A 576,716-nucleotide genomic window follows, 5' to 3' on the forward strand; every position below is an offset into this window, starting at 1 on the left:
TAGACAAATTAGTCAATGTCCCATCATAGAACTATGAAAAATACTCTGGTGGAAATGTCAGCAACTCCAGCATCAAGATTAGAAAAGGCTCTTTCAGATGTGACTTTTTGCAATTAATTGTGACAAAGGGGTTCAGTCACATTATCTCTTCAGTATCATTTACATTTGACCCTTAACAGTACTCACTCTCTCACATTTCAAAGTCACTGTTTTCAAGAAACTGTTTTCTTGAGAGACTCCTAGATTTCTGTTATCACCTATTCAGTGTTTGTTTGCTTTGGCTTTGGCTTTTTAAGTGGTCTTGTCTCTACTGACTTATACAGGCAGAGTTCAGCAAAATCCTCATTGTGCAGATTGTATGGTCTACTACATCACTAATCATATTGCTTTATTTTGGTTACGTACTTATGTCCTTTACCCTAGTAGATGATATATTTCTTAACTCTTAACATCAAGAACAATATGTTTTTCATTTCATATTCTTAACACCTAGCACAATGTCAGCCACATAATGGATCCAAAATGTATGTTTAAACCCTAAATAAAGGAGTAGAAGTCTACCATCTTTGAGACTGAGTCATGCTGAAGCAAATACACATCAGTTCCCAGGCTTCATTTCTTGCAACAGCACTACAAACAATACTTTCTCTAGGGGAGCATGAGAGACATAGTCTATAGTTCATGTCTTTGGGTACTTGTTCAACTAAACTTCACAAACAAAGTGTTTTTAAATGACTTCTTTTCATTTTTTTCAGGTCTCAGCCTATAAACCTTTGTTTTTATCAGCTCTAAGAACAAACTCGTATGTCCACTTGCAGGACTCCATCAGATTTCTTGGATAATTCCCCTGAGAACCTCAGTTGCTCTTACAAAATAAAAAACAAAAAAATCGGGGAAAACAAAGAGGGCCTGTGCACTATTGTTAGACACTAACCTCTTTTCACGGGCTCAGCACCTGTCTCTCAGGCAGCTCAATTTTAGTTTTACTAGCATTTTCTGTGTTTCCTCTGTACTTGATTGTGATCTTATTTAATTTCACTTTGAGCAGTTGAATTTCAAGCAATATAATTACAGACATGTTTTAAAAGTTTCCTGCATATTTTGAGATGGGGTCTCCCAAAGTAATTAATACAACCAAAAGTGAACTATACTTCTTAAGGACTTTCTTTTCATCAGGAAAACAATTATCTACTAAATTTTTTGTGTGCTATCTTCTTAATCCTCATTTTTGAAAGAAAAATTGTTATTTAAAATATTTTAAAGTTATCATTTGGTTTCTCTTTCTCCTTGTATTTTTAGTTATGAAAAGGTTAAGATTGAGAAAATATTTTCTTAAACCATTTATCTCCATTTAAAGAAACTAGAGTTTTACTTTAAATATTCAGAATGTATTACTGAACTTTTTATTTCTTTCCTTCACCTAATCATCATAAATACAAGAGAATGGATAAATACTATACTCTTTGTGTACACTTAATTGATTTAATGCTTTACATTTATTATCAGCTTAAAATATATTATTTTACTTAATCATCATGCCCAGCTAGTGAAATAAGGCAGAGCGAAAGACAATCATTTTACCAGAGGAACTGATGCTCAGAGATGAGTAACTTGGCTGTCTTGAGGTGCCAAGGCTTGATCTCATCTCATATGATATCCAGTGCCATTTTCATCTATCTCATGATGTATCTACCTACCAAATCCTTTCATTTCTTTCACTTATACAGCATCATTCCTAAAGGTGGCTACTTCCAAATATACATTGTCAACTGTACATCAGGAACACACTATTAGGCTATCTGTATGAAATCTTGGCATGTGTGTGGAGATTTGTAGACTGTGGCAGTAATATAAATTTTGAATCTTACAATTGCTATATAATAATGCACTGGGTATCATTGAGCTACTCACATAAACAACTGCTCATTTATACTTTCAGAAAGTTTAGTGGCTATTTTACTAACTCCTTGGGCCAATCTCATATCATGATAAAGATCAACACTGGTATCTTTTCACTGTGGTTTTAATTAATTTCTGCCTAGATTTACCATTCTTATATATCTTCCTAAAGTAATCCATCATCATGCTAAAGCAAGGGGAATTCAATCCATCACTGCTGGATTCTTCTGATAGAGGGCTTAGGGAGAATGCAAGTCATCTCTCCAGCAGTAATCAAACAGCTGTGATACATGCCACTTTATGCTTATATCATCATATAATAGATGGCTTTCCTCTTCATGGAAGCTTGCCTCAAAATTTTCAGACAGATGGACCCTGATGAAAAGGTTTCATTTTGTGGAATTTAAGGCTGTGAACTAGTTATTGACAAATACTACATCATCAGTTCCAGTTGAAGACACTGCCTAATAAGTAGAACATTGGCACTAATCCTTATTTAATCAGCCTTAAAATGGTAATTTCAAATTGATGAGGGCACAGGGAATAGATTTTGTACTCATAAAGTGCTTCTAAAAATACTAGCAATGTGTGTATACAACCCAAGGATGAAATTAAAGAGCCCCCAGCATGGTATAATAATAAGAATAAACTATAAAGAGCATGCCAAAGTACAACTGAAGGACCTTAAAAAAATGCAGAGAGGCCGATTCCTTCTGGTCTCTCCAGTAACTCATATTCATGTTTATAGTCTTGAAATTTAATCCAGGGAACAAATATTCATAGGATTAACAGAGAAGGGTCTTTAAAATGTGATAAGTGTCATTAAGGACTTTCTTTTCTGAAGACAGTAAGTATAATAAGGGAGTGAACAAGCTCTAATGCTGAAAGGGTCTTTACAGCTCATATAGCACAGACCAATTATTTGATAGATAAGCAAGACACGCTTGCTTTAAGACAGTCAGTGAGTTAACCTCTCTACTTGCCTCATACACAAAATAGGCATAGAAAAGATTGTGTAATGGTTAACTTATACAGATGGGTGAAGGCTAGAATTCAGACCTCCAGTTGCTCTGTTTTCAGTGTTTTTGTACTGTCTCTGTAAACACTGGTCCATGAAGAAGGAACTGCTTAGAGCCGTCCCATGAGGACTCAGCACCATACCCTCTGTACCAACTCTAGCACTGCTAATTCTGGATAAAGCTGTGACACAGACAAATTTTTCTATTTAAATACCTTTCCAACTTCGCTATCTTCCCAGTGACAAGCCCTCCAGGTCATGTCACTCCCACTTTCCTTAACTTCTTGGTAAGCATATTTCAGCAAAGGATCTATGCAAAATAACATATGATCACCTCCCTGTGTTAACAGAGAAACTCTTTCTTGAGTGAAGAATCTCAAAGATAAAGCTTTATGGCCCCAGGATGAGTCTGTGATCATGAAATTTTAATAGTTAAAAAAGAATTGGACAAGAAAGTCTGTAAGATAGACATGCCTTTAATTCTAGGCTTCAAATGACTTTCCAGAGGTGTTTTCTTCTTAGGCACAATTGGAAATTTGGTTTTGATAATAATAGCAGCAGCAAAAAATATAATTAACATAGATTAAACTTTTTACTAAAAGCATTGCAGAAATCAACTCTTTCTTCTTTATACAATCTTTTCTATGCCTATTTTACATATGAGGAAAGTAGAGAGGTTAAATTACTCACTGAGTGTCTTAAAGCTGGTGTGTATCAGAGTAGAAATTGAACTCTCATCTACTGGGTTTTAAAGTCTCCTCCCCATGATCCTAAGACTGCCTTCCTATGCTAGACTTCTCTATGTCACCCTTGCTCCCTGTCTTTACATTTCCCGACAACTGAGAGGAAGCTAATATATGCATAGCAAAATCCTGGAGCCCACAGCTTAATTTCTATAGACTGCATATTAATTTTTATATATAACATAATATATTCTATATATGTTAATATATCTCATTTTTGAAATAATGTACAATAAACACATAAGTATATTGGAATGTTGAGTATTAAAGTTTTGTGGCCAAAAATAACACTCAAATCTATGACTTAACAGAATTAACTTTCAGTTTCCTCATTATAAAAAATACATAAAGTAGAAATATGTAACATATAATAATGCTTATTAACTAAAGAACACAGAGTAAAGGTTTGTATATTTTGTAATTTTGGAGGCATTAGCTTTCTCTAGCCATTGTCTTAAGTGATATGAGACATATAAAAATAAATATTTAAGGGCTAAAAGAGGTGGAGCTGGAGAAAGATAAGATATCTGAAAGGGGAATGTGTTGGGGCAGAGTGCCTTGAGGGTATTGCAGAGTGTACCTGGCAATCAAAGGGTGGCAATAACTAATTTCTTACTGTGGTTATCAATAAAGACTTCATTGAAGAGTTCATATCTCAACTAGACCTTAATGTATGAATAGGATTTTGAAGACATGAAGTGAAAGGACTGATTTTAAGCTAACACAAACAAATAGGTGTAAGATGAAGGGGAAATGAAGCATGCTGGTTTTGCCAAGTGTCTAATAGTGTATGTACTAGCTAGAAAAGAATGAATGATTACAAGTGGGGAACATTGGTGAGATTTGACCTGGAGGTTAGTATTTTCAAATTATTATCAGTGAGAAAATTTCATGACTGAATAGCAGAGATATTAAAGATGGAGAGGCTAATAAGAAGGCTATGGTAACAAACAATGTAATAATTACCATCATCAAGCTTCTATTGCATGGTGATTACTTTGCACATATTATTTTCATTATTCCTTTGACATCTCTAAAAATTGGTATCAACTTTTTAAAAAGTAAAAATACTGAAATTCAGGGGAGTTAGATAACTTGTCCAAGGTCATAACAGTTTTAAAAAGGAAGAAGATTTTCAAGAGGTTTAAGATGAAGAGTGGTAAACATTTGATGATTAAATGGTCATTGGTAAGCAGTTTCTTCATAAGGGTGAAGATTAAGGACAGATAGCAAAAAATGCAAAAATGAAATCCTGTTTTCTTAAGTGAATGAATATTATGACAAGGTCACATAATAAGCTAAGGGATGGATTCTTATGTGTTCATCAGGACATTATGGAAATGGATGATGATGGCTGAGGTTGTGGGAAGGGGAAAATACGTTAACTAACCAAGTATCACAAATAAAGTTAACGTAGTGAAATATTAATAAGAGATCCCTAGAGAATTGAGTTCTGAAAAATTAATAATACTTGAGTCACTATAAATTTATTTGAAACTGATCATCTCTCAATTTATAACTATAAAAAATAGTTAAAATGATACATAGTAGTTATTATCCTATCCACGGCATATCAAGCTGCCTAAAATTGCCTAATATTTCAATGTTCTGTTTTCAAATTATGTGGGCATATAATGAGTTTATTCATATGTTAACTAATTTTAGTTCATGGTTTCCCTTTGTCATCAATTGTCTGATAAAGCCTTATTTTAAAAATTAGGTTTACATTTTTTAAGATGTATATACTCATGTTGCAAATTAATGTATTTTCAACAAAACTCAGACATAAAGGGGTTTCTCTTGAATTAGGACCACCTATTAATTAAGTCACTGTTGGGTAAATTTAGTATAAATTATAACTCTCTGTTAGCTCCGAATTTCTGGGTTCAGTGATGTTAGATTGAATAACCAGAACACAAAAGACTTGATTTTTTGTTTGCATTTCATTACTTAAACTTTGTGGGGCATGTAAAGAACAATATCGACTGGCTTCTAAAACTCCAGTGGTGATAAATAAGTCAATTAGAATGGCTGAATTTTGTCAATTTAGGTCAGACATAAATGAATGGCATTGTAAAATGCATGAGATAAAGAATCCAGGCATACCAGCTATGTCAGCTTAAAAAGTCAAGATAATTCAGTTGTAGGTTATTATTGAAGAGACTTTAAGGCTTGTATTATGATGATCAAACTAATTATACACTGTAGAATACTTTTTAGATAACTGAAGTTCTGTCTTATTGCTAAGATTCCTCTTGTCCTAATGCTTGGTTAGTAGTTTAATTTAACTTGAAGTTACTTTAGAGTAAGTAATAATCTAGTAAACAGAAAAGCTCTAAATGAGAGGGAAAATATTCAAGAGAGGCATGTATTTAAGAGCTTTCTTGGTTTGCTTTAATTTTTTTCATCATGCCTGAGTTTGAAAATAAGTAAAATTCAAGTTAAATTAATTCCATATTTTCAAAACTACTTTTCTAAATTATGATTTAAAATATTTATGCCCTCTTTTAAAATTTCAGCTGAATTGTGTTTTCATTGACCCTATGTTCCCAAATTCTCTCCGTGTTTTTACAGTTGATTATCTCTCAGCTTCCACTGTCCATCTCCACTCTAGAAGAACGCCTAGTTTGTCACAATTTTGTGTGAGCTCTATCCTGGCTTACTAGATAGAGGAATTGCTCTAGATTTGAATCAGTGTAAAGCATGATTCCCTAACATTTGTTTCTGAATATACCAACTCCCTGAATTTCTGTAATCTGAGAGGCACTAGGGAAATGACTAGTCCATGGAAGTGCCCAGTGAATATTGTATGTATGTTGAATACAAAAGATATTATAATATATTTAACTTTACTTCTTCAGTTGAAATATCATACTTTGTTCTGATTCTTAAGCAGGAAAAACAATATACAACAGATTGAAGCAATAACTCAGCAAGTTAGTATTTTGGGTTAAATTTATTTACCTAATGAATCTTTGCAAGGTGGGAAATAATAATCTTTTAAAAATGATGGCCACAATGCTCATGACCTATAAATCATTAAATAAAATAATATTTTATATAATTAGAAAATAAGTGGTAGGCTATAAATGGGGAAAAATGTAGTTCTGGAGAAATGTGTTACTCTCATGGCTAGAATTATAAACAGAGTCCAATAGTAGTTCTTATACCAAATATATAGCAAGAAATAGAAATTCCCAGCCTACTTTCTTGTTTAAAATATTAAATAACATGTTGTGAGAAACATGTCATAGAATCCAGTAAGAGATTTTCCAGCAAGTAGGATCAATAAAAGATAATAACTGCTAAAACTTTAGGAGTAGTGCCAAAATGTTCATTCATTCAAAACAGGAAAAAAAAATTGATGCTGCCATATTACCAGGGTCTTTCTTGCTTGGGATACAGTTGTCCAACAGAAATGAACTCTCTATTCTGATTTTCTCTCTACTGGTACAACGTGCTAAAAACACATCCAAAGTTAGAGTTATATTCATCTCTAGTCCACCGGATCACTTTACAGCTTTATTTCAACTTGTACTATTACTGGCAAAGGTTCTCAATTCTTAGAGACTTGGCACAATGATGGATATAGAAGAGGTTCTCAAAAATAAGTGTCAACTTGTAACTGAGCGAAAAAGTTGTCATCTGCCTTCATACTGCATGTGTCTTTTTTGCTGCCTTAATCTTTGGGTCAAAAAGCTTCTTCCGCTCAGCCCTGCAGCCTTGCACCTAGATTTGTTAATCTTCAAAAGGAATTTTGCTCATAACTTGAGATTGATGCAACCAGCCCATTAACTCACTTCCCCAGAGGAGATAATGAAATCTATACAAAAATGATGACTGAAGTAGGTGAGGCTCATCACAGCCATACCCATGAAAAGGAAATGACTATAGGAAACTAATCAAGGACAAGGAGTTTCCCAACCCTCCTCAGACCCTCGCTGACACCCAGATGTTGGAGTCCATCATTACTTCCTGACCTCCCACTTCTATTCCCCACTTCTCTAATATAAAATAAGGTTGAAGTCAACCCTAGTTAAAATATTTTTTTAGGACATGACTCTGCCATCTTCTTGGTCTGTTGATTTTCCCAATACATTTTATATCCTTAACCCAACACCTCGTCTCTCAACTTACTGGCATGTCTTGTGGCAAGTGGCACAAGCTTGGACTTAACAACAAACTGACTCAATCAAAACCTTTGGTGTTTAAGCCTGGAATTTGAATATGAACGCTATCTGTCCAGTTGCTTTTGGTGCTAAAATAGTTTACTTTGGTAAAAGGGTGGGGATATATATAAACCTATTTTATTATCAATTCTACTTGGAAGATATGTCTACACCTTCAAAGTATTGTTTTGTTGGGTTGTTTTTAATTTTTAGTCGTCAATGCTGGTACAAATAGAGGTTTTAAGCTGATAATTATCATCTGTTTTGATTTTTTAAAAGATGATAATTGTAAGGGAATCTTATTTTTCAGAAAGTGAATCAAAAGAATAAAAGCAGCAATCATAAAGAAGGGATGTAGGTTTGTCTGTTTTTTAAATAACAAAGGGCTAGTATATCTAAGAAGCTACAGATTGTGCCACATACATTAGCTAAATATTTCCCATGTATTCATAAGACTTGTTTGATTCCAAACATCTGATTTAGTTATTGCAACAGATGAGATAGTGTGTATTATTATTAAAAGACTGCTGATTGTTTTAAGCAGAACTCAAAACAAGAATTTTCTAATGGGCACTTTGTAGATATCTGTTTATCTCTAACATAATGTCTGGACCTAACAAGACTAAATAAAAGCTATCTTGAACAATTTTCTGTAGAAGATCTTTGAATACAAAGTGGAAGGTCTTTGAATACAAAACTATTATGTATTATTTGAATTCAAAGTATTTAAATGTATTTCAATAGTTACACTTATATCTAATTAATAAAATCAATAAAATATAATTTAAAATGCTCATGTATAATTAATAAAATTAATAAGATATAATTATAAAATAAAATACATAATATATGATAAAATAACAGTAATAAAATAAAATGTAAAATTAACAAAATATATAATAAAATATAAAATATATATATTCTTGTACATAATTATTAAAAATAAAAAATAAAAGTTTATTTTTGTAAATAACCTTTAGAACAATGGTGTCACACAATAGTTTATTTTAAAGAGTTAATATTAATAGAGATACAACACAGTTGGTTGAAGTAAAAGCAAATCAGGATAAACAATCAACTTTTTGAGTGCTCACACTGTACCAAGCACTTATAATTCCTTTATATGTATTAGTTTATTAAATTTAATTAAAATGTGATAGACCCTAAAACACAGAATATTGAAGAATTATCAAGGCCACACATCTGATAAAAAATATATTTGAGAGTCAGCTCAACTAATATTGCTCCATTGACTGTGCTCTTGGCCAATTTATTATGTCATTCAGTAGTGTGTTAAGTATGCCCTTAAATTTTTGTTAAAATTCATAACTTAAGGTTATGAAGGTGGCATACTAAAAATGCCAATATAATGAAAAACTTTAAATTATTTGAAAATGATTATGACTAGTTTGTATTTGATTTTCAGTAAAGAAAATTCTTTACTGAAAATTCTTTACTATTTCATTTTATTTTTATTTGTGTCATACATCCTCATAAATATTGAAACTTGAAAGAATATCATAGACTCCTTTCACTATACATCAGAGTGTAACATGAGAAGAGTATAGAAATTGATTGTTACTGTTAGTCACTTTGGGATAATCAGACACTGCTGACCAGGGAGGTCTGAAGGTTCATTTGCTGGCATATGAAAACTAATAGAATATAAGGAAAAGAGGTGAGAAAGTATATAAGCAATCAAAAGATGTAATATCAAGGGATTAAGAAAAATCACATGTAATGCTTTTCAACATGCATTTCATAACTTGAATATAGCAAAAGTTGCTCTAGTGAAGTTTTGAGTGTTTTATCATTGCTTTGTCCTGGGTAATGCAATTTTTTTTCCAGCAAAAACACATATTTGTCTCACTGATGATGGTAATGATTCTAATGATGTTACCAAAATGTCTCCATAACGTGTTAAATAATTCTTTTGGCAACTTTCTAGAATACTACCAATAATGTATCATTAAAGACCTCAGTGCATCTTGTACACACAGATTTCGAATTACCAAGGATTAACTGAGTGACTACTTTATAATAGAGTGTGATAAGGCGTACATATATGAATATGTTCATCCCTGCCTCAAGATGCACTCCAAATAAAAAGTGGAGGAAAAGACCTATAAACCAGTTCTAATAAACTGTTAAACATACAGCAGTAACTGAAAAAGTGTTCCTGAACAACCAAGATGAGAACAGTTAATTCGGTCCAAGAACAAGGGCTTGAGAAGGCTTTACAAAGTGGCCATCCTTGAACTATATACCTTGGAAGATGGCTATAGCTTAGCAGGGGAAAAGGGTATTTCAGTAAGAACAAAAGAAATGATGAGATAAAGTTCATAATCAGTTAGTTATCTACTTTAGAGAATGGAGAGATTTGGTTATGCCCCTAGTGGACACAACCTGGAGCCTGGATTCTGGGAGAAGATGGGTGTGTGTTGTGGGGTACAGTCATTGAGTTGAGAAGCAAGTAGATGTGGCAGCCTCATTTTGATGAAGCCAATCCTGTCTAATATATAAGATGGAATTGAGGCAAAGGTTCAGAGTGCAGAGGGGGCCTTAGTTTGAAGCTACCAAGGCCAAAATGAGCTTCTCCAGGGAGAAGAAAAAGATCTCAACCATAGTCACTCATGAATAGTCAAGACAAAAAGGGAAGGTGGATAGACCACTTGATCATTGCGTAGGAGTATATCCATAGAAAATCTTATTACATCTAGCAAAGAGATCACTGATTTATGTGCTGCATCTCAGGAACTTATGAAGGGTGTATATTGATAAAATTAAAAGACCAAAATTGATTAAAAATCATTTATTTTATGTAATTTGGGGAAAATATGTCTTCTTTTCTGCAGAAATAATTATAATTGTAACAAAAGCAACTAACATTTAGTGATTACTCACTTATCTCATAGATAGTACTCTGCTATGTTCCTCCCATGAATTTCCATTTACCGCAAAATTGACATATTTAGTATATTATAGTACCTGGATTTCTAATCCATTTCCTTGCAAAATAAGAATTGTAAAATATATTCACACTTTATTTTTGAAACTATTTACTGATACTACTAATATGAATAATGAAAAGTTGAACAGTAATGCTGTAATACTGTAAGTAACATTTTATATTTTAAAAGTCATTGGTACATACCTTTGTAGATAACCAACTGCATAATGGAAAAATAAGCCAATTAGTTTAGTGTATTAGGTTTATAAGATGAGTTAGTGGATTTAAGATTTAAATACCATGATGTCAAATTTTAAACATCCTGAAAGAAATTAAAATATCACACATGGTAATTTGAAAAAAAACTTTCCAATTCAGTTTAGCTAAGTAATATAAATAAGTTTGTTATGAGGGGCATTTATTGAAGCATAATTGCTATGCTATAGGAAAAAGTAAAAAAAAAATGCTAATGCTATTTGCTATTGGCAACAAATTTTTATTATTTGCTTGATAGTTAAATCTTAGTAAGTATATTAATCACATACTGATGTGCATTTACCATAAAATAACTGATTTATTAAATTGAAATCATCTTTTCTTAAGAATCTTGATTTGCACTGTGACCAGTCATCCTGTTGATAACATATTTAAGTAGAGTCCTAATTGATCATGGAGTCTTCTGCTATAAATTACAGAAAGGGAATGACAGATTTCACAGGTTGACTGTGGCTTAATGACATATTTCACAGTTTGAATAGAAAAAAGATATAAACACACACAAAATAAGTTAGTTACATGGATTCATGTTGCAAAAGTTCTTTCCTAAGCATATAGACACTTTGATAAATCAAATGTGAGAATACAAAGAATTTTAAGGGGAGAAGAAATCAAATATGCTACCATTGTATCTATATTAACTTTTTGTCTTAAAAGGTTAGACAGATATATACAGGACTTAATGTTGAAAATCTGCAACATATTAGACCATTAAATAAAAACATACAGCTTAATTTAATGGGTTATCACTGAGTAAAAATTTAGAATTACTTATTACTTATTAATTTATAGTAAATATTTCATATATATAAGTGTGTAATATTTTCCACCCATCATGCTTTTGATTTTGAAAGAACCAATTCACTGAAAGGACACATCACTTTTTGTAACTTCCCACCTTTCCATGTATCACTGAAGTTCCAATATCAGATTCATAAACACCTGAATATCAACAGAAACCCTTGGATGCTGGTCAAGTTTATAAGTCAATATCAATATGCCAGTGCTCAAGGCCAAATTCTGATTCTTTCATATTTTGGTCTTGAGAGTGATATTCAGGCATCCACTGCTTTTTGAAAGTTCACATTACATGATTTTGCTGTTACAAAAGACCTATGTTAGAACCTGTTTTTGCTAACTGAAATAAATTCAAAGATGATTTTTGCTTTTCTGAAAAAAGGGGAAAAGTGAAAATAGTGGTGTTTGTTTTGCAGTGACCTGTCATAGAGGCAGCATTCCCAGAAGTGAGAATGGCACTGTTAAGCTCTTTCCTCTGGAAATACACACAGCATTTTAGCACCAAGCTGCCATAGCTTTGAACTGAGTCTATGAGCATCTGTGCTTTATTTCAATTATTTTGTACATCCGTTAGCAAGATGTGTCCTGAATATCAGAAAAGCTGAAAGGAGGTTATTTTTTGGGGCCTGAGAATAGTCCAAAATTTGTCCATATATATTAGTGGTAATTGCCTCTTTGCTTAATACCATTTCAGCTTACAAAAGATTTCATTAAAAAACTCTACTTTTAGATAATGGGGAACACCTGTATTATAGTAAGACCTCATTATAATTATAATTATATCGTATTGTAAGGTCTTACTATAACTGTAATGTCTTTAAATTTATTTTTTAAATTACTAAGAAAAAGTTAAATGATTTCAAATCAAAGCTAGATAACAGAAGAGAAGTTGAAGGATTAAAACTAGAATTGTGTAAATAAAATATAAATTCAAAAATGAATAAAAATAAAAATATGTTTTGATTAATATCAGAGTGTTAATAACATAGTTATAAAGTGTTTAGTCTGAGGCAGACATGTAAGCATTCAAATACTTCCAAGAAATAAAATATTAGACATGCTATATAAATTTGCTAATACTTGGTTTTTTTTTGCTTTAAAATGGTAGAATGGTGATTTTGTAAGAATTAACTGAAGTTCATTAAATAAACTTATGTTTTATTATTACTGGTAGTAGGATTTGTATTCATGTAGCTCATGGGCATACTTGCAAGAATGTTCATTATAAAATTATTTATATTAACCAAATACTGAAAACAACTGAAATATAAATGGAGTCATTTATAGACATTAAAAAGATAAGATAAATCTAAATGTATTGCCATGGATATATATTCACCATATACTGTCTGATGAAGGCAGATACCTAACAGTAAGTGTGTAATGGCTCAATTTTTTAAAGAAGCATAAATATGCATTAAAATTTAAAAAAAATATATCCAAAAATAGTAGAAATCTTCTTTAAGTGACATTATAAGGAGACCATATTTTATTTTATATATCCCCTTATCCTGGATTTTTGAAGTGAATATATATGGTGAATATCTATCTATCTATTTATCTATCTATATATATTTAGATAATATAAATTCATATTTTGAGAAAAATAATTATAATATTTCAGTTTAAAAATAATGTAATATGGGGGGCAGAGACAAGATGGCGGCATGAGTAGGACAGTGGGAATCTCCTCCCAAAAACATATACATTTTTGAAAATACAACAAATACAACTAATCCTAAAAGAGAGACCAGAAGACGCAGGACAACAGCCAGACTACATCCACACCTGCAAGAACCCAGCGCCTGGTGAAAGGGGTAAGATACAAGCCCCGGCCCAGCGGGACCCGAGGCCCTTCACCCCAGATCCTGGCGGGAGGAGAGGAGTCGGAGCTGGGAGGGAGAGGGAGCCCAGGACTGCTAAACACCCAGCCCCAGTCATCCACAGCAGAGCACAGACACAGTGCATGCATGGAGTGCTGGAAACTAGGGAAACAGGACAGCAAGACCTGTGAGCAGGTCCCAAAGTGGGCACCCCTGTGACAAAGAAAAGCGAGTGCTTTTTCAAAGTCTTAAAGGGACAGGGACGCCACAGCTGGAGAGAAGCTTCCCGGGTCACAGTCCAGCAGCTGGAAATTCCAGGAAAACCCAGACTCACTAACCGCCTAGGCAACAGCTCTGAGACCCTCATGGAGGTAAACAGCCAAACAGCCCCCAGTCCATTACCCCTCCGGGGCCCCACCATAGCAGAGCACCAGCCTGAGGTTGGTAACACCCACAGCAAGGGAGCTTCCTACATAACGGCCAGGCAAGATACAGAGACCCAGTCTACATGCAATTGCCCAACACAAGCCACTAGGGGTCGCAGTTGTCCCAGTAAAGAAAGGCCAGGAGGTAGTGGAAAGCCTTGGCCCTCCCAGCTGACAGAAAGTCAATAGCTCACCATTGCAACTATCAACATGAAAAGTCAAAAAATTTTGATCCAGACAAGACTAACCCAGACAGCTTCGACATCTGCTACATCTTTCCCTGAGAAGGAACCTGGGGAGATAGATTTAACCAGTCTTCCTGAAAAAGAATTCAAAAGAAAAGTCATAACCATGCTGATAGACTTGCAGAGAAATATGCAAGAACTAAGGAGGGAGAATATAGAAATAAAACAAGCTCTGGAAGGACTTCAAAACAGAAAGGACAAGATGCAAGAGACCATTAATGGACTAGAAAACAGAGAATAGGAACGCAGAGAAGCTGATGCAGAGAGAGATAAAAGGATCTCCAGGAATGAAAGAATTTTAGGAGAACTGAGTGACCAATAGAAACGGAACAATATCTGCATTATAGGGGTACCAGAAGAAGAAGAGAGAGAAAAAGGGATAGAAAGTGTCTTTAAAGAAATAATTGCTGAAAACTTCCCCAAACTAGGGGAGAAAATGGCCTCTCAGACCACAGAGGTACACAGAACTCCCATGAAAAGGGATCCAAGGAGGGCAACACCAAGACACATAATAATTAAAATGGCAAAGATCAAAGACAAGGACAAAGTATTAAAGGCAGCCAGAGAGAAAAAAAAGGTCACCTACAAAGGAAAACCTATCAGGCTATCATCAGACTTCTCAACAGAAACCCTACAGGCCAGAAGAGAATGGCATGATATACTTAATGCAATGAAACAGAAGGGCCTCGAACCAAGACTACTGTATCCAGCACGATTACCATTAAATATGAAGGAGGGATTAAACAATTCCCAGACAAGCAAAAGTTGAGGGAATTTGCCTCCCAAAAATCACCTCTACAGGGCATCTTACAGGGACTGCTCTAGATGGGAGCACTCCTAAAAAGAGCACAGAACAAAACACCCAACATATGAAGAAGGGAGGAGGAGGAATAAGAAGGGAGAGAAATAAAGAATCATCAGACTGTCTTTACAATAGCTCAATAAGTGAGTTAAGTTAGACAGTAAGATAGTAAAGAAGCTAACATTGAACGTTTGGTAACCACAAACTTAAAGCCTACAATGGCAATAAGTACATACCTTTCAATAATCACCCTAAATGTAAATGGACTTAATGCACCAATCAAAAGACACAGAGTAAAAGAATGGGTGAAAAAGCAAGACCCATCCATATGCTGCTTAAAAGAGACTACCTCAAACCCAAAGACATGCACAGACTTAAAGTCAAGGGATGGAAAAAGATATTTCATGCAAACAACAGAGAGAAGAAAGCAGGTGTTGCAATTCTGGTATCAGACAAAACAGACTTCAAAATAAGAAAGTAACAAAAGACAAAGAAGGACATTACATAATGATAAAGGGCTCAGTCCAACAAGAGGATATAACCATTCTAAATATATATGCACCCAATACAGGAGCACCAACATATGTGAAACAAATACTAACAGAATTAAAGGAGGAAATAGAATGCAATGCATTTATTCTGGGAGACTTCAACACACCACTCACTCCAAAGGAAAGATCGACCAGACAGAAAATAAGTAAGGACACAGAGGCACTGAACAATGCACTAGAACAGATGGACCTAATAGACATCTACAGAACTCTACATCCAAAAGCAACAGGATACACATTCTTCTCAAGTGCACATGGAACATTCTCCAGAATAGACCACTTACTAGGCTACAAAAAGAGCCTCAGTAAATTCCAAAAGATTGAAATCCTACCAACCAACTTTTCAGACCACAAAGGCATAAAACTAGAAATAAACTGTACAAAGAAAGAAAAAAGGCCCACAATCACATGGAGGCATAACAACACGCTCCTATATAATCAATGGATCAATGACCAAATCAAAATGGAGATCCAGCAATATACGGAAACAAATGACAACAACAACACAAAGCCCCAACTACTGTGGGATACAGCAAAAGCAGTCTTAAGAGGAAAGTATATAGCAATCCAGGCATATGTAAAGAAGGAAGAACAATCCCAAATGAATGGTCTAATGTCACAATTACCGAAATTGGAAAAAGAAGAACAAATAAGCCTAAGGTCAGCAGAAGGAGGGACATAATAAAGATCAGAGAAGAAATAAATAAAATTGAGAAGAATAAAACAATAGCAAAAATCAATGAAACCAAGAGCTGGTTCTTCGAGAAAACAAACAAAATAGATAAGCCTCTAGCCAGACTTATTAAGAGAAAAAGAGAGTCAACACAAATCAACAGAATCAGAAACGAGAAAGGAAAAATCACGACGGACCCCACAGAAATACGAAGAATTATTAGAGAATACTATGAAAACCTATATGCTAACAAGCTGGGAAACCTAGGAGAAATGGACAACTTCCTAGAAAAATACAACCTTCCAAGACGAACCCAGAAAGGAACAGAAAATCTAAGCAGACCAATTATCAGCAATGAAATCCAAGTGGTAATCAAAAAACTACGAAAGACCAAAACCCCTGGGCCAGATGGATTTACCTCAGAATTTTATCACACATACAGAGAAGATATAATACCCATTCTCCTTGAAGTTTTCCAAAAAATAGAAGAGGAGGGAATACTCCCAAACTCATTATATGAAGCCAACATCACCCTAATACCAAAACCAGGCAAAGACCCCACCAAAAAAGAAAACTACACACCAATATCCCTGATGAACGTAGATGCAAAAATACTCAACAAAATATTAGCAAACTGAATTCAAAAATACATCAAAATGATCATACACCATGACCAAGTGGGATTCATCTCAGGGATGCAAGGATGGTACAACATTTGAAAATCCATCAACATCATCCACCACATCAACAAAAAGAAAGACAAAAACCACATGATCACCTCCATAGATGGTGAAAAAGCATTTGATAAAATTCAACATTCATTCATGATAAAAACTCTCAACAAAATGGTAATAGAGGGCAAGTACCTCAACATAATAAAGGCCATATATGATAAACCCACAGCCAACATCATACTGAACAGAGAGAAGCTGAAAGCTTTTCCTCTGTGATCGGGAACATGACAGGGATGCCCGCTATCCCGACTGTTATTCTACATAGTACTGGAGGTCCTAGCCACAGCAATTAGGCAAAACAAAGAAATACAAGGAATCCAGATTGGTAAAGAAGAAGTTAAACTGTCACTATTTGCAGATGACATGATATTGTACATAAAAAACCCTAAAGACTCCACTCCAAAACCACTAGAGCTAATATCGGAATTCAGCAAAGTTGCAGGATACAAATTTAACACACAGAAATCTGTGGCTTTCCTATACACTAACAATAAACTAACAGAAAGAGAAATCAGGAAGACAATTCCACTATCAATAGCAACAAAAAGAATAAAATACCTAGGAATAAACCTAACCAAGTAAGTGAAAGACCTATACCTTGAAAACTATAATACACTCTTAAGAGAAATTAAAGAGGTCACTAACAAATGGAAACTCATCCCATGCTCTTGTCTAAGAAGAATTAATATCGTCAAAATGGCCATCCTGCCCAAAGCAATATACAGATTTGATGCAATCCCTATTAAATTACCAACAGCTTTCTTCAATGAACTGGAACAAATAGTTCAAAAATTCATATGGAAACACCAAAGACCCCGAATAGCTAAAGCAAACATGAGAAGGAAGAATAAAGTGGGGGGGATCTCACTCCCCGACTTCAAGCTCTACTACAAAGCCACAGTAATCAAGACAATTTGGTACTGGCACAAGAACAGAGCCACAGAGCAATAGAACAGAATAGAGACTCCAAACATTAACCCAAACATATATGGTCAACTAATATTCGATAGAGGGGCCGTGGACATAAAATGGGGAAATGACAGTCTTTTCAACAGATGGTCCTGGCAAAACTGGACAGCTACATGTAAGGGAATGAAACTGGATCACTGTCTAACCCCATATACAAAAGTAAATTCGTAATGGATCAAAGACTTGAATGTAAGTCATGAAACCATAAAACTCTTAGAAAAAAACAGGCAAAAATCTCTTTGACATAAATATGAGTGACCTCTTCTTGAACATATCTCCCCGGGCAAGGGAAACTAATGCAAAAATGAACAAATGGGACTATATCAAGCTGAAAAGCTTCTGTACAGCAAAGGACACCATCAATAGTACAAAAAGGTATCCTAGAGTATGGGAGAATATATTCGAAAATGGCAGATCTGATAAAGGGTTGACATCCAAAATATATAAAGAGCTCACACACCTCAACAAACAAAAAGCAAATAATCCAATTAAAAAATGGGCAGAGGAACTGAATAGACAGTTCTCTAAAGAAGAAATTCATATGACCAACAGGCACATGAAAAGATGCTCCACATAGCTTATCATCAGAGAAATGCAAATTAAAACCACAATGAGATATCATCTCACACCAGTAAGGATGGCTACCATCCAAAAGACAAACAACAACAAATGTTGGTGAGGTTCTGGAGAAAGGGGAACGCTCCTACACTGTTGGTGGGAATGTAAATTAGTTCAACCATTGTGGAAAGCAGTATGGAGGTTCCTCAAAATGCTCAAAATAAAAATACCATTTGACCCAGGAATTCCACTTCTAGGAATTTACCCTAAGAATGCAGCACTCCAGTTTGAAAAAGACAGATGCAACCCTATGTTTATCGCTGCACTATTTACAATAGCCAAGATATGGAAGCAACCTAAATGTCCATCAGTAGGTGAATGGATAAAGAAGATGTGGTACATATACATAATGTAATATTACTCAGCCAAAAGAAAAAAACAAATCCTACCATTCGCAACAACATGGATAGAACTAGAGGGTATTATGCTCAGTGAAATAAGCCAGGCGGAGAAAGACAAATACCAAATGATTTCACTCATATGTGGAGTATAAGAACAAAAGAAAACTGAAGGAACAAAACAGCAGCAGAAGCATAGAACCCAAGAACAGACTAATAGTTACCAAAGGGAAGGGGACTGGGGAGGACAAGTGGGAAGGGGGAGATAAGGGTGGGAAGAAAAGAAAGAGGGCATTACGGTTAGCATGTATAGTGTTGGGGGGGCACGGGGAGGGCTGTGCAACACAGAGAAAACAAGTAGTGATTTTACAGCATCTTACTATGTTGAAGGACAGTGGCTGTGAACTTGGTGACAAGTAGTGATTTTACAGCATCTTACTATTTTGATGGACAGTGACTGTGAACGGTGATGTGGGGGGGACTTGGTGAAGGGGGGAGCTTAGTAAACATAATGCCCTTCATGTAATTGTAGATTAATGGTATCAAAATTAAAAAAAAAGAGAGTATGTTGCAGAGAAGTTAAAAAAATTAAAAACAAATAATGTAATACATTGAAAAGGAACTTGTTTATCTCAAGTGTTCCCAGTCTGCAATATAAATAAAACAAAAGAGGATAATAAAGCAATATTTTCACTTAAACTATGCCTTCACTTTAAAATGCCTGCTTTGTAAATTTATGTACTTTCTTCTTAATCAGTTTCAGTGCCTGTTGTTGCCAACAATATGTAGGGATGGTAGGATGTACTAGTGACTTGTTCATTATCCCCAGCTTAGGTCTATGCCTTGATAGTGACAAATGTACAAACCTCTTGTGAAAAAGGTTGAATCTGGATGTGTATAAAATATCTAGATGCTAAAATTTTGTGTGACTTTGTGGTTACATGACCACACAATTTTTTTTTGCTTTTATTATGTTGACATATTCAGACTGGGAATGATAGAGCATTTTATTTCTAGGCAAATTTTGTGTCTTTTGATATAAATGGCTACTTTCATTCTGAAAATATAGTCATAAGCCACTTATAGCCGTTGGTATAACTGTCCTTTAGCTAAGTGAAGCATGTGACATTGCTCTAGACACTTATGGTTGCTGTGAAAAAGTATTATTGAGTGAACATTGTATATAAAATCTGTTAATATATAGATTATTTTATATCTCATATTCTTTGTCTACTACAAAGTTCATATTTGTGATTTATGTACATCTTAGACTTAGATGTCTTTGTGGCTCTGGATATTTCTTTAATTGCTCTTGTTAAGAGAGAGTTTGAGAGAGAGGAAAGAGAAAGCCGTCTCTGATTTCCAATATTTTCTAGAAAAGGTTTTTGTTACAGTGAACCTTTGTTCCTTTCTGGTTTTTCTAGTGACTCCTCTTCTATTTTACTTAATTTGAACTGTCCTCAAATATCCAACATTTATTTAGAATAAAACTGATTTATTCCAACCTACATAAAATAATCTCAATGGAGAGAATTGGATCAAACTAATTCCAAACATTGTAATTGCTATAAATTTTATTTATTTTCCTAACCAGATAAATTTCTTTTCCATCTTTCTTGAGAACAGAAAAAAAATGTGCAGTGTAAACTTGAAATAAAAGTAACAATGGAACTTTTACGAGGCTATGGCAGTTCCTTTAAACTAATGGAGTTTCATTTGCAACACCAATTCTGTATTCACATGATATCCCATAGATGAGAGTTCCCAAGATCCCAAAAGTCCTTGGTACTTACAAATAGTTACATACTGAAAAGATTGACTTCATGTAATTTTTACGTTTGCAGAGCTTAAAATATGATTTGATTTTTTTTCACAGACCATGTGAAAAGAGAGTGTTCTCAATAACAAGTTCGAGAAAATCACTGACTGAGCAGATTTTGTGAAATCCACAAAAAATATATAGGATAGTAAGGGAGAGGGCTCTGAGCTTCCACGTTGGGAAGGAGAGACTCGCTTTTAGCAATAGCTGGTGAAGTCAAAGTTGATTATGTGAAGTTATGCTGAATGGGGGAGTATTCAGCTAAGCTGTGATTTTTCTGATATTTATTTCTGAATTGAGCCACATTTTTAAAAAGCCAACAAAATTTGATAGTCACTAGTAATGATATGCCCTAAGATCTGATCATTAGATCAGTTTTGGGATAACAGCAGTTAACATGAACAAATGTTTACCTTTTAAGTTAAATTTATCAATCTCATTATATTATTAATATCCAAATTACCCAATTTCATTCTGTTTTCAAATAAAAATTTTAAACAAGACATAAAATATAACTTGCATACCTACAGATGATGCACAAAGGAACACAAATATTATTTCTACATTAAATAAAGCTATCAAAAAATTAACTTCTTACAAAGATACTTCCCTCTGGTTATGTTTATTGCTTATGATTACTAACTTTGCTTTAAATTGGCTGCTCTGGTCTACTTTATCACGCGGGATTTTAAGGTATTGATATTCATTTTACTTTTAACAGAAGTGGACACACAGTCTAGCAAAAACTAAGAGAGTCCATGCCTGTGTGACCTAAAACTTAGTGAATCTTTCTACTAGATACAGTGTTTCAAAATAATGAAATTGAATAATTTTGATTCTTTAAAGAATAGAAATTATGACAAGTTTGTATGTCTGTCATTATAGTAAGACTTTATTAAATAATGCAATTCAAGTATAATTTATTATTTATAATTAAATTCAAATAAATATCATAATACTGGTGAGACTATACCATTGGGTGTTAAGAAGAGAATCTGTTAATTTACCCATTATACAAAACACTGAATCCTCCAAACAGAACAAAGCAGAGATACTAACAGCAAACATGGATGGATACAAAAACACAGTCCAGACATACTTAGCTTGGTAATCAGGCTGGAAATAATTAGATTATAAATAAAATACACAAAATAAGTTACCTAAAAATAGAAACACAGAAACGCATTAACTCAATATGGATTTTAGTGAAAACAGAGGAAAGTGATCAATTTTACTAATACTACAAGGAAGAGCCTTGCTCTTCTTTCACCTCTGTTCATCTCCATTGTACAAAGTTGCTTCCCCTGTCATTGTATTGAACAGTTACTTGTTATTTTAAACATAGAACCATTCTTTTTTTGAGGGAGGAGTGTTAAAATATAGGAGTTATTTTACAATAAATAGCATAAAATATCTTAACAATACTGAATATCTCTGGGAAATAATTCATACTGCTAAATGAGAACACACAATTTCATATATAAACTGGACTTTTGATATCTTGGGATGAGAGTTATTAATCAGAGGTATCCTTTTTACCCCCTTAAAAAATATTGGGAAGCACAATGTAGGAGTACGATGAAACAATGTAGCTCCAGGTGAAGTGGAGGAAGAGGTATCACATTGGACTTCTTATTTTTTTATTCAAAGTTATTGTAGCTAAGTCATTGAAATGATTTAAGTAATAAAATGACTATGAAATTAAAGATATTTCTTTTTGTTTATATATTAGTAAAATTCAGTGTTTTTATTTTTTTTAACTACCTAACCATCAGTCCATCTTATTTTTATGTATATTTTTATTGAAGTATAGTTGATGTACACTAGTACATTGGTTTCAGGTGTACAGCACAGTGATTCATCACTATATGTTCACCATGGTAAGTGTAGTTACCAACGGTCACCATACAAAGATATTGTATTTGACTATATTCCATATGTTGTACTTCTCATCCCCATAACTAATTTATTTTATAATTGGAAGTTTGTACCTCTTTAACCAATTTACCTATTTCACCCATCCTTCTCCCCACCTCCTCTATGGCTACCACAAGTCTGTTCTCCGTGTTCTTATGAGCTAATTTATTTGGTTTTATTCATATGTGTCGATTTCAGATTCCACATATGAGTTAAATCACCTTTTATTTGTCATTCTATGTCTGACTAATTTCATTCAGTGTAATACCCTCTAGGTCCATCCATGTTGCTGCAAATAGCAAGAATCCATTCTTTTTTAAGGCTGAGTAATATTCCATTGTATATATGTATCACATCTTCTTTATGTATTCATCTCTGAATGGATATTTAGGTTGTTTCTATATCTGGCTATTGTAAATAATGCTGCAGTGAACATAGGGGTGCATATCTTTCAAACTGGTGATTCTTTTCTTCAATAAATTCCCAGAAGAGGAATTACTAGGTTGTACCGTATTTCTATTTAAATGTTTTGAAGAAATTCCTTACTGTTTTCTGTAGTGGCTGCACCGATTTACATTACCACAGATAGGGCACAAGTGTTCCTTTTTCTCCACAGCCTTGCCAACACAATTTTTGTCTTTTTAATACTAGTCATTCTGATTGGTATGAGGTAATATCTCCTTGTGGTTTTGATTTGGATTTTTCTAATGATTAGTGATGCTGAACATTTTTATCTGTCTAATAGCCATCTATACGTCTTCTTTGAAAAAATGTCTATACAGTTGCACTGCCCATTTTCTTTTGTTATCATTAATCTACAATTACATGAGGAACATTATGTTTACTAGACCCCTCCCGATCACCAAGTCCCCCTGCACATACACCATTACAGTCACTGTCCATTAGCATAATAAGATGCTATAAAATCACTACTTGTCTTCTCTGTGTTGTACAACCCTCCCCATGCCCCACCCCCACATTATGTCTGCTAATAGTAATGCCCCAGCCCCTCCCTTTTTTCCCCCTTATCCCTCCCTTCCCACCCGTCCGCCCCAGTCCCTTTCCCTTTGGTAACTATTAGTCCATTCTTGGGTTCTGTGAGTCTGCTGCTGATTTGTTCCCTCAGTTTTTTCTTTGTTCTTATGCTCCACAGATGAGTGAAATCATTTGATACCTGTCTTTCTCTGCCTGGCTTATGTCACTGAGCATAATACCCTCTAGCTCCATCCATGTTGTTGCAAATGGTAGGATCTGTTTTCTTCTTATGGCTGAATAATATTACATTGTGTATATGTACCACATCTTTATCCATTCATCTACTGATGGACCCTTAGGTTGTGTCCATTTCTTGGCTATTGTAAATAGTGCTGTGATAAACATAGGGATGCATATGTCTTTTTCAAACAGGACTCCTGCATTCTTAGGGTAAATTCCTAGGAGTGGAATTCCTGGGTCAAATAGTATTTCTATTTTTAGTTTTTTGAGGAACCTCCATACAGCTTTCCACAATGGTTGAACTAATTTACATTCCCACCAGCAGTGGAGGAGGGTTCCCCTTTCTCCACATCCTCACCAACATTTGTTGATGTTTGTTCTTTGGATGGTGGCAATCCTTACTAGTGTGAGGTTGTATCTCATTTTGGTTTTAGTTTGCATTTCTCTGATGATTAGCAATGTGGAGCATCTTTTCATGTGTATGTTGGCCATCTGAGTTTCTTCTTTGAAGAAGTGTCTGTTCAGATCCTGTGCCCATTTTTAATTGGATTATTTACTTTTTGTTGAGGTGCATGAGCTCTTACATATTTTGGATGTCAACCCTTTACTGGATCTATCATTTATGAATATATTCTTCCATACTGTAGCATGCCTTTTTGTTCTATTGATGGTGTCCTTTGCTGTACAGAAGCTTTTATGCTTGATGTAGTACCTCTTGTTCATTTTTGCTTTTGTTTCCCTTGCCCAGGAAGAAATGTTCATGAAGAAGTTCCTCATGTTTATGTCCAAAAGATTTTTACCTATGTTTATTTCTAAGAGTTTTATGGTTTCATTACTTACATTCAGGTCTTTGATCCATTTCAAATTTACTTTTGTGTATGGGGTTGGACGATCCAGTTTCATTCTCATAAATGTAGCTGTCCAGTTTTGCCAATACCAGCTGTTGAAGAGGCTATCATTTCCCCATTGTATATCCATGGTTGCTTTATCATATATTAATTAAGCATATATGTTTGGATTAATAATTGGGCTCTCTCTTCTATTCCACTGGACTGTGGGTCTGTTCTTGTGCCAGTACCAAACTGTGTTAATTACTGTGGCTTTGTAGTAGAGTTTGAAGTTGGGAAGCGAGATCCCCCTGCTTTATTCTTCCTTCTCAGGATTGCTTTGGCTATTCAGGGTCTTTTGTGGTTCCACATGAATTTTAAAACTACTTGTTCCAGTTCATTAAAGAATGCTGTTGGTATTTTGATAGAGACTGCATTGAATCTGTAGATTGCTTTAGTCATGATATGGCCATTTTGACAATATTAATTCTTCCTAGCCAAGAGCATGGGATGAGTTTCCATTTGTTAGTGTCCTCTTTAATTTCTCTTAACAGTGTCTTACAGTTTTCAGGGTATAGGTCTTTCACTTCCTTGGTTAGGTTTATTCCTAGGTATTTTATTCTTTTTGATGCAGTTGTGAATGAAATTGTTTTCCTGATTTCTCTTTCTGCTAGTTCATCATTAGTGTATAGGAAAGCAACAGATTTCTGTGTATTAATTCTGTATCCTGCAACTTTGCTATATTCAGATATTTGTTCTAGGAGTTTTGGAGTGGAGTCTTTAGGGTTTTTTATGTACAATATCATGTAATCTGCAAATAGTGACAGTTTAACTTCTTCTTAACCAATCTGGATTCCTTGTATTTCTTTGTTTTGTCTGATTGCCATGGCTAGGACCTCCAGTACTATGTAGAATAACAGTCGGGATAGCGGGCATCCCTGTCATGTTCCCGATCACAGAGGAAAAGCTTTCAGCTTCTCTCTGTTCAGTATGATGTTGGCTGTGGGTTTATCATATATGGCCTTTATTATGTTGAGGTACTTGCCCTCTATTACCATTTTGTTGAGAGTTTTTATCATGAATGAATGTTGAATTTTATCAAATGCTTTTTCACCATCTATGGAGGTGATCATGTGGTTTTGTCCTTCTTTTTGCTGATGTGGTGGATGTTGATGGATTTTCTAATGTTGTACCATCCTTGCATCCCTGGGATGAATCCCACTCAGTCATTGTATATGATACTCTTGATGTATTTTTGAATTCTCTTTGCTAATATTTTGTTAAGTATTTTTGCGTCTATGTTCATCAGTGATATTGGTCTGTAGTTTTCTTTTTTGGTGGGGTCTCTACCTGGTTTTGGTACTGGAGTAATGCTGGCTTTATAGAATGAGTTTGGAAGTAGTCCCTCCTCTTTAATTTTTTTGGAAAATTTTAAGGAGAATGGGTATTATGTCTTCTCTATATGTCTGATAAAATTCAGTGATGAATCAATATGTCCCAGGTATTTTGTTCTTGGGTAGTTTTTTTATTACCACTTCAATTTCATTGCTGGTAATTGGTCTGTTTAGATTTTCTGTTTCTTCCTTCGTCGGTCTTGGAAGGTTGTATTTTTCTAGCAAGTTGTCCATTTACTCTAGGTTTTCCAGCTTGTTAGCATATAGGTTTTCATAGTATTGTCTAATAATTCTTTGTATTTTTGTGGGGTCCATCATGATTTTTCCTTTCTCATTTCTGATTCTGTTTATGTGTGTAGATTGTCTTTTTCTCTTAGTAAGTCTGGTTGGGGGCTTATCTATTTTGTTTATTTTCTCAAAGAACCAGCTCTTGGTTTCATTGTTTTTTCAATTGTTTTATTCTTCTCAATTTAATTTATTTCTTCTCTGATCTTTATTATGTCCCTCCTTCTGCTGACTTTGGGCCTCATTTGTTCTTTTTTTGTTCTTCTTTTTCCAGTTTCAATAATTGTGACTTTAGACTATTCATTTGGGATCGTTCTTCCTTCTTTAAATAGGCCTGGATTCCTATATACTTTCCTCTTAGATCTGCCTTCGCTGCGTCCCACAGAAGTTGTGGCTTTGTGCTGTTGTTTTCATTTGTTTCCATATATTGCTTGATCTCTTTTAATTTGGTCATTGATCCATTAATTATTTAGGAACATGTTGTTAAGGCTTCATGTTTGTGAGCCTTTTTGTTTTTTTTGTAGAATTTATTTCTCATTTTATACCTTCATGATCTGAAAAGTTGGTTGGTACAATTTCAATCTTTTTTAATTTACTGAGGCTCTTTTTGTGGCCTGATATTTTATCTATTCTGGAAAAAGTTCCATGTGCACTTGAGAAGAATGTGTATCTTACTGCTTTTGTGTGTAGAGTTCTATAGTTGTCTGTTAGGTCCATCTGTTCTAGTATGTTGTTCGATGCCTCTGTGTCCTTACTTAATTTCTATCTTGTTGATCTGTCCTTTGGTTTGAGTGGTGTGTTGTAGTCTCCTAGAGCAAATGCACTGCATTTTAATTCTGTTAGTATTTGTTTCACATATGTCAGTGCTCCCATGTTGGGTGCATAGATATTTATAATGGTTATATCCTCTTGTTGGACTGAGCCCTTTATCATCATGTAATGTCCCTCTTTATCTCTTGTTACTTTCTTTGTTTTGAAGTCTAATTTGTCTAATACTAGTACTGTAACACCTGCTTTTTTCTCCCTGTTGTTTGCATGAATTGTCTTTTTCCATTCCTTCACTTTTAGTCTGTGTATGTCTTTGGGTTTGAGGTGAGTCTCTTGTAAGCAACATATAGATGGGTATTGCTTATTTTCCATTGTATTACTCTATTTCTTTTGATTGGTATATTCAATCAATTTACATTTAGGGTGATTATTGAAAGATATGTACTTATTGCCATTGCAGGCTTGAGAATCATGCTTACCAAAGGTTCAAGGGTAGCTTCTTTTCTATCTAACTGTCTAAATTAACTTGCTTGTTAAGCTATTATAAACACAGTGTGATGATTCTTTATTTCTCTCCCTTCTTATTCTTTCACCTCCATTCTTTATATTTTAGGTGTTTTATTCTGTACTCTTTTGTGTTTCCTTTGAGTGCTTTTGTGAATAGTTTATTTTATTTGTTGCCTTTAGTTAGTATTTGATTTGTCTTCTTTCTTTGGTGTGATTTTATTTTCTCTGGTGACATCTATTTAGCTTTAGGAGTGCTTCCATCTAAAGCAGTCCCTTTAAAATACCCTGCAGAGGTGGTTTGTGGGAGGTCCATCAGCATGGTTATGACCTTTATTTTGAATTATTTTTCAAGAATATTGGTTATATCTATCTTCCCAGGCCCTCTCTCAGGGTTTGTCTGGGTGATTCTTGACTGAACCATATTCTTCTGCATTTTCATGGTGATAGAGGTAGTCATAGGCAGGTGGCGCATGTGTCACCTGGGAGGACAATGTCCCTTCCTGCTTGATGGTCGCCTTGCCCTTCTCCGCTACCCATGGCAGGGCAGCCCTCCGGTTAACTCAGAACCCTGTGCAGAGTGGCAGGCACACCAGGTGTGTTCTCCTACAAGAACGCTGCTCCTTCGTGCCTTACCCTGGCTTCCTCTGTCTGTGCTGAGCAACTATGCACCGGTGGCAGCCTCTGGGTCTGGCCCAGTTAGCTGCATGCTAGGAGGAGACTCTGGGTGGTTGCTGTAGTCAGGGCTGCTCTCCTGCTGCTTGGCCACTGTGGCAGGGCAGCGCCGGCAGAGGTGTACTAATGGCAGGCTGCTGATCGCCATGAGGGGCTTCAAAGATGCATTGCTACCCAGGGGTTAGGACGCCTGAAGTTCCTTAGGATTCCCAGCCTGCTGGGCTGAGTGTGCTGGGATGATTCCATCCAGCTATTAAGCCCCTGTCCCTTTAAGACTTTCAAAAAGCATTCACTTTTCTTTTTTCCCAGGGGAGCTGGCTGTGGGTACCCGCTTGCAGATTTTACTTTTCAATTTCTCTACTATCTAGTACATCATGCTATGTGTGTCTGTGTTCCCAGTGCACATCACTAGGACTGGTCATTTAGCAGTCCTGTGCTTCCACTTCCCTGGACTCTGACTCCTTTCCTACCACTGGTGAGCTGGGGCAGGGAGAGTGCTCAGGTCCCACCGGTGGCAGCTTTGTATCTTACCCCCTTTGTGAGATGCTGAGTTCTTGCAGATGTAGATGTAGCCTGGCTGTTGTACGTTATCTTCTGGTCTCTCTGTTAGGCGTAGTTTTATTTATTGCATTTTCAAAAATATATATGGATTTGGGAGGAGATTTCTGCTGGCCTATTCATGTTGCCATCTTGGCTCCTCCCACTGCCCATTTTTTAATTGGATTATTTGTGGGGTTTTTGACATTGAATTGTATGAATTCATATATTTTGGATATTAATTCCTTGTTGGATATGTTATTGGCAAATGTATTATTCCATTCAGTAGGTTGCCTTTTCATTTTGCTGATGGTTTCCTTTTCTTTGCAGAAGATTTTCAGTTTAATATAGTCCCACTTACTTATTTATGCTTTTGTTTCCCATGTCTGGGGACACACAACCAGAAAAAAATTACTAATGCGAACGTTCTAGTTTACTGCCTGTTTTCTTACAGGATTTTTATGGTTTCAGGTCTCATTTTTAGGTCTTTAATTCATTTCAAGTCCATTTTTTTTTTGTGATGTGAGATAGTGTTTCAGTTTCATTCTTTTATATGTACTGTACTGTTTTCTTAATACTATTGACAACTTTAACAACTTCTGCTCCTTGTTCTGATTTTAAAAGGATAATCCCAGTCTAAAAGTTTGGTTCACCTGCTTAGTTCTTGACCTTATATTGTACACAGAGACATACACCTATGTTCACACACACATCATAGTTACTACTAATCCTTGCTATACTTAATATGCATAAATTATACTTTTGTTGTTTATTTTATCATAAATTAAAATTCTGCTCAAAAATTTGTGGGAGGAATGAATATTTGTTATCTCAATATAGAGTTAAATCAACTCTTATCACCAATATTCAGGGGATGATAACCAGGGAATTTGAATAATTCATTTTTCTGTGAAAGCGGATGTCTTTAGTTCCTACTGTTCTTTCCCCATATAAATAATCAACCTCTGAATTTCAGTTGTAATATTTTGGGATTTTAATTATTATGTATGTTTTAATAGATTGCTGTTCATCTTTTTCATATAAATTAGTATCCTGAAGTTTTATAAATCATTCAGTGAGAAGTACTCTGTGATATAGTTCTGTTTTCTCCCAGACCTAAATGGAAAATTGCATATTGTATTTATGTAAATACTGATGTTGCTCCTGATACTGGGGTACTAAAGTACAGACTCATATGTGTATGTGCACACATGTGTGTTTGTTCTTTTATTTACTTATAGTTTTAGATGTTTTTATTTTGCTTTCCAGATCATGGGGAAAAAGCTGCCTCTTCACAATTCTTAATACTAATTTTAACATCTAGATGATTTCAGTGAAAAATAGTTATATTTTAAAAATATGAATGTTTAAATCCATGAAAAAGTGGAAATATAAATTTTAAAATATATTGCCATAAATAACAATTTAAAAACCATGTAATTTTTATGCATGTTCATTGAATATGGATTATCTGTACCATCAAAAACAAGGAAAACAAATTTGGGGGAAACTGAAAAAATGTTAACTGAAAAATAAAGCTGAATAGGCAAAGGAATTGAGATACCTAAAGTCATTGCATTGTTAGAGTTCTAAAGTTTCTGCAGCATCTGATGCCAGGAATAGAATTCATGCATCTATATTCCTCTCCATTTCTACTAATAATAACAAAAATTACTATTAAAAAAACATCAAAACCGCAGAAAACAAAACAGGAAACATGACCCCTTTTGTCCTTGTTTCTCATTGCAGACAGATGCTCTCATCAAGAGGATACTATTTGGGCCAATACATTTTGTTTCAACTTTTTTTTAACTGAGTAACACTTTATTGTTATAAAGGTAACAACAAAATACAGGACTATCTCAATAGTTTCCACACTATTTTGCTAGGTTATTCTTCTCCCTTTATCCCTGAAGTAAAGATCCAGACCAGAAAATACATTTCTCATTCAACTGAGAGTGTATTGGGGTCCTCTCACAGAGCCAGTTCTTTCATATTCAGATTAATTCTTTTATTATGCACTGAAACTATATGCTGTCACTTCCTAATGTGTGCTATGAATCCTAGCCACTCATTAAATTACACCTGTTAGTGCTTAACATAGTGGTTTGGAACATGGGATCCAGTTATAATGACTGAGTTCTAATCCACTTATTAGTTGTTAATTTTAGGTAATTTACTTAACCTCTCTCTCCCTTAACTTTCTGCCTGGTAAAATGATGATATCATGGTGTCATTCAAGTGCCTGGAACATTCTAAGTACTCAATAAGGATAGCAATTGTTATTTTCTCATACATACATCTGCATCTCATTCAACAAATATTAACTGAATAAAGATTAATGAACTCCAGAGTGTGAGACACCATATTAAATTATAAATGGGAAGAAAACCAAAACACATGTTAGGTCTTTAAAGTGTTTAAGATTTAACAGGGAAATAAAAATGCTACCCCAAAATTAAAATGCAATTTGATAAATTCTATTTGAGAGTGCTTGCTGGGCACAGTGGGATGCAGACAAGAGTATAGAAATTTCAGGAGTTTCACCATGCCTTGTTTCTTCAGCATTGAAGGCACCATGAGGATTGATGATCAGTAGGTGAAAATATAACCATCATTTCAGTGTATTTCTTGGAATTAGAAGGAAAAAAATCAGCAGTGTCTAGATTTACAGATATTTAGTTGGAACTTTATTTTCTTTAGAAACAAAGAGATGCTATGGAAATTTAAACTGTCAAAGAGGAAAGAAAGAAAGGAAGGGGAGATGGGGAGGGAGGAGTGAAGGGAGGAAATAAGGAAATAATCTTTTAAACCAACTACAGTGCCATCCACATTTTATCAGTGTACTTGACATAAAACTCAAGAAATCTCCTGGCCTTTGTTGATTGCTGCATATCAGATACACCACCTCACCCTTGCACACATGGGTTGAGTTCAGTTTGGGTCTTCTGACTGTGCACTCTCTGGGGGAAGAACCTGGAGTGTCTAAATCTGACCATCAGTGGAATTTCAAGAGTTGGTACCAAAGGACATCTGAAGATTAAGATACACTGAACATCCCTTATTCTTCACCTTTTCCTTTTTACAAATCTGTTTCTTTTATACTCAAGATGAGACTCAAGATTGAAATCTGTTTCTTTTATACTCAAGATTGACATTATTTTCATCCCTCAGAGGGCTTTAGATAGTGCAACCATGCATCTCATCTTTAAGGAAGAATCCACCACCAAGGCTCAATGTACATCAGTGAGCAACAGAATGTCAACATTGCTTAGACAAGAGTAAAGTGACTCTGCAAGTGAATCTCCTAAAGCTCAGGATACGAAGATGCTCTAAAGAGACAAACACAAGCCAACCCATGATCTGAATAAGAAAAAAAAACATTTTATAATTTATTATACAAAACCAAATACAAAGTATGATTAAATGTATTTTCATGAAAGTCATGGTTATGCTCAAATGTCTGAACAGACACTATAAATATGATGCCAAACTTTTGAGCTCTTGGCAAGCATAATTGACTCGTGTCCAGTAGACCAGTATCCTCTCTCGTCAAATCCATGGGCACTAGACTGATGCATTCACAAGAAATGGAATTAAAGCTAAAGATATGATATTAGAATGAGCAACTAGAAATATTTATATCGTGTATTTTTTAAGTAAAGAATATAAAATAGTCCATGCAGTCAAGTAAGCAAGACAGCTTTATCATTTGGCTTGAGTTTCACTATAGAAATGTTCATTACAAAATTTAGCATAAAAAGAATAGAATTTTCTATATAAATTTCTTATATCAAGCAATAAACACATACAAATATACATCTGTATATAAGTATGATAGATAGATGGATATAATACTGGGACTTTTTAAAAGAAAACAATGACAATTACTTTAAGAAGTATCCATAATTTCAGATATGAAATTTGAGTCATGAATCTTTATTTTGCTACTAATTGTCCATCCTCTCAGTGCAATCCAGCATTTTGTAAAATTATTACATATAAAATAAATTTTAAAAAGAGAAATTTAATTTTAGACATGTATGCAATCCTTATAATGTATCTTAAACAACGATTCTGTGTAATACGGATTATGACAGAAGATACTGGTTCTGGGGTATAACTACAATTAAAATTTTTAATGATCATAAAATTCATCTAACCCCATCTTTTCACAATGCTATACTTTCATGTGACTGTGCTGATAGTTTTTTTTTTTCATAGAACATAATTTTATTCTAAGGAGCAATAACAGTAGTAATTGATGTGATTCCTAGAACAGTCCTCATTTTAGCTAAGACTAATTACATTTTTCCCAAAATGGCAAGAAATGGGCTGAGCTGTTTTACTTCTTTTCGTAGTTTTAATGTTCTAGTTTATGGATGGGCAACTATAGCTGGTGGCCCTGATTTGCTTCACCCTCTGTTTTTTTTTGTTGTTGTTGTTGTTTTTGGTATCATTAATATACAATTACATGAGCAACATAGTGGTTACTAGACTCCCCCCATTATCAAGTCCCCACCACATACCCCATTATAGTCACTGTCCATCAGCGTAGTAAGATGCTGTAGAATCACTACTTCTCTTCTCTGTGCTATACTGCCTTCCCCGTGCCCTCCCCCACTACATTATGTTTATGAATCGTAATGCCCCTTATTCCCCTTCTCCCTCTCTTTCCCCCTCAACCTCCCCGCAGTCCCTTTCCCTTTGGCAACTGTTAGTCCATTCTTGGGTTTTGTGAGTCTGCTGCTGTTTTGTTCCTTCAGTTTTTGCTTTGTTCTTATGCTCCACAGATGAGGGAAATCATTTGGTACTTGTCTTTCTCTACCTGGTTTATTTCACTGAGCATAATACCTTCTAGCCCCATCCATGTTGTTGCAAATGGTAGGATTTATTTTCTTCTTATGGCTGATTAATATTCCATTGTGTGTATGTACCACATCTTCTTTATCCATTCATCTACTAATGGACACTTAGGTTGCTTCCATTTCTTGGCTATTATAGTGCTGCGATAAAGAAAGGGGTGCATTTGTCTTTTTGAGACTGGGAAACTGCATTCTTAGGATAAATTTGTGCTGATAATTTTTAACTGTAATCAAATATCTCTAAAACTTGTAAGAATACCATTACACATGGGAGTCCATTTTTTTAGTTAATTCTATTTGTAAAAAGGTAATTTATGATGAAATACACTCCCAATGATTTTCATTTTTAAGTAAGATGTCCTTTGTTTTGTCATTTTTAATAAAGGAAATTAAGCTTAAAAGATGTTTTTGCAAGATAATGTTCTTCAACAGCAAGAGGCATTGTATAATGATGACAGTATAGTCACCAGTACATAAATTTTCCTCTGTTATGGCAGAAATACACAATGGTTTTTAAGTTATAGTGTAATGAAACCAAGTACATAGCCAGTATCTGTCAGATTATCAAAAACTATGTTTTACAATTAGATGTTTTAGAGAAACAAAGGAGTAAGATAATGAATTATGCTTCAGAGATACTATACAAACCAGTTATAGAAGCTGCTCTCAAGTTCCATGAGTTTTCTTTTTAATAAAAGACAGTAATGTCCTTCCAAGAATGAAACATTTTAAAAGAAAAAGGAGAGAATAATTGTAATGGGAATCATATTCCTATGTTAATAATTTATAATCATACTACCTATTAAAATCAATAACTAACTTTGAAAATTTGATTAAATTCTTATTAGATTTACTTTGCCCCATTCATATAAAAGGAAATCATTTATATGTGAAATGTATTATGTATTTATACATTCTTCCTCTGGTTTAGTGCAATTTACTCTGTTCTGTTGTAACAGTGAATGCGTGTAATAAAATAGACTCAGTTTATTCTGGGCAGAGATTCATTTCTACTAAATTGTATTTGCTTCAAGTCTTTTTTATTTTCCTTTCCCTTGGAAGTCAAGAAAAATCCTTTGATTTGGAAAATGAACACAGGTTTTTCAGGTTTTTTTCAATTCAATTGAAGTGTTTTTGAACCATCAAGGAATCACAAAACCAACACTAGCCTGCACATGGTGACAATTTGTCAGACTGTGTGCCATGTTCAGCTAGGTATTTCATGTTTTGTAGATAACAAGGTAAAAAGTGAGTAAACACCACACAACAAGAACACACAAGAATTCCCCATTTGCATTCATTACATAAATCTTCTCTGAGGGTAATTTTAGTTTTGCAAAATGAAATTATATATTTAAGTGTAAAACTGGCAAACGAAAGATATGAATACATATAAAACTGTGAGCTTAGAAAATTAGAAATTCAAGCAATTACCTTACATGATAAATGGCCTATTATTCATATGGTTACCATGTATAGAAACAAATTCTGAATGGATTTATGTCCCCAAAACACTACAAATAATGATTTGGGGGACTTTTTCTTGAAAGAGGAGTTGTAGAGCAGTAGTTAGTATGTAAGCAAGACAATATATTTTTTCTTTAAGTCTAAACCTTCTATCTACTATTTTCTTGTTATAATATAAAAATACAAATTGTACATATAAATCTAATCTTGTTTTCTGAATCAAACTAATTTATCATCCCCAAATTAAAGGAATGTTATAAATCTAAGATACTTTCTAAGAATAGGATATCTGATGTGTTTTTATAATAGTTTAGTTCATTTAGACTTGTTGTTACCATGTTTTCTCCTGTCGTGTTTTCATAATTTACTACATAAAGTTAACAGATGCCATCTTCTACACATTAACTTAGCTGATTATTGTAGTTGATTCTTTCCATGAACATTTACTATTCTTTTTAAAGAGATTTACTATTCTCTAACCATTTTTCCCCTTCAACAAATGTTAGCCTAAACCTACTGACTTTATTTTCTTCCACTATTTAAATTTGCATAGTTATGGTGGTGATTCTAGTTACGATACTTCTCATTCATTTCTCCACTGTTTTTTTTTTTCACTATTGATTTTTTTTTTTTTAGGATAGCAAGGCAGAGGCTTTTATTTAGAGATAAAGTAAGAGGACAGAGGGAACAAGAAAGTCCCCTCCACTGTTTTTTAAAAAACCTCCATTATTTGTTTGTAATCACTGTTGGTCAGTTGTTGCAACAGTATTGTGTCACAAAACACTGCTAGACTCAGAGGCCTGCAAAAAAAAGTCATTTCTCATTCATGTGTCTGTAGGTTTGCTGTGGTTCATCTGGATTTGCTTGGGATGGGCTTTAGACTGAAGGTTGGGATTACGTCTGACTCACATGTCTGTCCTTCTCGGGTCCAGTCTGAAGGTTCAACAGGTTACTGGAGCAAGCACATTTTATGATGAATGGCAAAAGTGGAAAAGGCCAGGATGCATCATTCAAGCACATCTAAAGTGTCTGGTGTAGCAACATGGCTTATGTCTGCCCACATTCCAGGGGTCAAAGCAAATCAAATGACTTGCTCAAAGTCAATGCAGCAAACACTAGGAAAAAAGGCAGAATTGTAGATGAAATGTCACTTACCATAGTGAGTAAGAAGGCATTTCGTTTCTTTTCAGTGCATATGTTAACGACACACAATTTCTATTCAATCTTTAGTAGTACCTGAGATGGTTTAATCTGATGGCATTGGTATTAATTTTATTGATGTGAGAGGCATAAGCCCTTTTAGGTTAACTGGGTTAATTTAAACCTTTTAAATAAAAAAGTATCTTCACTTAAATTATGTTACTAAAGATCTTTGATTCATTTTATTTAAATAAAAGGCGTTATTTTGACCAGGTAAGGATCAAGATCAACACTATGTAGACCTCCCTTTACAGATACAAAGGAAGCAGATTATAGGTACAGAAACTGAAAGATGCAGGCATCCACTGCAGGTGTGAGATCGTAGTTCAGTGTGGCCAATGGGTACTTAGCTGAGAGAAAACAGGGTGAGATCAGAGAGCAAATAGTATGGTTAGAGAGATACTACATTCCTGTAATAATGAGTTCTTGTTTTGTAGGAACTTGATTTCACTGTCCCTAAACTGTAAAAAGTTTTGGAAATATACTACCAAATATCAATTCATACAAAATTAATCATCTAGTGACTTTAATTTATAAGATCACATTTTCACTCACAGCTCTCTTTTAAACTATTATTTCAAGAGTATTTTATTTTATGAGTACTTCAAAGGTACAGTAGTTGGAGTTTTCATAGTGGACTCCTGTTTTTTATCCTAAGATAAGTAATTATGGAATCCCTATGAATAATGTGGAAGTGTGCATTATACCAGGGAAAGAGACTTAAGTATATTGTGTAATTTATTGATTCATTCATTTATTTATTTATATATTTTTAATTTTTTATTTATTTTTATTTTGTTATCATTAATCTACAATTTCATGAAGAACATTACGTGTACTAGGGTCCCCCCTTCACTAAGTCCCCCCCAAAACCCCATTAGAGTCACTGTCCATCAGCGTTGTAAGATGTTGTAGAATCACTTCTTGTCTTCTCTGTGTTGCACAGCCCTTCCCATGCCCACCCCCACATCATACATGCTAATCATAATACTCTCTTTCTTTTTCCCCGCCCTTATCCCTCCCTTCTCTCCCATCCTCCCCAGTCCCTTTCCATTTAGTAACTCTTAGTCCATTTTTGGGTTCTTTGATTCTGCTGCTGTTTTGTTCCTTCAGTTTTTCTTTGTTTTTATACTCCACATATGAGTGAAATCATTTGGTATTTGTCTTTCTCCGCTTGGCTTATTTCACTGAGCATAGTACCCTCTAGCTCCATCCATGTTGTTGCAAATGATAGGATTTGTTTTCTTCTTATGGCTGAATAATATTCCATTGTGTATATGTGCCACATCTTCTTTATCCATTCATCAACTGATGGATGCTTAGTTTGCTTCCATTTCTTGGCTATTGTAAATAGTGCTGAGATAAACATAGGGGTGCACTGATCTTTCTCATACTTGATTGCTGCATTCTTAGGGTAAATTCCTAGGAGTGCAATTCCTGGGTCAAATGGTAGGTCTGTTTTGAGCATTTTGATGTACCTCCATACTGCTTTCCACAATGGTTGAACTAATTTATATTCCCGCCAACAGTGTAGGAGGGTTCCCCTTTCTCCACAACCTCGCCAACATTTGTTGTTGTTTCTCTTTTGGATGGTAGCCATCCTTGCTGGTGTGAGATGATACCTCACTGTGGTTTTAATTTGCATTTCTCTGATAACTAGCGATGTGGAGCATCTTTTCATGTGTCTGCTGGCTATCTGAATTTCTTCTTTGGAGAACTGTCTGTTCAGCTCCTCTGCCCATTTTTTAATTGGATTGTTTGCTTTTTGTTTGTTGAGGTGCGTGAGCTCTTTATATATTTTGGGTGTCAACCCTTTATCGGATCTGTTATTTATGAATATATTCTCCCATACTGTAGGGTACCTTTTCATTCTATTGATGGTGTCCTTTGCTGTACAGAAGCTTTTCAGCTTGATGTAGTACCTCTTGTTCATTTTTGCTTTTGTTTTCCTTGCCCGGAGAGATATGTTCATGAAGCGGTCGCTCATGTTTATGTCCAAGAGATTTTTGCCTATGTTTTTTTCTAGGAGTTTAATGGTTTCATGACTTACATTCAGGTCTTTGATCCATTTCAGATTTACTTTTGTGTATGGGGTTAGACAGTGATCCAGTTTCATTCTCTTACATGTAGCTGTCCAGTTTTACCAGCACCATCTGTTGAAGAGACTGTCATTTCCCCATTGTATGTCCATGGCTCTTTTACATACATTAATTGACCATATATATTTGGGTTAATGTCTGGAGTCTCTATTCTGTTCCACTGGTCTGTGGGTCTGTTCTTGTGCCAGTACCAAATTGTCTTGATTACTGTGGCTTTGTACTAGAGCTTGAAGTTGGGGAGTGAGATTCCCCCTTACTTTATTCTTCCTTCTTGGAATTGCTTTGGCTATTCGGGGTCTTTGGTGTTTTTAATTTTTGAACTATTTGTTCCAGTTCATTGAAGAGTGCTGTTGGTAATTTGATAGGGATTGCATCAAATCTGTGTATTGCTTTGGGCAGGATGGCCGTTTTGACGATATTAATTCTTCCTAGACAAGAGCATGGGATGAGTTTCCATTTGTTAGTGTCCTTTTTAATTTCTCTTAAGAGTGTCTTATAGTTTTCAGGGTATAGGTCTTTCACTTCCTTGGTTAGGTTTATTCGTAGGTATTTTGTTCTTTTTGATGCAATTATAAATGGAATTGTTTTCCTGATTTCTCTTTCTCCTAGTCCATCATAAGTGTATAGGAAAACCACAGATATCTGTGTATTAATTTTGTATCTTGCAACTTTGCTGAATTCTGATTATTTGTTCTAGTAGTTTTGTTGTGGAGTCTTTAGGGTTTTTTATGTACAATATCATGTCATCTGCAAATAGTGACAGTTTAACTTCTTCTTTACCAATCTGGATTCCTTGTATTTCTTTGTTTTGCCTAATTGCTGTGGCTAGGACCTCCAGTACTATGTTGAATAACAGTGGGGAGAGTAGCCAACCCTGTCTTGTTCCCGATCTCAGAGGAAAAGCTTTCAGCTTCTCGCTCTTCAGTATGATGTTGGCTGTGGGTTTATCATATATGGCCTTTATTATGTTGGCATACTTGCCCTCTATACCCATTTTATTGAGAGTTTTTATCATGAATGGATGTTGAATTTTGTCGAACGCTTTTTCAGCACCTATGGAGATGATCATGTGATTTTTGTCCTTCTTTTTGTTTATAGGGTGGATGATGTTGATATATTTTTGAATGTTGTACCATCCTTGCATCCCAGGGATGAATCCCACTTGGTCATGGTGTATGATCCTGTTGATGTATTTTTGAATTTGGTTTGCTAATATTTTGTTGAGTATTTTTGCATCTACGTTCATCAGGGATATTGGTCTGTAGTTTTCTTTTTTGGTAGGGTCTTTGCCTGGTTTTGGTATTAGGGTGATGTTGGCTTCATAGAATGAGTTAGGGAGTATTCCCTCCTCTTCTATTTTTTGGAAAACTTTAAGGAGAATGGGTATTATGCCTTCTCTATATGTCTGATGAAATTCCGAGGTAAATCCCTATGGCCCGGGGGTTTTCTTCTTGGGTAGTTTTTTGATTACCACTTCAATTTCTTTGTTGGCAATTGGTTTGTTTAGATTTTCTGTTTCTTTTTGCATTGGTCTTGGAAGGTTGTATTTTTCTAGGAAGTTGTCCATTTCTCCTAGGTTTTCCAGCTTGTTAGCATATAGGTTTTCATAGTATTCTCTAATAATTCTTTTTATTTCTATGGGGTCCATCATACATTTTCCTTTCTTGTTTCTGATTCTGTTGATGTGTGTTGAGTCTCTTTTTCTCTTAATAATTTTGGCTAGAGACTTATCTATTTTGTTTATTTTCTTAAAGAACCAGCTCTTGGTTTCATTTATTTTTCCTATTGTTTTATTTTTCTCAATTTTATTTATTTCTTCTCTGACCTTTATTATGTCCCTCCTTCTGCTGACATCCGGCCTCATTTGTTCTTTTTTCAATTTCGATAATTGTGACGTTAGACTATTCATTTGGGATCGTTCTTCCTTCTGTAAGTATGCCTGGATTGCTATATACTTTTCTCTTAAGACTGGTTTCGCTGCGTCCCACAGAAGTTGGGGCTTTGTGTTGTTATTGTCATTTGTTTCCATATATTGCTTGATCTCTATTTTAATTTATTCATTGATCCATTGATTATTTAGGAGCATATTGCTTTATTTTAATTTTGGTTTCCTTGCTATTTATAAGAGTGGTTTTAATAACCAACTGTCAGAAATGTTGGCTTTATGTCAACTGCTTTAACAGAAAAAAATTAATATTTTTATAGTTCCTCAGTATTTAAAAATCATATTTGAGAACACTAAATGGCAGGCCAATGAATTCATGTAGCTATATAGAGATCTACTCCTGTAACAGATGTTCATGGTAGTTTAACCGAGAAGCTACTTTGCTTAAATATAGACAATTTATGTGTGAAATATTGCCTATTCTTAGGTTATTTGACAACAATTTTTATTTCAACTTGAACTGAATAACTTCTGTTGAAAAGATTTGGTTAAAAAAAATTTGTATTTGTAATGTTATCCCTAAGTCAAGTCAGACTAATGTTTGTAGAGATGGTACCTAATGGGTTGGCTCCTTATGAAATGCTGTCATATAAATTCACCTTTACAATACACTCCTGGCTTCTATGGGCGGGGGCATCAGAACAGCTCATAAACTGTCCTTTAAATTTCCTTTAGGTACTTGTAGAAGTGTTTATCTACTATTTCCTTTTCTGTGTTCCCTACCTGTGAAGATCAATTTTAAAAAATGCTTTCATTTCATGAATGATACTTACTGTGAGTCCATGTATGAGGGTCATAACCAGACACTGTGGTTCAAATATCAGCTCAGTATTGCACAGCTTTCTGCTTACCTAAGCTTCAGTTTCCTTATCTGTAGAGCAGGTATGTTACACTCATAGGATTGTATAAGGAACAAACGTGTTGCATGAATATGCTGACCATGTGAAGTAGATGATGTCATCCTCAGAGCCCCTAAAATTGCTCAATGAATAGTTTCACTGCTGTTGCTTCTGAACCTTATACTTTTTTGTTATTTTTACTCCCAGAATATTCAGATACAAATTTTTAATCTAACAAGTAATTTAACAGGATTTCATCATTCATTTGTATATTTTATTTCCTCTAGTTTCATCTTCCTATTAAATTTCTATTTTTGTTTTGCCACTTTCAAAATATTTTATATTTATTTTTGTAGATTGTCTTAAGTTCAATCTATAAGGGTGCATGGGTGTAAGTAGATAAACATTGCTTGGTCTCCTTTGCAATGAATAATTTCATTTGAAGGAATGATTTATTTTTATGGCCGCCTATTATCTATTGAATAAAAACAGCTATGTACCCTTTAAATTTGTAGAGATGAGCAGTCTAAATGTACACTTCAGTATGGATACCTGCTTTCTGAAAGTATATTATTCTGCATAATATTGACTGGCAATGTTTAACAGTCAGTGAAAATGGATATTTAGGTTATGGGAGAAGGTGTCTATAATGATTTTTAACTTTATATAAACAAAAGACTTTTATCGCCTGCTGTGATCTTGAGACAATTTATAATGGATTTAGGTATTATGACAGATGACAGAGAAAACTTGCCCCATTTTGCTTTGAGAAAAAATGTAAACCACTGATTTTAAATCTGTTTATCATATACCACTCTCAATATTTATATTTAAAATATATAACTGACAGATACTTTGATCATACTTTATATCTTTCAAACAACTGTCATTCATTTTGGAAAATTGTATCTAAAGCAGAATTCTTTGAAAATATACAATACCATTTTAAAATAAGGCTAAATAATAATTGTAAGCATACACATGTTATGGTGCTTTTTAAAAATGAATCTTTGTCAGATTTATAACAGATTGTTAGAAATAAAGCAGATATTACTAATTGGTTTAGATAAAAACCTAAATAGTGAAGTATTATTTTGTACAGTGTATGATTTGGAGATTTGCAATTGTGATATGCTTTCTAGTTAAATTGAAAGGTCGTAAGAAAGGAAAAGGATTAAATGATATCAAAGTGACAGCTTACCTTATGACAATAATTATAAACATCCCATTTAATATGAATACAGCTGATCTATTAACTCACTCTTAGTCATAACTGATGTCCCTTCAGTAGCAGGTAATATTGAAAATGTTGAATTAAACAGTTTAATTTACAAGGAAATGGAATGAATCTCAGTAGAATAAATCAAATGTCTCACCCATGAAGGGTAATTATCCTTCTTTTTCTAAAAAAAAGAAGGTATCTATGACTGAGTTATGTCTTTTTCTACTTAGGAAGTAATAGATGCTATTTCTAGGTATTTATATCTCATCAATTAATTTTTAATATTTTCTTGTAATTTTACTGAAAACATTGATAATAAAACATATTTAGACTTTGTCAGTAAATGTTGACAGCAGAAAGGTTTCTTATGTAGTTGAAAAATATCAATTATTAACATCTATCAATTGCAGCAACTATAATTATTAGTACACATATCCTTTTTTTCTAACTTTTAACGTTGTGAATTCTATTGTTAATGATCCCACATTTCTCCCCCTTTCTTTCCTTAAAAGCAGTTAGATATACATGAAAGAAGTTGAAAATGTCTGCTGGCATATCAAGTCAGTGCACAGCTTGGCTTCCATCTCTGAGGGCAGGAACAAATTCTGTTACTGTGGATGAATATTTAACTGTCATGGCTAAAGCCTCTGGTCTTTCAAAGAGTTTACAGAGACTAGGGTCAAACTGGAGAAGTGTTTTCACTGAAAAGTGTAGGAATTTTAGTTATATTGCTTTCATTAGTATTGCTAAGAGACTGATAGAAAAGACTTCATAGCCTTTTAAAATGGTAACAATAAAGTAAGCTTTCATTAAAATGTTTTTTAGTAAATAATTCTTCATTATTTTGTGAGTGCTTGGCAACCTTGTGCCTGACACTTACAGCCAACATTATTCAAAGGTCAGTAAATGACCTTCCTATGACTGAGTATATCTCAGTCCCAAGAACAATGATGCTGTCTTCCAGACGTTGGCTTGTCACTCCTTAGGCTTCCTTTCAGAAACCATTTCACCTTTCCAGCAGAGATGCTCATTAAAGATCACTAATTTGGAATGGATTCTGATTGTTTTTCCTGTAAGGTTCTGTGTGTGTGTGAATGTGTGTGTGTGTGTGTGTGTGCAGACGCACACACTTTTCATAGTGAATATTAATTAAATAATTATATAAAAGAATAGAAAATGGTTATTTGAATCAAAATGGGTTAGCCCCTTTAGTATTCTATATTTTGAGCTGATTAAATGACCAACTATATAGCTGCAGTATATGAGATATAATTTCTCAAAAGGTACTCAAATGAAGATAATTATGGCTTTTTATGCACTAGAATTTTGTAACTGTAATTTAAGTGACATTCTGTTATTTAAAATTTGATGGACAAAAAAAGAAGATAAAAACCAAAAGCCAAACAAAAATATTACTGTAAAAATAATAAGGAATATACAACACAGTAAATGTTAGCCCTCCAAGCATTTCATTTCTCATTTTAGTTGGAAATGAATGTTAAAGTTTTTATCGAATATAAACTAGTTAGATAATTTGGACAATTGCATGCAATCAACTCTAGTACAGTTACAGCAAACTTCATGTTGTTATCACTCTTACTGGAGTCCCCGGATTTTCTCATCCTGAGGTAGTTCTCTTCTCTATTTCAAAATAAACCACTTGCAAATGCTTCCCCAAGTGCTGGAGTTGTTTGAGTGTTGGACCGAATAGTATGATTCGGTAGTAATAAAAGCATCAGCAGGATTCATTTGCAACCTCCTGCCGGGAGACACTTTACCTTAGCAGCTCAAATTATATTGAATCTCAATGAATGAAGAAGTGGATCCCTGCCAGGGAATAGTTTGTAACTTGGAAAAGTAGATATAATTACATAATAATTCTGCCTTTGCAGAGGTGGCTTTGCTTTAGAAGTACCTGAAGTTATTTACAGCTGTTACTTGGAGCTCTGTTTAGTCATAGTGTTGGTATATCAATCAAACCCAAGAATTTTATGTTCTTTTTATTTCTGCTTTACTTCTAAACAAAAAATGTAGTGGCATATATTTCACTCCTGTAATCTATCTAGAATTTCAGCATCTTAACTCCTAATACTCTGTTGCAGACTTTATTTACTGATCATAGCTATCTATAATATGGAGGTGTTTTTATAGCCTCTCCTTCTCTCCCACTCGTTCTTTATTTCCATATATACAGTTGTTAGCCATAGGATTTACCTACATGATTTACCTGTTTGAATATTTACATGTGTAACTTATACAGGTATCCTTATAGCAAGAAATAGCAAAAGGATTATCACATGGAATTATCTTAATGGCATCCACAGAGTTCTTTAAAGGCATGTTCAAATTTTTTTGTTCTTTGACTTTGTCATTTTTCTCTTACTATTCCTAAAATCAGAGGCCATAGAGGTAGTATTATTTTTGTTACCTTAGAATTATCTTAGCTTTTTAAGGTGGCATAACATTGTATTAATTAAACTCAAAACATAGTAAAAGGGATATATTTGAAACAATCTTGCTTTGTTTTAGATCTGAGGGTTATGACTTTTTAGGAACTTATTTATACAGTTTGTCTTAACAGAATACACAATAGTTTAAATACACATAATAGAAATCTCTGTGAACTTCAAATAATATATTATGGACACAATATATGTCAACGTTTAAGTAACAGTTCCAAGATACTTTGAAATATCTTGTGGGTAGTACTTGACTGATAGTATAAAGGAACATAAAATTGAGTTGCCATTTAATACTGAAATGTGAAACTTATTTTTGCTTCAGAAACAAAACACCAATTTTGTCAACAAAATAGTGGGCAAAGTCTCTGCTAAAAGAAAGATACTATAGGGAGTAAAACCAGCAAATGCTGATAGTGAAGAGAACAAAAAGAAAAATGATCTAATCAACAACACTGAGAATGATACTTGGATAAATTTTATAAATGAGTGGATGTGAATTGTTTCAAATTAATAATAGATATTTTATTAAAGACTGTTTGCAAGGAGGAAGGGACACTAAAGCAATGGGGATTACCTATGGCCTCTTGGGTGTTAGGCATGGTATTGGATGCTTTCACATATTTTATCATTTAATCTTTACAACAAAACTATGAGGTTGCCATTATTTTTTGCCATCTTAGTTATTTTTAATTGTACAGTTCAATAGTGTTAAGTATATTCACACTGTTGTGCAGTAAATCTTCTGAACTTTTTCATTTGCAAACTGAAATTCTATACCCACTGAGATTTTCCCTATTTCCCTCTTCCCCTATCCCCTGGCAACCACCATTCTACTTTGTGTTTCCATGTCTCTCCCTATTTTTCTTTTTCTTTCTTTTTTTAATGTTTTATATTGGTTGGAGTGGAAATTCATCATGATTAGACCTCAGGATATTAGGGAAGCAGAAATGGATGAGAGAAAGAGTCCAAACCAGGGAATATTTGAATCCTGCAAATTCATTCATTTTCAGAATGTGGCAGAGATAAGGTCCTAGAGTCTCACATAATCACTACACCTATAACAAATTATTCTTTGGATGGCTTTGCATTGGATGGCCTATAGATCGCCTCTGTTTTAGATGTTTGCCTTGGGAAAACTACTAATCCTCTCTGTGTCTAAAGAACTTCCTTATAAAATGTCAACCTCAATTAACCTAAAATTAATGAATTTGCAGGATTCAAATATTCGCTGGCTTGGACTCTTTCTCCCATACATTCCTGCTTCCCTAATATTCTGAGGTCAAATCATGATGAATTTCCACTCCAACCTATGCCTGATATTCTCTAATCATGTATATTTTTGTATAGAAATTACTTTTCCCACATTCTTATAACTAGCACACACTAACTTCTCACTGAAGATTCAGTTCAAGGACCCTCTTTTTTTGGAAGCCACAGCTGGCATTACCACCATCCATACATTCTAGGAACAACCATTTCTCAGAACAGTGGTTCACAAATGTTCACATACAAAAAAATCACCTGAGTAGATCATTAAAAAATGTACATTTTCAGGTACCATCCCCAGACACTAATTCAAAAGATATGAGATGAAGTCAAAGACTCTGCATTTTAACTAATGAGGCAAATGATTTTTATACAGTCCCAGGATCATACTTTGAAAAAGCCTACATTGGGAAGAAATGCAAAATTTATAACAAGAGTTACTTTAGAATAACTGTAGGCACAGTGTATGGCATTAAAACTAGATTTACTAAGAAATAAAATTAAGCATTCATCTCTTGAAATCTCTAAATGCCAGTTAAGTTTTCACCTTTAATCACATTTCTCCATATAATCCCCTCCCCACAGAGCACTGTGAGATCTTTTAAAATATCAACCAGATCTCCTGCTTAAAACTGTCTAATGCCTTTCTATTGCCATTAAAGAGAAAAAAAAAATCCAAACCCCTTCCTCTGCCTACAAGGCATTTCTGGTAATTTCCTATCTTTCTGGTTGTATTTGTTAGCATTATTTCCTGGTTTTAAAAAAATTCTTGTCAACTGGATTTACGTTTACTTTTTATTTATTTGTTTTTATTGAAGTATAGTTGATATCCAGTCTTGTATTGGTTTCAAGTATACAACACGGTGGTTCAACCATATTATTAAATCCTCACCCACACTAGTGCAATTTCTATCTGTCAACATAGGAAGATGTTGCAGAATCATTGGCTGTATTCTCCATGCTGTACTAGTATCCCCATGATCAACTTATATTATGATTGATAATTTTTGTGCTCCTTTATCTCCCTCACCCTCCCCACCCACCTACCTTAACCCCTCTCCCATAGTAACCACCAGTCACTTCTCAGTGTCTATGAGTCTACTGCTGTTTTGTTCATTTTGTTTTGTTTTGTTTTTAGATTCCACAAATAATTGAAATCATATGGTATTTGTTTTTCTCTGCCTGGCTTGTTTCACTTAGCTTAATATCCTCTAGGTCCATCCATGTCATTGCAAATTGAAGAATTTCTTTTTCCTTATAGTTGAATAATATTTCATTGTATATATGTACCACTTCTTCTTTATCCATTCACTTATTGATGGGCACTTTTGTTGTTTCCCTATTTTGGCTATTGTAAATAATATGACAATAAACATAGAGTGCACATATCTTTTGAATCAGATATTTTGTTTTCTTGTGGTAAATTCCTAGAAATGGAATTACTAGGTCATATGGTATTTCTATTTTTAGTTTTCAAATAAACTTCCATACTGATTTTCAGAGAGGCTGCACTAATTGACATTCCCACCGACAGTGTAGGAGGCTTCCTATTTCTCCATATCCTTGTCAGCACTTTATATTTCTTTTCTTTTGGATGATGGCCATTCTAACTGCTGTGAGGTGATATTCTCATTGTGATTTTGATTTGTGTTTAAGTGAATCTTTTTTTAAGTGCTCAAAAATTCCAAACTCATGCTTTCTATAGGAATTCTGCTCTCTGGGCAGGGATCAATTTTTTGCAGCCAGTTACTCAGTCTCATCATTTCATGGCTCAGCTCAAATGCCATCTGTTCAGAGAGACATTCCTGAACACCCAATCTCCCACTACCTCCAGCCTTCTTCATACTAACGCATAAAATCTTCAGCACCTAGGACAGGGGCTGGCAGGCAGAACCTGGGTAAATATGTATTGAATAATGAATGGAATGCATGTATTAGATGCTGTATTTTCTTCTCTATTGTCTACCTATAAATATTCTTATACTATTGATTACAGAATGTTAAGACTAAAATATGTATAAATGTGTATTGAAATAAGTCTTTCTCCAATTTGACAAATGACAAACTAAGCAATAGGAGCTTCCAAAGTTCGAACACATAACTATTCAGCTTGAGCTGGCAAGTGAAGTTTTATGAAAATACAGGCACGGGAAATCAGGATGGAAGGATGAAGTTAAGACAGTCTCTCCCTAAAATTAATTTGCCATTGAAACAGCTTCTTTTTTTTTTTCCACTGAATTTTGTTTTATTTTTATGCCCTGCTTTGTTCCAAAATGGATTAGAGGCAGCTTACAAAAACATGTAAAATACAAGAGCATAACAATAGATCAGAGAGAAAACAAGACTGGAACAAACAGTACAATGAACTGAGAGGGTGAGACACACTGTTCTCCGGGCAGGCCTCCAGTTCTCAAAGGTGGGCTGCAAATTGAACTTGGGCTTCCTACCAGTCAAAGCAAAAAGGGAAATTTACAACAGCTTCTTTCTTTATAAAAGATATATATATATATACCTGGTTGCATAAGTGTATTAGAGCAATAAAATTCTAACAATCACCTTGAATTTTAGTGTATTTAAATAATTGTTAACATTTTCCAACTGAAGAAATTATCTTTCTAAAACAACCAAAACAACTGTTGGGAGATTTTGCACAATCAATATTTATCAATATATATGCCTTTGCCAAAATGTTGTCCAATTTAAATTTCAACAGATGATAGTGTTATTATATTAATTGTATTCAAATTCATGTTTTTATTTTATTAATATTTGACAGATACTAACAAACTGACTGGAACTTTGGCCTTTGGTTCAAAGACTTGAAAATATGTTATAGCTTTGATTTTGTGATGCTTTGCTTTTCTCTATAGAACTTTGAATGATTTCCAATATGAATTAAGCAAATGAGCAATAATATGAAAGCCCCAATAATATATGATTCAATGAGCTGTTTTGTAACCAGATTCTTCTATGAAAAAGACTTCTGTTCGCTGAAATAAGGGAAGCTTTTGGCCGATTATTTAAAATATGGCTAATCCTCTCTATCACCATATGGTTTGTAACTTTAGCCGTAAGTACAGAAATTATAAAGAGCTAAATTTAGACTATACCCATGACAGCAACACATTCAGAGTCCCATGAGGTTAGTGTCTTGCTGTTATTACTCCCATTATGGTGCACTTTTGTAAATATCTTGGAAATTTTCCCGTGTCTACAATAGGCCTCTAGTTCACTTTAAATTTTTTAGAGTCACAGTAGGGACAAAACTATTCTCTCTTTCATGGAATGTTACCTTGAAATTATACCTCTTGAAAATATAATATGTTTGCATGGAAATTTAATGTGAGCTGTCATACCATTTTAGATAAAAACTTAGTAGTAAATAGAATAAATTGAGTATTGTCTTTCTTGAAATGTTATTGTTAATTCAGAAGGCAGTACTTGGAAATTCAGTGTAGAACCTTAGAAATCAGTGTAGTAAACTATTGTCAAGTACATGTTATTCATCAAATCTATTGAAAATTATAGAAATTTCCATAGCCAGGAACAATATCAATAAATGCAATTTACTGCGTTTCTTTTGAAAATTAGACCTTGATTAACAATAATGTTTATGGCTGAGTTATATTTGTGGCTGAGTGTTACTATTAGTTAATTTTTTTGTTACTTTTGATTTGTTTTTCATAAAAAAGTAGAAACATAAAGATAAACTTTTTTGTTTCCAGATTTATAATTCTAATTTTGTTGCCCATTTTCCCATATTATTGTTACTTTTCTGCTTTAGCAAATCTAGCTTGCTGAAAATAATGCATATTTAATTGATGATATTTGCATTTTTCAGATCAGGAGCTGCTACTTTCTGATTATATAATCTAGTGCAATGGTTGAGTCATTTAGTCACTATAATCCTATATTTCCTAATTTGGAAATTGGAGGTAATAGTTTTTTTCTCAAAGTGCTTTGAAATATAGTGGTTTTGAGAAGTAAATAAGATAATCTATTAGGTTGAACCATATGAAATTGCTGGTTAATATGTCAGTGATGTTCTGTTTTACCGACCAGATTCACCAGAAGCATGTTCAAACAATATTATGCCCAGGTTCCACCACAGACCACATAGATCAGAACTGCTAATGGTGGATCATAGGTATAAGTATTCCTTAAAATTCCAAGATGGTGTTAATATGCAACTGAGAACCAATGATATATGTAATCCATTTCTTTCCTAGAATATTATAGTCACCACTTTCCCCATATCAACAGAATGATCTTCCAAACAAAAGGATATAAAAGATTTTTAAAAGAAGAAAAACTTTTTAAATACAGGTGCAAAATTTAAATGTTTCAGTCAAATTCAGCTTTATGCATATAGCAGTCTAACATCGATGATAAAGCACTGAACAATGGTTGCTACAATGTCATCAATCCTACTTAATTTTTGACAAAAAGAAATGAGGGGATATTTTAATTAAGTATGAGACCTCCCAAAAAGCAGTGGTAGAAGGCTATGATTAAGTTTTGGAATGAAGGAAGGAAGGGGGGGGGGGAGGAAGGGAGGGAGGGAGGAAGAAGAGTTCTTTAGCCCAGATCCCTGGCCCTTTAGGTGGGAAGCAAAGTCTTCCTTGCCTGAGACTTCTATTAGGGGTTTTTGGCACACAGACAAGAATCTAGTTGAAGCAGAGATGTCAGAAAGGTAAGAGAGAAGACGAGCATAAGACAAAATAACTAGATATAAACCAGGTTATTTGCAATATAGTATTAAAAATGCACTGCCACTTTTCTTGAAGATCAAGTTGCTTATAAAGAGAAGATTTTATTTGATGTATTAAAATAAGTGCAAACATGAATTCCAAAGTTTTACTTTTTCATATAAATGTATTTTAATGAGATTAGTGGACTGAACAATGAACTAAATTCAAGACGTTGCTGGAGATGTCTTTCTATTTTAAATCTTGTTTTCAACTCACTTTCATTTTCTACTTCTTTCTAAAAGAAGTACATATAGTTATACCTAATTTCTGGCTCTAATTTATGAGTTTTAGATGGTTTGCCAAAAAGAAACTGTTTTTCTGTGGCCACGTAGGTCAAAAAGCTTGCAGGATGTCAGCAAACCAAAATTGAGTTAGTGCACTTTTTCATTCCTTGGCCATTTTTACAAACCATTGTTTCCTGGAAATAATTACAGTTGGGGCTTCTAAAGAGTTGTATTTTTTTTGTTTAGTTTTTTGCAAACAATAGAATTTTATCCATATGTATATGAGCTTATATATAGAGATGTGTATCTAACAAGTTCTCCATGTGTTACATCAGTCATCTTGGATGCAAACTTATGATTCCAAGTTTCTAACTTTCTGGTAAGACAAAGGTAGATTTCTTGACAGAAACTACATAGGAAATTTCATTCAATATGAAATTGTTAAATGTCTGTTGTATTTCAGTTTTCCTGAGAGCTAAACATAAACCTTAAATTCTCCACTTTTTGGTACTATTTCAGTGCCAGATTTATCTGGCCATGCTGAAATCATACATACTTTCTCTTCAATGAAACATGCATATATGTGCACAGAGGTTGTGTATCTTTTGAAATAAAAAAATACAAAGGTAATTCTCATATTGGCATCCAGTCACATAAACTATGCTTTAATGTTTATCAAAATTATTTAATTCAAATCATAATCTTTTTTATATTTAACATGTTCTCTTGAATTCATTTATGTTACATTTAATTTTCACAAAAGCCAAGGGAAGAAATTGTTGTTGAACTTACTTTTTCAGAAGAGAAAACTGGATTTCCAAAAGTGAAAATAACTTACCCAAGAGCACCTCATAAGTTAATGCAATTAACAGGACTCAAATGCATGCATAACTTTGATTTCAAAACTTGTTATCTCCCTACCATTCAAGACTACATCCCTAGAAAAATATCAGTGGAGGAAGAGGTATTTATCACAAACCTTTAAATGAAAATAAGGCCAGAACAAAACTCCTAGTCCAAAAGAATGAGTCTAATCAAAGGTACCAAACCCCCCTACAGCCATGTGTTTTCTGGTATATTCCACTGATCCTTATATGAACAAAGGAATATATAATCTTGTAAATAACATTTCTATAGAGTATAATTCCTGTGACCAAGAACCTGACCATTTGAAGCCATAAACTCCCTTAACGAGTTTTATTAATAGTTAAGGACTTTTTTGTGAATGCTTATTTACAACTATCATTATTACCTATTAATTGAATATGTACATATTACAGTATCTCCTGAACACTCAGATTAAGTCAAAGAGAATATTCTTTAGAATATTCCAATTTGAAGGGAAAACTGTAATTTAGAACCTATATAAAATGTGTAAATTTCAAAATACATTGAATAAAGAAGTTTACTGTAATTCTGGACTTTTTCCAATATTATAATATCTCACTTCTGTATTTCCTGAGTCTTCAACCCAATAACTATCTCCACAAAATAGACACAATAGAAGCTATAGAAGCACTCAAAATATTTTCCAATGTTGAATATTTGTTATTTGATCAAAGTTATGATGTTTAAGACAAGAGGCACTTTCTATACAGTTTTTACATGTTTCAGCGGAATTACTTATAAGTTATGTTTGAAGAGAGTTACAGAATATCAATGTTTTAAGTTTACTCTGTATCAAAGATATTTGTACTCTACTTAACACAGAGAAGATATTCCAGAATATTTTTTACTTTGAACATCCTTTTAACTTATCCTTTATAAAAGCTGTTTTTTTAATAGAAAAAATTTGAAAATGCTATTGGATGTTTCTTAAAGTTTGCTTTAAGTTCCTTAAGTATTTCATGTATATTTTCTCTCCCTGAACTTTTCTTTCTTTATCTGTAAAAATAAGGTATTCCTTTTTTCTTTCTTTAATCTCAAAATGTAATATAAGTGACTCACCGGCATGCATATGTTAAGTAAAAAAAGACAGACATTAGGATTTTTTTCTTACTGTAGTAATTTTCAAGGTATTTTCCCCAACATAACTTTTTGAAAATATTTTTAAAGATGAGAGGAGGGAGAAGTAAACATTGTTTAAACCAATGTTCATTTGTGGTTTGCAAAGGTAGAATTTACAGTACTCTTTAACTTGTCTTTTAAATTAACAGTTTCAAAATTAAATTAATAGTTTAAAAAGTTATGATATATCAAAGATGTTATAAATCAGTTTCTCTTAGTTTTTTGCTTTAAAGTCTGTTACAGTATCATGGAACACAGAAGGTAGATGTCCTCAAAGCATTCGAAGTAGAAATGTGTTAAAGTAGTCTGAAATCATCAGAAGTTTTATAAGGTAGAGAATTATGCATCACCAATACTTAAATATTACATTGGATCTCCTGAATATAAACATGAGCAACTTTTTCCTGAACGCATCTCCTCGAGCAAGGGAAACAAAAGCAAAAATGCACACATGGGACTACATCAAGCTTAAAAACTTCTGTACAACAAAGGACACCAACAGCAGAATAAAAATGCATCCTAAAGTATGAGAGAATATATTTGTAAATGACATATCTGACAAGGGGTTAACATCCAAAATATATAAAGAACTCACATGCCTCAACAACCAAAAAGCAATTAACCTGATTAAAAAATGAGTGGAGGATATGAACAGACAATTCTCCAAAGAAGAAATTCAGATGACCAACAGGCACATGAAAAGATGCTCCACATAGCTATTATCAGGGAAATGAAAATTAAAACGACAATGAGATATCACATTGGTTAGGATGGCCAGCAATGAAAAGACTAAGAACAACAAATGCTGGCGAGGATGCGGAGAAAGGGGAACCCTCCTATACTGCTGGTGGGAATGTAAACTAGTTCAACCATTGTGGAAAGCATGCGGGTTCCTCAAAAAACTGAAAATAGAAATACCTTTTGACCCATGAATTCCATTCCTAGGAATTTACCCAAAGAATGCAAGTTTTCAGATTCAAAAAGACATATGCACTCCTATGTTTATAGCAACACTTTTTACCATAGCCAAGATATGAAAGCAACCTAGGTGTCCATCTGTAGATGAATGGATAAAGAAGATGTGGTACATATACACAGTGAAATAGTATTCAGCCATAAGAAAGAAACAAATTCTACCATTTGCAGCAACATGGATGAAACTGAATGATATTATGCTTAAGGAAATAAGCCAGCTAGAGTAGGACAAGTACCGAATGATTTCCCTCATTTGTGGAGTATAACAACAAAGCAAAACTGAAGGAACAAAACAGCAGCAAACTCACAGACTCTAAGAAAGGACTAGCGGTTACCAAAGGGGAGGGGTGGGGAAGGGTGGGTGGGGAGGAAGGGAGATGGGGATTGAGGGGATATTATTATTGGCACACTGTGTGGGGGGATCGTGGAGAAGACAGTGTAGCACAGAGAAGGCAAATAGTGACTGTGTGCCATCTTACTACACTGATGGACAGTGGCTCCAATGGGGTATGGGGGAAACTTGATAATATGGGTGAATGTAGTAACCACATTCTTTTTCATGTGAAACCTTCATAAGAGTGTGTATCAATAATACCTTAATTAAAAAAAATACTACATTGGACACTGGACTTAGGGGTTTGCTCCAATTTGTTATGCCATGCATGACATTCAGGACCAGTCTTTAGTAGATATAAGAAAAGGTACTGACTTTGAGAAACTTTTTTTTTTTTAATCACATGCCATTGACTTTATCAAGTATCAAATTCAGTAAGTTATAGAATGTTTTACATCCTGGATTTACATTAGTTTCTTCATGGTGTCATTTAACATATTCTATCTTTGTGGTTTTTTCATTGAGTCTAATGAATGTTCTGCTGTGTAAGGGAATTTTTGAGCTACATTTCAATTTGGCTTCAGAAGATGGGTTTATACTATGAACCAAATCTACACCTTATTATACTTACATTCTGAATCCAACTAAATAGTTTAAACCGTCAAACCAAGATAGTAGCATTGTTTGCCTGTGCTCAGAGCCCTCATAATGACTCAGGCGACTAAAACTTAGCTTTATAACTTACAGTGTGTTAGAATTTAAATTAGAAATTCCACCATTGCATTAAATGTCACAAACATTTTATTGTTTTAATGCATTTCATTAATGCATTTCAGCTTCTATCCTTGGCTGTAAAATGCTTCTTCATTAAAAAAATAATAATAACCTAGTACTAGATAATGCTATGTTTTTTAGTTCAGTTAACCATGGATTATATAAAATTCCCTTTTCTGCCCACTATCCATGTCTAGCATTATGAAATATGTAGAACTACAGTGAGAAGACTTCATAATAGTTTCCCTTACAGAATAAACTCTCTAGTAACATGGCTTTCATGTGAAGGAGGGAATGATTAGAGCTGTGCATTTTTCTAGCAAGACTGAAATCAGGCGGAAGCAGGCTACAGTCTTGTCTTAGGTTACTCTTTTTTTTTTCTTTACAAAGTCCTTTGTTAAGAAAGGAGGAAAAGAGCCTGGAGTTTTTATCTAGCAGAATTATATCTAATATTTTAAAGAAGGTATTTCCTTTGAACCTCTGAAAGAAAGAAACTTAAGTTATGATGGTTGAAGTATAGGTATGAGTGAGGTGTCTACCCTTGGTACAGTTCTGGAACTTCCTATCTCTTTGACCTTCAAAAGAGAACTTCGAAATTCACTTCATAGAGCTAAGATGAAAATGGATACATTAAAAAGAAGAGAAAGAAATCATTCATGCATTTGGCAAAGATTAATGGGATGCTGCTGCTGTTTGTATTGCAGAGCTGAATGGATAGTGTCTCCTCATATTTGATGCAGACCCTTTTCTAATATTACGCCCCGATTTCTAACTAAATTGGATGTTCACCAAGGAATTTATTCAAAGATAGAATATGGAATAAGGCCAAAATTTGGACATGAGAAAGATATTATTTGAGCTATAAATCTTAGAGTTACTGGCTTACTACTAAAATTAACTAAAATGCTAAAGTATTACATAAGGAAAACAATAAAATAAAAAGACTGAAAGTGGAAGCAAATAAAATAATCAACCTCATAGCAAGGAAGAAGAATAGAATAGAAAACTTTAAAAATAGTTAAGAAAAAAAGTATTATTTTTCATTGATCTTAGATGAATATGGGAAAAGAAATAAAAGATATAAATTATGGTAAAATTTTTAGGAAAAAAATAAGTGTCCTTTAATTGTTCAGATAACCCATCTTTACAAGATAGCCATCCAAAGTTTTATATAACTTTATTTGTGAAGATACCATTTGGAAATGCTACTAATGAGGCCGTAGTATTAAGGAAATGCCTCTTGGAAGATGAATCATTTTTCAGTGCAGTACAGTCAAGCAAGTTTCAAGTTGTGTAATCATGATAGGAACAGAAAGTGACAAAGCTAGAAGGAACTTTGTCACAGGGTACAATTTAAATATAGTATTTGAGAAATGACTGGGAAAGACATTTTCCCTGAAATTAGAACCAACTTATCTGCCTCATTTTCTTTTTCACAGTGTTTCATCATGATGTTTTCTCTTGTTGAATTTAAACGACTATGCATTCTTTTTCCTATCTTGGTATATTTTTCAAGGAGATATTATCTTACATATATTAATAATTCTTAAATGTATTTTAAAATATTGGTTGTAGCTGGGAAAACAATTATAAAATTGATTGTTCATGGCTCCATTTCCTTGCAGATATTTCTTCTGCACTACTGTTGAGCTAAAATGGAATTGTGACTTTGAATTATATTGTGCTTGTTTAATGTAGCATGTGCACTTTCTTGGCTCAGCTTAGGCTGCTTCACAAAACTGTTCAAAAGTAGCTTACTTTGTTTTTTTTTTTTCCAGCACAGGATGGTACACTGCATGCATAATTCAACTTGTTGAAGCATCCTAGACAATTTTCCTTTATTGTTAAAATTGTAGCAACAAGTAGAAATTAATTATTTGTTATAACACAAGGAACTTTTATGGTATATTCCCAATTTTGTTTTACACTAAAGTCTTGATTTGCAAATGTTAGTGAAAGATTGACTTTAAATATCCAGAGATGATTAGCTGCCAACTTTAATCAAATTGAGAAGTAATTAGCAAATCAAAACTTGATTAGCTCTTTGCTTGAGTTACTAAAATTATAGTTTATGCAGTTTAAATAATGGGGGAGGGGAGTTGTCTATACTCCAGATAGTCGAGTCTACTATGTTGGGACAGGAGAGAAACTCACTTCTTTTAAGTACTTTCTAAACCTGATACATAGTTGTTCTCTGTGATACTGCAGTATAACACATTAATATTTTCCTTTTCCTTTTTAAATAAAGCTTTTTAGTATTTATTACATATAATATAGTGTTATATATAACCTAGCTTTTTAAGGATCATCCTTAATACATATGGAGCCATTGCTTAATCATGGATAAGTCAGCTAAATCCTGGATTTTTTTCAATTCCTGGAAGACTTGAAAGGTATGCCAGTGTTCATGCACTAAATTATTAAATATTCAAGATTCAGGAAAAGGAAAACAGTACATCACCATCACTCTATTAATCTTCTAGAGATGCCATAACAGAATACCACAAGCTGGGTGGCTTAAACAACAGAATTCTATTTTGTCATGGTTCTGGATCCTGAAAGGCCAAGATCAAGGTGCCGGCAAGGTTGATGTCTGATGTGGAATCTCTCCTTGGGTTGTAGATGGCTGCCTTCTTCTGTGCCTCAGATGGACTTCCTTTAGTACATGAGGAGGTGGTTGCATGGCAGGGGAGGCTTTATGATGCCTTTTCTCTTCTTATTAGGACACAAGTCCTGCCAGACAGGGGTTCCACCCTTCTGACCTCCTTTAACCCTTTTTACCTTCTTACAGGCTCCTTCTCCAAATACAGTTACACCGGGGTTAGGGCTTCACCACGTGAATTCGGAGGAACATATTTCAGCCCATAACAATGATTGACCAGTTTTTCTATACAAAATAGATTTATTGGAACAAATAAATGATACAAGAGAAGAAATTCTTGCCCAGTAGTCTTCAGTGCCAACAGTATTGCAGGGCTGTGGGAGGAGCAGCAAGCAGGAACCAGAGCTAAGAATCTCCAGCCCTTCTGGAGAAAACCAGAGCTACAGTGATCCTTCCAGGGTTGACATTCAAGGAATGGCAATTCTGGTCACAGATATCAAGCTTTTGCCCAGAAGTAAGCATGGTGGCTCTTAACCATAATTACGTGTTGAACTAAGTGACTATTGTTCATTTTTACAACTCCAAGTATGTATTTTCACAATTTTGGAGTCTCAATTATTGCCAAACAAGCAGCTCATTATTGTCTATCTGCTATTTATTTGGTGGTCCAATCATTCTCCACTTCCTAGGTAAATCCAGGAAATTCAAAATGTTGTTTATACATCCCAAAAAACCTTTCTGTGGCTCCCCAGAAATAGTAGCACAATTTTTTTAGGATTTTCCTCATTAAGTATCTTTTTTTATGCATTCTGTTTTTGGTTGGAGATGCTTAAATAATTTTAACTGTTAAAAAATTATTTCTGGCTTTTCAAAAGTATAGATTATAAATACATCCCTCTCTTCTCCTCTCTAGTAGAACAGATTCACCCCACTTCTATTCAATATCTCTATGGCACATATTGAAGCATTATTTGTTACAGTTATACCCAAATTCAGATTTGTACAAAATTTAAATTATATCCAATTTTTATATGATATTTAAGAATTTTACTTTTCCTCCATAGCATTTATTTGTAGATTCTTTCAAGTAAGGCATTTAAAATACAAATCTATTTTAGAAATATGTCAAAACTGTTGAGCAGCTGCATTTTAAATTAATTTTTAACAGCAGTCTCTATTGGAAATAAAGTAATAAAGTCATAACATGTACCCAACAAATATGTTTTTCAAGAGACTGGTATTTTAAAGATAGTAGGCTTTTGAGGCAAACACTATACATTTAAATAACAGTCCTCTAGTTTTCCTTTTTCTTTGTAAAAACAAATATTAATTTGCTTCTATTCTTCTTAGTAAGGAGTCTATAATAAGACTATATCAAAGTCAGCAAGTGATTTTCTAGTTATTATAAAGACATACTTAGAGAATTAAGCATTGAACAAATTTTTTTGACAAAAATTAGTCTTTCTTAATATTCCTTTTATAACATTAATCTTAGAAATAATAATAAAATAATAAATATTTGTTGAAATGAATTTTCAAAAAACAAAAATATGTAAAGGATACCTTCACACTATGGATGATGGATGTAGTGTTTCTGTTTTAAGAATTAGACATTGCACATGATGCCTTAAATGAAAATACTTTCAAAGAAAAGGAAACAAAGGAAAAACTTTATTTTGAAAAGTTGAACATTTAGGAAAACAATTCAAGATAATGTATTAGAAAAAATGATCCTTAAATTGGAACAACATTCTTGACCACAGATAACCTTCCTGTGGAGTTTTTTCTAGAATTGTGTTTGAACTAGATCTTTCTTTATGAATTAGGAAAGTGAAGTATTTAGACCAGGGTCAGCAAGTAATATATTCTGTTTACAGACATCCCTGCTCATCAAGGAGCTCTACCCTAGACTGGGTCCTAGTGGAATATTCACTGTCATGGAAGTTAGCACTTGAGTGTCAAACTAAAATATTTAAGTCTTTGAATTTCCTTCTCCTTTAGAATATAAGCTTTCAATGAGTTTCCATAACAGCTGACTTCAAATTTTACCTGTTCCTTAGGAGATTGAGTGGGTGCTTAGCTTTACAATTGTTTATAGAAGTAACAATTCTATACCAGTCAAATGTCAGATAATCACTCTAATATCAATTTTATGTATATATTGTTTGTTTAAAAAATCCTTGAAACCGAATTAGATTACTGGTAAGTAGTTATTGAATTAGATCAATGGTCAAACTAGCAGTCAGAGTGCGAAAGCTCACTTCAAGTTTCTGGCATGGTAATTTTCTGAAATGAGAAGTCTTCCATTGCAATATAATAACATTATGAAATTGGCATTTTGTCTTCAGTTTTATTGCTTTTCCCAATCTTAACTCCAGGAAAACAGCCATCTATTCAGTGGGTGTTTTAACCACTGTAACTCTTCTAACCACACAGTATCATATCACGTGCTCGTATCTACATTAGATAATCAAAAATAAAAGTATTTTCTTACTCAAGTATATTTACATTTAAAGAAGTACTATACATAAACCATTAAAAAATTTCTGAAGACCCAAAGAAAGGAATAGGATTTTAGGCACCATGACACCTCATAGAAGGGGAGTTATTTGGAGTAGTAGTCTTTCTGATTGCCCCTCAAAGTACAATATAGAGGTGGTCTGTCTTTACTTATACTTGAAGACCAGGACAGATTGTAAGGTAGGGCAATATCTTTCATATTAGCTGCCAATGTGTCTTGCTGATATTCATCTAATGTATTTTGGCACTATTAAATAGATGGCAATAATAAATTCTTTGGAGGGTCCGTCTTTTTGGCTTTTGTTAAAAATTAGGTATGATAGGTATGATATAAGTCTCCTACAGACATATAAGGTGCATTTGTTTATAATATATCTTTTTTAATTTATGGGAACCAGAAAACCTTTATTCTAGGGGTCTTTTTCTAACATTAGTTGGATTTGTGATATTGGGCAATTTAACTGTTAAGGCTTTGATGTCACATCACCTATGATATGAATGGGATTAAGTTAGATCTGAGATGGTAAATATGAGGGACAAAAATCCCCAAAACTGGGTGGAGCAAAGATGGCGGCATGAGTAGAGCAGTGGAAATCCTCCCAAAACCATATATATTTTTGAAAATACAACAAATACAACTATCCCTTAAAGAGAGACCAGAAGATACAGGACAACAGCCAGGCTACATCTACACCTGCGAGAACCCAGTGCCTCACAAGGGGGTAAGATACAAGCCCCAGCCTGGTGGGACCCAAGTGCCCCTCCCCCCAAACCCTGGTGGAAGGAGAGGAGTCAGAGCGGGGAGGGAGAGGGAGCCCAGGACTGCTAAACACCCATCCCTAGTCATCCACATTGGAGCGTAGACACACAGTGCGTGGTGTGCTGGGTAGTAGGGAAACGGGACAGTAAAACCTGCCAGCCGGTCCCCAGAGCTGGTATCCCTGGGACAAAGAAAAGTGAGTGCTTTTTGAAAGACTTAAAGGGAGAGGGACCCCACAGCTGGATGGAAACATCCCAGGACACTTAGCCCAGGAGCTGGGAATCCCGAGGAAATCTGGGGGCCCTAACCCCCTGGGTGGCAGCACAGCTCGGAGGCCCCTCACGGAGATAAAGAGCCTCCTGCCCATTTCCCCTCTGACACCGCTCAGTCATATTGGAGCAGCCGCCTGAGGCCGGCAATGCCCACAGCAACCACAGAGCTTAACTCGACAGCAGCCAGGCAAGAATCAGACACCCCGTCTGTGTGCAGCTGCCCAGCACAAGCTGCTTGGGGTCGCCATTCTCTCAGGAGAGGAAGGCCACAAACCAGCAAGAAAGGACCTTCACCCAGCCGACACACACGCCAGCTCCCTACAACTACATCTATTGCCATGAAAAGGCAAAAGAATTCGATACAGACCAGACTAACCCAGACATCCTCCCCTGAGAAGGAATCTGGGGAGATAGACGTAACCAATCTACCTGAAAAAGAATTCAAAATAAAGGTCATAACCAAGCTGATGGAGCTGCAGAGAAATATGCAAAAGCTAAGGGATGTAGTCCGGAAGGAGATTACAGAAATGAAACAATCTCTGGAAGGATTTATGAGCAGAATGGATAAGATACAAGAGGCCATTGATGAAATAGAAACCAGAGAACAGGAATGCATAGAAGGCAGATGCAGAGAGAGATAAAAGGATCTTCAGGAATGAAACAATATTAAGAGAACTGTGTGACCAATCCAAAAGGAACAATGTCCACATTATAGGGGTACCAGAAGAAGAAGAGAGAGAAAAAGGAATAGAAAGTGTATTTGAAGAAATAATTGCTGAAAACTTCCCAAAACTGGGGGAGGAAATAATCGTTCAGACCATGTAAGTACACAGAACTCCCAACAGAAGGGGGGACCCAAGGAGGACAACACCAAGACACATAATAATTAAAATGGCAAATATCAAGGACAAGGATAGAGTTTTAAAGGCAGCTAGAGAGAGGAAAAAGGTCACCTACAAGGAAAAACCCATCAGGTTATCATCAGACTTCTCAAACGGAAACCTTACAGGCCAGAAGAGAATAGCATGATATACTTAATACAATGAAAGAGAAAGGCCTTGAACCAAGAATACTGTATTCAGCATAATTATCATTTAAATATGAAGGATGGATTAAACAATTCCCAGACAAGCAAAAGTTGAGGAAATTTGCCTCCCACAAAGCACGTCTACAGGGTATTGTAGAGGGACTGCTCTAGATGGGAGCACTTCTAATGCTAAACAGATGTCACCAGAGAAAATAAAATCAGACCAAAGGAAGCAGGCCAACCAAATACTAACTAAAGGCAAAAAATGATATCAACTACACACAAAAGCAGTTAAAGGAAACACAAAAGAGCACAGAATAAAACACCCAACATATAAAGAATGGAAGAGGAGGAATAAGAAGGGAGAGAAATATAGAATCACAAGACAGTGTCTATAATAGCTCAGTAAGCGAGTTAAGTTAGGCAATAAGATACTAAAGAAGCTAACCTTGAATGTTTGGTAACCACAAATCTAAAGCCTGCAATGGCAGTAAGTACATATCTTTCAATAATCACCCTAAATGTAAATGGACTGAATGCACCAATCAAAAGACACAGAGTAATAGAATGGATAAAAAAGCAAGACCCATGTATATGCTGCTTACAAGAGACCCACCTCAAACCCAAAGATATGCACAGACTAAAAGTCAAGGGATGGAAAAAGATATTCCATCCAAACAACAGGGAGAAAAAAGCAGATGTTGCAGTACTTCCATCATACAAAATAGACATCAAAACAAAGACAGTAACTAGACATAAAGAAGGACATTACATAATGATAAAGGGCTCAGTCCAACAAGAGGATATAACCATTATAAATATATATGCACCCAACACATGAGCACCAGCATATGTGAAACAAATACTAACAGAACTAAAGGAGGAAATAGAATGCAATGCATTCACTTTAGGAGACTTCAACACACCACTCACTCCAAAGGATAGATCCACCAGACAAAAAAATAAGGACACAGAGGCACTGAACAACACACTAGAACAGATGGCCCTAATAGACATCTATAGAATTCTACATCCAAAAGCAACAGGATACACATTCTTCTCAAGTGCACATGGAACATTTTCAATAATAGATCATATACTAGGCCACAAAAAGAGCCTCAGTAAATTAAAAAAGATTAAAATTCTACCAACCAGCTTTTCAGACCACAAAGAAATAAAACTAGAACTAAATTGTACAAAGAAAGTAAAAAGGCCCACAAACACATGGAGGCTTAACAACATGCTCTTAAGTAATCAATGGATCAATGAACAAATAAAAATAGAGATCAAGCAATATATAGAAACAAATGACAACAACATCACAAAGCCCCAACTTCTGTGGGATAAAGCCAAAGCAGTCTTAAGAGGAAAGTATATAGCAATCCAGGCATATTTAATGAAGGGAGAACAATCCCAAATGAATAGTCTAATATCACAATTATCAAAATTGGAAAAAGAAGAACAAATGAGGCCTAACATCAGCAGAAGGAGGGACATTATAAAGTTCAGAGAAGAAATAAATAAAATTGAGAAGAATAAAACAATAGAAAAAATCAATGAAACCAAGAGCTGGTTCTTTGAGAAAATGAACAAAATAGATAAGGCACTAGACAGACTTAGAGAAAAAGAGAATCAATACACATCAACAGAATCAGAAATGAGACAGGAAAAAATCACGAAGGACCCAATAGAAATACAATTATTAGAGAATGCTATGAAAACCTATATGCTAACAAGATGGAAAACCTAGAGTAAATGGACAACTTAGAAAAATACAACTTCCAAGACTGACCGAGAAAGAAACACAAAATCTAGACAAACCAATTACCAGTGAAGAAATTGAAGTGGTAATCAAAAAACTACCCAAGAAAAAAACCCCAGGCCAGATGGATTTACCTTGGAATTTTATCAGACATATAGAGAAGGCATAATACCCATTCTCCTTAATGTTTTCCAAAAAATAGAAGAGGAGGGAATACTCCCAAACTCATTCTATGAAGCCAACATCACCCTAATACCAAAACCAGGCAAAGACCCACCAAAAAAGAAAACTACAGACCAATATCCCTGATGAACATAGATGCAAAAATACTCAACAAATATTAGGAAACTGAATTCAAAAATACATCAAAGGATCATACACCATGACCAAGTGAGATTCATCCCAGGGATACAAGGATGGTACAACATTTGACAATCCATCAACATCATCCACCACATAAACAAAAAGAAAGACAAAAACCACATGATCATCTCCACAGATGCTGAAAAAGCATTCGACAAAATTCAACATCCATTCATGATAAAACCTCTCAGCAAAATGGGTATAGAGGGCAAGTACCTCAACATAATAAAGGCCATATATGATAAGCCCACAGCCAACATCATACTGAAGAGTGAGAAGCTGAAAGCTTTTCCTCTGAGATCGGGAACAAGACAGGGTTGGCTACTCTCCCCAGTGTTATTCAACATAGTACTGGAGGTCCTCGCCATGGCAATTAGACAAAACAAAGAAATACAAGGAATCCAGATTGGTAAAGAGGAAGCTAAACTGTCACTATTTGCAGATGGCATGATATTGTACATAAAAACCCCCAGACTCCACTCCAAAACTACTAGAACTGACATCGGAATACAGCAAAGTTGCAGGGTACAAAATTAACACACAGAAATCTGTGGCTTTCCTATACACTAACAATGAACTAATAGAAAGAGAAATCAGGAAAACAATTCCATTCACAATTGCATCAAAAAGAATAAAATACCTAGGAATAAACCTAGCCAAGGAAGTGAAAGACCTATACCCTGAAAACTACAATACACTCTTAAGAGAAATTAAGGAGGACACTAGCAAATGGAAACTTATCCCATGCTCTTGGCTAGGAAGAATAAATATCATCAAAATGGCCATCCTGCCCAAAGCAATATACAGATTTGATGCAATCCCTATCAAATTACCAACAGCATCCTTCAATGAAATGGAACAAATAGTTCAGAAATTCATATGGAAACACCAAAGACCCCAAATAGCCAAAGCAATCCTGAGAAGGAAGAATAAAGTGGGGAGGATCCTGCTCCCCAACTTCAAGGTGTACTACAAAGCCACAGTAATTAGGACAATTTGGTACTGGCACAAGAACAGGCCCACAGACCAGTGGAAATGAATAGAGACTCCAGACATTAACCCAAACATATATGGTCAATTAATATGTGATAAAGGAGCCATGGACATACAATGAGGAAATAACAGTCTCTTCCAGAGATGGTGCTGGCAAAACTGGACAGCTACATGTAAGAGAATGAAACTGGATCACTGTTTAACCCCATACACAAAGAAAATTTGATATGGATCAAAGACCTGAGTGTAAGTCATGAAACCATAAAACTGCTAGAAAAAAATATAGGCAAAAATCTCTTGGACATAAACATGAGTGACCTCTTCATGAGCATATCTCCCCACGCAAGGGAAACAAAAGCAAAAATGAACAAGTGGGACTATATCAAACTGCAAAGCTTCTGTACAACAAAGGACACCATCAATAGAACAAAAAGGTATCCTACAGTATGGGAGAATATATTCATAAATGACAAATCCAGTAAAGAATTGACATTCACAATATATAAAGAGCTCATGCACCTCAACAAACAAACAGCAAATAATCCAATTAAAAAATGGGCAGAGGAGCTGAACAGACAGTTGTCCAAAGAAGAAATTCAGATGGCCAACAGACACATGAAAAGATGCTCCACATCGCTAGTCATTAGAGAAATGCAAACTAAAACCACAATGAACTATCACCTCACACTAGTAAGGATGGCCACCATCCAAAAGACAAACAACAGCAAATGTTGGCGAGGTTGTGGAGAAAAGGGAACCCTCCTACACTGCTGGTGGGAATGTAAATTAGTTCAACCATTGTGGAAAGCAGTATAGAGGTTCCTAAAAAAGCTCTAAATAGACATACCATTTGACCCAGGATTTCCACTTTTAGGAATTTACCTTAAGGATGCAGCACTCCAATTTGAAAAGGACAGTTGCACCCCTATGTTTATCGCAGCACTATTTACAATAGCCAAGAAATGGAAGCAACCTAAGTGTCCATGAGTAGATGAATGGATAAAGAAGATGTGGTACGTATTCACAATGGAACATTATTTAGCCATAAGAAGAAAACAAATCCTACCATTTGCAAGAACATGAAAGGAACTAGAAGGTATTATGCTCAGTGAAATAAGTGAGGCAGAGAAAGACAAGTATCAAATTATTTCACTCATATGTGGAGTATAAGAACAAAGAAAAACAGAAGGAACAAAACAGCAGCAGAATCACAGAACCCAAGAATGGACTAACAGTTACCAAAGAGAAAGGGACTAGGGAGGATGGGTGGGAAGGGAGGGATAAGGGCAGGGAAAAAGAAAGGGGGTATTACGATTAGCATGTATAATATGGGGGGGAAGGGGAGGGCTGTGCAACACAGTGAAGACAAGTAGTGATTCTATAGCATCTTGCTATGCTAATGTACAGTGACTGTAATGGGGTTTGTGGGGGGGATTTGGTGAAGGGGGGAGCCTAGTAAACATAATGTTCTTCATGTAATTGTAGATTAATGATAACAAAAAAAAATCCCCTAAACCCTACCTCCCACCACATAACCAAGGAAGACTCAGATAATCAATCATGTATTCCTCCTTGCTCAAAACATGGCAACTGGTGCAGAATTGTGCCACAAAGCCATTGCATATCCTTTGGCTTTAGCATAGATGATGAAGCCTTTTGGAGTTTCCCAGCATTTGTATTGTACGATTTCTTGTGCCTGGAATGGTGCTTCATTCATATTATATCCCAGTAATTTGTTGAACATACATATTTGTGAAATCAATTAGAAGTTTTTAAAAAATACTCTGATAAATTGAAGCACCACTCTTATCATATTCCCAGTCAACAACACACACTCAAGTTCATCTGTTTTGGAAACTTGAGAAAATTTTTGTAAAGTGAATGTTTTTTTGATTTTTAATATTTGAGGAGACACTTGGGCACATGAATATTTCTTGTTTCCAACTGATTTTAAGAAAATGTCGTTTTTTTAAAAAATGTGTATTATATCCTTTCATAGTACCAGAAGCAAAAAAAAAATAGTTGAGATGTATTTTTATTTTATAAATATATTTAGATTACTAATTACCTTCAAATATTTCTGTGATTTCCCACGTTAAAAAAATTGAAGACTACAAAGTCAAGTAGATACCTGTTTAGTCAGCTTATATCAACTATTGTCATTGTTTCACTGGTCTACAAAAATAAATGAACTTATGTGTTTCTCATTCTGTTAGTGTTCTTATGCCAGTAGGTCCTTTCTGGTCTTAATTCAATCTGCTTTTATCATTTCCCTAGTATCCCATACATATTTCCTCCATCATTTATTCTACATTTCTATTAATTCCATTTGCTTATTGATTTAATATGAAATTGAAATGATTAATCTCCTGTCCATCAGGAATTGTTTCACAGCACTCTTGTAGGAACTAGAGTACAGATTTCTGCCCATGTTTCGATAGTATAATTTAGGTAATTGACATAGACAAAGCCAGTTCACAAAGTTAATTAAAATTTTCCATCTCTTCACTTTCAATTAGTTTCATTGATATGACAAATTTTTTTTCTATTTAATGTCTTCCCATTATCACTAGGCAGTACACAGGTTATGCTAGTCTGTCAAATAAATAGCGATTATTAAAATAGTCTTTAAGTAGACACTGTTTGATGTTTTAATTATCGTCTTGTCTTTAGATAGCTGAGTTTGTAATTAGTATTTACTTTCTTTAGGCAGCAATTTTAATTTGTTCTTGAAGGTTTTTTGTTTTTTAGGATTTTTTTCCTATCTGGAAACCAAAAAAGGTTTAATGGAATGCAAAAGAAGTAAGGAATAATAGTATAATATCTCTTAACTACAGTGTGATAGATAAAATATTTATTTAAGATTTAGGGTCTCTAATCCTGATTCTTTGTGCCATTCCTTATTGTTTAAAGATCATTTATTATATGGACAGATAATTGTGTTGAATTATGGTTAAACCTATTAAAACTATGGGAATGCTATTAAGGAATTTCTTATACATTAATGTTATAGTTATTGAAAATTTCACCTGAGTGACTTAGATTTACATAGACCCCCCCACACACACATATACGTGTACACATGCACAAACACTTAAAAAGTATTGGTTCTTTTTCTTTTGATGTAATTTTGAATTTTGCTTTTTTGAAAGCCATATAATATTCATAGAATTGAATAATCTGTCAAGAGTAGTAGTTTAGGTTCTTATATTGTTATTCATGTAATTAAGACTCATAAAACCTTCCACCTTTTTTTACCCCTCTCCCCCACAGTGGATTTCATGTCAAATAAAAAGTAGTAAATTGCTATTTTGGGATTTATATTTTGACATATTCCACTTGCCCTCTATTCAGAAAGATAACTTAATTAGGCTAAGTGAGAGGAATTGCCTTTTGTAACATAACAATCTTCTCTAGATTGAAATTATTTTAAATAAAATGTGTTTTAAGCAATAACAAAAACAATTTAGTACATACATTACAAAAAACTGTAGTTTGAGTTTAGAGTACTTTTCCAATTCCTAGGGGAAGTGATTAGCATAATTTTTTCTATAATGGACATCTAAACATTAAACTGTGAGATCACTATCATTTCTTAAGAGTTTGTTCTGTTAATTTAAGAGAATTATTAAATAATTACATGCATTCATTGTTTTCTGTATTTTTTGTAGAGTCCTTTAAATGATCATTCTGAATTAAATATTTCATAGAACAAAAAAATTAACAAGTAGCCACAAAATATAGCTGAGATATGCATTGCTTCTTAATTTCTATCTTGCATTCTGTTTCCCAGGACATTCTAACTTCCATGTTTTGAAATGAAGATACATTCTAAAAACAAGCAACATCTGGTTATATAGTATAACCATAAAGCTCTGGATAATCATAACCATAAAGTCTTAGGGTGCCTTCAGATAACAAAAATTACGGAATTATTTATGTTACCTAAAGAAAGGGAAGTCATAAATCCCCTTCAAATCCAAATAACTACTTGGATCTCATAGATTAAAGGAAAGGCTTAGCAATGGAATTCACTAGTGTAGCTCTTAGATCACCAAGGACAGCATGGTTCCATGGTCTTGAGTCCTGCCATTGATGTAACTCAGTTATGAGGTCACTCACGTTCTGTGTCTCATGGTTCAGATTCTGTCAGTTAAGGTAGTTATGGATTATCTCTCATTTGGTCTGATACTAGTCAACTATGGCCAGAAGAGGTGTGTTGTATTAGACAGCAGAACAACCAGGCCTGTGGAAGAGGGAGTAAATGGGAGAAGACTGGGGACAAGTCAGGATGAACGGCGAGGAAGGAGGCATTGATATCTGTTAGTGTCATCACGCAAGCAAGGCCTTTTCTGGCCTGTTTAAAGTTGTAGACTCTCTATGAAATATCTTCATTTCTGGAGAGAGTTCTTTCCTTTCTCTTTAAATCTTAGTAGTACTAATTCTATATAATTAAACTGAACTTATCATATTCTGCCCTGTGTTCTAGTTACTTTTTATGGCTACTTGTTTTACCTCCTTAAACACTGTTATTGTTTAGGTAAACAAATATCTTGTATTACGGGAAAAGTTATACTTTTGGCATTCAGCTTTCTCCTGCCTCAAGCATAAGGGGTGAAACTTTCAGAAAAGTTCTTTCAGAAGATGTCAAGAACTTCATGTACACCCATTACAATGGCAAGGAAGTAGGGAGAAACATTTCTGTGGCAAATGTTGCAAGTAGATAACATCTATTGTTTGAATAACCTTTAGTAGGTGTGTTTGAAAAGAAAAGCAAGTACATTTAATAACAGAGTAATGTTATAATACTTTGCTAAATAAAAACAGTGTCAAAACAGTGTCAGAAATGTACAAAGGATTGTATATGTGTACACCTGTGTGTGTGTGTGTGTGTGTGTGTGTGTGTGTGTGTGTGTCAGGGGCATGTTTTGATACATAAATTGTATTTTAGGACGAAAAATAAAACTTGTAAAGAAAAATAACAAAATGTTAAATCTGATTCCTCTAGATCAGCAGTTCTCACAGTGTGGCTGCCAGTGTTTCTCAAAGCATGGACATGCAACATCACTGTCACCTGGGAACTTGTTAGAAATAAAATTTATATCTACTGAGTCAAAAATTTGAGGATTGGGGCTCAGGAATGTGAGTTTTCTTAAGCCCACATGCCCTTAAGATGATTCTCTTGGGCACTAAGTATTGAGAAACAGTGCTTTAGTGTGCATGATATGATTACAGGTTATTTTCTCCCCAGTGCTTAATGACTATATATAATTTATTTGAATTTATAAAGGACCACAAATATTAATTTTCTAAAGAAGGATGACTTCTGAAATAGCCACATTGTATATATCCCTGTAAGTCCCACTTTTGCAACAGTGGTTTGCATGTACTAGGTGCAATAAATGCGTGCTGACAGTTTGATTGAAATCGACTTCAAGGTATATCTCCAATTCCACTTGTTTCAGATCTAAAGGCAATGTATTGAATACATCGTCCACCAACATCAAGGTGCATAGTTTTAATAACTTTTGGTAATGAAGTGTGAATTAATTTATTTTGATACATTTCTTCAGGACTACAACAAAAGTAAAAATTTATTGGGTAAATTATGCAGCATCACAAGTTTGGCACTGTTTAATTTATTTCAGAAATTCATTAGGAGTCAATTAAATACATTCTGAAAAATCTAGAAACATTTTCGATTGAACTGGGAGGAGTCAACACAAATCTCTGATTGCTTTTCTTGAATTCACTGATGCTTGCAGGTCATAGGTCACTGAACCAGAGCAATGACAAGGAAGACAGAAAGTTGCAAATTCATCTTATCTGTGGAGATTGTACTTTGAATTTTCTTGTCTTTAAAGATTTTATAACAGTTCTTTACTTGTATGCTATGTAATCTTGGCAATATAAAGACACCGTTGTTTAACAAGAAGGGATTTGACAAAAGAAAATCTTAATAGAAATTAGTTCTAACAGAGGGAAAAGTATTACAAGTCTAAAAAGAGAGATAAGGAAATAGTGATTTCAGATGTAATAAAAGTGTTGAAAAATGGATTATAATAAAATATTTTGAGTTGTTTTGTCATCTTCAGAGATTGTATAAATTTGTACATTGTCTTACCCAGCCTTTAAGAGAAGTTCAGGTGATTCTAAACCATGATAGATTTCTCAAACTTCCTTAATCTTGTTCTTCCTAAACTCTGACCACACTTAGGGTTTGGATTACACAATCTTAGCACTTGGTTATATTAGTCTATTAACTAAATTAAAAAAATGTTTTAAATTGTCACTCTTATTTACCCAGTTAAAGAGTAGAGGTACTTACTCTTTATGATGCTTCCTTTATGCACTCACCATGGTCTTAGTAATCGTTTAAAATTTATATTGACTGATTAGATGTGAGTTTTCTAGAAACAGAAGGCAGCATGTTATATCTCCATTAATTATAATAAATTATCCCATAACCTAGTGGCTTTAAACAAATACATATTTATTACCTCCAGTGTATCTGAATTAGGAATCTTAGGCCTAGCTTAACTGGGTCCTCTCACTCAGTGTATCTTATGAGGATAAAATTAGGATTTGTGGGCAGGTACTGTCATCTCAAGGCTTCACTAATGATATGCTTCTAAACCTTAGAAAGATGGTGGTTGGCAGGATTTAGTTCATTGGTGACTTGGACTGAAAGGCTAGGTTCTATCCATACAGCAAATATAAAAGTCCTAATATCAAAGAGATTACTATAGCTGAAACCGTGAGTGATGGGGCAAGTGATAGAACGTGAAGTCAGAGAAGAAATAAATAGGAGATTATTTATGGCAATTTTTCTGAAATGTCAGTGTGCATATGAATAACATGGACATCTTAAATCAGGATTTAAATTCAGAAAGTCTGGAATAGTACCTGAGATTGTGAATATCCAACAATGTGATGTTCATGTTTCTGGTCTGAGGAACACACTTTAAGTAGCAAGGAATGAATGTATTAGAGGTTACCATGTAGATAGTTGTCTTTTACTGTGAGTGAGGTAGGGAGTCATGGAGGGATTTGACTAGAGGTGTGATGTGATCTTCTTCCTGGCTGATATGTCAAGAGTAGATTTCACTGGCAGAGGAGGAGGATATGGACCTACAACATAAGAGGAACACAGGCTTTAGAAACAAGTATGGGGAATTTATTCATTCTGAAAGTCTAACAGAAGGGGAGGAAGTATACATAGGGCAGAAGAGTGAGTAGATGTATTGATGAAAATTTACTAAGGTCCCTCCTGAGTGTTCCTTCTTGCTCAGTGAAATTAAGAAGCATGGTTATCAGCTAGGAAAGAGTAAAGCAAGTGCTAGAGGTTTGTTGAGTGAGGACAAGTTCTGGAGAGTCATATAAGCTGTGTCATTTACGTAAATGTCCTAGAGAAATATAGGGATTCTGGTTAGAAGTAAGGACTCAAGATTAGTGGCCATTAATTTAAAGTTATACTACATAGCCTTTGGTTGACCTAACTCAGATATATTTTTGTCAATCTCTTGTGATACCACTTACTGCCTTTGGGGGAAGTTAATTTTTCATGTGCATATTCCAAGTTTAATTGTGACATCAGGGGCCATGGATTTTATAAATCTTGCACTCTACATCACTGATCACAAAGCACTAAACTTAGTTGTTGATTGATCGATGACTTTAGTGATAAATAAGAGACAACCATGGAATGTAGAATTGCAAAAATCTTAGACACCATTGAGTCTGTTTACAGCATTTTATATTGAAAAAATTAAGGACTAAATCAGCACACAAACTGGCTTAAGGTCACACAGTTTGTTCAGAGTAAGAGTCATAAAGTGGTGAAGAAATTCATATGCTTTATTTTGGAATACCTCATTTCATATTGGCTCACTTTGTTAAAACCATCTGAAATGAGAAGCAGGAATCTACTTCAGTAATTCCTTAATCTGAGCCACCTCTATCTAATTGTCACCTTGTAATAAGAACTATTATTGTTTAGTGTTTATTTTATGACAGATACTACGCTAAACACTTTACAAGAACAGGTTCAGACAGTCCCTACATCAGTCCTATTAAGTGAGAATTCTTTTACTGGTGGATAATTTGAAGTTTGCCTAATATAAATGACTTGCTTAAAATCACACATCTTTAAAAGAATTATGAATTAAAACCCAAACCCATGCTCCTCACTAGTTGAAGAAAATGACTCTTAAATTTGGAAGTGCATCAGCATCACTGGAAGGATTATGCCTTCTTTTCCCTCTATTTTCTCTTACTATAATTTATGCCTGGGAACCAAGGATCCAACTGTATATTTGTTTAAAGTTATTGTTTATCTAGTCTTCTCCTTACATTTTGTGAACTTGAGGATGTGTATTATGTATTAGTCATCTATGTATTCCTTATGTCAAAATACTTTGCACAAGGAAGTGTCCAAAAAAAGTTCTGGGTGAGCTTGATTTAACTGAAAAGTCAAAGGCAAACCGAAACATAATATAGAAACACAAACACGCAGAAATCTATAAAAATTTGAGGGTAAAAATAGTTTCAGAAACACACACTATTGGAAATTTCTTTTTCTGGTTTCCTTTAGTTGAGAATTCTAGATAAAGCTTTCTATAAAATCTTTTGTAGTATTTATGCTTACTAACAAATTCAGTGTGTGTATTATAAATAAAATTGTGACAGGTGTCAAAAGCATAGTCAGTCCAGGGCAGTGCTTCTCAAAGTTTGATGAGCATTGCATAACTCAGGATCATGCTAAAAGTCAGATTTTGATTAGATCTGGGTTGGGGTCTAAAACTTGGTGTATCTAACAAGTTCCAAGATACAACTGATGAGGCTTAGGTGTAGACCAGAGTTTGAATAACAGTGGTTTAGACTAGAGCACAAAGTGAGAATCATATTGAGCTACATGCATATTTTGTTAAACCAGCACAGGATTTCAACTTTATAAAATACATTTAAATGCCTTCTTATGGATTTAGAAGCTCCTGTTTATCCAGTCCCTACTTTATTACTTTAAAATCTATTACTTCTCGAATGTAAACAATCAACCTACCACCAGTAAATATTTACAGTTAAGATGCCCACCCATTGATTTCTTCTATTCATTGTAAATGATCCCAGTGATTCATCTGAATGTTTCCAGGGGAGGCCCTGGATGAGAGGTACCTTGTGTGGGACTCCAAAAAGGTAAGAGATTTCTGTATTCATGATTAAAATATTGGGTAGGTTTAGATCTTACTCTCATCATTTCTAGTAGTTTATATTCTCCCTGAAATGGATGGAATGTATAAGTAGGGGGTAGGGAGGCAGCAGGGAAGGAGAGGGAATGGTTTGTTGGATTTTAATTTTTAGAGAACAGCAGACAGTCTGCAACCTTTTAGACTTTCTCTTTAAGGACTTGCCATGTCCAGATCAAAGGAATTTATTAGGCTTTTAGTTCTCCTGGTTTTTTATAGCTCAAAATGAACAAATTTTCAAGTACAAAAGAAATGCTTTAAAAGAGTTCTTTTAGTCTTTATTTGAAATCTCCTGCTCTCCTTCAGTTCACAGATATGTCGTACACTGAATGGAGGAATCAGACTACTACACTTTGATCATTTCACTATCTTGTTTGATTAGTGTTTTCAAACTATGGAGTTTATCAGCAGGGGGTAGGTTGATCCCTGTGGCTTATAATGGGCAAAGTATGGGGGAAAAATAGGTTTTTAGAAATCGTTTAAGATCAATCAGTTTCCACCTTCTTCAAGGTTTAAAAATAACATCATGGGCAGATAGACTTTGACACAGAATCAGATCAGATATTTCCAAAGGGAAAACTGACCAGCATGCATGGTGCACCTTTTTTTCTTTCTCTTTTTAAAATTGTGACTTCTAGTCCTTAGATTATTACAAACTATAATCAAACTACTTTTAAAAAAAGGAAGCAACAGGTAACTACTCAATTTTAACTTTCATTTACTGAGCAAACATCACTTTCAGAATGAAGGTTATGGTTGTTAAATGAGATTTTAAGAATTCGTCTCTTTGGGGGAAGGTTTTGGATTGTATTGCATGCATCAGTTTTAACTATTGCTGTGAATCTGGATTGTTTATCCTCCATTTATGGATTGTTAATTTGCCGTTCCATAGCTCCAATTCAGGAGAAATAGCTCTGCCTCCCATAATCAATTAACACTGAAGCATGAACTTTCTTCTTTGGTATTTTGGAGCTACCCCACGTGGAAAGGCTATGAAGGTTTTCAGCTGGTGACCTTTCAATATGGCTGACAACAGAATAGCTCAAGGACTGACTGCCTTGTAGATCTGGAGAATGCTATCTGATTATGGATTTTTAAATTTAGGGGTAAATGAGATTATGTATAACTTTTCAGCTTGAGTAAATATGAAATGCAACTGTGAAATGCCACTATGGGCACACAGAGAGCAAGAACTAGATCATATGGTTTTACCAGATTTTCAACACACAAGTTTGTCTTGCACATAGCCCTCCTTCCTGATGTTTTACTCTGGAACTCATCTTGTTTGATAGAGTCCAGGGTTGTTCATGATACAGAAAGTCTTTGCCCATTTCACAACCCTACTGTGGAAAGAAGAGAGGAATTCTAGGTAAACTCTTTCATACTAAGAAGTAAAGGACCACTAGCTAGGACAACCAAATGAGAATTTTAATGAAAAAAATCTCAGGCAATTTTACAAAATGAAATGAAGTTTATCCCAAAGCCTATAGTAGATACTTTTGAATGTATAGGCATTCTGCAAGTCATTCTTTAGGTTTCACTAAAATACTCAATACTAATTTTAAGTTTTAGTATCAGAGACAGTAAATATAAATACATGTAATAAACTGTTGTCTTTAATTGAAAACAAGATGTCATTGCATGCTATTATTGTTCTTTTATAAATATAAAATAGGTAACTATTCTTTATTTTTATTTATATCCACCTTAATTCAAAATAGGTTTATTTTATTTGAGTTATTTTGGGACATTTGAAAGTTTATTACAGTAAATCTGTACCAGATTTCTATGTTTCAATTAAGCCTTCAAAATGAGATTGTTGACTCTATCTCATGCAATACTTGAGAGCGGTGTTCAATATCTGTTAACTTATGTAGCTCTGGGAGGAGGGGGTTTGTGCTCAAGGCAAATTTTCTATGAATTCAAAAAGGCCAAATAAAGGCAAGGGCAAAACGTTGGGGGTAAAGGGAGTTACCACATTTATTCTCATGGCAGTCACAGGCAGCTCAGTATGCATGGCTGGCTCAACTGCACTCCCCCAGGCTGGCTTACAGGTTCTGCTCCCCAGCATGAGCTCAATCCTATAGGCAGTAAGTCTCAGTCTCTTCTTGTTCCCTCGTCTCCCCACAGCATACCAAGCTTCCTGCTCCCATGCTTGGGCTTAATTCTCCAGGAGCACTGGGACTCCACAGATCTCTCACCACTGTCCCAGCTGTGTCCAACCTCCTGCTCCCTCACTCAGGGAGGAACTCTGTGGGTGGGTCCCTGGTGACTGGCAGACCCCTGACAAGTTATGTACCAGGAATTGATGGGAGAAGACAATCGATGTTTCCTCTCCACCCGTCCCCTGGACTGGCAATCCTATGACAGAACAGCTGCTCTGTCCCCAGTAAACATCCCATAGATGTACAAACAGGGCCTACATTGGCCTACATCTATATGTATATTTACACACACAGTGGATGCTGTTAAGGCCAGGTAGGAATCTTGGTCAGAAAGTTCCATTTCCCCACAATTTATTGCTGATAATTTTAACAAAAAATTTTTAAAAATTATTTTTTAACTTTACAGTGCTGAGAAGGTACATGATTTTTTTTGTTGTTGTTCAGTTATACTAAGATGGAGTAATGGTAAAAAAGCAATATGGTAAAAATTGAAATAATTTCAATAAATTACTATTAGGAATTAATCCCATCTTCATCCTCAGAAATCACTGCTTTCCTCCCAGTTATGGTACAACTGTAATAAAATGGTCTTTTCTCCTCAAATATTCCCTCCCACTCTCTTTCTAATATATCCTCCAAATTGAACCCAGTATTTTCTTCATAAAATGCAAATCCTCTTGTGCCACTCCTCTCCCTCTGGTCTTTTAAATAGCTCTCCAGCTGTTCCCAGTCTACCTTTCCTGTATAAACTCCCTACACTTCACCGTTCTTACCAGATGGAGCATCTTCAGGCTCCTGCAAGTGATATTTTTTCATGCTTTTGCACATGCTGTTTTTTGCTGAAGGACTTTGTATTCATCTTCAGGAATCTGCCTCTAACCATCTTACCATCTGGAAGTTTGCAGCCACCTTTTCTTCCCACGTCCCCCAAGGATGGTGACAAACACAACTCCTGTCTAGTGCCATTGAACTTCAATTATAGCACTTATCTGGTGGTGTATTGTAATTGTTTAATTGCCCATTTCTCACTAGAATATGAATTGTGTGAGAGCTAGAATAGTGTTCTCCTGGAAAATTCACAGACACTGCCCCCGCCCGAGACTACAATGTATAAAATAGTAATAATTTCATAGTTCCTTTATTCCCATGCTTAAAACCTTCTCCCTTTTCTGCCTTCCATATATTGGACAACACTAAGATCACCTTGTTGCCCTAACTAGATATGCAGTGTACTCATGGAATAAGGAATTCATGGGAGCAGTACGTGTGGTGGTAAGTGCTGCAAACTATGTAAGAGGTAGAATCCAAAGACTGACCCTTACTAATTTGCACATCGTGGACAATTTCCTTTATACCTCTTTGTGTCTGCATTTCTTCAACTTTACAGTGAAGTCATCAACAGTACCTACCTCATAGGGTAATTGTGAAGATAATTCCATGATCCCCTGAAGCTAAATGAAGTTGCAAATGAACACACAGTATGTTGACTAGACTCCCTTTCAATGGAGGCCCATTAGCCTTATGGTTTCTAGCAATAATACTGTATTCCCACTCTGATCACTTTTCCAGTCAGGTGGCCCTGCTATACCTCTCCCTTATCCTCACTCTCAAATCTCTTATTCTTATTTTTACCTGATGATACTGCTTCCTATTTTACAGAAAGAAAAAAAAAAAAACAGAAACGGTTAGAATTGAACTTTGCACACCTTGCCAATACTTCCATCCACTTGTCTAACTCTGCTCTCAAATATGCTGCATTTTTTTCTTGCTACTATAACTGGCTATTACTGTTGAAAACAAACACCCTATTTGTGTACAAACCCCCTATTGTGTACTGTTGAAAACAAACACCATCTTCTGACATCTGGGGCTGCTGCAGAACCTGGCAAGTGCTCTTTTTCCTCTATTAGCAGTTTTCACCTCCCCACTGAATCTTTCTTATCAGCATAAAAGCATGTTGTTGTTATCCTTTTCTTAAAAAATATAATTGACCCTTCATAGCTATAGCCCTCTGTATGTTTACAACAAAGTTCCTCAAAGGAGCCATCTATATTGTCTCTTATTTCTATGTTTTTGTACTAACTTGAACTCACTACAGTCAACCTTTCACTGCCACCAGTCCATCAAAACTATTCTAGTCAGTGTCAGTGGTAAATTCTGAACTCTCATATTAAGTAATTAAATAAAAGTATTTTACACAGGTGGTCACAGAGTCCTACTGAAAATATTTTATTCATTCACCTGCCAGAAACCCAGTTTTCTTCTTTTTCCTCCTTACTCATAGGAAACTCTCAATCTCTTTAGTTGATTCCTCCTCAACTCTCTAACCTCTAGATTTTGGCTCAGCTCCTGTGCCCTTTCTCATTTCTATCCACTTTCATTTAATTGATGATATTATTCAGTCCATGCTTTTAAATACTGTCTGTAAGCTATTGATTTTCAAATTTGTGTCTACAGCAGGAATCTCTCCTCTGAACTTCAGGCCCATATTATTCAATTGCCAACCTCCAGTTCTGTGTCTAAAGGCATTTCCAAATTATCACATCCAATAGTAAGGAGAAATGTGTGTTTTTCATATCCTTCTGCTTCTCAGTTAATGACAATTCCATTCTTTCATTTTCTCAGGACGAAAACACAGAGGCATCCTTTCCACCTCTTTCAATCACACCCTACTTCAGATGCATCAACAAAATCCTTAATGGTTCTTTACACCCGAATCAATTCAAAGCATGCTAACCTCCCACACAACTACCCTAGCACAAACCATCACCATTTCTTGCCGTTATAACAGCCTCCCTTGTTTATTGCCAAATCTCCAGAAACTTGAAGGGTGCTTCACATGTAGTAGGATCTTGATCAATATGTGTAAATAATTAAATGAACTCATAGTTATTATTGTCTATTCCATATTCTTTGATATTAAACAAGTATTTTCTATTTTAATACTACTTAGCAGCATCTGGCATGTTGTAAAAATCTTCACTTTATTGTACATGAAATGGCCATCTTTAAAATCTTAAAATAGGAGATCCTCAAGGTGGCAGTGTGAGTAGGGTGGCGGAAATCTCCTCCCCAAACCATATATATTTTGAAAATACGGCAAATACAACTACTCCTAAAAAAGTCACCAGAAGATAAGTACACCAGCCAGGCTACATCTACAACTGGGAGAACTCAACATCTCATGGAAAAGGGTAAGATACAAAGCTGTGACCCGGTAGAACCTGAGCAGTCCCCAACCCCAGCTCACCGGCATGAGGAAAAGAATCAGAGTGGGGAGGGAGTGGAAGCACAGGACTGCTAAATAACCAGCCCTATTAATCTGCACCAGGAGCACAGACACACATTTCATAGTGTACTGGATATTACAGGAATGGAAAAGCAAAATCTGAGACTAAGACTGCATACGGGTTCCCATAGCCAGCTTCCCTGGGACAAAAGAAAAGTGGGCACTTTAAAAGTCTTAAAGGGACAAGGGTTTAACAGGTGGACAAAATTGTCCTGGCACACTAAGCTCAGCAGGCTGGGAACTTTAAGGAACTTTAGGCCCCTTAACCCCCTGGGTGGCAACACAGCTCTGAAGCCCCTCATGATGAAAAGCAGCCTGCTGTTCATTGCCCCCTTCGGGAACTGCAAGCAAACTGACTAACCCACCATTGCTGCGGAACAGCCGGGGAGCAGCCCTGCCCACAGCAAACAAACACAGGCTTCTCCCTGTTTGTGGCTAACCAGCCCAGACCCAGAGACTGCCCCCTGTGAGTGGTGGACCAGCACAGATGACAGACACCAGTGCATAGTCCAGAAGGCACAACTGGGCTTTGTTTGCTTGGCGAACACTCGCTGCTCACCTGCAACCCCCACCAGTGCCCTAGACCATCCAAAGGACTGCCCCACCCATGGCAGCTCAGGGGATTAACCCAGAGGCTTCTCCCTGTGTGCAGTTGCCTTTAACAGGCAGTGGAGATGGCGCAAAGCTCAGGAAGCATTAAGGGGCTCCATTCTCATGACAGAACACATGCCGCTCACCTGCAATGCTTGGCAGTGGCAGAAGCCATTCTCAGGGCCGCCCTGCCCATGGCAGCTCAGTGGATTTATTCAGAGGCTGCCCCCTGTGCACGGTAGACCAGCACAGACGGGACAGGCAAAGAGTCCGGGAGACACGAAGGGGCTCTATTCTGGTGGTGAACATGTGCTGCTGGCCAGCGACCCCCGCTCATGCTCTAGGCAATCCCGAGGGCTGCCTCACCCATGGTAGCTCAAGGAATTAATGCAGAGGCTGCTCCCTGTGTGAGGTTGACTGACACAGGCAGCGGAGACGGGCAAGGTTGGAAGCAAGCAGGAAGGGACTTTGTTCACCCAGCTGACAAACGTGCCACCCACTGGCGACCACTCCCATCGCCATAAAAAGGCAGAAGAACTTTGTTCAGTCCCGAATCCCTCAAACATGAAAGAGAGGGAGTGGTGAGACTGAAATCACCAATCTTTCTGAAAAAAATTTCAAAATAAAAGTCATAAGCATGCTGTTGGAGCTACAGAGAATATGTAAGAGATAAGGAATGAATTCTGGAGGGAGATAACAGAAATGAAACAAACAATGGAAGGATTTAAAAGAAGACTTGATAAGGTGAAAGAGACTGTTAATGGAATAGAAATCAGAGAACAAGAATACAGAGAAGCTGAGGCAGAGAGAGATAAAAGGATCTCTAGGAATGAAAGAATATTAAGAGAACTGTGTGACCAATCCAAATGGAACAATATTCTCATTATAGGGGTACCAGCAGAAGAAGAGAGAGAAAAAGGGATAGAAAGTGTCTTTGAAGAAATAATTGCTGAAAACTTCCCCAATCTGGAGAAGGAAATAGTCTCACAGGCCATGGAAGTACACAGTTTTCCCAACACAAGGGACCCAAGGAGGACAACACCAAGATGTATAATAATTAAAATGGGAAAAATCAAGGATAAGAACAGACTTTTAAAAGCAGCTAGAGAGAGAGAAAATAACACATACAAAGGGGAAACCCATTAGGCTATCATCAGTCTTCTCAGGAGAAACCTTACGGGCCACAAGGGAATGGCATGATATATACAATGCAATGAAACAAAAGGGCCTCAAACCAAGAATACTGTATTCAGCAAGATTATCATTTAAATTTGAAAGAGGGATTGAACAATTCCTGGATAAGCAAAAGCTGAGGGAATTGCCTCCCACAAACCATCTCTACAGTGTATTTTAAAGGGACTGCTGTAGATGGAAGCACTCCTAAGGCTAAATAATTGTCACCAGAGAAAACCAAACCACAGCAAAGAAAGTAGAATGAGCAAATACTAACTAAATGAAAAAAAAAAAAACTGGTATCCACAAAATCAATCAAGGGAAACACAAAGAGTACAGAATAAAACACCTAACATATAAAGAGTGGAGGAGGAAGAAAAAGTAGGGAGACAAATAAAGAATCATCAGACTGTGTTTGTAATAGCATAATAAGTGAGTTAAATTAGATGATTAGATAGTAAAGAAACTACCCTTGAACTTTTGGTAAACACAAATCCAAAGTCTGCAGTGGCAATAAGTACATATCTTTCAATAATCATCCTAAATATAAATGGACTGAATGCACCAATCAAATGACATAGAGAAATAGAATGGATAAAAAAGCAATACCCATCTATATGCTGCCTACAAGAGACTCACTTCAAACCCAAAGACATACACAGACTAAAAGTGAAGGGATGGAAAAAGATATTTTATGCAAACAACAGGGAGAAAAAAGCAGGTGTTGCAGTGCTTGAATCAGACAAAATAGACTTCAAAAGAAAGTCACAAGAGACAAAGTAGGACATTACATAATGGTAAAGGGGTCAGTCCAACAAGAGGACATAACCATTATAAATATCTATGCACCCAACACAGGAGCACCTGCATACGTGAAACAAATACTAACAGAATTAAAGGAGGAAATAGAATGCAATGCATTCATTTTAGGATAATTCAACAAACCAGTCACTCCAAAGGACAGATTCACCAGACAGAAAATAAATAAGGACACAGAGGCACTGAACAACACACTAGAACAGATGGACCTAACAGACATCTACAGAACTCTACACCCCAAAGCAGCAGGATACACATTCTTCTCAAGTGCACATGGAACATTTTCCAGAATAGACCACATACTAGGACACAAAAAGAACCTCAGTAAACTCAAAAAGATTGAAATTGTACCAACCAACTTCTCAGATCACAAAAATATAAAACGAGAAATGAATTGTACAAAGAAAGCAAAAAGGCTCACAAAAACATGCAGGCTTAACAACATGCTCCTAAATAATCAATGGATCAATGACCAAATTAAAACAGAGATCAAGCAATATATTGAAAGAAATGACAACAACAGTACAACGTCCCAGCTTCTGTGGGGCACAGTGAAGGTAGATCTAAGAGGAAAGTATGTAGCAATCCAGACCCATTTAAAGAAGGTAGAACAATCCCAAATGAATAGTCTAAAGTCACAATTATTGAAAGTGGAAAGAAAAAGAAAAAATGAAGCCCAAATTCAGCAGAAGGAAGGACGTTATAAAGATCAGAGAAGAAATAAATCAAATTGAGAAAAATAAAAAAATAGGAAAAAAAAATCAATGAAACCAAGAGCTTGTTCTTTGATAAAATAAACAATATAGATAAATTCCTAGCTAGAGTTATTAAGAGAGAAAGAGAATCTACAAACAAACAGAATCAGAAATGAGAAAGGAAAAATAATGATGGATACCACAGAAATACAAAGAATTATTAGAGAATACTATGAAAATCTATATGTTAACAAGCTGGAAAATGTAGAAGAAATGGACAACTTTCTAGAAAAATACAACCTTCCAAGATTGACAAAGAAGAAACAGAAAATCTAAACAGACCAATTACCAGCAATGAAATTGAAATGGTAATCAAAAAACTACCCAAGAAGAAAACTCCCAGACCAGATGGATTCACCGCAGAATTCTGTCAGACATTTAGAGAAGACATAACACCCATTCTCCTTAAAGTTTTCCAAAAAGTAGAAGAGGAGGGAATACTTCCAAACTTATTCTATGAAGCAAGCATCACTCTATTAACAAAACCAGGCAAAGACACCACAAAAATAGAAAACTACAGATGAATATCCCTGATGAACATACATGCAAAAATATTCAACAAAATATTATCAAACTAAATTCAGAAATACATCAAGAGGATCATACATCATGATCAATTGGGATTCATCTCAGGGATGGAGGATGGTACAATATTTGAAAAATCCATCAACATCATCCACCACATCAACAAAAAGAAGGACAAAAACCACATGATCATCTCCATAGATGCTGAAAAAGCATTCAACAAAATTCAACATCCATTCATGAAAAAAACTCTCAGCAAAATGGGTATAGAGGGCAAGTACCTAAACATAATAAAGGCCATATATGATAAACCCACAGCCAACATCATCCTTAACAGCAAGAACCTGAAAGCTTTTCCTCTAAGATTGGTAACAAGACAAGGATGCTCACTCTCCCCACTTTTATTCAACATAGTACTGGTGGTCCTAGCCATGGCCATCAGACAACACAAAGAAATAAAAGGCATCCAGATTGGTAAGGAACAAGTCAAACTGTCACTATTTGCAGATGACATGACATTGTAGATAACAAACCCTAAAGAATCCACTCCAAAACTACTAGAACTAATATCTGAATTCAGCAAAGTTCTAGGATACAAAATTAATGCACAGAAATCTGTTGTATTTCTATATACTAATGATGAACTAGCAGAAAGAGAAGTCAGGAAAACAATTCCATTCATAATTGCATTAAAAAGAATAAAATACCTAGGAATACAAAGAAGTGAAAGACCTATACCCTGAAAACTATAAGACATTCTTAAGAGATATTAAAGAGGACACTAGTAAATGGAAATTCATCCCATGCTCTTGGGTAGGAAGAATTAATATTGTTAAAATGTCCATCCTGCCTAAAGGAATCTACAGATTCAATAAAATCCCCATCAAAATACCAACAGAATTTTTCAATGAACTGGAACAAAGAATTCTAAAATTCATATCTAACTGCAAAAGACTACGAATAGTCAAAGTAATCCTGAGAAGGAAGAATAAAGCAGGGGGGATCTCGCTTCCCAACTTCAAGCTCTACTACAAAGCCACAGTAATCAAGACAATTTGGTACTGGCACAAGACCAGACCCATAGACCAGTAGAACAGAATAGAGAGTCCAGATATTATCCCAATCATATATGGTCAATATATAAAGGAGCCATGGATATATAATGGGGAAATGACAGTCTCTTCAACAGCCCATGTTGGCATAACTGGACAGCTGCATGTAAGAGAATGAAACAGGATTACTGCCTAGGTGCATACACAAAAGTAAACTTGAAATGATTCAAAGACCTAATGTAATTCATGAAACCATAAAACTCTTGGAAGAAAACCTACGCAAAACACTCTTGGACATTAACATGAGCAACTTCTTCATGAACATATCTCCCTGGGCAAGGGAAACAAAAGCAAAAATGAACAAATGGGACTATATCAAACTAAAAACATCTGTACAGCAATGGTCACCATCAGTAGAACAAAAAGGCATCCTACAGTATGGGAGAATATATTCATAAATGGCATATCTGATAAGGGGTTGACATCCAAAATATATGAAGAGCTCATGCAGCTCAACAAATGAAAAGCAAATAATCCAATTAAAAAATGGGCAGAGGAGCTGGACAGACAGTTCTCCAAAGAAGAAATTCACATGGCCAACAGACACATGAAAAGATGTTCTACATCACTAGTTTTCAGAGAAATGCAAATTAAAACCACAATGAGATATCACCTCACACAGGTAAGGATCACCACCATCCTAAAGCAAACAAAAACAAATGTTGGCAAGAATGTGGAGAAAGGGGAACCCTCCTACACTGATTGTGGGAATGTAAATTAGTTCAACCATTGTGGAAAGCAGTATGGAGGTTCCTCAAAAAACTCAAAATAGAATTACCATTTGATTCAGGAATTCCACCCCTAGGAATTTACCCTAAGAATGTAGCAGCCCAGTTTCAAAAAGACATATGCATCCCTATGTTTATCGCAGCACTATTTCCAATAGCCAAGAAATGGAAGCAACCTAAGTGTCCATCAGTAGATGAATGGATAAAGAGGCTGTAGTACATACACACAATGGAATATTATTCAGCCCTAAGAGGAAACAAATCCTACCATTTGCAACAATATGGATGGATCTAGAGGGTATTGTGCTCAGTGAAGTAAGGCAGGTGGATAAAGACAAGTATCAAATGATTTCACTCATCTGTGGGGTATTAGAACAAAGAAAAAACTGAAGGAACAAAACAGCAGTAGACTCACAGAACCCAAGAATGGACTAACAGTTACCAAAGGGAAAGGAACTGGGCAGGATGGGTGGAAAGGGTGGGATAAGGGGAAAAAGTGGCATTATGGTTAGCACACATAATGTAGGGGGATTGGCATGGGCGAGGCAGTATAACTCAAAGAAGACAAGTAGTGATTCTATAGCTTCTTACTACAGTGATGGACAGTGACTGTAATAGGGTATGTGGTGGGGACTTGATAATGGGGGAGTCTAGCAACCATAATGTTCCTCATGTAATTGTAGATTAATCATATCAGAATTTTTAAAAAATGTTAAAATACATTGAACCCCTCAATTTTGCTAAATATAACTTAATTTTGATAATTCTGAACATCTTTAAATGAAACAACTGTAAAATCATTGTTGCTGTTATGGAAAAAATGGGAAAAATTTGCTTTTAATCTGTAATGATTATTATACACCGAATTAGTTACTATTTAAAATAGATTTCTAATAACAGTTGATTTTTTTAATGTGCTTCTTTCAAATGAAAGTGAATGGCAGAAATCTAACTCTGATATCTATGCTGTGCTGCCGCATTACTATACTGCTGATAGTTGTTAATGAAATTAGAAGGATCCTTTTGCCAAGTGGTTTTATTCTTTTCACTGGTCTTTTGTGTCTTTGAAAGTGTCCTTTGTCTTTCTGACAATCGACCATTTTCCCACTGTTTCAGTAGCAGTGTTAATATATTTCACTTCAACTTTTGATTGTATTGTACTTCTCTTCCCTACATTTTATTAAATGTTTATAGTTCTCATTCTTACCAGCTGTTATATGATCCTCTCCTAGTTCTCCAACTCATCCCAGTCTTCTCAATTAATTCTCAGTTATGCGATCCTGTCCAATTAATTATAGGCAAGCTTTAGGTTTTGTAACCTCTTTGAGGAAGCAAATCAGTCCATCTCCTTGTGAAATCACTGCAAATTTGTTTATTCCATCTATGGCAATGTCCTAGAACCACAACAGTTAGCCCCAAGATCTCTTAATGAGATTTAGACATGCTATCTAAGTTCCCTTGTCTATCCTGTAGGACCCCAAGGGACCAGTCTGGTTTCCTCTCCACTATATATGCCTAGCTAAGGGAATGGCATTTTCCATGGTTCCCTCTATATACTCATTTAAAAATAAACCCTAAAATTTATTTTTGCTGTAAGTGGTTAGTCCTAATTATAGCAGGTAAATAAGTAAACAGGACATGAGTAAGGGATAATAATGAGACCTCTTACATTCTTATTGTAGAATAATCTACTTTAGGTACTAGTTTCCTCATAAAATCATTGTAATAGGAGTAGATAGGAAGTATAGCTCACGAAATTGCTCCTAAGAGCAAGAGGCTTGAAATAAAGAAAGTAAAGTAGAAATACAATGAGAGGCACATATATAATTTAAATTTTCTAGGAGCCACCTTTTAAAAAGTATTTTAAGTAGGCTTCACTAATTATAGTAAAATATTGAACCCGTTGTAGCCAAACTATTATCATTTCAGGATGTAATCAATAGGAAATTAGCACTGAGATATTTTATATTCTTTTTCTAGTAGTAAGTCTTCAATTGGACAGTGTAGCTCAAGGTAAAATAAGTAAAGAGCACTCTTCATGAATGAAGAATACAGTTTGCATACCTAGACACATTATCTAGGAGACCCCAACTAAAACTATACTTTCCTGCTTGAATTTTTTTTCAATAGGGGTTGCACAGTGATTGCTCAGGAAGTATTCTTATTGTAGGAATTGTTACTCTTCTAATCTGCTTGCCCAAAAAGCTTTAAGTTTAAAGGGCCTTAAGTCTACTTGGGCCAGACAGAGGAGAAGCAAAGGGAAAGGGATTTGTCATCTTTAGACGTGCTTACTTTCTAAGTAACCTTAGCTTTAACTCTTAATCTCTATTTTCTCACCCATAAAGTGGGATTCATAATATTACCTAACTTATAGTATTGCAGTGTGAAATAAATGACATCATGAAAGTAAGAGATAAGCTCAGCACATTTAGTAATAATTACTGCTCAATAAATATTAACTGGTATTATCCATCTTCTGTATTTCAAAGCCAATTTAACCTTATTGTATATTATGAATGCTGGCTCATAGTAGACATTCAACAACTTTTGCTTATGGGACATGGCTACAAATTAAATTTCAAGTCATTTAAACAGTAAGTTCTGGATATTTTGGATTCTAATAATCTTAGAAAATTACCATTTATATGATAATGGTAGATAGTGGTAGAGGTGATTTTTTTCCCCTCTGTAGCTTCCTGTTCTTCCTTCCTCTGATAGCAAAATCAGAAAATGACAAAGATAACAAGCACCCAGCTTTACCATCCTCTGCCCTGAGAATGGGATGGATCATGTTTTCCTGGTCCCCAAGCCAAAAATTCTAATAAGCATAATATTTAGACATAAATAAATTAGATTGTTGCTGTTTTAAATGAACAAGGTAGTTTATATCTCATCTATTTGAGAGCAAAGGCATAGGACATGGGGATCATATGTTTTTGATTCTATACAATGCCTCTGGTTATTTTTATTGTCATAATAATCAAATTCGTTTATGTCTCCAGGAAGAAATGGATGTGGATTTTATAGAAGATAGACTTGACTCAACTTTTCCCCTGATAGTAACATTCAATTTTCCTTTTTATTGTTTTGAAAACCGAAATAATTTCACCTGATAAAATGTAAATGTAGTTAACACATTTCCTATCTCACCCATTAAAGAGCTTTTTGACTTTAAACTTGTTTACTGTACTATTCCTATCTTTAATTTCATTTCCTATCATTTTGTCTTGACATTTTTAGTATTCTTGTGCTAAGGAAAGTTTCTTTCTTCAATAATTGATAAGATAAAGAAACCTAAGACTTCACAACTAGTTCATTTTTTACTTAGATTGTTCTACAGCCATCATTTGCAGCAGAAAGCACATTCTTTCCCTGAGGCCAAAACAATTATCTCTGACATCATAAAGAAGTTAAACTGGCATATGTGAAAAATGCTTGATGCACTTCACACAATGAAAAGAGCAGCAAAAGGTTAAAGGTCTTTTTGTAAGTGGGATTGGGAGGTATTGAGCATAAAGAATACACAGCTACAATGCATAGATATATCTTTTAAAAAAATGAAGTTTTTACTTGCATTCTGAAGTCTGCACAATGGTCAACAAGCAATTACAATTGTCACAGAATGAAGACTGATGTCATTTCTGTCCTAAAGAAAACAGTGTGAATGCCTAAGTCTTAGAGCACTTTCAAAGGACACAGATGCATATAATCAACAATACTACATAAAAGACAGACAGAATAATATAAAAGGATAGGATCTCTCTTTTGCATCCCTAGAATAGTAACTCTCCAAGCCTAACTCTATAAATACAATTAGTATACAGACAATAGGATATAAGAAAAGTGACAACTGAACATAGCAGGAATTAAAACAGGGAAAAAAACACACACTTCTTTTTCTCATACATAGATTACTTTTTTGTTTTGTTTCATTAAAGTACCCTATGATGAAGGAGCAGAAGCATGGTGTATGGAAATACTGCCCCAGTACTGAAGACTCCCGTGTTCTCTTCTCAACAGTGCTGACCATTATCTCAATAAACTCAAATTATTTCCTTGGGATTCAGTTTCCACATCTTTAAAGTTCAAAGAATTGGATTAGGTGCTCTCTAAGGTATTTTCAGAACAAACATTCCCCAATTCTAATGACAAACCTACTTTTGGTCTCAGTGGGGAAGATAGAGAGCCCACCAATCCATCTTCAGTGAGTAGTGTTTGATAAATGGCCAGTACTCTTCATGTGCTTTCTTGGGTTCCTGTTCACACATAAATTACTTTTTCTAATTAAAATTGAATCTCTACTGTTTTGTTCTTCAGGAGAGAATAGCTAAGTAGAAGTAAATCATACAGTAACTTATATATTCATTTTTTCTACCAACAAGTAGAAGGTATGCCTTAAATTGTCATGCTTTTTCCAATGTCAGGTATCCCAAATGCAATCCTTATTTTAAGATTCTTACTTAGTGTTCATTAAGCATGATTTCCAAGTTCCTGTTTTTCCTGTTGATGGCGTTTGTTATCCCCTTCTTCCCATTCCCCAAACTCTATCCATTCACAACCTTCAATCATTCCTTTATAGCTCAGCTCCTTTCCAAGCCAATCAAACTCAATTTCTCAGCAATTTGCACAAACTAAGCAAGAGTATAAATCAATAACAATGAAAGCTAAACATGAAATGTTAACATAAAAAAGGAGTTCAACATGATGCCATGTCTGATCTGAAGTTGTATGGGAGTGTGATCTTTGGCAGAAATATATGATATAAAGAAGAGAGATGAGCAAGCTGTTAGAAGAGATCAGAGACAGGAGAACCACTGTCCCTAGCAGAGCACTAGGGTGACTGCTGTGTCACCTCTATTTGGGATCCTGTTCTTTGTGCACTCTTACTCTGTTCTTGCCTCTGTGAGCTGTGCTCTTAGGCCCTTCTCATCCATGAACTGATCACTTCTCCCTTTCTGTTTCCAAGCCTAACAAAGAAAACACAAAATGTGATTTTTTTGTGGCAAAGCACATCAGTGATCTTTTTGCCTGTTCTATATAGGCTATATAGACCTATATAGTGCCTATATATAATATATATCTATATATCTATAGTAGTGACTGTCCTATTTAGGCTAATGCTCTGGAAGGTTTGTCCTTTCTTAGCCAAACTGGGCATAAAAGTGCTATGTTGAACAAAAGATTACCAGTTCTGGAGCTTAATGATTATCCCATAGGAGGAAGAATCTGCCACTGTCAGTGTTTCAGTTAACTTGCATTTTTTCCCTCTATGCTTATGATAAATCTCCTATCACTTGGACCAACAAGAATGAATCCCTGTAGTTTGCAAATATGAAGATAAACCAAATAATAAATATTTGTTGCTTGATTTCAAAGCTTGTGTATCTTGGGATGGGTATAGGAAAGAAATGGACTATTTGTTATTTCTTCTCTGATAAATCTCATTGCTTGATCGTTATTGAACAGCATACTTATTTTCCAAAAATGCATTATTTTAATTATTAATTCCTTGTGGTTGACTACTGCTTTTCTATTTTCAAGGCAGTTACTTCTATTTCAGATTTACATACAGTCAATAGTTGATAACTGAAATGAGAAATGAAACCTGGATGATCTAATGCCTTAGCCCTCTTTTTGCTGTCCCACTGCCTTTAAGCCAACAAGGCTCTGCATGATCTGATATTATTTCCTACCTTTCCCTTCTCCTCTCTTAAATCTACACTACACACTACTAGCTGTTTTCCTATTTCTCGAATATGTCAAATGATTCACTTCCTCAGAACCTTTGCACTCGCTGTCTCCTGTACATGAAAAATCATCCCTCAGATATACACATGGTTCACTCAATTTATGCAAGCCTCTGATTAAAATTTCTCACCTCATATATTCATTCTTTGATCATTCTAAATTAACCACCCATAAACCTCTATGTCTTCATATTTCCTTTTTTTTCCCCCCATCATTATCTTAGCACCACCTGCCATTATAGATTTTTTTCTTTACTATTTTAAGAATATGCTGACTGGAAAGTAAGTAAGCTTCATGAGTTGAGAAGTTTTGTCTCTTCTGGTCAATGCAGTATCCACAAAACCTACTATAGGATCTGTTACAGAGTAGATGTTCAATAAACATTTATTGAATAAATGAAGCAAAAAATTAGTAGAGGGTTAGTGATGATGAGCATCTTTTCATGTGTCTGTTGGCCATCTGAATTTCTTCTTTGGAGAACTGTCTCTTCATATCTTCTGCCCATTTTTAAATCGGGTTATTTGCTTTTTGGATGTTGAGGTGTGTAAGTTCTTTATATATTTTGGATATTAACCCCTTGTCCATATGTCATTTAAAAATATATTCTCCAATACTGTAGGATGCCTTTTTGTTCTGTTGATGGTGTCATTTGCCATACAGAAACTGTTTAGTTTGATGTAGTCCCATGAGTTCCCTTTTGCTTTTGTTTCCCTTGCTTGAGGAGATACGTTCAGGAAGAAGTTGCTCATGCTTATATTCAGGAGATGTTTGCTTATGTTGTCTTCTAAGAGTTTTATGGTTTCATGACTTACATTCAAGTCTTTGATCCATTTCGAGTTTACTTTTGTGTGTGGGGTTAAACAATAATCCAGTTTCATTCACTTGTATGTAGCTGTACAGTTTTGCCAACACCAGCTTTTGAAGAGGCTGTCATTTCCCCATTGTATATCCATGGCTCCTTTATCATATATTAATTGACCATATGTGGTTGGATTTATATCAGGGCTGGAGGACATTATACTCAGTGAAATAAGCCAGGCGGAAAAAGACAAATGCCTAATGATTTCCCTCATTTGTAGAGTATAACAATGAAACAAAACTGAAGGAACAAAATAGCAGCAGACTCAGACTCCAAGAATGAACTAGTGGTTACCAAAGGGGAGGGGTGTGGGAGGGCGGGTGGGGAGGGAGGGAGAAGGGGATTGAGGGGTATTATGTTTAGTACACATAGTGTGGGGGATGACGGGGAGAACAGTGTAGCATAGAGAAGGCACACAGTGGATCTGTGACATCTTGCTGCACTGATGGACAGTGACTCCATTGGGGGACTTGATAATATGGGTAAATGTAGTAACCACATTGTTTTTGCATGTAAAACCTTCGTAAGAGTGTATATCAATCATACCTTAATAAAAAAAATTAGTAGAGGAAAATAAATTGAATGTCTCATAGAGTTCATCAAAAATAAGTCCTGAGAAAAATTAAAAATCAAGTAAAATTTCCATGACATTACAAGTTACTTCTAGGTTTTCCTAATGGTATAGGCTAAAGATCTCCTGCCTGATAACACTCATACTCAGTAGTTGAATCAAAATAAGCTTCTGCTCTGTAGTTATTTAAATAGAAATGTTTCTTAAGGTGATACATAATTTAGGAAAATACTCTTTTCAAAGAGAAAAGAAAAACTGCTCCCTTGAGTTTCTGATAAGTTTTGTGGATCAGAAAATACTACAATTGAAAACACTCATTTATCTGCTATTCAGTTGATTTTTAAATCCTCTGATATAATACATGAACATTAAAAAAAGTTGTAAAATACCTCTCCCTTTTTGACATGTTAACAGAAATTATTATGTTATTTATATATTTAAAGATATGTTTAAGCATCTTTGTGTTTTGGGTTATTTAGGAAATACACAGGGTTTTCTTCTTTATTTAATCTTTTAAATCAAACTAGATTTTGCAGTTATGCACTAATGGCAGTTTAAAAGCCTGGTAAAAGCACAATGAACGCAAAGTATTATAATATTTTATGTTTCTATAGATTTTCCCTCGACTGAACATAAGAACTGTGTTAATGGAGTATGCCTTGCCTGTCTGTTTATCAAACCATGTTAGGGTCAGGCTTTCTGGGACTAAACTGGTAGGCTTTGAGTATAAAGAATGTCAGGTAAATGGATGTAAATTGTCTGTCTCCTGACCTGAGGGCTCAGACACAGCATCCAGGGACAAGTGTTCCACAAACCCAGCCCATTAACCAAGAAAGCCCTTTGCCTGTGTATAGGGACAGAAGGTTACAAACAGCAAACAAGTAAAAACCTGATTGTCATTTACTTACAATTTCTCTTCGAAATGTAAAAGAATGCACTCTGTGAGCCAACATTACTTAGGGTACAAATTCTGTCTGCTCAGTTCTAAGACACTGACTATCCACTAAAAGGTCTGATCAAGAAGGAAAAATAGGGTAGTCAGGGGCATACTAATTTCAGGTTTATTTGAGTATTCCCATAGATAAATTCACCAAGGTTACAATGTGCTTGTTTGGCAAATCTATCTAGATTACAGAAGAGAAGAGAGTGTGATAGGAAAAAAATCTTCCCCCAAAGCTAAATAATAATTTCCATCTCTTAGGTATGAAGAAGAAGTACCTAAAGAAACTCCAGTGCCAACATAAATTTGAATGATAAAAATATCTGTACTGTTCCATCTGAAGGGTCTAAACTTAAGATGTTAATAGGAAGAAAGGAAGGGAAGGGAGAAGGGGAGAGAGAAGAGATGGAGGATGAGAGAAGAGGTAGTAAGAAAGTAAGAGTATACTTCCCGCTCTAGGTTATCAGCTTCTCTAAACCCAGTTACTGTGCTAATCCTCTACTTTCTGTGGAAAGTGTGGGATATGGGAAAGAGGACGCTAAATCTGAACTGTTCAGTATTATGTTTGAATCAAGACCTTTGTGCTAGGATTATCATTGAAAGACTGCCCAGAAAACTTACAAATAAAAAGATTCTGGGATGCTTTATACCTGAGTCACTCAAGTAGTTTATATGCAGCCAACCTTCCTTGTCTCTGTTTCTCAGGGTCATTTGTTTATTAAATGAGCACCTCACAACTGTAGTAAGTTGGAAATATAGCAGTCAGTGAACACAGAGAGGATTCCTGTACTCCGCAAGATTATGTTTTAGTAGGGAAACAGATATTAATAAAAAATAGAACACATGCACAAAAATGTACCAAATTAATGCCAGCATACACACAAAAAATAAGTAAAAGTAAATATAAAAAATACACACAATGGTATGGCAAGGAAAACTTCTCTATGCTGTGACAAGTATATTTTGTCTGAATGATCAAGGAAAGATTTTTAAAGATATTATATTTGATGGCAATTATGTGAGGCAATGCAGCTGTTAACTAGCCCTACTGTGGTAATCATTTTGCAATATATACATATATCAAATCTTCAGGTGATATACCTGAAACTTATACAAAATTATAACTCAGTTATATCTCAATAAGTCTAGAAAAAAATGTGATATGTGCAGAAGAATGGAAGGGTGTAGAGGAGATAAAGGAAGACAGGAAGAACAGCTAGTGCAGAGGTACAGCAGTGGGAGAAAGTGAGCCAAGACATCATACAGAGGCCTGTACCCCAAAGGAAAGGAGGTCTGAGGACTTGATGAGGATGGAGAGGTAGGCAATAATGGCATAATTCAAAGCTTTTTCTTTCCCATTACCCACAAAAGATTTGAAGAAAAATATAAAGCAAAATATAAAGACTCCAGGTATTTTTCCACATTGATTTCAAAGTCTGCAACATGCCAAGATTATTAGTCTCAGATAACTGAAACAAATTATATTTCTTTAATCAAAATCCTGTGGTTTGCCAATAATTCAGAGGATATTCTGTATTTTTAAAATTTTTATCTTACTGAGATCAGAAAGGCATACAAAGTGATTTATGAAAATAATTAGCAAACACTGTATAAACTATTTAAATATTTTAATTACTACACCCAAGTTAATATTGTAAATTTTGAGAGACCTATAATGTATTTGGGGCTCACAGAGCCTTGTAAAAATTATTTTTATGCTTTGACTATCTAAAGAATGAATAGTTAGGTTTCAAATTTGAGCTATAATACAACTGGTCAAATCAAACTCTCTTCATATATCTAAGGTTTCTTGCAAAGAAACCATCAGGAATATAAATAAAACAGAGAAGTATTGCTATAGAAATATTTGACCTCTGGAGAGATTTTTCCATTTATATTTAATTTAGCTTCTTTGCTGTGACTTCTTGGTTTTTGAAATACTACAGTAAGATCATTTAAATAGATGAAGTCAAAATCATAAATTTGTGATGTACATGATTCTCATGGTCTGTCAGCAATAAATAAATTGAAGTATGATACCACAAGGATTTTTAATAGTATTTTGAATGATTTGTATTGATTTGCCTGAAAAGTTCTTCGTAAAATCTAACAACATTAATATCTTTCCTGGTGAAAAGCAGCTCTACTTCTCTGTCACTCATGTGAATAGAATTATGAGCATCATAGGAACATTTTGTATTAAATATTGAACTTCTGTATATAAAAAGATGCTTGCCCTTTATGCATAGTAAATGATTCTGTTCTGGGTCTCAGTTTGACTTAGCTTAGACCATAAAGTTTTTCCCTGGGCAAAGCAAAATACAGATATTTAGACAGCTGATTTTATTTGCATCCTACCAAGTATTTGCTAATATTTGATGAATGTTTGGATATTTATCTCACTCTTAACTCCACCTATAACAAAAATAGTGAAAAAGTAGTCACATACCAGTTTTCCCTGTGTATTATTAGGACATATAAAATTTTAACAAATCTGGTACTGATGATAACTTGAGGAGTTATTCAGATTCGAATGTTCCAAGTTTAGTTTCAGTCTTAAGGTTTTATTCAGCTTTTATCTCAGAATATACAAACTTTAATTCATATTTTACAGAATTTTGAGAGCTATTTTAGCTTTTCAAATCTCAGATGCCCACTATCATAAAATCCATGCCTAATTTTATTTTTTTATTTTATTATTATTTTTATTAAGGTATCATTGATATACACTCTAATGAAGGTTTCACAAGAAACACAATGTGGATACTACATTCACCCTTATTATCGAGTCCCACCCCCACCATACCCCATTGCGTTCACTGTCCATCAGTGTAGTAAGATGCCACAGAGTCCCTACTTGTCTTATCTGGGCTATACTGTCTTCCCCATGACACCACACACAACATGGACACTAATCATGATACCCCAAATCCCCCTCTCCCTCCCTCCCTACCCACCCTTCCACTTTGGTAACCGCTAGTTCTTTCTTGGAGTTTGTGAGTCTCATGACTAATTTTAAGTACAGATATTTGAACTTACTTGAAATATTTGCTTTTTCTTGAAGTATACTTGATATACAATCCTATATTAGTTGAAATTATACAACATAGTGGTTTACCAGTTACCCGTGTTATTAAAGCCTCATCCACACTAGTGCAGTTACTATCTGTCAACATAGAAAGAGGTTGCAGAACTATTGGCTGTATTCTCCATGCAGTACTACCATCCCTATAACTAACGTATATTATTATTGAGAATTTTTGTGCCCTTTTATCTGCCTCACCCTCCCTATGCACTCACCCAAGCCCCTCCCCCATTGAACCACCAGTCACTTCTCAGTGTCTATAAGTCTACTGCTCTTTTGTTCATTTTGTTTTATTTTGTATTTAGATTCAATAATTAAGTGAAGTAATATGGTATTTGTCTTTCTCCACCTGGCTTATTTCACTTAGCATAATACCCTCTAGATCCATCCATGTTGTTGAAAATGGCAGGATTTCATCTTTATGGCTGAATGATACTCCATTGAGTATATGTACCACATCTTCTTTATCCATTCATCTTTTGTTGGACATAGAGGTTGCTTCCATATCTTTGCCATTGTAAATAATGTGGTGATAAACATAGTGGGTGCATCTATCTTTTCAAGTCAGGGATTTTGTTTTCTTCAGGTAAATTCCTAGAAGTGGAATTACTAGTTGTATTTCTATTCTTAGTTTTTTGAGGAACCTCCATACTATTTTCTACAAAGGCTGCACCGATTTACATTACTACCAACAGTGTAGGAGGATTCCTTTTTTTCCACATCCTTGCTAACACTTGTTCTTTCTTGTCTTTTGGATGGTGGCCATTCTAACTTGTGTGAGGTGACACCTTATTGAGGTTTTGATTTCCATTTCCCTGATGATTAACAATGTGGAGCCTTTTTTCATGTGTCTGTTGGCCATCTATATTTCTTCTTTAGAGAAATGTCTGTTTAGGGTCTCTTCCCATTTTTAAATGGGTTGTTTTTTGGTTTTGAGGTGTATGAGTTGTTTATAAATTTTGGATGTTAATCCTTTATCAAATGAATCATTTATGCATATATTCTCCCATACTGTAGGCTGCCTCTAGTTCTGTTTAAGGTTTCCTTTGCACAGAAGCTTTTTAGTTTAATGTAGTCCCACTTGTTCATTTTCTATTTTGTTTCTTTGCCTGGGGAGATGTGTCCATAAAAAAATTGCTCATGTTTATGATCAAGAAATTTTTGGCTGTTTTCTTCTAAGGGTTTCTTGGCTTCATGTCTTACATTTAAGTCTTTAATTCACTTCAAGTTTACTTTTGTGGAATTAGATAGGAATCCAGTTTCATTCTCTTGCATATAGCTGTCCAATATTCCCAACACCAGTTATTGAAGAGGCTGTCTTCTCCCCATTGTATATTCATGACTCCTTTATCATATATGAATTGGCCATCTATGTGTGGGTTTATATCTGGGCTGTCTATTCTATTCTGTTGATCTTTGGGTCTGTTCTTATGCCAGTGACAGACTGTTTTGATTACTGCAGTTTTGTACTATAGCTTGAAGTCAGGGAGCATAATCCCTCTAACTTTGTTCTTCTTTCTCAGAATTGCTTTGGCTATTCAGGATCTTTTGTAGTTTCACATGAGTTTTGGGATTGTTATAGTTCACTGCAAAATGCCTTTTGTATTTTTATAGGGATTGTATTGAATCTGTCAATTGCTTTGGGCAGGCTGACCATATTGATAATATCAATTCTTCCTATCCATGTGCATGGGGTAGATTTCCATTTATTCATGTCTTCTTTAATTTCTCACATCAGTGTCTTATGTTTGTCAGAATACAGGTCTTTCACCTCCTTGGTTAGGTTTATTCCTAGGTACTTCATTCTTGTTGATGCACTTGTAAATGGAATTGTTTTCCTGATATCTCCTGCTGGTTTGTTATATATATAGGAACACAACAGATTTCTGTGTATTAATTTTGTATCCTGCAACTTTGCTGAATCCAGTTATTAGTTCTAATAGTTTTTTGGTGGAGTCTTTAGGGTTTTCTATATATAGTATCATGCCATTGGCAAATAGTGACAGTTTAACTTCTTCCTTACCAATTTGGACACATTTTTTCTCTTTGTCTTATCTTATTTCTGCAGCTAGAACCACCAATACTATGTTGAATAAAAATGGTGAGAGTAGAATCCTTGTCTTGTTTCTGATCTTAGAGGAAACACTTTCATCTTTTCAGCATTGAGTATGATGTTAACTATGGGTTTTTCGTATATGGCCTTTATTATGTTGAGGTACTTGCCCTCTATACCCATTTTGTTGAGAGTTTTTGTCATGAATGGATGTTGAATTTTTTCAGGAGCTTTTTCAGCATCTACTGAGATGATCATGAGGTTTTTCAGCATCTACCGAGATGATCATGAGGTTTTTATCCTTTTTTTGTTAATGTGATATATGACATTATTGATTACAAACATTGTACCAACCTTCCATCTCTGGAATAAATCTTACTTGGTCATGATGGACAGTCCTTTTAATGTATTTTTTAATTCAGTGTGCTCATATTTTGTTGAGGATTTTTACATTTGTGTTCATCAAGGATTATTGGTCTATAATTTCCCTTTTTTGTAGTATCTTTGGTTTTGGTATTAGAGTGATGTTATCCTCATAGAATGAATTTGTTAAGTATTCGCTCCCCTTCTATTTTTTGAAATACTTTAAGAAGGATGGATTTACCTCTTTTTTAAATGCTTACAAGAATTTATCTCTGAAGCTATCTGATCCTGGACATTTTTTCTTGAGAGTTCTTGGATTACCAGTTCAATTTTGCTACTGGTAATTGGCCTGTTCAGATTTTCTGTTACTTCCTGGGTTATTTTTGGAGGGTTGTACTTTTCTAGGAATTTGTCCATTTCTTCTATGTTGTCCAATTTATCAGCATATATTTTTTTCATAGAATTCTCTAATATTTGTATTTCTGTGGTGTCACCTTGTAACTATTCCTTTTTCATTTCTGATTTTGTTTATTTTCCTCTTCTTGCTTTTTTTCTTGATAAGTCTGATGAGGGGTTTGTCTATTTTGTTTATCTTCTCAAAGAACTAGCTCTTGCTTTCATTATTTTTTCCTATTTTATTATTCTCTATTTTATATATTTCTATTCTGATATTTATTATGTCCCTCTTTCTACTGACTCTGGGTTTAATTTGTTCTTCTTTTTCTAGTTTCTTTAATTGTGACTTTAGACTGTTTGTATGGGATTGTTCTTGTTTCTTGAGGCAGGCTTGTATTGCTATGTACTTCCTTCTTAGAACTGCTTCTGTGACATCCCACAAATTTTGTACTGTTTTATTTTTGTTTTCATTTGTCTTCAGGTATTGCTTGATTTTTAATTTGAGTTGTTCATGAATCTATTGATTATTTAGAAGCATGTTGTTTAGCCTCCATGTGTTTATGTGGGTTTTTTTTCTTTGTGTAATTTGTTTTAGCCTCCTACCATTGTGATCTGAAAAGATGCTTGATACAATTTCCATCTTTTTGAATTAATTGAGATTCTTTTTGTGTCCTAATATGTGATCTATTCTGGAAAACTTTCCATGTGCACTTGACAAAAATGTGTATCCTGCTGCTTTTGGGTGGAAAGTTCTGCGTACATCTGTTAAGTCCATCTGATCTAGCATGGTATTCAGTGCCTCTGTTTCCTTATTTATTTTATGTATCTTGTTCTGTCCATTGATGTAAGTGGTGGATTAATGTCCCCTAATATGATTGAGTTGCAGTCTCTTTTTCCCTTTAGTTCTATTTTATTTGTTTTACATATCTCAGTGCACCTATGTTGGGTGCATAGATATTTGTAGTTGTTATATCCTCTTGTTGGACTGATCCTTTTATTATTGTGTAATGCCCTTTGTCTCTTATTACTTTCTTTGTTTTTAAATCTATTTTGTCTGAAAGAAGTACTGCTGCTCCTTCTTTTTTTCTCTCTATTATTTGCATGAACTTTTTTGAATCCCTTCACTTTCAGTCTACGTATAACTTTAGGTCTTAAATGGGTCTCTTGTAGGCAGCATATAGATGTGTCTTGCTTCCTTATCCATTCTGCTATTCAGTGTCTTTTGATTGGTTCATTCAGTCCATTTACATAAAAGGTAGTTTTTGATAGGTATGTACTTATTACCATTTTATTTTTTCCTTGTTTTTATAGTTCCTCTCTGATCCTTTCTTTCTCTCTTATACTCCTTTGTTATTTGATGGTTTTCTTTATTGTTGTGATTGGATATCTTTAATTTTTGTGTGTATATTTATAAGTTTATAATTTATAATTTTCATAGTTTCCCACATAGGTATCAGTCCCTGTTTGTTCACTCTGTTTTGATCACAGACTAAAAGTTCTTTACTTTTCTCCTTCTTCCCCTACACTTTATGTATTAGATTTCATAATTTTCATTTTTGTGTGTGTATCCCTTGACTAATTTTGTGTTTAGTTGATTCTACTACATTTTTTTAACTTCATTCTTGCTTAATAAGTAATGGGCTATTTACTATGGTCTTATTTTCACTAATGAAATATTTAGGCTTAAGAACATTTGCATCTACAGCAGTCACTTTATATATCCTATAATGCTGGTTTAGTGGGGTGAATTATTTTCACTATATCCTTCCCAGACTGGGGAAGTTTTTAGCAATTATTTCTTCAAAGAGACTTTCTAGTCCTTTGCCCTTCTCTTCCCCTTCTGGTACCCCTGTTATGTGAATATTCTGTGGCTTGGAGTTTATCACACAGCTCTCTTGCATCCTCTTGATTCTAGAGATTCTTTCTGGTCTCTTCCTAGGCTTTGTTTTCCTCTTCTCTAATTTCCATCTCATTGATTGTCTCCTCTACTTGCCAGCAATCTATTATTCATACCCCCATTGTATATTTCATTTCAGTTACTGTATTTTCCAGCTCTGTATTTTTCATATCTTCTATCTCTTTATTTAAATCCTTCCTGAGATCATCAATACTTTTCTGTTGATCAGTGGGTCTGTTTTATGAGCCGTATTTATGCCTGTTATTTTGAAATCTTAACCAAGAAAAATGCTTATCTCCATTTCATATAGCCCTCTTTGTCATGTCTCATCCTGTTCTTTTGTTTGGAACATATTTCTCTGCATTCTCATTTTGTTTGGGTTTCTGTGTTTCTTCTTGTATATAGATCCACTATGCCTCCTGGTCTAGAGAGTAATGGCTTTATGAAGAAGGTGTCCTGTGGTGCCCATAAGCTGAAGATTCTTTGCTCACCTGCCTGGTTCTCTTTGTGGTGGAGCCCCAGTTGCTGTTGGTGGGCTGTAGGTGGGGCCACCTTTCTGCCTGTCTGCCAGTAGTGGCTGATCTCTGTCAGCCAGGCCCCTTGTGAGCAGAGCAGTGCTGCTTCTGTTGGGATCTTTGTGGGCGGTACCAACCTCTACCTTCTTTGAAGTGCTGGTGGGGTTGATGAGGTGGGTGCACTTGAGAGCATGGCATGTTGCTGGGCCCCCAGCAAGGAGGAAGGAGCACTTGGAACTGGCTCCTGTGAGTGCCTCCCCAGTTGGACTGAGAGAGGGCTGGAAAAGCTTGGAAAGTCTTCCCCTGCCTTCCAGGCAGCAAAAGTTCAACTGTTGCTGGGCCAAGTGAGCCAGGCATTCAGAGAAGCACCTCAGGGGTGAGCCACCAGGGAGAGGGATGGAATATTTAGAGCTGGCTCCTGCAAGCACCTGATCAGTTGGATTGAGGGAGGGCTGGAGAAGTGTTGTCCACCTGCCCTTTCTCCTGCAGACAGAGCTCCGTCAACTCCCACCCTACCAGCTACTGGTAAATCTTTCAAAGTACTGCCTTTGTGGGGTCTCAGTGGAGTTGGATGCACTATGCTTGTCCTCGACAAGCAGCAGGAATCTCAGACTCCCAGAGTGACCAACTCTCCCTGGTTCCAGCCCTGTTAATTACCAAAGCCCAATGCAAGACTCCCCCAGAGCAGATCTCCAGGGCCAGGTGTACAGAGTTCCTGAGCACTTACCTCCTCTCCATTGTGTTCCTCTTCCTCCTAGTTGTGGGCTGGGATAGGGGAAAGGCTCCAGTCCCTCTCCATCACAGCTCCAACGCCTGACTCTCTGTGTGCTTCTCTTCCTCCCCACCTGTAGGTGGTTTGGTCTGGTTCATTTTCAGGTTAGTCGTCTTTGCTGTAGTTGGTTCCTTGCTGTGTGTGTGGGAGGAGGTTTCCACCTGGCCTTCCCACTCTACCGTCTTTGCACTGAAAGACGGTGTTATATATCATTTTCAATAAGAAATTTAAGTGTAAAAAAAGGTAGTGAATGTATTTCCATGTGTTTATAACATAGATTGGACAACTGATTTTTTGAAGCCAAGTGATATATGTATGTACTGTTTTATCTATTCTGTTTTCCATGCACACACATGTAACATACAGATAGAATTCTATGTTTATACTTCTCTCCTGGCATCTTTTTTGTTCTTTGTCTAGAATACTTGTTTAATAACAATTTTTTGTTTACTGGGAATTTTTTGTTTAATGGGACAAATCAGAGTATCACTGTTCATTGTTAGCAAAGCATTTTATAGGAAATGGCAAGGGGAACCATCCATACTGCATATACTACTCATTAATATTACAGAAAGTGTACCTTTGTGACCAAATGCTTTCTCAACTATATTACAGAGTTAGAGGTAAAAGAGATTAAAGAGAAAAAAACAGTAAATTAATTTTTATTGTGTGTGTGTGCCTTGGTGTTGGAGTTGAGGGTTTAGAAGGGAGAAGAAATAATTTGCGTGGCTTGAATCTGGAAAAGAACACCCTGCATATTTTAACTACTATCAGGTTTTCATCATTTATAAACTAATTAGAAAGACTGTCCTTTTTAAAATAGATGCATTATCATTTGGCTTTCTGCAGTCATTTGCACTGAAATAGCCAGCACTTCTTGGGCTGCTCATAGCTATTGACACCATAGCAGATACCTCACTTTGAAGTCTTCCTGATTTCCACTGATAGATCTGTTGTTTTAGGCCTCTATGACTCAGTATTGAAACACAAACCATGGATTCCATAAAGCCTCTGTCTTTGACAGTAAAATAGCTTACATTCCTCTTAAAATCAATTAGTTTTACATCATAGACATCTAGACTCTGAGGGTGTAATGATTATTTTGTTTACTTTGCTTCTAGCCCCAATAGAAAACTTGATTTCTATTGGGCATTAAATCTCTGTTCTCTGCTATCTATGCTATTCATGAAACTTTTGATAGTAAGATATTCCTGGAATCCATGTGTATTATTTTAAAATATAATCCTCTTTTGAGGTTAAAAGTGGAATGCTCTTCTTTTTCTTTAACTTGTCTTAAATTATGTTAGTTAAAAATGTAGATTTGATTGTTGCATCATAGATGGAGTAGTAAGATTTAGAAGTCAGTAATTAATATCACCCAAAATGGTTTCTTAATCACACAGGTCTATCTATCTTGATATCACATTGGCCATAGAAACAACTTCCTTATATCAGGTCAATATTTGTTTTTTAACTCTGTAGAATCCAGATGTACCGGTTGCAGACTATTCATAAAGAGTATGTTATTCCTCTTCCACATGACAACCCTTCCACTATAAGAAAACTGCTTTTTCTTTTTAAGTATAGACATTCTCCAGTTGACATTCTCCAGTTGCTTTAACATTTCTTTGTCATCCTGTTCAACATTTGAATACCACCCTCTATCACCCTTTTTTTATCACCTTAAAAGTGTGGCATCCTAGATTATATAAAAAGTTTAGGTGTTATCTGCACAATAAATGGTAGCATGAGATTATTACTACCCAGGCACACATAGGACACTTCTGATAATATACCCTAAAATTGAATGAACTTCTCCCAGTTTCATGACACTGTTCATATGTATTGACTTTATTGCTGTTAAAATACCTATATTAAACAACCTTTTATGTACAGTATGTATTTGTATAGTTGTGCTTTTCTTTTAACCAAAGGAGTGATTTTACAGATTTTGGGTTGTCATTCAGTTAGACTTAACCAAATACATGATAAGCCAGGAGCATGAATGTGTTTTTCACTTCATTTTTTAAATTACTGACTCCAACTTTATGTCATTCATACTGTTTACCCATGTGTTACCTCTAATATCATGTAAGTCTACAGATGCAATGAGAACTGGTTAGTGCAAAGACAAAAGAAAAAAATGAGGTAGAGAAGCTGTTATATATAAACACAATTGAGTGGAACATACTCAAATTATAGAGTTAAATGTTTATTGAGAATTTATTGTTTTACTCTGTTGAAGTAAGCTATATGTAGAATAAAATAATTAAAAGAAATTCAGTGAATCCCCAGTCTTAGGAAATATTTAATACAGATTATAGGAAAATATACATAAAATAACAAACTTTTTTAGAACAAATATAAAGCAAATTTGGAAGGGCAATATGTGTAATTGAATGGTGAAGGATGGGAACTAAGGAGATATTCTGAACAGGATATGAGTGAGTACACAGAGCATCAGTGATGATTTTATGTTCTCATATCCTGGAAGAAATATTCAAGGATGAGGCTTCCAAAAATATGGTACAATGAAATAGTGATCTTCTAATTACTGGAGATAGATAAGTAGCATCTGATTAATCATAATCTTATGATTATGGTGAGAATCCATAAATTTTCTTACAACTCTGATACCTGACATCTGGATTCTTTCTACCTTTAATAGCCTATATCCTTCTGCCTTTGATATTCTATGACTCAGAAAATAAATAATACATTTTTTAAGTAATTTACTTCCTTTAACTACAACTGTGCTTAAGGATACCAAAGAAATCAGAAACATAGAGTCTAAACTCACAGGAACTTACCTAAAATGAAAAAATAGGCAATATTATCCTATACAATGATTTGTTACACACATGGAATTGATCAGTGAGAAGTCAGGTTTACGAGAGATCCATGTGAGCCAATAATATCAGGTAAGTTTTCTTTGAGGTGGGAATTGAGTTGTGCTTTGAAGACAGAGAATAGGAGTGAGATTGATGTTCTGGGGGATTTTTCAGTAGGCAGTGAACCATAGAAATACAGAGCAACAAGATAGTGAAGAAGATTGAGAAGGTCATCTTAATGGCATCACTGCCTAGTAACCTTCTTCACTAAGCCTAAGATGCTCAATTATCCCAGAAGTTTTGAGGGTTCCAGGCTACTTCTAAAGTGGCTTTCAACTAGCACTGGGTCATAGTTCCAATTTCATGCTGATTGCTAGCTAGTTTTCATATTCTTAGTTTACCATTGATACTCATTTTTAAGGCTCCTAGCCTTAAACCATCCTACACACCATGTCAGATCAGTCTTTTAAAAATATTGCTCTGTTGAAGAATCCATAATGCTGGTGAAAAGTCCTTGTTTGTCCCAGAGCCTGATAGTAAAGTCACCCATAATAGTATTGCTAATCAGTTTTTTACTGAAGATTTAGCATGTACTGGGAACTAAGACAAGTAGCTTCCATGCATTACCTCATTTAATCAACATAAAAATGCTATGAAATTCACAACTTAACTTTAGCACACATGGTCTAGCATTTGATTGCATGATGCCTGTTCATTCAATTACTCATTCAACAATGTTTATTAAATGTACTTTATATGTTGGGCACTAGTGTGGAATGACAGATCTCAACTGGGGATAATTTTCCCTCTTGGAGACATTTGGCAATGTATGGAGACTTTTTTTTACACCTGAGTGGAGAGGGTACTGGCATTTGTTGGGTAAAAGTCAGGATGCTATTAAGCCTGCAGTGCACCGAGCTGCCTCTTAAAACAAAGGGTTATCTGGCACCACATGTCAGTAGTGCTGAGACTGAGAAACCATGATGGGAGGTGAAGAGCTTATGTCATTAGTTTGGGAGGTAGATATAAAATCTAGAACCACTAAATTAAATGCATAGGTAGTAAATGTAGCGAATCAATAGAAGATAATATATAGGGTGCTATAAAAGAATAAAAATTGGAGGAATTATCTTAGTTTGTGTTGGAACAAAGTGTCAGGGAAACCTCTTTGAGAAAGCAAAACTTCAAAAGGAATCTAATGGAAAAATAAGAGCTCACAAGGTTAAGCAGGTGCAGAGGATCTGAAGAGGAAAGGAGCATTACACATTCAAAGAGCAAGAGAAAAGCCAGTGGGAATGGACCAGAGTGAACTGGGGTGTTTGTGGGTGAGAGATGAGGCTGGTCTCTGATTGTCTTATGTATATAAGCCTTTTCTCTCTAATAAGATTGCAGACTCCCATGAGAAGAACATGTCAAATACATTATTTATTTTCTATCCCATGGAGCACTTTGAACAATATTGGGACATAATAGGTACACAATAACTTCTTGCTAACTTGACTTGTGCATTTTTCCTAGGAATCCAATTTCTAGATTGTATTATGCCTGTTTCCTCTTTGGGGGAATGGTAGCGGCTTTGACAGTCTTTCCGATTAATTCAGGGATTGCTTCCAATTGCAGACCCAGCCTGAGCTCTGCCATTTGTCAGGCAGTCACCGTGTCTGTAGGCCGCCTGGGGCTGTAATGAGCTTTTTATATAACCACTATTAGTAAATCACTTGTTGTCAATTGGCCTTATTTTGGAATTTGAATAAAAACCAGTTTTTGTTATTCTTCCTGAAGAATTAATGCTAAGTACCATTTTCTTTCTATTGAGTATTTGTATATTGTTTAAATAGTAGGGTTAATAGTCACTTTGCTATGTGAAGAATTCAGATGATTTATAAGACCTTGAATTATCACGATCTGTTTAATACCAGGAATAAGTGAACATACTCATATACACTTAAAAATATAATACGGAAAAGAACAACCCTTTGAAATCTGAGATTTTCTTTGGAAAACATTTCAATTATTGTTAATGCTAAGAGAGTGAATTTTTAAAAGGCCCTTTATAAACATAGGGAAATTTCCTATAAAGAATACTGTTGCTTCATTCCAAATAGTCCCTGAACTCCTATTATGTTTTATAAAGTGAAGTGAAGGTGTCAATTTATATCAACAAAATTATAAAATTATAAAATTATTCAGACTTCTAAGAAATGATGATGAAAATGCACTTTTTCATCATTTTAAGTAAAAATTAAAAGAATCATCTTGGGCCAGGTTGGTGTTTTAGTTAAACTTCTTCTAGAGAAAAGGTAAAGGACTGATCTTTAAAATTTCACAAAGGAATAATGTTTCTATTGTAATAGGTAAACAAAATTCTCTCTATAAACAGCTATGTATCCATACATAATTGGTCTCCAGCAACTTGAGTATGCTGAGATTAATATTTTGTTGGATTACTTTCTTCAATATTTCCTAGTATATTTAGCACAAAGTCAGCATCTATGTGTTCCATAAATGTTTATTGAATGTCAAGATGAATGAATAACTATTCAAGACCTAATTGTGTCAGATACCCTGCAATATAAATTGATGAATTGTGTTTATGTCTGTACACAAATAAATAAATCAGTCACACACACACACACACACATAAAACCTTTCTGATATCATTTTAATAGAACTCTTTGCTTTAGGCACTATTTAGAATTAAAGGAATTCAAAAATTAGCACTTTGCTCTTTTTTCATTTTCTTGATTCATGAATTGCTTGCTTTCTGGAATTAACCTGATATTCTTCCAAGGCTCTAAAAATGTTGTAATCAAATTTATCAAAAGGTCAGTTCAAGCTCATGTTCCTTTGGCCTCTTGCCCCCCAGGGAATAAAGTTACTGAAAGAAGACTGCATAATCACTTCAGAGAATACTAGTATTTGAAGGAGTAAAAAGAAACATAATATATGAAAAATTCATGGTCCTTTATTGGCATGCATACTGTTACTTGATTTTCATCAGACAGTAAATGAGAAGAACCTGAAGTCGTGTTTGTGTTACCAGAGCTCTTTTAGATGCCGAACAGCCCCTGTAAATAAATGCTCAGCATGTCATGAAAAATTCCACCACTGCATACAAGAATAGACTTTGTCACATTGAAGTCTATATATAGGCAGTGATTTTCATGACTGGCCACTATTAACAATAAATTTACATTAATAACAAAATGCAGTGAAGAGAAGATGCATCATGAAATGGTTACCATATAGGTTATCTGAACGTTACCATATAGGGTCCAGAAGCAGATGTGAGATTTATAGTTCATTAGGCGTGATGATTAAATTCAGCATTAAATTAGTATAGAATGATAAGAAAAATAGTATCAGTTTTGAAGTATGTATTGGAAGGTACTTTTTGCTTAATCTTTAAGCCAAGTGCTTTTGGTAAAGTCAAATAATTACCCATCTAGAACAAAATTTAACAAACATTGCAAATTAGAGTTAGTGCCATGCCTTAAATATGCAGCTTTCTCTAAATGAGAATCGTCTTCAAGTCATATATATGTGAAAGTAAGGCAGTGCTTGATTTATGATAATTTGAGTGGCATGACATGTTAGAGCTGACAGTGACCTTAGATATCATCTAAAACTGTCTGCTTCCTTTTGCACGTGATGAAACTAACACCAGTGGCGTCAAATGATTTTTCAAAGTTTCATGATGAATTTCTGAAGTTTTTGTCTGCTATTTTTCCCACTCTACCAACCTCTTTAGCTTCTTATCACAGAAAAAATCATTTAAATACCATACTTATACTTGTAGAATTCCAAATTAAGTTTTGGTCCACTGCATCTTGCTAATTATTTTGTAATTTCCAGGTTGAAATCATTGCAAAAACATAACAATGGATTTAGGTAAATACCTGATCTATTTCATATAAATTGCTTGTTTTGTAAGTAGAGAAAAATATACTAAAGGGCTTACCATGCATTTTGCAATATGTAAGAGAGGCATTTTTATGTAGCTGTTGATCTATTGCTTTTAGCCATGAAGCAAAGAATGTGCTTCAGTTGCTTTTCTCATATTTTCATTCCTCCTGTATCTCAGAGTGACACAAATAGACAGGCTGACAACAGATTTATTATCTAAAGCTCAGATGAAAAATTAAATGATACAGCTAAAAGTCATAGTCTGCTTGAGCACACACTTGCCATTACAGGAATGAGTGGGCACTAAAAAACCCAGAATAATAAAGTGGTGAAATATTTGATAGGAAAAGAGATTGGGAATAAATCACTAATTTGACCAGTCTTGACTGACCAAAAACAGGGAAATAATTTGTTAAAAATCTGTTCATCTTTAAATTCTTTGCCTTTCTAAACAGAGAGAGGGAAATCTAGTCCTTCCCAATTATCTAGTAGGTTATTTCTCCACATTTTTACAATTTGACAGAATTCTTTAATAGAAATTTTCCATCTTTCCACCGATTATCTGTTGACGGTTACAGGAAGCTAGTTTTAGCAAATTGGTTTGTAAAAGTGTTCATCAAACTGAAGTTACAGACTGGAAGACAGTTTGATTTACATATTGTCAAAGGACATTGTATATATTAAACGCATAACTTAAGGTAGTTAAAAATAATCATTTATTCAGTAAAAGTTGCAAGAACGCTGTTTTTCTTATTTTTTTATTTTTTTTAATGTCATATCATAATTTCTGAAATGAGATTGACTGCAAAGCTTTTTTAATAGCCAAATTAGCATTGTGTGTTCAATATAAAGAGGGTCCTGAATTACACTTCACTAAATTATTTTTCCATGTCTTTCTTTTATATTATTTCAAGAGGATCATTTAATGACTCTTGTGTTCTTTATTTTTAATTTCTACAATTATGGTAGAATTATAAAGAAATAAAAGTATCCTCAATTCTAGGAGATTTTGGTGGGTGTGAATAGCATGCCCAAAGGTAAAACTAATCTAATGTCTTACTGAATATGTGCCAACACTTTCTCCTCTTTATGATTAAGTAAAGATGTTATTTCAAAAGAGCTGCAGGGTTTATTATCCCAGTGTACTTATGCAGTGTAGGTGAAATAATATGAACAGAATAAAAATATTTTTCCTGTGAGTGCCACTTGGATAATAAGTGTATATGATCATAGAAGTGTATCTTAGAAGGAGCTGCATCCTAAGTCATTAAATTTTTCTATTGTTTTTTTATAGGGATTGAAAAAAGGTTGAGGAATGGCAGGGGGCAAAATACTTTTGACAGTTCCCTATCCATTCTAAAAGCCTCAAAGTTCCCTAATGTGTTTATTCAGAATTATTCTAACATGATATTGTTCTTTATGGTTGTCTGATTTGCTTATGCAATGCTCTCCTGTCTTAGGTTAAAAGCAGAATGAATGCAATAAAGCTCTGTGAGTCTTTTATGATGAATAGAACCCTTAGTGGAAATCTAATAACTTCAAACATAAAATATTGATCTTGTTCTACTTATTCTTATGAATTCTTTTAATATTATATCATATTTTCACAATTACATGAAAAGCAAAATATAAGGTTCAAGTTTGCTTTCCAAATTATGACTGATTTGTCCTTTGTGACACTAAAGGAGAAATTCTTTTTATGGAATAATTATAGTAATATTTAACATGACAAAATGCTCAGATTGACTAGGATAATAATGAATCAATCTTGTACCAGTAGGAAAACTATCTTTTTATACTTTCAACTGTGTTCTTGATTCTCTCAGGTACATTGGAAACAGTGGAAATGTTGGTAGAATCCAAACATCCTGATTTTTTGTGATAAATGATAATTTATAGGTCTAGTGCTACTGTAGTTTATGTGTTTGTGTGCTGTAGCAGAGACCTACCCTCTTTAGCAGTCCTTAGGAATCATTTCTCCTGAATAGAACTGGAGCAACATGATACAATGTGTTTACACTCATTGGCTGTTCAGCCCTAGTATTTGGAAGGTGTGAAAAAAGAAAACAAATGGAACCCCACATACAATAGATCTTAATATTTAAAGGCTGCAAATCATGCTAATAAACTGTAAATTAAAATATGTTCAAATATCCTACCTTGACAAATACATTTCCCTAAAGATCTGAAAGAATTGGTTTGAATGTAAAATTCTTAGATTCTTTTTAATTCCTCACTTAACATGCTGATGTGGATAGAGCTGGCTCCTGGGCCCTATCCACTCACCTTTCCACTCAAAGTACGTATTATGTAAGAAGGGTCTTTGCCTGCAAGCATGGACACCCCAGATCATATGTCAAGTATTCATCTGTACCCCTAAAGACAATTGTCTTTAGTAAATTATATTTAGTAGGTCAACAATTGGTTTAGCAGAGGGCAACAGCAGGGGAGAGAAGCTGGACTCTGAACTGTCTCAAAGACATTTGCACGGCTAGTTCTAGGGTCTTACGTACTTGGAAAGTAGTCTGGAACCTTGCTATTCAAAATGGCCCCCTACAAGCAGCATTGATAAAACCTGGTATCTTGTTAGAAATGAACAGTCTCTTGCTGCACCTCAGAATTGATCAGAATCTTCATTTTAAAGGATCACCAGTGACTCCTGTGTGCATCCATGTTTGAAACACAGGGGTCTAAAAGATCGTGTTGTGTCTGTCACAGAGACCATCTGGGCACATCCCCTTGACTCTCATACTTTCTCCCTGTGATTCACTGACTTACAAATCTAGTTGTAAGATGCACAAAGACATGCTTTATTCACCACTTTAGTCACTAGGCTGTTTTGTTTTTCTTTTGGATAAAAGTATAGACTAAACACATGTTCCAATGAATAATTTAAATACATTGTGCAATTCAAACATCCTATCTCTTATTGATAAGAAATAATGATTGTAGTAGGAGTCCTCAATTTAAACAATCAAATGATTTTATTTGGCTAAGAGATTTAAATATAAATTTGTTATTTGTTTTTTGCTTGAAAGCATAAGCTCAAAGTCTGTTCTATACATGTAATACATACATTTTGCCACATGAAGTATTACAGCCCAAATGCCTGCTGCATAAATTCACAGTCTAAACACAGTTACTTAACGTTTAGCATCTAACATATTTCTAACATCTACAGTTAAAGTTTTATCATTAGTGCTTTTATTTTGGTTTTAGTTTACCTCAAGTCTTCCTTCACTTTCTGCTGACATTAATCATGTACAGATTCAAAAAATAAAAAATGTGATGGCTACATTCTCCATCTCAGTTGCCTTGTATTTACTTTTTAAATGACAACACTGGTTGGTGTCCTTAAACTGTTAATAAAATTGTTAATTAAGTATTTAGAAATGAATTTCCAACATATATCTTTAAGGTTTGTGTGATTGTTGATACTATTTTTGATGATAAATATTGATTTTGATACCAAGAAGAACTAATAGTAGAGGGCTAGCAATAGTTGACCTTAAAAATTGTTTAGGTACTATAGTAATTAATTATGCAAAATATTTAGTATCTATAAATCACTTTGTCCACTTTATATAATCGAGTATGATCCCACACTTGGTTTAGAAAATTTTAATTTGCTGTCAAATATCTGCTTAAAATGGAATATTTATTTTAGTTAACCTCAAGTGAATTAAAATAACATTGTATGTCATAAAAATTAATAATTGTATTTCCTAGGTCAACAGAATTTTAATATCATTAATTATTATTTATCTATAGATTAGAACATTCAAAATGATTTCATAGAAAACTTAAAATAATGCAGTAATATCAAGTCAAATATAATTAATCCAGCCAATGTTTATTTTATTCATAATTATTATTAATCTTTAACTTTATATCAGGAGACACAGAAACAAAGAAAAAGATTGTGAAGATACAATAAAAATGGTGAAATAGAAAAGTATCACATTAAAAGTGTGGTAAAGGGAAAATGTTTGATAGAATAAATTTTTGTTTCATCTAAGAATGGGAGACTTGATTGTTAAAATAATGTAAATACAAGGAAATAGAGGATACTTTTAATTTTCACATTCTTGGAAGTAAGTAAGTATACAAATTTGTAATTGATGTTTTACTGTCTTCTACTTGCTGGGAGAGTAATACATTTCAGAGCAAAAGAGATCAGTGTGTCAATATGAGAATATGACATTAAATATGTGGATGACTTAGATATGTATAGTTCTCTTGCTGTTTCAGCTTCAACAATCTAGAGTTCTTCAGCTTGATTTTATAGAAAGCTATGAAACATAGGAACTCATGGACCATAGCCTGAAATAGTCACCAGATATACACATTCTTTCACTCAAAACTCTTCCTCTCCCTCTCTCTCTCATATTTGGCAGTCATTACACCAAAGGAGATACACGATGGCAAAGAGGCAAATGAATGGAGGCTTCAGATAATTTGTCATTAAGGAAATGCAAATTTAAACCACAATAAAATAGCATTACATACTTATTATAATGTCTTAAATGAAAAAGGCTGAGCTGAACAAATGTTGGTGAAGATGTTGAGAGAGTAGAATCTCAAAAACAGCTGGGAATGAAAAATACCATAATCACTTTGACAAATCACTGGAAATTTTTTTTTTGTTATCATTAATCTACAATTACATGAAGAACATTATGTTTACTAGGCTCTCTCCTACACCAAGTCCCCCCCACAAACCCCATTACAGTCACTGTCCATCAGCATAGTAAGATGTTGTAGAATCACTACTTCTCTTCTCCGTGTTGCACAGCCCTCACCTTCCCCCCCATATTATACATGCTAATCGTAATACCCCCTTTCTTTTTCCCTGCCTTTATCCCTCCCTTCCCACCCATCCTCCCTAGTCCCTTTCCCTTTGGTAACTGTTAGTCCATTCTTGGGTTCTGTGATTCTGCTGCTCTTTTGTTCCTTCTGTTTTTCTTTGTTCTTATACATACTCCACATATGAGTGAAATCATCTGATACTTGTCTTTCTCCGCCTCACTTATTTCACTGAGCATAATACCCTCTAGCTCCATTCATGTTGTTGCAAATGGTAGGATTTGTTTTCTTCTTATGGCTGAATAATATTCCATTGTGTATATGTACCACATCTTCTTTATCCATTCATCTACTGATGGACAGTTAGGTTGCTTCCATTTCTTGGCTATTGTAAATAGTGCTGTGATAAACATAGGGGTGCATCTGTCTTTTTCAAACTGGAGTGCTGCATTCTTAGGGTAAATTCCTAAAACTGGAATTCCTGGTCAAATGGTAAGTTTATTTTGAGCATTTTGAGGAACCTCCATACTGCTTTCCACAATGGTTGAACTAATTTACATTCCCACCAGCAGTGTAGGAGGGTTCCCCTTTCTCCACAACCTCGCCAACATTTGCTGTTGTTTGTCTTTTGGATGGTAGCCATCCTTACTGGCATGAGGTGATATCTCATTGTGGTTTTAATTTGCATTTCTCTGATAACTAGCGATGTGGAACATCTTTTCATGTGTCTGTTGGCCATCTGAATTTTTTCTTTGGAGAACTGTCTGTTCAGCTCCTCTGCCCATTTTTTAATTGGATTATTTGCTTTTTGTTTGTTGAGGTGTGTGGGCTCTTTATATATTTTGGATGTCAAGCCTTTATCGGAACTGTCATTTATGAATATATTCTCCCATACTGTACGATACCTTTTTGTTCTATTGATGGTGTCCTTTGCTGTACAGAAGCTTTTCAGCTTGATATAGTCCCACTTGTTCATTTTTGCTTTTGTTTTCCTTTCCCGGAGAGATATGTTCGTGAAGAAGTCGCTAATGTTTATGTCCAAGAGATTTTTGCCTATGTTTTTTTCTAAGAGTTTTATGGTTTCATGACTTACATTCAGGTCTTTGATCCATTTCAAATTTACTTTTGTGTATGGGGTTAGACAGTGATCCAGTTTCATTCTCTTACATGTAGCTGTCCGGTTTTGCCAACACCATCTGTTGAAGAGACTGTCATTTCCCCATTGTAAGTCCATGGCTCCTTTATAGAATATTAATTGACCATATATGTTTGGGTTAATGTTTGGAGTCTCTAATCTGTTCCACTGGTCTGTGGCTCTGTTCTTGTGCCAGTACCAAATTGTCTTGATTACTATGGCTTTGTAGTAGAGCTTGAAGTTGGGGAGTGAGATCCCCTCCCCACTTTATTCTTCTTTCTTAGGATTGCTTTGGCTATTCGGGGTCTTTGGTGTTTCCATATGAATTTTTGAACTATTTGTTCCAGTTCGTTGTAGAATATTGTTGGTAATTTGATAGGAATTGCATCAAATCTGTATATTGCTTTGGGCAGGATGGCCATTTTGACGATATTAATTCTTCTTAGCCAAGAGCGTGGGATGAGTTTCCATTTGTTAGTGTCCTCTTTAATTTATCTTAAGAGTGTCTTATAGTTTTCAGGGTATAGGTCTTTTACTTCTTTGGTTAGGTTTATTCCTATGTATTTTATTCTTTTTGATGCAATTGTGAATGGAATTTTTTTCTGATTTCTCTTTCTATTGGTTCATTGTTAGTGTATAGGAAAGCCACCGATTTCTGTGTGTTAGTTTTGTATCTTCCAACTTTGCTGTATTCCGATATCAGTTCTAGTAGTTTTGCAGTGGAGTCTTTAGGGTTTTTTATGTACAATATCATGTCATCTGCAAATAAATCACTGGTAATTTTTTAAAATTAAACGTACTCATATCATATGACCCAAACTTTCCACTCCTAGGCAATTACCCAAGAGAAGTGAAAATACATATTCATGACAAGGCTTTCATGTAAATATTCATAGCAGCTTTACTTTAAATAGCCAAATATTTGAAGTACCCCAAATGTTCATCAGGAGATGAACTGATATAACCATACAATGAAATACTACTCACCAACGCAAAGGAAAGATCTGTCAATAATGCAACATGGATGAATCTCAGACTTACTGAGTGACCACTGATGTATTCCCAGAGTTTAGTACCAGATCATACTACCCCACCATCCCCTAAACTAAAGTCAAAATAATGACTTAAATATTTACTGTTTAATATTAATGATTCTTTAATTTCATAAAACATGAAAAATTTATATTTATTAGCAGTTAAATCCTTTGTTAACATTAGATTTATTTAAAAGTTCTCTCATATTTGTGTTAATATTTCAATTGATAAAGAAATTTCAGAAACTAGGCATTTACATGTTATTTGCCTTGCTACTTTGGAATTAGGAGGATATAATAGGTGTAATAGATAGAAGTTGAACAGTTTTCCTAGGTCAGGTTCTAATCCTGTTCTTGATTCTGGGTTTACTACATTTATCTATCTCTGTCTCTATTTTTATTCCTATGTATGTAATAGAAAATTCTAACCTTCCATTAGTAAATAATAATAATAATGATAAACACCATTGTTCCCTCATTCATTCATTCTTTTCATGTGCTTTGTTTTGAAGTTAATTGCACATTGTATTTTTGAAAAAAGATATATTAAAAATTGGATGACCAAACAATGTTGTTTTGCCCTTTATGATAAAGAAGGGTTTTACCTCCTTAACTACATTTTTTGTTATAATTTCTATCAGGCTTCCATCATACCTTGTCTGAACTATTACAAGAACCTCCTAATGCTTTATACTGATGACAAAGTTACTGTCTTTGAAGAGAACATTAATAGTTTCGACACTTACTCAAGGGAAAACAAAAATTCATAATAAATAAGGTATTTTTTAGAACCTGCAAAATACAGTTCAGTTATTTGACATATTATTTATGGTCCCTCATTTTATCCCTTGGCTCTGATCTCCCTAATGTTCTTGTGTACTTTAGCATCCAAAGGGGGCAGATGTTAACACTCCCTGTTTAAATACTTCTATTGGCTTGTGCTGAAAGTTTGAAGTATGCACCTACCCCATTGTCTGCTCAAGATACTAATTATTTTTCAAGTTTGAGTTCACATAACACTCTCTTTATAGTAGGATTCTCCCACCATGGTAGTGGAAATAAGTTTCTCTTTATATTTGATCTAATCCATACTGGTTTTTAGCTTTGTTATAACCATCACATACCATATTGCATTATAAATTATGGTCTCTTTAATGAGCTTAAATTTGTCAAAGATCTTGTTTCTGTGGAATGAGGAGTATATATATTTGGTAAATTGACTTCAAGTTATTAAATAATTTATATTTTAAAGAATAGTATTGCACATAAAATAATTGGGCTGTAGTTTAATATGAAAGCATATGGTTTAATTTTTGTTTCTTTTTAATAACAGAAGCATATAGTTTTCCTTCTGTTTAGTAATTAAAATTCCTAGTAATTAAAATTTATGCAGACTTTTGTCAGTGGGTCAGTACATTCTTTTGTTTCATGATAATTATTAAAAATTTTTAAATATATTTATTCTTAAAGTCATCTTTAAGTGTGGTATCTACCTAAAGTAGTACTGTTAATCAATAAGGATTCTAAAATCTTGTGCATTCTATGTCAGGCTGTAGTATCATATAGGGTAACAGGTGATAGGCCAGGGTGACCTATAAAATCTTGATATGCTCAAAAATGTTTCACCTCATTTTAAAAATTAAATAGAGTTTGTGCTATAATGTTTTATCTCTGTGAAGTATTTTCATAAACAGAGCAATATTATTGAGGTATTTGTGACTATATCACTCCAAAACACTAAACTTGACAGAGCTCTATTGCCACAGCACTTCTTTATTGTCTAAGTTTCTGATTGCAGGTATGAGGCAGCTCCACTTAACTACTCTGTACATAATATGAACAATATTGCAGCTAGATTGTATCTGTCATAGATGAAAGCAATATATTTTTCTCCTTGTAACTCATTCATAGTTTTCTAGATCCATAATCCTCTAAAGTGTTTCATGAATCTACATAATGTTCCCAAATGCTAGGTATTGCATTTGTATATGTGACTTAACTGACAGATGTGTAAAATCACATGCAGCTAGATAACCTTGCAATGATTGCGGAGCTGTGAATCCTGAAAAATGCCAGTTATTCCAGCTGTGATAGACACAGAATATAATCAGAATAATCCAATTTCAATTTATTCTATTTTAATTTCTTGTATGCTAAATACAGACCTTTGTAATAGCAGAGCAAATGGCCTGTTTTTGAAAATTTATAAATAGCACACAGAAATAATAAATAAAGATTAAAAATTATGTTTTAGTTGTGCTTCCCAGTGGGAATTATAAACTGTAATTGTTGGTCTAGTGCAGCAAGTACTTATTTTTATGGCAGTAGGTAGATACCAACACAGCCTTCCCGTTGCCCTAAGGAGTAAAAGCAGGGAGATTAAGCTCTGGAACAGCTGAGCAGCATTTGGGTAGACACAAATAACTGGTAATGCTCTGTGTCTTGGATAGCTGTTGTATTCCTCTTATTTACTATGTAACACTTTATAACTGATGTGTGTGTGTATGCATAATTGTGTATAGCTCAAATACTGTATTTACAAGTTCTGTAAGAGGGACAAAGGGAGATGGTTATTGTTTGCTCCTCTATCTGACAGTAGTCACTGACCTTAGTGTGCGTGCTTTGCTGAGGAAGTAGGGATGCTTTGGAGTGCTGCATCTACCCAGTCATTTGTCTTTTACTGAGTCAATAATAAGTTAAAGCAAGAGCACCAGTGTAGGCAGATTTGACTCATCATTCTCACTGATTAGACTCTGTGATCTCCCCTAGCCTTGTTATCTACCACAAAACTTAGTGGCTTGAGACAACAAGCCATTTTGTTCTATCTCATGATTTTGAGGATCAGGAATTTGGGCAGCTCCCTACTGGAAAATTCTGCTTTTTATGACACTAATGAAAGTCACCCACTGATCCACAGCTGTCAGAAGGGCTAGTCTGTAGAGTCCAAAACAGTTTCTCTCATAACTGACCTGTCTGGTGCCCTGTGCCACTGTCACATGAGTGCCTTAGGAAAGTCAGACTCTTGTGAAGGACAGACGTCTGGTGGGCGGGGTGGAAGCCTGCATGGTCTTCCTAACCTCCAGCATCATGTGGCATCTTCTGTCCTGTACTGTTTTAGGCAAGGAGGTCACATGTTTGACCAAATTCAGGGGATAGAGGCATAGGCCCGCATCTCAACAGGAGTGCCGAAGCATCTGCAGCCCCAGTCTTAAACCACCACACTCACATGCCTGTAGGCATTCCTCACTCTGCTGTGTTTCACTTTATTATGCTTCATGGATATTGTGTTTTTTGCAAATAAAAGATTTGTGGCAACCCTGAATTGAACAAGTCTGTCAGCACCATTTTTCCAATAGCATTTTCAGTTTGTGTTTCTGTGTCAGAATTTTGGTAATTCTCACAGTATTTCAAACTTTATCATTATTGTTCTGTTATGGTGATCTGTGATTAGTGGTTCTGATTTGTTGAAAGCTCAAATGTTGATTAGCATTTTTTAGCAATAAAGCATTTTTAATTAAAGGATGTACTTTTTTTTTAGACATAATGCTGATGTACACTTAATAGACTCCAGTACAGTGTAAATATAATTCCTACCTAGTCAACCTTACAAATAAAGTAGTTATTTTCTAGCAAAATGGGTTTATTCAGAAATAGCGGAAGAACAGCAACTCAGGATTAGCAAATTATGGCAAACCATAGGTAAGTCCAAAGAGACAAAGGGAAGGTCAGTTTTCCTTCGGTTTTAGGAGGAAATTTGAGGAGGAGTGTTTGGAACACAAGTTCATTGGAAAGGAGCAAGCATTTGAGGTTGTGGAGGTTTCACACTGGCTGCAAACAGCGATGAGTGTGTCATGGCTGGGGCAGGGCATGCTCTTCCTTCTGCTTAAAGCAGGAGATACATTCTTTTGGGAAAAGTGCCCTCCCATGGTAAGTAAGAATTATGTTCCTTCCTTCTGCTGGGTATGCAGGATGCAAGGAATGGTATGTGTGTGAGAGCATCTCCTTTAGGGCTTCCTGGCTCCATTTTAAATGCAGTTTCCTTTACTCATTTTCATAGTATGTACTGGAAAATCAAAATGCATTTGCCTCACTTTGTTGCAATCCTCACATTGTTGTGGTGGTCTGGGACCAAATCCACAGGAGATCCTATTTGTATACCAGTCCATTTTGTACCATCACTGTTATAAATTCCATATATTCACCTATTTGTCCTGTCATTTCCCTAGAGCTCTCTGCTTATCAGGTTCTACACTGGTAAAATCTCTCAGGTCACATAAGAAGCTTTGGATGGAGGTACCCTCTACTTTCGTTTATTTATTTTCTTTAAGTCTTATTGCTGCTGCTCTTTTACTCGGTATAAATGGTTAGACTGGTCCGTTGTATAACACCAGATACATTATCTCTAGAAAAGAATATGTATCTCCATATATATATAATATTTAAATAACATAGATATATATAAAGATATAGACCCCATCCTAAGGTTGCTGGCAGCTCTGGGTAGTCGTCAGGAATGCCACTGATTGACCTCTGCCCCATTCTTTTTTTTCCTTTGCCCCTCTCTTTTCTTGTATTAGTATTGCTGACTTCTTCTGTTAGGCGTTTCTTGTTCAGTCTCTTGCTGTCATTTTCACCTTCTTTCCCCACAACAAAGAGGGTTAAAAATTATTAATAAAGTGTCAAACACATCCACATATTCTCATGACCTGGCTACAACAATTATCAACTCATGGTCAATCAGGATTCATATTTTCAGCCCTTAAATGTTTTTGATACAGACCATGATGTTCTAATTCTGTCATTTTATTTTCATCCATGAGTATAAATACTTTTACTCAGGGTCTGTATCCGTCGAGTACTGTTCATGTAGGAAAGGTGGGATAAATGCTTGATTCCTTTTTGGTCTTTTTTTTTTTTTGTATAAAGGCAGTTTCCCTCCCTCCCTTTTAGGTTTCTTTGGCTGGTCTAATAATTAAAATATAGTAAGACAGATTAACAGGAGAAAAACAAACAAAAGTCTAAAAACATGTATACCTCCAGTATCCATGGGAGAGACCCAGGAATACTGAGTTACTCCCTGAAATGACAGAAGCCCTTACCTTAAATACCACCTTTAGCTAAAGACAAAAAAAGATGTTGGGAGTGGGGAGTTTACAAAGGAAAGCCCAATAAACAAGAGAAGGTGATTTTGCAGATTTAAGTCTTTGTCTTCTCAATTGATAACAATTTCTAGAGATTTTCAGTCATCCTCTTTTTCCTGGTACTGGAGGGAGACACCCTTAAAAATGGAAATTTCCCGTGTAAATGTAAATGTCTCTTAGGAGAGGCTAACTTCCACTTCATTTTCAGAGCATCTCTTGTGTCTGCGGTTTCTTAAAAATGTCCAGCTTAAAATAATCGATAGCTAAGGAGGCATACCTTGGTGGGGGAAGGCAGGTATATTTTACTGCCCTTCAACAGTTTTAAAAATAATTAATTGGTTTTCTGGCATATACCAAAGGTGAACAAAGAAGTATGTTTGCTTATGTGTAATTTTTGTTTTGAGGATCAATATGTATTCATAAATTTAAGCACATTTGATGTTTTAAGCCATTGGAGTAATTATTCAAATAATCCTGCATTTGACTAGTGAGTGCCTCTTCAATTCTTCTGACATAAAATCAGTAGAGTTTTATGGCTTTCTAGCTTTCTGAACTGTATACTTCTTGCCCCGTAAAAGCTATTTAGTCAAGAAATCGTGTTTTTTTTTAAATGGAGATGCATTTTGAAACCTCAGTTATGGCCCTAGAGATGCTCTTTGCTACTAGGTTTGTTGTTCCTCAGCCTTTCAAGTGGTACACACACACACATGCATGCACACACACACGTGCACACACATGCATGCATGCACACACACACATGCATGCCCACACACACACACACACATTTTTAAGACAAAAATGCATAATGCCTTTATATTGACACTTACAAGTGAAATTTTGGGCTATAAAGATTTTACTTACTTGTACTAATCTTACCTCTCTTTCTCTGATGCCAAAACTGTGATGCAGTTTTCTTTCAAGTCAGTGAAAAGGCAGAAAGGAGGAGACAAAAACTTTCGTAATGGAGCCCTTCCCTCATTCCAAAAGAACTTGTACAATGGGGCAGCCACTATGGAAAACAGTGTGGGAAAAAATTAAAAATTAAAAATAGTAATACCATATGATTCAATAATTTCACTTCTGGATATGTACCCAAATAAAAACACTACTTTGAAAAGATATATGCCCTCCTATGTTTATCGCTGCCTTACGTACAATAGCCAAGATGTGGAAGTGTTGGAAAGAAATTCGGTTCAGAGATGCAGGGACGTTAGAGTGATAGGTGAGGAAGGAATTCATTAAAGCAAGAATAGCAGGGAATAGCAGAGAGCAAGGAAGAACAGGGGGAGGAATGGGAAGCTCACTGAACTTCTGCTCAGCATAGGGTAAATCCCTTGCCAACTCCTCAAGCCAGAGTCACTTGGCATCCAGTGTCCGCTTGAATCTGCACAGTGTGGGAACTAAGTCCCTATTACCCCAGGATTCGAGGGAGCTGCAGAGCACTGGATAGAGTGAGATTATGTTCTGAGAACTTCCCAATCGCAAACAAAGGAGATTTTTCAGGCAGGCTACTAAAGAGCATGATGGTACAACTGCAGTGCTCTCTGGGTCACACAGGTGATGGGAACTTGCAAGCCCAAATCAGCACTCTCAGCAGCCCCTTCTACTTATATGGAGTGGAACAGAGAGAGTGGCACACCCAAAGAAAGGGGAGTGTGGGCAACCTCAGAGAGGAGATGCACCTAAGGGTTTAGGGGTTGGGGTTATATAAGGTCTTTTGGGTAGGGTTCAGCATTAATGCATGATGTATATGGGTAATTCATAATTCCTTTGAAATTTTGTTTTAAGAATAGGGCTGTGTAGGTGACTATGTTGGTCTGGATCTCAGCATTTTTTATCCACATAGGTTGATTTACACTTTGGAGGTCTATCTCCTCCTCTGGTTGCAAAGTACTTAATTGATTAAGGGGTTGAAAGAAGAGGGAGAACAGCATATAGATTACGTTAAAGAATAAAGTGGGCCATTTTCACAGGCTAAGGATTTTACAATGGCATGACCCTTGTCCTATTTCCCTGCCCTTTGAAACTTCAATTAATTAACTGTGAGTCCTTTCTGGCTCTGTTTTTTTCTGGTTAACATTTTGAGGGCCTTTTAGTGGGCTTTAGTAGGTCTGTTCTCTCCACACCCTGCTCATGTCTGTCTTTCTGCCTAACAGAAGGAATCTGAGTGTCTATTGATAAATGAATGGATACAGAAGATAATGATTGATACACATACACACAATGGAGTACTACTTAGCCATAAAAAGAAAAGAATCTTGTCATTTGTGACAACATTGATAACTGGAAATTATTCTAAGTGAAATTAGTCAAAGAAAGATAAATACTATGTAATTTTATTTGTATGTAGAATCAAAAAACAAAACAAGCAAGCAACAACAAGAAATACAGAAACAGATTCAAACACAGAGAACAAACTGGTTGTTGCCAGAGGAGAGGAAGGTGGGGGATAGATGAAATAGGGGAAGGGGATCCGGAGGTACAAACTCCCAATTATAAAATAAATAATTCACAGGAATGAAAATCATAGCATAGCGTAGGAGAGGAAGAAATTTCCTCTACCCTTTAGATTCTTCTAGCTGGTATAAGAATCAAATTGACATGAGACAGATGAACAGGAGAAAAAACAAACATGAAGTTTAATTACATATGTACAGGGAAGTCATAGAGATTACAAAGACAGGGAGAATGAGGTATATATGCTATCCTGAACCAAGGAGAAGGGGTAGGTGTCTGAGATTTTAAAGGAAAAGGGAAGTAATTCACAGGAATCTAGAAAGAGTAAATGTTTAATAAACAAATGTTTGCTGGGCTACACAGAAACACTGGGGGGCAGGGCACGGAAAGGCATTTTAGCAGACTTAGCCACATCCTTCCCTGTTCACCACACCTAGTTACATCATAACACAGTTACCTAAGGTGATAGCTCTCTTCCTGGAGCAGGTAGGTAGTCCATCTAAACTCTTTTTATGCAACTGGGGTGATGGGAGGTTAAAGTTTCTTTCTGTCTTTTTGGGCCTTGATAGTTCTCATCTCTGAAATATTCTGCATGTCACAATGGCACATCATATGGTGGCCTGTTCTTGTACCCTACGATAGGGAGTATAATTAATAATATTGTAACAAGTTTGTATGGTCACAGATGGCAACATTTGCTACTGTATATAAATGTTACATATCCGAAACTAATATAATATTATGTTAACTATACTTCAATAAAAAAAATTTTTAATCCAAAAAGCTAAATGCCATTCGGATGATTTACAGGATTAGCATTGAAAGTGTAGTTCAGAACTCCTCCATCTATTCTACCCTTTTCTCCACTTTGCTTCTTGATCATGTCAGGGCTCTGCTGCACAGAGATAACAGACTCTTAAGCACACACTTAGTATATGTAACAAAATATCTAAAATCCATTCACACTAAGAGAATAAACAGTTTATCAACACAAGGGGAGAAAATTATTTACCAAAGCCTTAGGTATGCTAAAATTTTTTTAATGTTCTCTAAGAAGATACAACGGACAGTGGACATAAATAACAGCATAATTGTGTAGTGAAAAATTGGCAAAGATCGTTTTCTTCTTTGTTTCTTCAAATATAAGTGCTGTGCTTGATACATATCAGGTATTCTATCTTTATGCAAAAACCTTCCTGAGTGCCTACTAAACACTGAGTTCTGTTTGAAGAAATGGGTTCCTAATAGTGAGCAGAAAAAACAAAGCTGTCAGTCAAAGGGCAGCAAAGAAACAGATAATTTCTGTATGAAGTTGTAGAGGCCAAGAGCTAACCGTCCCAAGATGTGCTGTTATGACACATAGATTATTTTGAGCTGAAAACCATCTTGATCTCCCCCACCCTCCATTCCCACAATTGCATAGAAAGAATTTAGATGGAGGAACTCCAGCAGGAGGAGAGCTACCATCATAGAGAGTTACATTGTATAGTAAAGTGGGAGTGATAGGAAGGAATGTGACAAACCCTGTTTGTTAAAATGTCTGTCTGTGCCCATCGTTTTTGTGTGGCCCACAAGTATTTTATTTACCGAACATTTATAGTCCTGTGAATTACTTCCCTTTTCCTGTGAAGTGTCACACCTCTACCCCCTTCTCCGTGGTTCGGGATGACATATATAGCTCAGTGTCCCTGACTGTCTGTAGAACCCATGTCTACGGCTTCACCTAATATATATAATTAAACTTTTCTTTTTTTTTCTCCTGTTAATCTGTCTCATGACAATCTGATTCTTGACCAGCCAGAAGAAAGTCGAGGGGTAGAGGAAATGTCTTCCTCCCCAACAAGGTCATAAATGGTACAACAAAAATAACATAGTTTCTGTGCTCTTACTAAATTCCAGACTCTGTTTTATAATAATTGTAGGTCAGGTACTGTTATTTTCATCCCATATTAAAGATAAAGAATTCGTGGCTCAGAGGCATGGCATAATCTTGCTCAAGTTCATATCAGTAAATGATGAGGGGTGATGTTCTAAACCTGGTGTTGAATGCTCCTAGTGAATAAATGTGTTACATGAACATGAAAAGAGACACTAGGCAATTTTAATTGCAAAACTGGTCATCTGGCAAAACCTGTTCTTGCATTTCCATCCTCTCCATGATGATTCCTCAATTTGTCTATACGTACAAGGAGGCAGTTCCTGATTATAAGCTCTGTGAGGCCTTAGTTATATGTGCTCTTGAAGTCTACATATTGAGATATTTAACTAGGCTTGTTCCACAGAACTTCCTGTCATTTGTGAGCCTCGTTCATAAATATTTGTTAACAGTTTGCGAAGTCTAGTATCAGATGCCTCAAACTTCATGTTCAAAAGGCCTGAGAAAAAAGAGGCTGATTGGAGTTTAGTTTAACTTTGAAAAATGTATTCTGCAGTCACATAGGGATTTTCCCCTTCACATTTTATCTTTGACTGTTTATGGTGAAACCCTTCTCATTCATATACTTTGCTCATTGTGGCATAAGAATCTAGAAGCAAGGGTCCTTGAAATATGTATACTGTCAGTATGACCTCGGATTTGCACCTAAAAAAATGTTGCTTAAAACTATGTTCACACAAATAAATCCTTGTCATTTTATTTTCCTTAGTAAATCTAATAATATGATTAGAGTTGCTCAGATAATCTTCCGTCTTAAGGTTTTATTCATTTCTGATTCATTGTTTCTGTTATTAAACCCAGCTGTTGATGTTTTTGAACAACTGATTTCTGAATTAACTCTACATTGTATTCTATAATAACCCCACTTCAGTATTATCATGGGTTTCTCCCAATTTACTTTTAGATAATTAAAGCCTCTCTTTATTTCTATCCAAGTTGCCTGTTTTATTTCCCAGAACACAAGGATGTGATTTTATTCATGTTGCTCTAGGGGTCTAAAGTTGATAATCATTTTTCTACATCTGCCCTCATCAGTGTCTGCTTGCAATATACGTTGCTATATCCCCATCCCTTGGCTTCCTCTCATTAGCATTCACATTCCCACTGATATATTGTGTTTTTCTGCCACAAGCCATTCCTTGTTGTTTTCCTGTAAAGTTGGTACCTTTGCATCAGAATTGTCCTAATTTCCCTAACATATTAGATATTTTCCCTATATTCACTTGTATACAATGATTATTTACATATGAATGCCTCAGCCTCAGAAATGATAACATCTATTACTGAAATATAAAAAAATATACAATTTTCAATATCTGAATAAGCAATTCACAAATTGGTAAAAGAGAGAAGACAATCTAGGTCATCACAAGAAAACCTTGCTTATTTTATTTTAATGATGAAAAGTTGAAACCTACTAAATTTATATATTACTTGTTAAATTAGAGCAAAGAAAAAGTGATTTAGATAATTGTCATATCCAATATATTCTGTAAGTATTTATTTATAGGATGGCATAACTGTGTATACATATTTGAATGAACACTTATACAAGTACAGGTATATTTCATATTCTATGTAGTTTACAGGTTTGTTTCATATACTTATATTAAGACTTAATTACTGTACGATTCCTTACTATTTACCCTAAAATAACAAAATAAAATAATAAATCCAAGAATTTGTGGAATTGCTAGTTCTCTGCTGCTGTGATTTAGACTGATGTATCTGATGAAGTCTCTTAGATTTTGTACATTTCCTTCTATAGCAGACCATTATTTTCTTGGATATCAAAATGCAAATTCCCTAGGAAGACTATGTCAGGAAACAATTTTATTGTAAAATAGGCATTGAAAATTTAGTTGATTTAGTTAGGACATTTCCATAAAGGTGAAAGTCACCAGCCTAATTAAATGCCTGTATTACTTTGTTACTGAATATTGTTAGAGAGTAAAAAACTTTTCTCTACCCTTCTTGTTATTTTTTTGTCTGGCCTAATAGATTAATGTAAAACAATTAGAAAGATTAAAAAAAATTAATTTCATAGGTACAGGAACCCCAGATACATGAGAGATTCAGAGACAGAAAGGGAAAATGAGGTTTATAAGCTATTTGAGCTAAAGAATGGAATTGGGGCCCAGGGACCCAAAGGGGAGGAGGGCAGATGTTTGCTCTGCCATATAGATGGGTTTCAGATAAAATTCACTTTCAGTATAAACTCATTCTGGGCAAGACCCCCCTCCAATGTAAATTCTTCTAGGTGGTTAATGGAAGAGCAAAGGTTTCCTTGAGTCAGCCTGTTCTGACTGCTTATAACTCAATACAGTCTGCAAGCCAATGTGGCATACTTGAGGGGGACTTTCCTGAACCCCTTCAATATTTTTCTTACCTAATTGTTTCTTCCTAACCTGAAAAAAACATCTTCACTGAGAAAGTCATATACCCAGAAACCAGGAAGGCACTATTTGAGATGTACAGATGAATTTGTTATGTATTCATTTAAAACACTTAAATTTTATCTCTTGGAGACACCCAAACCTTGATACTTTCCCACAATTTTTTTTCAAATGAAAATACAGTTTCTTTTAGTTCAGCATTTTTTAAAACAATTTATCAGTATCATTTGTCTTTTAAAGAATAAGATTTTCCTTCATTCTTATTTTAATCTTTCTAACAATGTGCACTTTAAAAGAATTAGTGTTAGAATATTAGTAATTTGAATTTTCCTTTACTTGCCAAAAATTCCAGTTATGTGGACTATGCCATTAGAGTTACTGTTACCGGATTGAAGAGTGTTCTGGAAACCTTTTCTATTTCACAAAAAAAGGGCTAAGAAAATACTTTCTTAAAACTTTAGTCCTCCTATCATTGCTGGTATGGGAATGAAATAGTTGTTCTTGTTTTTCTGCTTTTAGCATTTCAAATATTTGATTCTAAGCATGTGAACAGAATTTGGGTACTGATATCTGATGTCTAGAGATTTTTTTGTAAGATACATAGGCATCATATGTTTCCTGTACTATATGCATCTCAGATCTTTAGTGAATAGGAAGGATGTAGATGGAAAAATGAAATTACCTTTCACAGCCTTGTGATGACAATTCACTGTGTGTCTTGCCAGTGGGTTTCAGTTCCAGACAAGTTCACTATAGATTCAGTGAGACCAGCGAAATGACAATGGAATGTTCTTGGGATGAAAGGGTTTACACCGAACTTTATTCCCATGGTGGCAGGTCAGTTAGTAGAATCCCATCCACTCAGAGCGAGTCTACATGCAGCAAGCCAGTCTCTGCTTCTGGGCCTCTCTGCCCACACAGTTGTACCAGTCTCTGTCGTCAACACTGCCACCACTCCAGTCTCGTCTCAGCTCTCCTGAAGCCTTGCAGCTGTGCCACTGTACAGCCCAGAGCACTGGGTGGAGCCTTTTATATAGAGACAATAACGACATATTGCCCACGTGTGTGTGTTGTGAACTAGCCGACCAGGGCCAAGTGAGAATCCTGGCCATAGGAACCTTCACTTTATCCACATTGTGAGAATATAATCATTCATGTTTTCCTAAATGTTACTGAAGGCACAGAAATGACAATGAACTTAGTGTCTTCAGGAGAAGGTTATAGGGAGATATAAACTATAGAAGATTATAAAATAGACAGACCTGCCCAAAATACTCACAGGTTGCATGTGGCAGACTTTAAAAAAACTGAGGTTGAATGTGTGGGACAATTTAAATTATGGAGATTCTGTATTATATTTGTTTGTTTTGTTTTGTTTTATTACAGCTCTCTCCAGCCTTTAGAGTTTAGCCTTTTTGCTTAATGCAATGATCAATTTTCATGTAAAAGTCTCTCAATATGTTCAACTCAGTCATATTTTATTTTACTCAATGAAGCACTAGAAAATTAGTCATAACATCAATTCAAAATCTTTAATAAAAATTTAGTTCCCCACATCATTGAGGTCTTTAAAAAATATAACATTTAGAGAACAGTTGACATTTTTCTATTCAATTTTGGCTTTTTTAGTTTCTTTTTTCACCAATGATTGCAGTTGTCACTATCCAAGACCAAGAACTAAGTTGATGAGTTAGAGTCACTTGTTTTGAACTAAATGGCAGTCAATGTTTTCACTTGTCTCTAAACACAATTTTTAGTTTACATTTTAAACAAAAAAGTTATTTTGACAATTGCTTTTGGCATTCAAACAAGTTAAAACGTTATCTTTCCTCTTCTGTAAATGTCAGTGAAAAACACCAACTTCGAACCAGTGACACTAATATTACACTCTTTGTGTGTTTTGCTGCTTTACATACAAGGTTTTCCGTATAGTTTATTTCTCCCTAAGAGGCGGCACTTTGTTAATATGGCTGTGTTCAATTTTCTGACAAGTGCTGAACCTACGCTAACAAAAACTGGTTCTTATTTATGATGTGTCAAATTACTGTTCTGAGAGTAGACCTTTTAGGTTGCATTCAGCCTTTAATTTGACTGAATTTAAATGGTATAAAATGCCTTTTAGTTGGGCCTTGGCTGGCATATTATATATCTCATTTCAATGAAAAACATTCACATGCAAATACGGTTTGTTTGGAGTGAGGACAAATGCTACTATCATGACTGATGAAGGCTTTTGATCACGGTTCTACAAACTGAAACCTTGAAAAAGAAGAGGCTATTTGGACTGGCATCTGCAATCCCATGAATTATTTAGTTCACATTATTCATAAATCTCTTTGAAGAGGAGGCTTTATGAGGTTTTAAGGAGGAACAGTCACAGTTGTGGTGCCAGCTTCCGTATATGCTGTTAACTGCCTGCCTGCGTGTGAACACTTCCCTTAAATGGTAAGTGTTCTATAGGCTGTAAAGTGTGTAAGCTGAGTACTGCAGCAAGTTCATCTCTTAAAAAATGGAATCTGATGCCCATTTCCTCTCTACTCCATCCACCTTTGAGTCTATTGGAAAGAAAAGTGAAATGAGCATAATATGGAGCAAATCACATAGATTACAGATAGAAGTAGGCAGAGCACATCAACAGAACACAGTTTCCATTTCAGCTCCATGGAAGAGCAATAAAAGCCCTCCTTTCTCCAACATCCTCTTTTCCTCCCTGTCTTTACACCAGTTCAGCTACCTGGAAAGACCTCTCTCCTTTCTTATTCCAGATATCCAACCAGTTTTACTTAGCTGGTGTACTGATTTTTCTAAAACTTAAGCCCATTGTTAATGGCATAGCCTAGCTTTGCACTTACATTCTTTTTGAATTACTTACTTACATATTTCCTTTTTTAGATAATAAGATTCCTTAGGACAGGGTTCTTGTATTAATCATACTCTTTGTTCAGAGTAACATCATCCGTATAATTTTATAGTGCATGTTCAATAAATGGTTATTAGGTTACCTTGACATTAATTACTCTCAAACTCTGTCTCTTAAGTGGAACAATGATATATTGTTTCTAGCTTTTATAAAGGACTTTAACTTAAATTATTTGCAAATTTGAAATATTTAGGAGAGTTTAATATTAGTTGCCCTTGAGGAACACCATCCTATTTAGGGGTGGTCTCTCAGCTTTCAGCTGGCACAGGGGAGCGACACATGTTCAAAGCTGCTTTTCAGAGTGGGTCAAAATGCTCAATTGTAATTTTTTCATTTGAATTTTTACGTAATGTTTTAGAGTTTTAAAATTAATGAACAGTTGCAATTTATGCTGCTGAAGAGCTATCTTTTCCCCTCTATTTAGAGCATGCAGTATTTGATAATCAATGCTGGGAAGGAGATTAGACCAGATAACCTTTCATGGTAACTTCCAACTCAGAGATTCTCTGAATCTCTGAAACTATCTCAAGAGGGATTTTAGGCTTAAAGTAGATTCAAATGCAAACAGCCTGAATAAATTTACTTACAGTTTGTCTATTTAAAAATCCAGAGAACTGATTTTATTTTCTCTCTAAAATATATTTTCCTGTAAACTGTTGGGACTTCTCAACATGTTTATTAATACATATGTATAAAATGATTTGTGTAATTATGGAAAATAGCATTATGACATCAACATATTCTTGCCTGAAGGCCAGCTGGCTTATTGTTCCATAGATAAAAGGAACTAGTACATGGGTACAGAAAGTCAGGATGTGTGACATGAGGAAAAAGTCCCTGTGCTAGTAGTTGGAAGATTCAGCACCTCTATTCCTCTCTTGAGTAACTGCATAGTACTGAGAAAATCTTGTAACTTAAACCTCAGGCCTTAATTTCCACATGTACAATTTGGAATTAATAGCATCTGACCACAGGGTTTCTTTGTGAATCCTATACAAGGATGGATAGTGAAACCTTTATAATTCATTAAATCACTTTTTAGCTGTGAGATTTACCAATATCAACTCTACAAAAATTAAAGTCAAGCATTATCTATAAAGGAAGCATTTGTAAGAATTCAGTTTCAGTTTGATTTAGTGAATTGTTGGTGGTTACAAGTTTCTTTTCAAATTTATGTTCTAGTTTGGTGTGTTTGGTTGTGTATCTTTCATTCAAGGTGATCACATAAAAATTAATTCTGAAAGCAGTAGGTTTTCACTATAAATATGGCAATCACAGACCTCAAAGGAGAATGTGCCAGCTTTTAGAAAAACAATAAAAATAATAACCTATGATCCTCCTTAACAATTAGGTATTTTATTAAACTATGAACTATTTCATATGATTATGATTATCCTACAAATATATATTTAAACTTTATAACTAGTAGTATTTGATGTATAAAATGAATATATTTTTAGCCAGCTGAGCATTATTTCACAATCAAAAGCTAGCAGCTAACTTACCTGTACCACGGTACACAGCAGTCTTCCCACCTGTTCTCAGTGGCAATCGCCATACCGGGAAAATGAGGATCCAGAATATATTCCTGTATACTTGACTTCCTGGAAGTGTTCTGTCCCTCTCTTCAATGACAAAGCTTATTCCCAATGGCAGTGTTTTGGCTAGAGTTTCAAGCTACCTGAGTGTAATGTGAATGTAAATAATGATACTGGGTTTCCTAATCGGATCTTGAAATCTGGTTTATTTGTATTTGTAACAGTTTTCATCTAGCCTGTCTACTAACATGTGTGTACTAATTCTAGAGATGAAAAGACAGTTCATGACACTCTAAGATATTTGTAACCTGCTTGTTTCCACATGTGAAATACAAAGCAGCTTATTTAGTGCATTGTAATTATATCTTTTGTAATTACAAGAGCATTCACCTCCCTGTACTCCTCTCTGCCATTTTGTCATCATATTTTAATAATGGACACTGTTTGAAATAACTTTGTCCCAAGATACTCTTTTGGACAGAGTTAATGATAAACTCCTGAAGAACAGTTCCACAAAACTGGTGTGTAGAACATGCTGCAAGTACACCAAATATATTTTCTGAAACTAAACACCTGAGGTCATTTTTCCATTCTGTCTTCACATAGCCTGATTCTTGCCACCTATTGACATTTTACCAATTAAGATAGATTATGTTTGGAATTAACTTCCCTCCAAATATTGAAATAATGTGATTTTATTCTTCTGTCACTTATTAAGACTGAAGTAAAATAGTATCTATGGGTCATAAAGCCTTATATTTTATAATACAGTAAAAACTACCAGAGATCATGTCTTAAGAATTTGAAAATAACATTTCCAAAGGATCCCATTCCCTGCATTTGGTGTATAGAAGTGATATACTATAAATAGGCACCTAAATACTCCTAAAACTAACATGCCTTAAACACTGAATGTACACTAAGTGTGTATATTCTCCATCTGAGTTCTTTTAGTGGATGATTTAATTTTAGGGAATCATCACCCTTCCCAAAGTGTAAGTCTGTGTGAGATTAGAGAAGCAGCAGTGGCTGACGCACAGCATTTTGGAAGTCACCTTTTGCTTTGCTGGAGCTCCTCATTGGGTGATCCACTAGAGGGCAAAACCAAGTATTTCTTGATCATATGCTTGTGCACGAAGGAGCCTGACCTTGCCGGCAATACCAAATGATTGCTTTTGGATCTCCTGGGAATTGAACAAGTTACCTGAACTGTGCTGGAGCAGATTAGATAGATTCTCTTAAATTATTCCTAATCACATTCTCCATTTGCACACCTTTTCCAGAAGTAACCCATTATCTAGTAATTAAGAGTTAGGGAACATTGAATCTATGCTTATTTCACAACTGTTTGCTTGAATGCTATAGACCAAATCAGCACATGGTCCTGAGTTTCACATCTCTCTCTATGTATCTTCTCAAAAAAAGTCTCATGAAAACATTTTATTTTTTCTGTCAAATATTTTTCTATTTCTGTGTCTGGACCCACCTTCTGCACTACCCTTCTTAAGCTGAAACTATAAACGTGGAGTCAATGTAAGTCCCAGGTGGTACTGATTCTCTTCCTTTATACCAGTGAATCCCAGTCATCCATTGTAATGATTGCAAAACTATTATCCATCAATAAATGTGTTTACTAGGTGATAGTTTGGATCTCTAATTGAAAGCCATTCTCAGTACTAATAAAGAGTCCAGAAGTTATTCTTTCTAGACAGAAATAAGAGTGATAGTTACCAATGGTATAATATGAACTGAGTAAACTGTTTAATGCTCATGTAATTATACAAAATGCATATATATATATATATATATATATATACACACACATACACACATACGTATACATATACACACAGAGAGAATGTTTATGTCATAAGATTTTTCTCTTATCACCCTCTATCTTAGAATGTAAACTCCTTTGTAGATGCCATACCTATTGTTTCTACAACTGGAGAATCTTGTTGGCTAAGAAAGTATTTAAGCAAGTATATATAGTTGCTTTACAATTTTACCATTACTATTTGTGGACATAAAAGTATCATTTACTTTGTATATGTTTAAATTACTGAAATAAAATGTTTTAAAATAAATTGAGCAGAAAATTTCTAATCACAATAGTAATTCAGTAGAAAAAATTGAAAATGTAATTATGACATCTAGAAATAAGAAATGTGTTCCATTCTCACTGTTACTGGAAACTAGCTTTTGAAGTGTTTGTTAATAAAACATTTCTTAAATATAATAGTGTTCATGTAATTGACAACCTAAAATATGCATATTAAATTTATCCTTCAAAATTAGCCATTGGAGACCTGGGGAATAACATGGGACTAACCTCCAAAATTTTTACATTTTAAATATTTTTTACAGTTACAGATTTAGAATATTTCTAGAATACCTTCCTGGTATAATAACACAGACATTTAATATAACTTCAAAGGATGGCCATGTAGTTTATTTATTGAGAACCTTTTATTCTAGTAGTGCCTGAAAGCTTTCATAATAATATATGACTGATACATCTAAGAGTTTGCATTATTTTATAGTCTCTTCTAGAGGCATTAGTTTGAGTCCAGTTTTTTAAAAAGCCTTGAAAACTTCTCCCTGTACCTATCAGGGTGAAAGTCATAAGCCTACAGGGAAGTATGGAATGCGGCATAAGAAAAAGAGATTCATAAATTAGTAGTGACTCATGAACTATAAAGAGATTCTTGAGAGCAAAAGAAATAAATACAGAGTAAGGTAGAGTAAATATTTTATATGTAAATTATCAGTGTTAGAAGCATGAGAACAGAGAGAAAAAATTCTTAATGCAAAATAACAGTTATTTTGACACAATTAATTTGGTATTTATAGTGAGGAAACATGGAAAAGAAATAATTATATAGATTACCTAGTTCTCAAAATACATGTGAATAAAGTAGTCAGAAGCTTAAAATAAGCTTTTGTTTCATTGTTCCCATGATAAATGGTTATTTCATAGAGGAAATTACTATGTCCCCCATTTTAAGGACTAAATTTCAAAAACCAAAATCCTTTCAGTGGTACCTGTTAGTCTTGCACATACTGAAAGTAATTTAGTCACATGATACTCTGACCTCAATTTAGCCAGGAAAAAAAAAAAAGCCTTCTTAAATTGTGTCATGTCCGTCCATGAAAAGGTATGTAATGCCCGGTAGTCCCCATTTAATTATGTTTGCAGGAATGGCAGTCACTGCCTTCCTTTTTAGAGCTTGTTTGGGTTTGCCGAATGGTGACTTCAAATTTTATTATTTTCTCTTTATTTAGTGGTTGGCATGTTTGTATGGAGATAAATTTCCTCTCATCAAATATTGGGTTACTCTGGGATATAACTCTTTTAGCAAATGTTTCTTTTTTCAAGCATCATTTTACACTTTTTTTCCAAGTGTGAAATTTGTGTGGTTATTAAGAAGAAAAAGCTCGTGAATGAAATTAGATAAAGTCACACTTTTTCAAGCCTTCAAATTCTAAAGAGCCTTAGAGGAAAATTAGTGTTTAGATGATGTTAAATGATAGCTAAGAAAGATGTTATTTTAAATAAATCTAAGTGATAGCAAAAGAATATGCCAGCTGGGGAAAAAATGAAAAACAGGGAGATGGTGGCTATATAACCACTTACTTACATGCAATTACTTTAACTTCCATATCTTGAAAGATTGTAATAAGGTGGTATCTGATAAATTAGTTTGTAATAGTACTTCTCCTTTTCAAATCAGTGTGATTTCCCTCTTTGTAAGAAGGAATGGAACTCACCTGGTGTTAATTAGCATACATTGCTACACTGTATCTGATGATTACATTTTGATGTACTAGATTTTAAAATATAGATGTTCATCCAGCATGGTGCTTTGGTTATAAATTTGGTACTGAATAGCTTTGTAGCCTAGAAAAAAGTCACTTAACCTCTCTGGGTCCCACTTTCTTAATATTGTGGATGTCTTAGTTTTACTGTATTTCTTTTAGGAAGTAATGCAGTGTATTCTCTCTTATTCTTATAATTTCATATATATAAGTAACTGTCTTGCGAATGGGTTTCAGCCTCAGGCAAGTTCTCTATGGATTCAATGTGACCAAAGAAATTGACAGCAAAACGTTCTTTGGGGTGAAAGGGTTTATTACCCGGCTTGTTCTCCCCGGGGCAGGTGGAGCACTAGTGTCTCTGCCTCCGCCCAGAGCACTGGGCCAAGCTCTCTATGTAGTGCAATAATAGCTTATTGCCTAGAAGCGGTAGCCTAACAACAGGCCAGTTACATCATCAGGTGATTTAAGTTCAGTGAGGATCCTGGCCATAGGAACCCCAACTTCCCCACAGTAACTTTTTCATATTGAAAAATCATATATTACAGTATCTACCAACAGCAGTGCGTTTGTTCTGTTTGTTTCATTTCATTGCAGATGATTTTAGAAGCATCTAATATATTTAAATATGAAGTCATAGAGTTCAGAAACCTCTGTCTTTTTAGAAAGTCTAAGCACTTTCTACGTTTATTGTTTCCCTATTAAGAAACAATGATCCCATATCTATAAAGTTGCTTATGGGAAGAAGAATAAAAAAAAAGTCTATAATATCAAAGTATTTCAAAAAAAATTCTACATAATCTTACAAAGATCCATAGTGCTTCAGCATTAGCATTCTGCAAATAAATATCAGTAATGTCTTTGTTACCTATTCACTACATATTTCACTACTAAATAACTTTTCAGCAAACACTACTAAAGGCAACTAGTATGTTGCCAGTATGTTCTACATTATCGATACACTGCACATACTAAGAAAATACATTACCATTTGTTATGACAGTAAATTTTAAAATAAGAAGCAGGAATTAAAATAACAGGAAAAATGTGATTAGGTGTCACATCAATTTTGAGGTAGATAAAATTTAACTAATTTCCCCTGATGCCCTAATGCCCTCATTCCCTATTTGTAATCATTGTCCTTCATTTTGAGGACCACTGTTTTAGAGTCACCAGTTCTTCACAAAATTGTTACATAATGATACCTTTCATATAGGCAACTGTCTAAATTAAACTAATTAACTAAATTGGTAACACAAATAATTCATTGTATTTTTACTTTATGATCATTTGAATTAGTTTTTAGAGATACCTTATTAATATAATGCTTAATATCTACTACCCAGCATTCTTCTGTAAATAGCTATGATAATTCTATTATTATTCACATGACTTTTCTTCAAAAATTATAATTTTCATTTTATTAATATTATAATTATTAGTAGTTGCAAGTTTAATATTATAACTAATCATCACTAAAAAAGTAGTGTGATCAACTACAATGTTATAGTTACAACTTGCTGCTTTCATTATAAATGTGTAGAAATGTTGATGTATCTAAAACTTTTCTCTGGCAAAAGTCCCCTTATTTCCTTTCTTTTTGCTCTAACTATGAACCATTAAAATTGCATTTTTAAGATAATTTTCAGTCACTTTTGGGTGGTGTGCAGTATGCACTTTACAATTGACTTATAATTGGGCTGTGCTGACAATGGAAAATCTTACAAGTATCGAACATGACATTTATGACAGTATTGCTGTCATCTTGGCTTCTTTTATTGAATATGCAGAGAATTATAATTGGGATAACAAGCCTGGTAGCCTGGCCTCCTTCCAATTATATTAACCAGTCTAGTCTAGTATTAGCTGCCTGAACACACAGAAACAGACAGAGAGCTTTTGTTTTCCTTTCTATTTTATTTTGATATCTACCCAATAATCTAGGAATAAAATCATCTATGTTCATGTAATGTTTGAGAACTTTCAATAATTCATCTCCATTCCACTGAGAAATGTAAAGATTTGGCTTCTCTATTTTTATTTCACCAATTTGTAAAAAAATGAATTTTTATAAAAATTGGTTGTATCTGTTACACATTGGATACTGTTTATTTTCTCAATTTCTAAGGGTTTTGGCAATTTTTCTTTGCTTTCATGTGAAAAACTTTTAAGTGATGAATTTGAGTTTGAAGTAAAATTCCTCTTCACATGAACATCAATACACAGACACATTGAAATGCTGTCTCTGAAATTGAGGCAAATAATATTTTTGCATGATCTAAAAACATTTTTCAGCTTTGTGTATTGTTTTATTCTTGAAAACAATACGATGAAAATAAATCCTGATTAGAATTCTGATATCTACTAAAATACCTACTAAAGAATTAAATACTGAATTTATAATTGAAAAACAAACAGTAAGAAAAGTTAAAACAGCTTGTGGATTAAAAGATCTAAGGAATTTGCAATGTATCAGTTATTTGGAACACTGAATTCTATACTTTTATTTCTCTCCCTTTTATTTTTCTTTTACTGGTTTCCTCTTATTTTAGAGCATTCAGTATACTTGCATATTTCCTTTTGAAATATGTCCAACTGTGCTGTCTGCAATATTTAAGGTCTTCATCATTTTTGTGAGTGGTTTTTTTTTTTCCTGGATAGCAATATGAAAACCATGTGGGAATCTGTCCTACAGAAACAAATACCTCTTTAGTACATACGGGACATGACATAGAGTACATGCTGCAGCATTGTTAGTAGCAGAAAAAAATGTATTACAGAGAAATAGTGAAATAATACTAAACCTCATTTAGACTAAAGAAAAATAGGCAACTATTAAAATTAGTGAGTTAGAAGTCCATGTAGTAATCTGGAAAATATGGGAAAAGCAGACTACACAGTGGTGTGTATAGTGTGATCCTCTTTTTGGAAATAAACTACACAAAATATATATATTATTAGTACTTATAAGAATCACAAAATTTATTTTTTAAGATTTTAACATTAGCAAACTAGCTAACATTGGTTATTTCAGTAGGTGACACTGGAGAAGGATCTGATACTGTTTCCTTATCTGTATCACCTCTAATTTTTTGGCATGTATCAATTTTGTACTAAAATGTAAAGAAGCAGAAGTATTTCATTCATTAAATAAGAGGAAATTTCTTGATATAAATAACTTCTAAAATTTAAGATTTATTATTAAATATTTTAGGGACTCTAATGTGCTCTAAATGTTATGAATTGTTACACCATAGTGAATAACATATCTATCAGTTAGTAACAATATTTCAAATGGAGAACCTTCTGTCTCCATTTTACAGCTGTGAAATAAACAGAAATAAGCAGAGTTTAAGCAAGGAATTAAGATTTTTCTGAAACAATCTTGCTTTCATTTAATTTGTTTTATCTGAAAATATTTATTTTAAAAATATTGTGTACTATTTTAAATAAGTTAGCATCAGATAAATGCAAAGACTTTGATTGTGTAAGACTATGATTGTGGATTAAAAATCAACTTCTCTGTAAGTAGCCTGGCATGTACCTAGACTTCTTAGAAATTCTTCTTTAGCTCTAAATAACTTGGAAGAATGAAGTGTAAATTAAAAGTTTCCATGTGTTGTTCATAAGTACTTGATTTAAAATCTAAATTAAACTTCACCAAAGATCAGTATGACTGCATGTTTCCCAGTTAAGGGCTGGGCAACTTCATCTTTAACATCATTTAGAGTGGAAAAAGCACTCCTTCCTCTGTAGATCTTTATTTTTAAATAGTACTTAAATAAAAATAGAATGTATCACTTCAAAATGTTTAGCGATATTTAGTCATGTGTTTTGTCTAGAAGTCTTCCTTTCAGTAAAGAGCTCTCCTGCAGGATAGTTCTAATGTCCTCATTAAGTTTGCTTCTGCACAAAATAGTGCTTACTCCCAGAAATAAATTAACTAAATTTTCTACTTCTCAATGGGAATAATGTCATTTAAAGCATTTGGAGATTTCTAGTTTCATAGCTATGTGGTCAACCAAAAAGTAAATAGCCAGAGTTTGATGAATCATGTGATTTTGATTTGGCTTTATAGACCTGATGTTTGCAATTTAGCTGGTGATTCAATGCCTTAAATCTCAATAGCAAAAGGCAGTATCATAGTGTATAGATTTTCAAGTCAGACACACCTAGGTTCAAATCCCAAATTTGATTCTTTCCAGCTGTGTCATAGCACATAATTTGATTATTTTAAGTCCCCGTTTCCACATCTGTGAGGCCATAACAAAACTTACTTCTTGAGGTTGTCATTATTAATTGAAAAATGTGTGGATGGTACTTAACCTCAGTCTCTGGCATTGAGTAAGTACTCAGTAAATTCAAGTGACTTGTCCTTGCGATTTATCCAAACATCATGTTTTATTTTATTTATTAAAAAATGTTGCTGTTGGGTAGCTGTGTCTGGGGAGGTCTCTCCCTGTGCACTAGGTGAAACCTTAACCCAGACAGGGGAGAAGTCTTGACTCTGATCAAGAAAGAATTCTCAAATGTGTCAGATGAGTGTACATGAGGAAGGAATTCATTAACAGAGTAGTGAATGGCAGCAACCATGCAGGCAGTAAGTAGAGAGCAAGGAAGAACAGGAGGAAAGAGAAGTTCATTGAACTCCTTCTTGGAATAGGGCAAATCCCTTGTTAACTCCTGAAGCAAGGGCCACCAGGCGTACAGTATCCGCTTGAATCTGCACAATCGGGGAACTAAGTCCCTACCACCCCAGCATTTGGGGGAGCCACAGAGCACTGGATGGAGTGAGATGGTGTTCTGAGAACTTCCAAAAGCAAAGAAAGGAGATTTTAAGGCAGGCTACTAAAGAGCCTGATTGTACAGCTGCAGTCACGTCTGGGTCACCCAAGCCAGAGGAATTTGCAAGCCCAAATCAGCTTAGTAGACCTTCCCATCTTGTCTGAAGTAACACAGAGAGAGAGAAGACCAGTGCTTAAGTCTAGAAAATTGAATGAAATAGCAAAGTAACAAAGACCCTTAGCACCAGAAGAGCACAGAGACAAAACCCTTGAGTTAAGCTGAGCAGTGAGAAGGCTTTATTTAAGGCAAAGTGCACACTGAAAGAAAGGGGAGTGAAGGCAGCCTCAGAGAGGAGGCACACACAGAGCTTAGGATTTGTGTCTTTTAAGGATTTCAAGAATGGGGCAAAGGTGGGGGTAGGCTTGACTTGTGGTCTTATGATGTCTGTCTCTGGTGAGAGACCTTATGTCACCATCCATACTCAGTCCTCTAGATATTCTGTAAGATAAACTTAACACAAGGAATTTATTGATGCTGTTCTTCTCCAAGATAGTGGTTACTCACATGCACTGGGAACATACCATTTAGGACTATTTGCCCTGCCTTAAGATAGGGTAGGTTATTGGCTGATTAGCATAAAGTAAGTTAGGAATATTATCTCCTAAGTCCTTGGTTTTTAAAATGGTATCTAAGCCTTACAATGGAGTCCCTCCTGTTCTTACTATACTATCAATATCTCAGCATAAAATAGGCAGGAAAAATTAATCATGATTTTTGTCTCATGTTTCTGCTCTACCTCAGTATATAAACTATATATGTGCATTTCTTTAATTTAATTGTTAACTAAAATTTAAAGTTAAGAAGGACACAGAGAAAGATATATACTCTTGAAAAGGAATTTGGTACCTAAATTGTTTGGAATTTGCACTATGTAGCTCCTATCTATTTTACTCTTTATTATTCAAGGACTTTAATCATATACTAACAAAATGTAATCAGTTGTCATTTGCTTTGTTATAGGTTCTATTCACCTAAACTGTATTGATTGTGTAGTCATAAATGTATCATTTTTTAATACTAATAACATCTATCTTTTTCGTACTATTTAAAGGCTCTGTCTCATATCTAATATGCTTGTTCTCTTCTTCTTGTGCAATCTTTCTTGGAACCAGCTGCTGCTTCAAAGAATAAAGTTAAAGGTGAGCTCATGTCCATTCTGCATGATTCACCAGGATTCATTTTTATTGTCTTCTTAGTCTGCTTAAATAATGGAGCCAATTCTGTTGGTGATAATACTTGTTTAGTGTAGAGATATTACTCATATTTCTATAAATGCATGTGTATATTATTTCAATTGTTGAATTTCTGATATATGTTTGTGTTGGCATGGTTGTTTGGGAATTTGTTTTCTTGTTTTATTTTCCACTTAAAGTGCTTTTGTGCACTAACATTTTGCCTGGTGACTTTTGTTTCTTTGATAAAAGTGAAATGGAAAAATTACAACATTAAATAAAGCCAATGGGAAAGTCTCAAAATTGAACATACCTTCATAGAATTATGTGAAAAGAAAATTTTATCCTATAAAAATGAATATTATAGACTACATTTCTATTTATGATTTTATTCCATTTCCTAGTTGCATTGTTTATATTGGCTAGAATCCTGAAAACATATTTTTGTGAGAGAGGATCTGTTTGTCTAATGCCAGAATGTCTCCCTGAAAGGTAAAAAGAAAAGAAAAATTTTTGACTTAATATGTCAAAGCCTTTATGGTTTTGAAAAAATTTCAAATATATGTGTGATAGAGTGTCATAGGTTTATAGTTTGTGTATCGATTTCATACTCTCAAGGACAACCTATAGATTTAATTATTTTTCTTAGCAAAAACATTTTTATACTTTCATTTATTCTTATGCAGCAAAAAATGCAATTACCTTATTGGTCATGTATCTGTTGTCTTCAGTTTCCTCATCTACAGAGTAGATAACAATAAAACAAAAGGTTTATGGGAGGGTTGAGCTAGGGAAAATATGTAAAACAATTAGTAGAATTCCTGCTGCTACTAGTATTTCAAACAATGCTAGCTTTCTTTTACTTTTCTCAAACCTACCTCTTCTTTGTAGAGAATTTTCTGATACTTCATTGTTTAATACTGCCCTTCCTAATATCTTCTAATATCTGTGTGTACTCAGGAGAAATGACCAGGTTATGTCCTTTTTTCTCCACTTCTCTTATTGGAATCCACCACAGGACCACCCTTCTCTATTATCCCTTTCCCTATTTTCCCTTTCCCTCCAGCTCTGCCTTCCCCAGGTTCACAGCTAGTTTTAAAAATATGACATAAATTAATCTTTGAAGTGTTAACTACTCGCTATTTATAAGGCTAATCATTTAGTGTGCAACTACTATTTTCCTATTAACATATTTGTTTTATAAAACATTAAAATATAGAAGACAAGATGGCAAATTTGTTACCCTTTGTTTTATCCTTCACACCTGACTTAGTTTCCTGTTTCAAGAAGTATGCTAGAAGAATCAGCCAGTCCTTGCCACAGTAATGTTCAGTCTGGTTGTAAACAAAAGAAATGCATTCACAGAACAACTAAGAAATTACTTGATAATGAATACATATGTAAGTGTAATATACTTATATAATAAAAGGCTAAGAAGTTCAGTTTTAGGAATGAGGAATGAAGAACAATGAATAATGATTAACTGTGGGATATGGAACTTGAGTGTAAAGGGAGTTAGGGAGAGAGAAATACATATTGAGGTTGGAACCCTTGTTCTCAGAGACTGCTTTATGCGGGAAGTGGGACTTGAGCTGATTCTTGAAGGATGGTTATGCTGTACATAGAGAAAAGTACTTACAAAACAGAATTTGAAAGCATAAATGAAGATATGGAAGAAGGAATTAATATAGTCTGTTTCAGTATAGTGAGGATACCTTTTGAGTGAAGCCCTCTGTTTTTGTGAGAGTGGAGGAAAATAAATTTTTGATGCAATAGACAGTGTAGTGATCGTGAGTCATTATTGCACTTGATTGCATAAAACCTCTCATGATAATAACATCAGTGTTCATTTGATAATTCTTAAAAACAGTGTTTGATAATTCAAATTATAATATAAAGGTTACAAGGTATTAAGTATAGGGAAACAATTTTCCACTGAGGATGAGATTACAGACATAAATTATATTAGAGGTGTTCGCCTAGTCATGTCAGAACTCAGGCTGGCCAGGATTTTGTGATACAAACATATTTCTGTACCCAATTTATCAGTTTATATCTCTATCCCTACTGTTCCACACCAATCCATTCTGTTTGAATCTCTTTCTCCACTTGTACATAATCCTGTAGGGGCTTTGGGATGTACTTTACCCTATACTTATATTTTTGTATCTGCAAGTTATTATAGAGGCAAGAAATGCCACTTTCTAAAATGAACTGTGCCTCAACTATAAATTGAAATTTTATGTCTAATGATTGTTTGAGACAGATATATATTATGCAGAGATATAAGAGAAGATTGCTCAGTGCTTTGATTGTCCAATTTCTATGTCAAGGCAAATGGTCTTCAAACAGGAGAAACAAAATGTAGGTAAGTGGAAAATAAAACCCAAGGTAGTTTAAGAGCAGGTGGTTCCTTTAAAATAGTTCACTTCTCCTGGCCCAAACAAAGTACATCCTAGGGAGCCAAAGGAACTTTGGGGGAGGATCACTTTTATCCTTATGCAATCATCCAAATGGGGAGAGCTTCTGGAATATTAGAAAGAGGAATGTGTCTTGGTATTTTCTTTTAAGGAGAAAGGATTACATTCCAGAAACCATAGACAGGTAAATTTTACATTAATTTCCCAATAAAAGTTTTAAACAGACACAGAAAAATTTGTGGGTGCTTAGATTAAAACAGAGTTCACTATGAGTTAGTTAGCAGTTATTAGTAATGGCAAAGAAAATTACCCTAATTTTCTTTTTTTTTTATACAAGTCATAAGTGTCTGAGGGTAATAGTCTTGATTTTATTGTAGAGATAAAAGCTTTTGCATGGATCCCTTTTCAAATCACTCATTTCTCAAAGCTTGCCTGGAATAGTGTCTAACTTCTCTCCTGTTTCAATTCTTAACACTCTACAATCTATCCTGCATTCATGTATCACAGTGAATTCATATATCAGCACTCTACAATCTAACTTACATTAATATATCAGTAACATCATCAATGCTTTGCCTCTTACAGAGAAAAAAAAGCTTCCTTAGAATATTCCTAAAATGTCTTTGTATAAAATGATTTCATTTCACTCGATTATAAACTTACTGATTAAGTGTATCTTAATGATTAATATTGTTCCTGAACATTGCAAAATTTCTAAATAGTTTTAATCCAATAAAATTACTTTTAATCTTCAATCTGATTTTTAGGTCTTATTTTTTATTCAAAATTTGGCAACTATTTTGGGGTTATAACATTTTATGCCATTTCTATCTATTACTTTCAATCATATAATCATTATTCAATGCTCAAATAAACATTAACATAGTATTTCTGACTTTGCATAAGAATTAAAAGATAATGCAGGGCACTCGGTAGTCTAAACTGAGATATATAGGTGGTTTGGAGAAGAATCAGCATTTTAATTTACTAGATTTAAGTAATAGTCACACACACATAATATTATTAAATGGCTTATTTAGGTGTGAATATAAAATGTCTGCTATTCAACCAAAATATGACATTTAGTACTCCAGGCTTCTTATCATATTACACCTTTTGAGGGTAAAGTGAAAGGCACAAATTGAGCGAGTCCTTCAAATTAGTCTTAGAGTTACCTTGTGATTCCTTTATTTAAATTTGTATTGTGTAGTATATATTATATAAAAACATTTTGTATTCAGACAAGTCAAATCCTGGTTTTTCAACTTACCTGATTTGAGCACCCAGGCAATTTGATTTTCACCTAACATTTAGTTGTTGTGGCAATTATATTAGATAATATATAAAAAGAGATCAACCTAGGAAATGGTAGGTAGTAAATAGTAAATTTACCTTTTATTATTGTTATCATTATTACTATTATATAAATGACACTTGTGGTAAAAAAAAGTAGTCAAATGCAAGTACAAAAACTAAAACTTTTCTGAGTTTCTGCTGTATTTCATCTTCATGATAGAATTTCATATTCATGATAGAATATATGATATGTGAATGATCCACTAGGTATGTATATATTTTTTCTTCACATTTAATATCAAACTCCAAAGTATATAAATGATGTAATTAAACAATTTCAACACAGTGTCAAAAGAAAGGGAAAATTAAGAAAATTGTTACAGTGAGTTTATCTATAATACTTAAAATATAAAAATTACTTGCTTTTATTATCAGTAAAGAAATTGAGGAATAAGGCTCTATATAATATATTTTAAAAACATCACAATTCTTTTTATTGAAGCTATGTTTCAATTTTAACTTTGAAAGTGTAAGAAATTATTCAAACTCTTGCAAAACAGCTACAAAATCTTCATCAAAACTAACTCCAAAAACAATTATTGAAACTTATGTTTATTTATTCCATAAAAACCAATATAAGGAAATATGTTGAAAATGTTAGAAATACACTGTCACCCCCTTATCCAAGGTTTTACTTTCCATGGTTTCAGTTACTCTTGATCAACAGTGTCCAAGTGATACTCATTTTGACCTATGGTGAGAAGGTTAGTAATAGATTAGCACTACCTCACAATGCCTATATCATTCACCTTACTTCTTCTCATCACATGGGGCATTTTATCATTTCACATCATCACAAGAAGGGTGAATAATGTACAATGAGATATTTTGAGAGAGAGAGAGAGACCACATTTACATAACTTTTGTTACAGTATATTTTTATAACTGTTTATATTAATAGTTACTGCTGTTAGTCTCTCACTGTGCCTAATTTATAAATTAAACTGTATCACAAATATGTATAGCAAAAATATAGTGTAATAAGGTTCAATAATATCTGTGGTTTCAGGCATCCACTGGGTATCCTGAAGGTATCCTACATGAAGAATGGGGGCTGTGTGTGAGGGAATTTAAAAGCATGTGTGTTACTGTAACACATTCACTGAGGGCTCCAGCTGGAAGGCCTTGAGGTGGTACCTTTTAGAAGATGATTTTCTTAATCTACCTTTTGGTTTGTCTCACTTCTCTAGGGAAATTGCCCAAGACATTGCTATACATAATAGTTTTTAAAGATATAACTTATTACTGCAGCCTTTTCCTAACTTAAAAGAAGTGGATAATAGTAATTATAACAGCTAATATTTCTTGAATGTTTACTATAGCCAGCCATCATTACAGTAAATATTTTATGTTTTCTAATTTAATCCTCACAAACTCTTTGTGGTAGGTACTGTTATTTTGTCATTTTAAAAAATGAGGAATATGAAGCAAAGAATAAGAAATTTGTTCAAATGGACAAAATGAGTAAGAGGCAAGGCAACAATCTCAAATCAGTGACACTGACTCCTGAGTTCAAGTTTTTAATCTATTAAAGCATCTAAAAAGACCAAATTAATCAATATTACAATTTACCTAAATCATTTTTATTTATTTAAATGCATTTACCTAGATCCTAACCACCCAGGTAGGACTGGAGCTGGGAATGGGGATAAACTAGAATGATTGTTGTTGTCGGGCACTGGACCTATCTAGTTGGGTATATTAATGAGGAAGATATTCTCCCAGTAGACCTGTTGATTCTCATTCTATTTTTATTCTTTTCCTTCCAGATCCCTCATTCATTCACCTCTGTTAACCTCATTTATACCACCTTGGGGAATTGAGGAGGAAATTAGTTTCTCAATAAGATGAGCAATATTCTAGAGAAGCTTTAAGCATAACTAATGTGAAACACAGAACTCAGAATACAGTTAACAGAATTAAAAAGTCTGTTCATGAAAATTTCATTGTACAAAATATAGATAGTTTTACTTGTTTTTAATAGCACCTTCATTTGACATGGTTTCTGGTTTTTATTTCTCTCTGTATGGGGGTTTTAACATAGTTTTCTATGGAGCATCTCATTACTCACTGTTGTGTAACTGTCCTCTTCATGTTACACAGTACAAACCACTGTGGGTTAGGATGGGAGGACCTCTCTAGATACTCCATTTGCAAATCTGAAAGAATTAACTTTTTTCACTTGATTTAATAGAGTTTCATTTTCTTCTTTCTCTCCTTTCTTCTTGAATTGCAACTACAGTTTTGAGCTTCCTATGGACCTGTGGATACACATAACTCATTTGTCATCACAACATTGCCACCAATTCTAATTGCTTTGTAGAACAATTAGAAATTAGTTTAAGCATTGCTACTTGGAGTTTATATCCTCATTTTCTTCATAAATAAATCTTTATGACACTTTTATTCTATCTAAACACATCTCATCCAAAAGGCAGAATCTTTTGAGACCCAATTCACTCAGTTGGTTCATGTCATCCTATTATGTTAATAAAATCTGTATTTGCTTATTCTGTGGTTACTGTGTGGGGGATTAAAAAGTCTGTAATTAAAATCCCCACGTTTGTGGCTTCTTACATGTCTCTAAACAGAGAATGTCTATAATAAGGAGAAATACAGTGATCAACGTATAACAGTTAGTTCAGCTCTCAGGGGATATTCAAATCAAGTGATATAAGACCAACAGCTAAATAACACTAAATATAAATTCAACTTTGTATTCCAATGCATTTCAGGTGGACTGACATTATATGTCTTTAGTTGAAAAAAATACTTTGTCTTCACATTATTATATAAACTATCACTAGCAAAGTGTACTGTTAAAGGCTTCAGAGAAAGCTGTTAGTATACCAGGGCTTTAGTATCTGTTCTACTTATTTTCTCTTCATATTGATAAAAAAAGGAATAAAAATATCAGTACTACTTACCTCCTTGAGTTACAATAATCAAGAAAATATCTTAAAGCACTTTAGAGACAACTCACTGATATCCAAATATAAATAGTTATTAATTAAGTAAGGCACAATCATGGACCGAGGAGCTTGCTGTTCAATAATGAATAAAATGTGGCTCTTGTTCTGAGCTGATGTCAATGATCTCAGTATATGGAAAGACCTTGTTATAATATCCCTTCTATTTGTTTTCTTACTAAACATACATGGACAGGGAGTAAACAAATATTTTCCTTAACCTGATGAATTTTTATTACATGTTTGTGCTGTGCTAAGATGTAATGGGGAAAAAAATACATATATATTCCTTATTTTTGATTGGATGGAGTTTTCACTCATTTATTCATTGTTCCTTTCAATTATTTATTCATTGTTCTTTCATCCAACATTGCCAAGGATGATTGCAAATATAACAGTGAAAAAAATATAGTAAGCTATACACTGTAATTTCTTACAATGTGATAGGCATTATTTAAAAAATTAAAGCAGGAGAGTCAGGAATGCCTGGGCAAAGCAGAGAAGGGAGGTGATTCTAATTCTGAACTGGAAGATCAGAAGAGGGGGACATTTGATGAGAGAATCGGTGCTGTGGAGCCAAGCCATAGTGAGCTGGGAAAAGCATTCTAACAGGAATTAGCAAGAGCAATGGCTTAAGGCAGTAAGGAACCTAGCTGATTCAAGGGACATTCAACAACCCTGTGTGGTTAGAAAAGCATAAGTCCAGAAGAGCAAATAAGACAGAAGATCACAGAGGGAATGAAGGCCCAAGTCATGTAAGGGTTTTTGTTTTGCTCCAAGTGTGATGAAAAGCTACTGAAAGTTTAGGTAGAAAATAAACACGTGCTGAGTTAGTTTTAACAAGATCAGTTTGGATGCTTTGGTGAAAAAAGACTGCAATGAGAACTATTAGGACACTTTTCTGAGAAACCAGGGGACAGGTGATAGTAGCAGGACTACAGTCATATCACTGGAGGTGACAAGAGTGCTCTTTTGGAGTTATAACTCATTGAATTTGCTGATGGGATGTGGGGCATGATATAAAGGATGAGGTGTACGATGCTTTCAAACATGGTAAAATAATGGGATTTCAATTTTGTGAGTATGTGAAGCTGGAGATACCTACTAAGCATCAAGTGAAGATAAAAGGTAGAAATTAGCTATTATGAATATTAAATTCAAGAGAAAGTTCTACACTAAAGATTAAAGATATGGAAATCATTATCTATGAGTAGTATATAGAGCTATGAGATTGTATGAGTTCATCTAACACATGAGTACAGTAAGAGAAGAAAACAAAAAACAAAAAACAAAACTTTAGGATTGAGGCCTTAGGTACTAAAACCTGAAAGAAATCACACATATGTTGAGATACAAGCAAGAGAATCACAGAAGGAAAAAAAATAAATGAAGAAAGTTTTTTCAAAAAAGAAATGGTCAGCTGAGTTAACTGTTCTTGATTGATGAGAACTGAGAATTTACCACTGGATTTAACAATGTGGAATCAGTGGGGACTTGGTAATTGACACTTAGTATAAAATATAGAGATTACATTAAAGATGGTGGCGTGAGAGGAGAGACAGAGGCTTCCTCCTGAAACTGGATACAATTAGAAAATTTAATTGGCGCAACTAATCCTCAGAGAGCAACTGGAAAGAGGACGCATCAGACTGCACACACCTGGAGAAAAGAGCAGACCTCAGAGAACAGGGTGACGTACCAGAGCGGTGGCTCCACGGGACCCAAGCCCCTCCACCACCCCAGCTCACCGGCGGGAGGAAGACAAATGGAGCAGGGAGGGAGTGGAAGGCTTGGGACTGCTGAATACCTGGCTCCAGAGATCTGCTCTGGGAGCACAAACCTACATTTCATGGTGCTTTCATGAGACTCGCATGACTACCAGGTTGGAAAGTTAATACAGGCAGAGTTCCTGGGGAGACAGGGATTCCGGCTGCTTGTGGAAAGCAGGGATCCATATCTGGCTGCTCTGGGACAAAAACTTATACCTATGTGACTGGCCCACTGGCTCAGGCAGTGGAGACAGGCACAGCAGCCAGGAGGTGGGGAACAGCTCTTTCCTACCCCCAGTACTGCTCCCCTGCGATCCCTGACATTGCTTCAAAGGGTTAGCAGCTCCAGAATAGAGCTTCTGGACACTAGAGGGCGCCATATACAAACATGAAACGCCAAACGAACCTTGTCCAGAGTAAAATTGTTAATACAACTCCGGAAAAAGATTTAAATGATATGGACCTCATGACTCTTCCTGAAAGGGAGTTCAAAATAAAAATCAGCAACATCCTAATGGAGGTATGGAAAGACATCCAAGAACTCAGGAATGAATTAAGGTCAGATATCCAATCGTTAAAGAACATGATGAAAGGTATTAAAAGCAGGTTTGATACGGTGGAGGAGACAATAAATGAACTAGAAACTAGAGAAGAGGAATACAAAGAAGCTGAGGCACAGAGAGAAAAAAGGATCTCTAAAAATGAAAGAATATTGAGAGAACTGTGTGACCAATCCAAGCGGAACAATATTCGTATTATAGGAATACCAGAAGAAGGAGAGAGAGAAAAAGGGATAGAAAGTGTCTTTGAGGAGGTAGTTGCTGAAAACTTCTACAATCTGGGGAAGGAGATAGTCTCTCAGGCCATGGAGATCCACAGATCCCCCTATACAAGGGACCCAAGGAAGACAACACCAAGACACATAGTAATTAAAATGGGTAAGATCAAGGATAAGGACAGACTGTTAAAAGCAGCCAGAGGCAGAAATAAGATCACATACAAAGGAAAGCCCATCAGACTAACAACAGACTTCTCAGCAGAAACCTTACAGGCAAGAAGGGAGTGGCATGATGTATTTAATGCCATGAAGCCGAAGGGCCTGGAACCAAGATTACTTTATCTGGCGAGAATATCATTTAAATTTGAAGGACGGATTAAACAATTTCCAGATAAGCAAAAGCTGAGAGAGTTTACATCCCACAAACCATCTCTGCAGTCTATTTTGGAGGGACTGCTATAGATGGAAGTGTTCCTAGGGTTGGATAGCTGTCACCAGAGGTAGTAAAATCATGGTAGGGAGGGTGGAGTGGCTGATTGTGAGGAAAATGAAAAATTAAATTGACTATCCCCAGAGCCAATCAAGGGACAGAGAAAAACTATAGAATCTGATACCTAATGTATAAAGAACAAAGGAGGAAGAAAAAGGAGGAGAAATAGAAAAGAACCTTTAGATTGTATTTGTAACAGCATACTAAGTGAGTTAAGTTAGACTCTTAGATAGTAAAGAAAGTAACCTTGAACCTTTGGTAACCACGAATCTAAAGCCTGAAATGGCAAGAAGTACATACCTATTGATAATCACCCTAAATGTAAATGGACTGAATGCACCAATCAAAGGACATGAAGTCACTGAATGGATAAAAAACAAGACCCATCTATATGCTGCTTACAAGATACTCACCTCAAACCCAAAGACATGCACAGACTAAAAGTCAAGGGATGGAAAAAGATATTTCATGCAAATAGGGAGAAAAAAGCAGGAGTTGCAGTACTAGTATCAGACAAAATAGACTTCAAAACAAAGAAAGTAACAAGAGATAAAGAAGGACACTACATAATGATAAAGGGCTCAGTCCAACAAGAGGATATAACCACTCTAAATATATATGCACCCAACACAGGAGCACCAGCATATGTGTAACAAATACTAATAGAACTAAAGGAGGACATAGACTGTAATGCATTCATTTTAGGAGACTTCAACACACCATTCACTCCAAAGGACAGATCCACCAGACAGAAAATAAGTAAGGACACAGAGGCACTGAACAACACACTAGAACAGATGGACCTAATAGACATCTATAGAACTCTACACCCAAAAGCAACAGGATACACATTCTTCTCAAGTGCACATGGAACATTCTCCAGAATAGACCACATACTTGGCCACAAAAAGAGCCTCAGTAAATTCAAAAAGATTGAAATCCCACCAACCAACTTTTCAGACCACAAAGGTATAAAACTAGAAATAAATTGTACCAAGAAAGCAAAAAGGCTCACAAACACATGGAGGCTAAACAACACACTTCTAAATAGTCAATGGATCAATGACCAAATTAAAATGGAGATTCAGCAACATATGGAAATATATAACAGCAACAACACAACGCCCCAACTTCTGTGGGACGCAGCAAAAGCAGTCTTAAGAGGAAAGTATACAGCAATCCAGGCATATTTAAAGAAGGAAGAACAAACCCAAATGAATAGTCTAATGTCACAGTTATCAAAATTGGAAAAAGAAGAACAAATGAGGCCTAAAGTCAGCTGAAGGAGGACATAATAAAGATCAGAGAAGAAATAAACAAAATCAAGAAGAATAAAACAATAGAAAAAATCAATGAAACCAATAGCTGGTTCTTTCAGAAAATAAACAAAATAGATAAGACTCTAGCCAGACTTATTAAGAGAAAAAGAGAATCAACACACATCAACAGAATCAGAAATGAGAAAGGAAACATCACGATGGACCCAACAGAAATACAAAGAATTATTAGAGACTACTATGGAAACCTATATGCTATGAAGCTGGAAAACCTAGAAGAAATGGACAACTTCCTAGAAAAATACAACCTTCCAAGAGTGACCGAGGAAGAAACACAAAATCTAAACAAACCAATTACCAGTAAAGAAATTGAAGTGGTAATCAAAAAACTACCCACGAACAAAACCCCTTAAAGAGGACACTAACAAATGGAAACTCATCCCACGCTCTTGGCTAGGAAGAATTAATATCGTCAAAATGGCCATCCTGCCCAAAGCAATATACAGATTTGATGCAATCCCTATCAAATTACCAACAACATTTTTCAATGAACTGGAACAAATAGTTCAAAAATTCATATGGAAACACCAAAGACCCCAAATACCCAAAGCAATCCTGAGAAAGAAGAATAAAGTGGCGGTGATCTCACTCCCCAACTTCAAGCTCTACTACAAAGCCATAGTAATCAAGACAATTTGGTCCTGGCACAAGAACAGAGCCACAGACCAGTGGAACAGATTAGAGACTCCAGACATTAATCCAAACATATATGGTCAATTAATATTCGATAAAGGAGCCATGAACATACAATGGGGAAATGACAGTCTCTTCAGCAGATGGTGCTGGCAAAACTGGACAGCTACATGTAAGAGAATGAAACTGGATCACTTTCTAACCCCATACACAAAAAGTAAATTCAAAATGGATCAAAGACCTGAATGTAAGTCATGAAACCATAAAACTCTTAGAAAAAAACATAGGCAAAAATCTCTTGGATGTGAACCTTAGCAACTTCTTCATGAATATATCTCCCCAGGCAAGAAAAGCAAAAGCAAAAATGAACAAGTGGGACTATATCAAGCTGAAAAGCTTCTGTACAGCAAAGGACACCATCAATAGAACAAAAAGGTACCCTACAGTATGGGAGAATATTTTCATAAATTACAGATCCATTAAAGGCTTGACATCCAAAATATATAAAGAGCTCACGCTCCTCAACAAACAAAAAGCAAATAACCCAATTAAAAAATGGGCAGAGGACCTGAACAAACAGTTCTCCAAAGAAGAAATTCAGATGGCCAACAGACACATGAAAAGATGCTTCACATCGCTAGTTATCAGAGAAATGCAAACTAAAACCACAGTGAGATATCATCTCACACCAGTAAGGATGGCCACCATCCAAAAGACAAACAACAACAAATGTTGGCAAGGTTGTGGAGAAAGGGGAACCCTCCTACAATGCTGGTGGGAATGTAAATTTAAGTTCAACCATTGTGGAAAGCAATATGGAGGTTCCTCAAAATGCTCAAAATAGACTTACCATTTGACCCAGGAATTCCACTCCTAGGAATTTACCCTAAGGATGCAGCACTCCAGTTTGAAAATGACAGATGCACCCCTATGTTTATCACAGCACTATTTACAATAGCCAAGAAATGGAAGCAACCTAAGTGTCCATCAGTAGATGAATGGATAAAGAAGATGTGGTACATATACACAATGGAATATTATTCAGCCATAAGAAGAAAACAAATCCTACCATTTGCAACAACATGAATGGAGCTAGAGGGTATTATGCTCAGTGATATAAGCCAAGCAGAGAAAAACAAATACCAAATGATTTCACTCATCTGTGGAGTATAAGAACAAAAGAAAAACTGAAGGAACAAAACAGCAGCAGAATCACAGAACCCAAGAATGGACTAACAGTTACCAAAGGGAAAGAGACTGGGGAGAATGGGAGGGTAGGGAGGGATAAGGGTGGGGAAGAAGAATGGGGGTATTATGATTAGCATGTATAATGTGGGGGGTGGGGGAAAGGGGAGGGCTGTGCAACACGGAGAAGACAAGTAGTGATTCTAAAACATCTTACTATGCTGATGGACAGTGACTGTAATGGGGTTTGTGGGGGGGACTTGAGTAGGGGAGAGCCTAGTAAACATAATGTTCTTCAAAATAAATTAATTAATTAATTAATTTAAAAAAATAGAGAGATTAATCAAATATTCACCTGAAGGAATGCTAATTTGCTATTGTGAAATAATGGCAAACTGGTGAAATGACACCCAATTACAGGGACATTTACCATAGTAAAAGAAGGCTTCTTGGAGGAAGTAATGGTCAGGAGAGAGCTGAAGAACTAATCAGAATTAAGTAGACAAAAAAGAGAGGGGAGAACTTCCCAAGTCAAGGGAATGGCAACAAGGGACCAAAAAAAAAAAAAAAAGTTAATACAGTTTCCTCAGGTGGAATCTATGGGAGCCTGGTTCAAAGTGACAATAGATGTCAAATTCAAAATATTTTTGCCAAGACCAAGTCAAGAAGCTTAATCCCTTTATTTTCATCTAGGAGTTTTATGGTTTCAGGTCTTATGTTCAAATCTTTAATCCATTTTGAGTTGATTTTTTTGTATGGTGTAATATAGGAATCCAGTTTCATTCATTTGTAGATGACTATCTAGTGTCCCCATTAATTTGAGAAATTATCCTTTCTCCATTGTATTCTTGGCTCCTTTGTCAAAATTAATAGACTATATGTGCATGGGTTTATTTTTGTTCCCTTCTATTCCATTCTATTCCATTCATCTGTGTGTCTACTTTTATGCCAGTACCATACTACTTTAATTACTAGAGCTTAATAATATAGTTTGAAATCAGCAAGTGTGATTCCTCTACTTTTCTTCTTCTTTCTCAAGATTGCTTTGACTATTTGAGGTCTTTTGTGGTTCCATGTAAATTTTAGGATTATTTGTTTTATTTCTATGAAAAATGCCATAGGAATTTTTAGAGAGATTGAATTGAGTCTGTAGATTGCTGGGGATAATATGGACATTGTAACAATATTAATTCTTCCAATTCATGGACATAGAATATCTTTCCTTTTATTTGCATCCTCTTCAGTTTCTTTCAATGTCTCATAGTTTTCAATGTAGAGATCTTTTACTTCCTGGTTAAATTTATTACTAGGTAATTTATTATTTTCAGTGCAATTGTAAATGGGATTGTTGTCTTAATTTCTCTTTCAGATAGTTAACTGGTATAGAAACACAACTGATTTTTGTGTATTGATTTTGTATCCTGCAATTTTGTTGAAATGTCTTATTAGTTCTTACAGGTTTCTGGTGGAGTCTTTAGGGTTTTCCATATATAATATCCCACAAAGTACCATAAAGTTTCTGTTACTGAGGTTTTGTTTTGTTTTGTTTGCCTCTTCTAAATGTAATAGAAAGCCACTGAGAGGTTCTAAAAGGGGATCGTGATGGGCCTGATATGATATTCTCACATTTATACTTTGAAAGAGATTACTGGATGTTCATTAAGAACAGATTAGAAGAGATTACTATAGATGACAAACAGACAAATTGAATTGTCTGGAAAGTCACAGTAGTCCAGTAAGAAATATGATGGTAGGTTGGGCCAAGAGGAATTAATGGTAACATCACGGACAAATAGATTTGAGAGATTAGAAAATTTTTTTAAGAATATAGTTGAAATATTTAGTAGGGTAAAAAAAAACCTGACCCATGACTTAAATAACTGACTCTAAATAGTTAAAAAGTATTTAAAATACTTTATTATTCATTTTTCTTCATTGTTATCAATACTGCAAACCTAAAGGCAGAAACCTAGAATGGCATTCCTGATTTTTGTCAGTTTGTCAGCCCACAGGAAAGTAGGTTATGTCATACTGTGGAGCAGAAGTGAAAATAAACACTATAAATTGTATTACCATAAAAAGATATTAGAGAACATCTTCTTTTCCCTAAAATAATTCTTATCTAATGTGTTGATTTTTATAACTGAAATAATTGGGAAGTTTCATATGTCTAAATAATTCAAGAGGGGGGACTTTATATTTTTTAAAAAACCTTCTCAAGAATATCATGTTAATAGTCATAAAATCTGTACATCTTCATTATATATTCTTATTGATTCTGTTTTGAACATGACAGATTAAAAGTTATTTATCCATTCGATTCTTGACTTTAATTAAATATGAGGTTATTTTAGTGACATCAAGGCAGTAATAATGTATGTGGCATAAACTGCAAAGAGTTCATTAATTTAGCTCACTACTTATGTCTTCTCCCATCCTCGTCAACCAAAAGCCACCTACTAGCAGACTAGGATTCCAAATTGTGTCCATGTAATCTGTGATGTCCAAGATGGGATAATCATTTGATGGGCACTGGGCTCACTTAATACACATGCTGTCTGGATACAAGGCAGGAATAATTTGCTTGAACGGTCACCAAATGTTTCATGAAGTAATTATCTTCCACCTCAGCCAGAAGTCATCTTGGGAAAGACTGGCAGATCTCTTGGCTGCCTAATCAGAATGGCATGAGCGACTAGTTCATGATAGCATATTCAAATGGAAACTGAGAGATAGGAAGCCAGTATCTGTCTTTATCAGGATGTAGCTTCCCCTAGAGATATAGATAGATGTCTTTATGTAATCTGATGTTCGATTCATTGAAAACTTGAAGTTTGTTTATGTGAAAATGAAAAGTTACTCTTCATGCATGAGGTAGTTTCTTCCTCATAGAATACTGGGGATTAAATTTAGGTTTAGATGAACTATAGCTATCTAGCTACACATAGATATATAGATAGATTTTTAAACTCCTTACAAGCTGTTTGGGAAGTATTAACAATGCTGTGGGATTTTTCTCATGCAAATCTCATTTAATAAATCGGGCATGGCCAAAAGGTCATTTGAGTGTAATAATTTTACTCCATATTTATTAGGTCAAAATATATGTTTAGTGTTTCTTCTATAGCTATTTCAATCACTGTAATTCAACTCACCTCTCCTTTTTTTTTCATTATTTTTAAAAATAAAGCAGACAATTTAGAGAACCCAAGTTTTTATAAGTTCTAGTCATTTTCAGGAGATTCCTTAAAATAAAACAAAACACACTCATAGCCTAGTAAGAGATAATACTGACAGAAAGCATTTCTTATAAACTGCAATTGTTCTACTTGAAAATCTAGCAACTAGAAATGCATTTAGTGACACATTCATTGAATCCTGTTTAATTATTAATGCATTCATTTCCAAAATATTTATTGCTAAGTCACTAGTCAAAAATACTAATATTATTTTTTTATATTTTGAAATCATATCTAAAGTCTTAACAGACATATCAGTCTCAGTGATTTACAATAAATCATATCTAGCAGCAAAATGAATATCTTTAGAATCTAATATAAAGACTACATATATTTTTTACAAAAACTTTCCCCAAGAAAATAAACATCACAATTTTGCCCTAGATTATCCTATTTATCATTGACTTCCTCATAGCATAATAAAATGGAAGGTTGCATTACCAGTTTATATATTATATTATTAAACTTTGACTTGTACTGATTTACATACCAAAACAAATTTTGAGAGTATAGAGTCATGCTGCTTTTGTTGTTGAGAAGTTCTCGGTAGCCTTAGGGAAACTGTCTTCCTAAAATGGATTGGAGTACAGCCAGTGAGTTCTAAGATGTCAATCATATCAGCACTTCTAAAGCTGGTAAAGAGATGAGCATAATAAGGTACATTTTATGTTATTGAACTTTAAACAAATTAAACAGGATTTGTTTTCTTTCAAGATTAAATAACAGCTTCAGCTTCAGTAGTTTGTGCAAATATAAAGGACAGATGCAAAATTAACTTGGACATATAATTGAGGAAGAGAAAAAAGTAATTTAAGGGGCAATAATAAAATGGCTGGAAAATGAATAAGATGGTAATAGAACTATTGAAAAAATATATATAAAATTCAAGATGCATTCATTATGGGGAATACAATGTCAGTGTGCTTATTTGGAAAATATAACTTTTTAATCTTAAGTATCAAAGCATTTATAGTTACAAGTGAGAAAGCACTGGAAATTGATAAAATTGAGCAACTGTCTACACATGAATGAAAATATTACCCTCCTCATAAGACAATCTATTTTTGGTAATTTAAAAAACAACAAAGACATGCCAAAAAATAAAACTTTAAAAATGTGAATTCTTATTATCAAATCCTGTGCCATGTGACATCCAAGTCTGCATTTGAAGCAGTTAATTTTTGTTTTTCATTATTGAGAGTCATATGCAAAGGGCAGACATGATCTCTGATATGAGATGAGAGCATGGAATTCTGACTCTTTCAAATGAATTTAGTTTAATCAGCCAGTTTTACTTTGGGCACACATGTGCTATTTGCAATCACACTAGATATGAAAGAGTAACCAAATAGTATTGGGGCCAAACAACTTAAATCAAAGGAAAGAAATTAATTACATGCACATTTTAGTTGAAATCTAATTGGAATGAATGACCAATGTTTTCATTTTTCGAAGGAATTTGATAAACTACTCTGTTTCATTTTGGTATCTGTGGATAAAAAGGTGCTATTCCAACTCACTTTATCTTGTAGAATGTTTTACTCTTCTAATAGGTAAGCAGTGTGCTCTATTTGCATGTCCTAATGAGAACTGTAATAGCATTTGATACAATAGCCTAAGTAATAGATTAGCTATAATGACCTCTAGACAGCAAGGAGATCAAATAACTCACTTTTCACACTAAGTCCAAAGGTTTGCTCACATGACCATCATCTCAATCTATAGTGACTATTCTTCAAGTCTGTTATTTGAGAGACTTTAATTTTTACTTCAGTTCAGTACTTACATTATCATTACCAATTGTATTGTCTTTGTGTTTTCTGTCTTCTGGTTAGCTTCTTTTTTTTTCCTTTCTTCTTCTTGCAAGTATATGGAACTTGAGATCCTAATCATCTTATATCATAGGTATATCATAGGTATGGTGTATCATGGTATACCAGTATAGCAATTTACCACCAGATTCTCTAGTCTTTTCAAATTTCTATAACAATTCACATCCATATTTAAGAGTTTAAAATCCCTACAACATTAGCTGGCTCCCTTCAATTAATTGTTATTTTCTTGCACAAGGAATTTGCTCCCTAACCTTACCATAAAGCACTTGGAACCCACTTCCTTTTGGCTCTCTGAAGCAGATCTCCAGTTTCCCAGCTTTAATTAATTTACTATATCTAATGTTAATCTACAGTATGTTCACTTTTAAATCATATTCTCTACATTCAACACTCTATATTTACCCCACAGCAGCTTTTTCCATAATAGTCTGAGTAGGCATCAGTAAGTCTTGTCCAGGGCAAGAGTTCTTCCCCTTTCTACAAGTTGACTGGCACTTTCCATGTGTATTTTAGCCACTTACTGAGATAACTTGTATCAGTTAATACAGTTTGATGAGATCATGCTATGAGCTTTGTTCAGTTCTGTTACAGGAACTAGTAGAACCCCAAGCAAAGAAAACATTGAAATTCTTCAACCACTTGACCTGAGCATCTAAGATATTTACATATCATCTTCTGTTTCAGCCTAAGGAGATATAATGTCAGCCAATAGCTGCCCCATCTATGGTTTTGAAATCTCTCCATATAATTGGTAAGTGCTTTAGTGTACAGTCACTTTCTCCTGTCTTAGGTCATTTATTTCCTACAGGAGAAAAATAGTGACTCTTTTTATTCAGTTGCCAAATAACAAATTATCTTACATATGGAAAATTCCCTATCTTTTCCATTACCACTTTGTATTATTGAAGCTGAGGTCTAAAAATCAAATGTACTTGTTAGTCCACCCATTTAAGTTATATGTTTTGTTCTTTCACTCTCACTTAGAAAATAAAATTAGAACTAAAGTACATATAATTGACTTTTCTTAATAAGTCATCCTGTAGCTCACAGAGACAATTTGAAACTACTATTTCATAAATCATTTGAATAACAAGGAATCATGTAGTGAATTTCTAAATCCCAAACATTTATTTTTATAAATTATTCTTTAGAAGTTCTTGAGAAATATAAGATATATGTTTTTTCAGCAAATTCATTACCTATTGTGTGTTAAGCACTGTCTAGCAGCTAGGAATATAAAGGGCTTTGTCTGGCAGTACCTAACACTCTCATTTCCTATTACCAGATTATGGAATATTGTAGCACACACTGACATTTGCATGAAATATAAAATAAGCATATTGTTATTTTATTTTCCTTGTCAGAGGCTTTGACCATTGATCAGAGCTATCATTAGGATAGTGCCTCTAGTGGTTCCTCTGCCAAGTCATTAGCATTTGACTGTAGAGGTATTCTTTTACTTTTAGTGGGTGAATTTCACATGATAAGGCATGGTGTAGATGTTTGCATACATATGTTTTTACATATGTTAATCTTCCTTAAAATCTTATATGGAAAGCCCCTACAAAGAAATATTCTCAATAGGTCACTGAATATAGTGATTTGGTTGTGTCTGTCTCTCCACTCAAAAATCACATGATAAACACTTAAGGAGTAAATGATAAATTAAATTCAATTGGCATTTTTAAATTAGTTATCAGTAACTTAAATTATAAGTCACTTATAATTTATAAAAGTACAAGTGTCTTAAATTTTCATTGTGTTTTTTATTGATAGTATCAAGAGAGTAATAATTTAGGAGCAGAAATAAAAATATAACCTGAGACATGATGAAAAATATTTTTGCAAAAATAGAACCTTTGAAATGAAGTTAGTTTTTCTCACTAACAATTATATCATGTCTGAAATCTTCTATCTGTAATTTATCTTTTCCACATTAAAAAATACTAAACTCAGTTGAGAATCTTGATACCCTCTGGTCCAAAGAGAAAGGCCATCTATGGAATACAGGTAAAATATTCTGATGGAGGCTTGTTGGAGCCCTTTTTAAGTTCCTATCCAGCACCATCACTGTACAATCTCTTTTCTTTAAAACAGAGTATATTTTTTCATCTGAGATTTTTCTCTTCCAACATACTTCATTGATTTAGTTCTTTCTATTATGTGATTGCATTTTTATTTTTCTCAGTCTACCAATTTCTGCAAAGTTAAGGCCTGAGCCACTCACATTACTCTCTGGGTGGTTTATGTAAATAATAATAATAAAAACCCCTGAAGCTTCATCCCTCTTCCCAGCAGTATCCCACTGACCTCTTTTCAGCTTGAAAAGGTTCTGTCTGTGGCTGATTTTTTTTTTTCCTTCCCACTGGCAATTTTCAGCCCACTGTGCTTCTTCATCTGATTTCTTGACTCTTTCTTGACTTAAGAATTAATTATTGAAATGTATCAGACATATTCTGAAAATGTCAGTGTATTTGGTTGGATTTACTAAGAAGCACAGCTTTTCAGCTAACATGATATTGGAACTGAATTTCAAGTAGAGCCTTTCTCCACACATCCTTTTCACAGACTGCACAAAAACATAACGCAGATGATCTATACCATCTAGGAAAAGGTTTGTGCTGTAGAACGCCATTTGTCTCTATCACTTCAGAGCAGAATGTTTACCTTTGCATTTTAGTGCCTTTTTTCTCATTGAAACTTTAACAAACACTCTGTATAGAACTACAAGAGGCTCACAGAAGCTGTCCATCTATGGTCCTGCCTTCAAACCAAGCTGTGGCTAATTTAATCTGTCCAATTCAGATGGATATTGATCTTGGTATAAAAGGAATTCACAACCTCCCTTGAATTTGGTGGAATATTCTACAAGTCCTATTCTCACAAAGTTAGAACCAGAAATTCATACATTGAATAATACAACGAGGCAGCTTAGAATGGAGGCAATAGCACAAAGATTGAAATCACCTGGAAAGATATTCAAAAGCAGTTATTAAAATTTCCCCATGTGGGTTTAAGAAGGGATGAGATGCTTTAAGTCACAAGTAAAGAATATTAATAAAATAATTAAAATAGCTTAAATGCCATACTTATTTGTTAACTTTAAAAATAATTATTAGGCACCTACTACCAGCCATGCTCTGTTTCAGATATTTATGTTTAATTGGTGTATAGAAGTGAAAAAGAAAAAAACACCTGATACAACATACATTCTAGTGGAGGAAGACAATAGCACAACAAAATAAGGGAACAATACACTTAAGTTTGAAGGTGATTAGTACTATGGGAAAACAAACAAACAAACAGGAATGGGATTGGGACATGCCAGGAGGTGGGGGGATTGCTATTTTAAATGAAATATTCAAGGTAAGGCCTTTCTGAGGAAGTAACATTTGGACAAACTGAAGGTGGCAAGGTAGTGGGCCACGGGGACTTGGGGTAAGAGCACTATGAGTAAAGAATAAGGTCAGTGCAAAAGCCTTGAGGCAGGAGCATATATGCTTCTTAAGAAAGAGCAAAAGATCTGGTATGGCTGGAGCAGACTGAGGGAAAGGAAGGAATTAAGATATGGCAAGGAGTAAGGAAAGTAGAGGGGTCATAGGACCTGTCGCATAGGGCCAGGGAGGCTAGCTTTGGGATGCAGCTTTTACACTGACTGCAGTAAGAATGCATTGGAAGATATAACAGAGGAGTGACATGATCTGCCTTATGCATTGAAAGATAATTTTGGTTGCTCTGTTGGGGGGTGGAGACATTAATGTAATATTACCAGAAAGAGATAATGGGGACTTTAATCACACACTAACATGGACTTGGTCAGAATAAATTTCATTTGAGTGGAGAGGATAACCAGTGGAATTTTCTCAGAGGTTGGAGGTAGAATGAAAGATAAAGAAAAGAGTCAAGGACATATATAAGACTTTGGCCTATGCCTCTGGAGGGATGTCTTTACCATTAACTGAAATGGGAAACACTTTAAAAAATAATGCACACATATATGTGGAAAATCGATAGCTTGTATTCTGTCTTCACATCTGAAGTAAATAGTTAACTGACATATATTAGACATTATTCACCAATATATGTGTATATGTATATGTATAATATATTCAAAATATTATAAAATTGCATAACATTCCATAATATGAATCATTCACAATATTATCCAACCCATGGGGAAACATAGGGTATTTCCTTTCCCCACCTTTATTGTACAAAATACTTCAATTAAAAAATTTTAAATATGTTCTTGTATTCTGGCTCATTTATTTCTACATTGAGTACCCAGAAATTAAGCTGCTGGGTTAAATGATACAGCAATTTGTAAATTTTTTTTTACATTATTCCAGATTCCTTCCATGTAAGATTGTGGAAATTCACATTTTTACCAATACAAGAGATTCCACTTTCCTGAATCTTAGCCAGCCTCAGATATAATCACTTTAAAAACTATATAATTTGATAGCTAAATATCATTATATTCTTCATTTTTGTAATCTCCTTAACTACTCATCATAATTATTTAACTGGAATTCTCTTAAGTATTTTGAACCACGTTTCTGGAAATTGAGAATGGTTAGTCAACATTTTCTCTCAATTTTTTACAGTTATTTCAGAAAGACAATATTATTTGTTAGAGTGCTGAGAACTTAGTAGCTAATTTTTTTCAAGTTTAATATTTAAAACTCAGAGAGTTTTATATTCAAGAGATTAAGAAATTGAAAGAATTGTAAATTGTATATTCTGCTCAATTACATATTTATTGACACTTTATACTAACTAATTTGGTTTTAACACAAGATTTTCTGAAATAATAAATGTTGGAAAATTTATATAAGTAATTTTATATGAAATTAATTCTGAGTGTGAAATGAAATTCAACAGTCTTGAATATTTTCTTGAGATGCATCTGTTGTTAATCTTTCTCTCTTTCCTTTATTTTTCCCTCTCAATTTCTCCATAATCTTTTCATTTTCCCTTTGAAATCATAATCCATCCCCAGGCTTACTCCTTCTCATTTCAACACAATGAAAAGCAACATTCACTGTAAATTAGGAAATACAGAAGATATATGTATCAGAAAAATACAATGGTCAAATGAAGTGAATTCTCTGGATTACCAGTGCTTTTTTCTTAAAGCATAAAGAGATTTTAATTTTATCTGTTTTGATGGAAAACTTACCAAATTGTCCCTAAGACATCATTAGAATACAGATCATTTAATGGAAATAGAGTGACACCATTAGTGACTGAGATAGAATTTCTTGGACTTTTGAAAGGTATTGCAGCTATTGAGTTTCTAGAAATATATCAGTTTCTAGAAAATGCTTATTTCTAGTTTCTAGAAATATAGCAGTGGAAAATAAAGATTATTTTATTATATAAATAGACCTGATAGATATTTGAGGGAACCTGTATATTGTTTCCTACCTCCTCATTTAAAACAAAGATTTTAGAAGAGAAAATAAGGAGAATTCATATTGTAACATCAAGATTCTGGTCATAAAAACAAGTATATAGACAATGCAACTGCATTTTTCTATCCACAAAAAATTGTTTTGTGCCATCTTTTGGCCTTGTGCTCCTTCCCTCTTGAATCCCAACCCCTTTTGCTTTCTCTTGCTTTCTCTGCATTTTCCAAACACCTCTCAGGCCATGGTATCCTGTAGCTCTTGAGGCAGGCTGGAGACAGTGGAAACTCTGACGGGCTGCTCTAAACTTTCTTCCCAGAGCAAATATGTTGCTCTGTCTTCTTGAGGGGTTTGTTCTAGCTCTAGGACCTACTCAGTCAGTATTGCTCAAGGGTCCCTGGCGTTTTTCTCTGTTCCTGAGACTCAGGAGGTGACTGGCCCCCCACTTCCAATCTCATTCCTACTCATGGATTTTTCTCCTTTTGGATGTGCCTAATCTCCCCACCCAACCCCTGTTATAATTCTTTCCTTATATTTTGTCTAAGTTCAAATATTTCCTCCTATTGCCTAGTCTTTTAAAATCCAAAAGTCAATAAAACTTCATTTCCTCTATTTTTTGAGTGTATATTTTCCCTGTATTGTAATACTGAAAGCCTAACTCCCATCTTAGTTAGGACAGTGGGTCAGGATGAAGAGGAGACCTAAGTGCATCAGGAAATACAAGAAAGAAATGCAGTAATATTTCAAAACTATGCCACCTTATGACAGTGGCTGCCACAAACACTACAAACAACAACCTATACTTACTTGATCCTTAAATGTTTAACAAGCACTTTTACTTACTGTAAGGTTGAAGGCACTGGGGGGAGAGGTGAGCACATCAGACACTGATGACGATGACGTGCCAAAGTCCCCTACTGCTGCCCCCTCCTAACCTGAAAAATGTGCCTTAGGCTAGCCAATCCTCGTGCCACTGTAAATCTAAGCTCTGCCTCCCCCTACCTTCTTTAAAAACTCGCTGCCTGTCTACTTTCATGCGACTTCCCCAGCCTCCATTTCCATAGACTAGGGAACCTCCCCTGGGGGAATTCAAATAAATTACCTGGCCCTTTGTTGCCTCTCTTTGCCTGCTTATTTGAACTAGAATTTATCTTACATTTGATGTTGAAATCCCAGGAAGGAGCGTGAGCGTGGGGCCCCGACCGGCCACTGGCAGCCCCGCGCCCTCCTTCCCCGACCCAGTACCTCAGCCTGCTCTCCACTACGTGGAATATTTTCTGGTGAGTCCCTCAGTTTCCCCCGGTCTGCTTCCCTTCCTAACTCCATTTCACCTGCTCCATTAGAAATCGTACATACGTCCAGGTCTGGGCATTCAGCCTATCTGTTGAGGATATCCGGGATACCCACCCCTTGCCCTGCGGTGTGGGAGACGTCCCTCACCCAGGCTCCCAGGCCATCTCCCCTGACTTGGTGCGCATGGGACGCTGGGCGCTCAGCGGGATTAGTTGGGAAGTGGCGCAGACATGGGGAACCAGCCCTCAAAAGCTCAGACCCTGCTGCAGTCTCTCATTTCTAATTTGGCTGCTCTATATTTGTCCCGGGAAGTTCGCAAACAGATCTAGCCTTGCTTTGCTCTGAGGCTGGGCCTCAGTATCCTTTGGACAATCAATCTTGCTGGCCCCCTGAGGGAACTTTCAATTTTAGCCTCCTCACTGACTTGATCAATTATTGCCACTGGAGTGGAGAGTAGCGTGAAATCCCATATGTACAGGCTTTTTGGACTTTGTGCTCTCAACCAAACCTTTATGTTAAGTGTTCAATAACTCAAGTTCTCCTAGACTGATCTCCAGTTAAAGATTGTCAGCCTCTTACTCTGCCCAGTCCTTCTTCCCTTTCAGATCTGCCAGAAAACCTCAGTCGCCCACCTCCCTCAGCGCACAATCCCCTCCCCCTCTCTCCACCACCATCTTTAAGTCCTTTGTCTTCACACGTGTCACCACCATCTTAAAGTCCTACATTCTCACCCATGCCATTGTCCTGCTCCTCTCCTCTTCTGATGGCTGCACCACCCGTCCCCGTCTCCTTCCGCCTTCACCGCCCTCTTCCCCCACCAGAACACGCTCCTCCTGCCCTCTGGTTCCAGAAGCCACAAACAAGAAGCTGAAGAAAAACAAAGCAATTAGATATCAGTAACTCAAGTCTTTATATCAATTTGTCTGTGTATATGTTCTTGTGTAAAAAGTGTTGCTGACTGTAGTCGTTGTGTCTCAGTTTGTATGTTTGTGTGTCTAGGTGTGTAAATGAAAAATATTTTCCTACCTCCGGATAGTATTAATAAAAATTGATTTAAAAACAAGTGCTTGTGAAAATTAGGCATTCTAAAACTTCCAGAAAATCTGATGAAAAAATGTTAAGCATTAATGCTAATTTGAGTTTGGCTGAGGCAAGCATGTCCTTGTTATCAGCTACCTAAGTTTACCTAATGTCATTTAAGTTGATGTTATCTGCTAAATCTTTTAAGAATAAATGCTTAAAGGCTTGGCTCTGTCTAATATTCAGTAAAGGTCTTATAAATAACCTAGCATAATTAAAAATAAGTGAACTAAATAAGTGTAGCAAATAAATCTCAGTATCAAATACACAGCAAAATTAGAATTTTGTTTTCAGTTAAAAAGACAAAGTTTTCTTAACTGTTAATCTGCTCTTAATATTAAAAGATTGCAATGAGTTCTCTAATTGTTTTATCAAAGCAGTTTCTCATGCTTAAAGTCTCAATGAGTTGTCAGAGTATTTAAGAAAATGAGATCTTAATATTAAAAGGACTAAAAGCTAAACTCTGCTAACAACTATGTAACCTTCTTTATTTGCCTTTGAGGTATTTTGTTGTCATTCTGGTTAAATGGATAAGTATTGCTTCATAGCAACCTGGAATCTTATTTAAGCAAATGCCAAAGAATCTTTCTTTTGACAACTTTCCAAAATCAAATACAAAAGGTGCTTTTACCTCTAGTTAACTCTGATATTTTCCAGAGGGCCACTGGAACATGTCAGAGGAATTTTTTTCTCATTGGAGAAAGTATTTGGTTAATTTGCCTTATTTATCTGATATATAATTACCTGCTTAATTATCTGGAAAGCACTGTCAAAGAGAATGATGCTAAACTTTGTTACTGAATGTTTTGTGTTACAGAAATATCAGAATTTCCTTATGTCAACTGCCTTACAGTAAGCTCTCATCAGATCTTTAACCATTGTCATTTGTAAGTCTTTTGTCACTTATAGTCACTGTTTTATTACTCCTAAGCTAGTAAAGAACTAGATTTTGGCAGAACAGGTATTGGTTACATAAGATTAAGTAAACTAAAGAAGATGATTTTGTGTTTTTTTTTGTTTCAAATGTTGCTGATAAAGTATTTTATGCTTTTTCTCTTAAGCTTTCAACAGTTTAGTAATTGACTGCCTTTATAAGCAGAATTGAAACTTTATCTTTCTCTCTACCTGATTCCTCCAGAATTTAAAAACTCTCAGTGACTATTTTTATATTTCATGACAGTATGTTTATTTGCACAAGTTCAATAAGGATCTCCTTTCCTTGTAAGAGGACCAATTAAAAACACTAGTTATATTACCAAGGCTTTGACTGGAACGTCATACCTGAGAAACACATGTATAAACTCAGATATGAACAGACAGCTTTAAGGAACTAAGATTAACTTTATAAAGCCAACTAAGCCCCTTAGAAGAACTGGCCTGGTACCTTGCTTACAGAGTTCTCAGCAGCCTTAGCAGGTGAGTAAAGAAGGTCACTTCCTGACAGGTGCTGGAACCTCAGGAATGTCTTAGAAACCTCAAGAAGAGAAAAATTCACCCAAATCTACAGGTACTGCAGGCACAACCTGGTGGCAAGTCCAGCTTGGCTGTCTGGCCTCAAGAGGCCTTTAAAAGTTCAATCTGATGGGGAGAACCAAGATGGCGGAGTGAGTAGAGCAGCGGAAATCTCCTCCCAAAACCATACATATTTTTGAAAATACAACAAATACAACTAATCCTAAAAGAGAGACCAGAAAACACAGGACAAAAGCCAGACCACATCCACACCCATGAGAACCCAGCGCCTCGCAAAGGGGCTAAGATACAAGCTGCGGCCCAGTGGGACCCAAGTGCTCCCCACCCCAGCTCCTGGTGGGAGGAGAGTAGTCAGAGTGGGGATAGAGAGGGAGCCCAGGACTGCTAATCACCCAGCCCTAGCCATCCACACTGGAGCACAGACACACAGTGTGTGCGTGGGGTGCTGGAAACTAGGGAAACAGGACAGTAAGACCTGTGAGTGGGTCCCCACAGCCGGCGCCCTGGGGAGAAAGAAAAGTGAGTGCTTTTTGAAAGTCTTAAAGGGACAGGGACTTCACAGCTGGAAGGAAGCACCCTGGGACACTTAGCCCAGCAGCTGTGAATCCCGGGGAACTCTGGGTGCCCGAACCCCCGCAGTGCAGCTCGGAGGCCCCTCACCACAATAAACAGCCTCCCGCCTATTCCCCCTCTGATGCGGCTCTACCATATTGGAGTAGCAGCCTGAGGCAGGCCACGCCCACAGCAACTGCAGAGCTAAATAAACTCCACAGCGGCAGGGCAAGATCAGAAGCCCCGTCTGCACGCAGCTGCCCAGCACAAGCCACTAGAGGCCTCTTTTCTCCCAGGAGAGGAAGGCCACAAACTGGCAAGAAGGGACTTTCTCTTACCCAACACATGCGCCAGCTCCCCACAAATATATCTATTGCCATGAAAAGGCAGAAGAAATTGATTCAGACCAAGATCACAGAGACAAACCCTGAGAAGGAGATAGACCTAACCAATCTTCCTAAAAAGAATTAAAAATAAAGCTCATAACCATGATGATGGAGCTGCAGAGAAATATGCAAGAGCTAAGGGATGAAGTCTGGAGGGAGATTACAGAAATGAAACAATCTCTGGAAGGATTTATAAACAGAATGGATAAGATGCAAGAGGCCATTGATGGAATAGAAACCAGAGAACAGGAATGCATAGAAGCTGACATAGAGAGAGATAAAAGGATCTACAAGAATGAAACAATATTAAGAGAACTGTGTGACCAATCCAAAAGGAACAATATCCACATTATAGGGTTACCAGAAGAAGAAGAGAGAAAAAAAGGAATAGAAAGAGTATTTGAAGAAATAATTGCTGAAAACTTCCCCAAACTGGGGGAGGAAATAATCGATCAGACCGTGGAAGTGTACAGAACTCCCGAAAGGACCCAAGGAGGACAACACCAGGACACATAATAATTAAAATGGCAAAGATCAAGGACAAGGACAGAGTTTTAAAGGCAGCTAGAGAGAGGGAAAAGGTCACCTACAAAGGAAAACCCATCAGGCTATCATCAGACTTCTCAACAGAAACCTTACAGGCCAGAAGAGAATGGCATGATATATTTAATGCAATGAAAGAGAAGGGCCTTGAACCAAGACTACTGTATCCTGCACAACTATCATTTAAATATGAAGGAGGGATTAAACAATTCCCAGACAAGCAAAAGTTGAGGGAATTTGCCTCCCACAAACCACATCTACAGGGTATTTTAGAGGGACTGTTCCAGACGGGAGCACTCCTAAGACTAAATAGTTGTAACCAGAGAAAATAAAATCACAACAAAGAAAGCAGACCAACCAAATACTAACTGAAGGCAAAAAATAAAATTATTCACAAAATCAGTTAAAGGAAACACAAGAGTACAGAATAAAACACCTAACATATAAAGCATGGAGGAGGAGGAATAAGAAGGGAGAGAAATAAAGAATCATCAGACTTAATAAGAGAGTTAGTTAGACGGTTAGATAGTAAAGGAGCTACCCTTGAACCATTGGTAAACCACAAATCTTAAGCCTGCAATGGCAATAAGTACATATCTTTCAATAATCACCCTAAATGTAAATGGAATGAATGCACCAATCAAAAGACACAGAGTAATAGAATGGGTAAAAAAGCAAGACCCATCTCTATGCTGCTTACAAGAGACTCACCTCAAACCCAAAGACTATAGGAACATAGAAAGACTGAAGGAACAAAACAGCAGCAGAACCATAGAACCTAAGAATGGACAAACAGTTACCAAAGGGGAAGGGACTGGGGAGAAAGGAAGGGAAGGGAGGGATAAGGGTGGGGAAAAAGAAAGGGGATATTACGATTAGCATGTATAATGTGGGGGGGGCATGGGGAGGGCTGTGCAACACAGAGAAGACAAGTAGTGATCCTACAGCATCTTACTATGCTGATGGACAGTAGTGTAATAGGGTTTGTGGGGGGGATTTGGTGAAGGGGGGACCCTAGTAAACATAATATTCTTCATGTAATTGTAGATTAATGACAACAAAAATAAATAAATAAATAAATTTTTTAAATAAGTTCAATCTGAAATTCCTTACAAAAAGTTCCAACAAAGCACATTTAAAAGAGCCTATGTAATCAATTGCTCTTCTTGCTGCACTTATGCAAATAATTAAGCCAAGTGTTAATTATTTTCTTCACCTGGTTACTTCTAATAAAAATGAGGGTAATTTTAGAGAAAAGTATTGTTTAGATAATGCAGTCTTATCTATACTAAATTCTAATACCAGTCATTGAGATGTAAACTCGATCCAGAATTTGAGTTTCCCCATAATACCTGGCTATGATTCTCAATTAGACACGTCATATTTCTAGTTCTCATATTCAGCCATGCATTCTTAATCTCATCAAGTTTGTCCTTCCAGAATAGAAGCGCCAACCTTCCGAAGCCCTCTCAACTGACCAGTGATAAAAACCTAGCTGCACCCTTTACTGCACCCCTTCTCAGCATGAAGCAGCCAGAGCGGTCATCGCCCCTTTTCCCTGGCAGCAGCTAAAGCCTCTATCTATAGAAGAGAAAATGAGACAGGGACCATGGGCTTAGACAGAGTAGAGTAAGAGCCTCTAGAAAAGGCCAGGCAAGATATTTGCAATCAGAGCAATGTAACTACATGCTATGAAAAACCCCCCCAACCCCCATGATGCCCCTTGTCAGCCAGAACTAGCCAGATCAAGTCGTTGCCCATTATGGCCAAAAGGCTGAAATGTAAGGTTGAAGGCACTGGGGGGACGGATGAGCACGTCAAACACTGATGACGTGCCAAAGTCCCCGGCTGCTGCCCCCTCCCAACCTGAAAAATGTGCCTTAGGCTAGCCAATCCTCACGCCGCTGTAAATCTAAGCTCTGCCTCCCACTACCTTCTTGAAAAACTCACTGCCTGTCTATTTTCGCGGGACTTCCCCAGCCTCCATTTCCACAGACTAGGGAACCTCGCCCGGGGGCATTTAAATAAATTACCTGGCCCTTTGTTGCCTCTCTTTGCCTGCTTATTTTGGCTAGAATTTATCTTACACTTACGTTTTAGCAGTTATCCTTTATTCAACTGTGTGATATAGTAGCTTTATAGATGATGAATGTGTGACTAGGGGACATGAAGTAATTTCTTTCTTTTAGGATCATACATGAATAGATAGTTAATACAATAACAGAAGCCCAGGTCCTCATGTTAAATGACAAATAATTTTCTACTTCACACTTATTTAAATGTTTGTATATATATATATATGTATGTATGTATAATAAATACTCCTCCCTCCATTTAATAGAAAAGGGTGAATATGATACTTGTAGTAAATGAAGAGAGATTGATAAGTGCTAGAGAAAGTGAAGGCAACAGCAATGGAGAGGATGAAGGACATACAATCAACCTGAACACCTTTAGTCTTCTGTAATATTCTAGTGCATTATAACTGAAAACAAGGATATTGAATACAAATGGTAGCAGCACTGCCATTAAAAAGAATAAATAAGTGGTCCCTAAAATATGCATGCTGTTCTATTGTTTGAAATGGAATGAAAACTTTGCAAATTCATGGAAATTTTGACCTCATTAGTTCCACAAATATTTAACCATTGTCTTGATATTATAAAAATTGCTAGCATAATCTGTTTTTTGTTTGTTTGCTTTTATATATTACATATCATGAGGAAAAGTTTTCTAATAGATTATGGGCTATAGGATGACATTCTATGGAAAGACAACTACTATGGGCCCAATGTAAGGAGTCATAGTAATTGATATATTGAAGAGCTTTGATATAATGAGTTTCCTCTGTAAGCTGTAATGACATTTTGCATCAAAGGAATGTGCTTATTTTTTAACATTTTACTATAATATCAAATATCTCTTCAGTGTGCTTTTTTTAATTCATATGTATGAAATTGTGTTATACATTGAGAATTCTTTTTTCCTTTTTCTGTTGAAGGATTACTCCATTCATGGGAAAAGAGTTCTCTTTATGTAGATTCTTTTCTCTATCACACTCTTTGGGAATACTCCTCTTTTACACATCAGAACCTTACTCTGGTTATACTTCTTTTAATGGGTCTCAATATTGTTAGCTTTTAAAATAAAAGCACTGAAAAGTTCATTTATATTCTTTTTTTTTTTTTAGAGGGCATATCTTATATTTATTGATCAAATGGTTGATAACAACAATAAAATTCTGTATAGGGGACTCAATGCACAATCATTAATCAACCCCAAGCCTAAGTCTCAACAGTCTCCAATCTTCTAAAGTATAATGAACAAGTTCTTACATGGTGAACAAATTCTTACATAGTGAATGAGTTCTTACATCATGAACAGTGCAAGGGCAGTAATCACAGAAACTTTCAGTTTTGATCACGCATTATGAACCATAAACAATCAGGTCAAAGATGAATATTCGTTTGATTTTTATACTTGATTTATATGTGGCTCCCACATTTTTCCCTTTATTATTATTATTATTATTATTATTTTTAATAAAATGCTGAAGTGGTAGGTAGATGTAAGATAAAGGTAGAAAAGTTAGTTTAGTGTTGTAAGAGAGCAAATGTAGATGATCAGGTGTGTGCCTGTAGACTATGTGTTAATCCAAGCTAGACAGGGGCAATAAAACATCCACGGATGCAGAAGATTTCCCTCAAAACAGGGGGGGAGTGGTTCTAAGCCTCACCTCTGTTGATCCCCAATTTCTCACCTGATGGCCCCCCTGAGACTGTGCCTGTCTTAGGTTGTTCCTCCCTTGAGGAATCTTACCCGTCTCTGACTAACCGGTCATTTTCCGGGGCCATACAGGAAGATGTAAAGTTGGTAAGTGAGAGAGAAGCCATATTGTTTGAAAAGGTTAGCTTTTTACTTCTTTGCAGATTTATGCCCTGTGGCTTCTATGCCCAGCATTTGTCTTGAGGTATCTTTAGCACTTGGAGGAATTATGATACTTGGTAAATTGGATATGAGGCACGAATTCTATTTAAGGGTTGTCATTAGGAAGGAAGAAGAAAAGCTATAGAGGTAGCAGACAGAAGAAAACATGGGAAGATTGATTATTTCTTTGACATATCTTCTTGTAGAGTAATTTAAGCATGTATAGGTTTTAAACTACTAATTAAATTGCACACACACATTAACATAATAGGAATACAGTTACATAACCAAAGCAGATCTATAATTACCAGCCATCTCCAGTGAGGCCAAGAAAACCAGTTAGGCACCCTAGGCATTTGTGAAAATTTGTCTATGATATGATGGATATTGTCCAACTGTATTTGAACAGTCTGAGAGAAATCAGACAAATTAAAACAGCCCATTTCTGGGAACTGTTCACATCCCATATGTTCTTTTAACAGTAGATAGTCTGTAGTTGTAAGATTTTGGAGCGCTACAACTTGCACTTCTCCTAATTCTTGGTTGAGTTCCAACAGTATAGATCCAGTCAAATTTGTTGTTTTACTGTATGCACAGGCCAACTTAGATATCTCCTTCTTCATTCCCATGGCAAGTGCAGGAACTGGTGGGATGAGTGCATCTACAGCTGTAGCAGCACGTGGATCTTTGTTGGGGTTTTTTGATGATCATCTTCTGGTATGACTCTTCCAGAGAGTGCTGATGTTGGAAGTTCTTCATATTGTATCTTAGTTCTTTTCTGATTAGCCAAATTAGGCTTTGATCCTCTGTATAAATACAAACAGACCCTTTGCCCACACTTTGATCTGCCCTTTATACCATTGTGTAGAACTCATTGGAGGTCACCACACAGGAACTACTTTTTTTTTTAAGAGAAAGGAATATTATCAGAAAAATGTAACTGCATAGCCGATCATCTGACACCATTTAACTGATCAAAATTAAGGATATTTAAAGCATGCATTAATCATTGATTAACAGTTAGTTTTATCCTATCAGGAAGTAATCCCCCTTTTCTTTCTTTCTTTCTTTCTTTTTTTTTTATCTTTAATCTACACTTACATGAAGAATATTATGTTTACTAGGCTCTCCCCTATACCGCGTCCCCGCTATAAACCCCTTTACAGTCACTGTCCATCAGCATAGCTAAATGTTGTAGAATCACTACTTGTCTTCTCTGTGCTGTACAGCCCTCCCCTTTCTCCCACTCCCCCTATGCATGCTGACCTTAATACCCCCCTTCTTCTTCTTCCCCCCATTATCCCTCCCTACCCACCCACCCTCCCCAGTCCCTTTACCTTTGTTACCTGTTAGTCCATTCTTGGGTTCTGTGATTCTGCTGCTGTTTTGTTCCTTCAGTTTTTCCTTTGTTCTTATACTCCACAGACGAGTGAAATTATTTGGTCTTTCTCTTTCTCCGCTTAGCTTATTTCACTGAGCATAATACCCTCCAGCTCCATCCATGTTGCTGCAAATGGTAGGATTTTCCCTCTTCTTATGGCTAGGTAGTATTCCATTGTGTATATGTACCACAGCTTCTTTATCCATTCATCTACTGATGGACATTTAGGTTGTTTCCAATTCTTGGCTATTGTAAATAGTGCTGCGATAAACATAGGGGTGCACTGGTCTTCCTCAAACTTGATTGCTGCGTTCTTAGGGTAAATTCCTAGGAGTGGAATTCCTGGGTCAAATGGTAAGTCTGTTTTGAGCATTTTGATGAACCTCCATACTGCTTTCCACAATGTTTGAACTAGTTTACATTCCCACCGGCAGTGTAGGAGGGTTCCCCTTTCTCCACATCCGCGCCAACATTTGTTGTTGTTTGTCTTTTGGATGGCAGCCATCCTTACTGGTGTGAGGTGATACCTCATTGTAGTTTTAATTTGCATTTCTCTGATAATTAGTGATGTGGAACATCTTTTCATGTGTCTGTTGGCCATCTGTATTTCTTTTTGGAGAACTGTCTGTTCAGATCCTCTGCCCATTTTTTAATTGGGTTATTTGTTTTTTGTTTGTTGAGGCATGTGAGCTCTTTATATATTCTGGACGTCAAACGTTTATTGGATCTGTCATTTTCAAATATATTCTCCCATACTGTAGGGTTCCTTTTTGTTCTATTGATGGTGTCTTTTGCTGTACAGAAGCTTTTCAGCTTAATATAGTCCCACTTGTTCATTTTTGCTGTTGTTTTCCTTGCCCGGGGAGATATGTTCAAGAAGAGGTCGCTCATGTTTATGTCTATGAGGTTTTTGCCTATGTTTTTTTCCCACAAGTTTAATGGTTTCATGGCTTACATTCAGCTCTTTGATCCATTTTGAATTTACTTTTGTATATGGGGTTAGACAATGGTCCAGTTTCATTCTCCTACATGTAGCTGTCCAGTTTTGCCAGCACCATCTGCTGAAGAGACTGTCATTTCACCATTGTATGTCCATGGCTCCTTTATCAAATATTAATTGACCATATATGTTTGGGTTAATGTCTGGAGTCTCTAGTCTGTTCCACTTGTCTGTGGCTCTGTTCTTGTGCCAGTACCAAATTGTCTTGATTACTATGGCTATATAGTAGAGCTTGAAATTGGGGAGTGAGATCCCCCCTGCTTTATTCTTCTTTCTCAGGATTGCTTCAGCTATTCAGGGTCTTTGGTATTTCCATATGAATTTTTGAATTATTTGTTCCATTTCATTGAAGAATGTTGCTGGTAATTTGATAGGGATTGCAGGAAATCTGTATATTGCTTTGGGCAGGATGAACATTTTGACGATATTGATTCTTCCTAGCCATGAGCATGGGATGAGTTTCCATTTGTTAGTGTTAATTTCTTTTAAGAGTGGCTTGTAGTTTTCAGAGTATAGGTCATTCACTACTTTGGTTAGATTTATTCCTAGGTATTTTATTCTTTTTGATGCAATTGTGAAAGGAATTGTTTTCCTGATTTCTCTTCCTATTGGTTCATTGTTAGTGTATAGGAAAGCTACAGATTTCTGTGTGTTAATTTTGTATCCTGCAACTTTGCTGTATTCCGATATCAATTCTAGTAGTTTTGGGGTGGAGTCTTTGGGGTTTTTTATGTACAATATCATGACATCTGCAAATAGTGACAGTTTAACTTCTTCTTTACCAATCTGGATTCCTTGTATTTCTTTGTTTTGTCTGACTGCCATGGCTAGGACCTCCAGTACTATGTTAAATAGCAGTAGGGAGAGTGGGCATCCCTGTCATGTTCCCGATCTCAGAGGAAAAGCTTTCAGCTTCTTGCTGTTCAGTATAATGTTGGCTGTGGGTTTATGATATATGGCCTTTAATATGTTGAGGTACTTGCCCTCTATTCCCATTTTGCTGAGAGTTTTTATCATGAATGGATGTTGAATTTTGTCAAATGCTTTTTCAGCATCTGTGGAGATGATCATGTGGTTTTTGTCTTTCTTTTTGTTGATGTGGTGGATGATGTTGATGGATTTTCGAATGTTGTAACATCCTTGCATCCCTGGGATGAATCCCACTTGGTCATCGTGTATGATCTTTTTGATATACTTTTGTATTTGGTTTGCTAATATATTATTAAGTATTTTTGCATCTACATTCATCAGGGATATTGGTCTGTAATTTTTTTTTTGGCGGGGTATTTGCCTGGTTTTGGTATTAGGGTGATGTTGGCTTCATAGAATGAGTTTGGGAGTATTCCATCCTCTTCTGTTTTTTGGAAAACTTTAAGGAGAATGGGTATTATGTCTTCTCTGTATGTCTGATAAAATTCTGAGGTAAATTCGTCTGGCCTGGGTGTTTTGTTCTTGGGTAGTTTTTTAATTACCGTTTCAATTTCTTTGCTCGTAATTGGTTTGTTTAACTTTTGTGTTTCTTCCTTGGTCAGTCTTGGAAGGTTGTATTTTTCTAGGAAGTTGTCCATTTCTTCTAAGTTTTCCAGCTTGTTGGCATGTAGGTTTTCATAGTAGTCTTTAATAATTCTTTGTATTTCTGTGGACTCTGTCGTGATTTTTCCATTCTCACTTGTGATTCTGTTGATTTGTGTTGATTCTCTTTTTCTCTTAATAAGTTTGGCTAGAGGCTTATCTATTTTGTTTATTTTCTCAAAGAACCAGCTCTTGGTTTCTTTGATTTTTGCTATTGTTTTATTCTTCTCAATTTTGTTTATTTCTTCTCTGATCTTTATTATGTCCCTCCTTCTGCTGACTTTAGGCCTCATTTGTTCTTCTTTCTCCAATTTCGATAATTGTGATATTAGACTATTCATTTGGGATTGTTCTTATTTCTTCAAGTGTGCCTGAATCGCTATATACTTTCCTCTTAAGACTGCTTTCGCTGCATCCCACAGAAGTTGGGGCTTTGTGTTATTGTTGTCATTTGTTTCTATATATTCCTTGATCTCTACTTTAATTGTTCGTTGATCCATTGATTATTTAGGAGCATGTTGTTAAGCTTCCATGTGTTTGTAAGCCTTTTTGTTTTCTTTGTAAAATTTATTTCTAGTCTTATACCTTTGTGGTCTGAAAAGTTTGTTGGTAGAGTTTCAATATTTTGGATTTTTCTGAGGCTCTTTTTGTGGCCTAGTATGTGGTCTATTCTGGAGAATGTTCTATGTGCACTTGAGAAGAATGTATATCCTGTTGCTTTTGGATGTAGAGTTCTATAGATGTCTCTTAGGTCTATCTGCTCTACTCTTTTGTTCAGTGCTTCCATGTCCTTACTTATTTTCTGCCCAGTGCATCTATCCTTTGGGGTGAGTGGTGTGTTGAAGTCTCCTAGAATGAATGCATTGCTGTCTATTTCCCCCTTTAGTACTGTTAGTATTTTTTTCACATATGCTGGTGCACCTGTGTTGGGTGCATATATATTTAGAATGGTTATATCCTCTTGTTGGTCTGAGCCCTTTATCATTATGTAGTGTCCTTCTTTATCTCTTGTTAGTTTCTTTGTTTTGAAGTCTATTTTGTCTGATATTAGTACTGCAACCCCTGCTTTCTTCTCTCTGTCGTTTGCCTGAAATATGTTTTTCCATCCCTTGACTTTTAGTCTGTACATGTCTTTGGGTTTGAGGTGAGTTTCTTGTAAGCAGCATATATATGGGTCTTGCTTTTTTATCCATTCTATTACTCTGTGTCTTTTGATTGGTTTATTCAGTCCATTTATATTTAGGGTGACTATTGAAAGATATGTACTTATTGCCATTGCAGGCTTTAAATTCGTGGTTACCAAAGGTTCAAGTTTAGCCTCTTTAGTATCTTACTGCCTAATTTAGCTCGCTTATTGAGCTGTTGTATACACTGTCTGGAGATTCTTTTCTTCTCTCCCTTCTTATTCCTCCTCCTCCATTCTTCATATGTTGGGTATTTTGTTCTGTGCTCTTTCTAGGAGTGCTCCCTTCTAGAGCAGTCCCTGTAAGATGTCCTGTAGAGGTGGTTTGTGGGAAGCAAATTCCCTCAGCTTTTGTTTGTCTCAGAATTGTTTAATCCCGCCATCATATTTAAATGATAGTCGTGCTGGATACAGTGTTCTTGGTTCAAGGCCTCCTGTTTCATTGCATTAAATATATCATGCCATTCTCTTCTGGCCTGTAAGGTTTCTGTTGAGAAGTCTGATGTTAGCCTGATGGGTTTTCCTTTGTAGGTGACCTTTTCCCTCTCTCTAGCTGCCTTTAAAACTCTGTCCTTTTCCTTGATCTTTGCCATTTTAATTATTATGTGTCTTGGTGTTGTCCTCCTTGGGTTCTTTCTGTTGGGAGTTCTGTACACTTCCACGGTCTGATCGATTATTTCCTCCCCCAGTTTGGGGAAGTTTTCAGCAATTATTTCTTCCAAGAAATTTTCCATCCCTTTTTCTCTCTCTTCTTCTTCTGGTACCCCTATAATACGGATATTGTTACTTTTGGATTGGTCACACAGTTCTCTTAATATTGTTTCATTCCTGTAGATCCTTTTATCTCTCTCTATGTCAGCTTCTGTGCGTTCCTGTTCTCTGGTTTCAATTCCATCAAAGACCTCTTGCATCTTATCCGTTCTGCTTATAAACCCTTCCAGAGTTAGTTTTTTTTTCCTGTAATCTCCTTTCTGGCATCTGTGATCTCCCTCCGGACTTCATCCCATATCTCTTGTGTATTTCTCTGCTTCTCTGTCAGCATGTTTATGATTTTTATTTTGAATTCTTTGTCAGGAAGACTGGTTAGGTCTGTCTCCTTCTCTGGTGTTGTCTCTGTGATCTTGGTTTGCCTGTAGTTTTTCCTTTTCATGGTGATAGGAATAGTTTGCAGAGCTAGGATGAGTGACGGCTGGAAGAACTTCCCTTCTTGTTGGTTTGTGGCCCTCCTCTCCTGGGAGAACAGCGACCTCTAGTGGCTTGTGCTGGGTAGCTGCACGCAGACAGGGCTTCTGCTTCCTGCCTGGCTGCTATGGAGTTTATCTCCTCTGTTGCTGTGGGCGTGGCCTGGCTCGGGCAGCTACTCCAAAGTGGTGGAGTTGGGTTGGAGGGGGAGCGGCCGGGAGGCTATTTATCTCAGTAAGGGCCTCCGTGCTCCCTGCAGCCCAGGGGATTAGGGTGCCCAGAAATCCCGGATTCCCTATCTCTGGATTAAGTGTCCCACCCTGCCCCTTTAAGACTTCCAAAAAGCACCCCCCAAAACAAAACGACCACACAAAAAAATTTTTAAATATAAAAAAATAAAAATAAATAAATAAAAAATGTCCGCTCGTTTTTCTTTATTCTCTGGCGTCAGCCTCAGGCATCTGCTCACCAGTCTCGCTGCCCTGTTTCCCTAGTATTGGGGTCCCTATCCCTTTAAGACTTCCAAAAAAAAAAAAAAGATTCCCACTCGCTTTTCTTTTTTCCTCCGGTGCCAGGCCTCCGGTACTCGCTCACTGTTCTTGCTGCGCTGTTTCCATAGTATCCAGGGCCCCGTGCACGCACTGTGTCTGCGCTCTAGTCCAGATGGCTGGGGCTGGGTGTTCTGCAGTCCTGGGCTCCCTCTCCCTCCTGCTCTGCCTCCTCCTCTCCCACCGGGAGCTCGGGGCATGGGCGCTCGGCTCCCACCGGGCCGGGGCTTGTATCTTACCCCCTTTGCAAGGCACTTGGTTCTCACAGGTGTGGATGTGGTCTGGATGTTGTCCTGTGTCCTCTGTTTTTCATTCTAGGAAGAGTTGTCTTTGTTATATGTTCATAGATATATGTGGTTTCATTTATGTCTAGACAGCCATTACAAAAAATAAGCACAGAGCAATGTCAACAGAAACTGGAGCAGTAGAAGAGCCTAAATTGTGTTTGTCTTTCCTTCCTAGTCAGTTTACTTCTCTACCTAGGTTTCTGATGGGTATCTGTGTTTGTGCAGGAATTTGGACTGTATCTACTCCAACTGAATGCTCACTTATCTGAGTCTAACAGGATCAGGGCTCTACATGCTAATGGGATGGAGAAGAGAGAAAGGGATTTTTAGTTGTACTCATGTGGCTCCATTTCACTTGATCTAAAAAGCCTTCTGTGCCTGGTTTACTCACCCTCCCCCCTCCTCACCTTGCATCCCAGGTGGATGGCTTTCCTGTATGTGCTCTTATGGTTCTCTGTACTGCCTCTCTCAAAGCACTTACCACCCTCTGTTGTTCTTACTTCTGTGTTCTTTATCTTCATGAATTGTAAGGAACTTTTCCAGTCTCTAATACAGTGCCTGGTAGTCCATAGATGTTCAATATATGTCTTATGAATAAATGAAATATGAAAATATTCAACTGGCCCATGGATGAAGGCAGTTCAAGACTCATGTAAATAGGAGACTAATAATAACAGTAATGAAAATGATGATAGCTAACTCTTACTGAGCACTTACTAAATGCAGTTGCTTTTCTAAGCACTTTCACCCATTACCTTATTTCATCTCTATTACAACCCCAGAAGAAAGAGAATTATTATGGGCTTCATTGTTATAAAAATAATTTGCATGGTAATTTTCCTTCTTAAAGCTCCACTTTTCTGGTGTAACCCATTTTTTTCCATACTTATCTTCACATTATTAAATGTTTTAATGAAGTACATATCAATTTTGTTATAAATTGCCAATCTAAGAAAAAAAGAGTACTACCTACTCTAACATAGATAAAATTTAGGCTATATCTGTATCTTAAAATATTTTGTGGAACATTGTACAGAAAAAATGTTGGCAGGGAAGTTCATGCAGGAAGAAAAAGAGTAGACATATTTTGTGTGCTCATATTGTATGACTAGGCAGAGGAGAGACGACATGTGTGGTACCAAAAAAAACTACCACTAAACCCACAATATTTTATATGAAGATGTTCAGGAATCCCCTTGGGATTAAAATAATATAAACCACCATGATTCTACCATTCTTTTTTTCAGTTTTGAATGCCAATATTTACTTCTACTTAAGTCATTTTGGTTGGTTTTTTTTAGTTAGAAGGATTTAGAGATACATATGATATCAATTGGTTATTGTTGGGGTTTTGCCTTTGTTCATGGTAATGCAAATTTTTTCTGGGCACTGCTCTTGTCATTCTCCAGGAGGTATGAATCATAAGCACTGTTAAAGCTGTACTCTGAATGGTTTGTTGAGCTATCGTAAGACACTTTTTCTATTTTTCTTCCATTTAATATCAAAAGTTCAACCTTGGTCATACATTTTCACTTTGCTGAAAATGTCTAGTAATTTTCTCACCAAGTGCACATCATTTGGGATGTGTTTTCATCTTAAATGAGTTTATTTTGACTCTCAGGTTAGCATGTTCTGAAATGTGAATGGAGTCTTCTGTGCTACTTAATTTCCTGAGGTCATTCCCCAGCCTTTCTAAAATTTATTCTTTATCCTTCTCTTTTTAATCCTGCATTTGGAGACTTGGGAACAAAACTAAATTGTTAGAGCTCCCAGGACTGAACTCAAACACACTTCCTGTTGATTTTTTGCCATATTTGAAATACTCTGTAAGTCACTGAAGAACACTTTGGGTTTTAGCATCAGACATTAAGGCAAATATTTTAAATATTAAAATTTTATGTTCCTCAAATAGACTGGAAATTCATATGAAAAATAGAATAAGAAAAGCATTTTTATCATTTCTTTTTCCAGTGGTAAAAGAACTAGATTCTTTAGTTAGACAGTTTTATACTGTGATAAACCTATTTTATTAAATTCATTTTAAGGTTTGATTAACCTATTTTAAGGTTAAAAAATGTTAGAAGCCATGTGCAAGATAAGTAGAATTTTGGACATGTGACCTTGCTCTGATGCTGAGAGAAAAACTTTGGGAAGTATTATTTTATCAACTAATTTACTAAGCTTAGATCCTCCACGCTCTCAGTGTGCTTAACCATAGGGGCACAGATATAACTTCAAATGTGATACTATTTACCACAGCTTATAATTTAACAAGTTTAGTATGCACTTAACCCCTGAAAAGTAAACACTCATAACTCTTTTTCTCAAAAGACTCATTATACAATTAGATTTAAGTATTGGACTTGTAAATAAGAAATAAGAGGACTTCAGTATTAACTAAAATAAGTACAATAGATCTTTTTCAAAAGTAATTAACAAGGAATCTTAAGAACAGGAGTAAAAGAATGGAGTAGAGATAGTGAAGCAGGGGGAATCTGTCAGCCTGAGAGAAACCCCAGAGCTGATGCAGGAAGGGGAGTGTGGCGGTGGTTATGGAAGGGCATCTAAGCCTCACCATAGCTTTAACCCTAACCTTGGTGTCTACCCCTAACCCTGGTCACTGAGTCTAAAACTCACTGCAGAATTATGTTTGGGAGGACAAGAACAGCAAACGCCTGATCATAACGTGAGCCAGCTCTAAACTGAGCTTTGTTTATCCAGTGGAAAATATTGTCAAATGTTTTCAGGATTTTGGACAGCTAAACTCTTAAAAATATTCTTGGCATGGTTAGATGTCATCTTACAATATTTATTTATCAATATAACAATACACATATATTTAAATTAGTATATTTTATAAAATCCGTTCATTGAGAATTGGTACTTTATTTCTATTCTCATATTTATGAAAGTTTATTCAAAGTCCTCACATACACTTTTTACATCAAAGTCTTGCCATCACCAAAGCCACTTGAGTCATTTAACATGATTTTCCTAGGGCACATCTGGGCATGTATTTGAGATATTGAAGCACTTTCGGATTTGATTCTGGCACTGGAAATTTTAATGCAAGCCTTAAGTATCCATTTGCTATTGATGATCAATAACTTTTATTAGAAATCATTTTTAGATGGAATGATCAACACAAAGTAACTACTTAATATATTTCTTAAAGGATCTTTGAAAAACTTGACAGCCAACCCTTACAATTATCAAGGTACATGCTTATGACTACATCCATGATAAATTCTGTCTGATTTTATTGTTCTGTTTGTAAAGAGTGTCAAGTGACTTTTATAAGTACTCACCACTAGCACTAAATGAAGTCATTTGGTAAACATGAAGAACCTTTTAAGACTAATATCTAGAGTAATAACTTTTATTAGAAATCATTTTTAGATGAAATGAATCAGTCAGGGTCCTAGCAAGAAAAAGTCAACAAGATATTTGAAGATAATTTAATAGATTATTAACAGAAGTGTGAGCAGAGTGTTGGAAAAACACAAGAGATAGTACACTGTCCCATGGTTGGTACAGGAAAATTACTGCCAACCCACAACATGAAAAGATTCAAGGGGAAATAATAATTTCCAAGATAAGAAAGGGAGAACAGTAGAGAGGTCCACCTTCAGAGGTAAGATCTAGCCAGCTTTATGTAACCTTACAGGAAGTGAGATTCTGACCTCTCCTTCCTTCCTTCTTATGACCTCCTGAAAGATCTCCATTTGTCTTACTTAAGCAGAAGCCAGATTGAGAAAGTTCATTGCATAGATCAGCTTCCCAGGACAGAAACAGAAGTGTAGAGTGTGAGGTGTGGATCTAGACAGGCAATTGAAGATGTCCTTGATAGGAAAATCTTAAATCTGCCTCTCCTCTCCTCTGCTCTCTTCTCCTCTATGTGTATTGTGTGTATGAGTGTGTGTGTGTGTGTGTGTGTGTGTGTGTGTGTGCAATAACAAAGTAACTTAGGCTTTTCCTAATTCCATCAACATGTGGGATTTGGCTTCCAGTTATAATAAAGGGTTAAACTTCTAAAGTGTCATCCAGGAAGAGAAAAGGCAGAGAGCTGTCTGGGAGAATAACATACTCTTACACTCCTTGTCTCTTAAGCCACTCTAAGGTATTACTGTCCAACACCAAACACTACTTTTGCCCTACCCATGGAAAAGAAAAAGCCCTGAATTACTTTATTCTGCGAGTAAATAAAGAAGTTTCATGTAAATGTAGAGATGAAGTAACAAAAATGATTTTCAGAAACAATTTAATCATTTAGTCATTGAATATGAACAATAATCTGGAGAACACAGGCCAAATAAGATGGGTAAAGGGAAAGTATACCTGAAGCAGAGGCTGAAAAACAAATAAACTTGAAAATATCAGAAGCTGACTTCAGGGTTGCCTATAGTGAATTCTTTTCTTACTGGGTAGATACAAATAAAAGATGTGAACAGGGATATTTTAGTCATAAACCTGCAAAGGTAGGCAGGTCTGTTTCCGATGATTGATGATGTTGTTTTTCCTTTTAGTATGACAGAATTTGTTTTAATAAAACAAAAATAAAACAGTTGTGCTCCCAGGGTTGTATGGATGGGTTCAGATGTACAGTTTGTATGCAGTAGTCAAACATATCAAATATTTTTCAAATTTCATACCATTATTAGAAAAGTGATAAGACAGTTCTGGCTTTGATGATCCAGAAAGGGAGCACTTTATAAAGGGATTGGAGGAGACAAACAGAAGAAGGAGCAAAGGAGAGGAAATACAAGACAGAATAATTATATGAAGGTGATTTTGAGAAAGGGGAAAGTATAAAAGTAGAAACAAAAATAATTGCTACTGGAAGGAGAGAGAGCCAAAAACCAGTGCTATATATAATGCTAATGAGAGATAATTACACTTTTCCTTTCATAGTGCCAGTGGGTTAGAGTGCATGCTCGCGTGCACACACACACACACACACGCACGCACACGCACGCACGCACAATCTGTGTATTTGTTGGCTTATTAAAACAGCTGTCTCTTTCTAGACTATCTCCCCAATTGTTACTCTCTGCCACTTCAGGAGAGGTAATCTGGGATTAGTAAGTAACAACTTGAGCAGAGAAAGTAGGACTAGAAAAGGTTGAGTACAAAGTGTGTGGCAAGGACAGTGAAAATCACGGCGTGTACATCACAGACACATCATCACCTTGTTAGTCACTGCCTCACGTGGCACTCACTGAAATCCTGCAAGATTAGCTGAATAGTCTTGGGCTTATCCTCCGTGATACTTTTTAAACTTTTTTTCTTGTGTTTTTCATACAAATTGTTACTGATATACACCAAGCAATTGTGAATCTGAATTTTGTTGGATTTGCCAGTGTGAGCATTTGTTTCACTTGATCACTAAGTAAAATGCAAATCCAGTTCACCTGTTAGAGGCAAAAATATTCATGACACATGTTGAAGACAGTAGAGCAGACTTTATTCAAGAATGGTCATGGCTGTAAGTGTAGGGATCATTGCAATAGAGTCTTTCATAGGAGGATAGAGATCAGACTCAACTCCAAACACAGCACTGGCAAGTGGGAATTTAGAGCCAAGGAACTGTGTTGAGCTGAGTGAAGGAAAATTCCTAGGAGAAAATATCAAATGTAAGATGGAATTCTGGCTAAACCAATATAACCAGGATTCTTGCCAAAGTGGGCCAGGATGATCAGACATTGCCTGATGGATGATGAAGGATAAAAAACCTGGTTAGTTGTTAAAATTGTTCAGATGTGAAGATTGAGTGATTCTGATTAAACAGACTTAGCAGGAATCTTGCCAAAATTGGACAACACAGAGAAAAATAGGGAAGTCCAGAAAGAGTGCAGGCAAGCCTGAGTAGACTTTGGTCAAGAAGAGAATTTCCGTCACTCCAAACAAGTTTTTTGAAAATGTAAAAACAAAACAAACAAAAGCATTACTATTGTTTTTCACTTTTTTTCAATAAAATGAACATTATCATCATCATGCCTTTCTAAATGCTTTATAAAATAGAAAATAAGTTTACCAAAATTAAAAAAAAAATCACTGCAGAGCATTATTTTTTAAATAGTATGCAATTAAGAATGGATCTTGAGTTATAGAAGGATGAAATAGAAATATCATTAGATAAAATACATGGATTTAAAGTAAGCAGTATATCATGAATGATCCAGAGTCAGATTCTTTCTCGTTCCAGGTGACAAAACCAAACTTTAGCAGCTTAACTATATGGCATTTTCAGCACTAATTTTCTGTTGCCAACTGAGTGTCCTACAATTTAATTCAATTCTGACACTCACTGTCTGGATTTAGCACAGACCTACAAGGTAGGGCTCAGCCCCACAAGACTGTACCCACTTCAGCTGTTGGCCAGAAGTCTCAGGCATCCTCAAGATACCACACATCTCCCTTGCTGACTGTAACTTCAGGGACCCCAAGACTCCCTGTCAGGTTAGAAAACTATCTAAAATGAGTCACAGAACTCAGCAAAGCACTATACTTACAATTACAGTTTTACTATAATGGTTGCAACTCAAGAACAGCAAGATTAAAGAGATGCATAAAAAACAGTATGGTGGGAGTCAAGGGATGTCACAGAGCTTCTACACCCTCTCAGGACATACCACACTCCCAGGGCACTGATGTATTCACCAACCTGGAAGCTCCCAGAACCTCACTTGAAGAGTTTTTACTGATACTTCATTATTTAGTTATTATGGGGTGTATTACAGAATTTCCAGAATCTCCTGCTCTGCCTTAGTTTATTTACATATCAATGAGTGTTTACTACTGCAGAGCCTCACATGGATCTGGGATAGGGGATGGAGATGAAAAAGCTGTTCTCTCCTCACCTCTGTTCCTGGTATCACCAAACACCCACCAACGGAGTTTCTCCTGGAAGGGGCTGGCAGGAAGTAGAGCACACGCGTTGGTGGTAGAATGCGAGCAGCAGTGAGAGGAGACAGACAGGGCCAGGCCTGGCCAGTGAATTCAAACAAGCTGTGAGCAATAAAAAATGGTTTCTCCCACCTACCCTTTCCCTTGACTTATTTATTTCACCAGTTTCATAGAGAATTCACCTTAGGCTGGGAACACCCACCCTGCCGGAGCTGCAGTTGCAACTGATTAAATCATAGCCACATGATTAAACTCCAGCTCTTGTTCCCCTCTCCTCCCAGAAGGTTGTAGAGTATGGCTGAAAATTCCAACTCTCTAATCACTTGACCAGCCCCTCCCTTGAAACTATTTAAGGGCACCACACTAAATAAGAAAACTATTTATCAGACTGATGGCAAATAATTGGTCTTCTTTCAAATTATCTCAGCATAGATATTAGCATTTTATTACTATTTTTTTTAGTGTTCTGTTATTTTGATCCAATTGAACAATAGTTCTCCATGATGAAAATGGATTGCCATATTATTTCAGTTCTTTAATTCAATGATTTTGAGAAATTTTGAAGACAGGGTTATCTTCAAAAGTTGAAAATGTAAGATAGAGAAAAATTTTATATATTTGAATCTCCTGCATAGTAGTAGTACAATAGCATAGTTTTAATAAGAGTATCTTTGGAATTTGGCACAGAGAAGTGGCTACTTCAGATAATTCATTGATCTACATTTGTTGTCCAAGCTCAGGAGAGGGAGATTATCTAAAGTGTGAAGTGCTGAACATTAGCTTTTTATGACCTCACAAAATAGTAAGTAAAGCAAAGTCTTCACTAATAAAGTTTGACATATCCTTGGACTTCAATTCCACAACAATAATTAGGTAAAGAAATTAACATTTGTAATGTGCTTGAAAGATTATAAGAAAGGAACTAAAGAGTTAAATACATGTTTGCTCATCCTTTTACTCATTCATACATTCAGATATCTTTATTGAGCCCTCACTACATAAAAAGCAGATTGCACTGTTCTTGAGTTAGAGAAGCAAAGAAATATGGTTCATGTATTTCAGGACTTAAAACTGAAGAGATACAAAGAGCTTGGTCCTGGCTTCAAGAAGCATATATTTTGGTTATAGAAACAGACAAGTAAATGAATAATTCAAAGACAGCGTGGTGAATTTTAGGTGTTTGTAGTCACTGGATGTTAGAGGAACATAAGTAGAGACATTTTTCATAAACTGGAGTAAAGCCTTAAATAGGAGGAATGACAAAGGCTAAGTTTTAAAAGTTCACTTGAAGTTGAGCCAGAAGCTGAAGGGTTGATGCACACAATGCATCTGGAAGGAATATAGTGTTGTAGGCTCTAGGGACTTCAAGGTTTTCATGGTGTTAATTGTTTGCATGGTATAGAGAATTGAGGACGGGAATGAGTCTGGAGAATGAGAGATGATTGTCATATACTGAAGCAGAATTTAAAATTTTTTTTTATGATCCACGGAAGAATGTTTCATTAGTAAGTAGACTATTTAAGTTTGTGTTTAAAAGAATTTCTAGGTGGTAGTATAGAAGATGGATTTTTTCCTAGGCCAGCTGAATTTAGTAACTAAGAAGAAGTTTTATAGATTTCAGCAGGGTGTGGAAAGGATGTAAACTACCACACATCAACAGATGGAAAAGTGTAAAGTTGAGTTGCTTTATTTGTTTTTTAATTACTCTGGAAATATTATTGGCTTGGCAGTGCTCACTTAAGAGACAAAGGGAGGTAGAAAAACAATAATGGGAAGAGATATATATAAACTGAGAAGTGTTTTGTTGGTAGCACAGAGTTCAGTAAATTAGCACCAGGTTGGTACTGTCACATAATTTGCTGGTAGGAGCACCACAAGAGCAGCTTGTAAGAACAGATGAGCCAGGGCAAAAATAAAGCAATGAACATAAATCAGAGGAACTTAATTTAGCATTGGACATCTAGATGGCGGTCAGTGAGCTGATCATTATTACCATCCTGTCATGCACAGAGGAGACTCAAAAAATATTTGTTGATGGTAATTATGAACTCAAAAAGAAACATGACTAGCATTTCCCGCCCACCCCCCATTTATGCCATCTCTGTCCAGAAAACATTTAGATATTCATTGTTACAAGTCAGAGATGCTTTGAGAAATATTTTGACCATTATTGGGAACTTAAGATATTTTTTAAATTTTATGTGTTTCTCTCTAAAACAGATGCAAATTTAATTTTTTCACTAGAATATCTTATCTATGCATGTTTCTGGTGATTGAATATTTAGTTTGGTTTTACTTGAAACAGAGGCTTAAACATATAATCCATTAAATTTAAAGTAAATATTACTAAATATGAGTGAGACTTTCAATGTAGCGGCAATCTCACCCTGGATTAATCTTTTTTACTACTATATTGCTAATTTAACTTGAATTTGTCAGTCTCACATTAATTCCTCATTATTTTGTATGTGAAAAGTCAATGTTCTTGCCTACCAAAATTCTTGCACACATGTTTCTTTATTTTGCCAAAAAGAGGAAAATTATAATATCATTTCTAATGCATGGTCCTGAGCAAGAGAAGAGGTGGAGTGGTGATGTAACACAAAACCTAAAATACTTTATTCACATATAGTATATTCAACCTGATAAAATCCACTTTAATAATAGAAAACAAAGAATACAATTGCATATGCAGCTAAGGCTATTATTTGGGACAAATTCTCATTCACCATTCAGACTTTGGGCTGAGATTCAGAAGATGATTTTATGTTTTAAAGGGTTTCTTTTTAAAAAAAGAATTACATTAGCACACAACAAATGCTTTGGCATTGATCCTCTTTTTTGTTAGACTGGTTAGAAAATTTCACCTGAAAATAAGGAACACTATTTGAATTCCTCTTTTAGAGATGTTCTTTCCTGCTTTGCTCTCTTCATTGTCCCAAAATTTCTCAAATATATCCATTTAGAGCATCCTGAGTTCAAGAAGGGAAAGATAAAGCAACAGAAAATTGCATACTTTTACTTACGATGAAATATAATATAATGTAATACAACTACACAAAGACATAAAATAACAAATGCTGTTTTATAAGCAATCAAGATCACACCCACCTGGGCATTTTAAAGTACCATTCTCTAGAATTCGGTCTCAATGCCTTCATTGTAGGTGGCAGCACCTTTTAAGTGTGGCATGGAGGAAGGGATAAGAAGGAAAGAAGTGGAGTATATACCTATTTATTCATAAATTGCAACATAACACTTCTGTTTATATTCCTCTGAGCATAACTTAGTCACATGACTATACCTAGCTATAAGAGAATCTGGATATATAGTGTTTATCTGGAAGTCATATGATCAGATACAATTGGAGAAGAGAGTACAGATATAGGGAAATTACTAACAGTCTCTACCACACTTAGTACCTTGGGAATATTAAATTATGTCCTCTCTCTACTTTGATGTTTGTTTGCTAGTTTGTAAATAACAGAATCACAAACTCTATTCTCATGAACTTTTTCCAAATTCTATTATAAATACTTTCTATGAGAATAAAAGTTTTATTGTGGTAAATATATACCCATAATAAATACAAAGACTTACGATACATAAATAAATACATATATTTATAAGTAAGTACATAGATTTATGAGGAGACATGAGTACCTCTTTTTATAGTGTTTTACTGTTCATTAAGTATTAGAAAGACCTCTTTTGTCTTTATTTGTGTGTTTTAATAATTTGATTTTTGTAAAGGAATCATCCATATACAATGTCAGACTTGCTAGAAATACAAAGTTTTTTTTAACTCTCACTGCTCTAAAGAAATGTTTTTCTAAAAATAAAATGTACATGTTGGGAAAATGTTTTAAATCAGTGTGCTGGTTGTTACGTTCAAAATTCCATTACTGTTAATGAGATTTGCAGGCAGAACTTGCACAGGAAGTTACTCTGAAATTTTTCCCAGCTGTGTCCTTGAAAGATGGATACTTCTTTATTATTTTTTTAAGAAAATTGTTTTATTGGAACAGTTGCCTTTCAATGTTTCCATTTGTGTGTTAATGGCATTTATTCTACTCAGAATGTTAGACTTATGTGTAAGGGAAAAATAAGGCATTTGTCCACTACATCTGTATGAGTCACTAACAACTCACTGACATGAACTTTAACACCTTAGCATAGTTCTGGTATGGAACTTCTGCATGATTCATTATAGAAAAACATGAAGCATTCAGAAATCAGTGTTCACTCAGGAATGTACTGCAGTATTAGCAGCATGAGGAAATAATGCCTTTTCTATATATAATTTACATGAGGCAGCTGTTGGGTTTTATGATTCATAATAGAATTATTCTGATCCCATATTATTTGGAAATATGTTTAAAATAATTCATTAAGAGTAATGATATTTAAACAAATTTTTGTAACATATTTTCTTAGTTCCTGTTTTGTATACATCTCCTTGAAGACAGTTAGTAGTGATTAAATCCAGATTTCTAGAAAAATATTATTTTAAAAACAGGTAATATATCCACTTTTTCAAAATACAAAATTGTAGAAATACCCTTTAAAAATTGTTAACATGATTTTTATCTCATCATCTCTTAACACCACACAGAGCTGCTCCCTCATGAGAAATAGAAAATTGATTCATATCATGGATAAATTCTGCTGGCAATATTTTATATGATCAGCATTGATGCCTTTGGTCATTTCCTTTAGTTTGAATTCTCCATCAGGCAGCAGAGGAAGTGCATATCAGGATCACCAAAAGAAACATTTGCAGAACCCCTCCACCATCATTACGACCTCCTCAAGCTGTGCCTTATTGCACCTCAAAGTATTGTCATTGATGGGACTTTTGTATTCTTCCATTTGGCACAGAAATAGAGATGGGAACCTCTTTTCTAAAAACTCTAAAAAAGCATTTATATTTTCCACTTTTTGAAAATAATTACCAGTTTCTTGAAGAAAAAAAATATATAACTATCCTCCATGTATTGGTAGGGAAACAACGTAAGTAAAAGCAATTAATGCTATAAATAAAAATTGTTACTCCTATAAAATAAAAATTTATAGGAAGGACATTATATATTAGTAACAGCATAATGAGTTCAACCATCTGAAAGCAAAACAAAAACAAAACATTCTTGTCTGTTGGGTAGCATCATCATGCTACTTCCATACACATCTGATTTGAAAGTACTTAAGAATTCTGCCATCAATGAGTTTGCAACCTTTAATGGGTTTGTAATGGACATCTGAGTATAAGTCATACAATGAACATGCACAATAACCTTTCTATAACCAGAGAAGAATCTGGAAATAGTTCTTCATAAGTGAATTAAATGTTAGATTAAAGCAATGCAATAAAAATCATAAAGTTACATATCCAAGTAGAAAGGATCAATACAATTTTCCCATTGTCTTTGATGAGGTTCCCCAGAAAGACTCTGAAACAAGAGATTTGCATTCAAAAGAAGCAGAATGAGTCAGAAGTCAAAGTTGCAATCCAGTCATCCCAAAGTTTTCAGCTGACCCCTCCAGGTATATGGAACTGGGATGACTTAAAATTTGCCACTCCTGAGGTACCAAGTGCTTGTGGGGGGCATGTGACATTAGTGACATTAGTGAGTTTCCTGTCATTGACTAAAGACAATTCTAGGAAAATGGCTTAGCTGAGAGTCACCCAGCTGCTGGGGATGAGTGTCTCAGCCTGAAGTGGGATCGGGTTTGTGTCCATCAGCATCCATCCTCCCTAATTTACTTTCAGATAGAGAGTTATGAATGCATAATCTGGATTTTGAAAAACTACTAAATGAAAGAAGGAAGACTTTTTAATTTGGGTTAGAAGATTATTCAAATAACTAGGGCATAACTTTTAAATAACCCTGAAAGTTCTTTACACAGGTAAATGAATCAGGCAACAAGTAATAGGTGGTGGGTGGACTGAGGTGACTTACAGTGCAATACAAAACCCCCATTTTCTAAAAAATATACGAAGGTTTGCAACAAATGAACTACAGAAACCTGTTAATAATGATAGTACAGTACCCCCTCTCGGCCCTTCACCATTTGGACCAAACTGTCTTCTCTGGTGTTTCTTATTTTGGCACAACTCCCAATTTCTTTCTTAAATACTCACTGTTTACTGGAATTAATACTGATATCACAAATGTGAACTGTTTATCAAGCTGTTCTTCCACCTCCACTTTCTCTAGATTTCAAGTCTTCCCATCCTAAAGGCCTATCTTAGTTCCCTTCCTGCTTGAAACTCTTTCTTGCATTACCTGGTAATTCATTGCGTGTTCCTCTCCTCCTCTCTTCCTCATCCTCATCCTCTCCCTTCTTCCCTCTCTCTTTCTCTTTCTCTCTCTTTCTTTTTTGATTTTAACTTTCCCTTTCATGTTTTTGTTCTTTTTACTTTTACAGTAAAAACATAAATAATATACTATATACATTTATATACTATATATGTACATATATATACATGTATACACACTTTGTATAATATAAAATGTATTTAGTGTATTTATTATAGAGTAAATTTCTACACTATACTTTGGTATTTACTTTTTTCCCACTTATGGCATCTTATGTGTTATATCGATATTAACAAAATTTTATATGTTCATTTTAACTGAACTATAGAATATTATATGAATAAGCACATTTTATCTTGTAATTTATCTGATGATGGTTCTTTGGGTTATCTCTAGTTTTCCATTATTACAACAGAGCTATAATTCATATCCTTGGAAATTATTGATGTGAATTTGTTAGAGCTTTTAATATGAATCCCTTGAAGGAAGGAATACTTCTAATTTCCTATGATTTCTTGCACAGAGCTGACTGCATAATCGTAATGTCCTGCTGACAGTTTGGTTTGATAGCAGTGGCTTCAGCTAGAGAAGCAAGAGCCTCTGCCCTATATGAAAAAAGGGAGTACTAGGCAGGCAGTGAATCCAACCATGCCTATTTGGTATTATATCCTAATTACTTGCAGTATAGGTTCTGTCAACTGTTGTTGTGTTGCATTTGTCTTTATTTATGTGAGACTTACTCTGAGGCATTTCATTTAACTGCTGTATGTCCATTTACTGATACATTTACAATACTCAAGTTGTTGGGAAATAATGTCATGTTCACCTATATAAAAGTTGCTTTATATTAATTTCCCTTCAGGTGGCTCTTTCCCAGAAGGGTGATTTATTGCCTTCTTGTCAATTATTCTGAGTGTCAACTGTGCCTTCTTAGAAACAGTTTTTATAGCTATTTAAGTAGGTCAGTGATTTAGCCATCTCTCATTTTGACCAGTGCACAACTCGTCCCTGGTCTTCCTGCTTCCAAAACTGTCCTCTTCTAATCACCTGCCAACCTGCAGCTCCCAAAATGATCTTTCCTTCCATGCTTGAACTGTGACTCTTTTCTGATTTCTTTCTGTATATAGCTTCATAATCTAGACAACAAGCTGGAGAACAGCAGCTTCTATTCCAAAGCCTTTCATCAGATGGCTTTGCATTTGTTTTCTCTCTCCACCCCTATATCCTCCTCACTGATATTTCCTGCCAAACTTACCACGTCCTTTTTTTATAATCATCCAACTTGGTCTCCATTTCTCTTTGAAGAATTCTCTGATTGGCTTATAAAAACTCTGTCGCCCTTTACTATATAAAATAGGCATTTTCTATGATAATATAATTCATTAGATGAATAGAGGGAAAGAAGAAAAAGAATGAAAATATTACCATCTAGGGATATCTACTATTGTGTTAGCACGTTTTTTTCTTCTTTATGCATTATATTAAAAACCTCAGTCCCAACTGTTTAGCTAAATTTATCACTTCGTTTTTGCTAATATAAGAATTTTTTTCCATATACTAAAAATTCTTTGTGAACAGCATTTTTCCAGAAGAAAATAAAAATACATGGAGATACTATAGAGTATGCCACTCCATTCTAAAATATATTATAAAATGAAATAAATAAATAATGTGACAAAAACTTCAGATAATCAGTTACAGAGAATTATTGAATATTAGTGATAGATGGAGTCATGAAGAGATAGGAAGTTTAAATCCATAAATAGGAAAACATCGTGAATGAGCATGCTTTCTTTAAAGAGCAAGTGGTTAAAGAATTTTGCAAGGTGCTAGACTAAAGCTTAATAGGAGCAAAAATAAATAATTTTATGTACATAGGACTGAGACAGTTGCACCTCATATTCAAAGTGAAGTCTTCAGTGCCAGGAAATATTTGTTATTATATGACCAAACCTAAAACTAGCATTTGAAAGACTTAACAAAGAATGTTTTTCTATGCAACGTGCTCATTCAGTTCCAAATTCCTTATTTATTGAGAGAAGTATCAGTGCACTGCAGGTACGGTCATTTCCAGAAAGGGATGTGAACATGACTGTTGTTCCTCCCAAGGAATTTGCAAGCCCCTAAATGATTAATAGAAGTTCCTTACATCTGTATAACAAAAGTCTTATAACATCACTTTCATATTAATTATCTCCATTTAAGCTCACAACAAAGCTGTGAACCAGGTATTATAATTGTTCCATTTCTAAATGGATAAAACCAAGGTTAGAGAACTTAATTTAAGCAATTTACTGCAGATGGTACTGTCAGTTAGCAAAGGGTATCCAAAGCTAGCCTTCTCAGTCATTGTTGTTGTTTTGCTTTGTTTTGGGGGTGCTATGTTTTTTCTAATAATGTTGGGAGGTGCGCTTTGGTAGAGGTAGAAGAAAATGTCATTTTTTCATAACACGGAGCCTTCAACCTTAAATTCTTAATATTTATTCCCTTTTTGGTTGTTTAGTATATGTCCTGTATGTAGAAAATAATGTTTCCTAAGCTTTCACAAAGAAGTACCTTTAGTGGATATAAATTTTTTTTCTGACATACAGCTATTATTCTGCTGTCTTCTGGCAATAACTACTGAATAGAAGTCATGATCCCCCTGCTTTATTTTTTGAAAATTACCTACTTGGATGCTGCTAAGATTTTAAAATGTTTTCTTAAAATATTAAGCATCTCTAGCACCTGCTTAATTGAGGGTTCATTAATGTTGTCTCTGAAGTTGTAATGACATTTAGTCTTCATATAAAGTACATTTCTATCTCAGGATTTATTTTGAATTATCGCAATCCCAATTACGCTTAATTCTCCCTCAGATATTCCTGAGGCTAAGCCCCAACCTCTAATCACCATCTCTCTCTTTCTCACTGTTGTAGTTCAGTTGCCATATCATTTCTACCTACTTCAGAGCTTTTCTCTAATTCCTTTATTTTAGTTTCTCATATCAAAATTCTTGTGATTGCCTCCAAATCAGATTTTAGCTCTTTTTAAAATTTCCTTGCACTTGCTTTTTTTATTCATGTATTTTCCTTTCATTGTGTGATTTTGATTTTTCATATTACTGTATTCTTGCCTCTCATTATGCTTCCCCTGTTTCATTGAGACCATCTTCCTTGTGTTCAACTGAGTGTATTACTAAGAAATTGCCATCCAAAGAATTATTATGCATGGCAAGTCCCTACCTATGTTTTGTTTTGTTCACTCATCCATGAATGAGGAAATTTTATCCAATATTTGTGCCTCCCACAGAGTACTCAGATTGCCTTTGATTCTACTTTCTTTCAGCATGAATATTGGATGAATATCCCTTATATCCAAATGACAGAAAAAGATGTGCATAGTTTCTGAACCAGTGTGTGATGTCTAGTTGACATACAGCTACTATAGACCTATTAGATGAAAACTCTTCGACTCTCATTATCTTTTGACCTGATACTCTGAATGGAAGAAATGCATAAACAATGATAATACTAAGTAATCACAATGGAAATTCCTGAATTAATTGTGTCTATTCTACTTTGAAATGTTGGCATTTCCTTTATTATTCTGCAGGTAACTGCCAGTTTTCCCATATAATCAGCTGCATAATGTACCTAGAGCATATATGGTGTTGGTATGTTAAATATTCAAGTTATTGTTCAAAACAGGGAAATCTGAGGGTGAAATAACCTCTTAATAACCATGCAAGGGCACCAGCATGTACTAGGATTAACCCAGGCAAACTGAGAAGTATGGTCACCTTAATTCTAGGGTGTTCAACTGGACATGGGAGAAGTACCAATCTAAGAATGAAGTAGCCAGTGTTCTGCTAGTTCTGTGCTTCTTGAGATGGCAGCCACCATGTCGTAGAAGGATGGATGCTAAATTTTCAGAGTGGCACAAACCTTACACTTTAGAAGCAAAGAACAGACCCTTGCAGAAGCTTTAATTCTGTGATTCTGGGTGTAATTGCATAAGAGAGGAAACCAATTCATTACCATCTCAGTTTAGTTCTCTTAGTCTTGTAGTTAGATATTTCTGTAAAGTGCTTGCAATATATTGATGAGTCCCATTGTTCAGTTTTGTCATGAGTTCTCATTTTTTTGTATCTGTCTCCATAATTATTTTGTTGAGTGCTGGGAGAAAGTAAGGAGGACTGTGCTAGCAAGATTTCATTTAACTTTCTATTTCTATTTCATTCAATCTGATGGTATGTGTTCTTAATCATGTGTTAAAATCTACTCCACATTCTCCCCTATATTACATTCAATAAATAGGTGTGCATATTTTTTCCATCATCTTTGCCATAGATTAGCAACTCCTACAGAGTATGGAATAACAACTGGATTTAATAAATATTCATAAGGGATATCTACTGGTGTATCATATTTTTTAACTTGCTTGAAATATATTCATCGCTTTATCCCAATGAGTAGTTGTCAAATGTTTTGCTGTTGATAACAAAGTACCTAGTATAAAGTGAATAATTTCTAATTATCTAATTTAGTTTTGTTAGTGACCACATTAGATCTTAATTTAGTGATTTAAATATACCATCTGATTTATCTGGATGTACTCTTAACTTCTTAATGGCTGACTGTGTTAATATTGAGCATGAGCCAATAGGGCACTGCTTCTAATGTATAAATAACCTGGATGGCTGCTTAGGAGGTATGTAGTGAAGATACAGTGTACTTAAGCAAAAGAGGTTTCAAAATGTGAAATTATATCTTCATGCTCATGATCTAGCTCTAAGCCATGTTGAGTAATATACTGTATGCAACCATCCCTACATTTATTGAGAAGAAAGAAAAACATTTGCCGTAATATTAGTGCAAATTTAAACCACTAAATTTCTTATTATTTAATCCACTAGATTTCTTGAGGCTGGTGGGACTGTTGTGTTCTCTTATTCTATTGTCTGATGCCGAGTCTTCTCTGCAGTAGACAGTTCCATGCAGGAGAGGGGTGCTACCTCCAGCCATGACCACGTAACACTTCCACTTCCCCAAAAAATTACACCTGGCATTACAGAAACAGATGAATTTTTCAGAATTTCACATGCACAAATAAGACTCTGGCCATATTTTGAAACAGATTAAAGGAAAACAGTCTCATGGGTCTTTCCCTATTCATCCCTAATTCCTCCAGAGGTCTCATCATAAATAAAGCATATAGGATGTTGGTACAAGATCTGTGCTGTTTGATAACAATCAAAAGAGATGCTACTTGAAGCTTCCCAAACTAAATGTGTGTCATCTAGTGTTTCAGTCTGGTTCTCTTAATGGTTTTATACAGGATAAAAATTCTTGTATTTGTTTATTTTATTGCTTATGTTGTAATTTATTATTGCCAAAAGGGATCATGTGTCTTCTTGTTTTAAATTCTTCTTTCTTATAGCTTCTATGATAATTCATTGATTAAATATTCATTCCTTTACCATAAGCTAAGTCATTAGCAAGTGGTTTTCAGGTAATATGGATATTTATTTAAAAGATACATTAACACTGAGGTAAATAAATCCCTTTAATATGTCATTTAAACTATTAGAGCATTAACACTGAGGTAAATAAATCCCTTTAATATGTCATTTAAACATTTAGAGCATCCAGTAAAATGTGGAACGTAGGACAAGAGTTGTTTAAATATTTTACTAATATACCAAACTAACTAGTTTCATTTGAGGTCACAAGAGAAAAATTAGCATGGTTGACATGCCTTTTATATCTTTATTTTTTCCTGCTGAAAGCAGCTACCATTTAGCAAAATTTCTTGGCTAAATTGATAAACATATACAATAACAATCACTATTAAAATCAAGCCCAGACTTCAATGAGAAAAAGAGAGAAAAAAATAGCAATCAACTTTGGTATTTTGCTAATAGAACATAATATATCGATAACTCAATTAAAAATGTGTTCAAATACATACACACGCACATACATATGTAAATAATCCTCTAGTTTCCATGTATATATGTGAATAAAATGTACATGTGTGTGGTTACATATAGATAGATAATTTTTTTCTTCTCAGATAATCCTAGGTCATACAATTGATAATCTACAAAAGTTACATGAAAATACATTATTAGGGGAATGCTGGGCTTTCCATGCTTACTTTGTTGTTCTGTATGTTTTATATCCTAATTTGATATTTTACCTGTTAACAAGATCTGTCTCTTTATTTCATTTAAATAGACAACAATGCTTGGCTTTTTCTGATTTTCTCCTGTAAGTCAAAAATGCAGTATTTTGTAGCATCTGCACTGCAGTGCCCAGAATTCTATGAGAAGAAAAGAGAAAAAAAATAGCAGTTAACTCTTCTTTGATATTTTGCTTCTAGAACATAAAATATTGAAAACTCAATTAAAAATATGAGTTCAAGTAAAATGTGCTCACTGAGTATTTATGTGCAATTCATAAAAACAGCTTTTTTTTTTTTCCTTCCTGTAACCTGTTTCAATAGGATGTTGTAGAAAGAGGATCCTGTCTGGGAAGCAAGAAACCTGGTTCCTCTGGCAACTCTACCAGTAAATGCTGTGCTATGGTGAAGTCCCTTCACCTCCAGAGGCCTCAGTGTTCTCAGTAGGAACATGACAAAGTAAAATTGCACAGTTTTAATGTTACTTCATGATGAAAACCCAGTGCTATTATGTGTCTATTTGGAAGGAATCTAAAATTTCAAATATCTTCCATAGTTGTACAAACCATTCTAAATGAAGCACCACTAACAACATATAAATAAATATAAAGATTGTTTTATGATTGCCATTCTAGAAATACTTGAAAGTCCTATCCAGATAAAAGTGGCAAGGGTATGACAGATAATGAGATTGAAACTGGAGTATTCCTTCTAATTATTTTCCACTAAGTGGAGTCATTTCCTTCATGTTGATGCCTTTGTTTAAGGCCAGCAAATGATTATCCACTCCTCTAAATACAGTCATGTTTTTCCATGCACCTTGAAAATTAGCTGTACAGCAAAGGCAGACATGCAATGTTCGTAATTTTTTGTATTTAACATGCAATGATGTAGAGCTTGTACTTCGTGGTCTGTGGTAGATGTCATTCACAATTTGTTCCATGATAGATGTCATTTACCATGTGTTCCTCTGTGGCCCTGCTGATCCCTTTCTCGTGTGGAGTAGGACAGCCCTCTTATTTTTATGAATTAGAGAACAGTAATTCTTTGGCAAAGTGTCTGAGCTCTAGAAGTGAGCACTTTATCAATCTAAATTAGACTCATAACAATTTTGTTCAGTGAATCATATGCTATAGTTCACTGGTTCAGTAACACTAAATAATTATCATGTTAGAATAACAGCACTTCCTGAACTTCTTAAAATCATTGGTCAATCCATGAATCAGTCCATACCTTTTATCAGAGAAGTGGAATAAAAATTAATGTTCCTGTGGACACATTAACAGAGTATGTACTTACTGCCTTAAGGTTGAACTGAAAAGATTTCAAGGAATATTCTAGAATTCATTATGTTTGTACTGTCTGGATGTGGGAAATATATATTGCTTATAATGCACTATAACTTATTAGAGTAAAATATATATCTGCATGATATTATTCACACTGTACTTAATATTTTTCATCTGACCTCAGTTTCTGAATCTGTGCTTACATGTTATATGCTTTTAAACATTGTGGACATGTTTGGATTAAGTGTTTAGGAAAAATGAAGAAGAAATCTAGGTGAGAATGAAGGAATTCAAAAAGGGTACCTGTTTGCAGGTAAATATTCAAGAAGAAATGGAGAATAGGCCAGAAATTTATGGCATGCTAATAGATTTCTGAAAAGTATTTTTTTTCCAAAATGAAGTATCTGTCTTTCTTCCTGTTCTGACTGTCTAGATAGCTGGTCTATAATGAGCTGAAGAGATTTTGATCTTTCATAAGAGTGTTTTGTCAATGATCAGAAAGAGGTGGTTTCATTTCTTTCCAAGTTGAACTATAATGTCACAAATCAAGAAAGGTGAAATTTTTCAGCAAAAGGGGTAGTAAATGCACTGAACCTTTTCAAGCTGGTATAGTATTGTATTTTTCCTTTTCCTGTTTTTTTCCTGGTGTGTGTGTAAAATATATCGATAGAAGGATCTGTACACCTCTGACACTATTGGAGACAAATGAAAATATCATGGAGAGAGAACAAAGTTGAGGTTAGTGACATCTTTCCTAACCAAAGCATTTATAAAACATAAAATAAGTTGGACCAGTTTTAAAACTGTGCAAGACAAGACACTCATATGCATTCACATGGAAAAAAGGGGTGTTCCATAGTGTTAACTGCTATTTTTTTCATTAAAACTCTTTTCAGTCATTTTTAGTTTTGAAAATTTTGCATTCGAGTATTGCAATTTTCTTCAATATACTTAAGTATATTTAAGTGTATGTATGTGGAAAGTATGTGTACCTTGTCTTTGTCTCATATGTGTATATGTTTGTCTAAGCAGAATATATGGAAACCAGAGGACTTGAATATAAGCCTTGAATGAAGGTAATAAAAAATGGACCCTAAATTTCTGTTTCTCAGAAATGAAGTAAATTTATACTCTTCTAACTCAATTTTACTTCCTTGACATTGGTGACTAATAACAAACATATAATTCATTATAGAATTCCAAAATTCCAATTAATAATTATTCATCATTTGAGAATATTAATCTTTGTTTTCCCCCAGCGTCCAGGGGCCTAGCATCCAGGGATTAGCTAATATTTATCCTGTTCTAGTCTCAGGACAAGATGTTGGGTTTTCTGTCACCTTTGCTGGGTGTAGTCTTTAGTGTTTAGCAATTTGGGTCTCTTTTTGGTATGTTTTCATTTCCAGCTTTCTTCATTTCTGCACCCCAAATCTTCATCTCAATTTTTGTTTCCTGCTAAAACTGCTCTTTTGGTTGGATGAGTTTCCTTGATAAATATACTAGGTAGGTAATGCGTACTGCTGTAACAAATAGACCTCAGGTTGTATGATGGTTTAAACATATTTGAGATTATTTTTTCCTAGTTCACTTACTCATCTGAGGTATTGTCCTCCTCCAGGAATTCAGGGAAACAAACTAACAAGGGCTTTGTCATCTTCTTAAAAAAAACACAGTCATCCAAAAGGGGAGGTAAATATAGCAGAATGAATTGGGACTTTTTTGTGCATCAAGCTTGCAAGTTAAATAATCCCCTCTGCTCCCAGTCCTTTGTCATTTAATCATATGGTCGCACTTAACTGAAATGTAAGATGGGCAATATGATCCAGCTATAAGGACAGAAAGGGGAGAAAATACGTTTTCATGAATAGTTGTTGTCTCTGCACGAGGAAGTTGACACAAATGCTTTTAGCCCATTTAACCCTGCCACAAAAGCACCTGTATCTTTAAATCTGTATTTTCAGATGAGAAGAAGGGGTACTTTAAAAAGTCTTTTGTTTCTTTATTCAACACATCATTTTCTTTTTATTTTGGTATCATTAATATACAATTACATGAGCAACATTTTGGTTACTAGATTTCTCCCATTATCAAGTCCCCATCACATACCCCATTACAGTCACTGTCCATCAGCATAGTAAGAAGCTATAGAATCACTACTTGTTTTCTCTGTGCCATACTGCCTTCCCCATGTCCCCTACTACATTATGTGTGCTAATCATAATGCCCCTTTGTCCCCTTATCCCTCCCTTCCCACCCATCCTCCCAGTCCATTTCCCTTTGACCCAGGAATTCCACTCCTAGGAATTTACCCTAAGAATGCAGGAACCAGTTTGAAAAAGACATATGCACCCCTATGTTTATCACAGCACTATTTACAAATGCCAAGAAGTGGAAGCAACCTAAGTGTCCATCAGTAGATGAATGGATAAAGAAGATATGGTACATGTATACAATGGAATATTATTCAGCCACAAGAAGAAAACAAATCCTGCCATTTACAACAACATGAATGTAGTTAGAGGGTGCTATGCTCAGTGAAATAAGCCAGGCAGAGAAAGACAAGTATCAAATGATTTCACTCATCTGTGGAGTATAAGAACAAAGAAAAAACTGAAGGAACAAAACAGCAGCAGACTCACAGAACCCAAGAATGGACTAACAGTAAGGAGTATGGAGATTCCTCAATAGACTAAAAATAAAAACAAATCATATTTTTTAAAACTTTACTGGTCAAACATGCATATCACTTACTTAGGATTTTCGCAGTTGGATTATCACTTTTCTGTCCAGTAGTAATATTTTCAGATATATTTATGTCTGTGATTTGACCAATCACACAGGATGTTTTTCAGAGAAAGACTAGAGATTGCTGCTTATTGGTTTAATGTCCTTGACTTTCCCATACTTAAAGCTGCATGAATGTTAGGGTCCATTTCAATCTTGATCATTCCTGATACCTACTATTAAGAAAGATGCATTGCTCATGGGAAGTACTAAAATAATATATATAAATACGTGTTGAATGAATAAAAAGAAGTTGATAAGGTAGTTTAAGTTCTTGTAAGTAATAATTAAATTATTATCCAATAGACAACATATTTTCCTTTTAAAAGGAAGATGTTATTCCTACCCAGAAAAGCATAAAGTTGGTTTTCAAGGCTGACATTCCTTGTTTTGAGTGTTATCTTGTATTTGTGGAAATTGTCTTTGATTACCCTTGGTATGTAGCTTTTACACCTTCATTGGACTCTTGACTGTGTTTTTCAGCCTCACTCCAAAACATATAGAGGATGTATTTCCTCTACATCCTTTTACTTCCTCCAAAGAATATAAATTTACTGTCTCTATCTGAAAATTTACCAGTGTCTAAGAACAAACATGATAGCTGTTGTTTATCAACATATATAGTTTCCTAGTATAGATGGACAAGAAAAAATATTATCCATTTGATTTCATATGTATATGGATGTTTTAAATTTAATGTGAATAGCCTAAAGACATTCAATACAGCATTATTCATGGTGGAGTTTCTTGTCATAAGAAAGAAACAATTAATAACAGAGAGGCAGTTATTTTCAGCAGTTTAGAAAAGAAGACTTGATGAAACATTTATATATGAAAGTATAGTCACCATATGCAAAACAATAAACAGATACATTTTAATGTGAAGATAGTCAGGAAGCGCTTTTCATTTTTAAAAACAATCCTATGGCATGTTTTATTTAATGTCCGTTCTTTATTACCTTCAGTTGCAAAAATATTATCCTCATGAACATTTTTATCAGTCTGCTGCAACCAGACAGATTCCTACTTTTCTTTATACTGAGAAAAGCTTTGGAATTAGAAAAACTGGAGTTTTCTTTAAAGCTGCATTTTTAATCTTTATTTTCCTGAAAACGTGTGAATTCTGTCATCCTAATAAATCATCTTATTTAAGTCAGACATAACATCAGGTGGCGCAGTAATTTTGGATAACATTGGTAGCTTTTATTACGATCAGGAACACTATGGAAACACTGTAAGAAGCAGAATTATATAGTTATAATTAATAGCCAAAAGGCCTACCAGGCCCAGTGTGATAAATCTTCATAATACTAAAAAATGACTTAAGAAGTTTCCATTCAGTTTCTGTGCATGTATAGCTAAATTATTACAAGTGAGTTGAATATAGAAAATATACATACATAACATATGTAGCTATGTGTGTATATGTGTGTGTATATATATATATGTATACACACACACACATATGCCCATAATGATGAGCATATAGATCCTTCACTATAGCAGTTCCATTATGTGATTGTAATAAACCTACATCAAAAATAAGGTGTAAACAAACTCAAATTTAAAAATAAATAAAATGTTTAGCAGATATATACTGAAGGAGGCATTTGTGTGGAGGAGTAAGGAATTTAAATGTCAAATATTAAGACTCAAACCTTCAAATGCTCATTCACCAGAAGTGTTTTGTAAACTCTAAAATTGTTTCAAATCTTATAAAGGAGAACATTTGCATTTCTGCATGATTAAAATGATCCTATTTTAAAAGTTTTTGCCCTATAGGAGCATAATGGCATTACTACTTTTATCATTGATTCTATTAATGCAAGAATTATTAATATGGTATCTGGCCCAGGTCTTAAAGACATAGCTCAGGAAATTTGCATAGCATTCAATCAATTGTGGTGACTACAAAAGCTTTATAAATCTGAAAAATAAAATCCATTCAAAATGCATTATTAAGATACCCATTTTCATTCAGAATTTTATGAATTGCTTTTTCTGTTTGTCTATGCAGACTTCTGCTCTTTAGCTCTTACATATTTTTACTTCCTCCAAATTCAACTCTGTAATACAGACTCAGTGTTACACTAGGTGAATTTGTGTATTACAAGATTACTAGAGGTTGATCTTCCATTATTTCCGTTACATGCAATCTGATACAATAAACTTACTGACATGCAAAACGAATTATGCTCTCATTTATGAGAAAACCATGCTCCAACACACAGTTGCTATTCAGATAAATCCATTCATGCCTACATGTTATTAGGTACTAAATTACCTTTAAAATAATTCAGTAATTTAAAAAGTAGAATATTTTTATTAAAGGATTCTTAGAGCAAAAGAAGAAATGTACAGGCAACCTTTTCTAACATGAATTCACTGATCTAGAAAATTACTTTAATGCATGTATCAATATACAAGCCAGTTGCTTATATATCAGCAGTTTTTAAAAAATCTATGAATTCTTATGAAAATACATAATAAGACCTTTTCATAGTAAAATCATACTTATGCCTTTATTATCATATCAGTAAAATAGTTTTAATTACTAAAAATAAAAATTTAATTAATAAGCTGTTATTTAATTGAAATTAATACAAAATTAAAAATAGCAAAGAATCACTCATTCTAGGTTCAGTATAGCCTTCCTGTACTGGGAAAATTATATGTGTAGATAGAAAAATACATCTTTAACTTTTTTATGATGAAAGAGACTTGGTAGCCACTTAAGAATTGAAAATAAGGACATTGCAAATCTTAAGAATGTTAAGAGAATGTTATTTAATTAAATATCTCTACTTAGATAACTCAAATTCATATACACTACTAAACTCAAATCATTATTTTCATTTTTAATATCGTTTGAAAACTCCATGTCTGTCATAATGCTTGGCGTACAGTGGACACTGAATAAATTGTTTTTTGAATGGATAGTTCAATAGAAATTATTTAATATAAAATCTAATTTGAAATTCCCATTTTGGCATTCCCTAGCTGTTTTGTTTTAAACATATTACTTATCTTTATATTGTCAATGACAATAATATATTGTTTATGAGATTATTTCTGCTTTCTAATTATAAGAGACTGTATTTTTGTGCACCAGATAAATATACTATTTCAATGTAAATGGCAAATCGTTTTTAACAAAATATTTGATTTGTAGTATCTTACATAAATAAGCACTCAATGGTAATTGTTTTTACTTCCCAATCATGCTGATTATATCTACTTACCTAAAAAATCCCATATGGAAAGAGAAATATGAATCCCATATAACTGTTGTCACAGGGTAAGTATTTGAAAAATAGGATATATCTCATATATGCCTAAGAGTTCTGCTAAATAATATGATTTGACTCGATATAGTCTTTGAATCACAATTTAATTCATTCCTGTTTATTTGGTCCTCTAGTATAAATCAGGTTATACATTATTTATTCATGTTTCCTTTTAAGCCATCTCATATTCATTGCTTATTATATTTCCAAAATGTACATAAATATGCATATATTTCTTTCTCTAACTTTCATCTACCTATGCAAATTTTTCATTTTGTATTTCAGCATTATAATTTTCATAAATAAATTCTTCGTGCCATTATTCTCATGGCATGCCAGTGTATCTGGTTGCATAAAGCATATTTGGTGTATTTTAAACACATGTTTTCATGCTTGGCTCTTCTCCCTTTACCTTGTCCCATATTTCTTCATTATTATTTTTCCCATATTATCCATCTTGCCTTTTTTACATTTCAATATGTCTGCTTAAAATAAACTTCAATTTATGAAGAATTTTCCTACAGTTTACACTATTTATTACAAACGTATAAACTCAGTGTCCAGTAAGAACTTTATCTCAAACTGTTTAACTTAAAGCAAACCAATTTATAGGATACAGCTGAACCTTGAACAACACAGGTTTGAACTGTGAGATCCACTTATGAATGTTTTTTTTTTTCAATAAATATATTGAAAATGTGATTTTCAACAATTTGAAAAAAAAGGTTTCTTTTCTCTAGTATACTTTATTATAAGAATAAAATATATAAGTACAAAATATGTGTTAATCGACTGTTTATATTTACATTTAAGGCTTCCAGTCAACAACAGGTTTTTAGAGAGTCAAAAGTTATGCTTGGACTTTCACCTGTGCAGGTAAGCACAGTTCAAAGGCCAACTATACCTTTTTAAGTGTCCCAATATAGAGCAGCCATAGAAGCTAATCTGGACCACACAGAAATAATGAACAGTCTTCAGAAAGCAAACTTTGCAATCAAAGTGAATGAACCCACAATATTACACCCTACCTAATTTTCCTATGCATGCCTCATACTTGCAAGGTGTGCACAAGCAAGGGTTTACATCATTTTCAACACCCCAACCAGTGAATGGTAGGGAAATCCTTATTGGTTTCTGTATGGGGAGAGATGACCTAGGATATCCACATGGACGTGACCTGATTTGGCTAGCATAATTCTAACATGAGAAAAACATTTGGCAGTGTTTATTAAAGATGAAAGCAGGATTGTTAATGTGTTTTTATTATCTGGTGGTTAAAATGCACTTACTGAAAAGCATTATTTAGAAATGGTCCCTTTTATATTTCCTGCTGTTAGAGCTATTTCATCATCTATATGTATATATACACAATTCTAAATAAAAATAGTAACTGTTCTATAATGAATATAACTCATTTGGTTTACATATACATATGAGGCCACTCACCTCCTGTTGCTTTGCTCACTTGTCATTCTCTAAGCCTCATCCTTTCTCCGAAAGCTGCTTTGGTTCCCTTTTACTTACTTAACCATTTCTTCCCATCTGACCAGAAACCTTTGCATACTATTCTAAGGACACTCGCTTCATGCACTTTATTCCCAACGTGTAATACACAAAGAAATCCCTCTTGCCAAATGCATATGATAGTTCATGCTTTCCTTCAGCACTAGGGGACTTATGGCATGATTAGAGTTAATCAGTGTTAAATCTATGTATGAAATTTTGCTCTATGTCTACTTACAAGAGATTGTGAGTAAAATACTTAAGGTGTTCTAAGTATTTTACAGCCATTGGTCTCTATGGATCTTATTTTTGGTCAAAGGAGAACCTGCATTATCCTGTGCTAGTAATGATTTTTTGCAGTCAATATTTTGTTTTAAATATGAAATTTATCTTTACATGACTTCATATCTCTAAAGTTACTCTAAGAAACAATCACTCCATACCTAAATTCTACTTTCAACTTGAGTATTTTTTTTATTATTCTTTGTATGCTACTCATCTATAGATAACATTCTTATCAAATGTGTAAAGGGAGTTGTACAGAAGACGTGTTTTTGTTAGATTATTAGTCAGTTAGAAACTCCATATATTTCCTTATGTTTTCTGTTAGGTTTCCTTAACTACTTAGAAACAAAAAGAAATAACACAATGGGCAGGTTATCAGTGATTGGACTGGTTAAGATGTGAGAGACTGAGAAGTATCTTGGGTCACCATCAACATGCTACAAAGAGAAAAAAAGAAATAATCCTTGGGCTTCCACAGCACTTAAAAATGCATAATAATTTCAAAATAAAGACCAAGATTATTTAAGAGAAATCTGCAACATACGATGAGGTGTAATCTTATTTATCTTCATAACACATTTTATTTTTATTTTCACTTAAGTTTTGTTAGTGCTGCCTTTAAAGAAATAAGGGTGTGGCCATCAGACCAGTACATTTGTTCAAAGAGTTCTGTGCTGTGTGGACACATAACAATAACACTACTGCCCTAAAAATAGGGCACCTGTTTTGAGGGGCCGTTCCTGAAGTGGGAAAACACTTTTGCCAGTTACTTTCACTCTTTTTGATCTGCCTGGTGGATCAAATAAAAAATTTGTGAAATAATTGTCTATAGTATAGACAGAAGTCATCAGAGTCAGAAAAAAGGTTATATAGCATTATTCCACTAAAAGTTAAATGAAGAAGTAAACAACAGAGTCTCCCTATATTCTCCTTAAGCTTTTAATAAAGCTCTTTTATGGTCAAGTTTCTTGAAAAGTGTTCTGTACACTTAATATCTTCATTGTACCACCTCTCATTCACTGCCTCCACCATTATTGTTTGTTTTCTCTTTTTATTTTTTTCAATTTTCAATTTCAAAGCAAAACCTCTAAGGCACATTGATGATAAGTCCCCATGGTCATGTCTCTGATTTTTGTATGAACTTGGTTTTCCTGAAACATTTGAGGTGTGAAAATCTCTTTCATTCTTCAAATTTTTTTCTTGCCTTCAGATGTACTACTCTCTCCCCAACAGTCAAATACTTTAGTCTCCTTATGTAGCAACTGCTATTTTGTTTACAATCCCCTATACCTGTTCCTTTGGGTAGTCTCCTTCAGCATTGAGTCTGGGCTTGACCCTAAGACTTGTTTTGGCCAGTGGGACAACAATGAACTTGAAGCAAGAATAGACTTGGAAGGTGACTGTTCATTTGGCCATACACTTAGGAGGTAGAAACCATGAAATCAAGCTAGTTATCACCTGTCACCCCAGTTGACAGCCAGCTTGTCCTTAGAGGCAGAATCCCCAAAAGCAGATGACTGGTAACTGATCACAGATGCATTAAGGAGCACAGCGAAGGTCAGAAGTGTCTGGTGGAGCCCAGTACAATTGTCGCTTCACAGAACTGTATGTCAAGAATCGTTGTTGACATATGCTACTGTGTTTTGGGGTGGTTTGCTCAACAGAAAAAAATAACAAATATTCTACTTTTCCTTTTATTTCTAGATCTTAATTAGTGGTTCTGCCAAAGTGTTCTATCATCTATCTGGAAATCCATGGTCATTCTCAATTGTTTTCTTTCCATTCTGTCCTTTCATCTAATTGTTCTTTAAGTCTTGCTGCTATTTTAAACCTCAATTTTTTTTAATACTGAAATAATATTTTATGAACTTAATATATATGTTTGATTACTTGCTATTTGCTAGAATTATTAAGACTGTAATAGAAGTAGAATAACTTACTCATTTTGGAATATGGATTCTAAGTGCTTCTCTCCACCTTTAGGTTCTATATTCCACTCTTTATAACACACAATATTTCTGATTGTCTTATATGGTACACATATGAGCCTATTGATTCTTTTTTTTCATTTGTTATCTAATTAATTCTGAGCCTTCTGAAAGGTTGTTGAAGTCTTTCTGAGAGAGAACACAGAGAATGAAAAGATAGTGTATTTATTTGAGGTATTTTTCATTATAAAAACCAGGAATCATGTCTGTGTTTTTTCACTGAGGTGCAAAATCTCCATCATTTTGAGTCCTTGTTTAACCAAAGACTGTTTGCACAGCTTGCAAAGAATACTTTTGTAGGAAAGTAAATCTCTACAGTGGTTCTGTATCATGGCCCTGTTCGCCAGCTTTCTGGACCAGAATTTCTATTTCCATTCACAAAGCTTAGCAATACCCACAAAATCCTTGAAGGAATTTAAAATTAAGTTTCTGACAATTAAAATACAGGGGGAGGGAACTGTTAAATGTTTGGCATTGGAAATTTGTATGAACAAGTGTCTTTTCTAATTACACCTATAGTAAGTACTATGCACAAAAGCATTTTAAAATACTGCCATCATTTCTTATCTACTTGAACTTCACTACTTTGCTCAAAACGACATGCCCTTTCTAAAGTAATCGTGGAAGCAAATGAAAACAAGGCTTCTGTCGAGCAGCCACTCAATATAGCTTTGGAGTTGATTGAGTGCATTATAAGACATTGTTAATGCTGACTTTACTGAAACAACTCTTAAGTACTATACTATCTAGTAGGCTTACACACTTTGCTATTTCTTTTCATTTGCATTTACTGTTCCTTACTAATAGTAGGTGTTCAATAAATAATGTTAGAATAAATGAAAATTAACAAATATTAAGTTGTTTCTCTATTCAAGTTTCTTTCCTAACTTTCTGTCCCTTTGTTAGCAGGAAATTTATCCTGTTGTGCTATAAGTGGGGGAAGTATACAGTTTCAGAGTCTAAGAAATATACTTCACCTTTTAAAAACTTTCTTTAAACTAATTTGTTGGTTAGAGAAGAAAATTCTTGTAGATACAATATAGAATTCTATAGCAGAGAATTCTAAAATGCTGAATTTGAATATAGGTGATCAAAATCTATATCTTACAAAATTGTTGGGCATGCCAGTGGGTCAATGCAGTGAGGCTGGGGACATGGAGGGATAGTTACATGAATTTAATCAGATTTCATTCTTGAGAAAATACATTTAAAATTAAACTGAACAAGAATGATATTCTTTATTAAGAATTTATTTTTCTGATTAACCCTTTTATTTCCTTTGGAAATTTTTATCCAGACTAGACCTGTGACTGCTACTTTTTAACATGACATTAGCAAAATGCAAATTAAGTCTAGTAATCTGCAAGTTGAGGACTATAGTCTTTCCATTTCTATAAAAAAATTATTAGAAATAAACAATTTTCCTATTCTATATATTCAGATTCTTTTTATTTTTGGTTTATATCTTGAAAAACAAATATATTCAAGGATTAGATTTATGTGTTCAGTGTAAAATGCTGTTATGTAAGAACAGAAGGGTTTATAGGTTAAATTAAGTAGCAAATGCACAAAAATAATCCATTACAAATGGATTTATTGTCAATTCAAGCCACTGATGACCATTATTATGGCTAAAAATGCACCCTATTTTCTACCAACCCTTCTGCTTCCTGTTTGGCATACATCCAAATTTCTACTGCGTTAACATTTGCTCCTGGGAGGAGATGAAGGAAAAAAGGTCCATAAGGTTTCCATTGGCCCAGATAGTAGAAACATCTGCTGGATTCAGGAGCAGCTTGCTGGCCCAAATCTACAGGGAGAGTTGATACTCATCAACTGTGCCATATGAGTCGATATTTCCTGTGCCCTGGAGCTACACAAGCTTCATCAAGAAAAAATAAGGAAGCATATTGCGTGTCAAAATTCCTTCATTAAATAAGCATTATGTATTTTTAAAGTAACTATCATGGCATTGCAAATTATGAGTTTAGTACTTGTGAAATCCAAATTCCAACAAATAACAAAGTTTATTGGATTATCTTATCTTTAATTAGATCATTTTGAGTACTAATGGATTCTACACATTTAGAACTTTGCTTACAGAGATTTGACCCTTACTTGAAGAGTTGGTGGTTGTTCTTAATGAGGAAAAGTTTGTAAGAAAATTATGTACTGATTTTTTTATTCCCATAAGGCCATCTTTTATAGGTAACTTTAAGATTATCTGGTCCATGATTTCAATAGTAAGAGTTGGAATTATAGTGCCACACAGGAATACAATTATATACACTAAATATAATTATTTGTATATAACACATGCGTGCACATGCACAAACAATTTGCTATTTCAAAAGTAATTGCATTCAAAAGTGTATGCTTATTCCATGCCACTGCCAATACCCCAAACACTTGGACCTTTTATTCAATTGCCCTCTTAGTCAGTGGCTCATCCTATTCAGTGCCCTAAATGTGAAAACACTATACCTTCCAGTGACTTATTAAAATTTTTGAAAAACACAATGCTCAATATATATCTAAATTTGAGCAATGAGATGCATCAGCTAGTATTAATATGTACCCATGTAATATATATTTATATTTATAGGAATAATATATAGATATATATAATATTTATATATAAAGAGAGAAAGATATCGACATATATATATCTATCTAACATAATATACATCTTTGGTTTCAGATCTATCACAGCACATGAAACTAGGACTTTGAAATGAAAATAAGTTGCACAAATTATATAAAGAATTAATGAAATATTTCAATCTAATTCCAATCTGATATAAGGAAACAAGACAAATAGGAACAGTTTGAGCATGAAAATGTTACTATTCTACTCTTATTGGAAGAGCCTTTACCTCAGCAGACAGACTGTGCAGTTATTTTTTGTTCATCTGATATTATAGTTGCAATGCCTACCTTGCTGGGGCAGCAGCACCATTCTTGGTTTCATACATACAGCGATATCCATGAGACACAACAGGTTTTATCCAATATGAGGTTTACCCAAAGGTCACAAGGCAGATAATGCAACAAGGATGTCAGCAACTACCAGAGGCTCTGTGATTGCCTGAAATGCCTCTGAATGTGCAGTCACTCCATACCCAGAACTAGAATGAATTGGTGTGGGCGCCTCACCTCAGAGAAGCCTCCCACTATGGAGTCATTTTGCTTATATGCCTTGTTAGTCACACAGCCTTCAGAGGATTGTGCCACTGATTTCCCAACCTCTGGTACAGCTACATCTAATCAACACTGATCATTTATTATTCAATAAGTAATCTTGACAACTTTATATAACAAACCTAGTCTAGTATATAATAAACCTCCCCAGTTCTCATTTATTTTGAATCTAGTATGCCCCTATGAATGTCTTGAATAACATAGATGATTCAACCAAGAGTCAACTTTTTAGGCTTTCCTGAGACTAGGGGAAAGACCAAAAACCAGCCAGCTGTTAACTCTTCCTTTCCAATATTGTAGTGAAGAGGTCATTGGCTTTGTTGTGTGTGTGTGTGTATGCGTGTGTGTATATACGTATATATGTATCTACAGAGTTCCAGTTATCATTTTGCTTATCTCCATAACAAGCATTCTTAAAACTTTTAAGGAATCAGATATTTTTAAATTCTACCTCGACTTATTTTGTTGGAATTTAATTTTAATAATTTCCATTAAAAACACTGATTCATTATAACTTTCTAATGAACAGATTAAAATTGTAACAACCTCTAAAAAGGATATGAGAAGATAGTATTAATTCTTTCTCTGCCTTATCAGAAGTATAATTCTTTGAGCTGACTTATCTGTACAAATCTATACAAAGTATCAAGTTTCATTTTAATATTTTCCCACAGCCGTTTCCACTTGTTCTCATAGGGCAATGTTCCCCTAGATCTAATGTGGCACTACAAAGGACTTGAACATCAAAGCATGTAAACATGGACAAGATGGGTGAAATCAACATTAATGAAATCTTTGTGCATTCAGAAATGATCAAACAGTGAAAAACACATCCTATTAACCACTGTGTTATTACATATTTTTTTTCAAAAGGGAGCTTATTCCTTAGGGAATATTCCAAGTTGATTCATATGTTACTATATTTTGATCTACACTTAAATAATTAAGGTGCTATTAATTTAAACACAATGTTCATGTGTTCAAAGGTATGTGCCCAAAGTTATGCATGTTAGAGAATGAAGCATTATAAAGATTCTGCCTCTGCTATAAGGACTTTCTACATGTTTCAGGTTCATATACCAGTGGTTTTAAAAAAATCTGAGAATTAAAATCTGTTATTGGAAAAGAAAGCACTCATTTCTATGATATTAGTCAAAGGAGGAATCGTTATATAAAGTTTAAAAATGCACTCATACAGGGGGGAAAATCAAATGATTTGCTGCCTCGCTTTTGTAGTCTTTGGGCACTCATTATTTATTTGAAGTCATAATATTGTTATCCACTCATGGAAATATATCTCTGAAAAGGAAAACTTTAAATATGTTTTCATCCATGTAGAGTTTACCAGAAATACTTTTCTTTCTCCCTATAACTACTGAAGTTTTAAAAATAAGCAATAAAATGGAAGTCCTCCATTATTAATAACAAGGAGCTTCCCAAGGCAGTGACATTTTAGAGTGCGAGTAAGGGATAAATTTTCTCTCTGAGTGTGTTGGGGGAGGTAATAGGAAATATGGGTAATCATCCTGTTTTAGTACAAGTTCAAGTCAGGAAAAGATAGGTCTCCATTTATTAGAAGACTTTTTTACAGTGAAAAATATAATACCAAGAGATTAGTTACCTTACAAATAAGTTATCCCATTTTTAATGGAGTCTTTGATAAATTCCCAATAAGGTTCTTGATTATAAACACTTTTTGCAGTGACTCATTTCTGAGATTAAAAACCTAGACTAAGAGATAATGTTTTAATTATCAGAAAAACAGTATCTTCTGAGAATGTACATTGAGTCACTTCCTTTAATGGCTTGCCATTGCATGTAGAATAAATGCAAGATCCCTACTAAGACATAAAAAGTGCTGCATGAGTTGGCCTTGACCATCTTTCCTACCTCATCTTGGGCCATGCCATCTGTTGCTACTCATGCTCCAGACTCACTGGTTTTCTTTTTTCAGTTCCTTCAATAGCCAAACTTTTTCCCACCCCTGGTACAGGACTTTTACATCATCTAATTTACTTTTTGAAAGACTGGCTCCCTCTCTCTAACATTCTTGTCCTTTGGCAATTTTTAAATGGCTTTTTCTCCTCATTTAGGTTTGAATGAAATGTCACCACCTTCTTAGCCAAGTCTTTCCTTTATATATTTGTATTTTTTTTTGTTACTCTGCTCATCTTTAGGTTGTAAGTTCTAAAGATAGAACTTTACACCATTACTAACTTGTTCACCATTGTATCCCCAGCATCTACTATGTGAAGCACACTGGAGGCACAAAACAAATTTGTTCAAGAAATTAATGTCATCCAAGTATAGTTTATAGACAAAATCCATTACAATTAGAAAGATAAGTTTCAAAAAGCATTAACATTGTATGCCTAATATGAACTGATTAAACATTATTGGATAATGTATATTTGATGTCATATTTTTCTTATATGTATCTTTATGTCATCTTAAAGTTTCTTATTACCTCCCATAATCCAAAAAAATTATAATTCAGACAGATGTCTATATTGCTCTTTTATATGAATATCTTTATTTAATGTACCAATGAAATTATTTAAATTTTCTGCAAAGAATAATAGGAAGAGAATATTAATCTTTATGCAACTTGGATAATAGTATAATTGTGTGCTTGAAAAGTATGCATATATGTGGCACGATCCAAAACAAAAATGTTAGCCAGTTATCTCCTACATCTAAGTTAATCACTAACCAGCAACAATATATTAAGTAACAATGAATTTGAGTTGATATAATTTATTTTTTTCATTTGAAATTAGAGAAAACCAGCATGAAAACCAGATTGAAATGCTAATATCTTCTTAATTTGTAGTTTTCCTTTCTTTACCTTATTTTGCTAGTTGTGTTGTGTATATTTTAAGCAATTGTATATTTGAAATTAGGATTTAATGGTACTTGCTTTATTTTTCATTTAATTTGCTCTTAGAAATGTTATTAGAAATTTTAATTTTCCTTAAGGTTATTAAATATTTAAAAGTATATTGCAACTCAACATTATTGGTTGAATTTCTTTCTATAAGTGTATCAACCTACTAGATGAAACAGAAAGTATATGTATCATTTTCCTCCTTTTCAGTCTCAGATTGAAGTTTTTCCCAAGGACTTCAATTTTAAATAGTTATATTCCACCCAGTCCTTTCTTTTTTCATTTTTTTTTTCCCTCCAGAAGATTGATTAGTGTATGCTCAGCATTATATTCCTCACCCTGTGTTCAGAAGAGTCCTGCCATCTGTATGTTCCTTTCCAGAATATTTCCTCCAGGTTGACATCTCAATTTAGAATTTAGTTCCTTGATTGAGCTTCACTGTGAACCAGACTGTGATTGTGGTCATAAATTTCTTTCCTCTGGAAGGTTGCCTCTCAAATGTTCATCAGTTAGCAAGTAGAGCTAGTCAGTTCTAGGTCTTGCTTATTCACCCTGAAAAACAGTATTCTAGAAAGATAAAATGACTTCCTGCACACATGATAATTACCCTATTAGCCTGTTTTGAAGTTATAGAAATAATTTTAAAATCCTTTTTTTTATATTGCCTTGTAGTTTCCATTTCATTTTAAATTTCTTTCCTTCTTATTCTTTCACTTTACAATGCTTGAATATCTATTTGTATAAGAAGAAAAATAGCCTTGTGAATATAAATATGAACAATTCAAGTTCACTTTTTCCTTGAAAAAGTATACATGCTCATTCAATAAATTATTGTTTGAATTTGTGAGAAAACTCAAAAATTTTGAGAGGATGAATTAAATGTAGATAAACTAATAAAAGCAAATTATATTTTAATGTTTTATTCAAAACTCAATTTGAGTTGTAAAGCTAGATGTAGTTATATTTAACCTAATTCACTGAGTCTGTGGTATGTTAACAACCTTTTTATTTTGCATTTTGTCAGGATAATAAGCAGAAAAACAAACAAAGAATGGAAAAGACTGATTTTGTAGACATATGTTTAAAAATAATTGGGATTAAAAAAAAATCTGATAGTTTAACAACATTCTAAAAAATGCCATCAATAAGCAATGACATAAAGCAGCCAGAAAACATTTCCCAGGATTTTATAATCAGTCTCCAAAGCTTAGAATTTTGTAAAATAAGAAACATGAGTGTTCTGTGATATTACTGTCTAATAGACATTTAATGGAAGAAATTGGAGAAATATACTTTATGTAGAAAGAAAAACTGTGCTGGTAATATTTGTAATATAAAAGGCTGAATTATACAGTCACACAAAACATTTTTGAAATGTGAGCAAAGCACTGATGTTATAGTTCACCTATATTAAAAATTTCTCCAGAGCCATCCCTGGTCCTGATATTCAAAAATTAACTCCAATAATAACTCCTATCATATTCACAGCAAATGGTAACTAGTTTTGAAATAATCTTGTGTTAACTGGGTCACCTACTCATAATCACTGTGCAGGTCAATTGGAAACAATCCAGTGGTTATTCCTTTGGTTTCCTGGCCTGCTCTGAGTGTCCAGGAAAACCTATTATCACATTCTGGAAAAGGAAAAGAGAGGTGAATTTTCTACAGGAAAATTATGATCCTTTGAGTCAGGAGCTGTGGGAGCCACTGTAAATCTGAAAGAGGCTTTTGTCATGGATCAGAAGCTGACACACCACCTGGGCCAAGCTTTGGGTACACAACAGCTTCTGCTCCAGGAGTCGGGGGGCAGAATGGGTCACTCACAATGGCCATAGCGAACACTGCGATCTGGTCTACAGGATTGTAACTCCTGAAGCTGCCAGTTTGGCATTGTTACACTCTGTTATCAGGAGCAGAAAGCCCTTCCAACCTTTCCTGGCCTTTCAAGATCCGCTGTCCGCCAGCTTTGTTTCTTCCCTGCCTTGGTCTGGCAGGCACAGTGGAACACGGGTCTCCAAAGAGCTTCCCATCTCTATGGAAACTGGCAAGCAGCGCCAAGGTGATGGCCGCACTCCATACTGGCTGGGCAGAGGGATGGCACAGAAGGTGGATACCAGGTGTTGTACTCTATAGGGCAAGCTGAATTCGGAAAGGATGAAGTAGAATCAAAGAAAAATAAATTATATGTGGTAGCCTAGGAAAACAGAATACTTAAAGTTTTTCAGACAAATCTAAAAGCTAGACTGAAATGATGGGGAAAATGACTAGAGAATTCTAAGAATTTGAAAGAACAGAGTAACATTCCAAAAGTGGAAAAACATTTTGCCCTTAGTTATCAGTCTTAATTTTTCCTCCAATTTCCTTTCTCACATGAGAGAGCATTCATCGCACTTCTCTCGAGAATTATATGCTTGCATTAATGACATTTGTACTTTTCAATCCAATAGGCTTTAGTATGCAATATGTGTTTCAGTCCACACAACTACTAAGCCACAACTTTCACATTAGAAGGTTATTTGTTTAGAATGCCTTCAGTAATTTAGTGGAAGTAATAGCATGCTGTGTGTGCATTTAGATATATTTTTAGACTCTAATTTAAGCAATGAGAATGATCTTGAACTTTCTAAGATGCAGTATCTTTGTATAAATACCCTAAACCAGTTGATGGAACAGATGAGAGAGAAAGAGAGAAACAAAGCAAAGAATAAATGAAAGGAAGGCCCTAAAGAATAGTAAGCTACATTTGTATTTCAATTAAAAATGAGTTGCGTATTGCTGTGATTTCCTATTGAAACTTGTACTTAAGAAACTTAAACTTATTTTGTATCTTCTGACCATTTTGGCATCTGTACTTTTCATAACCAAAATATGAGAACCTTAATAAGAGAGCAGTATTTTTCATTTAAAATGGGGTTCTTGAGAGGACACACGATATTTAAAAAACAAACTAAAACATTACGTATGTATTTGATTCAAGCACCAAGAACTCTGTTGGACTAAATAATTCTGTAGGCTGAGGTAACAGTTTTCAGGAAGGATAAATATGTTCCAAAAGGAAGGGTCAAAATAAGTGACATTGTTTATCTCATGAGAAGTTTACACTTTCTTACTGAAAAACTATATCTTAAAATCTCTTCACATCTTGTTTTTGTTCCCCTTCACCATTTTTAAACCTAGTTCTTCCTCTGATAAAGTTTTGTTCATTTTCAGGAAGAAAAAATAATGAGGGTCCTCAGTTCCTATTAAGTAACTCACAAAATTTGGTCATTTACCCTGAAAAATTACTGACTGTAACTCACTCTCTCTCAGATATTCCCAGCCTCAACCTCTGCCTGTCTGTCTAGATAAAGCTCAGGTGATTATTGTTCTCAGTAAGTAAGTGTTCATGTGCAGTGTGCACTGATCCACTGCTCTACCCCACATTTAATCTTTAGCACAGGAAGAAAGATGGAGAAAACCACTGCTTTCACTCATCATCCATTCAGAAGATAGCAAGGCTTGAATGATGCCATTTTGGGAAGCAGAGCTGTTTTTGGATCAGTGCTCAAACACGCATCTTTGCCTGTCTGCTGTCTTTCAACAATACTGCTGGCTTCCAAGACCTCTCTCCACGTCTTTGCTTATTGCTCCTTATGCTAATGGCACATCAAAGCCTGTCATCAACGTCAAAGTGGCCATGATCTTAGAATTTGCCTTTTTATGTCCTATGTGACAATGTGCTAGATCCTTCATGATTAGACAATGAAGGTGCACATGAAATGTGTGAAGAGAGGTTAATGCTTAACTAACCAAGGTCAACAAGAGTCAAGACTCAGTTCACTTGATTTTGAACTTGGTGTTTCCTTATTAAGATAAGGAAAGTTTTGAACCACTCTTTCCCCAAGTATAAAAGAGATGGAAACATTGAAAGAGTAAAAGCAGCTGCTCCGTCTGCTTTTTAAAGACAGCTGTCTTTTCAGAACGTTGAATAATTACTCTTCACTAAAGTGTCTTTAAGAGCAGTAAACTACCAAATTATTTGCATGTGACTACTCAGACTAACCTAATGGGTTTCAACTACTGATGCTAGTTAGAAAGAAACTCAGCAGCCTAAGAAAAACTAGCAGTTCAAGATCACTGTACCCAGAGAAGAAAAAAAGAGAGCTTATTTAAAGGATTTTTACTGGAAGAATTGGTGGATGGGAGGGGAGAAGGACTGTTCCAAAACTGTTTGAGGAAAAGGGAAAATTAAAAAAAAGAGACTCAAAATATGAAGAAAAAGAACTTCAAAAACAGAACTACACTGCATTGGAGTTAATTGGTATTCAGAAAAAGAAATTATGCTAAAATGTATGCAACAGTCCCAACAAGAGACATCAAGGGTGTCTTTTTCAGTGATGTGCTGTAACTGTTAACAACTGTGGGGAAAAACACTGACTGAAGTCGTTTGCTCATTTCCATGGTAAAAATACTCCCACTGTGGCTGATTTCATGCTACCAATGGACGTCACCAAGCATGAAGCGAGCAAGTTGCTCTCGGTTGACTCAGGAGCTGGTGTGAGCCATCTCTAGTACACAGCTGCCTTTACTTGAATTGCAAGGGTTCCTCCACTTATTAAAAATACATGTAAAAAGTCTAAAATAATCTTTGAAATGTTGGACTCCAAACTATATGCTTTGTTCATAACTGTTATTCAGCAGAACTAAAGTTCATTTTATTTTCAAAGCAGCTCTGTGGTTTTAAGCATGTGAGGTCTGAAGAGTGTGAGAGTTCAAAACCTGGCTTGCTGCATTATGTGCAAAATGTGGCTGTGGGTGCATTACCTTAGATCTCCTTCTGTTGGTTCCCTGGTCCTCAAGGTAGAGATGATGACAAGTTTGGCTTGAGGCTTAAATCACTGATAAAGGAAATGCACTAGCATATTGTGAATCCTCTGTTAAGGTCAGTTGTATTTTTCATGTATTCACTACTGTCTCAGTGATCTTTGAGGAAAGAGATAACATAGGAAAACTACTATTCAAATAGATATTGCTGCAAGCAAAATTGAACCAGGAAGGAAAGGTAAACTATTTTCAGCCTCAGAAATCTGGCTACCTGAGAGAGCTAAGACAGGGCTTACTATACTTAACAGTTGGAATATTGTCTTCTATGCTTTTTCCCATTCTGGAGGTAAATTTGGCACAGTCCATCTTTTTATATCCCAGTTTGGGGTTTGACAATGGTGCTAGATATGTCTCTTCTGAATCTCCATCTGTTATATCTTCTTATGTAGGCTTCTCATGATTTTCAAGTAGAACTTGGGAAAAATTGCCTTAAGACATTGATAATATAATTTTTCCACATTTTCTTCTTAGTGAAGGATTGTCCTCTCCTCCTGTCCCTCCATTCTGAACATGAACAAATGCAACAGCTTGAGTTACTCTGACCATTCACAAGTACGCCTGCAAATGCCAAGCACTGCTCTAAGAAGACGCTTTCCTTTTGGACAATGAGCACCCACTGAGAACTCCACTTCACAATATAGAATATTAAGCAATGTAGCTGATTAAAAAATAAGTAAGATGCCCTTGTTATCTGAACCTTAATTAGCTTAGAAACAAGTAAGGGGGACTGATATTTGTACAAGTAATAAAAGGAAATAAACACAAGGAGGGGAGGAGGAAAGTGGTGGACATAGTAGGTCGCCCAGAAAAATAGCCAGTTTCTATGACTCCAAATTGGAAGTTGTGTTTCCTTTACATCTCATCATAAACTTGTTTGATAAGAATCACTCTTCTCAAATCTAGGACGCTGTTGAGCTTAGCCAGAGGTAGGATCATTTTAACATAAGGTCTCAGTGATACAACCCTCTCACTTTAGAAATCCTTGTAGATGGTGAACTAGATGAGTACTGTACCACACACAGCTTGCCTTCTCCCTGACCCTCACACTTCCTCCTGAAATCTCTGATTACTCTGCAGATTCTTTAACAAATTTCTCTTCCTGTTTGCATCTTTCAGATGTTGGTTCATAGAAGACAAGGCAGGTAGTAGATCCCCCAAAATATTTGTTTGATGAATGCATTGAGGATGAATCCTTAATTTGGTTATATACGAATTTTGCTAATTGGGAAAATTAGTAATTTATTTGGGAAGACTCTCTGTGAGTGGATTAAATGACAACCTTGAGCCATGAGGAATTAGAAGAAAAAAGTAGCAGGTGACTTGAAGCTCCCTCCAGATCCATCCAGAAGTAAAAGGCAATTCAAAGCTTTGAGAAGTCTGACTGCCTCCAACACTGGCTTTTGAACTGATTTTGGAAACCTCATATCCTACGGGTCTTTAGGATTAGTAGTTTCTCCACATGAGTTTGCTCTCTATTGGGTAAAACTAAATTATTTGACTGCAGGGATTTAGGCTGCAGGTCCCAGGGAACTAAAGTCATAACACTTTAAAGTCAGAAACTACATGAGGAGAAGGTGGATGGAAGTTGTGCTAATCTCTCACCTGGAAAAAACAAGGTATAGATGTGCCAGTATATACAGAGAAACTGGCATGTAGAAGACTCTAATAAATATTAGTTTCTTTTTTCTATGGGTCAGTAAGAAAAGACTGAAATACTTATCAAAAGCAAGTTCTGAGTAGTATATTTAAAGACAGTTAATATGACAACTTCTTTTATTTGATTTCAGTGTTATAATTGACTGACAAGGACATAGTTCAGCTAGATATGCAATTTAAAGTTTCATTATTCAAACACTTGCTCCTCTATTTTATTTCAGTTGTCTAGTTCACCTTTAAACAAATGGAGATAAAGCTACTATGACCCAACAGGCTTTGTGGAAAATAAGAATAAAATGTTGAACTTTCAGAACAAACTCCAAATGGTTCATTGACTTTGTTCACCACGGAAAAATCACTTAACCTCCCAGTGTCAGTTTATCCATCTGTGAAATGAGAAGGATAATATTTTCTTATGGGGATGTTTTGAAAATTATTTTGCAAATGTAGTGGATGAAATTGTTGCAAGCATCACTGCTCTTTTTCCACTTCTTTAAAGAGGCAGACAGTATTATTTATGTACTAGTTGATAGTCAAATTGCCATCTGGGATGAACTGTGTATATTTATTAGCAGTCATGTGCTTTTTATTACTTAAAGAATCCCCTCCTCTCCTAGATTGCTCAATTTATGCATTATGTTGATACCTGGGAACTGAAGCAAGGTGTCTTAAAATCATTCTGAGCTTCATGTTTATGAGCTGCTAATCCAATACCTCTGGTAATTATTCTTTCTGTTTTGGCTCATGTTTTCTCTGTTGTGGTTTTTCGCCTCACCTCACTTCACAAGATTGATAGTACACCATAGAGGTCACCTCTGAGCTGAAGGCAAAGCACTTCCCACTCTGGCTCCAGTTGACTTTCAAGTCAACTGTCAAAGAATTTATTCCAGACATCTCCTAACCTCAATTTAAAACTCCACCCTAAAGATTACAGGGAGATATCCTGGGGAGTTGCCATAGTGACTCTAAGAGGATGGCATTGAGGAGACAAAGCTACTGATATCGGATTTTTATACTTGATGAGCTTAATTATATAACGTGGTCGTGAACCTCTCTGCTTGTGTCATTTAGGTCTGGAAAGAAATTTTCCCCTTCAGGCTCTTCTGTCTCTTATGGTGCCAATCAACAGGCTTCTTGGTAATAAGATTCTTTATGCCAATAGCTCCAGCATAACCTCAAGTGGTGCTTGTAGTAATGATAGAATCATTACAAAACTAAAGAAGAAAAGGGAAAAATATTTCATGGGTGCGATTAAGTAATCATAATGTTCTTGCATATATAAATTATCCTTGACTTAATGAACTGCCTTGATCACATAATGGCATTTTAACCTGGCTCTGGAAAGTCTTGTTTTTAACCTATATAGATAGTTGTTATTAGACTTAACAGAGCTCATCTCCAGATCATCTTGCTGAGATGAAATTTATGTACTATGTTTCCATGTGAATGAACTTTGTTTTAACTATTAGAAGTGCTCTTATTAAGTAAAGTTATTACATGAATTACTTTAATAAATTAGTATAATACTTAGGAAGACAGAAAACTTGATTATATCCTAATGATATCCAAATTGAGAAGGGTCACTTCAAAATATTTTTTTTATTATAAAAGAAATATATATTCATTGGGGAAAATCAGAAAACTCCAGAAAGGGACAAAGAAGGATATTATCTCTATCCCCCAGGTTAGAGTAATCACCTTCAGATTTTGATGGATATTTTAGAAGAGGGACTCTCTTTGAAGAATTAACATTGTTTCCTCCAAAACATTTTTTATTTCTAAAAACAGCTACATCTATCTGTAAGAAACCATGATAAAATAGATTTTTCTTAAGAATCAGAAATTGTATCTGAAGTTCTAGTATCCATAGTACATATACTTTATTCAGGATTATAAAAGCTACCAGGGAAGTATTTTATGTGTTTCCTCTGCTGCTTTAGTGAGTTCAATTCATCCAAAATTATTCCAGTGCCAAATCTTCAAAGATGACCAGTTTCAGCAGCATATAATTAATGCAAGGCCGAGAGAAATTAATGATAATCATGATACTATTTGAATATAAATCTTTAAGGAAAAGAAGGTTTTCTGGAACATGTAAGTGAATTTAAAGGAATCCTAATGGTATGGGAAAACTGTTGTCCTCTAATGACTTTCAATTATTTTTCTTTTTGTAATACATAGTTTGTTCTTGTTGTTTGATTGGTTTAAACTTTATTTGTAATGAGAAGAGAAGTCTAATATACCTCTTGGGAAGTTAATCATTTTATAACTTTCATTTAATCAACATTTTTTTTTAATCCCCTTTTAGGCAGCCAAGGGCAGTTTCCACTAACACAGAATGTAACGGTTGTTGAAGGTGGAACTGCAATTTTGACCTGCAGGGTTGATCAAAATGATAACACCTCCCTCCAGTGGTCAAATCCAGCTCAACAGACTCTGTACTTTGATGACAAGAAAGGTGAATATATTTTCTTTTAAATGTTTTAATCATATTCTGAAATATACTAATTATAATGAATTTATTTTTCTGAGATGACTCAAATTATTCCTTTTGATTACCAAACTGCTGCTGCTTGTATTTAAACATGTTAAATATTAAATACTTTAGTTTGCAAGTCATAAACACTAAAGATAACCTATGTCAACTTTTTAATAAAATAAACAGTTTTAATTCTGTTTTAAAAATAGTTTTATGCTTTCTCTTAACAATCATCTTCTCTCCAGATACCATATTCTTTTCTTCTTGTAGCTGCCTTGCATATAGATTGAATACTTTTTCCTCACTCCTGGTAGTATTATGTTATTTTTCTTAACCTTTGTTTAATATATTTAGAAGATGCTATATGATTTTGGAAACTTGTGTGCTTTTATATTCAGGAATAGATTTAAAAGTAAGGATTGTAAAACAATTCCCATAATAAGTTCAAGTAACTCCATGTTTCCAAAATAAACTGAAATTAAGTAAGAAGCTGTATTTACTTCAAGTTGAGTCAGACTTCGCTAATTAACTGGGCTTCCTAATTGGATGCCAGATTTTGATTGAACATTGTTGGAGAGTAAGGAAATTCCTATTATATAACTGAAGCAAACAACTAAAAGTGAATTTCTAATCCTTTGGATGAAGGCTTGTTACAACCATTGGGTGGGGGGGATGTGAGTTCATGAACAGTAATGAAAATATGGAGCTGTTACTTTAGATAAATTTGAATTCTACAAGATATAAATACCCATTTATATATTAAGTATTCAGCATAGTCTTAATACCTGGATTTCTTATGAATAAGAATATGCATAGATAATAGTAAGATCATTTGAAATCAGCTCCATTTTAATGATTAAAGTATAGTCAATTAGTCTAATAAATGTGCCCATTCCACCTAAAATATGAATTCACTGTGCATTGCTATGGTTTTTCTCCTTGATGTGCTCTAGATTTAAGAAGAAATCCAAACTTTAATATATAATAAGGGATTTACTGAACAACTAACTCACTGATTGACAAATAGTTTTTGAGGTTTTCTTCATAAGAGGGCATTAGAGATGGAGAACACACAGATAAAATCCCTGCTTCATAGGACATACAGTCTAGTAAGGGAGACAGACAGGAAGCACATGAACACAATATATTTTAGAGTACATTGGCAGGTGGTAAGTGTTGTCTAGACAGACAGATAATAGATAGATATCTAGAGAGAAGCAGAATGAAAGAGAGAGACTGATTTGTAAAATTTGGCTCATGTGATTTTGGAGGCTGGCAAGTGTGAAACCCGCAAGGCAGGCCCACGGACCGAAGTCGCAGGAAGGAGCCAGCAGTGCAGCTCGACCGAAGGCAGTCTGCAAGCTGAACCCCTTTTTCTCCCCAGGACCTCAACTTTTTTCTCTTCAGACTTCCCACTGATTGAATGAGGCCCACACCACATAATAGAAAGTAATCCACTTTACCCAAAGTCTACTGACATAAATGTAATCCCACCTAAAATACCTTCACAGCAACATCCAGACTGGTGTTTGACCAAATACATGATTACTATGCCTTAATCAGTTGACACATAAAATTAACTATAACAGAGGGTTAGGAATGCTAGCATTTATTGTAAAACTTTATTACTTAGAAAGAGCTTATATTTACATGGTTTTTATTTTGCTATCTGGGAGACAATTAAAACAGATATCATTAATAGCCACATTTTCATAGGAGCGTCTGGGAGGAAGGGGTTAAAGTTCTCACAATTATGTGAGGCTTAAAGACAATATTATGACTCCGTATTTATATTTTGATTAGAGTGTTGGATGTGCAATCATTTATATTTAACAGGGACTCTCAAAGAGATTTTTTTAAAAATCTGAAAGTAGATTTTAAAACATTCATCTGATAAACACACAATAGTTATATTAATGTAATTGGAATCCTTACTAATATTATTGATTACTTACTTCTTTTGATTAAGGAATTTTTATTCCATTACAGAAATTTTTACACATACTTTATGAGACTATAAAGTGTCTCTTTGCAATTTGAGAAATATAAATAATATCTGATGTGCTATTTTTAAGCTCTTTTAAAAAAGGATGTTATTCAAGAGTAATAAGTTGACTTATGAATTAATTAACTGCCTTAAAATTTCACAAATATAACCCACATTAACTAGCTTATATTTCAGCTATATTCAATGGGAAGGAAAATTGTACAACTAAGAATGAAGCTTGAATTCTCCTTGATTTCAGTGGTTTCTAGCAAAAAATATATCTAAATGATAGCATGCTAATATTATGTAAACTTTATGTTTTCATCTTAAATTTACTAGTGCTTTTAGGGTAGTGAGGGCACAGGTCCTAAAAAAAAAACCTGTTACTGTTTATTTTTATTTGCTCCTTCATGGTGTTTTGGGGAATTTATTGTTGTTTTAAAGCAGGTGATCTATGTTACTTTCCAAAGAAAAAAAAAGTTAAATACAGCTTCAAAAAGTCACATAAAGAGATTTAACAACTTTTTTGCTTTTAGTATTAATTGATTACAGGTATTTGTAAATCTGTAATTAGAACATATATGTCCAAACATAAGATAACACCAATTTTAAGCAAATCTCTCATTTCTCCAATAATATAAAGCAAAAAAAATGTTTGTGATACAACAGATTTTTAGGGATGTTTGCATGGAAAAAATAAATGTATAGTTATACTACTTATTTTTTCAATTTAATTATATGTACATATTTAAGATAATTAAAACATTAATTTAGAAATACTGTTTTTCTCTACCTTGCATTTAATGAAATAATCTTGTTTAGTATATTACTTTTTTAAATTAATTTATTAATTTATTATTTTTTTATTTTTTATTTTTTTTATTTTGGTATCATTAATCTACAATTACATGAAGGACGTTATGTTTACTAGGCTCCCCCTTCACCAAGTCCCCCCCACATCACTGTTCACAGTCACTGTCCATCAATATAGTAAGATGCTGTAGAATCACTACTTGTCACCAAGTTCACAGTCACTGTCCTTCAACATAGTAAGATGCTGTAGAATCACTACTTGTCTTCTCTGTGTTGCACAGCCCTCCCCGTGCCCCCCCAACACTATACATGCTAATCGTAATGCCCCCTTTCTTTTATTACCGCCCTTATCCCTGCCTTCCCACCCGTCCTCCCCAGTCCCTTTCCCTTTGGTAACTATTAGTCCATTCTTGGGTTCTGTGCTTCTGCTGCTGTTTTGTTCCTTCGTTTTCTTTTGTTCTTATACTCCACATATGAGTGAAATCATTTGGTACTTGTCTTTCTTGCCTGGCTTATTTCACTGAGCATAACACCCTCTCGCTCCATCCATGTTGTTGCGAATGGTAGGATTTGTTTTTTTCTTATGGCTGAGGAATATTCCATTGTGTATATGTACCACCTCTTCTTTATCCATTCATCTACTGATGGACATTTAGGTTGCTTCCATATCTTGGCTATTGTAAATAGTGCTGCGATAAACATAGGGGTGCATCTGCCTTTTTCAAACTGAAGTGCTGCATTCTTGGAGTAAATTCCTAGAAGTGGAATTCCTGGGTCGAATGGTACTTCTATTTTGAGCATTTTGAGGAACCTCCATACTGCGTTCCACAATGGTTGAACTAATTAACATTCCCACCAGCAGTGTAGGAGGGTTCCCCTTCCCCACAACCTCGCCAACATTTGTTGTTGTTTGTCTTTTGGATGGTAGCCATCCTTACTGGTGTGAGATGTTATCTCATTGTGGTTTTAATTTGCATTTCTCTGATGACAAGCAATGTGGAGCATCTTTTCATGTGTCTGTTGGCCATCTGAATTTCTTCTTTAGAGAACTGTCTATTCAGCTCCTCTGCCCATTTTTTAATTGGATTATTTGCTTTTTGTTTGTTGAGGTGTGTGAGCTCTTTATATATTTTGGATGTCAACCCTTTATCAGATCTGTCATTTTCGAATATATTCTCCCACACTGTAGGACACCTTTTTTGTTCTACTGATGGTGTCCTTTGCCGTACAGAAGCTTTTCAGCTTGATATAGTCCCATTTGTTCATTTTTGCCTTTGTTTCCCTTGCCCAGGGAGATATGTTCAAGAAGAGGTCACTCATGTTTATGTCGAAGAGATTTTTGCCTATGCTTTTTTCTAAGAGTTTTATGGTTTCATGACTTACATTCAAGTCTTTGATCCATTTCAAATTTACTTTTGTGTATGGGGTTAGACAGTGATACAGTTTCATTCTCCTACATGTAGCTGTCCAGTTTTGCCAGCACCATCTGTTGAAGAGACTGTCATTTCCCCATTATATATCCATGGCCCCTTTATCGAATATTTGTTGACCATATATGTTTGGGTTAATGTTTGGAGTCTCTATTCTGTTCCATTGGTCTGTGGCTCTGTTCTTGTGCCAGTACCAAATTGTCTTGATTACTGTGGATTTGTAGTAGAGCTTGAAGTTGGGGAGTGAAATCCCCCCCACTTTGCTCTTCCTTCTCAGGATTGCGTTAGCTATTCTGGGTCTTTGGTGTTTCCATATGAATTTTTGAGCTATATGTTCTAGTTCATTGAAGTAAGCTGTTGGTTATTTGATAGGGATTGCATCGAATCTGTATATTGCTTTGGGCAGGATGGCCATTTTGATGATATTAATTCTTCCTAGACAAGAGCATGGGATGAGTTTCCATTTGTTAGTGACCTCTTTAATTTCTCTTAATAGTGTCTTATAGTTTTCAGGGTATAGGTCTTTCACTTCCTTGGTTAGGTTTATTCCTAGGTATTTTATTCTTTTTGATGCAATTGTGAATGGAATTGTTTTCCTGATTTCTCTTTCTATTAGTTCATTGTTAGTGTATAGGAAAGCCACAGATTTCTGTGTGTTAATTTTGTATCCCGCAACTTTGCTGAATTCCGATATTAGCTCTAGTGGTTTTGGAGTGGAGTCTTTAGGGTTTTTTATGTACAATATCATGTCATCTGCAAATAGTGACAGTTTAACTTCTTCTTTACCAATCTGGATTCCTTGTATTCTTTGTTTTGTTGAATTGCCATGGCTAGGACCTCCAGTACTATGTTGAATAACAGTGGGGATAGTGGGCATCCCTGTCTTGTTCCCGATCGCAGAGGAAAAGCTTTCAGCTTCTCGCTGTTCAGTATGATGTTGGCTGTGGGTTTATCATATATGGCCTTTATTATGTTGAGGTAATTGCCCTCTATTCCCATTTTGTTGAGAGTTTTTATCATGAATGGATGTTGAATTTTGTTGAATGCTTTTTCAGCATCTATGGAGATGATCATGTGGTTTTTGTTTCTTTTTGTTGATGTGGTAGATGATGTTGATGGATTTTCGAATGTTGTACCATCCTTGCATCCCTGGGATGAATCCCACCTGGTCGTGGTGTATGATCCTTTTGATGTATTCTTGAATTCGGTTTGCTAATATTTTGTTGAGTATTTTTGCATCTACGTTCATCAGGGATATTGGTTTGTAGTTTTCTTTTTTGGTGGGGTCTTTGCCTGGTTTTGGTATTAGGGTGATGTTGGCTTCATAGAATGAGTTTGGGAGTATTCCCTCCTCTTCTATTTTTTGGAAAATTTTAAGGAGAATGGGTATTATGTCTTCTCTGTACATCTGATAAAATTCCGAGGTAAATCCTTCTGGCCCGGGGGTTTTATTCTTTGGTAGTTTTTTGATTACCGCTTCAATTTCTTTGCTGGTAATTGGTCTGTTTAGATTTTCTGTTTCTTTCTGGGTCAGTCTTGGAAAGTTGTATATTTCTAGGAAGTTGTCCATTTCTCCTAGGTTTCCCAGCTTGTTAGCATATAGGTTTTCATAGTACTCTCTATTCTTTCTATTTCTGTGGGGTCCGTCGTGATTTTTCCTTTCTCGTTTCTGATTCTGTTGTTTTGTGTTGACTCTCTTTTCCTCTTAATAAGTCTGGCTAGAGGCTTATCTGTTTTGTTTGTTTTCTCGAAGAACCAGCTCTTGGTTTCATTGATTTTTGCTATTGTTTTATTCCTCTCAATTTTATTTATTTCTTCTCTGATCTTTATTATGTCTCTCCTTCTGCTGACCTCAGGCCTCATTTGTTCCTCTTTTTCCAATTTCGATAATTTTGACATTAGACCATTCATTTGGGATTGTTCTTCCTTCTTTAAATATGCCTGGATTGCTATATACTTTCCTCTTAAGACTGCTTTTGCTTTATCCCACAGTAGTTGGGGCTTTGTGTTGTTGTTGTCATTTATTTCCATATATTGCTGGATCTGCATTTTGATTTGGTCATTGATCCATTGATTATTTAGGAGCGAGTTGTTAAGCCTCCATGTGTTTGTGAGCCTTTTTGCTGTCTTTATACAGTTTATTTCTAGTTTTATTCCTTTGTGGTCTGAAAAGTTGATTGGTAGGATTTCAATATTTTTGAATTTACTGAGGCTCTCTTTGTGGCCTAGTATGTGGTCTATTCTGGAGAATGTTCCATGTGCACTTGAGGAGAATGTGTATCCTGTTGCTTTTGGATGTAGAGTTCTGTAGATGTCTATTAGGTGCATCTGTTCTAGTGTGTTGTGCAGTGCCTCTGTGTCCTTACTTATTTTCTGTCTGGTGGATCTGTCCTTTGGAGTGAGTTGAGTGTTGAAGTATCCCAGAGTGAATGCATTGCATTCTATTTCCTCCTTTAATTCTTTTAGTATATGTTGGTGCTCCTGTATTGTGTGCATATATATTTATAATGGTTATACCCTCTTGTTGGACTGAGCCCTTTATCATTATATAATGTCCTTTTTATCTTTTGTTACATTCTTTCTTTTGAAGTCTATTTTGTCTGATACTAGTATTGCAACACCTGATTTTTTCTCTCTGTTGTTTGCATGAAATATCTTTTTCCATCCCTTGACTTTAAGTCTGTGCATGTCTTTGGGTTTGAGGTGAAATTCTTGTAAGCAGCATATGGATGGATCTTGCTTTTTTATCCATTCTATTACTCTGTCTTTTGATTGGTGCATTCAGTCCGTTTACATTTAGGGTGATTATTGAAAGGTATGTACTTACTGCCATTGCAGGCTTTACGTTTGTAGTTACCAAAGGTTCAGGGATAGCTTCTTTACTATCTTACTGTCTAACTTAACTCACTTATTGAGCTATTGTAAACACGGTCTGATGATTCTTTATTTCTCTCCCTTCTTATTCCTCCCCCTCCCTTCTTCATATGTTGGGTGTTTTGTTCTGTGCTCTTTTTAGGAGTGCTCCCATCTAGAGTAGTCCCTGTAGGATGCCCTGTAGAGGTGGTTTGTGGGAGGCAAATTCCCTCAACTTTTGCTTGTCTGGGAATTGTTTAATCCGTCCTTCATATTTAAATGATATTCGTGCTGGATACAGTAGTCTTGGTTCGAGACCCTTCTGATTCATTGCATTAAGTATATCATGCCATTGTCTTCTGGCCTGTAGGGTTTCTGTTGAGAAGTCTGATGATAGCCTGATGGGTTTTCCTTTGTAGGTAACCTTTTTATTCTCTCTGGCTGCCTTTAATACTCTGTCCTTGTCTTTGATCTTTGCCATTTTAATTATTGTGTGTCTTGGTGTTGCCCTCCTTGGATCCCTTGTCATGGGAGTTCTGTGTACCTCTGTGGTCTGAGAGGCCATTTCTTCCCCTAGGTTGGGGAAGTTTTTGGCAATTATTTCTTCAAAGACACTTTCTATACCTTTTTCTCTCTCTTCTTCTTCTGGTACCCCTATAATGCGGATATTGTTCTGTTTTGATTGGACACTCAGCTCTCTTAGAATTCTTTCATTCCTGGAGATCCTTTTATCTCTCTCTGCATCAGCTTCTCTGCGTTCCTGTTCTCTGTTTTCTAGTCCATTAATGGTCTCTTGCATCTCGTCCATTCAGTTTTGAAGTCCTTCCAGAGCTTGTTTTATTTCTGTAATCTCCCTCCTTTGTTCTTGCATATTTCTCTGCAAGTCCATCAGCATGGTTATGACTTTTGTTTTGAATTCTTTTTCAGGAAGACTGGTTAAATCTATCTCCCCAGGTTCCTTCTCAGGGGAAGATGTAGCAGATGTCAAAGCTGTCTGGGTTAGTCTTTTCTGGATCAAATTCTTTTGCCTTTTCATGTTGATAGGTGCAGTGGAGTGCTATTTACGCGTCTATCAGCTGGGAGAGTCAAGCCTCTTTCCATTTGGCTCCTGGCCTTTCTTTACTGGGACAACTGCGACCCCTAGTGGCTTGTGTTTGGCAATTGCGTGTAGACTGGGTCTCTGTGTCTTGCCCGGCCGGTGTGGAGGAAGCTCCCTTGCTGTGGTCATGGCCAGCCTCAGGCCGTTGCTCTGCTATGGCAGGGCCCCAGAGGTGTAGTGGACTGGGGAGCTGTTTGGCTGTTTACCTCCGTGAGGGCTCTCAGAGCTGTTGCACATGGGATTAGTGTGCCTGGTGTTCCCTGGAATTTCCAGCTGCTGGACTGTGACCCAGAATGTTTCCGTCCAGCTGTGGCATCCCTGTCCCTTTAAGGCTTTCAAAAAGCACTCGCTTTTCTTTGTCACAGGGGCGCCGGCTTCGGGTCCTGCTCAAAGGTCTTGCTGCCCTATTTCCCTAGTTTCCAGCACCCCCTGCAAGCACTGTGTCTGCGCTCTGGTGTGGATGAGTGGGGCTGGGTGTTTAGCAGTCCTGGGCTCCCTCTCCCTCCCTCTCCAACTCCTCTCCTCCCGCCAGGAGCTGGGGTGAGGGGCCTCCCGTCCCGCCGGGCCGGGGCTTTTATCTTACCCCTTCACCAGGCACTGGGTTTTCGCAGGTGTGGATGTAGTCTGTCTGTTTTCCTGTGTCTTCTGGTCTCTCTTTTAGGATTAATTGTATTTGTTGTTTTTTCAAAAATATTTATGTTTTTGGAAGGAGATTCCCACTGTCCTACTCACTCCGCCATCTTGGCTCCACTTTAGTATATTACTTTTTTGAAAATATAAGACACTATCAATGAGAAATGTGTCCCAAGCAACAACTATGAATTTGTATAACATTAGAACAATTTTTTTGTCATTCATTCATCTGCAGGAATATAATAATGATTTCTTTTATGGACCAGCTTATTGTACTGCTTTTAGATTCACGTTTACAGTGACATCTACATCTGTGAGGTCAAATCCTCATGCACAGAAACAACATCTATACAAAATATCTTTGCCTCTTCTCTTAGTGATTCTATAAGTTATCCCCTACAGAACATCTAAAACCAGGAATTGATTCAGGTTGTTTCAGGCTAATGCATCTTTCCTGTAGAAAATAGATAGCAATTTGTAATACAACATTTGTGAAGACTTGGAAATAAGGCAGCCCTTCTTTTCTGAGGGATAATTATGATGAGAAAAACCCATCATGTTTGATTTGGAATATTTAGCAATATATTCCTGCATCTTACTGCTATAAAGTAGCAATATGTGGGATCTTATGAGTTGTTAAAGTATACACTTGCTTTATTTCATCTTTCCTTTCCAATTGCAATAACAGCTTAGAATTATGTTGAAAAAGTCTGTGTGTGTGTGTGTGTTTGGTATAGCAGGCTTCATTTTTTTGTAAGCGTTTTTTCTAACTATTGTGTTCCTAGTCATTAGTTGCAACAGAATAAAGGAGTGTTGAATAAAGAAACCCTTTCATGAAGGACAGTCTAACATGTCTATTGCCTCACAAGTCATTGGTTTATTTATTACGTGATGTGTTAGTGGAAGGGATCCTTGACAGTGGTGTCCATCAAATGCAGAATTTGAAAATGAAAACATTTTTTGAAGATTCCATATCACAGTTTTTGCCGTGCCATCTTTTTGTATGCATTTACCTACCTGGCCTCCATCCTAAGGCTTATCTTGAGCAAACAAACATGCTATGTTGTGCCAGGGCCTAAGTGCAGAAGCTAAGCATAGGCTAGTGTGACTAGAATAATCCAGATGGGCTGTGCAAGTGACAAGTGCTCAGGAGAACAATGGAGAAGTAAATGGGTGTCTGTGTCACTGATTGAGCCAGCTTCCACATGGGGCTGTGCTGTTAAAGGCTTCATCCATAGCTCTATTTATATTTCTGTCTCAGATATGTTGCCGTTTGTTCTCAGAAGCTTTCCAAACAGCATCTTTCAAGGGTATTCAGTATCACAGTGTTTTAATTGTGTCTCAAATGATGATACAATGCAGCTGAGGTTCAGGAGCTTCACATTAAGAAAGTCAAAACTATGATAGTTCCTAAGCTTAGGTTTCTGTACTGACATGGGTTACTGGTGAGGGAAGGGAGGAAGGGAATAAAAGAAGCAAGATACTTAGAACAGAACAAGTGCTTCTCATTGGCAAGTGCTGCTACCACTCTGACCCTCAAGGTACATTCCAAGTAGCCATTCATGCTACCTGGATACACAAGTCTCCATGGGTCCTGACTGTGGAGGCTGAAAAAAGAACTCAGGATGCTGGCCCACTGGTACAGTTAGCATTGGGAAAGACTTTCTTACTTACTTGGAATTATAAGATAAAGAAAAGCAGGCTGTATATGATTTCATTTTTGTGGAATATAAAAACAAAGCAAAATAGCAGGAATAAAATAGCAATAGCCTCATAGACACTGAGAAGTGACTAGTGGTTACCAAAGGGGAGGGGTTGGCTTGGGCTCGGAGAGGGTGAAGGAGATCAAGGAGCATGGAGAATATAGTCGATGATTCTGTAACATCTTTCTACATTGATAGATAGTTACCACAATAGAGGGGGTGAAGATTTAATAATATGGCTAATGGTTGAACCACTGTTTTGTATATTTGAAATGAACATAAGACTGTATATCAATGATATTTCAATAAAAAAATAAATAAAGGAAAAGCAGACTGTGAGAGGGCAGTTGATGATCAGCTAAAGGAAAATTAACCTGAACCTCTTTGCTAGGACTATCAGGGAGGCTAAATGTGAATATTTCGGAATCTCTTAACAAAGGAGACAGGTGTCCAGAAGAAATTAGCTAAAGTGAAACCAGTATTGGAATATTTCTCATTAAGGTAAAATAAAGAAGGACAGGGAATTCAGGCTTTTGCTACCTTGAGCACATTTACTGTATTCAGTAGCTTTCCCCACTTGCAAATAGAAAAATTTAGTATCAATCACTCAAGGAAATTTATTCAAATACATTCAGATAATGATTGATAATGAAGTGGTTTGCTTCTAGGTGTGGCCTCTCTGTTGGTTTTAACCAGAATGCCCCTGAGAACAAAGGTATCTGGGCACCAGGTCACTTTAAATAACCCAAATGCCCTCTGCCCTTGATCTTGGCAGCTGCCTTTTAGTTAAAAAGCAACAATTCCTTTCAAATTGTTAAAAACACAAGTAGTGTAAGACAGAGTGGTAATTATAGTCAGCACTGCAGAGTAAAACTTCCCATAAGAACAGTATTCTTTATCTGTGAGGAGGAATTCTGCAGCCAGCAGCCACATGCTAATATTTAAACTTAATTAAAGTTAAAAAAATTTTTAATTTAGTTTCTCTGTCATACTAGCCACATTTCATTTATACAAAGCCATATGTGACCCATGGTTACTAATTTGGAAGTCTCAGTTCTAGGTGCTGATTAAGTCTTTAGATGCCATAATACACCTTATCCAGTTCTAACCTTGGCTAGCAGAATATTCACTTTCCAACTGAGAAAGCCCTATGTCATCATAAAAACATGTACTGAATATTAAATAAATAAAAATTGCTATTTAAATTGCACAGCTTTCATGGGGACATTGCAGCATAGGAGACAGGGAATCAGATCTGACTTCTAATCCTGCCTCTGACACAATTAGCAGAGTAATAAAAGGAAGGGCCTTATCGACACCTGCCCAAGTCAGATGTTCTGGTGGTTGGATCAGAATTGCATTTTTAACAACTTCCGTAGCTCCTTTTGTATAGCTGAAAACCAGAAGTCATTTACCTATGAAGTAAATATTCAATTATAGTTCCTTTTTCATTTCTGTATAGTTGCTGTATGAAGACTTCTATAACACTTAAGAACCTGCAAATCTAAAAAGAAAATAAAAATCAAGAGGAAAATTTACAGGTTCTTATGGGTCAGAGGGACCTAGAACAGATGAGGCTAGGCAAGGCTCCCTTGTTTCCCTTGTTATGACCCTCTGCCATTTTTCTTTACACAAATCTTACTGCATCTGTTATAAACAGTGGGTAAGCATTTGAAATAATGGAGTGGGTATAAAGAGACAGAGTAGGGAGTAGAGTTCATTGGAACATCACATGAATGTGTCGTATTTGGTAATAGAAATTTAAAAAATCAATTAGATCATTGTGTCTGCTTCTGTGCATGTGTGAGGCAAAAACAGTTGAAGTAGTACAATCTGATCACTTAACACTCAGGAAAGAACACTTCAGTTCCTTCCTTGTATTGACAAAAAATACTTTGGACAAACATTTCCAAGAGTGCACAGTGTACACATTCAACAAGCATGTCACTGTGTGCTTGTTGTTTTTATATAAAAATGTGAACTACATTATTTTTTGTGATATTTCTTTTCATGGGAGTTTTGCTTTTTTGAACTATGTTTCAATGATTCTCAAAATTTTCCTGCAAGAAATTTCATTCCCCCAAAATCACTGTTGTTAATTATCCAATTATTCTGCTGATAATATTACATTAATACTGGGGCATTGGAAGAGGAAGAACATGAATAAGCTGTCCTAGAACAAGAAGTGATAAAGAGAAGAAAAATGAGATCAACCTGAAATGAAAGTACGAGTTCTCCTGGCTTCAAGCCAACCAATGCCACCTGACAGTTTCTGTCCCTCCAGTTGGTTTCAGTCAATGTGACAGGCTTTAAAATATTAAAGATGAATTCAATAAAGCAAGTATGAAAGTGGCCAATATTACCATTCCTTTTGCTTTCTTAAAAAAAATCAAATGTCATTTATAGTTTAAAATCTACAAATTTTAAGTAAGTTTCAACATGTTCACCTCTTCTCATTGGATTTACAACAACCCTGCACAGTAGGTATTCCCATTTTACATATGAAGAAACTTACTAACAAATTAAGTAGTAAATGACAAAACAATGATGAGACCTGAGTTTTCTTGTAACAGGCCTAATTCACTTCATTCTGTTTCATTTCTGATAAGGACTTCATTGTGTTGGCTTTTTGGAATTTTGTTTTGTTTTTATTTTTCCTGTGGAAATTATGACTTCTTTTAGGTGATATTTCCAAATCACCTTTTCAGTGATAAATGTCCCGGAATATACCTTATTTCATGTTTCAACCCCATCATAGCACAATAATTTCATGTGGATTAGCAGATTTCCTAGTAAATGTATACATATTACATGAGTATAAGTCAGGTTCCCATAGCAAATAAATACACTTGAGTTAACAAATAATAAACACAGTAGCTACAGATATACATGCATAATTAAGGGAACTAGTTGAGATGATGCAGCACTGAGGAGCTAGCAAAAGTAGGAGACCATTCTTTGAAACTACTTTTAAAAAGCAAGTTAAAGCTACTGTTGTGAGAGAAGACTTACGGTTAGAAGCTATAACTGGTTGGGAAGCGGGGCCATATGGAAATATGTGAACTGACTTCTCTTTCCTCTTGCTTCCTGATCTCCTGTCAATGCCATCCATTGGCTAAGCTGAAATGGAAACCATAGGTCAAAAAATTCTGGGTTAGTTTAGACTCCCGGAAAAGGGCAAGAAAGAGAATACATCTGGAAGGATAAGCAGAAAGTAACCATGCATAGACAGATATTTCTCCCTATCCAATTTTCGGTAAAGAAAAATGTCCATCAAAAACCTTGAATCATTCTGTGCTTACAGTTCCTTTCAACTGAATTGCTTCTTTATGGGAGAAATAAGTCACAACAACTCAGTACTTTTCCAAAACGCGTTAATTCCTTCAATGTTATATTCCTCAAATGTAATATGTATGTTAAACTGTGTGCTAATAGATTTCTTAAAAAGATAATTTGCTTTCACTTAATCTGCTAATGATAAAGTCATTATTGGAAATTCTCATTTCCAATAAGTAGCAGTAAGTAAAATCCTCAGTTGTATATTATATAATCATTACCTTTATCTCTTATACTAATAATGTTTAAGTCTAGCAATTTTAGGAAAAACATAATCATATACACTATATATTTATTTGTTGTATGGTAAGTTAAACCGTAACAGCATCAAGATTTGGAACATTGGCATTCAAATCCACAGATGGGTGCCTGAATGCTTTCAGCAAATTTTAATGTTGAGATATTTTAGAATTCAACATGATTTCCATATTTGATATTATATTTTTGAGAAATTAGGTTTCAGTAATATTACTACTTTTTCAGTACTTTTTGTAATGTTTTCATTTAAAAATAAAAGTGAGATTTACTACCAATAAATCAAATAATAGTACCTCTGTAAAAATTACCAAGTTCCTGAATTAAGTCCTCTTTTTGCAAATTGCTGTTCACTAACATTTTTTCTAACAAAGCACAACAGGGAAAAATGTTTTCTACAATCTTGAAATATTTCATTCTACTTTGTTTTAATTAACTTGTGTATTCATTCATTCAGTAATTTGTAACTGTCTACTGTATGATGGCCAGTGCGCCAGGTGGTTTGCAGTTATTGTAGTTTGTTGATTTCTTAAGAGTCCATTTCATGTAGAACAGTGCTACTTGAAACAAAGCTTGTCCTGACTAAAATTAGATTTCCTTTCTCATCCAGTCATATGTATTTCTGGGTATATATTTTATTGAGTATATTTCTGTATTGGTAAGACATATAGTCTGCACATATTCAGCAATTTTTGCAATGGTCCTAAACCATATGGAGAATACCACTTTTTATGGTCATGGCAAATAGAAGTGGGATGATGGCTAGAATGAGACTGAGTGGTCAATCAATGTCATTGCGCCACCTATTTCCATCTTCCAAACCAATAAAAAAATACAGACAATGATCAGTCAGATTCTGAGGAAATGCCTTATCTTTTGTGATATTCCAGATCCTTGATGTTGGGAATGAATGGTTATTGAAGAAAGCAGGTTTCACTAAGTAAATGTCCTTCATCTATACATAAGATGAATCTAAGCATATTAATATTTTAAAAATTTCCAAGTCACAATTTCAGTACAAACCTATGAATATTTGTGAAATATTGCTATGTTCCAGGAATTATGCTGGGTACTGTAACTACTAAAATAAATAGCAAGTGGTGAGCTGTCATATACAGCAGGGGGAAATATTGGGTAAAGCCGTCTGTAAGTAGGTAATTGTAATTCTGATTGTTGCTTAATAAGCCTCATTGTGGGGGATGCAAATGCCCAAACAAATGATAAATATATCTTCCATGAGTCTAGAAAAAAGTTATATGATTTGAAAATATGCATGATTAAAACATATTTTTTGATGAAATTAATTTGTTTAAGGAAACCACTGTAAATAAACTAGTTTGCTAGTATGTGCTACTTGCTAAATATCAGATGGAGCAGCATACTGCACAGGTATTGGATTTCCTGGTGACATACTTCCATGGTCTCTATGTTGAATAGCCTTTTAATCAGAATCAGCAGAGGCACCATAGAGAATTGAAAATATTCTAACATTTTAAAAGTAACTTTCAAATAGCATTATCATTATAGTTCATTAGTAAGTTAGGGAAATCTTAACACTGTCTAAAATACTGTCCATAATATATAAATTTAATTCTACTTGTAATTACATAATTTTGATTCATACAAATATAATTATTTCAAGACAAAACACAGTGTTTAAAGTTTTGTTACTTAATTTTAGTGTTTTTGCCAGTTCTGTGTTTCTCTTATAATTTACACCAGATTTTGAGGGAGTAATTATCCCCACCTATGATGAATCTGCACTGTGGAAATGGAGCTAATTTTTTTAGCTTGAGGCTGATGTAGACAGTTCTAGAACACTACATATAGGTTATTCTACTCAAAAACTTAGATCCACCACATTTCTATGTTCTAGTTTCAAAATCCCCATAAAGAAAAATAGACTGGTTCAGCTTATACTAGGTGCCTCCGCTGTGCTTGCAGGTATAACTAAGGGTTGTGGCCAATGAGCCAGGCAGCCACTATAATTTACATCTACTACATCCAATGAAGGTCCCACTCAGTAGGTTCAGTGTGTAGAATCTATGCAGAATACTATTCTCTCTTGACAGAATCCTTTATTTTATGAAAATGACCTTAACATAAAGTACAAAAAGAATAAGAAAAGCTTATTTCAAATATTATTACTTGGATACCTCTAATGAGTACAACCACTTTTTTAATCATAAAGAGATTATTTTTTAAAGGTAAACTTGGAAATATTGTTCTAAGTACCAAAGAGTGGAAATAGTAACACATACATTCATTAATGGCAATAGTAATTTAAAAACTATTTGATTATGATTGTATTGTAGTTAAAATGTTAATGAATATGATCTACCTTTCAAATTATTCACTTGGTTTTCTTCAATTATTTTGGTTATTTCCTGTATTTATAAGTACTGAGTGTTTTTCCTCCCCCATGATGAGTCCTCAGGTAACATTTATTTCTCCACTACTCAAACAAAATAATACAGTTTCAAAATATCTTCTCCTGAATAAATGTATTGTTTTATATTGTATGAGCATAGAGAGCTATAAATTCGTATAGGTACTCTACTTTCCTTAATTTATTATTTCTTTAGTCCCAGGTGTGCTAGTGAGTGATCCTTAGAAAACAGCAGTAAATGAGCATTTTGCATCACTGTGAAATGTAGGAGGCAACGTTATTTAGTACCAAAGTGTGGGCGTTTGTCAAGAATTAAGTCTCCTGATTTTATGCCTATTTGTATTGAAATTAGTGAGTGGACTCAATTACAAATGGAAAATTGAGAGGTGAAATGCTGAGTGATTGGTCTGCATGTTCTATAATGTCCACTTTTATATTTCAGAAAGCATGGTATTAGTTTAGAATGAATGGTAGTATGAATTTCGACTTAACCGTATTGTGTTTGGACTTTCAAAGCCCCTTCAAATACACATACCCTACCTTCCTTTTAATACTGAAAATTGTAGGCCATGATAGTGAATGAACCATTTCCTTGAGAGTTATGATAAAAGTATCTTGTAAGGACCAGCAACTATATTCTCTTATGAGAAGATAATTGGTTATTAGTCATTTATTTATTTATTTATTTACTTACTTATTTTATAACATAAAATCCTATCTAATGAACTTTTGCAACCATTATAGATGAGTTAGTTGGTTGAAGTTTTTAGGCTTAGTAGTCATGGCAAGTGCATTTGACTTCCACCATCGATTTGTATGTGATCATGAACTGACCCTGATTACACAAACCAATCTCAGTTCCAGCCTTTATGCCTCTTAAGGTCAGTGGGTTGTGAAGGGCCACCTGCTGCTATACTATATCCAGGTATGCAGGCTGAAACACTTTTTAGAGATACTTCTGAATTTTTGAAATGTTGGAAAGTCAGTGTTACAACATCAAAAAATAAATAAAAAGCTAAACAAAAGGCCTTTGAAGTCTTAAACAATTTCTACCTAACAGAAGTTGGAATCTTAAATATTCCCTTTAGTCTGAAAGTGGCTGTGAATGGCTAAATACCTGAAGGAGGTCTTTTAGTTAACAGAACATCAGAGACACTGTATTTAAATGGTAATATGTAGCCACCTGCGTTCCTAGGTTTTATAACTATGTTGAAAGTGAGATGCAATGGAAGTTTCTAATTTGGAAGCTGAGTTGCTGCTCTAAAGACTTGGAGGAAAGGACCTAAGTTAGAGCAAGAGAATTTGGAAGAGGAGGGTTCTTTCCTTCCCCTTCCTGCTTCTCTTCTTTTTACTTTGAGTGTGAGCTTTTCTAGTGTGAGAGATTCATAAGAGTTGTTGAGCGTATCCCATCCGCGGAGCTGTCCCTTAGACGATGTGATGAAGAATGGCATAGAGCAAGAATGGAAGCCAGTCCTGAGGCCCCAACACTGGCAGTTACTTTAACTGACTTCTTTGCTCCTTCTATATATTGACTAGATATCTAACAAGTCAAAATGTGCATTTGTGTTTTGTTTATTACCTCCTCACTAAATATTCTTACTAGTTATAATAGTGTTTTGAACTTCTTAGTGGTTTTCGTATTATATTGTCCTGCAATTGTCTACAAATAATCATGCTTCTGCCTTTAAATAGCCATGGCTCTCCTTTTGTTTCCTGCCTTAGCACAGCAGCTACAGTATATATTCTTTTAAAATTAGAGGAATAACAGGAGGAAAACTGTTCAGTATTTGAACAACTAAGGAAGGGAGGATTTGAGTATAGAGAAGTGAAAGGAAGAAAAAAATGATTTGAGCACCCAAGGTGTGATATGATGACCTTCATCAAAAAGAGAGCTAAGGAATAAAGAGAAAGAATGTATTTGAAAGTTATTCAAGCAAAGAATTGAGTGGGCTTGTTGATGTTATCATGCAGCCAAAAATTAATTTCTAGTTTTCAAGCCAGGAACAAAGTAGTTTAATTTTGAGTAGTCATACAATTGATAATATTATTAATCCACTACCATCTTTGTATGTCAGAGAAGGTGTGACAAAGGAAATTATAATTCTGTTTCTATGGGGTCCTAAGATTATAGATTCAAAATAATTAGTTGGATGTGTCATTTACTCTATCTTAACAGTTTGACATTATGTGCACCTTAGCGTGATTAAGATCCCAACATTCATTTGGTAACACTTACCGAGCTGCTTTTTGCCAGGAGTTGTTCTGGGTACTTTGGATATAGCAGAAAACAAGACAGGCTAAACTCTGCCCTCATGCAACTTAATTCAAGTGAGGGGAAACTGACCATGAGTGAAATAAATAAGTAAATATATAGTTTGTCCAAAGGTGATGAATTCTATGAAAAACATTTAAGGATAGGGAGAGGGGAAGTGCCATTTTAAATAAAGGATGGGGCAAAGCCTCATTAAGAAAGTGACATTAAAGCATAGACTTGAGGATAGAGAGCTAGAAGAGGGACTGTCTGTGGGGTCAGTGAGCCAAGGAGCGAAGCAGCCTGATATGGGAGCGCTCTGAGTATATTTGAAAAGCGCTCAGCCGATGTGTGCAGATCAGAGTGAATGGGAAGGTAAAAGTGTGGGAAGTGTGAGCAGGTGGTGTCCTGTCACCCATTGAAAGATTCTGGCATTTTCTCTGATCAAAATGAGAAACAACTGGAGGGTGTTGAGCAGAGGAATGTTCTTATAAACATTCTAACAGTATCACTTTAACTCTTATGGGGAGAACAGACTATGGGGGCGGGGAGTGGATTAGAAGCAGAGAAGAGTTAAGAGGCTATTGCAATAATAAAAGCAGAAAATGAAGTTGGTTTGGATCAGAGAGATAGCAATGAAAATCAGGAGAATAAGTGGAATTTTCTGTGTATTTTGAAAGTATTTTGACCAGCTGATGGCAAAAATGAAGGGTAAAGAGCAAAAGAGAAGTAATGTGTGACTTTTGGTTTGAGCCCCAGTAATGACTTAATAATAATTATTATTGAGAAATAATGGACTTGAAAAGGAGATAAACCAGAATGCACAGGGCGGTGAGGGGTGGGGGTCGTGACTATTTGGGGGAAGGTTTAGATTTGGCCTTGTTACATTTTAGATTATTAAGCTTCAAAAGGGAGTTGTGTAATGAGCAATTGTGTATATGAGTCTGGAACCCAGGAACTGATTGAAGTTGACAATCTTAAGCATAGAGTAAGCATTTGTTACCAGACTGCTTGGTATGACCAAGAGGATCTAGAGAAAAGGGCTCCAAGGAATGAATCTTGGAATCCACCACCAACAACAGGTTAAGATGATGATGAGGAAACAGTATTTGAATGATGGATTTAATACTTTTTTTAAACTTTTTAAAATTTAAATACTTTTTTAAAAATTACTTTTTTTTAACCTTTAAAAAAATTCAAACAACTTTCCATATATTGTGACCTTGGCCTACAGAATAATTCTGAAAAGCATGCCATGATAGAACTAAAAGCTGGTTAATGTTTGCTCTGCAATTTACAAGTTTTAAGCATTCCAACTTTCATTTTTTCCCTCTGATGTTAATGTATGTTATCATACACATCCAGAAAGTAAATCAACAGCCTTGTGGGTCTCCACATACACCATGTTTCTTCAAACTTGTGTTTTATATAAGGTTCTGTCTTCCAACTGTGCCCTTTCCTGTCTGGTTCAACCCTCAAAATCCCATATAGACAGGCAGGAAAATTTTGTCCTCTTTTCTGGGTAGATGGCAAGGTCATGAAGAGGTGGTTCAGACATCAGGGAAATAACAACAACCAGAATTCCACGAGGGGCGATTGGAGATCAATCCAGTATTTGCCTTAGGCACCCACAGAAACTTCTGAGAACACCTCTAACTTAATATAGGACTGAATCATCCACTTCCCACTGTTATGTTAATTTAGATTCCCTCCTATTACTGAAGAAAAAAAAGTGAGAATAATAACAAACATAGGCAAAGCAAAGCTCCCTAAATCCTACTCTTCCATTGGCCTACTCCTGTAGCAAGAACAGAGGAGGGGAGCTGCTCGGGTTTGCTGTATGTGGAGGCAGCTGGGGTGTTCTTCCTGCAACGTTCAGGGCAAGGTTTTAGGTGTGGAGCTGCAGTAGTGACTCAGCAAACAAACTATCCTCGCTCATGGAGCTCTGTCATTACTTCTCAATCATCTGTGTTGAGAGCCATTTGTTTCCTTAAGTCAAGCAGAAGTGATACATATAAAGTAAAATAAAAATGAGTTATTAAAAAATAAAATAATAAAGCATAGAAAATGCAAGCCCCAACTTTTTTATTATTAGGTTCCACAAACATAGCATATGAAAAAAGAAAAGAATTACAAAATTTCATATATTCATTGAGTATGGATGTTTGGAGAATAGTACAGAGAATTATTATTACACATATATGTTTCTTTGTTATTCTGCAGTCAGAACTAAACAAAATATTAAATGAATAGTAATTGTTCATATTAAGTATGCACACTTTGTATAAACACCATATATATCAATTATTTAAATTTTAATATGACATGTGCTTGCTTCTTGTAATTTATCTAATCTCTTTGGATTGACTTTAGCATTTCTTGCAAGGAATAATGTATAATCTAAGCTGTTTCCATGTCTTATATTAATAGCAGTCACAGTAGAAAAATGAATCTCAGACAATTTCAGCAGTCTTAAGATACTTTAAACTTTTATTCAAAATGAGGCAAGTTTTGCAGCATTTTGAAATTCATCTTCAATCTTTCATTCATTAGTAGCCAGTTCCAGTATTTATTCTTAAGGCTATAGTAGTTAAATACATTTTTTGATGAAAGATATTGACTCAGGATCTCTGAATTTCTACATGTGGATCTTTTTTGATAGAATATACATTTCAAAATGTCCTATCAGTATTATAAGTTGGTCTGTGATAACTTTTTGCAAAGGTGCAATGTCAATATCACAATTTTTTCCACTGCTAATTGGACTTAATTTATGGGCTGTGTCATAAATAATTGTAGAAAATGTGTTCTTCTAAGCTTCTAACTTTTGCTTTGCCCCTTGATCTTACCTGCCTTTGTAAAACATGTTGCATTCCATCATTATAAGAAGTACTAAGATCATTAAGACACCAAATATATCAAACAAATATGGAAGGCCGGCTAACGTATTTAAAATTTGGGAATGGGCTGGTTTCTTACCTTGTAGAAACAAGAGCTTTTTGTTGTTCATTCTCAGCAGATGTTTCCACATCTATAACCTATATACCTTAGTATGCAGCAGAGTTGTTTATAATCAACTTCTATCTTATCATATAAAAAAGAGAAAAACCTAGTACTTAATGCATTTACTTTAATATTATCACACATTTTACTACCCTTCCCAAAACCCTGATATTCAGCTGATATTTTTATTGTTTAGGAAGACTTTTTTAATGAAGAAAACAGTACATTTGTTTTAATCTGAATTAGATCCTGAATCAGTCATTCAAAATGCTTCCCTGCCATTGTAGCTTGCCAGCATACTTCCACAAAAATCTTAAGCTACAATCCAAATTTGTTGACACAGACAACACACTTGGAAGCCGTGGCAATGTCAAATTGCTATAAAAGTTGCTAACCATTTATTCTCAACTTCTGAAACTGTCTCTTTGCAGTGGAGAAAATACCTACTTTGTAGAGGTGTGGTTAAGATTATTAATAATCTTGGATAAGTGCTTATAAAATAGTAGGCATTTGATTTAAAAGAACTATTAAATCGCATTACACAGTTACACTACATTTTAAGCAAACATGAAGTTGCATGAAGGGATAAATAAAACACTTTATCTGAACGTAAAGATGTGAACACTCTTATAGAGAAATGGATTTGTCTATCTGTATCTGTGTGTCACCTATGCATCTGTATATAGAGAGAGGGAGAGAGAGATACATGATTGTAACATGAGTACCACCTATAAAAAAAACTAAAATCTTCTATAAAGTGTTGAAAGACTAGGCAGAAGAATTCTGTGAAATTAGGAAGATTAGAAAAAACTGAAAACAGGGAATGGATTTTGAGATTGGCTTAAAAGATGGCAGAGCAAGTTGCTGCAGTTTAAGATAGTGCTGAAAACTTTCTGTTCATTTTACTATTATGCTCATATCCTGGCACATTTTTCTCTACATAAGATGTGCTGAGTAAATAGTGTATAATCTATTTTAGCTGAGAGTGCTTGAAAACCACTAACTCATATGGTACTCGCAATGAAGGTACTGCCGTGTGTATTTTATACGTAAGGATACTGAAACAAAGACAAATTCAGTAACTTGCTTAAATTTGAAATGTGGGCACTGGTGCAAGGATATTAACCCAAAGCAGTCTGACCTCACAGCCTATCCTCACCAACAGGAAACAGTGCCCTCTCATGGGGAATAGGTGGAGCTAAGAATGGAAAGGTCAGAGAGAACTTAGAGGGGAAGATACCTGACAGAGGGTTTATCCAGAAGTCAAGGTGAACTCATATTATGCAAGGTAAGCTGTGAAAGGTGATCGATGAAAGGAGGTATGAATGTCCAGAGCGCAGGGAAGATGGAGCTGGTGCACTATGCAGGAGGAACTGGAGCTGCAGATGGGGTGGGGAGCTGGGAATGAAAGCAGGATGGAGTCTCATTTCATTCCTTGGTTAGATCTAAAGAGTACGTGGAAGGTGAAAATCAGTTGTAAGTTTAAATTGTTTCAAAATGCCTGAAATCATCTCGGACTGTGAGAAGTAAGACCATCTGAGAGCGGCTACACATCCCTCATGTCTCGTTTCTACTCTTGGGTATCTCCTTGCTGGGCAGAGTGGCAGTCTCCCCAGAAGGAACGAGGCAAGTGCAAAGCAGTTAAGACCCAAACCAGGCAGTGGAAAAGGAAAAGAAAAAGCAACTGTGAAGAACATAGAGAAATTTGAGTTTAAATTGACAATAAACTGGTTGAATGTATAGTTTAGGGAAAGGCATGAATATGAGTCAATAATAGTCAATGATAGCTCAGTTTTCAAACCTCAGTGAATGTGATGCCCTAAATAGAAATGCAGAATTTAGGAAGTGATGAATGTAAGGAGAAAGGGTCAAATTGAAAATAGGGAGAATAATGAATGATGAAAACTTTGAAAGGAAGAGTAATTTGTCTTAAAAAATTATTATTTGCATACATGAATGCATGTGTTATACTGTTAAATAGGTATACTCGGTTTGGGTGTTTGAGAACAATATAAAACTGATAAATATTTAAAGTAAAATTATCACGAGAATACATAGATCACAGCAAAAAACACAGGACACCATCAAAAGTTTCAAGATGAGAGCATTTAATGAATATACTATTACAAAGATGTGGGAAGTCTTAAGGGAACCAACCAAAGACCAATGACTCAGGGACCAACAACAGGAGACTCTTACATCCCTAAACCCAAAATGTCATGTGTCCTAAGCTGTAACTGAACATGTGGCCAGCACCAGAGACAAAAGTCTCCTGCCATTGCCTCTCTTTGGTTGAACCTTAATGCAAGCTGGAGGACAGGGGTGAGTGAGGGACAAGGGAGCAGTGGAAATGAACTCCACAGGGCTAAGCTACTCAGGCCAAACAGAGTGCAAGGGGTGACAATGGTGAAATCAACTATAATGAGCAACAAAATTATTCACTAAATAATCTTAAAAAGTACTATGTAGGATTTGAATATATGTTTAATTAATGTTTTCTGAATGAACTTCCTCTATTTTACAGTCACCGTGTGCACATACTCTGAAGTACTAGGTCAAGTATTAAAACTTACTCTCAATGCTATAAATGCTTTTTAGCTGTTTTCTTTACCAAGGAGAGATGCAGATTGTTCAAAATGATTTATAGTATTAAGTATTTTAATTAGTAATTGCTATGTTTCACAATCCAAGTAATATATCTTTGCAAGTAAAAGAATATAGCTAAGAGATTAGTTTTGTAATTGTATCAAGACAGTATAATTACTGACCTTTAGTATTATTGCATACTTTTACAAAGATTCAGCATAATTGAAAAAAACACTTCCAATTATGATGTGTCTTATTTATTATAAAATTTCCAAGCATTTTATCAGTGACTTTATTTGGAGCATTATACATTACCAATGAGTTAATCATGGCATAAGTATAATTATTGGCAAGCCTGACTCTTTAGTTTTTGTATAAAGCTGCCCACTGTACATTTAATGAAAAAATCAATATAGATTTAATCATTACTTTGCACTATTCTTCTGTTAAAATAATGACTAATGGCATGTTCACATTCCAATCATTAAAATAACAGTAATGAAATTAATGGTTTTCCTGATTATAGGGTAAAAACTATAAAAATAGTTTTTCTTTCCAGATAATTTTTGTCACACTTATTCTTTCATAATTAGCATACATGAATAAATAGGGATTGTTTGAACAGGCAGAAGTTATTAAGGGAAACTGAAAATACGTCCTCTTTCTCTTAATTGCAAGATGAGAATGTTCTTCCTACAGTTACCAAATGATAGTGGATAAGTGGAAGGAGAGGGAGCAAGAAAGGATAAACACTTCTCTAAATTGAACCATGGGGAATTTCTGGAAGATGTATAACTATATTGGCCCATTGATTACTCAGATGGCAGAAAGATATTCTCAGTGTGCACTTCCTTATCCTAATGAAAGAGACTATTACCCACCTCAAAATGATATTAAAAGTTTTATTTTTGTTAAATTGAGAGCTCTGTTTAACCCATTTGGAGAATTGGACCTCTACTTGTAAATTAGCAACCACGTTTGAGGAAATATCACTGCAATTACCAATCAGGTGTAAGTTTGGATTGAAATAGTGGTTATATTCTGATTGCAAGGTAAATGTAGTTGGGAACTGTTGAATTCTTTGTGGTCCAGAGATTATGCAGAAAATTCTAATTTTACTAAATTACCTAAATTGACCCCAAAATGGAGGGTCATATAAGCAAGCTAGAAGAAATCACATCAAGGGTGCTAAAAAGCATCATTAATCCTGCCTTTTTCAATGACCTTAAAATGAGAGTATTAAGGAAATCACAGTAGGTTTCTTTGAAATCATTCTTTTTATTGAATAAAATTGAACATTTAAGGAAATGAATAATCATTTTTGGACAACATAATATGAAAATATATGACCATAAACATTTGATAGCCCTCCAGCAGTGCTTGTGGAAATTGCAATCTCTTACAAATGTTATAGTGGGTGGTAACTCAGTAGAAAATTATAATGGCTGTCTAAATTCTAGTACATTTCATAAAATGTGCATTTATATTACTTTTTCAGGTGCATGTAGTAATGTGTATAGACTGTATTGTGTAGTGGGCTGTGTAGATTCATAGAAATACTATTTTTTCTCTAGTATCAAAATATTTGACAAAATTATAGAACTTCAGAAATTCAAGTGATTCTCAGTAAATTAGGCAATGGGAACATTAGTTTATTTGTAGAAAGTTCAATTATTTTCAACCTGTTTTATCACTTTAGAAATTCCATTTGTTTTATTGTATAGGCATCAGGCCAGAGGCTACTAAAGGCACAGTTCATCAGAGAGGTTCACTTGAAATGCTTCCCACAGAAAGAAAGTCTTCCTGGGGCTTATTTTTATATAAGAGTGTGGAAAGAATAGGGAATGCCTCTGTGCTGTATTTTCCTAATACATCCAACCATATAAAGAAACTGGTCTATATATATATATAGACCAGTTTCTTTATATATATATTATACATATAGCTACTGGGAAATTTTATAGTATTTAATCACCAGCCAGCGATAAAATCTCTCCTTTATTAAGGAAACAAAAATCTGAAACTAGAGTTGCTATCATTGTCAAAGATTCTTAAAGCAAAGACAAAAAATTCAAGGATTTAGTACTTATATTGTTCCATTTAATTTTGTTTAAAATGAGAGGAAATTTTAATATATACTAACAAGTCTTTTGCTGTTCATAAAAGTTATTCTATACTGAAGAATAATAAATCTAGGAAAACAAGCTAAATACAAATACTATCCTCTTTGCAAATCAAAGATTGCTGTGCGCCCTTTAACCAGTTAGGGTTTTTAATTACATCACCTTAAGAAAACTGACTATAGCACAGCCAAAAACTGCAAGTTAAGAATTATCAACTAGCAAGTTATATTTGGGGATATAAACAGAAAAATTCACTTTCTACTTCTAACCCATTTCATATTATGGGTTTGCATTGTTTTAATATATTTAATTTTTTCTTATCCACTCTATATTGGGCAACTATTCTCCTAGGAATAATGATATATTTTATTTATCAACACTAACTGTTCAGTCAGTCCTGTGATCCATGGTTTGGGTTTGGCTTGTGGTTACATCCCTGAGGCAGTAGATCATGATGAATCTATTGGACACATGGGGAGATGAATACTTACATTAAAGGCCTCATTTGTACGGTTAAGTATTTTTTGCTCAGTTCTCCCTATTCCTCTTAGGGGAAAAGAAGGTTGGCTTTGGGTGTATATACAATAATAGAATTAACATTCATCAGTGTGATTTCTGTATATCACACACAGTACTGAGTTTTCATAGGCAACACCTTATTCAGTGTCCTCAACTTCAAGACAGAGTTCCAGAGAAGTTAACTAAGTCGTTAATGGTTACAGAACTCATAACTGACAAAGCCTAAATCTAACTTTATTAGCCAAACAATTAAATAAGCTAATCAAATCCTCAGACACTGTGCAGGTGTGAGGGAGGGCTTGCACACACGAACGTATGTGTAGGAATGTTGAAATCATGGTGTCATGGCCTCTTGTTCCCACTGAGATAATAGAAATTAAAATTAAAGATGTGTTTAACTTCTTGAAAGACATCAAACTTGCAGTGACCAAAAAAGAAGGAAGAAGAAAAGCTTTACTCTGCCCACAGCCCTAGGAGTTTTGTTGAGTTGCTTTTCTTTTACCTCATATACTTGTGATTAATGTTTTGATAGACATATTTTGATAGCTTTTAAAAAGCTACAGTTGAAAAATTGAAATGTGTGAGAGGTAGCTACTATGGGCACAGTCTCTGCTTCATTTTTTTTTTCTGACTTGTTTGCCTTCCCCTGTTAATCACTGTTTACTTTGAGCTGTAAGGAAATAATCAAAGATTGCCTAGAAGTAGAGCTCACAAGGGCATTTTTCATTTTGGAACTTCAAGAAACTGTGCTAACGACTGTGGACTTGTAGGTGAAGCAGAGCCACAAAAACTCTTAGTCTGAATTCTGAATCAATTTTGCTTTCCTTGTAAATCAAGTGTACCTTACAGATTGTAATGTCTGTTTATGTTGATTGTTGGTGTTTTTCCAAAGGAACCTTATGTACTTTGTCTTTTATTACTTTTCTTATTAATTCCCAAAGTGAATCTTAAGAGACCATGTTTATAGCTACAGCAAGTATCACATATATGTATATATATATATGCCTACAAAAGACAGACTCAGTATAGACTACTTCTACTCTATTATATTCTCTCTGCTATTAAATTTTTTTAACTAATGAATTTCCCTTTAATTATGTCTTCCATGTTTGTCCCTTTGTTTTTACTGAAAGTCCTGGTATTTCTAGTTAAGTTCTAGCTATAAAGCACTTCATGTGTTTAAAAATCCTCAATAAAGAAAATAGTTCCCTACTGTTTTCATACAGGCTGTTATTTTAAATGTCACAATTGCCCACAAATTGTCAGTTTTGAAAAAAAGAGTTTTCATTTTAAGGTGCCTTATGGAATAAAAATGATGTTATTGACTTGTAATAAAGCAATGGAAGCACTCTGATAGCATCTGATCGTTTATCATCACTTAAAGAACTTTCAGGTGGAAAAGAGAAACTCCCTTTAAAGAGTGTAGTGGCTTGCGAGTGAAGTGCATTTTCTCTCAGTGTAGTGAGCTGAAAATAAGGCAAAGGAAAAAAGCCCAGAAGGCATGATTGTAAAAATGACCATTTGCTACTGGTGTAGATAATTTATTCCAGTGCAAGAAAAGATATTATGGTCACATATGACTTCAGGCTCTGATTCTTTCTACCTTCCGCTGACTGCTAACAATAATTAGAAATTTTTAGATGCACACTGATCAAGGCTTAGATGACCAGGCTCCTTCTATAAGAGTCAATAGTGGAGGTCAGGATTAATTTGTTGCTTTAACATGTGGAAATTAATCTCCATGTTAGAGAGCAATATGTGGTACCCCTTCGCTGTATGATAAAAAGGGCCTTGAATTTCACTGTACATGTGTGACATAAAGGATATCTCTTTGGAAAGATTTAATGGGCATTGAATAGAGGGTAATAGACACTGAATTGGAGTAATTTATGTTGTGCACCAAAGAGATGGCCACGGAAACTTCAAAGACGATCCCTCCTGACTAAAACTGAAAAGGCATTTTAAACCTATCTTCCATTTACATGAGACTAAGTGTTAATCTATTGACTCCAGAATTTATACCTGTAAAGGTTTTGATCTGAGCAAAGTGGCATTGGTACAGATAGCTATGTTAGTAGCTGGCAGCTGAAGGATAGTTCAGATAATAGGCAGTTATTTCAGGTGACTTCTAATTAACCATTTAAGAAAGAAACTGACCTTACTGATCATGATTGTCATGAGAGACTGTTACCTTCCTCAGTTCTAAAAATGAAGGTCTAAGTTTCCATATAAGCCAGTTTAATGAATTAAAAAAAGCAAAAGAGAAAAAGCAAACAGTAACAATCTAATTCTCCTTCAGTTGGTTTGTAAGAGACATTTTATGGTTTGAGATATGACAAGGGAAATGTTCCAATCCTATTTATTTTAGAATATTCCTCATGCTCCAAACAGCACAAATTAAAATTAGTGTAATTATATTATGAGATTTTATGTTTACTGAGTTAAGTTCAGGGGCTCTGGGTCATTTAGTGGAGTGAACCAATGCCATGGAAATAAAGGAAAAATAAGCATGCCAACTGTTTAACTGAATTATGTAATGTTTTCCTGCTTCTGAAATAACAAACCATCTAGGCATTTATAATAGTCTTTCTTCTTTTGCCTAAGATTCCATCAGGAAAAGAAACTCAGATACAGAGAAATTCCACAACTTTAAGGAAGAATAAGTCATCATCTTGAGTTTCAAGTGTGAGAATTAGGCTGGAACAAAGAGAGCAAGGGAAGGAAAGACACTTCAGGTTTTCATTCTTTGTTTTTGTTTTTGTTTTGCCCAGTGTGTGTCACTGTGTCTTATCATCATTCTTAGGAACGGGATGATGTGCCCCAGCAATCATTTTTGAGTTTCTATACACATGAGAATCCTGGACTAGAACAAGCTTTTCTTAAAATATCTAAGTGAACTCTGACAAATGGGACACTGTGTAAAGATTGCTCTACTCTTTCTGTTCTGCAGGCACATTACCTTAGGATGTATTATCAGAACACATAACTTCTGAAATTAGATTCTACTGGAAGGTAACCATTTTAATCAAAATGTGCTGGTTCCTTGCTTAAGTAATATTAGGAAAGTATTTAACCAAGATACTATGATAAAAGAAGACCAAAGTCATCCTCATGATAGCTACTTATTCATACTTTCTTCCTCTCTAGCACTTATAAGGTGTACATTACTGGGATAAGGTACATGAACACCAGTTCACTAGTACATAGTTTATTGGCTTTCATAAAATAGATAAAATGTTTGGTCATTTAGGTAAGTGTCTTTTTTTTTTGGCAACCATATTTTATCACCTCATCTACATGCTCAATTCAGATTTCAAGTGACATCTCATTTATAGGGAACTAGTCAGTGGAGCTAAATGGCCAGTGTGGGAATCTCATTGCATCATTTAATTACTCTATGGATTTGAATGAGGGACTTGAAGTTTGTGCATCTTTAAAAGGAGACAAAAATTTATCTGATGGATGAAGACCAGCTACTCAGTCTGCTCTTCTTAGTGGAAAATGAAAATGTGTGGCCCCTTGTTAAAAATTCATGACCAGTTTCAAGTTGGCAACAGCAGAGCTTTAAGCCAAGCATGGAACCCTTCCAAGCACAGGCCCTGTGCAAAGTGGTGTGTTATTGTGAAGATGAAAGACAGTTTACATCTGGAAAGTGTATAGACTATTTCCTAGCACATATTAGGCACTCAAAAATTCTTTTTAACAGTTGTCTTCTACAAAATTTTTATTTGAAGTGCTCTGGTCATATTAGGTTTTTCTGAAAAAAACTAAAAATCCATATTTTGTTTTATTTTGAAATTTTAGAGCAATTACAAGTAGTAAGAGCATGTTGCCTCTGAAAAGCCGAGTAGCCAAATGAAGGTATCATTCATCCCAAATTGGGGTGCAGAATAGGGAGTGGTGAAAGGTAGAGCAGAATCCACTATGTTCTTTGATTTTCTTTTAGAAGAACTTTAGAAGAAAGCAATATTATCATGGGTTGCTTGGTTGTAGGGAGATCACTTAGACCAAGATTCTAATATCTGGGACTGTTTTAGTGCATGTGATAGAATTGAAAGTTGATAGGTTTACAAAATAAGGATATATTTGGCAAATACAAGAAAGGAGTATTGGGATAAAGTTAGGTCTCAGAGTCAGTTGCCATCCTGGACTTGAATGCCATCTTACCATCATGGACTTGAATGCCATCTGTTCTCAATTTCTTATATAGTTGTTTTTTGTTGTTTTTTTCTGCTGCTTATTGCCTTTATGCTCTCCAAATAGTGACTGGCTTGTTGAATAGGAAAAGAAAAAATAGCTCCCAACAACTTGTGATGTGTAATTTACATTATTTGGCTTCTAAGAACAGAAAAGGGACTTTCATTTCCCATTTTTGCTTTTTGGAAAAGATTCAAGGAAAATGGAATGATTTTATTGTATTTGGTCACCAAAATACTGTACTATAGACTGCTAAATTATGGCTGATTTGGGATGAGTGTTCACAAAATACAGACATCATGGAGAGCTCTATCTGTGGTCAGAATAGACAACTTTATATAGCCTAAAGGATAAGGTATCTGATTCCAGAATAGGGCAATCATTGTGAAAGCAGGCATTCTAATAAAACACCAAAAAGGAACAATCTTATCTGGGACAGACAGAAATTAACCCAAGGATTTAATATAGCAATTAAATAAAAACTGAAAATATAAATATAAGTCCAAATCTTGCCATCAGAGCATAGCCTAGAGGAGCAGAAAGTGGTAGATAACCCAGAGATGATAGTAATTGTTGATCAGAATTCAAAATTTCTAATTAGAAATATATTACTTTTGATAAATTGTGCTAACTACCCTATTGTCAGTGACACTCAATCTCTACTGTGCCTCAGGATCACCTAGGAGAGATTTTAAGAAATACAGATGTACCAGGCCTACCCTGTGAGATTCTGATGCAATTGGTTTAGAGCCTGGCTCCAGCGGTAGTATTTTAAAGATCCCCCTGGTGCATTTGATGTGCAGCCAATATTGAAAATCACCAGGTATTTAACTAAATTACTTATTGGCTCTGCACAATATTTTTCTATTTGTACAATATATAAAACTTAACCAGTCACAGACTTAAGCAAAAATATTTTGCCCAGTTGCAACAATAGAATGAGGATGAGTTTAAGAAGGTGACAAAGTGATCTGTATGGTACTATGGCAAATAAACAGTTCTTGTCTTTAATGGGTTTATAATCTACAACTCAAAATGTAAATTGAAAGGCCCTCATAGCAAATCCACTTGAGGGTGCTTGTTAAAATTTCAGATGCCTTAAACTTACTAATCTACTGATTCAGGATCTCTGGGGGTAGGCCCCAGAGCACGCATTTTACTAAGCTCCTTTCTTGAATACATGTGCATGAAAGTTTAAGAGCCATAGTCTAATGCCACATGCCTACTCTTCACAGCTATTTTTTTCCTGAAGCAAACTTACCAGCCAAAATTATAGTACCCTAATTAACACCACTGTTCACCTGGTGCCTGTACTCACTGTGTAGCCTAGTGCCTGGGAGGAAAAAAAAAGACCTGCTTTGATTTTTTTCTTATTTTTTGCCTGACTAGCTGCAACAACCCTCTTTTTAGTTATTGAAATTGTACCATTTCCTCTCTATTCAGTTAAAGAAGATCATTCTGCATTATATGGAAATCGTTATTTTTATATGTCCTTGTCCCTTTTGTAATATTTATAATAATTATCCTAGTGAGATACATATTTCTCTCCTCTGCACTTAGGTCTTATAAAAAAAGGTTGATAATAAACAATGAAAACGTGGGTATTGGTTATTCTTTGCCCTTTTTCTGTTTCAATACTAGCTATTCTTCCACCTCTCCTATAGAACTTAGTGAATGCACATGGCTATGGGCAAAGTTACCTCATGCACAAAATCCAGCTTTTTATGTAACTGGCGTTAACCGAGATGATGGGAACTGAGTCTGTAAGTGGAAAGGCAATTGTACTTACAATCACAAGTGTGGAAATCAGGGTCGCTCATTTCCCAATGAGAAGGAAAATATCAAAATCCTATGTCCTTACTTTACTTGTTTAGGAAAAATACTGAATTTAGTTACCATCTCTTAGTAAATGGCTATGTATGCTTTACAGATTTTATGAAATCGTTCATCCAGTAAAAATTAAAATATTTTATCATTGCCATTTGAGAGTTACAAGTAATTATGAGTAGTAAAAAGGGGAAGATAAAAGCATCTGTTTCTTGCCATCTCTGATTACTCATGGAGACATGTTCATTAACTAAAATCAGAATTTACTAGAAATTGCATAATTCAAATTTCTATCTATCTGTAATATATAAGTGCATTCTGTGTTTTAGCCTTTTTTCTATAATTACTTGAATTTTATTCCACACGTGTCCTTTTTTGACAGCCGTATTTCTTTAGTCCCAATAAATGTTATCAAACATTCTTTTACTGTTCCTATTGCATCAACCGTAATTAGCTTTTGATTACTGTTAATTTCACAGCATTTTCCCTTTAATAAGTTGCATCAAAATGCTTTCATTTCTGTTGCAGCAAGTTTAATTAGTTTTTGAGCCTTGTTTCTGCTTTCTCTTTCATTTTTAGAAAAAAAATGACACACGCTCTTTGTTTCTATGAGGATATCCATGACTTACAACTTGATGTTAGCCAGAAAGCCTTGCCTAAGACTTACAATACAAATTGTGGACTTGTAGCTTTTCCATTTGCGCCAGGAATGTTCCCATGTACTCACATCTTTATAGTTTTTTCCGATTCTTTTAAAAAATAGTATAACTTGATTTATCAAGTTTAAAAGGGGTAAATAACTTATTTGTAACAACTAGGATTCTGATTGGCTCATTAATTTAAAGAAACTGAAAAAAGCACTTATGTATTCAACTATATAACACAAAATAATCTGTATTCTCTTTTCAGAAATTTACTATGCATCTTGTCTTATAAATCACACTGTTGCTTTTAATATCCATTAGGATAAAACTACTTTTTGCAGCTGTATGTTAGTTATAGTTTTTAACATGCTGGATATATTATTACTGTCTCTAATATGTATAAAATTATAATAATACATTATATTTGTATATACATTTAGCTCTGATATTTATTTATGTGACTTGAACTATGAATTGGAACATATATGGGGATTTAAATTTTAATTACTTCCCACTAAAAACAATTAGTAAATTAAGAGCAGAGCAACTGTGCATACCGTGCATGTTATTATTGAGTGACACCATTATAAATGAATATTGATGAACCCAAGTTGGTTTGTAATAATCTATATTACAGTCAATAAAGTAAAATTGTAATAATAATGTAATCAATATTAATTATTGGGGTTCAGTGAAAGAAAAATGCCCAATTACAGAATTAATTTAATTGAATTTTATGTTATACCAATTTGATAACATGAAACACTCTAGAAAGAATATCGACAGTTGCAAAACTAAAAATTGAGCATTATAAGTAATGGTATATATTCGGTTCATACTTAAATGCATTTTCCAGTGCCAGGTTGAAATTATCTGTGGTGGGGAGGGATAGAGGACAGGAGTTGTATAGCAGAAGAGAGAGTAAGAAGAGACTACAAGTCTAGTACCGTTTGAGTTTAGTGTACCTTGTTTAGAAAATATGCACACTGGTGTTTGAAGGAGCTTTAAGTTCATCTACACCAACCATGTATCTGGTGTTTCATTCATTTCTATATCATTCTTCCAAATCTTCATTCAAACTTTGACCATTCCTGTTAGAGAAAACATCCTACCTTAAAAGGCAGTTCATACAAGCTACTAAGTGGAGATACTCATTTCAGCTAAAATCTGTTAGGTTGTTGCTTTGCCTTTGGGTTCTAATTCTACCCAATCAATCTGTGTCATTGGAGGTTGGCGGGGAGAGGGGAATACCCTTAATGTCTCTAGTCCATTTTACATAATTAAAGTTCAGAATAACATAATAATTGTTTATATTAACAGATTTTATTAGTAACTATATAGCAATAAAGATATTACATAGCAATAGTATGTGCATATAAAAATTTTCCATGTTTCATATTTAGGCAGAGAATCACAGAATTTGTCACATTTTCTATTGATGGACCTTAAAATGACTCTTGTCTCTAATTTTGTTCATATTCCTTTATTAAGAAGACCTTATAATAGTGTTAGAAAATTTTCAGGGTGTGTAGTTTGTAAAATGACAGTTTCTGTCTTGTAACTAATTTTAATGTATGTTTATTTTCTATAATAAACCCTTCTATCACACACACATTACTGGTATGTTATGCCTTTTACATGTTTTTTTTTGTTTTGTTTAATTGCTTCAATGCATATATTTTCCAATCCTGCAGCTGCTGCAGAGGTTAAAAAAAGTCTACCAAGAAAACACTCATGATGAACTATCATGATTAGTGCCTCTGCATATTGCTCCAGAGAAAAACAAATTTGTGCTAGAAGGAAAATCTGTTTCGGGGAAGTCCCACCCTACTGGTGTAATGACCTACCCCCACAAGAGGATTGAATAGAATAGATCCATTGTGACTTTCCAAATGATAGTGGCTGGCAGCCTCTGGAGATGAGGAACAACAGTTGAAGTGATAGACAACGTAAAATGTTCTGCTTGAATGCAGGCTATATTTTCCTGTTTTCCCCAACACTCTTTCAGGAAATGCTGCCCTTTCAAACAAGGACACCTGCTATATATATATATTTTTTTTTGTCAAAGCTTTGTGGCAAAAACTAGACTTGGATCAATGAGATCTGTCTTCTTGGGTCAAAAATTTCCTCTTCACGCTCACTCAAATTCATCTCAAACTAAATTTCTTTCAATAAGCTCTCCTATAGCTTAGGTATCATCACATGTCTTCTTGGCGAGATTAGGAAACAGGGAAGCCATATCTCTGCACCCCATCTCTGCAGATCCCACTGAGAAACTAAGGATAGAGAATGTCACATATATTTTAATTTAACCTTGGTTCTGTTTATTGAACTCATCCTTACATCTCTTTCAGTTGTCATGATTTTGACCTTACTGTTAACTTCTTGTAGGAGGCAGGATTATGACTCACAAATGATTATAGATTAATTCATTATATATCAAATTCATAATTTTAGAATAGATACTGTACACAAAAATTATTTAGCATCAATCCCTATCCCTTAAGTAGCTATTTAAAAACACAAAAAGATATGTAACTGTGGCCATGCATTCATATAGCAGCAACCTGGTTACAGGTGCTACCTATAAGAACAAGACATAAGTGGGTAATTGTAATTATATATTAGTAGTACCAATGTACATATGCAGGACAAATAGGAAAGGGGAACCATAGAACTATGATGAAATGTTTAGTATCATTATGGCTTTGGAAGCTACCATAGCATTGAGATACACTAGATGCATCTTTTTAAAAGTATTTTGGAAAAACATGGAATAATAACAAAAATATGTTCTTGGATTATAATTATACCACATTTATAAAAACGAGAAATCTTATATTTTGTTTAGATAAATTTTTTTTTGTTTACATTAAGTACATGGAATCAAAATAATAGCAGAATCAATGCCTTCTAATGAAAAAGTTATCTTTATCTCCTAGGATATGGTCTATATCTCTCTCTCCTTTTATTCCTCTGTGTAAATTTATAATAGGATAAGGGATAATTTAAAAAAATTTTATCATGAAACAAAAAGTTAATTACCCTTTTAAAAACAAACTAGTTTTATATGATTTTATTATTTAAAATAAGATACAATACAAATGATTTTTTTAATCATTCCATTATCTTAATTTTCAAAGGTAATAAATATCTATTGAGTTTCTCTCATCAGTTTAATAAATATGAGGAAAATATCCTTGTAGAATTAGGAGGAAAGTGTTAACTAGCTATCTGCAGGATTATCATTAATAGACATTTAATCTGGCTTTTCTCCCAAGCCCAGCAGTCCATTTGAAGATCACCTTAATGCTCCTGGTAAACAGCAGAAGCTGAAACTCCAAGAGGAACTCTAATGCAAATGTGCTTTATAATTTTCCAAAAATTAGGCTTGATAAAGTATTTCCATTGTAAATCTTTTCGGGAATTGGTTCAGTGTGTGTGTGTGTGTGTGTGTGTGTGTGTGTGTGTGTGTGTGTGTGTGCACGCGCGCACGTGTGTAGGACAGTTTAGCAAACCTGATGGTCTTAGTTTAGGTAATAAGAGTACTACTCACCCTCTTCTACTTTTACAGTCATGATGAAAAATATAGTGAATCTTATTTAACTGTTTCTCTAAATGATGTTCTTAAACAGTTGTTCCCACAGATTGGAGCCTGACTTTAAGATATATACATAATAGAACTGAAAGAAACTATGAGTAAATTTTTAAAAATTTAATGTAATGAACACCTTCATTTGCTTACTATGTGTCAGGCTATGTGTCTACTTCATTTAATCTTCATGACCAACCTCAAAGTGAGGCTTTTATTAGCCTATGTTAGAGATGAGGAAACTGAGCCTGAGAATATTTAAATAACTTTACTAAATTCACACAGGTGATAGTTGGCAGAGTCGAGATGAATTCAGGCAGTTTTATACTTTGTGTATTCCATTTAGTGAAAATTAGTCATATGGCCCAAAGAGATGAAAAAGGACAGAGGAATACAGTTTCTGCCTCCCAAAGAGTATTCCATAGAATGAGAAGGAAGCTGCATTTCAGCAGGACAGCCAGCCTGTGTCACAGCCATATTATCTAAACATAAGTCAATGTTATTGATATAGAGCAAAATGTCGTGGATGGTTCATTGATTAGAGTCAGTCTCAGTAGTATTATGAAAGATCAGTAAGACTGTAAGATTTCCTAGAAATGTATCATTTTAACAACTTTGATTGCATGCTATTCTCCATTTGAATAACTACTGTTACCTTGGGGAGTGCATGTAATATAGATATGTGTGTGTATGTGTGTATTTCAGTGGTATATGCCACTAGCAGCTGACTTTATTTTCAATTTATTTTCTGAAGGATTTTAACCCAAAATTAATTCCTTTTAGTTAAAATCAGCATTCTTGTATTTAAAATACATCTTGAATTTCAAAATAACGTTTTCCCAAAATATACCTTCTGCTTCAGAATCTGGCAACAATACACCTTGTTTAATAATATGAATGTAATATATAGCACAATCTATTCAACTCTGGTACAACAGCTTTCTATATTGGTTATCTGTTTCGATTACTAGGAACACGGTATTTTGAATACCAGTCATCTTACATAATCCCCTCCAGTTCAGGTATTTATTTAGCACAAAAATATGCAAAGTAGAGTAATTGTTGGCTTGTTTAGTTTTGTTTTTGTAGAATATTTTTGGGTTTAACTTTAACAGATGTGTCCTGAAATAAAATCTGTCCAAACTCAGTGCACACTAGGCTCAAGAGAGGACAAGGTATTTATTAGGTACAGGACTTCTCAGAGACTTGCTTGCAGATGCTCTTGCACAGAGAAGAGGATTAAACAGACAGGTGTTTCAGTTTGGGATACACTAATCCATACAAACATAACTGATAGTGTTTTAAATTCAGGATACTATCAGCAGCTTTAAGAATGGCTTAATCTGTAATATGGGGTGAAAAATTTGTATGCTTTACTGTCCATTAACTGAATGCTTCCCAAATGTTTCATGTCTTGGCACAAAGAAAATATCAATATTTATATGGCAAACTAGGATAAGAAGACAGTGTTGCTTGTGGCTGGGAGCTTTGGAAGCTATAGGTTCAAATGTTCTACCTCAGAAGTGCTGAGGGATTATCAATGTGCTGGTCAGTTACATTAGAACAAGAGGTGATTCTCAAAGAAACCAAGGCAGATGCTTGAACAGTGTGGCTTTGTGAGTGCTGTCTGTTTTGGTCTATGTAAATGCCACTTTCCTGTCATCCAATGTGTTAGTCATGGGAAGCTTCACCCTATACTTGTGTGTATCTCCTATGTTCTCTGAATTATTTTGATTTGCATGTAGTTCATAGCTATTGAATTTTCAAATGCTGCAGGTTCATTTTAAATACAAGCTTTATCTTAGCAGTTTGAGAAATGTTTGTGGAAGCAAAGATTCCTTCCTTCCTTTTTTGTATAAGGTTGGCTGCTCCCTGGGTAACCTTAGGAATGGAGGATGGACACTGCCTTGCTCACCTGAGCCCTGGTGGTCTTTGCTGAATGTCAGCAAAGGGAGGGACATTCACATTTCTTTGGGGGGAAGAGTCTTACTTCTAATTTGATCCAATGAAAAGTAATCCTTTCTTGCACAAAAACTTGCATATTAAGGGCACTTCTAATGGAACCCTTAAAATCTTTCCTCTCCCTGTAAACTTTTTCATCATTTTGTGCTTTATATTTTATAAAATAAGCTAAAACATTTTAATTGTGTCTGTTTAAAATAAAATTATGGTTTGGATTATTTTGTGCAAAAAAATTCATAATTGAATGAGCTGTCTATTTTGTTTAAATTTAGTCTAGAGGACAGTTGTGACATTTTGCAATTGTTTCTCATGATTTAATTGAAATAAGCGTAGGAAGGTGAAATTCTTTCCAGCTGTGACTTCTCTGTTGGTGTGATCTTTCTTAAATTGCTCACAGTTGTTCTACTATTTGTCTTTTCATGTAAAATCATTTTACAAACAAGGGTGAAAGTTTAGCCACTTACCACATCCCCAGGTTGTAAAATAATTCATGTCTCTTCTTAGGAACCAGAGTTGTTTCCAGGACCAAATCTTGTATCACTTTGTAAAATCCAAAGGAAACAAAAATACTTCAATTTTATTATTCTAGTTGCTTAACCATTTTTCATAAGTTTAATTCCCACCGTCAGCACAGCTTAATATAAATCTCCTGAAATTAGCATCCTCCTATCAAAAAATTTTCATCATTAATAAAATGAAATTTTAATAAGATATCAGAATCTAGGTATTAGTTTATATCAGCAATAGACATAAAGATATCAGCAATATATACATACTACATTAGCAATCTATACAAAGGGATTCAGATTTGACAAAAGTAATATTAAAAATTAAGTCTGTTTGTACTTCTGACTATGGAACTCCAAAACCAACCATCTGGCTGTATGAATCTGTGTTTACTTACAATGATGTTACAATTAGCATGAACTATTTCTAATGTGAGCTGTTGAGACAGTTAAAAGAAGTAAGAATTTTTAAAAAAATGACTCTAAAAGTTGAAGTTTTATAGTTATACAGTTGCTAGTAAAGTATGTACTTCCTATAGCCAAAACTCTTTGTTCATTTCCAATGTCATCCTATTACTGCAGATTATTTCTACTGTCGCTTCAAAGCTGGTCTCTGTTCTTCTGGGTATGCTCTTTTATTTATTTCTTTATCAGGATTACGTTAATCTCCCTAGAACATATTTTCAGATTATTTCAACTTTCTTTAAAATCTTGAAAGCCTCCTTATTGCCTATTTGGTAAACTTCATTTTACTCTTACAGATTTTTTTTTGAATCATTCAAGGTCTATTTACCACCACTTCTCATTTTAGAATCTCCTTTACTAGGCTTTAATACCATTTGCATGTTTCAGCTGCTTATAGTTCTTTTTGCTGCCCACTATTTGCACAATTTTTCTTAAATGTGTCTCTAAACCTCATTCCTTTTCTAATGCCCAGGGCATGGATCCCCTTCTCAAAGTCATTACTACTGTGAAAAACCCTAGCACATGCTTTCTGTTAGTTGCTGTGTGAGTGGAGTTTCCATTGTTTGCTTTAATGCCAGATTTTAAACAATTATGGCCATCTGTTCATTGAAAATATACTTACTGAGTGTTCTTACATACCAGGTCAAGTTCCGGGAACTGAGTACATAGCTGTAGACTCTGTGGGATTATCTCTCCTTTCAGCATGTTTACAGTCCAGTGACAGAGACAGACTGACTGTTAGTGCTCACCAGAAACACTCCCAAATAAAATATACTTACAAATTAAGAAAAGTATTATCTTAACAGAGAAAGGACTGGGTGCTATGAAAAAGAGTAACAGGAAAAACCAATTTCGACTAAAAGAGAATGTGTAAGGGCAATGCTATCCCAAGAAATAACATTATTTGAGAATAGAAAGGTAAGTAAGAGTTAACTAAACTTGGAGGAGGGAGATGGCAGAGGGGATAATGAGAACTAGACAAAATCAAAAGAGATTTTGAAAACTGAAATTATAAAATCTATAAAATTTAATGAATGTACATACATATGTAAGTCCGGGGAGAGGAAATCCCGGGGCAAAATACTTCTTCTAAAAACCGAAATCAGTCAAAGGGAGAAATAAAATTTAAAATCTGTTTATTGCTCACAAACTGCAGTCTGGGGCTGTTTCTCTCTATTCTGCTCCAGCAGAAGCCAAATACCAGCCCTCCCCCTCACCTCTCAGGAACAGATAAGCCCTCCATTGCCCAGGTAATTACCCATTGAAATAGAGATGAACTTCTCTCTGTCCCTGAGGAAAGATGCAAATGGACTAAAACCATATTTCTTTCCACCTCTAAATGCCTGTTGATATGCAGATATACCAAAGCCAGGCGAGATATTCTGGAAATGCTACAATTTTACCCACAGGCCACCTCTCCAGAAATCTCACCTTACCATTTACTTGTTCCCCTTTCTCCAACCAATCTAATAACATACAATAGCAACAGCAATAAAATATTGATAATCCTCAAGCCAGAGGATTCAGTCTATGCAGATTAACTAAATGTACTTTACAGCACAATCTCTCACTAAGCACAAAATATGTTTCTACACTTGTTTATTCATTCCTAACAACCATGCTAGATTGCTCACAAAACTTTTACCAAACATTAGACAAAGTCAAGCCTCTCTTCAAGCATTTTTCTCTTAACAACAGTAACACAATTATGATATTTCTCAAGCCAGAGGATTCAGCTAAATTCAAAGTCCCATGCAGATTAAGTCCAAAGCTCATCCATTCCAGCCATCACATGGCAGCTGCAGCCAGGGGGCACATCCAGGACACAAGGACTGTAGAAGCAAATAACCGTGATTGTGGGGTGCCAATTTACTGTTATTCCAGAAATACACAGAAGGCCAGCTTCCAGGCCTTTTCCCCAAGGTGCTAGAAGAGCCAGCCATTGCTGGTCCATGTGTCAAAATGTCCAGGGCCACATCCATTTTATTCTTAATTGCTGCACCCATCATTGCAACACATGTCCAATAAAGTGGGTGCCTTAATCACTCAAAATCACTGGCGACAGGCTATAGGCTGCAAAGAGATGCTCTCGGCCCCTCTTGGTGGTTTTCTGAGATGCACAACATGCAGGGCACTCCTTCCAGGCTCAGTTGACTTCTTCAAAGGTCAATGGCAAGCCCCACTGACAGGCCCACATTGTCTTTTGCCCTGCATGCAACAAATGCTGATGTAGCCATTGGGCCACATCAGAGGCAGGCTTTCTTTCTAGCTGGTGCACCTGGGTCAGTGTGTCTGCTTCATCATTCCCTGGGGATGCCAAAGGCAAATTGCCAGTCACATGATATACAGTAGGTGTCTGTGCATACCACTCCATGGCCTTTGGGTCCAGTCTCTCACGCACCCTGCGATGGGATAGTTGGTTATTACCTTGGTCAGAGCTGTTCCAGCAATGAGCTCCGTAGCCAGCAATGTGTGGTACCAGCAGCCAGTTGCTTCTCTATCAAGGTGACCCAGACCTCTGCTCCTTTCCATAGTGTGACCAGGTTCCAGCCAGCAGCAGGAACAGCAGCAGCAGTGGCAGAAGCAGTAGCCTTAGGCTCGGACCACAGGCTGGGGCCAGCGCATCCAGCAGCTGTGGTGGCACCTCCACAACCACATGAGTGTAGACACATGTCTCTCGGCATGAGCGCCGCTTCTCCCCATCATTTCTTGGGGCAGTCCTCTCAAAGGCCACACCCATTATAACAGATTTTGTGTTCAGAAGAATCCTGCCGACTGTGCCAGATGTAAGTGGGGGAAAGGAAACCCTAGGGCAAAATGCCTCTAAAAACCGAAATCAGTCAAAGGGAGAAATAAAGTTTAAAATCTGTTTATTGCTCACAAACTGCAGTCTGGGGCTGTTTCTCTTTCCTGCTCCAGCAGAAGCCAAAACCAGCCCTCCCCCTCACCTCTCAACAGATAAGCCCTCCTTGTCCAGGTAATTACCCATTGATATAGAGATTAATTTCTATACACTCCTGAGGAAAGATGCAAATGCACTAAAGCCATACTTCTTTCCACCTCTGAACGCCTGTTGGTATGCAGATGTACCAAAGCCAGGCGAGATATTCTGGAAATGTTACAATTTTACCCACAACGTATAACTCTGGGGGGAAATCCCAGGACAAAATACCTTTGAAACCAAAATCAGTCCAAGGGAGAAATAAAGTTTAAGAAACTTTTTTATTTCTTACAAGCAGTCATCTTTTCTCTCTCCTGACCAGGCTGCAGCGGAAGGGAGAGCTCCACCAAACTTCTCCCATCCAGATAAGCCTCGCACACCCTGTGGTTACGTATTGATATGTAAATGAACTAATTCTCCCCACCCTTTGGAAATACCTATTGATATGCAAATGCACTAAAACCAGGGGAAACATTCTGGAAATACTGCAATTTTACCCACAGTAGATGATAAATACAAGAGAAATAAAGGATTTCTAGATTTGAGCAACTTAGGTGGAGAGGGTGCTTTTTAGTGAGATACTGAAGAATGGAGAACACATGTGATGGGTAAGGGGAAGGCTGGATAAGTAAGTGGCTTATTTATTCTTAAGTTTTGAGATTGCTGTAATTTATCTACATGGAAATTTATATAGATACATGGGTCTAGGGGTCTGAAGCTTATCTACACTACTGCAATAACCTTCAAAATAACTGGTCATTCCTATCTATATATTGGCTGACCCTCTAACTTGTTTTCTTAGAAATAAAACTGTGCCTGTAACAGCTCCAACAACACCATAGACACCCCATAAAATTTGTTGCACAAATGCACGAATGGATAAATGGATTAGAGATTTCAATGAGACATATATATTTGTTTTTTTTTCTTTCCAAAAACTGATATCTGGTTGCAGACAAAGTTCTTGTCTTAATCTTGTCAGATCTTTACCATGTGTAACACTAATGGACATTAAACAAATACTCTTTGATTCATGGATATTCAAGTGAGAGACACTAGTTCAGTTGAACAATTCCTGAAGCTGTCTGGAAGAAGTCATCTAATTTATTTCTTCCATATTTCACAGAAAATATGAAGATAAAAAATATATCAATATACAGGGACAGGACAAGGATGTAGAAGAGAGAAGATAATACAAATCTGAAAACTGGCAATATTAAGGCATAAAGACAAAGGGAAGGGACTTGCAGTGACTTTAGTGTCTGAAATTGTATCTTGTGACATTTAGTTTCAGCTAAAGTAATATAATTACTATAAGATAAATTCTAACCAAAATAAGCAGGCGACAAGAGGCAACAAAGGGCCAGGCAGTTTATTTGAGCGCAGTTCCTGGGCAATGTTCCCTGGTCTGAAACACAGGCTGAGGAAGTCACACTCAGCAGGGCTGGCAGTGAGTTTTTAAAGAAGGTAGGGGGAGGGAGAGCAAAGGTATACAGTAGCTCGGGGATTGGCTCACCTAGGGTACATGGGGGTCTCTCATTGGCCTTTAGCCAGGTACTGGAAAGTTACCACTACTCTTCTAGCTTGGGGGAGGGCTTTAGTTAGGAATGTTGTCTGATCAGTCTCTGGAATGTTGTCAGACTGGAACCTGTTGGTCTCTTTGCCTTGTTTGGTGAGGCCTGAGCTTGTCCAGCAGGCTCACCCCTTCCCCTGGAGCCTCCAGCCTTATAATTACCTTTATACTTTGCACACAATTTAGATAGAACTAAACATTTTGTCTTATACTTATTTGTCTAAAGGGTATTTGCCCCACTGAAAAGCTTTCAACTAGTAGCTTCAGCACATGGTGCATAAAAGTCAATCAGTAATTTTTTTGCTGAATGAATTAGTGGATGCATACTGACAGTAATTACTCTTTTTTCAATCTAAAATTTTAGCAAAATACCTGGATATAGGCAAGAACTCTTTTAAAATCCCAGCAGGGCCAGTGATTTTAATTTTAAACAATCTTTCTAAAAATATGTTCTTTCTCTGCCAGCATTGTCATTAGTACATTAGCAGTAATTAAAACCATAAGTGGAAGTTCTAGCTGACTGGGCAGCTAAAAAAAGGCAATTAAGCATCATAAGCAGGGAGGAATTTACATTTTCCACATAATCAGTTGTATAGGTGTTAAAAGAGGCAGTGGAGTCCAAGGGGAACAAAACAAATAAAAAATATTAGAGAAAAAATAAGAAATAATGATAATGAATAGGACATTTAGTTGTCTAAAGTTATTTTCACTTTTTAAAATATAAAATCCAAAATTAAAGGCAACTAAGAAAATAGTATTAAAGCTTTAATATTATTAAATCATAAAATATAAGCTAGATAATTCTCTTTTACCCTTGTGGTTTATAAAATTGCTAGAATGACTTGACTGGAATGGCCTCAACATGCATGGTTACTTTCTTCTTATCCCTCTTGTAAATATGTAATACACCCAAAGAATGAGAGAGAAAAAAAGTGACTTAGAGAAATATGAAATATTTCTTTAGTGCAACAAAAATTAGAAACTATGCAGTGAGATTGAAAGAAATAATATACAATTACTTGAGAGAAATCATGAGGAAATATTCAATAGTTTAAGATTTAGTGCTCTTTAATAAAACATTAAAAAATAAGGAAGCAGTAAAATAATAGGTAAATGATATTGGTAATCAAAAAATATAATGCTCGATGTTCCAGTTTTATAAAACAACAGAATAGACTTCTCTGAGTAATTGCTGAAGGACTAACTTCTGCATGAGTCAACCTCTTCTTTTATATTTAGCAAAAGTTTACATGCATAAATGTCAAAGATATCATTCTAAGTTCTATGTTGATGCTATGATGAGCCAGTGACCATTAAAGGCTTTACAACCTAGAGAAGGAGACAGATGCATCCACGGTCAGCTGACTGTAAAACTGCCTAGTTTCTAGAATATAGTAGGACATGATGTTACGTTATGGATGAATTTTTTAAAAGCTCTACAGGAAATCTTCACCTGTGTATCTACCCTAGTCATTCTGCAAGTGAATAATCAGAATTTCCTTCCAGATGCCATATTCCACAATTACTCCAAAAGTGCTTATAAAATAATGTATGCATATATTGGATCACTAATGCAGATACCCACCTGTAGTCCTTATTTTTAGCCTCTTAACATCTCAGTAATATTCCACATTGGCCCAGAATATTCTACTTTATGAATACACTATGCAGAATTTATCAAATATTTTGTAGTAAGAAGGAAAAGTTCCCATCTTATAACTATGGGAAACTTTTTATCAGATTCCATCAAAATCCCTTACCTTCCATGCTACCACGAAGGGTTTTCTCCTTATTTCCAGTCTAATCTCACCTCCCTATACCACATTCTCTCCTTCAATCAAGAACTACAGAGTTTTGTCCCTTCAGTTACCTTCCTGCCCCAGTCACCTTGCTGCCCAACAATAAAAGGTCTGCAATATGCAGGTAACACCCTTCCTAGACAAAGTGAAACCACCGCCTGTTGCTTCTCAAGCTTGCCATTGCTGGGTCTCTTTCCTTGGCCCATGCTACTTCCCAAACTAAATCTTACACTGACCTACAGAGGAGTCTGACAAATAAAATATGAACATCACTACATGCTGCTTATGTTGCTCCTCCCTTATAGGTTTAAATTTTCATATTAAATTCCAGAGAGTTCTGATTCAGTGATACATAGATTTCCAACCTTCTCTTTTTTGGCAGAATGAGGGATTTACTCAAGAGGGATTTGGCAAAATTTTCCACTTTTCTTTCAGTAAAGGTTTCAAGGATTTTTCAATTTTTTCTCTCTTTCTCATTTTTAAGAAGCATTTTAATTTTGAGCAATCATACCCTAGTTACAGGCTAATTAAGAGAGAACTCAATGGAACATATTACATTAGTTTATACTTACTGTTTAATTTTCTACTCCTCTTACAGTTTTTGGAATTGAAACACTTACTTAACAGTAATAGAAATTCTTTTCTCTCTGCCAGTGGTCAAGTGGCCACTGGCAGTGAGAAAATACAAAGCTTGTGTAGTTCTACTTAGGTGGACATTATAAAAATAGTATCTTTCCTTTTCAATATAATGTTTAAGCCTTTTATTGCATCAATATTTTAGATTTATTCCTTCCAGAAATCTATGTTAATCTATTTTATTTCCAAATATATAGGTGATAAACCACATATTCTATAATTATTATAAAGGAAAATGGCACACATTTAGTTAAGTACTCTATACTTTTTACAGAGGGCTTATTGAATTTTGGTTAGTTTTCTAAACCTGCAGTCAGCATGACTTTTTAAACTAAGATGATAATAATAGATCCCACAACTAATGCTATCCATTGTTTCTTCAGGAACATCTTAGAATATTTAAGATATTATTTTATTTTGTAGTCTATATCATTAAATTATTATCAGGAACTTAATCAAGGATTATAGGCATCTGCATATTAAGCTTAATCATGAATTGTCTGAAAGTGGCAAAAAAAAGGCAAAATGCAAAACTTGAGATGTTGATTGATGTTTAGATATTGAATAATACATTAAAAAATCAACTTAATGCTTGTAATTCTGTAATACAAAGTGAATAATTATCTCATTTTGTTAGTCTTCACAAATATAGTAAAAATAAAAACTTGTCTATAAGTCACATTTAGGAACAATGAAAACTCAATGCATATGAAATTCAGTAGAATTATTTCCCCCCTTTTGTGTTTGGTTGGGAAGGGCCCTGGGGTAGACTATGCATTTTCTGAAGCATGTTGAGGTCAGAGACAGTATGAAATAAACAAGCCAAGAGGTCAGATGCCTGAAAGTCAAGATCCTGGCCAAAATATGGTAGAAAAATCCCAGGGGATCTAGGACTAAGCAGGGAAGTTTAGGAGAACGCTTCCAGCAGAGTACTTAGTGCCTACTATAATTTTTTTTTCCTCTCTCTTTAATCAATCACAGGCTCACTTGTGTAGGTGTGCCTGGTTAATTGAAAGAGGCAAAAAGAACAAACTGGTGCTGAGAAGATGCAGTCTATTCTTGTCACAGTATCCCCCCAATCTTAGAGTTTAAGAGCATTTTGATATCATTTTAGGAGAAACTCCTGGCATCATTTTCTTTTATTATTAAGATACTTTAAATTCAACTAAATTTAATGTTTACCATCATCAGCAATGTGGATTAAAGGAGAATAAACATCTTTGTTTATGGACATTTGCACTATCAGCCAAAACAAAACAAAAGTCAAATTTTAGTCCCCTTATTTTGGTAATTGCATTAAGTTTATAAATTAATTAGGAAAGCATTGTTATATTTATAATATTCATTCTTTCCATTCCATAAATGAATTTTCACTTAATTCTCTCTCCATTTCCATTTAATCCATTCATATTACATTTTGAAAATATATCCTATTCCCATTTTGTTTTTATTAATATTTGATTGAATCCTCTAGTTAAAACTTAGGCTGGTTTGGATTGTTATATTATGAATCTATTAACATTTGTATATTCATTATAAAGTGTAGAAATTTGGTTAAATTCTACCATTTTAAGAGCTTCAATATGTACTCTTGGACACTACCAACTTAGCAAATTCATTCATTCAAAAATGTTTCTTGATTACTTATTGTGTGTAATGAACTCTTCTAGATGCAGGAGATGCAGAAGGTAATAAGTTGTGAATTGGAAAGATTAATAAGCTTATTGACTGAGCCTACGATTAACTTTCAGTCCTAGTTATTTTACTTAGATTTGTGTTAGAAATGGAGAAAAATCTGACAACCCATTAATGAGAAATAAATGTGCAGCAGTTGAAAATAATACACTGGAACCTCACAATATCTCTGTGTTTAGCTATAAGGGGATCAAGTGTATTTTTCTGAAAGTGAAATCTCCTGATAAGTTGTGAGAGCATATGCTTAACAGCTAAAGAATATAACTTCTGTGTCATGATATTGAAGTTAGTGAAATATGTTAAAAGATAGCTTGTTCATTAGCTCCTCAGGAATTATAACTTTTGTTTACTCAATTACATTACATTTACCATAATTTTCTTGTTATAAAATGTCATTTGAACATCCATTATCATTCAGATATAAGCAATTTAGTGAGAACACTAATGAGCTTAAATTAGCAAAAGTTGATGACTTTAAAAAGTAAACTAACATTACAGAATTACTTTTCCAAAATATATAAATAGTTTCATTAGAGCCCATAACAGAAAAAGAAAAGAGGAAGACCGTATTCAATTCACACATTTCATTCACATATTTTACTTGTGTACTGCCCTGCAGAAGCCCAGATGGCTGAAATGTTGGCAGGTTTCAGCACCTGCAATGATAATAAACTACTCTGTTATTACCTGAAGTACGTGAGTTGAATACAGTTACACGTTACTCCCTGCTATATGCAACTGGCAAGGCAATAGTTTATACTGTATTTTTATAGGATTGGCAAGTATGTCTTGCTGGATTTTGTCGAGTTCACCTTTAGGCATGGAATGCCAGTCCATTAAAGCACCTTGGTGCTGACAACCTTAATCATGTGCCAAAGCCTGACGTGAAGTGGATTACTACTACAGTATATGGAAAACAACAGCTAAGAGCTACTTGATAGATTACTATACAAATGGATGCTCCAGTTACACCAAACAGATGAGTTTAACTCAGGATCAGCCACAGTTTTTAATTTAATATCTATGAACAAAAAGAATGTATTTGAAAGGACTTGGCCTAAAAACTTCCCATTGCAAACATTTTTAGTGTAAAAATAGAACATTCTCATCATATTATATTTGAGAAGAATAGAAACAATTAAAAAAATAGGTTTCACTCACAATCCCATCACAAATACAGTGTCTGTTGCATTTTAGTGTTTTTCTTTTTAACATATAAAGATCACTGGGAATTTATTCAGGTTACACTGTGCTCTTCTAAGAAACAAACATTTTCCTATGTCGTTAAACATTCCTGCAAATTCCTCTTACTGGGAGTCACCGTTCACCCCCAAATACTTTTTCCTTGTTGGTTCAGTCTTCTTTCTGAGTTTAGTCATCACTTTCTCTGGAGCGGTTTTTCTTCCTAGAAACATTTCCTATAGTAAATGCCCTCACAGCACCTCAAACATTTGCTTTGTACTTCCTAGAAGCGTTTCCTATAGTAAATGCTCTTACAGCACCTCAAACATTTGCTTTGTTCTTCTTATGTCAGGTTTTATGTTATTCTTGTTTGTGTGAGTGTTTTGGGGGAAAAACAGTGAGATTTTGCCTGGAATTGTGCTAAATTTATAAATTAATTAGGAAAATGTGTCATATTTATAATACTCATTCTTTCTATTCCATAAATGAGTTTTCCATTCAATTCTCTTTCCATTTCCATGTAATCCACTTGTGTATTACATTTTGAAAATACATCCTACTCCTAAGTGTTATTTTTATTAATATTTAAGTGAATCTTTATCTGTTATATCTAGAATTGGTTTGGATTTTTATATTGTGAATATACCGACATTTGTATATTTATTATGAAGTGGAGAAATGTAGTTGAACTTTATATTATTTTAAGAGTTTCAGTATGTCCTCTTGACACAATTTGCATATTTAGTAGCAAATTCATTCATTTAAAAGTATTTCTTAATACTTATTGTGTGTCATGCACTCTTTTTGATGCTGGAGGTACATAGGGAACAAAAATAACAAAAATCTTGGTTTATATGGAGGTTACAGATTAGTGAAGATGTCAGATAATAAGATAAATGAATAATATTTATATTATATCATATGATATATGTTCTGAAAAATAAAGCAGTAAAGAGGATATGTAGTTTTTTGGGGGATGAGATGGTCAGGAATGTCCTAATGGAAGTGAGTGGATATCAGGGGGAAGTCATCACAGAACAGAACATGGAGTGCAAAGCTCTGCAATGGGAGCTTATTTGCTGTGTTTCAGCATCTGCAGAAAGGCCAGGGTGGCTGGGGCAGAGTGCGAAGAGGGGAGACTAATGTGATAGATCACAGAAGTAATGGTAGGAGATTGTGTAGCTACCACTATAAGAGTTTTGGGTTTTACTTTGAGTAAGACAGGAGGCTATTGGAGGAGTCTGAAGCATAAGAATGACAGAAGCTTGTTTCCGGACAGCTGCATCTGCGGAGGTCTCTCCCTGCACACTAGGTGAAACCTCAGCCTCTACAGGGGAGGGTTCTTGACTCTGAATGAGAGAGAATTCTAGTGCAGGTCAGATAAATGAAAGCAAGTAAGTAATTCATTAAAGCAAGAGCAGCAGGCAGTGGCAGCTGCCTTGCAGGCAGCAGAGAACAGGCAATTGTGGAGGAAAAGAGGGAAAGTTCTCAACCTAGGGCAGATTCACTTGCCAACTATGAAAGCCAGGGTCACCTGGCATCCTGTGTCTGCTTGGATCAGCATGGCATGGGGACTAGCCCCTATCAGCACAGGATGGAGTGGGATTATGTTCTGAGAACTTCCCAAAGAAAGGAGACTCTCAGGCAGGCTACTAAGAGCAGATCACACAGCTGCAGTTCTGTCCAGGTCACCCAAGTGTCAGGAAATTTCAGGCCCTAATCTGAGCTCTCAGCAACCCCTTCCTACTTATCAGCAGTAAAGGAGAGACAGAGTAGAGACTTAGAAATAGAATGAAATAGGAAAGAGACCAAACACAAATAATTTGAGCCGTGAGAAAGCTTTATTTTAAAGTACGTACTTAAAGAAAGGAAATGCGGGTGTCCTCAGATAGGAAGCTAGGGATTCTCTTTTTAAGGCTTTTGTAAAGGGGCAAAGGGTAGAGAGACAGTTGTTGGGCATAGGCTTTACTTGTGGTCTCATGATGTCTCTGTCTAGTGAAGGGCACTATGTCCTCATTCACAGTCAGTCCTCTAGGTAATTCTGTAATATAAACTTAACACAAGGCATTTATTGATACTGTTCTTCTCCAAGACAGTGGTTACCCTCAAGCAATGGGGCCTATCAGTTAAGACTGTTTCCCTGCCTTAAGATTGGGTGAGCTATTGTCTGATTATCAAAGAATATGTTAGAAATCTTACTTCTCAACTCTGCTTTTTTTTTTTTTTTTTGTGGAACCTGGTAGACAGTGTGTCATTTCATTTATTTATTTATTTATTTTTGAGAGGGCATCTCTCATATTTATTGATCAAATGGTTGTTAACAACAATAAAATTCTGTATAGGGTACTCAATGCACAATCATTAATCAACCCCAAGCCTAACTCTCAACAGTCTCCAATCTTCTGAAGCATAATGAACAAGTTCTTACATGGTGAACAAGTTCTTACTTAGTGAATAAGTTCTTACATGGTGAACAGTACAAGGGCACTCATCACAGAAACTTTCGGTTTTGATCACGCATTATGAACTATAAACAATCAGGTCAAATATGAATATTCGTTTGACTTTTATACTGGATTTATATGTGAATCCCACATTTCTCCCTTATTATTATTATTATTATTTTTTAAATAAAATGCTGAAGTGGTAGGTAGATGCAAGATAAAGGTAGAAAACATAGTTTAGTGTTGTAAGAGAGCAAATGTAGGTGATCAGGTGTGTGCCTATAGACTAAGTATTAATCCAAGCTAGACAAGGGCAACAAAACATCCATGGATGCAGAAGATTTCTCTCAAAACAGGGGGGTGAGGTTCTAAGCCTCCCCTCTGTTGGTCCCCAATTTCTCTCCTGATGCCCCCCCTGCAACTGTGCCTGTCTTAGGTTGTTCCTCCCTTGTCAACTCTGCTTTTTAAAATGGAATGAATCTTAGCCTTAAGATGAGTTCCATTCTGTTCTTAATGCACTCTTTATATCTCAGCCTTTTCATCATAAGCAGGAAAAGTTAATCATGATATGTGTCCCACGTCCCTGCCCTACCTCAAGCTGATTTTGGCAGGATCACTCTGGCTATAAATTCTAGGGTGTTTATTAGTAGTCTGAGTTCTTCAGGGAAACAGAACCAATAGGAGATTGTAACTCTGGGGGGAAAATCCCAGGGCAAAACACCTCTAAAACCAAAATTAGTCAAAAGGAAAAATAAAGTTAAGAAACCCTTTTATTTCTTACATCCTCATTTCTCTCTTGACCAGCTGCAACAGGAGAGAGCTCTACCCAACCTCTCTGGTCCATTTATACCCTCCATGCCCTTGTAATTACCTATAGATATGTAGATGACCACCTCTCTCCACCCCTTGGAAACACCTATTGATATGCAGATGCACCAAAGCCTGGCAAGAGATTCTGGAAATATTACAATTTTACCTACAGATATCTATCTATCATCTATCTATCTGTCTATCTATCTATCTCTCTATCTCTCTATCTATCTATATCTTTTTACATACACACACACACACGTATATAGAGATATATATGTAAAATGATGTTTATTGTAAGAAATTAGCTCACATGATTATGGAGGCTGGGAAGTCCCATGATCTGCTGTCTGCAAGCTGGAATTCCAAGAAAACTGGTGGTATAGTTCAGTGGCCTGAAAGCCAGAAAGCAATGGCGTAGATTCCAGTCAGAGTCTGAAGGTCAGAGAATCAAGAGAACTGAGGGCAGGAAAAGAACAATGGCCAGCTCAAACCCTTAGGCAGAGAGTTAATTCCACCAATTGAAATGCTAATCTCTTCTAGATACATCCTCACAGATAGAAACAGAAATAATGTTGGAACCATTATCTGTGGCCCAGTCAAGTTGACACAGAACTAATCATTATGGGAGGTAACCACAAAGATCAATTAGGAGTCTCTATAATCCAGGTAAGAGATGTTTGTGGCTTGATCAAGGGTATTAGCAATAGAGGTAGTGAGATCAAATTCCTGAAACATAATTGAAAATAGGGCTAAAAGCACATGTTAATGATTGGATGTAGGATGGAAGGATATGAGAGGAGTTGAAGGAATGACTTCATGGTTTATGGCATAAGCAAGGGTGGAGTTTATGTAAGAAGAGATGGGGAAGTATCTAGAGGAGAAGTTTGGTATGGATGATCAAAAATTTTGTTTTCAACATGTTAAATTAGAAATGCCTATTAGGCATTGAAATGAAGATGTGGACTGGGTAATTGTACATATCCTCTGAAGTTCAGGAAATATGTACAGGCTGCATATAAAAATTTTGAAGAAATGGTTATGTAATCTTTAACACAGCCTAGATTTTATTCATCAGACATTTTTTAATGGTGATGTGAATAAGAGAAATTCAATTTAACAACTATGTATTTGTCACTTGCTGATACATAATGATGAATAAGGAACACAGTTCCTGCCCTTATCCATCTTAAAATATATTGGGATAGATAGACCATTTAGCATTTGTTATAACTTATACTTAAAGTGTGGGTAAAATTGCAATATTTTCAGAATCTCTCATCTGGCTTTAGTGCATCTGCATATCAGTAGGTGTTTCCAAGGGAGGGGGGAGGTGGTCCATCTACATATCAGTAGGTAATTACAAATGCATGGGAGGACTTATATGTACCAAAGAGGTTGGGTGGAGCTCTTCTGCTGCAGCCTGGTCAAGAGACTGGATGACTGCTTATAAGAAATAAAAAGGTCTCTTAAACTTCATTTCTCCCTTTGACTGATTTTGGTTTCCAAAGTATTTTGCCCTGGAATTTTCCCCTGGAGGTGCATACAGTAAGTGAGAATATTTTAAAGCTGATAATATAATAAATAAGTCAAACATAACTTGAAAGAAAATTTAAGTGTAACCTGTCCATCCACCAATAGAAACATATACATTCAACTTAATCCCCATTCCACTTTGATACTTATTCCATCTGTCTAATCAATTTATGCTTCACAAGCGTATTTTCATATGCTTAATTTTCATTAATAATTTTTATTAATAAATAGCATGCACAACAGATTAATTATGTATATTATTCATTGCTTGTTAGAGCTTTTTTCACTTTGGTCAGAAGAACAACTGATCATTATTGATTTTCAGAACCTTCTTAGCTCATGATGTCTCCTGTTATTCCAATGATTTTGCTTTTATTACTTTATTTAGCAGTGAGAAACTGACCATTGTAGTTCTCAAGTCTAATTTCCCTTGTAATTACTTCACTGTTATTTATTTCTGAGTGCTTAGCAAGGAAATAAAATTTTATAATTATGTAATAAAAGCACTACACAACATCTACTTAAATAAGATGATTTTAAACTGTTGATATCTTATATATTGTATACTTTCAATACAACACTAAAGTAGAAATCAAAGAGACAGTTTTGAGCCACAATAAATTGAAATATATTTTTAGAATATTTCCAAACTTGTGCCAACATAGACTACATTGGGGACAGTGGTAACAATATTGGTTTCCTAAAATGAAGAGAAAATAAACTTATAAAATTTTTATTATTTTTATCTAGAACTCAGTAACAAGTTTTTTGTGTTATGTGATTATTATTTTCAGTTAATCTGTTGTCACATATGAGTGATACCAGATTTTATCTTCATAAAAGTAAATAGGATCCACTGCATATCAAGCTTCTTTACAGATTATTTTGACTATAAGATGAAATACAAAATATATAGTTAACACATTTGACCTTAATTTGATTTTTCAATAAAAAGAACCATTTTTCTCCTTTATCTTTTCCTTTTTTTCTTGTTTATTTGTAACTAAAATAAATTTCTATGTAATTGTTTTAGGTTGAAAACTGATCTAACTTCATTGAATTGAATAATATGTTCCTTGTTGGAGCAAATAAATGCATTTCAAAGAAGCTAGAAATCAATAAATTCATTTTGATTATGAATACAATTTTTCAAATACTTTTTATTTTATTGTAAATATTTTTAAAATACAAAAAAGTATACTGAATCATATAATGAACATCAGTGTTTGCCCTACCCGGCATCATAAAAATTGTAATTTTGCAATATTTCTTTCAGATTTTATGTAAGAAAAAAAGACATTACAAAATGAAGTACCCTATTTCCTCTTTCTTAATCATGTTATTTTCATCCTCTCACAGAAATAGTCAAGGCCCTTAATTTGGTGCTTATCATTCCCTTGTGTATTGTATGCTCTTGCTACAAATATACCTATCAACAGCTGCATTACTTCGCATTTTTCAAACATCATAAAATCACACTGTGTCTATCTTCCTAAAACCTTGCATCCTCAATTTAGTGGTGTTTTTGAGATTCATCCATATTAATTCAATGTTAAGTTCATTTATTTCCACTGCTGTATGCTATTCTTTTATAGAGAAACAAAATGTTATGTACCCATTCTTTGCCCATAGAAATGTTACATATGTAAACAGAATAATAATAGAATGGTAGAATAATAATAGAATAAGGAATATTCTAGTACATGTGAAAATAATTTCTGTGGCATATCTATTTGCATTTTGGGATGGCTGAGCTAAAAAGTAACAATGTCTTCAACTTTTCTAGATATTCACCAGTTCTGTAAAGTATTTATATGAATTTATACTTCTTCTAGCAAAATATAAGAATCACATAATTCCATTCTTTTGCCATTGCTTTCTTATACTATCAAACATTTAAATTACTACCAATCTAAAATATGAAACAAACTGACTGCAAGTGAGTTGGGCAATGTTTTTCTGAACATCTTAGTTATTCCTTTTTACTCTTGTCTATTCATATCCTTTGTCCAATTTTTTTTTTCTGAATAATTTGTTTTTATGTGTCCTGGGTACTAACCCTTTGTCACTTGTATGTTTTGATAGTATCTGATACAATAGGTAACTTGTCATTTACTATTTTTTCCTTTCTGTTTCACTGAGAGATAACCGACATACAGCTGCATTTACTATTTTTAATGTGTCTATGGTTGAACCAAGGTTGTACATTTTAATGTCAAATTTAGCAATGGTCACCTCTGTGGATTGTGTTTCTCTTCTCTGTTTTAAGAAAGCTGTCCCTTACATGAACTGTACCTATTTTGAAGATATAAATGAAAAGCTATTTTTCATATATAAATGAAAAACTATAAATTATAAAGTTATTTGCTAAGCTGCCCCTATTTTGAAGTTATAAGATACTCTCCCATATTTTCTTCTGGAAGAATTGTCTGCCTGTAGGCATTTAATTGTTTATTTGTTCATATGTAAATTATTTATGGGCACCTTATCTGCACTAGGTTATTCTAGGTACTTATGATACATCTGTGAAAATAACAAAGATTCTGCCCTTTTAGAACTTGAATTCTACTGGTAGAGACAGAAAATAAAAGAGATAAGGAATTGTCTGCTAATAATGCTAAAAAAAAAAAAACCACATAGACTAGGAAAAGAGAATGTGAAATGATAGGGAAAGGGTTGAAATTCTGGAAATGGTGGCAAGAGAAGGCCTTACTAAGGAGATGGAACTTGGTGAAGACCTGGAGGGAGTTAAGAATTAACCATTCCCAAGTGAAGAACTTTTGTGTGAGAGAGAAGGCAACGTAGCTGCTGAACAAGGATAAAGTAACAAGAAAGTGAACAGTAGGCCAAATCGTGAGGGTTGTAAAGGTCAGAATAAGGACTTCTAATTTTACTCTACGTGGAACAGGGAACACAAAAGGGCTTTGAACAGAAGAGTAACAAAAGTATGACTTACATTTTAGTAGGATCAATCAGGATACTGTATTGAGAATAGACTGAAGGTGGGAGGGTCGAATCACAGAGACATGTTCAGTAATTGAGGTAAGATGTCAGGCCAGCTTGGTTCATTCAGGTGGTGAATTTTGAACATATTTTTGATATAAAGCTGCCAGTATTTGCTGATAGATTTGAAGCTTGGTGGGTGAAAAATAAAGGCATAAGAACAACTCAAAAGTTTCTTTCAATAAAGCAAATAAATAATTTTGTTAAATGAGCTGTTAGCTGAGATGTGGAAGATGAAAGGAGCTGGTTTGGGAAAAACATGCTCTGAAGAACTCTGCTTTGGATGTGTTCATTTTGAGCAATGTTTTTATGCATTCAATAGAGGTGTCAAGTAATTTGAATCTTTAAGTCATAAATTCAGGGAAAGGTCCAGTCTAGAGACATAAATATCGAAGTTGTCAGCATCTTGATGGCATTGAAACCATGAGACAAGATGAACTCATTGTATATGCAGATTACAGACATGAAGAGGGAAGTAGACTGAATTCTATTTAATTCAAGTATGGTTTTCCCAAGTGAAGATACTAAAGTAAACAAGAGATGAGAAGGTTGTGGGTGAATATAAGGGTATGATCTTGGTTGCAGATGTACCCCCAAGGATCCAAAACAGTACTTAATAATATGTATTTGCTGAGTGAATAAATTTAAAAACTGACCATGAAATCCAAGCTGAATAAGGTAGGATGAGGGGGCATGAGGAGAATGGGTGACGGTGAAAGTGTGGTAGGATCAAAGGATTTAAGGTTCTTCTTGCATTAAAGGAGTCCCAGAGGGATGAACTGGAGACATGAGATTCTGTGGTCAGAAATAGGATGGAAAAGATGGAAGGGCTGCATGTATTGGTTGTTATAAAGTGAAGACTACGTCCATGGAGAATGCTGAGGGAGGGTGAAGGGTGAGCTTTTTAAGGGTGAAGAGAGGAAGTCATGGCACAAAAAGCATGACTGGACTTCTCATTTATGTGAAAATTGAAATTGCCACCTCTCTTCTATTCCAAGCTTTCTAAGTTTTATCTTGAAAGTTAGTTTCATAAAATATTTTTATGTATCTTTGGAGAAAATTTTGGGCTTTTCCTCCTTTTATTTTGTTGCTAAGGCAAAATACATTGTTTGATTTTTTTCTGTACTTATAAATACCTGGAATTAGTGGAATAAGCCCAAATTGGCATATATATGTAAATCTTTATATATACTGATGAGTTCAGTCTGCTAAATATTTTGTTTAGTGTTTTGCATTATGCTCATGAGAGATTAGCCTCCAGCTTTTCCTTTTAAAGTATTTCTTCAGTTTTGGTAGTTAGAGCAATTGTCTGTTCAAATAATAATACTCCACCATTTACTTTTTCTGAATATACTATTGGATATATGTTGAGTTTTCAATGTAGTCTCTGGCTGTTCAACTGCTATCATTCATATAAATAAAAACATATATTTATATATGTGTATATATGATATAAAATATATATCTGTCTTTCTGAACTATTTGTTCCTGAATTTCTCAAAAATAGCTACAAATTTGATAATTCCATTTTTAATTTCCTTGACTGTACTATCAATATTTAAAACTATTCTTTTCTTGTTGACCTGTGTTCTTGCTTTTTTTTTCCATTTCTGATAGCTTTTGTTTTCTAATTTCTTTGTTTGTATAGAAATAATTCATTTATTACCAGAGGCATCTTAAACATACCCATTTTATATTCTTTGTCCAACTGAGAAGTGCTATTTATGCAGTTATATTTTAAATATTCTTTAGAAGTAGGGGATTTTTTTTCCTGCCCCCCTTCCTTTTTTCCTTTCCCCTCCCACTTTCCTGTCTCCTGTGCTCACTCTTTTCTGTCTTGAGATTATATGTTATCTTATCTCTTCTCACTTATCTCCCTAGGTCCCTAGCCCAGAACCATTTTTTTTTTAATTGAGGCATTTCAGGGAGCAGTGATCTATTAGAGGGCAGCTTGCTTAGTTCTTGATTAAAAGAGTTTGATTATGTGCTCACAGCCAGAGACCTGTAGTTGTTTAAAGCCACAGCTCAGATGGCAGTGAGTTTTATTTTTAGCTTCCTTCACAATTGGGGAGCCTCACTGCAGGTCCTGGCTTCAAGAACTTTCTAACCCTGATCCTGTGTCTGAGAGTACTTCAATCCCTTTCATTCCCTAAGCACAAACTTCAGATGGGAGTGCTAAGTAGGCCTGTAGCTTCACTACCACTCTCCATTTTCTTATATGTTTCTTCTCTGCTTGTTTTATTTGGAGGGCCAGTTTGTGTGTCTGCTATTTTTATAATTTTACTATTATTATTATGTGTTTGCAGTAAATATGTTGAATCAAAATATGGACCTCTGTACCATCTTACCTGGAAACCTGGTATATCTGAAATAGTTTTTCCTGATAGGATACATATTTGTTGGCAAAATAAAATGTGGTACAGACAAGTAACTTCTCAGTGACCTATATTGTCATTTGCAGGAAAAATGTTTTTGAAAATCTTGTAGTTGGATGTTGAAAGTTTATTCCTGCTAAATAATAAGAGGAAAACAGTATATTCTAGTTGTTATGGTCATGTCTATTTTTTCATGAAATGTAAAGCTGTGAGGTGGGCACAGATGAATCAGGAACAAGCCCAATATTGCTCTTAAGGAACTTAAAGTACAGTAAAGACAATATTAATACAGATAATTACAATACATCATAGAGATTGATAAATTCCAAATGAGAGCTGCATTTAAAGAATTCAGAGAAATAAGGCATCTTAATGAGGATGGGAGCATACTTTCTAAGCAAAGAAATATGAGACATACAGCCTTTCAGAATAAATAGGATTTGGAACTGGAGGTTTGTAGGGAAACAACCCCAGACAGAGGGAGCCAGAACAGATGTTCAGAAGTGGGTAAGTTTGTAGGCATCGTGGCAACTATTTACATTTAGCAGAGATGGGCACAGTAAGTGAAGGTGGTCAGGAACCGGAATATATTTGTATGTGTAGAAATGAGACAGGGGTCTTCTAGAGGCGGAGCCAACATGGCCGCTTGAGTAGGACAGTGGGAATCTCCTCCCAAAAACATATATATTTTTGAAAATACAACAAATACAACTAATCCTATAAGAAAGACCAGAAGACACAGGACAACAGCCAGACTACAACTACACCAGCGAGAACCCAGCGCCTGGTGAGAGGGGTAAGATACAAGCCCCAGCCTGGAGGGAACCGAGCGCCCCTCCCACCAGCTCCCAGCGGGAGGAGAGGAGTCAGAGCCGGGAGGGAGAGGGAGCCCAGGACTGCTGAACACCCAGCCCCAGCCCCCCGCACCAGAGCACAGACAAAGTGCATGCGCGGGGGCCCTGGATACTAGGGAAACAGGGCAGCAAGACCTCTGAGCGGGTGCCGAAGCTGATGCCCCTGTGACAAAGAAAAGCGGGGGCTTTTTGAAAGTCTTAAAGGGACAGGGACTTAACAGCTAGACAGAAACAACACAGGTCACAGTCCAGCAGCTGGAAATTACAGGAAAAACCGGGCGCACTAACCCCCTGGGCAACAGCTCTGAGACCCCTCATGGAGGTAAACAGCCAAACAGCGCCCCGTCCATTACCCCTCCGGGCACTACGAAAGCAGAGAAGAAGCCTAAGGAAAAACAGCCACAGAAAGGGAAATTCCACCATTCCGGCCAGGCAAGACACAAAGACACAGTCTACACGTAATTACCCAACACAAGCCACTAGGGGTCGCAGTTGTCCCAGTAAAGAAAGGCCAGTAGCAAGTGAAAAGATTGGCCATCCCAGCTGACAGTCAATAGCACCTGTCAACATGAAAAGGCAAAAAAATATGATCCAGACAAGACTAACCCAGACAGCTTCGGCATCTGCTACATCTTCCCCTGAGAAGGAACCTGGGGAGATAGATTTAGCCAGTCTTCCTGAAAAAGAATTCAAAACAAAAGTCATAACCATGCTGATAGACTTGCAGGAAAATATGCAAGAACTGAGGAAGGAGAATACAGAAATAAAACAACCTCTGGAAGGACTTCAAAACAGAATGGACAAGATGCAAGAGACCATTAATGGACTAGAAAACAGAGAACAGGAACGCAGAGAAGCTGATGCAGAGAGAGATAAAAGGATCTTCAGGAATGAAAGAATTTTAAGAGGGCTGAGTGACCAATCTAAAAGGAATAATATACCCATAATAGGAATACCAGAAGGAGAAGAGACAGAAAAAGGGATAGAAAGTGTCTTTGAAGAAATAATTGCTGAAAACTTCCCCAAACTAGGGGAAGAAATGGCCTCTCAGACCACAGAGGTACACAGAACTCACATGACAAGGGATCCAAGGAGGGCAAAACCAAGAAACATAATAATTAAAATGGCAAAGATCAAAGACAAGGACAAAGTATTTAAGGCAGCCAGAGAGAAAAAAAAGGTTACCTACAAAGGAAAACCCATCAGGCTATCATCAGACTTCCCAACAGAAACCCTACAGGCCAGAAGACAATGGCATGATATACTTAATGCAATGAAACAGAAGGGCCTCGAACCAAGACTACTGTATCCAGCACGAATATCATTTAAATATGAAGGAGGGATTAAACAATTCCCAGACAAGCAAAAGTTGAGGGAATTTGCCTCCCACAAATCACCTCTTCAGGGCACCTACAGGGACTGCTCTAGATGGGAGCACTCCTAAAAAGAGCACAGAACAAAACACCCAAAATATGAAGAAGGGAGGAGGAGGAATAAGAAGGGAGAGAAATAAAGAATCATCAGACCGCATTTATAATAGCTGAACAAGCGAGTTAAGTTAGACAGTAAGATAGTAAAGAAGCTAACCCTAAACCTTTGGTAACCACAGACTTAAAGCCTGCAATGGCAATAAATTCATACCTTTCAATAATCACCCTACATATAAATGGACTGAATGCACCAATCAAAAGACACAGAGTAATAGAATGGATAAAAACGCAAGATCCATACATATGCTGCTTACAAGAGACTCACCTCAAACCCAAAGACATGCACAGACTTAAAGTCAAGGGATGGAAAAAGATCTTTCATGCAAAGAACAGAGAGAAGAAAGCAGGTGTTGCAATTCTGGTATCAGACAAAACAGACTTCAAAATAAAGAAAAAAACAAAAGACAAAGAAGGACATTACATAATGATAAAGAGCTCAGTCCATCAAGAGGATATAACCATTATAAATATATATGCATTCAATACAGGAGCACCGACATACCTGAAACAAATATTAACAGAACTAAAGGAGGAAATAGAATGCAATGCATTCATTCTAGGAGACTTCAACACACCACTCACTCCAAAGGACAGATCCACCAGACAGAAAATAAGTAAGGTCACAGAGGCACTGAACAACACACTAGAACAGATGGACCTAATAGACATCTACAGAACTCTACATCCAAAAGCAACAGGATAAACATTCTTCTCAAGTGCACATAGAACATTCTCCAGAGTAGACCACATACTAGGCCACAAAGAGAGCCTCAGTAAATTCCAAAATATCGAAATCCTACCAACCAACTTTTAAGACCACAAAGGAATAAAACTAGAAATAAACTGTACAAAGAAAGCAAAAAGGCTTACAAACACATGGAGGCTTAACAACAGGCTCCTAAATAATCAATGGATCAATGACCAAATCAAAATGGAGATCCAGCAATATATGGAAACAAATGCACCAACAACACTAAGCCCCAACTTCTGTGGGGCACAGCAAAGGCAGTCATAAGAGGAAAGTATATAGCAATCCAAGCATATTTAAAAAAGGAAGAACAAGCCCAAATGAATGGTCTAATGTCACAATTATCGAAATTGGAAAAAGAAGAACAAATGAGGCCTAAGGTCAGCAGAAGGAGGGACATAATAAAGATCAGAGAAGAAATAAATAAAATTGAGAAGAATAAAACAATAGCAAAAATCAATGAAACCAAGAGCTGGTTCTTCAAGAAAACAAACAAAATAGATAAGCCTCTAGCAAGACCTATTAAGAGGAAAAGAGAGTCAACAGAAATCAACAGTATCAGAAATGAGAAAGGAAAAATCACGATGGACCCTGCAGAAATACAAAGAATTATTAGAGACTACTATGAAAACCTATATGCTAATAAACTGGGAAACCTAGGAGAAATGGACAACTTCCTAGAAAAATACAACCTTCCAAGACTGACCCAGAAAGAAACAGAAAATCTAAACAGACGAATTACCAGCAACGAAATTGAAGTGGTAATCAAAAAACTACCAAAGAACAAAACCGCCGGGCCAGATGGATTTACCTTGGAATTTTATCAGACATACAGGGAAGACATAATACCCATTCTCCTTAAAGTTTTCCAAAAAATAGAAGAGGAGGGGATACTCCCAAACTCATTCCATGAAGCTAACATCACCCTAATACCAAAACCAGGCAAAGACCCCACCAAAAAAGAAAACTACAGACCAATATCCCTGATGAAAGTAGACGCAAAAATACTCAACAAAATATTAGCAAACCGAATTCAAAAATACATCAAAAGAGTCATACAACATGACCAAGTGGGATTCATCCCAGGGATGCAAGGATGGCACAACATTCGAAAGTCCATCAACATCATCCACCACATCAACAAAAAGAAAGACAAAAACCACATGATCATCTCCATAGATGCTGAAAAAGCATTTGACAAAGTTCAACATCCATTCATGATAAAAACTCTCAGCAAAATGGGAACTGAGGGCAAGTACCTCAACATAATAAAGGCCATCTATGAAAAACCCACAGCCAACATTATATTGAACAGCGAGAAGCTGAAAACTTTTCCTCTGCGATCGGGAAATAGACAGGGATGCCCACTCTTCCCACTGTTATTTAACATAGTACTGGAGGTCCTAGCCACGGCAATCAGACAAAGCAAAAAAATACAAGGAATCCAGATTGGTAAAGAAGAAGTTAAACTGTCACTATTTGCAGATGACATGATACTGTACATAAAAGACCCTGAAGACTCCACCCCAAAACTACTAGAACTGATATCGGAATACAGCAAAGTTCCAGGATACAAAATCAACACACAGAAATCTGTGGCTTTCCTATACACTAACAATGAACCAACAGAAAGAGAAATCAGGAAAACAACTCCATTCACAATTGCATCAAAAAAAATGAAATACCTAGGAATAAACCTAACCAAAGAAGTGAAAGACTTATACTCTGAAAACTACAAGTCACACTTAAGAGAAATTAAAGGGGACACTAACAGATGGAAATGCATCCCATGCTCATGGCTAGGAAGAATTAATATCGTCAAAATGGCCATCCTGCCCAAAGCAATATACAGATTTGATGCAATCCCTATGAAACTACCAGCAACATTCTTCAATGAACTGGAACAAATAATTCAAAAATCCATATGGAACCACCAAAAACCCCGAATAGCCAAAGAAATCCTGAGATAGAAGAATAAAGTAGGGGGGATCTCACTCCCCAACTTCAAGCTCTACTATAAAGCCATGTTAATCAAGACAATTTGGTACTGGCACAAGAGCAGAGCCACAGACCAATGGAACAGACTAGAGAATTCAGACATTAACCCAGACATATATGGTCAATTAATATTTGATAAAGGAGCCATGGACATACAATGGGGAAATGACAGTCTCTTCAACAGATGGTGCTGGCAAAACTGGACAGCTACATGTAGGAGAATGAAACTGGACCATTGTCTAACCCCATATACAAAAGTAAACTCAAAATGGATCAAACACCTGAATGTAAGTCACGAAACCATTAAACTCCTTGAAAAAAAATAGGCAAAAACCTCTTAGACATAAACATGAGTGACCTCTTCTTGAACATATCTCCCCGGGCAAGGAAAACATCAGCAAAAATGAACAAGTGGGACTATATTAAGCTGAAAAGCTTCTGTACAGCAAAAGACACCATCGATAGAACAAAAAAGAACCCTACAGTATGGGAGAATATATTTGAAAATGACAGATCCGATAAAGGCTTGACGTCCAGAATATATAAAGAGCTCACATGCCTCAACAAACAAAAAACAAATAACCCAATTAAAAAATGGGCAGAGGAACTGAACAGACCGTTCTCCAAAAAAGAAATACAGATGGCCAACAGAAACATGAAAAGATGCTCCACATCGCTAATTATCAGAGAAATGCAAATTAAAACTACAATGAGGTATCACTTCACACCAGTAAGGATGGCTGCCATCCAAAGACAAACAACAACAAATGTTGGCGAGGCTGTGGAGAAAGGGGAACCCTCCTACACTGCTGGTGGGAATGTAAATTAGTTCAACCATTGTGGAAAGCAGTATGGAGGTACATCAAAATGCTCAAAACAGACTTACCATTTGACCCAGGAATTGCACTCCTAGGAATTTACCCTAAGAATGCAGCAATAAAGTATGAGAAAGACCAATGCACCCCTATGTTTATCACAGCACTATTTACAATAGCCAAGAATTGGAAGCAACCTAAATGTCCTTGGATAGATGAATGGATAAAGAAGAGGTGGTACATATACACAATGGAATACTACTCAGCCATAAGAAAAAGGCAAATCCTACCATTTTCAGCAACATTGATGGAGCTGGAGGGTATTATGCTCAGTGAAACAAGCCAAGCGGAGAAAGAGAAATACCAAATGATTTTACTCATCTGTGGAATATAAGAACAAAGGAAAAACTGAAGGAACAAAACAGCAGCAGAATCACAGAACTCAAGAATGGACTAACAGGTACCAAAGGGAAAGGGACTGGAGAGGATGGGTGGGTAGGGAGGTATAAGGGGGGGCAGAAAAAGAGGGGTATTAAGATTAGCATCCATAGGGGGGTGGGAGAAAGGGGAGGGCTGTACAACACAGAGACGACAAGTAGTGATTCTACAACATTTTGCTACACTGATGGACAGTGACTGTAAAGGGGTATATAGGGTGCACCTGGTATAGAGGTGAGCCTAGTAAACAAAGTATTCGTCATGTAAGTGCAGATTAATGATAAAAAAAAAAAAAGCAGTTCCTGTGTGGTGACCTCCGATGAGTTCTACACAATGATATAAGGGCATATAAAAGTGTAGGCAAAGGGTCTGTTTGTGTTTATACAGAGGATCAAAGCCTAATTTGCCTACCCCAAAAATGAACTAAGATACGATATGAAAAAGAACTTCCAACATCAGCACTCTCGGGAAGACTCATGCCAGAAGATGATCATCATAAAAACCCCAACAAAGATCCACGCACTGCTACAGGTGTAGATGCATTCATCCCACCAATTCCTGGACTTGCCATGGGAATGAAGAAGGAGATATCTAAGCTGGCCTGTGCATACAGTAAAACAACAAATTTGACTGGATCTATACTGTTGGAACTCAACCAAGAATTAGGAGAAGTGCAAATTGTAGCGCTCCAAAAACTTACTACTACAGACTATTTACTGTTAAAAGAACATATGGGATGTGAACATTCCCCAGGAATGGGTTGTTTTAATTTGTCTGATTTCTCTCACGAGACTGTTCAAGTTCAGTTGGACAATATCCACCATATCATAGATAAGTTTTCACAAATGCCTAAGGTGCCTAACTGGTTTTCTTGGTTTCACTGGAGATGGCTGGTAATTACAGGTATGCTTTGGTTACGTAACTGTACTCCTATTATGTTAACATGTGTGCACAATTTAATTAGTAGTTTAAAACCTATACATGCTGAAGTTACTCTGCAAGAAGATATGTCAAAGAAATAATCAATCTTCCCATGTTTTCTTCCGCCTGCTACTTCTATAGCTTTTCTTCTTCCTTCCTAATTACAACCCGTAAATAGAATGCATGCCATGTATCGAATTTACCGAGTATCATGATTCTTTCAAGTGGTAAAGACACCTCAAGACAAATGCTGGGCATAGAAGCCACAGGGCATAAATATGCAAAGAAGTAAAAAGCTAACCTTTTCAAACAATAAGGCTTCTCTCTCACTTACCAACTTTACATTTCCCTGTATGGCCCCGGAAGATGACTGGTTAGCCAGAGACGGGTAAGATTCCTCAAGGGAGGAACAACCTAAGACAGGCACAGTCGCAGGGGAGTCATCAGGTGAGAAAATGGGGATCAACAGAGGTGAGGCTTAGAATCTCCGCCCCCTGTTCTGAGAGAAATCTTCTGCATACGTGGATGTTTTATTGCCTGTATCTAGCTTGGATTAACACATAGTCTACAGGCACACACCTGATCATCTACATTTGCTCTCTTACAACACTAAACTATGTTTTCCACTTTTATGTCATATCTACCTACCACTTCAGCATTTTATTAAAAATAATAATAATAAAGAGATAAATGTGGTATGCACGTATAAATCAAGTATAAAAATCAAATGAATATTCATATTTGAAATGACTGTTTATAGTTCATAATGCATGAACAAAACCAAAAGCTTCTGTGATGACTGCCCTTGTAATGTTCACCATGTAACTTATTCACTATGTAAGAATTTGTACTCCATGTAAGAACTTGTTCGTTATGCTTCAGAAGATTGGAGACTGACAAAAATTAAAATTAGGCTTGGGGTGGGTTAATGATTGTGCATTAAGCATTCACCCCCCTATATAGAATTTTATTGTTGTTAACAACCATTTGATCAATAAATATGAGAGATGCCCTCACAAAAAACAAATAACAAACAAAAAGATTTATATATATATATATATATATACACACTTCCAATTGTAAAATAAATAAGTAACCAGGATGTAATGTATAGCATAAGGAATATAGTCAAAATATTGTAACAACTTGGTATGGTGATAGCTGGTACCTAGAATTATCATGTATATAAATGTTGAATCACTGTGTTGTATACCTGAAACTAATGTAATACTGTGTGTCAACTACCCTTCAATAAAAAGTAATTATCCAGAAAAAAAAGAAATGAGACAGGGAAGCAGCAGGGAGTAACCCCTGCCCAGTTAATGTACAGTGTATATCCTGAAAAAGGACAGTCTTACTGAGGCTTCAGGAATGTAGAGAAAGAACAGGTTGCTTGAAACTGAAACAATGTAACAATGTACCCACCACCGGGACCCAGTGATGTGGAGCAGCTTGCTGACCATAGACAGGAGTAGGCCCATTAGTTTGTGATAGGGTGTCCAGGTAACCTTTACAGAGATAGGTTAAAACACAGCTCACATTCTAGCTGAACCTGTTGGAAGCTAACAGCTCCCACTGCAACAGGCATAAAACCCTAGACATGGAGACCCAGGCAGCAGCCTTTCCCCTCCCTGCACCCGTGGGGAGGTCCATACTTTCTCTTATCCTAAATAAAACTCTGTAAATCTCCTACCTTGCTCATTCATGAAGTTCATTCTTTGACTCTGTGAACAAGAACCCGGCATCAGAAATGCATACTCCTTTTCTGGGCCTTCCTACTCTGTCACTGAGACCAGCTTTCCTTTTGCTAAGGTTGATTATCTGGCCTTCAGTCCCCTCCTCTCTGTGGCTTCCAATCCATGTCTTAATTCCATGCTCAGAGCCCGTTTTCTTGATTTATTAGATTCTTATTAAATCACTTTTTATTGCTAACTTCGACTTAAGAATTGTATGCTGCATTATCATTCACGTTTTCATGTTGCTTTGCAATTATCACCTATGTATGTTATATGTTTATATTTAATCTCCTCCAGATAAATTGCAAGCTCTTAAAAATCAGTACAGGAACTTACTACTTCTTTGGAACTTCCTCTGTACATATTCAGTGTTTTGAACAAATGCTTTAATTATTTATGTATATGGAAGAAACATGCGTTAGAAAAAAGAATCCTCATTCTAGATGTTCTTTTTCGTTGTTGCTCTTTCTTGTGCCTTCTTTCACTAGGACTCTCTGACTGCCTGAACATACATACATACATATACATGTGCACATCTATACACACATATGAACATACATATAATCTATACAAACAGTACATTAAGGAACTATAGTTTCCAAGAAGAGTAATAAAAAATTTTCATATAATCAAACTACAAATTCTTTTTATTTTTTAGATAAAGGCAGCATCTTAGGAAGCTAGAAAAGTAAAGTGTCCTTAAAATCATCAGTAAAGTACTTTTATATATGTGTAAAAGGTAACAACTGTATGTCTAAAACAGTGTGTCTATGTCCTGTCAATCACCTTCCTTCTTTTATTAGTTTCAGATAGAAGATAAACAACAAGACTGACAGTTTTGTGTCCTTTGTTGTTTTGTGTCACCATCACAAACTAGAGGATATTATGTCATCATTCAAGTCTGTCACATTTGGTGTATTGTTCTATTTGTCTTTAAGACTGTTTTCCTCATAATCTTCATAAATAAATATAAACCATCTATTGATTATATATTATTTTATTATGGAAATATTTCCCCATAAGGTAATGTCCTCTCCCACAGATGAGAGCATTTCTGCTGCTGCCAAAGCTTCCTGAATATAGAGGTATTTTGTTTTAAAGGAAAATTTATTAAATAAATGAAAAAGTAAATATGACAAGATATGTGCCTTTTCTTTTTTAAAATTCTCTCTGTATTATAGGAAAGCTATAATGAATTTACTATCTGTATAACATGTAAACCAAATAATTTAAATATTTTCAACCTAAAACCATGAAGCATTAGTGCTACAATAAGAGGTATTTTTAAAAATTTAAATTATGTTTATTTTATAGGGGATGGGGTATTTCTTTAAATAATATATATTTGTTCAGAAAATTGATTTCTGAGCTGAAACAGTAATAAAAATGGTGAAGTACAAAATATAAGAAAACTTTAATATGATAAATATAATAATTACAACTTCCTCTTTTTTTTTTCTTTCATCTTTTGGAACTTCATCTACTTCTGCATTATTTCCATATTTTACAGTGAGCTTTTATGGTATGTTTATTACTAAAAAGCAGTCTAAGTAAATGAAGTGGCTGTATAACTAATAATCAGTTTCAACAACCATGTAATTAAGTACCAAAAACATAATTTGCTATTTATTTTACATTTTCTAAAGTTTTAATGTTTTTTAAATGGAGATATTGTAACTTAGTTGATGGAAGTGAGAAAATTCAGAAAAGTGCAAAGAAGCAGAGAAAAAAAATCATCCCAAGTTCCAGCACTCCATCAGTCCCTTTTCTGTTCTATCATAAAAGTAATACCATAGGGAACACTTAATTTTGCATTCTTCTGTTTTCAGTTTGCATTTTATCATTTCCCTCTGTTAAAGGTCTCCATATTTATAATATGAAGCCTTTTTAATATTCTCCAAAAAAGTTTGTTTCCTAATGCGGATATTAAGTTTGTTTATACTTTTTCATTACTATATTTATACCTTTTTCATTACTATAAATAGTTATGATGACAATATTTTGTGCATAGATCTTGGTTAAAATTGAAATGACTCCCACTAAACTGGAGAGACCATGTTAATACTTCCCTATAATTGACAGCCTTTTCTTTTGATTTTTCTTCCTTTCTTGTAGTAAAATATTTTCAAATGATTTTCTGAAGAAAAGGAAATGGATAGTATATATCTGAGACCTTGTATATCTAACATGTTTTTCTATTGCAATATCATGTGGAGGATAAATTGGTTGGTTATAAAACTTTTGCCTTCTAACCTTTCATCCTCAAAGTTGTGATGAAATTGCTCCATTCATTTCAGGGACTTAATAACTTTGAGAGTGAAAACACAGATTAATTTTAGCCATAGAAATTATTCTACTAATGTGTCTTCAGTTACGGTTGTTATAGTGTTATTTTACTCAGTAATTTCTGTGTGTTTTCACATGCATACACACACACAAAAGGCTGTGTACATAGTTTCTTTTGTTGCTTGTATTAACCTTTCTTATTCATTCTGAAAGATCTCAAGTTGATTATCTTCACTACTGTTTCCATTTTTCACTACATTTGTATGGCTTGAACTGCTGCCTTTACTTTGGACTTGAATCCTTTTGTATTTTTAATCTATCTCCATCTCCAATACCCTGTGTTCATTATATCTCAGATTATTTTTCCTACATGTCTTTCTACTCTTTTAAGTAGTTTGTATCTTCTTGTAGCCTACTGAGGGTTTTTAACACTTGTCTAATAATTTTTCTGGCTCCTATAGCAAATTCTATTGTAATCCTCTGTAATTCTGTCATTTTCTTTTGATCTACAGTATTTTTCATAGGACCCATATTGTTTTTTATTTGACTCATTTTTATTAGTTACAGTAATGCTAGCTTCATGAGCAAACAAACTCAAACATTTCAGGAGTTAAAGGCTATAGAATTTTTATTCTCTCTGAAGTAATGTTCAGTACAGAAGTTTTTATTGTCTTGTGGCCTTTCATTCTGTTGGGATTTGAGGACCCAAAATTGAAATTCTTCATTGCCTAGAGCTTTGGAAGCCTCTATTTCCAAACAGGAAAAGGAAGAAGGCAAGTGAGGAAGCTCTGCCAACCTCTTAAAAGCCTTAATAGTGAAGTGAAATATATCACTTTACTCACACTCCATCAGTTAAATGTAATCCTCTGTCATTTTTCCAAAGTAAGAGGTTGTTGAGACAAACAGCCTCTCACTGGTCAACTACCTCCTGGATTTAAAATATAATGGAGAGCAATTTTTTTTTTTTTGTAGAAAACTCATCATCTTAGCCTCATTTATCCTCTCATAGGGAGAGATCTACCCAGATCTAATGCATGATGACTTTCAAAATGTGACTGTTGCTCTCAATTCCCTTCCTATACTACAACTAGATGGATGATAGATAAATATATTAGATCCTAGCACAATCTCCAGTTTCTAGCTTGTTTAATCACAAGTGGCTCTGTAGATCTCAGATGGGATCCCAACCATCCTAGTGAAAGTTCAGTACTGCTGTAGTCCCTGTGCTGCGCTGTTACCAAGCCTCTTCCAGTTGCCATCTTCTGCCTACATTTTACTTGTGAATTCTGAACCTCCTCAAAATACAATGTACCACTGCCACTCTCAGATCGAACTTGAATGACAGGCTATTGCTTTTATTTTACCTAATTGGTTATTATAATATAAGATCTCTGGGTCTCAGTGGGAACAGAATTCTGGTTGCTTCAAAAAGCAGCACTATTTGGTATTTGAAGGCTTTTATTTTGTCCAGTAGAGAAATCTCAGAAAGTATTTGCATCATAGGGCTGTTCTAAATGTGTTGCAGAATATACAAAATAAATGCAGTTTTATAGGAGATTATTTCTCAAACATGTATTTTTCTTATTCTCTGCTGTGTTGTAAGTCTATTTTATACACTCTTTCCTTTCATACGGTCCTCATTATTTCAGTGAAAGCTCTCTAAGAGAGAGCCAGGATCTTTTCCACAGTGTGGGCTGGTTGTTGGACTGCTTCAGTCTCTAAGGCCAAGTCAAGCTCAAAGCCGGTAAGTCCAGATCTCAAGGCTTCATTTGAAAGCTGTGAGATCAGCAAGCACAGGAGCTTTTGAAGCAGTGCACATCACACTATGGATTTCCCTCCTGAGAATTAGCAGCCGTGGTGTGTACTATAGTGCTTTCTCTCTGGGCTTCAGAAGGCACCTCCGCAGTAAATCTCATTTCAACCCAGCTACAAAGTAGGAATTCAAGGGTACTGCTGAACCATTATATTGAATGCAATAAACCACAACGTGCTCTTTTATTATAGATTTCATATGATGTATATGAAATTTGATGTATATTTTTAGTCTTTTCAATAAGTTTTAGAATATTGCTTGTGTGAATTACTGAAAAAGAGTCCTTTTCCACATTCACTCCTAAAAGTCTTTTATCAAATTAGCTTTCATTAGTCACCCCTCATGTGTCCTGGGCTTCTCAGCTTCAATCATTTCCATTGTACAATGAATTTTTGTCCTACTATATTTTAAATTGCTCCCCATTTATTTATACAACTATTTATATATGCAACATATGTACATAGAAGTGTATTTATATAAATTATATATACAAGTAATTGTATATATTATTTATATGTAATATGTATGTATAGCATAATGTAAATGTGAATTTTTTCTAAAATTTTTTCCTATCATTGTAGTAAAATATTAAGACATATTGCCTCCTCTTTTTTTACAGTCAATGAATTTCTCTGCCTTATGTGAAAATTTGTTAGAAGCAAAATCTGAGTGCTATACTTTTTTTACACATTGAAAAATTTCTAAAAGTTAGCACATAATTGAATATGAATTAGCACTTTTTAAAAGCCGATTAGGGTAAGTAAAGACAAATCAAATTATATAATGTACAGAAAGAACATTTAAATAGTATAGGACATGCTTTCATTTAAACTTAGAAAATAGGATGTTATCATTCAAATTCTATATAGTTAATTATTATTTATTTTTATTGCTCTGAGATTTATTACATTCCCATTGAATTTAGATTTATGAGAAAATGTATTTTTAGAAACAGTATTCATGATCATTATAAACTTGCTGATTATTTAGAAACAGTATTTATTTTCTGGAAGATTCATATAAAATTCCTCCCCACGAGAAGGGAAAAAATAGTAAGAAATGGAAAAACAGTTAAAAAGTGGAGAAATTGGAGGGAGGAAGCAAGATTAAGTTGTTAAATTTTCAGTAACAAATGTGTATGAACAATGAAAAATATTAAACATAATTCATAGAAATTTATGAACTATATTATTAAATAAGTTGAGATGATATTGATGTCTTATGGTTGTACCTAAATTTCGAAAGTATAAAAATAAGTTTCTTGAATGTATTAACAGGTGCTAAGATTTTCCAAGTTTGTATACTATAGAATTTATTTCACACAATAATTATGTTGTCACCTAAATGAAGGCAGAACTATGAAAATTTAATCCAAATTTCAGGGTGTAGAAAATGAGACTTTGGGATTATTAGAAACATGCATGAACTAGTGGAGCTATTTTCTACTCCAATGTAACAAATATCAAGTCAAAGCTTTCACAGGCTATGGGGCTTTATAAAGTAACAGGATTACAAATACCAAAGGCTGTTTCTCTATCTAATGACTGCAGATGTTTTTCATTCCCAATGTACCTTTGTGTATGCATTTCTATAATAGCATGGCATATAATCTTGTCTCTTTGATATAAATGCTCAATGAGAGTTATACCACATGGCTTCATATGGTGGCATTATGGTGGGATGTAAAAAAATGAATTTCATATGTCTGTGAGGAGACTAATATATTGTAGGTTGTTGGAAAGAATGAGAGCTTACAGAAACTGTTTAGTTCAAATAATATTTCATTTTCTTGTTCTATGAATCCAGGCAAATAGTGAACTATATCAAATTGTGAACTGTATCAAATGCTAAAAGATATTTTCTCAAAGAAAATAAGAAATAACATAACAAACACCTAGGGAAATACTGTTTCAAAGAAGCAGACAAAATGTTCACAAACTTTCATTTGTGGGAGATTGGGAAGAAAAGTCTTGTCTGTATAAGGTCTTTGAAAATGTAAATCAGAATTTTATAATTATTAAATTTTGATGATTATCTATTACAATCTTCCCTCATGAAACTATTCATATTAGACATTGAACAGATGTAATATATATTAAATGCAATTGTGTGCTGTTCATGGGAGGATGGTTTTAGTAAACATGGCCTTTATTCACCAAACTAGAATGTAGTTGCACATATAGCAGCTTTTGGGCACTTGATATCAGTAATAAATTATAACTGACATTTTATGTTTATAAATTATTTAAACTTTGAGATGTAATGAAAATTTTGGAGACTAAAGTTGCTAAAATTGGACTTTCCTATTTTATTTTCAAGACATGTTTTACTGATATGTTACTAACTAGTAATGATACATTTATTTGATATTTTTTTTCAAATACAGAGTATATCAAATCAGTAGATAATTGAATCTTTGGGATTTTAGGTCTGAATTTGGTTACTTAAGCTTCTGTTGTGCTCTTATGCCATCTGATAAATGGTATATTCTTTTCTTTGCCCATTAATTTTTTTATCCAGGCAAGATGATACTGGGGAAAGAGAATCATCTGATGTAAGATGTTTTATATGTTGCATTATTATACACACACAGTAATATACTACTATTTTTCCAACTCATCCAGAATGGATTTTGTCATTTAGGATTTCACCTTGATTAATTAGACGTGTGTTCACTTTTTCATGACTTTGTGTTACTCTCCCTAACTACTTGCTTTTTCATTCATTTGATGAGAATATGAAACCTAGAGGAAAGAGAAATTATTTTGAGTGTATGCATACTAATTTTCTAAAGATGGAACACATTTGATTAAGCAGTTTTTGTTGAATTAGGAACTTATAAATGACAATAGTTTCTACATAAAATTCAGTCAAATTAGAGCTACATATTGAGCACAAAGTGTAATTCATATCAGAAGATTTTAAAATATGGATAAATAATATCATTAATAAAATTAAAGTATAACTCATTATTGGAAAACAACTTAAAAACCTAATGAAGTTTTTTTAATAAATAAAAGCATATAGAGAGTATAATATACCACTGAGTTAGTGATTCCTGATCGCTGAAATCAGGAATTATTTATTATTTGAATTTATAATTGTTAATGTTAAGTATAACTCCTAAGTAAATTTCATTGGTAGATAGATTTCTGAAGTCATACAAGGGACTGCAAAAGTCACTTAGGACATATTCTCCTGCAATGAGGGAAAGACATTCTTGGCAGGAGACAAGGTACCATTGTTTGAACAACTTTTTTGACAAGGCTCACAATTTCATGAGCTTGCTCAATACAATTGTAAAGAAGTCAATAAATAGTCCCGAATTAAACCCAAATCAACCTCTCTCTAAGCTTCTAATCTTCAATGGCTTTGAGCTGGCTATAAATGATTTCTCATTCAGTAAACAATTACTACTTCCTCAACTCAACATTCTCTTTTAAAGTGAATATATTCCCAAATTATAAAAATATGTGAATTTTTCATATATGGTCTGTAGACTTGGAACTACTTTTATTCTTTCTCAAAATGTACTATACAGATTATCAGAGAGGTGAAATTAGTATATATTGATAATATATGGGTGTGTGTGTGTGTGTGTGTGTGTGTGTGTGTGTGTGTTAGTGTTAGCAGCATTTTCCTTTTACCGCAGTTATCTTAGTGAAAATCTCTTTGGAATTCTTAAATGAGGGCTTCACATTTTAGAAGATTTCATCATTGTATAAGAACTATAGAATGTTTTTCATAATTGAAGAGAGTTATATTAGTCTATTTAATAAGATATATAATTTTACTTTAAATTATATTAAAATGAAATGAATATTACATATATTTGGCAAATACATACACACATAATTAATACAAACTGTACTGACATTTTTTATTCTAAAGATTTTATTTAGTAGATAATGAACAATAGTTCACCTCCTGTTTTGTAAAACTAATGTTTAGCTCATACCATAGAGGATGATACAGTCAATAGAAAATAACTAGTGTTTCTTCTATAGATATTTCTTCTTTGTTGAACCCAAGGCACTGTTGAGGAAAACATGTCCATGAAGAATAGATTCACAATTCTTTTTCATAATTTAGTAAGTTAAGTAGATTTTTTGTATCAGAATGCACCAAAATTACGGCTATTTTAGAGAAAGTATGTTTTCTGCTCTTTTCCAGTATTCCTGTATATCTAATTTTTTATATAGAAGCATTAATGCATAAGTAAAGTAGTACAAATAAGCCAACAGTGTGAAAGCAGAAACTGTTCACTGCTCATTAATATCTCTCTTTCCTGTGCATATAGGTAAACTGCACTTGCCAGCTTCCCTTGAAGTGTGGCCATGGGCCTAAACATTGGATGGAAGCTAAAGTGTTATGTGCACTTCTAGGCCTCTGCTATTAAAATTTCTTACACCTGCTTCCCCAGGCTCACATTCTCTCAGAAGACTTTCACTGTCAAAAGTTAAAGACAGCAGCCTGAGTCCCCGATGCTTCTGTGTGTGCAGTGCCCTCCACCAGTAACCCTGAGCAGTCCTTCACTGTTAATGTGTTAGAAAAACTGCCTATACTTTAAACCACTGAAACGCAGCCCTACATCAAAAAGCAAATCCATAGTGTAAACTCAGCTGGTACAGAATCAAGATGGTTAGCTAGAGATACAGAAAAACATTAAAGTGTAGTTGTTTTAACTTTACAAAGTTCTTTTTGCCATATGACATTGTCAAAGTAGGAGTAAGATAAGCCTGCTTACTATCTTGAAGAGAAGGTGTAAATTTGCAACATATGAACCCATAGATTTAGATTTGCAGGCCTGGGCCACTATAAAGTATAGGATGACAACTCAACTGTTGTAGATTTTAAAAATTTCAGTTACATAATTCAAATTATATTAAAATTTAGAAAGAGATTTAGGATGGGGTCTTAGAAAAATGAGTTTTGTTTGAATTGTGAACATTTATTATATTTTATTTTTTTATCTCTATCTTAGATAAGAAATTAAAGAATTAGCATCTAAAAATCAAAAGCTGCAAACTCCTTTTAAGTCAAACTTTACAAAATGAAAATTTATCAGTTGCGAGGAATCTGTACATAAAATTTTCAAGCTCATTGTCATGTTAAAATATGTCATTTTTTTTCTAAAGTATACTCTCCTTATTTATCTTACTCTAAGAGATGATTCACCAGGTGCACCTGCCATTCTCTTTATTCATTGTGCTTTCACTTGTTTATTCACTCACTTATCTGATAGAATGGGAATGATACTCAGCACTATGCTTATTACTGTGTGCAGTGGAAAACAGTCTCACCCATGGCTGGCTGCTCCAGGTGATTACCGTACAATAAGACGCATGGTACATATCAGCATATAAAGAATGGACCATGCAGTGTTCATGTTTAATCTCATTGACTCAACAAAAAATGATTGAACTTCATGCCTTTTCCTGCTCTGGAAGCCTGAAGTAAAATGTGAATGTTGGGGGTGGTGGTGGGAGGTAGACAACATGGGAGTATTTACTAAGAAAGCACTATGTTAATTAGCTTAGATGGTAAGTATTGCCTGGAGACATGCAGAGGAAATATTCCTTTATGCAAAGAGGCATGGTTTACTCACTATATTTGAACAAGTGCTTATGTATTTCTAAATTATTAGACATTTTGAGGAGGGATGGGGAAATAGACTAGAACAATTAACATTTCATATGTTTAGGACCCTGTGTTACATAAGGAAACTATCAACAAAACAAAAAGGCAGCCTATGGAATGGGAGAATATATTTGCAAATGATATATCCAATAAGGGACAGTTTAAATGTTACCTCATAGACAGGGTAATAGGATAGGGATATAGGTGGTTGTGTAACTGGTGTATGTTCATGGCTTTAGGACTTAAACAGACTAGAAACACAGAGGGGCTTCCCTCAGGAGAGATTATGAGGAAGACACTGAGCAAGAGGGACAAGGCTTAGCGAAGACAGGAAGATTGGAAAATTGGAATATCATGGAGTTTATGTTCATTCCTCAAATATATCAATAAATTTTCTATTCCCAATTTTATTAATTTTTAGTACATTTTAGGTATAGTAACATTTTGCTTTTTTAAATGTTTCATAATGAAAGAGTACAAATATAGGAATAAGACTGGTGACTTCTTTTTTTTATACATTTGAAGTAAGAAAAGCTGGCGTTTAAAAATGGAAATTCTACTACTTCCTTCAAATAGTGACACAGTTTCCAGATTTATTGCTTGGGGTCTGTTAGCATTTTAAAACTCCATTTACTAAGGTTTCAGTAAAAATTCAGCCCAAGCTGAAACGTGGTATACCAAATATCAGCTCTGGAGCAAAAGTTGTTTTTACCAATTTTCCAGAAGATTGATTTGGATTGTTTTATGTTGTATGACTGTAAAAAAGCTAAACAGAAAATGATTCAGTATCTTGATATTTTATTCTCTGTTAACTCCTTTGTTTCTGACAATCCATAGTACTACTATATATAACACATGCTCATTATAAACAGTATATAATTGTACTATTAACAAATAAAATATTTGGCCTATTAACAAAAACCACTTTTATAATTAACCTAAGAGTGGCTTAATTTCCTACTTTATCTTACCTCTTTTACAATATCTAGTGGCATATTTTGACATCATACATGTCAATATATCAATTGTAAGATATCAGAAGAGTTAAGCCCTGGATCTGTGGCCCATTTGAGCTTTCTTAGAGCTTATTTGATTTTTTTTTTCCTGTCTGATTTATTAGTATACAGATTTAATTAACAGAAAAATCATTCTGGTATACTGAAACAAAGTTGACCTCACTGAAGCTTTAATTCCTTGTGATAGTCCATACTCTTGGGTATAGTAGAGATTTCAGCTGAAAAAAAAAAGGGGGTTTTAGCAGATTACATGAGCAATACGGTTAGTGACCAGTTCTAGAGAAATAAGTAGGACAAAGCTGAGTAGGTGAGGTTTAGGTGAACAGTGTGCAGAGAACAGGCCTATCCTATCTTAGGAATTGGGAAACAAAGCAGAGTGCTGGTCTGGGCAACCTTAAAATAGCAAAGTCAGAGTTACTGGAGGGAGTCAATTATCAGGCAGCAAGCATCCAAATAAAACTTGGTATTGAATCAATGACCATAGATTCTTAGATACAGCTTTCTCATAGGCAGATGTTGGCTTGTACTGACACATCGTAACTCCCTATAGGGAACAAGTAAGGACCCCTGGGTGGTGGGGACTTAACCTGGAAACAAAGAGAATAAAGGCTGACATGCCTATGATTCTGGATATCTCATCACAGTAGTGATGTTAAACTTACGTTACAAAATAGAACTTACTGGTTGGTAATGAATGTATATGAAAAACTGTTAAATGTATGCAATGATTGAGCTAAAGTCCTATGGGTATAGGATAGTATGCTTTTAGATACAATTTATGCTCAACATTGAGATTTAAGTAGCCAAGATGACCCTTTAAACAACTTTATAATCTTAATGTAGGTTTTTCCTTTAGTCTATAAAATACAGTGAATTATGATAAAATCATTCAGTATGTAACATTTACTTAATATGTAGAATTTTCTAAAATAATGTTAATATGTACAATTATAGAGTATAATATGCAGAAGATTGATGATCTATATATTAAATTTAATAAATTATTAATGGGCATCTCTGTATACCATGATCTGTGTAAGGCCTTGTGGGAAATACAAAAAGATATAAAACAATCCTGATTTGGAGAAATTTTAGGTCAAACGGGCAAACTAGAAAAAAATTGCAAAAACGAGGTTGTTATTTGCTACATTTTTATAGTCTCTTAAAAGTGATTACATAATTAGTTTTTTTATCATTATTTAAGCACCTTGTGTGACATGAATTATTACTCACTGGAGACCAATTTAAAGATACTTTAAAATGTTTCTGCCAAGAAGTATGTGATCACCTTTACAAATATAACATTTAAAGAAAGAAAACTAAGTATGCACAAATTGATACTAGGTTCTTAATAATGTCAGATAAATCCAATAGTACTAATGTTATTGAATTATTTTGGTTTAAAACATAATATACAATTTACTATGTCAGTAATTTTGTAAGAAATTAGTATAATACAGAACTAAAATCCTCCAAGTAATTGTCTAAGAAATTTTTATTTTTCCCAACATGAATTGAAAATATGCATTTGTATGATTGATAAACCATTTAGAATCAAAGATATACTGGGAAAATAATTTTTATCCAGAGTTAAGTATTATTTAATAGATTCTTACTCATTGGCCAGTGCTTCTTATTTGCAGCTAAGATTAAATCCTCCAAAGCCCAGAGTTTTGAACTATTAAATCACCTCACCGGTGGGTGGCAGGCACCTTAGCTGATGAGGCATGACCTCAGAGTAGCCTTCTTAACCCACTAGCTCATTTTTAATCTCTATGATGTGTGAGCAATTACCTTTCTTTCTTTTACTACACATACTCATTTCTTCTCTCCAATTATTCCTAGCGTTTTGAATTTTTTTAATGAAATCTTTGAGATTTTATTATTTAAGAAAGACATGTACATAACTGCACATTCTGTGTTCTCAAAGGAAAGCAATATATTGTAAAGATGGAATTCACTTGAACTAACAATATTACAGTTCTTTAGGTTCATAATAAATTTTGGACTTTCTATGTAAGAAACTAAAATAATATGGATTGTCTCTGATTAGCTACTACCTTTTGTGTTCATTTGGAAACTAACATGACAGTAGCTTCAGAGATTAATCATTTAGTATTTCAACTCATTTTCCAATGAATTATCACTTTGTTAAAAATTGTTGTATCATGATGTTTCTAACTCCTTTATGCTCAACAGTGTCTAAACATGACACTTTATTTCTCCTCTTTTTGGTTTCTCTCCCATCAGGATCCCGTGGAGATATATCAGGAGGACATGCTAGTTCAGTTCTTTCTCTCTCTGTTCTTACCATGTACAGACAGTTTGATTCTGTTTCAACTCAATAGCCATTCATTGCATACCTCCTGTGCAAAGAGCGATGGTGCAGGGTGCTGAGATGGGCAAGACAAGGATCCTGCTCACGGGGAGCCCACTGAGTTATATTATATTCCTCTTTGGACTATTAAAGGTTTTTCTTTATTCTTTCATACATAAAATACTATGATAAAGTGAACTGCAGATGACATCATAAGTACTTACAAACCTAGAAAGGTAAAATCTGTGAATGTAAGATTTTTTTTTAAAACAGCTCCCTAGGCAGCTGTTTTGTTTTGGCAAATGAATTATCGAGGAAATTAACACAAAAGTAATCCCTTTACTCAGTGTGTCCATTTCTTGCTTCTTGGGAATATAATTTCTGATTTTGAAGATATATTCATATATTTCAGTTCTCAAAACGATATTCCTTATACTTTCATTCCATTATTATTATTATATGCCTGGGTTCATACAGTTCATCAACAGAGCTTACATCAAAATACAGGTATTTTGCTTTTCAGTGCCTAGTTTTTAGTCAAGTCTGGTAGAAGTCATAAAAGAGGTCAAAATACTATATGATTCCATAAGCTGAATCAATTGAGACATTTCAGACACTAAAATATTTAGGTTCCCATCAGGATTCCAAACCCAAAATATTTTGATATATCATTGTAGACTTATTTTAAGGCACTTTACATACTATATGATATCATTCATTTTCCATCATAATCCAAGGATGGAAATGAATCAGGAATTATTCCACAGGAAACCTGACCTCATGCAAGTGCCTAGAGCAGGTCTTTTTATTCCAAAGTCATGCTTTTAAGCTTTACTCCATGCAAATGTTTGAAATATAAAAGCTTTATGTTTGTATGTATTGAGTAATTCAGTTTGACTTCAGTGATGTTGTATATTATCCATGAAACAGTCCAAGCAAAAGAGAGTTAAATTCCTTTGGCCAAGATTCACTGAAAAATTTAAGCTCTGTTTCTTTGTCAGTAAGATCTATGTTAGTGGAAATGAAATTGAACACAGTGGGGAGTAGCATGTTTTACCCATATGGTATTGTGGCAGCAATCTGAGGTTTTCCTTTTCGGTGACCTCTTTTTTAAAAAACCAAGAAATATATGATAAACATTTCTAAAATAAATCATAGCTTTGAAACGTGGTTGCTAGAACATAGGTCTTATTGGGGAAAAAAATCTGTGCCCCACTGTTTTCCTCTGGCAACTGGACAAGGTATTTGTAGCAGGGCATGTAGGAGATGGAGAACAAATTAAATATTTTTTAAAAATGTGTACTGTATCTTATGTAGTCACAAACAATCATAATCAGACTTGCTTATTTTTTATATTCAATAAAAATAAGTCTTGAAAATATATGCAAGTATATGTGTCCTTATAAAATTAGTGTTAACAAAGACCAGTAGCAGAGAGACTATAATCATTAAAGTGTGCATTATTTGAGTATGTGGGATAATTTTTTAAAATATATTTAGAGTCAAGAAAATTTATAATTTTCCAAATATTATATATTTTATAGTTGCTCTTCTCAAAAAGAATATAGAGAAGGTGCAGGGAACTTAAGAATATATGGCACTAAGGATTCCCCCTCCTGCTCTGACAAATGTAATTTAAGCTTTGATATCCTAATCATTTCCATTATTCCGTAGAATGTCAATAAAATTTTTTAATTGAGTTTTATTATAGATTCATTCCAAGCTGTGAGAAATAATACAGAGATATCTCATGTACCTTCCACACAAATAACATCTTGCAAAGGAGTCACAACTAGGAAATTTATCGATAGAGTCCGATCTTACTTGGGTTTCCATTATACTGTCCTACACATGCTCATTTGTGTGTATGTGTGTAGTTCTATTCAAATTTATTACTTGTGTCGGTTCATGTGTCCATCATCACAGTCAAGATGCAAAGTAGTTCTGTCACTAAAAGGATCCCTTGTGCTGTCCTTCTGTGAGCACACTGATGTCCCTCCCAATTCCCTCCACCTTTTACTGTCCTTAACCCTTGGTAACCACCACTTTCTTCTTCATCTCTATAATTTGTTACTTCAAGACACTATATAAGTTGATTTCATCTTAATTAATTTACATATTTTTTTAGTGTATCACTCTATATACTTTCTTTATAGTTGTTCCAGATATTGAAATATATATATATATGTAACATCGTAGTCTACTAGTAGTGATGTTTTACCACTTCAGGTATGGAAACCTTACTTCCATTAGGTCACTTTGCCCTGCTCACTTTTTACTCGTCTTCAGTATTCTTTCTACGTATGTTGAACATTGCATCATTAATGTTATGATTTTACTTTCAACCATCATAAAATCCAGAAAACTCAGGAGGAGAAGGATATTCTATATTATATTTACTCATATTGTTGTTTTTTCAGTTCTTTCATCCTTCTTGATGTACCAAGATTGTTCTTTTCTGTTTGAAGAACTTTTCTTTAAAACAGATCTGCTAGATAAACGTTTTCTTAGTTTTCCTTTTAAGAATATATTTATTTCCCCTTGATTCCTAAAGGTTAGTTTCACTGAATAATCATTAATTGTTGATAGGTCTTTTCTTTCAGCACTTGAAAAATGTGCCACTGCCTGTGGCCACCATAATTTCAAATGAAAAATCATGTGATTAGTGTTCTCTTATAAGTAATACATCTTTCTGGCTCCTTTCAAGATTTTTTTGTCTTCAAATATCAGGAGTTTATTGATGTATCTTGATGGGGACTTCTTCAGGTTTATCCTACTTGAGATTTGCTTGTCTTCTTGATTATGTAAATTTATTATCTTTTGCCAAATTTGCAAAGTTTTCAACTATTATTTCTTCAAATACTATTTAAGCTCTACTCTCCCTTCTTGGAGTTGTGATACCAGTGTTAGATATTTTGTGATTGTCTTGTAGATCCCTGAGGCTGTTTAATCTATTTTCTTTCTCTTGTTCAGATTGTGTGAATTATATTGCTCCATATTCTGTCATCTGCACTGTACTATTAAGCCAATCTGAGTTTTATATTTTATTTTTGACTTCTGTAATTTTCATTTGGTTGTTTTTTTATAACTTCTATACTTTGCTGAGATTTCCTGTTTCTTTGTTTCAAGATAATTAATAATTGCTTGTTAAAGTATTTTTATGTGACTTCTTTAAATTATTTGTCAGATAATTCCAACATCCATTTCAAGTCAGTGTTGGCCTTTGTTGATTATTTTTTCTTATTCAAGTTTTGATTTTCCTGTTGTTTGGTTAAACTGGTGATTTTCTTTTTTTATTATATGTTGGCCATTTTGACTATTATGTTAGGAGACTGGATCCTATTTAAATCTTCTATTCTAGGAGGCAGTCATCCTGTTTAGGTTTAGGACACAGGTGCCAGCTTACATTTGTGGTCCATAGTTTTACCAACAATTTAATTTTCAGAGCCTTTGTGGTGCTATTTGGTTAGTGTGAGTTGTTTAGTACCACTGGAGGTTACACTGATTTCTGCTGGCACCACCAAAGAGGGCAGAGGTAGGCCAGACTACCTGATTGCTCTGGGGTAAGTGGTTCCCTAGCTCGTGGGAAGACCAATTCAAGGGCTGGGTACTTGTCATAAAGAGATCACCCCTCTGCCTGTGCTGCCTAATGACCACTGTCCCTAGGTAGCCAAGAGGAGTCTCCAGCCCAATGGGGAAAGAGATGGATTTCCATGGCTACTGGTTGTCAGTGGTGCTCCCACTTGATCCCCCATGGGTGGTCCAGTCTCTCCCAAAGTTGCTGGCAGGACTCCCACTTGATCTTTGATAAACATGAGTCTATCTAGACCACCTTCTGTTGCTGTGCTGTGTTTGGGAGAAGCTGGGCCTCATTACTTTTTACTGTGTTTGGGGAGTCACTGTGCTGCTCCTTAGGTCCTGGTGTCTAACCAGTCCTCTTTCCTCTTTCTGCCTTCCAGAGTACTTCTTAGTTGTCTTGTGCTTAATTCCAGGTTCCACTGTACTTACTGGAGTAGCTGTACTTAGTGGATCATAGGATGATATTTAAACTTTTTAATGTTTCTACCAAAATGAGTCAAGAGGAGCATAAATCAGCAAGATATTAAGAGATGATCTGTGAAAACAAGCATTCTGTGTAGAAAAGGTGGTTGAACCAAATATTTTTAAAGTATGGGACAGACAGTAGTCCAGCAAATGCAACAACCAATGACAGAGAATCTAAACATCTATACCTGGAGGTGCTTTTCAGCTGAAAGGAAGCTATGGTTTAAAGCTCAACAGGTGTCACTACTGTAGAAAGCTTTCAATATGCTAATGTTTGTTGTTGGTCTTTTGGAAGAAATGTACCAGTTTTCCCAAATTTATCTGAGCCTAGAAGTGAACTCTTGTTTATAATTTTTCTTGGCACTAACATTTCATAAAAGACTGTGGAAGGAAAGCCCTTTTTATCACTGGCAACATCTACTTCATCCAAAGTATTGCACTAGATGCAATCACTTAATTAAAAATGTTATTTTTGAGAACATTAAGGAACACCTAATTCTACTTTGATTTTTAAAATATCTGATAAAATATTTCAATACATTTAAAACTTCATTTAAATTGTTTCAGGATATGAGAGTTAGACAGATGGCCAAAGACAATGTTTATTGTATTGTGCTAAAAATATGTAGTCCAACAGTACTGACTTTTTCTAATGTTATTTGCATTTTCAATATTATCTCTTTCCAGCTTTAAGGGACAATAGGATTGAGCTGGTTCGGGCTTCCTGGCATGAATTGAGTATCAGCGTCAGTGATGTGTCTCTCTCTGATGAAGGACAGTACACCTGTTCTTTATTTACAATGCCTGTCAAAACTTCCAAGGCCTATCTCACTGTTCTGGGTAAGTGCAAGGGACTCACACTATCTGATCACAAGCTAGAGAGATGTGTACTGCTATAGCAACATGATCCAACAGCAAATATACATTTGAGAATCATATTAATAGGTGTAGTTTAATCTCTGCTCTGCTACATTATAACAAAAGGCATTTAAAAATCATTTACTTTCCCTGTTTTATAAATAAACCAAGGGAGGTGTAAAGATTTGTATGATTTCCTGAGAGCCCACAGCCATTTTGTTCCTTGGCCAGCCATACACACCATCTTTCAATTTCCAATTAAATCCCTTTGTGTCAAATAATCTGCATATTGTACATATGGTGACCCTTTTATAAAGTGATGAAATAATGAGCATAATGAATTCTACTGTCTATAGGGTGCTCTTCCATTTTATCATATCAGTCACTGAGTGGGGCCTTTCCAAAAATTTTATGGGTTTCAAATATGACCCCTTGGTGTTTTACTGCATTTAAATGACCCTGGCATTTCTATGTGTTTCTTGCTTTTGAACTTTGTAGTTTTCTAGATCCCTAAATAAAGTTCATAATGTCACTTATGCATGCAACTTGTAACCTCTTCGTACTTTTATTCTCTAAAAATTGGGTCATTTTCTAAAGGTTAAAGTGCCAAAAAAAAGCAACACACTCATAGAGAGTCCAAGGAAATAAAGGTGCAGCTCAGCTTTCTGCAAATCCACCGAAGTTAGTGACCCAATCAGCTGAAATTGCTACAGTTCATTGAAACACACCTGTGTCCTGAGCAAGTTAGAAAAATTTAAAGATTTTGATTTTTGCCCCTGGCTTGCCTTCTTTTTTGTGATACACAAAGGCATAACAGTATATTGAAAAGAACTAATGCATACTGTTCTTTTGGTTGGGAATATTGAAGTTAATCCAGCTAGTGAATTGGTTTTGTGCATAGGATATAAAATATGTTATTTTGCAAGTCCCACTGGAACTATATTATAAAATCTTCACAAATTTGCTATTAAAGACAAAATATACCCACCAACATGGAGTATTTCAGGATAATAACTGCCAAAAGTTAATGTATTGTCCTGTAGAGAGCCAACCTGAGACGCTAAGAATAGGTAACTGGCTGATTTTTGGTTTATTAAATGATAGTATGACATAGTTTTTTAAAAAAGCAATGTGAAGCTGAACAACAACTAGCCAGCTAATCAGAGTATGCTTATATGTTGTTTATCTATGTTACTCTTGTTTTTTAAATATATATTTTTCTTATTGGTGCTTTCCAACATCTTGTGTTTTATTCTCTTCAAATTGAATTAAATAGTATAATAAAGGTTTTAGTCTGCCTTTATTAGTGACTAAATTTAGAAGAAATTTTAATAGACTCTGCCATAACAGAATACCCAATAAATGTGTACTGTGCTATTTAAATCACCCCTGTGCTATCTCTGTGTATTACCTGTGGAATAGAAAAGGTAATAAATGGTTAATGTTAAAAATAGGTGTCATGCTGCACAAAACTAAAATTGCATTTCTAATACAAATGACATCAAGAGATATTCTCTAGAAGAATTACAGTAATTGCAATTATTATGAATTTCTTATTACAAATGTGTTTTCTTGAATTAAGTACACTGTCAACCAAAAAAAGGCAAAGTTGTAGCAATCAGTTGTGTCTATTTGGGGTCTAAGAGATTGCAATGTGGCAACATAGACTTGGGAGGTAACCTAAATGTATGCTCTGAAGAGGGGATAGGGCTTAGGGTCTTTAAAAAAAGAAAAAGGGAATTCCATGGGGGCTTACATGAGTTGTTTAGAAAGAATCATAATTGGCAAAAACTGTTGTAACCTACATTTAGCTATACATAATTGGTTGCCGCAGCTATTCACTGGCCAAAAAGTCCACTTTGCTGCAGGCAGCAGATGTTTGACAGAATACAAAGTTTAATGTTCTGAGAACAGTTTCAGAGAAGAGAACACACGTAGACCCTATTTCCTGAATGCCCTGCCCCCCCATTTTAGTTTCCTCTCAGTCAATGTTAACTCCATTTTGTCTATGTTTACAGCACAGGGGATAATAATATCTTTTCAAGATTTAGGAATTATGAAATCAGTAATGAAAGATGCTATTTTAGTTAAATCACAGTTTACTAAAGAACAAAGAAATGCACTTTGTATATTTTTTTCCCTAATGCAAATAATCTGCCTTCTTAAACCCCTATCCTGGCAAATAGTAAGATGTATTGAATGGTTGTTTTAAAATTTACAGAGCATTTTTACAGGTAAAATTTAATTTAAAAGCTACTTTGAACTAAATGCATTTTAAATGCTTTGTGGATAATATACACATATATTCATAGATGTACATGCATATCTGTGCACATGTGTGTACATATGTGTATATACACTTGTACCTATATATACTTTCTATATCTTAAGCAGTTTATTATTCTTAATTGAGATTTTGTCAGTTAACCACCTAGTTTAGCTTTGATTGTGAAAGTAATAGTTATAACAACAACCATAGTTATATCAACCCTGGAGATTGATATTCACTTGGTTCATTTGCTTAAATTTCAGGTGTTCCTGAGAAGCCTCAGATTAGCGGATTTTCATCACCAGTTATGGAGGGAGACTTAATGCAGCTGACTTGTAAAACATCTGGTAGTAAACCTGCAGCTGATATAAGATGGTTCAAAAATGACAAAGAGATTAAAGGTAAAAAATGGAGAAAGGTCCTCAATATCAAAATTAATGTGCTGAAAATACTATGAAGTGTTAGATACAGGGCATTTACATTTTCTTTTTCAAGTCATAGTTACTTTCTGATTAAGGATAATTTGAACCAGATATATCCATTTCTTAAATTAGATAATTTTACAAACTATATTAATATAATCTCTGTGTGCTCCATTTTCCTCTTATGTAAAAGAAGTCTAAAAATAATATATACCTTGTGGGAAAGCTGGAGGCATTAAGTGAGTTAATATATAAAAAAAACACTTAGATTTGTTGTCTTGCCAATGGGTTCCAGCCCTGGGCAAGTTCACTATGGATTCAGTGAGACTGAAGAATGACAATGGAACATTCTTAGTGTAAAAGGGTTATTACCTGACTTTGTTCTACTGCAGTAGGTCGATCACTAGAATCATGTCTGCATCCAACAGTCGGCAGGTCTGTAATCCTCCTTCATCTCTGCCTTCTCCTGGAGCACTGGGCAGAGCTCTTTATGTAGTGACTCAGTCAGTAATAGCTTATTGCCTATGGGTGTAGAAGAAGTAGCCTAGCAGCAGGCCAGTTACATAACCAAGTAGTTTAGGTTCAGCTGAGGATCCTGGTCATAGGAACTTCCATTTTCCCCACATTTATGCTTGGCAATAATAAGCCCTAAGTACTTGTCAGAAATTATTATTTCAGAACTCATCTATAGTATTTAGATTATAGACAGAGAAATTAAATTACTTCTTCTACTTATTGATTTCTGGAATTACAAAATTCTGAAAAAAAAACTGGCTAAACATCAATAAACCTGATTGCTAAAAGTTCTCACACAGGGAAAAAAATGTACTTGTCTCATAAAAATGCCCAGTAGTTTAAATATTAAGCATAGTTCTGCTCTCACACCAACCTAAATTTAAACACACACTATAGAGAAAATGAAGGTTCCTGTGACCAGTATTCTTACCTGACCCTGGTTGGCTTGCTCACTGCCCAATTGTGGACAATATGTTGTTACTGACTCTATGTATAAAGAGCTCCACACAGTGCTCTGGGCTGCCTGGCTGCAGGAGAGCAGAGGCTGGAGTGGTGACAGCCAGAGTACAGAGACTGAGAGGCTCCGAGGGGGCAGACAGGCACAGAGACAGATGCTGCTTGCTGCATGCAAACTTGCTCTAGGTGGATGGGATTCTAGTGATTAACCTGCCACCATGGGAAGCAAGTTGGGTATAACCCCAAGAACGTTCCACTGTCATTTTTTGGTCTCCCTGAATCAAGAGTGAACTTGCCTGGGGCTGAAATTCATTGGTAAAACAACACATATGTACATTCACATGTTCATATTCTTTTCCGGGGGGAAATAAGTTTATAGAGGAGATAGCTAGAAAGGTTAATAGTGTTTTTTATTTATTTTACCCCACATGCAGATATCTTGGACCTGATATCACATGTGCATTAAAATCCAAGTGAAAGAGTTGTTAATGATGATTGTTTAAATTGTTTCCCATGTATGTAGTAATATGCATTATTCTCAAGGTAACCTAGAAGTTAGGTTTATGCAAGCCATTCTAATTATTTTAACTTGTAATTTGAGTATATACAGCAGATTAACGATAATTCTTACAAGTGGGCATACAAGCCCAACAGATTGAATTACCTAAATTACTAAGAAATTATATGTTCATAATCCACACAATCACTCAATTTCTTTTCTATTTTAATTATTCTCTCTCTGTATTTTTTCCAAAAGGACTACTTATCTGTAATTTACCCCCAATCACTACTTTTGTTTCAAAACTCTTATAAATACATTTTGTTGGACAAAATTTGGAGAAAAACAAGCCCACAAGACACATTAGATATGGTACTATGCTAAATTAAACTTTGAAGGTACTATGTAACCTGATTTTATATTCTGTCAGGGCACATTAACATCTATTCTAATTCTGCCTTTAAGATATGTTTGTTTAGCCATGTCTGGTCTGGGTAAGATCTCTCCTAAATAGACCCTCTACACTGCTTCCAGAGTTATCATACTATGACAAGAACCTGATCTAGCCACTTTTTCTCCCTAATCACTTCTGACTGAAAACCCTAACCTGTAGAATAAGTTTAAAATCTGATTTTCTTGGCCGGTATGAATTGTCCAAGCAGTGAATACTTACATATCACATTTGTCTTTTTGTACAAAGGGCTTGGTTTATGCTAAAATGCTGTTCTTAAATACTCTCCTTCATTTTTTAATTGAATTGAATTCAAATTTCTTCAAATTGTTTTATCATCTACACTCATCCCTGCATTATGTCTGAAATAATTAGATATTTTGTCTCAATTTTTTAAATCATTTTACATGTGTTTCAAGGGTTTGTCATTCTTATGTCCTCTAGGAGATCACAGCCTAACATATTAGGAACTCCAGTCATGTTTATTGATTTTTTTTAACATTGTAGCCTTATGAGAAATTCATAATGTAGTCATATTTTTATAAAGTATCTTAATTTTTGACAAATTCTGGCTTCTGCTCAGAATGTCAAAGATACTTGATCATATACTAGGTAAGGAGGGGACTTTAGTTTGTATGTAAAAACATGAAAAGTTTGATCTGATAAACACCATACTTTAAAATCATCTGAATCAAGACTAGAACAAAAGTCAAGACCAAACTATATACAGAATCAGCATATGAATCTGTGTTCTATTCAGGCTACCCAGGCATTCACCTACATAGCTCTTTATTTGTTTATATCTCCTTTTTTACATATTTACATAGTTTGTCTTCACAATCAGATGGTGAATTTCCTGAGTGCTATAAACTATTTTCATGAGGTGTACATGCAAATATGCTCTGTGCAGTACTCTACAGAGAATGCATATTCATTACTATCGCTGTCCTCTGGATATACTAAGTGAAAGTTCACTCTTAAGATCTCTCAGCAAACACTCCTCATTGTAAGGAGTGTGCCATCCTTATCTTGCACTCTTGTCTTTTCAGAGATCAAAATTTGACTTCCTGTTACAATTTAACAAATTTTACTCTATTTCTTGACACTTTTAACAAAGACAATCTCTAGTGTAAAGCAATGGGAAAATATTGGCTAGTCAGAGCCAATTAAATTAATTCAATAAGAAATTGTTGAAATGCCTCCCAATTAATAGCATTCTGTGGTGCCTGAGCAAAGATCCAAATGAAAAAAACAAGAACTTTTACCTAGAGATGTTTAAAATGTCTATAGTTATGGAGAATATTTTCATATAACAAAGAAAGTAAAATACAGTGTAAATCCTAATTATTATAGTTAAGAGAAAAGATTACTTTCCATATGTTTTAACTGAGCATTTGCCAGTTCAGCATATTGACTCTGTGTTAAGCTTCACTCTGTATGAGGGCATATGGACCTTCAAAGTGACTTCTAATTTCAGGGTGAGTCATTTTTCTGTATAAGTGTTTGTTCTCTATCATTATTTAATGTGAATTTAATTTCCAAGTTTCTGGGAAGAAGTTTTTTAGAAGTCTTAGTTGATCACATTTTTCCCGGCCATGATATTTCCATATCATATTATATAGCAATGGTTCCTGAACTTCAGTAGACATCCTCATCACCTATAGGGCCTGTTAAATGCCAGATTATAGTGTTCTGATCCCAGATTTTCTGAGTGAGTAGTAGGTCTCAGTTGGAACCGAGAACATGCATTTTCAGCTTTGTGTTGAACATGTGAGAGATGCTGTTAGTCCTACTGGGGAACCACATAGGCATCGAGAACACAAAGTTGAGAGGTTATCAGTAACTTATACAAAAGTCTTTCCTCTATTTCTGAACTTTAGTTTTTGAATCCACTAAATGAGAATTATAATGCTTTCCTCAAAGTGCTGGTCCAAGGATTTTGTGTGCGATGTCTAAAAGGTGTTTCCACAGTGCAAGGAATCACTGAATACATTTTAGAGGTTATTATTACTATCTTATCATTATCTGCAGCAAACTGTGACTGACGAGTTGTAACAAACCCAGAATTAGTCCTAGAAATATGAACAAATCAAACAGAAGCATACCTTCAAGGTATTCACATTTAAGGGATGGACATGTAAACATAAGATCTGACAGTTACAGTAATACATATATGAGATGGCTACAGTTTTTATACAAAAGAAGCAGCAGAAATCAGACATATTTTGTGGCTGAGGTGAAGGCTTAATAGTTGATTGATGAAGGTAAGCACCCTGTAAACATCTGTTAAGTAAGTAGATCTTAATGGAATTCATCATAGGAGTTGTCAGTAAAAGTAGGTGGTAGAGCATTCTAAAGAAAGGAGTCATGTATTTATGCAGAGTAAAAGCACGTGATTGTTTGAAATTACTATGAAACTACATCTGATATAGACATGATGGGTAAGCAGGAAGTCAGGGGCCAATTAAATCATGCAAGATCTTTTATTCCAGATTAGAATTTATTCTGTAGGCAATGTTAAGGCTTCTTTTCTTCTATAATCTTTAAACAGTAGAATGAAATAATCATAATTTTCATCTAATTTGGTCCTCCCCTTTTTCCCCCCACCCCATGAGTCTGACTCAGAAATCCTTTTGGTGCCTCTGGGCAGCTCTGTATTCAAAACCGCAGGTGGTTTCACTGCAGCTTTTAATCTGTGTAACAAGGAAGACTGAATATTTATTGTTTAGTGTGAGAAAATATGCTCATTGCTTCCTAAATCTACCAGCTCCCTGAGAATTTGCACTTTATAAATTTTAAAACCTTTATATTCCATGTGTAAGTTTAGTATTTTGTGGTTTGAGAGTTACTATCATAAGATCTTAAGATTTTCTTTTCCAGCTAACTAGTTTTTACATTAATGCATTAGGCAGAATTCTATGATTACCCTCCCACATCCTTGTGTAACGCCTTCCCCTTCAGTGCAGGAGGGACTTGTGACTATATGTGATATCATTGCCTTGATCATGTTGCCTGTTGTGGCAAAGGAACTTCACAGATATATTTATGGGTACCTTTTGAGTTCACTGAAGGAAGATTAATAAGGGCAGGCCTGACATAATGAGGTGAGGTCTTCATAAAAGAATGAAGAATCAGAAAGACATTGTCCCCCTGGCCTGGAAGAAAGCAAACAGCCAGCTTGTGAGCTGTCTATGGGGGTCATGTGGCAAAGAACTAGGTGACTTCTAGTTGGTGACATCAGTTCCTGAGTGACAGTTAATGAGAAAATGGGGAAGTCAGAAAGATAGCCTCAAGGAAATAAATTTGCCAACAGTTAGAGAATGTGAGGAGGACCCTAAAAATAGATGGGGATCACAGCCGCAGCCGATGCCTATAATTCAGCCTGGTGACATTGAGAATCAGGCCAGGCTAAGCTGTGCTTGCCCCCTCATCCATAGAAATTATGAGATATAAAAGTGTGTGCACCTTTAAACTGCTAAGCTTGTTATAATTTGTTATGCAGAAATAACAAGAAACAAACTTTAGAGAGGTAGAATGATCTCATGGTCATTATCTGGCAAAGACTAGACTTGACTATTCTGATTCTAAGGCAAAGAGTGCGGGGAAAAACTTGAAGACTGGGGAGGTTATAAGGAACATTTCCAGCATGAGCTAATAAAGCCCTGAACTAATAGATGAAATGGAATTTTTAACTGGAATAAAATGGATTTTATTTAAAGGGATAGATTTGAAAGAGAAGACCTATTTCAGGGGAACTTCACGAATGATTCTAAGATATGGAGCAAAATAAAAGATCAAATTTGGGTGCCTTAGTGACTAGGGTAGTTAACATGTAGAATTAAGAAGGGTATTGAGAGAAATTAGTTCAAAAATAAATGAAAATATGTTTTTTCTTTAAAATATTGATGTTGAAGTACCTATGTAGCATATAAAAGTATGACTTAGTAGGCTTGTGGAGTCAGGGAGTTTAGGACTAGGAAAGGGATTTTGACTATACAAAGCTCTATCATCTCATAACAAAGGAAATTTTTAGTTTTAGCCTTTTTAATTGTCATCACTCTTCATGTATGCATCACACTTCCAACAGAATTCCCTTAGTACATCCTCCTTACCCTGAGAATTATGCTATGTAGAAACTGAATATCCATCAAAAATTACTTTATGGTGAGTCACTGAAGGTTGCCAGTACCTAATAGTATTGCCTATATCCTACAAGTATTATATACTTATTAAACATCATGTGTGTTTCAATGTTTTAAATTGACTTTAGCTCTATTTCCCTGTATGAACAGTTTTTTTTTAAACATACACTGTAATGTCAGTCAAAAGTAACAGAGCAGCTCATTTTCAAGTTGGCTGAATATAGTGTAATTTTACTGTAAGCTACTTGATAAATAACTTTTCAGTGTTTGGAAACATGAGAGGGAATTTCTGAATGCTGTTTCTCAAAAGGTGAACGTTAGATTGCTTGGATTTGAATCACCTGAGGTGCTAGTTAAGAAGATGCAGACTCTTCATCTCAATGCAGACTTTTCAAATTGGAATTCCTGATTGTCAGGAATAGAAATCCTAATATTTATTAAGTACCTCTGGTAATCTTTATGCTTACTGTGTTTGAGGATGCATAGGATTAAAAATCAGTAAGCCAAGTATTGGTAGATATTCAAGGAAAGAAAGGGGATGGGTCCCGATCTACAAAGTTTAGAAAATTCTATGTACTTTATGAGTCTATTCTTAGAAGGACATGGTCTAAAACTAAATCAAAATGTTCTTTAGCTTTTTAACATTTCTGAAAATTACATAAAAAATTCCTTTAGTCAACATATTAGCAGTATTATTTGACCACATAATGTTTTTGTTTCATGTTTTTTTGTACTGAACTCTGTGGAATCTGCTTTGAGAAATGATAGATTACGTATTTAATTTATATACAGTTTCCTTTGTAATGAGATGATAGACCTTTGTATAGTATAGTAACTCCATTTGGTGTTACAAAAACTAGTTTTTGCCTAATGTTTCATTTAACATCAGTTGTATAAAACCATAATTTGAGTGACTGAAATATTAACATGTGACATAGAGCTTGTGAATTCTCTGAAGCTAAACATAAAAGAAAATAAAAAGAGAGGTTCTGTCCCTTGAGTTTAAAGTCCCTGAATCATATATGATAGGTGAAGTGAAATATTAGTATATAAATTTAGAGTGTATACCAAAAATCGGTGACTTCAAAGGTGTGCTTGCCATTTACATCTGGATCATGCTGGACACCAAATTGGATCATGCTGGACATTTCTGTAAATAAGAAAAAGAAATAGTACTAATAATACCTGTATGTGGCGCACGTGTGTGTGTGTGTGTGTGTGTATGCCTAACTTGGAATTTTCTGATTGCTAAGTGTATAGCTCAAAACTTACCAGGCCATACTGTGAGATATGTAAGACTTCTTAAGGAAAGAAATCAAACAGTTGTTCTGTGTGGGTATGAATGGTTGATGAAAGCAAATAATCACCAAAAGTCTTTGAGAAACTTTCCTTTTTCAAATGTCTTATTTTCTAGAAAGAGCTTTATTGAGATATAATAGACAACAAATAGTACACACTTGAAGTGTTCAGTTTGATACATTTTTACAAGTGTATATATAGTGATGAAACCATTACCACAGACAAGATAGCGAACACATTCATCAACTACAAATGTTTATTCATATTCCTTCATAATCCCTTCCATCTAGCTTTCTCTGTCCATGCCCACCACATTCTCAGGAAACCGCTGTTCGGCTTTCTGTCATTATAGATTAGTTTACATTTTCTAGAATTTTATATAAATAGACCATATAATGTGTACTCTTTCTATTCTTTTTTATTTCTTTCAGCATAAATATTTTGAGTCCTCCATGTTGTTGTGTGTATAAAGTTTATTCCTATTTATTGCTGACTAGCATTCTATTATATAGATCTATACTATAATTTATTTATCCATTTCCCTGGAGATAGACATTTGGGTTGTTTACAGTTTGGAGCTATTGTAATAAAGCTACTATGAGCATGTGTGTATAGGTCTTTGTAGGCATATATGTTTTCATTTCTTTTGGGTAAATGACTAGGAGCAGAATGCCTGGGTTATATGGCAGACCTATGCTTAATTTTTAAAGATACTTCCAATCTATTTTCTAAAGTAGTTGTATTTCTTCATGAAGTCCAACATTCTTATTTTATTATTTTTATTATTTCCTTTATGAATCATGCTTTTGTATTATATATGAGATATTGTTGCTTTACCCAAGATCACAAAGCATTTCTTCCATAAATTTCATATTTTTGGGTTTAAATGCATTTTGAGTTATTTTATATTTTCAATGCACTTCTCTTGTATTTCTCTCAGCTTTATTATTTCTAGGTCAGTTTCAATAAATTGTCTATCTCATTATAGATAGCATTTTCCTGCTTCTTTGAATGCATCATAGTTTTTTATTGGATTTCAGGATTTGTGATTTTTACCTTTTCAGTATTGAGTATTCCCATATTTCTGTAAGTATCATTAAGCTTTGTTCTGGTTAAGTTACTTAGTTTCCAGCCCTAGGACTGTCATGGAGCCCTTTTAGATGGTTCTTGTCCCAACCTCAGTTTCCTCACACAGATGCACTGATCAGTATTTACTTTGCAGAATACGAGAGGACACTGAAGATATCTGGATTCTCTCTGCCGCTCTCTCCTTTTTAATATTCTGCCCTGCCGTATCTCACTGCTTTGGGCTTCTCAGACCTTAGTTCCATCACCTTAACTCATGGATGCCACCAGGTTCTGAATGAGTTTTGCTCCATGCAGCACAGCTTGGAAAATCTCTTAAGGCATTAAGCAAGGACAATTTTTAGGATTTACCTCATTTGTTTTCCATCTTGTGGGGACCATAATCCATTATTAGGGTGTTCAACATTTTGAATTCTCTTGTTTACAGATAAGAAGTAAATCCAGTTTGTTACTCCATCTAGGCTAAAAACAGTCTTCTTGTCTTTGTTTATGCAATATAGGGAAACATTTATTTTACTTCAATGGTAGTGTTTTAATTTTACCGGTTTGCTTGTTTACTTTAAGGTGATAAATGAATTTAAGAGGATGAACATGAATAAGAGTGAAATGTATCCATCCTCACTCTGACAGAATGTTTTAGATTAATAATCCTGGTAGTTTTGAAAGTTAGAAATTATTTTATTTAGCCACAGAAATTCAGTACTATTATAGATTACTGTGGGAATGGAAAGGGAAGTTATAATATGTCTACAATAAGAAATAAATATAAATCTCTAACTGGATTTCACTTATTATCAAGAATGAACATTGTATCAACAAAAGTATTTTTTCTTTGTTTTTAATTCATGTTTTTAATCAATGTTTTAATATAAGGATTAGAGCAAATACAAACATCAGTCATACAGGACTCATCATCCAATGTTCAATCTTGGGATTATATTAACAAATATTCAAATTTGCTAGCTTTTTAATTCTTATTCACTTATAGAGGGACACAATCACTGCTCTTCTCCTCAGGTTATTTCCAAAAGATATTTTATGGTTTCTTCATATTCTAGGAAAGATGCCTCTCCCTTAGATTTATCATGGAAATTCAGTTCTTCATGGTTTCTATGAGATACGAAGAGAGAAGTTCTTGTTCCCATTAACTTTGGCAAATGATCTTCTTGGGACCCAGGAGGATATTTTACAAAATATATGAATCATCAGATATTTCTAAAAATGATCCTTTAATTCTTTGATCACTAAAAGTCATTCATTAGATTCAAGTAATGTCTCACAATATTATGGTCTCTACTGTTTCTGATGAGAAATCAGTTGTTACAGTTTTTGTAGCTTCTTTGTTAGTGAAAAGTTATTTCTCTCTGTTTTCAAGATAGATTTTTTCCTTTGTTTTCGTATTTTGTCATTTTTATTATGATGTGTCTGGATGTAGATCTGTTTTCATTTAACCAAGAGCAGGAGTGGTGGGAATATAAAATGCTGGCTGCTTGCCTCTCCTGAGAAAATCATGTAGCCCCTGGGAGCAGTCAGGGAGAAGCAGCCCATCTCCTTGGTCACAGTCACCCAGAGTGAAGCTTCCTTCTTGCTGAGTTAGGGGTAAGGTGGAGTACAGAGCAGGTCACGGCACACATACTGCAGACACCACCTTTTCTTACTAACCTTTAATAAGTTTTATTGAATAATTGTGTGTTCATTCGCTGGATGTTTTTAGCACAATTTTTAGAGACCTTAACCTTATGTGTATGTGTTTTTAAATAATTTTCACCGGTTGTGACTTTTTCACTACAGAAAGAGCCTGCGGGGTTACTTATGCTGATGTGAAAGTAATCTTCTGATTCCTTTTTTAAACTCATGTGTTTTCATAATTTGACTCATAAATTATTCTAAAATATCTTTCGGGCCTATCACTTTATTATTTTTGCAACTGTTTTTGGCTCTTTTTTCCTGCTATTTTTTCATAAAAGAAATCTGTATTCCTCTTCTTGACCCATTTTATATTCAAATTTTATTTATTTTCTCTATAGGAGATGAAACAATTCCATAACTTCCCTTTTCCTTGTAGTTATAGGCAATTTTAAATTATGTTCTTCCTCTTTCCTTTATAAACTCCTTATGCAAAGATCATATATGAACTTAAAAAATGATTGAATAGTTTGATATATTTTTAATGTAGTGATTTCCTAATTTAGTTATTTTTTCCCCTAATTATGCTGTCAGTTGCCTTCCTTCCCCTTTTTTATCTGCAGTTAAATATATCTGAACTCCTACCTTTAGGAAGTTCTGCTGCAGAGAACTCCGCTCTAGTATGGCTGCATTAAGGATCACTATGTCTATAAAAACTAGTGAAGGGGAGAACCCTACCCCAGAAATACATGGTAAATATAGATCTGAGTAAAGAAAAAAGTGGCAATCCATAGGAGTCAGTGGGACTGAAAAAAAGATAATAAAACAATAGATCTGTATCAGATAAAAAGTATTTATTTATGCTTATTTATGATATCTTTAATTTTTCAGAAGAGTGATGATAAGAGGATTTAAAGAAAGAAAAATGATGGCAAATTGACAACTGCCCCCAAAGTATACACAGTGACATGGAAGAAGTCTACTTACTAAAACTAATGTTTTACCTGGCTGAATGGCCACTATTTTAATTAATACAAATTTAATTAATTGAAGCAGACTCATTAACCATCTGTGATGTTCCAGACATTGTTCTCAATGCTAGGTATAAATCTATAGAGAACTATGAAAATTCAGAATACCTGAAAAGAAAAGGAGGAAAATCGAGATAAGAAAGGAGAGAAATAGTGGAAGAGAAAAAGGAAAAAAAAAAGTAACAAAGCAAGAGAGAAACAAAATTAAAATTCCAACTTATGCTGTATTTTATGTATACATGAATTATTTTGAACCTTGTGAATGTTCGAATAGGTAATTAATGTAAAAAAATACATTGCTCAGAAAACAAGAAAATCTGTTAAAAATAATCAGTGAAACTATGGTGTACATTGTACAGAGAAACATAATAACATATTCAGAAAGCTAATTTACCAACACAGATGTTTTACTGACACAAATGATTCATTTTCACCAATGGTAGATAGATGAGGGGCAGTTTGCTTTTACTTACACGTTCTGAGTGCTACAGGATTCCATAAAATCAATTGTTTGGTGACTAGAAAATTGCATCATTAGAGGTGTTTCAAAGGAGTCACACTTGCCTGCTGCTTTAGAGTTTACTCAAATGGATATTTTTATTTTCTTATAGTTACTTTAGTGGATGAGCTTTAAAAAAATTCTGCCATCTATTATCTTTTGGGCTTGCAATAAAACACCTTTTTCAATAGAAAATAAAAGAAGTCTTTCAATCTTCAACAGAAAAAGGAACATTATAATCTGTACAAATATAACGACTACCCTCAGGCATCAAACCTAGAGTCAAGTAATTCTTTAAATATATTTTTCAATCAGATCACCAATGTAATCATTTTGATTCAGCCTAAGGAATCATAGTATATAAGATATAAAATCTTTTCCTAGAAGAGCTTGTAAGTGAAAGTTAACTTCTCGTCCAAACTTTTGGTTAATGTCATTGAGATTCACTCAACCTACTCTCAAGTGAAAAGAGGTTATTTGAAGGTTTCCTTGACCATTACCAAGTGAAAGGACACAGGGAACCTAGTTAGAACCTTAAAGGAGATTCCCTGAATATAGAGTACACTGATTGTTTCCATAGTGATTTAGCAGCTTTCTGTGCACACCTACAATCAGCTATCTGCCTTTTCCTCCATTCTGCACACCCTTTTTCCACTTCATGAATCAGGTTCTTTCATTACATTGACTAAATTACACCTTTCTTAGATCTAGCTGTTGGATGTGTGTGTGTGTGTGTGTGTGTGTGTGTGTGTGTGTGTGTGTGTAAAAGCATGTGTTTTTAACTTCAATTTCTTTGAATTCCTCATGTCTGTAAATCCCATTCAGATATATGATAGAGACTCTGAAATAGGCTAGTTAATTACATTATTTCTGTTTGGGTAGAAAGTTTCATGCTTACCACCCTAGAGATTAGGCAGCCTGGGGTCAGATACCTCTTCACATTTGATCCTACTGGCCAGAGTCATGTGCTACAGAACATGGTAATTCATGGGCAAAGACCATCTACAAAAGATATTACATAGAAGAGGGATTTACTATTAAAAGTCAAACCTAGGAATTCAAAGTCATTGAGTACAGACACTATAGAAGATTATAAAGTTATTTTCACAGTTCGATATAATTTTTAGATTTTATTACTGTAATCTGTAAAATGTAAAATATTAGGAGTCTCTAATAAAATATTGTGGTCTGGTATTAGATTTGCAAAAAGCTGCTCTTTCCTCTCCTCCCTAGCTCTTTCTGGGGTTTTGTATTTATGAATAATTGGTAGAGTGTAAACCAAAGTACCCTAAGTACCCAAGATAAATTCCACAAATTATGCAGGTTATACCTCACAGCTCATGAACAAGCTTTGTAAGCCAGAAAGAGAAAGACTTTGTTGAAACTGACAAATGCTCCTTTTTAGCTCATTATTAGTGGTGCAGAAATAATAAGGAATATTCACATGGCTGCTGATTATTCAAAGAAAGTGATGATAAAATAAAGAAGATTTTCTTGAGGACAAACCAATCTCTCTCTTGGGCTATGCCAACAATTATTAACTAATTTCCTGAGTAACCTAGAGTATTTTCTCCAAAACAGTTTATATCCTAAACTTTTTTCAAAAGGAATATCTGATGGAGTGAGGATCAGAAAAGAGATCTGATTTTGGTAGTCCTTCAACTGTTTTCTCTCTTTGGTATTTTGAACATAACAGTAGTCTATTGAAAATTAATATCTTTATATATTTGTTCCCCTCACGGAAGTGGGCTTTCTTTCATCATTTAACTGTTTACCTGCAGAATCTGGCATGGTTTCAAATACATGCTAAGAGCTCAAGATTTTTATATAAAGAATAGTTTAATCACTTCCATTGAAGTGGTCTCAGACTTTTCCTTAATAATTTTTTAAGGTAGTAACACTGTTCTTTACTGCTTCTCCTGGACTGAGTGAAACAGTTCTTATAGTATTCTTCTAAGGTGCAGAATAGTAAATACAGTATTAAATAAATATAAATATATAATCAATCACTTGGGTGAAAGTGATGTAAGAATTTGCCTCAGTAATTTTCAAAGGAGATTACTCTACTCCTGATTGATGATTCTACTGGCTGAGCAAGATAGTTCTTAGTGCTCTTCTAGGGTATTTAGTCTTAATAGATATTCAGTGTTCCTGAGCCATAATGATTGAACTAGGTTCCATGTTTTTGAGGGAAAGGGACTCTTATAACTCATGTTCTAGAAGATTCCACATAAATATAAAAAGCACTGACTAACATAAAAGGTAATGATATTGAACATGGAACACTGGTTAAATTAGTATAGAAAAATAATATTTTTCATTTTTCATTTTTTTAGGTGCGCAGTCTAACTCACAATTACATCTGCCAGTTTTTCCACCTTAGCTCTTGATGAGATAATTTTAAAATCCCAAATAAAGCAGATTGTTATTCTACAGTCCAAATCTCATAAAGACACACAATATAACTGGTATAAAATCCTTTACTTTGAGACTTCAAGAAATCTTCAGGAAAATAATTTTTGTTGAGAGGATACTTGATGAATTTTCCTAGGCAGATGTTTTTGAACTTTTTTATTGCATATAAAACACAACAATATTATCAGACAACTTTGAGCAGCTACACACCAAAAGCAACCACTGTTTTGATTATTAAAGAAAAAGTGCTGAAATGTCTAGAATCTCCTCTGGAAAAATAGAGAGGGGAGTTGCAAGGATTATGAAGGAAGGTAATCCTACATATTCCTCTGTTTATTGTTTGCCCTCTAATTTTGCTGACCATTGCACCAACACAGTACATAATAGATGACATACATATTTTGGAAAATGAAAAAAAAGGAAAGAAATATGTATTTTTAAATGGTAAAAATAGAATGAAAGCCTGGAAGAGAAGCAATAAGGAGAGAAAGAGAGAGAAAGGTGTGGAAGAGTAATTCTCAATAGTTCCAATATTTCTTCTTCACCTTTGGTTATATCTTTGGTGTTGGTGTATCCATGTTTCTCTGCTTCTCAAAATATGTCTGTGGGCCAGCAGTGGACTTTCAGGCTCCATCCTAATCCCAGTGAATCAGAATCTGCATTTTAACAAGATCCAAAGATGGATGGCATGTACACTCCATTTTGAGAAACAGTGCTCAAGATCACAATGTAATGTGACATGCAAAAGGAGAAAAAAAGGGAACTCTAAAGACAGAAAATGAAACATGAATACACATGAAATCAGCAAATGAACTATGTACTATAAAGAAAATTTCTATTGATTCTATAAATATGTAATTCATCAGTCATTTTATAAAACTAAAGAGTGAAAATAGGGATTAATTTTAAGTCTTAAGAAAGATATTATGATTGGCTCTTGTCAATGCTTTTTCCTGTTCATCTGATTAGTAAGCCTATAAACTGTCACATGGGCTAATATTAAAAGCAACAAATTATACTTTTATTTTATTTGAATGATGCTCATTAAAATTTTATGCTATATACAATTGCTATCAGATTTTATGTATCCAATAATATTACATTAAATACTTTTTAAAGGAAACAGCTAAAGGAAGCAGATGTGTGGATTCTTAAAATGCAGCTGTTATTAAAATTAAACAATTGGCAGAAGATTTTGGAATAATTTCTTATATATTATATAACAATTATAAAAGTTGTTTGTCAATACATCCAAATTTTCTTACACTGCCACTGCTTAAAGCTATGAACATGAAAACAGTAGACAGATTTATAGGAAAGAATATAAAATGAAAAAATGAGGCATATTCTGACTGAAAGATCATTCCATCTTTTACCTAATTTTTTTTAACTGAAGTTGAAATTAATTTTCAAATGTAAAAATCTCAAAATGGCTTTGGTTAGCAAAAATGAGATACTTCAGAAAGCATGTTTATGAGAAAACCCTTTATCCTGTATGTTTGATTTACAATTAAATCAATAGATTTATAATTACAAGACAGAATTGATATGTTTATGCCCTTTCCCTCCTTCCCAAATGTTAGAAAATTTTCTTACTCTCAAAAACTGCCTATATTACATAAAACTTCTTTGTGGTAAAAATCTTAACCAGGTAATTTTTTAAAATTTGTGAACAATCATAAACATATATTTTCAAGAACAGGCCAGAATATTTATATAGTTTTATCCCTTACAAATATTTATTTTATTTTTTAAAGTCATTCAGTAAGGTAAGGTCATACCTCTCTGGAAATCAGTATAACTCAATGGATTATATAAATATGTACCCATTAAATACATCAAATTCAATATTTTCAAAGGCAATTCTCTGCATAGAGCACAACAATGGAAAGCTGAATTTATTTTGTTCAACATATTTTTTAATATTTTAAAAGTAAGTTAATACATGGTAAAATCAAGTGATTTATGCACTTAATGCTAAAAAAACTAATTTCATGTAAATATCATTGCTCATTTGAAATGAAAGCTTAGGAAAATGGAAGAGCTTTCTCCCTCAACTATATTTAAGGTTTTGTTTTACTAATATCCTTATGATAACCTTAGTCTACCATTTTTTATTTCTAATCTATTAAAATTACCTCTACTTACCGGCTGCTTTAGACTTAAGAAATTTCAAATTAAATGAATATTTTAAACCTGATTTTCAGAGAACAAATAATTCCTAAGCATACCATTGAACAAGGACTCTTAACCATCCACAATAAGTTTAAATATCAATAAGTGAATTCATGTTTTAATAAAAGTATTCACATTCATACTGAATGGATTCTTCAGCCAAATGAAGAGCATTTATCTCTATGTAAATTGCACTGCAAATATGTATATTTAAATATTCATAATATTCAGGTTAATGTCCTTCTCTTTACTAAAGATAACAACAGCTTTCTCATCTTAGGTATTCTTTGACAATTATGTTCACCTCACATTGTTCATGATAAAATCATAGCTCAAATACATTGTACTTTTTTAGACATAACCAGGTAGTTGTGAATTTGCTTTTCCCAAGTATTCTTGTGGTTCAGAGAATTAAGATGATCTTTTAGTAAAACTTAAATCTAAAGAAAGGAAAGCAAAATTGTAAAATGGCCTGAGTTTTCAAATAGAGTATACAAAATATCCTGCACTAAAGGTACAAAAGCTTTATTTCTGTTTAATTTTAAAATTTATCCCTGAAGTAGGTGTATTTTTATATGCTCAAATGGAAATAGCAAATATTTGCCTTCAAATAAATGATACAGATAGGGAGAAGGTGCATAAGTGTCTTGAGTAAATGAAATCTGTTATATTTTGAAAGAGTATGTCACAGAATTTTTAAATGTTCATTTTATTTTCAGATGTAAAATATTTAAAAGAAGAGGATGCAAATCGCAAGACCTTCACTGTCAGCAGCACGCTGGATTTCCGAGTGGACCGGAGCGATGACGGTGTGGCAGTAATCTGCAGAGTAGACCACGAGTCCCTCAATGCCACCCCTCAGGTGGCCATGCAGGTGCTAGAAATACACTGTAAGTAAACGCTATTCCTTTCCCCTTTATCTCAGCAGCCAGTCTCTTTATGTACATGTAAAAAATCATTTCAAAATTACCTGAAGTTACAGCAAATGTGCCTCAAAAGCAGCAGAAAAATGAAGTAAAACTACGCTCATTAGTATTAATCCTGTTCAAAGGAAAGTAGTCCTTGCCTGAGTATCATTCTTGACAAGGAAGAAAAATAAAAGAGATCTTGTAAGGTTAAAACTCCTAATAACCCTCCAAATGGTGGCTTGATGTATGTGTGTGCATTTAGGTGGGCAGGAATAGTGATAATTTTGGCAAATCTGTCAAAGTTGGGTATCTGAAAAGGCCTTGATGAACGCATTGTATGAAAGTAACTTTGTTATATGCAAATATGGCTTCCCATCTGTGCTTTTAAAATTAAGACTATTTTTTACCTTCTATATGATATAAAGTAAGTTTTTCTGCATGCTGTATCCATTATGTTTTCTTCATCAACATCATCATCATTTACAAATGATAAGAATGACATTAATTGGATGACTCCAATAGGACAGGGGCCTTGCTAACAGCTTTGCTGGCATTATCTCCTTTCATATTGTTTCATATTAGGGCCTAAGTATAATAGCCTGATGAGTACTTGCCCTCCTTACTCACTATTTATTGATGAGCACACAGAAGTGGTTGAGTCACTTGGCCAAATTCACATCACTAGTGATAGTAGACTTAAAATGGTGATGGTTTTAGTAATTAGCAAGGTCCTTGGGATACAGTAACTTATCTATAAATATTTTTCAAAATTAAAATAAACAAATTGAAATATATAAAGTTGAAAAGAGTAAAGCACAAAAGATTACATTTCTGAATTGTATTGATGTTTTTTCAAATATTAAAGATTTTTTTGTTTGCTTTTGTTATCTATGATAAAGTTATACCTCAGTTTATAATTTGTGTGTGATGTAAACTTACATTAAATTCTAAAATGTTAAATCTAAGTCTGGCCTTCAATATGTTTCATTCTATTTTGTTTTCATTCATTTATTCAAAACTTATTGAGTGCCTACTATGAAACATGACTGTTTGGGCACTGGGGTTACATAAGTGACCACTACCACCAGGGACAAACACCAGTTCTCTTATAGCATCTATTCTAGGTAGGAATGCCAGAAAAGCAAAATAAATAAATATATTATATAGCATGCTATGGATAAAGTGCTATGGGAAAAAAATAAAGCAAGGATGGTGGTAAGGAGTACAGTTGGAAAAGTAGTAATGGAGGTCAAGGGAACCGTGTGTGTATATGTGTGTATATGTATTAATATGTAACATATTGTATTTATATAAATATATATTTTATTATATATTGCATAATATATTATTATAAATATGGTTATAAATATGTTAAATATACTTAATATTTATTTAATATATTTAAATAAAAAATGCATATAAAATACAGAGGAAAGAGCAAGTATAAATGCCCTGAGGTAGGCGTGTGTATGCTATGTTTCTAGCAACAGCAAGGCCTGGGAGACCAGGGTAGAGTGGAAAAATAGAGAGTACTATGAGAAAAGATCAGGTGTCTACTATGATCTACAATGATCTATGACAGGAGGACCAGACTTTTTTTTTTTTACTTTTTATTAGAGAAAATTTCAAGCTGATTACGATTTTTTTGGTATTGTTCATTGTGTTTTAATTATTCTTAGTTTACTAGCTATTGGATTTCTTATAACTTATAAAATGCTCTCAATTTTATTAGGCTAGTTACATTAATTTTCCTCCTGTTGTCATTGAAACAGATTCAGAAACAGGCCTATTTTAGAGCCCAAACTGAGATTATCTCCAAATTTCAACACTTATTTGCAGTGAGACCTTGGGACAATTACTGAAACCACTTGAACTTTGACTATAAACTCAGAATTAAAATATATGAGGACCAAACTAGGCAACTTAAATCAGGTTTATGGTGTTCAATGAACTTTTATGTCACCTGTCTTTTATCTTAGTTCAGTCAGCTATAGCAAAAATACCATGGAGTGGGTGGCTTGTAAACAACAGAAACTTATTTCTCATAGTTCAGGAGGCTGGATATTCAAGATCAAGGAGCTGGCACATGCAGTGTACAGTGAGGCCTCGTGTCCTGGTTCATAGACAGCCATCTCCTTTCCATATCTGCACATGGCAGAAGGAGCTAAAAGGCTCTCTGGGTCTATTTTGAAAGGGCACTAATGCCGGTCATGAACTTCCAGAGGCCCCTCCTTGTAATAGCGTTACAGTGGTGGTTAGCTTTCAACATAGGAATTTTAGGGGGACATGGGGACATGTATTGAGTCTATAGCACCTTTCCTTTTCTATTTCTTATTTCATCAATATGTCACTTAAAATATGGAAAATTGTATAATTTCATATGCTGAGAGGATCCAGATCATCAGCCTCTTAAACTTTTTTTCAATTATATATAAATCCAAGACTGCTTAAAAATATTATTTGATTACTAATTTAACTGTAATTCTCAACATCTAATAAAAGAAAGTAATGAAAATTAACTCATAAGGGATTTGAAGATCACTAGCCAAAGGTCACCAGAAACCTACCAGTAGTCTAACAAAATTAGGTTTATTTAGTTTGCTAAGGCAAAGAAGAAACCAATCTCTGGTTTCAAGAAGATGAATTTCTGGGTATAGGCAGGAAAGAAGAGAGGCTTGTTATAGTATTTGCGGCTTGTCCTAAATTTCCTTAAGAGGCTTCTGTATTGTGCACTGTCAGAATTGAGGTAAGGGTGGGAGGGACAATTCAATAATGTGTATGTTGGTAACTTTTACCTGGAAAGCAGAAATATTAAAGCAGACCTAGATTTGCTGTTACAAAGAGGCACTGGTTAATCATGAAAAATTTTGTGGTTGCTGAGTGTCCTGGTCTCTATCTTGTTTGTAACTTGTCATGGTATAATAGACTTGCCGTTATCTCATGCCACCCCGCAGTCACAGAGTAGCTTTATCTGATTACTGTTTAAATTCTACAGAATTATTTATGTTTGTTTAGAATATTTCAGCTTAGCTCTGTTATCGATTGTAACCTGCCAAAGTCATTTTCACTTTCTTGGGAGTCCAAAATGAAATTATTGGACATATACTTCCCAGGCATTTTTATACATTCACCATATTTCAATATACATAATTAAGCAAATTTCATGGAGGAAGGTAATTGAACTGCCTGGTTTTTTAGGAAGTCCAACATGAAAAATGTTATACTTCCTGGCCAATTAAAAATAACAACTCATTCTATCATGGTTTCTTATATAAGTGACTTGAAGACAGAAGATAGATCGATTTAAATTATTTTTCCTAGCATCCAGCATACCATCATTCAAGTATGTGAAGTTAATTAAAACTAACTTATGATGATGCTAAATGTTCCTTTAAGGGATGCGAACATTCCCAGAGATGAAATGAGAACTGGAGAGTGGAGGGGGCATTTGGTAACATTTGCATCAAAATTAGAACAAATTGAGCAAATTGGGGGTAGTCTTCATAAACACCTAAGAATAATGACAAAAGAATGTCAGTAGTTGTTTCCAGAGACAGTAGATCATAGTCTCACATACCTATGTAGAAATTTCTATGGATGCAAGATGGGGGAAAAATAGAAGAACTAGACAAGGCAGATGGTTAAGTCTAGCATTGATGGAACATAAATTTAGGATTTCCGCATTGTTTTAAACATTCCTATCATGAATAACCACAAAGAGGGGCCCAAATAGAGGAGCATTTGCGTTTCTGGGACTCCAGAGCAGAAGAGGAACCATTATTTTCTGTGGTGAATGAAAATGTATAAATCTCAACAATAATGAAAAGTTGTGACTAGAACTAAAATAAAAAACCTGTGTTTTTGTGGAAAGGCAGTTTAGTGAGAAATAAGAAATAATGGTTAAACACATACTACCAAGGAGCATTAAAAAAAAATAGGAAGAATTATATATTTAGGGCTAAATATTTTAACTCTGTGACCCTATTATATCCATTTTAGAAGAACAGCCTCTAAAATATATGGCAGCAACATCCACTTTTTTATAAAATGTCATACATCTTAATGTCCCTATGATGGGAGAGAGTTTCTTTGATGTTGAAATTTAGGAAAATGTAGACTATTCACTTAAACCACAAATGCCTGCATATTTCATGTACTAGGTAACAGCATAATTTGCACCTGAGCAATGGAAAAAGCCACTCTCTTTCTTTAAAAAATGGAAATTCTAATTCATCTTCATATTTTTATACAGATCCCTTTGAAAGCAGTAACTTTTTATTTGTATGATTTAATTTTTAGAACAGATTCGATAGTCAGATTTTATTTAATTCTCAGTAAGAGTAATGTATCTGTACTAACAGAACTATGCACAAAATACAGAAAAGAAAAAATGCTGAACATTCACTTTCTGACATTGACAAAATTATATACAAAAACCAACTGTTATGAAAGAGGAAAACACAAGAGACAGATTAGTGAAATACTTCAGAATAATGCATATTCTGAAAAAGCATTTTAGTACTGTCATTGAACTACCAATATAGATAAGTAAAAACCAAAATTTTAAGTCTGTGTGTGTGTGTTATAAAGTACATTATATATATAATTCATTGAATCATGATGTCTTATGCTATCATTAATATTTTAGTATTCCTATTTAGTCACAGTACCATGCTTTCCTTTTAAATAATACATTAAGACAATATGGAGTTAAAATAACCCACAGAAGAGAATCTGCTTCTGAACCTAAACAAATTCAGTGTGAACAATCATATAAGGAAGATAGAAAAAAGGAAGGAAAGGAGGATGGGAGTAAGGAAGGAAAAGAAAAAAGGGAGGAAGGAAATGAGGAAGGGAGGAGGAGAGTATGGAAGCTTCACTGCTAAAACTGTTTAAATGAGCTGGATTAGGTTGATGACTGAAAATCAGACATGTATTATATACTTCTAAATAAGAGCAACTTCTGTATTCATTTGTTACTATCATAATATCTTTATAAGGGGTTAAATGTCCATCTACAGTCCTGATTTTTATCTTCTTGAGACTTTTATTTCTATTCTAATTAACATGCACATGAATAATACAACTAATACATTTTCCCCTTAACACATTAAGTTAAAAAAAATGTATTTCTAAAGTGCTTCCTTCCTTGTTTTGCTCTCTTTTAAAGAGAATTAATCTGTGCCTAGGGAAACTGAATTCTTGCCTATACATGTTTGCTACTTTTATGGCCCATCTAATGTACATTATCGGTTCTCCCTTAGTCCCACCTATTACAATAAAATAGAATCATCAATAAAATTCTGATTATAGGAGAAATTCAGTACCGATGGGCTTGGGAGCTTTTAGTTATTTTGTTTATATGTTCATTTTCACTGTGGATGTACATGATATAAAACGAATATTTTCAAATATAGGCAGAGATTCTTCATTAAGTGCAGATTTGAGTTGTTTGTTCCGATTCACTTATGAAAGAAAAATAATTAATATCCCACTTTTCCAGTCCTCCCTCCACAAACCTGCAGACCTCTAGCCCAGGTCAGTGTCTTTTAAATTGTCCTGTGTTAGCTCTATCAACTACACTTCTACTACTTTTCTTGTTTATTATAGAAAGCACTTGAGTAAATGTTTCAGGCTGTAATGGTTTATTAGCAGAGAAGTGAATGTTTCAAGTAACATTTTAAAACAACATACTTCACTCACCTGGAATCGCATTTGTGAAATGCTTGTTATCTAATTATCTTGTCTGCCATAAATTATCTATGGTCCAGAGGCCCAGAATATAAAACAAATGAGAAAAGTGAAATAAAAACTATCTTAGGTTAAATTTTCAGAAATTAAAATAAACTATTCTTTTTATTAACAAAAATGCCACATGTATGCCTGAGGATACTTTGGAAAGATTTTTTTAATAGAACCCAAAATTTTCACAAAGCTCATGAAATATACACATGTTAGAACCATGAAAGTATCTATGCCACTTAGCAAAGGTATATTTGACAGCATTAATAAAGGTAGCCTAATATGCAACCTCTCTTTAAGATCCCAGTATATTTTTTAAATATCTTCAGGGATGGCACATTCCCTTAGTATTACATTACTCTTAGTAACGTGTTACCGGCAAATGCTGGTCATGAGATAATATTTTTTCTTTTATATGTGATAGCAATATTTTATTTGCAATATCAAATTATTAAAATTAAATCAATCACCAATTATTTTAAGTGATGTAAGTTCAGGGATTCAAAATGTTACTAAAGTTTCTGTTATTAATAGAAGTTAACATTTGTGTGTTTTTAAAGCTCAATGAAGAGGCGTGTATATGTGAGGAGAGATTACAAATTTAAAAATAACAAATTCAAGCATTAAAATAATATAATGTACTCCCAACTGGTCTTTCCTAATCATGCTTATCAGAAATAGTATGCATTTATAAAGCTCTTTTGAGTTTTAACATTATTTTAAACACAAAAATTAATCTCATGAAACGGCAGTCAAAAATAGCCCCCAAATGATAGAATGCTTGTATAGTACAGAAGTCGATGTATCTTTTGTAGTTAAAGTCAATTTAACAGAGAACAAAAATTGGACAAAAAATGAGAGACATGATTTTTGGCAAGTGAAACTTAATATTGATAACATGAGCATAAGTTATTAATACTTAGTATTTTAAATTTTCAATTTAATAGCTAATTCGATTATATAAATCTATTTTTAAAGATAGTTAAAAGTAGATTTTGTTTCAAAGTGGCTACATTATTTAATTCCCAATATTTTCAAATTGTTCTAGTTTTATTTTCTGAATAAACTATAAAACACGCACATACAACATTCACATGTTTCTAAGAGAAAATGTCTGTTAAGTAAACTGTAATCACTTGATATATTAAAACTTACTGGATTAGCTCTTGATATGTTGGAAAGATTGTCATTACTATTTACCATCTGGGTGCATTAGGCTCTTTTAAAATTAATAGGCTTTTTTTAGATCAGCTTTTACTTTACAGAAAAATTGAACAGAAAGCAGAGTCCCCATATACACCCTCATCCTACCCACTCACAGTTTTTCCTATTATTAACATATTGCATTATTGTGCTACATTTGTTATAGTTGATGAATATTCATAGATTACTGTTAAATAAAGTCCATAATTTCCATTAGAGTTCACTTTTTATGTTGTACAGTTGCCCAGTGTTTAATGTAGCAGCCATACTTACGATACTATACAAAATATGTCTACTTCCCTAAAACCCCTTGGGCTTCACCTCTTGATTGCTCTTTCCCTCCCCCATATTCCCAGGCAACCACGATCTTTTAACTGGCTACATAGGTTTGCATTTTCTAGTATATATATGTGTGTGTGTGTGTGTGTGTGTGTGTGTGTGTGTGTGTGTGTGTGTGTAATTATATAGGACATGGTCTTTTCAGACTGTTCTCTTAACTTAGCAATATTAGCATTTAAGTTCCAAAATGTCTTTTTGTGGCTTGATAGCGCATTTAATTTTATTGCTGAATAAAATTCCATTGTCTGGATGTATCAGAGTTTATCTTTTCACCTATGGAAAGACATTTTAGTTACTTCCAAGTTCTAGAAATCATGAGTACAGCTTTGCCAATTTTTTAATTAGGTTGTTTCTTAATTGTTGAATGTTAAGAGTTCTTTGTACATTTTTGAATACCACTCATTTATCAGTCATGTCCTTTGCAAATACTTGCCCCATTGTCTTTTCATTCTTTAAAGTCTTTCTCAAGAGTAAACATATTTAATTTAATGAAGTCCAATTTAACAATTTTTTTTTTTGCTTTCATGGTTTATGCTTTTGGCATTGTATCTACAAATTATTACTTAGTTTGTCCTATCAAAAAATTAGTTTGTGCTTCCCATATGAAAAATAAGCTTACTTAAAAAATCAGTATCTCCCCGCAAAACTAAATAAATTAAATAAATTTTAAAAGTAAGCTATCAACAAACCCAGGGGTACCTAGATATTGCCTATGTTATGTTCTAGAAGTTGTATAGTTTTGCATTCTACATTTAAGTCTATGATTCATTTTGAGTTAATTTTTGTGAAAGGTGTAAGGTCTGTGTTTAGATTCATGTCTTTGCATGTGGAAGTACAGTTATTCCAGCACCATTTGTTAAAAAGACTATCCTTTCTCCATTGCATTGCTTTGCTCCTTTATTAAAGATCTGTTGACTATATTTATGTGAGTTTCTTTCCATTCTCTTTATTCTATTACATTTATCTATTTGGTTATTTTTTTCACAAATGCCACACTGTCTTAATGACTGTAGCTTTATACTAAATTAGAAGATAAGTAGTATCAGCCCTCAGATTTTCTTCTTCTTCAATAATGTAATTTGTTTATATTTGTAAATTTATAATTATAAACTATTATAAATTTGTTTACATTTGTAATTAAGGTAAATATGATCGATCAGTATGGTGAACTATTGCATTAATCCTTGATATATTAGGAGAGAATATAATTACCATTCACAATCTGGGTCCAATAGACATTTTATTTTTAGTTTTTGAAGTTTTAAATTATTTTTTGCATAATATATAGATGTACTAATAAAAGGATAATGAAAAACAACTTTATTAGGCTCTTTAATAGGAATTTAAATATACCAATCTTGAATTTCTATTTCATATTTCCCTGGATTTGATGATATATATATCCAAAATGGGAAACTGTCATGCATAATCCTAGAATATTTCCATATTACATATTCGGAGAACAGATTTAAGATACATCTTTAATGTGTCCTATTTTGTTATTCCTTTGGTTCTTTTTGAACTTGCAATGACAGAATGCAACACTTTAAAAAACCTTGATGGTTCCTAGTAGCAAAAAAGAGTAAAATATCTTTGCTACGTAATTGCAAAACATTTTCATTTTTAGACTTATAAGCATCAATTAAACTTATCATCAAATGTTTTTAGCATTTTTCCACTTAGCTGTATAAATTCTTAGGCACAAAATTGTAAAAGGTGAAAGAATATTGTCATATTTCCCTTTTAGCAAAATCATGTTGCAAACTAGTGTATGATAAAGCCCTTCCTTTGTTTTCTTAGAAACAGGTTGTTCACTTACAGGTTTTTGAGTTTGATGAAATTCTTCTAGAATATCATTTTTCTTTCATTTCATCATCATCATTGCATTCTTGAGTTCTATTATTTTCTCTTTGCATTTATTGTCTGATCTGTCTAATAATTTTGAGTTATCTCCCTCTGTTGATTTTCTTCTGTTGCTGTTATGGGCAGAAAATGAAATATTCTGAATTCTTAACTGAGATCATGAAAGCTAAACAAACAACAAACGTGCAAATAGGACTACAATGATGGTGTTTTTATTTCCAGACTTCTTTTCTACCACCATGAAAGAAAATGCAAAACCTGAGCAGCCCTGTAAGTAAATAGGGATCAGGGAACAGTGATGATTGATAACACCCTTGCATAATCCTCCACACCAGTACTGTCTAACAGGATTTTCTGTGATGATGGGAATGTTCTGTATCTGACCCCAAATAGTGGCCAATAGCTAGCTACATGTGGCTACTCAGCACTTGAAATGTGGATCTTGTGATGAACAAAGATCTTGTGACTAGGGACTAAAAACTAAATTTTATTCAATTGTAATCAATTTACTTTTAAATAGCCACATGTGGCTAGCTGTCACTATAATGGACACCACCACTCTGGATGGTTTCATCCTACTACCATTTCCTTATTAAGTCGTTCCTTTCAGCATAGTTGGGGATAATTGATGAGTTAGGTTGAATTAATACTGAAGTAATTCATAGAATACTAAAGTAGCAGGTTTTTTTCATAATATAGGAAATTTAACACCATTGTTATATTTTATATATATCTTGATTTATAAAAAAGTCCAATGTTTTTATATCATAATTGCAAAATAGGATAATATTAAGTCTAGTTTCAAAAGTAAATTTTCTATTTGTTTTTTGGGAAAACTCAAAGAATAAAAAAAATCATGAAATATATTCTTGAAAAATAGAACTTTTTCAAAAAGAAACTCAAAAACTAAAATTGAGACCCTTGGACTCAGATAATATACTAAAGTTTAACTTTACATTTCTTTTTAGGCTGATGATATAAGTGACTGCTACAGAATTACAGAAAGCTTTATTCTACCCTCCATATTGCCTTTTCAGTTTTCTTTTGTGATGCCTTAGATTTTATAATTTGTGATTTAGTTTTTGGTTCAAGTCTAAGATGCCCATACTGGAGCTCATGAGTGGGTAGTGATCTGAGTCCGCCAGTCTTTTGAGGCTGTGTGTTATCTATGCTTAAAGCTGGATGGGCTATGCTTTTACAAGACCACAATATTTGGTATCCAAACACAAATTAACAACCTATGGGGTGAAATACAAACTCTTTAAGAAAATATATTTTTGAATACAGTGAGATCTTGAAAATCAATATTTCAGTTTTAAAGTTCAAGTTCTGAAGTCAGATAAGGCTAGCCTGGAATCCAAGCTCCCCTCTGTGACTTCAGTGTTAGTCACTCTAAACGTCAATTTCCTCATCTGAAAAATGTACCTACTTCATATATATTTTGGTAGGTATTCAATCAGCTAATGTAGTGTAAGTGCTTGTTTTCTATTATTATTATTATTAGGAAGATAATATTATATCTTATAAAGGCAAAGAAGTTTAGCAAATACTTCTATGAGGTCTATATATTATGAAGGAAAATGGAAGAGCTTGAGAATACAAACAGGGAATCTGTGAAATACAGAAAAACAATATATAAAGAGATTGTTTATAATTTTGCCTAGGTCATGTACTATTCACCCACACTGATAAAAATCACAATTTAATTTGATAATATCAGGAAAATAAAAACAATTTTTAATTTTTTTCTGTCCATTAATAAAAGCTACAAAAAAAAATCTTATCCTATAGAAATTTTCATGGAGACAATCTACTACAACTGTTCAGTTGTTTTTTTATTTGACTTTTTATCAATTTGAATATATTTCAAAATACACTACTGAATTTAAGGACTATTATTGTAATTTTAAAAATTTGTATTGTTTATTTAATTGTTATTTTCAAGATTAAATAGCATACAAAATAAAATAAAACGTGATAGTTAACTAAATGGCTAACAAACAGGAAATGAGATATCAACTTTCACACTAAGTTAAATAATTTTATGTTAAGTCATCATATTTGACTCAACCATGCATCATCTACTAATGCCGTATGTTTGTTAAATAAACATTGAATGCTTAGGCCATCCTATGACAGATTTATAAAACCTAAAACAACTTTATATTAATGTGTACATTTCTTTTTTTATTATTATTTCTTTTTGTATCCCCATAATGAATCCATGTAATGATGCCTTTGATAAATTTTCTTTAAAATAATTTAAAAAACATAAAAAGCTTGAAAATAGAAAAAAAATGAGTTCTGATTTTTAATTTTGTCTTTTAAAATGATGATATGCAACCTTTTCTATAAAAAAAAAAGCTTTTAGAAGTGTCACAGTGTCCCATCTGGTGATGAAATTTGGCAGGTGGCCTTTCTGATGCCTTTTCCTTGTAATCCACCTCCAGTGTTGAAGCTATCAACTAGTTGAATTTGTTTCTGTCCTCCAGAATATAACTAACTCTATCAGCAATAGCAAATGAAAACTGTGCATTTTCCATCACCACATCAGACCATTAACATAGAAGTTTCATTTGATAAATTCCTAAATTTTATTTCTTATTTTAATTAAAATTTCCTAAATTATAAATGCTTTCAGTTCCTAAATATTTTATAGTTATCCTAATAACTAGAATAAAACACTGGAGAAACAATTATTTTAAGCTAAAATATAAGTTAGGATTAGTGAGATGTAGAGAAAATGCCCTTAAAATAATGTATTGTAAAGCCCACAATCGTAGACTTTTATGAATTAGAAATAAACAAAAATGTTATCTGTATTTATACAGCTGTCTTTTCCTTCCTCAAGATCTTCCTTGTGGCTCAACTTTACAATAGAGACATTTTGCTTCTAATTACTCCCTGATGCATTTAGTTTACACACTGCCAAATATCTCCTAGAACTTGTTTCTGAGCCTGATACTCACTTTATCACAAATTGAGATAATTTTTTATTTCCTCTAATGTAATGTCCAAACTCCTCAGCATGACATTCATGACTTTGAAAATATAAATCCCTACAGTACTCCCATCAGCACTCCTTTGCAGATAATTATTCTTACATGCCTTATACACAGCCTACAATCTTGTCTACATCAGCCCTTTGTTTGACACTTTACCTTGAATTCTCTGCTTTCCCTCTAGAAAAATTCTGCCAGTTCAAATCCTATGCATTTTTTAAATTGTTTTAAGTGCTGCTTCTCTAAATAACTTTCTTTGATTCTAAGAAATGTGTATAATCTCTTCCTCTGTAACTCCATTAATACTTCATCATAGTGCTATGTTGCTTTCAATTTTGAACCTCATGATTTTTTTATTGGGACTAAATGACTGTAGGTAACTATATTTGCGGATGTTTTGTTTAGTAGTAACAATGTGTCTTATACACACAATTAATACATATTTGTTGAATAAAGAAATTATTGTCACAAAAGTAATTTTTCACTGCAATTTAAAGGAATTTGACAGCTGTTGAAGGAAAACTACCTGATAGTTCTCATCATTATGAAAAGAATTTCATGAGTTTGAGTGTTACTGGAAAATTACAAAGAGAAAAAACAAATTGCACATCTAGGAAAAGCCAGACTTACAAAGAGGAAATGAATACCAGATAATGCTGTAGCTGAAATGGTTCTGGTTAGCTCTTGGTATACCAGTCAAAAGTCGTGGATCTTGAGGTATAGACTGAGTTTGATTTATAGCTTTTTATTTCAGGAAAGTATCATAATGGCCTTATTCGGAGTATTTGGCATTTCCTTCATTTCAGAAGTAAACACAAATATGAGAAAAGACCAAGCATCCAGTAATCCCCATTCTATTTTAACAAGGAAGAGATGTGTAGGTAAAGAATAAAGTGAATGTAAATATTTTATAGTAGGTCACTATTGACATATTTACCAAGACTTGTTTATTCTAAGAAGTGTAGCAGCACTGCTGATCTCTATCCATTAGACGCCAGTGATATCCCCTCTACCTTTCCCTGACACTCTAACAACCAAAAATGTCTCTTGACATTGCCATTGTGTTTGGGGGTCAAAATTGTCCCAAGTTGAGAAATACAATTTTAGCATAAACTACACAGTGGCTTCCCAAAGGTGAGCTGATGTATAATTTTCTTTAGTAACAATGTAATTACCAAGATAGCTTTATAAGTGTGCTAATTAAATTATTTTGTTCAGAAGCCTTTATGTAATAAGATTGCTATAAGGCAAGAAATCATACTCTTTCACCTGCAAAAAACTTAGTAGTTTACAAATTTCCCTCTATAAAAATTTGCTGTGGGGATATTTCTGTATTATTCAGAGAGGAGGATGGTATGTGAATTAGAAGGATATACTGTAATGAAAAGCATAAGGGAATATATTTTTACAAGATTTTTCCCAGTCTTATTGATATATAATTGACATGTAACATTGTTTTAGTTTAAGGTGTATACAACATAATTATTCAGTATATATATAGATTGTGAAATGATTACTGAATGTTTAGTTAACATCCATCACCTCACGTAATTACAGCTTTTTTTTCTTACGATGATAATTAAGATCTACTCTCAGCAACTTTTAAATATACAATATGGTATTAACTATAGTCATCATGACATATATTATATCCCCAGAATTTATTAATCTTATAACTGTAAGTATTTACCTTTTGACCACCTTCATCTAAAAAGAATATTTTCATCTGTCAAAGAGGAAAAAGATGTGAGAGGAAGATTTGAGAGAGTTTTCTCTTCTTTCTTTTTTTTTAAGAGATAGACACTGGCCAACAGGTTGTGCATTGAATTATTCGGTAACATGGCTTAGAATGATTTTACAGTTTGCAGATTAGAGTCAAAGCAAGTCTTAGGCTAGGTCGTAATTCAACCAGATAGGGAAAGAGATGATTTTGAATAACTAGAGGGCACAGGACTTCAGCTTAAAAAGCTCCAATAGGAGATTTCTCAAGAAGGTGGCATGAGTAGGGCGGCAGAAATCTCCTCCCAAAACCATATATATTATGAAAATACAGCAAATTCAACTATTCCTAAAAGAGAGAACAGAAGATACAGTATAACAGCCAGGCTACATCTACATCTGTGGGAACTCAGCATCTCATGAAAAGGGTAAGATACAAAGCCGTGACTAGCAGGACCCAAGCATTCCCCCAACCCCAGCTGACCAGCAGGAGGAAAAGAATCAGAGGGGAGAGAGAGTGGAATCACAGGACTGCTAAATAATCAGCCCTAGTAATCTGCGCTGGGAGCACAGACACACATTGTATGGTGTACTGGATAGTAGAGAAATGGAAAAGTAAAATATGAGACTGAGACTGGGAACAGGTACCCACAGCCAGCTCCCCTGGTACAAAGGAAAAGTGGGTGCTTTAAAAGTCTTAAAGGGACAAGGGTTTAACAGGTGGACAAAATTGTCCTGGCACACTCAGCAGAGCAGGCTGGGAATTTTAAGGAACTTAAGGTGCCCTAACCCCCTGGGTGGCAAGGCAGCTCCGAAGACCCTCACAGCAATAAGCAGCCTGCCATTCATTCCCGTCCCCGGCACTGCAAGAAACCGGCTGACCTGCCATTGCTATGAAACAGCTAGGGAGCAGCACCACCCACAGCAACCACACAGAGTCTTCTCCCAGTGTGCAGCTAACTGGGCCAGACCCAGAGGCTGCCCCCTGCACACAGCCACCTGGCACAGGCAGAGGAAGATGATACAAAGTCGGGAAGGAACAAAGGGGCACTGTTCTCACAGGAGAACACGTGCTGCTCACCTGCGACCCCTGCCAGTGCCCTAGGATACCCTGAGGGCTGCCTCACACACAGCAGCTTAGGGGATAAACTCAGAGACTGCTCCCTGTGTGCAGTTAACTGCCACAGACAGCAGAGAAGGGCAAGGCAACCAGCAAGCAGGAAGGGACTTTGTTCTCCCAGCTGACACATGTGCCACGTGCTGGCAATCACTTCTATCACCATGAAAGGCAGAAGAACCTGATCCAGCCCAAAATCACTCAAGGGTTTAACAGGTGGACACAATCATCCTGGCACACTCAGCCCAGCAGGCTCGGAATTTTAAGGAACTTAAGGTGCCCTAACCCTCAGAGAGAGGGCCTGGTGAGATAGATATAACCAATCTTCCTGAAAAAAAATTCAAAATAAAAGTCATAACCATGATGATTGAGCTGCAGAGAAATATGCAAGAGGTAAGGGATGAAGTGAGGAGGGAGATTACAGAAATGAAACAAACAATGGTAGAATTTAAGAGCAGATTGGATGAGGTGAAAGAGACTGTTAATGGAATAGAAATCAGAGAACAGGAATACAGAGAAGCTGAGGCAGAGAGAGATAAAAGGATCTCTAGGAATGAAAGAAAATTAAGAGAACTGTGAGATCAATCCAAATGGAACAATATTCTCATTATAGGGATACCAGAAGAAGAGAGAGAAGAGAGATAGAAAGTGTCTTTGAAGAAATAATTGCTGAAAACTTCCCCAAGTGGGGAAGAAAATAGTCTCTCAGAACATGGAAGCCCACAGATCTACCAACACAAGGAACCCAAAGAGGACAACAGCAAAGAATACATTAGTTAAAATGGCAAAGATCAAAGACAAAGAGAGGGTATTAAAAACAGCCAGAGAGAGAAAAAAGGTCACGAAGAAAGGAAAACCCATCAGACTAACATCAGACCTCTCAACAGAAACTTTACAGGCCAGAAGAGAATGGCATGATATATTTAATACAATGAAATAAAAGGGCCTTGAACCAAGAGTACTGTATCCAGCAAGATTATCATTTAAATTTGAATGAGGGATTAAACAATTTCCAGATAAGCAAAAGTTGTGGGAATTTACCTCCCACAAACCACCTCTACAGGGTATTTTAAAGAGACTGCTCAAGGTGGAAGTACTCCTAAAGCTAAATAAATGTGACCAGTGAAAATAAAATCACAGCAAGGAAAGCAGAGCAACCAGATACTAACTAAAGGCAAAAAAATAAAATCAGTTATCCACAAAAGCAGTCAAGGGAAACACTAAAGAGTGAGAATAAAACACCTAAAATATAAAGAGTAGACAAGGAGGAATAAGAAGGGAAACAAATAAAGAATCATCAGACTGTATTTATAATAGCATAATAAGTGAGTTAAAGTTAGATGGTTAGATAGTGAAGAAACTACCCTTGAACCTTTGGTAACCATGATTCCAAAGCCTGCAATGGCAATAAGTACATACCTATCAATAATCACCCTAAAATATAAATGGACTGAATGCACCAATCAAAAGACACAGAGTAATAAAATGAATAAAAAAGCAAGACCCATCTATTTGCTGCTTATAAGAGACTCACCCAAAACCTGACATACACAGGCTAAAAAACCCGACATACACATACATAAAAATGAAGGGATGGAAAAAGATATTTCATGCAAACAATAGGGAGAAAAAAGCAGGTGTTGCAGTACTTCTATCAAACAAAATAGACTTCAAGACAAAGAAAGTAACAAGAGATAAAGAAGGACATTAAATAATGATAAAGGGCTCAGTCCAACAAGAGGATGTAAACACTATAAATATCTATGTACCCAGCACAGGAGTACCGACATATGTGAAACAAATACTAACAGAACTAAAGGAGGAAATAGAATGCAATACATACATTTTAGGAGACTTCAACACACCACTCACTCCAAAGGACAGATCCACCAGACAAAAAATAAGGAGACAAAGGCAATGAACAACACACTAGAATAGATGGACCTAACAAACATCTACAGAACTCTACACCCAAAAGCAGCAGGATACACATTCTTCTCAAGTGCACATGGAACATTTTCCAGAATAGACCACATACTAGGCCACAAAAAGAGCCCCAATAAATTCAAAAAGATTGAAATTGTACCAACCAACATCTCAGATCACAAAGGTATAAAAGTAGAAATAAATTTTACAAAGAAAACAAAAAGGCTCACAAACACATGGAGGCTTAACAACATGCTCCTCAATAATCAATGGATCAATGACCAAATCAAAACAGAGATCAAACAATATATACAGATGAATGAAAATAACATCTCAATGCCCCAACTTCTGTGGGACGCAGTGAAGGCACTTCTAAGAGGAAAGTATATAGCAATCCAGGCCTATTTAAAAAAGGAAGAAGAGTCCAAAATGAATAGTCTAAAGTCATAATTACTGAAACTGGAAAAAGAACAAATGAGGCCCAAAGTCAGCAGAAAGGACATAATAAAGATCAGAGAAGAAATAAATAAAATTGAGGAGAATAAAACAATGAAAAAATAAGTGAAACCAACAGCTGGTTCTATGAGAAAATAAACAAAATAGATAAGCCTCTAGCCAGACTTATTAAGAGAAAAAGAGAATCTACACACATCCACAGAATCAGAAATGAGAAAGGAAAAATCACAATGGACACCACAGAAATACAAAGAATTATTAGAGAATACTATGAAAATCTATATGTTAACAAACTGGATAACATAGAAGAAATGGACAACTTTCTACAAAAATACAACCTTTCAAGACTGACCAAGGAAGAAACAGAAAATCTAAACAGACCAATTACCGGCAACAAAATTGAAGTGGTAATCAAAAAACTACCCAAGAACAAAACCCCTGGCCAGATGGATTCACTGCTGAATTTTATGAGACACTTAGAGAATACATAATACCCATTCTCCTTAAAGATTTCCAAAGAATAGAGGAGGAGGGAATACTTCCAAACTCATTTTATGAAGCCAGCATCACTCTAATACCAAAACCAGACAAAGACACATCAAAAAAGAAAATTACAGACCAATATCCCTGATGAACATAGATGCAAAAATACTCAACAAAATATTAGCAAACAGAATTCAAAAATATATCAAGAGGATTATATACCATGATCAATGGGATTCATCTCAGGGATGCAAGGATGGTACAACATTCAAAAATCCATCAACATCATCCACCACATCAACTAAAAGAAAGACAAAAACCACATGATCATCTCCATAGATGCTGAAAAAGCATTTGACAAAATTCAGCATCCATTCATGATAGAAACTCTCAACAAAATAGGTATAGAGGGCAAGTACCTCAATATAATAAAGGACATATATGATAAACCCACAGCCAACATCATACTTAACAGCAAGAAGCTGAAAGCTTTATCCCTAAGATTGGGAACAAGACAGGGATGCTCACTTTCCCCACTGTTATTCAATATAATACTGCAGGTCCAGCCACGGCAATCAAACAAAGAAATAAAGGGCATCCAGATTGGTAAGGAAGAAATCAAACTGTCATTGTTTGCAGATGACATGATATTGTACATAAGTAAGTCTAAAAAATCCACTCCAAAACTACTAGAACTAATATCTGAATTCAGCAAAGTTGCAGGAAACAAAATTAATACCCAGAAATCTGTTTCATTTCTATACACTAATAATGAACTAGCAGAAAGAGAAATCAGGAAAACAATTCCATTCACAATTGCATAAAAAGAATAAAATACCTAGAAATAAACCTAACCAAAGAAGTGAAAGATCTATACCCTGAAAACTACAAGACACTCTTAAGAGAAATCAAAGAGGATACTAACAAATGGAAATTCATCCCAAGCTCTTGGTTGGGAAGAATTAATATTGTCAAAATTGCCATCCTGCTTAAAGCAATCTACAGATTCAATGCAATCCCTATCAAACCACCAACAGCATTCTTCAATGAACTGGAACAAATAATTTTGAAATTCATGAAGAACCACAAAAGATCCCAAATAGCCAAAGCAGTTCTGCCTGAGAAGGAAGAATAAAGCAGGGGGATCTCACTTCCCAACTTCAATCTCTTCTACAAAGACACAGTAATCAAGATCAAGACAATTTGGCACTGGCACAAGAACAGACCCACAGACCAGTGGAACAGAATAGAGAGTTCAGATGTGAACCCAAACATACATGGTCAATTAATATATGATAAAGGATCCGTGGATATACAATGGGGAAATGACAGAATCTTCAATAGCTGGTGTTGGCAAAACTGGACAGCTACATGTAAGAGAATGAAATTGGGTCATTGCCTAACTCCATACACAAAAGTAAACTTGAAATGGATCATAGTCATGAAACCATAAAATTCTTAGGAGAAAATATAGGCAAAAATCTCTTGGACATAAACATGAGCAACTTCTTCATGAACATATCTCCTCAGGCAAGGGGAACGAAAGCAAAAATGAACAAGTGGGAGTATATCAAGCTGAAAAGCTCTGTACAGCTAAGGACACCATCAATAGAACCAAAAGGCATCCTACAGTATGGGAGAATATATTCATAAATGGCATATCCGATAAAGGATTGACATCCAAAATAGATAGAGTGCTCACACACCTCATCAAACAAAAAGCAAATAATGCAATTAAAAAATGGGCAGAGGAGCTGAGAAGACTTCTCCAAAGAAGAAATTCAAATGGCCAACAGGCACATGAAAAGATACTCCACATCGTTAATCATCAGAGAAATCCAAATTAAAATCACAATGAGATATCACCTCACACCAGTAAGGATGGCCACCATCCAAAAGACAAACAAGAACAAATGCTGGCGAGGATGTGGAGAAAGGGGAACCCTCCTACACTGCTGGTGGGAATGTAAATTAGTTCAACCATTGTGGAAAGCAGTATGGAGGTTCCTCAAAAAACTAAAAATAGAAATACCATTTGATCCAGGAATTCCACTTCTAGGAATTTACCCTAAAAAAGCAGCAGCCCAGTTTGAAAAAGACATATGCACCCCTATGTTTACTGCAGCACTATTTACAATAGCCGAGAAGTAGAAGCAACCTAAGTGTCCATAAGTAGATGAATGGATAAAGAACAAGTGGTACATATACAGAATGGAATATTATTCAGCCATAAGAAGAAAACAAATCCTACCATTTGCTACAACATGGATGCAGTTGGAGGGTATTATCCTCAGTGAAATAAGCCAGGCGGAGAAAGACAAGTACCAAATGATTTCACTCTTATGTGGAGTATAAGAACAAAGAAAAACTGAAGGAACAAAACAGCAGCAGAATCTCAAAAACCAAGAATGGACTAACAGTTACCAAATTAAAATCACAATGAGGGGGCTGGGAAGGATGGGTGGGAAGGGAGGGATAAGGGCGGGAAACAAGAAAGGGGTTATTACTATTAGCATGTATAATGTGGGGGTGGGACATGGGGAGGGCTGTACAACACAGTGGAGACAAGCATTGATTCTACAGCATCTTACTACGCTGATGGACAGTGACTGTAATGGGGTATGCGGTGGGGACTTGATAATGGGGATAGTTTAGTAACCATAATGTTGTACATGTAATTGTACTTTAATGATACCAAAATAAAAAAAAATACCCCCATAGCCTAGGGTAATCTGAGAAAGAACAGGAAACACAAACTTACTGAGATGTGTGTAGTATCAGTGGGGAGAGATTCAAACTGCCTGTTGTTATTTATGATTACATAACTGGGGTGAGTCACTCCTCTGATCCTTAGTTTCATGTTCTGTATAATAGGTTCACAATAGAACCTATCTTTATGCTGTATGAAAGAGTTCAAAAAGCCCACATTGTTGTAGAGCATTTACAACAATGGATATTATTCACCAACTATTTGATCAATTGTATTATTAAAAGATAGTTGTAAAAATACATTTGATTTTTAACGCACTAGTGATCCTAACCAGTAGTTGGAAAAAATTATTTTTTAAAAAATCCATTACTCATTCTATTATTCAACAAATATTAGACCAGTAAACAAGATAGAGATAATCTATATTCTGAGAAAATTGATTTCCTAAGAATATGCCAAGCACTCAGTAACACCATTTTTGAAACTTAACACCCAAGCTTTAGGTGTTACAGTGTGAATGTTACAATGTACAATGTTACAGTTACATTGACTCGATGGATAGAATGAGTAATAGTACTGTGCCTTTGGTGTTTTAGGAAGTATATAAATGTTAAATTAATTCCTTGCAATTCATCACAGGTAATGAATTTTGTAGACAAATGAAATTATCAAGCTAACGTTTTCCCTTCAACCAAAGATCCACATAATGCCATGAGCTATGCAAATGACCACAGTTAAGTTATAAACCATCTTTTTAAACTTACTATATTATACAATATGGGATGATACAGTAAACTAATATTTGATGTTAGTTTGTGGTTGCTTCTCTTAGCAATTTGGCCATCCATCCTGACAGGCTAGATGTCACTTTCATACAACAAATTTCTGTTGTATTTATATGATTACAAAAGAGGTTAGGTTTATTTTTATTTTTGTTTTTTTTATTGGTAAAACATTTGATCTAAAGCTTCTTTTTCTTCATCTACAAAACCCTTATGATGGATAAATGTTAAATAACTTACATTAAACACTTTTAAAAGCTTGTGCTTTTCATAACTGTCTGTTAGGTGATTTAATTATAGCTTCATCATAGATTTTTTTCTCTTTTCTAAAATATTTGTTAAAGCTATAGAAAAATCCATCCTACTGGACTGATATCTTTACTTTGATTCAAATCCTTATCATTCAAATAGAACAGGAGGTATCCTTACTTCCCAAATTCATAAAGCTTTTAAAATTTTGAATTAAAAAAGAACAATGTTTTGTTCACTAATCTATCTCTTGATAATTTGTGCTTCCTTCTAAAGGAGCCCCAGAATATGTCATATAAGTAAAAGAAATAATGCTTTTTTAAAAAGTTTTTTCATATTTTAATAATTTAAAGATGTAGTCTAAAGAATACTACTTTTAAAATAAAGCCTTATATAGGAAAAATTATGCTCTTTAAATATCTACATAATTTGCTTGTTGCTAATTGGTATTGAAAAATTATTTGTGGATAAATAATTACATTTCTATTTTTTTATATGCCTTGTAAAACTTCCTCATTTGCTTGCATTTTGAGAGAAATAGCAAAAAACTCATTCATTTATGCATCCAACATTTAAAGAATTCTTATAGCGTATTGGGCATTTTGTTAGGGTTTGACAACACACAGTTGAATAGGTTAAGGTCTTGGATCTTACATGCTCAAAATGTAGTAAATGAAGGAGCCATATTTAAAAAAAGTTACTAAGCATAGTTTTATAATAACATAATTCTGTATTATGAAATAATTTAGACCTACTTATTTACTGTTCCCTGTCATTCATGTGTGTGTGTGTGTATAATTTATATACATTGTAAATAGACACATTATATGTATTAAATAAAACATTATATATATCACAGTATACACTGATGTTTAGTAAATACAGTGTTGTTAGAGTGGACTTACTTGAAGACATTTCAACCAGACATGGAAATTTTAGTTGGCAAAACAAAAATGTCTGAGTTTAACATATAGAACAAAACAAATGTAAATTAATAGCTGTAATAATAGTGCATTTTTAGTAGCCCCTCCTTTTAACTATAATTTGTTGCTGCAATATAATATGTTATTAACTTAAAAACCAAATATACACACCCACAAAGTATTGAAGAAAAAATGTCACTCTGTTTTATGAAGAAGTGCATCAGGAAGAAATGTTGACTCATATTGCCTTTAGTCTGGAGGGAAAATAGATTATTTCCAGAGCAAGTGTTGAATTCCTTTAAGTAAACTTGGTTTAAAAAGTATTGTCAATCCTTTTGAAATGAAAAACTACACCAGTAAAATCCGCAAATAACTTAAGAAATATAGACAGGAAAAAAATGTTTTATAATTCTTAACAGGTAACTTAGCAAAGGCATGGAACTAAAAGTTTGGCTTATGCAGTAACCTTCTCATTCCTATTCATACGTAGGATAGTAAAAAGATTAATAGCATAATACATGCATAAATTTAAGATTCTGTTTTTAAAATCATTATCCTATTATCTGTTGTGCACTGTGCCACTCCTGAAAAATTCTTCATTCTTTTTTTTTTTTCTGGTAGATAATTATTTCTTATTGAAGGGTAGTTGACACACAGTATTACATTACATTAGTTTACAACATAGTGATTCAACATTTATATACACGACAATTCTAGGTACCAGCTATCACCCTACCAAGCTGTTACAATATCTTCACTATATTCCTTATGCTATACATTACATCCCAGTTACTTATTTATTTTAACATTGGAAGTCTGTACTTTTTTTTCCTTTTTTTTTTGTGAGGGCATCTCTCATATTTATTGATCAAATGGTTGTTAACAACAATAAAATTCTGTATAGGGGAGTCAATGCTCAATGCACAATCATTAATCCACCCCAAGCCTAATTTTCATCAGAATCCAATCTTCTGAGGCATAACAAACAAGTTCTTACATGGAGAACAAATTCTTACATAGTGAATAAGTTACAGGGTGAACAGTACAAGGGCAGTCATCACAGAAACTTTCAGTTTTGCTCATGCATTATGAACTATAAACAGTCAGTTCAAATATGAATACTCATTTGATTTTTATACTTGATTTATATGTGGATACCACATTTCTCTCCTTATTATTATTATTTTTAATAAAATGCTGAAGTGGTAGATAGATACAAGATAAAGGTAGAAAACATAGTTTAGTGTTGTAAGGGAGCAAATGTAGATGATCAGGTGTGTGCCTGTAGACTATGTGTTAATCCAAGCTAGACAAGGGCAATAAAATATCCATGTATGCAGAAGATTTCTCTCAGAACAGGGGGGGTGAGGTTCTAAGCCTCACCTCTGTTGATCCCCAATTTCTCACCCGATGACCCCCCTGCGACTCTGCCTGTCTTAGGTTGTTCCTCCCTTGAGGAATCTTACCTGTCTCTGGCTAACCAGTCATCTTCCGGGGCCATACAGGGAAATGTAAAGTTGGTAAGTGAGAGAGAAGCCTTATTGTTTGAAATGGTTAGCTTTTTATTTCTTTGCATATTTATGCCCTGTAGCTTCTATGCCCAGCATTTGTCTTGAGGTATCTTTACCACTTGGAAGAACTATGATACTTGGGAAATTTGATATGAGGCACGAATTCTATTTAAGGGTTGTAATTAGGAAGGAAGAAGAAAAGCTATAGAAGTAGCAGGCGGAAGAAAACATGGGAAGATTGATTATTTCTTTGACATATCTTCTTGTAGAGTAACTTCAGCATGTATAGGTTTTAAGCTACTACTTAAATTGCGCACACACATTAACATAATAGGAGTATAGTTACATAACCAAAGCATATCTGTAATTACCAGCCATCTCCAGTGAAACCAAGAAAACCAGTTAGGCACCTTAGGCATTTGTGAAAACTTATCTATGATATGGTGGATATTGTCCAACTGAACTTGAACAGTCTGAGAGAAATCAGACAAATTAAAACAACCCATTCCTGGGGAATGTTCACATCCCTTATGTTCTTTTAACAGTAAATAGTCTGTAGTTGTAAGATTTTGGAGCGCTACAATTTGCACTTCTCCTAATTCTTGGTTGAGTTCCAACAGTATAGATCCAGTCAAATTTGTTGTTTTACTGTATGCACAGGCCAGCTTAGATAACTCCTTCATTCCCATGGCAAGTCCAGGAGCTGGTGGGATGAGTGCATCTACAGCTGTAGCAGTGCGTGGATCTTTGTTGGGGTTTTTTGATGATCATCTTCTGGCATGAGTCTTCCAGAGAGTGCTGATGTTGGAAGTTTTTTTCATATCGTATTTTAGTTCATTTTTAGGGTAGCCCAATTAGGCTTTGATCCTCTGTATAAACACAAACAGATCCTTTGCCTACACTTTTATATACCCTTTATACCCTTGTGTAGAACTCATTGGAAGTTACCACACTGGAATTGCTCTTTTTTTTTGTTTGTTTATTTGTTTGTTTTTGTTTGTTTTGTTTTTCGTATCACTAATCTACACTTCCATGATGAATATTATGTTTACTAGGCTTTCCCCTATAACAGGTCTCCCCTATAAACCCCTTTACAGTCACTGTCCGTCAGCATAGAAAATGTTGTAGAATCACTATTTCCCTTCTCTGTGTTGTACAGCCCTCCCTTTTCTCCTAGCACCCCATGCATGCTAATCTTAATGCCCCCTACTTCTCCCCCACCTTATCCCTCCCTACCCACCCATCCTCCCCAGTCCCTTTCCCTTTGGTACCTGTTAGTCCATTCTTGAGTTCTGTGATTCTGGTGCTGTTTTGTTCCTTCAGTTTTTCCTTTGTTCTTATATTCCACAGATAAGTGAAATCATTTGATATTTCTCTTTCTCTGCTTGGCTTGTTTCACTGAGCATAATACCCTCCAGCTCCATCCATGTTGCTGCAAATGGTTGGATTTGCCCTTTTCTTATGGCTGAGTAGTATTCCATTGTGTATATGTACCACCTCTTCTTTATCCATTCATCTATCCATGGACATTTAGGTTGCTTCCAATTCTTGGCTATTGTAAATAGTGCTGCGATAAACATAGGGGTGCACTGATCTTTCTCATACTTGATTGCTGCATTCTTAGGGTAAATTCCTAGGAGTGCAATTCCTGGGTCAAATGGTAAGTGTTTTGAGCATTTTGATGTACCTCCATACTGCTTTCCACAACGGTTGAACTAACTTACATTCCCAACAGCACTGTAGGAGGGTTCCCCTTTCTCCACATCCACGCCAACATTTGTTGTTGTTTGTCTTTTGGATGGCAGCCATCCTTACTGGTGTGAGGTGATACCTCATTGTAGTTTTAATTTGCATTTCTCTGATAATTAGCGATGTGGAGCATCTTTTCATGTGTTTGTTGGCCATCTGTATTTCTTTTTTGGAGAACTGTCTATTCAGTTCCTCTGCCCATTTTTTAATTGGGTTATTTGTTCTTTGTTTGTTTAGGCGGGTGAGCTCTTTATATATTCTGGATGTCAAGCCTTTATCGGATGTGTCATTTTCAAATATATTCTCCCATACTGTAGGGTTCCTTTTTGTACTATTGATGGTGTCTTTTGCTGTACAGAAGTTTTTCAGCTTAATATAGTCCCACTTACTCATTTTTGCTGTTGTTTTCCTTGCCCTGGGAGATATGTTCAAGAAGAGGTCACTCATGTCTATGTCTAAGAGGTTTTTACCTAAGTTTTCTTCCAAGAGTTTAATGGTTTCATGACTTACATTCAGGTCTTTGATCCATTTTGAGTTTACTTTTGTATATGGGGTTAGACAATGGTCCAGTTTCATTCTCCTACATGTAGCTGTCCAGTTTTGCCAGCACCATCTGTTGAAGAGACTCTCATTTCCCCATTGTATGTCCATGGCTCCTTTATCAAATATTAATTGACCATATATGTCTGGGTTAATGTCTGTATTCTCTAGTCTGTTCCAGTGGTCTGTGGCTCTGCTCTTGTGCCAGTACCAAATTGTCTTGATTACTATGGCTTTATAGTAGAGCTTGAAGTTGGGGAGTGAGATCCCCCCTACTTTACTCTTCTTTCTCAGGAATGCTTTGGCTATTCGGGGTCTTTGGTGTTTCCATATGAATTTTTGAATTATTTGTTCCAGTTCATTGAAGAATGTTGCTGGTAGTTTCATAAGGATTGCATCAAATCTGTATATTGCTTTGGGCAGGATGGCCATTTTGACGATATTAATTCTTCCTAGCCACGAGCATGGGATGAGTTTCCATCTGTTAGTGTCCCCTTTAATTTCTCTTAAGAGTGACTTGTAGTTTTCAGAGTATAAGTCTTTCACTTCTTTGGTTAGGTTTATTCCTAGGTATTTTATTTTTTTTGATGCAATTGTGAATGGAGTTGTTTTCCTGATTTCTCTTTCTGTTGGTTCATTGTTAGTGTATAAGAAAGCCACAGATTTCTGTGTGTTGATTTTGTATCCTGCAACTTTGCTGTATTCTGATTTCAGTTCTAGTAGTTTTGGGGTGGAGTCTTTAGGGTTTTTTATGTACAGTATCATGTCATCTGCAAATAGTGACAGTTTAACCTCTTCTTTACCAATCTGGATTCCTTTTTTTCTTTGTTTTGTCTGATTGCCGTGGCTAGGACCTCCAGTACTATGTTAAATAACAGTGGGGAGAGTGGGCATCCCTGTCTAGTTCCCAATCTCAGAGGAAATGCTTTCAGCTTTTCGCTGTTCAATATAATGTTGGCTGTGGGTTTATCATAGATGGCCTTTATTATGTTGAGGTACTTGCCCTCTATTCCCATTTTGCTGAGAGTTTTTATCATGAATGGATGTTGAACTTTGTCAAATGCTTTTTCAGCATCTATGGAGATGATCATGTGGTTTTTGTCTTTCTTTTTGTTGATGTGGTGGATGATGTTGATAGACTTTCGAATGTTGTGCCATCCTTGCATCCCTGGGATGAATCCCACTTGGTCATGGTGTATGATCCTTTTGATGTATTTTTGAATTCTTTTTGCTAATATTTTGTTGAGTATTTTTGCACCTACATTCATCAGGGATATTGGTCTGTAGTTTTCTTTTTTGGTGGGGTCTTTGCCTGCATTTGGTATTAGGGTGATGTTAGCTTCATAGAATGAGTTTGGGAGCATCCCCTCCTCCTCTATTTTTTGGAAAACTTTATGGAGAATGGGTATTATGTCTTCCCTGTATGTCTGATAAAATTCCGAGGTAAATCCATCTGGCCCGGGGGTTTTGTTCTTTTGTAGTTTTTTGATTACCACTTCAATTTCGTTGCTGGTAATTGGTCTGTTTAGATTTTCTGTTTCTTTCTGAGTCAGTCTAGGAAGGTTGTATTTTTCTAGGAAGTTGTCCATTTCTCCTAGGTTTCCCAGCTTGTTAGCATATAGGTTTTCATAGTATTCTCTAATAATTCTTTGTATTTCTTTGGTGTCCGTCGTGATTTTTCCTTTCTTGTTTCTGATACTGTTGATTTGTGTGGACTCTCTTTTCTTCTTAATAAATCTGGCTAGAGGCTTATCTATTTTGTTTATTTTCTCAAAGAACCAGCTCTTGGTTTCATTGATTTTTGCTATTGTTTTATTCTTCTCAATTTTATTTATTTCTTCTCTGATCTTTATTATGTCCCTCCTTCTGCTGACCTTAGGCCTCATCTGCTCTTCTTTTTCCAATTTCGATAATTGTGATATTAGACCATTCATTTGGGATTGCTCTTCCTTTTTAGAATATGCTTGGATTGCTATGTACTTTCCTCTTAGGACTGCTTTTGCTGTGTCCCACGGAAGTTGGTGCTTAGTGTTGTTGTCATTTGTTTCCATATATTGCTGGATCTCCATTTTGATTTGGTCATTGATCCATTGATTATTTAGGAGCGTGTTGTTAAGCCTCCATGTGTTTGTGAGCCTCTTTGCTTTCTTTGTACAGTTTATTTCTAGTTTTATTCCTTTGTGGTCTGAGAAGTTGGTTGGTAGGATTTCAATCTTTTGGAATTTTCTGAGGCTCTTTTTGTGGCCTAGTATATGGTCTGTTCTGGAGAATGTTCCATGTGCAGTTGAGAAGAATGTATGTCCTGTTGCTTTTGGATGTAGAGTTCTATAGATGTCTATTAGGTCCATCTGCTCTACTGTGTTGTTCAGTGCTTCCGTATCCTTACTTGTTTTCTGCCCGGTGGATCTATCCTTTGGGGTGAGTGGTGTGTTGAAGTCTCCTAGAATGAATGCATTGCAGTCTATTTCCCCCTTTAGTTCTGTTAGTATTTGTTTCACATATGCTGGTTCTCCTGTGTTGGGTGCATATATATTTAGAATGGTTATATCCTCTTGTTGGACTGAGCCCTTTATCATTATGTAGTGTCCTTCTTTATCTCTTGTTATTTTCTTTGTTTTGAAGTCTATTTTGTCTGACATTAGTACTGCAACCCGTGCTTTCTTCTCGCTGTTGTTTGCTTAAAATATCTTTTTCCATCCCTTGACTTTTAGTCTGTACATGTCTTTCGGTTTGAGGTGAGTTTCTTGTAGGCAGCATATAGATGGGTCTTGCTTTTTTATCCATTCTATTACTCTGTGTCTTTTCATTGGTGCATTCAGCCGATTAACATTTAGGGTGACTATTGAAAGATATGTACTTATTGCCATTGCAGGCTTTAAATTCGTGGTTACCAAAGGTTAAAGATTAGCCTCTTTAGTATCTTACTTCCTAACTTAGCTCGCTTATTGTGCTGTTATATACACTGTCTGGAGATCCTTTTCTTATCTCCCTTCTTATTCCTCCTCCTCGATTCTTCATATGTTGGGTGTTTTGTGCTGTGCTCTTTCTAGGAGTGCTCCCATCTAGAGGAGTCCCTGTAAGATGTCCTGTAGAGGAGGTTTGTGGAAAGCGAATTCCCTCAGCTTTTGTTTTTCTGGGAATTGTTTAATCCCACCATCATATTTGAATGATAGTCGTGCTGGATACAGTATCCTTGGTTCAAGGCCCTTCTGTTTCATTTCATTAAATATATCATGCCATTCTCTTCTGGCCTGTAGAGTTTCTGATGAGAAATCTGATGTTAGCCTGATGTTTTTTCCTTTATAGGTGACCTTTTTCTCTCTAGCTGCCTTTAAAACTCTTTCCTTGTCCTTGATCTTTGCCATTTTAATTATTACGTGTCTTGGTGTTGTCCTCCTTGGATCCTTTCTGTTGGGGGTTCTGTGTATTTCCGTGGTCTGTTCGATTATTTCCTCCCCCAGTTTGGGGAAGTTTTCAGCAATTATTTCTTCTAAGATACTTTCCATCTCTTTTCCTCTCTCTCTTCTTCTGGAACTCCTATAATACGGATATTGTTCCTTTTGGATTGGTCACACAGTTCTCTTAATATTGTTTCATTCCTGGAGATCCTTTTGTCTCTCTCTTTGTCAGCTTCTATGTGTTCCTGTTCTCTGGTTTCAATTCCATCAATGACCTCTTGCATCCTATCCATTCTGCTTATAAACCCTTCCAGAGTTTGTTTCATTTCTGTGATCTCCTTTCTGGCATCTGTGATCTCCCTCCTGACTTCATCCCATTTCTCTTGCATATTTCTCTGCATCTTTGTCAGCATATTTATGATTCTTATTTTGAATTCTTTTTCAGGAAGACTGGTTAGGTCTGTCTCCTTCTCTGGTGTTGTCTCTGTGATCTTTGTCTGCCTGTAGCTTTGCCTTTTCATGGTGATAGGAATAGTCTGCAGAACTGGTACTCGTGAAGGCTGGAAGAACTTCCTTTCTTGTTGGTTTGTGGCCCTCCTCTCCTGGGAGAACAGCGACCTCTAGTGGCTTGTGCTGCGCAGCTGCGCGTAGACAGGGTTTCTGCTTCCTGCCCGGCTGCTATGGAGTTAATCTCCGCTGTTGCTGTGGGCGTGGCCTGGCTCAGGCAGCTACTCCAAAGTGGTGGAGTCGCATTGGAGCGGGAGCAGCTGGGAGGCTATTTATCTCTGTAAGGGGCCTCCCTGCTCCCTGCAGCCCAGGGGTTAGTGTGCCCAGAGATCCCCGGATTCCCTACCTCTGGATTAAGTGTCCCACCCTGCCCCTTTAAGACTTGCAAAAAGCACCCGCCAAAACAAAACAAGGACCACCAAAAAAAAAAAAAAAAAAATTTTTAATTAAAAAAAAAAAAAAAAAAGGTGGCCGCTCATTTTTCTTTATTCTCCGGCGCCAGCCTCAGGTCTCTGCTCACCAGTCTTGCTGCCCTGTTTCCCTAGTATTGGGGTCCCTATCCCTTTAGGACTTCCAAAAAGCGCTCACCAAAACAAAAGAGCAAAAAAAAAAAAAAAAGTACGCTCGCTTTTCTGGTGTCCTCCAGCTCCAGGCCACCGGTGCCCGCTCACTGTTCCTGCTGCCCTGTTTTCCTAGTATCGAGGGCCCTGCACTCTGGCCCGGATGGCTGGGGCTGGGTGTTCGGCAGTCCTGTGCTCCGTCTCCCTCCCGCTCTGCCTATTCTTCTCCCGCCGGGAGCTGGGGGGAGGGGCGCTAGGCTCCTGCCGGGCCGGGGCTTGTATCTTACCCCCTTCGCGAGGCGCTGGGTTCTCTCAGGTGCGGATGTGGTCTGGATATTGTCCTGTGTCCTCTGGTCTTTATTCTAGGAAGAGTTGTCTTTGTTATATTTTCATAGATATATGTGGTTTTGGGAGGAGATTTCCGCTGCTCTACTCATGCCGCCATCTTCCGCCCCTCCCCTCTTCATTCATTTTGATATGTAACAAATAAATAATATAGAAAAATATGCTTACATGTGGGTTTCAATTATTAAACAGTTTGAAAAAAAAATCCTTGAAGATTATTAAAGTTAACTCAGTTTTTGAGATGACAACAATTTTTATTTTGTCTTTTTTCTAGCTAACAAATAATTAAGTATTGGCATCCCATAGCAATTTAAAGGTATTACTTATAGAAAGATGTCACAAAAATAATTTTACCCTAACAGTGCTTCATCAGTACCATCATGGATAAAATGAAGTGATGGATGAAAATACAACAGAGATCTTTATTGTTAAGTAAAAACCTGTTAAAACTCAGATTACTTCTGTTATTAAAAAATTATTTGAGAAAAACCAAGTTTGGCATACTAGTCCCACTATGGAATATTTGATGTAAAAAAACTGTTATTTTTTGTACATTACTCACATGGAATGTTTAAAGAGGAATGCTAACATTTCATGGAACTATAAACTACAATTTTGGCCGATTTTTAAAATAAATCTCTTCACAATTGAGTGCTTCCCCTGCCAGATGAGGAGAGAAAAGCAGTTTACTAATGTGATATTTACATTAAAAAACAAATAGCCATTTTCATATTCATGGAAAGTTATTATTTAATGCAGAAAATTTATATGAGAAAGAGAATCAGCAATAGACATTGAATTACATTAAATATGAGCTAAGAGTAAAAGTCCATCTGAGGTTTGTGACGTGAATATTTAAGATTAATTTTACATATAGCAGGCCCCAACAAAATTTCAATTAAGCATTTTTAAAAAATCTTTCAGAATCAGTGTATCAAATTGGTAAGTAAATGTATCAACATTTTTGGTGTTTTTAGTGTGTTAATTCATATAGTAACTTATTAAGCACAAATTTTGTGTAAAGGCCTGTATAAGACACTCACGATACAACAGTAACTTTTTAAAAATTACACCAGGGTGCAAAAGAGAACGAGCAGCAGAGGTATCTGACCAAATTTGAGAGTAATTGCCCTTAGCAAGTGATGTCTGAGTTATTATTTAAGCGTTAAATAAGCAAAGGATCCCCAAAATGGAACATTTCAATTTGCATAGACACATGATACAGAGATAAGAGCAGCCACTTCCCTGTTAACTAGAATTTCATGTTGTGTTGCTCACACAATGCCGGGACTAGCAAAGTTTCACAAAGGACTGTGTATTTACATTGTCTCTTTAGTTTATTTTCCATTTCTTCTATGAAATAAAATCTGTGTTAAGGAATATTTCATGGCATAAAAGTTATAAATATAAATGTCTTAAAGTACTCTAATCCTCTTTGACAAAGAATAAAATTGTTTTATGGAAATAAATAATTTTATAGCAATTATGTTATACCATATATAACAAGACGTTAACTTCTAGTACCATTCTAAATAACTATTTCAAAAAATTTGCTAACTATACTGTAGAGCAAGCAGCATGTGCTAAGTGCTGCATTACTGCATTTTCAAAAAGATCCTGCATAATGCTGGTGAGACAGTAGTTGATCTCAAGTTCATTGTGAGTCTCTGGTATTCCTGTAACAATGAAAGTGTTGTTATTCAAATGTACATAAATGCATTCAGTCCATAATAATAGTATTCATAGGCATCTATAAATAGTTGAAAAAACAATTGTATGAAATGCTTTATATTCATCTGAACCACTTTGTGCAATTCCACTTTTAAATTCAGATTTCAGAAATAATACAACAGGGGTGCTCATGAGATATTCAGAAATTTTTGTTAGCTTTTCATGGACAGGATGGTGCCTTCTTAAAATTGCATACTCTTTTTCACCAAATCAAAGACATCCCTTATAAATGTATACAATTGTAAGAAATAGCCTAAACATCTACTGTAATGTACAATTATTAAATGTATAGTTTCATATGTGTTTAGTGACCTTTCTTAATATTCCTTTTAATTTTTTCTAGATACACCATCAGTTAAGATTATACCATCCACTCCTTTTCCACAAGAAGGACAGCCTTTAATTTTGACCTGTGAATCCAAAGGAAAACCACTGTAAGTGATATAATGAGCAGTAAAGTTTTTCAGTTTTTATCCTGCTTTGATTGCAGGTTTTAACTGCAGAAATCCACTGTTTTTGTCTTTTCTTTGTGGGCAAAGTGATCTCTAGAAAAGAAAAGCCCTGAACCATGTCTTCATTAAGTGTCTGTGGAAGGTCGGTCTTTTACTTTGTCATCTAGTGAGGTTTCTGGGAAGGTTTCCAGCTGTGATTTTTTCCTTTTTCTTCCAGTAAGATATTTCAGCCTGAAAGGAGTGAAGGCATAATCAGTCACTTTACGTCATCAGGTAGAAGTTACACATTGTTGAACTTAGTTCTCCTATGACAAATGGTGAAAATATTGAAGCATCCTCAAAATACACACAAATTTTAAAGTTAAATGGAGAATCATTTTCATAATAAGGGAATCAATACTGTATCCCCCTTGAGACATAATTTGTGAATGTGATCAGGTTGGAGATAATGTAAACAAAAAGGGTCACAAGCTTAACATTTTCAATTGTGATTTCCTTATTAGAATATATGACTTCTAGTATCACTACAGCTCTAAAATTGTACTTTTCGACATTCATGTTTATAAACAGCTACCTCATAGAAAATTGATTTTTTTATATAAAATTCAAGTATGGATTATCCATATATGGGTTAGTCAAAGTCTATTTAAAAGCCATATGATCATTCTAATATAGTGACACTCTAGGTCTAGCTGAAAGTCATTTATTTGATTTTTAAAAGTCTTCCAACTGCTTCACATTTCTCTTTAAATTTTAAAAGGAGGAATTTAATTGTTCTCTGTATATAATTCTATGGGATAGCTTCTGTGCAACTCAAGTTAAATTACTAAAAATGTGTTTCTAATAATATTTGTTATTTAAGTGTAGATTCCATGAGGAATTTTTCTAAAAGAATTTTAAGACAGAAGCCTGAAATTTCAAATTTCTCAATTATACGGTATTATACTTTTTAACACACTAAGTGAATTAATACTTTCTTTTTCACAGTATTGACATTTTAAAACTATTCTCTCTGCCACTAATTATTTTCTGGAGTTACAAATATACTGATTTAAAGTACATTTAATAAATTAATCCATTATTTTTCTTCTATCTTTTAAAAAAACATTTAGGATATTTTAGACCTTGAACACATTTTTTCATAGAAGTTTACTACATGTATCCTGTGCAATGCACTTTTATAGTTCTTACCTTTTGATAAACTTAAATTGGTTATTGAAAACATTTTTCAACCACAGTAAGGTATCTAAATGTGACAGTACATTTCAGCATTATAGCTTGAACAAGAGCTTCTTGCTACAATTTCAGTATTTTAAGTAGGAAAAGAAGTGTAATAGACTCTAGTTTGCTTTAGACATACTTAATCTAATTTCTTTAGGCCTGTATCTGTGTATCTAACACAAGAACCTCTTTCCACTCCTCTTTCTTTTGCTTATTATTTATTTTCTAACCCTAACTGCTCCTCCTCTTTCTTTCTTTTCTGCTTCTTTTTTTGCTTCTGTTCCTCCTTATAATCTCAAAGGTCAGCATGTGGAGATATGAATGAACATGATCAGGATCAGGGCATAGTAAAGGGTTTTTGCTTTACTTTCATTTCATTCCATAGATCTGCCCCAAAGAACATATTTGGACATTTGGAATATGTGTATAACTTATGCAATGAGAAGAAGATGGGAAATACAGTATATTAGAATGCTGGAAATAAATTCATTCTTGTGCAAATAGCATTCAGTTGCCTGTCAGTAATCTATTCTTTGATTCTATAACCACTCCCAGCAGTAGAAACAGCATTTGATTATTGTGAATAATTAGATTGTGAGGTCTATATAATTGGGTATTTAAGTAGTCCATTTCCCTTAGCTCAGATATGGTTGAGTAGATGTGCTTTATTGTGGGTCTATGTTTTAGTTACCTAGAAATAAGCTTGGCTGTGTAATAATCCTCTGTACTACTGATGAAAGAAAATACAATAATCTCTTATTTATTTATTTTATGTAAGAGTACAAAGATTCCACAAGTTTAAGAAATAGAAAATGTCACCTTTCTCAGAAGAATACTGATTAATATCACTTAGCAAATAGGTAAAGGAAATTAGAAAAGCTCCTTCTTCGACAGAAAAGAAAACTGAAGCTCAACAGTGTTCCCCAAATTGTCCTTATTCATCCAGATTTTAAATGATTGAGTCAGGATTTAAACTCAGCTCCATCATTGCCCAAACTTACATTCTTTCAGCCCTTTTCTGTTACTTCAGTTGCTGAGTCTAAATTGTCCCTTATGTTGGCTAAAGTTAACTTCTGAAACACTGGAATGGGCCCTACAGTAATGTTCAGCACTGCAGCTGAACCCCTGGATGCTTGAACGGGAAGAAGTGGCTAGTCTCAAGACATATTTTACTATTGCCATCCTCTTTTATCAGACCTTCTTCAATGTTTATGCCCTCTCTGGGTATAGTAGCTTGCTAAAGTCCTACTGCACTGACCATTTCTAGCATGAGTTTATAGCCATACAAAAAACGTCTAATCCATATAGTATCTTCTGGCAATTAGCTCATAAGCTCCATAAGGGTTAAAATGGTCATTATATTCCATCTTATCCTTGTAGGCTCCATTGTTAAAAGTTCTATATACTATGGTCCACAACTAAATGGGTATTAACTTATTCTTTTGTATTTTATTGTCATTCTCAACTTGCTCTTTACCATTTTCTTCCCTTGTGGACTGTCTGGGCCTTAAAGTAAATAGCCAACTTGATTCCTTCCTGCCTTCAGCTCACTGCTTCTTTATGTTCTTCCTAATCATTTTAAAATCCACTCTTCTACATTTTTTAAGTCACGATCATTTCCAATAAGTGAAAGCATTAACTTCTTTCAAGACAGTCTAATTTCTAGCTCCTCTTTAGTTTTTATTCTATCTCCAACAGGGCCAGATGAGGCAGACAGAACAAAAAAAGCAAGGAAAGACTGAAAAGAAATCATAGGATTTTCCCAGAAGGGAATCTTACTGATTATAAAGAAAACAGTCTTACCAGAGCAAAGAGAACAGAAGGCAAATTGAAATGGATTAATCAGTGAGTTAGTAGGTGGTGGGGAAGTAAAGAAAATGGGAAGACCACCCATTTCAGGAAATCAGTCATGGGAAGTGGAAAAGAAGTTTGTATCAAACAGAAGTTTTAAAATTAAAAATAATACAGAGACACTCTATATTTTAAGATAAGATTAAAATAATAATAATCCTATGAAGGGTGGGAATAAAAATGAAGTATGTGATATCACATATGCCCAATGGCATGTTTGAATTTCCTATTTTACCCTGGTAATCACTAACAGAGTTCTGCTCCTATTTTGCAGCTATTACTTTGTAATAGCAAATACTTTGCACCTATTACACCTGATTCTCCATTTTGTTATTTTGGAACCACTGAGAAGCAACATTTTGGCTTAGCTTCTGATTTGCTCCTGAAACAGTTATTTCTACTATCTCTACTATTTGTCTGGTCCACCTTTAATGAGCAGGTGAGAATCAGAAATGGATAATGGGTATATGATTCCTTTTCATCATATAGCTGACTTAAATATCTTTAATCCATGATTCAATCTTTTTTCTTTAAAAATGTTAGACCAATATATGATGTCCCAAACAATGATTATTAGGCATATTGATAATAGGCAAAGTAACACCACTACCTTTTGTATAAATCCTAAAATGGTGGCATGGCTCAACTTGTGCTGAGACTCATGTTTTAACCTGCCCTCCTATATGTTAATGTTGTTGTCCTTGTTCTAAATGTGAGTGCCCCAGTGACTGTTTATGAACAATCATTTCTTATTTGCCTACTTTAGACTGAAGCCTTTTGCTATTTTCCTGTGGAACAGCTGCATAACTTGGGCCAGGACCAAATCGTTCCACTTGACATTACCATAGAAGCATTCTATTCTTTCCTTAAAAAAGAGATTACTGTACATGTCTGTCTATTGTTTTAATTTTAGTTTGAAGCAAGGACCAAGCTAATGCCAACAACTTTTCTTTCAAGTCCCCAGAGTTTTTGCAACCTTCTTCTTTCTTTGGCTGAATTCCCAGACAGCTTGCAGGCAGCAGCATTCTCCATTTATAGAATTAGAAGGGGAGAGAAAGCTGTTATGTTACATTAAAGTCATGACCTTAAAAGGTTTGGGGTTTCCCCTGTATACTATAACTAAAGAATCATCATTCATTTTAATCAAATGTTTAACACTTCTTAAATTTACCTCAGAAAAGCAACGGGATATTTTCAGTCAAATAAATATGTATTTGGCATTGGTTCTATAAATGAAAATAATTATAGGTATTGATAAATTTTTCTGTGTTTCCCCAATGGTGTTTATATTGTACTTACTATTTTACCTTCTGGTAACCACAATTTTTTCTTAATGTTCTTGGCACAAATACAGTATATGTAATTGCATAGCACATAACAGTCCTATTCTATGTAAGAAAAATGATTTCAATCTTTAGGAAGACAGATCACATACCACATAACAACTAGTGAGGTGCCTTAGAGGAACAATTACACTTCCTTTTTCAAAATGATCAAGAATTTAAAAGGAAATCTGATAAGAACATATTGATGCATTTTCCTATTACCATAATAGAGATTTAAAAAATGAGATGCAAATTAAGGCAAAACTTCTATATCAAGTCAGTTTTCTCAGCCTAATATGTACCTTTTTACAAATTATAGGTTATTTACTAATTGGAATACAATCCAATCACAGCCAGAAGAAATGACAAAACAAACCAGGCATTAAAGAAGGCAAATTATCATTCAGAGTGAAATGTTTTAGGCCAAAACAGGAAATATAAATTTTCAAAAATATATAAATTTTCAAAAAAAGAATATTGATCAACAATAACATTCTCACATGATTTGTCCTAATGAATAATTGATACTAATTACACATATTTATTTCTCTCATCCAACTGTGCTATAGAAATCCATCTAATCCTCAAGGTCTGTATATATGTTCCCATTTAATGCCTGAGCTATAATGATCTGAGGCACAGAAAGTTGTGTGGTGCAGGTGTGTGGAGTGGGGAATACAGACCTGGGTTTGAATTATAAATCTGTGCCTGTCTTGGGCCTGGTCTTGAACAAGGCACTTAAACACACCAAGTATTTTTTTAATTAATAAACTTTATTTTTTAGGGCAGTTTATGTTCACAGTAAAATTGAATAGCAAATACAGTAAAATTGTTTAGGGCCGTTTTATGTTCACAGTAAAATTGAATAGCAAATACAGAGTTCCCATAGAGCCCTATTCCCACATATGTACAACCTGCCCTATCGCATCCCACACAACAGTGACACATTTATTACAAATGATGAACCTACCCGGATGCATCATTTTCACCCCAAAATTCACAGTTTACTTTAGTGTTCACTCTTAAATACCAAGTATTTTTATTGTCTAAAATTAAAATAAAATCTTGAAAATAAATTGTTTTAAAGATTAATGAAAATATATCTGAAATTTCTGCCTTCAACTAATTTCATAATAAATAATAACATGAGGCTGATGGTAAATTGTATTGTTAAAGAATTACAAACAGTGCCTCTCATCAAGTTTTACACTCAGAAGTCTTAATTATATATTTAGTACACATGCTGATATTGAGCTACTGTGGTAACCCTGGATGCTGAGTTATTATGTCAAGTTTCTTTCATGGCTCTGAAATTCAAGGTTCCAGGCAGAATGAATACATCCTAGGATGATGGTCTGTGACTTTCAAAAGCACGTTAGAACAGCAAAGGAATAAAGTCTAAAGTCATGGATAAACTGATAGAACACCTTTGATGGTTTAGTCGAGCTTAAATAGTAACAATGAAGTGCTAGAAGAGGCTGTAGCTCTTAGGGGAAAATTCCCTCATGAAACTGGTGAAACTGAAATAAGTCAAGGGAAAGGGTAAGTTGGAAGAAACCATCTTTAATTGTTCACAGCCTTCTCGAATTCACTATCTAGGCCTGTCCCTGTCCAGCTCCTCCAGCCACCACTCATACTGTGCCCTCACCACATGCTCTCTACTTCTGCTTCTTCTGGGAGGAATTCCATAGGCTGGTCCTTGGTGACTGGCAGATAACAGACCAATTACATACCAGGAACAGAGGGGAGGAGAGAATGGCCGTTTTCTTTCCTTGCCCCAGATTGACAGGAGGCTCTGAAGTGGTAAACACCTATTGATATGTAAATGAACTAAGGCAGATGGGAGATTCTGGAAATTCTTCCATTTACCCACAGAGGCAGAGGCATGAACGCCTGTCAGGGGAGTAAAATGTAATATTAGGAAACTAGAAAATCCTGGACCAGAGAAACAGCACCTTCATTTTGTTGAAGTAGAAGAAGTTTTAGAACAATTGGAAAGGACTAGAAGGGCTAGAGAATGAGTTCTGATTTCATCAATGTGGAAGGGCTACACTATAGAGCTATTCTGCTGTGGTGAGAGTAACCAGTTAGCCTGTTTTGACAGAAACCCAAAGCAAAAGATCTAGAAACCTTAAACAAATGAAACTGTGAATGGCATGGCTCATGAGTGATTGAGAATCCAGGGTTGGTGATGTTTTAAGACCATAGTTTTCCAAGTTCTTATTGTCTTAAACCACACAACTATCCTGTTACAAAAGATTTAGAAAGACTTTTATTATTATTTCTAGTTTGTAGGTAAGGAAAAAATGTCTTATAGCAGTTATATGACCTACCCAGTCACACAGCTAGTAAATTGTAGAATTCAAATTACAAACATGCTTTTCAAAAATTTTTAACAACACTGACAGTTATGTTTTCTTCTTTACTGATCATTTTCAGTTCTCCAGTCATTGATTTTTCACAATAACCTGGTAAAGTTGCAAGAATGATAGTTCTTATTAACTGTTAGGTAAACCCATGTTTCAAATACTTCTAAAAAGTTACCAGTTATGTAAGCTCAAATTTATATGAGCATATCTAAATATTAAATTAAAAGTTTCTATTTATATCTAAATAGTTCCTATGTAGATTTTATGATTAGATGCATAATGATTACTCTATTACATATATTTAATTTTAAAAAACAGGTTATAGTATACCTTAATTTTATATATCTTTGAAAAGATTCAGGCTGCAGGTTACAACTACAAAGCAATACCAATTCATTGGAATACAATGGGAAAACTTTAGGGCAAATAGAATAAGCAGGAATTTAAAAGAAAGCACTCCTTAGAGACTCTCTTTCTTATTTAATAGCGCTTGTTATTGTTAAGTACAATTTGTCAACAGAAAAATTGGCAGAATAAACATAATGAAGATCTCCTTATTATATATAGATATTCTCACAATAGCACAACAGCAATGCTTGGAGTTACAGGGCATTTAGATTGTATTTTTTCTCTTGTGTTCTAGTATCTAGAGAGATGTAAAACTGTCTCAATTAATTAAAAGTTAAAGGCAATATATTGAGTTTCTTCTAAAATGTTTTTGAAGGTATAAGATTGGGAAGTTAGCGCTAAGTTTTCATAACTTTAAAAATTATGAAATGTACCCATGTGCTGTCCTTTATATATGAGTTTCTTTTCTGAGGCCCATATGGTCTTTTGCTTCTATCTCATGGCTTCAAAATTTAATCACATGTTGACTCTCTGGAAAACACAAGTGGTTATCTTGGAAATGAGACTGCATATATTTGGTTTTAATTTTGAAACAAGAATTTGACTCTAGGTAATCTCCATTGCTGTTATTTAGACTGGGCATCTGTGGTGCGTTGGGCACTCAATCATTTTCAATTAAATGTTCCAAGTCTTGTGAAAGTCCCTTAAGAGCTTGCCAAACCACAATTATAGATCCATAGAGGAAATGTGTGAACATTTCCAGGTAAGTAGTTTTCTTGCAACAAAAAGCCAATTATTTTGAGATATTATGTAAATGTTCAGTGGAAAACTCCAACATAAAAATGTCTCTATATTTAAGACATTGTTGTGGAATGATGCTGTCTGATATATTGACTAGTTTTTCAATGCATGCACTTTTGGGCTTGTGGGTTTAAAAACCCAGTTTTTTTATTTATTAATCATGTGATTACATATAAACAAGCATTCTACTCTTTAAAGATTTGTAAACACTTTATGTGTGTTTATATAAACATAAAATCATCAAAATGGTAATTGTAGGAAAATTGTAGAAACAAAATCACTCAACATTAAAAAAAGCTAAAATACTATATCCCATCCTTGATTAAAGAAAATGTTAACCCATTGTTCCACAAGTGCTATTCAATAAGATTTGTTTTTCTCTTTGAAATTTTTTGCATAATATGTGTCATAATGAGGTAGGGCAGGGACGTGGGACAAGCATCATGATTAATTTCCTGCCTGTGAGGAAAACTGCCAAGATATGAACAGTTTAGTAGGAATAGGAGGGACTCCATCTTAAAGCTAAGATTCCATTTTTTTGAAAACCAGGGAGTTAGGAGGTAAGATTCCTAAGATTTTCTTTGGCAATCAGGCAATAACCCACCTTAAGGCAGGGCAAACAGTCTTAACTGATACCTTCCCAATTCTTGAGGGAGACCACTATCTTGGAGAGAAACCAGACCAATAAATTCCTTGTGTTAAGTTTATCTTACAGAATTATCTAGAGGATTGACTGTGAATGGTGACATAATGTCTCTTACCAGAGACAGACATGAGACCACATGTCAAGCCTACGTCAACCTTCGATTCGCCCTGCCTCCCTTTGCCCCATTCTTGAAAGCCTTAAAAGACAGAATCCTAAGGCCTTAAGTGCACCTCCTCTTTGAGGTCTCCCACACTCTTCTCTGAGTGTGTGCTGTCTTGTATCAAATAAACTTTATTTTTGCATAAGCCTATTGCACTTGTCTCTGAACTCTTCTCCATGATAAAGACTAGAACTCACTGATTTCCACCTCTGGTGGTCAGTGTCTTTGTCACTTTGCTATTTCATCCAGCTTTCTGGTCTTAGCACAGTCCTTTTTCTCTCCTGTTTTATTTTAGGCCAGTAGGGAAGTGGAGGTACTCAGAACATAATCTCACTCCATCCAGTGCTCTGCAGCTCCCCCAAATTCTGAAGTGGTAGGGGTTTAGTTTCCATGCAGTGCAGATTTAAGCAGACACTGAATGCCAGGTGACTGGCTTCAGGAGTTGGCAAGGGATTTGCCCTATGCTGAGCAGGAGTTCAGTGACTTCCCTTTCCTCCCTCTGTACTTCCTTGCTCTCTGCTGCCTGCAAAGCAGCTGCCATTTCCTGCTACTCTCACTTTAATGAATTCCTACCTTATCTACACTCATCTGACCTGCTTGAGAATTCCTTCTTATTCAGAGTCAAGAACCCTCCCCCGTCCAGGTTGAGGTTTTTCCTAGTGCTTCACCTAGTGCTCATGGAGAGACCTCCCCAGACACAGCTGCCCAGCAACAATAATGTTAAAGCTAACATCTTTCTGGTGGTCACCAGTGAGTTTACCGAGAAGCAGATTATTCCATGCCTTTGTTAAATATTTTTACTATCACTTTTGCCTAATATAAGGAGGAAACAAAATTTGGAAAATATAAGTAATTCAGAATCACTGTAGATATTAGTTATTATTACCATTGATGGTGAAACAAAATTCTTATCCTCAGCCATTCACTCAGTCTAAAGAAATATTCTTGCATTACACATGTTTTTACAATGTATGGTGTATATTGATTCATCTTTCCAGATATAACCTTAATCACACTGAAGCCCTTTTGCTTCAAAGTTTGAAAAAACATTTAAACAGCAAACAGGGCCCCAAACTGTAGAAAATATGAATATTTCAGAGATACCCTATACTATTAGAATTGGAAGACTAGTCAGTGATTGATGATGGCCTTAAAGCCCAGGTCTTACAAATTCAGAGTACCAGAAATATCTGGGATGCTCCAAGGACAGGAGAATGAAGAGAGAAAGAGAAACTAAAACGGGCAGTAGGAAAGAGCAGCAGTTACTACTGCGGCTTGTTTCAAGACATCCATGAAGTAGCGAGCTATGGTGGACTTAGCACAAGCACTCACAATTACAACATAGTGAAATGACCATAAAAAAGCGACATTAAAAATATAATAGTTTTGCAGTGTAGAGACAAAATGACCCATAGGTCACAGGAGATCCACTGTGGGCCACAGTTGCACTGTTTTTCAAATTACTGGCTGTGGCTTATTAATGAACCATAAGATCAATCTAAAAATTATTTTAAAAGCAGAAATAAAATAGATTATAATAAATAGGAAGGGAAAATAAAGAGAAGGAAGGAAGAAAAAGAAAAGAGAATGTCACAGTACATTAGAAAGAGCAAGCTCTAATTTTCTGGGTATGTGTGTGTGTACATTGTATAAAGTTGCAAAATACATTTTTACCATAGGTCACGCCTCAAAATGTTTGCAAATTATTACTCTACACTAACTGTGGTGAAGCGGGTCTTGGGAACATTCAGAGAAAGAACATAGTAAGTCCTAATCTTAGCTTTACTTCTTCTAAAACCATCACCATAATGTATGTTCAAACTAAAGAGCTCTTAGCTTTAAAAAAAACAGTCAAATGCCATTAAGAATGTTCTGTTTAATAATGCAGAAAAGTTTGATCCTTTGAGAAGGATTTCTTCCAAATGATAAAAATATGCTTTCAAATTTTTAAGTCTTAAATTTTAATTATCTTCAGCATTTACTTACATGGAGCATTTAATTCCCCAGCTACCAGATAAATGATGTGCACTTTACTTTTACTTTTCCAAGACCATTGGTTTTAATATTAGGAAAAGAACAAGTCATGAAGCAGAAGCAGTTCTGTAATGGTGACACAGTGTTTAACATAGTATTTGATCTTATAAGGTTAATTAGCACTATTTTATAGTAGTGAAAGTAATGGATTGTAAAGTAACTCTTATATGGAAAATAGGACCCCATCATTGCAACATGCCCTTGAACTGAATGGTTTTCGGTCATCTGACTGATTAAGATGCTTATAGATATATTTTATATAGCATCAAATTGCTCTTAAAATATGTGTAGGGTGGTAAAGGGGCAGATTCAGAGAAACTCAGACTAATGAGTTCTTGATTTAAAAAACATGAAAATGTCACAAAGTCTAGATTAGTCAAAGTAGGTTTTCAGGAGCTATTAAGTTTCAATAAGTTGAAAAAATATTTTAAGAATGATCATTTTAAAAGATATTGTAAAGACTTTAAGCTTAATGTACATACACAGAGGGACTTACTATTGCTTGGATGAAGAAATGGATGTTTACTCAAGATTCCTTGAGCTTTTAACCAAGAATTAATATTCTGTGGTTACCCAAGAAAAGAAATGTTAAGTATAGATAAGGCATGGGTAATTGTTTTGCTTTAGCACAAAGCCCTTGAGAGATTAGCTTAAGCATTTGTCTCAATCTTGAATATTTTTCCTTCAGTGGTAAAATCTGTCACTCTTTCAGGATCATAGCAATGTTATCTTTTCTAGGAATAATCTTTTATTTGTTGTGCCATAAATTGGCTGGAATTATACAGTTTGTAGTATGACTGCAACCTTTCTCAAGTGTTAAAATAATCGTCAGTGAGTACTACCTTATCAGTAAAAAGCAGTCCAGGATTTCATAGGCACTCTCAAAAATGCCATTATTTTCAAGTTTTCTAAAGAGCACTTACCTCTTCCATATAGGTTATTTTCTGTTTCACCTCCAAGCTTCTACACTTGAAGACAAGTACCTTGAAAAATCAGAATCAAGTAGCATATGCTCAGATTAATCAGGATAGAAGTCCATTTCTTATTTGCTATTGGGGTTTTAAGTCTATGATGAAGTTAACATTGATGCTATTGTCCCATCTAAATCTACCCTTTAATGTAATGAGACTTCTACTTGACACTGTACTAGCACAATAGTTGATTTCAGGAATCTACATGAACAGATAAACTTAGATTCAGAGTTTCAACTTGCAATTTAATGGAATAAGAAGGCTTGAATTTTCCACTGCAACCTAATTTCATTTATTATTGCATTAAACACCTTTGCCTCTATCAGATCTAAGGACTGATGGTGATATTTGAGTTAGGGCCTTTTATTACTGATCCTTTCAACAGGAATCATTAGGATTCTAAAACTGCAAATAGAAAGAAAAAAAAAATAGAAGATTTATTGCTTTTCAAAGAATTCTGCACCTATGGGAATATCACATCTATTCTAAGCAAAGACAAGAATTATAAAGATAAAACAAGAGATGATTGAAGAACACATCCAGAAACCACAAGAAGTAGAAACCAATGAGAACAAAAGCTAAGGAACCATTTTACTCTTTCTTTCTCTCACACACACAAAGACATAAAGACATATTTATTAAGTGAACCAATACAAATAGCTACAAAAGGCCATAAACACAATGGAAATCATATATTTAAAAGAGAAGTTAAGAATTTTCTTCATCTGGGTAATTTCTTCAAGCCTCTACTTCCTTCCTTCCTTTTTTCTCTTCATTTACTGTACTTTTCTAGCCCTAAATATTTGAAATGTTAGGACAGAACCAATTTAATAAATGAAGATAATAGTTGTATCAAAGTACTAACTTGGAAAAAATATATATTTTAAATGTGTAGATCTAATTATATATTCTAAGTAATGTTTATGATGATATATGAGGCATATTTCAACAGATCAGAGAAACAAAAAATAATTAAATGCATGAAATGTTCTAAGACAGTGTAATGAAATTTACTTTATCTTTAAAATATTCTTCTCATTGCCCTTCCGTATTCTTGGATGATGACTTCAAGAACAGTTTTAAGTGAACAAACCGTTTGCCCTCTCATTTTTTCCTTACCTTGTTTTGATGTTCTGGTAAGATAAAGAGAAGATGAAAAGTTGTGTTCATCAGGCATGAATTACCCAAATAAGCACAGTGGATGGAAAAGAAAAAAATATATATATATATAGATGGATAGATTGATTGATTGCATTGTAGGATTGGTTAAAGCAAGAAGTAAAGGAATGAAGGGATTGAAGAATAAAGGTAAATGGTGAGTTCATTGGTTAAGATTGGAGGTTTTGATGTATGAACAGGAGTGAATTGAAAACATGGGAGTTTGTGATAGGCGAAAATGAGATTTATTTTTCTGCTATTGTAGTAATGAAGCAATGATAATAACAAAGTTCATTGTGGCTGAAATGGGCTAAGAAAATAATTATTGGATATGAGGGAATCATGAAACTGAAGGTCAAGGTATTGGATGGATTATAAATGTAAATATTTAGGTCAGTAAATTTTTTAAGAGATTCTGTCTTGTTCCTATGACATTATTCTCTTTTGACTTATCTTGGACCTCTAGAATTTTGTTATCTTTCTTCTTTCATCCCTTAAGTCATAATATTCTAAGACATTTGGTAATTTAATCTTTTATTTTCTTTTTTGAGCTTAGACACTTGCTTGGCCCTGATTTTTAATTTCTTATTTCTTTAGCATTGGATGGAGATGTATTTCTTGATTTCTTTCAACACTTGAACTCAGTATGTCCCAAAGTGAAATAATCTTTTCTTTGTGCTATACCTCAGTTTGTGTTCATCTTAGTTATATTTTGTTTGTTAATCCACTTGTTTGATTGGTTGTTTGGTTTTGCATTATTATTTTTTTCCTACTTAGCACTAAATTGTTCATATGATACACACTGGACATTACATAGAGTTTCTTCTCTTTCTTCATTAACGCTGTACATTTTATGGCTCCAAAAAGTTGTGTTTACTTTCCCAAGAGCTCTTCTATTATCTTCTATTATTTTATGCTTTCCTTTGTTAATACTCCAACTTCATATAGGACCTTATTTTCTCTCTTCAGAACTCTGTATATGATCTCTTTATTGACTTTCCTTTATCAGATATTTCACATTGGTATACATAAAGGAAACTCTGAACAAGAATATTAAGTTCTCAAGAGGCTTATTGGTAAAGTATTTTCATTTTTCATGAATTTACGGCTTTTTTTTAACCTGGCACTCAAGACCAAGTTTGAGTGCCAAGCTAAAAAATATACAGGTTTAAACGTACATGTTTTGCAACCCCTCACACACATCTCTACCCCAAACCTCCCCACTTCTTTGCTTCTTTTCATGCTCTTCTTCATGTCCAGAATGTTCCCTACCACATTGCATTCTCTCTTCCGATTAATGGCATCATCCATCTTCTGGTCTAATACTAAAGTAATACTTCTTTACATTCAGCTTTTCGTCCTATAAACTTTTTCTTGGACTAAGCTCCTTATGAACCTATTTGGTCCTGTTCCTTCATGTCAACTTACATTTTGACTTTTGATTTTGTTACTACCAACTAGTTATCAAGTGCTTTTAACTTTGGCCTTCCTTAATTTGTTATCTCAGCCAATAACAATATTAGCTCTTAACCTTACTCTCTTTTCCTGGTACTCACAATATATAAATTCATCTATTCACCAACATGGCCTCTAGAGGGCAGGCATCCTATCCAGAATTTTGACTCCCAATGAGTTAACATCTTTATTTCTACCAGTAAAAATCCTACCATAATTAAAGACACTAATCAAGATATGTATCTTTCATAAAAGCTGTTGTCATGTCCCTAATATAGATATGATTCTTCATGCTTTATAACTCACTTATGATACCATGTCCTGCCTGTGCTTTGGTTGATGACATTTCTCATATAAACTACTAAAATACAGTATCACAGATAGAAGACACTTATTTTATTTTCCTTATATCTGAAAGGAAAGGAGCGACAAACAGCAGCAATTCACTGGAGAATTCCGCTTTATTAGGGAAAGGTGCTGGGTTATGTAGGAAGGGGCATGGGGTGATTGTGGTGTTACTTCTATGGGGCTAGTGGTTATTGGTTAGGTGCTGGGATTGGGAGGGGGGAGAGAGGTGATTGGGCTTCAGGTGGGTCCAGGTGGAACCGAGGACCCAGAAGAGAAGCAGGAAGTTCGCCGTCTTATGGGTGGGGGCCCTTCAATATCCCTCACAAAAAATTTCTGGTTCAAAGATTTGCACAGATTTTTTATAGATAATTGTTAGATAATAACTGCATAAACTTAGTAAGGTACCTAATCAAGAATATATAGGCATACTTAAACAGCAACAGGAAAATTCATTGATCTGTCTTAAGATGTAGTGCAAGAGTAGAACATTTTCTGGTAATTAAGCCCATCAGGACTCATTGAAGACTATTTGACTATAAATATTTCTGAAATTTTGTTTTCCCTTAAGCAAAACTGTATCTGTTAAAACAGAAATATAAATGTTTCATTCATTATGTTTTTAAATGTACTCAATTGTGATAAGTAAAACATTGAAAGTTAACTTGGATAATAGTAAAAGTTATTTGATGTTTTAAGAATTGTTCCTATAAGAAGTATGAAATCAATATGAGGAATAAAAGGAAAACATTTCATTTCAATTAAAATGTACAACAATAAAATCTAAGGAAAAATCACAGCTTGATATGCCCTCCAATGGTCTAGATCAATATTTTTATAATAATTAAGAGTATTACTTTGAATATATGTAGAATGTCATTTACAGACTATGTTCAGAAACATCTCATTTGAACCTCAATAACAAAATAAACTTTGGTGTATCTTTAAATTTGAAATAATCGATGTAGTAAATAACTTCACATGAAATCCCTTTCTATGTCTTTCTGTTTAGCAACCATGTCATTTTTTCCAGCAAAGACTCATTGCGAAATTATTTTTGAATTGGTTTCACAGCTCTAAGAAAGGCTAGTCCTTGAACTTGCTTTGTATTTATTTTTAAACTAAAGAAAGGAGCAAGCAACCCCAGCATCATATTTTTCTCCTTTTTTGCTTCTTCTTCCTCACTTGGTTGGTACAGTATTTGAGTCTGATTTACGGATACAATCACACACTACCCAGCAGAGAGCTGCTTAGGCTAGATTCTTCTCTCAGAATCTTTCTCGGAACCCAATAAGTTAATTGTTTTCTACTTGAACCTAATTTCAAACCCTCTTGTTAATTAATTTGCATTTAACTTCTCTCCTTCCATTTCTCTAAAAATCTGATAGCATAAACACAGAATTTTATACACAGGCTTTTCAGTATAATTTCTTGATTTAAAAGTTTTGCCGGAAGCATAGAAAGGGACCAAAATGTTTACATAACTCCTATTAGCTTCTTTTACTTCAGAGTGAAAATATCACAGGAAATAGAGGAGAGCCATTAAAAACAAACTCCCTCACATTAAAACTTCTATCACATCTACTGCCACCTGTGGAATCTCTAAACTGAAATAAAGGCAGTAGTCATCTTTATGTGCCATATAATACATAAGGCATTGAATTATTAAGTAAAAGTTCCTGCTTTGTCTTATATTAAAGGAAGTATAAAGTATATATTTGGAAATTGTTGGGTTGGTTTTTTGAGCTAGAAGATCTTTACCTGAATACTATTACTGTGCCTATTTTTTCCTGTCATCTAGGAAAGGGAAGTTAAATTTTCATAAGATTAATTTTAGTATTAGAGCCCAACTTGTACTGTACTTATGAAGGAAGCAGACTAGAAGTCTGAGAGAGTTGTGGCAATCTCTCTCAACACTAATTTATAAACAAGGAGTTGTTAATAAAAATATTACAGGATCTCTTAGTAGATATGCACAAAGTAAAACACTGAATTAATAGAAGTTTTTAACAAAAATCTGTTAAGATAAAAACGACTTCACCAAGACTTTAGAATACAAGAGAATAAATACATGAGCATATTTGGTTTCTTCTTTCACTTTTTTGTTTGTTTGTTTGTTTCTGTTGCCCTAGGAAGAAATTGCTACAAAATGTCTTCAGGTGCATAAGAAAATGAAACATCTTTTTAGCCCTATAGATTTGGTAGACAGAAACGTAAATCAGATTTCTTCTCATATGGGAGATTCCCAACTTCTAATTATTTGCGCTTTTAAAAGGGGAGCCCTCTGGGTTGACCATATTCATGTTCTCACTGTGGAGTTCTGCAGTGTGATCTCATGTCTGATGCTGTGTCACTGTCCTCTTATTCCTGGTGTCTAGCTCCTACTCTTTTTCAGGATTATTACATGGAAACTGTGAACTGGAACTACTTTTTAAATTATCTCCTTTGGTCTCCTGAACAGCAGGGAAGATTGTTACTCATTTGCAGCAAGAAACTCACTCATTTCTGGGTTCCAATTAGAGAAAGCCTAGGGGCCCGTTTCATTAAGATGAAACACAAATTGTATCAAGACCTGCTAAACCACTTAATATTTTTATGGTGATATATAGAAGCTTGAACATTTTAAGTACTAATTGGAATATGTGTAGGCTATTTTAATCAATGCATAAACTCTAACCTTCATTTCATTAAAATTGCATCTTATGGTGCTAACTTCTTTTTGCCACCTTGAAGATATACCATACAGAAAAAGATCAAGAATCCTGAAATGTTCAGTGTCAGCAGTGACTTATAGTTATAATCTCCTGTTAATCATTTTGTAGGTGTTTTTTCATTATTATCCTAAAAGAAATAATTATTGTTTCAGAAAAAAAATGTTTTTAAAATACAGACTGGAAGCTTGAATAATTTATCTAGATTTTTAACTTCATTTATATACACACAATTTTAAAATATGTATCTGAATTTAATTCCATATTTACAGAGCCATATGCTTTAAGATGTGACTGAAAACTTCTGAACCTGAGCAGACAAAAGTTCTGACAGTATGAACTTGGGGGACATAATTTTGAGTATATGGAAATGTGTGGATCATGCATATAATTATATCTGTGTGTTTAAAAATTCCAACTTATTCAGCAAGAAAGTATTGCCTCTTGATAAAATAAAATACTTCCCTTGAGTAGTATTTTAAGGATGAATCTTCTAAAATTCAAGTTATCCTTAATATAACTGTTATTTTAATGTTAGCCTTATATGGCTTTGTAGAAAGGATACAACTTCTAATATTCAATTATGTGCAGTAAATTATAGTTTTATTGTGCCACTTTTGCCTCCTCAAAAGAGGATGTGAAAGACATACAGTATACAAAATTATCCAGGCTATCAGTTTTAAAATAAGGATTTTAAATTCAAATAGCAACAGGCAGATATGGGACATACAAAGCAAGTTGAGCAGTATTAATGACTTGACTCTCATTCAAAATACTGAGAGTAAGGTGTCTATATAATTTGATGATATAAACTATTGTCCTTTCTCAATATTTTTAGATAACTAGTTTCTTCTTTTTTTCATAGAATGCTCTTACAGAAGTTTTATGGGTATAGTCCTGATAAAATTACCCTCTCTATTGTCTCTCTAAGTGTTTTTACTACTTAAAAAGCGATTCTTTCACCACATTGCTGACCTGCTGGTTTTGATATTATTAGCAATAATTATTATTGCTTGGTTAAGAGCTTTTATCCCTTTCACAAAATTTTGTCAGAAAATATAATTTTTTTTTGCCTTAGAAAAGCTGTCTCAGTCATGGGCATCAGTTGTCAAGACCTCCATTCTAATTGTCTTCACAAAAACAAAATGTAAGCCCAGTGTTTTCACCAAAATAATTAAAGCTTTTCCAAAAACAGTTTCCAGTGGTATGATAAAATCATGTTTAAATTAGAAAATTTTGACATAGAAGAACTAGGAAAATATTCATCATTTAGAAAGCAAGAGGTAGTGTACAAAGCATTAACTATGGATTCAGCCCAGAGTTTAGATACATCTCTGATCTTCCATATTCACATGTAAATTAGATTTCAAAAAATGATGTCTACCAAAGATTCTTATGAGGATTTTAAAAAATATATGTGGAGTACCTATGATCACTACCATTATCACTATATTGATTATAACTCTTCTAATCAATAATAAAGATATAATCTCTTCTAATCATATCTTTGAAGATAGAAATCCATTGTTTATTTGTCCTTTCTTTTCTCAAAGCAGGTTTTGAGATAGAATTATTTTCCGGTGTTTAATTGGAGAACTGTCAGTTTCTGTAAGGTTAGAGTTTTCTAGATTCCACAAATAAGTGAGATCATGCAGTGTTTGTCTTTCTCTATCTGCTTTTTTCACTTAGCATAATGCCCTCAAGATCCATCCATGTTTTTGCAAATGACAGGGTCTCCTTCCTTTTTATGGCCAAATAATATTCCATTATATTTGGAATGTATTTTCTTTATTCATCCATTGATGATCACCTAGGCTGTTTCTATGTCTTGACTATTGTAAATAATGCTGCAGTGAGCATAGGAGTATAGATAGCTATTCTAGATACTGATTTCATTTCCTTTGGATATATACACAGAAGTGGAATTATTGGATCAAATTATAGTTCTATTTATTTTTTTAAGGAACTTCCATACTGTTTTTCATAGTGACTACATCAATTTACATTCTCACCAACAGTGCACAAATGTTCCCTTTTCTTCACATCCTCCCAAATATTTGTTTCTTCTAGTCTATGTAATGATAGCCATTCTAAGAGGTATGAGGTAATATTTCTTTGTGGTTTTGATTTGCATTCCCTGATGATTAGTGATGATGAGCATCTTTTCATGTAGCTTTTGGCTATTTGTATGTCTTTTCATTTTGGAAAATATGTCAGTTCAGTCCCTCTGCTCATTTATGATCTGGTCATATTCACTATTAAGTTGTATGAATTCTTTATGTATCTTGTATATTTATCCCTTATCAGATATAGGATTTGCAATATATTTTCTCCTATTCTATCTGTTGTCTTTTCATTTTGTTAATGGTTTCCTTTGCTGTGAGAAACATGTTAGTCTGTTAGTAGTTCCGTTTGTTCATTTTTATTTTTGTTGTCTTTGCTTTTGGTGTCAAATCCAAAACTTCAGTGCCAATTCCCTATGTTTTCTTCTAGAAATTCTAGGGTTTCAGGGCTTACATTCAAGTTTTTAATCCATTTAGAATTGAATTTTGTGTATAGTGTTAAGATATGGACCCATTTTCATTCTTTATCACATGGGTGTCCGGGTTGCCTAGCACCATTTATTGAAGAGACTGTCTTTTCCCCAATGTATATTATTGCTTCTTTGTCAAAAATTAATTGACCACAATTATGCATGGGCTTTCTGTTCTTTTCCACATTGATCTATGTGTCTGTATTTATGTCAATACCATATTGTTTTAATTACTATAGCTTATAATACAGTTTGAAATCAAGGAGTCGATACCTCCAGTTTTTTGCATCTTTCTGAAGATTGCTTGCCAGTTTGGGTCTTTTGTGGTTTCATACAAAATTTTGGGTCTGTTTGCACTATTCTGTGAAAAATGTCATTGTAATTTTGAGAGGGATTGCATTGAATCTGAAGATTGCTCTGAATAGTATGGACATTTAATATAATTGTTGCAATCCATGAGCACTGACTCTCTTTCTACTTATGTGTCTTCTTGAATTTCTTTCATCAGTGTCTTACAGTTTTCAGAGTACAAGTCTTTCACCTCCTTGGTTAAATTTTTTCCTAAGTATTTTATTCTTTTTGATGCAATTGTAAATGGTAATTTTTCTTAATTTATCTTTCTCACAGCTCATTGTTAGCATATAGAAATGTAATTGATTTTTGTATACTGATTTTGTAACCTTCAACTTTACTGAAATCTTTTATTATTTCCAACAGTTTTGGGTGATGCCTTTAGGGTTTCTCGTAGATAATATCGTATCATCTACAAATAAAGACAGTTTTGTGTGTTCCTTTCTGATTTGAATGCCTTTTATTTTTTTCCTGCTTAGTTGCTCTGGCTAGGATTTGCAGAACAATGTTTAACGGAAGTAGCCAGAGGCAAGGTGTGGGGGTAGAGAAATTTGGTGGAAGTAGTCAAAGGGTAAATATTTCCAGCTATAGGATAAATAAATACTGGATATGGCATGCTGACTATAGTTAACAATACTGCATTATATATTTAATAGTTGCTAAGAGAGTAAGCTTAAAAGTCCTCATCACAAGCAAAAATTTGAAACTATGTAAGGTGAATGATGTTAACTAAACCTATAGTGGTGATCATTTTGCAATATATACATATATTAAATCATTGTGTTGTGTACTTTAATATAGTGTCTTCACTATATTTTATTTATAGATATATGTAGCCTCCAAATTTTCTGAGTGAAAACCACGCATAATGGTTCCTTTGTACCTTACAGAATTAGGCAAGGGTTATTCACAAAATGTATCTTAAGTATTTATAAGTTGCTTGATTTACTTTATCACAGAAATTTAACATTTCTTATTTTTCCTATTTATATGCATGCTTAAATCCAATAGGCCAGAACCTGTTTTGTGGACAAAGGATGGTGGAGAATTACCAGATCCTGACCGAATGGTTGTGAGTGGTAGGGAGCTAAACATTCTTTTCCTGAACAAAACGGATAATGGTACATATCGCTGTGAAGCCACAAACACCATTGGCCAAAGCAGTGCAGAGTATGTTCTCATTGTACATGGTGAGTAACTTTTTGACATCTTTATATGTTAAAGAATGAATGAAGAAACTGTTTAAATTTGTTACAATTTTTAGAATAATAAAAAAATTAAACAGGTTTCCTTTTTCTTACAGGACTTCTTATCAGTGTAAGTATCTCCAGATTCACAAATAATATGTTCTAAAATCAAACTAATAATACAATTACAAAATACACTAAAAATAAAAATTAGTTTTGTGAAGGTTTTCTTTAATACAAATATATAATTTTTGGTAGTTACTAGTAAATTGTGTAATTTTTTTAATTTTACCAATAAATGCTTTTACATGTAAATCAGAATCATGAAAACTATATTTCCCTTCAGCTAATTTTTGTTGCATTATCACAAAAATATTTTTAATAACCACTGAGCATGTCATTGAGATGCAGAAAAGACAGAGTTGTACAATATTAATGATAACTGCATTAATTTCTCATGAACAATAAGTTGAAACATTCACAGACATTTGTGTCTCCTCTGCATTCCTGTCACAGTTTGAGTAAATATAACAAAATGGCAGAAAGAAATACCATGCCCAAGTTTGACGAGAATCTCTGTTTATCTAAACGCCAAAAGCTACAATGGTTTGTTCATGAGGTAGCTTCAACGTTTGTTAGATGGAGATGAATATTATGAGATTGATAAATACTCCAACAAACAAAATTAGTCAGGTTTCTTTATTGCAAGACTTCTCAGAGTTTATTTACTATGCCAGGGTATATTGTGAATCTCCATGAAAAAAAGCTTTAGGCTGTATCAGATTTTTGTCAGATATTTTACCAAGTAAACCTTTTCAAAGACTAGTATCATGTTCTACACAATATTATAGTATTTGGAAAAAGTATTATGTAAAACATGATGCTGTGATAAATCCAGTGGATCTTAGAAATCATGGAGAAAGTATGCTTATTTGATATATTTTCCATGAATCTAGTTATAAACTAATGTAAGAAGCACAGGTTACTTCTATACCTTTCCAAAAACAGAACTGTGGGAGTAAAGTCTAATTCTTTGTAAAGAGATTCAAGTTTAGGGAAAAAATAAAAATTAACCTAGTTTGTGTTTTTTCCCAGGTATTTATTTTATTAGGACATAGGCCATGATTGGAGAAAAAAAATTATACATTGAATCAATCTAGAGCTTTCCTATTTTCAAATTGTTTTAGTGCATACAGTCTCTCAACTCTTAACACCACTTTGCTATGTATAGGCAATGAAGCCTGGTGAATAGAATATCCACATATAGATATTTTGAAGATAGAGCGGAGAGATTCCTTCCTAGTATCTCATGATCTGTGCAAATTTCATCTTTTTGGAAAGATCAGCCTAATCAAATTAGACTGACAAATTAGAATTAAATGTGGCAAACCCCTCAGACACACCCTACCAGTCTTACTGCCAGAGATATAACAGGGTGGGTCAAGAAGGTAAGTTGGATCCTTAGAGCAGAATCCAGGAACACCTTTCCCTTTGTGTTGACCTGGATGTTTAGACCATGCAATCATAATCTAAAGTGAAATATAGTCTCATTCACCCTTAACTTTGTAAGTGTTTCTCTCACAAAAGTTTTTGGGAACCTGGGGGCATGTTACATAGCATGCTGTGTTGTACCGAAAGCAATATGACATAAAAATGTAGAGAATTAGAAGGAAAGTGACAGAGAAAATAGTATACTTAGATGAGAAATATGTCATTCGTTTTTTGAAAGTAATTCAAATGGGGAAAATTCATATGTTTTTTCTGGTGTTTGCAACTAGCCAGCAGCATGATTTTCTAAATAGCCAAGCTACCTTTAGGTAGTTGGCAGTTGTTATATTTCTAATAAATGTTTCTCTAAGCACTTTGTAAGAAGTCATTTTTGGCTTTGCTTTTTGAACTACAGTTCATCAAAAGCACCCCATAGATTAATGCTATTCATGCTGCTAGATAAATGCTGTGAAGTTCAACAGTAGTTTACCTAGGATTATTGACACAAGTAATGAGAGGCTCAATGAAACAGTGAAACCTTATTACACTGTGTTTAAAAAGGGCTCCAATTGGGTTCATTACAAAATAAAGGTGTTTTTCTTTTCCCCTTTGCTCGCAGGTTATAATGTTTCATTAGTCACTGGTTATATAAATATAAAAGGCGACTCTCTTCTGTTAATGGTTTGGCTGTTTCAAAACCCTACTAAGTGATGAAATTTGAGTGGCATTTCGATCTATAATGAATTCTGCATGCATTTCAGAATGTAGTGATAAGTGATCATTTGTGAGAACTTTACCCTTTTATCTTTTACACCAAGGTTGGTTTTACATTAGCTGTGATAATTTAATATAGCTCCAGTACAGAAAGGCCTTTCGTGAGTTGAGACTGTGTCTTTGACTCTCCTGCAGTTGCCTAGGTGCTATTGATTCTTGATGCAGCTCTGAGCACTTTCCTGTGAAATCAGCTGTTATCTGGATGCCATACTAATGGTTAGATTTTATTCTTTGGGTGTCAGTGGAGGTACATTATTTAAATGTTATCATATTTAATTGTTAACAGCAGTGACATTTTGTGTTATGGACACTGGACTTTTTTTCCCATTCCTAATTGCACCTTTACAAATTTCAGCATTAGAAATACAGATGGTAATTTGAAACTGCCAGTATAAAATTCATCCTCAACAAAAGGCCTACCAAAATTCAGCATACAAATACCTGTAGAATAAAACATTATACTTATGAAATATTTGCATTGTAGAGATGCCATTAGGGAAAAGAATACATTTTCATGAACAAGCTCAGAAATGGAAAAATTAATCTTTTAAATTGGTAACCTTTGTTATATTATTAATTCCTGTGAACACAGTTGTTTTTTGTCTTTTTCCTTGCATATAAAAATATTGAAGTAATTCTCATGTTGTCATTGATATCATGCTATTTATTTAGAATAGCAGATTACTTTCATACCAATGGTCTTGAAATATAGTATTCCATTGTTGTTTTTCCTACTTGGAGACCACAGATCAAGAGAAAAACTCATTCCTTCACCAAATAGATATTTAGCACTTATCTTCTGAGTATAAAGGCATTATTGGAGCAAAGTTGAATAGCACTTAAGAAGTTAAGAATTTAACATAACATGTAAGTTAATCATTCAAGTAATTACAATAGCAAAACAGGAGAACTATAGGAAGGTGGACATACAAAGATGTAGATGTTCAAAGTCTGTGAGAGTGTGGTCCACATATATGGAATTTTAAAAAATAGTAACACAGCATTTCTAGCTTATTCATAAACAAGTGGTATATATCATAAAGGGAAGTACCCAGCACAGTACCCAGTACATAGATATGCAATAAATCAGACATTATTATTATTTATACTAGTAGTCTTATGATGCCAAGGACAATCTCAATCCAATGTTCTTATGAGAAATTTACTCATGAGTTACATACAGTTTAATACTTAAATAGTACCCAGAGCATAAAGGAGGTTATCCCTATTGAAGAAAGTAAAATCCTAAATTTTTTCTTATTAAGCGATGGAGAAGATTTTTAAAATTCAACAGTGTAGCAATTTAGTTGTATAGAGTAGGACAGAAGTTATACTAACCCTTTTTCTCTAATACAATATCAGGTTCAGAGTGTTCAAATAAAATGTCTTGTCCCCAAGCAAAGACTACCTGGATGTGCATCTTGCAGGGCATAGAACATAGCAGATACTTTTTTATCACACAAAGAATAGCTGCAGAGAATTGCATGACCTTAGACTGATCTAATTGGAAGCAATTCACATTCTTAATTTGTTATCAACTGATTTAAGACTTATATTTTTAACCGATTTAAAAGCATATTCTTTTAAAAGTGACCGAAGTGTATAGCACCTTAGGGAGTTTTGAGAAAGAGAATCTATGGAGAGTGAGAAAACACAAATCAGCACATCCCCCAAATCCTAAACTTCTTCCTTCTCAGCTTTCTCAAAGCCTTTTACATCCCTTCACTCTCATGCTAGTGAGATTTATAACCACTTCTCAAAATACAAGTGGAAGATGCACAGGGACGCTGGAACTCTTTAGGATCATCTCTCTAACCTCAAAATCCTCCCCAGGATTTGGGAGCAAGGACAGTAATACGAATAGAAATAATGAGTTGAATATTTCTTCTTCTACCGGTAGCTGCATTAACTTTGTTGTAGAAGAAAGTAACAGGGAGTCAGAATGGAGCCTCAGTGGAGAAAGCACACCGCTCAGAATTCAATTTAGCATCATCTCAGGCAGTCATAGCAGAATTGAGATGCACTGTTCTAGAAAACATTTCATGATATTTCCCATCTCTCTTCAAATTTCTTCTTCCTATTACCATAATAATCCTTATGTGAGATTTAAAATTATTTTGCCACCACTCTAACTTATTCTGTTGCTCCATTGTTTCTACTTGTATGAACAAGCATTTACAATTCATTACCTCTTACGTTAACTCTTGTTGTTCTCATTTTGAATGAAGTCACCTACTATGCACCTTTCCACATCTTTACTTTTCTTATGTATATGTATTTTGCTTTTCTAGCAAATTTCATCTTTATGACCACATAAAAACAAGTAAAATTCTCCATGATTAGTATTATCATAGCAGAAAGTAGAGTAAGAAGTTTGCTTATACTTCTGTAATGCCAATGAATTTAATGACAGTTGCTGATTTGATATCCCTAAAACAGCACCTGACAGTTATGGTGGTTCTGTTTATTTGTTCATACATCTATTGAAATGAATAGATCTACTGATGAAAATGTACTGTTTTTTTTTAATGTTTCCAGGATAATTTACCTCAGAAATAACATACACACACACACATACACACACACACACACACATATATGATAGGATCCATCACATTTTATTGTTGGTTAATAAGAACCATTATAAAAAGAATATTTCAGATTTTTAATTTTAATAGAGAGAATATTACTGCTAGAAATGTCTGGATGTTTAGTCTAGTGAAAGGTATCAAGCTATTAAATATGCTTTTCCAGCTTTTAAGAATCAGTACATCTGCTGCTTTCATTTTGCTCTGCTTTTATTGTTAATAATAAATGTCAAAACTCCTCAGAGGCAGAAAGTTAAATGCACAGATATTGCAGACTCCTGCATCAAGCCCAGCTACTGAGATCTGTTGCTCATTTAGAGTATCTCTGTCACAGACAACAGGTAAAAGCCGCTCACTTGCCATCCTGGCGCTGATTCTCCACTTCAGCTGATTTGCTTACCATCAAAAAGAGGCAAATCGAGTCATGGAAGGTTGCCTTTCTTTCACTTTAACAAACATTTCCAGGCTATCATCCCTTTCAAACATTTAACTAGTATGCAAAATATAAATCCAGTTGCTTTAGGTTTATTAATATCTGACCCTAAATTTAGCAAAATAATATAAATTTAGGTGAATGGAGAATAATTATGAAGCAGATTAGGAATATCATACACTAATATCCTAAATTTGTTTTTAAACTTATCTTACCACAGAACTAAGCAAATATGATAATCATATATTCCTAGTCCAGTACTATGTATTTTATATATTCATGTCATGGTTACCAATGATAGGAAAGCTAATGAGGATTCTTATCACATTAAAATGAAAAATATACTTCTGTGCTTCTTCATCAAGATGTAGCTAGACTAAAAAGTTAGTTGTCACTTGTGTATTTACTATTAACAATTACCCAGCAATAACACAGACTGAGAGGCTATACGAATTTTTTCCACTTAGGTGTACTGATAGGCAAGGTGATACAGATCACAATGGAACTAAGAGTGAATATTTGAGCTCATTCAGGTGGGTGGGGAGTGGGAAAGAGAAGCCGGGGTTATGGACAGATGTACAGCCTAGCAAACATTAAAAAGGGATTTAGCTAAAATCTGTTCCCTCACATGGAAACAGATGTACCAGTTGGTAAATTAATTCTGTGTGTTCATAATGAGCATGTTTCCTTTGGAGAAGCTTTCTTTAGAAGTGTAGATGGGAAAATATACAGTGTAGGACGAAAAAGACAGAAAAGACATCCACATAGAGCAACAAACTGCACTCATGGAAGAGCCCCGTGCTGCTGCTCTTGTCTCTGCTTGAGCTTCCAGACTGTAAACTAGTTGGATGGTTCTTAAAACAGTACCTTCTTTAATCACTGAGATAAAACGTATCATTTCTGAACTTGAATAAGTAGGGAGAGCTGTAACCTGTCACAAGGTGTGCCTGTGAATGGATGAATATGCTGTTGAATTCTGCAGAGAGAAGTGGAATGGGATCAAATAGAGGAGATTGGAGCACTTTTTTTTTTATTACAAAACATTTAAAAAGGTGCATATATCAGGCAGACTCAATGGAGAGTTGAGGCTTAATTACATCTCTTTAAGATGAGCATGAAGTGGATAAATTAAGATTTTACCTTTCAGAGTAAAAACTCCATTCAGAGATGCCATTCTGAAGTAAATGTTTCTATGGTACCCAGGTGGACTAACCAAAATGTCCCTGGGGAAAACCTTCTTTCCTTCCCAAAGGGAGGAAAGAGATCAGCACTCAACAATTCCAACATTTTAAATATCTTCTCTTGCATTATTTATTTATAATCCTTTCTATCAGTTACAGTAAGGTAAACAGAAGGATAGAAACCATGGTGCTCCGTCTTTCTATATTTTTATTCATGTGGAAATAAGGCTATGTTACAAAGTACTGTACAGAACTTACGAAAATGTACAGAGCCCTTCTACTCAAGTATATGAGCATTAATTGGCTCATTCATCAGAGAATTCAAGTAAGTGCAATGGCCCATAGGGGAAAATGTTGGCATTTGTTCTCAGAAATAATGGCATTCCTAACTATAAGACACAGATTTTTCATAAAACTTGCTTTGTAGCTTTGAACAATGTAGTTTTCGCAAACATTGTAACATATGATGTGCCTGTTCCAGAATCCCAGAATTATCCATGATTCTTATCTACCATTCTCTATAATTCATCAGCAAGTTTTGTTGACACTATTTCCAAATCATGCTCCCACATTCCACTTCTCCCTGCCATCCTCTCTGGCCTAGATTATTGAAACATTGTCTAATGGGCTCTTTGCTTCCACCCTTTCACCTCACCAATCTATTTCCCACACAGCTGTGATATACGAATGTTTTAAATGCAAATTCCCTCATGTCTTTCCCCTGTTTAAATTTATCCAAAGGCATTTCATCACACTTAGTATAAAATCCAAGTCCTCATTACCCTGCCTTACCAAACCCAGACAATATGCTACAACCTACAACTGTAACATCTCAGCCCTTTCCACACAATCACTTCTGTCTCCCTGATCCTCTGTCAACTCCTCTAAGACATTAAGCTCATTTTCTTTTCAGGCACTTTGCCTCTGCCCAGAATATTTGTCCAGAAACTATAATGAATGCTGTCATAAATGCTGGTCTTTGCAAGAGTGATTTCTTATCATTCAAATCTCAGATTAAATGAATTCTCAACCATACCTCAATCCAAAGAGGCCAGTCCAATCTAAAGCAGCCCCCAGTTATATATCACTTCATTTTAATTTTCTGCAGAGCCCTAATCATTATCTGGTACTTTAGTTCTTTATTTATATATTTGATAGTACATATGTATGCCTATTTTATAGATACATTAATTTATGTACATGTATCATGTATCTATACATGTGAATATATTCTATGTCCACCCAATATATTATGACTTCCTTGAAAACAAACGTCTTGGAGTCATATTTATCTTGGAGTTTTATTTATCTCTAGTTCATAGTATAGTTCCTTCTAAATAGAAAGCATTCAATAAATATTTCTTTAGTGATTAAATTCCTTTGTCTCTCTCTCTCTCTCTCTCTCTGTCTCTATCTCTCCCTGTCTTTTCAACAGATTAAACTTTAATAAAATGATATATGTATATACACATGTATATATGCATACATAAACACTCATCTACATACATCCACATGTATATATATGTCTACATGTCTGTGTATACATACATGTATACATGTATATATTGACTTCTGAGCAAAATTGGGGTAATTGGTATTCATTTCTTGGTCAGCAAAATCAAAACCTTTAGCTTTCATCCCATATTTGGAAAAGAAGTGACATATAGTGATATATCTACTTAGCAGTCAATATGTAAATGATGGCTTATAGAGTTAAGCAGTGCATTTTATGAACAACTGTGTATAGTAGAATTAGTAACTCTAACAGAAATCTTCGAAATTTGAAGTTATGCAATTGCCTTCATATGTCTGTTCATCTTTTTGCAAAATTATCTGATTATTGCTAAGTAAAAATTGGATGTGTTCTTTGGAAATCTCTATCATCCTCTTAGAGAGATTAGCCAAATATAAAACTTCTCTTGAGCCATGGCCTGAAAATCCACATCACAATGCTATACTACCTATATTTTACAATTTCAGGAAATCTTTCTTGAGTATCTACTATATACAAAGTGCTAAGCAAGTCACTCTGAATCTTATAATGAATAAGTAAACACTCCAATTATGCCTGGACTTCATAGTAAAATTTTAAAAGTGAGGTGTTTCACTCTTGTATTTCACCATGATGCAATTTCAGAGATATTTTCAAGGTTCCTTCATTAATTGTAATATTCTAGGAGACATATCCAGAACTTAAAATTCCACAGTTCGAAATATTTTGCTTTGGTAAATGTTCATTTCCTTATTAAGACCATATTTTAAATATAAATAATTTGGGAAAGGTTATCAATTTGTGTAACTAAATCCCTGTGGGAATCAGTTTATTAAAGATTCTACGGTAAGGTTAGAAAAGACCTTGCTTTGTGTGAGAACTCTTAACATTAGGTATACAAGTGATCAAAGGGGGTATTAAAAGCAGAGTTCAGCGGGTGTTTCTTCACAATTCTGCTTAACATTATTCTTAGTGCTTAGTAGGGATTTCTTCTATGGATATGCAAAGTGGATCTGTTGATGAATATGTATACACAAAAGGTATCTGCAAATGGCCATCGCTGGTTTTCTTAAATTAAAGAACAGCAAATTTATAATAATAATCTTTGAAACTATCTCACATTCTCTTTTAATTTTCATTTAACTAACTTTTACTGTTGCAATAGCAAATATTATATTTGGATGCATTTTAAAAAGTCTTCAGGCAACAAACGTGTGAAATTTAGAATTCACTAAAAATTAGTACTGTGTAATAACTTCCAATTTCAGTTGAAAGACAAAATGCTTCAGCTTGTATGTATTTAGTAATGTATAGTTTAGTTAAGTCCTAAATACATTTGGTTCAGGATTTTGGAGCCCACTGTTACTCTTTTTTGGAATTTGTGTATCAAATAAGAAGAGGAATTAAGATAAAAATGAGAAACATCTCTACTAAGTTCTGTGATGAGTAATCAGTTATAGTAACTTCATATTTGATTTAAATTTTTCATTAATGAGTAACAGTGTTATTCTCCCATAGGAAACTGACATCCTTGCAGAACTTAAAATATTTGACCAAAAAATATGATTTACATTTTTATATATTTTTTATATTTACTTTTTAAATATATTTTTGAGCATTTTTAGGAAAGAGCTCACAGTATTGAAGTAGGTGGAGATAAATAATGTAGGATCATCCACTTCAAAGACATTTTTTTCCCTACTCTAAATCTCACTTACTTTTGTTAGTTTGGAATGTAAAGGAGTATTTTAAAATAAAAAATGCATACATTTTTCAAATAACAGACTGGTTTTATTCAAAAACTTTCTTGTAATTACATAGGACTGTTGGTTACCGCCTACAGTTTAAAATTGCAGTGCTTTTTCATTTTTCAAGAACAGCTTTTTTTATTATTATTATTGTATAAGGATTCCGTTTAGTATGTGAAGCCGGTGGAAGCTATCAGAGGGATGAAAAGGGATTCATTGAAATCTAATTTTTAAAAGGATTCCTTTTTATGAGCAGATGAGGTTCCCATATGACTCCCGACAAGCAGGCATGCACCGAGGACTTGGGGCCTCGTGGGCTTGGTGGCTGTCATTAAATAAGAGCCTCGGCGCTGTTGTCCCTTCTTACGCTATAATCCAAATAGGCCGCTGCGTGTGGCTGAACATAATGGGGGCAGAGAAGCATCCTCTGCACAGGCAGAAAAGCAAATACAGTAAACCTTTCCTCTTATAATTGCCTCCAATGGCAGCACGATTATCAGTAAGAAGGTTAAGGATGCCCTATTATTTTTAAAGTTAGGAAATGTGAATAGCTTCTCTCAAAAAGACACTTCTTACCTTAATACTTCTAATATACGTCAAGTTCTGACTCTTCTGTATCTCCACTAATAATCCTTGGTTTGGATTCACTCTTGATTATCCTGGGAACACCCTGGGGAGTTAGTGACATGAAGCGGAAAGGAAGTAGACATTTGGAGTCCCGATGAAATGGTAGAAGTTTTTCTCCCTATTGAACAATAGTCCTCAGAGAGAAACAAGCCGCTTGGGCTTCAGGGACTCTTTAGGCTTAATTTTGCTTAGAAAATCCGTTCTGAATGGCCAGGATGCCATGTTTAAAAAGAGAAGCTGCCACAAAACAAAACATGTTGACAAGTTAGGAATTACTGTACACTGCATTTGTCGAGAACAGAACTTACCTTTAACCTAAAACGCTCGTTATTGGAAAAAAGGTGCTGTACTACTCTTCAATTTATTCTATACAGTGCTGGTTGGAACTGAATTCATTTTAACAAGGTTATACAGGATCTGTTGTGCTGTAAGTTCCCATAACAATATGTGGTTACATTTTTAAAAATTCCTTCATTAGGAGGCATAAAGAAAGGGTATTTTTCTATTATTTTGAATTGTATGATATGAGTTAGAACTCTTACGTTTTAGAAACACTGAGAACCACATTCAGAATATAAGATTCTTCATTATGCTGCATTTTCATTTTTTTGAATCATCATTTAGTCTTGAAGACTCTTAGCAGGATTTCTTAAAAACTGGCTCACACATAGTGAATAGAAGGTGGTGGGGGAACAGTTTTTTGCCGAGATTAACCATGGGTAAAACTCAATTACTGATTCATTAAAAATTATTTAAAATGATGCTCTTTCCTATGTACTGACATCACTGTCATTATCACCAATAGGAGCATTATTTATAAAGCACCAGTTGAATTCAGGCATAGAACTGGGTACCCTAGGGAAGCACAGAAACATGTCATGGAGTCTATTCTCTCTGTAATCTCATCATATTGTTGGTTCATGAAAAAATAAAATATAAGCAATGCATGTTAAGTGCCAAATGAATGTTACAGCCTCCCAGTTTTCATCCACTGATTTCATAAAGAGATTTGAGATTTATTCTGTCTAGTCTGTACTTTATCATTAATAAGAGAATACTAAAGCATATTAATTACTCTGGATTAGAGAAGCACCTTTAAATACTACCATAGCATAACACATGTGTTTTGATATGTGTCCTCTACTAAGAGAGAAGGAAATGTGGAGTAGTGAGAGGCATAATTCTGGGTGTGCCCATAGTGGTGTGTCATCAATGTAAGCATCATTGTCATGGGGGCATACTGGTCAGAAAGTGAGGGAAGCCATAGATAAACTGAAAAGGCATGATGGGTATTCAGAGAAAAGGAAATCAGTCAGAATTTAGTTGATCAAGGAAGTCTTCACCTAGTGGGTGAAAATCAGGCTGAACTAGAGAGTAGCATTTCACTTGGTCCATTAAGAACTTGGGCTATACTGGTGGAGGAGGGTCAGGGTGACTTGTCTCAAGGGAAAATGATATTTTAAAAATCAAAGGTTGTTTTTAAAGACCGAGTCTAGAGTTTATTGGAAAGATAAATACATAAACAAAATGGTGATGTAACATATAATAACTGTGTATAGAGGTATGTGCAAAATGAAAGTGCATTGAAGGAGGATATTAACTCTTTGTAGAACTGGGGGATGCTTTACAAATGAGATCATAGTTAAAGTAGACTTGAAAGACAGACAAGAAAAGAAGTAATAATTAAATAATTAATGTCATGAAACACGATGTGACTCTGAGAATATGGCAGCACAAAAGAACAGAAAGAACTAAGTCAAGAACTTGGAGAAAGCATTTGTGTCAGGGCAGATGTCTTTTTTTTTTTTTTAAGTATAGTTGATATACAGTATTAATTTCAGGTACACAGTGTAGTGATTCAACAACTCCTACCTTATGAAATGCTCACCATCTGTCACCATACAGTTATTAAATAATATTATTGACTATATTTCTTATATTATACTTTTCATTTCCAGAACTTAATTTTTTTCTTTTTTTTATGAAAGTATCATTGATATACAATCTTATGAAAGTTTCACATGAACAAGATTGTGGTTTCAACATTCACCCATATCCCCAAGTCCTCACCCCCCATTGCAGTTGCAGTCTATCAGCATAGTAAGATTTATAGAGTCACTACTTCCACAGTTTAATTTTATAACTGGGAGTTTGTACTTCTTTATCCCCTTCACCAATTTAGCCCATCTTTTTTATTGGGGTTTGACTTCTTTATGTTAACAAGGCACTGTGAGAAATAAAGAAAAGAAGGCAGGCACATATGCTGTGAGGCTCTCTAGCCCCTGTTGTTCCAGAACGCCTTAGAATGGTGACTCCTCAAGGCAATGGGTGGTCGCAGGTCTTCATATGAGTTGTACACGTTGAGCAGGAGAGATGATGAACTGATTAATTTATCCTAATACAGCTTAACCATGGTCACTGGACATAGATTTTCGTTTCCTGACTGAACAACTTTATTGTGTGAGCTGAAATTGTGCTTCTGCAAGTGAATGGGTTCTTAGGGAAGTAACCCATACTATTTACATTGAATTTATTTGTAACTCAACATTCACTCACATGAGTAACTTACACAATTTACTTAGACTTTGCACTAATGTGCCATTGTGCAATTGACTAGATTTGGGGTTCTGTCTGATATTATTGAAATACTCCTGAATTTTCATTTTACGTAAGAATAGTACTTAATAATATGCTAGAAATGAAATGAAAAGTATAGCTTATTATAATTTACACCTTAGGTGTAGGCAAAACGAAAAGCAAATATTTTCATGTCATGAAACCTTTACTTTTCTCAGTTTCCTATCAATAAAAATACTCACATTTTTGCTTTAAAGGAAATCCCTAGATTTACGATTGATGGTTTCATTTTTTCTTTCTTTTTTTTGGATAATTAATCATTGACCTCTATGAATTTATTTTAATATCCTATTTAAACTATGAAGTTATTATAGCAGGTTTTATCAATTTTATAACACAATGAAAAAGTAGTCCCCTAAAATTTAATCTGCTATCAAAAGATTTATAAAACATTACCACAATTTCAAAGAAATTGGTGTTATACATTTATATATTTTTTAGTTATATATATTGTTATATGTATATTTATATATATGAAAGATATTAGCAACTTAAAAATATTGTTATACAATATTCAAATTTCTTATTACTTACAATATGTTTTTAATTCTAATTTTGAACAACTTCATTGAAATTTCTTTCGATTTAAATTACATCTGAATAATTTACCATATTTAGTAATTTCTCTGATTAAATATAAACAAAAATGAATTCTTTTCACCTCATTTACTTCCTAAAATGCTTTATTTACTATACTATATATTTTATCAATTACTAACTCTTTATGTCATAAGATTATATAAATTAGAGAAACTATGTAACATATAATACAGTTGATTTCTTTTGTAACTTGTAAATGCTGAATTTATTTTTTAATCACTTTTCATTCAGGCAAATTCAATAATATTTGATTAATAATCTGCAAGGAAATAATATAAAAAATGTATTGTACTTTTTTTACAAAATGTTCATCTTCTGTATTGTATCAGATTAAATAACATATAGTTGATTGACCTATTCTGAATTTTAATATTCATAAACTATGTCACATACTCTTGATTTATCTATTTATTTATAGTTATCTTAGTGTCCATGTCCAGATATCCTTTAATCATAGCATGTTAATATGTAAGGCATATTTTAAGATCTAAACTTGACTAGTCATGTTCAGCAAATTACTTGTGATATTAATATGACTGCAGATTATCTTGCTTTATGAACAAAATTAGCAAATCAGTGTTGAATCAGGATTTAGTTATTTTTATTATGTGTGTGTGTGCATGTATATAATTCTTATGAATATGAATTAGTGTATTTTTATTCCTGGGAAAAATAAAAATGGATGTGTCTTAGAAGGGGAGAAAATAACCTACATTTTCTCTTCTATGCTATATTTGATTGAGTGTTCTTTGTTTAACAGTATAATGGCTTTTAAATGTACAGGATTATATATACCTCAAAAATGAGCTAAACAATTAGAACTAGTGTTACCAATTTCATATTTTCTTATAAAAGTGTAGCTCCATTTTCCTAACCACTGTCTAAATAAAAGGCCATAAGTGAATGCACCAAACCAGGACCTTTTAAACAGTTGCTAACTGATACCAAATATTGCCACTTGCTTATACGAGTGAAAACCAGAGATGGGTGTTTGTATTTAGGAAGACAGCTCAGAGTCATTTACTAATTTCTACTTTAACAGGAGTTTCAATTAGGAAGCTAAAATAAATTATCTTGAAATGCAAGTGTTAGAGAAACCACTCCATTTTACTCGTATTAAATACAATATTCTCTCTATAACATATATATGTTCATATATATGTATATAATTTTAGAAACAAAGAAGCTCTTTTAAAGTTCTCTCATCCACCAAGTGGGGATAATAGACAAATCATAAATCTGTTGTGATTATTCACTGCTGATCACAAAAGGAGCTGCCTAGCAAGCCCTCCCTGGCCTTTGACTCTTTCTCTGAATGAGATGGGCAGGGTTCTTAAAGAGACATGGAGGACATGAATCTCAGGTCAGGCGCTTAAAGCCTGCTTTGAAAGCACCAAAAAAGGGGGTAAAAATTTAATTCTTTTACCAAGGAAATTTATAAAAGGAAGAAGTTATAGGTTGTGGTCTTGCGAATTTATCCTTTGGATAGTAACAATTGTCTATATTGAAGATGGAGAAAGATTTTTTTGAGCAGAAGTAATAAAACCTTTTAGTTGACCCTTTCAAAAATAGATTTCTCTAGATACCCTAAAATTTATTGTTTATAATGCTATGAACAAAGTTCATTTAGTAAATATTTATTGATCTAAACTTTGCTAGCATCCCAACAATAAGCAGAATTCTTCCTTTCAAGGATTAAATGTCAAGTGGGCAGGCTGACACAAATACAATCAGAGCAGATAGAAAGTTTAGGTAGAAGAGAGAAATATCATATAATTTTCTTGGTCTTTCTGAGAACTCCAACTAATCTTAAATTGTTGAATTTTAGTTGATTCTGATTATTCGTCTAGTGTTAAATATTTCGGCAATTTCAACTGATGCTATTTCACAGTTGAGCTGAAATAATTTGAAGAACATGAATGTACGATAAAAAGAGAACAGAATGAAGAAACCCTCAAAATTTTTGAAAAAATAGAAATATTTAAAATGTTTCAGAACATTTAAGACAAAATAAAGTTAGTAATAATTGAAAACATGTAACAGTGACAGGGAAAGATTTGACAGGTCGTTTACTTGACCCAACTATCATATTGGCCAGGTTGCTTTCCATCAAATTGCTTTCTGCCCATTTGTTTATAGGTTCATATGAAGTCAAGAGGGAAGGGTAAGAGAAGATTAGCAGATAAGCAGGAGCCAGACTATGAGACAATAATGATTCATAATGTTATCTCATCCATCTGGATACTTTAAAATACTCTAGGGCAGTTCTCTTAAAGTGAATTAATAATTATTAAAACTACCTATTGTTTTTTAGTTATTTGAATATTAGCCTAGGGAAAAAACCCTATACTTTATGCATTTTCATAATCATAGAAAATAAGGATATTGGTTTATAAAGAATGTTCATATTCATAGTACCTGAAAATACAGAGAATTTTTCTCCAAAAGAAATCAGGATTTATTATTACCAATTTTTGTCTCTAAGGAATAAGGGGGAAAAATCCAAATAGTATGTTTTTGTGGATTAACTAAAAAAAAAAACAACGCAGAAATAGAAACACCAAAATCTATTATTCTAATTCTTAAGAATCAAATGATACAGCTGATTCTGAAAGGCTGCTTTCAGATCCTGTGGAATCTTATTCTAACCCATTCCCTGATGGAAAATTATCTAATATTTTATAACAAGTGATAGGTTTGCAATATCAGTTTCTTTACGTGGATTTTTAAAAGACTATTTTTATTGTATGTTCTTATATTTTATAGTCCTGGTAGATAGTTCCCTTTGTGTAAATTAAACACATATATTTTGAGGCCCTAATGTGCAAATGATTTTACTAGCAGATGAAGAAGGTATTATTTTATATTTTTGATATGCATGAAAAGATTACACAGGTTTTTTTTTTAATTTAGAAAATGTCTTTCATTTACCTCTAGCCTGCCTAAACTATTTAGGAAAGCTTACCACAAAAATAAGAAGATATTATAAAAATTAGTAACAAGAAGTGTATGAGTACATATACATAATATTTATTCATTTGTAAAGTTGTTAAAGTCAGTTCTATTTTATGTTTAGGGTACTCACACTCCAGGCAATACCCATTTTCTCTGGTGATTAACATAGCACCACTGAGTTTTCAGAAGGTTGTTTTCTTAATTTGATTGGCCAGGAAGCATTTTCCCTGTTGAAAAACAGGTGTAAACATCAATACCCCAGATAAGAGAGTGATCTCATACTGCTTTCTGATGTCTCCAGTGCAGAGAATTCAGTAGGTTAAAGTGGGGCTTGAGTAGGGCTATTTATTGGGAAGTAAAGAACTAGAAAATTGTTGGTGTGACTCAAAGACTTTGAGAGAATGACAGGAAGTCTCTTAACAGCAAAATAATCTGTCAATCACTTTGAATATATAGGGGTTGTGTGGCAAACATGTGAAATCAAACCCCAGGACAGTAATTACAAGTAATTTGTGAACTGTTTCTAATTTCCTCACTGTGTAAATTATATGCCTATCCACTTGAGACAAGATATGACTCTGAGAATCTTAGTGAGATTCTCATAGCTTGACATTGGCTATATTGTTTCAGTGTTCTCTGTGCTGCTCTTCAAACTTTCAGCTGGTTTCGTATGAGATGAAGGAAGATTTTACTGTTGAACTCTAAGCCATTCTTTCTGTTTATTATGTTCTCTATTTGATCTACTGTTAACTTTTGACAACTTTGACTAATATGAATTAGAGATTGAATGTTAGGGTTCAAGTTTATGTTCAATAACCTCTCCTTGGTATGCCAAATAAAATAAATCATAAACCTTTCAGAATATTGGGTTCCATGCTAGTTGACTCAATACTTGTTAAAGACTCCTAGGTACGGCAAAATTGTTACAAGGCGTTACCAGCTAATCGGGGTAAGAATTGCAAGACTGTAAGCTGTACGTTAACATCATTTGTGAGAAAAGCAAAGGCAAAATAATAATAATAACAATTGGCTTCTTTTTTGTTTGTTCTAAAGATTGCTCTCATCCTGTTTCTTATCATTAAGTTTTCCTAAAAGAAAAAAATCATGAAGCATATAACACACATATACTCATCCATTGTTAACATTTCTTTAATCTTCTATGGTGGTGTTATTTGTATTTATTTCTGTTGTGTTGTTCTCTGTTTACTTCTTTGACAAAGCATGTCATTTTTTTGTTTTACCTATCTGTATTTTGCTAGTGCATGTCAAACTTTTTAAATGACTCAGTGAACAAATGAATTCTTGTCATTTTAAATTTCACTCTAAATATTTCAGACAGTCTACTTATTTTCAAACAAAGCTCCAAGTTTTTGCTTTGTATAGGAGCATGAAAAAGAAGTGAACAAAAAAATGACAAGAACTGTGTGGTACAGCCAGCTTTGTACCTGATAATCTGTTTAAGCCTGTTAAAGTTAGACCTAAATAAGATATATGTATTTATATTTTGAATCATTTGTGTTTTCTTTTGTTTGCATGATATGATTTTGTTTTATATTTTGTTTTTTTCCACTCACCAGATGTTCCCAACACTTTGCTTCCCACTACTATCATCCCCTCCCTTACCACTGCAACAGTCACAACCACTGTAGCCATAACAACCAGCCCAACCACATCTTCAACAACCAGCAGCATAAGAGGTACAGTATGCTTCTTTGTTATGGCCTGGAAAGCACATGAAATGGAGCTTGAAAGGGTTTTTTAAAAGGGTAGAAACTTGAGATCCAATTTTACTTAATTATAGGAAATGATTAAGTCACCGAAATTATGTCAGGGTTACTAGAGTAGAATATGAGACAAGAGGGTGTATTTTAATTTTTTTTAGTGTCACGATTATTATGAAAATATTCTGGAATATAGGTTCAAAATATATGGAGCTCTACAACAGTGGACAAATTTAAAATGTAAACAAGGGACACTATTTTTTGCCTTGCCTTGCAAATACAAGCAAAGAAGTAAGATGAAGTTCAAGGATGCAGAATTAACTTGCTTTTTTAAGATCCTAGCTTAACGTTAATGAATTGTTATTCCTCTGCAACTATATTAAAATACCTATAGTGCTGAATTTGTCCTAAAACTGACAGGAGCATTACTGTTTACCACATATGATTTTTAAATAAATATTCAACATGTCCTAAAGTGATTTGTTGAGTGGATTTATTTAGTCTAGTAACAGAATGTTCTAAAAGCAAATACTCTAGAGTTGTCCAGGATGATAGAAATTGATATGTGGCTCCATGAGTAATTTCTGGTATTGGTTTACTAATAAGTATTTTTGCCTCAATGAGAGCAACTTTGAAGAGATGCTTAAAGGAAAAAAAAAATCACATTATTGTTCAGAAATACAAAAAAGCATTCCACAGCAGTCACTAAGTGGCTTGTAGATTAAGAAATAGAGTTGTTTGAGTGTATTATAGAAAAAACACATTTTAAATTTAGTTTGTGCATTGGTAGCATTATTCAGAGAGAATTTGTCCTATTTAAGTCTGTCTGTTTCTCCTTCTTATGCATGTTTTGTGTCATGTTGGCTATACTAATATGTGTTAATCTTAACAATTTAACTGGAAATCATAGGGATTTTACATTAATAAAATATATAATTAAAGTTGTATCAGGGACAGCCTTACAAGTATTTTCCTCCACTTGTAAAGATTGCTCAATTACACTGTTTTCTCAGGATTTTTGTTAATTCTCAATATTAAATTGAGTTACTAGCTTTGACTTAACAGTTAACATAGTATTTATTTTTTCTCTTGTTCTGGAAAATAATTATAGTATTTGATAATTGTTAATTTTTAATAATCATGTCAACCATATTATGCAATGTACAAGATTGACAGTTGCAGTTTGATGATAGTAGCAGTAAGAATTTCTCAAAAATACCTAAGTTTATTTTATTATTACTAAGCAAACTGTATTTGAGCTAACTCTACAAGTGAGAAGAGTTTACAGATCTTTCTCATAACAATTTATATAAATTGGGAGAAAATAATAAAAATGAAGAAAAAGGTAAAAAAAAGTGTGATATATGAAATGAAAGATACCTAAATTTCTACTTTGCTTTAATTTATTATTTCCAAAGATTTTTACCAACAGAAACTTAAGTTGTTTTGTGAACTTTATACAATGAACTTTAAAAATGCTTAAAGAATTAATCTTTCTCTCAAAAAAACATACAAATAAATAAACAAACCTCAGAGAACAGACACACACACCACAATACTCCATTTCCTTTTTTTTAGTTTAACTGTTGAATGATAATATTTTTCAAGTGGCACCAAGATATGTGGAAAGGAAAATGTATTTTGTAAGTTAGCCAATTCTTAGTAGTTACTTTATACAGAAAAAAACAGCACTGGCATTGAAGGTTGGTTTAATGCTTATTTTCCCCTCCTGTCTTCAACAAACAACTGGGGACTGTAGAATGTCACCATGCTCACCTGCATCATTAATTCCAGTTTGTACTTGATGATCTGGGAGATTCAATCAGTACCTAAACATTGTTGTGAATTTTATGTATCTCTTTTATATGATATTATTTTATTTGTGCATTACCTATTAAATTTGAACTTTAAGATACTGCAATTATATTTTAAATGGAATTCATTTATTTATGAATTAGTGAAAGATGTTTCAAAATTATGGTTAAAACATACAAGAATATATTGTCTACGAAAAGCTGAGAACTAAATAGAACTAAAAATTGTCATCTCATGGATTCTTTTTTAATTTGATTTCATCCCTTTCTCTCACTTAGTAATCTGAAGTAAACATACTATATTTGATTTTATAAAGTTTAAATGGCATTTCTTCAAATTTTATAAACTATACAATTTATATATATATATATATATATATATATATATATATATATGGATTTTTAACAAATGACTACTCACAAATCGGCGTTCATATATCTATTCACACTCTTTCACCACTCTTATTATTGTGTTTTCCATTCTAAGGTATGATAAATGTCCAAATTAAAATGAATTTTAAAAATAAGAGCTGTGGCTATATTAGAAGTCAAGATGAAACAGCACAAAAGAAACTGCTCAAATTGTCAGTCATAACCTTGAGAATCTGCATATGAAATGCATACTTGTTTGGAGGAAGAGGAGCTTCAACCATAAGGAAGAAAAGCTGGCCATTAGCAGTGTCTTGTTACCAATAAGGTGTGAAAACACATAAAAGTGGGCAAACTTGAGCAATCGTGGGAAAGATGAAGAATAAGTGAGCCCTGGAGATATCTTTGTGTATGAGTTTGGTTCTTCTGTGTACAACATCTTTGTTCTTGGACAGTGAGTCAGAGAGAGCCTCAGCATTTTCATCACAAAAATGAAATACACTTAATAGTAGCACTTAATTCCCAGGATGTCTGGAAGATTCATTAATATCTTGGGTTCTGGAAACATAATCAGCACTCAATGTTTGACAAGATTATTGCTCAGTTATTTTAGCAAAACAAATGTATTTACATGTAGTTGTATCATACAGTTACTGGAATGGTTTACCTATAGTTAAACTATAGTTGACCTATAGTAACCCTAGTTTTAATTCTCCCAAAATTCTTTGGTATTAGTGCACCAATTACTTTTTAATTGCAAATGTTTTTTATTGATTATATGAAAAATGTTAGATAGAAATGGTACTAAAATATATGGAACTTATCTATTTATCTATCTGTTCATGAATATAAAAACAGTTTATAAACTTTCCATGAAGTTTATAGTATCCTTGATTTATATCATATATCTATATCTGAACATTTTATAGATGTTTTAAACATTTTTCATTACAAAAGACCATTGGTACAAAACATTTTAACTTCTGATTTTGGTATTGCAGTTTTGTAAGACTAGTGGCCTGACTGACCCTATCATTCAATTCAGAAAACATATATATACTCTTATAAATTTCTTGGTTTTTTAGGTCACTATGATAAATTCTGAGTTAACTGTGATCATTTATAAAATCGTCCCAAATGATATAATGTGATTTCTAATATGAATATTATTTTAGCATGGTGTGTTTAATTTGAGAGCATTTTTTATTTTTTTATCATAAAATCATAATAACTGTCATAATCTAGGAATCTTGAAAAGCACTCTCATTTTAAAATTGATTATACAAAGGCATTGAAAATTCAGAAAACATATGAGGCAATGACATATATCAGTTGTTCTATTTATCATGATTTTTAAAATAAGAATCCACAACTGAACATTTTACATTTATCAAGACAAAAAATGTCTAAGCTACTAATTGCTAACTGCCTCTGCAAGGCTGTAAATATCTTACAGTTACAGACATGAGATGATAAAATATGGAGAGAAGATGTAAAATATCTTATCTACATTCTGTCCTAAGAGTCTTTTCAAATATTTCATGCATTTCAAATTTCAGATAAGGAAAAAAAATTCCTAAAAGTGATGAAATTGTTTATACAATCTATGTAAAAATCACAAAGAATTATCGGTTCAACTATAGATTTGGTTTTGCATCAGACTTTGAAATGGTAGAATAATTTTATATTAATACAATTACATCATTTGTTTTGTAATCTCAACCAATTTATGATTTATAATGAGGAACTTTATTTCCTAATGGCATTGCAAAACAAAAGCAAAGGACATTTTCAAAAATCTAAAAAATCAACCATTATGAAACTATCTACAACCAGAGTAAAAACCAAACACACACAATTAGAGATGGGTACTGTTTTGGTGGTCCCAGCCTATTGACAGTGATGCTGTTGGTGATGAATGCCCTCGGCACTGGCCTGGGCCCCTATTACTTGAAGGAGCCTCTTCAGACATTTCCTCCACCAGGGCCAATGTTGTGGCTAGGCTATCCCCTGTGGTTCTTATTATGATCGCAGGATGCACTTCAACAAGAAACCATCAGGGAACTTTGAGGAGCAAGATTTATTACTCATGGGTCCTGGAGGGCCACAGATTGAGGTCACAGATAGAAAGAGAGGGAGAAAGAGAGAACATAACAGCACGTGGACCTGGGGCTCTGACTTTATTATGGTCCAAAGGTGTGGTGTTTAGGATTTCGTGTGTTCACTCTCTATTGCCAACTATAAAGCTTAAGAGCTGGAATTAGGACACAGGAAAGAAGTAGGGTTACTCACAGCAATCAGTTATCTAGGTTAGCCAGGGCTTTCTGAAAGAGGGAACTTCCCAGGTGGGGCAGCCTAGTTCCTTACCTACTTGTTCGGCTAGAAGCTGTATCTTACTATGGACAGTGTGTTTATTCAAGATGGATGTCTTTTGAAATGGATACCTTGGCAATCAAAAGCTTAATGTCAGGCATTTATACTAAATACTCAATTCTTCACAATTAAATTACTAATTTTGTTTGCTATGTTTAAAAATGTAGTATTAAGTGAAATATTTTAAATCATGTAGACTAGAATGAATTTCAGCTTACATCTAGAACGAATATAGTTCCAGTCTTGAATTATAGACCCATAATTTTTAGCCCATATTTTGCTACTGAATTTTTTGAATCATAAAACTTAATTATGTGAATGTAAATCAACTTAGGGACTGATTTAACCATTAAACATAATCCTAAAACATTGATGTTTGACAGAAGATAAGTAACTACTTTCCTTGTCTAAAGATTTCTTGGAACAGTCTTAATGACTTGTAAAGATAACATATACACAATGTTATATGATACCAAATGAAAATAAAAGTTGCTATATAAAAAAAAAATAGCAGTTTTTGAAACTTGGTAGACTGCCTTTGTTATTAGGTACAAAGAAATCTTTTTTTTAAAAAAATCTATTTTTATCATTTAAATGACCTACTTTCCAAGAGAAAAACATATCTCTGTGCTAGCAAAGAGAAATTGAGGTGAATTGTATAATTTTGCTCATATTTAATGGCATATTTAATGAGTTACAGTTGCCAAAAATGTTGATTATGAAGGTATATTTTTGTATACAGATTCCTTTACTGCAATTGTTGTTTCATATATCTGGCTTCAAAATACAATAAGCTAAGGTAAATAAACACAAAATGCATATATGTGCACTTGAAACCACTGCCTGAAGCATCTATATGATTAGTTCAGGTTAAAAAGCACTAATGATCTCGCCTGTGTTTTTATTCTCTATCTCCTTTATATCAAAAGAAGCTGTAGTCTGTCTTTATTTATTTGTATTTGGTTTCATTAATGTGTCCTCCTTCCCCTTTTGGTATAGATACTTTAAAAAATAGAATACAAAGAGATAAATATTTACCAGAATAAAAGGAAAAGCCAGCACTGAGAATGAATGGAGTAAAATCATTATAGCTCTTAGTCATATAAATGAACTCAAATAGAGCATTTGCAATGGTAAAATATATCATCCTGGCACAGTTAAATTCCAAAGTGTGCAAATCAAGAAGTTGTTTATGAGCTTTTATTATGAGTGTTCAGCTATTAAAAATGTTTCTAGTTTTATTGGTGGTCATAAAACACAGTTTGCATGGTGTTGTGAGCTTTTAAAAATTAAGTGTCAATATGTTGGGGTTTTTTTCACTTGACAAAAATTAAGTAATAATTCAGTCTCCAGATGGTCCATATTAAGACCTGCTTATCTGCAAAAAGACAGGTTTGCATATTTAAGCTATAAATGTAGCTAAATTTCCATTAGTCTTTTTAAAAACAGCAATTGTTATAGAAGTGGACTCAGTTTTAAAATTAAATATGTGAAACATAGTCCATAATGATAATTGGATACTAAAAAGCTCCACACTTGGAAAGAACAAGAATGCTGTATAGTTGGAGGTACTTTCAAACTTGGTACAAGAAGAACTTTCTTAATGTCAAAGGAGTGTCTACAGGTCAGAAGTGGGTGGGAACGCTGACTAGAGGTCCTAGTCTTTCAGTCAGCAAGGGATGCAAACATTTGAATAATGGCAGTATTTCAGATTAGGTTATTGCAAGATAGCATAGAATGCTAAAGTTATTTTTTGTCTTCTAATAGCTCTTATTTGGAATAAGAATAAAGAGCACCTGTTATATATAAGAATTTCAAAAACTAAACAGAGTATTTGCCTCAGACTTGTATGAAGTTGAACTGTAGTAAAGTTTGGTAATCTTTATATATTTACTAATTTCCTTATTGCATTTGGGAAATATTTGAGGAAACTTGAAACATAACATATTTTCCAATACTACCTATTAAGGAAAGCAGAACACTTAATGCTCTCTTCTGTTTTCCAAGGGCACTCTTGTGACTTGTGTAATTTAAAACATCGAACATTTTTAAGAATTTTATTTTAAGCCTGTTTATTTCTTTGGCTTAGATCAATTTAAACAGAAATATTTGTTACATTAGTTTACATTTCTTTTAAATGAACACTTCTACTAAGATTGTTTTTATTTCTATAAATGTAGGAGTATCTTAATTGATTTTATGGTAATAATCCTAGATTTAATATAATATAAAAATATGTACATTTCCTGCAAAACAACCTCTAAGAAAGAAAAGAAAATGTTCCCTAGTAGACTATGTACCATTTTCTTGAATTCGTTTTTATATAATGTACATATAAATGTTAAATTAAATTTTTTCCATAATAATTGTAATCCAGGAAACATATTGCTTATAAAATAGCAAGACTAAATGAGTTAGTTATTATTAGAATGATAATCTGTTTTATATTTTAAAAGCTTGACTGACATATATGAATAAATGTATTTCCAGAACATCTCTAAAATTACTTTAAAAATCATTAATAAACTAAACTGGTTGTATCTTACTAACCAAGGAATTAAATTTATGAGCTGTGCCTTTGAAGCTGAAAAGATTGCTGGCTCTGCCCTTGCTTCTTTGACACTCCACATGAAACACAGTTAATAACCTCCTGTGTAAGCTTGGTGAAACACCGAATTGATACTAATTATACCAACTTTGGGGTAGAGGTGACCTTGACTTCAGCTGGAACTTTCTGCCAGGACAATAAATAAGAGCAAATGCCACAAAGCATGACTTCTGAGAAGGGTCTAATACAATCTATTAACTTTGTGGAGTTCGTGGAATTGCAATAAGTCCTGGATAATTGTAATATTTTAAAACATCTCTTGCTTCAATAATATGGTAGTTTTTTATTTCTCTAGATTTCAAATAATCTCCCATTAGCTTTCTGTACTCATTTAAATTAAACTGTGGCCAGAAAATTAAAAGCTACTTGATGCAAAGTGTGCATAAGGTGATTGCAAGGCAAGGAGACAGATTTTTTCGAATGACTTCTCAAATATGTACATAATTTTATACAATTTTAATACCAGAACTGTTTATACTGAAGCTGTAACAACCCTCACTCTTTGGTAGAGAAATGTCTTCATAAAGTGATTAAGAAAAATGACTAAGAAAAAGCCATTGTCGCAGTAGGTACACAGGCTTAAACTATTGCTAGAAAACCTGTCAAAACCAATGATGTCTAGCTATTTCACAGTTAAAAATTTGAGTTCAATAGTGTTCAAAAACAGTCTATAAAGTTTCTATAAATTTAGAACAGGTAAATAAGAACAGAAATTACACTTTCTTTACCAATATTGATTAAAGAACTACATTAATGTAAAGAAAACTCCCCTCAAAGTGTTCAGTACAATAAATGGAAATACCTAATTTAAATCCAGTTTTTTTTTTTTTGGAAGAAAAGAGATGACCTCAAATATCCCTAGGGCTATTTTATTTAGCCCACTTGTAAACAATGCATGCTGATCAATGAGTGTTTTAATAGAGGAGAAAGCAACTTTGAACATGAGGAATTGCATTAGATTCCTTGGAAAACATTTTTTCAGAAGCATTTAAACCAACTCTGATGTCTAAGAACCAGTTTCCTTAATGAAAAGCATGGTGCTCTTCTAGAGTAGTCTGTGTTAACCAGGATAAGTTACAGTGGTCTTAATGCAATGTTTCTTCTTTTTCCATGGAGTCATGTTCTTTAAATATTGATTATAAATTTTCACCTAGTTTAGATTATATGTTACTCAGGCTATCAGCAGGAATTGTTGGCTGTCATGAGTGGGTGTAGCTAAAGAGTTTTAAATGAGGAGACTTTCACAGACATATGGGCAAAGTTTGGGGAACTAATAAGAATAAGGTATGGACAAGAAACTCTCAGCAGCAAGGTGCTATGACCAGCACTGGAGCTGAAGGGCCAAAGGATATGAACAGGGTTATCCCAGTCAGAGAACTCGAGCCAGAAAAGGGGCAGCTTGAAAGGAACAGGAGTCAGAGCACAGCCAGGATCCCATCCTCAATCAGGTGGGGACACCGGGGGAGGTGGGATCAGTATTGGACCTCTTTCTTCTCCTGCTTTTCACTGAATCTCAATGAAAGTCCAGTCAAGGATTCAGGATGAAGCAGTACAGAAAAGTCAGCCTGCTGGAGCACAGAGAAAGTCAAAAAAGGATGGAGCATGGATTTGGGGACCAAAAAGAAAACATACAGCAGAGACATATGTATTTACAGTGTCATCTCATTTGCTCACTCAGGGTGATTAGATGTCAGATTTTTCGTTTTGGATTTCTCTCATAAATATACATATTACAAGTCTGTAATAGAAAACTAGAAATGGAGCTAGTAATGGTGGTAAAATAATAGCTCTTCCGATTTGCTTTAATATATAATTTCCTTTTCCAGGCTATAGTTGGAAAGAAACAAACACTCTAGATGATAAAGGACAGTTTTTGAAACTTGGTAGACTGCCTTTATTATTAGGTACAAAGAAATCTTTTTTTTTTAAAAATCTATTTTTATCATTTAAATGACCTACTTTCCAAGAGAAAAACATATCTTGATGTGAGGAATACCCATCTCATTCACTGAGTAATGAAAGAGTCCTCATTTGAAATATTCTCAAATTATTTGTATGGATGTAAACTATTTATTTTACTTGAATTAAGTACATTGGAAATCTTGGTTGCAGGGAAGAAGAAACTCTGAAGTGAGCTAGCTGCAAGTCAATACTAAAGTGATACAGATATGTCTTATTAACTTTCTATTAAAGGAATTTTAGTGTCACATAGACAAATAATTTTCAGCTCTGAGATAATAGCTTTTCAGAAAGGAAAATCATTTTCTTGAGAAAAGATTTTAAAAACAGCTATCACAGTCTTTAATAGATAACATGATACATAGCTGCCTTTGATGTTTTTAAAAGTATGTGTACATTATTAATTCAGTTAAGTTGGCAGATAGGAAACATGTAAAATAAAAACAATTCAGCTTGTTTTCACTAAGAAGTATATCTGTTTGTCTGTGCTGCAGCTTGTGTTTCTTGCTTGGCATTTCACCACTGACAGACCAGAAATTTTTGTTCAGAAAGGGATATTAGAATAGTCTTTTAAAGATCTAAGAGTAATAGTCTAATTTTTCTGACCTTTCTAAGTATTCTATTCCCTAGGTCGGTGAGTTAGTTGGAAATTGAGCACTGCATCTCAAAGTGGTATTTAAGGGAAATAAAAATTCTCATATACTTTTTCTTTTAGTCCTGCCATATTAAATCCAGATGTATTCATCTTAAATCCAGGTTGAAAGGAAAGAGTATGCAAATAAAAAGGAAGTTCTAATGGTTCATTTTACTGCTTCATGGTCTTATTTCTAATTTCTCTATTCAGTATTTGGCAATATATCAATGTAGGATTTTTCCATGATAATATATCAATGTGGGATTTATAAAGTAACTTTTAAAATGAAAGGGTGTACTAAAAACTAAAAATAGTATACAGCACAATCTAAATGTATAGTTATTGTTTCACTGGGCTAATGATACATACCGTGTCTGGATTCAGCATGACCCAGAGGGTGTGGTTGCTGGGGTCAGGATATTTTGGTGTCATCTTGATTTGACCTCAGTACATGTGATCTTAGGCAAGACAATTAATTTCTCTTTACCCTGGCAGCCTATGTGAATTCCAAGGTGTTGCTCAATTCTTGAATTCTGTGACATACGATCTGTGTATCTGAGTCCACCAGAATTTCAGGGACCAATATAGGTTCTGGTGTTTTTCAGTCAGAATTTATGGGTAAAATCCCTTTGCCATTTGAAATGACTTAGCTCATTTCCTGAACATTACTCTTATGTTACTTATGTTTGATGTTCTGAATGCTAAATGGTTCAAAGTGAGTCATTAGACTCTGACCACAATATTTGGCCTTTTGGTTACTGTTTCCCAGCCATACACACATCTCTTCTCATCACTAATATTTGCACACTCATTTCCCTCCAGTGTTTTCTCTTACAAACCTCTTCATACCTGAACATGATTCTATCTGTACAATTTCCAGCCTTGCATTATGGTGGTAAAATAAATATTGAGTTTCAGCTGTGAAGCCCATAAAACTAATGTAAGTGGTCCTTTTCACAGTTTTGTCAGTGAGTCCAAGTCTCTGCTGATTAACTGTTTGGTAACCAGGGTTCACAGTTTAAACAAACTTTCTGATACTAGTTTTTGTTTTTGGCTTCTTTTTTAAATTTAAGACTGACCCACTTTGACTGAATTAAAATGGTTATAGAAAAATAAAATGATGAGCATGGCTACTGGACTTGTATTGTCTGTCTAGTCCAAATTACATGATACAGGAAGAAGAAATGGAGGAAAGACAGATTTTAAAATAATGAAATAAGTACTGACTCATTCTGGAATATCCTAATACAGTAAAACAGAATTAGGGAAATTCAAAATTTGGTAATGTATATTATTTCAAATAGTGCCACTAAGAATCATTGACTGTTAAGCCAGAAAGAGCCTTTCAAGGTTAAAAATTTCCACTTCTTCATTTGACTGATGATCACATAGCTATTTACAAAATTAGAACTAAAATTCACAAACACAGAATTCTAGTTACTATCTGTTCTTCTTTCCAAATAGTACAACAGTTAACTTAGAAAATCAAATCAAGAAAAAAATATGTAAACTCTAAATATGTTTGCTGAAACACCTATAAATGTGCAGAGGTCATGCTAATATTCTTTTAGGAATACATAGGTAACAGACTCCATCTGGTGAAAACTTTTGTTCTTAAGTACTCTGAGAAACTTTATAATCCTTCTTCATAAAATTCAGTGACTACATTTTATATGTTATTTTTTATACATTCCCACCCCAGCCTGATGGGAAGCTTATTTTCAGGTCCAAAGAGTGGTTACCAGGATTAGTTATTTTAGTAGCTTTTCCTAAACAGCTAGTTCTAGTAATTCATTAACTAAGTCTTAGAAGAAAATAAAGGATTCCTTTTTCTGATACCTCTGAAAATTCTGTCTTTACACTTCTTGATCATTCTCACTATTTTAGTAGCTTTCTCTCCTACCCCATCCTAGCCCTGAAAGCCTCATCTAATTAGCAGAAATACTAAGTGATCCATCGGTCACTGTGGAGCTGTAATTGCTGTCTTCCTTCTTCCACAAAGGACTTCTCTGGAGTCCACCCAAGGTCGAGGCTGTCACTTTCTTCTTATTGTGCAGTTTGGCTTGAGGATGAAGGTGTTTTGTTTAACTTACACCTGAAGGCTTAGGTGTTCACAAACTAAAGGGAATCACTTCAAAAGTTTGATCTCTGAGGCACAAAAAAAGATAAAACAATGTCAACATAATTACTTCAGTAAAGAATTAATTTAAGCCTCCAGAATGAACTTGCAATTAAAGCTCATGGTATCATTTGCATAACTATCACTGAATTTTGATTTTAGTACAACTAATTTTAGCGATATCTCCTTGATTAGTTACCCATAATTGATAATGGGGATTATAATTACTAATGTGGGAGCTGTTTGAAAATTGTAAGGTATAACAAATACCATTTCTCATCACTGATTCTACTTTCTTTAAAAACTGTTACAGAAGTCACTGCTTTTTTTTTAATTGGGGAAATAAAAACATTAATACCTTGAGAAAATCCCAAGTAAAAAAATAATCATTTTTATGAAAATGGGCTATTTTTAAAATTCAGGTATTTGAAATTTTACCTCACTAGCAGCAGATAAACAAGCATCATTCATATAATTGTGTAGCTGTATATAATTATGTAAAAGGGAGAGGCAGTGTTTTCACATTCTTCAAACAATTCATCTTTAGTTTGTTTTGTATTTGTTTTTGTTTTTGTTTGCTTTTCATGAAGAAAAAAGGAGCCCTTTTTGTCTTTAGTGGATGAGGTGAACATGCCACCTTGGAAAATAAGCCGCCTTTGGAGCAGAGTCTTAGTAGGGACAGAATGTGGACAGTGTCACCAAATTCCATGATCTGCATTTCATTTTGGTCAGTAGGAAACTTAATATATCAATGAATCCAGTGAAATCTGCCTCTTCGAAGAAACAGATATATCATTTATCATCAGTTCATTCTGTAAATATTTATTTGAGCCTTTCTTTTGCACTCAGTACCAGTGTGATAAGCTGCATACAGGGTCCACCTTTCATTGAGAAAGACCACCTTAATGCAGAGAAAGGTGAAGAGAATATGAACAGGAGATTTTTTAATAACACGATCTTTCCAGAAACAATGTTAGTATAATTAAAATATTTAGGAAATGGGGGTGGGGGAAGCATAGTTCTTGGAGGTGACACATATATTTTTCAGTTGTCTTTAAAACTCCTGTTCTCATATTGTGATAAAATAATAAAATCAAGACTTATGTTTTGTTTCTGCAGCTAATTTTCTATATTTTGATACTTTTATGACATTTCTCAAGGGTACAATTTCACCATCTCTGGGAACCTGTGGAATAGGGCTTCCCCAGTTCCTTCAGTGCTGTTTTACCTGCAAGATAATGCATCTTCAAACACAGACTAGGATGGGAATGTGTAAAAGATGAAGGGAAGAGCAGCATGCATAAAGGACCATGTGTGAAGTGTATAAAGAGAGCAATGCACGCTTAGTTTGGCAAGAATTAAACATAAAAGAGAAACAGTAGTGAAAGATAAAATTTCCTATCTTCAGCCATGCATTTATTGATTCAATGAATAGCTAGTCATTCTGTGGTTAGGAAAGTGCAAATTATAGGAAATTTGGTAGGCCACACTTAAAAGTTTTGAGTTTATTCAGGAAGTGATGAAATATAGCTTAAGTAAAATGATGAAAGCTTCGATTAGGCTTTTGAAAGATCGCTGTGAAGTAGCGTGATGGATGGAAGATTGAGAATGACAGGAATGACAGGAAGGCATTGAAGAAATCTAAGTAATTAATGATGAAGACTTAGAGAAGGGCAGTAGCCAAAGGCATGGAGAAAAGGAAATGGTTTCAAGAGATTTGGGAAAGCAAAATTGACAGGTTTCTTAAGCGATTGTGTAAGAGATTTCAGTTTAAAGAGTGGGAAATTCTAAACTGGCTCTCAGGGTTTTAGCTTGGGTTCCAGGGTGTTTGAGGCACTTTATCAGAATAAAGAATGTAAGAGGTAGGAGTCTTAGGAGAAAAGAAAATGATGTGTTTCATTTTAAGCATGTGGAGTTTGCAATACTTTTGCAGCATCCAAGTGAATATCAGACATAGGACATCTCATCTAGGATAGAAATACACATTTTTGACTGACATTTCTATAGATGAAGGGTAAGCCATAAAGGAAAAATATGACCTTAATAGAATGTGTAAATAAAGAAGAGAAAAATGCTGAAGTTTATACTCAGAAATTTTTAAAGGAGCGTCTAAGGGTCATGTTGAGGAATTTGAATATGCAAAGGTTGCCAGAGTGGTGAAATGATGCTCAGGGGAAAGAGGTGCCGTAGGATTCTAGGATGGGGAATCCTGGGCAGTTACAGGGAGGCTCACTGTGCCAAATGGCCCTGAGAGGCCAAGTGTGATCAATTTATATGAAAAGTAGTGATTTATTTGATTTTCATACTAGCGGCATTTGATGAGTTTTGAAGCAGTTTTAATGAAATGATTGAATGAAAGTCAGACTGCAGGATTTGAGAAGTGAATGACAGGCAAAATACAGAGAAAATCAGTGTAATCTTTTATTTCAAGAATGTTTGAGAAGAGAAGGAGAGGTATAAAGCAGAAGGCAAAGTAAAATCAATTAACATTTTGAAGAATACTATAAACTTATTTTCTTTTGAATGCTGTGAAAAGAAAGGAAAAAAAGAGGTTGAAAATACTGTTTACAAAAGAAGCTGATGGAACAAAGCCCCAAAGAGTTCAAGATGGAATGGAATATATTATTATATTATATTACATTATATTACATTATATTATATTATATTATATTATATTATATCATATACTATACTATACTATACTATGTTATGTCATATCATAATCCATATATAAATACAAGCATTAGCTTTGAACACATGAAGAAACACTGTTCACTAATACTGAGGAGAAAAGATAATAGAAATGGACAGAGACCAGTTTGCCAGAAGGCAGGAGTGTGTTTAGAGAGAATGGGAAATTAACAGAGCTTCTGCCAGATAGGCTGTATTTTCTTTTGAAGTAGGAAAGATAATTTTCCAAGGTGGATGGAAAATTGGCATGGAAAGGATCTTTAAGAAAGTGGTGAAGTTCTGAAATAGTTGTGCAAATGAAAAAGGAGGCTGTGTAGGAACACGTAATTTCTGAGAAAGATCTTTTTCATTCATTCCATGAAAAATTATCATCTAGTTCTATCAGGCACTATAGCAAACTCTAGGGTCAGAATAAAGAACAAAATAGATATAGTCAATGCCTTCATGGGAAGTGGAGGAGATAAGTGTTATTTTAAATATGTACAGCATTCTCTGATTTTTCTCTAGGAGGGCATCACAGGGGACCTTCATAAGGAAGTGGTATTTGCTAAATAAGAAGGATTTGTGCAACATGTGAACCTGGGGGATGGACAGATGGGAAGTAGGAAGGAGCATTTCAGGAACAGGGAATAGCAAATGCAGAGATCTTAAAGTGAAAAAGAGCTTGGCTAGTCAAAAATATGAAAGAATACCACTGAAACTGGAATGCGGATTGTCATAAAAAATGGTATGAAAAAATGTGGTAGTTATTTGGGTTAAATCATGCATAACCTTAAACTTATTTTAAGAATCTGAGCTATGATCCTAAGAGTAATTGAGGAAGAAAGAAAAAAGAAAGAGGGAAGGGAAGGAGGGAAAGATATGTAAAATTCACAGCCTTCTGGATTTTTTTGCTTATGTGGACTAAAGAACAAGAAGGTATCACTAGTTTCTGACTTACCAAACTTAATAGATGGTGGTGCCATTTACGGAGATAGCATACATTGCTGGAAGAAGTAGAATTATGAGTTGGATTTGAGCATATTGAGCTCATTGTGCATTTATACCTCCAAGCAGAGATTTAATTATGAATGCTGTACATAGTTAAATATACAAACCTGAAGCTCAGACTAGTCCCTGTTATATAGAGTTGGTGAAATCCAAACTTGAAATCATGCAGGGAGAGTATAGAATGAACAGCAAATTCAGTCTTGAAATTGGAATATTGTTATTGTAGTAGTCAAATTTATAATTGTTTCTGATTATTTTCAGATTTCTAAACAGCCCACATTTTAAATAGATGTCCACATCCTTTGTGGAAGAAATGGCCTTATGATTAGATTAGGCAAGTAGAGTGGAGGAAAGGGATCAAGGGTTCTAGAGTGTGATGATCTTTAATCTAAAAAGAATGATGCACCAGACACACAGATGACCTTAATAAGAGAAGCAATGAGTGAGAGAAAAGATGTATAAGACCTAGGAAACTAGAAGTTTGTTGCCAGATGAAAGAATACTAGAATTAAAAATTCTGAGTTAGAAAACCACTAGATGATCCAGAGGGTAGCCATGTGAGTGGTTCACCCAAATGCTGTGATGTCAGGATGAGAGAGGTTTTTAAATGACCAAGTACCATTTACACTAGAATTTTTAATAGGTTATATAAGTCTGGAGCTATGAATTTGGAAGACATTGGTGTGTATTTATACATACAGGGATGTCTCTTTCATTGGATATTAGAATTTCTCAGCATTATTACAGATTTTAGATTGGAAAAGAAACTTGCAAGCCTGGAAGAAAGACTGGTCCAGACCAGAAGATTTAACCTGTGAGTTGGGAACAGATAAAAGTGGATGGCAGCATGAGCACCAGAAAGGCAAGAAAGAATCTGAATTATTGATGGACCTTGGATTTCTTGTTCAGTCCAGAGAGTTTCCTTCTTAATGTCCAAGTACTTGGGATAATTAATTATTAATCACCTGAGCATGAATGCAAAGTAAGGAAATGTTTAAACATAAAGGATAAATTTCATCCAGCTTGTATTTGCCTGGTGAGCAGTCTATACCCTCCCTCAGTTTATACCTTTTGAATGAGCTGACCCTTGGATGTTTCTCTTTATTATAGTTACAAATTAACATGTAAAAGTCTTATTCATTAATGCCATTTTGATAGTGTATATGTGTGAATACACTCTTTTCACAGAGTAGAGAGTTATATTAGTTTATGTTTTCTCACATACAATCATGAGTTCACTGTGCCTCCTGGAGGTAAAGCACATGTCAGTTTGATTCAAGTCCAGTTGTTGTGAAGGCCTCATCCACCTACTTGGAGGTCATCCTTCAAATATATGTCATCTCCAGACTTCTTCAGGCCTGCACATCAGATCCTCCTGGGGGATTTTCTAAAATTAAGTTTCTAATGCTGCCCCTAGAGATTCTGATACATAGATCTAAGGTTAACTAACAGAATCTATGACTTTTAAAGCTCTCTGAAATAGAAAGACTTAGAATCAAGTGTTTAAAAGTTGGTTCAAAGATGGAACATTTTAAAATTGTGTTTCCAAGTTTTCTTATTTTATTCTTATAATTTAGATTTCTGTTAAATTTTATGGATTCCTTGTTACCACCGCCATCTATTACAACAAACTTCCTAGTTATCATTTGTCACTGAATTTATTATAAAATTATTTAGTGCTAGAGAACTGAAATGTAATTTGAAACAAAATGTTTAAAGCATATATTATTATTAATTTACCCCTCCTCTCTCTCTCAGATAATTGTGGAAAGGTAATCCTTCATTCATTTTAAGGACATTTGTTCAGTGAACAGCCTTAGAAGACAGCGATAGGATCTCCCTCCTTGGCAGAGGGCAATTTTACTGTCCAGTTTAATAAAGATAATTTCTCCCTCCAGGGCAAATGGCAAATGTCAGGCAGGTTTTATCGAAGTCTGTTATAAAAGATTGGGCATCTCTGCTTCAGGTGTTCCTCAGCTACTGTGCACAGTGGCATCAGTTAAGCTAATCCACTTCTTTTTGCCCCTTGGAACTTGGAATGGAAGGGGAACTAAAGAGAACTGAAGCCTATGGTAGTTGCTCTATGGTAATAAATGACTATGTCTCTAACCCCAGACTCTCATATCTTCTACTGACATCTAGGAAACTGTGGTGGGGTACCTTGTTAGCTTGCAAACAGGGTAAAAGCTAACATTCACGTTTTTGACACATCTGTAATTAAAGATTAAGAACACTTGCCTCATAGAATCTCTGATTATAATATTGCTGTGAGTATAATGAGCTAATAAATGTAAAGTGTTTAGAATAATGCCTGTTATATATGAAATAATTTCCAAAAAGCTTATCTATTAATAGCACTGGTATTAGTCGCTTTCAAAACACCTCCACTCTCTGCATCATTCACAGATACATGGCTTAAACACACTAAAACTTCATAGCTCAAATAACAAATCCCAACATAAACTCTTTGTCACATTAGATTAGAGACAAATTCAAATGACTACTGGGATCAGTCATGTAAAGTGAAGTAGTAGAACTGTACCAGAGTTGGGGGGAAAATGTCTTCAGAAATGAGCGAGCCTAAGCATTTCCTCCTGTTTATTGCTATGTGGGAAAACTATGGATCCAGTGTTGCCAAATTATCTGATTTTAAAAAGGAATCCATAATATGAAGTTTTTATGATTAAATATACCTTCATATATTTTTGAGCCCATGAGCTCAAACAAAATAAGTCTGTTGGCCAGATGCAGACAATGAATGATTTGCTCCATCAAGAATAATAAGGAATATCCAGATTCACTTCTAATTGTACCACTGAGAAAGGAAGATAGTTGGTGGATGATGGAGGAGAATTATAATGAAAAAAAAATATGTTCATTTACATGTTCTTTTAAATTATCCAATAAGATTCCAGAAACAGCAGCACAGGAATTACACAGTGATATCCATGTGGTACTTGCTTTTCATCCCAGCAAACACCTAGACACCAGATGTGTAATGTCTCCACTGGAAGGAATTTGGTGCTATCTAACTTTCAAACTCTGGGCCATCACTGGACAGTTCATGTGGTGTCAACAAATGTTGCTGTGTTTCTCTAAAAATTTAGAATATTCCACAGTGAAATATTCACAGTGAGGTCATTGTGGTGCCATGGTTCACCTCAGCTACCAGTCAGGAAACCAAGCGGTGACACCATGCCAACTCCATTGGATAGAGGGCATGCGATGTGATGCAAGGTGAATGCTCTGCTTCAACAGGATGAAATATTTGTCTAACACTTGCCTGGAGAGAAGTCTTCTGGTTGATTTTGTCCTACTCATAAAATGGGCCTGGTCCACTTCTTAGCAAAATTATAAATATAGAGAAAAATTGTCCCTGTTGCTGGCTATTTCTGCAATAACTACTTAACTATTATTTTCTTGATTCCAGTTTTCTTTCTTATTTCCCCCTCATTCTCCACACAGCATCTAAAGACATCACCATAAAATATAAATTCAAGCAAAACCCATCAATATCTCACCACCATTCTCGGGCTAACCCAGTTATAACTCCCCACGTGGGCATTTTATGCTCCACAGGAATTGCCCTCCACTGACCAATCTATGCTACGTTTGTTTCCTCGCTCTTGATACACGGGACTTTCAGTTTAGTCCAAAGGACCCCTTCCAGGCTGAGTGGCCAAATGCCTTCCTCTGCCAAGAACATTCTTCTCCCTCCCTCTTGCTGGTTCCCATGAAAAGCAGGAATTCTCTTTTGCACCATGTATTGTCACCCCTTTCCGCAGCACCACCAACAGGACACCACCTGGTGTGGTCATTGGAATAGGATGTTGGAAGCGGTCAAAAATGATTTCTACTGGTAGCTCTGCTTTTAATAACTTGTGATTGATGCTTGGTTCAGTATTTAATGTTTAGTCCAGCACCAAATCATGTGATCTCCCAAGAGTTATTTCAATATCCAACTTTTACAAATTTTGAAAGCAATATTAGCTGGTAAACTAACATTATAAGGAATTAATGTACGATGATACCAAAACGCATCCCCCAAAGTCTCAGTGCACTGACGCAGAAGTTTTTATCTCTAATAACAGAATTAAAATTAGCATAGTGGCAGGCACCAGGGGAGAGAGTCTGAATTTGGAAGTATGTACCTCAACCCATAGCACAGGAAATCCCTTCACCACCAACATATAACTGCCTGATCTGATGAAGTGCGGAGCAGCACTTGGCCTATTGAATGTTTAATTTCTTCCTATGCTAGAGCATAATGACCAAAAATAAGATGAGATTTTTGGAACCCTGAAGGCAGGTGTATCTTTAGTCTGAATTTTTTTCCCACTACGAATAAGCTGCCAGATGTAAGGAGGAAGGATTCCCCAGAGCTTCAAGTGAACTGGCCTGGGGGCTACCTGGACTTCACTGAAGTCATGAGTAGAGTTTGTTGAGGACCACTGTGCTTTAGAAGTTCCTTCAGTGCTTTCCTTATACAGCAGCAGGTCTTACTAATCTCAGGATATGAATAGACATCTTGGCTCTGGATTCCCTGTCATACTCACCTTCCCCCCAAATCTTTGTGTCTTGGCAGAGGGACAGGCTGAACATCTTCACTACTTACCAGATTTCAGCAATTTAATAGTGTTTATTTAAACCCTGCTTTTATTAGAAGTGGATTTGACAAGGCTTATCAAAATATGTATAATACAAATAATAACAACCATACCAATGATAAAAAGTGGTAGCAAATAAGTTTATACCTAGTTAGTGAAATAAAGAAAAGGAGAATAACATGGCACTAGGAGTAATTTTAATATGTTGCTCTTGCATGTTCCAAAATTCTGCACACAGGTTACTCATAAAACACACATTTAAACTGCCAAGGCAAAGAAAGAAATAGCGAGGCAGAGTTTCTACTGGGGCTCTGTTCCATCAGGCTGTGAATTATGGGACTTACCTCTTTTTGCCTAAGCCACATTAATCTTTTACTAAGCAAATGACACTTGGAAAAGATGCAGACTTTCTTGAAAAGGCAAATAAAAAGAGAATTTAGCAGATTATCAAGCTGTGGCTGGAAATTTGACCTCTCAGGTTTATGAACTCCTGAAGAGTATAATACTATCAAGCCCAAGGAAATGTTTGAATACAAAGAACTTTTAACTCTTCTAAGATTTTCAGTTTCCATATCCTGTTCAATAACTGTGGGAAAACTAATGAAAGCCCATGGCATTTTTATACCAAACTCAAAAAAGACATTTTTACCTAGAATTTTAAGAGAGTAATGTCTTGCTCTTCTTTCTATTGAGCATCTCCTACAAATTAGCCTCAGACAGGCCAAGACAAAGCTAGGAGGAAAATGTGAACTGTAGCTCCAGAAACTGGAAGCATATTTCGAACAAGGCTAGGTGGTTTGTAACCTGGCAGTTCCAGATTCATCCTATCGTGAAATTCCAGCTAACCATGGCATTCTAAAACCTCTTGTGTAAGACAGTTTGGGATTTGAGAATCAATTTTGTTTTCCAAAATTGAGAGTTATTCCAAAGGCCAGCATACCAAAATGTAAAAATCAGTATCTTTCTTACTCAAGGTAAATCTTGCTTTGTAGAATGGGAATGAAAGAGAAGCACAGCCCTTTTTCATGTTCACATTAGTAGCATGAAACAAACTGGCTATCATTTTTAGCAGTTACATATCCATAAAGCACAAAAACGGGACACTAAATCTTTAGTCATTTACACAGACCATCTGAACATCATACATATCTGTTTGTGAACTATGAAAAATCAATCATTGTAGAACCAGTGTACCATATATATTGAAAAATGAAATTGGGATCTCATCATTATATTCTATGTGCATATATATGATTTTTCAAACAAAAATTACTAAATTTGTATGATGTTTAATCCAAAGCTTGAGTAAGGTGGAAGAACACAATGTGTAATCTAAGCAAACTAGAATGAAAGTTTCAAAGCATAGTGAAAATTCTTAGTCGCCCAAGCAGATTTATAGGGCTAAATTTTAATTTGCAATCTTGATCCATAATAATTAAAAGGCAAAGAGGTTCTTCCTAACATTTTTTTATGGTTCAAGGATGATTTGGTTCTAAATTGACCCAGATGAGGTTTATTTAATTTGATTAATAAGGTTATCTTCTCACAAATTTGAGGGTTATACTTTGAAAATACTATTAATTTTTATCTTTTTTTGCAGTTTCACTTATATAGAGTATAATGTTAAAATGTTAAATTAACTAGTACCTTCTCAATGCACCAATGAGTTTGAAATAAAATATTCTTTCTTTTCCCCAAATGTTCTCTTCTACATGAGCAAAAGAACAATCATTATAGCAATACAGAGTATTTGGCATTAAGGCTTTCACTGAAAATAAACACATAATGTTATTTATTGCATATTGCAGGCTAAAGAGTTTGAACTCTAACAGTTTAACAAATGTAGGCTTGGTGCTATATTATTTTTATCCTTTCCAATATTAGAACAATCAAAGTAAAATGGCACATCCACAGTAGACACACACTGCGGCAATGAGGTTGCCTGTGAAGATGGTACAAAATAATCGTTTTCTAGAACCTGACCCTCAATTTTCTCCAAAGTTTAGGGAGGGAGGAAAATCTGTTTTTGAAGGCCTTAACAAATTATTTATTTATTTATTTATTTTATTTTCTTAGTTTTTTTCTTTTGAGTCAGAAAGTAAGCATTTTGGAGCATATGCACCCTTTACTGCAGATAGGATTTTAATTTTATTTTTAGAAGTAACTTTGTTAAAACTCTGAATTATGTTTATATGGCTTGCTTTTGTATATTTTAGTCTATTTTGGCACTTTCATCCTATGAAGTAGTTGACAATGCAACTATTTAATTACATAAGCTAATTCTATCTCAGCACATAAAAGCTATTGTTTTAAGAGCTGTTTAGAAACTATTATTTTTTTATAGTCATATAAGGATTTTGAAACAAGTTCCTAAATGGATTTCATTTATATTACTTTTAAGTTTTACATTTTCTCATTAACATTCTATATTTCAGTGATGCCCTAAACGATGCCTTTGTTGCTCACTGACTGTCTTGGTAGAACTGGCTTGAGACTTGGTGAGTCTCCCTGTTCTTATAAGACTTCCTGGGGAATATTTCGTTAACCTCTGCTCTAATATCTCCAAGCCCTTAATTTGATTTAATGTAAACAGCAATAAATGAAATACGATGATCACCTCATATTAATAATAGTATAAATTACAAAACTAATTATCTTGAAACCATTGTGTAACATACATACTATAGGAACACATAAGGAATTGCAATTCTTGACAGGTCAAATAATAGTAAGAATATAAATAAACTGAATAATAAAAATGGGGTTGATTTGAAAGACATACATCACATCATACCCTACAGATAAGGAGTATAATTGTTTACTCAGATATGGATAAGCTTATTTTTCTAAATCAATTATCTGTTGGGTAACAAAGAAAACAGCAATCAATAAAAGAGAATGTTAAAAAGCATTATACCTTATTTTCTCTGGCACTAATTCTGTCATCTTAAAGTATAATGACAATAAAGAAAAAGATGTAATTAGCAACATAAACAATACTTGGAAATAAACTCATGAGTCAAACATAAAAAATATTTAATTAAAACCTACCTAGAAAGCAAGAAACCTATAAAGTATATGAACTTTGTCTGAAAATTCATTCACAAGTAAATTCAAAGAAATAAACATTTTTATTGAAAGAAAGAAAAAGGACAAGCAGGTACATCATTAATAAAAATATAAGAAAAAAATTTAAATATGAAGAAAACCGAAGAAAAGAAATAAAGATCAAAGCAGAAATTAATTGAAAAACAACCTGTGGAATTGATAAAGTCAATAAGGAAATCAACAGTTTCAAACCAGTAATTAACCTTTAAAAGAAAAAGAAGAAATCATTAATATAATAAAACAAATCAAGAAAATAAAGATTTCCAGTAAAGAAAAAATTAAAAGAATTAAAAGGAAATGCATTCTATAGCTCTAGGCATAAAGATTTGAAAATCTATATGTGGTAGATGTATTTCTAGGAAAATATACATTACAAAAATTTATTTAGTAGAAAACATAGACAAAAGTGCCAATACTAGGAAAGGGTATGCTTTGTATTATATCCCTACCAACTATATCAAAACTTAGAGAAATAGATGCTGAGAAGTTTTGTGCCCGCTTCATCCCCCTCAACCTCCTCACCCACCATAGCCCCTCCCCCACTGGTAACCACCAGTCATTTCTCCATATGTGAGTCTCCTGCTGCTTTAGTAGTTCTATTTTGCTTTGTATTTATACTCCACAAATAAGTGAAATCATGTGGTATTTGTCTTTCTCCGCCTGGCTTATTTCACTGAGCATGATACACTCTAGCTCCAACTGTGTTGTTGCAAACAGCAGGATTTCTTTATTTTTATGGCTGAATGATGTACCACTGTTCATCGTCTTCCTGTGTTGACAGATAGTCGTAGGGAGGATTTAATAAATGGGAAATTGTTGAGCTAGTGTATTATATACTTAAAACTAATATAAGATTGTATATAAACCATACTTTTAATTTTTAAAAAATGGTATTACCAAAAAGGAAAAAAAATAGATGCTGTTTTAAGACTGACTCAAAGCAAAGAAAGTTTCCCATTTATTTTTAAAATTCCAGCAAAATGTCAATAGCAAAATCTTAAGACAGCACAGAGAAAGAAAACTGGACATCGCTTTTACTTTGTAAATACTGATGCAAAAATCTTCAATTAAATATTGACAAATATAATCCAGTAGCATATTAAAATAATCTTATGCTTTAACAAAGTTAATTTTCCCCAATAATTCAACTTTAGCTTAATATTTAAAAATCCATTTATATAAATAACCATATTCATAGGTCTCCTACGAATTCTCACATGCATTACAGTAGATATTAAGTAGATATTTGAAAATCAGCAACTTATATTCAGATTAAAAAAGAAACTAAACAAAACAAAATCTATATAGGCATATACATACCAAAGGTCAGGGCCCCAGATAGTGGCAAGTAGCAACATCCTGGAAATCTACTTATTAAAATCAGTGGGGTGGCTAAATAGAAAGAGAAGTAAGGGGAAAAGTCAGGGAAGAGGAGAAGAAAGGAAGAAAAGGAAGTGAAGAAAGAGGAGAAAGAAGGGGAAAATAAGAATAGGGTCTTGAATTGAACAACTCTGTGTACAATCTCTGCAGCCAATTGTATTGTGGGAAAAAAGTGAATCTGTCATTCTTTCCTGGTGATATAATTTCAAATGAGAATGTCCAAAAGAAATACTTAAAAGAAAAATTATCAGAAAGTGAAAGATTCACTTAAGTGAAAAATTACAAACACAAATCCAAAATGTAATAGCTTAGAAAACATAATGAAAAGGTAACAGTCTTTTAATTCTAACAAAGTGCCATATAAAATCTTAATGAAAAATATTGTTAACAGTATACACTTCAGAGGAACCCGATGTGGAATTGAATAAATAGGAATATACACTTTAGTGTTAGATAAAAATATAAAATACTATATGAATATATGCATATGCAATTATTGATGATTTTTGGTTTGTGACTCAATAAAAGTCATAGCAGTCAACATTCATTTAAGAGACAGACATATGCTCTCCATAGAACTATAACTCATACCAAAAGAAAATATGTAACTGTGGAAATTTTCTACTTCCCTATAAAATTTTATAATTTCCTCTATAAATATCATAAATAAATATATAAATTCTAATTTAATATAACTAAATACATATTATATAAAATAAATTTAGTATTTGATGTTGTCTTTAATAAATCAGTGAAATTAAACACATATTTTAATAGAATAGCAGATATGGAAAGATCCTGGCTGCCATTTTGTTCAATATGTTCTTCAATTCCAATTCATACTCAGGTTGCTTCAGCCTGTTGAACCTGTAGTCACAAACAGCAAATTACAATCTTTAAGAAAAGTTCATAATTTTATTCTCAAAAAAAAGATCCTTTTACAAGCTCTTTGAAATTTTCCTGGCATGTAACTAGCTCATGTCACTCTACAGGTAGACATTACTTCTTAATTCATTTCCATTACTTTATAGTAGGTGATAATTTACCTAGGTTATGAAGTAATTTATAGGTTATAAAGCTTTACCTGTACATGTGTGAAATTACTTATATATATTTTGTATTTTTTTAGTTGTAATCACTAATAAGCACTGTGAATATGATTAACTGTTAGGAATTATTTTCTGTGTGCCAATCTGTCATTTCAAGGGTTTCTAGATAACACATGAATCAGAGAAAATTTTTCTACATATTTTGTCATTTTACTGGTAAAATTATTTTGAGTTAGAGGTTAATGACAAATAAAGAAAAATTTCTGGTGAAAGTGAGAGAAATATTTAAATGATAGTACGTTAATGTAGTACCAGCTGTATAACTCCTACTTCTTTCTTTCAAGCTTAAAAGCTAGCACAAGCTTTGTTAATCACATTCACAAAATTATCCTTCCCCCAGCCTGGACTTCCAAAGTGGAATGTGGGGAGAGGTAGAAAACGTAAATTTACCCTTTCATTGTCTCTAAAAATAATTTTAAAAACTGTAACCTTCTGAATTCAGTCTCTGGCATTTTATGAGAATGTTAACACTTAGAGGAATCATTATGTTTTATTCATATTTAATAATTATTAGTGTGTCTTTGCTATATAATCAAGATAAAATTGTACCATTCCTGCAAATTATTTCTTTTTATGATAAAGAAAATAGAAATTACTGGGGACTCAATTAGGGATTTAAAACAAATTTAAATTTTACAAAAGGATTTGTTTAAAAGACTTTTACCCATCTCTTGAAGAGACATACTTAGAATGAGAATATTTGCATAGAAAGCAAGGTTACATTTTTTTTTCAGAAGAAGAAAATCAACCAAAAGGGAGTACAATAATTATTTTTCTAACCACTGTGCATCACACATTAGTGCTGATTGTTTTCAGCTGTCCTACAGGCCCATTTCTCTCCTCAAGTTAATGTGGGTTCATACTATTCTAAAAGGCTGAAGAGAAATTTTTTTGAAGACTTGGAACTAAACCAAACTTAGTCTTCACTTTGGAGTAACTTACAATGAGAACATTTTTACAATAGCATAACCCAATCTAGAAAAGATACCCTGTTGAGCCCTCAGATTCCTGTGATTTGATAAAACATTATTCCCAGTTCTTATTCTAGACACGTTTTGCTAATTAATTGCATGATATCTCAAAATTGGCTTTCAATTTCCCAGAGAAAGTTGATAAAATATTTTTAATCAGTCATAAAATATTTAGCAAATACTATTATAGAAAAACAAAATTCTTCTGTGTTGTTAAGCTGCAATGAATTTGGGCAAAAATCATGGAATGTGTACCCTGAAAAACTGCTTTTTATATCTATCCACTTCTACTCCTCTTTGAAAATCTTTAATGTTTTTTAATTATGTTGTTTTACAAAGCAATATATTTCTATGCTTATCTCAGTGATATACCCAAGCTTAAAATAAGTATACATTCATCAGTGTAGATGTGACTCAGATTGTCTGTAATATCATTTTTTTAAATATTATCTCATCATTTTTGATATTTACAAAAATATCTGTGGAAAACTTCTTGGACCAAAGAGAGATTACATTTAGGTCAAGATGTGGCATCAAATAAATGATTTACCACTTAAGTGTAAACATTTCTCATCTGAAAATACCAGATTGGTCTTAACAGGCCTGAATAGTATACTCTCCTCTCTTTCTGGAAATTTTTGATAAATAAAAATTAAAGGGCTTCTTGACAATGTATCAATGTCTGAAAAATCTGACCGATCAGATTATTATTGGCACAAAAGCTTAAACTTGTTTGTAATATTCAATTAGTTTGTCCTTTTCATCATTATGACCTTAGTTTTGTCAGAAATATAAATGATGACCAGTTCTATGACTTGAGAAAAAGCTGATACTATGCATAAATTTCTTTACATTTAAATATGTACACATGCACACACAGAGTCTGAGAGTATCCTTTTTTGCTGAATTACAAATGTTTTTTTAATAAAACCTAGATAGTTCATTTTTAAATAACTATAGGCCTCAGTCATATTCCTAGGTCTTGTATAAGAATTACATGGTCTTATCACTTCAGTTCCCTTTTAATAAAAACTATGCATAAATGTGTGCAGACTGAAGACATATTATGAACTTCCTGTTGTGTTACTTTCTTAGTGACAGTGATGAAAACATTCAGTTAAAGGCTTCTTCAGATTCCTGCACAACTGAGACTACACTTCAAGGAGACAGAAATTTTTTGGCAAAAACCAAGAAAGTTACTCCTCTGGTTGAGATTTGCAGGGTGTTGACTTTTTTACTCATTATTTTATCCTCATTCGCTTTTTCCTAATTTGTGTACAATGAAAACCAGTCTATGGCAAATAGTGTAAAAAGGGAAAAGGCATACTCTCAAAAACCCAACATGGTACATGAATTTAAACCAATACTGGAAGATATGAACTTACAAATTTTTCTCTTTCAAATCCCAACCAATGTTTAAACATTTTAATCACATCTAGGAATGTACACACTACACTGTGAGAGATGATATTCATCTTGTGGCCAATTCTCTTACAGATTCTCGCAATAGAAAAACCCTTAACTCAAAAACAGACAGTTTTTCTGGATCAGTTGTTCACTCTTTTTAATACCTTTGAGAGAAGGACTTGCATCTCTGCTTTATTTCTGAAAGAAATGTAATAGCTACCTTCCAGAGCTGCAGTTCTTCTAAATATCTGCTGCCACACACAGATGACATTGTCCATCTAGAAGTAGCAATGTTTTAGAACTATCAACTCTCCCTTAATTTCAGTCCCAATCTCAAAGTGTCATTATGACATGAGTCTGCATTAAGAACAAGGGTTTGATTTAGTTCTTCCCTTCCCACTATAGTGTGTGGTGACCTCAAGAGGTAAATTCATAGGCATACTTCATATTCTGCTCCTCTCTTGTCCATGCTTCTATTTCACTAGAAATGTGACCTGATTTCCCTCACCAACGCCAAAATATACTTGCAGTTTGCCAATGTAGTATTTACAGTTTGACAAGCTGAATCCCATTAATATGTAAATGGAACATTGTTCACCTTAGGGTCTTCTTTTTTCCCAAATAACTTCGGGAAGATACCCCCTTTCTGAACAATGCCCCCTTTTCGTTGTCTAGTTGGCCCATAATGTTAGTTGGCATCTTTAACAAGTTTGACAGAACTTAGTACATAAGTTCTGACATACTTTTCACTTAACACAAGACAGACCATGTCTCTGGATCACCTCAATGTATATTCATATTCTGAACTTTACTTTTTACTTGTCCTGGCTTAAAACATCATTAATTTGAATCTCTATTGCTGGATTATACATTAAAATTTTCATAGTGAGCAATAATTGAAATAAAGGAAGATTGTATTCCTTCCAAAAGATATAGAGCATTAACATATCATATTTTCCAGTAAAAACTGAAATATATTCATTCTTATGTTTAACTTGGTTAAAGGATCCTGTATTAGAGCTTATAAATGAAGAGACTATCTTGCAAGAGAAGAAAATGGCTTCTGGCAGATTCTTTTCAATAGGGTATTAGATATGTAATATTCAAGAAAAAAACAATCCAGAAGAAAAAATAGGATTGACTCTCTGCTCTGGAAGTACTGATTGAATTAGTAATGATTCTAGTAAAAGAATTGACCATCATTCATTTTTAAGTGTGTTAAAGATTTTTCAATTTAATTTTCCAATGTAGGTCCCTCACCTTGCTCCTCATGTTTCACTCTTCTTTCCAAAGGATTAGTTTACTCTTAGATTTTCTTGTATAACCTAGAAATATTTAGACACAATATCCCTTCTTCTGCTAAATTTAAAGCATCTTCCCAGCAATATATGCCACATATCAGAATGAAAGAATATTTTCCCACAATGTAATATTATTTATAATCCAAGGTAAAGTAGGAGGAAAATTCACAACCACAGTAAAGAGATGATGGCTCTTCATCCATCTTTTGTGTATGTTTTATCATAAATCATTTTAAGACACAACTTTCAATGTATAACTGCTCTCAATTAGATCAGCATTGTCATAGGAAGTATGATTTTCATTTGAATGTTGCCACCAGCAGCAAAATATCCATTTCCTTATTATTGATTTCCAAGTTTATTTAAAGTGCTCCATGAGGCATGGACTATTGAAATGACTCATCATGTTTATGGGAATATCTTGAGGATAAAAGTTATTTTTGAATTATTTTAGCATATTAAATATAGAATAGAAACATGGTTCTTTGAAAATTATTTTAAAATAGTTTTTATTATCCAGTTTTTAAATTTTGTTTATTTTCTTTTCAATTTTAAAATTGCTGCTTTTTCTAAGAGTATGAGTAGTCAATTTTAAAAACATTAATGAGAGTGTCTATATGAACTGAATACTAGGCCAGGCTTGAGGGATATACAAGAAAATGAAAACTTACTTTTTCTCACAGAAGCATCCTAAAGCAGTTCAGTAGATATCCATTTGATCACAGGGCTGCCTAAAGGCTCAGAAGAACCATGATATAGATCATCCCTTCCAATTTACTGATTCTACTGTTCTTTGAGAAAAGTACTCACAATCCATTTTGAAAAGTTAACATGCTATAATCCAATGAATTTTCTTCCTAGATATTGTGTGTAGCTCTCAGAGTTCAATTTCATTTCATTAACTTCACAAAGAATAGTGTATTTTGCACTCTATTTTCAGCAGCAAAATAATATTTTGTGATTATGTAAATGAGTGTAAGCAAACTGCAGAACTACATGTGAAGAATAAAGGGTGATGATTTTTTGAGTTTATGTAACCTTTTTGTAATATAATGCATTACATATAGATAGATTCATTTATTCATTAAACAAATATTTGAGTTGCCAGTATTATGGACAACACAAAAAATAAATAAGAAACTATTAATTTCTTTAAATTAGTTTGCAGTCTGTTAAAGAATGGGCATCAATTACCATAAAGGAGAATTTTAAATTATCAAAAGCCATGAAATAAATGTTTGCAAAATGCACAGTAGGTCATACAAAAGAGATTTAACTGTTTTTCAGAAATCTTTTCCCAAAGTATATTTCTTACCTTCCTTCTCCCCTTTAAGAGAAAAGCTTATCTTTGGAGCCTGGATAATGAAGCTGAAACCTACATATTTCACTTTTTCATATCCCTTTGCATATCCTAAACTACTTCCTGGTATTTTCAAATCTGTTAAATAGTTTGAAAACAACTGCTATAAAGGAAAGAACATCAACTTTGAAGTCTGGTATAGTTAGATTAAAATCTTCATTTTTTATGCTGGCTGAGTGAGCAAGTTATATAATTTTCTTAACAGTCAGTATTCTCATTGGTAAAATGGGGTGATATCTCGTTTACCCTGGACTAAATTATAAGATGTACCTATAAAATGCCTACTAAGTGGTACCTACTAAAATGTCCCAGTACATTAATGACTACAAGGTATTGAATATTATGATGTCTGCTGGGGGACATGAAGAAAGAATTAATGGAATATTTACAGCTACAGTTGGGTTCACTGTGGATGGATAGGAATGCAGTTAATTGTGGGAGTCACTGTGAAAAGCTTGAGTGAAGAGCCAGAAGGTGAATTTCTCCTACTCTAGCTAAACTGTAAGATAACTCTGATGTTGAGTAGAAGGGAATAAGCCTAGATATATGAGTAGTAACATTCTCCTGGTGAGTCCCAAATGCCATGCTGAGAAGACAAGATCCTTAACTTCCTGGGCAATGGAAAACTATTGAACATTTTTGGGAGGAGTGACATGATCATTATTGTGCTTTCAGTATATTCAAACTGAACTTGGCATTTGAACCAGAGAGTGGAGGGAGTTAGAGGCTGAGAGGCAAGTTAAGAGAAGATTGTCCAAATCAAAGAAAATGAGAATCTGGCAGCCTGGGGACATATCAGAAAGGAGAAAGTTGGTAAGATCGGAATAAAGTGGAAGATTTAATAGGTTATTATGTGTGGGAAACAAAGGGAAGGGGATTAAAAAAAGAAGTAGATGACAGTTTTTCTTATAATAGGATTTACTAAGGAAAAATGTTTAAATAGTGATTTACATTTTTTCCTGAGCAATTTGATCTCTTTTACTTGACCTGGGATAATGAGTTTAGGGAAAAGGTTCTTTGTCTCAATTTGCTAAGTCATCAGTGTGTAAGTAAAAGTTAAGAGGATAAGTGACTTGCTCAGGTTCTGAGAACTAATAAAAGGATTTAACCTTTTAGCTGCCACACCAAAACTATATTCACTACTCTAAGCTGGATGCTAACATTCCAGGGAACTTTTCAGGAGAAAATGTGCAGCATTATACTGATATTTGAGGCTGGTATTTGGAATTTGGAGAGGTGAACATGGAATCTGCTGTCATAGGGATAACACTGCCAAGAAAAGGAGAACTAGGAGAGAAGCAATTTGAAGGTGAATTCTTGAATAATTTGTGCTTTAGAAAGTAAATAGAGGAACAACAAAGAAAACAAAATAATTCAATCTGGTTGATAAAAGGTAATTTTAAATAAGGTAGAGATCTCTGGTTAGGGAAGGAGAAAACTTAAAAAAGAAAATAAGTAATATAGAGAAGTTTAATGGATAAGGGTTAAGAAATACCACTTATTTGGACTAGCTAATCCATGAAGATCTTTGAAAGGGTCTTTTTATTTTACTAGTAGGAAATGAAAACAAAATTAGGATTCTATAGTAATGGCTTGAAACCTGGAGACAGAGAATACCTATGCTGAGTGACAGAGATACTTATTTGAATTTAGAGTTGTTGTTTGTAGGCACTGTAAAACAGACATTTGTGTAAGAGAGAAGATTTAAATGGTTTTTATAGTATAAAGAAAGAAAAAATGTTACTGTTGAAATCTTAGAACCACTAACAAAAATAACTAATTTCATTTTTTCTCTCTTTTGGATAAACACTTGGGGCACATAAGGGCATTTGTAGCTCTGAAATTCAATGTTAACTCTTTTTCATATTATACTATTTATGATTTACTGTGCTTTTCTGCCAAAGAATTTCCTATTTACTGTTCCTTAGGACAGTTGTCCATATTACATGATGTGGTTATTAAATACCAATGTCAAAGAGGTTGACTGGCTTTTAGTTTTAGTCACACAGTGAACAACAGTTCAGTTACTGAGCCCTTGCTTTAAAAGCCCAGAAACTGGATTTTATCACACATACACTGTTGATAAAACTGAGCAAATGAGGTAAATATTATATGAGTTGAAACCATGTCTTCTTTGGGTTGAAAGCTAGCATGGGGTCTTGTACATAGCAAGTGCCCATGAATAACTGAATAATAGAATGTGTGCTAACCTGTGAAATAATGCACAAGGTAATAATTTATTTTTGAAAATCATGTGAACAATAGTGTTTTGGATCTCAAATCTATGGAAAGTATACCCAACCAACAATGTGGTCAGTAAAGCATAAGTTATGGTGTTGGATTAAATGTCCTTATAGACACATTGAGAGAACATTTTAGGTAAAATAAAAAAACAAAAATACATTGTTCTTATAGACACATTGAGAGAACATTTTAGTTAAAATAAAAAAACAAAAATACATTGTTTTGAATTGAACTATAAAAATAATTACACTACATCATAAAGAGTTTATTGTGGACAGTTTCTTAGAAGAGAAAGAAATTATGATAGAAAAGACTATGGGATGAGGGAAGGGTTAACTGATAAGAAGATTAAATTTAAACTAGTAACAGTTTTTTTATATATGGAATGAATAATAATTCCTCCATTGTTATTGGTTTTTACTGAATTTATAATTTTAGGGTGGACATTAATTAAATTTCAGCAACCAAAATGAGCAACACGTAGCCACGATGGTGTTATGGTTTTCATGTATTTCACAGAGAGCTCAAATATCCTTTTCATCCAATTTGAAGTACAGAAGGCCTTTTTTTCCTGAATAAAACTATTGTTGATTTATCTGCCTGTTATCAAACAGGTACATAAGGTTAAAAAACAGCTGGTGTTTCAAAGGACATCTGTGTTATGGCTAGAATAGACATTAAGCATTTAGTAAACAATGCTATAAAATATAAACTAGGCTTTTAAAGCATAGAAGGTTCTTCCTTGTCTTACCAATTGCTATAATAAAATGTATTAAACAGCAATAAGTAGTAGGAAACATTTTAATGCATTTCAGATGAGTCTTGTCTTATATAACTATACAGAATATTAATAGCTTTGAAGAGATTAGAGCCAATGAACTATATATATATATATATATATATACATATATATATATATACATATATATATATATATATCATTGTAGTAAAAGCATAAGATGGAATTGCTTTAACTCTACACTTGTAACTATATATAATATAAATTTGTTAGAAAATTCAGATGAAATTCAGGTGTGATCAGAAGATGATATTCTGATCAATTACTCACTGTTTTGGAGATACACTTTAAAATGAAGCTCATATGCAGTTGATTTTACATTTAGAACTTAGAATTTGACAGAATACTAAGAGGACAAATAAACCTAGCCAAACATTTTGTGAATCATGTGTGCAGAGCTGACTACACTTTGTATGAAATAAAGATACTTTTCAAAAACCCCCTTAAACAATCCTGCCTTCTTCATTTTCTGCAGATAATCTCTTTTCTTAATATTGAGGTTCTTAGACAAAGGATTTCTTAATTTTCTTTGTATTTAGGATCATAATATATATAAAGTCATTCTCTTTCTATTTAATCCCTCTCACTTAAAAACCTTCTCCCTCCAAAATCCCTTTAGACTCCTTCATTCCTTACATACTGTTACCATCTTTTCTCTCCACTAAGAGCAATTTTACCTTCTACTCAGCCCTGAACTTAGTGGTGCAGGGCAGACAGGACAGCACCCCATAAAACCAACTCAGTCTTTCAAATCAACAAGAACTCCTATAGTCCTAAATTTTGTGATCTTTATCTTACAATACTTGTCCAGCTTTTCTATCTAAGTATTTAATTATGTGCAAACTTCTCTATCTATGTAGACAATCTTGCATCATTTTGCTGTTCATATGTAAGCTAAAAAATCCTGTTTCTTTTTTGTTTTTTAAGGTATCATTGATATACACTCTTAGAAGGTTTCACATGAAAAACACTGTAGTTAATACATTCACCCATATTATCAAGTCCCCCACACACGCCATTACAGTCACTGTCGGCGTAGTAAGATGCCACAGAGTCACTACTTGTCTTCTCTGTGCTATACTGCCTATCCCATGACCTTCCCACACCATGTGTACCAATCACAATACCAGTCCCCTTCTCCCTCCCTCTCCACCCGCCCTCCCACACCCCTGTCCTTTGGTAACCGCTGGTCCTTTCTTGGAGTCTGTGAGCCTACTGCTGTTTTGTTCCTTCAGTTTTGCTTCATTGTTATACTCCAAAAATGAGGGAAATCAAAAAATTCTATTTCTTTTGAATATTTGTTTTTCATTGTGTTTTTATATATAACACATTATTCTTTCTTCTGAGTTTTTAAGTTGAACAATTGATAATTCAGAAAGGTTTTTTTTCCTATCATTCTCTGAATTGACGGTGAGTTTATATATGTGCCTTAGAGAAGGTTTGTTTTAGCTGATCTCACAGTGACAATCTTAAATATACTTGAAATATTCATTACCTGAATTTCTTGAAAAAACACCATTAGTTTTTTACTTCCAATCTCACTAGCATCTCTCTTAGTCTCCTCTGTAGGCTTCTGATCCACTTCGTATCTTCCAGTTTTTATTCTTATACTTCTCTTTTCACTTCTTCTTGGTAGATCTCATCTAGTTTAGTAGTTTCATTGAGAATCCCCTATCAATTACTCTTAGCTATCTCCAAGGTAGTCAGGCTTTCAGATGAGTTCCAGCTTTGTATGTTCAATTGGCCAATGAAATCTACACTGTTGTGTAGAGAGATACATCACACGCAATATGTCCTAAAACAAGCTCATTTATCCTGCCCTAAAAATGCAGTTGATTTTACATTTAGAACTTAGAATTTGACAGAATACTAAGAGGACAAATAAACCTAGCCAAACATTTTGTGAATCATGTGTGCAGAGCTGACTACTCTACCTCCTGCATTGTCCCTCAGTGAATAGTGGTACCATTCTCTTCATCTCCATCAGTTACAAAATCTTCCCAATCCTTGTCCTTTAATATCCAGCCAGTATTTCTCTCCACCTCTACTCGAACGTCTCTCCACCTCAACTACCGCTATTTTATGTCAGGTCTCCTTTCCTGCGAGAACTTCCTTCAGGGCCTCCTTGCTTCAGATTTTGTTCCTCCCTGGTCCCTGTATTGTAGACAGAATAGTAGTTAGATTGCAATTATGATTATTTTTTCATGTAATGGGATAAAATCCAAATTCTTTAATTGGCTTACAGAGTCATTCACAATATGGTCTCTGTTCATCTTGTCACAACAAAGTCATATTTTGAATGCTAAATATTCTGACCTACTTGGGGTCTTCCATATAGGCCATGATTTCTCTTGAAATTGGGACTTTTTACCTGTACCTCTTCCTGATGTTCCTCCTTCCCATCTCCTTTATTCTTTCTCCTTTTTCTTCAAAATTTAGCTTTAAAGAATAGCATTTTCTGATCTCTCCAAGCTGACATAGATATGTTTTCTATAACTTCTCTTCATCTTCTTATTGCAATTCCTTTCAAATTTATTTATGTTCCTCTCCTCAGTTATCTGCTCTGAGTTCAAGTTTTTCACCTGCAAAATAAAGATAATAAAACATACCTCATAAAAATGTTCTAAGAAAGTAAATACATGCAGTTATGTTTTGCACAGTGTTTGACAGATACTAAGTTCTCAAATAATTGTTATTTTATTAGTGTTGTTATTAATTTCAGGGACTATATCTTATCTATTACTGGGCCAAACATATTGCCTGATACAGGTTAGGTTCTCTATAAAAATAGTTAAGAGTGAATAACAGTTAATAAGTGAGTCAATACTGGTTGGAAGAAGAAAAACAACAAACAAAAACTTTATTTTCTAACATGAAGTGCAAGATCTCTGCTCCTGATGTAATCCCATTTGAGTTTCTCTCAGACACAGACCCTTTAATCATCCCCTATACAGCCCACATCTTTCAGCTCTCCGAAACAACTAGCTCCTTTGCTGTAGCCTCATATTACCTTCTTTCCCCTATTCTAAAATGTCCTAAGTCAGCCAAGCAATACTCTTCACTACCACCTATATCTGCCATGGTCTTGAAAAGCCTCATTACATCAAGTCTGCACCCACTGAAAATTTATTTGTCACCCCCTCATTTTAATCTTGTAATCATCTCTGCCTCCCCACTTTTCTTCAGAATCCACTAGTCCTTTTGCAGTTAATGTCCTTGACTGTTCCATATCAAATGATAAATTTTGACAAACAATCCTGTCTTGTACTATTCTTCTGGGCATTGTTCTAAGCATCTTCTTAGATTTCTTACTAATGTTCTCACCACTCTATTAACATCTTTTCCTACACCCCCGCCCCCCTTGTAAAATCTCTTCTGCTTTCCTTTCTACCATCTCTCTAGTCTCAGCTATCTTGACAATGGGACATTCTTTTCTTTAGTCTAAATCTGTCCCAAAGTGTTAGATTCAACTGCCACATCTCTGTCTGAGCCATCTCCAGAAATCCAAATTTAGCATTGCTAAAAGATGTCAGATTCTTCCTTCATCAGCCAGATCCAATTTATAAATTTCTTTACTAGTTCTGTGACCATAGGAAAGTTATTTAACCCTTCAATGTCTCTATATCCTTATCTGTAAAATGGGAATAAAAGGGTAGCTACCTAATAAGCTGTTTTAAGGATTGAAGGAGTCACTGTGTATTATGTGTGTAGAGCAGGGTTCTGAACGTAGAAGAAAAAATGCTATGTGCATGTTAGTTATTTTTAGCTGTTGTCTTTTGCTTTTAGTGAAATTCTTTCTTTCTCTGTCTTTTTTTCTACCACTGGCTCAAATATGCAATATTTAGTTCTTCCTGACATCAGTTCTATTCTATTTGCCAATATCCTAGCTTTTGTTCTTCTATTCTATACTTCATTACTATTTCTATTAATACACTTATCACATTGTTTTTAACTACTGCTCTTTTCTGAAAAATTGTCTTATTTTCTTTTTATGTTTCTTATACATTTAATAGACAGGTTTTAAATTAATTATAGAGCTGTTTTCTTCCAATAATATTGCCTATCTGTTTTTTTTAGTATAAATATTTCTTGGTTTCCATTTTCTCTACCACTTCAAGTAGTTAATCTGATGGTTTAACCTCAACTTCCACCCCTGATACTTTTGTTAATCATAACATATTACCATAATGACAGCATGTAACATGAAAATACAAGTGCAAGAAAGAATTACAAACTATATTTCAGAAGCATTGGCTGTCATGGGTATATAGTAGGAAAAACTGATCATGGTTTTTCTCCATGTTCAAATTAACCCTTCAGAGATGACAGCAATGCCATAAAGACAAGGAGAGAGAGAAAGTGTAATGAAAGAAGAAGAAGAATGGAATATGATAATGGACACCTTTTCTTGGGAAAAAGAAAGGTACCAAAGATGTATTGAGTAAGGCATTAAGAGAGATGGAATTTCTGTACTTAGATTCTTTAAAAATACATCTATAACATATAAGCACACCTCAAGAGGCTAGATTTGAAATGAAAAAATATTGTGAAGTTCCTAGAACTTATTTTACTTATTTATTTTTAAGATTTAAAGAATTACATTCTATATTGGAATACCTTTAGTCACAAGCCAAGCTAAAATATACCACAGTCCAAACATTACACTTCCAGAAACTATTAGAAAGTAATAACTTAGGGCTAAGATGTTTATTAGGTTGTAGAGGTTTTCCTCTTGTGAATAAAAAGAAAGAAAGTTTTAGGAGAAAAAAAGACTACACTGTGTTCTCAACTTCTTCTTAATATGTATTAAATCCACTGAGTGAGGTCTTTTAGCCACTGGAGACTTGTAGAAAATGAAGACAATCAAGTAAGCCTGAAACTCTGAGAACAAAGAGCTTCAGTTGCCTCTTAGAAGTTATTGGAGAAATTCCATACCCAAGGAGATATATGGAGTATATTTTTGCTTGACTCTGAAGCTCTTGCTGACCTGTGAAGTCTTCTGACTCAGCTCTATCTTACCCTAGCTTCTTTGGACCTTGCCCTCTAAACTCTAACTAATCCTCATGCTGGCTACTTCCTTTGATACTTGTCCTACTTGATTATAGCGTGATTTCAATTATGGTTGTTCCCCCCACCCCGCCTCACCAGCATTTCCATGACCTGGTTCTCTAAAACATATTCTCAATAATGCATTTCTTATCATTTTAGATTCCAAGAGCTACCATAAGAAAGTAGACCAACATGGGTGACCACTTTTCATAATTTAACTTAAGATACCTTAATTTTTGCCTACCTCCCCCCTCGTTCCCTTCCCCAGCCCTGCGCAATCTCATGAAGTAGATGTCACTATCTTCACATTACACTTGAGGGAACCTAAATATAGCATTGTTAAGCAATTTGCCTAAGACTATACAGTTAGTTAATTGCCTAGATGAGATTCAATTCATATCTGTATGATTTCCATCATACTAACTGCTTCTAGTAACAAATATTTGGAAAGCAGTGTTCAAGAGAATAAACATTTAGGAGACTCTGGAAGGTAGAAGAGCAATGTGGGAATTGTTCTTTGTTCTCCATAATTGTCACTGTTTCTACAGGCCTGTTAGGCTCTTTCTATCACTGCATAAAGTCAATCTGTGTGCATATATGTGCAGCAAATGTACTTATTATTTCTATAGGACCTGTCATTACTGGGAGGGAGTGGGGGCGTATAGCTAATGAGCTTCTATGCTCTTCTTGGTGATTTAAATTGATTGGCTTATTTGTTGTACTAGTCTTCCTGGAACTTGAAGATAATTATATTGGTCTTTAATCTCTAGAATCATCCATTCCATTATCGTTTATAAAGGCAGGCATTCCAGTGGTTCTGTTTCAGTTCCAGGGGTTCTGAGTTATGGAGCATAGTTGATGAGTGCCCTCATGGTCCAATTCTCAGCTACCCTGAAATATATCACCATGTGCTGCTAAATTGACTACATAAGCAGATATTCCCTGAAACTGTCTTTTCTCCTTCATTTTAATAAAACATTTTCTTCACTATCCCTTCCCATCTATCAGAAATGAAACATTTTCTTGGACTTCCTCTTTTTTATGTGTAACTAGAATTCTTCTCTCCATACTATAAGGTTTTCTTTTTCTTTCTTAGGCCAAGGCATTTTCTTGTATTTTCTCTCTAGTAATAGCAAAAATAACAATAGTGATAATTATTATTATATATGTATATATGACTTCCTTTTAATGTGCTCGACACTCTTAAGTCCTTTATGTAGGTAAGTCATTTAAATTCACACAGTAACTTTGTAAAGAAAATACTATTATTGTCCTCATTTTACATTTGAGGAGTGTCAGGGACAGAAAAGCTCTTACTTGTCTAAGTCACAGCTTGAAAGTGATAGTCAGATTATAATTTACAAATTTTGAGTCTAGAACCCAGACTGTCAACCATAATGCTATTCTTCCCAGCCTCATTTTCTCGCTCAAAGTTAATGCAAAGAATGGAATTCAGTTCAGTAAATAATTGTCGAGGACCATTGTACTGAAATATTTTAAAAGCTAGTTTTAGACTATAGCATTCTGTGTTATATATGCCTTGTTAATCTGGATTATGTAGCTTTCTTACTTTAACATTCCTGTATAACCCTAATTAAGTACTTTGTTTATATCTGACCTTTGATAAGCATTTTTTTTCCTAAAATATAGTAGTATTTATTTTTAATTGTGATCATTTATTTTTGAAATATGTGATATCTATACCATTGAACATAAATTGTCAAAAACCTTAGTAGTTGAATATTTATTGTGTTCTTTTCTTCTTATCTTCCATTGATCTTCTGCCTCTATTAAGCAAATTTACCCAGGCAATTGCCTTTGGACTGCCAGAAATTTAGGCCCCTACAGAATATTTGGCAATGTCTGTGGACATTTTTTATTATAACTACCTGGAGGGTACTGGTAGAGGTCAGGGGTGCAGCTGAACATCCTGTAATACACAGGAAAGCAGCCCACAGCAAAAATTACCCAGCTCAAAAAAATGTCAGTAGTGCCAAGACTGAGAAATCCTGAGTCCTAGACTATACTTGGAGATTTTTACATTAGCATACAAACCACAAATGGACTGTGCATCTTTCCACTTAGGCAAATGACAGTGGTCTGACTGGATTTATTTTTACTGTACTTCAATACAACCTCCACTAAAGAATCTTCTCACCATTCCTACTGTTCACCAGTATTTTAATTAGCAGCAATATGTTAGATCTTTTCCTTTAAAATGTAAATATGTTGATGAATACAGTGACTGACACAACATTTGTGAAATTTTTGACCAAAATTCACTAAGCTCTCAGTGCTTTTACTATACTATTGATGTTGTTTGGTAAAGTAAAAATCCAAACTTCACTCATTTATCAAAATCTGGACATTTCATAAAACAACCAAACATTTATGTAGTATTTAATTTCCAATCCCTTTAGTCTTCTGTCATCAAGAAAAAGTTTCTGGCTGCTGTGAAATTGAATTTTCCTTTTCAAATAGTTTGAACACAATTATTATTTAGTAGAATAAACGTGGCTCTCATTATTTTTTAATGTCTTCCTTAACAAGTATAAGATTATATACTACATCTTAAAACTCCCATTGAGCAGCACTTAAGAAGTGAGTAATATTTCTGTCTGCCTAAGTCAAGTAATATCAAATGTAAGTAATTTACAGGAAAGCATCAGGGACTGTTGCAATAGACATATTGCAATATGTCACTGGAAATCAGCTTCTCCCCACGTTTGATCAACAACCAGATGGAAGCTTTTTATCACATTTATTTAATCTGAAATACACATGGTAATTACACTGGACCTTTGATTCCAGGCCTTATTAGTGTCTCAAGAGAAGTAAGGAAATGAGTTTGTCAGTTGCAAACTGATGTAGTCATGACCCTTTGGTTGGAATCTACATTTATCACTGCCTAGACTAGACTGTTGCTACAAATCACATGTACCTCAAGGAAGCAAGATAAAGTAAAAAAAGCTGTGTAAGAGGAGAAAGCGGTTCTTGATCAGTCCAAAATATTGCTTATTCTCTTTTTGTTCACTCATGTTACCCAAATTTGTCTCCTTCCAGTGAGTGGTGACTGAGTAAAGTGTAATATAAATTATAAGGTCATTGTCTTCCAAAATAAATTTAAAATACCAACAAGGGCACATTGAAGTGAAATATTCTCACACTTCTAGTCCCAAACCCAGCATCCTGGCTATCTACTACACTTAAATTTAGTGGAAGTGAACGTATATGAGGTTTTCCTTTGGTTAGTGTTAGGAAAAGGGAGGTGTCACAAAGTCCACTTCTTAGAATTTTCCAGTTATGAAAATGTTGGATAGCAAAAGTTTAATATTGGATGACTATTTCTTGACTACTCTATTTCAATATTTTTACATAATACTAAAATGTGAATAAGCAAAGTTGAACCATATGTGTACATAAAAAAATTTTAAATAATATATCTGTTAAAAGTAGATGGAGGTTATCACTGGAGGATGAGAGTATGAACTTTTACTTAATGTTACATATTTATTTAACATTTGGAAATTTTATTATGATTACCATTTCATTTTCAATGTAAGCAAAAAGAATTTAAACAAAGAAATACACACACACATAAACCTCCAAAAGATTTCACAAAAAATATGGCATTTTGTGATACTGTTGATGTTTCTCAAGGGAAAAATGTAATTAAGACTTTGAAATCCACAAAGCAGACTATAACTAAAAAATGAAAAATAATAGGTTTCTATTAATATAAGATGACATAACCAATGAGAAATAGTTAAATCACATGCACATTCTGAAATGACTTCAAAAATCTTACTGCTTGATCAAAACTTTATCAATAGCTATCACTGTTGTCTTTCATTATATTTGCAAAGGATTTTTCCTAGTAAAAATGCTAATTAAAAACACAAAATCATCCTGTATAACTTGCCTTTTTTTCCAGTTTAAGCCACTGTGGTTTTGTGGCTATCTCACATCTCAGTTGGGAATGTCTTTAAGTTTAATGACTTTTTGTTTTCTATTGACATCACTACTATCATCTCAAATTATGGTAGACATTGAAAAGTATTCAATTGTATAAACAATGGAAACAGCTATTGACCATTTACTCTGTTCTGGGCACCATGCTAAGAACATTCCATGTCAAATCCCATTTCACCTTTCACAACAATTCTGTAAGACTGATAATCAGTAAAGAAAGCATTTTTCAGTAAAGACAGCTTTTTACAGAAGTATAAACCAAGCAAGGCTCAGTGAGAATAAAGTAGGTTGTTCAGGGTCATTCAATTCATAGTTGGTCAAGGGTGGATTAAGCTCTGACTATAAAAGAAGATTTCATTGAGACCATGATTCATTTAGTGTCACATTTTTTATGGTAAGTCTTTTTTTCCAAAAAAGGCAAGTTTTGAAATTTTTCTTTGGTAAAGAACTATTTAAAAATTTATTTTGTCATATTTTGTTTTCTGTATTTTATTTACTACAACAGAAAACCTTATAGTTAATACAGTATTAAAATTCCTTTCATATGTAAAGTTTTAAAAAGTTATGATTTAATTAACAAAATGGAGAAGCAGGTATTAATATTTCTGGTACTGAGCTGTGGCCTTACAATGACCTTGAGAGAACAACTTAGTTGTTATTTTCTTGATATGTTATCTTGCAAGACAATTTGAACTCTTGGTGAATGACAGATTCTAGGAAATAATGAAGAAAATGTGATTTTCCATGGAGGTGGGAGAAAGGGGAAACAAGAGAACTAAAACACTCCGTTTATTGTAGAAACAGACATAAACAAGTATGCTAAACTTGGAAAAATGATTATCACTACATTAGGTTCCCAGTCACAATTAGAGTATGCTTTATATTAGGTTATATTTTTAATGATATCTATGAAAGACATAATCTCTTGCTCTAAATTGTATGTGTATTTCTTACATAGAGGCATAGAGCTCTGTCCTTAAAATTCTGGCATTCTTAGGTATTAGGTACCATTTCAGAAAGGTTTTAGAAATCTACTTTTATGACCATTAGACATAATTTAGAATATAGAGTACAGGTATTTTAATATTGCCATTTAAATTTTCCTCTAAACTGTTTAAATGACATTAGTGAATGCATCTCAGAGTTTCCAGTTGGATCTTTTCATTTGTATGCTTGGACTATAGAGTACTGTGTAATTATTGTTAAAATGAATAATTATATTTTATGCATAGCAGGAATTTAGGCCCTGTGCTTTTCAACAATGATGTAGGACAAAATTTTACATATAATCATACTTCATATTAATTTGTAAGGGCAGAATTATTTTATAGGCATATCTACCACTCATTAATATTTAAGTCAGTTTTCTCTGAAGAGTTTTTACAGGCTTAGTTAGTTGCATTTTGCATACTTATTTCTTAAATTAAAAAAAAGTCATCCATTAATTCATGAATGATGCAAATTTCATGTATGCTTAAATTGAAAGCACTGTCAGAATTTAAGCATATTGTGTTTCATGCAAACTTTCATTTACTTTGGGAAAAATGGAGTTTATCCTGATAAACATGTACACAACTACTTCTCTCATTATATTCAGTATAGAGATCTGAGAGCTAACTATCTGATAATTAAATTATTAATGATGGTGAGGATATAGCACCCACCAACAATTATGAAAATATGAATTATATACAAGGAGCCAGATCTCCAAGAGTTGACTATGCTGGAATTTTACACTAATGTTTTCCTCAGAATTCCTGTTATAAAAAAAATCACAAATTTGATACAGCCTTCTTCCAAAATTCTTTCTATAGTTAGGTAAATACATCTATTCAATAGATCCAAAAGTAAGAAGTGGCACTCTGAATTGCTTTCCATAGTATAATATTTGAGATGTTCTAGTGCATTTTTTATCATAACTCATCAATGAAATTGAAACAAGTTTACTTGTAGGTCAATAATTCGAACTCTAAACATATTTTCCTGCATAACCTTTTGAGTCTAAATAGATTTAATTGCAAACTTGCCAAATCTCATCAGCATTCATAGCTCTGCCCATTCTGGAAATTAAGCTCTGGGTTCAGGGCTGAAGAGGAAACCTAGTGGTGCTTGGTCTTTGATTCTTCTCTTCCAGTCTGGTGGGATGGTCTCAGAAGAGAACACAACACATAGAAAGCAAAGGGAAAGGAATCTCGTATGAAACCTGAGAAGGCTCTTCACGTAAACATTCCTGTTCAGGCAACTAAGTACTTTTTAACACACATTCATCATGATATAGCCACTTGATAACCACCTTTCCTCTAATGAAATTACTTTTATACTAGTTTAATTCAGCTGGCCTTAGCTTCTGTTTTCAATTTGGAGCTTGGTACCTAACTTATAATGATAACAGCATTAAATATGTACTATAAAATCTATTAAATTTGGTATATAATAACTATGTTGTAAGATTGACTTATGGATAAAATGAGTTAGTACTCATTTAATACATTTAATAAGGTGATAAGAATAATGGTTTCAATAAATATTAACCATTATTGTTATTTTTTATGGGACAGGTGTTATACTGAGATCATTTTATGCATTGCCTCATCTGATTACCACAAAAGTTCTCTGTAGCTCATACTATTATTATCCTGTGTAATATATGTGGAAACTGAGGCAGAAAGAGATTAAGTAACATATTGGTCACACATAAAGGATTATTTAGTGCCGAAAAGGAGAGATTTACTTTCTTTTTGACCCGAATTTAGTATATGAAATAATAACTGAGTAAGATTCCAGTAAGCTTAAGATAGTATGTTTAAACATGTACAAGCCTTTCTCACTGTGTGATGGCTTCCTAAATGATGTATAAAGAGGACATGTACCATACATTCTTCTGAATGTATACATTATTGTAACTAGAGAACTGGTTCAATGACCACTCATAGTGGTTTTAAAAACTTATATGAACATAGTCAATATGACTATTATAAATATCACCAGAATAATCAATTCAAAAATAAAAATGAGCTGACTAGTTTATAAAGGGGGATTATTTTAATAACAATGGCATTGTGTTTCTAGTTTATTGGCACATAAAAAAAATTAACATATTCCTACAGGTGATTTTTCCCTACCATTGTTTATTCTTCCATCACAATCGTTTCTGCTTATGGGTAGATATCAAACAATTCGTACAACTAAACATTTTAGATAGAAACATGTTGAGTGTTTCAAATAGCCTCAGTGTCAAGCATTTATTCTTTATATTTTCTAAGTATTTTAAAAATACATCTGTCCAACTATTGTTGCTTCCTATAAAAGTACACTTAATTTAATTATCAGTTCATCTCTCTTTTTTCTAGTTTAGCTTAAAAAGAAATGTATTTAGACGCAGATTTTTTTGCTGTTCTGCAGAAATCATTGCATATAATTTATTTAACCTCTAGTCAGCTTAAAAATACTTTAATTCATCGATTTAGATTTGCACAAAGAACATTGCCAAAATAGACATATGGCAATGTCATATACTAGTCATTTGTCTTCCTTCTTAATGGTTGTTCTCAATTTATTCATTTTCTACATGTAGGCTGAGACCAGTGATGTGCAAAGAGTTATGTAGTGTTGACATTGAAGGCAGAACAGTTCCTAGTTAGAAAGACATGAGGCAATAGAATGAAAAACAGCAGTTCAGCAGGTTACATGCATGCAAAAGAAATTGCACACCATAGAATGAATTTGAGGACCTTTTTCCTGAATAAAACCAACACAGAACTATAAAATACAGGTTTGTTTACAGTCTCTAGCCTATAAAGCTCATTCTTGTATTTACATCATATTTATTGAATACCTATTAGATGTGACTTAACATGCACAGAGTCCATGTATACTCTCTTCAAGAAGGCAGAACAGAAATACATCCATAGTTATACGTGCAGAAACTCTAAGTCAAACTGAAACTAGAACTTTTGTCTTATGGTTCTAACTGTTTACCTCAAGAAAATTATACTTTATGTCAAATGCCTAATGGATAATTGAGCTAACTTTCCCAAGCAGCAAATAACCACCTGTTTACCCAAGAACTTACTTTGTTTCCCCTTTGATAGTATAGATAGCCTTTAAAAACCATTCCTTTCTTTCTCTTTCCTCCTGTTATCACCCAGGTAATCAATCTTTTGGCAAGTTCTCTTGCCTTTCAGATGTTGGAGCTAAAGGAGGTAAAGCATTCTGTGAAGGGCCCTTGGTCCTAATAGCTACACTACTCTGCTGGTTGAAGAGTCCCCTCTGAATTGTTCAAATTCTTCAGTTAAAAAATTTCCTCATTTGAAGTAGTCCAGCAAATATCACCCTGAGTTCACCAGAAAGAAAAAGATCAGTGAAATGGAGAGAATTATACTATAACCTTATGGTAGAACCTACTTTACCCCAAAATAAGAATACCTTTTTAGAAGAAATTTCCCATTTAAATTTTACTTCTCAAGGATAAATACTCAAATGTGTATTCTGTTTTGGTCCAGCACATTATTAACTATTTATAATACAACTTAATAAAATAAATTATTATACAATTAGGATACTTACAGTTCATGAAACATGCTTAACAGATCTGGATATGGGACAGTTCTCAGAAGAGGGAACCTGTAACCCAGTGCATGAAATCAGTACAGGAAGCAGTGACTCCTCACTCTGACACATACCACTGGCTGAAACATTGTATAAATTGATTATATCTCTAAGATAAACAACTTTGAAACACTAACTTCAAAACAAAGTAAACAAAACAGCAATTTTATAACTTTATAATACTTAATGGGAAGTCTGTGCACTGCTAAACATAGAAATGTGGTAGCATTTGTTTATGAGTTGATGTGGAAGCAAATTTATGGCATGACAAAAACATTTTTGAGAGGAAAGGCTAAGTGCTATGCTTGTGGGATTTTTTTCCTATTATTGAAAACCTGTTGTGTGATGTATCCTTAATTTTAGAAACCATAGATTTAGAGTCCCTATATACATTGTTTATAGTTAAAGTTATGTATAAATCACTATACACACACAAATAACAATATATTTTCATTTTTTGATAGTTTAGAGATTGTTCTTAAGTAATTTTGTCAGAAACAGTTATTGTACATAAAATTAGAAGACAGTAGATGAGACTTGAGAGAATGTAGTAATGTATTTCTCTCCAGGGACTTTGCTAATGTCATATACTGCCATAGGAGAATATATTTTTCTCCATAAATTATGTATAACTATTTCTAATGTTTTACTATACTGACACTCTTTCTGAAGCATTATTCTACTTGAAGAAAGGAAAGTAGGCTCTTACCTAGAAAAACAACTCAAACCTAATGTTAGACCCAAATTACCCAAAGCATTAAGAACAAATCTTCATTTCTACTTGGCACTAATTTCTAAAATATTGAGATAGCAACAGTATTATGACATTCAAATAAATAACTTACCACTATTAAAGAGCAACAGTTCATTGCTCAGAACAGCAAATTTGTACCTAAAGATATGAGGTCTATCTGGAATTCAGTGTAAGTTAGTATTTATTATCCATCACTCACTCAGTTTGCTTGGTTCTAAGAACTGTATAAAAAATGCTGTTTGCAGTTATATTGTAAATGTAAGACACAACTCTTATCTTCAAGAAAACTTATTTTGAGGGGGAAGATAAAACTAAAGCAAGTTAATTAATTTAAGAGAAAACACTTCTGAATGAAATAATTCAGGACTAATTGACATGGAGAGACTAATCACTGTTGTTGGACTTTGTATATATAGCAGGAAAAAGGTCTTACAGGAAGAAGAAAGAGCACTAACAGGCTATCATTTAGCATGGATGGGCATTGATTTCCTCTTTGTTAAAAAGATAAAATGCCAGAAATTACCTCAACAAATTTTTGTTCTCAAAATAGAAGTCAGCTGATGCAAACTAAAAACTGACTTTTATAATTATTTTTGAAGCTTGTCAAAAACTGTTCCAAAAACTTGCTTAGGCAAGCTGTCCCATGGTTTATCAGTCATTTATGTTAATAATAACTATGATTTTCTGAGTCAACATGCATTGGATAAATAAGCCATTTATAATACAGAACCTGACACAGATTACTCAATAAATTTTTCTCTCATTTAATCCTCATGCATCAAACTTCCACCAGATTCATTTTATCCAGTCTCATACAGATCTTCCTCTAATAACAGTCTCCCCCAGCATCTTTCAAATATTTACACAATTTAGGATGGTTCAAGATTACCACATAGACTATAATTCCTGAATGAGTCTTTTAAAAAGTTGTAAAAGGAAACATACAGTTTGCTACACATCAGTTTATACTTTCTACCTTCCCCCACCCCCTATATTGTTGTCAGACATTCTTTTCTAAGCCCTTTATGAATGATAACATATTTAGTCTTTGATAACCTGGTTAACAAGAAGTATTCTCATTCTAAAAATAAGAAGGTTAAGAAATTTGCCCAAAGTCAAACCTGTAATAATAAGTGTGGTATAAATAATTTGTAAATCCAGGATTTTGTGAGCAATTTCTTCCATTTGGAAAACTTTCACTGACTTCTCTCCTTCATTCTACCACTTCCCTTTGTTTACATACACACCACAATGTAATTTCATCCCAAGACTGATTTCATGTGATGCTCTTGACATCAATCATTACATCTTGGGCCAGGGTTTGCAGTGTGTAACTCACTACATCACCTAATACAATGCCCAAGTCAATTACCGCTAACCCACTAAAAGGAATTGATTTGTGCAGTCATGGGTGTTCTACTTATCTACAGATTATTGGTTGAGGATCAGTGTGGATTATCCAGTGTCCCCAAAATCTAATCTCCATTGCCTTAAATTTTCACATAAGTCAGGTAATATAATGCATGAAAGATCATACTATACTTTTTATATTAGTCAATTCAGGCTGCCATAAGAAAATACCATAGAATGAGTGACTTAAACAAGAGAAATTTATTTCTCACAGTTCTGGAAGCTAGAAGACCAAGATCAGGGTGCAAGCATGGTCAAGTTCTGGTAAAAGCTCTCTTTCTAGCTTGCAGAAGCTTTACCCCCAAGGCCCCATCTCCAAATCCCATCATTTTGGGGGTTAGAGCTTTAACACATTAATTTAGGGATGGGGACACAATTCAGTCCACAGCAGTTTCTTTAAAACAAAAAATCCTACTTTTCAAAAGTCTTAAATATACTCTATATAAATATACAATATATATTTGCAGCAAAGAGATAAGGAAATATTAACTAAAAATGCTAAATATCATTTGATTGTGATTCAGGATCACTCATACACGAAAGCTTAACTTAAAAAATCATCTGTGCTTTCTGTTTCTAAAGGTGATAACTCAGTTTTACACTTATTTTTATAAGTTTAATTTCATATTTCTTGAACCATTTTATTGTTAAACTAAAATTTCTCCAGGAGTTTTCAATCACTTCAAAAATTCATAACTTCCAAAATGGAAGCAGAATATCAGTATAAGTGGCTTTTTGTTGAAGTGTCTCTTACCATACATCCCAGTATCAGATTTGATCCAAATTTATTCTCTACATTTGATTCATATTTGTAATGCTTGATGTCCACCTACTCTGATGGGTGTTTCTAGGGAACTTCGGTGACTTTTACATAAGAAGCACTTGCTTCTCTTAACTGATTCTTTTATTCATTCCAGCTTTCCCTTACTCTTCTCTCTCTTCAGGATTGACATTGAATCATAGTCCTAGATGTATTAAATATTTATCTTAACTTGACCTTAACCTCAGACTTTATTGGCAATTCTCTAATCTCATATTTAATTCACTGTTCCATATTTTTCTCTGAACTGATGCTGAACTGTTTATGATGAACCTGTAGTCTGAACCCTGAAATTTAAACAGCTTTATAGGGAGTTTTGATTACATTTTAGAAAGAAAACAGTAAAACAGTCTTATAACCTCAGAAATGTGAATTAGCATGCTTACTATAGAACATGTCAATAGAATTTTTTTTTTTAATTTTAATTGTTAACCCAAATTTGGCTTTGAAACATATTTATTGTAATATATAATGGCAATCATTTTCTTTAAAAAAATGGTTATAGAACCTAATTTTAAAGTATTTACATAAAATGATTTTAATTTCTTATCTTACCTAGCATTTTATTCATAGTGGGAATGATATATAACTTAATAAAAATGTTTATTGTAAAACAATTCTAACACAAATTAAAAATTATGTAGCATTTATAATTTTTATAGGCTGTGATCTTGGAAAGTCAGTCTTTCTTTAGAGTTTGTATTTCTTTTTTTAAGGAGAAAAATTATGATAGACTAGACACTTAATGATAAAAATAACCAGCAATGATTTCAGAGATAGAATTATGTAATTTAGGATTTCTCCATATCAAGATTTTAAATAAACTATACTTCATTTTCTACTCTTATAAATATCAGAAATTACTCACCCTAAATATTATTATGTGACATAATTTTCTCTTTGGAATCCTCTAGTCTGATTCCAATAACCCTAACTGAAAGATATTAAGCTTAGAAAGTTTTAATTCTACAATATTATTTGCATTTTGTTCATTGTCAAGTAAAAGAGACTACTAATATACTGCCAAGTCTACTGGAATTTTCTAATTCCAATGTTAATAGTCTAGCTCTAGCCAATTATGGGCTAATGCTTGAGAATGAATAATGGTCTTTAAAGATACATGATGTATTGATCTAAATAGTAATGCAGACTCAGCTGTCTGTAAAGAAACTTCAGAAGGCTGTACTTCATCTTTTTTATTGCTATGACAGAGCAAGAGGGATGTCAAAAAAGGATATATGAGAGATTCCTACAGGGACTTAGCCATTTAAATTATGTATTATATCTGCATTGTTCAGGTGATACTTATCTGATCTTCAACTCAATCATTTATTTTAGTTGCTAAGAATAAAAATTAAGGATAGACTTTTAGTTCTATAAGTTATGTGGGAAAAATCAAAAGCATAACCAGCAATGTTAGTTTTTTAAAAATACATTTATAAGTAGACATACAAAGTAGCATTTTCTATAGACATACTGAAATCTAAAAAATCCTGGGACTGTATGTTGACTTATTTTGTTGATGAGATGAAAACTAAAGGTTGAAGTTTTTCTTTTATAGATTATAAGGTATGTGTACAACATTCATGAATAGGGTCAAATAAATGTAAGTATTATGTATTACCTTCTCTGAAAGTCTTACTAATGTATCTATGAATGTACCTGAAATCCAATGAAAATATATGCAATGATGAACATGATAAATATAAATTGATTTAAGACAAATTCTAACATCAAATTGTCTAAATGTATAAAAAAAGGGGATGGCCCACAAATCTGAGATTCTACTGTATAAGTGAAGATTATAGGCAAAAGGTTATGAAATAAATCAATGAAATCTCTCACCAACAATGATTTATCTCCCAAGGCTCTTTCTCCAGATTGTATATACTATATACACAGTACATACAGAACCTCTGTAGAAGATCCATATGATCCAATTTCAGTTACAAAGATAATTTCTATAGGTGAACTGATCTGCAGCACTATAGCTGAGCTGGAGTAAACACCAGCATCAGAGCAGAGGATATTTCTTCAAAAGATCTCAACATTAAGAATGAAAATAAGAAAGAAAATGCAAGGATGTGTAAACAAAATTTTTTTTAAAATTCAAGTTGTATCCAGTGAAAAATGTTTGCAGTAAAAGAAGAGAAATAATACATTCTCACCAAGGAAAAACATTTTCCCATTTAATTATGGTTAAAACATTAAACAATTAAATGACATTATTATATGAAAGTGAATAAAATATAAAACCACCACTTTTTATTGTCAATAATATAAAACTGTTTAAAGCATCTACTAAGTACATACAGATAGAGATTACATAGAAAGTGTAGTACAACCAAAGTCATAATCAATACTAAATCCTTTTGGAAAAAATAAGGAACATCTATGATAGAAAATCAAATCAAATAACAAGATAAAGTTGGGAAATATAACTAAAACAAAATGTAAATCAGTAAGGTGATTATAAAAATAAGAAGAGGGAATGACACATATACAACAAAAAATATGGAGTTCCTGCCAGTGCATAATTGGATTTTCCAAGGAAGAAAATAGCAAGACTAATTGTTAATCCAAAGTATAGTAGAATAAATAGTTCATTTCACAAAACAAATGAACTTATCTGATATGAATTTAAAAAGTAGGTTTGCAAATTAAAATTCTGACCATAGACAAGCTATAAAATGTATCTAGGTAAAACATTAAAATACAATGGAGGAATGAACAAAGAATTCTTGTAGCAATTATGCAGAAATAGCAGGTCACTTAAAAACTAATGAAAAACAAAAATGTAAATGATTTCAGATTTTTTTTGCGGGGGACAAATAGTCAAAAAACTGACAAACTATCAGTCAAAAAGATAAAGTCCAGAGATTCTTTAGGTAGTTGAATATTTATTCACAACAAAATAATACTTAGAAATTCAGGGCTTAAGGCTGATGTTATCATGAGTTTTCTTTTGACAATACAAGTGCTGTATATCATCAAGGGATAAATATCTTGACTATTAAATTTTAGATAAGTAGGAACTGTGAAAGTAAATACAAATACTGAGATGAGTAAAGAGTCCAACCATGTTCAAAAGGAGGATTGTGGTTAGTCCATTCAGATTTTTGATGCAATTCTGAGATCATAAGAATCAGGATGAAATCATCATTATTGTTCACAAAGCCTTAACTAGTACAGTAGAAAAAGATAATATTGGTATTTTTAATAGAAAGAAACACCAAAGGGGAATAATTGAGGCACTATTTAAGTTAATAAGAAAATTAAGTAAGTTTGATGGTCAAGAAATAAAAATGACAAATATAATCTCGACAAATACTAGACATAAGGCTTTAGGAAATAAATTATGAAAAGGAAAAATATGAATGTAAATAATTTGTTTAAAGTTTAATGAAAATGTCATAACATTTTTAAATACTTTTAAAACAATATTAAAATGTTTTAAAATATTCAATATTAAAAATCCTGTATAAAAATGGGAAATAACATTAATGAAAATAGGTGGACCCTATGTTAGAAAACTACACAGCTTACTAAAAAAACACTAAAGATTTGAATAAATGAAGACTCATACTATGATCCTGGAAAATGCACTCTATAAAAGAAAATCCATCTGTAAAATTATATAATCCCAATATACTGTTGTATTTTTATTTCTTGCAAAATTATTCTGAACCTGATCTAAGACTTCTCATCCAAGGCATTAAAATTATTTTTTATAACTATGATTCTAGTTGCCTAACAAATCAGGATTCTCAGCAAACTAATGATTGTCTTCCAGATATGGTGTCCAAACCCCAGAGCATGAACACTCTTCCTAGCAGATGAGAAAAGCAGGGTATGAAGTTGAGACCATGTGAGCTGCTATTTACAGCTCTTAGGGAGAGGAGCAAGAAGACCTGTGGCTTTGAGGCAGCCCAGGCTGGTTGCACTTTTGGAGAGAGTTGGTTCACCTTAGTCTGTACTTTACCCATCTCCAACACGCAGATTCTCCCGAAAATTCAACATGACTTCTGAAGAAACAAAATTTAATTTCACTGTAGGCTTTTTTTTTTTTTCAATTCTTCCCTCCACATTGACCTAAAGGAACCCAGCTTAGTTTTAAAAGTTCTCAAAAGCTTTTATTTCCAGGAACATAAAAATTGAAAGCATAACTTCAAGATTATTTCTACTTTGTTCTGTTTCCTTCAAAGTTAATTCTTCAGTTTCAGTTAGAATCAGAATTTCTACAGAAATTGGACATAATTGAACCTAAATTATTATTTTCTAAAATCAAAAAAACCAATAATCCTAGTTTAGGATTGCATATATAGAGCCTTCACATAGAATAGATTCGAATATGCAGAAACACATAAAACATGTAGACATTTAATTTATGGTAAGTGACAAAAACTTTTGATGAAAGAAATAGTACAAGAAGGGATCACAGGAAGATGGCGGCATGAGTAGTTCAGAGTAAATCTCCTCCCCAAAACATATATTTATGAAAATACAATAAATACAACAATTCCTAAAAGAGACACCAGTGATGCAGTACAACAGCCAGGATACATCTACATCTGCGAGAAATCAGCATCACACGAAGGTGGTAAGATACAAGCCACGGCTAGGTGGAACCTGAATGCTCCCCCACCCAAAAACTCAGAGGGAAGAAAGGAATTGGAACAGGGAGGGAGTGAAAGCCCAGGACTGCTAAACAACCAGCTCTAGAAATCCGCACCTGGAAGAAGCAGACACAAGGTGCACGGGGTGCTGGATATTAGAGAAATGGAAAAGCAAAACCTGTGGGCAGGTCCCCACAACCGGCGCCCCTGACACAAAAGAAAAGCGAGTGCTTTCTGCAAGTTTTAAAGAAACAGGGACCCCATAGCTGGACGAAGTTGTCCCGGCAGGTGGGAATACTGGGGAAACTTAGACACCCTAAATGGAGGCAGTGCAGCTCTGAAGCCCCTCACAGCACTAGGCAGCCTGCCAGTCATTCCTCCAACTGGCATGGACCCCGACACATGGGCCCAGTAGCAGGAGAGTGGCAGCGCGTGCCGGGGACAGCAGCACTGAAAGGAACCAAGAGCAGATCCATGCACTGCAGGAGAGGCTTGTGCTAGCCCACAGTGGCAAGAACAAAGAGCCCGGGCGCGGCTCGCATGCACTGGTAGCAGTGAAGCCAGAGCCAGGTAGAAGCCTGTGAGGAACAGCCCTACATGCACCTGCAGCCGAGAAGAGAGAGCAGGCGTGCTCCCAGGAGCCGACTTGTATCCCAGCCCAACGCACAGCCTCCCAGGCCAGACCCAAAGGCTGCTGCTGTTACACAGCTGCCCGGCAGGGTTGCCACTAGCATGGAGGGGCGCACCTGGCGAGACTGCCACTCCACACAGGGCACCGCGCTGCTCTGATGGACACCCCGCCCACAGCAGCTTAGAAGATTAACCTGGTGGCTGCTCCAGGAGTGTAGGTAGCTGTCACAGGCAGCGGAGAAGGGCAAGGCATCCAGCAAGCAGGAAAGGACGTTCTTCTCCCAGCTGACACACCCGCAATGTGCCTACAGCCACAGCTATCACCATGAAAAGACAAAAAAATCTGGTCCAGTCCAACATAGTTACACCTGAGAAAGGACCTGCAGAGGCAGATCTAACCAGTCTCCCTGAAAAAGAATTCAAAATAAAAATAATAAACATGCTGACAGAGCTGCAGAGAAATATGCAAGAGCTAAGGGATGAAGTCCGGAGAGAGATTACAGACGTCCAGAGGGAGATCACAGATGTCCAGAGGGAGATTACAGAAGTGAAACAAACTCTAGAAGGATTTATAAGCAGAGTGGATAAGATGCAAGAGGCCATTGATGGAATAGAAATCAGAGAACAGGAATGCATAGAAGCTGGTGCAGAGAGAGATAAAAGGATCTCCAGGAATGAAACAATATGAAGAGAACTGTGTGACCAATCCAAAAGGAACAATATCCGCATTATAGGGGTACCAGAGGAAGAAGAGAGAGAAAAAAGGATAGAAAGTGTCATTGAAGAAATAATTGCTGAGAACTTCCCCAAACTGGGGGAGGAAATACTTGCTCAGAGTACAGAGGCACACGAACTCCCAAGAGATGGGATCCAAAGAGGACAACACCAAGACACATAATAATTAAAATGGCAAAGATCAAGGACAGGGACAGAGTATTAAAGGCAGCCAGAGAGAGTAAAAAGGTCACCTACAAAGAAAAACCCATCAGGCTATCATCAGACTTCTCAACAGAAACCTTACAGGCCAGAAGAGAATGGCATGATATATTTAATGCAATGAAACAGAAGGGCCTTGAACCAAGGATACTGTATCCAGCACAATTATCATTTAAATATGAAGTAGGGATTAAACAATTCCAAGACAAACAAAAGTTGAGGGAATATGCCTCCCACAAACCACCTCTACAGGGTATCCTAGAGGGACTGCTCTAGATGGGAGCACTCCCAAAAAGAGCACAGAACAAAACACCCAACATATGAATAATGGAGGAGGAGGAAAAAGAAGGGAAAGAAATAATCATCAGACTGTGTTTATAACAGCTCAATAAGCAAGTGAAGTCAGACAGTAAGGTAGTAAACAAGCTAACATTGAACCTTTGGTAACCACAAATCTAAAGCCTGCAATGGCAATAAGTACATATCTTTCAATAATCACCCTAAATGTAAATGGACTGAATGCACCAATCAAAAGACACAGAGTAATAGAATGGATAAAAAAGCAAGACCCATCTATATGCTGCTTACAAGAGACTCAACTCAAACCCAAAGACATGCACAGATTAAAAGTCAAGGGTTGGAGAAAGATATTTAATGCAAACAGCAGAGAGAAAAAAAGCAGGTGTTGCAATACTAGTATCAGACAAAAAAGACTTCAAAATAAAGAAAGTAACAAGATATAAAGAAGGACATTACATAATGATAAAGGGCTCAGTCCAACAAGAGGATATGACCCTTATAAACATATATGCACCCAATACAGGAGCACCAATATATGTGAAACAAATACAAACAGAATTAAAGGAGGAAATAGAATGCAAAGCATTCATTTTGGGAGACTTTAACACATCACTCACTCCAAAGGACAGATCCACCAGACAGAAAATAAGTAAGGACACAGAGGCACTGAACAACACAGTAGAGCAGATGGACCTAATAGACATCTACAGAACTCTACATCCAAAAGCAACAGGATAAACATTCTTCTCAAGTGCACATGGAACATTCTCCAGAATAGACCACATACTAGAACACAAAAAGAGCCTCAGTAAATTCCAAAAGATCGAAATCCTACCAGCCAACTTTTCAGACCACAAAGGTATAAAACTAGAAATAAATTGTACAAAGAAAGCAAAAAGGCACACGAACACATGGAGGCTTAACAACATGCTCCTAATTAATCAATGGATAAATGACCAAATTAAAATGGAGATCCAGAAATATATGGAAACAAATGACAACAACAACACAAAGCCCCAACTTCTGTGGGACACAGCAAAAGCAGTCTTAAGAGGAAAGTATATAGCAATCCAAGCATATTTAAAAAAGGAAGAACAATCCCAAATGAATAGTCTAATGTCACAATTGTCGAAATTGGAAAAAGAAGAACAAATGAGGCCTAAGGTCAGCAGAAGGAGGGACATAATAAAGATCAGAGAAGAAATAAATAAAATTGAGAAGAATAAAACAATAGCAAAAATCAATGAAACCAAGAGCTGGTTCTTCGAGAAAATAAACAAAATAGATAAGCCTCTAGCCAGACTTATTAAAAGAATAAGAGGGTCAACACACATCAACAGAATCAGAAACGAGAAAGGAAAAATCACAACGGACCCCACAGAAATTCAAAGAATTATTAGAGAATACTATGAAAACCTATATGCTAACAAGCTGGGAAACCTAGGAGAAGTGGACAACTTTGTAGAAAAATACAACCTTCCAAGACTGACCCAGAAAGAAACAGAAAATCTAAACAGACCAATTACCAGCAACAAAATTGAATTGGTAATCAAAAAACTACCCAAGAACAAAACCCCTGGGCCAGATGGATTTACCTCGGAATTTTATCAGACATACAGAGAAGAGATAACACCTATTCTCCTTAAACTTTTTCAAAAAATAGAAGAGGAGGGAATACTCCCAAACTCATTCTATGAAGCCAACATCACCCTAATACTAATACCAGGCAAAGACCCCACCAAAAAAGAAAACTACAGACCAATATCCCTGATGAATGTAGATGCAAAAATACTCAACAAAATTTTAGCAAACCGAATTCAAAAATACATCAAAAAGATCATACACCATGACCAAGTGGGATTCATCCCAGGGATGCAAGGATGGTACAACATTCGAAAATCCATCAACATCATCTACCACATCAACAAAAAGAAAGACAAAAACCACGTGATCATCTCCATAGATGCTGAAAAAGCATTCGACAAAATTCAACATCCATTCATGAAAAAAACTCTCAACAAAATGGTTATAGAGGGCAAGTACTTCAACATAATAGGCCATATATGAAAAACCCACAGCTAACATCATACTGAACAGCAAGAGGCTGAAATCCTTTCCTCTGAGATCGGGAACAAGACAGGGATGCCCACTCAACCCACTGTTATTCAACATGGTACTGGAGGTCCTAGCCACGGCAATCAGACAAAACAAAGAAATACAAAGAATCCAGATTGGTAAAGAAGAAGTCAAACTGTCACTATTTGCAGATGACATGATATTGTACATAAAAAACCCTAAAGACTCCACTGCAAAACTACTAGAACTAATATTGGAATTCAGCAAAGTTGCAGGATACAAAATTAACACACAGAAATCTGTAGCTTTCCTATACACTAACAATGAACTAATAGAAAAAGAAATCAGGAAAACAATTCCTTTCACAATAGCATCAAAAAGAATAAAATACCTAGGAATAAACCTAACCAAGGAAGTGAAAGACCTATACCCTGAAAACTACAAGACACTCTTAAGATCAATTAAAGAGGTCACTAACAAATGGAAACTCATCCCATGCTCCTGGCTAGGAAGAATTAATATTGTCAAAATGGCCATCCTGCCCAAAGCAATATACAGATTTGATGCAATCCCTATCAAATTACCAACAGCATTCTTCAATGAACTGGAACAAATAGTTCAAAAATTCATATGGAACCGTCAAAGACCCCAAATAGACAACGCAATCCTGAGAAGGAAGAATAAAGTTGGGGGGATCTCGCTCCCCAACTTCAAGCTCTACTGCAAAGCCACAGTAATCAAGACAATTTGGTACTGGCACAGGAACAGAGCCACAGACGAGTGCAACAGAATAGAGACTCCAGACATTAACCCAAACACATATGGCCAATTAATATTTGATAAAGGGGCCATGGACATACAATGGGGAAATGACAGTCTCTTCAGCAGATGGTGCTGGCAAAACTGGACAGCTACATGTAAGAGAATGAAACTGTATACACAAAAGTAAATTCGAAATGGATCAAAGACCTGAATGTAAGTCATGAAACCATAAAACTCTTAGAAAAAAACATAGGCAAAAATCTCATGGACATAAACATTAGTGACTTCTTCATGAACGTATCTCCCCAGGCAAGGGAAACAAAGGGAAAAATGAACAAGTGGGACTATACCAAAAAACTTCTGTCCAGCAAAGGACACTATCAATAGAACAAAAAGGTATCCTACAGTATGGGAGAACATATTCATAAATGACAGATCCGATAAAGGATTGACATCCAAAATATATAAAGAGCTCACACGCCTCAACAAACAAAAAGCAAATAATCCAATTAAAAAATGGGCAGAGGAGCTGAATAGACAGTTCTCTAAAGAAGAAATCCAGGTGGCCAACAGGCAAATGAAAAGATGCTCCACATCGCTAATCATCAGGGAAATGCAAATTAAAACAGGAATGAGATATCAGCTCACACCAGTAAGGATGGCTGCCATCCAAAAGACAAACAACAACAAATGTTGGCGAGGCTGTGGAGAAAGGGGAACCCTCCTACAATGCTGGTGGGAATGTAAATTAGTTCAACCATTGTGGAAAGCAGTATGGAGGTACATCAAAATGCTCAAAACAGACTTACCATTTGACCCAGGAATTCCACTTCTAGGAATTTACCCTAAGAATGCAGCACTGCAGTTTAAAAAAGACAGATGCACCCCTATGTTTATCGCTGCACTGTTTACAATAGCCAGGATATGGAAGCAACCTAAATGTCCATCAGTAGATGAATGGATAAAGAAGATGTGGTACATATACACAATGGAATATTATGCAGCCATAAGAAAAAAACAGATCCTATGATTCGCAACAACATGGATGGAGCTAGAGGGTATTATGCTCAGTGAAATCAGCCAAGCAGAGAAGGACAAGTACCAAATGATTTCACTCATATGTGGAGTATAAGAACAAAGGAAAACTCAAGGAACAAAACAACAGCAGAATCACAGAACCCAAGAATGGACTAATAGTTACCAAAGGGAAAGGGACTGGGGAGGATGGGTGGGAAGGGAGGGATAAGGGTGGGGAAAAAGAAAGAGGGCATTACGATTAGCATGTATAGTGCGTGGGGGGCACAGGGAGGGCTGCGCAACACAGAGAAGACAAGTAGTGATTTTACAGCATCTTACTAGCAGATGAACAGTGACTGTGAAGGGGTATGTTTGGGGGGACTTGGTGAAGGGGGGAACCTAGCAAACATAATGTTCTTTCTGTAATTGTAGATTAATGATACCAAAATAAAAAAATTAAAAAAATAGTGCAAGAGACAACTGGCTGTCAAATAAGAATTAAAGGTATATTTTATACTGTAGCCTTAAACTATAGAGTGAAATACACTTTAGATGATTAAAATATAACAATAAAAGTGTAAAATAACAACATAAATCTCTATGTGTATAATCTTACCATAGCACTTCAAATGACCCACAAGTCAGACATCATAACACAAAAGTTTGAAAGATTGATAATATGAAATTGTAAGACTTAGCTATGGCTGAAAATACCACAAATGAAGAATAAATTAAAAGAAATTGCTAGAAATGTTCACCTGTTTTATGGAGAGAGCTGTTAGAAAACAAAACTTGAATGGAAAAAAATGGTTAAATTGCATAAATAGGCATTTCAAAATTAATGAGTTAATATCGGTTAAAGTATTTTAACTTGGAAATTAATAAATACAAAATATTTGACACTTTTCAATATTAGATTGGCAAATTTATAAAATTATAGTATCTGATGTTTGTACTATAAAGAGTAAAAGAATCCCTCAGATGTAGTTGGGGAAGGGTAAATTGTACAATTTTTCTGCAATATAATTTGGCAATATTTATCAAAATCTTAAAAAATGTTCATAACCTTATTTCCATTAACACCACCTCTCAGAAATTACCTTTGAGAAATAAGACAGGTGCAGAGGTATATGAACAAAGTGATTTCTCAGTTCTCAAAAAGAATTTTAGTTCTGAGAGATATTCAGCAAATACAATACATGTGGTTTTTAACTATCTGTATTTGGGGACCTGAGCAAGAGGTGGAGTTTGAAACTGATTCTAAAGAATCTAAGCAAGGAATAGGAATAAGGAACTTAGAAGCATGGCAGGTTTCTTTTATTTTTATTGTTTTGAGAATTATAGCCAATTCTAGAAATTAAGGGAAATACAGGAAATATACGTACAATAGAAAGCTAAATTAACAATAGCTACTATAACAAACTTTTTAATACTTAGTGTTTTGAAATAAGGATTTTTTCCCCCAAGTAGTTTGATTCATGTGTTCTTAGTTGAGCAATTCTCTTCCATGTGAAGATTCAGTGACCTATCAACTTATTCTTGTTGTTCTTTCGTCATCATGTATCTCCCAAAATAACCCTGGAGGGTTACATGTGGGAGGTTTTTATTGGCTAGACCTTCATTCAGTTGTCTGGAACACAAAGCACATGGTTGCATTCAACTGCAAGTGAAGCTAAGAAATGTTTAGCTCTGTGCACAGACAGAAAAGAATACATGATTGTTTATCAGCTAGAAATCTCTGCCTAATATACCTCTCTGATCACCAAATATTTTTTTTTTTTACCTATTTTCCCTCACACAAATGACTGCTGTACCCAGTCCAAAGAGAGAACCTGAAGTCCCATCAAGCCATGTATCCAATTAAAAGACAAAGATTTCAGATATGTAAAAAATCCTCTTCATCATATCTGTATTCATTAGTCCAGGGGTAAACCAAAAGATAAGTTATTAATACTTCTCTCCAACCATACACAAACCACAATGACAGAACAGAGCTGGGAGAAGTGTTCCTTATTATAAATGCCCCCATTTGGAAAGAAATAAAAAATGGGAAACAGTGAGTAGTCACTTATGTATACCAATCATGCCAGACTGGGATTAAAAGATGCCTCTGCCTTGACAATACTTGTAATTCCTTAAAGAAACGAAATTCTCTCTGTTTATTCTTTTTTGCTTCCTTCAGTTCTGCTCTATGGGAAGTTCAACCTTGTCGGCTTTTATAGTCCACTTCTTACTTTCACCAAGTCTGGGGGTGTCCAGAGTTGTTTGGAGTTTTAAATAGATTTTTTTCTATGTAGATAGATGCTTCTCTAGCACAATAATTCCATTAAGAACAGAGAAAACTCCTAAATTATTTGTAATATTCATGTGCCTATAACCACACTCCAAAATCTTTTGAAGACACAATTGCCGAGCCTAATTTATTTCTTATCTTTCCTCTAAATTCCTCTTTCAGACAATAAGCAGCTACCATGAGACGAACTGTAACAATGGGCTTGGGAGGGGAGGCAGAACACCCAACGTGATCTCTGCTGTAGCACCGAGCCTTCATGGATTTTGTGGCTCAGTTTCACTCAGTTTTATTCCTAATTGTGCAACTTCTATAAATAGTTGATTTTTCCAAACTTATGAGTACTCAAATGTCTGTCTGGGCTTTCTTCTGGTCTTTTCATTTCTGCTTGAAAACTGGCTATCCTTTACTGGCCTCACCTCTTTCCTGTAATATTTTACTAGAAGCAGAATGTAAAAGTATATTATTAATCTCTATCTTTCCAACCACTTCCTCTAAAGGTACAAGTCCAACAGGAGCTTAATCCTCTATGTCGAGTATTCACTTCTCTCCTCTCATCCAGCAGCGGCACTTAACAGAGTCTATAACATCCTCCTGTCCTTGAAACACATTCTCACCTCTGATAGCTACAGTGCACCCTCCAGGCTACTTTCCTGACTCACTGTTCTCTTCTTCTGTCTCCTCTGCTGGAAGCCCTTCCTCTCCTTGACTTTAAATATGGAAATTCCACAGGGCCCAGTTTCCAGATTTCTTCTGTCTATCTAGACTCACTCCCTTGGGGTGTTCATCAATTTCCATAGTTTTAAATAATATTTATATAATGATAAATCCTAAATTATCATCTCCAGCACCAGCCTTTCAACCATGACATAATTCTATTTTAAAAATGGCATAGTTATATTCATCACACTAAAATGCACACACACATATTTTTTTTTTAGGATGTAGGAGAAGAAGAAGGAGGGGCATAAACTATGCAAAATCATATATGTGTATTTATTTATTCAGTTTCTCTCTTAAAATATAAACTCAATGGCAACAGTGACTGATACAGCAAATGTTATATCCCCAGGTATCTTCTGTGTTATAGGTACACAACAAATATCTGTTGATTAGACGATTGGTATAAACATGTTAATGAAATTTTATTTTAATAGAAATGGGCTAATTTTCAAAATGACTCATTCTAATGCAGATATGTACTGCATGACTAAATAACACACTAACTTGAGCAATATTTTCTTTTCTTTTCTAGATCCCAATGCTCTGGCTGGCCAGACTGGCCCTGATCATGCTCTTATAGGAGGAATAGTGGCTGTAGTTGTATTTGTTACACTGTGTTCTATATTTCTGCTGGGTCGATATCTGGCAAGACATAAAGGTAGATTACATTTAATAAAGTATTATCTACTTTGGCAAAAAAGTTCTAAAGACTAGCTTCATCATGAAATCTTATATGAGAATATATGTGTGTGTGCATGTGTGTGACAGAAAGAGAAAGGGAAAGAGAAAAATCTGAATATTAAATTATTTTAGGGAGTTCTTCATTTTTTTTCTCAATTAAAGTTGGACTGACTTAGCAAAGTAGTGTTTAGCCAATAGTCCAAAATTACAGACTGAGTTACTGGCTCAGGGGGAAAAAAAAATTGAAGCAAGTGTGTAACTTATTTCTAGCATTGAAATTCAACTATAACATTTAGCACTTAGTCAATGCTTTTGTTTGTAGGGTTATGGATACACACATGGCCATATTAGTGACGAAAATGTGAATTTTTGTAATGAGCTAGTTAGCTACTTTTAAATGGAGTTACCAAAATGAATGGTGACACATTTGATGTGATCATTAGAAACATCTTAATAAAGGATCCTGATTGCTACAGCTGCAAGGATAGCATGGTCTGTATCCATTATTAAAGAAATCAAAGTACTCATTATCTATTCCAGTTTAGCAGTTGCCTCTAGTTAACCTGACCATAGCTTCCTCTACAACTTATACCTGCAAACTGCAAGAAAGTGTACAACTTCAGAAGGGTGAACTGTGTGGTTTTTTTTACGCCTCAGAATATGTTCCAACATATAAGAAATCTGGCATAAAAGTTCCTTCCTAAATGAATGTATCTTTAATGCTGGCTTTTTTTTTTTTACCAGTTTCACAGAACTAACATATTTTTTTCTTCTAATACTCACAGGAACATACTTAACGAATGAAGCTAAAGGAGCTGAAGATGCACCAGATGCTGACACAGCTATTATCAACGCTGAGGGCAGCCAAGTCAATGCTGAAGAGAAAAAAGAATACTTCATTTAAGATGCAGGCCAAGATTCTGAGTTTTACTTACCAGGCTGGCTGCTGGAGAAAACTGGCTATCATCTTTCAGAATTCATTTCTACCATCTTCTGCTACCTTAATTAACTTCCATACTGTACTGCTATCAGTAGCCAGTGTATACCAACAATCAGCTGTCAAAAGCATCATTCTTTAATTACTGTACCATCCATAATGCAGGACATTTCTTACTGCCTAAATTCCACACCATTTGCTCTTTTTAACATACAGTGCTTGAATATACAGCCTTAACAATGTTAATCATCTCCTTGGATTGTTTTTATATACATTGAAAAAAATGTATGCAGTTTTCTTTTCCCCTCATTTTTTTTCCCCTTTAAATCATAGACCTTGTCAGTTTTCCACTGGACATCTTTCACAAGGAACAGGATTAGAAAGAGACCTAATGTGCTTAAGTTTAATCAGAGACTAGAGGTTTACAATGTTTTCTACAAGTCTATCTTTCAAGACATGTCTGGAAACATACACCCTTGAAAACACTAGAACAGGTTCTGGAATGTTTGAGATTATGCTGGTGAAGCTGTATCAGTTTGCTATTTTAAAATATAGTGTTTGATACAGGAGTCGTTTGTATGAATTACATTCATGATGTGACAGCTTATATAATTATATAAATCCCACCATTAGGTTATTTTAGCTTCACTTTCCAATAAATTGTTACAAACATTTTAATGCTTTGGGAATCACAAAGATTTCATTCACTTCTCTAATGATTCTGTAATTTATTTGCACCACAGGGACTCACCTGCCTAAACAAAATTGAAGTATCCATAGGGCACAATTTTGAGACATTTAGTATCTGTATATAGTGCATATAATAAATCCAATTAAACATTATTTGATACATATTTAACTTTTTTGGCTGTAGGTAATTCAATCATAAGTAAGCATTTTCTAATGGCCATTATATCCCTTTAGATATTACTTAAACCAATATTATAAGTAGATAACGTGTTAGTATTTTTGTCTGTATGTCCTAGCACTGTTCAACAAATTTTTCTAGTTCTTGTTCATTCTTATTTGTTATACAATGGAAGCACAATGTTATAAGGAAAGGTAATTTTAAGCTAACAACCAGTGCACAGCCTCAGGTTTTAAATTACAACCACAGTTGAATAATAACCTAAAAATAAACTATTAGTTTGCTAAAAATTTACAAATTTTAATTTGGCAGTTCCAGGGCTGCTTACCTATGTTGGTTTGCCAAAAAGAAGTGTTAAAGATATGTTTTCTGTGTAAATGAACTAATTCTTTATATTAAATTCCTGTCTATGCATTTTGTGAGGTACAAACTTATGAAACAGTGAGTGATAGAGAATTTCTGCCATGCTTTTAACTCCAAGGTGAAAGTCTCTTTCTCTGGATTATTTCTGAAATTTTGGTGTATTTAACCATTAAGAAATGCTGTATTCTTAAATATGACATAGAGTCAATCTAAAGTCATATTATTTCTTCAAGTAAAATACAATATTGCTAGATTAGTTATCATTAAATTTATTATATGCTAAAGATTAAAATCCAGTTAGATAAAAATTATTTTCCCATTTACAAGCATTGCACCTTTAAGAAGAAAACAAATGTGACAATATGGTGGCTATACTTGTGATGTCTGAAAGCATGATGAACCTATGGTTTTAAAATTAATATCTTGAAATTTATTTTTGGAAAATGAGAACAGCTGAGTATGACATCATGTATTAGTATCAAATGAAAGACAAGGGTGCTGTATCTTAGATTATTTATCAGAAAAGTTAAACCTTTTAAAGACAACGTTAGAATTTTAAATGGTTTCTTTTTGATTGTTGAAGCATTTATCTTGTTGATTTCTTACAAAAGAAAAAGGACGATGTCAGTCAAGCAGCACTTTTTCAGAATATACAGAACATAAATAATATGATGTGGTTGAGTGTTAACATAATAAATCATATACAGTATGACATTTTAAGGAAATAAGTCTGCATTGATGTGATTGCATGCTTGTTTTTACAGTTCACTCCATACCATCTGTGGAAAAATGCAATAATATGTTAATATAGTATGGTAGTTTGAGAGAATCAGGTAGGTGCTACTAGACACATTGAAATTAGAATAGGTTTATAAACTGTTCATATCTTTCAATGCATAATCTTTAGGAAGGCTCCACAAAGCAAAATTCATCCTGTTAGTACAAAATGGAAAGGTTCTTATTACAGAAGTAAGTTGTGTAAACTGCATCATCAATTGCTATTTAAAGCCTAATTTCAGGATATACTTAACAAAATTACTACTCTTCATCGATGCTGTATTTACATCCCTCTTCATTTCTTCTATATTCTACTTGGCTCCAAATGCTAGATTGTTGCCTAAATAACTCAATCATTATTTATAGCACTGTAAAATTAGAAATCCAAAATTGGTTACATTTCAAGATTTTTGACTCTTTTAACCCCTTAGAGTAAAATAAAAACTCATTAGAACTCTTTAAAAGAAACTAACTGGTATATTATGGTTTGTGGACACTAATCAAATTTTTGCCAGTTAAAATAGATAGGTTTGAATTAGGTATCATATTTAGTTACTGAAATAAAACAATGGAATTATATTTTCCTATCTTTAAAATTTTTTTATTTCCACCAAACAAGGAAATAAATTGTAAAAATTCTGCTCATTTCTATAAAAATCAGGACAAAAATGAAATATTTGTAAACGCAAATATGTCAACTGCAGTGTCTGAAACGTGCACACTTGCATGCACAGACAGCCAAATTCTGTCTCTGCTTGGTGAGCACAGTAGCTACAGAATTCAATGGAAGGAGTGCACGCACACACGCGCACACACACACACACACACACACACAGACGCTTACATCTTAGTAGAATATGAACCAGTTTTCTTTACCAAATGTAGCTGTGCTCTTCCAGTGTACTGTTTACAGTGTAAATTGATTGTCCTCCATCAAAAAAGTATAAACAGCATTTTTTTCCCCGTTTTCCATTTTTTAGTGTCCTAGATGGAATGATTATCAAAATTAGGGAGAAAAAGGGAAGTTTGTGAGTGCAAGAGCAAAGAGCAAGAGCAGTGTGTGTGTGTGTGTGTGTGTGTGTGTGTCTGTTTGAAAGAAAGAATGAGAGATTTCAACTTGTTTTCTTTTACCAGAGAATCCAAGAAGCAGTTTAAGGAACCTGATATTGAAGTTTAATCTAGAAACTGGATGAACTCATACTGACTCAAGATGGTTAATCTTGCATTGAAACCCCACAATTAAAATAAGTAGAGAAAGAAAGCTAACTTCCCTAAATATGGCAAAGAAGTTATCACCTCATTTATTTTTATTTCTTTGTAAACATATAAATATCTCAGTTGAAAGGACAGGCTCACTTGTAATTATGTATTCATGATTGTGTCAGCATTGAGATTCCGTGTAGGCACATGTACAGCAGCTGTTCGACAGTATTGGTTCTTCCATGTGACATACCAGTTATGGTGTAATTTAGTGCCACTTACTGCAAAGTGTTACCAAGGGGAACATCTAAAATACCTTTTTATCTTTTGTTGGACATAAGAATTTAATGATAAATATGAAACTTCATATTACATTTTTTGATTGTGGAGAAAATGCAAAATCCCATATCTTACTGCAACCTCCCCATCATATTGCCAAATACTTAGAGCCCTCTAAAAATGCCCAGTATTATCCTCCTTTGCAAATGGTAATCTGTGATGAATATACAAAACAAAACAACAAAATACAACTGGCAACCAGAGCTGTAATAAATGAAACACCCAATGAGAATTACTGAGTAATGCTTTTTATTAAGTGGCACAAAGTACACACTAAAAACTATGCAAAATATAGGTAACTACAGTGTATGTACATGTAAGTATCTTGTACTTGCTGTGTATGGATGTTGGAAACCCATGTAATTATAATATGCATTTTGAATATTGGGAAAGAGGAAATCTTAGTGTAGATAATAGAATTTGTTTTGAAATATACACTGGCAATATTGAAACATACTCAGTGCAATATCTCTATTGCTGGATACTTAATGCAAAGGGATTTTAAAGAATTCTTCAACAAGATCCAAGACATTGCTAATCTTCACCTCCCACATACTAAAGCACTAATTAAAAATACAACTGACTCAACAACATGTTAAGTTTTTCTTAATCATTAAAGTGACATGATAAAAGTATTTGGCCTAGTTTTTAATATTTCTGGAGAGAAAAAAAAGACCCTGAGTTTAAACTTTGATTCATATCTAATTGAATTTGGAATTCTTAAACTTTCTTTGAAATGTCTTTATGTTTTAATGGATGTGGTCATTTTGTTGTAAGTACAAACTTATTCAATCGAAGAACATAAGTTACCTTTTGTAAGTTACTATATCTTAATAGGAATTTTTTATATCTTTTTGTTTATTTTTTTCCCTTTCTCTCCCTATTCTACCCCAAACATGCCCTTTGCTCTTATACCCTTCCAAAGGCAAAGGATTGAAAGTAGTAAGGTTATAAAGAGAGCTATAAGGGGGACGACTATATGGGTTCTAAACTCGTCAGCATTTTTATGTATTGAGATTATTAATATTTAATGCAATAGTTATTGGATATAGCTGGTAAGTTCTCTGCCATGCATACTTACAATAATCCTTCTACCTCTCACTTTTAACATGGGCTATGATATTTCAATATAAATAGAAGAAATAATTATTTACAAGATATCCCAGGAAGCACTCTTTTGGGACTATCCTAACAGTCCATTCCCCACCCCCTGGGAAATCTCAAAGCCAACTTCTTTTACTGTACTCAACGGTGTATGGATCTGCATTTGTTTTTTCCTTCTCTGTCATTAATTTTTCCTATAGGCAAAATATGATAACTTTCTAAGGGTAGTTCTCATGCCTACTTAATATTTCAATGTAAAATAATTGTGATTATTAAAAAATAATTTTAGTGGCAACACTTTGGAATCCAACCTGACATTTCATTTAATATCTAAATGCAACCATTTCTTACAAATCAATAATGTGCTTTTAAGTAAAAATCATGTATATGATTTATTTTCCCAAGAATGTTACCTGTTCAAAAAAAATTGCATATTTAAACTGCCTCCTTATTAGCAAATAATGATGAATGCAAAGTATTGCCACAAATGCCCACTTTATTATGTCTGCATTGACAATATGAATTTTTCAAATGATGTAATTTAATTATTCTAAAAGGAAATGACATTTTAAAAGATTTTCCTTCAGGAAAAAAAGATACAAGAAAATATCTCAAATTATACTGATTCTGTACAATATGCTTAAAGTAAGATGTTTTTATGTCATGTGGTTCTGTTACAAATAACATTTGGTCCAATCTTCACCATCTTTTCCATATATATTAGTTACAAGAAATGTATGGTTATTTTGGAGAGAATGAGCCCAAATGTGAAAGAGATGTAAAGAAAAACACTATTTTCCCCTATGAAATATACTGTATATTTCAAAAGAAGAAACGTTAAAAGACATTTGAAGATTGCAGGGGCAAAAAAGAAAACCTACCAGGGCTCAGCACTTAAGCACTTTTCCTACTTCCAGGGTCAGAACAGCAGTGATTCCTACATGGACTTTTAAGTGCGGTATGAAATGCCACATCACAGTTCTCTTACACACAGTACTGTCAAACCTCAAATGTTTTCTTTCTTCAGATGCTTTTCCTTGTACATGATACTAGTAGACACTTTTCTCTTTATATTTGCTGATAGTGAAAGTTATATGCAATAAAATATTTGATGGTTGAAAGCAGTGGTCACCAGCTGGTTTAAAAAAAAACTATGAAATGTAAACTGAAGTGTTATCTCTATCCTTTTCGCTTTTTTCTGTGTTTCTGATGTATTGAATGATTCTCGTAAATAGAAAACTAATTTAGAAAAATTTAAAAACTAGTACTCTTTCTCCTTATAAATGTATAAAATTTTAATCTCTTTACAAATTTATTTGTACCTGCTGTACTTATTGTAGATTCAATGATGCAGTTAAGAAGTAACCCAAGGATTTATAAGTTTGGGATTACTTACCTAGTTTCTTCATATTCAGTTCACATCAATATTTGTGAATTGGTTGTTTAGCTTTTCATTCAGCCAAAAAATATTCCTTCAAGAAAGCTCCATTTTTATCATTAATATTTCAACATAACCAACATTGGAATGATTCTGCCATGTTAAAAAGAATTTAAAGACTTATCTCTGAAAGTGGTACCTAGAAATACAGTTGTTTCCAGTAATGTAGCTTCAAAAATAAAATGTCCTATTTATCTGACATGAAATTCAGAACTTTTGGAAGGGTATATTTATGACAAAAAAATAAATAAATAAATCTGTGCTGTAAAGAAGACCTACCAAAATAAAGCAAATGGCACAGAAGATAAACACAATTACTGAATCTACTGATTCATTAACATTTTCAAAATACAAAATGCATATTGTAATATTAGGTACATGACACTTGCATGTTGATATGCCTATATACTTACAAAGTATTCAATGTGTACTTAGTGGCACTTAAAATATGTCATGTACAACAACTCTTATAAACATTCTTACAGGGTTCCCATTTGCACTTCATATTTCAATAGAGTTGTCAGAAAAAAACACTGATACATACAGAAAAATAAAATTTGAATTTTAGTTATCTGTTGGACATTACTGAATTGTCTACTCATTTAGTTCATTTTTCTTAGGCTTGAAAACAGACATTGAAAGATGGAACTTTCTTTTCTCCCACTGATAGGTTATAAAAGATGTTATAAACATATTCCTTTATACCAAACATTATTTTGCGTATCATTTTTCAACTGAATGCATTATTATCCATTCATTTTAGATTTTCTCAATGATGCCCATTTTCCTTGTAAATTTTTATGTGAAAGTTTTAAAAATTAAACAGTAGTAAAATAAATGTTATCTTATTTGTACAACATTTAATTGTTACTCCTTGTAATTTATGAACCTTGTAATATGATGACTAAGGGTAAAAAAAAAAATGTTGCTTGAGATAAGGAAATTTGCTTGAGATTGCCACAATTTCAAAACTCTGTAAAGGTAATTTTACATTCACTTCTGTGTGTTTACTAATGTTGACTAGGAACAGAAGCAAAAATACCTAAACTTTTTTTTTTAATTTTCACACTAACCAGTATTATATATTTCAACTACCTAAGATAATGCAATTAATAATATATCCATCCTAAGCTTATGCCAATAAGAATTTGAGATAAGCTTTTAAATTTATGGAGGATTTTCTTTGTGTCTCTGGAAGTTCACTTACCATAAGGTATTTTATAGTCTACTTTAAATAACAGATTTTGTTATACAGGGTAAGCCAAAGGCTGTACAAGAATTAGTGTCATTGGGTCTGATATTTGTGTTAGACCATGAAATATTCCATTAAAATGTATCTGTAAATACAAGACAAGATATTGTATCTGGTTTATTTTATTAAATAACATCTTATTTATTTTAATTCATTTTTCCTGGCAAAAGAAGCTCTGCAATACATGTCATCACATTTGATTCTGAATCAAAGATCAAAGATCAGCCCAGATGAAAGAAAATAATGACATTTTAAATACCACATTCATAGACATGATCGTTTTTTATAAGCCAAAATGCCCACTGTTCTTCAGCCCTATGCCATATACACAATATGATACTCGTGTTTTCCTCAATAAATCAATTCAGTGTTTTCGTAATGGCCATTGTTATTTCTGTCAAAGTATTTTTTGGTATTTTTTTAGTCAAGAAGGCATGCTGAAAATTCTAGTTAATATAATTCACTAAAGGATAGAATTAAGTCTAAGTGTTCTTAATTAATAATTGCAAAGTAGTTTCAGTCCATGAGAGGGACCTTCATTATATGACAATCCTGGAGTGATGATAAAAATACTTGCACACCCCTTTAAAATAAGTTCCAGTTATATATATGTTATATATGTATGCAATACAATATATATAATCTCTATGTTATCTATATATATTTAATATACATATAAATATATAGTTGTAAAATTTTATCATTTAAGGAAAAAAATTTTTCTAATGTTTTAAAACCTAGCAAATAAAAAATGTGTGGCGAAGAGATTAAGGGGGAAAAGAAGTTTCCTGATTGCATTTTAAATGCCACTTAGTGCTACTGTAAATTGCATGTTATTTCATCAAAACCAAACTGTTGGACACCTGCTGTATATCAGGTCAGCCTACCTCATGAGCTACACCAAGGACCTAAAGAAAATTATGTCCAGACCTTCAAAAACTGTTAAAAATTACTCTTTCAAGTAATGACCACTTTCTAAATTTTGGCATTCCTATGTTGGAGGAAGGAGTGGAGAAATTCTGATTTTAAAATGTACAATTATGAAAGAAGACATATGATTTAATCAAACTAAAAAACATCCTATCTTTCAGCCACTTTTCAAGGTCTTAAATTTGATAGATATTTCTCTCTGATGATTTTCTATACTGATTTTTGAAAACTCTAATTATTAAGCTAATATTTTATTATACTAGAATATTTAGGAAATTATCTTCTGAGGAGGGGTCACAATAATGACCAGAGTTGGTACAGCATTAAAAGTCCTAAAAACACATGTCTTTGCACATACTATCAAAGTTTTAATTCATTTTTACTAAATGAACTAAACCGTTACACAGATGGAAGGTGCCTAGAATATGTACACAGGGCAGATTTAAGGGATAAATTTTCACATACGTTAGAATTGGTTATAATCATAATGTAGTGTAGTCTTTTAAATTATGAAAATATTGCTGAAAACAACATAATTCCCCGGGAATATGGCAATCATTCACTTTAAGGATTGAAAACATTTTTAACTAGTAAAGTTGGTATGTTAGAAGGATGAGTCTTTTTACTCCCAAGTTAAGAGAATATCAGGAGGTGGAAATTTTTTTAATGTGTTGGGAGAAAAAAAAGTTTAAAAGGGAATTGGAAAATTCCTAAAGAAAAGGTTTGTCGATCTGGCAATTTTATCAAAAGGCAACATGTCCTAACACCCTTCTGCCAGAGCCAGAGGAACTTCATGAAATGGTATCTCAAAGGGTCAGTGATCCCACAAACTGATGCCATGTGAGGGAGAGGGGGGTTTGAGGATCTAAGAACCCCCATTTTAAAACACATAATCTACTGATTACATATTAACTTGTTTCCAAAAGTAACTCTTTAAAACTGGATTTGTTTCCAAGAGAATGTAAACCTATCAACTTTGCACGTCCTGCTATAAATTATTCATCCCCACGCTTCAGGCTTTTTCCTGCTTCTTCTAAGCATCAAAAAACCAATTGCCCCATGTGACCCCCCTTCTTTAACCTGTAGGTCTCATAGAAGGCATTAGTATTAGTATTTTTAATCATATTTTGCTTACAGATTTCCCTGTTAATCTGATGGAGTCATGGAAAATTTGATATACAACGTACTTTGCTTAGAGATTGGGATACATTTTAAGTACCCCATGAATTCCAGGTTAAGAATCGGCAATAACTTTACACTGAACATCACATCCTCATTTTTAGAAACATTTTTCCTTCATGTTTGTCTCTCTTGTACCCAGCCACCATCTGTGATCTTCATGCTAAAGTATTACTATCCCCACCAAACCTTTCCTGGCATACAGCTCTTAAAAATCCTTGGAATCTCCAGTACTCATACTGTCTTTTTGTCTGCCAGGGAGGCTGGTTGCCAGGGACGCTGGTAGTCAATCAGGTGACTAGAGGGGTGGCAGTTTTAGCCTTCGCCCTGAACCTCCAGGGAAGGAAGAGAGAGGGACTGGAGGTTGACTTAATCACCAGTGACCAATAATTTAATCAATCATGCATATATAATGACAATCCCTAATACATGGTGCTTGGGGAGCTCCCTGGATGGCGAGCACGTACTGGTGCCGGGAGGGCGGGGTACTTTCTCTGTACTTTGCCTTGTGCATCTCGTCCTTCGGGCTGTTCCTGAGTTGTATAGTCCACAGTCTAGTAAATAAGCTTTTCCTGAGTTATGTGAGCCATTCTAGCAAATGATGGATACTGAAGAGAGGGTTATGGGAACCTCTGATTTGTAGCCAAGTCAAGTCATAAGTTGTACGGAACTTGGGTACCCACCACTTGTAATTGGTGCATGAAGTTGGAGGCAGTATTGTGAGACAGCCCTTACCCTTGGGTCTGCACTAACTCCAGGCCGTTAATGTCAGAACTGTTAAAATGTATGCCACACAGCTGCTGTCAGAGAGCTGGTTGATGGGAATTCACCCCCACCACACCCCAACTTGGATTACAGAAGTATTTCGTGAGAGTGGAGTGGTACTTTTCCTTTCACCCCCACCCCTTGAGATTCTCTAAATTCAGATACCTTATGCTTCTCCAGAGACAAAGAAGAAATATAACTTTCTCACTAGAAGACAATTTTGAAAAAGAATCTTCAAAACTGTCACAATTTTATAAGAAAGGAAAGTCAAGCATGAGGTCACATACATGCCAATTTAGTGGAAAATCCAGATTTAGAATATGTATCTAACTGCTGAAGTCCATTGTCTATTGTATAATTCCGTGCCCTGGGGAACACATTGTCTGATTCTCCTTTCCCCAGCGTTGTTTATAGAGCATTTTTAGCAGTGTTCATCTGTCAGAGACATCATCCGTGTTGTGGGAATTGTACAGCCACCATTGTTAAAATCCGTAAGATATGAACATCACTTAATATCCTCACAAATGAATGAATGAAATACAATAATAATGTAAGTGTATTTAATGAGGTTGCTGACAGTAAGTAGGAGCCTAATCAGAGATTAATTTTTTAAATGGGGGTGTGTATGTAGAAAGGGATGGTTTGAGAACACGATAATTCATAGAGGTAAAAAACGAACAACTTTCCACTAAAGGAGGCTTTAGATATCAGGGGAACGTAATGATATTGGAGAGTGCATGGTGATAAGAAATACATTTCTCCAGTTTATTGTACAATTTGACATAGAGCTCTGGAGGCAAATGCACTGAAAATATTTTACCATAGAGGTGGTCAAAGCCCAACGTTATAATCAACCTAAAGCAACTAACTGCCCTATTGAAACAACAGTCACATTTTGTTAATGTATACGTATGAATCAGTTTAAATCCAAATGTATATAGCTAGGGGTCTGCCTTCATTTATACTTTTAAGCCATACTGTTCTTATGTGCAATGGCTTCTTAGCTGAAGCTATAATCTAATGCTTACCATTAGGGCTGGCTCCATGGGTGGGTATGGGGAAAACAGAAGTTCCTGGATCTGACCCTGAACTACTTGAGGATGTAATTGGCCTATTGCTAGGCCACTGCTTCCACACCTGTTGGCAATAAGCTATTACTGACTGAGTCCCTATATAAAGAGCTCTGCCCTCTGCTCTGGGGCAGATGCAGAGACAGAGGCGGATTACAGATTTGCAGACTCCGTGATGTGGTAGTGATTCTAGTGCTCGACCTATTACCAGGAGAATCAAGCAGGGTAATAAGCCCTTTTACTCCAAGAACGTTCCACTATCATTCCTCAATCTCATGGAATCAATAGAGAACTTGCCCAGGGCTAAAACCCCAGGCAAGACGGTGGGGGGGGGACCAGTAGAGTTGCACAGAACATCGAACTCTACATGGGGCCTGATGTTTGGGGTGGGGTTATGCCCTGTAATAGTCATCTTAAAGTATTTAATAATTTTACCTTAGAATTCATATTTTTAAGTGGAGTCCAAAGGTGTAATGGAGGATGTGCTGAGGTCTTGGAGCTTTGGCTTATATGTGGTTCTGTCCCTAATCACTTCTTTGCTTCCTAGGGCAGGGTCTCAGCTGCCCACACTCCTGCTCATACGAGGGACCACTGCAGCCCATGGCCCAGGAAGGCGCCAAGGTGCCAGTAGAGGAGGTTTGGGTTAGGCTGTGCTTGCCCACAGTGTTGCAGGGCTGACCAGGTGCCTCTGAGGGTCTGCACTTACCCTGTGAATATTCCCATGCCTGATGAGTACAACATTAACTGATAAATAAAAAACACTATTACAGGTTGAGAGAGAGACAAGAAACTAAAAGATTTTGTTTCCTGATATTTGAAAGGGTGTCACATTTTCATTTTGCAGAGGGCCCTGAAAATTATGTATTTGGCCCTGCATACCATTTCAGTTATATAACAACAATATATTGTTTTCAAAAGTATCTTTAGAATGACCCTTCAAAATGACCACAGCATCTTCAGTTGCCTTGATTTAGTAGGTGAGTAGTAGGATATGAAATAATGACTTCTTCTCTTTTTTGGTTAAACATGCTATAAATCTTTCCACTTCTCCATTTGAAGAGAGACACACAGATCATGTTAGTGATTCAAAATCCTAAAACAAAGGTTTCTTAAGAAATTAACATTTTCATTTCTTTTTCTATTTTCTTCCCTCTGTGTGAACAATAATAATAAAAATGAAAGATGGTATTTTCTTTTGAAAATATAATCCAAAACACACACATAAAATATATGGTTCAGCACTATTTTATACAACTCAGTGAAGGGATTTGGCTAATCATTTCAGATATTTTCTGAGGACATGAGTTTAATGTGGCAATTGCAGTGGGAACAAAAACAAAAACAACAACAGTAGCATGACCTGAACAACAGATTAAATAATAAATGGCAAATAACAGTGAAAAGCAATTTACTTTTCCTTTATGATTGAAGTTGAGGACCAGGTGGAACTTTGACTCCAAACTGTAAACCCTTGTGTTCTAATGAGATTTCCAAGAATGAGTAATTCAAATCATTATCACTGATCTTGTTGAAATGCAAATCAGATTTCACTTATTTCCCCTCATTACACTTCAATAATTTCCAATATTTTCAGATAAAATTAGACACACACCTCTAATTTAATCCTGTCTTTTGATCCAGTTTAGACTCCTGTCATTCTCTCTACTTCTGCCACATTATCCCATTTTCTCAAAAATCTTACATCCCATGAAAACCCCATTTCTTCATTTCTTTCTTCATTTATTTAAGAAGAGTTTTTAATCATTAGAAGGTACCAGGACAGTCCTATATGCTATAAGTACAACACTGAGTATAGCAGACTGGCCTCTTCCTTTACAGAATATATTCTCTGGTGAGGGAAACAGATATGTGGATAAAATGAAGGTTCCTGCGGTCAGGATTCTCACCTGGCCCTCATTGGCTAGCTCACTACACAGGTGTGGGCAATGCATCATCACTGACTCTATATAAAGAGCCTCCTTGCCCAGTGCTCTGGGTGACATGGTGGCACAGCTACAAGGCTGCAGGAGTGGTGGCAGCCCCACGGATGGCTGTATGGGCAGAGGGGGCCAGAGGCAGAGACCGGCTTGCTGCATGCAGACTCGCTCTGAGTGGACACGATTTTAATGACTGACCTGCCACCATGGAAATAATAAAGTTGGGTATAACCTTTTCTCCCCAAGAACATTCTACTGTCATTTCTTTGGTCACACTGAATCCATAGTGAACTTGCCTGGGGCTGAAACCCATTGGCAAGACAATTGGCAACAGTTGGCAGGGTTCATTGGTGACCAAGGAAAAAGAACAGGCTGCCCTCATGGGAGGAGTGTTTCAGCAGCTGCACCTATGGATGGGGAGACATTTGAGTGTCCCCTGTGGACATGTGGTACTGTGGAGGGGTGGAGGACTGGGGTCCACCTCAAGAGACAGCTGACTGAAATGGCATCACTACGAAGTGCTGTGGCCCGAGAGGAAGCAGTATGGGAGTGTGGCTGCCAGGTGCCATGGGGCAGGTGAAGGATGTAGTGGAGTCGTCAGCCCCAGAGATGGAGGAGAGGAGGTCTGACGAACAGGTGGGGCTGGAGGCATTGGCCCCTCCTCAGTTGAGAGCCCACCTGGTTAAAAGCTGGTGGAAAAGCCAGAAGGACTCGGCAACCGCAGGTTCTTTCAGGAGAGGTGCAGCCCCCTCCCCAGATTGAAGAGCATTCCATGCTCTGCTTCTATCCTCAGGCTCACGCACAAAAGGAAATACAGTCTGTTTCTTGAGGAAGAATTTAAAGGGCCCCGTGAAGGTCACGAGGACCCAGATGTGGGTTGGTTTGAAAAGGCAGGAGCAGACAAAAAGAAATTGGGTGACTGGAGCTGTGGCAACAACTGAGACCGGAGCAGCAGTTCTGGCTGCTGAGGATGAAGCAGAAGGCAGATATAAAGCAACAAAATCGGCCTGTGTGTCTGCAAGACTTTTTGCTGGAGAGGCTGGAGAAGGTGGGTACTGTAAGACCACCCATGGTCCTTTTGATTAACTCATTTGAGAAGAACTGGTTTGAATACAGCCAGGATGACCACTTGGTGGCAATGGATCTCCTCAGGCTTGAGGCTTATTATAATTTGTTAGAACTGGTTTGAATATGCAATGGATCTCCTTAGGTTTGAGGGTTATTATAATTTGTTGTAATTTTTGTTATTTGTATATTGTCTTAGTCTCTGTTGTTATTACAGAATTTAGTTACAATGCTCCCAATTTTCTCGCACAGCGACGATATTGCAGAAGATTGAGAGCACATAGATTGAGAGGAGAGAATCCTGGAGGGGTGGAGTGTGGATAAAATGAAGGTTCCTGTGTCCAGGATTCTCACCTGGCCCTGGTTGGCTTAGCTCACTACACATGTGTGGGCAATACGTTGTTATTGACTCTATATAAAGAGCTCTTCCCAGTGCTCTGAGAGACACAGTGGTAGGGCTGCAAGGCTGCAGGAGAACAGAGCAGAGGACAGCTGTGAGGGCAGAGAGGCCCAGAGGCAAAGACTGGCTTGCTGCGTGCTGATGTGCTCTGAGTGAACAGTATTTTAGTGATTGACCTGCCACCATGGAAATAATAAAGTTGGGTATAAACCTTTCTCCCCAAGAACATTCTACTGTCATTCCTTTGGTCACACTGAATCCATAGTGAACTTGCCTGGGGCTGAAACCCAGTGGCAAGACAGATATTAGCCAAATATTCACAAAAATTAATATATAATTGCTAATTCTGGTAAATATGGTAGCCATGTACCATGCCATAGAGTATGAAAATGGGAAACCTGATGGGATGTCATGGTCAGGGGAAGAGATACTTGGTATTTGGATGAATCAGTAAGTGGACATGAGAAGAAAACAAAATAAAGGCACAGAAAGCAGCACATGTCAGGAGCTGAGGTAGGATTGTTTTTAAAAAACAAAAACTGTTGGAGCAGAATTACATAGTGCTTTATCTGTATTTGTATCCATAACAAGCAGCATTAAATGTTTATTCACTACCAGCTATGTACAATGAACTTTATATAATGTGGTAAAATATATGAAAGAAATATAATAAGGGTTATCCACAAAAAACAGAAATCACTCTATATGTTTAAAGAGAGTTAGTTACCCAAGTGAGAAGACAAATGCGGTGATCAAAAAATCCTGGGATTAGCAACGTTAGGAAGCTGCTGTCATACCCTGGCTGGAGAGTAATGGAAAGTCCTGAAGCCAGGATCTTCCACCAGCAGCTACCAGCCAGGACCTGGTGCTGTGAGCAGAGCAGGGTCTGTCTGGTGGGTTCTTGAGTCAAGGAGGAGATAAAGGTGCCCCTGAAAAGGAGTGAGAATAATACATTTTGTCCTCTTCTCTGCTTCTTGTCCTCCATGAGAGCCTTCCAGTGATATCTGGAAACCAGAAGGGAAGGAGGCTTGGCAATTAGAGTTTTTTGGATATATAACAGAGGTTATCTAGATGCAAAGAGGGAGTTTACTGGCACAAAACACTCTCTGTATTTAGAGAAAACTTACAGCCTAGTCAAAGAAGATCATTCTTTGCTAGTGGTTATTAGATACACCAATGATGCAAATATGTTTTTATCTGTACAACTCCTGTGTTACATGCACAGGAGAATTGAATCAACACCCACATTATAAGGGAAAATTAGGTCTAAATAAAGTAAAAGCTGTCAGATGCCTGAGTTTCAATATTATAAATATTTCATAGCTGTAGTTTTTATTTTATTTTGAGTACTCCAACTATCATATATGTTAAACCATTTTTGTGTATTTGAAGATGTTCCCAGATCCCTTTATTTTATTTAAGCAACAAATTATACTGAGCACTTACAATGTGCCATAGATTATGCAATGTGCTACAGGTATGAAGAGGACAAAGATCTAATTTATATTCTGGAGAGCTATGAGTAATGGAAGAGGCACCTTTAAAGACAATCAAAATATGCCACCCCAAGTTAACTAAACCCTTCAGTTCATAAGATGTATTAGAAAATAATCGCTGAATATTAGAGAGTCAACAGATAAATTCAAATAGAAAATGACATAATTTTAGCTACTCTTCACAAAGAAAACTCTCATGGCAGCAAAGAGGAAAAAGCAGAAGAGGAAGAGATCCATTCATTAACTTGTTCAATAGATGTTTACTGAGCACCAGACTTTTGCTGAGCTCCATACTAGACACTGGGAATATCAGGTGAGTAAGATTCGGTTTTTACTTTCAAGTCACTGACAAAGGAGACAAATGTAAACAGTTAATCCTAGTTGATGGTACTAAGGGCTGTGCTTGGGCCAGGTTCAGTGTGAAATGGGAATATTACAGCATCTTGAGAAATCAGGGGGATTCCTGGAGAAAGTGTCATCCGGATAAGAGACCAGGAGGATGAGCAGGAGTCCCGTGGTGCAGAGAGAAGGGTCAGAGGAGGGAGAGCATCTCAGGCTACTGAGGCAGCATATGCAAAGACAAATAAAAATCATAAACAGAACCCAGAGATTTGGGGAAACTGCTGTTCAATGAGTATACAGATAACAAGAAGGTGGGAGAGATGAATTCAGAGAAGTAAATAATAGCTAGACTGTGAATTCTTATCTCATTAAGAATTTTGTACTTTAACATTGGAGAAATGCTTTGTCTCTGAAGTATTTCAAGAATTTGGAGACAGCATGAATAGTTAGTGTACCTTATGACACATTTGCAGAAGGACTCGAGAGTTTCAGAAATCATATTTGAGTCCCCTAAATTTGTGTTGGTTTTACACATCAGCACAATGGTTGATAGAAGATCTAAACTGAAGCTTGCTCACCCAAAGCCCAGCTGGAGAACTGCAGTTACATACTCCCAGCCTTTCTCCAATTCCATCTGCCTACCATTCATGAAGATTGTCTCACCCTCTAACTATTTATTTAGGTCCATTCTATCTGTTCTTTGTCAAAAACCAAAGCCTTCTTAGAGAAGTTTCCGTTATCTTGCTCGTCTCATAATATTCTTATTAATATTCAGTGCACTTCTCTGTTCTTTTTTGATGCAACTGAAAATTTCATAAACTGCTAAAACATTTACTTGCAATGGAGTAAGCTAAAGTATAGGAGTGAAGAAGAAGTCTAAGTTCCTATTTAATAACAGAGTCTGAATATGTAAAAATTCAGTATATTCTCAATAAATATTTGTTGAATCAATGAATGGTCTATTCAAATTGTTTTCTGTATTTCTGAAGGATGGTACATTCATTCACTCAGTTAACACATGTTTATTGGGTGCTTCCTGTATGCCACATAGTCTTCAAGGCACTGATTACATAGTCGTAAATAAAAAATAAGATAATACCTGATTTTATGGTATTTTCTATTAGGGCTGAGATAGATAACATACGAAGATTTAAAACATGCACATTTTTCTCTGATTGCAAAAAAGTGTATGAAAGAAAATAAAGCAAGAAAGTAAGTTAGGTCATGCAACAGTGGAGGTATTCAATTTTTAAGAGTGGTTATTAAGGGCTTCATAGAAAAGGTGACTTTTGAACCAAGACAGAAAGGATAAGGAAGAACGAGGCATGCGGTATTATGAGGACAATGTGTTAGGCTGAGTGAGATGCAATGCAAAAGTCTCAAAAATTTTTGACATATGTTTGAAGAAAAGCACAGTCACTTGGGACTGGAACAGAGGGAGGAAGAGGAAATGAGATCCGATGGGTAATGGGATGGGAGAGGCAGAATTTGTAGAATATTACAGGCCATTTTCAATACGTTGGCTTTTACTAAGTAAAATCAAAACCACAGAACAGTTTTGAGCAGATAAAGGGCATGTTGTAACATGGTGTAACAGGATCACGTTTTGTGGGAGGAATTATGAAAAATTATAAGAAACTCAAGGAAGTGTGTTATAGAGGAGCAGAGATATGGTTAATAGCAGGAGGGTATTAAAACATTGTTGTAATACAAAAAAAATAAAAACATTTTTATATCGATGAGAATTATCCAATGGGAAAATTAGAAAAAATATGGTGATTCGGGAAAAGGGAGGGTGACTTTTGGGAAGAGGTGACTTTGTGTAGGTATGATTGGAGCTGGTGTACCACTAACAGATTTAGCTTTATCCAGGAGTTTTGGGGGGTTTTTTTGTTTTGCTTTTTAAGGGAAATGAAAAGCAGAGCAATTAGGTAAAAGTGAGAAAGGAAAAGGAGAAGGTATTGGAGCAGAAAGGATGAGACATAAAGTTGTCCTCCGGCAGAGGGAATGAATGGACTAGGGGAGTACATGACTAGGGAAATATAATAAAATTGCCACCCAAACGGAAGCGCCCACTGGAGTTAGTCGTCTCGCATCTGTAGATCTGAGCGCTTCACTGTGTGATTTTCTACAAACTTGTTTAGGAAGCAAGGGTTGTATTTAAGACTTTGTTTTGTTTTTATTCATGTTTTTTAAATTTTAATATAATTTAAAAACCCACCGACAGATGTGGGGATACAAAGCGCGGACGCCAGCAGGGGGCGGGCTGTGGGGGGGTGGCGGCGTGCGGCCCGGGGACCGGCCGTTCTGCCGGTTTCGCTCCGGGGCTTCCGTGCAGAGCCAGGGCCAGGTGCCGCCCAGAGGTGCTGAGGTGGGGAGGCGTCGGGAGCAGCTGAGGAGGACCGGGTAGTCCGGCAGGGGTGGAGTGGGACCCCGCCCGGGGAGGCCGAGAGCGTGCCCGGGGGCAGGGACGGCGCTCGCGGGGCGCGCTGTGCGCCGGCGGCCGCAACCGTCAGGAGGCGTTGGCCCGCGCCTGCGCGCTGCTCCCCGCTGAATGAGGTGGGTTTGTGGTCGAGGCCGTGAAGCACTAAAGCGGCTGAAGTTAAAAGGCACAAGCTTTAGAGTGACCGTAATGAGGAACTATGGACTATGTAAATTGGGTAAAGAAAGGGAATACTTAGAAGAGAGGAAATGTGGTAGTATCAATGTGTTATAGTTGCTGGGCGGATCACATGGTTATTGGAGTTAGGTAGAATGGGATATAAAGAAAGATGGGTGTTTGAAATTCTAATTTATGGAAGTTTGCAGCTGTTGGTAAAGATAAAATCCACAATCTGCCCCTGAGGGTGAATGCCTGGGGTAAAGTGGAGGGTACAATCTCTAGAGGAGGTACTGGAAATACAAGGCCATATTGTCATCTGCGTAGGTGTTGAAATCAAATTAGAAACAAGAATATTGAAGAAATTATTATTTTGAAGCTTATAAGATAAGAGAAACAGCAGAAAATTTTCATAAAAGAAAATTTTATGAGATTAGATACAAAACAAGATTTGGGAAATGACTGTAGAATGATCTTGAAGCAGCAATGAGAAATGGGGGTTACCTACTCAACCTCCCAGCCTGGTTCTGGGTATACAAAGAGTCCTCTGAAAGTATTCATGAGACTATTATGATCTGACTTACTCCATATTTAAAATTGTTAACAGTGCCTCAATTCCTGAGGACAAATTAGCTAAGAATATAGTTTTTTAGGTTGAGGTATACACAATAAAATGCATATATCTCTGTACAGATTGATGAATTTTTACATGTGTACATGCATATACCTATCACCCAGATCCAGATACCAAACATTCACACTAATATATTTTCTGCTTCACCTAGTTTCCCATTCCCCCCTTTGTCCCTCCATGGGAACCAGCATTCTGTTCTCTGTGTCTGTGACTCTGTTTCTGTTTTGTTCGCTCATTGGTTTTGTTTTTTAGGTTCCATAAATGAAATCATATGATATTTGTCTTTCTGTGACTTATTTCATTTAATATAAACCTTCTAGGTCCATCTATGTTGTCACAAATGACATTATATTTGATTCTTTTTTATGGCTGAGTAGTATTTCATTGTATATATGTACCATGCCTTTTTATCCGTTCATCTATCAGTGGACATTTGGGTTGCTTCCATATCTTTGCTATTGTCAATAATGCAGCAAGAAACATAGAAGTGCATATATCTTTTCAAATTAGTAATTTTGTTCTCTTGAGTTAAATTCCCAGAAGTAGAATTGCTGGGGCCTACAGTATTTCTATTTTTAGTTTTTTTGAGAAGCCTCCAGACTTCTTTCCATAGTGGCTGCACATATTTACAATTCCACCAGTCATGTAGGAGGGCTCCCATTTTTCCCTCCACATCCTCACGATCACTTATTTCTCATCTTATTGATATTAGCCACACTGACTGGTGTGAAGGGATATCTATTGTGGTTTTTATTTCATTTCCCTGATCATTAGTGATGCTAAGCATCTTTTCATGTGTCTGGTGGACATCTATATGTTTTCTTTGAAAAAATATCTATTCAGATCCTCTGTAGCTGGGCATATAATTCTTGCCTCACTTTTCTTTAGTTTCTAGAAAATTTAACTCTACCTTTGATTTGCAATAAATGCCATTGAAACTCTGATTCTAACCTAGTTTTCTCAATTTTTAGAAGTTATATAATGTTCTCTCAGATATAGTGTATTCATTTTTGTTTTTCTTTTCTTGTCTGTGTTTGTACATCTCTTCATTATCTTATGTTTTCCCACAAAGCTATTTTTTCTTGTCTTTTTTGTCTTTTTATTTTTCTTCTCTTCTCTAATTTGTCTTTATATGTGAAGTGGGTTTAAAATTTTTCAATTTATTTATCTCATTTGGTCAATGCTTGTTTCACATTTTCCTATAAAGATAGGATTTTTTTTTAAGAACATACCATTCAGGATGAGTATTGAATTAAGATTTATCTCTATCATGTGTATGTGTGTGTTTATGTTTGCACATATTTTTAAAATCCCAATCACTACTACACAGTCTAACGAAATAGTAGTCTTCTGCCTCATGTTCTCCCAGCACCCACCAAGTTTCACTCCTTAGAAACAATGATTTCCAGTTATTTTAGAAAATGCTTCCTGTCTTCTGTATTTTTTTTTCTTATTTTTTAATTGAAATACACGGTTGACCCTTCAAGATAGCTTTGAACTTCATAGGCCCACTAAATTATTACTAATTTATTTTCAAAGACTAACCCTTCTTGAAGGAAAATAAATAATTATAGAATATTATCCTATATAAGTAACTACAATTTCCAGCAAACTTCCAAGAGTAAAATAAGTTTGCTGGGGCCAACTGTGTCTTCCAGTAATGGCCACAGGTATACTTCCAGTCAGACATTGCACTTTCTTTACCAGACAAATGGTATCTGTGGTCCCACTTTGGAATCTGAGAGGGAGCTTGTGATTGCTGCAACCCACAGAGTGTATTGCAAGCCATACTATTTAAATTTCAAGGCAAAGTCATATCAAGGATAGAACTTCCCTGGCTATCTCTTGGAGCATGTCCTTTGCAGCCTGGGTATCCATTTAAGAAGGCCAGCTGCCTTGAAGCTGAAATGCTAGAAAATCACACAGAAATAGAGAGAGGCCCAAGAAGTCCCAGCCATTCTGGTACTCAACCAAGGCTTACTAGTCAAGGCTTCAAGTCCCAGGCACTGGCATTTAAGTAGAGGAGATTTCAGATGATTCAAGACTACAGCCTTCAAGCTGCCCTGACTGAGGCAGAATGGAGCTGAAACAAACTAGTCTTGCTGAGATCCCAGCCAAGACACCAGATCCATGAGCAAAACAATTGTTTTGTATCACTGAGTTTTAGGGTTTTGTGTACAACACTGGATATCCAGAAAATTTATCTAAAAATGCAAGGTATGTAGAAAATGTAAAAGACAAGCTAATGGGCAAAAACAGTAAGTTTGTTTCTGATATAAGCTTCATAGGTCAGTGAAAATTTCATTCCTGTATCTTTGAACAATCTATAGTATGTAGAACAAGAGTTTGGAGAAGAGATTTGGAAGATATTAGCTCAAAAAGAATCTTTCTCACAAAGGCATATATATTGTACCTTCAGGTGATCACTCCTGATTACAAGTTCTGGGTCATCTGGAAAGGATATCAAATAGAAACCTCACAGTGGGTGTGTGTGTGTTTTTTAAATTCCATTTCTAATCAACATCAACATAGTTACTCAAGTTCATGCTATGTACATTAATTCCTCATTCTGTCAATTTTATTTAGGCCTGTAACTTCAGGGTGATTACAAGTTAAAAATTCAAACTTGGAATGATTAAATTGATTGTTTTTTTCCCTAGTAGAAAAATGGAAGTTGTTTAATACAACCATGTTTTAAATTTTAATTTTAAAAATGTAATTGAATGTGTAATTGCTGAAAACTGGCTAGATTAGAAGCCATCTTACAAACATTCACGAGGAAGAGAAATACCCTGCCTTTTAGGCTATAAGTATCTCAGAAGGAAGAGTAAGACATTTCAATATAAAATAATACATATTTAACAAATAAAATATGGAACCAGAGTATGGCAAATGTCATAGTAACATAGAAGTTCAAAGTGATAATATCTGATTGTAGAGTCAATGGAGGCTTTTCCATGGTATTAGCCTATAAAATTATATGCATTATTAATTTAACAAGAGAATATTTTAGGCAGAGTAAATAGTTTAGAAAGAACATTTTAAATAGAGTTTGAAGAAGCCCTTGAAGAAGAGCTTCATGCACAGGGTGTAGCAGGAGACACTGTGTAGTTGAATTTACTTTGGTAAGTACATGCATTCCAAGGTCAGAATATAGGGTTTTATCTTTTGATGAAATTGCTTTTGATGGTTTGAGGATGGAGTTGGATAAAAACTGCATTTTAGAAATTTATACTTTTATATTAACTATAAATCTTAAATCTGGAAGATAAATTCAATAGTAGGATATATATAATTTTGTGACTGTAGATGGTATACAGTGTAATTTTGGTTTAAGATGGTGGAGTAAAGAATTCTTGTCATCCACAAACTAGAACTAATAAGAACAATAAGCACAACTAACAGTAACAAAAGCAAAACAAGCTCCATTTTAATGAGAATTGGGAAGCACGAATACCTGTAGCCTCAATACATGAACAAATGTATTAAAAGAGTGTGTCAGATTTTGGCCAGATTCAGCAGGCAACTAGATTTCCTGAACTGCAAGGTACAAACTGAGGAGGAAAACCAACTTATTTTGAGCAAACAGGACACAGAGTAGAAGCTCGTTATGGAAACCTCCTGAACTTTGACAATACTTAGGTTAAGGTGGAAGCTAGAAATTATGTAGACATTCCATAGCTGCAAAAGCTAGCCTTTATACTGACAAATTAGAGGAGAAACTATGGGCTGCAAACAGCTTTGCTGCTGCTAATATTTGTCAGCTGAGGTTAAATAACAAGTTAGTCATTGGGTGCGCACACTCACACACACCCACACACACACACTCCCTTCCTCTGGGGAAGTAGTTTTGGTTCTCTAGGATTTTTCCCTTATTCCTCAAAATGATACCCTGCTTTGTGCATATGTGTTTCATTGGTAGTCTTTATGGTCCCAGTAAAGCTAATTCTATCCTTGCTTTTAGAGTTGAGAATGAAAGTCTGGCTTTCCTCTACCTATATTTTCCAGACATTGTTTGTTTAAGTGTGACCTTTAATCCAACAGAATAAATAAAATTGAATTTCAGAAATTTTGGAAGTGAAAACTAGAAAGTAAAATATTTTTCCTTTCTTATTTTGGAAGCTTTCCATATCATTTGGGACTTTATTATTTCTATATATCAGATATTCAACTAACTATAGCCTCTTAAGAAAATGTGGTTTATTTTTCTCCTGTTACTACTAGAGCATGAAATAAAATCAATACAGCACAAGCACAGTCATTAAAAGACATCAGGAATCCAGGCTCCCTCCAGCTCTTAGGGTCACAAAATATCCAGTCCATCTGCAGCCAGGAAGAAGGGGGAAGGACAAGGAGCTAAGACCTGGGTCAACTCAGTCTGTTTAGTTATTTCAGGAAAAGAGTATCACTCCTGAATCACATCCAGTGGAAATCTACTTCCTTTTCATTTCAAGAACTGGTTCATATGGTCAGCCCTCACTGTCACAGTCTGGGAACACAAATATTAACTGGGCACATTGCAGCTCTAAACCAAACTCTGCTTCTATTAGTAAAGAAGAGAATCAAAATAGATATTAGACAGTTAACACATTTTATGTAAAATTTGGTGAAAGAAGTATTAAAGGTTAGAACTCCTGGAAATGGAAGGAGCACAGAAGAAATCAGGTCCCAGAGTTTTCCAACTCCAACCAAGTTCTGATTACTCTGTTGGAAATTCTGGTGCCTGTGTGCTGGTTGGCTCTACCCTGTAATTTTCAGACTCTAGATTAAGAGAAAATCAAGTAGTCCCTTAATTTAGTTTGACTCTGTCTATGTTTCCTTGCAATTGAAAAGGTCCAGACATGCCAAGCAGATACCCTGTGAGACTTCTGTCTGTCCCAAAGTTGCATCATGCCACAGCAGAGATGTTCATGAGAGAATGACAACAGGTTACCTTTAAGGCACCTGGGTCTTAATCTGTCTATTACCCTAAGTCAGTTCTCCACTTTCTTCTTCACACTAAACACTAAATTTTTGCAAAGAGTTTCTAGGAAGAAACTTTCAGATTCATAAAAAGAAAGAACAAGAGAAACATAATGAGCCTTAGGAAAAATAACTAAAATATAATGTGAAAATGGGATTGGCATACAAAAGATATTTGTGAACATACTAGAAACATAATAGAAAGACTAGCATAAAGACTATAGCTAAAGCATAAAACATTTAACATATAGCATGAAATTGGGGGCACATATTTGCCATTATGTCAAATAAATTGAAGTAAATATCAGTGAAACATCTCTATCAAACAAGATAACACAGTGAGATACAAGGACTTGAAGCAAAGTGAGACAATGCTAATAAAAGTTGTGTGGCACAATTAAGATAGTTACATATTTACATATGAAGGAGAAAAATGTCATCACAGAAATAAAGGTTGCATTGGAAATAGGTAAAGGAAAATATAACCTTTTTAAAATAGAAAGATAATGTAGAGAAGAAATTAAAGCCAACTGAAATGTAAATGTTTAAAAACATCTATGAAAGAAAATGATAACTATGATAGAAAAAAATGAGCTAATGTATGCATTATTGCTGGCCTTTATGAAGAAACCAAAACCAGTGGAATAGAAAAAATGGAAGCAAAAACAAATAGAAAAGCTTTTCACAGAAACAATTTAAGAAAGCTTGCATAAAATACATGAAAATATGAGGCCACATACTACAACCAAAATTTCTGTTTAGGAAAAAATTGATGCAGGTCAATTAATACAAGTGTACTTTGAGAACAAAAAGTTGCTGTAGCATTCAGAGGGAAAATACCATTTGTCTATTAATTGGAATAAAAAAGGCTGACATCAGAACCCAATTGTGATAACATGACAATTAGAAAACAAGGAACATTGTTTTAAAATCATCAAGGAAGTAAAGTATAATTCAAGAATTCTAGATAAACCTAAACTCTTATTCAAGAATGAAATAACAGAAATTTATAAATTCAGGAAACAATCCCAATAAGCCAGTTTAGGGGACAAGCTTCAGCAAAGAGATGAATGGGCAAATTGATAACATCAGTGAATTTTTTAAATCTTTCCAAGTGCCAATTAAGCCACATAGTCTCACAATTAGGTGACAGTAGATGAAAAGAAAAAAAGTTGTTATGCATGGTGTTGTTAGTAAATGATAATACAAAGCAATAATTTATAGAACTTTGACGGTATAAAGATGGTGAATAATAGGATGAGGCCATCCTTCTCTGTGGAGGAGGTGGAGGAACACAGAATCTGGGGGCATTTTAATGCCATGGTTAAGCACAGTTCTGATGCAGCCTTTTTCAGCTTCAAAGCCTTGGCTCCACCTTTTACCAGCTCTGTGACTGTGGACAACTTGTTTGACCTCCCTGTGCCTGCTACTTTACGTCTGCATAAAGGGGTTTCAGGGAGTTCCTACCATATGTGGTTGTTGGTAGCATTGGACTAAATGAGTCAGTATTTGTGGCGTGCTTAGAACAGTGCTTGGTACAGTTACGGCCTGGAAAAGCAGTCTTTAAAAAGACAGGGTAGATTCTAAGAGCTCGGTTTGTAGGACTACCTAGGTTCAAACTGGTCCAAGTCCAGTCAGTTCTCTAGAAAAGAGAGTCTAAAATTAGTCTAGAGTTTTACATTCTCTTACTCCCTTAAAGTCTCTGAAAGGGAAATAGACTTAAATTTCTCACCAATATTAATTGTACTATTCCTCCCCAATTTGGAATAAAGAAGTAGCTACAGTAATTCCTAAACTGCATGTATATATAGGGGGATTCTGTTGTTTTTTTTAAATAATATAAATATCTTTGCCTTTATTACATTGAAAGCACCTGTCCCAACCCATTTACAATGTTCAATGTATCCTTCAATGTCATGTAATGTTCTTCTGGATGTTCTATAATTTTTTTTTACCAAGACTCAGTTTTGAGACATTCAGTTTTTATTAATCATTTTAAAGATTGTTATGATAAATACTATTTTAATGAAATCTTTAAGTCCATCCATTCATATTTCTTTTGAATAAATTCTCAGGAGTAGAATTGTCTCAAAGGGATTATTTGACTATTGATATTTATTTAAGAAATATTATTCATAAAAACAATCTATGTTCCCATTTGATCTGAAAGTTTCTGTTTATACCTCTGCAAAATCTAATATTGGCATTAGTTTTTAAGTTGAAAATGATATCATATTACTTGGTTTGACATATCATTTGTTACTTGTGAGACTAAGTAACTAAGTAACTAAGAATAAGTGTTAAACGTATAATGTGGAAGCCATAATTTTTTACATTCAAGCCCTGGATATGCCAATTCCTGGCAGTGTGTCCTTATACAATTAATCTCACTGAGACTTAGTTTCTTCCTCTTTGAAACAGGAAAATTACAGTACTTTGCCTGCAGTATTTTGAGGTTTCATTGATATGTTGGAAGTTGGTTTGTTTGTAGATAGCATATGGTTAATAATTTGTACCTAGTGTACATGTGTCCACTATTAGTGATATAAATTTTTGGGTAGAGAGTTAATGGGGTGTTTGTCATAATCCTCTTCTCTGTTGTATTGTGTGTGTGTGTGTGTGTGTGTACTTTACATGCAAATTGAGATTGGCTTGCGACCTGCCAACTTTCAGTTTGCTGAGACTGTTCTTGTTCTGTGACTCCCAGAAAAACTGATTTGGAAAACTACTGATTCTCACTGCCAAGCAGTGGTTGTCATTTCCACATCTGCACCCAGCCTGCCCATTTCTCCCTTTCTTACAACACCACAATCTCTGTTTCTTCCCTGTAATTCTGCTTTCACTGGGAGGGAAACTCAAGAATATGGCCTTGCTGTCTTCCTTTTATCTAGTCCTATCTGTACTGTATCTAATGAAAATTAATCCACATTTCCTAGCAGGTGCACATTATTATTTCCTAGTTCATAGTTCTGATGCAGGTGTCTCTCTTCCAGGATTGGTTCTTGAAGAATTTGTATTCATGTTGATACCTAGCTCAAAGTTATCCAGGAAACATTCTGACAATCAATATTTATAAATATTGGTTTTGTCAACTTATGTATGTACCTTTTCCACCACATGGAAACAATTAATTTGGCATGAGTACTTCAGATATTCTTGGCTGGCTTCCAGGTGTTTAAAAATAGATAAAAATATGCAAAAGCATGTTTAATTTTGTGTCATCTTTGAACCCACTTGTAGGTTCTCTGTTTAACTGAACACTCTATTGAATGTAAATATTTTATTACTCTTCTTTTTCTTTATTAGAACTAAAAAAGAATGTTCTCTTGTTAGAGATTTAGTTCTCTACCCAAAAATACCTCCATCTGAGGGAGTGGTACACTAAAACATGACAGGGTTCATAACAAATTGGTAATTAAAATCTGTTGTTCTATATTTGTGCGATGAGTGGGAGACAAATGTACTGAAACTTTATTCACATATTGCAATTATTTTATAGGCCACATAAATTCTACTTAGCTCTGTTTACTGTCTTTTTCTGTTACTGTTTTAGAAACTAGATATGCTTTATATAAAAGCTAAAAGAACATCTTCAAATGTCGGACTCTAAAATGAAATCTAAGCTTTGGAGAAATATGTATATATAAGCAGATTGTTTTTGCTTCTCTAAAAGCCTAAATTACTTCTCAGTCCTGCTTACTTAATCAAAATGTTCGTCAATGCTAATCCTTTAGTGTGAACCATCTGTATCAGGATGGAATAGCAAAACCTGTCCTTCCTCTTTGTGGAGTTGGTAGAAACATTTGCCAAAAACTGTCGATGAAGCCTCTGTACAGACCCTTTTCTTCACTTATTGTTGTTTCCTTATTCACTGTCTTGCTAAGTATTATCTATATCATCTATGTTGGTACAAGTTGGATTTATCATATCTTTTTCAGGTTGATATGAAATACACAGGGAAATTTTGGTTCTCTTATTGGCTCCACATCAGAAGTGAATTCAGAGACTCCAGTAACTGTATTTCTGTAACTCTGTTTGTTAAGTCATGTGCTTATGATGCAGGTCTGATACCTGTCTCCTACACTGAAGGGCCTAAAATGCAATGGAGGCTTAGATCAATAGAAAAACAGGACAGATTTGGGGCTTGCTTTAAGTAACTGTGCTCTGCTAATTGCTTTTTTGGCCTGAATAAGATTTATTGATTTCTTCACCTGTAAAATGTAATTACACATAATTTGTGGGTGTGTTTTAAAGAATAATGATGGTATTTTGCAGTGGTTAGTAGCATAGGTTTGGGGGATTAACACAGACATGAGTAGAAAACCTGGTTCCAATGACTACCATGTATATAATCTTGTGCAGGTTATACACATTCTCAACAGTCGAGTTTCTGCATGGGTAAAATAGTGACAGTAATCCATATCCTACGGTTATTGCAACTATTAAACAAGTTAATATGTTAAACACCAAAACATTTTCTTAATGTCTTAAATAGTATCTGTAATTATATTAACTCCTAAAAAGTGGTCAGTTTCTGTCAATTTTTTCCTTCTAGCATTTCCTAATTATTTTTTTACACATGCTGGGCTGTACAGATTGGGTACAGAAGCTCTGGTTTCAAGTGCTTGTTCTGCTAATTTCTGCCTATGTGTCAATACTGTCTCTGAACTTTATGTTCTTATTTGTGGAATTGGGTTCGTAATGCTCAGATGAGATAAAGCATGTAAAAATGCTGTGACAACTCTAAAATGATATATAATATGAATTATTGCTAAATTAAATTGCAGATGATATGGGTCAACTAATTCATTTAACAAATATTTATTGAATGCATAACAAGTTCTAGGCTTGTGTTGGATACCCAGGAATGATACAAACAGGTTCTGCTTTAAGGCATTCACGAATTAGTGGATGATGCAATCACTATTGTAGCTGAAGTAATGTGATGTATTCATGATATGAGTACACAGAGAATGGCCTTCCATTGAGTAGAAACAATTCATTTGCATGAATTTTACATGAAAGTATCATGCTTGGAGCTTTATTGCTCTCCTTTCAGTGATCAGCTCCCATTTTGCCAATGCGGTAGTTAATTTTATGTTTTATGTGTCACCTGGACTGGGCCACAGGGAGCCCGGACGTTTGACCCAACATAATTCTGGGTGTGTCTGTGAAGGAGTGTCTGGATAGCATTAATGTTTGAGTTGGTAGACTGAATTAAAGAGATTGCCCTGTCTAACATGGGAGGGTAGAACTCATCCTTGCAGTTGAAGCTCTGAATGAAACAAAAAGGCTTAGTAGGAGGGAACTCCCCTTGCCTGACTGAAGGGGCACATTGCGCTTTTCCCGCCTTCAGACACGGCTGAGGCGTAGGTTCTTCCTGGGTCTGGAGGCTGCCCACTTTCAGGAGCGAATGTGTACCATCAGCTCTCCTGGGTCTGCTGCTTGCTTACTGCAGGTCTGGGGACATCCTAGCCTTCGTGATCACTTGAGCACTCCTTGTAATCTGCATATATACACACATATCTATGTACACACACATTCATATATCCTGTTAGTTCTGTTTCTCTGGAGAACCTAGACCAATTTGTTCCATTTTTAACCCAGATCTCTTATCGTGTCTCCCATCTAATTCCCATATCCTTCAACCATAAGGTCAGTCACTAAATGATTGAATCAAAATAAAAATAAAATTGTTTCATAATCAATTCAGATAAAGCCGTTTTCCTTGACAAGTGTGAGACTGTAGAAGAATGTGAGAAAAAGTTAATGTGTACCAGTTATTGAGTGTGTTTGTCCAACTACTTTTTCAACAAAATGCCTTGAGGCCCTATGCCATTCTCAACTCTGCTGGTATCTTGTAATTTGTCCTTTCATCTATTCCTGCCCAGGAAATGATGACCTTTTATCTTTAACTTCAAAAGACACATATTCCTAACTTAGCTCTACCTCTGGGTAAAAGTTACATGAAATCTGCTAACTGACCACTGATGTGAGAAACACTGATACTAAAGCTATTAGCTTCTTAGTCGTATCCTTTTATTATTATGTTTGTCTTCATGGTTCAAAAGATGCCCAATGCAAAGTTTACAGCAGTGGCTGACAGAGAGAGGTTCTTTGCCAGCAGCAAAATAGTTCAAGTGAGTTGTAAAATCTGCATGGTCAAATTGAATTCAGAGGAAGTTTGACTTACTCCTAGAGGCAGTGATTAATTTTATTAGAGGGAAAAAAGTGCCATCAAGTTAGTCTGTCAGTCACAATGCCTAATTTCATTGAAATGTGTAAAATGTTACAGGATATGAAGCTGGTTCTGTATGAATTCTCAGATAGTTAATAACAGTAGAACACAAATTCCATTCTAGCAGTTAACTATGTATGAGATAGGTGAGGAAATACAGTTGTATCTAAGAATATGTTGTCTAGACTTAACCACTAAGCAAAATTTTTGAAAGGGTATCCCTGGGGGCTAATATCTACAGGAATGCATTCAACACATATCTTTCCTTAAATAACATATGATGTTTTTGAGCATTAACTGTGCTTAGAGTTTAGAATCACTGTCAAAAAATGAGAAGAGAAAATCATATAAAACTGAAGTTCGGAGAAAGAAAGAGTAAGGGAAAGAGAGAAGGAAAACCTTCATGAAAAGATGTACTTCCTTTATACTTTATTCCTGCAGTGTTAATCATTAATTGTGTGTGTTCATTACAAAAAGAAAAGAACATTGAACTGAAAGTGACTGAATGACTTTAGTCACTAGAAATGAGAGCTTTGGCTAGATGATGTCAATATTTCTAGTAGCTCTAGAATTCTAATTATCTTCCTGTATCTAAGACTTTACTAATACAGAAATGTCAGTCTTTGAATTTCTTTGCTTAGATTAATTAATTTCAAATAATTACATGGCTAATAAACTTTATTGTTTAACAAAACAATGAGAATACAGTCTATAAAAAGTAGAACTATTATATGTTTGCCTAATGTATGTTAATAGCTCATCATTCATTAATAACATATTTACAGCAATACATAATGTTATTTGCAATTCCTAAAATCCTACATGATTATAAGGCCTTATTACCTTTAAATATTTAAATGAATATTTTAAAGATTTATAACATTAAATCCCATTTATCAATCTTCCAGGGTCTCATTTTAATTTGGGTTAGCCTATATAGTAATTGTGATTAGCTAACATGGAAGAAAAGGTGAGAGATAATGGGTAGGTCATTTTCCATTCCTAAATTTTAATCTAAACTAATCTTTCATAAAATAATTTGTATGAAATTCTAAAAATATATGTTAACATGTGTGGCAAAAATTTACAACTATATATATTTGCATTAGAGTAAGAAGTGTGATAGATTAGAGATGAACAAGAGAGGAAATTTTAGGGTCCAGAAATAAATATCTATGTTGTTTTTGATTGATTCCAAAGTCTGGGCACTGATGCAAAAAACAGAAAGTGTGACTCCTCCAATGTTATACTTCTTTTTCAAGACTGTTTTGATTCTTTCGGTTTCCTTGCATTTTCATATGATTTTTAGGTCTGCTTGTCAATTTATGCCAAAATTGGTAGCTGGAATTTTGAAAGGGACTGTATTGAATTTGTAGATCAGTTTGGGAATGTTGTTATCTTAATATTAAGATCATGAACTTAATATCCAGGAACAGGGGTTGTCTTGCCTTTTATTCAGGCCTTCTTTAATTTTTTTTCAATAATATTTTGTTTTTTCAGTGGTAAGTCATACTTCTTTTGTTAATCTTAAATATTTAAATTTTCCTGGTGATTTTATTTTTAAATCAATTATTTTCTTACTTTCATTTTTGGATTTTTTTGCTAGTGTACAAATATAGAAAGTACTTTTGCATAATCTTGTATCCTGCAAGTTTGTTGAACTTTCTTTGTTCTAATGGTATGTTTTGGATTCCTAGGACTTTCTATATACAAGGTCATGTCATCTGTAAATAGAAATAGATTTGCATATTTTCCTTTCAATTTGAATGCCTTTTATTTATTTTTTCTGGTTTAATGACTCTGGCAAAAATGCCCAGTACAATGTTGCATGCAAGTGATAGATATCTTTGTTGTTCCTTATTGTGGGGAAAATGAAATTTTCTGACCAGGACTCCTGCCTGGCCTTAATAACACCCATTGTGTATATAATAAGAGCATATTTGTACATTTATGGGATGTTTACAGGTGACAGAACCTCTGGGCAATCACGGGAGTACCTGTCCAGGGAAGGGGTAGAGAGGAAACACCCATTTCTCCTCTGGTGCTTAATAGGTTGTGCGTCATCCGCTCACCAGGGACCTGGACACAGATTTGCTCCCGGATCTTGAGATGAGGGAGCTGGGCTGCAGAGAGAGCTGTGGAGCCCCAGTGCTCCAGGATAATTAAGTCCGAGTGTAGGAGCAGGGAGCTTGGAGCGCAGGGAGCTAGAAGAATCTGAGACCTACTCCCTAGAGGATTAAGCAGAACTTGTAGCCGGCCCCACAGCCGCACGTACCGAGCTGCCTGTGACCTCTGTGAGAATAAACATGATTACCTCCTTTACCCCTAGCTTTTTGCCCTTGCCTTTCTTTGGTCTTACTGAATTCATAGAGAACTTGCCTCGAGAAGGGAACCCCTCCTCCCAGAGCCACACTTATGTTAAGGAGGAATACATGCAGTCTTTCACTATTAAATATGATGAGAAGAAATTACGAGTTTTCACTAATGCCCTTAATCAGAGCTGGAAACTTTCTTTCTGTTTCTAGTTTGTTGAGTGTTTTTACCGTGAGAGGGCATTGAATTTTGTTAAGTGCCTTTTCCATTTCTATTGAGGTGATCACGTGGGGGTTGCCATTTATTCTGTTACTATGGTGTATTACAATGATACATTTCCATAAATTAAACAAAATTCTTGGGATAAATCCCGTTTGGTTGCACTGTATTATCCTTTTATAGTGCTAGTGGATTTGGTTTGCAAGATTTTTTGAGGATTTGTTTTGGTCTAGTTCATAAGAGATACTAACCTGTAGTTTTTCTGTAGAATGTCTTTTTTCTCATTTTGTTATCAAATACTACTGGCCTGATATGATGAACTGAAGTGTTCCCTCCTTTTCTATGTGTTCTACAGGTTTGTGAAGGATTGTTGTTTACCATCCTATAAACATGTGGTGGAATGTCATCAGTGAAGTTGTTTAGGTTAGACTTTTCTCTGTAAGAAATTCATTTAAGTATTAATAAAACCACCTTAGTTATTGTAAGTACACTTAAATTTTCTATTTCTTCTTGGGTCAGCGTTAATAATTTGTGTCTTTAGGAATCTGTTCATATCATCTAGTTATCTAATTTGTTGGCATACAATTATTCATAGTATTTCCCCCTTACCATCTTTTTATTTCTGCAAGAGTTGTAGTGATGTCTTTTCTTTCATTTTTATTTCAATGATGGGATTCTCTACATTTTCCCCATCCATGGTCAGTATAGTTATAGGTCTGACAATTTTCTTGCTCTTTTCAAGAACTTTTGGCTTCACTGATTTTTCTCTATTGTTTCCCCCTTCTTTATTTCTTTTTTTCCCTTTTAGTCTTTATCATTATCTTCCTTCTGCTTGATTTGGGTTTAATTTGCTTTGATTTTCCTAGGTTCTTTTTAAAATTATATTTCATTTTTGGGGAAGTTTTTATTTTGTTTCAAGGCAGTTTTTGGTTTATAACAAAATTGAGAGAAGGTTCAGATGTCTCCCATATATCCTTTGTTCCCACACATGCATACCTTCTCCCATAATCAAAATCACTTACCAGAATGGTACTTTTTTTTCTTTTTAATCAAGGACAAGCCTACATTGACACATCAAAGAACACTGTAAGTCCACAGTTTACCCTTAGTGTTCACTGTTGTGTACATTCTGTGGATTTGGAAAAATGTAAATGACATATCCACAATTATAATATCATATAGAGTATTTTCACTACCCTAAAAATCCTCTGGGTTCTGCCTGTTCATCTCTCTCCCTCTCCAGTTTCAATCCTTTTGAATTTATTTGAAGCTTGTTTTATGGTTTAACAAATAGTCTGTCTTGGGGAATTCCATATATACTTGAGAAAAATGTATAATCTGTTCTTGGGTAGAATGCTTTATAGTTATCTATTAGGTTCAATTGATTTAAAGTCTTATTCAAGTATTCTATTTCCTTATTAATGTTCTGTCTTGTTCCATGTAACCCTGAAAGTAGGGTATTAAAGTCTCCACCTTTTATTATTGAATTGCCTATTTCTAACTTCAGTTCTGTTACTTTTTGCTTTATGTATTTTAGAACTCTTTTGTTATGTACATACATGATTATAATTTGACTATCTTCTTGATAGATTGACCCATTTTTAGTTTTAAATATCCTTCTTTCCATCTACTGAAAATTTTTGTTTTAAAGTCTATTTTGTGATAACCACAGGTACTGCAGATCTGTTTTGGGTACTGTTTACATCTTTTTACATCCTTGTACTTTCAACCTATTTGTATCTTTGATTTCAAGTTTATTTCATGTATTATCATATCTTACTGGATTACTTTTATAATTCACTCTTTGAGTTTCTGCCTTTGAGTGTTTAGTCCATCTACATTTAATGAAATTACAAAGATTTGCCTTCTATTTTGTGCCTTCTTTATATTTTTAACTTATTTTTGTTACTCTATTTTTTATTTGTCTTTTTTATTAAGTAGGTATTTTCTAGCATACCATTTTTAATTATCTTATTCTTTCTTTTACTATGTATTTATGTTTTAGTTATTTTCTTCATGTCTGCTCTGCAGATTACAACTGACATCTTATTAAAAACAAGAAAAACTTTGATTTAAAAAAAGCAATATAATGTGGCAACTCTGGAAATCAAATGCCACCTTCCTTTAGGATATGTTGTTTTTGCTGCTTGTCATTGCTTCTGTTTGTTTAGTGGTTTCTTGGTCTAATTCTGTGAAGTCTGTATATCATGTGGGGTCCCTGAAATCTGTTTGGTTAACTCAGTTGTCAGCTAATGATTGGACAGAGATTTCCTTAAATGCTTTGAACCAATAATTCTGCCAGCCTTTGCTGTGGGTTTTCATGTACATTGTGGTAGGTGTTCAGTGGCCCAGCAGGTCTTTACAAATCTGCCTGAGCCTTCACTTGCTTGAGCAGAGCCTCAAGCTCAGTCAGAAATGAGAGATTAGAGCCTTCTTATGTCTTTCCTAGGCATAGACCTCGCCGTTCATATATGCATGGTCTTCTAGATTCCCAGGGCTATGTCAGAGGAAAATGACATTTCATTCCTCAGTGTTTCCTTTTAAGATTTTGGTCAGCCTCTTGTTAGCCTCACCTCAGACAGCTTCAGTGTTAATTAGCCATGATTATTTGCCACAAATGCCTTGGGGATAGAGTTGTTCCCACAAAGTGAGAGTCTATAGTCAGGTCAAACAAAGGCAAACCCTGGTAATGGAGCTTTCACCAAGCTCCAGAGTGGTCAAGTAGTGAGAGTTCTTTGGTGATAAGGGTTTTGTGGAGTTCCCAATCTGTTCTTCCTTCTCCAAGAGCTTTCAGGATGCTGACTTTCATAGCTGTCACGGTTACAAGGCTGTTGTTTTTCAAAGCTACTGAAGAGCTGGAGAGAGACCCGTGGGATCATGGTGAATTAAAACAACACTAATCTCACTTTTTAAAATACTGAGATTCAGTTCTCCCTCCCTCCCTCCCTCCCTCCCTCCCTCCCTCCCTCCCTTCCTTCCTTCCTTCCTCTCTCTCTTTCTTTCTCCTTCCTTCCTCCCCTCCTTCCTTTTATGCCTCTCAATAGTTACAAGCCTTTAGTAAGAGTTCTGAAAAAGTTACTTTTGAGTGTTTTTGTTAGTGCTCCTTTTGCTTTTATAGGGAAACATTTTGAGAAGACTTTACTCTGCCATTCTGGACATTCTTCTGTTTTTGTAGTTTCTTTTCAAAGTTCACTATGTTTCTTGGCTCAAAAATATAGATAAGTACCTACTAAACTAAGTGGGGGGAAAATTAGAGTTGAGTCTGATTCTGAGGGTGCAATAGGGGGTAGTAACTTCAAAGGGGGACTGAGAGAGATGTCTGGGAGTGAAGTTCAAATATCTCTTGACAGATTTTAGTTACACAGCTGTAGGCTGTGTCAAAAATCAATGAATGGACATTAAAATCTGTGCATTTAATTGCATGTAAATTCTATATCAAAAGAAAAAAATTGTAAATGAGTACTGAACTCTAGTAATTCTGTGTGTTCTAAAGTATCTAGAGGAAAATTTACTGATGTCTGCAGTTAGTTTAGTTGAAACTCGTCCAAAATAGAGATGGATTCTGGATGGATAGAGGAATGGAAAGGTATGTTAAAGAGTAAGTTTAATGACATTAATGATATACAGGTAGATACTGTGAAATCTCTTATATTTGCTTTATTTTTCTTTTAAAAATCATAGTAAAATGTTAAGTAAATATTTACAGTGGAAGATAGATATTAGGTCTGGAACATACTTTTTTTTTAAAAGTGTCTCAATATAAATGACCAGTATTTTTCCAAAGTTAGGAAACTTTTGGTACATGATAGAAAGCTAAAAAGATAAAAGTCAAACCTTGCCAAAGGGGTACAGCTAAAAATCATTCAGGAATTGAGGAAATGTTATAAAAAAGAAAGAAGCTACATCTCTCCTAAACTCTAAGAAGAGAAATTAGTATCATTTGCAGCTCTATAAAGGTGACATTTTACAGGTTTTTCTGTAATAGAATGAAAACATGAAACACTGCTTTCCATTTTTCAGTACCATTTCTGTAAAAATAAGAGAAGTAGTAGATGAATCAGATATCAAACTTTTATGAGACCAGTGAACACAATGGTTTAGTTCAAAGCTCTAAAAATAAAATTGGTTCATAGGAATCCTGTGAGGTAAAAATTGTACATGCCAACATAAAAATACAATCTAGTTAGTGTGTACTGGGACGATCTTATTTTTTCCCAGAAACTTCATTAGCTCATAGCTTAAACTTTAACATAAGTATAATGTTTTGTCATCCAGACTAGATTGTCTGTCTTTTGCAGACCTGCTAGGTTGTTAATGTGATTGCATGATAGGAAGCCCGGCTATACATGGTAACTGTGTATCAGTGGTGGCCACCTCTGCAGAATCTATTACATAATTGGAAGCACAGAGTAGTGCCTTTGGAGTTGAGAAGAAGAAATTGAAAAGCTGGCTTATCATGCTGTTTAACAAAGCAGGAGTCAGGGCTGTAGTCAGTAACACACTGACATCACAGGTCATCAGGCTGTGTGGATCTCTGTACCTGAGAGAGCCAATAGAGCCCAGACACACAGGGCTGTTTGAGTGCTATTTAATCACCTTAGGAGATGTCTGTGCTGTGTTTATCTTGCTCTCTTTTATGGACAAATAAGGGCTCTTAGCACAATAAGTGTACCAAATCTCTGGCTATAGAGGGAGAAAAGAATGGTTTTTGTGATAACCAGAAAAGACATTTTAATACCTAGTACCTAGTGTAGAACCCAGCACATAGTAGTGACTTGGGCAATGTTTGCTTATTAAATAAAGACATGAATGAATTAATGCATTTTTCATTACACTTTTATGGACTAGATACTATTTGTAATACTCTGTGCTGGATTTCATTCAGAACACAACGCTTCATGGTGCTAGGTCTCAAGAAGCCTACAATTTACCAGGGAAGATAAATTATTACAAATATTCATATCATGAGGCCGAAAATGATAAGAGTTATGAGAAAGATAATTTGAGAGCTACTGGAGCATAGAATAAACTAGGGTCATTTTGGAAGACTAGATTCAGGATGCTAAGATATCAATAGGAGGAGATGGGTTTGGAAATGTTAGGATATTACAGGTAAATTTAGGTGAAAGAATGGGGATAAAACAGATATAACAAGATATAATGTTTTTAAAATCAGTTTTATATAATGTATATGTAATTCACAAAAGTCTATTGTTTAATGAGGTTCAATACATTTATATAGTCTATCACTGTAACCACAATTACAGGCCATTTCCATCACTTGTAAAAGTTCCCCCCTGTTCTGAATTAGTATACTTTTGCCACTGAAACAACTACCAAAGAATTAGTGGCTTTTATCAATACAAATGTATTATTTTACTATTCTATATATCAGAAGTTCAAAATGAGTCGTAAGGGAATAAAATCAAAGTCTGGTCGGAGCTGGCTCCTTCTGAAGACTCCAGGGGAAATTCCATTGCTTGCCTCTTGCCGTTTCTAGAGGCTGTCAGTATTTCTCGGTTTGTGGCCACATCACTCCAACCTTCCATTGTCACATTGGTTCTCCTTTTCCTATCTCTACTTTTGTGCCCCACTTTTGTGTCCTGCACCTGGTCATTGTGGTTACAAAAGGCCCACCTGGATAACCCAGGATAATAGCCCCATCTCGGGGTCCTTAACAATCACATCTGAAAAGTCCCTTTTACAAATAAGGTAACATTTACAGGCAGAGAAGATTATGATGTGGATATACTTTGGTGTATGTGGGGGTACATTACTGAATTTACACGTGTACTTTTGGTGTCAGTTCCCTGCCCCAGACCCTTGGCCCTGGAAATCTCTGATCTGTTTTTTATCACTATGTTTTGCCTTTTCCAGACAGTATATATATATATATGGCATTGTACAGCATACAGCAGTCTTTTGTGTCTGGCTTCTTTTACTTGGCATGATGCTTTTGAGATTCATCCATACTGTTGAGGGTAACTGGGGTTTTTTCTTTTTATTGCAGAATATTTACCATTGTATGGGTATGTGACAATTTGTTTATTCATTCACCAGGTGATGGTCTCTTGAGTTTTTTCCAGGTTTTCAATATTATAAATAAAGCTGCTATGAATATTTGGGTGTAAGTATTGTTTTGAAATGCGTTGTCATTTCTCTTGGTTAAAAGCATAGGTGATTGTAGAATGTCTATTTCATATGGTAAAAGTTTATCTTTAAAGAAGCTTTTCAATTATTCCTCAATATGGTTGAGCCATTTTGCATTTTTGGCAATGTGTGAGAGATTAAGTTTAACCTTGTCTTTACCAACACCTATTATTATTTGTTTTAGCCATTTTAAATGGTATGCAGTGGTATCTGATTGTGCTTCTTTTATTTTGGAATGTATGACTGATTATCTTCTTGTGTGCCTATTTGCAATTGATATATCATTTGTTCAATTTTTTGCCCACTTTTAATTGAAGTGTTTAGCTTGTTTAATTGAATTGGAAGAGTCTTTTATATATTCTGGGCACAGGTCCTTTATTAAAATGTTTTTCCAAATATTAGTCTCAGTTTGTGTCTTACTATTAACAGTGTCTTTTGAAAAGCAGACACTTATAATTTCAATGAAGTCCAATTTATAATTCTTTCTGTTATGTTTCATGTCTATTGTCCTTTCTAAGAATTATTTGCCTAACCCAAGGTAACACTGATTTTCTTCTATGCTTTCTTCTAGAAGTTTAATAAATTTTGGGTATTACATTTGGGACTCTGATTGACTTAGAGCTAATTATTGAATGTGGTGTGAGGTGAGAACCAAGATTCATTCTTATTTGTATGGCCAGTTGCAAAGGAAGGGTAGGGAATGGATCTGAAAGCATCTAGGCCAGTAATAGAAAAATATTTTCTTAAATAAACCTTGTTTTTCAGAATAATTTTAAATTTACAAAACAGTTATAAAGAATACACAACATTTTCCTGTATTCCAGTCCAGTATAGAAATGCCTAGGCTTTTTCATCTGTGTGTCTTTAAATGTAAATGCTGCTGTCTTTCTGTCCATTAGTATTCTCTTCTCTAATTACCCCTTTCTCTTTTTCTTTCTGGACTTTCTGCTTTTCAAATGATGGAGCTCCTAACTTCATTCTTTGTATTTTCTTTGTCCAATTGTCTGACTTTCTGAGGAATTTCATTGACTTCATCTTCCCTCTCTTTTACAATGTTTTTCAATTAATTTCTTCCATCATAATTTTAATTTTCAAAGGTCTTGACATGAATGCTGGTGATTGTGTTTCATACATATATTTATGTTTTAGAGATTTAGTGACTTAAGTTTTACTAATCCTCTTTTTTTCTTCCTGTATCATGTTTCTCTTCTCATTATATATATACAGACAAATATGGTAGCACTTGCTTAAAAAGTTTATCATCCTTGATCATCTATCTATATTTCAGAAAGGGACATAAAGTTTGATTGGCTACTTGGAATAGTGGGGAGGATTGAATCAACTTGGGGATTTTGCTTTATTTAGGGAGATTGTGCAAAGGGCTGAGTGGAGCTTTTGCTAAATGTGAAGATTCTGGCATTACCATTAAGCTATTCCATGCTAGAACCTTCTGATCCCTTGCCTGATCAAAAGATCTCATAATACATGCAATACAGAAAATCATCTTTATAAGATTTTTAAATAAAATCCCTTGTTTCCAACTCCCAGTCATGATTCTTCTGCAATCTGCTGTTCCATGCATTGCTGAGTCCTAACTCTGTTGGAATTCCACAGAACAAAAGAATTCCTTCCACTCCATACCCACCTCTGGAAGCACATTAGGCTGAAGCTTATTCTGTCCATTCAATTAATTTCTACTCCTGCAAAGTCAGACTTTTATTGACATGTCACCATTTCTGGTAATTTTCTAATACCTCTTTTCTTATTCTCATCATTATTATGGTTGAATTTGTTTTTATTGTTTTTTTACATCTCAGTATATAGAGGAAATTAATGGATGTGCTGTTGTTTTTAAATACAATCAACAAAAACAAAAGTATTGAAGAGTAAGACAATCTGAAATTACAGGTTATAACTGACAAGTTCATATCAGTATGGATATCTTTATTTTATAGTTTCTAGGAATTACAACTCACATCTAAGTTTTTGGAAGTAGTAAGTTTTTTAACATGCTTATTCTTTTAATTATTTATTTTTTTTACTTCCATCACAAAGTTAAAACTGTTCAGAAAGTTGAATGAAAGTAGTGAGGACTTTTACAAAGTGACTCGCAAATGATACATAACAATTTCTTAAATTCCTTTTTCAAAAATACAGAAATCCAATAATGCAAAATTTACATAAGATCTTTATGTAAGATGATAGCACATCCTACCTGTTACATATTCACTTATTCATGCATACTTGATTTTTGTCTATCATACCATGATGGATATGTAATGATTGAGCCCTGCTTGCACTTACACATTTAATCGCATGTGGAGCATGTGCTCTATGACATGTGCTTACTGTAAAATTTTATGGGCAGATATGCAGATGCATTAGTGCAAGGAAACAAATGACACATTTACAAGATGTCAAATTTACCCTCAGAAATAGTAAGAAAACGTTTTATTCTGATGAAGACTCTTCAAAGAATAAACTAGACAAGATGAGATAATTCATTATTGGTATACAATCTGTTAAAATGTGGTATTATAAACATTTGAGTTAAGTTTTTAAACAAAATATACTAAAAGTATAGAATATTTGAAACAGCTGTATAATCTAAGATGCCTCAGACTTCAGTTTGTAAATTACTGATCTAAATGAACTTTAAAGCCTCTTTAAACAGAAAGCATATGGTCCTCCAGAAAAAAAAAACATACTTGAAGGTAATAAATTTGCCATGCTTGAGCATTTGAACTCAAATTACCATATTACCTGAGGTAATAGTGCAGATTCAAAAAATTGTATTGCAAGCTTTATTCAATAATTCCTAATATTTTTAAGAGAATTACTAGGTGAATAAAATTAAAATCCTAAATTTGAGAAGGAAAGGGCTACAAATATATAACAAATTAAGAAATGCTAAATATATTTTGGGGGCATAGCATTACAGGGATTATGTAGTTTCATGTACTAGAAATCAGCTTCAAAGTGGTTTAAACAAAACTTAGTGCTCATTTAGAAATACAGTATCCACATACTCCCTCTCTCTCCACTCCAACAGGGCAATGAGAGTCTGGCTTTATGAGGGTCTAGGAGAACCAGGAATAGATGGAATCAGGGAGTGGTGTAGCTTCTCTCTCGAGAGTTTTCCAGTGCACTCTCCTGATTCATTGTCTCTATTTCAGTTTTTTAGCCCAGCTTTCTCTGCATCTTGATGAATTTGACAGAAGCCGCCTCCACCTCTCCCACATACCCCAGCCTCCCCCACTCTATACTCCTCATTCCTTTGTTTTCACATCCGGAACTCAGTCCATCCATGAGCAGCCCCTCTGCTGTTAGGTGTCCTTTTCTGGTCCCTTAAGCTCTGTGGAGTCAGAGAATATAAAGCTGCTGAGATTCCGTGCTGTGGAGTGGCCAGTCATGGCTAATAAGTGAGCAGTGGGTAGTTGTAGCACTCAGGGAAAGGGAAACACACTGCCTATCAGAGACTGTGTTTCTGTAACAGAAATGAGTGGAACTGGGAAGATGGATTCTCTGTTTAATTATTGATAAGAGAATTAATAACCTCTTACTTTCTTACAGGAATTTGGTTAATGTTGCTTGGTTGTCACTTCCTCTAACATCCTCTCCAAAATACAAACCAATTGTTTTAGCCTTAAGTGCTACAGAGAATGTGACACTGGTTATTTTGAATCTAAGTTTTCATATTAACTGAGGTTTCATTCAGGTTAAAACAATAATGAATCATGAGTGAACCACATGCTTTCCTGCCAGCTGATGGACCTAATTATCAAAGTTGTCTTAGGGGGAGCTTTTTGTAATGTTAGCAACTCTCTTGTAATATAGTTAATGCCCTAACTAGGGAAAGAAGAGCACAGAAATAAAATCAACATAATAAATTCTGAGCAGCATGAGGCTTGAGGGTTTCAGGTGAGACACAAAATCAGTTTGTAGGTAGTTATGAGATTGGAGAATACAATACTGCATCTTGGTGAGACGTTCCGGAAGCAAAGAGCATTCTAACAATAGGAATGATAGACTTTAAGAATACCATATGAATAAATAAAAAGTGTAAATCTATTTTTTTTGGCTTGGATATTTGACTAAGCCTGTAGTTTAAATAATATTGAAAGTTTCAGTAAATTGTTCATATACATAGGGAATATTTAAAAAAGCATCTCAGTATAATTTCTAAAAATAATTTTTCAAATAAGCTAATCATAAATGGATCAACTTTCAGTTGAGGCTTCCTATCTAGAGACACAGTCATACACTGTAGATATAAAGTTGTCATTTTGGCATTTCAAAACTCATTCAATACATACTATTTTAATAATCCTCTGTGCTTAAAGGGATAAGGAGTTGTGAATTTCCATGTTAATGCTTCTATTTTAGAGTTGATGTAGTGCTTTCACTAAGAGACTATTAAGACACCTCATTTTTTAAAAGTGGATATGTCTGAAAGTGTCATCATCAGAGGTAGGATTAATATCAGGGATATTTCTCTTGTACTATCCTCAGTGAGATCTTTAATTCTGTCTGGGGGAACATTTTCCCCTCATTTATGCCCCTAACACTTTTATGTATTTTTTAAAAACATTCTTCAACAGGAAACTCTTCCTATGCTATACTTCCAATACTATACTGGTGATTTGATAATATGTTTTCTCCCCCAAGTGCTAACTTATGTGGCTTTTACACCATATGGTGCCAGGAAGTAAAGAGAATCAGGCTGTGGACACTAAGGCATTCATGGTTGGATAAGTGAATTAATGAATGAGTATGCATTCCACCACCAGAAAGAGCAGTTACATTAGGAATATTTCATTGAGTATGAAAACTAACAATTAGATATAATAGAAAACGAGGAACATGCATTGTGAAATGGGTTTTTATGCTCTTCCTTTTCTACGTGACTGCATGAATGTAATTCAGCACCATAGAACTCCTGTGAGTTTCCCCTGTAGGCACTCCTCCCTCCTGGTAGCAGAACCCAACTGCACAGAGCTACAGAAAGTATTATCTGTGGCTCCTGTGGCAGCAGGCTTGGGAGCATCTAGTAGCTTTCTCCTTTCTCTAAATTTTCGTTTTTTACTTTCCAAGCTTTATAATATTTGAGACCCAAGGAGATAAAAAAAAAGATTAATAGAGGCGATTTAGATGTAAGTCACTGCTCAGCTTGACTCCTTTCAGTTCACATACCAATTTAACAGAAGCATCAGATAATAATCTGGTTTTAGCATAGTTAGGTAAAGGATACCAGATTATACAGCTAGTCAGATAGTGCAGCTGGGATTAGGACTCAGCTCTGGCTTTTAGGGTCTGTGATCTCAGTGGTTCTGCCAGGCAGGTACCAGATTAGCACCGACCCTAGTGAAAGTGACAGTAAGGGGAGAGAGATCACCCTCCCTCCTCCACCAAAACCCAGTACAGTCCCTTTCACCTAATAAGCAAGAGTTTGTTGTTTGGGGCTATGCATTGGAAGAAGTCAGATGAGCAGCTCTTAAATGGGAGTATGATTCATGAATTTTGGAAGCTGGTAACCGTAGCCAATCATAGAGCGAGTGCTCAAAGACTGGCTGCTTCAAATGGAAGTAGGTTATAATTTCCCAGGTAATTAGCAAAGGAACATTCAGTGGAATTTTAGGGACTACTGTTAAACCAATGACTAGAATTCCAAAATTATGTATTTTCCAGATTTTACATATGGGTCAGGCGAGTAGGAGGAACCAGAAATTATCAGTCCACATCGTAATGTTATGTTTTTTGTTTTAATTAACCTTCTCAATAAAACAGAGAACATAGCCCATTTCTTTCAGAGCATTCAAGGGTTTCTTGGAGAGAGGAATATAACATGGGTAAAACACCACGCAGACTAATTAGTGGGATATCCACGAAGGCTTGCAGGAAATATTGTGCTATATAGTCAAAACACCTACTTTGTATTCAATGTGAACTCAGTGAAAGATCCTGTGCTGGAGGCTAGGAAAAGATGACACACAAAATCTCAGTGACCTCAAGAGGGATGTAAATTTACGAGGGAGCCTAAGATATGTGTAAAAATAACTGTGATGCAAAGCATTTAAATTGGAAAATTAGATTACCACTATAGCCAGAACAAATATTTTTAGTAATAAGGGAAAAAAAGTTAATGAAATGAAAATTCAGTTCAAGGTTAGGGAAGCAAAACTGATTATTAAGGCATTTCAGCAACATTATGATTAGTAGGATGATACAGTTTCCCACAAAGACCAATTTGACCTGACAGAAATTAACATCTCAGTCTCCTAACAAGACAGAAAATACCATATGAGAAATGAGCAATTTTCAGTCGATGCCCAGACTCTGACAACTCTAATATTTACATTAAAGGTGCATCCTCTAACACAGTGCATTAGAAACTTGGAGACATTAAGAAACAACTGCTACTTTAAAAAGTTGTGCCTTATCAGACAGGCATCAGACTGAAAATTATGGATACAAATTTCCATTGTTTGAAAACCTGCTCATTAGCGTAGGGTGCAAACAAGGGCTATTTTTGATATACTCTCCTCTAATATCTGTTCCCTTTACTACATTTTATATCACATAATTGTGCACTTGAGTATATATATGTATGTGTATTGTTAAAAAATGATGAAATGAGAGAACTTGGGTGATACAAACTTCAAATAATGCTTCATGAAGTGGACAGCCTCCATTAAGAGAACTGCAAAATGGGGCAGAAGACAGAAGGCTTTTATAAGGTAAGGAATAAAGAACAAGGAAGAGAAAGAAAATATCTGATTTACTAGGGCCACATACTCAATGGTTTGGGGTGAGAAGGAAGAAAGAAGTATAGAGCCCAGAGCTGGTTTGGTAGGGGATTGGCTAACTGGACACACTGAGTATCTGGTCAGGTGGATCATTTACTGGGACACAAATGTTACCTAAGTTTTGGTTTGCTGATGTGGCACCTAGGGCAGAGCAGCTCCGTCTTGGGCCTAGAGAGTATTTCAGCTGTATTCATGGGTAGTAGCTTAGCACATACTGTCTAAAGAAAATTTGTCTTAAAAAAATGAGTTCTATGAGCATCAAAAGCCATTTTATCTTTTCCCATCACTAATACATAGTTTAAACACAGATGTAATCTGCAGAATGGCTGAATATACAATTTTGATCTCTGACATTGTATTAGCGTCTTATTGCTGCAAAACAGATTATGACAAAATCAATGGCTTAAAACAACATAAATTCATTATCTCATGTTTTGTAGATGAGACTGGATTTCCCAGGGCAGAAATCAAAGTTTTGGCAGTGCAATGTTTCTGGAGGCTGTAGGGATCCATCTTCTTCCAAGCTCACTCATGAAGTTTGTGGACTGAGGTCCCCATTTCCAATGGCTGTCAGCCAGTGGGTATTCTCATCTTCTACAGGCCACCCACATTTCTTTGTTCATGGCTCCCTTTCTCCATCTTCAAGCCAGTAATAACTTCTTCTCCTCTTCTGAACACACCTCCCCTTTGTCTCTCTTCTGACACTGCTCTCTGCTTCCAGCTAAATTTCACTGCTTTTAAGAGTCAAGTGATTATATTGGGCCCACCTGGCTAATCTAGGATGCTCTCCTTTTAAGTTGATTGGTGACCTCTTTCCATCAGCAAAGTCCCTTCTCAGCAGCACCTAGATTAGTTTTCAATTGAATAACCAGCGGATAGGAATCTTTCTGGAATGTCTTTAAATTTTGCTTGCCACAGTCATTATCATTTACCTGATGATTTTACAAATGAAGTTTAAGATATAATTTAAATATCACCACTTAATTCATTGTGCTAATACACTTAAAAAACAAATTACTTCAACACAAACTGATTATGAATATCTTTTTTCTCATGAACTAATCATTCTTGAAACTTATCTTGTTAATACTTGAAAATCATGGCCTTTGCAAACAGGGAAACCCTATTTGGGCACATGTACATCTAAGAAAAAATACATTTTTCTGATTCTACTTCATGAAAATAGCATTTAAGTAAGCAGGTGTAAATTCTATCTTTTCTGTCACTGCACTGTCTTGACTAACAACTACATCAACTTTAAACCTTCTCTGAGGAAGTCACAGAACTTTAATGTGTAACTTTCACTGTACTTACTGATTATTCCACCTAAATTCCTCATGCTGAACTTCAAAATGTTTAATGGTTTGACCAAGGTCAAGTGACCGGTACGTAGAAGTCAGTTCTTTTATTTACTTATACATCAAAAGATTTATTGGTGTAGATCATTTGGTATATACTCAGAAAATACAATTTTTCTTTAATATTCACCTGATCACAGGATTGTTGGGTTACTCTTACTATCATCCTATAAAGGTGTTTTTTTTTTAATTTCTAATATTCTATTTGCTTAAAGGCATCTCTTTTCTTGGCTTGGATAATATTCAGACTTATTGAATATGTATATTTTTTCAGTCATTAAGGTTGCTAGAATGTTCAGTACTGACCCAGACTAAATCTGACAATGATCACTAACTCTAGAAGTGACTATGTGACCTTCTCAAGTGACAGATTTAATGTTTTACTTCAGCTATTCATGAGTTTAACCAGAAGATCAAAAAGTCTTGATGCAGTTTTAATGTTTTTCCTTGAAATTCCAAATTTGTTTTTAAAAAGTTTTACTAGAAATTTGCATGAACTTTTCTATTAGCTATGTGTGTTACTTTTATCTGCATCTTTTAAAAAAGAATTATGTGATCATGATCTTTCCAATATTCTTTAGACATTTTTAGCTCTTATATAACACTATCTTATTTTAGGGATTGCAAACTTGTGTTGTAATAACTAATTATTTATAATTTTCATTTTTTCCTAAATAAAAAAATCACATTACTTCACATCCTTTTTTAGTTCATTTATCCATTTATCTGGCATTTATGGGCCAATTGTGTTGTACTCTAAGTGTTGGGTCCACACAAATGAAAAAGACAAAGTTCCTGCCTTCCATAGTGTTCACATTCTAATGGGAGATAAATGAGAAGCAAGTAAAAAATACTTCTGGTTTCAGAATGTTAAAGTGATATAAACAAAATAAAGCAGGCTATGCAACAAGAGAACAAATGGGGCAGCTGTTCCATAGGAGGGCTGAGAAGAGGTGTCAGGAGACCTGAATGGTGGGGACGTGAACCAGGAGACTGGGGAGCGGACTTGTGGGCAGAGGTGAGCAGGTGAGAGTAGTGGAGCAGAATCAGCATGCAGGCAGGCAGGAACAAACAGGTGGGGTTGCTGGGGCAGGCAATGTGATAAAACGCTAGGAAATGAGGAATCCGACTCCTAATATTTTAGGATTAGGGCTAAAAATAAAAATCATATACCTAAAAATTTTGAAGTTATAAATAGTGCTATATTCACGGCCTGGGTGCATTCCTAGTTCACTGTGTGGAAGCTAAAAGGGGCTTGTTTTTGGCTCTTTGGCCAGGCCTGTCACCTACACGCCTGACTGAGAGCACTCACCTGTTGAGCCTGGGCAGGGGAGAAGCTGGTCTCTGCTCAGGACTCCACGATGGTGACTGAACTCACCTCCCCAGAGAGCTGGAATGGGCAGGTTTTTCTCCCCTGTGCCTGGTTTTCCTGACTTGGTTTTATAGGCTGCTTGAAAAGCCTTCTGAAATCACTCCACCCCAGAAGTCTGCGCAGTCATCTGGAGTACCTGGCCTATTGTATGACTTGACAGACCCTGACTTCAAACAAAGTAAGGCATTCTTTCTTGTGGTCCTTCATTCTCACCTGATATGACTTCTCCTCCAATTCTAGTTCCAAAAAGCAATCTAATGACAAAAAGGGGGAGAAAAATCCTTGTATTTTGATGTTTTTAAAATATGTTTCAAGGCAGTAATGAAGATGAGGGTTGCGATGAGATCTGGGGCATGCCTGCATGGTTTTAGTGGTTTTAAGGCTGCATGGGAAACTATATTTCTCCACATGATGGTGAGTGTTTGGAGGGTGGAATCTAGACTTAGGTTGAAGGTATATTTAAGGTTCTTTTTTTTGGTATCATTAATCTACAATTACATGAGGAACATTATATTTATTAGACTCCCCCTTCACCAAGTCCCCTGCACATACCTCATTAGTCACTGTCCATCAGCATAATAAGATGCTGTAAAATCATTACTTGTCTTCTCTGTGTTGCACAGCCCTCCTAGTGCCCCCTCCTGCACATTATACATGCTAATCGTAAGGCCCCCTTTCTTCTTCCCCACCCTTCTCCCTACTTCCCACCCATCCTCCCCGGTCCCTTTCTCTTTGATAACTGTTAGTCCATTCTTGGGTTCTGTGATTCTGCTGCTATTTTGTTCCTTCAGTTTGTCCTTTGTTCTTATATTCCACATATGAGTGAAATCATTTTTGATACTTGTCTTTCTCTGCCAAGCTTATTTCACTGAGCATAATACTCTCCAAATGCATCCATGTTGTTGCAAATGGTAGGATTTGTTTTCTTCTTATGGCCGAATAATATTCCATTGTGTATATGTATCTATGTACCACATCTTCTTTATCCACTTATCTACTGATGGACACTTAGGTTGCTTCCATTTCTTGGCTATTGTAAATAGTGTTGTGAAAAACATAGGGGTGCATATGTCTTTTTAAATCTGAGAAGTTGTTTTCTTTGGGTAAATTCCTAAGAGTGAAGTTGCCAGGTCAAATGGTATTTCTATTTTAAGTTTTTGAGGAACCTCCATATTGCTTTCCACAGTGGTTGAACTAGCTTGCATTCCCACCAGCAGTGTAGGAAGGTTTCCCTTTCTCTGCATCCTCACCAGCATTTGTTGTTCCTACTCTTTTCTATGTTGGCCATCCTACCTGGTGTGAGGTGATATCTCATTGTGCTTTTAATTTGCATTTCCTGATAATTAGCAGTGTGGAACATCTTTTCATGTGCCTGTTGGCCATCTGAATTTCTTCTTTGGAGAAGTTGGAGAAGTGTCTGTTCATTTCCTCCACCCATTTTTTAATTGGATTATTTGCTTTTTGGGTGTTGAGGCGTGTGAGTTCTTTATATATTTTGGATGTTAACCCCTTGTCAGATATGTCATTTATAAATATATTCTCCCATAATGTAGGATGCCTTTTGTTCTGCTGATGGTGTCCCTTGCTGTACAAACGCTTTTTACCTTGATATGGTACCATTCATTCATTTTTTATTTTGTTTCCCTTGCCCGAGGAGATGTCTTCAGGAAAAAGTTGCTCATGTTTATATTCAAGAGTTTTGCCTATGTTTTCTTCTAGGAGTTTTATGGTTTCATGACTTATATTCAGGTCTTTGATCCATTTTCAGTTTACTTTTGTGTATGGGTTAGACAGTAATATAGTTTCATTCTCTTGCATGTAGCTGTCCAGTTTTGCCAACACCAGTTGTTGAAGAGACTGTCATTTCCCCACTGTATATCCATGGCTCCTTTATTATATATTAATTGACCATATACGATTGGGTTTATTCTGGGCTCCCTAGTCTGTTCCATTGTTCTATGGGTCTGTTCTTGTGCCAGTACCAAATTGTCTTGATTATTGTGGCTTTGTAGTAGAGCTTGAAGTCGGGGAGCATAATCCCTCCCACTTTATTCTTCCTTCTCAGGATTGCTTTGGCTATTCAGGGTCCCTGTGAACTCTTCTTAAGCAAGACTTCCTTCTCCTTAAGCAAGGCACCTCTTATAATATTTTATACATTTGTTAGTTTTTAAAATTTTTGAAATAATATCAAATTTTCAAAAAAGTTAGAAATATAGTACAAATAAAACTCTTCATTTTTCCCAATCATGCAAGATTAGGTTGTTAATATCAAACTGCATGAATTTAAAATATTTGTTTCCTTCAAAGAATATTGTTCTATATAATCACAAAATAACCATCACATCCAGAAAATTAACATTTATACAGTACCACTATTAGTACCCCGAGAGAAGGATGCATGAAATTGAGATTATGGGAGGTTGCAGTTTTTTGTAAGGATAAAGGTCATGTATTCCAATTGGAAATGGTGGCTGCATTACAGAAGAAGACAAGACTATTGAAGGAGAGGAATTAGTGGAACTGATAGGCCAGAGTGTGAAAGAAGATTGTCCATACCTGAAGTGAAATTGCATATGACAAAAAAAATTGTAAGAGAGCTAAAATCATGGAGAAATCAGAAGATATGATCTGGGATTGGGTAGATTAAAGGGAAGTTGTAGAATAATTGGTAACATAATATGTTAACATGGCATTCAAAGTTGAATTTGTTGTTAAAGACAAATACTGAGTGCTCTGAAAGTCTAGAAAGGGGTGTCATGGACAGCTGTGTCATCTCTTCTGCCAGAGAAACAGAGCTGTGGGGAGAAGATGTAGCCATTGCTCAACAGAGACACAGGGAAAGTAAGGCCTTCAGGAGTAAGTCAAGGTTATTTTGAACAAAAAGGCAAATGGAATGATCATATTCTTTTCTTACTTCCTTGAGTTACCTTAAATTACTGAAATTCCAAGTATGCTTTTAATATATCTTCATTATATTTAGAACTTTTTGTATTTTGTATTGAGAGGTTTTTAGAGTATCTAGATTGCCTTATTTTTGAAGTTTTATGAACTTCCTATAGATAGAGGATAGAGAGATGGAGGGAGGGAGACAGAAGTATCTTTATGGAGCTCATTCTTTGGTACTAACTGTGTGTTATGTAAAACTCTTAAAATTGCTCTATGTTTGGGACATGAGATCACCCTTAGTGTTATTTTTTTTCTTTCTTTCTTATAACTCTGGACTGTCCATCAAGTCCTGTATTTTCTATCTCAAAAATATATTGAGTCGGCTTCTCTCCACCTCTCACCTGCCACCACTCTAGTTGAACCAACATCATCACTGGCAACCTTAGTGTTCTTCCTGACTCCAATTTTAACAACTGCAATTTATTCTCCAAATATTAACCAACTTAATAAAATACATCAAATTATGTCACTTCTTAAACTTAAACCCTTCAACTGCTTCTCACTCTCTCAGGATAAATTTAAAACTCTACCATGGAGAGTAAATTATGACATAGAAGGTCCGCCTACTTCCCCAGTGTCATTACTTGCTATTTTTCCATAGCCTCCACCCATTCAGCCACACAGGCTTCCTGTCAGCTTTTAGCATATTTCAAACTCAGTGCAGTGGAAGTGAAAAGAAAAAAAAAAAACTATGAAGGACTATTTGATAAGACTTGTTTATTACTACAAATGGAGAAGGATTAGAAATATATATTCACTACCTATTTACTAAATTTGTAACAATCATTTATTAAACCTGTCCTGACAATATGTAAAGCATGTTAATAAGTACATTTCGAGCTTCTGTCTGTTAATGTCTCACAAAATTATTAGGTTCTGAGCCAAGACATTTTAAGACCTATTAAAAATACTAATCATAAAGAAGTTCAGATGTCTAGCTCTGGTTTTACAGTTTTTGACATTTGAAGTCTCAAGTCCAGAGATGGATACATACACTGATATGAATCTACATAAAGAGCAATAAGGATAAAATCTTATGGATGGCTAATAGTCATTAGCTGGGGGAATCCATCAAGCAAAATGTGTTTTGACATACACACATATCTGCATGTATATCTAGTAACAAGGTACATAAGTCATGATTATTAAAACAACAAAGATGGGCTCTGGTTAACTACAGAAGAAAAAATTATTGCAGGGTTATTGAATAGCCTTAAGTGATTCGAAATCTGGAGAAGCTGGCTTACACAATTGAGAACTGAATGAGCCTGAGAAATTCAGAGCAAGCCAGGTCATAGAACAGGCTGTCCATCTGTCACCAATGGTGAGCCACTGCTGAATACTCACTCCATGCTGCAGCATCGCTGTGAGGGCAGTCTCCCCTCTGTCCCCTGGTACCCTGCAGCATCCCTCTGAGGCCAGCCTCCCTGCCATCCCCTGGTACCCTGCAGCATCCCTCTGAGGCCAGCCTCCCCTCCATCCCCTAGTACCCTGCGGCATCCCTCTGAGGCCAGCCTCCTCTCTGTCTCCTGGTACCCTGCAGCATCCCTCTGAGGCCAGCCTCCCCTCCCCCCACCTGCACACATCTCTGCTTGTTTTTTTTTAAGTTTGCAAAATTTAGTTTCTCAAGCTAGTTCTTTTAGGCCTGCTTGCTTTCCTTCTATCTATTTAGGTTTAGAAGGGGTTCTTGGCTCTCATTGAGGTGACAATAAAACGAGTGTGTTTACACTGGCAATTTGCAAATGACAGTTGTTCACTGCACACATTACAATATTATTTCTGCAGTTTTGATCAGTAAAATTTTAATGACTGAATAATGTATTTGCATTGGCACTGATTAGTTTCATGTGAGTGTGGAAATGTCTTGCCAGTACTCACTGGGCGTGGAACCTCACCATGACATTTCCAAGGCTGCCACTGTCACGATACCAGATCCTCAGGCTTGTATTTACTTCCCCTCCCCAGGGACACCCAGAGTGAAATATCTGCTAAACTTGCACTTTACTTTCCTCAATAAATATTCAGAATAGCAACCACATGCCTAATTCTAAAAATTCCCTAATTGCTTAAGGTCACTGATCAATGATTCAGTCTTCTAAAGTACTAATTGTTCATAGTATAAAGGAGCAAAGGCCCTGGAGAAATAATAGCCTAAGTTGGACACATGGGTCTAGCTTTTATGACAGCCAAATGGATAGGAAAGATTATAATGGCACCTAAGCATCTGTTAAAACTAACTGTATCAATGATCTGTGAACCAAGCCATGCTTTTGTGATGGACTATTAACCACTTCGGAGAAATAATTATAGACTATAAGGTCAAACATTTACTTTTTTAAAAGAGCACCTAAGTATAAAATTATATATTCCCTTATAGCATTTTAGGATGTTAGCAACTAGAACCATATCCCCTTCAAATATAAAAATAAATGGAACAGATATGACTCAAAAGGCATTGGCCATGTAGTAATTTTCTATAGCATAAAGGAAGTTACAATTTTCCTAGGATTTGAAGTTTGCAAATATTGCTTCTTAATAAAGCATAACAATTATTTGTGTCAGGTCTGAGTGAACCACATAATAGGCATAAATCAGATAAATGCTCTTTTATCCTGGAGCCCTCTTCAGGGGTTATCTATCGGAGATTTGTGACAATGGACACACTCGAGTAGCTCATGAATCTTATCTGCTAAATATAGTAGGCAACAAAGATCAATAAAAAGATTAATGATTTTAATTACCCCTATGTAACCAGCTGTGGGTAAAATTTTACTTACTACTCTCATTGAGGGTAACACACCACAGTCAACTTTCCAGTAAAGCTAATTTGACTTTCTGCTTGGTAAATTGCTCATCGACAATCCTGTAATGAGTCTGTTGTGTGTTCCTGAATACTGAGCATGCTTCTGCTTTCTAAAATCAGGGAAAGAAGGCCATAAAACTGATGAATGACATATAAACAATTTCCTTGTGAAAAATGCTAGGAAATAAGACAATTTCCAGGCAAAAGTTTCCCTGCCTGAGCCGTATGGACCGAGCAAAAGAGTACCAGATGAATGTCGTATTTATGGAGCTGCGCAAACAATGCTAATAAATACTGACAAATACCTTCTGAAGATATATGGAGTAACTGACAAATTATTTTCTTTTTGACAAGAGAAGAACAAAGGCAAGTTTAGTGTGTATGATTTGCTTACAATCATTGATGTTTGTAGAGAGAGCTACTTCATAAACCATGTATGTATTTGAACATCCACAGTCAAGAATAAGTGGGGTTCTGAAAGGTTTCTAGTCGTTCTCTTTAAATTTTGTCCTAGTGTGCCATCCTCCCTATCATACTTATTCCTATGTTAGCACTGATGTATACAGAATCAAGATACTGCATCCTAGTACTGGAAGTCCATCAAGGGAGAATAAATAGAACCATATATATAATATTTTGTTTTTATTTTAATTTTAGTTTTGGTGGTGGGAAGGGTGGATGTTGCTATGTTGTATTTGGGTTTTTTTGGTATCGTTAATGTACAATTACTTGAACAACATTATGGTTACTAGACTCTCCCTATTATCAAGTCCCCTCCACATACTCCATTACAGTCACTGTACATTAGTGTAGTAAATGCTATAGAATCATTACTTGTCTTCTCTATGTATACTGCCTTTCCTGTGCTCCCTCCCCACTACATTATATGTGCTAATTGTAATGGTGTATTTTTTTTTAATCATCTAAAAATTATTTACCTTACCAAATTTGATTGACTGTAGAATTTATATTGGCTATTTGTTTCTCAGTCAATGTTAGTCAAACATTTTTAATATAACACTAAATTAGGTGGTAGCAAATGTTAAATACATTTTGCTCAGGAATATCTGTTCTGGAGTGTGAGTTCAAAGGGCCATTCAAATGACAAGGAATGAAAGGACAGGGAATTCTATTAGGTGAATACATAAGCATGGTATTTTTTATACAGCCTTAAGGGAAACCAAGACATTCCCAGAGCAACTCAACTATTTACAAACTGGACTAGCTTGGTTTATTTGCTCCATAAACTTGCTCTCAGCAGGTGACACAAGTGAAAACTGGCCACTCTGAAACTGTTCTTTATTTCTGAGGACAAAAAATAAAAAGTATCTGAAGTGTCACTGTCTCTGAAAGCAGAAGTTTCCATGGAGTTTGGGGTATAAGGTGTTTACTAGGGTTTAAGTCTCATTGAGGAATGAGAGAAATGGAGAAGGAGGATTATTTAGAGGAAGAAGTCACTGTAATATGGGTTCAATAAAACTCAGTCAAATGAAGGGAGAGATTGAGAATAAATACTTTCTGTCAGAGTTACCTGGCATTTATACCCTGGTTTTGCTCAGTCACCAAATGTGTGCTGGCTGGGGAAGCCCATGACTTTGCACTAGGCCTGCAGCTGAGGCACACCTTGAAGGACCTGACAGCCGATAGTGGTCTCCTGGCCATGCTTCTTAGAGTGGAACAGCATTTCCTCACTTGAAGCGGGATCTGGGTTGCAGACCTCTATCTGTGACAGCCCCTTCATGTGCTGCCCAGGTGCGTTTCTCCCTGTGGGTTCAGGGAACAGTTCCATCAGGATTCCAGAGGGCCTTTCATTATAAAAGGAAAGTTATATTGGATTCTAGATCACCCCTTACCCTCAGCTACCACTTCTGTCTGCTTCAGTGGCTTACTTGGTGATGGAACTGAAATTCTTGTCCCTGAGCATTCTGAGCCCCGAGACTCATGACATTCTCAGGCTGGGTTTTTCTACTTGTCTACCAGAGTCATAATAGACAAGAATACCCAAAGTGCTCATACGTATTCCTCCCTGCTCCCATCATGTAGTGGCAGCCAGGAGGCAGATCAATCACTTTGCAAAGATGATGACCCTATTTTTTTGCCTGCTGATCTCTGGAAACAGAAAACATAAAGTATCTACACAGCAACAGTAGATTTTTTTCACTGGGTCACTTACTGTGGTCCCAGGCAGAATTGTGCCTCCTTGGAGAACCAGGACCTCTAACACCTGAGCCCAAAATTGTGGGGACATGAAGTCCCATAGGGAGACACTGGAGTGGTGAGAGAGGTAACTCGTGCCTTACTGTTTGGATTCCAGACTTAGGTAGTCCTCCCATTAAGAATGCAGTGTCCCCTTTGAACCAATGAGTACCAGCATCCTGCAGCAGAGTACCCCGTCCTCATAGAGCACTGCCTCCTTGCTGGCTCTTCAGCTGTGTTGTCAGCTGACCATTTTCCTGCTCTATCAAACCAGCAGCTTCCGGCTGGTGCAGTGTGTGATGTAACCAGTGGAGCCTGCATTCATGAGCCTTCTCAAGCACTTTTTTTGCTGTAAAGTGGGTCGCTGGTCTCTGATGTTAGATGGGATCCCATACCATGGAACAAACAAGCTATAAACCTTTGGAAAATAGTGTTGACTAGGGCCTTCCAGTCAATAAAGAAAAACCCCTGTCTTGGTTGCATGTGTATTCCTGCCACAATAATATCAGGGCCTTTCAGGATGGAAGAGTCCTGAGGTAGTCAACTTATCGCAATTTGGCCATTGGGTCTTCTTGAGAAATGGTGTATAAACAATAGTGATAATTTCTGGTATTAAAAAATAAGGTAACCATTAGTCCATTCGTGGGTTCTGTGATTCTGCTGCTGTTTTGTTCCTTCAATTTTCCTTTGTTCTTATACTCCACATATGAGTGAATCATTTGGAACTTGTCTTTCTTCACCTGGCTTATTTCACTGAGCTAATAGTTACCAAAGGGAAAGGGACTGGGGAGGATGGGTGGGAAGGGAGGGACAAGGGTGGGGAAAAAGAAACGGGGCATTACGATTAGCATGTATAATGTGGGGGGGGCATGGGGAGGGTTGTGCAACACAGAGAAGATTAGTAGTGATTTTATAGCATCTTACTATGCTGATGGACAGTGACTGTGAAGGGGTATGTAGGGGGGACTTGGTGAAGGGGGGAGCCTAGTAAGCATAATGTTCTTCATGTAATTGTAGATTAATGATACCAAAATTAAAAAATTAAAAAAAAAATAAGATAACCAAAAAGGTCAAAAGTAACATGTGTTTCAGTCCTTTTAGTTCCTCCTTTTCTTGATCCTATATTAGACTTTGTTATGAATGCATGTTAATATTTATTTGGACCACTAAAATAAGAAAAATAAATAGGTCTCCAAACTGACTTAAACAAACAGAATGAGCAAATAGTTATTTAAAATAACAAAAGGAGAAAAAAGGCAACAAGAACATGGGTAAAATAGAAAGCACAAGGTAAGATTGTAGAAATACACCTAAATGTAATAACATCAAAGCAAATGGAATAATACCTTCAGTTAAAAGATAGAAATGGCTAGATTAGAACATATGTAGGCATACAATGAAACTGTATGCTGTTTACAGAAAACTTACCTAAAACGGGGCACAAAAATACTGAAAGGGAAAGAAATAGCAAACAATATTTCATGAAAAGAAAATATTAAAAGAATGCTTGGATAAGTATTGAGCAAAGAGGATGCCCATGTGTACTGCTCATGTTATCATATGTCAGTTTTTTAAATATGATTCCTTGTTGTGTTGTATCTTATGCCTAAAAAGTTCATGGCTATGAATATTCATATTCATATACATACATATTGTGATGTGATTAAAAGTAAATGTATACCTGACACAGGAGGGCTTCTAAAACCATTTGAATTTTCTAAGTGATAAAAATGAAAAAGGTGTCTTTTGTTATGCTAATGAGCCATTTTTTTGGAAAGTGTCTAACTTAAGGATGGGGCTGGTTGCCAGGGGAACCAGCCATGTACTAAGAGAGTTAGAAGTTTCAGTTCCCCCACCCCACCCCAGCCATCACCTCCAGGGTGAGGAGAGCGAGGAGAGGTTGAATCAACTGCCAATGGCCAGTGATTTAATCAGTCATGCCTGTATAGTGAAGGCCACATAAAAACCAAAAGAATGGGTTTGGAGAGCTTCTGGGTTGGTGAACATGTGGAAACTTGGGGAGAGTGGTACACTTGGGGGGGCATGAAAGCTCTGTGCCCTTTACCCATACCTTGCCCTATGCATCCCTTCCATCTGGCTGTTCCTGAGTTATATTCTTTTATAACAGACTGGTGATCTAGTAGGTAAAATGTTTCTCTGAGTCGTGTGAGCTACTTGAGCAAGTTAATGAACCCAAGGAGGGGGGTCATTGGAAACTCCAATCTATAGCTGGTTGGTCAGAAATAGGTGATGACAACCTGGGCTTGTGATTGGCATCTGAAGTTGGAGGAGGGGTGCTCTTAAAGGACTGAGCCCTTAACTTGTGGAATCTGATGCTATGTACCTGGAGCAACACCCAGGTAAGGCGGGTTGTAGGACATCCATCTAGTGTCCAAGTATGAGGAAAATACCCCACACGTTAGAATTAGTGACCAGAATTGTACATGTATACATACATACACAATTTAAAATAAAAGTATCATAGTCTGCATCATCCTTTCATCATACATAGGAAAGTTTGTATCTTAGGTAAAGAAAATCATGGTTATTTCAGATATTATAGCTTGACAGAATTTGTCACTATGGTGGTAAATTCTGTACTTGTAGCACATACTTATTTTTTATACTTATTCAAGTAGAATTTATATCATGTGCAGAGGGCCTTATTCTCAAGTTACATAATGTAGCTTCCATAGTTAGAAATAACTGATTTCAACAAATTCAACAAAGACAAACACATTCATATGTGCACACTATACTATACTCCCCTTTTTAAATGTTTTTTTGTTCATGAAATATTGAAGATAATGTCTTCACAAGGGCATCACCTTTCCTAATTAGATGGCTAGGAAAACAAAACAGGCACGTTTTAAACTGAGAAATAGACTTACTACTCAGAAATTCTTGTCTGAGCTGAGTATGAGTGTATAAAATGTAAATTACATGTAGTCAGATTATGTGAAGTTGATATTAGACTGCTTAAGACATAAAGCATTGTTTTTTTTTCTTTTGAGGTAATTGATATGAACCAAAGTGTGATTGAATTAACAGAAGCCATGCTTATTTCTGCTTATTTTAAAAACTAGAGACTACATGCCATTAAGAATGAGACTAACTGGTAGAGAGATGCTGTGTTTCAACCACTGACTTGTAGATAGATCTAAGCAAATCACTCAGCTTTCAGGGCTCTGATTCCCCCATGTTTAAAATCAGTTTTCTGATCCGATCTATCTCTCAAAAAGAGATTTGGATTATGATTTTTCATTCATATGAAAAGACTGACTTTTCTACTTCGTCATAGGGTGTCATATCAGTCACTTCTAATCAGGAAGAGATTTTTCACTGTAAATAGCAAAATATTTTACTTCTAATTTTCTAGCACTTAAAACTCAAATAGTACTTTGGGAACTTTCTATAGTTTTAGATTAGTTACCACTTTTGGGGCTCTGTCATTGGTTTATTTTTTGCATATACTTCCTCTAAAAAGCAGTGAGAATTTTTCAAATTCCATGATTCTTTCCAAGTTTTTTAAAGGCAGCTATAAGTGAAACCATGATGTGTTTATGCTTGTATTTTTCATATCATATTCATAATTTCATGGTACACATTTTTATTGGGTAGATGAATTATTGTATATCCATTCATCCACCCAGCTTATTTACTACGCAACCAGTCAAGCTCTGTTTAATACTATGATATAGTGCTTAGGATCTATTTATTCTATCCTAGTTAGAGAAGATTTTCTTTTTCTGGGAAGGAAATGCATCCTTGGAAAAAAATGTAAGAAAAGTATTCTTAAAACAGTGGGAAAGCACTGCTAATATTGAAATGCTATTCTTCATGGAGATTGCAACATATTTGGAGATAAAAACAAAAATATAAACAAAAATAATACAACTCAGCAAGGTTTATGAGCACATAACCTGAAATGTTTGGAATGAGAGGTAATATCATATAGTGGGCACCTGGGCACCATTGCCAAAGTGCCATTATAGGGCTTACAGTAGTGTCTCATATATAACAAACACCATGTATATGTTTGCCAAATTGATGTCCAAATGGACTCAATCATTGGCAGAATGACGCATTTTCATAACTCTTGTGTCTAAAATAAACTTTGCTCTGATACATGAAGCAAAAATATTGAAAGGCAAAAAGTAAATTTTTACCAGACTGTATGAAACATTTATTTTATACAGCTTGTTTCAATATATACAACCAAAATACACCAAGAAACATCTGTAGGGTAAACAGAAATGTACCGCATATAGAGGGGTTGCTATGTAACCACCCTAGTTAAAGCAGCTGGCATAATCTGGAACAAGGCTCCTCTTACTTGATAATGACTGACTTGTACTCAAAGAGAAAATTTTTATGCTCTTTTTTCATTATTTTATATCACCTATAAAAATATATTTTAATAGACTTGTCCATCAAATAAAGCATTTTGATCACAGACCCAGGGACAAAGATTAGTGTCTGCTTGGGACACATTTCAAGACTAATCTCAGGGGTCAGTAACCAAGGCCAAACGGGGAAAGAGAGTGTGTGACCTCTGTACTCTGTCATTCGCATGATATTAAACAATGTAAGCATCAAAGAACTCAGCTTTTTAATATTTATTGAAAATATGCTAAATGCTATGTAACATTCCAGCATTCTTGAGAGAATTGCCTGTCAGTTTGTGTTTAAAGGAAGGCTGTATAAGGAAGGAAAAGGCTGCACAGGGCTTTATGGGATATAATCTTTGACCCCATATAAATTGTTAATTTAGGCCACATGGTATCTAGATTACATAATCCTTAAATTTTATGGGGGTACTCTGTGTCTCATTGCAATTACTGATAATTACATCCTATTAGTGCTATTAATAGAAGTAAAAAATAATAATCCCTTGAATGATACATTACCTCAATGACTAGGATTTAAGGTAAAGGCAGTAAGTACTGAGTTCATATCCATGTTGAGCTATAACTGGAGAATGTCAATCAGCCTGTGTTCTAAGAACTGTCCTGGAAAGTTAATAAGAATAATGCAAAATAAAAGAAATAGAACTTTAACCCACTGATCATCTAAAGGCACTCATGATGAAAAGACTAGAATTATGCAATGTAATAATAATTTTGCTGGGAAGAGTGAGAATAGATTTATAAGATGCCCATGAGCATAATACCCTCTAGCTCCATCCATGTTGTTGCAAATAGTAGGATCTGTTTTTTTCTTATGGTTGAGTAATACTCCATTGTGTATATGTACCACATCTTCTTTATCCATTCATCTGCTGATGGACATTTAGGTTGCTTCCATATCTTGGCTATTGTAAATAGTGCAGCGATAAACATAGGGGTGCATATGTCTTTTTCAAACTGGAGTGCTGCATTCTTAGGGTAAATTCCTAGAAGTGGAATTCCTGGGTCAAATGGTATTTCTATTTTGAGTTTTTTGAGCAACCTCCATACTGCTTTCCGGAATGGTTGAACTAATTTACATTCCCATCAGCAGTGTAGGAGGGTTCTCCTTTCTCCACAACCTCGCCAACATTTGTTGTTGTTTGTCTTTTCAATGATGGCGATCCTTACTGGTGTGAGGTGACCAAAGGGAAAGGGACTGGGGAGGATGGGTTGGGAAGGGAGGGACAAGGGTGGGGAAAAAGAAAGGGGGCATTATGATTAGCATGTATAGTGTGGGAGGGAGCACGGGGAGGGCTGTGCAACACAGAGAAGATAAGTAGTGATTTTACAGCATCTTACTATGCTGATGGACAGTGACTGTGAAGAGGTATGTGGGGGGACTTGGTAAAGGGGGGAGCATAGTAATCATAATGTTCTTCATGTAATTGTAGATTAATGACACCAAAATAAAAAATAAATAAATAAATAAACGAGAAGAAGAGAAGAAAAAAAAAAGATGCCCGTACCTTAAATGTAATAACTGGGAAAATAACAGGGATTTCCATCAAGAACCGACACTCTGGACTAGTAAAACATCAGTTTGGATTCAGATTTTTTGAAAGTTCCCTTAAAAATAGAATAAATTTTTCTTTATTTTTTGATCATAGAATTAGGGGTACATATATATATATATATATATATATATATATATATATATATATACACACACATATTTATTTATTTAATTTTCCTGTATTTTCAATTTTTTCTGCCACAACTGCATTACTTTATAAATAAAGTGAACAAGGTTTAAAAATTAATTATATATAAAATACCTGTTAATGCAATGTAGAATTTCCCCTATGCAATGAACACACATGTAGGATACACAGATTTTGTATCATAGACCCATGAGGGCAAAAAACACTTTTCATGAGTCTGTCAGCAAAATTATAACCTTTGGCCTCCTACTCCTTGTATCTCAGATAGTTCTTTTATTAAGTAACCTATGTAATTATAACTGAAAGTATGAATAAACATATTGTTCTGCAAGTGTACCTAGGATTTGGCAATGGAAATATGGAAACCAGAAAGTAGAAAATAAGGGAGGCAAAGACTGCCCCTGAATTCCCTGGATGCAGAGACTGAGACAAAGATGTGGGTGAAGGAGATTAATTGGTGGGGGTGCGGGGGACTCTCAGGAGAAGTGGAGTGATGGAAGCAGGAGAGGGCAGAGAAGTGAAAGCATGGCAAAGATGTATTCTTAACTGTAGACTAGCTTCTGCTTCATCCTATGGGGAACTTTGAAGCATGAATTACAGAACAGAGTTGGTCTCAACTTGAAATATTGATGTTATTGCCTGTGTCAGTCAGTAGTAAGCTTCAGGCTGACTCCATTCTACAAGAGATTTCTTCAGAGAAAGGGACAGCTGGAGCCTTTGGCAGCCAATACTCAACAGCCGGAAGATTAATATACCTGCTTGATGAAGGATATTGATGGGGGACCAACATTATTCATTATAAGTCATTTACAATTTGGAAAACCTACCTTTTTGTTTTGTTTAAAAACAGCAACAGGAGAACACGTTGATTTCATAGAGGCATGAACATGGAGTTTTGAGCCATATCTGGGTAATTAATTCCCAAACTATGCCATCCTAGACTTTGCAATTCAATAAAAGTTGCTGAACTCAGTTTCCTTAATTATAAGATGGTAATGTCAATGAAATATATTTTTAAAATATCTTGGAAAGTGCCTGGAACATCCTAGATGCTCAGTAAATACATGGTAATTACTTGCCTGTGATGCTAACCACTTCTGTTAATGTTGTTTATTCCTTAAAATTAGCTTCTATTTGAGGAGACGCTTGACTGTTTGCTAAATTCTTCTATACACACTATTATGTTAAAACTTTATGAAGATCTTCTGAGGTCAGCAGCTCACGTGTTCCTTTTCTAGATTAGCAAATGCATGTTCAGAGGAATATGAGAGATAAACTGCATTACCTATGGAAGACAAACTGAATTAGTTACATAATTTTCTGGATAACAAGTTACTCCTAAGCATAGCAGCTTAAAACACTGCATTTGTTATCTCACAGCTTCTGTGGGGCAGGAATCAGAGCATGGCTTTAATTGAGTTCTCTGTGTCTCTCACAAAGTGAAATTAAGATGTTAGCCTACCTCTCACCAGGCTTCAGTCACCCTCTGGGTAAAGGCTGTAGTCATCTCAAGGTTTGTTTGGAGCAAGATTCACTTCCAAGTTCACTGAGTGGCTGTTGGCAGGATTTGTTCCTCATAGTATGGTGGACTGAGGACTTCAGTTCCTCCTTGTATAGGTCTTTCCAACATTACATCTTGCTTCATCAAAGCAAGCAAGCTGAGGACACAAAGCAGAGAGAGAGAGTACCAGTTAGAAAGTACTGGCAAGAGAGAAATCATGGTCTTTTGTAACTTAATCAGTAAAGTGACACCTGTCATTTTTACTCTGTTCTGTTTTTTTAAAAGCAAGTCACTAGGTCCAGCCCACACTCACTGGGACAGGGTCAAACAAGGCTATGAATACCAGGAGATTAGGAATATTGTGAGCCATGTCTACAACAGAAACCAAAGGTTTTTTTGGTGCCTACTATGTCAGAAATTGGGTTCACATAATACGTAATGTAATCCTCAAAACTTTGACAGATATCATTTTTCTCCTTTTTACCTTTGGTAAAAGGACCGTTTTGATTAACCAGTTTTACAGAGTCACATTTCTGGGAAGTAGCAAATCTGTGCCCACATTGAAATGATACAAATAGAGTATAAGTGACCTGACTTCTATCAGATGTAAAGAATGGCATCTAATCCTTTCTGGTGCCTTGTAAAGCAGCTTGTTTGATAAAGTTAGCACTCAAAAAAAGTTGTTGAATCAATAGACTGAACAAAATGTTAACCAAAGGGGTATAATCCTTTATTTTCTTCACTAATCTTGTTGAAATTCTGAAATAAACTTTTCCAGACATGTTCAAAAATTAGATAAAATAAAGACAATTCTGTTAGATGATATATAGTATCTTCAGTGTCCCTTCTAACTCTTCAGCATGTGGTGGGGAACTTTTCCCATACTAAAGCAGACTGAACTGAATTTTGCCCAATATGCCAATGCTTATGATTACTTTATTATGCAGGTTTATGCCACTCTTAGGTTATCAGATTTTAAATTACCATATAAATTTCCATATTCAAACAATATAGGAGGCATCAGTTTAAAAAGCATCTAATCTTATTTTCAAAGTTAGATAAGAAACAATCAACACTTTAGAATGAAAGCATACCCCTAAGCTGGAAAGTGAGCCTAACAATATTATCTAGACTAATCACCATTTGCTATCACAATCATAATACTTGCAAAATAGAAACACTGGTTTAATTAATTGTAACACCTGCAGGGTGAGAAGATCCAGAATCTGCTGCTTTATGAGGATGTGGGGGCTGGCAGTATACATCCCAGGTTTCATTGAACAAATCTAGAAATTAACCTAAAATGTATGACAAAGGGAATGTAAATGCCATTCTAATTGTGGATTCTGTTCCTTTTTCTGTTCTTATGGTAACAGATGAGGTGTTTTCTTTTCTTCTTTGTTTCTGTTTTCACCTATGCCTTTTTTTTTTGTTATCATTAATCTACAATTACATGAAGAAAATTATGTTTACTAGGGTCCCTCCTTCACCAAGTCCCCCCCACAAACACCATTACAGTCACTGTCCGTCAGCATAGTAAGATGTTGTAGAAGCACTACTTGTCTTCTCTGTGCTGCACAGCCTTCACCATGCCCCCCCATATTATACATGCTAATCATAATACCCCCTTTCTTTTACCCCGCCTTTACCCTTCCCTTCCCTCCCATTGTCCCCAGTCCCTTTCCCTTTGGTAACTATTAGTCCATTCTTGGGTTCTGTGATTCTGCTGCTGTTTTGTTCCTTCAGTTTTTCTTTGTTCTTATACTCCACATATGAGTGAAATCATTTGGTACTTGTCTTTCTCCACCTGGCTTATTTCACTGAGCATAATACCCTCTAGCTCCATCCATGTTGTTTCAAATGGTAGGATTTGTTTTCTTCTTATGGATGAATAATACTCCATTGTGTATATGTACCACATCTTCTTTATCCATTCATCTACTGATGTACACTTAGGTTGCTTCCATTTCTTGGCTATTGTAAATAGTGCTGAGATAAACATAGGGGTGCATCTGTCTTTTTCAAACTGGGCTGCTGCATTCTTAGGGTAAATTCATAAAAGTGGAATTCCTGGGTCAAATGGTATTTCTATTTTGAGCCTTTTGAGGAACCTCCATACTGCTATCCACAATGGTTGAAATAATTTACATTCCCACCAGCAGTGTTGGAGGGTTCCCCTTTCTCCACAACCTCACCAACATTTGTTGTTGTTTCTCTTTTGAAGGTGGTGATCCTTACTGGTGTGAGGTGGTATCTCATTGTAGTTTTAATTTGCATTTCTCTGATGACTAGCGATGTGGAGCATCTTTTCATGTGTATGTTAGCCATCTGAATTTCTTCTATGGAGAACTGTCTGTTTAGCTCCTCTGCCCATTTTTTAATTGGTTTATTTGCTTTTTGTTTGTTGAGGTGTGTGAGCTCTTTATATATTTTAGATGTCAAGCCTTTATCAGATCTGTCATTTATGAATATATTCTCCCATTCTCTAGGATACCTTTTTGTTCTATTGATGGTGTGCTTTGCTGTACAGAAGCTTTTCAGCTTGATGTAGTCCCACTTGTTCATTTGATGCAATCTCTATCGAATTGCCAGCAGCATTCTTCAATGCACTGGAACAAATAGTTCAAAAATTCATATGGAAACCCAAAGACCCCGAATAGCCAAAGCAATCCTGAGAAGGAAGAGTAAAGTGGGGTGATCTTGCTCCCCAACTTCAAGCTCTACTACAAAGCCACAGTAATCAAGACAATTTGCTACTGGCACAAAAAACAGACCCACAGACCAGTGGAACAGAATAGAGACTCCAGACATTAACCCAAACATACATGGTCAATTAATATACAATAAAGGAGCCATGGAGATACAATGGGGAAATGACAGCCTCTTCAACAGTCGATGTTGGCAAAACTGGACAGCTACATGTAGGACAATGAAACTGGTTCACTGTCTAACCCCATACACAAAAGTAAATTTGAAATGGATCAAAGACCTGAATGTAAGTCATGAAACCATAAAACTCTTAGAAAAAAACATAGGCAAAAATCTCTTAGACATAAACATGAGCGACTTCTTCATGAACATATCTCCCTGGGCAAGGGAAACAAAAATCACCTATGCCTTTTGATGCCACTTTTACATTATTTCAAATTCAGCCTTTTCATTGACTTACTCATTTCACTTCAGCTGGCCAGGTAGGGTTCATTAACATCTAAGAAAGCAACAGAACAAGATAAATTAGACTACAAAGAAAAATTTATGTTCTATTTGGAATTTTGTTGTTGGCTAATTTCAGCCTCTGTTCCCACCCTTGATTACATTTGGTTGTACACATGGCCTTTTACCCTACTAGATTGTCAGTTACTTGGAAGTAGGGATCTGAATCACATTTATTTGTTTTTCTTACAGAATGTGACAAAAACCTTGTGTCAGTACTCAATAAATATTAAGTAAAACATAGTCAGTCATAAATAAAAAGTTGGCATGCTAAAAACTTTCAGCATCCCAGTAATGATATAAGTGAATCCAGTTAATAACAAGGGCATAATAAAAGGGCTTTGAAGATTCAGGTATTTTGAAAAAGCAAAATCATAGGAAAATTGTATTACACAGAGTAAAACTATGCTTACATGAAAAGGTTGATCTACATAAATACTTTTGCATAAAGAGTATGATCAGACTACAGCTGCTATTTCCATAAGAGTTTCTCTGTAGCTTGCAGAATCATTAATTATTCAGTTACCATGGCTAATGAGCATTTTAAAATATTCACCCTCACTAATAATTAAAGAAATGAAAATTAAGATAATAAAATATGATTTTTACCTATAAAATTAACATTTTTTAATTGCAACAATGTAGTGCTAAAGGATGCAGTGAAATCATTCACACATGCACACACATGCACCAAACATACACTCAACATAAAATAATACAAATGTTCAAAAGTATCGGAATGAATAAGAAAAACATTATAGTAGCAATAAATGTAAAATAATCTTTAAAATAAATGCTTTGTACAACAGTATATTTAAATCAAACAGAACCAAATCTAATGAAAGATATTCACAGCAATGTAGCTGTGTTGAGATAGAAAGAGACAAAGTGATAGAGAAAACTTGGTAAAGATACTATTCTCAAATTGATAGATTCAGTAAAATCCCAGTGAAAATCCCCGCAGATTTTTGTGGTTGTGTATTTGTGTGGAAACCGACAAGATGATTCTAAAATTCATTGGGAAATGCAATTGCGAAGGTATTCTAGAAAAAGCACAATGGGCAGGACTTAAACCAGAAAGTATCAAGATGTTATAAAGCTAGAGAGAGTGGTATTAGTGTAAGAATAAACTAATAAACCAATAGAAAGAATAGAGTCTAAAAGCAGATCCATGAATATATGTAAATATTATATATTCTCATGTAAAATAAGCTAATTCAAAGTCTTTTAATTACATGAGGGAATACTTGTCAAATGTTCATTGAAAACAAGATAGAAAGTTTATCAGTGTGATTTTAGCTGTTTAATTGCATGCATATAGGGAGAAAAAGGATACCAAAACATTATGTTACCATCTCTAGAAATAATGTGGGAGTTTTTTGTCTTCCTATACCTTTTATAAATTTATAAAACAACACATAAAGTTTTCATTGTTAGAGCATAGCTTTTGAAATATTACAGAGAGTTTCTTTAAAAACACTTCTTTTGAGTTAACTTACTTAAAATATTTTTAGGAATTTTTATAATACTATACTTTATTAAACAAGTCATCTAAAAGGAAAATATTAAAGTGTTTTTTTACTAAGGTTTTTTAAATTAAATTTTTATTAGTGTTTTTTTTATTAAATCGTTAGTTTTCTCTAATGTATATAATTAAAGGAGTTGAAGGTATTATTCATTTAAATATAGTATTTTTATTCATATTGCTAAATGCTCTAACCTTGAAAATAAGTAGTAAGCATTGAACCATTAGAAAGGAAATAGGATATTGAAGAGAAGGAAAGGAAACATTTGTGGATTTGTAGGTAAGTATGTGAGTACAGGGTTTCTATAAGGAAATACTTCTCTCCCATACTTGGTCAACATTTCTGACTGTGGCTGATTTAAAGCCCTAGTACCAGATATGGGCACATAAAGTAAGTTTGCAAAATCAGATTATTCTACCGCATTCTCCTGACCAAGTAATTGGTCCAGGGCTAGAGATGGAGCAGTTAGACAAGAAGAGTTACTGAGTTTTTTTTTATTTTTTACAAATTAGTATGGCCCAAGAGGAGAGGAGGTGTTTTCTTTTTATACCAAGTCTAGAGCTCCTGGTGATGATATGGGCATTGTGTGAGGAGTCTCCTTAAGAATGAACCCACACAGAGGAAAGGACCAATGAGTGAGCAAGAGGGGCCATGAGTCCCGATGGCATAAGTGAAAATGTTATCTAGATATTTCTGGTCTTCGTTGCAGGTACCACTATATCAACATTGAAGTGGATTAAACTAGTTTTGTCACTTAAAACAAAAATGTCCCATATTCAGGATTATGTATTATATGTAACAACAACAAAAGGCATATATTTTTCTCTTTCCACTAACCCCTCAAATTGGACACAACTCTCCCTGGCTTTAGTAAAAGTCATGTAGGAAAAAAAATAGCATGTTCTACAATTTCTATATTTCAAACTCAGCCAGGTGTCACCAGGTAGCATGAAGGAATAGATTCACCATTTTAAATGGTCTACACTAGAGTTTCTTCCAAGTAAAGACACCAACAGATAACGTAGATGGGAAAATGTGGATTCACACAAACTCCTTATTTATGCAAAATATAAAAGTTAGTGGGCAAAACATATGGGGCACCAAAGTTCATGAGCTGGCAATCTCATTACAATGCCTTCTGTTTATAAGTCTGAACATTTGTTTTCTATTGCCAGGGTGCCTCTCAGACTTCCCGTAAGGTGGAGTTAACTATAACGCAGATTACCCTACCTCTTATTACTATTTACTTCATTTGTATGTGGCTTTTCGTATTATAATTGTGGTAATACTAGGTAAGGTCCTCATAGCTAGGACAGCCAGGAATGGGGTTTGTGTATATCCTTTCATGGCTGCTCTCACTTGTGTGAGAAATTCGTTTTCCTTACTCTGTTTCTGGTACCTGGTTATGAAAGCACCTCTACCTTATTATGCTGATGAGGAAAACTCAGTATAGCAGCAAAGGACTCAAGTCAACATATTTCTTTTAGTTCTAGGTCCTTAATTACATGCAGCATAACAATTAAGAGCATGGGGATTGGGGCCAAATTGTGAGGTTGCAGTACTGGCCCAACAAATTACTAGTTGTGTGATCTTAGAAAATTAATAAATCAGTTTGTGCCTCAACTTCCTCATCTCTAAGAAGGGGAGAAATAAGAGGACCTAACTAAACTGATTTTTGTCAATATTAGTTAAATTATACTTCTATAATATTGTTACTATTATTACCCTCATCAATATTAATACCTCTTTGGTACCATACATATATTCTATATCAGAAATTATGATTCATAATCTAATACAATAGAATACGTTCTTCATCTTGAAATTACATGAAGGGAAAGAGAAAAAAATGTTTTGAAACTTCATTTAGAGAAACTGGAAGAAACTGAGGCATAAAGAAGTTAATAAACTGGACCCAGTTCACTCAGGTGGTAAGTGGTAAAAGTGGACTAATTTGCAGTTATTTCAATATAGAATTCATATTCTTTACTATTAGGCTATGTTGTATGGCATCTATATATTTATATAAAATGTGCTTCTTATACTTCAAGTTTATTTATCTAAAATGAACTAATTATATATCTCTATGTATGTTCCATTCAATTCTCAAAGGTGAGGGAATTTCCACATTGGCAAACAGAATTTTTATCACGATGAAAGGGTTGCAACTGCTAATTTAAAACTGTAACTCATTTTTAGCACATTCGCTGTGAAACTCTTCTTTGAATACAATTATATTTGGTAGTCCTAAGGAGTGATATTCACGTTTTTGCTGTTAAGGAAAATTTGCAGTATCTGATAAACTTTACACAGTGTTTGATTGTTGGGGAGGAAAAATTTTCCTCTATGCTTAAAGATCTTGTTGGTTAGTCAAAGAATTGAATTGACATGAGAGATTAACAGGAGAAAATAAAATTTAATTATGTATGTTCTGGGAATCGACATAAACACGAGGGATTCCAAAGACAGTCTGGCAAAATGAGACGTATATGTCATTCTGCAATAGGAGAAGGTGGTAATAGTCTAGGGTGTCAAAGGAAGGAAGGCAATTCACAGGAAGAATGGAAAGAGTAAGTGTTTGGTAACCAAATATTTGCTGGGCCATCCAGGAACAATAGGACATTGGAAATTTTAACAGACTTTGCTGGGTTCCTGCTTGTCTGCCACCCTTCGTTCATATTGCACTTAGTTATCTATGATGATAGCTCCTTTCCTGTAACAGGTCCTTTACTTAAATTCTTTTAGGCAGTTAGAGGGGAGGCAAAAAGAAAACCTTCTTGAATCTTCTGTTTTTTAAAAATAATCAGCCTAAAATAATCCACATGCCAATGAGACACATTTTAGGGTGGCAAATTTTGCTCCCCTATATAATCAATTATATGATATGATGGAAAACTTTTTACATTTGTGAAAATTAACCCCAGGAAAACCAATATTACCTTCTTAAACAGTAATTTAAAATTATTCTATTTGATAAATCACAAAATTAGGAATATGTTGAAGTGAGAAAGCAGAGACAGACCCAGACTAAAGCTCTATTTAATACCTGATTTACAAACCTCCATGTGTTCTGGGAGCCCAGAGATTATCATCACTTCAGACCCAGTATCCAGTAACCCCATTTCTTTTTTCTGGTTTGGTTACATGGTAAATGATTTCAGGTCCCTTAGAAATACATATTTGTAGCATTGTCAAAGAGACCTTTCTTAAGGTAACATAGACCCTTTTAAAAAGGGACTCAATATAAATAACATAGAGTGGCTTAAATAATATAAAGTCTGGGCTTTGGGTGAAAGACCATGACTATTTATTGTGGTGATTCATGTTAGGTGATTCATGTTAGGTGAATCATATTCACCAGATCTATGATTTTTGTTTTGTTTTTGTTTACATATCAAGTACGGTTTTGAGTAATTGCCTATGTGTTTCAACCCTAGGAATACCAAAATCAAAAGCCACTACAATTAATGTCTAATGGTCATATCATTCTGATTATTGTTAAGACTCTACTGCCTTAGAGTAACCATATCCACCATCTCAGGACACCTATTAGAATCTAGGAGCCCTTTTAAAGTATGTGCTGTCCACTGTGGTTTCTATCTGCAGAGTACAACATTTCAAGGATGAAAAGATCCACAGTGGATGTACTCAATGCATTTATCAATAACTTAGTGAATAAGTGATTAAAATCTTAGACTATTTCTTTAACAATCAAACATTTGTATTACCTGAAATTATTTTTGAACATTACTCCTAAGTCTCTGTTCACACCCTGAATTCAGTTATTGTCTTTTTGGCAGATGTGACTTCTGCATAGCACCCATGGCTGCAGAGTCCTTTACAAGTCAGTACAAGGTAAATTCTCCTTTTTAATGTCCCCACCATTGAATTATACAGCTAGCTGAATTGCCCCTGCAGGACAGAAAATATTTATTATCAGTGAAGTTCTAAGATTTGTGTATGCATGTAAAATACAGATACAAAATCCTATTTCTATAGTTCTGTGATACAGCAATCTATGAAAACCGAACAAAATAAAATCATTTATGCCCTGCTGGGTTTGGCACCAAATCACATTTGGTGGTTAAACTTGATCTACACTAATGCTAATATTGATAATCTTATTTATCCCACATGTTATGAACATTGAGAAATAATGTGTTAAATTATAGAGTGTGGATGGAGAAGTTCCATAATATCTGATACATACAAAACTCATTGATTCCAAGGGTTTCAGAAAAGGAATTGTAGACCTATATTTTCTTTCTTAACTTAATCTGATCATTGTTTTCCTATTTTTTCATCTACCTCAATAGGTATATTTTTTCATCTACCTGAATAGGTATGTGTTATTATTATCTGCTATGATTTTTTGTGAAATTAAAACCTGTTTTGTCACTTTCATCGGTTGACTAATTTATTGATTCTTATGATGCTTAGTAATAAATTCCTTTTAGGAATTACTAAACAGTATTTCTTTAAAAACAATGACTATAATTGCTGAAATTAAATCTTATTTTGTCCTTTTAGAATTCTGATTACTAAATTAAAGATGATTTCAATACTTCACATTTAGTTTACCTTATGCTTAATTTTAAAAAATTTTATATCATTTGCTTTTAAGCATTTGTAAGAATACAGATCATCTTTTCTGCTTCCTGTAGATTTTTTTTAGAAGTCATTGTTCTAAAAGGTCTGTTTTCAAATAACTTGTGGATCTACAGATATTTATTTCCCTCCTGAAATGAACAACAAACACAGTATTAAAAATAATAGACCAAAGGTGAGAAATATAATGGGGACAATTTTAAATATTTATGCACCTCAATTATTTTCTCTAGACTAAAAATCTTATTTCCATTAGAAATCATATCAAGTTTTCATATTGGAGCCAACCCAACTGTGCCAGTATTTCTATAAAAATTTTCAATAGTTAGTTCCCCTATTTTGTCTCTGAAGTATCTGATGGAAATCGACCTTAAACGGAAAAAAAAAGTATCCCCTCCTCTTTGAAATCATTATCCACTTTGATTCTTCTATCTTCTGCAAGGCTTTATGCTGTTCATTGTTTCCAGTGAACAATTGCAGCCAGCAGTGTCCCTGCTGTGGTCCCTTCCGAGCTCTGAGATTGTCACTTCCTCCTATGGACAATGCCAGTAATGAGTGTGAATGTCACCTGGAGCTGTCTGTATCACCTCCACAGATGCTCTCCCAGGCGCTGTAATACACACCATTCCTTGCTCTGTCTCCTCACATTCCTAGCTCCTGCCTGCAGGGATGCTGTCAAGGCCCTCCTCCTTCACGTCACACCTCTCACTCATCCGGGACATTCTCCCCACAATTTGTGAAAGCTTGCATAGGCTGCCTGCTGTTTTCTCTATCTCACAGACAAGAAAATTGCAGAATTGTTCTCATAGTGTGACACCTCCAGGTGAAACCTGAAGGAGGTCTGTAGTTTCTTGTCTTTGTCCCATGGCTTCCCCTCACATGAGGAGTGTAGACACTGGGTCGCAGAACGTCACACTCGCTTCTCTCTTGAGGGAGCTGAGAGTGACCTGGGGAAAGTAGCTCCATCTTCTGTATATTCATGCATTTTGGTAATTCCTGCCATTGCCCATCCACTTGGCATGTAATGGATGATGAGGTGATGGGCTTCCAGCCCATCTCATGCTGTCTTTGTCCCCAAATGTTCTTAATGAATGAATGTATGTATCGCTCCAAACCCTGCAAATCACTCAGTTTTCCAGGGAGGGAGAATCCCGTTTAGTACAGGGGCTTAAAGAGCATATTAAAAAGTGTCTTGCCACGCACTCTCGTTGCCCCAGCACCCTGTGTTTGTTGCAAAGCAGCCATTTTATTCCAGACACAGCAGTACTTTATAAGATCTCTTTGTTTTGTTTGCTATTAATTCCTGAATTGTAATTAGTTTACATTCATATGAGGGTCTGTGTGTCCTAATAAAAACCTGCATCAAAAACTTTTGTTTCAAAAGCTTGACCCAAACAAACCTACTTCCTGACTACTGTTGCTTTTCATCTGTAAGCATCTGTTATCAAGAAAGCGATGCCCGCAGAGAGACATTGAACACACAGAATATTAAGTGTTGATTTGGGTACCTGTTTAGCAGCTAGACTGCAGGGGTCAAGTGCAGAATGGCCACAGCTCTTGCTGTCCAGCATTCAAGAAGTGTGAGCTACTGCACTCCCATTGAACTCTCTTGCATGTCTGCAGCAATTCACAGTATTTATAGATGTGTTAAATAGCTTTAATTCCAAGTGGAATGGGGCTGTCCCTAGAAACAAAGTGGATGCTGAGCAAGGAGCAGTTTGTGACCTAGTTTTCAGAATCTAGGGCCTCCTACTAAACAGTCTAACACAGCACCTAGAGGGGAAATTCAAAGGAAAAACACCTAAGGCTCAAACACAGGGAATAAGTTGAGGCACTTACATCCTAGACTTCTTCATTTAAAAATACCTTTTATAGAAAAGGGTTAGAGGTAAATGTATGAGACTCTGAATAGGAAAGAGTCCATTAGCACTTTGAAAGGGACATCAGCCCCGATGGAAAGGAGAAAAACCCAGAATGAAATTTTCTCACCAGGGTTTTCTAATCTGTCACCACTCTGTGAGGATACAGCCACAGAGGGAAAATGAGCCTTACATTTTCTGACTGATCAGAGAAGCCAAGGAGAGGCAAGCAAGCAGAGCTGGTTAATTTTGTAGTCGCAGTTGCCTTTGAGGCTTGAATGAGGAAGAATGAGAGCAGAATGAGGAAGGCCAGGAGGATGTGTAATAAATCTAGTCCTGCTCTGTCAGCTGGGAGACAATATTGCTATGCTAAGAGTTCTGAGGGCATAATCCCATAATTCAGTGGTTTCATTCCAATGCATGTTCCACTTCTTCTCCCACTGAGCTCATTTACAGTCCCAAACAGTTTCTTCCTGTCAGTTCCCATTTGTGTCTCAGATTTCCATGTTTTTTCTTTCCTTTGGAGATTGTCCCTGTCACAACCCATCCTGCTTCTGACTTGTTGTCATCTTTCCTTGAGCTGTTCCAACCCCTTTTTTCTGCTGTCTCCCTCAGTTGCCATCACCTAAAAGGTTAATGAGGCAGACTTCCTAGGGGAAAATGCTCTGTGTGGACTTTCCGCAGCTTGAGAGTCGTGACTGTCCTTTTCTGGTGTTTATGCCGTAGTTCAATTTTAAGAGTGGTGAGCTGTTAAGAATTTGTTATGTTGATCAAAATGATTAAGTGATCCTTTGAAAAATCTGAAATATTCAAAGGTCTTTTTTTACTCACTGCTTTTATTTCCCTTTGCTGCTTTACTGTAGTGGAATTGGTGGAGGGCTGTGTATGCTTGTGTGTTCAGGAAAGCCCCAAGGATGGAGGGATGACCAGAGGCTGTAGTTCCTCCTTTCCAGCCATTTAATATGTGTTAAGAAATATTTTAAGAAATAGCCAATGTCATAGATCTTAGCCAATTGTACATTTGAGTGTTAAATTCAAATTTGCCAAATTCTGATCTGCTCTTTACCTACCAGGCTTTTAATGAAACCATTAAAATTGTCCTCTCATGTCTGTGGACAGAGGATTACAGTTGGTGTTACATATGCAGTATCTAGAATCTTAAGAGTTACCACAGAGTAATTTCATTCAAGAAAATTTCCTCAAATTTAAATTGATGTTATATTTATGACTTAAAGGTAATACATGTGTACTCATTTAAAAAGTAGACATTATAGGTTAGTATAAAGAAAAATTTAAACTCTTTTTTAAAACTTTTTGTAATCGGCATTGTTTCTGGACATACATGTCACCACTAAATAAGTGTGTGGCTGTAGTACATACACATATGTAAGTGAATAGTATGAAAAATGTGTTTTAAAAAATATGTTCTATCATTTTTTAGAATGTCATATAGAAGTTATACACTATTTAGAACATTTACTTCTATTAATATTAGCATTTCTTGAGTGGTTACTTTGCTTATGCAACATTATATGCAAAACTAAGCTGTATATAACATTACTTCATTTGTACAACTATCCAGATGTCTTATTTTAAAGGTTATTGTAAGTATAGGTTAGTAATGTGGATCCTGGAACAAGATTTTCTGGGTTCAATCCTAACTTCTCCACATATTAGCTGTGTTACCTTTGTCAAGTTGCTCAACTTCTCCATGCCTCAGTTTTCTTATCTTAATATGAGAATAAAAATCATAACTACCTCTTAGGGTTGTTATGAAACCTAAATGTGTTAATACATATTAAAGCATACTAGACCTAGTATCTAACAGAGTGTTTATTTAGTGCATGTTAGCTAGTATCATGTTTTTATGATTATACCTTCTCTAAATAGGCTTAATTAGTATTTTTCAAGGTCTCATTTATTTCTTTAAGCCCCTTGCATAAGGCTGCATATTTCCTTTAGTTTGAAATTTAAAGACAAGATTTACTAGTGTCATTTATTATGGAAATCAATATCATGGATCTGAGAATGATGTTAAATTACTTAGTCTTTTCTTTTAACATAGGATATATAAATTTCATACAATCCTCCCATACAGCCCTCTGCAAACCCATCACCATCTTTTGATGTTAAAATTTTTCCAGATGTTATGCTACAATAACTGTACTTCCTGTCAGTAGAGTTTGAACAATTAACAAATAGTGGTTATGTATTCACCTACAAAGTAGAGAATCAGGTTGGGAAGGTGGAGTGGAGCCTTAGTTCATTGAAAGGATGGCATCCCTAAGGGTGTTTATGAACAAATTGTATGTGATTTTTTTTAAGTAAATGAAACTAATTTTGGAAGGTTGGGTTATGAAATGCCATTGGGACTTCAGGAAAGTTCTGTAATGGAAAGAGGCTAGGAGGAAAGTAATTTCATTTTCCTATAATAGCCTTTGTTTATTCACATCTCTACCCCTGCCTTTTCAAATCTCTTTAAAACTAGCCTTACCAAAAAAGTTCAAGTCAAATGAAAATAGGCTCTTTAATTCTACCTTTTTATAATTCTGCACCTACAACTGACCCTCCTCAATATGGGCTTCCTTTTTAACATTAATTACCTTGTTATCTGAGAGATGCAGCAGCTCTCCCCTGTCTGCTTAGGAAGAGTGCCAGCAGGGCAACAGTTGGAAGTGAATTACCATGATTGTTTGGGGTTTTAGAAAGGCCTCTCTGCTGTCTGTTCTTCTTAGTTTCCTGGTAGAGTCACTTGGGTATGTTTTCTAATTCAGTGTTCCTCTGTCCACTGTCCAGTAAATGTATGTTTATACTGTATGTATATAACCAATTATACTGTGGCTAGGGGCAATGTCTCTTCTGGATTCTTCACATGACAATGATTAGAAAACCTGGTGTAGGACTCCTGGGCATGCCCTCAGTCAAGAGGTAGGGGAAAAGGTTTATTCCATTTGCCTACATGTTTTGCTCATTCAGATGATTGGCTGTGACCACTGGGATAAGCAGGCATCTTGCTTTGCATTCCCCAATACAAAACGTTTTTCCACTCAGCAGAGACTAGTGCTTATTAGCAAAAATGTTAAGATTCAGAACCGTAATAAGGATATTGAAGTGAACACACCCAGTCTATTTACTTAGTTTGATTATTTTGACTGCATCCATTTGTCACTTCAGCTTAAGGCCAGTTTGGCCAATTTGATTAAATTGACCGGTTCTTTCACTGAAGTGACCAGTCAATGCTTACAAATTGCTTGTTTGTAGAGAAACTCATTAGGTTGTATCTTTTGCATTGTTTCTGCAACAGATATGGAATCAAGAGTTTGACACAGACTTTTCTTTTAGCTCCTATGGCAAGGAATATGGAGAAAGGATCATGTCTGGAATTTTATAGATTTGAAATGGGAAAAATAGCCGTTATTGATTCAGGCTACAAGCTAGCCCCAGGTATTAATTATTATTAAGGCAATCATGTTTGTGATTACACTGTGCTTTCTTGAAGAGCTTTTTAAATAAGCACTTGGTGCTACTCTTGATATTCCTAACACCTTGGTAGTCAATAACGTGTGACCAGGAGGAATGTCATTAGCCAGCATCATGCAAATCATTTCTTGGAAGATGAGAAAACTGCCTTCTTGCCAAGAGGAGCAGTGCTGACCGTCAACATGATTCTGGTATTTGAGTTTCACTCGTTTCAAACTTCTTGTTTGCTCTCCCAAGGGCCACATATCTTTGAGGCTTCTTCTGCATGTCAGCTGTATAATTGTTGTAATAATAATCTGGTAAAAAGTAGCTTTTTACTATCCAGCGAAATAATTTTCTGGCATTTTTGTGTTGTATCCAAGCAGATGTTTTAGCTACTAGCTATATTAATCACAAGGAATAATTTATAACAATGAATTAGAGGATAAGCCTAACACTATCTTTTTGCGCTGCCTTGGGACTGCAAGGCATGCCTCTGGGAGAGTCTGTGGTATCTATTAGCAGTCTTGGACAGCAAACAAGGGAAACTGCATCTAACTTAAGCAAAGGAAAATTTCATGGGGTGATTTACAGAGCTCAGAGGAATAATCAGATGTTGAGAAAGTAGGGCAGGACCAAGGGCATAATCTGGATTCCTGGTAGCAAGTAATAATGGATAGTTTCTTTAGGCCACCACTGTGAGGAATCTATGACCAGCTTCTCCAGTCTTTTTCCAGTCTTGATGGACCATGTCATCAGAATGTGTCCAGTAGGGAGAAGGTCATTTCCCAGCATAGTATTGGAATTGTATGTAAAAAAAGTTTTATTTGGATTTTACCATGGCCCACACAGTCTTAGTCTCAGGAAGGTAATCCCAGTGCTTAGAACATGCTGTTTGGGAAGTTGTTGGCTGGTAAACCCCTTGGAGCATCCCAGGTGTAATCTGACACTGGCTGCATATGCCGAGGGCAGGAGGAGACCAAAGAGACAGGCCATTGCAGATTGGTAGAGGGCACTTTTAATCAGCAAGGGAACATATATACAAGGCTTGTCATGAGTGCCTGCAAGATGAGTAGATCTGTGCACCCACTCACCAAATCTTAAAAGTCTGTATAGGTCTTAGCTGGGTTTAGTCATGTATGCAGTCCAGATGGTCTCAGCATCATATCACTATCTCAAGTCAGTGTCCCAGGATCAGCCTCTGGGAGTGGGGAAGGCAAGTGGACCCCACCTTCCAAGGGGAGGGGAAGGGGTAAGGAGCCTCTGGTTGTCCGGTCTGCTCACAGGTTAACCAGTGGGCTTGTCCTCTCAATGATCTCCTATAACAGAAGTTCAACCTCTACTGAGTTTGGACTATGAGATGAGAGCAAGACCATTCTGCCACCCATCTTCAGGAGGCTAGGGCTACTCATATGGTTGAATATGCCCACATTTAGAGAAGCATGTATATAATATACAATAATGCCTAGGCATTTGATTTGATAGCTTTTATCTCTTGGGGTCCTGAAAAGAATCAAAGTAGATTCTAGCACAAAGAAGGAACATATATTAAATGGTAACTCTCAAACCAGTTTGAGATGGTCAAACAAAATGGTCCACCCCTCTCTGGTTTTGGCATATATTAACAGGAGGGTGGCATGAGGGTGTTGCTTTCATTCATCTTGGGCAAGGTTGTGGCAGCGTGTGAGTGAGGAAGTGGTGAAAGAGAGAAAAGTGAGTCCAGGGTTTGACCTAGGCTACAGGTGGGTGGTGGAGTTACTAAAATGGAGACTACAACGAGAAAAATCAGAATCGAGGACGAAGCTGACTACCACTTAGAGTGTGACCATTGCCATCCCTTGCCCTCTGTAAGCTCTTTTAATAACTAATCATTGTCAAATATTTTGACTTCTATAACAATTCTGACATTATCTTAAATGCCCATTTTAAATACCTTTTGTGTGTTTACTGATTGTTTATTGTAAGCCTTAAGCATTCTGCATTTCTGCTGGGATTTGTCCTATTTTCTTCTTAGGTGAGGTTGGCAGTGGAGCCCATCTCGCCACAGTCCCTGTGCCTCCACGGCACCACAGTTGATGCTTCCATCTCACCAGGATATTACAGTATCCTAGTTCAGAATGCACTGATTTAATGATATGTTTTGGCAGTTCTACATCATAATTTTTTTATTCAGGTATGTCAATTACTCCCAAATAAATGCCTGGCATGGAAATGCTTGGGCAGAAAAAGTCTATTTAATATTAAAACCATTGTAATTAGAGAAATACAAAATTTACTGAGGAAAAATAGTCTTAACTAGAATCTGAAGCTTCATTTTCATAACATGTTCTACATTCAGTCCGGTGGTAAAGGCATGATATTTTTCCCCAGTATAAATAGATTCTTATACTAGTTTTTAAATGAAAAAAATTTTTTTTTCAATTCAATCATCAATGTCTATCAGTCATACTTTGCCTCAGAGAACATTGCAGACAAATACATTCATAATTTACTGTAGTTACTAAAATGAAAAGTTTATTTAAAACGAAGTCACAGGAACCTATTTGTTTATGGGTATTTGTTTCACATAGGCCTTCTTTAAAAATCACTGCAAATATGCATTATTCTAATATTGAGTGGTCATTACTATGTCTCTATGTTGAATTAAGAATTTCTCTGTCTGCTAGTGCTTATTGTTTCTACCTACCCAACACTGAACTAGATATAATAGAAGAATCAATGAAAGAATCAGACTCCTGGCCTTTTAATGGTTGACAGGTCTCCATTTGCTGGGTTCTCCAACCCAGTACCCACCACTAATAGAGAGCTTTCCCAGCAATGGCATGGCTGCAGAATCTTTTTCCTCATCTTCATCTTGAGCCATTTTAATTACAGTCAACATTAACTATTGAAATCTAAGGAGTAAGGGATGAGTCCTTTCAGATTCTTGTATGTAGAATAACCATATGATTTCTCTTGTAAGCCGTAATTCTTTGAGAGTGAAAGCAGACAAAATAAAAACCATTAAAAAACAAACAACAAAAACACCTAGTCATAAGGCTAGGCAAACTGGGACATATGTGGATCCAACTGGTAGGTGGTATGTTTTTGGATATCCTGGCTAAGTATTTTTGACAACCTAATACAGATCACTGTACTTAACTCTATTTTTCAATTTTAGTAACTGTAGTATTTATCCAAATACCTGGGAAATCTTTGCTGTAGAGAGAAATAACCTGAAGCAAACATCAACTTTCTCACTTGTAATTATACTAATCATGGCCTGTCATAAGCAAGAACAGAGACTGCTGCTAGATATTTTTGGTAAACTATGGTTCATGCTCTGGGGTATTTGCTTTCTGCTGTTTGAATGGTTTGTGACTCAGACATAACCATTCCAGTGCAGGCTTCCAAACCTCCATCAGTACCTTTTATTTATTTTTAGCCAAAGTAATGTTATAGCCCTGCTTTATCATGTAGTGAGCTGATGTTTATTTTCCAAGGTTTGACAGCCTTGGTGAGCAGACCTTTCTCCCTTTATAGTGTGGAACCCACAAGAATCCTGGCACCAAATCTGGATCTTAAGCATGCAATCCAAATTTTACCTTTGCGGAATATGTAATGCCAACAAAGATTTAATTAAAGCAAAGTTTTTCTATGACCCTAATTTGAAATAATAGCAGAAACCTGGGAAATTGAATCATAATAAAACCCACAATATTTGAAAACTTATTCTAAATATACTTTTAAAATCAGGAGATTTTAGGAAAATGTATTAACAAAAATATTTCAAAATGTTTTCAATTTGAAAAGCCTAAGGAAGTAAATTTTACTAACCAGGAATTCAATAATTAAAAATCTGGGCATTTAATCCAGTCTCAGATATCTATCATGAGTTTAAGGGGGCAGCTTTGGATGACACACTTTTTTGGATAAGCATGCTTATGGCTGTCCTCACGAGTACCTATAAAGACCATATTCAACTCTTATCAGCATAAAGTATTTAAATTCAACCCTGGAAATGCTATCAGGCTCTTTGGACTCAAACCTTTGGGGTTTCTTTATAAGAAATTCTATCTATTTGCAAAGATTGTTATTTCATTTTTTATTTTTATTCTCTTTAAAAGATCTCTCAGTGAATAAAGAAAAAAATATGGATCTTTAATCGAATAAAACTCATTTTATCATTCCCTATAGGTCCATTGGTAAATACAGGATTTATGATGGAAACATGATGATCTTCTTTGCCCTGTGTATTGTGTGCACAAGCTCCTGTCACGAAGATGCCAGCGACCTGAAGCAGAGCAGAGGGTGAGTGCAAGGACGGCAACAGCTGGCCTCCCTGGTTTCTGGAGAAGATTACGATCAACCCCTAGCTTTGTTAAATTAGGAGCCTTACCCTCAGCTACAGCTTTTAAGATATACAAATAGGCCTCTTGGTGAGGGCAAAGAGAAGAAAAGGGATGGGCATTTCAGTCTGCTGCCTCTGTGCTGAGCCCTGGGAGGATGACCAGGACAAAAACTTACAAGTCCTTTAAGAACTGTTCCTTTGTTTTCTCTAGTCTTATGGGTCTCATGAATATAAGCTCCACTGACTTTCAGAGTTTGGTGTTTTGGGGGTCTGTCCCGCAAGTGGAAGTCTTAAAAGTTCAGGCAATTGACATTGGGTCCAAACCCGATACTCTTCAGGGAGAAGTTGGGAGTTGAGAGTTGGAAGTTCCTTCTAATTGTATGTTCCTGGGCTAGGTTTGAGGTTTATGGAGAGATTATGTCTCTGCCTGTCCTACCTGTTTTAATGTGGGTTGTTTCTCATTTGTCTGATGTGTAAGAGTCATTTAGCTAGTTTCTGGATTTCTTTCGGAGGAAATTGTTTCATTATATAGCTGTTCCACATGGGTGTGTCTGTGGGAGATGGTGGGTTCAAGAGTCATATTGACATCTTGAGCCTTGATAAGGAAACATTCTGAAATATCCTAAATTAAGTGACATAAAGGCTGGAGAATGGAGACAGACAAGGGAGATAATCAGTCAATAGTTGTGGGCCATCGCTAATCAGAAACTCCATGTTCCTTGATTAAGTCATTTCAACAATGATCTGGAAGGTCCCTAGAACCACTGCATCCCGCTTGCGTGTGAAATGTTTGACCATCACTGATAAACAACTTAGCCTTCTCTCTGGACTGACCACCTATCAGGACTTTCCCTGCTTCACATTAGCCCACCTTCCTTATCTGTAACCAATGTGAATTTAAAAACTTTCTGTCCTTAAGATACCTCATAAATGTACCCTGTTTCTCAAGTCTGACAGATCAGTTGTTTCTGTTAACTCGCCTTGCTGCTGGTGAAGCAAAAATTTCCTGTCCCAAGACTCAAGTCCTTTTTCTGGCTATCATCTACAAAGTCTCAATAAAACCTTTTATTTCAGAGATCTCTTGGTCTTCAGAGCTTTAATTTGTCAAATTATTCTAATAAAAACTAAAATAATGAAGAAATGGAGGAATGATGGAATTAGCTGGAAGGATGATGTAGTAGTAAAGTAAATGCTCAACTTTGAATCATTTGCCAGTTTTTCTTATTACATTGCCTAAAATATTGTATCATTCTTCAAAAAGACTTAAGAGAAGTTGGTGCTACCTTCTTTGGAGCATTTCTATTTGTTTAAAGTTTTCATTGAACAGAATTAAAAACTCAGATTTTTTTAAAATTTTCCTTCAGTAAAGACAATAAGTAGTACAGTGACAAAAGAAGCCACTTCAAGATTATCAGGGTAATTATTAGTCAAAAATATATATATATATATCAGTGTGGAGTAAGATAGCAATATTCAAGATTCTAATGATTATGGTGAAATTGAAATAGAAATCTCAGATTATGTGTCTCCAAATGACCATATATTATATGAGTTTTCTCAAACTCTAGAATTAGTGAGCAATGTTGAATAAATGAATCTTAATTTCAAAGGGCACAAAGGAAATTGATGTTCTCAAAGCATTTCATTATGCATGTTTCATGGCAAGGGCTTTAGGCATACTATTTTCTTATAAAACATGTGACAATATTTTCTATCTTTTATGATGTTTGTTCACCAAAATGTACTTGATGTATTTCAAAGGTGGACAAAAGCTGAAGGCCAATGTGTATATAAAGATGATTGAAAGGGCATTGAAAAAAATAGAAATGGAGAATAATTCATTGTGTTCTTTAATAGGTATTCATAAATGTGAAAGTAAAAGTGTGTAATGATTATAAAACATCATGGCCATCCTCTTTTTAAAAAAATTAGAGAAATCAAAATATTCAAAGGCACTATGTTTTGATGATATAAAACATAGGAAGTAGAACAAGACAGTAACAAACTAGAACCCATTAGGGATGTATTTGAAATCTGAAATCAGTATTTACAAGGTGGGTATGTTTCAGGTTCATGAATAAAAGTTGCTGGGCAGTTATATGTATTCAAAGGATGTCATACATTTTGGGTATGTACCTTCAAAATGAGAAAAATATGGAATAAAAATTATACTGTGCTGTGTTTAAAATCTTATTAAAATTTTTCCTAAAGTTGATTCTCACTAAACCTTTACTTGTACATCTATATTGTCTTCACAAAATGACTTAAATGTATTTATTCTGTAAAAACTAGTTAATTGGACTCAGACGGTAGCTTGTGATGATGAATTTTTTTTGAAGTTGACTTTTAACCAGGCCATAATGCTTGAGCATGCATGTTTCTGATAAAAGTAAATATCTGTAATTTTTACCCTCCTGCCTTTTTTCTCTTCCAGTAATATTCAACAGAAGAACATGACTATCATACTGTGTGTATTAGTACATTTTGAGAGCTTAGGTGTGACAGGGTATTTACATTAGAGAATTCTTAACCTGAAGTGCACGGGCAATTCTTTGTTGAATTAGCAAAAATTAATTATTGGAATAATTAAGTTATTGAATGTAATTGTGGGTATGACAGTAAATAGGCCTAAAATGTTTGGTATTACTGTATGTATGTATAGTAAGACTTGAGATATGTATAAATGGCAATATGTGAATCAACCATCTCCTATATGAACTAAAGCCTAATTTATATCATGTAATCTGCATCACTCACTCATGCTACCTATGGCAAGAAAAGCTTTTTGAAAGAAGCTGCTTATATAAAAGATCCATTAAAACATTTTGGCAAAATTTACCATGAAGAGAACATAGGAAACTGTGTTTTTATTTTTTGCACTTTCAGTAGTGAGCCATGTGAACAAATCAACCCCTCTGAGCCACATAATTTTTTGTTGTCTGTGAAATGAATGACAGTAATATGATCTCTAAAACCCCTTCCACCCCAGAAAATCTCTATGTCAATATCTTAGATGTCCCTAGGACCATCTAAGGGATTCAGTTTGGACCCTTGGTCACTTCTAACTTAGATCTGACTTAAAAGGTACTTAATAATTGCAGAAATTGCTGGAGCAGGTTGGTCTACAACTTGAGCAGTTTCTTCTTTCATTCTTGCTCTATTCTAATTCCTTTCATTTTTTATATGAAATGACTGATTAATGTGAGTCTTTTCTTTTAGACTAATAGGAAAATAGACCCAAATCAAGCTGGTTCACTGTTATAACTCTAGGGACAAGCACAATTTCCAGCATACAAAGGGAGCATAATAAATATTGATCGAGTACATAAATTAATGAACAAATAAGTGTAATAACAGAATAGTACATCTTTTAGTTTATCTTGTTTTCTTCTCTGCCAACAGAAGGAAAGTTCCATAAATTCAGGTAACACAATAAAATATCAACTTCTGAGGACTTTTGACAACTTATAAATATTATTCCTTTTTCCCTGCAAACTAAATCTATTTCTCATGCTTGCTTGCTTCCTTTCATAGCCACACATAAACAATCGGATTTTCTTGATTTCCAACTCCAATAGAATCAGGTCAGCAGTAAGGATAGAAGCAATAAATCTCTTTATCTCTGTTGACTTTTATGGAACTGACATCTCTTAAAATATTTTTCTTGACTTTGGTGCTCTTTTACTGACTGATTAGGCAGTAGAGCACTACAGTCAATTGAATCTCCCCAAATCTAATATTAAAAGCAGAAAAGGAAGACCTGAGGGCAACAGAATAAGTGAAAAGGACTAAAGAAGGTCCAGTAATTCCTTTCCAAAAGTCAGAAATTGCATTTAAGTGTTAGCCTCTCTGTCTGCCCGAGTTACTGTCTTTGTAGCTCTGACATTCTCTGTTTTCTATCATCAAGACAACATTCCACTGTTTTATGTTAGTAATAGACTCAGTTCCTGAAATTGATTGATGATAAACATATTACAAAGTAAAATGTACGTATCTAATGCCAAGTAGGAAGGAAAACATTTCTCTGTTGTGATGGAATAGATGTTATCTAAAATAATGGAAAGTGCAGAACAAAAACATAAGCTCTGGGAAATTTTATTTGTGTTTTGAGGCAAAGTTTTTGATTTGGGCATACTGGCATTTGCAAGAATGAATAACGAGTAAACTCTAGAGCATTAAATTGCCAAAGAGACAAGTACTGTCTCTTGACTTCTAGTAAGTATGGATATGGATGACACCAAGGGCAGCAACTGAATAGTTTCCAGATGCTTGAAGATATAATTAAGTTTTTAAAAGCCACACAGAGATTTTTGCTAAAGCATTGTGTCCCTTAACCAACTCTTTATAAATAATTTCCAAAGTTGCTTTATTTAAATCCTCTGGACAATAAGAAGGCAAAAATAAAAAAACAAACAATGAAAACTGCTTTCTATGTTCCTCCCACAAGGAAATACATATCTTCCCTTATCTTAAAAGAGGTAGTCAATATTTGTGCAGTGATATAAATACTGCATGATACAAGGAAGCATAACAACTTCATTTTGCAGGCTAATACCTATGAGCTTCTCATATCTTATCCTTTTCTTGCAGTTCTTTACTCTGAAACTCATAAAGAGGGCTTATGTTGGAGGCTGTCACAGCACTTAATAGTTTTTGTTTATTTGAACTGAAAGGCCCATGAAGGCTTGGAAAAGAACTATTCAATTTCACTTTTTGTATTTCTTACTGTGACAGCTTTCCAAAAATATCAAGTAGGTAACATGATAAAGACAGGTGACCAAGAAACATGGTTGCAGGATCAAAAAACCTATTTAATTTCCTTTATTGTCATTATATATACAGGTTTCCATATTGCAAAATTTGTCCAGCTTCAAATTCAATGTAAGAAGTCAAAAGGCTAAAGTCAGTTAAAAGATTCTGAATAACTATAGTCAAACTATAATCATGAGCCCCTAGGTTTGTCAATCTACTTATTCTTAGATAGGTAATCATAGGAGTAGGTTTAACTGATAGAATATTTATTCTCTGAGATCTTTCTATAGAAGAGAAAAACATTTGATATTTTAACTTCCAACACTAAAGAAAACTTGATGATGCAAATTACGGGTTCCTTCTTTACGTCTGAACCACTTAACTCTGGACCAATTCTGTTATATGGCTCTGCAGTGGGTATAGAAATCCCCTAAAGAAACATTCCTCCTAGAAGATACCAAGGTGAAAGTGGCCCAACAAAATGTATCTTGGTTTATGTTGGCTCCCCTTCCTGCTCAGTGATGTGTTAGGGTGGAACTTAAATAATCTCAACAATTCCAGCCCATACTGCATTCCACCTGCCCTGTTGTAGATTCAAGTCCCCACTTATACCAGTAACCTGGAGACAAAATTTTAATCTCATAGGTCTTGGCAATAAGAAGAGAGATTTAGAATGGAGAAACTTCACTGTGCCTTCCTGTTCCCTAAACCATTAAGATTATCTGACTCTATGCAGAGCCCAGAAGTTGGAGCAGTGAAACTAAAGTTAAAAACACAGCTATGATTCAAAGGCTATGAAGACTGTTGTTGCCGTTTCCGTTTCATTTCCTCACTCTCAAGTTGCGATAAAGAAAGGATATTTGGAAGATGCAACGTACAAGATTTTGAAATAGTCAGTGTTTGGTTGCAGGAATCTAGCAGCTGAAACACAGAAATTATTTGAAATCTTGACAAGTACCTGAAAATCAATTTTAAAAAAGTGTGTACTCGATCTTTACTTTCTAACATTTTTTCTTACAATTGTGGATTACAACACTAATTTTTAAATTTTTTGTACAGAATGATTTAAAATAAAGGAGTAATGATATTAAAATATATGTCCAAATATCACACTGTATACTCTATCACCATTTTTTTGGACAGTTATTTGCATACATAGTCATTGTTTCAGAACCGGCAAGCTCCTATGTAAAACAGTGGTAGCACTTGCCAAACTATGAACTCTAATCTTGGGAGAAGGTGTATAATGTTTAAATTGCAGTGTCAAGTTACTTAAACTCATCTTACAGATGTTTATTTTGAAATAAATAAGCAATATTATGTTTGCTTCCAAGGCAAGGCTGTTCCGAGGGTTGACTAATAAATATAAATATCAAAGCATGTTCAAGAAGTATATTAATCTAAAGAAAAAAATTAAGTTATTATAACTATTTTTACTAATACTTGCTCTTAGAAGAAATTGAATTTGATGAGGTTTCATAATGCTAAAATGATCCTTACTATCTATTTTACAGTACACATCATCAAAGTGAATATTCAACCTATTTTTTCTTGATAGGTTAACTGTTTTATACCAGATTCTTCTCATAGCATTGCTCATGATTGTTGTTAATTTTAGTTTGGTGGCAATTAAGAGCCTGGTTTTCTCACCACCTGCAAAAGAGTTATTAATTAGGCAGGACACCATGAGGAACAGATAAGTGTCTAAGGATAGATAATTGAAAGTCACTGCAATTTCCCTCAAATATTTTGCCCACCTGTCAGGCTCTTTGGCATAACAAAATTATTTTTCTGTCAATTTTCAGTTTTCCAATGGCTCAGGAGATTGTGAGAGAGCATCAGCCTCTTTAATTGTTGAGAAAGAAGTCTCAACAGAAGAGTTTCTGTTTCTCAGGGAAAATGATTAGTTTGCTAAATATAAATAAAAATCCAATTTGCCTGACACTTTGGAATATCTGTAAGTAAATATGCAAATTGGAAAATCTCCTTCACCAGAGTTGCATTATAAATTAGGATATGCTTTAACACACACACACACACACAACAGTGAATTTAAAGTCATTTTAATAAGTTCTTTATGCTTCTGTTCCCCTTCCATCCCTATCAACCCCTTTCTTTGCTTTCCCTTCTCCCCTTCAAACTTTCTCCCTTTGAAGTTCACAGCTTTGAAAGGCACTATTATTATCTTATCTCTTATCTTTCCTTTCCTGCAGCTTCTTTCTATTTCCTTTTTGTTAGATATCCAGGTGAAGTTGTGTTTGTGGCTGACCTCTGAGTGGTTTTGACTTCAGGGATATACATTTGTTTTCTTAGCCTGGTGATCTGTGAAGAGAGCTTGAAAACCTAGTAAGAGAATAATGATCACCTTTGAGTTGGTAGTAATTTTTGTTAGATTCACTTCAGATATATATGCAAGATTCACTTTAGTTGTATATGCATGTACACACACACACACACACACACACACACACACACATATACACACACTCCACTATGACTTCTTGTAACTGATAGTGATGTCTCTATTCTTAAGTTTAAAATTAAGCATAAAATCAAAGCACAGAAACATTAAACTTTTATTTTCAAATCATTGCCGAGCTTTTTCCTAAGAAATTACACTGTGCCTGTCCACTCTTCGATCTTCCTAATTAAACCAAGTAGATTTTCACCTGGCAACCTCTTGTATTTAGCATTTTCTCCTCACATTCAGAACAGAGGAGGGCTCTGGATGTAGGCAGAATAGTGCTGCCCAGCGCAGTGCCTCTTCAACTTGCCCCGTCAGTCTAGACCCTATGTTTCACCAGTCCCTGATCACATTCACTTTGTAGCACTAACATTTTATTATTAACCCAGCTAACTGCACTTCCAGATGTATCCATCCTGTAACTTTCACAACTAATTTTTAAACTAATTATTAGTAAGACTTTATTTGTAATATCCCTGTTAAATTTAGTATTGTTTCTTTGGATTCCAGCTTGTTGAGATAATTAGGCATCTGATTCTTTCATTTATCGTCCTTCTTAGAGGAATGCCATTCATAATTTGATAAGTATACTTTCTGTGTCCTATCCTAGTGATTAAATTTTTTGTAAAGAATAGGACCAAAGACAGAATCCTTCATTAAACCAGAAGAAACTTCCAGTCACGTTGACATTAATCAATATGCTTTATGTAGTTCTCCACCAGTTGTACATTTATTTATGATCCTCAAGAATATTAAGTAATGTCAAATAGCTCAACAAAATTAAAATATGCTTCATGATAGTTTCAAAATCAGTAACACCAGTCAAACTGCTAAAAGGTAAGTAAATGTCATGTGACTCTTAATAAATCCTTGCTGATTTCCAGCTGTTTTAATTTTATTTTCTAAATGTCCATATACTTCTTGTTTAATAATTCTTCCTATCACAGCATTTCATGTGACTATTATTTTAATCATTTCCACATTAGAGATGTTTTACACAGTCTATTAAGGTCTAGTTTTACATAGAAAGAAATCTCCAAATTTATAATGAAAGTTATCTAGGAATGGGAATGCATATTATAATTAGTTTTCCTGAAATGCATCTATTTTGTTAAGTGAGGATGAATGAACAAATTTATTAGAATGCAATGGATATTTTACAAATTATGAGTTAGATTTTTTTCCCTTCATAGAGTGTTAAATCAGTCAAATGACTGCTACTATGTATTTAATGTTGTACAATACAGAATGGAAGTAAAATAAAGGCTTTTATATATTCAGTATCCTTAAGGGATATACAGTTTAGAAAATGAGACAAAAATTAATTAGTAATAAGAATGCATATATAAGGTTTTACATTCTTGTTATTCGGTTGGATAAGGACATAAAGCTGTAGTAGGCAGGGGAAAATTACATATTAATATAGTAGTTTAAAAATCATATCTATGTACTTTATCTCATTTGATCAGAGGTTTTATGGGGGAGATAAAGTATAATTGTGACATAAGGCCTAAAATTAAGGCCCAGTCTTAAATGATGCCTTGTCATCTGAAGGTCATCAAATAGCCTTTTTCCAGTCTCTCCTCCCCACTCTGCTCCTTCAGATATGCTTCCTAGCCAAACAACCTTCCTCCTTGAAGGGACCTAGAACATTTCTTCCTTATTCCTGTTAGTATATTTCAATTCCCTGCCAGCCTGTGGAATTAATTCAAAACAAGTCAATGGTATATTTCCTTTGGAGTCAGGAAACACCTTACCCTCTCGATCCCGCAGAACCCACCTCCCACATCCTCTGGTCCTTCACTGTGTTGTAAAGTGCCCTCCCTGCGTGGCCCTGCACAGCATGGCGCCCTCTGTCTGTGGGCAGCAGGTGTGTTACTTAGAACTGCTGTCTATATCTCGTTTTGTCCAGAGTGGGGTGTTGTGTTTTCACACGTTCCTTTAACCTTAGGGCAAGAATTCCTCCCTTACAGATGGGATGAATAGGAAGTGTTTTAAAACACTAAGCCAGATCTCCAAGAATCCAGGCATTAGCCTAAACAGAAAAGTAAGAAGACATTCTTGGGGGAGTGGGGGCCCGGGGAGGGAATGTTGGCATGACCGTGGTGTATTAGTGCACAAGGTGAAGACTGTTCTGGCTAGAATGGGGGATACTTTTGAAGGATAAATACATTTAAATAGAAATCTCGGGCCATAAAATTATCCAAAGGGACTTATTTCAAAATGGTTTAAATTAATGAGCCTTTGCAAAAGGAAGTGCCTGATGAAAGCAGTTTTTGAAGGAGATTAGAAATATGAAAAACAGAAAGTCATAAAATCTCAGGGTTATTGGAAATTCTAGTTTATATCCCTTTCAATGCTTGGGTCTCGTCTCCCAGATTCCTGCCATGCAATCATCCAATATAAGCTTAAACTTGAATATGCACTCTACCTACTTCCTATGCTATCTTTGGGTACTTCTAAATTGCAGACAGTCCTATCTTAAATTTGGTGCTGTACATATTAGTACTATTACAACTACTGAGATCCATAGAAACAAGTTTAATTACCTTTCCATGGGACAATTTTTAAATGAAATTACAAATTTTTGTAAAAGAAACTTTTTATTCTGCAACTAGGACCTAAAAGAGCTAATTAAATGCCCAGCATCATTTGACCAGTGAGCTGCAAAGCAGAATTGAAATCGAGTTTTTCTATTTAGGAGTCTTTCCATTGCACTAGTGTTCTCATTGACTAAGACTGGGAAGTTAAAACACAGAACTATGGACAATTTTACCTTTTGTAATTGAAAAAGCATGATCTAATGTTGTGGGAAGCTTAAAATAAAATGAGTATACATATATACTTTTTTACATACATGTTTCATGTTTTGGGTTTTTTTCTTATCTATAAGGATTACTAGCTTTTAAAATCATAGAAATGTATAAAAATAATAAAGGTAATTAACTGCTGATTTTTCAGTGCAACTGTTAAAGAATTCTATTCTTTTCTTCTGAAATAATCATAGAACATCCTTTAAAAAGATGGGTATGCTTCTCCAAAGGGAATTTACTGGTAATAATGACTCTGTAATAATAAAGCACCTTTACATTAGCCAAATTCCCACATGGAACATATGCTTTTAAATGCTTTAGATCCAAACTACTGAAACTGGTGCTTTGTAATTGCTTTATGATTAGTGACCATCATAAGTAGTATTTTTTAAAAATACAGGTCAAAATTCAGGAGCCATAGCTTTCTCATGTGAGAAGAGTTGATGGTTCTACATTTTGTGCTGCCTTGTATTAGTGTTAGTTTGGTTTTGATAAGCACAGACATTGTCATAATTCGGGTACCCCTGGTATTCTGAAAGGCACCTTTTTTGTTTTCATGTGAAAGATTACTTTATAGGTTGAAGTGCCAAATCTATTTTGGTATGTATTCAAGTTAAATTTACCTGTTTTCTTTCTGTTTAAACTGGAATCATAAAGTTGAATATCACATTAAGGTCTGCATTAGTTATTCAGGTGATATGTTTTTGTTTTTGTTTTTTTTTTAACACAGAAATGCCCTGGAGCATTAAATCCTTTTTGTATTCATCTTGGTAACTAGAAAAAGGACTTTGTGGTGGTTGCTTGAAAATGAAAACTGCTGGGAACTGAGGGACAGGAGATGTGCGCAGTTCTTTGTCCTGAGTCTCAGCTTGTGGGGCACGCAATTCTATCATGAAGAATGAGTTCTGTGGGGTTTTTATGCCTTTATTATAGAAAATAGAAGTTTGAACTTGGGGATATTTTCCCCCTTTTTATGACATTGTAATGTTCTGGACAGATAAATTCCAAACTCTAAGGAGCAATCTAAAACCTTTGAAACATAAAGACTGAGAGTAACAATAAGTTTCAAACAAAAGGAGCTTTGTAAACTCTACAGTAGGAAGTCAGTTCATCATTACTTTTCATATTTGTCTTCAAAGCAGGTGAACCTCCCCAGTCTGAGTATATTGTTAATAAAATATAGCACCAGTTCCCATGACAATTTATTGATCTATGCTCACCTTCTGTTATTACCAAAAGACTTTTCAAGAAACCGCAAGCCCAGGTGCAACATGCCCATGGGGCTGTGGTGTGGGATTGGAATAAAGGGAAACACGTGGGGACTAAGTGAAAGCTCTAACCAGGGACATGACTTGCCTCATTTGCAAGTTGATATTGCCCAAGTGAACAAATTACAGGTTTAACAGGACATATTGGGGTACTTGCTCAGACCAATGTAGTGTGACATTTCTGTGACTGTTTATCCCTACTGGTACATAAGGAAGTTTTCATATTTCTCTTCGGAGATAAAAGGATTAGTGAGTGTAGATAGGCATTAAAGATCTCTTGCTGGAGGTAACACAAATATAATCTCCAGATTGGGAAGGAGGCTATTTTCTGTCCCTCAGCTATTGATGACTTTAGGAATGGCTAAAAAGCATTTTTGGCAACACAACTGCATTCAGACAATGCTCCCCATCCTTACGATGAAGATGACTTATCAGAGTGGTTTGGCTGCCAGTGTATACCAGCAATGAGGCTCAAGCAGAAAAAGAGAACAGAGATGGCATCTCCAGGTGACAGGTCTTGACCTGGTTTATTAGGAATAGAAATCATACTTTGGGAATTCCCAAATTTGACATAATCAGATTTACATTTAAAGGATCACAATGGCTTTAGACTAAGAAGTGAAGCAGAGAGACCAGTTGGGAGGCTACTGCAATACCCCTTTGAAAGAATGTGGTATCATGAATCAGAAAGGTTGCTGTGGATATTGACTCAGATGAATAAATGTACAATGAATTTGAAGGTAAATTTAACATGATTGTCTGATGGTTCATGTGTGATGTGAGAGAGAGAGGGGAGTAGAAATGACTCCAACTTTCTTCATCTGAGCAACCAGATGAATGTAGGAATCTTATAGGAGTTGCAAACTACTGAAGGAGTAGATTTGGGAGAAAGAAAACTCAAATATTTAGTTTCAGACATGTCCAGTTGAGATGCCAATTAGAAAGCCAGAAGGAGATCAGGACAGGAGCAGGTAGGAATATGAACATGATATCCAGTGATAGGTGGGGACTTGCAGACCATTGGCAAAAAGATATTTAAAGTCATGCCACTGGATAATAACAGGAGTGATAGTATAGATAGTGAGGGGGTGGTTCCAGGACTAAGTCTCTAGCATAGAGAGATTTTGCTACATACTTTACTTTCTGAGTCAAAACCTTGCCATGAAAATCTCTGCCATAACCATGAACATTGCTGTATTTCCCCAGTATCAGGCCAATAATCCTACTGCTCCTATCTTCTTACCTTCAAAGACGCATTTTGTTTTTCTTAATGCAATACAATTTTACTGAACAGGTAATCCAAAGCTTTCTTTAACAATCAGCCAGTGTTAGCTCAGATAAAGCCTCATAAGCAGAATGAACTCTGTTGGTTTACAGACTTGGGAGCCTGGCCATGCACTTTCTGAGACATAACCACGTTGAACAGATTAACAGATTGACCCACCTTCAGACCTCCAGGCAGTTAATGTCTCTCCTAAACAATGAAATGCGATAGGAATTTCAGTAACATCCAGGGCTGTGCCACTGACTTCATAAACAAAGAGCTATTGATGTTACTTACTTGTTCCTCATTCTACCTGGGAAATTTGGGGAGCAGTGGGGAGTTAGGAAATGATGTGTCTTCTACTACATCTTCATGTGTACAGAAATAATGTATTTCCCGTGAACGCTATAGGGGAGGAAGAGTAATTTTCCCTTTACCCTTCTGAGTTCTTGGCTGAGATCCTGTATAATAAAAGACAGATTAATAAGAGAAAAACTGATGTTTATTAACAAGTGTACCCCAGCTTTACATAGGAGATACCAGGGAAAAAATAAGTAACTCTCCAAGTTGGTTTAGGATGCCCACTACATGCTATCTCAGTAGGGAAAGGGGAGGTGGATGTGGCTGTCTTAGGGTAGAGGAATGATTTTTAGGAAATGTGAATGGGCCTTCAGAAGAAGAAATGGGAGATATAATAGTTTGTGGCAAAGTTTGTCTGGGTGTAGTGTTGACTTCTAGTTTCCTCTCCTGTGATGAGTCAGCATTTCCTTGTTGATGAAACTCCCAGGGAGGGGAATTATGGTGATTGAGTTTCCTTTGGAGGTTCTGTCTTTAGGCAGATAAGGGGAATTTAGAGAAAGCCTCTCCCTGTATTTGTTATTTTAAAAGTGCTGACAGCTCAAAAAAAATCAATATACCAAAGCTGCATATTTTGGGGTGACATGTTCTGCTACCCTTTAATGGTTACCAGAGTTTGCCCCTTATCTGCAGCCCCTGAGTGGTTTTACCTGTGTGCCCCATCTAGAAAAGCCTTCTGTGAACATTAAGGGCCCTGCTAATACCTGTGTGTGGTACTGTAGTTGCCTCGTCTTCAAAGTCTCCTCTCCCTGAGGAAAGTACTCTGAGAGCCTGACCACGAAACATAAGAATGCTTTGCTTCAAGACATTTGACAGGCTCCTGTTGTAGAATATATTTTGTGGTCCTATACTTCTGTTATTCTAAGAACTGGGACTTCAGCTCAGAAAAACTAGGACGTTTCTCTGGTTTTCTATTGCTATGTAACAAATGTCACAAAATCTATCTGCTTAAAATAATAATCATTTTCATTAAATCCTATAAACAAGTGATTCAGGAAAGTGGGAAGGCTCAGCTAGGTCAGTCTGTTGCTCCCATGTATCTCTTGGTGTCACAGGGCTGGGCTGGAGAGTCACAGGTCATAGACTCAGAGGGACTGAACAAGGAGCTACAACTGATTTAATAATCAAGATTTGGATTTGAACGGATGCTCTAATGGGATGAGACTTCTGGGGATCTTGAGAGGGGACATTTTAGATCAGGGAGGGACTTAAGTAAATCAGTGGAGGCCAGAGGATGCACTGTGGTAGGGAGGCATTTAATATTGCTTCTACTTCTTGATGTTCCTGCCCTTCTGGGTATGGGCTGAATCTAATGGTTTGTCTAACAAATAGAATATGACAAAAAATTATGGAATGCGGCTTCTATGATTAGGTTTTAAAAGACTGTGACTTATGTCTTTCTTGTATGCTCTCTCTATTGCCTTCTCTGTGTGCATGTTTTTCTGAAGCGTGCTGCCTTGTGGGAGAAGCCCATGTGGCAAGGAATTGAGGGAAGCCCATGGCCAAGAGCCAGTGAGTAATGAGGCTGCCTTTGAGTGGCCTTCCAGGAATGGAGTCCTGCCATCAATCATATGCTCTTGGTAGCAAATCTCTACCCAGTTGAAATCTGAGATGACTAAAACTCACCCACATCTTGCTTACAGCATGTGAGAGACTGAGGTCTAGGGTACATGTGCCAGATTCCTGACCAGCAAAAACTATGAGATGATAAATATGTGTTGTCCTAAACTTCTAAAATCTGAGGTAATTTGTTATGTGTCAGTAGATAACTAATGTAGAACCTTTGCTGACTTCTGTATTTGTTTTTCTTCTCTCTGATTCTTGGCTCAATTCCTCCATTTGGTGGGAGCACAGCTTCCAACTACTTTGATGGGAGCACAGCTTCCAACTACTTTGAGTTTTATGTATCTTAGCTTTTGTCACCAGAGAAGGACTGATACTCTTTCTTGGCCTAGTCAGGATAGGCATTTAGATATATAAACAAAGCCGTATCATTGATCTTCTTAAACTCCTCTGTCTCAGTGGCTTCCATTATACTTAAAATACAAATTTCCCATAGTCAAGGACCTTTCATGAATGGGCTGTTACTACTCTCACACATGTTTATCTCCTTTTATCCTCTCCCTATAACTTGTGAATTCTCCCCAGACTATTTTTAGTACTTCCTGTCCTTTTTTCCTCAAACATGCACACTCATTCAGCCTTCTCCCACACAACTAGGCCATCTGAACTTCTCCATCCTTGCCTCAGTTGTTCTTCTCTGATCTTAGTTCTGAATCTTTCCATCCTTCTGTTTTCACCAGAAATGTTGCCTCCTTAAAGAGCTATCTATCCTCATATTCAAGCTAAAGTAGCATCCACCTCCAAGACAACCTGTATACATTTCCATGTTTAATTTTCTATATACTATTTAGTTGCTATCTGAAATCATCTTATTTTTATACTTGTTTTCCTCCTGTTAAACTCTTAAGTTCCATGAAGCCAGGGGCCTAGTTTTCTGTATTTCATTATTGTAAGTTAAGGGCTTGTTAAACAAATGAATGAATGAATTAACTGTAAGAATATTGGACTTATAATATTTTACTACAAATCAGATTGTGATTTGTGAAAAAGAGGCTGTTGAAAAAGCTAGTGTAAGACTGTCAGTGATCTATCATGGAAATTTGTTAATATTGTCTGAAATACATCCTCTGGAGCTCGTAAGAATTCTCTTTTTGTTGGCCTTAGTTTCTTTTGAATAATACCAAAGAAATGCCAACTTGAACATCATTTTGCAATTAATTTCCAAGGAAGAAGATCATAAGTTCACTTTTGGGCATGTGAGCTTTAAAAGGCCTTGGAGACATCCTCATGTATATAACAAATGATAGATAGATATTAGGTTTCCCATACACAGAAGAGTGGTTTGGGGTAATGATATTCGTTTGCGTGTTTTGTGAAGTGAATAAAACTGAAGCCATGGATTGGATGAGATCTCCTGGGGGAAGAGTAGGGAAAGGAAAAGTAGATCAGGGCCAAACTTTGATGCACTCCATTATTTAAGGTCTGAAGGAGGGAGAAGAGTCAGCAAAGGAAGCTGGAGAGTCCAGAGACCTTAGAGGAAAATCATACATAGAAGCTAGAGGAGATAACATTTCAAGGAGCAAGGAACAACAACACGTATCCAAAGTTAAGATGTCAGATAAGGTAAAGAGAAACTGGCCATTCACTTTAAAGTCATAAAGGTCATTGTAACCTTAATGAAAGAAATTTCTGTGAAATGGGGACTAAAGCTAGTCTAAAGTAAGTTGAAGAGAGAATGGAAAAGTTATAACTAAAATTTTACATCTAAAGAAACATTGAGAAAAGAAGAGAGCAATTTGTTGGTGGTGACAATGTTATTGACATGATTGATATGAACTTTCTGTATCTCTCCTTCAAACATTTTATTTAATCTGCATATGGTGGAAGTAAATTCAGCCTTTGATGTGTATTTTCATCTGAATTCCCCTCCTTGATTGCATTTATTGGTCTTTGTTTCCCAACATCTGTTTCCTCTTCTTTATTCTTTAATAATAGACTGAGAGGAATGGAAATCATCCAGGAACTGACACCAAATTGAAATAAACCTCAAAGGAAGACTCCAAATTCAGCTTTAATATGATCTAAATGTATGCCTCTGAAGAACTTACTTACCTGTAGCAAGTTTTACAAACTCTTAGCATCCTTCTATTCCCCCAAATGTATGTGAAAGAACAAATTTTACTTTTAGCCACTGTGAGTAATTTGCATTTTCAGTTGTGAAATATGGACATAGATAAACAATTATCCAACCTTCTAGGGAGCTTTATAATTTAATTATTAGGAATTTACTCTTTATTTATCTTCAACAGAAAAATAATTAACAGATGTTATATTTTCCACATAGATTTTAATTTTCTGCAAGTAAGTTGACATTTTATCTAGGTAAACATCACAGGCATATCAAAGTGGATTAATTCAAATAAAACCAGATGAGAGAGTATTCTCTTTTTAAATAAATAGTATGTGGTTAATTTTTAAATTTTAATGTGTATAAGCCTCTCATTTTCTGTATCTAGAATACTATATTAAAAAACCTGCACTTAGTTTCCACATAAAAGTAAGTAAAACCACAAAGTTGTCCTTATGTTCAGCTAAGGAATTTATCTCTAATGATGAGTTTCATAACAAAAGTTGTTTTCTTCTGTGAGGAATAGAGACAAAGACTTCTGTGAAAACACTGTTTGTTTTGACAAATTGCAATTTGAATTTTCCACCAGCATTTCAAAAATAAGTCTGTCACTATGAGAGAAGGAAGATAATGCAGCCACCTCCTTTTCCTGATGCCTGCTGTGCTTTCCAAATGATTTTGGCACTTGTACTTTGGCATAGCAAAAACATAAAAGTAAGGTTCACAGAGGGCCCAATTTTAAGATACTATATGTAACTTCTAAATGACCAACATAAGGCCAAAATATGTCCACATTAATATTTTGGCATCTCATAGATTTCCCCCCTAGACTCGATACTATGTGGATGGTACATATTAGAATCGAGTATTGTTATTACATTTATGAACATACATAGAAATATGCTCCCATGAATTATAAAGGAAAGTGTTTAGGCACATTGAAAAACAAAAACCAATAAATCTTGCTTCCAGAGTAAATGTGGATGATGTTATCTTTATGAAACTTCTAAAATAATCTTTCTTTATATACTAGTCCCATAGCAGGTTTATGATAGTTCCAAAATTTACTCTGAGAAAGGTACAATGTAACTTTGGTGAATATCCATTGACATTAACTTCAACAATGGAAAAGTAAAGCCACATAATTTGAATGACTTTCTTGGGGGCCACACAGTTCTCTGGAGCATATCTGGGACTAATAAATCTGACTCTTCACTTGGCCATAGCATGTAGTACATACCAATGCCAATTGCCCATCAGAAGCTTATGCTATCTTCCAAACATGAATGTCAGACTCTAGTAACCTGCATTCTAATTAAGTAGGTTTGGGGAGTGACAACATCATCTGTCTCTGTGTGTACACAGATTGGGGAATAACTGTTTAATACTCTTAACTTGCCAACCCAGTAACTATAGATCAGAGAATCTTAATCTTGCTCCATGGAATAGTTATTACTTAGAAGAGTTGTATCAAGACTGGGGTAGGTAACATCCTTAGGATATGTTATACATGATATGGAATTCTCATATCCTCACTTGGCAATCAGCAATTTCCTGTTCCTACAGCTTTTGTGAGCACACGTTACAGCTAAGGATTCAAAACCTCAAAAGACAATCTTAGTGTGTCATAAGATATAGTTTGTGTGTGTGTGTGTGTGTGTGTGTGTTTACCTTTTTCTGAATAACTCTGATTCCACTGAGAAAATGGATGTCAGCCTCATCTTTTCCTATCAGCCAGAACTACAGATATTCAAGCCTCTTTTCATACATACTAGAAGGTGTAAATTTCCTTTTTACATTTTTTTTCCACTCTCTCTGTTACTAAATGCCTCACTACTAGTTCTGATTCAATATTTGATACTGTGCCAGATTCTGGGTGTAAAAAATATCAAGCATAAATATATAGTATTAGTTCTATACAATTGTTATAGGTTTTTTGACTAACAAATATATTATTTTATTATTTAAGAAAACTGCTTATGTCAGAAAGCCATAGGCTTGGATCCTGTTTCTGCTAGTTTCTAGTTTGACACTCCACTCAAGTTACTTAGATTCTCTGAAGTCTTCATTTTCTAATCTATAAATTAAGAATATTATTTACTTCACATATTACTGGAAGCACTAAATATAAGAAAGCTTGTGAAGCTGTTAACATAATGCCAGGACTTATAAATCTGGTTATAATAACCAATAAGATTTCATTATTGTATGAAATCAATATAACTGAAAAAAAATAATATTGCTGTGGACTGTCTGTGCTGCTACCCACAAATTCATATGTTGAAGCCCTTTTCTCCAGTATTACTGTATTTGGAGGTGAGACCT

At 34.8% G+C, this 576,716-nt stretch overlaps 1 protein-coding gene across 2 annotated transcripts; it reads left to right on the forward strand.

Annotated features, from left to right (window-relative positions):
• The first annotated feature begins 143,169 nt into the window (after positions 1-143,169).
• On the forward strand, positions 143,170-481,498 carry CADM2 (cell adhesion molecule 2). 2 transcript variants are annotated; one of them, XM_036898781.2, is made up of 11 exons: positions 143,170-143,202; positions 228,507-228,656; positions 315,648-315,800; positions 318,351-318,488; positions 335,424-335,594; positions 344,982-345,029; positions 368,811-368,901; positions 390,210-390,388; positions 408,486-408,605; positions 472,968-473,093; positions 473,902-481,498. In XM_036898781.2, exons 3-11 carry the CDS (start codon positions 315,761-315,763, stop codon positions 474,018-474,020), a joined length of 1,032 nt encoding a protein of 343 aa, XP_036754676.2. In that variant the 5' UTR covers positions 143,170-143,202; positions 228,507-228,656; positions 315,648-315,760; the 3' UTR covers positions 474,021-481,498. The 2 variants fall into 2 exon arrangements, with proteins under 2 accessions (XP_036754676.2, XP_057357845.1); XM_057501862.1 differs by lacking the exons at positions 143,170-143,202; positions 228,507-228,656; positions 408,486-408,605 and having other exon boundaries at positions 315,652-315,800.
• The last annotated feature ends 95,218 nt before the right edge of the window (positions 481,499-576,716 follow it).

This window comes from Manis pentadactyla, chromosome 1, assembly GCF_030020395.1.
Source record: "Manis pentadactyla isolate mManPen7 chromosome 1, mManPen7.hap1, whole genome shotgun sequence".
In the NCBI taxonomy this organism is placed as follows: domain Eukaryota; kingdom Metazoa; phylum Chordata; class Mammalia; order Pholidota; family Manidae; genus Manis; species Manis pentadactyla.

Coding starts and splice junctions, on each gene's coding strand:
- CADM2 (XM_036898781.2), top strand. CDS start 315,761: ATGCCTGTCAAAACTTCCAAGGCCTATCTCACTGTTCTGG. Junction 335,595..344,981: donor GCAGGTGCTAGAAATACACT/GTAAGTAAACGC, acceptor TTTTATTTCCAG/ACTTCTTTTCTACCACCATG. Junction 473,094..473,901: donor ATATCTGGCAAGACATAAAG/GTAGATTACATT, acceptor TAATACTCACAG/GAACATACTTAACGAATGAA.